Source organism: Oryx dammah, unplaced genomic scaffold (assembly GCF_014754425.2).
Source record: "Oryx dammah isolate SB20612 unplaced genomic scaffold, SCBI_Odam_1.1 HiC_scaffold_20, whole genome shotgun sequence".
Classification (NCBI taxonomy): domain Eukaryota; kingdom Metazoa; phylum Chordata; class Mammalia; order Artiodactyla; family Bovidae; genus Oryx; species Oryx dammah.
In genome coordinates, this window is record NW_024070204.1 from 56800123 (window position 1) to 57376838 (window position 576716).

General features: G+C 37.5%; 7 protein-coding genes, 3 long non-coding RNA genes and 1 other non-coding gene across 24 annotated transcripts in view; 6 read left to right on the forward strand and 5 right to left on the reverse strand.

Moving 5' to 3' along the window:
• Positions 1-11335, forward strand: part of CWC27 (CWC27 spliceosome associated cyclophilin) — a 253943-nt gene extending 242608 nt beyond the window's left edge. Inside the window, exon 14 of the mRNA XM_040262597.1 lies at positions 10890-11335. Coding sequence (XP_040118531.1) covers positions 10890-11052 — 163 coding nt within the window. The 3' untranslated portion in view covers positions 11053-11335. The remainder of the gene's footprint in view (positions 1-10889) is intronic.
• Positions 380-1327, reverse strand: LOC120879580. The gene is made up of 2 exons (XR_005724829.1): positions 1292-1327; positions 380-521 (listed from the first exon to the last, which is right to left on the reverse strand). It is a non-coding gene; the product is annotated as an uncharacterized LOC120879580 (long non-coding RNA).
• A 6210-nt stretch (positions 11336-17545) lies between the features above and the next one.
• On the forward strand, positions 17546-26613 carry LOC120879581. Its single transcript, XR_005724830.1, has 3 exons — positions 17546-22469; positions 23163-23256; positions 26478-26613. It is a non-coding gene; the product is annotated as an uncharacterized LOC120879581 (long non-coding RNA).
• A 51966-nt stretch (positions 26614-78579) lies between these two features.
• On the reverse strand, positions 78580-116236 carry LOC120879582. The gene is made up of 5 exons (XR_005724831.1): positions 116045-116236; positions 100921-100974; positions 99464-99566; positions 97766-97885; positions 78580-79978 (listed from the first exon to the last, which is right to left on the reverse strand). It is a non-coding gene; the product is annotated as an uncharacterized LOC120879582 (long non-coding RNA).
• On the forward strand, positions 79908-80055 carry LOC120879716. The gene has a single exon (XR_005724862.1). It is a non-coding gene; the product is annotated as a U4 spliceosomal RNA (small nuclear RNA).
• Positions 116237-145718: 29482 nt separating the features above from the next.
• On the reverse strand, positions 145719-436097 carry ADAMTS6 (ADAM metallopeptidase with thrombospondin type 1 motif 6). 6 transcript variants are annotated; one of them, XR_005724832.1, is made up of 26 exons: positions 435509-436097; positions 428044-428416; positions 425393-425757; positions 407818-407986; positions 400930-401141; positions 400427-400510; positions 399778-399923; positions 318203-318246; positions 314003-314108; positions 291883-292029; positions 282554-282695; positions 260941-261048; positions 249645-249790; positions 247512-247575; positions 225064-225166; positions 218613-218746; positions 216878-217001; positions 216298-216378; positions 204239-204402; positions 203694-203832; positions 202938-203026; positions 184427-184556; positions 174909-175113; positions 165433-165609; positions 162411-162567; positions 145719-148879 (listed from the first exon to the last, which is right to left on the reverse strand). XR_005724832.1 is itself a non-coding variant. In XM_040262603.1 (25 exons), exons 2-25 carry the CDS (start codon positions 428138-428140, stop codon positions 148770-148772), a joined length of 3354 nt encoding a protein of 1117 aa, XP_040118537.1. In that variant the 5' UTR covers positions 428141-428416; positions 435509-436097; the 3' UTR covers positions 145719-148769. The 6 variants fall into 6 exon arrangements, 2 of the variants coding, with proteins under 2 accessions (XP_040118537.1, XP_040118538.1); XR_005724833.1 differs by lacking the exon at positions 174909-175113; XM_040262603.1 differs by lacking the exon at positions 202938-203026.
• Positions 436098-448656: 12559 nt separating this feature from the next.
• Positions 448657-485588, reverse strand: CENPK (centromere protein K). 2 transcript variants are annotated; one of them, XM_040262611.1, is made up of 10 exons: positions 485496-485588; positions 475708-475859; positions 473104-473160; positions 468221-468293; positions 464091-464137; positions 459383-459465; positions 459185-459283; positions 458731-458857; positions 452791-452844; positions 448657-449548 (listed from the first exon to the last, which is right to left on the reverse strand). In XM_040262611.1, the coding sequence occupies exons 2-10, from the start codon at positions 475822-475824 to the stop codon at positions 449390-449392; spliced, it is 816 nt and encodes a 271-aa protein (XP_040118545.1). In that variant the 5' UTR covers positions 475825-475859; positions 485496-485588; the 3' UTR covers positions 448657-449389. The 2 variants fall into 2 exon arrangements, with proteins under 2 accessions (XP_040118545.1, XP_040118548.1); XM_040262614.1 differs by having other exon boundaries at positions 475708-475846; positions 485496-485542.
• A 52-nt stretch (positions 485589-485640) lies between these two features.
• Positions 485641-510968, forward strand: PPWD1 (peptidylprolyl isomerase domain and WD repeat containing 1). 3 transcript variants are annotated; one of them, XM_040262606.1, is made up of 11 exons: positions 485641-485899; positions 489153-489255; positions 490897-490997; positions 491133-491253; positions 493935-494382; positions 498277-498467; positions 499302-499491; positions 502197-502378; positions 503531-503612; positions 504537-504730; positions 510755-510968. In XM_040262606.1, exons 1-11 carry the CDS (start codon positions 485710-485712, stop codon positions 510771-510773), a joined length of 1821 nt encoding a protein of 606 aa, XP_040118540.1. In that variant the 5' UTR covers positions 485641-485709; the 3' UTR covers positions 510774-510968. The 3 variants fall into 3 exon arrangements, with proteins under 3 accessions (XP_040118540.1, XP_040118539.1, XP_040118541.1); XM_040262605.1 differs by lacking the exon at positions 510755-510968 and adding an exon at positions 506319-506626 and having other exon boundaries at positions 504537-504719; XM_040262607.1 differs by lacking the exons at positions 485641-485899; positions 510755-510968 and adding an exon at positions 506319-506625 and having other exon boundaries at positions 489204-489255; positions 490897-490919; positions 491207-491253; positions 504537-504719.
• TRIM23 (tripartite motif containing 23) lies at positions 508412-545650 on the reverse strand. Of its 3 annotated transcripts, XM_040262608.1 has the most exons (11): positions 545518-545650; positions 538870-539032; positions 531369-531490; positions 529029-529307; positions 528288-528470; positions 525225-525440; positions 521346-521480; positions 516886-517015; positions 516275-516385; positions 514624-514748; positions 508412-511234 (listed from the first exon to the last, which is right to left on the reverse strand). In XM_040262608.1, exons 1-11 carry the CDS (start codon positions 545596-545598, stop codon positions 511055-511057), a joined length of 1725 nt encoding a protein of 574 aa, XP_040118542.1. In that variant the 5' UTR covers positions 545599-545650; the 3' UTR covers positions 508412-511054. The 3 variants fall into 3 exon arrangements, with proteins under 3 accessions (XP_040118542.1, XP_040118543.1, XP_040118544.1); XM_040262609.1 differs by having other exon boundaries at positions 508649-511234; positions 527529-529307; positions 545518-545644; XM_040262610.1 differs by lacking the exons at positions 528288-528470; positions 529029-529307; positions 531369-531490; positions 538870-539032; positions 545518-545650 and adding an exon at positions 527376-527521 and having other exon boundaries at positions 508649-511234.
• A 60-nt stretch (positions 545651-545710) lies between these two features.
• TRAPPC13 (trafficking protein particle complex subunit 13) overlaps positions 545711-576716 on the forward strand; it is a 34986-nt gene continuing 3980 nt past the window's right edge. For 2 of the 4 annotated variants that reach the window (XM_040262615.1, XM_040262616.1), the window contains exons 1-11: positions 545727-546393; positions 556675-556743; positions 557289-557388; positions 559039-559123; positions 563440-563567; positions 566965-567037; positions 568066-568110; positions 571604-571621; positions 573487-573620; positions 574860-575058; positions 576110-576210. In XM_040262615.1, the coding sequence (XP_040118549.1) occupies positions 546348-546393; positions 556675-556743; positions 557289-557388; positions 559039-559123; positions 563440-563567; positions 566965-567037; positions 568066-568110; positions 571604-571621; positions 573487-573620; positions 574860-575058; positions 576110-576210 (998 nt within the window). In that variant the 5' untranslated portion in view covers positions 545727-546347. Of the gene's footprint in view, positions 546394-556674; positions 556744-557288; positions 557389-559038; positions 559124-563439; positions 563568-566964; positions 567038-568065; positions 568111-571603; positions 571622-573486; positions 573621-574859; positions 575059-576109; positions 576211-576716 lie in introns of all 4 variants that reach the window. The other 2 variants (XM_040262618.1, XM_040262617.1) reach the window with 2 other exon arrangements.
• Positions 546307-551461, forward strand: SHLD3 (shieldin complex subunit 3). Its single transcript, XM_040262620.1, has 2 exons — positions 546307-546393; positions 549974-551461. Exon 2 carries the CDS (start codon positions 550093-550095, stop codon positions 550849-550851), a length of 759 nt encoding a protein of 252 aa, XP_040118554.1. The 5' UTR covers positions 546307-546393; positions 549974-550092; the 3' UTR covers positions 550852-551461.

Genomic DNA, 576716 nt, shown 5'->3' on the forward strand with positions numbered 1-576716 from the left:
ATGTTGAATCCTTTGGAAGCAAATTCACTATATGCAGTCCACACCAAGGAGTGAAGAGTTTACTTCCCTACTCTTTTTATTTAAATTCTTGTTTCCTAACTTGTTATTTCAGACTGAGCAACTGAACTGAGAAGTCATAAGAAAATCTCAATATTTAAACAAAAATACCTGTTATATTTTTAAGTGTCCAAAATGAACTGAGACTTAAAGAAAAAAGATTTGTGAGATCTGTAGTTGATAATTTCATTATTCCTTATATAACTAGTTTTGACTCATTTGATACAAATCTAAAAGGTTGCAATTTTTATACTACTTGTACTTGCTTAAAGTTGTAATAAGTAACAAATGTGTGTTAGCATAGTTACCTAAATCCTCAACAAGTTATTTAAGTCTTTATTATTTTATAGAAGCAAAAGTACCTGTAAAAGTATTGGACATAATGAGACAGATTTCTAGGCATGAACTGGAAATCAGGCTTCAGGCTGGTAAATAATCTCAATAGCTTTTCTTCAGTTGCTTATCTATAAAATGAAATGGGGGAAAACAATTTACTTGCAGATCTAGAAAATTGAAAGCTATCCACCAGCAGTCCTAAGCAATCAGTATTATTACCAGATATAAAATAAATACACAAAAATCAATCATTTTTCTGAAATAACAAGTTAGAAAACAATAATCTTAATAAAAAGAATAGATAAGTATAACTCTTCACTCCTTGGTGTGGACTGCATATAGTGAACTTGCTTTCAAAGAACTCAACATGGAAAGCAGGGGAAAAAAAAAGATTAACTTTACAGTGGAGAAATTTGACAAGTACTACCTCAGCAATGTGGTCATGGTCAACATCAACATTATAAATCATGTTGATAGTATGTACCCTTGATATGATGTAATGATAATTGCACTTTACATCTTGGTCTTTATCCCAGTAACTCAAAGCCCAGTCTTATCATGAGACGAATCAGACAAATTTCAGTGATGGGGCATCCCACAAAACATCCAACCAGTATCCCTGGAAATTGTCAAAATTTAAGAAACTTGAAATCATAAAGCAGCTTTTCCGACTACAACACTATGAGATTAGAAATTGACTATATAAGGAAATAACTGCAAAAAAAATGCAAACATAGAAGCTAAACAATATCCTATTAAACAACCAATGGATCATTGAAGAAATTAAAGAGATCAAAAAATACCCGGAGACAAATGAAAAGGAAAACATGATGATCCAAAACCTAGGGGACGCAGCAAAGCAGTCGTAAGAGTAAAGTTCATAGCAACACAAGCTTACCTTAGGAACCAAAAAAAAATCCCAACCAACCAGCCTAAACTTACACCTAAAGCAAGGAGAAAAAGAACAAATGGAACCCAAAGTTAGTAGAAGGAAATAAATCATAAAGATCAGAGCAGAAATAAGTAGAAACTTAAAAAAAAACATAGAAAGGATTTACTAAACTAAAAAACCAGTTCTTTGGAAAGATAAAATTGATAAAGCTTTAGCCAGACTCATCAAGAAAAAAAGGGAGAGGGACCATATGAACAAAACTAGAAATGAAAAAAATTATAACCACCACCAAAGTAATACAAAGGACCATAACTGACTACTACAACCAACTATATGCCAATAAAATAGACAATCTAGAAGAAATGGACAAATTCTTAGAAAGGCACAATCTCCCAAGATTAAACCAGGAAGAAATAGAATATGAACAGACCAAATTACAAGTACTGAAATTGAATCTGTGGTTTTAAAACTCCCAATAAAAGTCCAGGACCAGATGGCTTCACAGGTGAATTCCATCAAACATTTAAAGAAAAGTTAATACCTATCCTTCTGAAATTGTTACTTAATCTGGAAAAGTGAAAGACTTACAAACATTCAGTTAACACTTGAGCAATGTGGAGGTTTAAGGCACCCTCACTTCGTGCAGTTGAAAATCCACTTATAATTTATGGTTGGCCCTCCACATACCTGTTTCCTCTAAATAAGTGGCTCCACTTCTGCACAATCAGCCAACTACAGATCAGATAGTGCCGAAGTATCTGCAGAAAATCTGCATAGAAGTGGACTGTGTATTTCAAACCTGTGCTGTTCAAGGGTCAACTGTAATTGATAAAATTTAGAATTACCTTTTAATACTCAAGGAGAAAGGTGAATAAAGCCAGGTTTTTAGAGGTTTCTAGCTATCCAGAAACATGTGTTTATTTAGCATTTATTGAGGGCACCCTTCTTGTGAAGCCTTGGTGCCTGTGATGGTAGAGAAGTCCATAAAACAGAGCTATCTTCAGTCTAGTGAGGGAGGCTGAACTAAAAATAGGTTCGTAAGAGGACCTTAACCTTCCTGAAAAAGAGCAGGAGAGGAATCATGGACTGATTCTCAGAGGGATGATACCTCAGTTGAAGCAGGGAGAGAAGTATATCACCATACAGAGGTGGCAAGGAGGCAGGAAAGCAGGTTCTGCAGAGGAACAGCGAGTAATTCGGGATGTCTGGAGCATAAGAGGTGAAGATGACATAGTAGCTTAGAGAGAGGAACAAAAGCTGGGTCATAGAGGCTACATAAGAAATTTGAGTTTCATTGTTTAGATAGTGGGAACAGGGCAGTTTTCGTGGCTAAATCTGAATTTTTGAAAAATATATATGTAACAGAAAAGACCTCCTGGATATCATCCGTCACAAGGCACTCCTTAGCAATTTGGATGGCTGAGAGAAGACTGCAAGACATCCACCCTACAGGGTCAGCCAGGGCTGTGGCACTGCAGACATCCACTCTCTCAGGGTCAGGCCAGGGCCCTTGGCTCATGCTCCTCTTGGACCTCCAGCCGAATGGAGGTCCTCATTTTAGGATTATGGAGAAATTGGGACTAATTTCAGAGAACAGTGAGAAAAGGCAATAAAGGCATAAAAACTTACAGTGGAAATTAACTGCCCCCTTTAAAAAAAAGAAAAAAAAGGCAAATGTTCACCTCACAGAAGTGCCTTTTCCCAATGAGGTTCTCATATGGTTCAAGATGTTTTGGGAACCTCTTTTCTAAATGGCATTAAAGGCCAGCCTGGGAGCTGCAAATATTATCATTCTTGGCTCTTCATAGCTGCCTTTTCTTTTATTTTTAAATTTTTTCCAAGTGTGGGTTTATTTCAAAATTAGGAAGATTTATATATTATTTTTTATTAATACAATAAAGCGGTTTAGCTTAAAGTAAAAGCTTTCACATTTAAAGTTTTTATTTTAAAAAGATATTTTTTAAATGTAGACCCTTAAAAACCACCAAAAAAGCTGAATATATCTTGCAGCGTAGGCTTATCCTTAAATATTCACATCTCAAATGCTGTTTAGAAAAAAGATTTAAAAACTGGCTAAAAATCATTTGCACTTGGCAGTGATTAAAATCTCCTCGTCTCTGACAGAGCGTATTAATGGCACGTAATGAATTTCCTGTCACAAGCATCCAACAGTTTAATGGCTACGCAGTTTTATCAGTATACAGAATGGGCTTAGATGGTCAGTGCAGTTGTTCTGGAGTGATCACTGTATCAGGAAAAGGACACCGCACCAAAACCAGAACATCAACTTTCAAAAGGTCTTTTCAAACAGTTTCCTTCTTTTCAAACAGCTTTCAGCTCAGGAGAGAAGAGCAGCACTTAATTACTGCATCCCTTGTGTATGGGATGTAAGACAGACTATACCAGGTCATCGAGAGGAACTGCAATATGCAGAATAACATGGCCAGCCCCTTCTGCCACCAAAGAGCAGTGCACAGGGTGAGCACGAAACACAAAAGCATAATAATTGTTGCAAGCAATCTCGTTGTTTCAAACATTTTCTTCAGTTGTTTCACAGTTCAGTTCAGTTCAGTCGCTCAGTCGTGTCCGACTCTTTGTGACCCCATGAATTGCAGCACGCCAGGCCTCCCTCTCCATCACCAACTCCCAGAGTTCACCCAGACTCACGTCCATCGAGTCAGTGATGCCATCCAGCCATCTCATCCTGGGTCATCCCCTTCTCCTCCTGCCCCCAATCCCTCCCAGCATCAGAGTCTTTTCCAGTGAGTCAACTCTTCACATGAGGTGGCCAAAGTACTGGAGTTTCAGCTTTAGCATCATTCCTTCCAAAGAAATCCCAGGGTTGATCTCCTTCAGAATGGACTGGGTGGATCTCCTTGCAGTCCAAGGGACTCTCAAGAGTCTTCTCCAACACCACAGTTCAAAAGCATCAATTCTTCGGTGCTCAGCCTTCTTCACAGTCCAACTCGCACATCCATACATGACCACAGGAAAAACCATAACCTTGACTAGACGGACCTTAGTCGGCAAAGTAATGTCTCTGCTTTTGAATATGCTATCTAGGTTGCTCATAACTTTTCTTCCAAGGAGTAAGCGTCTTTTAATATCATGGCTGCAATCACCATCTGCAGTGATTTTGGAGCCCAAAAAAATAAAGTCTGACACTGTTTCCCCATCTATTTCCCATGAAGTGATGGGACCGGATGCCATGATCTTCGTCGTTTCACAGGTCCCATTAAAAAGCATGTACTGGCTAATGCAGCAATATTTCCAAAAGTATAAAACACTGCAAAAAGCTTTATGCCTCCAGGGAGCCACAGCAATCCAGTTCCAAGGATGGAGAAGAAGATGCCACTGATGAAGCATATGGCAAACCACTTCAGCCTGGTGTTGAAACTAAGCGTCGAGGCATCAAGGACCTGTGCCGTCAGGCCCTGCTCCTGTCATCCTGGCTGCTTAGGACCCGTGCAGCTTCTCCATGGCCGTGGCTGCGGCAACCACCTACCCTTCTCTCCTTCATAGCTGCCTTTTCATAATGTTGTATTCTGAAATAAGCACTACTTGATCTGAGGTTTTTTTTTTTAATCCTGTTCACTAGGAACAGGATTTAGCACTGAATTAACTTTTTGATTTATTCCTAAAGTTAAATACATCTTCACAAGATGAACATTTGTTACCTCTAAAGACATTCAATCCAGCATCCTGTCAACTGCTTATCAGCTACAAGTTTGTTGACCACAAATCTCTCAGGTTGCCTGTTAAATGGGGTGAATAACATATTTCCCACCTACCCCATATAGTTATTATGAAGATAATACCAGACACATGAAAGCTCTTCATAGTCCGCTATGTAAGAGGATGCTCTTCTTACTGTTGCCTCACACTCTGCAAACAGTTCCAAAGTGTACATTTGTTCCGGTGCCAGTATGCTCATCTCCCCTAACAGGCTGTTCACTTCAGGAGAGCAGAGCCTGGGTCATGTTCGGCTTTATTCCCCTAGTGTCTGACACTAGGTCTCACACATAAAAAGGCTCCAGTGTTGAATGAGTAATTCAGCGTAGCTCCTTGCCTTTCCCTCAGACTATATTTAAGAAATGGATGATACACTTGAGATTATTCAGTTAAAATAGGCTCAGAAGTCACTTAAGATTCTTTAAGTATGTGAGTAGTTTGTCATTAGGAACCAGCTGTTCTTAATGTTCTCTGAAGGGGCCAGAACAAATGGCTGATGAAATCAATCAATCTGAACATGTAAAGGTTCTTAAACTTAATGCTGTGGTCTTAACTTTGGCTGTATTTTTAAATCACCGGGAAAAAAAAATTTTAGATTACTGAGGCTGAGGCCCCATCCTGGGATGATGAGGCCTGGCACTGACAGTTTTAAAAACTACCCAAGTGATTGTAATGTGCAACCTATGTTTGTTGCAGAACTCTGGGATTAGACTTTGAGGAACACTGTTTTAAAAGAAATCGTGTCTGGTTCTACAGGTACCTACATTAGGTACCGTACCATAGGAAATGGGAAAGAACGTAAGACACGCTCCCACCACAGTCTGCAGGGAATAAAAACTAGCCATCACTGATCTGAGAGCAGTGGAAAAGCAGCTATCAATGTGAGCCAAGCTATGAGAGGTCACGAAAAGGTGGGCCTGTGCGGAGCCCCAGACTTTCTGCAGAACCTGTTAGACATTTAGAAGTTTATCATAGAAATAAAAAACAGTCCCTGCCCATGAAAGGAGGCTAAGTGTTAGTTTAGCAAACCAGCCAGTTGCAGCCAGAGGGCCTGGCCAGTACAGAGGATCTGAAGGCTTTGATTCCCAGCACAGAGAGAGAACTTAGCTGTGAAAAAGACAAACTGTCTGAAATAACTGATGTTCAAACTCAAGTAAACAGGCAATTACAAAATGGTGAAAGTTGATGAAAGAAACAAAGTTGGTGAGGAAGATCCCACTGTCAAAGGGTTTTAAGGTCAGGCTAAGGTATTTCAGTGGAATCCAATAGCTGATAGTTTCTGGTCAGAGAATATGCTATAAAGAATATGTATAAGAAAGATTAGGGCTTCACTGGTGGTTCAGCAGTAAAGAATCTGCCTGCAATGCAGGAGACAAGGGTTGGATCCCTAGATTGGGAAGATCCCCTGGAGAAGGAAATGGCAACCCACTCCAGCATTCTTGCCTGGGAAATCCCATGGACAGAGGAGCCTGGCAGGCTATATAGTCCATGGGGCCACAAAAAAGTTGGACATGATTTAGTGACTAAAGAACAACATAAGAAAGATTATTTTAGAACCTTTGGAGGTTAGAAAAAGGAGAAATAGTACAGACGCCTACAACAATCTCAGGGTAGGGTGGTAATTTCCTATCTTAGGGAGACTTGGTAATGGGAAAGAGTGGTTTATAGAATTGCTGATGAAAAAGATAGCTGTTTACATTATACTAAACATAAATGCATTTCAGTCAGAAATGAGTTATGAATATTGAAATTCTGTATGTAATACTACTTACTCTATGTCTGAGAATAAGGACCTCTCTCGTTTTCCCAATGAATATGAACTGCTGTCACATCTTAATCTAGTTCACAATTATATAAGAGGTTTTAAAAACAGATGTCAGTTTGGTCAGGGTCCAGGTCCCTTTTGAAGAATCACTTGCTTACTTCTGTTTATAATTCCACACAGTCTCATACAAAAAAGAAAAATAAACTTACCTGTTTGTGGGCTGCACCCCACTGGCCTATGAGCCTTTTAGTTGCCCACCCGTGAGACCAAAGAAAGAACCCGGAAACAGCGACAAAGTCACCCAAGATGCATTGCATAGGGAACCTTACAAGCCAGAAGCAGAAGGGCGTGGAGTGACACCCTACCCCACAGGCAGATGGCAGGCAGGAGGCAGCAGCAGTCTTAGCTACCACAGCGGGGAAGGAGGTCACCATTTACAGGGGAAATTGATGTCAGACTGGCTCACCAGTTAACAGGAGAACCACAGAGGAGCAAGTCTCTGCCAGCCCCTCAGGTTAACTGTCGCCAAGGGGGCAAGACGCTCCCCTTTGATAGCCTCGCTTGGTGGCCTGGTTCTGCTGTCAGCACTGGAATAGCCACTACCTGGGACAGGGGGGCACACATGTAGTGGTTACTGTTGAGGCTCTGGGGTTGAGCGGGAAGATGGGTCATGGGGTAAAGCAGGGACTGTATAGAAAGCAAGAGAACCACCATCTTAAAGGGCCTGACCATACACCTGTCAGACGCAGCCTCTGTGGAAATGGGAAGCCTCCACATTTCTAAAGCCACTAAAGTCAATGTTCTTCCTTGAGAATCTGATCTTATGTAAAATTTTTAATTAGTGAGAACTAAATATTTGTCTTTGCCTTCAGCTGAACAAGCTCTAAAATTTTCATATGTAAATGATGTGTGTAATTCCAAAAACTTCACTGCTCTTGTTGGCCCAATTCTATGAGCAGCCACAGAGTGGATAGTATTGAGTTATTAGTACATACAGGGTTATAAACCACCAGACCTTATGTACTTGAATTAAGTCTGTATAATAAGTCTGCATGTGTATTCTCATAGGAGACTGTAAAATGTGGGCATGCTTTCAATTCATGCAGTCTGTGATTTATGAAGGCACACAGGTCAGGAGTTTATTATGCTGAAAATCATAATAACTGTTTTGTTTTGCTTTTTAAAATGAAGTGGCCAAAGCATGTTGAAAGATAAATGGGAGAAGCATTTTGATTATGTTTTTATTTCAATTAAAGATTAAATATTATTGCTGAGTAACCAGCCATGCTAAATAGTATGATATTAAAGCTGAAGTAGTTTGTAAGCTGATAGCCCCTTCTTTCCTCTGAGTTTAGGTTTGTTATTAATCAAAATGTTGGACTTGTTTAGTGCAGTGGTGTATGAAACAAACAGTTGAAAAATGACAGCTACTTTAATTTACAGCTTTCTGTTTTTTCAGATTTGTAGGAAAATCTGTTTCTTTTTGTGGACTCTTATGCTATTATTCACATGTCTAGATTTTATTTCTTAACACCAAAGCCAACTAAATTCAGTAGTTGTAAGATTCTCTCATGACATAGAAAGGAGGGTGCCTTGTAATGGTTTTACTTGACAAATTCTGATAAAGTCATTTTTGAAACATGGACAACCCCAACTAGAAGTAGATAATACAAAAAAAAAAAAAAAAACCATCTGTCTTTGGGGGCAGAGAAAGGGCTAATTTTTAAAATAGAAGAATGTATATATGGAAAGGTATTAAGTTAACTAGGATAGTGGGGTTTGTATTCTTATATTAATATAGGAGTATCAAATAAGATTGTTTTAAAGGGAAGATGATTGCAGCTATTTTCTGGTTTGGGCTTAGCCTCAGCACAAGTCATTTGGAAAGCTGCTGCACACTTACCAAAATATAGTGTTAGGGTCTGGGTTCCCCACAACGTGTGACAAGGACCTTTAACAGGACAGTCTTGCCACACTTCTAAGCTTAGTCCTCATCAGCAGTAATGCACTTACAGTTTCTGAAGAGCACACTCTGTAGGGAATGCTGCATAGATTGTAAGGAGTATCAAAGTAAAAGAAAAAGCCTACCTCTCAGCATCTGGGGGGAAAAGGCGTATTAAGTAAGAAAGAGCTTGCTTTTAGGCACAGTCTCTGAGCAAAGCAGGTTGCAAACCTTATGCAGAGTTTTGGGGTTGGGGATTGTCTCAGGGTTGATCACAGCCTCCGAAGCACCACTGTTACGGAGAGGCCCCTGGTGACTGATTGGCAGGCTTTCTGAAGCATGTTCACTGGTGTGGTTCTGCCATTGACTGGCCAGCTTTCAAGAGCATGAGTCTGTCACTGATTTTTGGCTTTTCAGAGGTATATTTACTGAAATGAGTTACCACTGATCATTTTGGCCTATGCGGGCCATCATTAATTGATTAAATCCTGTTTGATCAATTCAGTCTGGTTCTAATGGTCCCTTGCTACCATGGCTAGAGAGTAATTGCCTTTTGCTAGGAGTTGAGGATTGTTTTATTCTCAGATGCTAATACTTAAAGAGTGTAGAACATTGAAAGCATAAGAAAATCATACTCAGAGGATTCCATCTAATAAGCAATAATCCTATAATGCACTTTCTAAATAAGGCTGTTTCCAAGGTTAAAGCTGTGAAAGTATGAAAAGTCAGCAGTTCTCACGTGTGATACTGTTATGAAGTCTAATGCAAATAATATATTAATAATAAAGTACAGAAATGCAAATGTGCTTTACTTCAGTTAGTAAACTAGACTCTAGGTCATCCATATAATAATATCACTTGTACTCATTGCATTCCAATAAGCTTTTCTGGGAAAGAAGAGGGTGGGAATGGTGGTAATATATAGCTTGTCAACTCGTGACAATCAACCCTACTGAATTCTTTGCAATTGTAGTATCACTAATATTGTAACATTTCATTTTGCTCACAAAATCTTTTTAGAATTCTTCAAAAATCTAAGTAAATCCATGGGAATTCTTAACACAAGTAAACTTCACCCAGCATTTGTGGTACTGCAGGAAGAAAGGATGTGCGAGTTTCTGCTAGTACCTATCGCCCAATCTCTGCTTATAGAGGAAAAAAGAAATCACTATAATATTTGGATTTCATCTGAAAGTTACAGCTGACATGTGGGGAGTGTTAATCCTTTAGGCAATTTAGCCATATCTGCTGTGATAAAGAAAAGTGCTGGGTACGCCTGTTTTAAAAATTGCTTAAATATCTAGTGAGAAAAAGAAGCCTTAGTAGTTTTACTTATATGTCAAAAAACGGAACTTTTTTCTTTCCAAATTTATTCAGCTGCCCTAGAATCTGGTTTGGAACTTCTCTATTTATTCCCAACACCTCCTAATGGGGGCAGAGCTAATCACTTACACAGTTCTGTGCTGCTAAGCATGGCCAACTTATGACCACTTAGGATTCAAGCACATGTTGATACCTTAAGACCAGTAAGCATTTGATAAAGCAGGGAAGCAGGGTGGTTAGATTTGTTGTAATCAACAGTAAGAGGAGGAAATTAATTCATGGATCTGTGCCCAAAGCTCTTTTTTTTTTTTTTTTTGTACAATTATTTTTTTAAACTCAGCAACTCCCCAGAAAAGGGAGTCATAACACCATTTGAACAGGAATTTTCTGAACACATTCCCTACTTGACCGATTTAACTACTGCAAACAAAACAAATCAGATAGGGCTGGTTTACTGTCAGGGTTTTGCTTTGCAACCTGGCTCACTCTGGCTCAGTGAGTGTGCTCTTTAAAGGAAGCTGACAGAATGTTCTCTAAGTTTAGTTGAAGGAAGACTTCTGGGTAGAACTCTTAACCTCCCATTAGAGAAGGAACCTCAAGTGAAGTCTGAAGCACAGAGACTCACTACTAGAAATACAAACCAACAAAACAAACTCCAGACATGTTTTTCAAATTTAAGTGTTTTCTGAGAAGTTGGTTTCCATGTGGTTTAAGCACCAGTAAACAATCAACCCATCTTGATGTTTTGTAGCCTTCTGGTTCATTATGCCAAGACAAGTGTAGTGTAGAACTTCTTTCAGTTCTTATGCCAAAATCAGTGAACCATCTCTCTCCTACTTTAGGATGTCGCATGTACTTCAGTTTGAGGATAAAAGCAGAAAAGTGAAAGATGCAAGCATGCAAGACTCAGACACATTTGAAATCTATGATCCTCGGAATCCAGTGAATAAAAGGAGGAGGGAAGAAAGCAAAAAGCTGATGAGAGAGAAAAAAGAAAGAAGATAAAATGAGAGTAATGATAACCAGAACTCGCTGGAAATGTGCCCACAATAAATGGCCTTATAACAGCCATTGTTCCGGAACGACAGCATCACTTAAGGGTGTGAAAAGAAGTATTTTTGAACCTGTTGTCTGGTTTTGAAAAGCAATTATCTTATGTAAATTGTGGAATGACGTAAGCAAATGCTTTTGGTTACTGGTATATGTTTTTTTCTTTTTTCTAATTGACCTTTTGTATTGCTAAATCTGAAATAAAATCACTTTCCTTCCAGTTTACATATTAACCATTTGCAGACTGTGCAAGCCTGTTTGTATCTTTTTACCCTAAAATCTGTGAAGCCTTTGTTTTCAAGATTTTTTTATAAAAGTTTTACAGGAAGAATATTTAAGGGAAACCTCCTTGGCATTCTGCTATCTTTGAAATATAATTTTTAAATTATGTAATATAAAGATTGATAGGTTTGTTTTAAATCTTCAGGAACCCCTAAGTGAATGTTGACACCTGCATCTAGGTACCTAGGCTTAATGAATGCAGTCAAGACACAACCACACCAAGTAATATCAGCCAGGCTTACTGCAGACCATGGCCGGACCCCATCCACCTGCCCTTCTCAGCACAGCAACAGCAGGAGCATATACAGAGGTCCCATCCTGGCAACAGAGCTCATTAAAAATTTAGCCTTTTATGACAATTGGTCATGCTGACTATATACTCTCTATTATCTATACTATTTAGTCAATGTCTTCTAGAATCTGAATGCCAAAATTATTGCCACAGGTTAATAAATCAGTTACCAATAATCAGTTACCTAATAAAACCTTACCAGCTACATATTTTCAGATAGTGTCTCATCAGTTCTCCCTTTTGAAATGGAACCCAATAGGCTTTCTTTATGAAGCTACCAGGCGGCAGAAGTGATAAAGAATGTGCCTGCCAACGCAGGAGATGGGGAGAGATGCGGGCAGAATCCCTGGTCGGGAAGGTCCCTCAGAGGAGGGCGTGGCAACCCTCTCCATTATTCTTGCCTGGTTTTCCACAGAGGAGCCTGGCAGGCTACAGTCCTTGGGGTGGCACAGAGTCAGACACAACTGAAGCAACTTGGCACACACACGCAGGCTTTCTTTACAGCAGTTTCTCTCACAACAGAGTCCCAGACACTACAACTGTAGCAGCAGCAGCCTCACTTATGGCCATGTTAGAAAAGCAAATTCTTGCCATACTCCCCACCACCACTACCCCAATCTAGACTGAATGTGAAACTTTGATCATAGAGAGCTTGTTAAACAACCTGCCAGCTTCACTGCTGGTGATCCAGTCTTTGAGACAGCAATATCTAGTGAAGTTTAAAATGTTCATATCCAGTGATCCAAAATTTCAAATCCTAGGTCTGCCCCCTAAAGAAATTCTCACACACTGCTCAAGGGAACTGTACTAAATATACATTGAAGTATCAACCAAAAACTAGATAAATAAGTTATTGTATATTCATGCTGTGGAATACTTTGTAAGCGGTAAAGATCAATAAACCAGACTTCTGTGTATTAGTTTCTCTTAAAAATAATGTGAGGAAAAGGAACACTCCCATATAAAAATTTAAAATGTGCAGCTCACAATTATACATTGTTTATGGATGTACACATGTAGCAAAAGTTAGTGTTTACCTCTAGGGAGGCAAAAGGAATACACAGGGAGATTCACTTACATTTGTAATGTTTGATTTCTTAAGATAGATGTTGGGTAGTCAATCCTCACTATATTTTTCTCTGTACATTTTGGTATGCCTGGAATATTTCATAATTTATTCTTTATGATCATATCTAGAACCTGGAGTAAGAAGACAGAAGAACAATTCCTTTCTTTTTTGCACAGAAGTAGGAGAAAGTTTCAAAGAGGAGAGGAATATGATAAAAGTTTTCTGGGAAATAGATGCAAAGTCACCAAAAAATAAGCCAGTGTTTGGAAATGTGCCCTGTCTTTCCCTCATCACTGTAATAGCAGTTGTATTACAGAGATTCACAAAGCAAAAGGCTCTTTTCTCAGCTCACGAAGTCTCTGTTGGTTACTGTTGAAAAGTATTACCACTAGATCTGTTTGTATTGAAGTACCCCATAGGTTTTTTCTATCATTCCTCCGAGACTGTGTCCACCTAAAACAGTGTGGTTTTGTCTCCAAAACAGAAGGAACCTCAGGTCTCTGGGGTGCAACCAGAAGACTAGTATTTATAGGCTGAAAAAGAGAACTGAATGACAGAATTAAAACAGGTTGGCTGAGTGCTCCTTATGTTGCTTTAACTGCAAGGAGCAGAAAGATCTGAAATTCTACAGAGATTAGAATCTAATCAGAATTTCACCATGATAATAAAACTGACTTTGAACTTAACCAAATAATAGCAATAGCAATTTTGAAAAGCTTAAGAACATGGTTAAACTGTTATATATGATATTAAATGTGCTTATAGCAAAATCTTTGGAAATGTCACAGGAACATGTTTGGGCCATGTGAATTGCAAAAAAAGAAAAAAAAAGAATTCAAAGAAAAAAGAGAAAATATGTAAGAAAAATTAGCCTTTATAGTTCCTTCTAGTTTTACATTTATTTGGGCTTATTTTTCTCTATATGCATCCTCTACGTGAAGTCACTCAGTCATGTCCAACTCTTTGCGACCCCATGGACTGTAGCCTACCACGCTCCTCTGTTCATGGGATTTTCCAGGCAATAGTATTGGAGTGGATTGCCATTTCCTTCTCCAAGGAATCTTCCCAACCCAGGGATCGAACCCAAGTCTCCCACATCGTAGACAGATGCTTTACCGTCTGCGATCTCAGCATCCTCTACGGATGTGTTATCCTGAAACAGTGAAGTCTGGAAGCCTTCTTGTTCACTGTCTTTGTTGATGCTGGACATTGTAGAGAGCAGAGAGAAAAGCAACTCCCAGCAATTTTTTTTCCCTCATTTTCCTGACAAGCCATTTTTTTTCACATTGGTTGAAGCTGATGGCAAGGTGAAAGGTAAAATTCACTCTAGACCTCCCCTTTCTCTTAGGTAATTGAAGAAATGCAGGTCTCTAGAATTCTTAATGATATAATGGCAAAATGCACATTATCACATGCCCGCAGCTCTCTGTACGCTCCGAGGCCACGCAGTCAGTGATACGTCTGCTGCATCTAAAACCAGGGACACCATAGAACAAGGTCATTAAAAAAGTGTGAGGAGATAAGTGGTTTGCTGCTGTTGTTTTTAGAACAAGTTCAATAAACTATGGTGTCCTTATCAACTGTCACTACCAAGTCTCTTGATAGGATCTGACGTGTGAGGAACAGAAACCTGTGCTGTTGTATCTCTGTGGCCTGAGTGAAAGGTTAGATAAATGCAGAATATTGCCCCAACATGCTGTTTAAATTGGTGATAACAAGAAAGAAAATGGATGTGTGAAGTGAGTTACCATTGAGCATTGTATCAGTATAAGCAATTTGTATGTACGGGGTGTAGAGAAGTTAAGAGGGGTTACATTCTTTAACACCGTCATTCACAAAAAACAACACCCGGGGGGGGGGAGGTCTGGTGTCTCTATGGCTTTGACTCCTTTCCAATGACTACAGTTTATCCTGGGATACCACTTCTGCTTCCTAGAAACCAGGAGGGTTTCCTGTCCCATATATGTTTTATCTCCATTCTTTTAGCTTTTAATAAAGGCGAAATAAGAGCCATACTTTAGAGAAACCCTTTCTAGTAAGGATTCAGTGAAATTCAAATTCCTAGAGAAATAAAACAATCTTAAGATGTGTATTAGAAGTCTCCACAAGAAGTATGCTTGTGGAAAGAATACTCATTATTCCTCAAAATCTTCCTTGCAAAGCCATACTCGAACATCTTTGTCACGGGTCTAAGGGCTGTGCTAATCCCTGGGCAGAGTTTTCAATGGTGCGCTGCTTAACTGGCTCCGTAAAAAACAGAAGGCAAGCAAAGCCCTGATTTGCATCATTTACCAACTTCTGTGGTGTAAATACTCTCACCGTGGCTGATCTCAAGCCACCAAAGGTAGCTCTCGGCTACAACCGGTTATTTTTCCCATTCTGTTTAATTGCTAAACAAGAACCTCTACAGTAACTCTTGCACTGGCCCTAAAGAACTCACAAAGGTTTTTAACCTTTTCTCCAAGATGACAGTCTTCAAGGGCATTTCTCTTTTATGTGATTACTTCAGACAGTTTGGTGAAGTTCTCAACTGTAGCAACGTCTGCAGCCTATGCTTTTCATAATGAGTTTGCATCTTTAGATATCTGCTGAGAGAGTTTTCTGAAGTCACTTGGCTCACATTTATTTTTCCCTCGGCTCATCTTTTTGCCTCAATTTAGTCCAGATCTCACAGAAAGAAAAAAGGGGGAGGGAGAAGGAAATGTAATTACATTTCTTTGAATTATTTTCTGTAAGTGATAATGTAGAAATTCATCATTTAAATTTTTTGGAAAATATTTTGGGCTAAGGTTGGAGAATCCTACCTGAAGAGAACACCAGCTTCTAAATACAGACAGGAATCTGGTCTCTCTTTTCCACATCTGCTGGGGATTATTCCTTTAAAGTTAGATCATGATATTAATTCACATTACTTGATCAGTAAGAACATCCTCTGATGGCTTTTTTCATAGCACCAGTCAAAAAGAAGGTGTTCTTAGTCTTTTAGAAAATTGTTATTTTCTCATTCCATGATGCCAGAAATGATAATCATTGCTGCAGTTCCAGAACTTTTTAATAATCAGGATAATTTTGAGAGCAGAAAACTCTTATGTGATTTTCTCATTTGTTTTCTGATTAATATAATCAGAGCTTTGTTATTCAAATGCTTTAATAAGAATATATTTGAAACAAAGGGCATCATGTATTGAAAATATATTTGAAATGAAAGGCATCATGTATAGAAAATAAATGACTAAAGTAGTATCTATCTTATGGCTAGTTCTCACTGGTTATGAGTAAATTTAAAATTTGTGAACTACCTCTTTTTTGGTATTATGTGTGCAAATTGTTCTTTAATTTGCAATTTTTGAGGAAATATTTAGGGTAAGAGGAATGTGATCTCTGCTCTAAACTTTCATTACATTATTGGTGTAAATGAATACAGTAGTTAAGAATGGGTACTATCTCCCAAGCAACCAAAGAGTTCAATTAGTGATTTTTAAATTAATTTAGAGAATTTATGCATGTCAGGTGTGGGTCCATTTCAGAGTGAAGTTTCCTAATGTCCATCTTGTGGATTTCATGTGTCACCAGGCCAACATGTCCAACACTGAACCTGTCTACACCTCCGAGCCCTTCTTCCCCTGGATCTGCTTCTCCTGCGCTTTCCCCATCTTCCCCACTGGCAGTGAGACTTTTCTAGTTGCTCAGGCCAAATAGTTTGGATTCCTGTCTTCATCTCACACCCTGTATCCAGTCTGTTACGATAATCTGTTGGCTCAACCGTTGAAATATACCCAGAATTTCACCATTTTTTTTACTGCTTCCCACTGTTACCAACCCTGGTCAAAGGGACCGTCAGTGTTCGTGCGGAGAACTGTAACAGCACCACAACCAGGCTCCCCTGCTTCCACCCTTGTTTCCCTAAGCTATTAACAACACAGCAGCCAAGTGCACCCTTTTAAAACATAAGTCACATTGTTATACTTCCCCATTTCAGTCACAGTAAAACCCACAGCCTCACAATGGCCTACGAGGCTCTAGAGGACCCCCACCCCCTCCCTCAATCTCTGACTCCCCGCTTATTACACTCCGCATCATCACTGGACTGGCCACACCGTGTGTCCGCCGCTGCATCAAACGGGCTAGATGTGGTCCTCTCAGGTGCTGTGCACTCGCCAGTCCCGCCTGGCCTCTTGTCCTCCACACCCCAACGCCCACAGCTCCTTCAAGGCTGCTCAAATGGCCCTTTCTCAGTAAGGCCTACAGTAACCCACTCAGCTTTAAAATTGCAACCCATCCCCACCCCGCGTGCTGTTTCTCTACGTCTCCCACTGTAGTTATTTATATTCAACGGCACTACAAACTCCTAAGCACTCTGCCTTATTAATTTATTTAACTCTTATTAACAACCCTATGGAGGAGGCACGAACTCTTGTTACCACTTTACAGATGAGAAACTAAGCTTTACGATGTTAATTATTTGTTGTTTATCATAATCTCCCACCATAGAATGCCTTCCAGGAGGACAAGGAGTTTTGTCAGTTTTACTATTGATCCAGTGCCTAGAACCATGCCTAGCAAAGACAGATACTTAAGATTTGTTGAATGAATAACCCTCCCTCCAAAAAAAAAAAAGCAGGATCCATTACAGTATTGAGGCTTCCCTGGTGGCTCAGACAGTAAAGAATCTGCCTGCAATGTGGGAGACCCAGGTTCAGTCCCTGGGTTGGGAAGAAGCCCTGGAGAAGGAAATGGCAACCCACTCCATTATTCTTGCCTGGCGAATCCCATGGACAGAGCAGCCTGGCGGGCTACCGTCCACGGGGTCGCAACCAGCTAGACACGGCTGAGCAACCAATGTTACGTAGGGTTGCTCTGTGTTTTATCACATAATATTACCATCATTTCAGAAAGCTAGGGCATTTGTATACTAAAAATGAAGGAAGGTTATAACTTCAGTTCAGAAACAGCTCTAATATTTGAAGAAATTTCACTTTAGGAAAACTTACTACATTGTCTTTTTCTCATTCTAACATAAGACACTTTGTCACAGATGGGCACAGATCCAAAGAGCATTTGGAGGGACCTCTGGTCTGTAGGAAAACACACATGGCTTCCTTGAGTACCTGCTCTTTATAGAAAGCAATATTCTAACTCCTGAGACGAGAGGGAGCTGAGGGCCAACAGGTAATATGTAGAAAGCCAGACATGGAATGTGTATAAGGCTTCAGACATGCAACTGATTTAACAGAAAAACAATATAACCTCTTAATATCAGTTTTCTCCTCTCACATGGAAACAGTATCAGCTGCCTTACCTGTCACAGTCAAAAGAAGGGATAAACACAAAAACCAAGCTTTATAAAGCATATAATGAAAACAGCTAACATTTAATGGACGCTTCCTTTATGCCAGACACTCTTCTAAGTACTTTATCTGTATTAACTCTTTTAATCCTTATAAACAACTCTGTGAGACAGGCTCTACTATTGTCTCCATTTTACAAATGAGGAGGAGACTTGAAGCTCAGCAAAGTTAAGTAATTTGTCCAGGTCACACATGAAGTAAAGCAGCTTGCTGAAATTTAAAACAAGACTGAACCCAGAGTTTTGAGTTGATCACTAGACTACCATGCCTCTTGCTATACAAACCAGACTGCCTTACAGTACAGCTCTCATATACCTATAGAGTTACAATCCAAAGGAGGCTAACAGCCCAGAATAAAGACACAGCACAGTGACCTCAGTTGACAAGAGTTATATGTGTAAAAATTAAGTGAGTGCTAGAATGAACACGGACTATGGTTTAGTGGGATTAGTCTAGAACTGCTTTGTGGCGGAGAGAATTCTGACCATAATTTGGAAGGAAGGGAGACATGGCATTGAGGAGACAGGTCATGTTGCAGGTGGAGAGAACGTTATGCAGACAAGCCATTAAGACAAACGCAGGAGACAGTGATGTGTCTACATGATGCCAAAACATCTGGCCAATTCAGTTTAAAAAAAAAAAAAAAACCCTATCAGCATAGATTTCTTCAGTCAATCCAGATGTTTGGCGTCCTGTAGACAAAACATCCAGATGATTAACTGAAGATTTGACAGAGTTGACTGAATTAACCAGATGTTGTAGCAGTGTGTAGACATCGTGTCAGGACATTTGTTTGGCTGGAGTGGGGTCCAGCTGTCAAGGAGATAATGGTCTGGGCAGTGAGAGAGGACTGGAGCTTGCATTTGATGCAACTGGGAGCTGCTGGAAGAGGCGTGTGATGGAAAGGATGCTTAAGGAAGAGGATGCTAACAACCATGTGAAGAAAAAAATATGGTGAGAGGAAAAGTTGTAGACAGGAAAGAGGATGTGAGGAGAGTGCAGGTGTGTGTGAGGTAATTAGAGCCTGGACCAGAATCAGGCGGGGGAAAGAAACAGGAAGGAGCGGATCTGAAAACCATTACCGAAAAAGAACAGGAAGTCATGATGGGCTAGACAAAGGAGTGAAACTGCACATCACCCCAAGGTTGGAAGCCTCCAGGCCTGGGAAAGCAGCTGCTGTCAGCCTCACCGCAGTAGTAAACCAAGGCGGAATCCCCAAGAGACCTCCCCCACGCACCTCCATCCAGAGGCCAGAGCCAGGCCCGCAGGCAGAGGGAACCTGGTTGGAGACCACAAACACAACTCTTATGCAAGGGTCCCTGTTCCTTTTAGAGCCACCTAAATGATTTCCCTTCAAATCCAATTTCATGCAAGGATTGAGAATGCTAGATTAAGACCATTAGTTAGACACAACTTCAGCCAAAAAAGACAATATTTTGATGTAATTTGTATATCATGTAAACTAAGATCTATAGAGGTATGACTAAATTAGATGAGATTAAGAGAAATTATAAATATAGTACCTATATTACCTAGTTAGCATTATAAAAGCCGGTTAACAGGCACAATTAATGGCTGAATTCAAGAATTGATATATCTTTTAAAATCCTAAATTTATGAAACCTTGGAACATTGACTCTTGGTTTGGATATTCTGCAGATTTTATCTCTAAAGAGTCACAAACTCTAAAGTACTAGGATTCAAACTATGGTAACTATGATAGTGTGCTCCTATTTATTTTTTAAAATTCCAAATATTCATGGTTTTGAAAATTTGCAGTTTCAAATGTTTTCAGCCCCAGGTTTATCAGCCCACACAACCAGTGCGTGCCCTTTACAAGAACACCCAGGATTTCTTCAACTGTTTCCTTGTTCATTTCAGGAGGCAAGAAACCATCAACAGAGGCTTGTTGCTGTTGTTCAGTCGTTCAGTTGTATCCAACTCTTGCAGCCCCATGGACTGCAGCACGCCAGGCCTGCCAGTCCCTCACCATCTGCCGGAGCTTTCTCAAACCCATGTCCATTGAATCAGTGATGCCATCCAACCATCTCATCCTCTGCCTGTCAACAGAGGGTACTCTCTCTTTGTTCATGGTTTAGAGCAAAACCGAGAATTTCTCTCTTTCTCTTTTCCTCTCTCTCCCCTCCCATCTCTCTCTCCTTCCTCCTCCCCGCCCCCCCAGAGAAACAACACAGAATGCGAGACCATAAATATATTGCTGTGTTCCAAATCACCATGGGGGAGGTGGAAGGGTCAGGAAACTTGTTAAAATCAATTTCCCAGGCCTCAGAAATGACAAGTCTGTTGATCTGGGGTGGGAGCCCAAGCATCTGTTGCTTTTTTCTGTTAGATTTTTAACAAACTTCCCCAACAATTCTGATGCCTGTTTCCTGAAAATCAGACTTAAATGCTGCCCTAAAGCAGAAAGCTAGAGAATGAAATACATCTATTGGAAATGCAATTTTAAAATGGTAAAACGCAGATTAAACTTTTTATTACACAGCTCTCAGTCCTTCCTTTATGGAACAGTGCCGAAGTAAATTCACTGTGTTCTATGATATGCAGAATGTTTCACAGAAACTGCGTAAAGTCAAGCACACCTATGCAATCAAGCTAGAAGCACAGAAGACAAATAGGACAGCTCGTCTGTTCTCAATTCACAGCAGGGGCTACGACGGCCCTTCCGGAACACAGTGTGTACATGATAGGAAATATAATTAATGATCTGGGTAAGTATTTCTAGTGCTCCAAGGCTGAGTAACTTATCAGATAGAAAAAACAGTTGAGTTCACCGAAACAATGGGTGATTTATCCAGGTGTGTTTGAATATAACCTTCCCACAGCCATCTTTTTGTAAGAAATACTTCAAAGTTAGTAGATAGCAAACTATTCAAAAAGTTAATCAGTGAAATGTCCCCCATCATAACATCAAGATTACAGTGTTTGTTCTCTACATATAATCCCTTAGGTATCCTTTTCTGGCAGTACTAAATCTGCTACAAGAAATATTAGTGAATTTTTTTTCCTGGTACTAAGGCTTCATTTGCCTTAAGCTCAACTCACTCTCAGAAGTCTTTTCCCCAAGGATATAGGAATCAGAATAAATTGAGAGAACCTTATTAGGGGCCCTTCATTACCTAAGGTGTAACAATTAAAAGTCAAGTTTACTTTTATTGTGCTTTGAATGATGCTTTGGAAACAGTCAAAGGTCTCATATGTAACTCAAGCAGTTTTGACTTGAGTAGTGATTCTTTCCCACTTTGCATTCTCCTGCCACTTTCAAATCTCATCTGCAACCATGGGGAATGGGAGAGAATTAGGACAAGCTAGGATTACAAAAGAAAACCCTTAGGAACTTCTAGAATATAAAAAGCCCTTGCCTTCTGATACAGGTTAAAATGAAGATTCATTTCCAATGACCCTCCTTTATCCCACGGCATGTGCTCTAGAGCCTGAGCATCTGCCTCTACATCCTCTGATCAAAGAAGAAAGCTTTCCTTTGCTTCTAAACCAAACCTGGTCTCTTTCTGTTGGTTCAAACAACACCAGGGGGTGGGAGGAAGACCCTTGTTGGGGCTTGACTTCACAGGGTTTATAACACTACCTTCTTGTAACTCTCTCCTCCCACCTCTTAATCCTGACTCTCCCTTTCCTATCAGCAGTTCTTGTCCTGCCTTTTTTTTTTTTTTTTTTTTGAACTCTGTTGTTAGATGCTGGCTCTGAGGAATCTGGTCAATACTCCCTGAGATAAAATGGCCTTCAGAGCCAAGGCATTTAACAGGTGGAAGCTAAAAGTGCTGCCTGTTCCAAATGACTTAGCCTGTACCACCTCACTTTCCCACTGTGAATACTCATCAAATACTCGTCTTCCTGTAAAACTTGAGGCACAAGCTAGCCGATTTAGTGACAAGACAGTAATTTATGACTTGGGCTATCCAATGTTCCATCTCACCTGCAGAGGCCCATGACTTGCTCAAGAAATAGATCTGCCTGGAAGTTCAGACTCTACAATAACTAAAGAGGCTTCTGAGCATCACCATTCTGGACCACAGCCCTCTGCCTCTGGCCCCCAACCATCTGCAGCACTTTGAGGAAGATGGTTTTTCACCAGGCCTATAATTTCATGGCCACCCAGTAAGATATGGAACAAAGACACTCTTCCCAGGCCTGTGAGCTATATGAGTAGCCAAAGTGTCTCTCCACAGGCTGGCAATAGTCCCAGGTTTAAGAACAAGGTCCTCATGACCTGCTGAGCTGGGAGAAGATTGTGTTCCTGGATGACAACCTGCCTTTGGCTCCTGGGTGAACCCTCTCTGTAGGTATAATGTGAAAATGTGTTTAGCGCCTCTCTTCAAAGAAAACCTCCTCTCTGCTGACAAGGGTTAGTAATATGCTAAAATGGTACACTTACTTCTCTCTCTTTCTCCTTTAAATATCCAAGACCCTTAGCATCTCCTGAGGTTTGCTAGTTAATAATGGGGCTTTTTCCCCCCTGACAATCCCATCAAGTATTACCTGAAGAAGGGCTAGCCATTTCAAAATCCATAGTAGCCAAAGAATTCTTCTAGCACCTGCAGGCACCTGAATGCAGTTCCTCTTGTCTTCTATCCCACATTATCCTTACTGCTTTTAAGTAAAGTATCTCCTACCAATAGAGGAAAAAAATTTTTTTATTTTGTTTTTCAGCAAGTGCACTTTTTCCCAATCATCTTGTGTGCTGGAAGTTAAGTAAACATTGACCTAAAAATGTTACAGCACCTTCAAGAACCAAGCTTCCCCCCCCCCACCATCTCATCCAATATGATGGGGCCAAGTTTGACATTTCCAGAGTATTTAAAATATAAGGCTAAAATATAACCTCAGTGGTCATTGGCCTGACATGAGTCTAGTTAAATTTAAGGAAACTGCTTCCAGGATACGACTTAGATGCTTCAGAATTTGTTGGAATGTGGTCAACAAAAAAATAAAATTTCAAATCCCAGTTTATTTGTTTGAAGGACCTCCATGAGGTAGACTCTATACAAGAAACAATTCCATCATCCAGAGTGAATATTCACTCTTTTTTTTTTTCCAGCCAGGAGTTTGGAAGAAGCCAGCAGGCAATGTAATCATTTGGTAACATCCTTCCCACTGCCAAGATGGATTAATGCTGGGAGATCTTACAACTGGTGAGTAATCGGTAGTACTTACAGACCCTCCATGATCCCCAAGGTGTGATTATTTTCCTGCATGGATTTCTGTCCTCATCCTCCAAAGGGTGCTTTGTCATTTCCTTTACTCTCCCCGCTCTGGACTCTCAAGCCCATGTTACAAGTATGGCATGGTCTCCAAGTCATTGATGACTTCCTTCTCAAACCAAGACAGTGAGCACTTTAGAGACACTGCTAAAATGTGAGGGCTATATTATCAAAGTTATACCAGTTTCCTTTTAAGTGATTCTGGAAAGGTATGAATAGTTGTTTATTAAAATTTAGAACCTAAGCATCCTTTGGTTCCACTGGTTTGGTTTATTATGCCCCTACCTAATACTCAAGCTGATTTGAAGATATCATGGATATACTAAAATCTCACACTATGGAGAACCTAACTGAAACAATAACCCCACTGTGAGTTTTCAAAATAAATGCTCTTTGCATCTTTTAGCACTATCATTCGTTCCTTAAATTTTGCTCACCTCCACTACCCCAACTCTTCAACTTATATTCAACTCCCTTCTTGGACTAAAAAGGCCTCTGAAAAGGGAAATGAAATCTGACACCAAAAGAACTCACATTCGGGAATCAAACAGCCTAAAGGTCAAGCTCTGTGTCTGCCACCAACTAGCTGGGAATCCTTAGATGATTCACCTAATTGCTTTGGTTTCCTCATCTGCAATTTGGACATACAGTTTACCTCAAAAGACTGATGGTTCTTTGACCTAAGCCAAACTCTTTTCCTTTAGGCTTAGGGACCTGCAAACCTTTGCCTCCTAATCACTCAGGAGGTAGGTACTTTGGTCCTCTTCCCAGATCCCTTCAGCTGAGTCCCAAGTCTTAAGGTCATCCCCAACAGTAAGGCTAATTTTGGAAAACTGGGCTAAATATATCTCCAAAACTTCATTATTTCTGATTAGCAGCCTTACCCCCAGAAACACTGTGTTGCCTAAGCTGAGTGCTACCCCTCATTCACAGTAGCCCACACCGTAAACCAGTGGGCCCTGCCTTACCTGATATCAGAATCAGCCAAGAGCTTTGAAAACCACAGATGTCTGCTCCACTCCCAACCCTGGAAGCCTCTATTTTTAAGTTTGCTGGGTAATTCTGATGATAACCTCAGGTTAAGAAGCTCTGATTTTAGTAGCCACCAAACATCCCTGTCTTGTCCTCCCACACCTTTTAACTGGCTTATCTCTCCTGAGCTACATAAACCCCCTGCTACTTCTCCTGAACCCAGTTAGATATTGACTATGAGCTCCAAACAGGTCACAGGGACTCAAGCTACTGATTATGGCTTAGGAGCCCTCCTCCATATCCCCAGCCCCTTGGGTCCAAGAGGCAGAAAAGGCATCACATTTTAGCCAAAGAAATATAATCAAGAAAGCACTGGGGTTGTAGAATCAGTAGCAGCCAGTGTGGAACAATGGATCTAAGTTCAAAAGATTTAAAGGCCTGAGACTCCAACAGTGATCAGAAGCAGATAAACACCCTTCTCCCTGCCAAGGCAATCTAACATGACGCAGCACTGAGTGTGCGGGTGAAGCTCATAAAGCAACCCTGGTGAGACCTCTGTTGTGAGAGAGTGTGTGTGTGTGAGAGAGAGAGTGTGTGTGAATGAGAGAATGTGTGTGAGAGACAGAGTGACTGTGTGAGTGAGACAGAGAGTGTGAGTGGGTGTGAGAAAGTGTGTGTGTGCGTGTGAGACAGTGTGTGAGAGAGACAGTAGTAAGAGAGAGTATGTGTGTTTAAGTGTAAGAAAGTGTGTGTGAGTGTATGAGAGAGACTGTGTGAGTGAGAGTGTGTATGTAAGAGAGTGCGTGTATGAATGAGAGAGAGTGTGTGTGAGTGACAGGCAGGCAGGGAGGGAGAGAGGGAAGGAGGAAGAGAGAGGAAGAAGGAAGGAAACAGATCGTGTCAAGTCCTCATGTGATTAAAACAAATCAGCAGGGCAGTTTGCACTTAGGGGCATTGTTTAGGAGTACCAGTGCTGCTCATGTGGACCCCGACTCCAGCTCCATCTCCACTCATCCCCAAGTTCCAGGTACTTGCCTGCGCCCTGCTCACTGGTGTGACTCATCGTACGGCTGACAGTTTAGCATGTGCCTGATAAACCAAACACAGGGTGTAGGAGCCGGGACACTGAGCTGCAGGGACTCCAGCGCGAGTCCTTCAGGACTGCCCACAGGAAAGTTCACGGAGGAGCCTGCTGTGAGACGAGCCGCTGTGAAGGCAAAGGGAGGCGTCCCTCACTCTCTGTGCTCCTGGGCGCTCTTCCCAGCACTGCCTCCGGAGCAAAGTCCAGTAGCTTCCCACTTAAAACGCATCAAGCCCTTTGCTTGATTGGCCCGAAAAGACTGTGTCACCTCACCCAGAATTCTTTTCAGAAGACTTTACAAAGCCATTCATAAGAACGACATATTTCACTGTCTGATGTCTTTACTGACATCTCAGAACCCCTAGAATCCTTTGATCACTTTTTCTCCCAGAGGACATAGCTTTTCAGCAAGACCAGTGTGAGGACCATCTCCAAGGAAAGCAGCCAGCATCCAAGGTTTACCATCCCTTAGCAAGCCTCTCCAGGCATCGGCAGCCCTGTTCCATAAAATGCTGCTAGGTGCCCATTCTGTGTTTGGTGGCTCCCCACAAGGGCTCCTGGGGAACACAGGCCTGCACCCTGACTCTGGATCCTAGAGCCCGGTCATCCTCCAGCAACTGGCTAACGGAGCGGGCTAACAATGGTTGAAAATCGTTAAAACAATTTTAATAAAAATAAAGTCATGAATAATATGGAATTCTAATACAGATCTCATTAAAGCAGGTAGCTATAAAACCCTATACTTTAAGAATGGCCTCTCTCTCCAAGTGAATTTCAGTTACGGTCCAGGATTTAATTTACGCTTTGAGGCTCTGATACTACTGCAGATGGTGGGCAAACCATTGTCTCAGCACCGTGGTGATGGTCAAGCACGGTCTTAGCACAGAGCAAATCTGCCTGGCTGGAGGGAGCAGGTGGCCGGCCAGCGACCTGCAGGCTGTTGCGCATGCGCCCCTGCGCAGCCCGCCAGGCCGGGGGCGTGGCTGTCCGGGCGTCTGACATCGCCGTCTGGGGCACCCTCTCATCTCACCCCGACCCGAATTCCTTTCAGGGATTAGTCCTGACTTCGTGATTAATCGGCGCTTTCTGGTTTTCCTAGGGTGACGTCATAGGTGCGCAGAGATAAAACAGGCTCCCCTCTGAAGGCTCCAGCGCAGAGCAGGGTCCTGAGCCCCGGAGGCGGTCCCGGGACCCCGCCCCGCCCGGACGGCTGTAGCCAACTCCGCCCTGCGGCCCTGAGGAGCGCTGGGTGCCCCGCCAGGGAGCCTCTGCTCTTTATTGCTTTGGCCCACTGGTTAAATGCAAAGTTCAAGACTTTCTGTGCTTTTTTTCATCGTTATAAAAGTAGGACACGCTCATTTCAAAAGCTGGAAAATTATAGAGAAAAGGTAATCAAGCAACGTCTCACCCTGCGGGCTCCATCTCTGTTCATTTTGACGCATTTCTTTCTAGCCGCTTTTGTCTTTCTTTGCAGTCGATTTTCAGATGTTAACACTGCCCAGCTGCAGTCGTGTTGTAAGGAAGTAATTTTCAATCTTTCTTAGCTTAATGTGGGAGCAAATACATTGCATGTGCTTGGATTAGCCAACATTTCTGTAAAGCTCCTTTAGAACCTCCTTAGTGGATGTACTCTCAGATACGGAAATATTATTTCTATTTATGGACATCTAGCATGGGGCTTCCCTCATAGCTCAGTTGGTAAAGTATCTGCCTGCAGTGAAGGAGGCCCGGGTTCAATCCCTGGGTCGGGAAGGTCCCCTGGAGAAGGCAACGGCAACCCACTCTAGTACTCTTGCCTGGAGAATCCCATGGGCGTGGGATGTCCATGGGGTCACAAGAGTCGGACACGACTGAGTGACTAAACCACCACCAGGATGCCTCCATCTTTTACTGGAATCCAGGTAACAGGTAGACCAACTCTGCAGCCTTTCTCATGTTTGCCTAGGATTGGTTTTTGGTGAAACATACAAACCCAAACTAAGAATTTCATCCAGTATATGTTAAAGAGAGAGAACTTGAAAACTTCCGCCCTTTTCCGTATTGCTGAGGGCTGGGAACCAGGGTGAGGGCTGGCTGCAGGATGAGCTTTCTGTATCTGTGAAGTGAGAGGTCACAGGGCTTTGCAACGGAGATGGAGGCTGGCAACAGAAGAGGATGCACCCTCCACTCAGCTGAGAAAGAGAGGTCAAGAAGGTAGTAATCTGGCAACCATGGGGAAAACTCCCTGTGCAGATAAGGGGTTAATTAATTTTTGTTGTTCAGTCGCTAATTCCTGTCTGACTCTTTGTGACCCCATGGACTGCAGCATGCCAGGCTTCCCTGTCCTTCACTATCTCCCAGAGTTTGCTCAGACTTATGTCCATTGAGTCAGTGATGCCATCCAACCATCTCACCCTCTGTCACCCCCTTCTCCTCCCACCTTCAATCTTTCCTAGCATCAGCATCTTTTCGAGTGAGTCAGCTCTTCACATCAGGTGGCCAAAATATTAGAGTTTCAGCATCAGTCCTTCCAATGAATATTCAGGGTTGATTTCCTTTAGGATGGACGGGTTTGATCTCCTTGCTGTCCAGTGGACTCTCAAGAGTCTTCTCCAACACGACAGTTTGAAAGCGTCAATTCTTCGGTGCTCAGCCTTCTTTAAGGTCCAACTTTCACATCCCTACATGACTACTGGAAAAACCACAGCTTTGACTATACAGACCTTTGTTTGCAAAGTGATGTCTTTGCTTTTTAATATGCTGTCTAGGTTTTTCATAGCTTTTCTTTCAAGGAGCAAGCATCTTTTGATTATTTTTAGAACACTGTTATTAAATGATCTATTTTAATTCTGTTGGTCAAAAGCTCCAATGTATTATTTGGGGAAACTCTTCTTGTCTCTTTCTATTAAAAAAATAATAAAATCAGAGAAAAAAAGGTGGGAGAACTGATCTGAGTGAAGGGAGAGAATCACCACTTGCATTTACTGCCCTGCTATGATCTGCCCTCTGGAAAGTCCCTGCTCCATTTTATGAGAGACTGGTGTAATGTTTTTGTAGGACTCCAGATAGCTGGGATAAGCAGAACCCATGAGCCATCCAAAACCTCTCTGTGGGCTCCCGCATAAGCCTACTTCTATTTTACCTCCTGCAAGTCACCTTGTCTGCAAGTTGTGATAGAAGGAGGAGATAGTGGGACAAAGGCTGGCAGCTGGAGAGTAAATTCAGCCTCCCAGGGCCTTTTCTCCCAGGTTTTATGCACTCTGTCACTTGTTAGTCTAGTTAGTAAATGGGCACACCACCCTACTAGTTGTGTGAGGACCAGAACACTGCAGGTCCCAGCCGTGCTTGGTCATGACTGTCTGTAACCCAAGAGAAAGCCAGGAGCAGCCCTGGCTTTCCCTCTCCCTCTTTGCTTGGTCTGGGGACGCTTTCCCTTTATGCAAGAACTCTGTCTCCAATGTAGTCCGTTTCCTCAATGCTATCTCTGAGAGGAAAGCTAGCCTGACCAACTGGCAGCATTAAGACACGCCACCATGGTACTTGCTCTGAGAGGAGAGTAGAACCAGCTTTCTGGAGGGCAACACTCCAGACCTGCCTTCCAGCAGCAAACCCACCAGCTCCCAGATCTCAAAATTTGGTCCTCTTTTAGTAGCCAGCGGTTTTCAACGCTTCCATTTCTGGAGGATGGTTTCCTTTTTGCTGTCTGGCTCTCACAGGACTAGGGAAAAGCCAGCTCCTTCACAGTTACTTCTCATCATGTCCAGTGAGGTCAGTCCCTCTTGGCCTGGACTCTCAGCATCTTTCTCTAAGTCACAACGTTCTCTAGGCACTTGCTGACCCTGCTGTGTTCTGCCTGTTAAAAGGTCACCTGCGTTTTGAATTCTTTCCACTCTCCTCCCAGTTATTTGTGATAGCCTCTTAGAAGCTTAAAAATAACATTTATTTCCCCGGTGATTTTGTATATTTCCATTTGGCAAACTCTATTTTGTTCCATGTGTTTCTAAGGGAACAGAAACCAAAATGGTTTATGTCCTACTTCCTACACTGGCCTGACTGATGTTGTCAGCCTGGAATTGTCCTTCAGCCAGAGTGGGTACTTCCAACCATAAGCTGGACCTTGATGCAGAAACTATATAAACTACAAAGACAATGGACATTGTTTGGCTGTTGCGAAAGCTACTTCATTGTACTTCCTTTAATCAAGCAGTTAATTTTTTAATAGATAGACTCAAGCCACTTTGTATGGATATGATAATATAAAAGTGGATTATACCAAGATACTGTGATTGTGAATCCATTATTAAAATATAACTGAGGGCAATATCAGACATCAAAATGGAAAGCAGCAGTTACCAGAAGGGGTACACTGGGGGACTTCTGGGGAAAGAAAATGTGCTGGAAATATTCTATTTGAAGATGTGGGTGAATTATATGAGTGTGTTTGCTTGTGAAAATCCAGTGAGCTCTGTAATTTGTGATGGCATTTTTCTGCATGTATGTTCTACCCCAACGAAAAGTTGACTTAGAATAAACAGACAAACTGAGGGCTTTGGTTGAGGTAGGCAATTAAAGGAATGAGGACAACTCTTCTTTCATTTGACGTGTATTGTTTTGGTGCTCACACAGTGCTCAGTGGGAAACAGACTTAGTACGTATTACAGAAATGAAAAAGTTAATGGCCTGACTTCAAGGAGTTTACAGTCATGAGTCAGTTACAATATAAATGCAAGTGCTCAGTATATATACCAGTGATGCTAATTAGTTGTGGCAAATGTACCACAGTAATGTAGGCTATAAACATTAAGGGAAACTAGCTAAGAGGAATCTGGAATTCTCTATACAGTCCTCACAACTTTTCTGTAAATCTAATCCTATTCTATGTTTACATTTTTATTTTAAAAATATGCACTGCCATGAGAATGACTAGAAGGAAGAGATTATTTTTGTACTAAGGTAATCAGAGATGACTTTGTAGAAGAAAAGATGTGATTACTTTAAAGGAAGAATAGGATCATAATCAAGGAAACTAGGGAAGAAGTTAACTGACAGGTGAAAAATGATATAAGCAACTATGGGGCTGGAGTCAGGGGTTTCCCTGGCAGTCCAGTGGTTAAGACTCTGCGTTTCCAATGCAGAGGGTACAGATTCAATCCCTAGTTGGGGAACCTAGCCGTGTGGCCAAAAAAAAAGTAAAAATTAAATAAATTAAGCAAAAAGAAAGACAGAAATTTTACAATCAATAGTCAAGATGTGAAAATAACCTGTGTCCATCAACAGATGAATGGATATGAAGATATGTATGTATATATGTAATTCAGCCACAAGAAGAATGGATTCATTTAGCATACTGCATTCAAGATCCATCCTTTATGGCAACATGGATGGATCTTGACTGCAGTATACTAAATGAAATTAAGTCAGAATAAGCCAGATGAAGACAAATACTATATGATTATTACGTATGTGTGAACTCTAAAACACTCAGACTCAAAGAAACAGAATAGAATAGTGGTTACCAGAGGCATGGGGTGGTAGGAGAGAGGGAAATGTTGGTCAAAGAGTTCAAACTTCTAGTTGTAAAGTCATTAAGTTCCAAGGATCGAATGCATAGCACAGTGATTATATTTAATGATACCATATTATATCCTTTAAAGTTCCTAACAGAGGGAATCTTACATGTTCTCACTGCAAAGAAGAAATGGTCATTTAGGACATGATGCAGGTGTCACACCCAGTGCTGTGGTGGTAAGCATTTTGCAATATATAAGTGATCAAGTCAACATTATACACTAGAAACTTACACAATGCTACATGTCAGTTTATCTCAGTAAAGGTGGAAAAGAAACTGTGGAATGTATCAGGACTAGTACATGGTTCTGTCAGACTGGTGAGTTGGAAGCAGGAAAGAAGTGGTGTGGAATAGGACCAGAGAAGCAGAAGGCTTTAAAAGCAGATCGGGAACAGCCTTCAATTTTAAAACTTAACTAATGCACAAAATATTAGCTCTTGATTGCCACTAAAACTCATTATTGGGCTTCCCTGGTGGTCTAGTGGTTAAGAATCCACCTGTCAGTGCAGGGGATGCAGGTTTGATCCCTGGTCTGGGAAGATCCCACATGCCACAGAAAAACTAAGCCCGTGCCCCACAACTACTGAGGCCCATACATTCTAGAGCCCATCTCGGCAACGAGAGAAGCCACCACAATGAGAAACCCACACACCGCAATGAAGTGTAGCCCTTGCTTGCCACACCCAGAGGAAGACCCAGCGCAGCCAAAAATAAATAAGATAAATGAATCTTTTTTAAAAAACTCATTATTTTACAATGAAAGACAAATGTTAATTTGAAAACCCACTTTTCAAAACTTGACTTTACATCATTTCACTTTTACAAAAGGCCTAAGTTAGTACCTGTTTTTGCTAAAAGAAATCTGAGGAGAATTTTTTTGCTTTTGTGAAAAAAGGTGAAAAGCAAAAATACACTTCAGTGTCTGACTTGCAGAGACTGACAGAGGTAGCATCCAGCTCAAGTGGTGAGAGTGGCCCCGCCAAGCTCCTTCCCCAGAAACGACACTCAGCATCTCCGCATCAAGATGCCATAGCTTTTGCTTTATTCTTTAGATTCCATAGATAAGTTATATCATATAATATTTATCTATATATCAATCAGAAACAGACTCATAGACTCAGAAAACAAACATGGTTAACAAGGGGGAAAATGGGGAGAGAGAGAAAATTAGAAGTATGGCATTAACAGATACCATCTACTATACATAAAACTGATAAGCAACAAAGTTTACTGTGTAGCACAGGGAACTATATTCAGTGTCTTATAAGAACCTATAATGGAAAATAAAGTGAAATATATATGTATGTATGACTGAATCATTTGCTGTATATCCAAAACAAACACAATATTGTAAATCAACCAAACTTCAATTAAAAAAAAAAAAGCCATAGCTTTGAACTGTGAGGATATCTTGATTTATTTCATGCATCCTTAGCAAGATGTGTCCTAAGGTAATTGCTTTTTCACTTTTTGCCATTTCACCTTGTGAAATAATTTCCTAGGAACTCTCTATTTTCAGAGAGTAGGAGAAACCTATATTTAACTCACTTTTCAAGTCTTTATACTTCTACCATGAACTAAAGGAATTAAATATATTAAACATTCACTATGTACCTCATACTGTGAAATCACTTTGTCTACTGTCTTAATCATCTTAAAATCCTTATGAAGCAGCTGTTATTATTTTATTTTACAGATAAAAAAATCAAGAACGTGTTCATTTCCAACAAACACAAGAGTCATAAATATAAAAAATAGATATAGGCACCTGAGATCTTGTTTGTTTCCAACAAGCACAAAAGTCATAAATGCCAAAAAATAGATACAGTGCTTACTGCCAGAATGTGCTTCAGTGGTTGAAATAGAACTGAGTTAAAAATATGTTTACATTCAGATTTTGTTTAAATCCATTTTTTAACTGGAAAGAGAGTCATCTGGGACTAATTTAAGTTCTTCAAGACTTAATGGTCTTGATAAACCCATTTATCAAGTTGTTTCATGGAATAATTCAGACAAGTGTGTTTGGCAAGGAGTAATTATCACACAGAGTACCCAAAACTGATAAAGCCTGGCCTACACAGACTGGACTAGACATAGCGCAGGAGAGCTGTTTTCCAATTCAGTTGTATAAACTCTTGTTCTGTAGAGTCAGAAACAACACAGCTATACTACATGGACCATAGGGTGGACAGCCCAGTTCTGAGCTCTGAATGCTTACAAACAGTTCCAAAGGAAATGAAACAGACTTAACCTTCCTATCTTGGGGTGACTTGCATTGTGACTTGCCTGCAAACCTAAGTCATTGGGTAACTAGTCCAATAGTTACTAATGTCTTTTCCCCTCAAATTATAAGATAGAGTGAGGAACAAAAGAGGTTTCAGCTTGGCTCTTCTAAATCTCAAATCATGCAGAAATGAACAAGTCATCAAAGATCCATAGTTTCTATTGAGGACTTCCTTCCTTTGTTTTTTATTTTCTAATGAGATTTTTCCCTCCCCATACAACCACATAACAAATTTTACCTTCTTTATATTTGTTGAAAGAAAAGTAAATTCTCAGTTCTCTAATTTCTCAAAGAGAAATAAATTCTAAATTTTGTTTTCCTCTAATTCCTGACAAACTGTGTTCTATACCTAACAGCCACAAGGTAGGAAGGCAGCTGAGTCATTCAAAGAAGCATTTTGTTCTTGATCTTACCATTCAATATCACAGGGTGTGATGAAAACTGGAACAAATATGGAAATCACAGAGGTGCCAGAACATTACATTTAAAAAATGGAATTATTTGAGTCAATCTGGAATGTCTGGTTCTTTTAGTTTAGGCCTCATGGGTAGCATTGTGCTTCAAAAACAACTTGAATTGGCTACCAGGATTCCAGAAGGGTAACATAATCGTGTACCTTTGTGGGAGATGCTTATCTATGTCTCCTACGAGCAGAAGGAGGCTGGATTCTTCTACCTTTTCAAGTTTCAAAATGAAAATTATTCAAAAAAGTTCCAAACCTGAGAGGAATTTGGAAACAATGGGAGGAGGCAGTTTCTCAGATCTTTTCCATTTGTGCTAGTCTTTATTTGAAATAAACACCCAGCATGAATCAAATCCTCTACAGCTACGGACATATGGGGCTTGGGGGAGGTCCATCCTCACCACTTCCCCTATGTGATTTGGCAAGTACAGAAAAGGTCTCCAAGTTAATAATCCTGAATACAAAATTCAGACCTGCGGAGGAGACAGAGATACTTAACTGAGACCCAGGAGCTGGCAGCAGCTCACCTCCCCTTCTGAAAAATGCAGCCTGGAACCCTGAGACCTCCCACCCCCTGGAAGGACACTGCTCCCTCTGCAAAGTCCTCCACTGAGGGCTGTGAACACAAGGCAGGTCTCTTCTCCCCAGTCATTGATGCACAACATTGCACGGGTGTTGTCAGACCTCAGAAAAGGGTTGGGGAAAACCAAAGGGAATTATAACATATGAAGGAAGGAATTTTCAGCTGTGTCATCCAACACAGGGGAAAAATTCTCCACTGAGTTAAGAGGACACACCCAAACTCCTAACCTAGTTGCCTGTCACACACTGGGAATGAATCCCCAAGCGCCTTTGGGGTTAGAATTTCTTCCCATGGGGGTAGCCTGCCTCCATCATTCTTCCTCTCCTCTGTGTAGTACCCATCTCCATGTCTGGGCTATCCCACCTAGTAAAAGACTCTGAACGGCTCTAGCAGAACAATCCACGGTGCCTCGCAAGAGTCTAGGGTCCAGTTCCCTTGAGGGCTTCACCTCTGGTCTGGGTTGCGGACATGCCTCTGAACGCTACTTGGATAACCCAGATGCTCCTCCCCTCCACACACACAGAAGCATTCCCCTGATGTAGTGACATCACAACCAAGAAACGTAATACTATTCAGTCATAAAAAGAAGGAAATACGCCATTGGCAGGAACATAGATGGACCTTGAGATTGTCATACTGAGTGAAGTCAGTCAGAATAAGACAAATATCATATGGTATTACTTACTTGTGGAATCTAAAAAACTAATACCAATGTACTTATTTTTGAAACAGAAATAGATTCACAGACATAGAAAACAAACTTGTGGTTACAAAAGGAGATGAGGGGGAGATAAATTAGAAGTTTGGGACTAACATATACATACTACTACTATACATAAAGTAGGTAAATGACAAGACCTACTGTATAGTACAGGGAACAATACTCAATATCTTATACTAACCTATGGTGGAAAATAATCTGAAAAATAATATATATATATGTATAACTGAATCACCTTGCTGTGTACACTTGAAACTAACACAACATTGAAAGTTAATTATGCTTCAATTAAAAATTAAAAAATGTTTTACAAAGAAGTGTTAAACTGATTTAATAATATCGTCTAATATTCTAATATAATGCTTCTCAACCTTTAACGTGCATACAAACAACCTGAGGTTTAAGCTGCATTTCTAACAAGCTTCCAGGTGCTGCCACTGCTGGTCAGCTGTCCAGACTCTAAATAGTAAGGATCTAATTAATATACAAGCCATATTCAACTTTCTTCAATAGTTGAAAAATCTCTTTGACAGTTTTTTATTCCTAACTCAGGATCTGGTCAGGAATCATTCATTACACTTGGCTGTCATGTCCTTTTAGACAGAGGATGTGAGCTTTTTCTTGGCTGCTCACTTGGTTACACAAAGAATCAGTCAAAGTGTTGACATTTCCCCTAGTGAGACCCCCTCACACCATTAAATACTGAGACACGGACCACCCCTCTCACAGTCTCAGTGAGGGAGAGGCAGAGGAGAGAGAGGTGTCTTGTCCAGCTGCGTCTGGAAGGAATCGCCTGCGGGAGGGACTGTTAATGGTGAGGTTCTATTATGTGCTTTTAAAAAAAAAATGCAAACCATATATACTGACCTGGATTTTCTGAGACAAGTGCAGGTATATGGTGCCTATCTCAGAATAGCAGCACAGCACTCAAACATAGTGGCAGAAGAGTTTTATTATCCTTGTTGCTAGCCTGAAAGGTCTTATCCATTCTCCCCGGAGAAATTAGAGTCCCATGCTAAAGGCATAGTGAAACCCACCGGGTGTACAAACTTCATTTTCTATTTTTCAGAGCTTAGAGTTTAGGTGAGTTCAATCCTTTCTAGAATAACTCTTCTAAGGGCCCCCGCAGGGTGGGCCATAGGGACTTGTCCAAATCCCACTACACTGTCCACTGTGGGCTCTACCATCCCCTCCCTGGCTTGGTGTGCCCATCTCATTCACCTGTGCAACCTCGTCATAGTAGTATCTGCTAAAATGCTAAATATTGCCTAGAAGGAAAGATGAAAGATGCATCCTTACGGCCAGTTAGCTATCAAAGACTCACCTGAAGAATCAAGATGGGTTATCTCTCAAGCTGATAGAGAAAGGGGTTATGTGGCAAAGACACTTGACCAAATAGGAGGAATGGAGAAGCAGGGAACCCAAATAAGCAGGCAGCACGACCAGCCATCCGGCACCTGAGAGGGGGATGAGCATCTCAAGAAAGGCAGTGGCGCTGAAAGGGCCCTGAGAAGCTCCCTGTCCACCAGCCTCATTCTTTGTCCTAAGGTTCACATATTATGCTCCCAGGCAGCACAGGAATTATTTCATAGAATGGAAAATAATCTAAGATGATGTTAGATCCAGACACCCTTGTCCCCTCATGTCCCAGTACTGTATTCCCTTACAACATTTTAACAGTAGGAGTATTTTAGCCTCTGCTTGAGCATTTCCTACGTGGGGTTCACAGCAGGCCTACATTCCTACAAAACACATAACACTAACAGTTAGTGGTTACCAACCTAGACAGCATATTAAAAAGCGGAGACATTACTTTGCCAACAAAGGTCCGTCTAGTCAAGGCTATGGTTTTTCCAGTGGTCATGTATGGATGTGAGAGTTGGACAGTGAAGAAAGCTGAGCGCCAAAGAATTGATGTTTTTGAACTGTGGTGTTGGCGAAGACTCTTGAGAATCCCTTGGACTGTGAGGAAATCCAACCAGTCCATTCTGAAGGAGATCAGCCCTGGGTGTTCATTGGAAGGACTGATGTTGAAGCTGAAACTCCAATACTTTGGCCACCTGATGCGAAGAGCTCACTCACTGGAAAAGACCCTGATGCTGGGAAAGATTGAAGGCGAGAGGAGAAAGGGAAGACAGAGGATGAGATGGTTGGATGGCATCACCGACTCAGTGGACATGGGTTTGGGTGAACTCCGGGAGTTGGTGATGGACAGGGAGGTCTGGCGTGCTGTGGTTCATGGGGTCGCAAAGAGTCGGACATGACTGAGCGACTGAATTGAACTGAACTGAGCGGTTACTGAGTGCATTGAACACGGGCACCACTCCAAGGTCTTTACAGAGTCATTTAACCTCCACAGTGGCCCCAAACCTGTGGTTCTCTTATAATCTCCATGTTATAGATAAGGATATGAAAGGATCCAAATTAGACCGAGATTGAGATTATAGACCAAAACCAAGATTATGCATTCTAAATTGGAACAAGAAGTGGGATTCCAAAGCCAGTGATCTTAACCACTTCTCCAAGCTGCTTCTCAAGAAGTCACAAAACAAAACAGTTGCTACCTTACAGAGGATTAAAGCCTAAAACATGTAGCACACATATATTATGTATGCACTCAACTTAAAAATTTAAAACTCATAATGCAATGTAATGATTAAACCAGTTAATCCTAGAGGAAGTCAACCATGAATATTCACTGGAAGGACTAATGCTAAAGCTGCAATACTTTGGCCACCTGACTCAAGAGGCAACTCATTGGAAAAGACCCTGATGCTGGAAAAGACTGCATGCAACAGGAGAAGGGGGAGGCAGAGGATGAGATGGTTAGATAGAACCACGGACTCAGTGAACATAAATTTGAGCAGACTCCAGGAGACAGAGGTGGACAGAGGTGCTTGGCGTGCTGCAATCCATGGGGTTGCAAAGAGTCAGACATGACTCAGCGACTGAACAACAAAAACAACACAATACAGTGTACTTTTCTTTAAAATTTCATGCCTTGGTTTTCTGTTTTTCCTATTTTCTATATTTTACTTGTGGTAGACTCAGCACAGAACTCCTGGGAAAAGACATGCCAGAGAGGAACAATGAAGATTCCTCCCATAACTCACCCACAACAGGAGGCTTCCCCCAAGGCTTCAGGGGGGATTTGGCAAGAGATTTATGGGGGAGAAAGGGAAGGGAGATGGCTAAATACTGTCTCTGAGATGATGACTTCCAAATCGATCATTCTTGCCTCAAACTTTTCCATTTTGATATCTAATAGACGTCTCCAACTTAAGTCCAAAATGAAATACTTGATTTACACCACTGCTCCCCAAACTGGCTCTTATCCACCTTGTTAAATCATACCACTGGTCACCTAATTCCTTAAGCCAAAAGCATGACAGTCATTCACGATCTCTCTCTCACTAATATCCACAGCAATTCCACTGGCAAGTCCCATTGGTTGTACTTTCTAAAGATATCCAGCATCCAAACATTTTTCATCACTCTGTCATTCTCATCACCTCTTGAGTCTAAGCTGCCATCATATTCCGCCTGGATTCCTGCTCTCGCCTTGCATCTGATCTACCCTCTTTGGCCCTTGTTTCCTGAAGACTCTACTCCAAATGGCAGCAGTGGTCATTAAAAGCTTAAATGACATCATTTCACTCCCTGCTCAAAACTCTCTAATGGCTTCTCATCAAACTTAGAATAAGATACAAATCCCTCAACATGGTCAACAATGTAAACTCCGTATGACTAGTCCCCGACCACCTCTCCAAGAGCAACCTCTATCCCTCTCTTCTTGCTCATTTTCCTCTGCCCATGTGGTCCTTCTTGCTGTCCTTAAAACACACTATGCTTATCTTCCCTTTGCACTGCTTCATTCAGATCGCTTCTCCTTGTCTTCAAACCTTCGTAGGACCTACTCCCTAATTCCTTTCAATGTCACCTCCTCAGAGACAACTTCCTGGACACCCTTTCTGAAAGAGCTGTTCCAACCCCACCTCCAACTATCATTCTTTACCACTTTGCTTTGCTCTGTTTTTCTTTGTGAACATTTATCACTCCAAAATCACATTTTATATTTACTTGTTTACTTATTTTTATTTATCCTATAGATTATAAATTTTATATTTTATAATGGTCTTGTTTCCCTAGTGGCTCATTTGGTAAAGAATCTGCCTGCAATGCAGGAGATCCAGGTTCGATCCCTGGGTCAGGAAGATCCCCTGGAGAAGGAAATGGCAGCCCACTCCAGTATTCTTGCCTGGAGAATTCCATGGACAGAGGAGCGGGGCAGGCTACAGTCTGCGGGATCACAGAGTTGGATCCGACTCTGTGGCTAACTTTCATAGTTGTCTTATTCACAAGTGTTTCCCCAGTGCCTGGTAGATTTTAAGTGTTCAATTTATATTAATTTATTGAATGAATATCAAGATTGCCAGGAGAAATATCAATAACCTCATATATGCACATAGTGCCACCCCAATGGCAGAAAGCAAAAAGAAACAGCCTCTTGATGAAGATGAAAGAGGAAAGTGAAAAAGCTGCCTTTAAACTCAACATTCAAAAAACTAAGATCATGGCATATGGTCCCATCACTTCATGGCAAATAGATGGGGAAACAACAGAAACAGTGACAGACTTTATTTTCTTGGGCTCCAAAATCACTGAAGATGGTGATGCAGCCATGAAATTAAAAGATGCTTGCTCCTTAGAAGAAAAGCTATAACAAACCAAGACAGCATATTAAAAAGCAGAGATATCACTTTGCCAACAAAAGTCTGTATAGTTAAAGCTATGGTTTTTCCAGTAGTCATGTATGGATGTGAGTGTTGGACCATAAAGAAGGGCTGATGCTGAAGCTGAAGTTCCAGTACTTTGGCCACCTGATGCAAAGAACCGACTCATTGGAAAAGACCCGGATGCTGGGAAGGACTGAAGGCAGGAGGAGAAGGGGGTGGGAGAGGATGAGGTGGTTAGAGGACATCACCGACTCAATGGACATGAGTCTGAGCAAACTCCAGGAGATAGTGAAGGACAGGGAAGCCTGGCTGCTACAGTCCATGAGGTCACAAAAGTCAGACACAACAGAGTGACTGAACAACAACAACCAGTCCACAATTTGTTTTTAGACTTTCTCACTGATACTTAGATCCATATAATTTGCTGTGTATGACCCACAAGTCCAAAAGGAAATTCAAACTCACCGTGGAAACTGAGCTCACTATTCCTTCCACTCATCCCCCGTCATTTCCAAGCATAATTAACAGCACTACTATTCATCTGGGCCCTCAAGACAGAATTCTGGGTGTCATTCTTGATTTTACCCTTTCACCCCCAGTCTATCACCAAAACCCACCATTTCCACTGGTATCAGATTGTGTTCTTGGTCACAAACAACAGAATCCACTCCAGCTGCTTTAAGAAAAATCAAAGAGCACTTACTAAACTATCAGGTAGCACACAGCACCTTCAGGAAGGCCGAAGGCCCAACTTGGCAGATTTGCAGACAAGAACAGTGCCCAAATCACCCTGCCAAGCTGTCCGGAGGAAACCTGTCCCTGCTGACCCAGGCCCCAAAGATCACAACAAACCAGAGGGGAAAATTATAGCTAGGATCACTGTCTCTTAAAACTCAGTGGCCCCCACTCTCCTCTGCAGAATATGTTCCCTGTTATCTCTTTCTTCACGCCCCTCTTTTCTAAGATCAGGTACTAGTGGGCAGAGCCTAGATCACATGCCTGTTCCGCATCTGTCAGGAAGGCTTCCTGGGAAATTCCCGAAGCATGGGAAGAGTGTTTAAAAAATGGAGGGCAGCCACAAGCCATCACAGATGTCAGCTCACACTGTCTCCCATTTCCCGAGCCTACCCACCACTGCTGACTCAGCACTAGTCTTAATAGTTTGTGGTCTTGACTGTGATCACCTCCTAACTGGTTTCCCCTGCCTCTTTTCTCACCTCTTCACTAGTGCATCAGAAGGCAGACACACTGAAACCATACTCACAGAAAACTAGTCAATCTAATCACACTAGGACCACAGCCTTGTCTAACTCAATGAAACCAAGCCATGCCTGCGGGGCAACCCAAGACGGGCGGGTCATGGTGGAGAGGTCTGACAGAATGTGGTCCACTGGAGAAGGGAATGGCAAGCCACTTCAGTATTCTTGCCTTGAGAACCCCATGAACAGTATGAAAAGGCAAAATGATAGGATACCAAAAGAGGAACTCCCCAGGTCAGTAGGTGCCCAATATGCTACTGGAGATCAGTGGAGAAATAACTCCAGAAAGAATGAAGGGATGGAGCCAAAGCAAAAACAATACCCAGTTGTGGATATGACTGGTGATAGAAGCAAGATCCGATGCTGTAAAGAGCAATATTGCATAGGAACCTGGAATGTCAGGTCCATGAATCAAGGCAAATTGGAAGTGGTCAAACAGGAGATGGCAAGAGTGAACGTCGACATTCTAGGAATCAGCGAACTAAAATGGACTGGAATAGGTGAATTTAACTCAGATGACCATTATATCTACTACTGTGGGCAGGAATCCCTCAGAAGAAATGGAGTAGCCATCATGGTCAACAAAAGAGTCCAAAATGCAGTACTTGGATGCAATCTCAAAAACGACAGAATGATCTCTGTTCGTCTCCAAGGCAAACCATCCAATAACACAGTAATCCAAGTTTATGCCCCAACCAGTAACGCTGAAGAAGCTGAAGTTGAATGGTTTTATGAAGACCTACAAGACCTTGTAGAACTAACACCCAAAAAAGATGTCCTTTTCATTCTAGGGGACTGGAATGCAAAAGTAGGAAGTCAAGAAACACCTGGAGTAACAGGCAAATTTGGCCTTGGAATGCGGAATGAAGCAGGGCAAAGACTAATAGAGTTTTGCCAAGAAAATGCACTGGTCATAGCAAACACCCTCTACCAACAACACAAGAGAAGACTCTACACATGGACATCACCAGATGGTCAACACCGAAATCAGATTGATTATATTCTTTGCAGCCAAAGATGGAGAAGCTCTATACAGTCAACAAAAATGACCAGGAGCTGACTGTGGCTCAGATCATGAACTCCTTATTGCCAAATTCAGACTTAAATTGAAGAAAGTAGAGAAAACCACTAGACCATTCAGGTATGACCTAAATCAAATCCCTTATGATTATACAGTGGAAGTGAGAAATAGATTTAAGGGCTCAGATCTGATAGATAGAGTACCTGATGAACTATGGAATGAGGTTCGTGACATTGTACAGGAGACAGGGATCAAGACCATCCCCATGGAAAAGAAATGCAAAAAACCAAAATGGCTGTCTGGGGAGGCCTTACAAAGAGCTGTGAAAAGAAGAGAGGCGAAAAGCAAAGGAGAAAAGAAAAGATATAAGCATCTGAATGCAGAGTTCCAAAGAATAGCAAGAAGAGATAAGAAAGCCTTCTTCAGTGATCAATGCACAGAAATAGAGGAAAAGAACAGAATGGGAAAGACTAGAGATCTCTTCAAGAAAATTAGAGATACCAAGGGAACATTTCATGCAAAGATGGGCTTGATAAAGGACAGAAATGGTATGGACTTAACAGAAGCAGAAGATATTAAGAAGAGGTGGCAAGAATACACGGAAGAACTGTACAAAAAAGATCTTCACGACCCAGATAATCATGATGATGTGATCACTAATCTAGAGCCAGACATCTTGGAATGTGAAGTCAAGTGGGCCTTAGAAAGCATCACTACGAACAAAGCTAGTGGAGGTGATGGAATTCCAGTTCAGCTGTTTCAAATCCTGAAAGATGATGCTGTGAAAGTGCTGCCCTCAATATGCCAGCAAATATGGAAAACTCAGCAATGGCCACAGGACTGAAAAAGGTCAGTTTTCATTCCAATTCCAAAGAAAGGCAATGCAAAAGAATGCTCAAACTACCGCACAATTGCACTCATGTCACATGCTAGTAAAGTAATGCCCAAAATTCTCCAAGCCAGACTGCAGCAATATGTGAACCGTGAACTCCCTGATGTTCAAGCTGGTTTTAGAAAAGGCAGAGGAACCAGAGATCAAATTGCCAACATCCGCTGGATCATGGAAAAAGCAAGAGAGTTCCAGAAAAACATCTATTTCTGCTTTATTGACTATGCCAAAGCCTTTGACTGTGTGGATCACAATAAACTGTGGAAAATTCTGAAAGAGATGGGAATACCAGACCACCTGACCTGCCTCTTGAAAAACCTGTATGCAGGCCAGGAAGCAACAGTTTGAACTGGACCTGGAACAACAAACTGGTTCCAAATAGGAAAAGGAGTACGTCAAGGCTGTATATTGTCACCCTGCTTATTTAACTTATATGCAGAGTACATCATGAGAAACGTTGGACTGGAAGAAACACAAGCTGGAATCAATAACCTCAGATATGCAGATGACACCACCCTTATGGCAGAAAGTGAAGAGGAGCTAAAAAGCCTCTTGATGAAAGTGAAAGAGGAGAGCGAAAACGTTGGCTTAAAGCTCAACATTCAGAAAATGAAGATCATGGCATCCAAACCCATCACTTCATGGGAAATAGATGGGGAAATAGTAGAAACAGCGTCAGACTTTATTTTTCTGGGCTCCAAAATCACTGCAGATGGCGACTGCAGCCATGATATTAAAAGACACTTACTCCTTGGAAGAAAAGTTATGACCAACCTAGATAGTATATTCAAAAGCAGAGACATTACTTTGCCGACTAAGGTCTGTCTAGTCAAGGCTATGGTTTTTCCTGTGGTCATGTATGGATGTGAGAGTTGTACTGTGAAGAAGGCTGAGCACCGAAGAATTGATGCTTTTGAACTGTGGTATTGGAGAAGACTCTTGAGAGTCCCTTGGACGGCAAGGAGATCCAACCAGTCCATTCTGAAGGAGATCAACCCTGGGATTTCTTTGGAAGGAATGATGTTAAAACTGAAGCTCCAGTACTTTGGCCACCTCATGCGAAGAGTTGACTCATTGGAAAAGACTTTGATGCTGGGAGGGATAGTGGGGAGGAGGAGAAGGGGATGACAGAGGATGCGATGGCTGGATGGTATCACGGGCTTGACGGACGTGAGTCTGAGTGAACTCCGGGAGTTGGTGATGGACAGGGAGGCCTGGCGTGCTGCGATTCATGGGGTCGCAAAGAGTCGGACACGACTGAGTGACTGAACTGAACTCACTAATGCTAGAGGAAGATGTCTAAAAGCTTACCCTTACTTACCATCCATTACTAAAAAACAAAAAGTCTCTCAAAAGCGCTCATTGCCTAGAGATATAAGTCCAAACTCCTTTGACTGGCATAGAGAGCTTTTGGTAACAAGGCCCTGCCCATCTTTCCACAATCACCTCCAGGCTCCTGTGCTTCCACTGTACCAAACTATTTGCCCTTCTCCAAATGTTGTTGCCCATTCTTCCCTGCTTCTGCTTCTTTGTACACACTCCTTCCTGCTCCTTGGAATGGCCTTCTCCTCAACAAACTCTTACTCATTCTTCAAAACCCATCTCAAGCATCACCTCTTTGCCTCCACCCTGATCTCTCATTGAGACACCCCAGATTTGGTTCTCCCTTGACATCTACCTCTACCGGGACTTATTCTGTTATTTTGTAATTGTTTGCTTCCACATTTATCTCTGTGACAGGTAGGAGCTTGACTGTACTGAAATATTTATATATATTATATATATATGATATATGCATATATAGATTCCAATATACTGTTTATTTAATAAAGATAATGACTCTATCATTTAAGTATGATTATCCTCATTTTACAGATTGGGGATAAAGAGCCTTAATGAAGATATAAAAAAGAGAATGGGGTGACAGAGGATGAAATGGTTAGATAGCATCACCAACTCAATGGACATGAATTTGAGCAAACTCCGGGAGATAGTGAAGGACAGGGAGGCCTGGCATGCTGCAGTCCACAAGGTTGCAAAGAGTCAGACACAACTTAGTGACTGAATAATAGCAACAACAAATAACATTCCCAGGATCACATCACTAAAAACCAAGTGAGCTGAAATTTGAACTTGTGATTCCAAAGCTTATACTTTTGATTAATATAATTGACAGCTCCCTGTGAATAAATGAAAATGTGGGGGAAAGAATAAACAATGAAAGTGTGAAGCTTCACTTTGCATTCTACAGTTGGAATCACTCTCCAGCTTGCACAACCAGAACAGTGTCCTTGCTTTTTTGTTATTTCATGTACTTCATTCTGCTTGAAATACAACTGTCTCTTCCCATGCCCTTGGAGACAGTGAGCTCCATGAGGGCAGGAAGTCCTATCCCTTTCATCTTCATGTCTCTTCATTTGTATTAGTTTCCTGGTGCTTCCCTGGTGTCTCAGACAGTAAAGAATCCACCTGCAGTGTGGGAGACCTGGGCTCGATGCCTGGGTTGGGAAGGTCCCCTGGAGGAGGGCATGGCAACCCACTTCAGTATTCTTGCCTGGAGAATCCCCACAGACAGGGGAGCCTGGAGGGCTACGGTCCCTGGGGTCGCAAAGAGTCAGATACGACTTGAGCAACTAAGCACAGCACAGCCTGAGGTTACCAAAATATTGTACCACAAATTGGGTACATATCGTCTCACAGTTCTGGAGGCTAGAAGTCTGAGCTTAAGGTCTGGGCAGGGCCGCGCCCCACCGAAGGCATGAAGGGAGGATCGGCTCCAGGCTCTCTCCTAGCTTCCGGTAGCCTCTTGGCTTGTAGCAGCAGAACACTCATTTCCACATGGCGTTCTCCCTGTGTGACTGGTCTTTCTGTGTCCAAATTTCCCTTTTATAAGGAGCCAGTCACTTTGGATTAGTGCCCTCCTTCATGACTTCATCTTAACTTGATCACATGCAAAGACCCTATTTTCAAATAAGGTCGCATTCACAGGGACTGGAGTTAGAACTGCAACACATTTGAAGGGACACAATTCAACCCATAACACCATGCATCAAGCAAAGTGTCCTGAGGTTATCAATGCTCACTGAAGGTTGGTCAAAAGACCTGGAGGGCCCACAGTGAGACCTGGCCTCCAGCCAGTGTGTCTGAGATTCCCTTCCCTGATGGCTCAGACAGTAAAGAATCTGCCTGCAATACAGGAGATGCAGGTTCGATCCCCGGGTTGGGAAGATGCCCTGGAGAAGGGAATGGCAACCCGCTCCAATATTCTTGCCTAGAGAATCCCATGGATAGAGGAGCCTGCTGGGCTACAGTCCATGGGGGTAGCAAAGAGTCAGACAGGACTGAGCGACTAACACACACACATACATCCATGGTGAGGTAGAAAAGCATCGCCAGGTGGTCACATTACTCCTTGTGAAATCTCTGCAGGGCTGGTGGGTGGAGAGGAGCTATAGAGACTTCAGGTCATCTTCTCTTAGAAAACAGTATTTTCTTCCAGGAAGGGTATAATGTCCTGGGGCTCATTTGTAGATAAGAAGAACGGCATTTGAGCTGGCTGCTTTTATGGCAGTGGTGTTGGGCCAAGAGGTTGTAAACATGCCATCCTCTGGAATGCGTCTGCCTGCCTCACTTGGCAGACTCCAGAGGGATTGGATGGGCTCCAGCCGATGTCCAGGCTCTGCATCCTCACTTGGGGCCCAGCAGACTGTCTTGCTGTCCGCAGCCGACTCCTCTGTGCCGTCCGACCCCGCCCTTGCCAAGACTCAGGGAAGAATGATTTTATTCTTCTTAAAAAAAATTTACACACGTATTATATTGATCACTTTTATGCCTGGCACCATGTGTGTGTCATGGGCCATTTAATCTTTTTAATTTTTGCCATAATACCACAAAGTAGAGTTTTTATTTAATTGCAGGATGTACCACAGATAAATGAATAAATGTTATCTGTAACTGTTTAAAATAATGGTGAAATGTGTAACCACTGCCCAGAATAAGAAACAGAACATTACCAAGTATCCTAGCGCTTCTGAGGCCTCTCTCCAGTTGCACTGCCTTCTCTCCCTGTATCTAACCTTTTTATTAACCACAGCCATGCTTTTCTTTATAATTTACCAACTGTGTATGCATCTCTTAGAGTATAATACTTGGTTTTGCCAGTTTTTGTTTTTTATATAAATGGAATCATCCCATTTGTAGTCTTAGATTATTTTGTTACATTTTTCATGCTTTTTTATATCTTTTATCATCACTCTGTTTTTGAGAATCGTCCATGTTATAGTAGTTCAATCATTTTCTCTGCTGTGTTTTTCCCACTGTATAAATAAGCCGTAGTCTATCTATTTTACTCTCTATGGACATTTAGAATGTCACCAATCAGAGCTATCAGGAACAATGCTGCTAGGATATTCGTCTCTCTTTGTGTTGTTTAGTCACTAAGCCTGCCATGCTCTCTGTCCATGGGACTTCCCAGATAAGAATACTGGAGTGGGTTGCCATTGCCTTCTCTAGGGCATCTTCCCAACCCAGGGATCGAACCTGTATCTCCTGCATTGGCAAGCAGATTCTTTACCCCCGAGCCACCAGGGAAGCCTATAGGATATTTTTCTACATGTCTTTAACATACATAAGCAAAGTTTCTCTAGGTTACATACTCAGAAGTATAAGGAATAGATTCAGGATATGCACATTTTAGCTTTACTAGGTAATACCAAAGTGTTTATAAAATGTTTACACCGTTATATTCTGCATAATTACATTATTCCAAGTTACAGTGGTTTAGAGGGCTCATTATTCCATGGACTTGCCATCTGCATTTATCAGAATTAAAATTTCACCCATCCAATGAGTAGGAAATTATAATTTTAATATTAATATATATTTCCTTGATTGTTAGAAAAGGATGAACACTAGTGAATTTGAGGCTATCTTATGAAGTGCCTATTTTCATTCTTTTATCTATTGGACCATGCTGTCTTTTTCTTATTGATAGTATACTTTAATATAGTCTGGATGTTAGTCCTTTTTGGTATTTGATTTTATGTGTTGAAATACCTTTTTCATCTTTATGACCTCTTTTTACTCCTTATTTGGTATCTTTTGAAAGATATTTAACCAAATTGAATTTTTCAACTTTTTATTATGGTTTATGTTTTCATATTTTGGCTTAGAAAACCCTCCTTTACCCTTAGAATACCATAAAGATATTCTCCTAATTTGCCTTCTAAAACCTTTATACGCTTGCCTTTCATATTTAAGTCTTTATTCCACTTGAACTTGATGTTTGTGTGCAGGTTAAGTTTGGGTCTGATTTCAGGTTCTTCCACATGGATAACCGATTGTCCCAATACCATTTGTCAACCTCATGCAATCCACCATGGCCAATTTGTCTTCTTTCAACTGTCCATGTGTACATGTCTGTTTGGAACCCTCCCTTCTGTTCCACTGGCCTGTTTTATCTGTTCCTGTATAAATATCACACTGATTTAATTCCCATGGCTTTAGCAGATCTGGTAGGGCAAGTTTTCTAGCAGTCTTCTTCCAGAGAATATTGGCTATTCTAGGCCTCAGTACCTCCATAAAAATTCTAGTATCATTTCATCAAGTTCCAGGAAAACCTCTGAGAGAATATTGACTGGAATTCTATTGAATCTCTGTATTTATTGATTTGTAAGCTACTGTAAATTCCTAATGAAAAATTTGCTATATGGCTTCACTTATTTCAGTTCAGTTTAGTTCAGTCACTCAGTCAGGTCTGACTCTTTGTGATACCGTGGACTGCAGCACACCAGGCCTCCTGTCAAATCACCAACTCCTAGAGCTTACTCAAACTCATGTCCATTGAGTCAGTGATGCCATCCAACCATCTCATCCTCTGTTGTCCCCATCTCCTCCAGCCTTCAATCTTTCCTAGTGTCAGCGTCTCTTCAAATGAATCAGTTCTTCACATCAGGTGACCAAAGTATTGGAGTTTCAGCTTCAGCATCAGTCCTTCCAATGAATATTCAGGACTGATTTCCTTTAGGATGGACTGGTTGGATTTCCTTGCTGTCCAAGAGACTCTCAAGAGTCTTCTCCAACACCACAGTTCAAAAGCATCAACTCTTTCATGCTCAGCTTTCTTTATAATCCAACTCTCACATCCATACATGACTACCGGAAAAACCAAAGTTTTGAGTAGATGGACCTTTGTCGGCAAAGTAATGTCTCTGTTTGTAATATGCTGTCTAGGTTCATCGTAACTTTTCTTCCTAGGAGCAAGCATCTTTTGATTTCAAGGCTGCAGTCACCATCTGCAGTGATTTTGGAGCCCAAGAAAATAAAGACTGTCATTGTTTCCACTGTTTCCACTATTTGCCATGAAGTGATGGGACCAGATGCCATGATCTTAGTTTTCTGAATGTTGAGCTTTAAGCCAACTTTTTCACTCTCCTCTTTCACTTTCATCAAGAGGCTCTTTGGTTCTTCTGTACTTTCTGCCATAAGGGTAGTGTCATCCGCATATCTGAGGTTCTTGATATTTCTTCCAGCAATCCTGACTCCAGCTCTGCTTCATCCAGTCCAGCATTTCTCATGATGTAATCTGCATATAAGTTAAATAAGCAGGATGACAATATACAGCCTCGATGTACTCCTTTCCCAATGTGGAACCAGTCCATTGTTCCAAGTCCAGTTCTAACTGTTGCTTCCTGACCTGCATACAGATTTCTCAGGAGGCAGGTAAGGTGGTCTGCTATTCCCATCTCTTAGGAATTTTCCACAGTTTGTTACGATCCACATAGTCAAAGGCTCTGGTGTAATTAGTAAAGCAGAAGTAGATCTTTTCCTGATATTCTCTTGCTTTTTAGATGACCCAGTGGATGTTGGCAATTGATCTCTGGTTCCTCTGCCTTTCCTAAATCCAGCTTGAACATCTGGAAGTTCACAGTTCATGTAATGTTGAAGCCTGGCTTGGAGATTTTGAGCATTAATTTACTAGCATGTGAGATGAGTGCAATTGTGTGGTAGTTTGAACATTCTTTGGCATTGCCTTTCTTTGGGATTGGAATGTAAATTGACCTTTTCTAGTCCTGTGGCCACTGCTGAGTTTTCCAAATTTGCTGGCATATTGAGTGCAACACTTTCACAGCATCATCTTTTAGGATTTGAAATAGTTCAACTGGAATTCTATCACCTCCACTAGTTTTGTTTGTAGTGATGCTTCCTAAGGCCCACTTGACTTCGCACTCCAGGATGTCTGCCTCTAGGTGAGTGATCACATGTTCATGATTATCTGGGTCATGAAGATCTTTCTTGTACAGTTCTTCTGTGTATTCTTGCCACCTCTTCTTAATACCTTCTGCTTCTGTTAGGTCCATACCATTTCTGTGCTTTATTGTGGCCACCTTTGCATGGGGTTTCCCTGGTGGTGCAGAGGTTAAAGTGTCTGCCTGCAATGAGGGAGACCTGGGTTTGATCCCGGGGTCTCCTGGGTCGGGAAGATCCCCTGGAGAAGGAAATGTCAACCCACTCCAGTATTCTCGCCTGGAGAATCCCATGGACGGAGGAGCTTGGTGGGCTACAGTCCATGGGTCGCAAAGAGTTGGACATGACTGAGCGACTTCACTTTCACTTTGCATGAAATGTTCTCTTGGTGCCTCTAAATTTCTTGAAGAGATCTCTAGTCTTTCTCATTCCTTGTTTTCCTCTCTTTCTGTGCATTGATTGCTGAGGAAGGCTTTCTTCTCTCTCCTTGCTATTCTTTGGAACTCTGCATTCAAATAGGTATATCTTTCCATTTCTCCTTTGTCTTTCACTTCTCTTCTTTTCACAGCTATTTGTAAGGCCTCCTCAGACAACCATTTTGCCTTTTTGCATTTATTTTTCTTGGATCATATATTTAGGTCTTTTTAACCTCTTTCCTTTTGAAGGAGGTAGCCATTACTTAGGCCAAACTACAAGGAGGGAACACAGCCCCACCCATCAACAGAAAATTGGATTAAAAATTGACTTAGCATGGTCCCACCCATCAGAGCAAGACCTAGATTCTCCCACAGCTAGTCCCTCCCATCAGGAAGCTTCCACAAGTCTCTTATTCTTCTCCATCAGAGGGCAGACAGAATGGAAACCACAATCACAGAGAACTAACCAAACAGATCGCATGGACTACAGCCTTGTCTAACTCAATGAAACTATGAGCCATGTCATGTAGGACCACCCAAGATGGATGGGTCATGGTGGAGAGTTCTGACAAAACATGATCTGCTGGAGATGGGAATGGCAAACCATTCTTGCCTTGAGAACCCCATGAACAGTATGAAAAGGTAAAAAGATATGACACTGAAAGATGAACTCCCCAGGTCAGTGGGTGCCCAACATCCTACTTGAGAAGAACAGAGAAATAACTCCAGAAAGAATGAAGAGACACAGCCAAAGCAAAAACACCACCCAACCGTTGATGTGCCTGGTGATGGAAGCAAAGTCTGATGCTGTAAAGAACATTATTGCACAGGAACCTGGAATGTTAGGTCCATGAATCAAGGTAAATTGGAAGTGGTCAAACAGGAGATGGCAAGAGTGAACATTGACATTTTAGGAATCAGTGAATTAAAATGGACCAGAATGGGTGAATTTAACTCAGATGACCATTATATCTACTACTGTGGACAAGAATCCCTTAGAAGAAATGGAGTAGCATTCACAGTCAACAAGAGTCCAAAATGCAGTACTTGGGTGCAATCTCAAAAACGACAGAATGATCTTAGCTTGTTTCCAAGACAAACCATTTTTAGTACCACAGTAATCCAAGTCTATGCCCCAACCACTAATGCTGAAGAATCTGAAGTTGAATGAATTCTATGATGACTTTATTAGACCTTCTAGAACTAACACCAAAAAAAAGGATGTCCTTTTCACCATAGGGGGCTAGAATGCAAAACTACAAAGTCAAGAGATACCTGGAGTAACAGGCAAGTTTGGCCTTGGAGTACAAAATGAAGCAAGGCAAAAGCCAACAGAGTTTTGCCAAGAGAATGCACTGGTCATACGAAATACTGCCTTCTAACAATACAAGACCCTACCCATGGACATCACCAGATGGTCAATACTGAAATCAGATTGATTATATTCCTCGCAGCTAAAAGATGGAGAAGCTCTGTACAGCCAGCAAAAACAAGAGTGGGAGTTGACTGTGGCTCAGATCATGAGTTCCTTATTGTCAAATTTAGACTTAAACCAAAGAAAGTAGGGAAAACCGCTAGGTCATTCAGGTATGACCTAAATCAAATCCCTTACGATTATACAGTGGAAATGAAAATAGATCAAAGGATTAGATCTGATACACAGAGTGCCTGAAGAACTATGGACAGAGATTTGTGACATTATACAAGAGGCGGTGATCAAAGCCATCCCCAAGAAGAAGTGCAAAAAGGCAAAATGGTTGTCTGAGGAGGCCTTACAAATAGCTGAGAAAAGAAGAGAAGTGAAAGGCAAAGGAGAAAAGGAAAAATATATCCTTCTGAATGCAGAGTTCCAAAGGATAGCAAGAAGAGATAATAAAGCCTTCCTAAGTGAACAATGCAAAGAAACAGAGGAAAACAATAGAATGGGAAAGATGAGATGTCTTAGATGTCTTCAGGAGGAACCTGGAATGTTAGGTCCATGAATCAAGGTAAATTAGATGTGGTCGAAAGGAAATGGCAAGAGTAAACATCGACATATTAGGAATCAGTGAACTAAAATAGACTGAAAAGGGTGAATTTAACTTAGATGACCATTATATCTACTACTGTGGGCAAGAATCCCTTAGAAGAAATGGAGTAGCCATCATGGTCAACAAAAGAGTCTGAAATGCAGTATTTGGATGCAATCTCCAAAATGACAAAATGATCTCTGTTCGTTTCCAAGGCAAACCATTCAATATCACAGTAATCCAAGTCTATGCCCCAATCAATAATCCTGAAGAAGCTTAAGTTGAACAGTTCTATAAAGACCTACAAGACCTTCTAGAACTAACACCCCAAAGAGATGTCCTTTTCATTATGGGGGACTGGAATGCAAAAGTAAGAAGTCAAAAGATACCTGGAGTAACAGGCACATTTGGCCTTGGAGTAGAAAATGAAGTAGGGCAAAGGCTAACAAAATTTTGCCAAGAGAATGCACTGGTCATAGCAGACACCCTCTTCCAACAACACAAGAGAAGACTCTACACATGGACATCACCAGACGGTCAACACTGAAATCAGATTGATTTTATTCTTTGTAGCTGAAGATGGAGAAGCTCTGTACAGTTAGCAAAAACAAAGACCAGGAGCTGACTGTGGCTCAGATCATGAATTCCTTCTTACAAAATTCACACTTAAAATGAAGAAAGTAGGGAAAACCACTAGAACATTCAGGTATGACCTAAATCAAATCCTTTATGATTATACAGTGGAAGTGACAAACAGGTTCAAGGGATTAGATCTGACAGAGTGCCTGAAAAACCATAGATGGAGGTTTGTGACATTACAGGAGGCACTGATCAAGACCATCCCCAAGAAAAAGAAATGCAAAAAGGCATCATGGCTGTCTGAGGAGGCCTTACAAACAGCTGTGAAAAGAAGGGAAGCGAAAGGCAAAGGAGAAATGGAAAGATATACTCATTTGAATGCAGAGTTCCAAAGAATAGCAAGGAGAGAGAAGAAAGACTTCCTCAGTGATCAATGCACAGAAAGAGAGGAAAACAATAGAATGGGAAAGACTACAGATCTCCTCAAGAAACTTAGAGGCACCAAGGGAACATTTCATGCAAAGGTGGCCACAATAAAGCACAGAAATGGTATGGACCTAACAGAAGCAGAGACTTCCCTGGTGGCTCAAACGGTAAAGCGTCTGTCTACAATGAGGGAGACCCGGGTTCGATCCCTGGGTTGGGAAGATCCTCTGGAGAAGGAAATGGCAATCCACTCCAGTACTATTGCCTGGAAAATCCCATGGACAGAGGAGCTTGGTAGGCTACAGTCCATGGGGTCGCAAAGAGTCGGACACGACTGGGCGACTTCACTTTCACTTTAACAGAAGCAGAAAGTATTAAGAAGAGGTGGCAAGAATACACAGAAGAACTGTACAAAAAAGATCTTCATGACCCAGATAATCACGAACATGTGATCACTCACCTAGAGGCAGACATCCTGGAGTGCGAAGTCAAGTGGGCCTTAGGAAGCATCACTACAAACAAAACTAGTGGAGGTGATGAAATCCCAGTTGAACTATTTCAAATCCTAAAAGATGATGCTGTGAAAGTGTTGCACTCAATATGCCAGCAAATTTGGAAAACTCAGCAGTGACCACAGGACTTGAAAAGGTCAATTTACATTCCAATCCCAAAGAAAGGCAATGCCAAAGAATGTTCAAACTACCACCCAATTGCACTCATCTCACATGCTAGTAAATTAATGTTCAAAATCTCCAAGCCAGGCTTCAACATTACATGAACCGTGAACTTCCAGATGTTCAAGCTGGATTTAGAAAAGGCAGAGGAACCAGAGATCAATTGCCAACATCCGCTGGATCATCTAAAAAGCAAGAGAATACCAGAAAAACATTTACTTCTGCTTTACTAATTACTCCAGAGCCTTTGACTCTGTGGATCATAACAAACTGTGAAAAATTCTTCAAGAGATGGGAATAGCAGACCACCTTACCTGCCTTCTGAGAAATATGTATGCAGGTCAAGAAGCAACAGTTAGAACCAGACATGGAACAACAGACTGGTTCCAAATAGGGAAAGGAGTATGTCAAGGTTGTATATTGTTACCTTGCTTATTTAACTTATATGCAGAGAACATCATGAGAAATGCTGGACTGGATGAAGCAGGAGCTGGAGTCAGGATTGCTGGGAGAAATATCAATAACCTCATATATTCAGATGACACCACCCTTCTGGCAGAAAGCGACGAAGAACTAAAGAGCCTCTTGATGAAAGTGAAAGAGGAGAGTGAAAAAGTTGGCTTAAAAACTCAACATTCGGAAAACTAAGATCATGGCATCTGGTCCCACCACTTCATGGCAAATAGATGACGAAACAGTGGAAACAGTGACAGACTTTATTTTCTTGGGCTCCAAAATCACTGCAGATGGTAATGCAACCAAGAAATTAAAAGACGCTTTCTCCTTGGAAGAAAAGCTATAACGAACCTAGACCGCATATTAAAAAACAGAGACATTACTTTGCCCACCAAGTTCCACTAGTCAAAGCTATGGTTTTTCCAGTAGTCATGTAGGAATGTGAGAGCTGGACTATAAAGAAAGTTGAGTGCCCAAGAACTGATGCTCTTGAAATGTGGTATTGGAGAAGACTCTTCAAAGTCACTTAGACTCCAAGGAGTCTAACCAGTCAATCCTAAAGGAAATCAGTCCTGAATATTCATTGGAAGGACTGATGCTAAAGCTGAAACTCCAATACTTTGGCCACCTGATGTGAAAAGCCAACTCACTGGAAAAGACCCTGATGCTAGGAAAGATGGAGGGCAGGAGGAGAAGGGGATGACAGAGGATGAGATGGTTGGATGGCATCAATGACTCAATGGACATGAGTTTGAGCAAGCTCTGGGAGTTGGTGATGGACAGGGAGGCCGGGCATTCTACAGTCCGTGGGGTTGCAAAAAGTCGGACACAACTGAATGACTGAGTTCAGTTCAGTCGCTCAGTCATGTCCGGCTCTTTGCGACCCCATGAACCACAATACGGCAGGCCTTCCTGTCCATCATCAACTCATGGAGTCCACCCAAACCCATGTCCCTTGTGTCGGTGATGCCATCCAGCCGTCTCATCCTCGGCCATCCCCTTCTCCTCCTGCCCTCCATCTTTCCCAGTATCAGGGTCTTTTCCAGTGAGTCAGCTCTCCCCATCAGGTGGCCAAAGTATTGGAGTTTCAGCTTCAACATCAGTCCTTCCAACAAACACCTAGGACTGATCTCCTTTAGGATGGACCGGTTGGATCTCCTTGCAGTCCAAGGGACTCTCAAGAGTCCTCTCCAACACCACAGTTCAAAAGCATCAATTCTTCTGCACTCAGCTTTCTTTATAGTCCAACTCTCACATCCATACATGACTACTGGAAAAACCATAGACTTGAATAGACGGACCTTAGTCGGCAAAGTAATGTCTCTGCTTTTCAATATGCTATCTAGGTTGGTCACAACTTTCCTTCCAAGGAGTAAATGTCTTTTAATTTCATGGCTACAATTACCATCTGCAGTGATTTTGGAGCCCAAAGAAATTAAGTCTGACACTGTTTCCACTGTTTCCCCATCTATTTGCCATGAAGTGATGGGACCAGATGCCATGATCTTCATTTTCTGAATGTTGAGCTTTAAGCCAACTTTTCACTCTCTTCTTTCACCTTCATCAGGACGCTCTTTAGTTCTTCACTTTCTGCCAGAAGGGTGGTGTCACCTGCATATCTGAGGTTATTGATATTTCTCCTGGCAATCTTGATTCCAGCTTGTTCTTCTTCCAGCCCAGCGTTTCTCATGATGTACTCTACATATAAGTTAAATAAGCAGGGTGACAATATACAGCCTTGACGTACTCCTTTTCCTATTTGGAACCAGTCTGTTGTTCCATGTCCAGTTCTAACTGTTGCTTCCCGACAGGAGGTAGGTCAGGTGGTCTGGTATTCCCTTGTCTTTCAGAATTTTCCACAGTTTATTGTGATCCACACAAAGACTTTGGCATAGTCAATAAAGCAGAAATAGATGTTTTTCTGGAACTCTCTTGGTTTTTTGATGATCCAGCGGATGTTGGCAATTTGATCTCTGGTTCCTCTGCCTTTTCTAAAACCAGCTTGAACATCTGGAATTTCACAGTTCACATATTGCTGAAGCCTGGCTTGGAGAATTTTGAGCATTTCTTTACTAGCGTGTGAGGTGAGTGCAATTGTATAGTAGTTTGAGCATTCTTTGGCATTGCCTTTCCTTGGGATTGGAATGAAAACTGACCTTTTCTAGTCCTGTGGCCACTGCTGAGTCTTCCAAATTTGCTGACAGATTGAGTGCAGCACTTTCACAGCATCATCTTTTAGAATTTGAAATAGCTCAACTGGAATTCCATTGCCTCCACTAGCTTTGTTCGTAGTGATGCTTTCTAAGGCCCCCCTGACCTCACATTCCAGGATGTCCGGCTCTAGGTGAGGGGAGTGATCACACCTTCATGATTATCTGGGTTGTGAAGATCTTTTTGTACAGTTCTTCTGTGTGTTCTTGCCGCCTCTTCTTAATACCTTCTGCTTCTGTTAGGTCCATACCATTTCTGTCCTTTATTGAGCCCATCTTTGCATGAAATATTCCCTTGGTATCTCTAATTTTCTTGAAGAGATCTGTAGTCTTTCCCATTCTATTGTTTTCCTCTATTTCTTTGCATTGATCACTGAGGGAGGCTTTCTTTTTTTTTAATTTATTTTAATTGGAGGTTAATTACTTTATAATATTGTATTGGTTTTGCCATACATCAACATGAATCCGCCACAGGTATACACGTGTTCCCCATCCTGAACCCCTCTCCCTCCTCCCTCCCCATACCATCTCTCTGGGTCGTCCCAGTGCACCAGCCCCAAGCATCCAATATCATGCATCTAACCTGGACTGGCAATTCATTTCATATATGATATTTTACATGTTTCAATGCCATTCTCCCAAATCATCCCACCCTTTCAGCAAAAGAGACACAGATGTATAGAACAGGCTTTTGGACTCTGAGGAAGGCTTTCTTATCTTTCCTTGCTATTCTTTGGAACTCTGAATTCAAATGGGTATATCTTTCCTTTTCTCCTTTGCTTTTCGCTTCTCTTCTTTTCACAGCTATTTGTAAGACCTCCTCAGACTGAACCTAGACAGCATATTAAAAAGCAGAGATATCACTTTGCTGATAAAGGTCCATCCAGTCAAAGATATGGTTTTTCCAGTAGTCATGTATGGATGTGAGAAAGTGAAAGTTGCTCAGTCATGTCCGACTCTTTGTGACTCCATGGACTATACTGTCCATGGAATTCTCCAGGCCAGAATACTGGAGTGGGTAACCTTTCCCTTCTCCAGGAGATCTTCCCAACCCAGGGATCAAACTCAGGTCTCGTGCACTGCAGGAGGATTCTTTACCCGCTGAACCACAAGGGAAACCCAAGAAAGCTGAGTTTCGAAGACTTGATAATTTTGAACTGTGATATTGGAAAAGACTCTTGAGAGTCCCTTGGACTGCAAGGAAGTCAAACCAGTCAATCCTAAAGGAAATCAACCCTAAATTTTTGTTGGAAAGACTGATGTTGAAGCTGAAATGCCAATACTTTGGCCACCTGATAGGAAGAACTGACTCATTTGAAAAGACCCTGATGCTGGGAAAGATTGAAGGTGGGAGGAGAAGGGGACAACAGAGGATGAGATTTTTGGATGGCATGACTGACTCAATGGACATGAGTTTGAGCAAGCTCCGAGTTGGTGATGGACAGGGAGGCCTGGAGTGCTGCAGTCCATGGTTTGCAAAGAGTTGGACATAAATGAGTGACTAACTTACTGTATCTTTTTCCTAATAAAGTTCTATAATTTTCTCCACTAAGCACTTTCACATTTTCTTAGATTTATTCATCACATGTATTTTGGTGTTTCCATAAATTATTTTTTTAATGCACTGCCTTTTGTAAATGATACGCTGTTTTGAATGACTCTCTAGTAAAATACTAAATAGCTATTCAGTCTCTCTTTTTTTTCCTGGATCTTATGTAGAATGTTTTCAATATTTCCTTAAAACTTATAATGTATTCTGTAGAGATTTTAATGGACACCGTTTTCCAAATTAGGTAAACCTTTTTGTTTGTTTTTTAATCATGAATAAATTTTAAATTTTATCAAATGCCTTTTTCTGAGTCATATGTGCCTGGCAGCTCTTTGTTTTGTTTTGTTTTTGTATGTGGAAAGATTTTAAATTACTAATTCATTTTTTTAAAACTATTGTAGTAGAACTATTCAGATTTGCTACTTTTTGAGTCAGTTTTTCCATTATGTTTTTGTAGGACCGAATCCATTTCATCCAAGTTTTCAAATTTATTGGTATAAAGCTGTTCACAATGCCATCCATCTTTTTATCTAGGAAATTTCTTCATAATTGAAGTTTTGTTTCTGCTGTCTCTTTTTTTCTCCCTCATTCATAGTGTTCTGTTTTCCTAGTGTGTTTTTTGGGTTTAATTTTATTGTGAGTTGCTCATTTTCCTTGTAACTTTATCTGAAAAAATTCTTTAAGTCTAGGGTTGAAGGTGAGTTCCTCTTCAGAAGATTCAAATTGCTTCTGCCAGTCTCCTGGGGGCACGAATCTGGTACTATTTGAAGTTGAATACTTTACTTAAAGTTGTTTTGACCCTGAAGGAGTATGAATTCAGGCTGATAGACCCTTATGAGGGCTCAGTTGTGATTACATAATTCAGGGGGAGGAGCTGTTTAATCCCTTCACCCAGTAACCAGGTCAGTGCACTGATTTCTCTCTGTGGCAGTTCGTGCCAGGGTATCTTACTCAATCTCCATGCTGAGCAAGGGCTGGGAGTTAACTCCAACTTCTTGAGTCTGACATATCCATCAAAGTAGAAATTTGCTGGCCCTCCAGAAAACCTCAGGGTGAAAATTACCTCGTTTCTCAGTGACTCCTGGATTCCTGGGTTCTCATGACTGCTGTTCCTTTCCTTTTGGGAATCACAGATTCTTTATTTTCAAGACACTTTAACAACGTGTTTTTGTTTTTTAAAGGCACTTTTTTTTTCCTTGTTTCATTTTAGTTGGTTCAGTTGGAAGTGTCATTCAGTGTATTTAATCTGCTATACTGCCAGAAACTAAAACCCAGATAATCTTTTTCCAGATAAGTAAAGTGAGGTTTGATAAAGCTATAGCCAAGTCCAAAAGCCACCACATGAGCAGTGCTGACACCTAGAAGGAACCACAGGTAGTGTGACCTCTCACATAGCACTCTGGTTATGGACAGGTGCAGGAGATATAATTTAAAGCCAGAGACTCTCAAGCAAAAGGTCCCAGGAAGGCTTCTGTCTCCCCTGGGAAGGAGAAGTTGATATTGTCTCATGGGGAGAGTGTCTGCCTCCCTTTACAGTCCCCTACTCCATGTCATCTGCCCTTTAATACCATCTTCACTCATGAATCTGGTAATTCTGTGTATTATATAAGGTAGGAAGAGTCAGGAGTAGGAATGCTCACAGAATCAGCCAAGGTCAGAACTTCAGCTTAGAAGTCATCCCTTAGGGACTTTCCTGGTGATCCAGTGGCTAAGAATTCCATGCTCCCAATGCAGGAAACCAGAGTTTAATCTCCCATCAGGGAACTAGATCCCACATGCCTCAACTGAAGATCTTGCATATTGCAACTAAAAGGTCACGCATGATGCAATTAAAAAATCCCACATGCCATAAATCAAGATCCTGCCTGCTGCAGCTGAAAGATCCTGCATGCCAGAACTCCCCTGATGGTCTAGTGGTTAAGACTGTGCCTTCCAGTGCAGGGGGTGTGGGTTCAATCCCTGGCTGGGGAACTAAGATCTCACATGCCTCAAGGCCAAAAAATCAAAACATAAAGCAGAAGCAGTATTGCAACAAATTCAATAAAACACTTTAAAAATGGTCAACATAAAAAAAAATTTTTTTTTTAAGATCCCATATGCCGCAACTAAAGATTCCACAGGCCACAGCTAAGACCAGGCACAGCCTAAATAAATAAATTAATATTTCTTCAAAAGGTCATCCTTTAATTCCTTCATTTAACAAATGTTTATTGAATACTGTGCTATTCCTGGGGGAGTCACCAAAAACAAGAGCCAATATTTGCATTTATGTAGCTTACAGCTGGTGGAGGAGATCGAGGGATGGAGCAGACTTTCTGAAGGTACGACAGTTGCTACAAAGGGGTGAGGAGCAGATACTGTGGCAGAACTAATGAGTCAAGGGGTCAAGGAGTGCTCCTGGGAGAAGGAACATCTAAGCAGAGATCTCAGGGCAAGAGGGGATTAGCCAAGCAAAGAGAGGAGGTGGCCATGGTGTTCCATGCACAAAACATCCTGGGCTTGGGAGCTGAAGTGAGGAGCAGCATGAGAAAAGTCTGGAAGGTTGGGTAAGGGCAGCTAGGGGAAGGGTCTTGCCTGTTGCCCTAAAAAGGATGGACTTTGTCTGGAGGGAAATAGAGAGTTAGGGAGGGTTTTAAAGAGCTCATTTAGAACAATTGCTCTGGCTGCATTATAGGGAATGGAGTGTTATAGGGAATGGAGGGTGGGGGAAATGACATCATGGTGGCCTCAGAGGACTGAGACACATTTAGTATTTAGAGCTTTTAAGCCAGACTGCCTGGGTTCCAATCCTACTTTTATCACGGATTGGCTGTATGACTTCAGGCAAATTGTCTAATCTCTTTTGCCTCAATTTCCTCATCTGTAAAGCAAGAGTATGTATGACAGCATCCACCTTACAAAGTTGTGAAGCTTGATGACAACACACGTAGAGTACTTTTGACAATACCTAACAAGGAGATCCAACCAGTCCATCCTGAATGTTCATTGGAAGGATTGATGCTGAAGCTGAAACTCCAATACTTTAGCCACCTGATGCAAAGAACTGACTCATTGGAAAAGACCCTGATGCTGGGAAAAATTGAAGGAGGGAGGAGAGGGGGACGACAGAGGATGAGATGGTTGGATGACATCACCAACTTGATGGACATGAGTTTGAGTAAACTCTGGGAGTTGGTGATGGACAGGGAGGCCTGGCATTCTGCAGTCCATGGGTTCACAAAGAGTCAGACACAACTGAGCAACTGAACTGAACTGAACACATATTAAGAGCTTCATTTTACTGTTATTTAAATGGACAGGACTTTGTGGGTGATTGAATAAAGGAAGTGGAAAAAAGAAGAATCAAAGATGGTTGAAGGGACAAGGAAACCATGGAAGGAGCCAGTGAGACATTCGTGTCTAGTCTACAGCTGGATGTTCTTACTTTCTGGTTCTTACATATCCCTGAAGCCTAGCACACAAAGAGCTGGGAACAGTGATTCAGTCCCTGTTTTGGAGGAACTAACAAAACAAAGTGATGAGTGTTTGGCTAGAAGAATCGACAGGATGCACAGAAATGGCTTCTACCTAAGCTCAGGTGGGCAGGGAAGACATCCCAGAAAGAAACCGAGCCGCACCCTGAAGGACACGTAGGAGCTACTCAAGTGCTGGGAAGCAGGGAGAGGAAAATGACAGGAGATAACCTGGGGAGAGGGATAAAGCAGAAAAGCCAGAGAACAAAAGGGAATGCAGCAGAGGAGGGAAACAGTGGAGGTAGAACAAGAAAATAGCAGTGTTATGACCTAATAGTGTGATGAATTCCTTCTCAACTCCCTTTTCTCAATACCTACCATGAGAACCGACTTTTCTTTTTCCTTCCTTTATTTTTTCTGGGGAATGCTAACTTCTTAAAATGTTTGCAACATGCAAAATGCTCTTGCCCCATTGCTTGCATTTTTAAAAATAGTTCACAGCAGATCTATTTAATCAACATGGTAGGTCGTTACAGTGTCTATGTGGGCCTGGGCGTCTCTGTGACTCTGCATCCCGGGAGTGGGGCTGGAGGCCTGGCTACCCTTCCCTCTGCAGGATGCCCGGAGCACATGGCAGACTTTGAGGGTAATGAAAACGCTTCTCTGCTCCTCTTCACAGGTCAAGTCCATGGCAACGGGCCAGCTAGCACCCTGGACCTCACTCACTGTCAGACTCTCAATATGATGTGTTCTTTCCACTTTCAAGGCTTAGTAAAGCCACCCAAAATTTAAGCCAGAAATGTAGTTGCAGGCCAACACTGACAGCACATCCTCATCATTTTTCAACATCAGGAGGGCAGGTGTGCTGGTCACGACTCTTTATGCCCCTCCTCTTCACTCTTCCCAGACCTCGGGTCCTGGAAACAGACTGCAGCAGTCCCACCAGGCAGCCTCCCCCGAATTCAGCCCGATGAGTCACGGGCTGTTGATTCCACATCCCCAGTGAAATTTCCTAAAGTCCAGCACATGGGTGTATGCTTATGAAGTTGGGCTACTGGGGGTGATGGTCAGTGCCACCCCAGAGGGTTCCTCACTCATGGTATCCTGAGCTCATTCAATACTGGGGAGACAGACCTGGGTTCAAATCCTGGCTCAGCCATGCACTCAGACAAGCTAAGCCTCTGAGTCCTCACCAAGAATGGCCCCTGGAAAATGGAGGTGATAAAAACTACTGTAAAGCATTGTTGAAAGGATTAGAAACAATTATACAAAGATTCTAGCACACAGTAAGGATTCAGAAACCAATGGCAACTGTTAAAAATAACATTTTGTAGGACTGGAGGCTCAAGGTGTTAGACTGCATGATTTCAGAGTTTCAGAGAGCAGACTTGGAGGCTGATAGTTTCCTCCCAGGCCAAGCAAAGAGGGTGGGTTGCTGGTGGGAGGGTGGGGAAGGGGTGATCAGACCCTAGATTCCAGGGATTCCCTGGATTCTCAGCTCTTGCCCCAGAGGACAGCAGGGAGTTAAATGGAACATCTTTTCTCCATGGCTCACCCCTTCTTTGGGCAGAGGCATGAACTCTCCAGCTTCAGGGAACCCTCTGTCTTCTATATAAGCCACTTTTACAAGTTCCCCTTGGCTAATGTTTAATATATAATTTTATAATTAGCACTTCCCAGTCACCGTCTCCAACTGCTCTGCAACCCCCCTGGGGACTCTGATGTGATGAAACACACCCCACCCCGCTTTGCCACAGGCCCTCCCCAACCAGCGCTGGCTGAGAAGGGCACAGGAGTGTGTCCCCTCATTTCTAGACGGTCATTTCCTCACTCTCTGCAGGCTGGTATCTCAGTCCAGCTGTGGTCCTTGTTCTGGAATCATTCCACACAGACAGCACCAGATGTAACGTGCACACAGGTCACCTCTCAGGCCTACAGGCTTCAGACCCCCTCCACAGTTCTGCTTGGACTGTAAGAGTGCCAGGAGAAAACAGGACTGAGGATGCGAGGCTCCTCAAGGATAATCCTTTGGGATTTGAGCAATCTTCCCAGCCAGACGTTACAATGTGCTAACACCCTTGTGAGTCATGAACTAACTCATGGTCAATTCTGTTTGGAGAACAGGATGAATAATTGAGAGTAACTGGGTGTTTGCTTGAATCTGGGCCTAACCCAGTATTTATTCTGTTTTCTTGTCTCTTTTTGCCTAAAACAAACATGTCTAGTTTCCCATCTTCCTCCACATTCCCAGCCTAATCCTTCACTGGCTCTTAGAGGAAAGTCAAAGCCTTTAACATGATCTGAAGACGCTGCAGGATGGCCCTGCCTACTTCTTCGGCATCTCTAGGCTGGATGCGAGGGCAACCACATCCTTGGGGGTATGTGCCTGAAAGTCATGAACTTAATTTTCTTTAATATTTTTTTGTGTGTGTGGAATACTTTTACAGACAACTTGCAAAAATAAAACAGAAAGTTCCTCCATTTCTCTAAACTAGCTTCCCTAATGTTAACATCTTACATAACCACAGTCCCATGATCAAAACCAGGAAAATAACATTGGTACAATACTGCTAACTAAACCACAGTCTATATTTGAATTTTAACAGTTTTCCTATTAACATCTTTTTTCTGTCCCAGGATGCAATTTGGGACCACACATTGTATTTAGTTGTTGTTAGTTTCCTTTAATCTGTGACAGTTTCTCAATCACTCGTCTTTTATTTTTGATGAGCACTGGGCTCATTGGAAAAGACTGATGCTGGAAGGGATTGGGGGGCCGGAGAAGGGGACGACAGAGGATGAGATGGCTGGATGGCATCACCGACTCGACGGACATGAGTTTGAGTGAACTCCGGGAGATGGTGATGGACAGGGAGGCCTGGCATGCGCGATTCATGGGGTTGCGAAGAGTCGGACACAACTGAGCGACTGAACTGGGCAGTTATTTTGTAGAACGTCTCTCGGTTTGGATTTGCCTGATGTTTTCTCATGGTTAGATTGAGATTATGTATTTTTTGGCAAAAATGCCACAGAAGTAATGTCATACTCTTCTCAGCGCATCATATCAAGGGGTAGGTGATATTGCTATGTTTCATTACTGCTGATATCAACCCTGATTACTGACTAGAATTACCTTCTTCATGCTCAGCCTCTAAACATACTGTTCCTATTCTCTATTGTAATTCCTTTGGTGAACTTGTCCTTTCTCATTGGTTTGAGTATCCTCTATCTATACCCCAAATATAACCAAATTTGTATGTTTATTTTAGTTCTCCTCTTTAAACTTTAACCTGTATGTCAGTCTATTCAGGCTTTCAAATTGATTATCTAGTAAGGATATCAAACCTAATATTCAAAATCAAACTCCTTAATCTCCAGTAGTCTTTTATATCTTAGTGAATGGCAATCCATCTTTTTAACAGCTCAAGACAAAAAATCTTGGTGTCATCCTTCCCTCCTTTTCCTTGCTCACTACATCTAATCCATCAGAAAATGCTGTTGGTTGCCTGGTGGCTTAGACAGTAGAGAATCCACCTGCCAATGTGGGAGACCCCAGTTCAACCCCTGGGTCAGGAAGATACTCTAGAGTAGGCAATGGCTACCTACTCTAGTATTGTCTGGAGAATCCCGCGGAAAGAGGCTACAGTGCATGGCGTTGCAAAGAGTCAAACATATCTGAGTGACTAAGACTCTGTATTAAAAATCTGTCCAGGTTCATTTCTTACCACCATCTCAGCTACGCCCTGAAGTAAGTCATCACCGCCACCACCTTCTACTTGGATTACTGTAACTGTCACCCACCCGACCTCCTTGATGTTAGTCTTGTCCTCCTAGAGTCTTTTCTCCATATAGAAAAAACCTTTCAAAAACCTAAATCAGATCATGCAGTGCCTCTGCTCAAAACCCTCCAACAGCCATCCCATATTGATAGCAGCCCATCCTGACAGCATCCCGTCAAAAGGTAAAATCCTTTCCTGGTGACCTATATCATCTGCCTTCCCCAATCACACCTCTGATCTCATTTCCTACTGCTCTCCCCCATGCTATTCCTTGAAAACCATCGAGTTTTGTCCAATTCAAGGCTACCTTTGCTCATGATATCTGTTCTCCTTTTCAGTGATCCCTCACACATAAGTGGAGCTCAACTGAACCAGCAGCACAAATTCGAGCCTCAGTCATCCTGGATGATCCCTTTCCCTTGAGTCTAATCCATCATCAAACTCTGTTTTCCCACGTAGACAATGCTCAAGCCTGTCTATTTCTCATCTCCACTGCTAAAGCCTGCGTTCACTATGATCGCTCCTTCCTGAGCTCTTTGCCCACTGCCAATTAACTCCCCCCACTGAAGCCCAAGTGGTCTTTTTGAAATGCAAATCCAGTCAAATCACAGCCTTTTCAAAGGCTCCTCAATGGCTTCCCACTCCTGGTAGACAGAGATCACAATTCTAAACACAGTTTACGTATCCCTCCTCCTGTGGCCCTCGCACTTCTGTTCCAGCCAGAGTGACCTCCTTTCCATTCCTCCCAGGGCACCATGCTCCCCTCATCATGGCCTGCTACTCTGGAAAACACTCCTCAGCCCAACCTGCTCCTGCTCCCCAGCCCAGTTTTTTGCCTCGTTGAGACCTATACCTACACATACGCACACAACCTAATCGTCACTTCTTCAGAGAAGCCTCCCCAACTACTCTCTCCGATTGAGGTGTGCGTTTACTCAGTCATATTAGACTCTTCAGGACCCCATAGATTGTGGCCCGTTAGGTTCCTCTGTCAGTGGGATTTGGCTGCCAAGAGTATTTGAATACTGCCATTTCCTCCTCCAGGGGATCTTCCCAACCCAGAGGTCGAAGCCACATATCGAGTCTCCTGCATTGCAAGCAGATTCTTTACCCACTGAGCCACCTGGGGAGCCCCCTTTATTTTATAGGGACTATCAAAGAATCTTTCTTTCCTACAGAAATGCTCACCAATTTATAATTGTCTATTCAGTACTGGAATTCTTTGTCAAATATGTCTCTTCCTCATTAGACCATAAATCTTGTTATAGCAGAGAGCAAAGTGTTTAACATCCAGTTGGCACTCAATAAATATTTGTTGAATGAATGGATAAACTGATAGACTGATGAAAATAAAATCATACTTTTGAAAGACAGATCTGGCAAATCAATTAACAGAAGGAAGAGAAAGGGAACTCTGTACAATTAAGAGGCAGAGTAACACAGGTCAGGAAAGAGGAACAAAATCCTAAAGTAGGATGCTGCATGCAGAATGGAAAGTAACTGCCTTGGGGGGCTGTATTGTGTTGATATACCAGGTCACCCACTAGCTAGCAACACTGCGTTCAGTGCCCACAGCTCACCCCACACATGGGTGGAGGATCAACAGACATCTGGCATGCTCAGGAGTCTCAGCACTGAGGGAAATTCCAAGGCAAGGACAAAGGCACTTTCTAGGACATCTTGTCCCTTCAAAAGACAAAGCTGTTTGAATGACAAAGAAATTCCAGTACCCTTTTGCCATCTTCTGGACCCTGGGAGTTCATAAATAGCCTGGTTCCTGTGTTTTAATAGCCTCTGATGTATTTGATTACATTTTCAATTCAAATGGTTCCATTACTACAAGAAGCAACTTCATTACCAGGAGGGCCCAGAGCCCAGACTATACTAGCTCCCTGTCATATAATTTAGCCTCAGTCATACCTCAGACAATATTTATACAAGGTCACTTCTTCAAACCATGTCTAGCCTTCCCAAATGACAATATTATTTATGCCAAATGCTTCTCCTAAGGGGTGGAAAACTGCCAACTCTGGTTTAATAGGCTATATGGACAGGCTAGAAAAACATCATTTGTAGCACACACAGTTTATGCATTTAGTATATAACTAGAAGTACAGACTGATCATTGGAATCATGGCCGAAAGCTGGCCCCAGGAAAAAAAAAAAAAAGCCACAAAAGCAGTAAGGTTTGGATCTTTCCTCCCTGATATTAGTTTTGGAAGCCCTAGGCTTAGCCAGAATTATGAATGCACAAGAGAGAGCTGCTTCAGTGGCTACCTGAATATCCAAAATAGGGGGAAAACCTGCAAAAGGAAATTTAACTTGGGCGTGTTTGCCCAGCAGCCATCCTCCTGTGGTTGCAAATTAATGTGGCCATCCAGTGGAACAGGCAGCCCAGGGGCATTTGGTAACAAAGAACAGTCTAACCCATTGATGTTGATTTACCAAATTATTCACATCCCACAATCTGGAATAGAAATCAGCGGCCAAAAAAATGCCTCCTCTACACCTCAGTCAAAACACCTATAAAAATCTAGATACCAGGAGGCAAAGTCTGGAACATAAACTACTTCATCCTGTTGCCAGTGAGTTATTAAAGTACAAAGCGTCGGAGCTGCCAGCAGTGTCTGGGCCTCCCTTGCTTCCAAGCTCCATTCTTGGTGGTGTCTTTAATAAGACATTTGGGCAAAATATATTGGTGACAACTCCTTTCTCTTAAAATCTAGTTAAGGATACAAGTCATGCATTCCACTTAATTCCTTAGGGACCTCAGGAACTTGAAAATCTCTCTTGTAGAGAGTTGGCAAATGTTAGGATGCTGAGCTTTCTTCACATAAAGTGAAAATATCTGTCCAGATTTGCATGATTTATTGATGAAAAATATCACTAATAAACAATTTAAACATTATCGTCCTTTAAAGAGATGTTTACTACTCCTATGTAAAAATACTGTATCTAATTTAAACTTTAGGAACAAAAATGTCAGATTATAAAGGAGTTTAAAAATTCAAAAATTTCCTTTGTATTGATCAACTTGGACTGGTTCTTATTTCTTAATATGCATTTTTTTTAGAGAATTTACATGTTGCATTTTTGTTTTCAAGCACTGTCTCCAGAGTAATTGCCTCCCATTGGCCCAATGTTTAACAGGACATTATATCATTACAATTTATTAATAATAATAGAATTAACCCGTTATGATAACTACAGCCTTGACCAAGCAACTCCATGTCCAGAATTCATTTCAAGACAGCATTTAAGAGATGTGTGCAAAGATATGAATGTAAAGACGTGCATGCAAAGACAATCATCACAGAATTATTTTATTATTGGTAGTAAATGTACAACAATCAAGGACTGGTTAAACAAATTATCCATACGACAGAATACTATATAATCATTAAAAATGTAACACAAAGCAGGAGACACAACCCTCACACACTTCAGACAATATTACAAAACTACAGTAATCAAAAGAGTGTGGTATTGGCATAAAAAACAGCCATATATATCAATGAAACAGAAGAGAGAGCTCCAAATTAAATCCACACACTTAGAGTCAATTAATCTTTGACAAGGTGGCAAGAATATAAAATGTGAAAAAGATAGTCTCTTTAGCAAGTAGGTGGGCTTCCCTGGTGGCTCAGAGGTTAAAGAGTCTGCCTCCAATGCGGGAAACCCAGGTTTGATCCCTGGGTCGGGAAGATCCTCTGGAGAAGGAAATGGCAAGCCACTCCAGTATTCTTTCCTGGAGAATCCCATGGACAGAGGAGCCTGGTAGGCTACAGTCCACGGGGTCACAAAGAGTCAGACACCACTGAGTGACTTCACTTTCGCTGGGAAAGTTGGACAGCTCCATGTAAATCAATGAAGTTAGAACACACCCTCACATCATGCACAAAAACAAACTCAAAATGGCTTAAAGACTTAAATATAAGACAAGACATCATAAAACTCCTAGAAGAGCTCATAAGCAAAACATTCTCTGACATAAAATCATACCAGTACTTTCTTAGATCAGTTACCCAGGCAATAAAAATAAAAACAAAAATAAACAAATAGGTCTAATCAAATTTACAAACCTTTGCATAGAATAGGAAAACATAAAAAGACAACCTATGGAATGGAAGAAAAAATTTTCAAACAACACGACCACCAAGGACAACCAGTCTGTACAACTCAACAACATAAAAACAAATAACCCAATCAAAAAATGGGCAGAAGACCTATATAGACATTTCTCCAAAGATGACATCAGTTCAGTTCAGTTGCTGAGTTGTGTCCGACTCTTTGCAACCCCATGAATCGCAGCACACCAGGCCTCCCTGTCCCTATCACCATCTCCCGGAGTTCACTCAAACTCATGTCCATTGAGTTGGTAATGCCATCCAGCCATCTCATCCTCTGTCATCCCCTTTTCCTCCTGCCCCCAATCCCTCCCAGCATCAGAGTCTTTTCCAATGAGTCAGCTCTTTGCATGAGGTATAAATGGCCAACAGGCACATGAAAAGATGCTCATCAATGCAAACTATTAGAGAAATACAAATCAAAACGACAATGAAGTATCACTTCACACAAGTTAGAATGGCCGTCATCAGAAAGTCCACAAATAATAAATGCTGGAGAAGACGCAGAGCAAAGGGAACTCTCCTACACTGTTGGTACAAATGCAAATTAGTGCAGCCCCTACACAGAACAGTCTGGGAGTTCTTTTAAAAGCTAAAAATAGAACTACCATATGACCCAGTGATCCTACTACTGGGATATATCCTGAGAAAACCATAATTTAAAAAGACACATATATCCCAGTGTTCACTGAAGCACTATTTACAATAGCCAGAACATGGAAGTGACTTAAATGTTCATCAATAGAGGAATAAAGAAGATGTGGTACATATATATAATAGAATATTACTCAGCCATAAAAAGTAACAGAACTGAGTCATTTGCAGAGAGATGACTGGACCTAGAGTCTGTCATACAGAGTGAAGTCATAAAAACAAAAACAAACATTGTATATTAGTGCATGTATATGAAATCTAGAAAAATGGTGCAGATGAACCTAGTTCCAGGGCAGGAACTGAGATGCAGATGTAGAAAACAGATGTGTGGACATGGGGCAGGGGGGCAGGGAGGAGGAGGTGAACTGGGAGATTAGATTTGACTGAACTATACTTCCATGTGTAAGACAGATAGCTAGTGGGAGGCTGCTGCAGGGCCCAGGGAGCTCAGCTCAGTGCTCTGTGATGACCTAGAGGAGTGGGACAGGGGAGGGGGAGGAATGCAATAGTGAAAGTAAAGGGGAAAGGCCCTCAGTCGTGTCCAGCTGTTTGTGACCCCATGGACTAACGGACTTCTCCAGGCCAGAATACTGGAGTGGGGAGCCTTTCCCTTCTCCAGGGGATCTTCCCAATCCAGGGATAGAACTCAGGCCTCCCATATTGCAGGCGGATTCTTTACCAGCTGAGCCACAAGGGAAGCCCAAGAACACTGGAGTGGGTACCCTATGCCTTCTCCAGAGGATCTTCCCAACCCAGGAATTGAACCAGGGACTCCTGCATTGCAGCTGGATTCTCTACCAACTGAGCTATCAGGGAAGCCCCCAATATATGTATACATATAGCTGATTCAATTTGTTGTACAACAGAAACTAACAAAACATCGTAAAGCAATTATACTACAGTTAAAAAAAAAAAGATACACGCACCCCTATGTTCCTAGCCGCACTATTCACAATAGCCAAGATAAGGAAACAATCTAAATGTCCATCAACAGATGAACGGATAAAAAAATATGATACAGACAAGCAATAAAATACTACTCAGCCATAAAAAAGAAAAAATATCATTTGCAGCAACATGGATGGACCTAAAGATGATTATACTAAGTGAAGTAAGTCAGAGAAGGACAAATATCATGATATCACTTATATATGGAAACCAAAACATAGCACAAATGAACCGGTCAACAAACCAGAAACAGACTCACAGGCACAGAGAACACTGTGGTTGCAGAGGGAGAGGCAGGTGGGGGAAGAACAGGCTGGGAGTTTGGAGTTAGTAGATGCAAACTCTTATGTATAGAATGGATAGACAACAAGGTCCTACTGTGTAGCACAGGGAACTATATTTAATGTCCTGGGATAAACCATAATGGAAAAGAACATGAAAAAGAATGTATATGTGTCATGTACAGATGTGAGAGCTGGACAATAAAGAAAGCTGAGCACTGAAGAATTGATGCTTTCAACTGTGGTGCTAGAGAAGACTCTTGAGAATCCCTTGGACTGCAAGGAGATCAAACCAGTCAATCCTAAAGGAAATCAACCCTGAATATTCAGTAGAAGGGCTGATGCTGAAGCTCCAGTACTTTGGCCACCTGATGTGAAGAGCTGACTCATGGAAAAGATCTTAATGCTGGTAATGAAGGTAGAAGGAGAAGAGGGTGACAGAGAATGAGATGGTTGGATGGCATCACTGATTCAATTGGGCAAACTCTGGGAGATGGTGAGGGACAGGAAAGCCTGGTGTGCTGCAGACTATGGGGCTGTGAAGAGTCAGATATGACTTGGCAACTGAACAACAACATGTGTATAACTGAGTCAGTTTGCTATACATTAGAAATTAGCACAACAGTGTAAGTCAACTATACATCAGTAAAAAAATAAATTAAAAAAAGAGTCATGTTAGGGCTTCCCTGGAGGCCCAGTGGTTAAAAAAAAAAAAAATCTGCTTGCCAATGCAGGAGACACAGGTTCAATCCCTAATCTGAGAAGATCCCACATGTTGCAGAGCAACTAAGCCTGTGCACCACAACTACTGAGCCTGTGCTCTAGAGTCAGGAAGCTGCAGCTACTGAGGTGCCAGCACCCTAGAGCGCATGCTCCACAGCCAGAGCAGCCAGCACGATGAGAAGCCCTTGCACCGTAACTAGAGAGGAGCCCCTGCTTACCGCAACTGGAGAAAGCCCGCACAGCAACGAAGACCCAGCCCAGCCAAAAAAAATTAAATAAGACTTAAAAATGAATAAATTGTTTAAAAATTAGTTTACAGAAAATATCCCCTCATAGGAGAAAATTCACAGTACACTGAATGAAAAAGGGAATAACAAAGCAATATATACCAAGTGTATGTCCCCATGGAATAATACCAAAATATTCACCCATGCAGGACAGTCCTGGAGATGCCCCCAAATTTTGTGGATCAGGTTTTAGAAGGAGGCTAAGGAAGTAACACTGATGTGATTTCATTTATACCTGCAGGCAGGTAAGACTTGGGAACATTTAGACAGTAAGAATTTTTATTTACACTTTTATTATGGAAGTAATTTGCTTCCTACTTGTCATTATCCAAGCAAAGAAGGGAGAGCACGGGCATTTTTCACTGTTCCTAGCCCAGTGGTGGTTTGGATGGGGTCTGCGTAAGATTCCATCTGGTTCTCTGTCTGAATCACTTTCCTTAAGTCAAGAGCGAGAAGCCTGACTTCAGTCTCACACAGTGAGATCCCTCTGTCCTCAACAGTAAAGTGTTGCCATATGGTTCGTAACATTACAACACTCACGGGTAACCCCTGAAACCGTCTTCATGTCCACATGATCCCAGAGCACAAAGATTTATTTAGGATATTGTAAATAAAACTTGGATAAACAGAAGCATGAAATGGGAGACCCCACAGGCTAGGGGGAAAAAGTTGTTAGAAAAATAGACCTGCTTCATCAGCCTCTCTGGCAAATAGATATGACCTATGATTTATTAAAACAGGAGCTTTTTCAAGACATAATTACAGGCAAGAGAAAAAGCCTTTTCCTAAGAGTGTCTCTGTATGCTTCTGCTGAGACTTTTGTATTTGAACTTGACACATTTGAAAATCATTCTAATTTTTTCTTAGTGTCACTGTTTGGGTAGTACCTGAGCAGAGGTAACAAGCAGAGCAATAGGGGTGACTAAGATTTCTGTGGGCAGAAGCATCATAAAACTGGGGAAGAGGACCAACAAGAGACTCTTGGGATAGACCAACATTTGAGGGAGAAGAAGAAAGAAGTAAATACAAAGGTATCATTCAAGAAGTCAGGGTGTGAATGAGTCCTCTCTGTATCAAACTATAAATAACATTTGCTTTAAGGTAGAAATTTTTAGTGAAAAATATGGTTTGAAAGCTATAGTTTTGTTTTGTTTGATGCGAATAGATCTTTGCCTGGGGCTAAATTAATCCAGATGTACTGGATAAAACAAAGCAAAATTATACTTAAATAGATTCAAGAGTTCTATTTTACTCTTCTGAAAAAAAAAAGTTAAATAAATAAAGGTTTTCAGGGAGTAAGTGAATAATTACAAGCATATAATCCTACTCTAAAACATTCAATGTATCAAGAAAAGTTTGTAAATGAGCAGACCTTGAAAGGGTCCTACTGGTTTTACAGACCATGCTTTCTCATCCTCAAAGGTTCAATTGGCATTTTTGCTAGAACATATTACTAAACAGAGGGGGCTTGTGAGGGCTCACTTTTTGTTTCCCAGCCTGCATGTTGCCTGGCTCCCTCTGCTCCAAAATAACCACAGGGCTTGCTCACTCAGTAGCAATGCTGACAGCATCCTCCACGACTGGAAGGCAGAAAACTTGCCTCTGCGGTTCCCGAGGCGAGGATCAGACTAGAGCAATTATGCAGTGAGTTTGGCCCACCTTGGGGACTTTGGCTTTCAAATGGCAGGGCTACGCAGACTAAACTGAAGGTTGTTTTACAAGAGACCATCAAAATCCTTATTTGCATGTGTGACATTCCTGTGGAGAGGCTGATTTTCAATCAAGCTGGCTGGGCCAGATTACAAATCCAGTCTGCTAGTGTGAATGTAAATGGCATCAGCTGGATCCCGTCCCTCCCAGTTAGCCTTTGCCTTCTCTGACCCAATGCGTGCTAAGTCACTTCAGTTGCGTCCTCCTCTTTGTGACCCTAGGGACTGTAGCCCACCAGGCTCCTCTGTCCATGGGGATTCTCCAGGCAAGAATACTAGAGTGGGTTGCCATGCTCTCCTCCAGGGGGTCTTCCTGGAGGTTGACCCCAAAGATCGACCCCACGTCTCTTGCGTCTCCTGCCTTGACAGGTGGGTTCTTTACCACTAGCGCCACCTTGGAAGCCCCAGATCACTAGCCAATTGAGTTTAAATACAAATGGTCCCAACACCTTCTAGCTAAGAGGAAGACATCAAGATTTCTTAGAACAATGGTTATCAGCAGCCATCCCCACAATCATGAGGTCCACTGGGTATTTACATTGTACTAAGTGCTTTACACGCGTCATCTCCTCCAATCCTCACAGCAGCCCTGTAAAATGAAAGTATGAGTCATTCAGTCATGTCCGACTCTTAATGACGCCATGGACTGTAGCCCACCAGGCTTCTCCGTCTGAAGAATTCTCTAGGCAAGAATACTAGAGTGAGTAGCCATTCCCTTCTCCAGCAGATCTTCCCAACCCAAGGATATAACCCGGGTCTCCTACGTTACAGGAAGATCCTTCACCATCTGAGCCACCACAGAAATCTTCATAGCAGATCTATGGCATGTGACATCACCGTATCATCATGTTGCCATTCTTCAAGGGGGAAACAGAAGCTCAGAGAGATTAAGGTTAACTCATCCCTGGTGAGTTAACACACCAGTTAACACAGGAAGAAGGCAATAGATGTGAACGCAGACAGTCTAATTTTCACATCTAAGCTTTCCACCCTTTCTGCCTGATGTCATATTGCTTATGAGTAGCATGGCTTCAGTTGACAACAGCAGCAATGAACTTTGAGATCAAAACAAATCATAAAGTGTGATTAGAAGCTGTGTCATTTTTGTGACACAGAGCTGTATGAATCATAGGGAGCCCTCCCACTTCCGGATGGCAATTCTAGTTCATTAAAAACCTGGACCTTAAATGGAGGATCCAGAGGATCTGCTCCATGCCTCTGTCTCCCAGTGGCAATAATTCTGTAATTCTGCAGTTTTTCTCTGTCAGGCAGCTCTGGGACTCAGCGCTTTCTCTGTAGAGGCCTGGGGGAATAGAAAACAATCCATAAACAAAGTCCCAAACTGGAGCTGCAGAGGGCAGGTGTCCACAGCATTGCAGTTGCACAGACTACTCCCCCACCCCACTTTCAGGGTAGGTGCTGGGGATCATGAGGAAATGGGGACATTTACTCTTCAGCACAGAGATTTCTGGGAGTCATCAGGACACCCTCGGTCTTGAGGACATAAGGCCCTGACAGCCATTCCAGGGGAGAATGAAGCCCAGTAGTTACAAACTTTCCAGCTCTCAGTCCCTGCGGAACATCTTCCACATATGGAGGGGGTCCTCCACTCATCACCTGGACAGCAGTCTGGCAACCGCTGGCCGAAGTGGTTTATAACATCTGGATAACTGTTTCCAGATGGGGCCTTCCCCTGAAAGATTTGATTAAAAGTTTCACACTCAGCGTCTTGAAATAACTGACACATGCACAGAGAGTTTCTATCATCTGCACCCAGAGTGGAAGCAGGGAGCCACGCCTAAGATGAGAGCATGCATCCTTCGTAGGATTTCAAGGAGCCTCAAAAACTGCAAGGCTGTTTCTACTGGGTCCATATCAAAGTCCAGCAAATCCAGCTGCGCAGGGAGGCGGTAAAGTGGACTGGACAGAACAAGAGCTCGGGAATCAGATCTGCATCCAAACCCAGAGTCTACCCATTGCCAGCAGGGACTTCAACAAGGGCTTAACCTCTCAAAGTCTCCGATTTCCTCTCTGAAAAATAGGAATGCAATAGTCCTTATTTAGAGGAGGACTGTGGCATGCCTGCACACAGCGGGCACTCAATAAATGGTTTTTTTCTCTCTTTTTTTTTTATTATTAGCTGAGTCTATAAACACAATTCACTATCATACTTATTACAAAATTTAGCAAAACACGTAGGACTAGAAGTTCCTTTTTCAGTCTTTATACAGAACATTAACATTTTAAAAGCATAAACAATAGTAGCGGATGTTTATAATATGTCCTTTTGAGGAGGAGCTCTAACCATCTCCCATCAGAAAAAAAAAAAAAAAAAACCCACCCTGAATTTGTCTTATAAACAGATTCAGACCAATTCTGACCCCTGGATTAAAATCCTGTGGTCCCTTGTGTCTTCTGAAGCTAGACATCTTGATGTTGAAGAGAAAAGGAAGTCTGACTGGACCTCAGATTGGGGCTTCCCTGGTGGCTCACAGAAATGACGCCCGCAATGTGGGAGACCAGGGTTCGATCCCTGCGTTGGGAAAATTGCCTGGAGAAGGGAATGGCAATCTACTCCAGTATTCCTGCCTGGAGAATCCCCATGGACAGAGGAGCCTGGCAGGCTACAGCTACAGTCCATGGGGTCACAAAGAGTTGGAAATGACTGAGTGTTGCCTTATAAACAGATTCAGACCAATCCTGACCCCTGGATTAAAATCATATGGTCCGTCACTTCTTCTGGAGCTAGACATTTTGATGTTGAAGAGAAAAGGAAGTGAAAAGGAAGTCCAACTAGACCTAAGATTAAGAGTCACCAAATATGTGAATGGGTCAAACAAAATGATCCTCATTTAAAAGGGAGGGGCTTCCCTGGTGACTCAGTGGTAAAGAATCTGCTTGCCAATGCAGGAAACAAACACAGGTTCAGTCCCTGATCCGGTAAGATCCCACAGGCTGCAGAACAATTAAGACCATGCACCACAACTACCGAGCCTCTGCTCCACGACGGCCCAGGAGCTGCAACTACTGAGTCCATGTGCCACAACTTCTGAAGCCCTCTTGCCCTAGAGCCCATGTTCTGCAACAAGAAAAGCCACTGTAATGAGAAACCCTCACACCTCAACTAGCGAGTAGCCCCCGCTCGCTGCAGAGAAAAGCCCAAGAAGCAGTGAGGACGCAGTACAGCCAAAAACAAACAAAATTTTAAAAAATAAAAATAGGTTCAGAGAGGTTAAGTGATGCTTTAAGTGTTAGGTTAAAGATTTAGTACAAATGAGTAAGCTAATTTCCTTCACTTTACAGCACTTCTCCCACTTTTTTAAAAAATTAAATGGAGGATAATTACAATATTGTGATGATTTTTGCCAAACATCAATATAAATCGGCCACGAGAATACATGTGCCCCCCATTCTGAACGCCTCTCCCACCTCCCTCCCCACCCTATCCCTCTAGATTGTCCCAGATTACTGGCTTTGACTGCCCTGTTTCATGCATCTAACTTGCACTGGTCATCTATTTTGCATATGGTAATATATATGTTTCAATGCTATTCTTCCAAAACATCCCACCGTTGCCTTCTCCCACTGAGTCCAAAAATCTGTTCTTTACATCTGTGTCTCCTTTGCTGCACTGCATGTAGGATAGTCGTTACCGTCTTTCTAAATTCCATATATACGCATTTATACACAGTATTTATCTTTCTCTTTCTGACTTACTTCACTATGTATAATAGGCTCCAATTTCATCCACCTCGTTGGAACTGACTTAAATGTGTTCCTTTTTATAGCTGAGTAATATTCCATTGTGTATATGTACCATAGCTTCCTAATCCATTCATCTGCCAATGGCCGTCTAAGTTGCTTCCATGTCCTAGCTGTTATAAATAGTGCTGCAATGAACATTGGGGTACATGTGTCTCTTTGAATTATAGTTTCCTCGGGGTGTATGCCCAGTAGTGGGATTTCTGGGTTGTACAGCAGTTCTATTCCCAGTAAGGAATATCCACACTGTTCTCCATAGTGGCTACACCAGTTTGCATTCCTACCAACAGGGTAAGAGGGTTCTCTTTTCTCCACACCCTCTCCAGAATTTGTTTGTAGACTTTTTGATGATGGCCATTCTGACTGGCATGAGATGATACCTCATTATGATTTTAATTTGCATTTCTCTAATATTCCCCCACTTATTTTGAAAATCATTATCAATATAATAATGGCTATAATTTATGGAGCATGTATAACATTCCAGGGCAGTGATAGGTCCTTACACTATTTCCATGTAATCTTCTTTACAACATGCCTATAAAGCAGGCATAATCATCAACCCTGGGTTTTTTTGGGTGAGGAAATTGTAGCTCAAAGAAGTTAAATAGCTTACCACAAACCATAAAGCCAACCAGCAGCAGACCTGGAATTTGAAGCCATCGGTCTAGCTCCAAAGGCATCTGCCAACAGCTCTGAAACAATTTCACCTTGGTTGCCATGAGGTGAGCAAGAAAACTAGTGAGAAAAATTTTTCCTGCTCATCACCTGAAATCGCTATGATAGTTAACCTGTGGCATCCTTGGTTACTGTGTCCACAATCTGGGCTCTGTCCACTATTCCTCATAGCTGCTATGAACCCTTTTTTTTTTTTTTTTTCTGGTCTCTTTTGCTGGACAGGTGTTCAACACAATAGCTCCCTTTTCCCTCCATCTGCTTCTCCCTGCACAGTGAGGCCCTGATCCATTTTGGGCGGCTGCTCCCCACATGTGCTCACAGCCCCACTGATGAGAAATGGCAGAAGCAGGTATTAAAGGTGGAGGTTCTGGCTTGTTGCTCTGAATGTATTAAAAACCATTCCCAGACTCCACATAAAGAGCTTTACACACATACCCAGCACATGCGATACGAGGGAGACAGAGAAGCAGACGTGGGGATAACCACAGTGAGACAAGTAACCACAACAGAAGTCTGGAGAGATGGGCCCAAGGAAAGCTGCTTCCACAGACCGGGTGATGGATCGTCTCCTCAGCAGACAGACAGACAGCTCGAGGTACTCATTTTTATAAAAAGCTGACAGAAAGAACTCCAGACATCCAGGCCCGCTCCCTGCTCAGTCCTGTGTCCAGAGCTGACTCAGCTCTCTGTTTCCCTTCGCAGGATGGTGAGTTATTCCATGCGCTCCTGCTAATTATCCCCATCCAGCTCCTTTCTTTTCTCACAGGTCGTTCAAATGTCTCCTCGTCTGGGTTAGAACCTGGGTGGATGCTGAATTCCCTTTTGTTTTCCTCCCCAGGGATGAATTTCTCATACGTAGGGTACTGTTTGTGGGGGTAAATTCTTTCAGTTTAAAGGCCCTTGAGATGATTATCCCAAGAACTTGTCTCACTAGGCCCTGGAAGAGGATACTCACCATTTACTGAGTACACAGTAGGTGCCAGATAATTTGCATACTTTATCTCCTTTAACTCTCATAATGATTATATAAGGTCCTTGTAAGTCCCATTATATAGATCAATAGCTTTGTGCAGTGGCAGTATTGTAGCCAATGAGGTTTATCCAAGGCGTGATTATTGCTAATTATTGCTATCTGAAAACAGATCAATAGCACGTAGGACATACACAATAAATGGAAGGGAAGACAAAGCCTCATAGCCTACTGTTTCCTCAGTGTTTCTTTATAAACCAGAAGACAAAATGATATAGTAAAAGGAGTTGATTCTGGACCAAGAGACCTGAATTCTTGTGTTAACATGAAAACCAACCAGCTCTCTGGTCTGGGCAAGACATTTTACCTTTGTGCACTTCTGTTCACTCAGTCTAAAAAATGCATGAATAGACTAGCAATTTCTATACACATGGCTCCTTCTTCCTCTAAATTTCTATGACTATTGCCTGCTTTCATACTATAACTATAGTTAATATTCATAATGTCAGACTCTCCAAGAATGAAGTCCTTGAACACAGCTAGTCCATCAGCACTGAATTGACTTCCTTCATCACCCAGCTCTGGAGCACATCTAAGCCACATCTGGATAACAAATTAAGGTAGCCATAACACTTTACCCCTTCCAGGCTAATTCAGCATGCTGTAGCTTTTAAAGACAAGTTGAAGCAGAACTTCAAACCCTGTGGCATAATAACAGATTCAGTTGTCTTACTACCTTGGATATGAGAGATTTCCTGACAAAAACAGATACTTGGTATTGTAGTTAGTTATTTATTTCTGCCCCCATCAAAACCCCAAAACGCAGTAGATGACAACAAATATTTACTATAATCTTTCATGATTCTGAGCCTTTAAAGACTCAGCTGGGTGTTTTTCTTTTATGGGGTCCCTCATAATTTTAGCAGAATGGAGGCAGAGGCTGGGAGTCTTAAAACGTTTTTTCATTCACATGTGTGACAAATGAGCTGAGATAACTGTGGGCTTCTTGGTCATCTCTCTGTCCATGTGACTACCTTGGGCTTCCTCACAGCATGGTAGCCCTGGGGAAGTCAGATTTCTTATATCATAACGCATTTCCCCCTAAAGTGAGCATTGCAAGAGAGCCAGTCAAAAGCAATAAGCCTTCTTGTGAACTAACTTCACTTCTTCTGTAGGTCACAGCATTCACAGATTGACCCAGACTCAAATATGTGGAGGCACAAATTCTAGTGCTCAGTGTGAACACAGTTTTTCCCTCCAGGAATGAAGGGATGGTAGTCATCTTGGGGACAAGTTAATCTACTTGGCCTATCTCAGAGCAAAATGAACTACAGTAAAGGTCAGTTAGATTCTCAACATTTCTCTCTTTTCCTTATACACACACAGGCATGCACACACACACACTTACACAAACAGTTCCAAATGATGGCAATTATAGTACCATGCTTGAACACCAAAGATGATTACATAAAGTATGAATTACAGGTTTATTCCCATAAAGAATAGGTCACAGAAACCACTCTTCCAGTTCTCTCTGAAATAACATTAAGCTCTGTCACTGATGGGAAAGGGAAAGCAAGTTAAGTGAGGAAAATGTCTTCAGAAGAAATAGTAATGGCAGGTCAGTGATCTAGTCAAGTCCATCAGGATGGACACTGAATCCCAGTTATCTTAAGAGAAATCCAGATGTTCCCTTGAAACCATCATTAAAGGAAGGTAAGCCAGCAGGATGATGTCGCCAGACTCTATTCCAGACATCCACACCGATAAGCAGGCCTGAGGTGTGGCACTTTTGCTGGGCAGGCTTAAGAACACTACGAAGCAAACTGAGGATCTGGACAGTATCACCATCAGGAAAGCATATCATAAACCTCAGAATGTGACACTGCCCCAAGAAAAACAGCAACCCAGAGGCCAGCTGAAAAACTAGAGATTCTGGAGTACAAACGCAGGTCAGATAGGAAAGCAGTGGTGAGCAAAGTCTGGATGGTGTGCTGGAACCCAAGAGGGATGGCATAAACACTGGAATTACAGGCCCCCAAAGGGCTGGGATGGTCTGTAAAAGAAAATACCAGCAGCTCCCGGGGAGGAAGAAAGGCTTAGGAGCCATCAAGGAAGCAGCACAGTGATCCTTTGGGTATGGATGCCAGAGCAGAGCTAGAATTACTGTGGCTTGGAGGTGACTCTAAAGGCCCCCCCAAAGAAGCATTTCTGTCTCTTCATGACTCAGAGAAAGTCAGGAATGAATTCCCGAGACACGAAACTTAAGGAGGTTTCTGGCCTCTAATTGGAATATTTAGGATTTGTCAGTCTTGAAATCTGATGGGCACTGCTAGGAGCTCTGTGGTTCTATGGGGCGGGAAGATGCAATAGAAAGTTATTTTCCTCTCTGGTTCTGCCTTCAGATGGGAATATGAGGCTTGTTCTTTAAGCTGTACAATTTTTAACACCAGAGGGCCCAATGGGTCAATCATAGTCCACCACCCAGCAGAGGAGCTAACTGGACCAATCTTCAGGTTAGAGTGCTCAGTTAAACCCGCCCCTCTGCCTCTTAAAGCACTCTCCCCTAATTATGGCAACCATAAAAATCTGTAAGGCTTTTTAATTTATAATCTCATTTCTGGGAATTGGATACAACTAAACTATCCATGAGCAGGGGAAATGCACATGCATGAAGATGTTCACAGCAGCATTATTTATAAGTAGACAGACTCAGAGCTTCTCAAAATTGATGTGCATCTCTTAGAGGTTTTCTTAAAGGGCAGATTTAGTAGAGCTGGTAGGTCTGAGCGGGGCTCTCATCTCTGCATTTCTAACAAGCTCTCAGGTGATATTCAGCTTATCAGGCCACACTTTGAGTCTCAAGGGGCTTACTTTATACGTACTGCTAAGTCTGCTGCTAAGTTGCTTCAGTCGTGTCCGACTCTGTGTGACCCCATAGACGGCAGCCCACCAGGCTCCCCCATCCCTGGGATTCGCCAGGCAAGAAGACTGGAGTGGATTGCCATTTCCTTCTCCAATGCATGAAAGTGAAAAGTGAAGGTGAAGCCGCTCAGTCGTGTCCGACTCTTCGAGACCCCATGGACTGCAGCCCACCAGGCTCCTCCGTCCATGGGATTTTCCAGGAAAGAGTATTGGAGTGGGTTGCCATTGCCTTCTCCGTTATATGCAACTTTAAAAAAAAAATCAAACATGTACATGACTAAATAAATGATAGGTACACCTCCTCTATGGAATACTGAAATGGATGTTAAAATGATTTCAAAAACAACTAATGTGAAAAAGTGTTTATGACATACAGTAAGAGAAAAACACAGGGTACAAAATCGTATACATATTAGGATTGCAACTGTAAAAAAATTAGGGAAAACATTGGAAGCAAATCCAAAATTATTAACTGAATGGTTCTTTTAGGATACTGAGATTATGTTTCCCCCCTCATTTTCAAGTTTGCCCTCATGTTGCCACATTACTTTCATAGTCTAAAATTGCTGGTAAACCGGGGACTATTAGGTAATCATACATCCTGCTTTGCTAGAATAGTCTCAGGCGCCTGTTGTCTCTACACAATTATTAATAGTGGTCCCTTCACTCCCAAAATGCTTTATGTAGTTGATAAATTCTGTGGCCGTATTAGATACAGGAATGTCTGGAGGCTAGTTACGTGCTTTCTCTGTTACTCCAAAGCATGTGAAAAGCTGAACTGAAATGCCTGGAGAGAGTAGGCAGGGGATCGGGGGAGGTCTCTGATGTGTACATTGTTTCAATTGATTTTTTAGAGCAGTTTAGGTTCACAGCAAAATTGAGAGGAAGATACAGAGATTTCCCATATACTCCCTGTCCCCCCCCCCACACAGCCTCACCTATTGTCAACATACTCCACCACTACAACTGAACCTACACTGACGCATGATAGTCACTGAAAGAGCACAGTCTACCTTAGGGTTCACTCTTGCTGTTGTACATCCTACGGGTTTGGACAAAAGTATAATGAGTGGCATGTGTCTACCATTAGTCTCATACACAATCATTTAATTTCACTATCCTAGAAATCCTCTTGCACATCTGTTATAGGTGTGCTCAGGTTGTGATATAAGACCTCAATAGTATATGCATTAAAAAATGTCTGACACAACCATGAAAGCTAGCAATTTTGAAACAGGGGAGAGAGGAAGTCAGATAAATGCTTGCTGCGCTTTTTAAAACTCTTGCTTTTTAGTTAGCTCTTTCTGATCTTTTCTAACTGCACACCAGGTGTCATCTCGTAAGATGAAATCCTACACATGTTAGGGCTGTGATTTTTCTCCTGCTGCTCCTGATCCTCTAAGACAGTAGAGGTAATGTTTGAAAAGGCTGATGATTTGATTCCTTTTTGCTGCTTTTGCTAATACGTGGAATTTTTAGAGCCAGATTTTTTCATTGTTGCCTTAAACCACGTAACTTACTAGGTCTTTTACTTTATACCTTATAAACCTGAATCAAACTAATGCTACTACTTATCAGTTAAATATTTTTAAAGTATTAAGAGGAAAACTTCAAAACAATTGAATTAACTAAATAGAAACCGGATTTCCCTACAGCAAATTCTAAGGCACATTCCAATTTCACTGAATTGGAATTTTATCATACAGAGTAGTATCTTCAAAAATGTAAGCAATCAAAAAAAAATATGTGAGCCATGGGAAAAAAAAAAAAAAAGTGAGCCATCAATTGCAGCTTGGAAAATATCTTATAAATATACCTTCTGTTGTAATTATTTTATACAAATTGAATTTAACTTGCAATGTTATTTATTTTGTCTTTATGAGATTCATTAATTTTTTAATTCTTACAGAAATTAATACGTTTCACACACACACACACACACCCCCACACCCACACACACACACCCACACCCTGGTGTGAAACACTCTAAGTCCTAGGCCCAAACTATTTGCTGTAAGTCCTTGTCTGCTAGTGATTAGGTAGGTGGCAGCCCAGAGAATGATGGTCTTTGTTCTTTTGTTCCCTCTGGTGTATATTCCATTTCACCTGTGTAGAGCTAAACTTACACCCCAAGGACAAATGACACTTAGGTGAATGACAATAGGTGATTCTAAATTGAGAACAGCTATTCAGTATGGGTGTAAGTTCTGATTGATGGTGCATTTAGAAGCAAAAAATAGAAGCCCATGGGGTGGATATTGGACTTCACCTTTCAGGTCATTTTAAAGAATAGTGAAAGAAAGACAGGAGAGTGAGAGGCCATAGTTTGCCATTCCAGGAAAATAAAGGAAAGAAAAAGACAATAGATAAAGCTGAAAAGCAATGGCCTCAGAGTATACAAGAAACAGAATAAGAGTGAAATAGAGTGTGAACAAACTCCAGAAAAAAAAAATGTTTAAAAATGCTTAGGGGACAAAGTGTTACTAAAGAAAGGAAATCCTAGCTTGTGAGACTTAACGTGAAACAAGAAGATAAAAATCCTTTATACAATCAGCAAACAAAAGCAAGGAAATATAAATTCTCAAATCCCATGGAGAGCCTGGAAGGGAAGTCAGCGAGACAATGCAGAACCTGCAGTTGAGAGGATAAATCATTTCTTTACCTCACTCTACACAAAAAGAAGATAAGGGCTAGGGTGAGACATATTTTCCAGCAGAAGGGTAGGGAACTGTTGCAATGCTTTTTCCTTACCACAAAAAACTAACAGAACACCCAATTCCAATGAACAGGATTCTCTCAGAAAGACAAAATCCATTCCTATAGCAAACACGGGTGAGGTCCATGAAGGTGGAAGGAAAAGAGGCTGCCCACTGTGGCACCACATGAAATATCTGTCAAATCACTGTTGAAGGAAGATCAATAAGGACCTTAGAATTTGTGGGAACAGCCTCTCTTGAGGGAAGACACTGGGGTTTTCGGGAGGCGCGGTCTGAGTAATTGGAACGTTGGATTGTTGGAACACTGAGACCATGAGTCTCTCACCCATAACCACAATTTTGAGAGGAAATTAAGATTGTTTAAAATAAAGAATCAAATTTACTTAAAAACATTTACTTAAATGTCTCGGCATGTACTTAAAAACAGTACACACACACACAAAAGACCCGGATTCCAAGAAGTCCACCAAGGTCTTACAAACTTGAGGGAAAAAAGAAATGCCTGACATGAGATTGAAGCCAAAAATATTTCCTCTTGGCCAAAAAGCATTTAAAGTTCATTTCTCATAATGAAACACAAGTTTGGCACATATACAGAATGTTTATTTTTTCAAATGGCTGAAAAGGTAGGTAACCAAAACATACAATGTCTATGAACTATGTCCATTAATTTATCCTGGCTATGGATAATCAGATATGGAGTACCCTGAAAGCAATCATGCGAGTGACCTGAATAATTGCATAGGGGCATTTTTGTAGTTGGGCCTTAGAACCACTAGTAACTCTTGTCTCTAACAAAGTGTCCCCATTGTTCACCTGCAAAATGGACTCTGCGATAATACTGCTTTTCTCTATACTGGCTTTTTTTTTTAATGCTCTGAAAAAGGTCCAAGCTTTTCTGAGATGCAATTTTGAAAACAACAAGAGGCTTGGCAATTCCATTCAAATTACTTCGTATACAAACTTGAGTTTCAATGATACAGACAGAAGAGGAAGTGTTTCTGGTTTTGCTGTGTGTGTGTGTGTGTGTTTTATTGAGTGTGTGTTTTCTTGAGAAATCTTTCCCAGTTAGAAAAAAGCCATCAAAGAGTTTTCACAAGCTGTAGGGAGTCTTGCCTACATCTTGATTTTCCTCTTTCTTTTCCTTCTTGGTTTCTGATTGATTTAGAAATTTTCAGTTTGTAAAGGAAAGATCCAAGTGCTGTGGGTACAGGCAAATACAATTTGCATTTTCCCTAGTAAAATGCATATTTCCTTCCCACAGTTAGAGAGCGGTCTAGAACAAGGAAAGAAGGTCATCTTTCTGATTGGAGCACAAATAAATAGATAGTTAAAGCCTTTTGATGTGCATGAGCAGACAGCTTAAAGAAGATTACTGATAGACTTTCGTGCTCTTTGATGCACTGTATGGAAATAGCTTTTTCCTTAAACCAAAATAATAATAAAAAATAATGTTGGTAAAATAGTGGTTAAAAACTGAAGCTTTGGGGAATATTTAATTTGTACTTAGGTGGTTATGTGTCTTAAAAAATCTGTTTAGACTGTGTAAACACAAATTTTACTAAAATGTCCTTTTTATATCCCTTTTTTCTTTTTTTTTTTGGATAGTACTATTATGGCCAAAGAAATGGCCCTTAGTTTTTCTATATGACCAATGAAAACCAAAGTTAATTATACTCAGAATTATTCTATGAAGGTTTTTTGCCCAACAGATGTGTTTCTGGCTAGCAAGCTGTAAATTTATTTAAACTGCATGTTTGCCCGGTGTTTAGTTCTAAACGCCAACATATTAGTCTATTTCATTAAATCATAAAAACTTTTTGAAACAAGAAAAAAACTGCTGTTATTTCAAAAGAATAAAAGGTAAGAAAAGACATATAAAGTATGGTTTCCTTGTTTTTGTTAAGATTACAATTTTAATTTGTTATGGAACACTTCTGTTAAACCAGGAAATCCTGCTAGAACTCAAATTTGTTGCATTATTTGAGATGAACATACTTTTAGTTTGTAGTGAATCTCAAAAGCTATTCAGAATAAAAAGCCCAGTCTAGAAAGTAAACCTTAAAGTTTGCGTTTTTAAAAGAACTAATTTGCTGGTAGGAAATTCTTCTTAGAAAAACCACAGTGACTTTTCAAATGCTATTTTTTAAGAAGACCCCTAAGGATCATTTGTCTGTAAAAATAAGGACTAGGCTGCCTCCAGGGGCTGTGCCTTTCATTTACTCTCACCCAGGCATTCCAGTCAATCAAAGCAGGGCCCATCCTTTGGCTCCTGTTGCCTACACACATCACACCTAATTTTGGCCAATTCCCCCTCTTCTCTTCATCTTCCCTTGTTCTTCCTTTGTTTTCTTCTCGGTTTTCTAAAGGAAAAACTATAGCATTTAATTTGATAAGTAGATATAAATAAAATTCCCTTTCAGCTTTTAAAAACTGCTTCCCAAAGGTACAGGAAAACCTTAAATTGTGAAATGTCAAAATGTCACTGAGATGACTCTTTAGCTGTTTAAATATATATGTTATTTTATATACACAGACACATAATAAAGTTATACCCTATTCATTAGAAATTCATTAGGAATTTACCAAATTCAACCTGGTTGAGATCAGAATTTATCTTTTTAGTCTTTAGAAATGATTTTACATGGAAGTAATACCATAAAAGATAATAGCATTAAGTTTAAATTACTTAAGACTGTCTAAGGCCAAATGAATATTGTTTTCTACTCAACAGAAAGCAGCCAATAAGAAATCTTGGTAACCTTTTCTTAGCAGTTAATGTAAGTTATTTTTGATTTTGAAAGCAAGACCTACATACCTGTTGAAAAATACTTGTGTAGCCAGTTAGACTGTTAGATCTCTTTCTCACAGTGTGATGAAAGGAAAAAAAAAAAACAGACTTTGAAGTTAAATCTGTTTGACCCCTGGCTCTATTGCCCACTAATTTAATAGCTTTGGACAAACTTCTTCTTCAAGCCTCAACTCTCTATCTATAAATAGGGATACTAATACCTACGCCAGTGACTTGTTTTAAGTGAACAATGCTAGATCCCTACTATGAGATTAGTCATGTACGTTCCCTGCCTGTTCCTCGGCTCTCGGTGACCAGTTTCTTCGCAGTGATCTGAAGAGAGGAGATGCAGAAAGAGGACAGAGGAGGGAAGCTTTTGTCAGCTGGTGTTAATGAGCTGACGCAAATACAGTGGAAAGAAGAGTGATATACCTCCCTACCAACAGTGTGGCATTGCAGAATGTTTTGTCTCAACTGTGATTAGAGCTTCTTTTCCGCTCCAAGATGAGTTTTAAATGAATGAAAATGCTGAAGAGTATGGAAAGCTATGAGATAATTGGCAGTGCAATTATTACATGCCCAACATATTTTGGGAATGACCCTTCAATACCCTGATGGTGGAAAGTGAAGAGGAACTAAAGAGCCTCTTGATGAAAGTGAAAGTGGAGAGTGAAAAAGTTCGCCTAAAGCTCAACATTCAGAAAACAAAGATCATGGCATCCAGTCCCATCACTTCGTGGGAAACAGATGGGGAAACAGTAGAAACAGTGTCAGACTTTATTTTGGGGGGCTCCAAAATCACTGCAGATGGTGATTGCAGCCATGAAATTAAAAGACGCTTACTCCTTGGAAGAAAAGTTATGAGCAACCTAGATAGCATATTCAAAAGCAGAGACATTCCTTTGCCGACTAAGGTCCGTGTAGTCAAGGCTATGGTTTTTCCTGTGGTCATGTATGGATGTGAGAGTTGGACTGTGAAGAAGGCTGAGCGCTGAAGAATTGATGCTTTTGAACTGTGGTGTTGGAGAAGACTCTTGAGAGTCCCTTGGACTGCAAGGAGATCCACCCAGTCCATTCTGAAGGAGATCAGCCCTGGGATTTCTTTGGAAGGAATGATGCTAAAGCTGAAACTCCAGTACTTTGGCCACCTCATGCAAAGAGTTGACTCATTGGAAAAGACTGTGATGCTGGGAGGGATTGGGGGCAGGAGGAGAAGGGGACGACAGAGGATGAGATGGCTGGATGGCATCACGGACTCGACGGACGTGAGTCTGAGTGAACTCCGGGAGATGGTGACGGACAGGGAGGCCTGGCGTGCTGCGATTCACGGGGTCGCAAAGAGTCGGACACGACTGAGCGACTGAACTGAACTTCAATACCAAGGTATGGGCTTCCCTTGTGGCTCAGCTGGTAAAGAATCCGCCTGCAATGCAGGAGACCTGGGTTCAACCCCTGGGTTAGAAAGATCCCCTGGAGAAGAGAACAGCTACCCACTCCAGTATTCTGGCCTGGAGAATTTCACGGACTGTATAGTCCATGGGGTCGCAAAGAGTTGGACGTGACTAAGTGAGTTTCACTTCACTATGATCCTCTAACATAGGTTCATTCACTCATTCATCAGTCATTCAACTAGCATTTATTATGTGCCTGTCAAGTCCCCAGCACTGCACTAGGTATTCAAAGATTTAGCCCTCAGGCACATTACAGCATCATTTACGGACATATAAACAAGAGCCCTAAAGTCCTGGCACTCAAAGTGTACCCTGTGGGCCAGCTACATTGGTATCTCCTGGGAGCCTGGTAGAAATTCAACATCTTGGTCTCTTTTAACTTTGGTTAAGAAGTAAGTATTGTCTCACTGTGACCAAGGATCTTATTTGACCAAGTATTTCAAAGTTTTTTGACAAACTTCCCAAATACCAAATTTTAATTAACATTCTTTTGACTTCCAGCTAATGTTGGGATGCTTTAGAGGGCATCTCAGAGAGAAATGTTTGACTAATATGATTTGGTATATTAAATTACATAAAGCCCATTACTACACGAGCAATAAACCAACTTAAGATATACTGTATAGATGAATGTTATTAATACAGACATTCTAAAAATTATATAAAGTTTCTAAAATTTGGATAAGTCCTGATATAATGCTATAGTTCTAGTTGTTATCTTAAAAAGTTGTATGTCACAACAGTAACCAAGCTTCTATATCAATTACACTGTAATCAGATGTCTAAACATGCCTTTTCAGTCTTTTGTCATTCATAGACAGTTATTATTGTACTCTGATGGTGTTACAAAAGAGCTTTATCTTCAGGATGATTCATAGAAAGACTACGGAAGCAGTTACAACAGTTCCACATAAGATGATGTCTGCGCAGGAATTCCAGCCCAAACCTACCTAAAACAAGAAGCTGTCCTGCCCTTGGGGCCTCTAGATCAGGCATCAAAAGATTTTTACTTCCTGACAGGCAGAGTTGATGCCCCTGCTTAGGCCTGAAGCAGCTACAGAAAACGGACTATCCTCTTCTGCTTCTCAAAAGATTATGGGAGTAAAATTTCTAAGTGGGGAATGAAACGGAAGGGAAAGGGGTAGGGCAGAACCTTTAAAAGAATGATAGTCATCGAGGACACAACATACACTGGTTAGAACCAACTAGGTCCAAGATGGCGGAACTGATTTCCACTGAACCTTGAGCCTTAATATACTTTCATACATGAGCAAGCTACCCACAACACACCCTCAGGTGACAGTTCCAAGGCTGACCATAAAGGCCAGAGAGTGGGCAGCGGCCCAAATTCCTGGAAATCTCTCTCTTCCCCAAAATAGCTGGAATACTCTTCCCACTCATTAGCTTATGAAACTACCCACCCCCTATAAAAACTCACAACACCGTGCCCTTACCCCTCTCACTTTCTGAGATCACCCACACGCAGTCTCTGGAGTGTTTATCTCCCTAAATAAACCTCTTTCACTTAATGAAAAAAACAGAAAGTCAGCATCTGAGGCCCCAGTTTGGGCCTAATGAATCAGAATCTGCATTTTAACAAGGCTACAAGGTGATTTGTATGTACATTATAACTTTAAAAGTAGTGCCTTAAACGGGACCTAATTAAAAGCTTTTGCACAGCAAAGGAAACCACAAACAAAATGAAAAGACAACCTACAGACTGGGAGAAAATACTGGTAAACAATGCTACAGATAAGGGATTAATTTCCAAAATATAAAAAGTTTAAAATATATATGCATAAACAATAACAAAAAAAAACAATAAAAAATGGGCAGAAGACCTAAGTAGACATTTTTTTGAAAGAAGATATACATATGGTCAAGAGATACATGAAAAGATGTTCAACGTCACTAATTATTACAGAGATGTAAATCAAAACTACAATGAAGTATTATCTCACATCAGTCAGAATGGTCATCATGAAAAAGTTTACAAATAATAAATGCTAGAGAGGGTGTGGAAAGAAAGGAATCTTCCTACACTGTTGGTGGGAATGTAAATTGGTGTAGCCACTATGGAAAAGAGTATGGAGATTCCTTAAAAAACTAAAAGCAAAGGAGAAAAGGAAAGATATAAGCATCTGAATGCAGAGTTCCAAAGAATAGCAAGAAGAGATAAGAAAGCCTTCTTCAGAGATCAATGCAAAGAAATAGAGGCAAACAACAGAATGGGAAAGACTAGAGATCTCTTCAAGAAAATTAGAGATACCAAGGGAACATTTCATGCAAAGATGGGCTCGATAAAGGACAGAAATGGTATGGACCTAACAGAAGCAGAAGATATTAAGAAGAGGTGGCAAGAACACAGAGGAACTGTACAAAAAAGATCTTCACGACCCAGATAATCATGATGATGTGATCACTAATCTAGAGCCAGACATATTGGAAAGTGAAGTCAAGTGGGCCTTAGAAAGCATCACTACGAACAAAGCTAGTGGAGGTGATGGAATTCCAGTTGAGCTGATTCAAATCCTGAAAGATGATGCTGTCAAAGTGCTGCACTCAATTTGCCAGCAAGTTTGGAAAACTCAGCAGTGGCCACAGGACTGAAAAAGGTCAGTTTTCATTCCAATTCCAAAGAAAGGCAATGCAAAAGAATGCTCAAACTACTGCACAATTGCACTCATCTCACATGCTAGTAAAGTAATGCTCAAAATTCTCCAAGTCAGGCTTCAGCAATACAGGAACCATCAACTCCCTGATGCTCAAGCTGGTTTTAGAAAAGGCAGAGGAACCAGAGATCAAATTGCCAACATCCACTGGATCATGGAAAAAGCAAGAGAGTTCCAGAAAAACATCTATTTCTGCTTTATTGACTATGCCAAAGCCTTTGACTGTGTGGATCACAATAAACTGTGGAAAATTCTGAAAGAGATGGGAATATCAGACCACCTGACCTGACTCTTGAGAAACTTGTATGCAGGTCAGGAAGCAACAGTTAGAACTGGACCTGGAACAACAGACTGGTTCCAAATAGGAAAAGGAGTATGTCAAGGCTGTATATTGTCACCCTGCTTATTTAACTTATATGCAGAGTACATCATGAGAAACGCTGGGCTGGAAGAATAACAAGCTGGAATCAAGATTGCCAGGAGAAATATCAATAACCTCAGATATGCAGATGACACCACCCTTATGGCAGAAAGTGAAGAGGAGCTAAAAAGCCTCTTGATGAAAGTGAAAGTGGAGAGTGAAAAAGTTGGCTTAAAGCTCAACATTCAGAAAACAAAGATCATGTCATCTGGTCCCATCACTTCATGGGAAATAGATGGGGAAATAGTGGAAACAGTGTCAGACTTTATTTTTCTGGGCTCTAAAATCACTGCAGATGGTGACTGCAGCCATGAAATTAAAAGACACTTACTCCTTGGAAGAAAAGTTATGACCCAACCTAGATAGCATATTCAAAAGCAGAGACATTACTTTGCCGACTAAGGCCCGTCTAGTCAAGGCTATGGTTTTTCCAGTAGTCATGTATGGATGTGAGAGTTGAACTGTGAAGGCTGAGCGCCGAAGAATTGATGCTTTTGAACTGTGGTGTTGGAGAAGACTCTTGAGAGTCTCTTGGACTGCAAGGAGATCCAACCAGTCCATTCTGAAGGAGATCAGCCCTGGGATTTCTTTGGAAGGAATGATGCTAAAGCTGAAACTCCAGTACTTTGGCCCCCTTATGTGAAGAGTTGACTCATTGGAAAAGACTCTGATGCTGGGAGGGATTGGGGGCAGGAGGAGAAGGGGACGACCTAGGATGAGATGGCTGGATGGCATCACGGACTCGATGGACGTGAGTCTGAGTGAACTCCGGGAGATGGTGATGGACAGGGAGGCCCAGGGTGCTGCAATTCACGGGGTCGCAAAGGGTCGGACATGACTGAGTGACTGAACTGAACTGACTGATATTATCCTGCAATTCCACTCCTGGGTGTATATCTGGAAAACCTCTAAAGATACATGCACCCCAGTGTTCACACTATTTACAACAGCCAAGACACAGAAGCAACCTAAGTGTCCAGGGACTGATGAATGGGAAAAAACGATGTGGTATATATATATATAGAATGGAATATTATTCCACCATAACAATGAAATAATGCCATTTGCAGCAACATGGATAGACCTAAAGATTATGTATGTCAGAGAAAGACAATATCATATGCTATCACTTAGATGTGAAATCTTAAAAAATGATATAAACACACATTTATAAAACAGAAATAGACTCACAGACATAGAAAACAAACTGATGGTTATGAGAGGGAATAGAGGGGGCTGGAGATAAATTAGGAGTTTGGGATTAACAGACACACACTACTGTATATAAGATAGGTAACCAATAAGGACCTACTATATAGCACAGAGAACTATATGGAATGACTTATTATAACCTATAACGGAAAAGACTCTGAAAATATACACAAAGGTATAACTGAATCACTTTGCTGTACACCTGAACCTAACAAAACATTGTAGTTCAGTTCAGTCGCTCAGTCGTGTCCAACTCTTTGCCATCCTATGGACTGCAGCATGCCAGGTCTTCCTGTCCATCACCAGCTCATGGAGTTCACTCAAACTCATACCCATTGAGTCAGTGATGCCATCCAACCATCTCATCCTCTGTTGTCCCCTTCTTCTCCCACCTTCAATCTTTCCCAGCATTAGAGTCTTTTCTCATGAGTCAGCTCTTCACATCAGGAGGCCAAATTATTGGAGTTTCAACTTAAGCATCAGTCCTTTCAATGAATATTCAGGACTGATTTCCTTTAGGATGGACAGGTTGGACCTCCTTGCAGTCCAAGGGACTCTCAAGAGTCTTCTCCAACACCACAGTTCAAAAGCATCAATTCTTCTGCACTCAGCTTTCTTTATAGTCCAGCTCTCACATCCATACATGACTACCAGAAAAACCATAACCTAGACTAGATGAAACTTTGCTGACAAAGTAATGTCTCTGCTTTTGAATATGCAGTCTAGGTGGGTCAAAACTTTCCTTCCAAGGAGTAAGTGTCTTTTAATTTCATGGCTGCAGTCACCATCTGCAGGGATTTTGGAGCCCCCCAAAATAAAGTCTGCCACTGTTTCCTCTGTTTCCCCATCTATTTCCCATGAAGTGATGGGACCAGATGCCATGATCTTAGTTTTCTGAATGTTGAGCTTTAAGCCAACTTTTCCACTCTTCTCTTTCACTTTCAGAGGCTCTTTAGTTCTTAACTTTCTGCCATAAGGGTGGTGTCATCTGCATATCTGAGGTTATTGATATTTCTCCCAGCAATCTTGATTCCAGCTTGTGCTTCATCCAGCCCAGCTTTTACCATGATGTACTCTGCATATAAGTTAAATAAGTAGGGTGACAATATACAGCCTTGACATTCTCCTTTTCCTATTTGGAACCAATTGGTTGTTCCATGTCCAGTTCTAACTGTTGCTTCCTGACCTGCATACAGATTTCTCAGGAGGCAGGTAAGGTGGTCTGCTATTCCCATCTCTTTCAGAAATTTCCACAGTTTATTGTGATCTACACAGTCAAAGGCTTTGGCATAGTCAATAAAGCAGAAAGAGATGTTTTTATGGAACTCACTTGCTTTTTCAATGAGCCAGCGGATGTTGGCAATTTGATCTCTGGTTCCTCTGCCTTTTCTAAAACCAGCTTGAACATCTGGAAGTTCACAGTTCACATATTGTTGAAGCCTGGCTTGGAGAATTTTGAGCATTTCTTTACTCGCGTGTGAGATGAGTGCAACTGTGTGGTAGTTTGAACATTCTTTGGCATAACCTTTCTTTGGGATTGGAATGAAAACTGACCTTTTCCAGGCCTGTGGCCTCTGCTGAGTTTTCCAAATTTGCTGGCATGTTGAGTGCAACACTTTCACAGCATCATCTTTTAGGATTTGAAATAGCTCAACTGGAATTCTATCACCTTCACTAGCTTTGTTTGTAGTGATGCTTCCTAAGGCCCACTTGACTTCCATTCCAGGATGTCTGGCTCTAGGTGAGTGATCACACCATCATGATTATCTGGGTCATAAAGATATTTTTTGTACAGTTCTTCTGTATATTCTTGCCACCTCGTCTTAATATCTTCTGCTTCTGTTAGGTCCATATCATTTCTGTCCTTTATTGAGCCCATCTTCGCATGAAATGTCCCCTTGGTATCTCTAATTTTCTTGAGGAGATCTCTAGTCTTTCTCATTCTATTGTTTTCCTCTATTTCTTTGCATTGCTCTCTGAGGAAGGCTTTCTTATCTCTTCTTGCTATTCTTTGGAACTCTGCCTTCAAATGGGTATATCTTTCCTTTTCTCCTTTGCTTTTTGCTTCTCTTCTTTTTACAGCTATTTGTAAGGCCTCCTTAGACAGCCATTTTGCTTTTTTACATTTCTTTTTCTTGGGGATGGTCTTGATCCCTGTCTCCTGTACAATGTCACAAACCTCCATCCATAGTTCATCAGGCACTCTGTCTATCAGATCTAGTCCCTTAAATCTATTTCCCACTTCCACTGTATAATAGTAAGGGATTTGATTTAGGCCCTACCTGAATGGTCTAGTGGTTTTCCCTACTTTCTTCAATGTAAGTCTGAATTTGGCAATAAGGAGTTCATGACCTGAGCCACAGTCAGCTCCCAGTCTTGCTTTTGCTGACTGTATAGAGCTTCTCCACCTTTGGCTGCAAAGAAATCCAAGATCAAACTGTCAGCAGCCTTGGTTCCTTCTGAGGGCTAAAGGAGAATCAGTTCCATGCCTTTCTCCTGGCTTCTTTTGGCCTCTGTCATCCCCTGGCTTGTAGATGGTGTTCTTCTGTGTTTTTGGCTGGTCTTTCCTTTCTGCAAGTCTATCTATAACCAAATTTAGTCTTTTTATAAGGACACCAGTCATTTTGCATTAGGGCTCACTCTAGTGACCACATCTTAACTTGACCATCTGCAAAACTCTATTTCCAAACAAGGGACTGGGATTAGGGCTTCAACATCTTTTGGGGGGACAAAATGCAATCCTGAGCATGACCTTTGACCCCTCAACTTGAAAATGATTAGGTATTCGTGAAACAAGCTGGGCATTTCAGGTGGTAGAACCAGAGTTAGTAAAGGCTAGGTAATGAAACGAGCGTAAGGAATCACATCTCTCAGTAACCACAGTTGAAGGATAAGAGCAAACAGAAGGTGAGGGAAGGAAGGAGGCAGATTTACTAGAAAACTAAGTAGGTCTAAAAATGCTGCAACAGAACTGAACTTTTCATTCTGTAGGCAATGGAGACCCAAATGGAGGGCTCCAACCTTCAGTGATGTGGCCCGGTTTCCAGCTTCCTGGAAGCAGGATGCAGAGCAGACTGAGCTGGCCTCCGGAGTCAAGTCACCAGTGAAGAGGTCACTACACTGGTCTCTGTGAGAGATGAGGAGGGCCTGAGCTGGGGCAACTTCAGATAGGATGCAGAGTGGGGGACATGAGAGTCATGAGGAAATGGTGATGTCAGCCCTGGGTTTGTTGCTTAGTCTGCTTATGGGGGAAAACCAACCTCAGGGGTAGCATGTTGGACTTGGGACTTGTGTTCCTTCAAGAAGAGAGTTTGGCCCAATGAGAAAGCAAGACAAAGGATGCTCCCCCTCTATATCCCGAATGCCTGGTAATCAACCTACGGACACATCAGCAGAGCTTCCTGGCAACATGCAGACACAGTTGCAGCAGGAGAAACACTCACGACTCTTCTGGGATTCAGATCAAAGAGCAAAGAGGAAGAACCTGGAATGAAAGGCAGTCTCTATCTCACCAGAAACTTTAGGAATCAACTTAGAATCTTATCTTCCCCAAACCTTGGAGGTGAGCCAGCTCTTAAAGAAGGGTATTGGAAGAAAAACACCCAAGTGTCAAATGGTTCAGACGATTTGATAAACACGTGTGCTCGCTGGGAGGCAAGGCTGCTCTGGGAGTCCCTTCATGGCTGGGAAGTTAGAGAGCATCGCTCTAGTCTACATTCAGTCTCAGTCTTTGTAAGCCGTTGGTTCTGCATCCACTTACCTGCTGAACACAAGGTTTGGCGGCCCTGGACTGTGGTAAGGCATGCCTCAGAGTGATGCAGAAAGCTCCCAAATTGCATGTGGTTCTCATAGGGTCCTTGAGCCAAAGTCCTCTCCTAAGCTGACAGACAACACAGACAACTTAAGGGACAAAGAGAAATGACACAGCAGCTAAAACTGAGAAATTTCTCATGATTACACCCTCCTAGCTTAGACACTTTTTCTGTAAAAGTCCAGATAATAAATATCTGATAATAAATATTAGATTTTGTGGGCCACATACACTCTCTATTCCATCTTATTTGCTTTTAATGTTTTTTTTTTTTTTCTAACAGCACTTTAAAAATGTAAAAAAATCATTTTTAGTTTGTGGGCTGCACGATATCAGGGTACAGACGATAGTTTGCTGACCCCTGGCTTAAAGCTGACCCATGAAGCCATGGAAAACAACAGATATGCCATCTATCTTGCTTAATCACTTGAGACATTTGAGTTTTTATTCTCACCTCTTTCCACCATAGAGTCTGATTAATTGGGCTCTTGTAGTTAACTGACATGATAACTCTCCAAGAATTCAGAAGCAAGGCTTGTGTGGCCTGCCTTCTTATAAACAAACACGCTCTAAGGTCTGAGGTGCAAAGTGATTGATGTGCAGGAAGCAAAAGGCCTCTAGTCTTCCACTCACTACCTTAAACCCTGAGCACTATCTTTTTTTTTTTTTTTAACCTTTTGGCCTCACCCTGTGGCACGTGCGATCTTGGCTCCCCAACCAAGGATTGAACTTGTGTCCCCTCCATTGGAAGCATGAAGTCTTAACCCCTGGACAGCCAGGAAAGTCCCATGAGCACTAGTAAGGAAAGAGGAGCCCCACTGAGAAGCGTAAGAAAAGGCCTGCCTCTGAGATGGCATGACTTTACGTTCCCCAAACAGTCATGGGTTATGCTTCCAATTAGCTCCAACCCTCCCTACATCCTGCAGAGAAACTCTTGGTCAGTTCACACGTGTTAGGTGTTACATTAGTAGCACACATCATGGTATCGATACAACAGGCCTGGCGTTTGCTTTCTGACTCATGGACATGGGTTTCCGTGGAACTACAAGCACGCAACCCCAACAATGCCCAGTCTGTTCAAGGTACAGACTATTTTAGGAGCGTCTGGCTTAAAGCAGAGTAGATTAAATGGAAATAATCAGAGAAAGAAGAATTACAAAAAAGTTTTATGGATAGATCTCAGTTCCAAACCCAAATCTCTATTCTAACATCAAACAATGCAGATACTACTATAAATTTATATGGATGCAATGGGGTGAACTGGAGTTAGTAAACTCTAGCATATATGCAAAGACAACAATATATGATGAACAATATAGCCCTGGGTGTTTGTGTATTTTATCCTAGAAGCATTGATAAAACAGTTGATTTGAGCATATGCAAAGACAGATATTTGCCTGGTAATCGACAGAGGAAAGAAAAACAGACTGTGTACCCTTCACGCCAAGGAAAAAGATGGAGCACTTTGTTGTCTTCTCCTTTCCTTCTCACCCCCCAACCCTGCTTAGAACCCTGCTCTCAGGTGCTAAACTCCATTCTCGGTTTACAGTGAGCATCCTGCCAAGAACCGAAAGGAAAACAATGTGCCTGTCATTAGAGCATCTGGGAATCGTTTTGTCACATGAGCCCAGACAAAGCCACACTCACCACAGGTCAGACTGCTCCTCGGCTATATACATGGGTGTTTCTCCCTGTGCCCCGGAATCCTCTCAGCGTGACCTCACCATTGTGTTGTCCAGAAAAGTATCAGCTGAAAAATAAAGGCCCACTTTTCAGCTATTGTATTGCTGGCTTGTTTTATGTCCAGAAATATTCTATTTAAATACAGCTTTTGTAGAACTTGGAAAATGCTCACTATAATTGCTAAAATATCAATGTAAACCCTCTTGGCTTTGGGATTTAAATATACCCATGAAAAAATAACTAACTAACTAAATAAATAAATATATCCATGAGCTACTATCGAACTGCGCAAGTTGAAAATTGTCTGCAAAGAAATAAAAGTGACAAATATGGTAGGAACATACAATAGTACAAATGATGAAAAGTAAATTGCCCTTTGAATTATGCTCATTTAACAACTGAAAACATTGTACTGCACATAAGGGATTTTATGAGGCATAGCATTTTAACTGCTGTTTCTCAGTGCAGCCCTCTATCCATTCCATCTCCCTCTAAAATGCCATAACCCAATGCCCTACAACTGTGAAGGAAGGACAAATTTTGAGTTATAAAGCTGGGCTCTGCCACGTACAGCTGCCTTCTTAGAATAGTACAGCCCACTGCCAAAATAAATGAACAGCATCTTTTTGTGGAACTTACTGTCAGAAACCCTCTAGCCTCACGTCTACAAGCTTGATTGGTAACAGAAGCAACCCAAGGAAAACCATGTGATGCCTGCTCTCTGCTAAACGGTGCCGTCTGTGCATTTGTTATTCAGACCCAGCTTTTCATAGCAACCATTGAATATGCAAAGTTGAATTTAGGGATGCCAGAGTTAATTAACACCAGCTCCATTTGATGGCAAGCTTTGTAAACAATCAAGATTCTAACTTCTCTAGACTTGAATTTGGGAGCCTGACAATTTTTATCCCTTGGAGTTAGGAATTTTGTAGAAAGTATAAATAGATGATATCAGGTCATATTTACTTGCCAAAAGATGGAACACCAATTGGTAAGGATGCCTGCACACCTACAGGCTACTGGATGAAGGAGGATTTTCATTTTTAATGGTTGGCAGTAATACCTCATTTAAATTCAGAGGGAGGCCCAGGCTTTCCCTCTGTGGAAGGGCAATAATCTGAGGCAGGCTCTTCAGAAATCCTAGGTTGTGACTTCCTTTGCTGATTTTCCTTGCACACACTTCAAGAATGACTACTACTTTGCTGTTCTCAGTGACCATGCAGTTGCATGCAACAGAAGAGGGTTTCATTTTTTCCATGTTATACGCTGTGCCCTGAAGATATTGCAGAGGTTTAGCATCTTGCCAAAGGCAAATTTCCCCCATATTTTCCTCAATCTACATACTTCACAGCTCCATACAAATCGTTCTCCTTACACAAAACTCTGAGTTGCCACAGAAACACCCATCTCTTATCTGATACCTGGCATTTGAGACTCAGCACTTCCAAGTTTAGAAACCAGGCAGCTTCTGCTCTCTGAAATGAGAGGAGACTCCAGTGAATTTTCGTTTTTCCAGAGGTTGAATGTCCGGGTTGCTACTCTTCCTCTGGCCACTTGCCTTTGGCATTTTGCTGCCCATTCAGGCACTGCCACCAGAGCCTGGGCAAGAGAAGTAAATGAAGTTAGGATTCAAATCTGCCAATTTGGTTCCTCCTTAGATACTGCCTGGTAAAAGATTTGGCCAAGAAGGGTGACACGTCTAAACCATTTTTTTTGTAATTGGAGGATAATTGCTTTACAATATTGTGCTAGTTTTCACTGTACAACAACATCAATCAGCTATATACATACACATATCCCCTTCCTCTTCAGCCTGCCTCCCACTGCCCCAGCCCACTCCTCGAGGTCATCACGGAGCTCTGAGCTGTGTTCCCTATGTGTCTAAACCACTTTAAAGCATAAATTATCTATGAGTTGTAGCCATTTGACAACTTGAAAGTCAGGGACTAAAACGATTTTTAAACCTTTCGTAAATGAACAACTTACTCCAACAAACTAGGAGGACTGTGGACAAGTCAGGAGCCAAAGAAAATGAATCAAGAATGTGAATATGGAGAAAGCTGAAAACTGTGTTGCTGGATCTAGACAAGGAAAGGCTCAGTGCAGTTTCCTGACGTGCAATATGAAGGAGGTACATTGAATGAGAGCTGCAGTTCCTTCCAGCTGTGACTTTCTACAGTGTTTCAGCGTTTCTTACAGCTGAGTGTAAGATTATTATTTGTTTCTGTATAGAGTGGCAATTACAAGGAAAGACCTGGGCACTCAGGGCAGGGCTATTTTGCTTTTCCTCTGCCAGGAAACTGCCCTTTCTAAGGCTGTGAAAGATAGCCGAATAGTCACTATGAACCCACCTGTACCATGTGAGCACGTACTATTCACCAGGCACTCTGCTAGGGACCGGGATACAAAGGCAAATAGGACCCAGACTCTGCCTCCTAGGAGCCCAGAATCTGGTGAGGGAGACAAATGTTAAAAACCACTCCAATACAATATGGTAAGTGCTGCACTAGAGATGACATAAGAAATATTATGAGTTACACGAAAGAGCAAAAAATCTTATGGGATAAGGTGAGGCAAAGAAAAAGATGCAAGGGCATTTCTGGGAATGGTGATGAGTGAGAAGTGGAAGGAACGGGAGCAGCTTGTGTGGCTGTAGTGGGGCAAGAAGGTAAGCACAGCTAAATGACTGGAGATGAAACTGGAAACAATTTAAAGTAGCTTATACAGCTCGCTAATTAATGTGGATGTCATCTTCAAGGCAGTGGTTCTTGACTGGTGGTAAGTCCTCATGGCAAGAAATTAAGAATTTATTGTCTACAGATTGAATGTATCTTATGTATCTTATTGTATCTATCTTATGGATAGATATTATTGGTCAATTGCATGTCAATGCTTTATTTCTTTTTTCAAGTTTTTTTTTTAATTTATTTAATTGGAGGCTAATTACTTTACAATATTGTATTGGTTTTGCCATACATCAACATGAATCTGCCACGGGTGTACACGTGTTCCCCATCCTGAACCCCCCTCCCACCTCCCTCCCCATAATACATTTTAAACTGTTGCTGAATTCAAAGTAGCTTTTAATTTAGGTAATCTCTCAATTAACAGGTGAAAAGAGTATAGCTATCATGGGGGCATCCATGATGTTTTTTGACATGAAAAAAAAAAAAACATGCAAAAAGGATTGGGAACTACTATTTTGGGTGATAAAAGAAATAATTCCTTTAAATAAGGGCATGATTACTTTAAATAATGCAGCATGATTTAAATCATTCACTGTAGGAATGAATGAATTTTGGAATAATCACTCTAAAAGATATTCAAGGATGAATATGAGTGCAGTGAAAGGAAGCTGCTCAAACTGAACAAGGAAAAGCGCTTTGACAGTAACAGGAAGAAACAGAGGAGAGGATAAACTCATGAAGTATGCAGAAAGTAGAAATAACAGGATTTGCTGACAGACTGGATAGACTGGAGAGAGAAAGAGAAGAGAGTAAGGACCACTCCCAGGTTCCCCATTTGGACTATGAAATGAAAGTGGGACATACAGGAAACAGAATTGTTGGAGAGGATAGGAAGCTTGATTTGGGATACGTTCCCTCAGAGGTGCCTGAGGGACAGAGAAGTGGAGTCCTTCATAGGAAATAAGGAATATGAGTTGGAACCCCAGGACAGAGGCAGAGGGCACAGGTTAAGTGATTTCCACAGATACCCAATGGAAATCACGAGAATAATTAGGAGAGGTAATGGAAACCTCAAGAGTGAATGACATTACTCAGAGAGACTTGTTAAGGAGCTTAGAATGCTATGAAACAGCAAACTTTAGGGCTGGGCAGTAGAAGAGTCCTGAGAAAGGCGGCAAAAGACGCAACAGGATCTGAGGGGACAGTGAGACAGAAACTCTGGAAGAGATGGCAAAAGGCTAAACATCACAGAAGTAAATTAAAAGGGAATAAAAAAGAAGGCAACAAGTTCTGGCCACCAAGGGGCCATGGTGACCTGTAAGAACCCCTCAGGACAGGAATCGGCAGAGAATCCAGAGCACAGGGCACTGAGTAATGAGTTGTAAAGGGAGGAAAAGGAGGCCAGGAGTGAAAGGAAAAGAAAGAGAGGTACAGGACAGTAGATTGAGGAAATAACAAACAAGGAAAATGATTTCAGACCTGAGGAAACATGAGTGTACAGGTTTCAACCAAGGAGAGGCTGTCAAGGGAGACGAATTATGAAGACATGAAAAAGGAAGGTGTCAACTGACAGAGCCAGTCCCAGAACCAATGAATGGGTTGATCGTGATTACCTCTCCTCCCCAGCAACCTTGACACATTACTAGTTCTTCCCCCCGGGCTGGCAGAGAATTTTCACACCACTGTGCCACCGCTGTGGTATAAAATCACTTAATCTGTGGCCTCCCGTTGTTCTATCAGCTAGAAATGACTTGCCCACTTGCCCTGCCTTCTCTATCTTACATTTGCACTCACCCTCCTGACCCAGAGCAAATTCTGCCCTCCTCTGAGAATCCCTCCTGATTTCCTCTGCAATTCTCAGTCCTACAAAACAGAGGTGAACCTGCTGGATACTTTTATCACAGACTTTATTTGTACTGCCATCATCATTTTCCTCTCTGCTTCCCCCAGTAGAATGTGAGCTCCTGAGGGCAGGGATTTTGTCGTAATATGCTTTGTATCTTAATTGCCTAGCCTGTTATCTGATTGACAGGGCAGGGAACTGTAATTGCATACTCACTTTGGAGGGTGCTTCAATCCTAGCAAACTCTGTTACACATGTAAGATGATCTTCTTCTTACAGAGGAGGAAGCTAAAATTCAAAAACTCTAAACAAGTTGCTGAAGGTCACATTATCAATAGTAATAAGGGAGGGCGGCGCTTTCCTGGTGGCTCAGTAGTAAAGACTTCTGCCTGCCAATGCAGGAGACACGGGTTTGATCCCTGATCCAGGAAGATCCCACAGGCCGCGGAACTAAGCCCATGTGCCACATCTTTTGAGCTTGTGCTCCAGAGCCCAGGAGCCACAGCTACCGGAGCCTGTAGGACCTAGAGCCTATGCTCCAAGAGAAGTCAGCGCAAGAAGCCAGTGCACCACAGCAGAGCGGAGGAAAGCCTGCCCGGCAGTGAAGACCCAGCCCAGCCAATAATAAACAGACTCTTTTAAAAAAGACTTCTTGTTTAAAAAATACTTAAAATAACAGTAACAATGCAGTCGTAGCAAATACAGATCATGTTACCCCACCAGGCACTGCTTTGGGTTCCAAAGGAAAAAAAAGACAAAATTCAATTGATATGGCCCTTACAGTTTCATGACTTTTAGCTTCAACGAGCCCCACAATTGCATCTAATCAATCCTTTTATGCTTTTCAGAGTATCTCCTTAACACAATCCCCGCATATTTGACCAACACATTCTTCTTCCTCTCATTGAGTAGCCATCCTGCTACCACTTCATTACCCTCAGCATATAATTACTGACCCAAGCTCAAAGGTAACCTCTTCCCCAAGCCTGTGTGTACTCAATTCTGCAATTTAATCTCACAAGGTGCCGTTAATTGTGGGATCTAAGTCACATGCATATAGCCAATCTGTGAAGAAGACTGAGAGAAATAGGTGTGTTTGGTTATCTTCCTATACCTTGTGATAGAGGACCCCTGGAAGGGAGAGAGAATGGCTGTTGAACAAGCTAATCTTCAGTTTCTTCCCTACATGGACTGCTTACCTCTCAAATTTAGCATATCCCAAATTAAAACAACATCTTCCGATAACTCAGATTTCCAATCCTCTCATATTTTTGTGAGATTTTCTGATTTCACACAGAATTTCTGTCAACCCAAACAAAAAAATTAAGTCAACTCTTTTCTCTTTATCAGCTGTGTCCAGTCTTTTACAAAAACTCAGTGTTTCCTTTGAGAGGAACTGTTCGTGGACACACACTTTCTGCTCCATCCCTCATGTCCCTATCCTATCAAGGGTCTCACTGCCTCAGTGTAAGACTATTGCCATTGACTCCCAGCCTGTGTACATGCCTCCAAGCTCAATCTCTTCCAAACATCTTTTGTAAAGTCAGGCATACTTCTGAAGCATGGCTTTCATGATGTCAACTTCCGGTCAAAAATGAATTATTAACACAGGAGAAAAAACATGTAATGTTTGATTAACAATTCCTAATGCCTGTATATGTATGAAAGACATACATATACATACATACAAGAAAAACTAAAACCGGGATTGTCAATCTGAAGTTTGCAAGTTTCTAAAGTATGCAAGGACAATCTACTAATCACAAAACATTTGGAACTGAATTGAGAAATTCTATAGAAGGTGATAAGGGCTTCCCTGGTGGCTCAGTGGGAAAGAATCCACCTGCCAATGCAGGAGACGTGGATTTGATCCCTGGGTCAGGAAGATCCCCTGGAGAAGGAAATGGCAACCCGCTCCACTATTCCTGCCTGGGAAATCCCATGGACAGAGGTGCCTGGTGGGCTACAGTCCATGAGTCGCAAAAGAGTTGGACACGACTAAGTGACTAAAAAACAACAAAAAATAGAAGGTGACAAATTTTTGCCACTTAAAATTGAACAAACCACAGTCTGAAAGGCAGACATGTTTCTTTCCCACTTCCTGCATGACATTCTGGAATGTACTTCAGAAAATCACGCAGCTGTCACTGTACTGCTTTTTGGAGTAGCACATTACATTCCCCTCGTATCCTCAAAACTATCCTAAGTGTGTCCCCTACTATGTCCTTCTAGGACTATTGCTCCCAGCCTACAACAAGGTGGGATATAGAAAAATGGGTGATCCCATGATCCAGAGTGCTTCAGACCAGATGGAGGCAGAGACAACCCTACTATTGGTGTGGCAGAAACTTCTCATTGCCACCACCCTCCCCTCGCCCCAATATCAATTCTTTCTTCTTCTCTGGTAAGAATCTATAGCCAGGTGACGGCTTCCAAGAAAGGAACCATCACCTACTCTTCACCTAGGTATCCCCATGAAAGAAGTTCTCACCAGTGGCCTTTAAGACAAAGGTGCTCGTGCATCTTTAAGAGACAGCTGGTATATTCTCTTTACCCCTTATTCTTCATCCCTTTCCCACAAAACTTCCCAGGTGGCACCAGTGGTAAAGAATTTGCCTGTCAATGCAGGAGACACAAGAGACATGGGTTCAATCTCTAGGTTGGGAAGATCCCCTAGAGAAGGAAATGGCACCCCACTCCAGTATTCTTGCCTGGAAAAATCCCATGGACAGAGGAGCTTGGTGGGCTACAGCCCATGGGGTTGCAGAGTTGGACATGACTGAGTACACACACACACGTTTGTGCAAAATAAAATTGAAAAGCTAAAAGTTGAAGGCTGGGCAGTGATTTCTTAAGCAAATGCAGACACCAAATCCAGGTATGACAATATTGATTTCAAACAATTGAAAGTTAAAGCAAAAGACATTAGAAAGGACAAGGAAGATCATATTCCTTTATAAAGATCAATGATTGGGATCTGCTACTAAGTAACAAAGCATCAAAATACATAAGATAGAAACAATTAAAAATTACAAAGAGGACTTCCCTGGTGATCCAGTGGTTGGAGTCTGCCTGCCAATGCAGGGCACATGGGTTCAATCCCTGGTCTGGGCAGATTCCACATATGTCCAGGCAACTAACCCAGGGCACCACAACTAATGACTCCTGAGAGCCCTAGAGTCCATGTTCTGCAACAAAAGCCACTGCAATGAGAAACACGAGTGCCTCAAGGAGAGAGTACCTCCCTCTTACCATAGAGAAAGCCTGCACACTGCAATGAAAACCTAGCCAAGTCTAAAAAAATTAAATAAAAAATTATAAGAAGTCAATAGACATAAAACTAGAGCGACCTTTTTGATAAGTCAGGTAGACTAAAAATAAATGCAACAAATTCTGGAATTAAATAATTACATTAAAAATTAAACCATTAAAAATCTAGGTGAAAAATTAGCTGATGTGAGAGTGGGTAAATCTAAAAAACAATGGAAGAAACAACAGAAGAATGAAAGATTTGTCTATGTAATTTTAAAATACGTAATCCAAAAAAAAAGGCAAGTGATGTACTAGAAAAAGTTATAACAGGTACAACAGACAAAAGGTAAAATTCTGAATTTATGAAGGTCTCATAAATATCAGAGATACTAACATTCGATGCTGCTGCTGCTGCTGCTGCTAAGTCGCTTCAGTCGTGTCTGACTCTGTGCGACTCCATAGACAGAAGCCCACCAGGCTCCCCTGTCCTTGGGATTCTCCGGGCAAGAACACTGGAGTGGGCTGCCATTTCCTTCTCCAATGCTTGAAGTGAAAAGTGAAAGGGAAGTCGCTCAGTCGTGTCCAACTGTTAGCGACCCCATGGACTACAGCCTACCAGGCTCCTCTGTCCATGGGATTTTCCAGGCAAGAGTACTGGAGTGGGGTGCCATTGCCTTCTCCAACATTCTATGCTAGTTCTATCTAATTGTTCTAAATCCGCACTGTCCAATAGGGTAGCCACTAACCACAAGAAGACTTGAAACAAGGCTAGTGTCAGTGTTAAATGGTAATATTTGGGGTCTATTCAGCTAAAAAATTTTATTATTAAAGTAACTTTTCATTAAAATTATTTTACCTGTTTCTTTTTACTTGTTTAATGTTGATACTAGAAAATTTTAAATTACATACATGGCTCATGTTAGGTCTTTATTGAAAAGGGCTGTTTTAGAATAATGACTAAGAAAACAAAGAAAAAATTCACAAAAGAACAAATACAAATGGCCAATAAACTAGGTACAAAAAATTGTTTGTACCTCACTTATAATCCAAAAAATACAAATTGAAACAAGATACCATTTTTTTCTTTGAAATTGACAAAGTTAAAAAAAAAAAAAAAAGACCTTACTGTCGGCAAAGTTTCCATGAAATGGAAGGCCCATAAAATGGAAACTCTCATATAGTGCTGATGAGAGTATAAATGAATTCAAGCTTTCTTGAAAGCCATTTGGCAATATGAATCAAGAATCTTAAAAACACTTATACTCTTTGACCTAATGTCTCTGTTTCTAGGAATTCAGCCTAAATAAATAATTTTTAATGCAAGTAAAGCTTTTGTATAAGGATATCCATCACAGTGCTAATTCTAATAGTGAAAAGTTGGAAACAAATAACAACAGAGAAACTGTTAGGTATATCATGGTTCACATTCTATAGCCTTAAAAAAAATTTTTTTTAAATCTAGTGATGAGGAAAATGTTCACAACAAACTGAAAAAAGCAGGACTTATTTTACAGTATAAAGAATACTGTATTTATGTACCTATCATGCATAGAAACACTATTTCATAACTTTAATATCTTAATTTCCTAGTTTATAACACCTTTCACAAAGTTAGGATCAAAGTTAGATAACGCAAAAAAGGCTCTAAGTGGGTATCTCTGGGTAGTAGAATTATTTTATTTTCATCTTTATACTTTCTTGGGTCTTTTCCTCTAAAATATTCATGAGTATGTACTATTTTAAAAACAAGAAGAGAACAATCCCTTTTATGAAAGTATCTAGGCCACATCAATCCCCACCCTCTCTCAGGTTGCAAGCCGTCTATGAACCAGAGCCTTTTCCTTTCCAAATTTATTTCCCATGGCTGCCATTAGTCATGTCAGAGTTCCCTCCATGCCACGTCTGTCCTCGCCTCCCTTGCCCTAATGTGGCCTGACTTCCCACTGAGCACATGCAGCTCAGAACATTCACAAACCCTCTCATTTATCCCACCAAACAATCCTGAAAGGTGGTTATTATTATCTGCGCTGTAAAGAGAGAAGGGGGAGAGGAAATCGTGTTTTTTTTCACTAACCTACAATTTCACCCACCCTTACCTTCTGCACAACTGTTTTTCACCTCCACTCGCTGAGTGACAAGGAGCAGGTTACTTAACTTCCGTAAGGTCGGCTTCTCACATGCAAAAGGGGGCAACAATGGTACAACCCCCACGGAGCTGCTGTGAGGACGTTGGGATCCCACTACTCAGTTCTCTTAGCCCACTGCCTGGCCTCCTCCTACCATTACTGACCCTTTTCAGTTGGACTCCAACAAGACACCTCCTGCCGGGTATCTCAGGCCAGCGAGAACTAGTCCGGTGCAGACGCAAAGGAAACCTTTCTTAGCTCAGAGAATGGACAGCCAGAAGCTCGAGCTCTAGAGCACAAGCGCATCCCACAGGTTGTGGGCCCGGCTGCCTTATAGGGATCTCGCCAGAGGGGCGGAGTTCTCGCGGGGCTGGCACAAGTGCGCTGCTCTGCTTCCAGAGAGCCGCGCTGAGCACTCCTCTGCACGCTGCCTGCGGCCACCGCCACCATCTTGACTGGAGCGTTGTGCTCAGCGCTTCTGCACAGGCCTGGCCAGAACTGAGTTATAGGAAACAGCTATCTCCCACCGGAAACTCTGGTCTAAAGGGCTGGGTGCGGGGCCTCTGCATGTGGCCCCTTATGAGCAAGTGAAACCAGACTCAGCACAAAGGATTTTTTTTTTTAAGTTTAGACCTTATTTCATTACTCAGATTCCTTTTTATATTTCCCAGGAATTGTTAATGGGCTTTGCCGGTGACACTGCCAGCTCAAGTCCCTCCTTGCCTTCCAACTCTCTCCAGCTCCTAAGACCCATGCCTTTCTCTGCCTTCTCTACTCTTCCTTAACACAGGGCTTGGTGGTTCTGTGTGTTAGTTCTGATTACCCAACTGCACCACAAGCTCCCACCAGGGAAAGGCAGAGCCCTTTCCACTCCGCCCCCCCTCCACCGCCCGTCTCCCTCTCCCACCACATTGAGCACTGTGGAACATTCTAGACTTCAACGTCTAATTGCTTGAAAAATATTTAATTGCTTGAAAAGTCAGTAGCATTATCTCACATGTCAGGTCTTGGGCAAACTGAAAATTTCATATAGGGTGAGCAACCAGTCACATGGATTTAATAAGCTTCTCCCAGAACATTCTTACAAGCCAAAGACTGAGGAGAGGCCCATCCACTTTACTCAAGCAAACCTAAAGCACCTGCATATTGCCATGGGCTGGATACATCCATTGCCTTAATTAGCAGGGACTCCCCAGGGAAGTTCAGGTGGTGATAGTGGTAAATAACCCGCCTGACAGTGCAGAAGACGTAAGAAACTCCGGTTTGATCCCTGGGTCAGGAAGATCAGCTGGAAGAGAAAATGGCAACCCACTCTGGTATGCTTGCCTGGAGAATCCCATGGACCGAGGAGCTACAGCCCATGGGGTTGGAAAGAGTCAAACGTTCCTGAAGCGAACTTAGCACACACAAGTTAACCAGTTTTCTAGCTAACTAATTTCCTCTCCTTCCAATTCTGACCCAAAATAGCATATGCTGGATCTCAGGGAGATACGGCCTCTCCACAAAGAAGCTCACAAAAGGGATTCCTTCAGATGAGCCCCACCGGTCCCTGGGTCAGCACATTCTCAGCTCATCACCCACAATGCCTCTGGCTGAGGACTCATTCCCCACTGGGCAGACACGATCCAAGATCAGGATGAGTCTGATATGATACCAAGTTATTAACCATCCAAGGGGAAAAAAAAAAAAAACTGCTTTGCTTAGTGCACACTTTTAACTAAGGTAGTACTTATAAGAGATAGTTACTGAGATGAAAAGAGAAGTTAGTTTAGGGGAAGCAAAAAACTTAGATACCCAGAATATCTCATCTTCAAATAGATTCAACAAATATTTTCTGAGCGTCTGTTTGGTGCCAGGCACAGTCTGGGACACTAGGCACACAGCAGCATTACTGTTGCTAAACTCCCACAAGCCTACCCTGCTCCTTGCCACCCGTCTCCCCTCACCACACCCCACGATGATTCAGAACCCTACATTTATCCACAAGCCTGCCTCCCTTGACAGCTTGGTGAAGAGTGATGTGGACACAGAAGGAAACCAATAAATATTTGTTGAAGGAATGAATTGGCAAGGAATCCAAGTCTTTGGTTTCCCCACGCCTTAAGCACAGGACACACAGAGTGAGAAACATTCCCTGGGCCCCTGGGAGGTAGGATCCTGCAGAGCTGCTCACAGCATCCCCTGGAAGTGGGGAGGACGGAATTCTTTACTGAAGGAGCCGCACACACGTGCACCAGGGGGCAGAGTGAGCAGTACTTTTGGAGTTGGCCGGGAGCTGGTGCCTTTTCAAGAGAGTCCTCCTGGAGCCGTCTGAGACCTCCCAGTAGAACAACAACATATTTTCTGTGCTTCTCGGCACATTCATGTTTCTAGTCAAAGTACGGTATCTCTGAAATCCAGCGTGTGATGTCCAGGTCAGGATGGGAAGCGGAGAAAGGCAGTGAGCTGGAAAGTTGGGATTCCTCAGGAAATGTGGATAATTCATCCTACCCTTTTGGTTGGGGAGGCTGAAGGAACAGTCACTGCTGCTGGAAGACTATGTAACACAATTCCACTGTCTGAGGCGCTTTCCCCTCAGTGTCTGAATGGCCAGCCCCATGAAGCTGACAGTAATCCAATAACTGGGAGGCATTCTTAGTTTTATGTCCCAAGAAGAATGTGTAACATTTAGAGGACAGTAAACCCCAGGCCCACAGTGTTCCATTAGACTCTTCCTTACTAGGCAGTAGGCACCACTTGGGCACTCTAAGCCTAGCATTATCAGGAAATAATTGAGAAATACAAACTGAAAGAATTCTGCTACAAATGGTATTTATTACTTCAAAAGAGAGAAGTGTTTTCCCTTTTATGGAATCGAAGATATCCATTTTTTGAAAATGTTTTCCTAGCACATTACAAATTACTTCAGAGTTGGGAAACGCTCCTTGCTAGGAAGAGGCTGTGTGCTCTGAGGATTGGTCCTAACTCCTGATTGAAAATATTGTTTATTTGGGCAACTACATTCTTCAGTCGGTAAGGCCTGGGGAGTTTACTATTAATCCCAAATGTAAACCCCAGTTAGAGTTGCTGCTTACAAAAGCTGATTACTATTTAACTCTCATGTTCACAGCACGTCTTGCAAATGCCTCCAATAAATGAGAAAACAGTGCTTACAAACAGTGCTGACTGAGGTGACCTAAATTACTGCCCCTTCGATCTTTTCTCCTACCTCGAGTCTCTCCATTGACTGTCCCAGAAAACACCTGAGGGTTTAGCCTAAAGATGAACTTGCACCAATCTGGGGGTGGGGGGGGGGGGGGGGGGGGGGGGGAGACAGGAAGTTGTGCCTGACGGCTGGCCTGGTGATTGCATGCTCCCTTCCTGTTTTAAAGAATTGCTATCTGGACAGGAATTGAACCAGAAGAACCATAGATACACATGGAGTTAGCATTGCCAGATTTAGCAAAACAGACAAAAACTAGTGTATGTGACATATACAATATAGTCCCTGTTGATCTGAGGTTCAACTTGAACTGGGCATCCTCACAACCCTCCACTGAACAGACAACTCAGACTTGCAGGAGACAGGGGCTGTCGAAGGACGAGGGCTTCAAAATCCCTAAGAGAAAGGTTCTCAAGATTTCTAGGGCAGCCACAAGTACCCAAAGTAGAGGTGAAGAGTCTAAGACTCCTAGAGGGCAAGGGTTAGTGCATCCCATGAGCCTGGCACCCCTGGTCCCCCTGGTTCCCCTGGCCGGCAGTGGGCAGTGGGAGAGGAATCAAAGAAAAGGAGATAGCCAGCAGGGTATGCCCTTTCCTCTTCCTGCAAGCTCTTCTGTCACGTGTTCTTTTTCCTCCTCTCCCTTTCGACTCTCCTCCTCCTCGCCCCAGTACCCCTGAAGCCAAACAAATCCCGAAAAACAAAAAGTAAAAAAACAAAACAGAACAGAAATCCCCTTTTTTTCCACTGTGGTTTTCACATAGATTTTCAACCTACGACGTGCAGACATGATTGAAGCAATTAACCCTGAGGTGCGAGAGACGCTTCACTGGGATTTGCAGTCACCAGTCAGGAGGCAAGACTGGTGCGGGAGGGGAAGAGGAGGGCGCCCCCAGCCGCCATCCCCAGGGGCTCCCACGGCCACTGCTGTTTATCAAGCTGCTCACAGGAAGGGCTTCACAAAATAAAAATCAACTTTCCAGTTGCAGCCCTGACAAGTCCCAGAACAGCCAGCTCCCGGCTCCCACACACGCACCCCTTGTGCCCTCTCTGGCTTTCAATTCCAACTCCCCGTCACATGGGGGGCCCCACCTGCTGCCCCATGAAGCTGCTCTTCCTCTTGTAACAAGAATGTCCATCTCGGGTTTTATTTCCTCCCGAGAAGCCTGAGGAAGCCTCAGGTGGGTTTCCATGTCAACCTTCACTGAAATCCAAACATTTGACTTTCTCAAAGGCAGTTTAACCTCTGCCACCACATCCTTAGAGGGGCAGAGGATTTTTTCCCAAGGCTTAAAAAAAAAAAAGACTAGAGCTTTCAAAAGACTCAGGCTTCTGGGGGATTCTATTCACAGAGTGATAACACATCTTGAAACAGGATATTTATAATTTGTTTGGTTTCACATTTATCCTCCCAAAGCTAAACAGTAATGGCTGAGAGCTATGAAAACACTTAGGTAACAAGAGGGGCCAGAGCAGAGATAAAAAGGATAATTGGAAACAGAGAAGCTGCTTCAAGTCGCACCTTCTTGAAGGCTCATAGCTCGGCAGGCTGGAAAGCTCAGGACAGGCCACAGCATCCTTCCATTCTGGGCATTCCTCAGCCTCCCCTCTTCCAAGGTTTACTTATGCAAGCTTAGCTGCAATTTTCCATAGATCCTTGGCCTGGTCCCAGGCCACCTTCCCAGGGAAGAAGCCAGCAGGGATGGGAGCTTGGGGGAGAACAAACACAGGTTCCAAGCTCTGGAACAGGCCACCTGGAAATGAAAGAGAACCTGTCGAGATAAGGGATTTACCCAGGCCAGGGTGCGCTGTGGGAAGGGGGCAGGGCAGGAGAGGTACAGCCTCACATGCCCAACCATCAGATGATGAAACTGGGAGGTAATAAATGGGTCTAGTGAGGCCACACGTGGAATAGTATGTTCCTCACGGCCTCACAGGGAAGAGGCACACACTGAGTTGGCTGCCATTCAGAGAAGAGCAATTAGGATGATTAAGAGGCCAGAGGGAGTGACTTAGGGGGAGAGATTAAAAGAATTAAACATGTATACCTTGGCTAAGCTCAAAGCAGAGGGAATGTGGAAACTCTATAAGCATCCTCAGAACATAAACACGAGGAGAACATGGAATTGTTTCCCATAGTCCCTGAGGGATGTAACTGGAAGTAATAGGATGGAGGAAAAGAAAACTGAACTACCTGTTGGAGAAAGCTTCTGAATAGGTCCAGATCAACTCTGACATTCAGGAAGTGTCAGTCACACTGAATGTTCTTGAAAACAAAGTCAGCAAGGGGAGGAACAATGTGATAGGAGAGAAATAAATGCAGGTAACAGGGACTGGTCTGACAGATATGCTGTGAAAGGGAAAAAATAATAACACAAGACAATTTCTTATAGGGCATAGTCAAAATCTTTGGAGGCTCCCTACTAACTACAATTGATTATTGGATGTCTTAGCTTGGCATTCAAGGCCCTCTCCCACTGGCCTGAGCTCACCCTCCTAAAATGACTTCTCATCAGTTCTCAACGTTAAGCATATCTCCTGAAGGTTCCTGCTGTGTTTCCTCCTTTGTTTATGAAACCCCCCAACCTGGAATTCCTCCCCTGACTCCCACTGTCCAGCTATTGAAATCTTACTCAATATTTAAAATCTACTTAAACCCTGCCTCCTCTGGCTACCCTGATCAATCCCAGTACCCTTCCCTCTCCCTCCTTCCCAGAACCCATTTTGGCAGCTGTGACAAACTACTTGTTTTGTCAGCTAATAGGTTCATGTAGCATTGGAGACATCATGAACTGGAATGTGTTATCTTCTCTCTCATCCTTTGCCACCAGCTTTTTGATCCTTCTTTGACAGTTCTTCCCTCCATGGTGAACCAGAATTCACATAACACTAGGATCCTGTCCTGCTTTCCTCCTTCCTACCACTCCAGAAAAAACTCTTTCTTTCTTCTGACTTTCACAATCATCCTAATTGCTGGTTGGTGCTCCCCAGAACTCCTTCTCAGCCACCTCTTTTCTCAGTCTGCATTCTCCCTGGAAGATCACTTCCAATCTTGGGGCTGCAAGGACTCTCTCAACACTAAGAATTCCCAAGTCTCTGTCCAGCTCAGTTGCTTCTCCTGTGCACCAGGCTTCTTATTGGGCATCTCAAGTTGGAGGTTCCATGTGCTCTTCAGCATGCCCCAGGTACAGAGCTGAGCTCAATGTCTTCTACTTCAAACCTGCTTCTACTCTTTTCAAGAGAATGCCCTCAACTAGAAATCTCCCTATCACCCCAAATGAAAATCTCCCAAGTGCTCTCCTTGGCTCATTCCTGTCCCTCCTCCACAATCAATCAATCATCTCAATCAGTCACCAAGTTCAGTTTATTCTGCCATGCCTCTGTGTCTGCCCAGGACTGCCCCAAACTCCCCTCTGCTTATCTGGTGATAGTACTTACCTCCTTGACCACTGATGAGAGCACATCCCTTAGACACAGTACTTCTCCCGTTGCATCCAGAGAGGAGCTCAGGTGTAAGCATATGATCCAAGCCTGGTCAAAAACAGATTTTCCTGGGCCCCTACATTTTGAAGCTGTTCTGAATCACAGAGAGCAGGACTCCTTGGCTTCATCAGACGCTGCAAAGACATGATTTCAGAGCCACACCAACAGGTCATGTAACCAGGCCTGAAAGAGTGAACAGCTAACTTCCAGAGATAAGAATAAAAATAGAAAGAGATGGCAGGATGCCATTCCCCAAACCAGCTGTGACAGGGCCAGTGGCTTCCTTGCATTTCCATGATTTGGTTACAGGAGCCAAAAAATTCCCCACCTTTAACAGAGTTTCTTAGAGGTCATTTCTGTCTCCTTGAGAGTTCCTATTAATATAAAAAAAAATCAAATCTGGCCTATCACCATCAGTCTTACCCAGGCCACTAAAAGCCTTCCCACTGAATTTTGCAAATAGTTTCACTCCTTTCTGTGTCACTCTCAGTGCAGCCACCATGAATTTTCTAGAACTCAAGCCTGATCAAGACACTCCTGACTTAAAAGTCTAAATTCCTTGTCAAGGCTTACCAGCCCTGTGCACCCGTGCTCTTGCTTACTTCTATTACATGCTGTGTACCCTGATGTAGAATCCATTCTGCTTGAATTGCTCTTCTTCTCCTAATTTTGACCCATCCTTAAAGTCAAAGTGTAAAATGCCACTTTTTCAGACAGACTCTGAACTCTTAATTGGATTGTGTGTTAGTCCCTCAGTCATGTCTGACTCTTTGCGACCCCAGGCTTCTATGTCCATGGGATTCTCCAGGCAAGAATACTGAAGTGGGTTGCCATTCCCTTATCCAAGGGACCTTCTCAACCCAAGAACTGAACCCAAGTCTCCTGCATTGGCAGGTTATCATCTGAGCTACCTGGGAAGCCCTAAATTGGGTTAGATATTCTGTTATTTCCTTGATCATAACACTACCCATCACAGTTCTTACAAAAATTATTTATTAAATGTTTTACCTTTCCCCACTAGTCGATAAGCGCCTGAGAGCAAGTCCATGTCAGCTTTTCCAGAGAGAGAGTAAACAGTGGTGAACATAGTGAATTCATAATACCAGCTACCACCTAGTCATTGATGGCTTTCAAATGTATTTCTAGACTTTCTCCCTTGGTTCCAGATGTGTATTTCCAACCGCATCCTAAACTGGTCCACATCCTATGGTCCATATCCTCCTAGGAAAACAATCTAGACCCCTGGGAGTCACTTTCTGACTCCTCCTTCCCTCTTCCCCAATATGCATTCAATCAACAAAGCTTATCTGTTATCCCTTCTACTCTCTGGCTACACCAACTCTGCCTAGTAGAGGTGGTAGCCTCTCAACTGCTCCCATTGATTAACTGCCTTAATTCATTTCAGTCTATTCTTGACATTGTACCCAGAGTTGTCTTTAGAAAAATGCAAAGCCAATTGTGTTGCTCCTCTTAAAATTCTTACATGATCTACCCAAGATAGAGTTCCTCTCTTTTACGATCTGGCCAAAGCTGACACTTCTCCTTTCACTTTCTGCCCCTTCTATCTCAATATTGTTCCTGGGGGTTTCCCTGGTGGTCTAGAGATTAAGAATCCACCTGCCAATGCAGGGACATGGGTTCGATCCCTGGTCTGGGAAGATACCAAATGCCACGGATCAACTAAGCCCATGCACCACAACTACTGAAGGCCGTGCACCCTAGATCCCTACTTGGTAGCAAGAGAAGCCACCACAATGAGAAGCCCACGCACCACAATGAATAGGAGCCCCTGCTCACCACAACGACATGTGCAGCAATGAAAGCCCGTGTGCAGCAAGGAAGACTCAGCACAGCCAAAATAAATACATACAAATATTGTTTGTGATACTTACATTATCTTTCATGCCTATGTACCTTGGCATATGTAATTTCCTCTGCCTAGAATGTGCTTCCTCCTATGTCGGCTTGGCCAGCTTAAGACAACTGAGCTCTGGGAAGCTTACCCTAACTTTCTTAAGCAGGTTTAGAGTAGTCTTCCTTCCATGATGGGAAGGAAGATAATGATAATGATAATAATGTATCACATATATACTATATACTAGTTTCTCTGCTACTAACCATTAGCCTATATGGATTGTTATATCCAATAAAGAAACTGGGAACTGAGGTAAAGAAAGGTTAAATGACTTGTCCAAGTCTTCACGCTTAATGCATTTCCAGAGTCAGGATTCAAACTCAGACTCAAGTCTCATGGCTCCAAGGTCTATGCTCAGGTTCTTTATGCCATGCTGCTTTCTGTACCTCTGTTATTGCACACACACATTTTATCACTAAATACATTATTTGGTTTATTTCTGTCTGTCCTATGAGAGAGTAACTTAGAAGCAGGGCCCATGGCATTTTACGTTTGAGTCCCAGTGTGGCAGACAGTCAAAAATGTTTGTTGAATGAATAAATATATCAGTAAAGGTATGGTGAGAAGTGAGAACACTCTGTGGCTTATTCATCTCCAAATATGGACAAAATGGTGACAGAGGCAAGTTTCCCCCCAGTTTCTGTGTCAGTGCAGTCATGTTTGCTTCCCACCCTTGGGAACGATGTGAGATTAGAGATAACAGGAGGAGGCAAGTGAGCCACAGATTCCACAGAAACTGTGCAGGCCAGTGGAGCAGAATTGCATGGGAATAAGATAAATAATATGAAATTCACATGAAGTCAAAATTCCCCTTAACATTTCCTCAAGAAGACGCTATGTCATGACCCAAAGTCATCGCCTGTTAGAATGTTTAATAAGGCCAGTTTTTCCTCCAGGGTTCAAATGCATGACTGTTTCTCTATTGAACCTTGATAATACAGTGAATGCATCTGGGGGTCAAATTCAGGTGTTCCAGGCAAGGATACTTTTAATAAACATCTTGCATGGTAAGTTTTATCTGACCCTGCTTCCTAGAGAAGCTGGTACTAGGAGTAGTCTGGAGCACAGATGGGAAGATTGGGTTTTAGAGCTGGATCACTTACAGCCTGTTTGGTGATAGGTAGAGCACAGATACCCCCCAGCACAAGATGGAAGTCCAACTGTTAGAGCTCCATTATTGGTGAATTATTAGGAGAAGGCGACGGCACCCCACTCTAGTACTCTTGCCTGGAAAATCCCATGGACGGAGGAGCCTGGTGGGCTGCAGTCCATGGGGTCGCGAAGAGTCAGACACGACTGAGCGACTTCCCTTTCACTTTTCACTTTCATGCATTGAAGAAGGAAATGGCAACCCACTCCACTGTTCTTGCCTGGAGAATCCCAGGGACAGGGGAGCCTGGTGGGCTGCCGTCTATGGGGTCACACAGAGTCGGACACAACTGAAGTGACTTAGCAGTAGCAGCAGAAAGAAATTACATGAACTGGGGCAAAGTGTCAGGCTTTTGAGGTATATGAGGCAAACAGTAAGTGTAAAGTCAACGAAACTAAATGGATATTGCTAAGCCCCACATCACTAAGAAAAGATAATAAAAGGCTGAAAGCAAAAGACAGGCAATAGAAAGTGAAGTATGAAAGCAAAGGGCCTCCCAGGTGTTCACACAAAAAAGGCTCCCAGATCCTTCAGGATGGCAGAGAAAACTAAAGACCAGGTTTTAATCAGAAGAATAGACAAACTCTAAAGAAGGTTGAGCTCCCAGCTGTGGCAGGTATGCTATGCCTGGTTGGAAAAGAATACAGCCCTGAATTAGTTATTGTAAACAAACTCATTTCCTTTTACATGGCTTGTCACATTAATAGATTTGGGAAGACAACGCAGACATATACATACATAAAGTGTCTGTTCTTGTGCACTGAGTGGAGAAATATGGTGGATGTCATTCATTCAGCCAACAGCTAAGTCACACAGTACCAGGCACTGGGGTAATTAAGTGAGATACAAGACAAATTAGTCATGGTAGAAAGGAAGTAAGAATAGAATCCAAAAATGCCACTTGGTGAATTGATTTCTAGCTAGAGGGAGGTTTTTAGTGGCATGCCACAAATCTCAGGCATTGTCCATACCTTATGTAATATTAGCCATGATTTTAATAAACGATAATAGGAGACCTATTTGTCACGTTTTATATTGGCACAAAACTAAGTAGGTTAGCAAATACAAAGATGGCAGGATCAAAACACAACCAAGACTGGAAGCATCAAGGAGAAATGTTCAATATAGACAAATATCAATTTTACGTTAAGAATAAGTACAGGTTGGGGGTGACATGGCTTGATACCAGCTCATGAGGAAGAAAGTTGGCTTTGAGTGCAACAAGAGAGTGGGCTCTGAGAAAAGAATTGGATTGTTTGGAGCACAGAATGTGATCCACAGAGCACCTGGGATACCGTATCCAGTTCTGGGCACCACATTTTAAAAACACTGATCCACTGAAGTTGGTTCAGTGGGTGGTAGTTAGGACATGAAAGGTCTGGAAATCATACCATATGAAGAGAGACTGACAGAACAGAAACCCAGAGAAGACTGAATGGAAACACAGTGGTTATCCTCAAATATGTGGAGGCATTTAGGTAGAAAAAAAGAATGTCTTGTGTTTTGTTCCAAACAACAGAAATAGAATTCCGTTCTCCCTCAGACCTGTCCCATAGACAGGCTAGCATTGTCCAGAACAACTTATAAGGCAGAATGTAGGACTGGGAGATGGGGTTTGATCTCCTCTGAAGATTCTTGTGCTCCCTTGGTGGTGCTAGTGGTAAAGAATCTGCCTGCCAAAACAGAGATGCAAGAAACATAGGCTCCATCCTTGGGTTGGGGAGATACCCTGGAGAAGGAATGGCAAACTTCTCTAGTATCATTGCCTGGAAAATTCCGTGGAAAGAGGAGGCTGGCACGCTACAGTCTATGGGGTCGCAAAGAGTCAGACACAACTGAGTGTGCACACACACACAAAGATTATTTAGACTCTAACATTCTGTGTTCCCATCTGTCAAAAGTGAAAGTCACTCAGTCATGTCCGACTCTTTGTGACCGAGGACTATAGAGCCCATGGAATTCTCCAGGCCAGAATACTGGAGTGGGGAGCCTTTCCCTTCTCCAGGGGATCTTCCCAACACAGGGATCAAATCCAGGTCTCCCACATTGCAGGGGAGCAGAAGAATATTGGAGTGGGTAGCCTACTCCATTTCCAGGGGATCTTCCTGACCCAGGAATTGAACCAGGGTCTCCTGTATTGCAGGCAGATTCTTTACCAACTGAGCTATCAGGGAAGCTCTTCAAGTGTACTGGAGTGGGTTCCCATGCCCTCCTCCAGGGGATCTTCCCATCCCAGGGATCGAACTCAGGTCTCCCGCATTGCAGGCAGATGCTTTACTGTCTGAGACACCAGGGAAGCCCCATCTGTCAAAATCTGCTCTCAAATACTTCATTCAGACTCCGGCATACCAATGGAAGACAAACTTGTAGCCTCCCCATTACTTCCTGGTATCTGGACTTTGATAAAGACACATCAAAGGGTTAATTTGCTTGCTCGTGGTGAGGCCATCCTAGCTGAGAGTTGCAGTGAACACTAAAGGGTATGGAGCCCTTTCCACTGCCTAGAATTCGCAGGGACAGGGCAGTGTTCCCCCAGGAAGCTCACAGCACTTCGCTTTCCTGGCACAAGGAAAAATTCCGCAAGAATAATGTATTTGTTGTTAAATCTGCTCTTCCAGCAGAGCTGTCATTGCTTCCCAGGGAACATCTTTACATCACAAAAGCATCGGTCTCCTTTTAAAATGAGTGAATGAATGAACAAAAATGTCAATGCTTTCATTTCCTTTCATCAAAAGCCATGCTTACAGTAATAAAAGACAAACCGGGGTAACTGAGAATACATGAAAGCAGGAGGAAGTACCTAGTAAAGCTTACATTATAAAAGCTCCTTTGGCTCAAAGATTTGCCTGTCTGGATACGAAATTGGCATTTCAGAGCCATATAATTTATGTAAACGGTAGCCACAGAGATATTTTATCTTGGTCATGTGCATAATCTGAAAGAAAAAGAAAAAAAAAAACTGGACATCGTCCGGGAGGACAACTTCCCGCTGGAGCTTTCTGGATGATTTATCAAGAGACTGTGCATGAGGTCACCTCTTTAGGTGGCAGACGCTTTGGAGATAATTATTATGACCACGACTGGAGACCCTCCCGAGTCTGGGCTCAGGACCCCTCCCCAGCCTCTCTGGGCCGGCTGCCTCCTCCGTAACCATGGCTGACAGCTGTCTGCACACAGGCCTACAGTACCCAGCCGGACTGGGAGTTATTAGCCCATCTCGATGGGGCTCTTTCCCAGAGACTCGCTGGCAGTGCGTTTCTGCAGAGACAAGCTGTGTGTGCTCCTGCTGCGCTGGTGCGCGGTTCCCCGAGAAGGTTGGGGAGCCCGGCCTGGGTTTAGAGCAGCACTCCAGAATGATTGTGTGGTTTTGGAGGATGTGAGGGTTGGAGGGTGTTTGTCTATACTCAGTGTAATTCCACACAGGGTGAGGAAACAGTAGATGAAGTGAAGGGGTTGGTAAAGACGTAGAAAAAATAAAAATGAACCCCAAACAGTGAGAAGGCCCAGAGTCAGCCGGGTCCCATTTCTTTGGTCTTGAGTCACATCAGGGAGCTGTAGGCCCTCACAGAGGTTCAGAAGACCTGCTTATGGCCAGTTTTGTTTTAGTATAGTGCCTTGTGAACAAGCTGGAAAGCAAAGAACACTATCAAGCAGAAGGATCTGGATCTGAGGGAACACTCTGGCAAAGGCTTGAAACTCATGGGGTCCACATCCACAGACACCAAATATGGCTGTGGACAGACAGGAGTGGGGACCTGTTGTTGCATAGGCCTGAAAGGTGGTAGCAAAACGACCCTGGGTATTTCTCTGTGACAAATTATTGTTTTTTCCCTAAGGGAAGACTGGAAGTTTGCAGGCTGTCCTTGGCAATTCTGTAATCCTAGCAAAAGAGTTACCCAAACCATGGATCTGTTTGGAAATCAAGAGATTGTGCTTATCAATTCCTTATCTAGGTCTGACGCGATTCTGCCTCACTCTAAGGAAGGGCTTTTACAGTGCAGTTTCCAGAGAGTATCTGAAAGCAGAGAAACAACAGGAGAGGAGAAAATAATTTGAGAATGACCTGGGACTATCAAAAACTGATAAGATTCAAGAAACCTAAATCCCTGGTGACACTGGGGGCAACTTGTGAATTCATTTAGTGACTCCAAAATGGTCTCTTTCTCAAACAAATGGTTTTTGCTGTTGTTGCTTTACATAAACATCTTCACAGTTAGCAACTTTTTTCTAAATGACATTAGAGTACACACTTTTATTTGGTAAAAGCAATCTCTTGCATCATGAGGAATGAGTCATTAAAGGACCCAGACGTCCCCTCAGTTTCCTCCACAAACACATAGGTGAGAAAGTGGGTCACAAGAGCCTGTCATCCATGTCATATTCTTTCTTGTATGTTTTATTCAACATTGTTTTGTACTTATAAGGAATTGTTACACTAATCATCTTTTTGCCAAATTGGCCACAATATAATCCACCTACCACTGACCAACTACAGAAGAAAAATTCAACAAACGTTTTGCTGTTGTTATCCTTTTTTTCCTAGGGGTTGAGCTTCTGAAGCCAGGAGGTCACTTGGATTATGTATACAATTTTGGTAATTGCATTCCTAGATTCTACAAAATGCCACGGCACTCGCTGGAGTCCAAAATAGCTGTTGCAAACAATGACAATTACTGCTCAGACATTTTCAAACACAGCAGGTTACTGGCTGAGGCCGTGATGGAAACCCTAAAAAATATATAAATATTTTGAAACGCTCTGTAAATCAAACTGATGCCCCAGACACGGAGTGGATTGTCTTGGAGCAGCTGAAATTATTTGGAGGCTGAGAGGCTTTGCGGAAGGGTGTTGGGAAACTTTTGAGCTTGTTAATATTAAGCCCCGAAGTCATAATTAAATGATTTTTAAGTTTTCTCTCTCTCCAGGAACAGGAATCACAGTTCTATCTGATCACCTTCACCATATAAAGGCCTGTACTTTATTAAAAAAAAAGATTACAACTTAAATTTCCCCAGTGCTTCCATGTGTTCAGATTCCCACATCCAATGGCTGCTATTGGATGGTGATTGGCACCTGTTTATGGAAAGGGGAGCTGAGGCACCTGTCCAGTGGTGATCTGAGAGGCCTTGAGGGTAGGCAGTTGGGGTCAGAGGGGAATGATGATGGCCCCAAGAAATCTTGCTTAAACACTCTACCAGTTTCTGCTGCCCTGGATCAGCCTATAGAGGAGTTGTGGTGCCTTCTGTTTGGAGTTGGGTGGGGCTAATCATTGGAAAAGACTCTGATGCTGGGAGGGATTGGGGGCAGGAGGAGAAGGGGATGACAGAGGATGAGATGGCTGGATGGCATCACTGACTCGATGGACGTGAGTCTGAGTGAACTCCGGGAGTTGGTGACAGACAGGGAGGCCTGGTGTGCTGCGATTCATGGGGTCGCAGAGTCGGACACGACTGAGTGACTGAACTGAACTGAAGAGGGAAGCTTCCAAGTCTTGTCCAGTTGGGGCTAAGGTAAGAAATCTGACGCTAATATAGTCTCACAGCAGCAGGACAATCTGCCACAAGGCCCAGTCCCACCCCAGGATATGAAAGAGCCTGCTTCAAAAACTCCAATATGGCAGGCTGCCCTTGGGGAAGTAGGAGGTCAGAACTTAACCCAGTGCACAGCCTTAACAAGTATCTCTTCTTCTTCCAAGAGGAAGTCTGGACCTTGAGTGAAACTAAGGAGAGTTTCTTTTCCTAATAAATGTGTGTCATGGACAGAATGTTTGTTTTCACCCAAAATGTGTATGTCAAAGCCCTAACCCTAGTATAATGGTATTCGGTAGTGGGGACTTTGAGAGGTAATTAGGTTTAGATGAGGTCATGAGGATGGGGCCTCTATGATGTGATTAGTGTCATTGTAAGAAGAGGAGACACTGGAGCTTTCTCTCTGCTAATGAGCACACAGACGAGAAGGTAGCTGTCCATAAGCCAAGCGCAGGGCCCTCAGAAGGAACGGAAGTGATGAGCACCTTGACCTTGGATTTCCCAGCCTCCAGACCTGTGAGAAATAAATATCTGTTATTTAAGCCACTCATTCTACAGTATTTTGTTATAGTATCCCAGGCTAAGATAGTATACATGCCAGTATACTGGATTTCCTGGAAGTAAATCTCTACATTCAAGTAAGTCATTTCCTTTAAAAGCTGAAAACTATTAAAACAAACAAATATCCACCTATATTCAATTCTTTAAAAAATGTTTGTTTCAGGTCCTGGGTTACAGAAAAAAAACAAAATTTCCAAACCCCAGAAAGATATGAACCCTGTCCTCAAGGAACTTACAGGCCAGGAAGAGAGGAAGATATTTTAAAAAATGAGCTGAGTAATACATTTAAATTGTCATTGAGTATAATATTAATTTATCTCAGCATTTTCCTGTCTTTTTATTTTTTATGTGCCATGGACCATGTGTTATTTTCTATTGGCAGTGAATAAATCTGTGAAGGAAGACTTTTATCATTATTCAGTGATCAGGAAGCTGGAGGGATCACAGTTAGTGCAGAGGACATCTTGACTCTTCACTTCCTCCAATGTCCCCTTGAAGGTGCTTCTAGCCCTTCTGAGGACCTGCCTCATTGTGGGAACTAACTGCTGCTTCTTGTCAGGCAGCCCTTACAGATCATGGGCAGGACTCTCTCGATTGCTTGTAGCACGAACCCAATTGCTACAGTCTGAATGTTTGTGCCCCCAAATGCATATGTTGACATCCTAATCTCAAGGATGATGGTACTGTGGGGGACTGAGGCCTTTGGGAGACACTTAGGTCATGAAGGTGGAGCTCACGAATGAGATTAGTGCTTTTTTAGAAAAGATTTTGGCTGCACTGGGTCTTATTGCTGTGTGGGCTTTTCTCTAGTTGTGCTGAGCGGGGGCCACTCTCTAGTTCCAGTGCCTGGGCTCCTCACCGTGATGGCTTCTTTGTCATAGAGCAGGGGATCTAGAGGAGGCAGGCTCAGTAGTTGTGACGCAGGGGGTTAGTTGCCCCATGCCATGTGTGGGATCTTCCTGGACCAGGGACTGAACCCAAGTCCTGGCTTCTTAACCACTGGACCATCAGGGAAGTCCAAGATTAGTGCTCTTAAAAAAGGAATCCCAGAGAGCTCCCTTGCTTCCTGCACACGACAAGAAGTTCTGACTATGAACCAAGAAGAGGGTTCTCACCAAAATGCAAAATGCTGACACCTTGATCTTGGACTTCCCAATCTTCAGAAATCTGAGAAATAAATCTCTGCTGCTTATAAGCCACCCAGCCTGTGGTGTGTTATTATAGCAACTTTAACAAGCAAAGATACCAACGACAAGGAAGTTCCTGATTCACATATATCAAATAAATAGGTAAGGCCAAGTCATAGGATTCCTGAATCGCCGTGAGGCCAAGCACAGCAGCTGCTATCAGCAGAAGGAGTAGTGAAGCCATCAGTTCAGTTCAGTCACTCAGTCTTGTCCGACTCTTTGCAATCCCATGAATTGCAGCATGCCAGGCCTCTCTGTCCATCACCAACTCCTGGAGTTCACTCAGCCTCACGTCCATCGAGTCCGTGATGCCATCCAGCCATCTCATCCTCTGTCGTCCCCTTCTCTTCCTGCCCCCAATCCCTCCCAGCATCAGAGTCTTTTCCAATGAGTCAACTCTTTGCATGAGGTGGCCAAAGTATTGGAGTTTCAGCTTTAGCATCATTCCTTCCAAAGAAATCCCAGGGCTGATCTCCTTCAGAATGGACTGGTTGGATCTCCTTGCAGTCCAAGGGACTCTCAAGAGCCTTCTCCAACACCACAGTTCAAAAGCATCAATTCTTCGGCACTCAGCTTCTTCACAGTCCAACTCTCACATCCATACATGACCACTGGAAAAACCATAGCCTTGACTAGGTGGACCTTTGTTGGCAAAGTAATGTCTCTGCTTTTGAATATGCTATCTAGGTTGGTCATAACTTTTCTTCCAAGGAGTAAACGTCTTTTAATTTCATGGCAGCAGTCACCATCTGCAGTGATTTTGGAGCCCAGAAAAATAAAGTCTGACACTGTTTCCACTGTTTCCCATGAAATGATGGGACCAGATGCCATGATCTTTGTTTTCTGAATGTTGAACTTTAAGCCAACTTTTTCACTCTCCACTTTCACTTTCATCAAGAGGCTTTTTAGCTCCTCTTCACTTTCTGCCATAAGGGTGGTGTCATCTGCATATCTGAGGTTGTTGATATTTCTCCTGGCAATCTTGATTCCAGCTTGTGTTTCTTCCAGCCCAGCGTTTCTCATGATGTACTCTGCATATAAGTTAAATAAGCAGGGTGACAATATACAGCCTTGATGTACTCCTTTTCCTATTTGGAACCAGTTTGTTGTTCCAGGTCCAGTTCTAACTGTTGCTTCCTGACCTGCATACAGGTTTCTCAAGAGGCAGGTCAGGTGGTCTGGTATTCCCATCTCTTTCAGAATTTTCCACAGTTTATTGTGATCCACACAGTCAAAGGCTTTGGCAGTCAATAAAGCAGAAATAGATGTTTTTCTGGAACTCTCTTGCTTTTTCGATAATCCAGTGGATGTTGGCAGTTTGAGCTCTGGTTCCTCTGCCTTTTCTAAAACCAGCTTGAATATCTGGAAGTTCATGGTTCACGTATTGCTGAAGCCTGACTTGGAGAATTTTGAGCATTACTTTACTAGCATGTGAGATGAGTGCAACTGTGTGGTAGTTTGAGCATTCTTTGGCATTGCCTTGCTTTGGGACTGGAATGAAAACTGACCTTTTCCAGTCCTGTGGCCACTACTGAGTTTTCCAAATTTGCTGGCATATTGAGTGCAGCACTTTCACAGCATCATCTTTCAGGATTTGAAAGAGCTCAACTGGCATTCCATCACCTCCAGTAGCTCTGTTCATAGTGATGCTTTCTAAGGCCCACTTGACTTCACTTTCCAGGATGTCTGGCTCTAGGTGAGTGATCACACCATCGTGATTATCCGGGTTGTGAAGATCTTTTTTGTACAGTTCTTCTGTGTATTCTTGCCACCTCTTCTTAATATCTTCTGCTTCTGTTAGGTCCACACCACTTCTGTCCTTTATTGAGCCCATCTTTGCATGAAATGTTCCCTTGGTATCTCTAATTTTCTTGAAGAGATCTCTAGTCTTTCCCATTCTGTTGTTTGCCTCTATTTCTTTGCATTGATCACTGAGGAAGGCTTTCTTATCTCTTGCTATTCTTTGGAACTCTGCATTCAGATGCTTATATCTTTCCTTTTCTCCTTTGCTTTTCACTTCTCTTCTTTTCATAGCTATTTGTAAGGCCTCCTCAGAGAGCCATTTTGCCTTTTTTGCATTTCTTTTCCATGGGGATGGTCTTGATCTTTGTCCTCTGTACAATGTCACAAACCTCCGTCCATAATTCATCAGGCAATCTATCTATCAGATCTAGTCCCTTAAATCTATTTCTCACTTCTACTATATAATCATAAGGGATTTGATTTAGGCCATACCTGAATGGTCTAGTGGTTTTCCCTACTTTCTTCAATTTAAGTCTGAATTTGGCAATAAGGAGTTCATGATCTGAGCCACAGTCAGCTCCTGGTCGTTTTTGTTGACTGTATAGAGCTTCTCCATCTTTGGCTGCAAAGAATATAATCAATCTGATTTCGGTGTTGACCATCTGGTGATGTCCATGTGTAGAGTCTTCTCTTGTGTTGTTGGAAGAGGGTGTTTGCTATGACCAGTGCATTTTCTTGGCAAAACTCTATTAGTCTTTGCCCTGCTTCATTCTGTATTCCAAGGCCAAATTTTCCTGTTACTCCAGGTGTTTCTTGACTTCCTACTTTTGCATTCCTGTCCCCTAGAATGAAAAGGACATCTTTTTTGGGTGTGAGTTCTAAAAGGTCTTGTAGGTCTTCATAGAACTGTTCAACTTTAGCTTCTTCAGCGTTACTGGTTGGGGCATAGACTTGGATTACTGTGATATTGAATGGTTTGCCTTGGAAACAAACAGAGATCATTCTGTCATTTTTGAGATTGCATCCAAGTACTGCATTTCAGACTCTTTTGTTGACCATGATGGCTACTCCATTTCTTCTAAGGGATTCCTGCCCGCAGTAGTAGATATAATGGTCATCTGAATTAAATTCACCCTTTCTAGTCCATTTTAGTTTGCTGATTCCTAGAATGTCGATGTTCATACCAACTGCCTAATACTGGGATGACAGAGCACTTTTGGGGGGATGAAAAATATGTCCCTGTAGTTTTCTCCTCTGCAACAGCCTTAGACAAATCTAATTTCTCCCCAATTTGAAAGTCATCAAAATATTTAAAGAGAGGTGTGAAGACTAAGAATTCATCTCCATGCCAAGTATTCTCCCGTCCAAGACCTCATTGTTTAATGTAAAGTCCCCTTATAAGGTGAGTTATCTGTTCATCTTCTAGTTTGTTCATGTCTGTCCCTCTTTGGTCCTCAGCACAACCTCCAGCAAGAGGGTTCAGTTAAGTTCAGTTCAGCTCAGTCGTGTCTGACTCTGCAACCCCATGGACCGCAGCATGCCAGGCTTCTCTGTCCATCACCAACTCCTGGAGCTTGCTCAAACTCATGTCCATTGAGCCATTCAATCGTCTTATCCTCTGTCGTCCCCTTCTCCTCCAGCCTTCAATCTTTCCCAGCATCAGGGTCTTTTCCAATGAATCAGTTCTTCGCATCAGGTGGTGAGAAGCCCTATATCACTGGAAAGGAAATGTCTAAGTTTTCTTCCTAGCATTTGTCTAATAAGTATATGCATTTCAGAAACATCTTGGAAGTATTTTGAAGTGTAGATCCATCTGTCTGTTATTACCATACATAAAAGAAGATTTCATAAATATTACCTTTCCTGTACTGTCTAAACACCATGAAGTGCCAGAATATACAGACATATTCTGAAAATAAACTACTCAGAGGAGAAGGAAGCCCTCAGGTATTACTTCCCAAGCAACAGATCATTCAATTGTCATGATGATTATTAACAGTTATTAGCAATTTTTCTCATTGTCTTCCTCTTTTTTACTGAAATACAATGATGGCCTACACATGACTTAGTCCTATTCTGACTTGTAATTCAAGAACCATTCATTGAGTGGCTGTTATGTGAAGAATACATTTCAACATTTTCTCTAAGTGATGGTTCGAGGAGCTATGGATTTACTGACTATGCATGGAACCCATTGTTTGTAGAATGAAGTCTTGTCTTTTTCAATTGATCAGCAAAGATTCTTGAATTCCTAATGATTACATTGTACAATTATATTATAGAATTACAAGTAATAGAAATGAGCTCAATCTAGTAAAAGTGATAAAAGAAGGACGTGGTATAAGGATTGAGAAGTGTCTCATGGAATAGCAGGAAGGAGCTGCTTTCACAAGGGGCTGGGTGGCGATCAGGAAGTAAGGCAACCACTCTCTCCTAGGGCTGTATGGACTCTCACCTCTGTTTATCGCTGTGTGTCTGCTTCTCTGCTCTGTATAGGTCAGCTTTCCAGCATCACCATGTGCGTGGCAGAAGATGTCTGCTTCACAGAGAAGAAGTTTCTACGTCCTGCAGGTCCAGTCATACCCAGAGACTGACCACATTCTTAAATTCCAACTCCACATTTTCAGGGAAACTCCATCAGCCTATCCACCTCAAAAGTGAAAGTGAAAGTGAAGTCGCATGACTCTTTGCGACCCCACGGATTGTAGCCTATCAGGCTTCTCCGTCCATGGGACTTTCCAGGCAAGAGTGCTGGAGTGGGGTGCCATTTCCTTCTCCAGGGGATCTTCCTGACCCAGGAATCGAACCCAGGTTTCCTGCATTGCAGGCAGACGCTTTACCGTCTGAGCCACCAGGGAAGCCCATACACCCCAAAGACCCACCTTATCAGCTCTGGTCAAGGCAGCAGGAACACGTATAACGGGTACGGCTCTGATGGATGAGGGGCCCCTTCTCCGAGAAGAGTGGTTGAACAGGCACCCCATAACACATCACTAGTCCTCCTTCACAGTCTGCTTTCAACTCATGACTTCCACGAGTTTATTTGTCTTCATGTAGTCACTGTGGTCATCTAAATCTTTTCATCTCATTAAGTGCTCCATCTCCATTTTTAGTCACAACTTCTTGGTTCCTTCCTCTAATGAAGAGATAGTCATGCTGATTCTCACGAGTTGTCAAACAATCTTCTGTAGGACTGATTCTTGGGAGCAGGTTTCTAAGCCTTGCTAGAACCTTCAGTATCTTTGCTTGGAGTAGAGTGAACACTGCTACTGTCGCTTCAGTCGTGTCCGACTCTGTGCGACCCCACAGACGGCAGCCCACCAGCCTCCCCCGTCCCTGGGATTCTCCAGGCAAGAACACTGGAGTGGGTTGCCATTTCCTTCTCCAATGCATGAAAGTGAAAAGTGAAAGTGAAGTCGCTCAGTCATGTCCGACTCCTGCAGCCCACCAGGCTCCTCTGTCCATGGGATTTTCCAGGCAAGAGTACTGAAGTGGGGTGCCACTGCCTTCTCCAAGAGTGAATACTAGATTCTAGCAAACACGTCTGGGAACAGGGCACATGCTAGTTGGCAAATATCCAATGGAAGCAACAATCCACAGGAACACTCAAAGATACACTCACACTCTAAGAATTAAGGGGGTGTGGCAGTCCAAGCCCCTACCTGTGACTGAAATGACGACACAGGATCACCTTGAGATTTACCACAAGCCCAAGGTGGTGGTAGAACAGTCCTGGGACACCAACAACCTCGAGACCTGGCATTTTACACGCAAGATGTCCTTGCAGCCTCGTACCAACACATGGGGTAGGGAAGCATGAGCTACACTCCACCCACAGGAAACTGAAGCAGCAACATCAGACAGGGGACAGAGGCAGGGGAGGAAGACAGCTCTTCTGCCCCTTCACTAATGCTTTCTCTGCCTTAGTGTCCCCTAGTGCCCTCTAGTTGACCTGTGCCTGGAGGATTTTTCTCAAGGAAGGGCTGTCTGTGCTTCCAAGGGGGCAGCAGCTAGTTTCTGAGACATAGGGCTTGGAGTACAATGCTGTTTTAGTATTCCAAGGAACAGATGTAAACAACTGTGATTGGGCCATGGCAACACCATCCAAAGCCCATCTCCCTGGAGGCCTATACCCATCAACAGCAATCTTATCATCTTGGACAGCTGGTCCACCATGTTCAACATGCCAAGTCTCTACTGACTGGCACCTCCTGGCTTTGCATTTTATTCTTTTTGGTGGTGTCTGGTGAATTTTTCTTTTCTTTTTATTTTTTTAAAGAACTAAGGGTCCTGCCTCTTTGATGAAACTAGTTGGCTTCCATTTCATTTTTCAGGATAACTCAGTGTATTGATTTTTCCCTTTGCTGGTGATCAACTTGGCATCTATGCCTGTGGGGAAGCTGTTTAGTTTTCCTGTTGTTTCAAGTTGATTCTAGACGTTTCAGACTGCCCCAGACTAGCTGAATGGAGGCACTTACAGGGGTTTTGCAGCCACACGCTCATTCTGAGAGGTCTCACCTGGACCAGCCAGGTGTGGAGTCTGTTCTTTGCCAACTGTTACCCACTGCCTCAGATGGTGATCTGAGGATTGGCAGGCGACTCTGTCCCATCTGTCACCTGTGGGGCCACACAGCAGGGAAGCAGAGGTGTCTGATGTCCATCTGCTTCCCTCCAGCAGAGGACCCAGCCTGGGTTATGCTCACTCCTGCCCCTTTGGGGAAAGGTCTCCATTTCACATCACCAACTGCTACCAACTTGGACTCAAGCCAAACTATGTTGGGCTGTAGAACTTTTTGGATATTTGACATTGTATCAGGAATACTCCTGAGAAGGAGGCAAGAGGTCTCAAAAATGCCTCTCTTGGCTGGGAGGCAGGAAACTGACTCTGGGGCTATTTGTACAATATAGCCATGGAAAAGCTGACTCACATCTCCATAACTCAACTTCTCCTTCTCAAAAATGGGGACAATTCTGTCCCTTGAAGCTTCCTGAGGCCCCTGGGCAGGGGCAAGAGCTGTGTTCAGAAGTACCTGAGCCCTGTGTCTGAAACGCTCCCTGCTTATAAACAGGCAGGATCATCTATCATTTTGTTACTACTTCTCAAACAGGCCAGTCTTTGACTTCTGGCAGAATCCCATTTCTCTCCTCTTGGACTGAGAGCTTGAACTCTTCGGGGAGCCAGTTTGTCCCCCACAAAAGACCTCTGGCTCATCAAATGATATTTATTGACCAGTCTCATGCACAGGGCCCACCACTGGCAACTTAGACAGCGAACTTTCCGAGCACAGACTGTTTCTAACTCTGTGTTCAGGACAGAACTAGAAATTAGCAGCAATCAAGACTCTGTTGAGATCATCATCTTGGGCTATTTTCTGTCTGGCAACTGTGTGCATCCAGGCTTCTGCCACAAACCTTCTTAGCTAAAAACCCTCTCTGTCTGCACTGCAATCCAGGGGATAGCAGCCCACACTTTGTGGGCAGGAGCTGCTCTCATAACTGTACCTATCTTGGGCAGACACTGAGGGAACAGGCAAGAATTCCTGTAGCGTTAGATTGGTAAAGAAAAGATCTACCTTGGATTTAACAACTTATACATCTCAAATAGGAGGAGAGAAATTCTGAAATATTGGAAAAAAGAAGAAAAGAACCATGGAAGGTATATTTATATGAGCTGAGGAAGGAAGTTGAGGAATGGGGCTACAATGAGGAGCATTCCCTCCACTGCAGGTCTGGACATCCCTGTCTGTCTGAAGCAATGGCCTTTCCTTTCTGATGCTCTGGCAAGAGTGCCAAGATTTTCCCATGAGCTCATAAGGATGGGCTGTTTTCATTTCTCTAGATAAATTTGGAGAAAGGCAGATTTCACAACGGAATCTCAGAACAGTCATCTTCAGCTGGACCTGGCTCACAAGATTGGGCAGCCAGGCATGTGGCAGAAAAATAACATTCTATCTGGGGCACTGTTTTCAGGAAGCACCCCCCTAGGGGGGATGGGAGAAAGAGTGTTATGGAGAGAAGAGAAGGTACAAGAAGGGGATCACGTGTCAACATTTTCTTCTTATATCTTAGTGTGGATGTGTGCTTCCAATGTACTCAAATGAACATTCAAAATGTGGTGCTGTTTTGGACAAGTCAGTCTCATGGCAGAAAGAAAAAAGAAAGAGCCAACCACCAATGGCCAGGACACAGAGTATGTCACATATGCTCACATGCCATTGGCCAAGCCCAAAGTCAACAGGACAGGGAACAGGCTTTATTCTGCAGCAGGGGCCACCTCAAGTCACAGGGCAGAGGGCAAGGATGAGAAAGTAAAGGAGCAGCTGGGAAGAACAATATATTCCACCACAGCCCTGTATCATGACCCACTTATGTAGCTAGTATATCCCCATCCTGTGGGCTTGAGGGTCTTTTCCCAAAATATCCACAGTGCTTTCAGCTCAGTTCAATCGCTCAGTCATGTCTGACTCTTTGCGACCCCATGGATTGCAGCACATGAGGCTTCCCTGTCCATCACTAACTCCCAGAGCTTACTCAAACTCATGTCCGTTGAGTCAGTGATGCCATCCAACCATCTCATCCTCTGTCGTCCCCTTCTCCTCCCACCTTCAATCTTTCCCAGCATCAAGGTCTTTTCCAATGAGTCAGTTCTTCCCATCAGGTGGCCAAAGTATTGGAGCTTCAGCTTCAGCATCAGTCCTTCCAATGAATATTCAGGACTGATTTCCTTTAGGATGGACTGATTGGATCTCCTTGCAGTCCAAGGGACTCTCAAGAGTCTTCTCCAACACCACAGTTCAAAAGCATCTTTGGGTTTTGAAAGTCAAAATTCTTTGGTGCTTAGCTTTCTTCATGGTCCAACTCTCACATCCATACATGACTACTGGAAAAACCATAGCTTTGACTAGATGGACCTTTGTCAGCAAAGTGATGTCTCTGTTTTTTAATACGCTGTCTGCATTGGTCATAGCTTTTCTTCCAAGGAGCAAGTGTCTTTTAATTTCATGGCTGCAGTCACCATCTGCAGTGATTTTGGAGCCCAAGAAAACAAAGTGTCACTGTTTACATTGTTTCCCCATCTATTTGCCATAAAATGATGGGAGCATATGCCATGATCTTAGTTTTTTGAATGTTGAGTTTTAAGCCAACTTTTTTCCTCTTTCACTTTCATCAAGAGGCCCTTTAGTTCTTCTTTACTTTAGGAGACAGCAAATCCTCATAGACTTTCTTTCTTTTTTAAATTGTGATTCAATATACACAACATAAAATTTACAACTGTCTTCTTAATGGAAGGTAACCCTCTGGTGGCTCAGACAGTAAAGAATCAGCGTGCAATGCAGGAAACCGGGATTTGATCCCTGTCTCGGGAAGACCCCCTCGAGAAGGGAATGGTAGCCAATCCAGTATTCTTGCCTGGGAAATCCCATGGACAGAGGAACCTGGTGGGCTATAGTCCATGGGGTTGCAAAGAGTCAGACACAATGAGCAACTAACACTTTTTGTAATGAACACAATTCTGTAGCATAAGCACATGTACATCATGCACTGCCATCCCCATCATCCATCTCCAGAACGTTTTCATTTTCTTCAACAAGAATTCAAATGAAATATAACTCTTCCCTCCCCTCCCCACAGTCCCTGGCAACCACTGTTCTACTTTCTGTCTCTATGAAGTTCACTCCTCTAGGTACCTTCATACAGTATGTGTTTTTTTGTGACTGCCTTGTTTTCTTTACCATAATGTCCCCAAGTCTCATCCATATTGTAGCAGGCATCACAATTTCCTGCCTTTTTAAGGTTGATGATATTCCATTGTATGTATCACATTTTGTTTATCTGTCAATGGACATTTGGGTTGTTTCCAGCTTTTGACTGCTGTGAATAATGCCACCACAAACATGGCTGTACAAATGTCTCGAGTCTCTGCTTTCAGTCCTTTTGGGTCTCTACTCACATGTGAAACTGCTGGAAAATATGGTAATTTTCGGTTGAATTTTTTTGAGGAATGTCCATAGACTGCGGCCGTCTTTATCTCTGAAGTTGTGGTAAGCAGAGACTTCTGCTGCTGACGACTCACGAATGTTTTTCCTAGAGACACCGATTCAGTCCCTCAAACTGCTTCTTCCCATGTTGGAGAATATTAGTAAGAATTATTAGGATTTTGCTGACTCACCTTCTTTTCTGAGTACCAGTTATGATGGGTAGGTTCAAAGGTAGGAGTTGCATGTAACTGTGTGGATTGCACAAGACTTCCTTCAACCACTGTTTTTCAATACAGACAGCAGAAAATTATTCTGCCTCTATTGTTGGCTTGTTGTTGGTGATATTTTTAGTCCTTTAAAAAATTCTCTTGTTTATTTTATTGGATTGAGGGAAGACAGATTCTATATTATGACTTTATTCTGTCATTTAATCCTAGAAATATATTTCTTTAGTTTTTGCTAAAATTGCAATTTCTCTTTTATACAATTTCAGTACATGTCTCAAAAGAGACTGGAGCTCCAGGCTAAGATGTTTTAAAATTATCTGTGGGTTATCACGTTTTCCATAGCTTGTCAAGAGAGTAAAACGTTCATTTTAATTACACCAACAACTCTCACTAGGAGCTGTTACAATTTCCTTTATGTAGCAGAGGAAGACCAGTTCTGTGGGTCTGAATATTTTTGCTTTCATGAATAATTCAATAAGGCAGTTAATAAAGATGAGTAGTTGTTCACAGGCAATTGGGGGTGAAACGATGGGAGATGATTCAAGCTTTTCTCAGCAGAGCTATGATATCATTTGGCCAGGTTTCTTCAGGCTCCCTTGAAATGCAGGAAGATTTTGAGCATTATTTACATAAATCTCTGCTCTCAGCTTGGATGAAACTAAGGAAAGCATTTCTTAGACTGTGGATATATGCTCAGCAGGCGCTGCAGGCCTCAGCGTGGGAAGCTCTAAGTGAAGAGCTCTCAAACACCAGGCTTCTGCCCCTGAGGAGGCTTTCAGATACGTGATATTGTCCCTAGTTCCCTACAAACAGTGGATCCTAGGCACTGGTAGCAGAGACACTGTGGATTTCATCTCGGCCTTTTTGGAGCTGGAGCATGGAGTGAGGCTTAGTACCAGCCTCTGTGTTCTCAGGGTCCACTTTGTCTCCATGACTGTGCTCTCTGCGAGCAGCTGACTCTTCTGCATGCGCTCCTGGAACTGCCATGGCTGTTCTGCACATGAGGGAAGCCACAGGCATGTGGAGACAGGCAGAGGGGCCTCCAGGGTTCCTCCCAGACCCTGTGGAACAATGGACTTCCATCTGCAACTGGAACTGCACTGCCCTTAGTGTTCAAGTCGCTTGTTTAGTGTTGTCAGTGGTAGGGGTGGTTGAGTCACTAAGTCGCGCCTGACTCTTGAGACCCCATGGACTGCTAGGCTCCTCTCTCCATAAGATTTCCCAGGCAAGAATACTAGAGTGGGTTGTCATTTCCTTCTCCAGCGGATCTTCCTGACCCAGGGATCAAACCCAAGTCTGCTGCAATGCAGGCAGATTCTTTACCAACTGAGCCACCAGGGAAGCCCTTTGTGTCGTTCATGTGTTGTGTTTAGTCACTCAATTGTGTCTCTTTGTGACCCCATGGACTGCAGTCCACCAGGCTCCTCCATCCATGGGGATTCTCTAGGCAAGAATACAGGAGTGGGTTGTCATTTCCTACTCCAGGGGATCTTCCCAACCCAAGGATCGAACCCAGGTTTCCTGTATTGCAGGCAGATTCTTTACTGTTTGAGCTACCAGAGAAACCCAGTTATTAGTGTTGTATACGTGCAGTTAAAAGCCTTCTTAGTTGAAAAGGAGGTTAAATGGAAAAATAAGAATAAGATAGTAACTTCCACTAAAGAGAAATGTACTCATGTTTTTAGTGTTCAAATGTACTTTCTCTTAGAAAGGATAGATTTTAGAAAAATGTCTTTGCTTGGCAGAGCAAAAAGTTAGCCACTCTACATCTGTCTTCAAAGTAGTTTGAAATTTTACTGGTCCATGAAATCTGAAAGTCTGGGAACCACTGCTCCAACTTGAGAAAAACTCATTTTTGGACCAAGACTCAGAATTGGGTTTTAGCCCAGTTGCTTTCCTCTCTGGCTACTCCTTACATGAAAGACTTGTGATTCCAAGTCCTGCTTTTCACTTGGTTTCCTGCTTAGAAAGATGAAAAAGGATAGGAAAGACTAATTCACTAAGCTTTCTTTTTTTTGACTGAGATATCAGTAAGCCATTGCTCATTCCTTCTCCCTCTCTCTAAACATACACACACACACATGCATGTGAGCACACATATACATGTATACACACGCAATACATGCACACATGCACACACATTCTGCGGGGGTGAACATTCTTCCTATTTACCCGTCACCTATATTTACCAATTATTAACATATTAACCAATTATTGCTATATTTGTTTGTTGTTCTGTCTCTACACCTGCCCCATTTTAAAAAATCAATTCTTTGAAAGCTATTTGCAAACATCACAACACTTCCCTATAGATAACTTTTAATGACACAGTTGAACTTGCTACAGTTAATTACGTATGATTACAGTCAGAAATTTTGCAGTGGAGTTGGAATTTGAGAGAAGTTTCATTAACTAGGGGAGCTTTTGACTCGCTGATTTTAAAGAAAAATATGGCTGAAATCATTTGCAGCAACAAGACAGTTACAGGAAGGCAACACTATCTTACAAAACGCAGGCTGGAAGCACCCATAGTCCATAAGGGCCAGAGGAAAGGAATTGTTTTCTCCATGAGTTACTTGTTTTTGGACCACTCTTCTGGGACCAACAAGCAGAGAGGGATGTTGTATGTTCCTCTTCCTAAATGTGATTTGCAACAAAGAAAGGATAGGCACTGGCAGTAGCAGAATTGTTTTCTCATAAATCCTGGTTTTCTACAGTCCTGCTCGGCACAACATGCCAGCAGATGAGTCTCTCAACCTCTCTCAGCCTGAGTTTCCTCTTTGATAAAATCAATAATTATTATGATACGATAATGGGCAGAAAGCCCCTTCTAATACAACCTGACCGGAAATAGAGCATACAGTAGGTGCTCATTAAGTGGCATATACAATTTTTTAACTTTCTTAAGTTTGAGGACAACAGTTTTAAAAAGAGCAAATGCAATTTCACAATGAAAATATAAGTGTTTATAAAATAGTAGTGTGGTCTCTTTTCAAAGTCTTTATTTTTTAGGGCCATATTCTAGAATATTTAATGATGAAATAATTTTGCTTAAATAATCCACAGTAGAGGCGTGTAGATGGAAAAAAAGGCTGGTCATGTGTTGATAACTGCCAGAACTTGGGTGAAGAAGGCTGAATAGTTAAACAAGTTTCTCTGCTCTTTGCATATGCATGAAAATTTCCAAAATAAATTAAAACAAAATAAACAAAGTTGATACTTTCTTGCCTAAAGCAAAAAAAATAAAAAAAAATCAAATTAAATGTCTTCAACAGTGCAGGAAACAGTTCTAATTTCTCAGCACCCCTTATTCTTATAAAACATATTACATTAAATACATACACTATCCCTTATTATTTTCTTCATACACTTCTTGAAGGGATCCCATCTGTCTTATCAGAGCTTTTCTCCTAGGCAATTATCAGCAACTTAATTACTATGAAGTGGATGAAAAAGATCCATTTGTTAGACTGTTAGTGGTGGGGGGAGGGGAGACTGTAAACAGGTTTAAAATAAAGTTTTCTTTTTGATTTGGAATGATAGTGGACTCCAAAAGTGTCCCTGACCATAGCTGTCATCACTAATTTTGAGGAACAAGAATTCCTGGCCACCCAAGGAGCCTTTTTGAAGCTGTTTGGAAAAAGAGGGTATGAATTTAAAATGATCTGGCTCTTTGAGGGTGGGGAGTGGAGTGTTGTGTGCTCAGTCATGTTCGACTCTTTGCGACCTCATGGACTATAGCTCACCAGGCTCTTCTGTCCATGGAATTTTCCAGACTTTGGTGGGGGTGGGGGAGGGTGGGAAGGAAGATACAAAAACTGTGACTTTTAAGGCATGTTACAGCAAAAATCTTGGGAAAAAATTTTTTTGGTTTGTGTCTTGATATTTACATGGGTATCTGTTTTATATGTAAAAAAAAAAAACTCATGGTAAAAATTCACACTTCAAAGTTAAATAAATAAGGGAGTAACTATCTTCTTCAAAAGACCACTTGGAATTCCTTACAGTAGCAGTAGACCCCATATGTTTGAATATCTGTTTACACATCATTAACAACTTCCTTGAAAACTCTAGGAGAGAGGCAGACTAAGGGAGAAGACACTCAGTGCTGGCTTGTCAGCCCCACGTGCAGCCAATTCAGTTCAGAGGACAAGGCTCATTTTGAAATTATCATTTAAGAAAATGGGAAATGACTTGAGCTGCAGGAATGCAACACACAGACAGTTGTGTAAACCTGTGGCATATCCCAATGGTGAGGAAGCAGAGCACCAAGTCTTGCGCACTCGGCGGCAGCTTTGCTAGCGGTGCTGATAGACCTTGGTTAATTAGCCCTCTGGAAGGGAATCCTGAAAAGACAGCTGTGTGCTAACCTCCAGGGTCTGAGAAGTGGTTCTGCTTCCTGTATTTAAGAGTTGACTCAGTTCTAAGAGGTCAGAGATCTTTCTTCTCCCTAACAGATAACACATCAGGTTAGGCGGTCCAGGTTTCAGCTAATTTTAGAAGTAGAAATAGGGACATTTAGCAAAAGCATGTATTATATCAGTCTTAAATTGGATTATAAAGTAATGCCAATAATTTTTAGACAAAACACCAGCACTTTTGCATCCAAATGAGTGAAATCCTTCAAAAAAGTCACTTGCTCAAAGCATATTTGGAGTTGTTTTTGTGGTATCACCCGGGGTCAATTTGTAAGACAGAAGATATTTGTAGCCAAAATGATTATATGCAAATTACTCATCAGATCTGGTTTTGAAATTTTGTGAAAATCAAATCCATCTTACTCGGGGAGATAGTCTAAACAAGCAATTTAAGACAGCTTTGAGTGATGATTTTGCTCTTAGGATGAGTACAGAGTGATCTCCAATGATTACATGGAAGGGAACAGCTCTCATTTGGAGAGTTAAGTTCTAAGGTTTTGATTTTAAAAGCCAGACATAGGAGATAGCTGGTACATGTAGTTTCTGCAGTTGAGATTAAATATGGGAAAAAATGAAACAGTGGGGCCTCTCCTCCTTCCCTTTAGCAGGAGCTTCCCACATTGGTGGGGACTTGGCTCCTGGCATAGTAAATAATAACATCTTCATGGCCCAGCCTACACTCAGAAAATCCTGAAAGCTAAATGTGTCTGCTCCAGGTTATTATCTTGTTTCATAATTTCAACATACACTTCCTCTTTTAAATCTCAAAATAAAATGTATTTAATTTTTCAGTTTTCATTTTTCTCTGTTTCAAAGTTTAGAGCTCTTAAATCCGTCTTTATTGCATTTAGGTCAGTTGTGAGAACTTTTTTCCCCTACCCATTTTAATTCAAACTCACATTTTAGTCACTTCCGGGAGTGTCTTTTTTTAAAAATATCAAGCCATTCTTACTACTACTAGATAATAAGTTTGGACATCATCCTCCTTTGCCTTTATATTTGTATAGATACAAAGCATCAGGAAGTGTTTTATTTTATTCTAACAACAACATAAGCAACAAACAGGAACTAAATGTTGATTCATTTATATTGGATTTGAATGGTTAAAAATAAAATACCAAAGTTGATGATACTGAAAGAAGGGGAAGAGAACAGCATGCTTTTTGCTCGCCTTTGGATCACAAAAGCAATTCCTCAGTGCATGTACACTTTGGTTTTCCTTCTCTGCAGCCTGTTGAGTGACCTGGTTTGGGGAGGAGCTGAGGCGCATGAGGTCCATCTTGCCAGGCTGAGTCAGGCCAGTGCAGCTGCTGGCCTGGGCACAAGCGTGGGCGGCCACCTGTGGCTCCCAGCACAGCTGTTTGGGAGAGAGCCAGCCAAAAGCCCTGTCGGTGGGGTGGAGGCAGGTGGCCAGTCGGACAGCCAATACATTCTGGCATGGGCTGAAAGAACACCTGGTTCCACTCTGTGGACCCACCACAGAAGGTCAAAGAATGTGCTTCCTGGCAGCAGCCCCATGGCCTAGGCTTTCCAGTCCCTATGGTCCTGCTCTGACTGAAACACAGAGAATCCCACCTTCCTTCAGAACTTACCCCAAAGCCAACACAGGGCTCATTCTGCTCCAACTGAGTGGATGCAGGTCAGCAAGGCCCTCTGGCACGTCTGGAACTGGCATGGGGGGCTGTAAGGCAGGGACAGGCTCCGTGGTTCCCGACAGGATGTTTCCGGAGTGGTGACAGCCTTCACGTTGCTTGGCTGCTGCCACGCCCTCCAGTGCCTCTGACCTTCCTTCTCCTCCTCTTCCCACGAACTCTAACCACATGCTCAGAAACCACTTCTGGTCCCCACCTGTCATTTTGTCACCAGACATAGGAATTTTCAGAGTGAACACCACCACCTACCAGACAGGAGCCCAAAGTTTACCCTTCGGTGACCCCTGAGGCCCCTCTCATGGCCTTGGGCCCACTGCTTCCCAGGAAGTAGGACCCATCGCCTCTGGTGATGTTTTCTCTTTGGTAGAGGAGTTCCTTCCCAGCTTCCTTGTCCCAGACGTGGGCCAGGCAGTTCCCTTCTATATGCCAAAGAAGTGACACTTCCTTACTGGCCTGTGACTATTTGTAACTTACTCAACCTCTCTGAGCCTCAGTTTTGGCATCTATAAACGGGGACTGACAGTACTGTCTTCACAGGTTTGTTGAGAGAACATTCCCCGGGACAGCATATGCTAAGTGCCTAGCACAGAACCTGGTCACAATAGGGCCTCAGCAAATACTGATATAAATGAATGCCCATGGCTAATGCTAATCTCTAAACACAGTCGGCACAACTGGCCTGGAATCGAACTTCCTGTGGCCATGTTTGCTTGGGATTTCAGGAGCGTCATCTTATAGTTGCTGCTCTGTGAGCCCATTCAGTAGCCTGCTATCCACAACTGCCCTTGCCAGGGCCACAGAGCAGGCCTCCCAAGAACTGCGTCAGTCTTGGGCTGGTGGATGCCACCAACTTTTTGAGCCATTGATCTGAAGAATCACTCTGAGTTCTAGGAGGGCTTGCCCCTTTTTATGTGAAACCTCTTGGTAAGGTAAGGTATTCAGGCCAAAAATTTAAGAAGCACCTATAGAATTCAAGGCTTTCAGTATGCGAAGGAAAGCCACTGACCAAGAGACAATATGGACATAACCTTGGTTTGCTCCACAGAGCAGAGCCAGCCCTCAAACCACTGTTCCATTTCTGGCCTCAGATATCATCTGCGGATGAACTGAGGGATGAACGAAGCTAGAAATAACCCTCTGAGAAAGAAATGGGAGAAAAGACCATTTTCCTTTTAAGTTCCAGCCTGAGGTTTTGAAGTCTAAGGCACAAAACCATTGTGAACAGCTGCTTTTTTTAAAACCATGTGTTAATTTAGTCCACACATTCTGATGATATGAATGAGACAGAATTGCAAAAATAATCTGTCACTTTTTTTATTCAGTGAGTGATCTCTTTTCTGTGACCATTTATTTAGAATTTTCCAGTCCTTCTGGGCTATGACTTTTTTTTTTCCCCCTGAATTACATTTCTTTTCCCTTCTTTTAAAAGTAATGAATCTTACCCTTGCTTCACAAATTCACGTATTTTCGTTACCAAGATCAATACTCAACTTTCTTCCTAATTTACTTGAAAAAAATGTCACCTGGCCTCTTGGAGCATAAGGTTGAAGGGCCCTACTGTTTGTTCCTCCTGCTGCTGCAAAGTCGCTTCAGTTGTGTCCGACTCTGTGCGACCCCATAAGACAGCAGCCCACCAGGCTTCCCTGTCCCTGGGACTCTCCAGGCAAGAACACTGGAGTGGGTGGTTGCCATTTCCTTCTCCAATGCATGAAAGTGAGAAGTGAAAGTGAAGTCGCTCATTTGTGTCCAGCTCTTAGCGACCCCATGGACTGCAGCCCACCAGGCTCCTCCGCCCATGGGATTTTCCAGGCAAGAGTACTGGAGTGGGGTGCCATTGCCTTCTCCAGTGGCAAAATCTTTAGAAAGCCTGACTGTCCTTGGGGTCAGTGCCCTAGGCAAGACAGTGACAGTCAGGTATGTCACTGGGAGAGAAACATTTAAACAGAAGCTTGAAAACAACTGTATATGAAAAGACAGATTTGAATCTGAGGAATCAAAGCTAAAGCAAGACTTATTTCTTGGTTGGTATTCCCTGTCCCTGACCCATAGTAGTAGAATTACCCTTTGCAAATGCAGTGGGAGATTGAAATAGTTGGTGCCAGGGTATTCTTATTAACTGAGCATTCATAATACTTCATTTTCAGCTCCTAAAATGACCTTGAGAAAGCACCCCCCAGGACTATCTAGTCACCTTACTTGATTCCTTATAATGTATACAATTGAATGTATGGGGGGGAGGGATATGTGAGCGAGTGGATTAAAGCACAAACATGTTTTGGACAGTGCACATTTTTTTAATGTAATTGATGAAGTCACTATGAAAAGTACTGAGACAGCGAAGAATGCAGGAGGGACAACTTATTAGCTGCTAAGCTTCATATTAACTGTTGCCTTTCCATATGATAGGATCCCTCCGTTCAGCAAAGTGGCTCAGCCTAAGAGGAAATGTCTGAAGGTGGCAAAGTATGCTTATCATGTTCTTTGTTTCTAGTCGAATATGAATAGAAAAACCATTCAAGCATGAATTCTTTGTTCAGCACCCTTTCTACAATGAAATACCTTGTGTCTATACTAAAGAGCTTACATAGAAGGCAAAAAGGAGAGGGCAAAAGAGTTGTGGGCCATGTGACTGAAGTTACGTGGCGGTGGCCAATCCGACTTTCCTTCTGGCCTTAGAACAGCTGGCTGGTGGCATCTAGGGACATAGCCCCACTAGAAATAACTGAGGCCTTGCATTTAGATGTTACTGACATACAAGTAGATGCAATCTCTGAGGACAGTAATAAGAAGGCAACAAGTGGGACTTCCCTGGCAGTCCAGCAGTTGAGACTCTGCACTTCCACTGCTGGGGGTGCGGGTTTGATCCTTGGTCAGGGAACTAAGATCCTGCATTCTTCATGGTGTGGCCAAAAAAAGAAAAAAGAATTCAACAAGTTATCTCAATCCAGACACTTCCTGGAAAATTTAGATGATGTAGGGGCTTCCTTGGTGACAGATTGTAAAGAATCTGTCTGCAGTGCAGGAGACCTGGGTTTGATTCCTGGGTTGGAAAGATCCCCCAGAGAAGGGAACGGCTACCCACTCCAGTATTCTCACCTGGAGAATCCCATGGACAGAGGAGCCTGGCGGGCTACAGTCCATAAGGTTGCAAAGAGTCAGACGTGACTGACGCTTCCATTTCACTTTCACTGCAGTATGGTACTGCAAGGGAGAGAGTTCTCCTACCGTGAGTTTAACACCAGCTTTTCAGGGAATAGACAACTTCCATCTGAATCATTCTTACAAGCTGAATTTTTATTTTTACTAAATTATCTATGTTAAAAAAATCTGTGCCTGGTGTGGAATTTCACTCCATCAAGTGTTACAATGACTTTTTCATTTTCATTACAAGCAGGAGACTGAATGTAGAACAAGTGTTAGGAAACATGGCAATAAATTAGAATATAATTTACAAAGCAAAAAAAAAAAAAAAAGTAACAGTGTACCACATTAATACTGAATATAAAATAAGCAACAACTAATCACAATAATACAAAGGTAATTTCATTCTGTATTATTAAGGATACCTATGTGACATTCACTCAAATAATAAAATTCCTAATGAAATGGACTGTTCAGGGAGTCAGTTGGCTACGTTTACCTTGCCTTTTTTGGTGGGTCTCTTTGCAGTGGCAGATACTTCTCTCAGTCATGGGGTACCAGTTTCCTTAGGCTTCTCTGAGTAGCCTACATAGCTCACTCCTTTTGGGGGGCCTGGCAGGGTGGCTCAGCCTCCACAGACAATCCTATTGTTAATATTTAGGAATAGGGCATCATGCAGCCACGTGATGGATGAGAGAGCAGCAGCAATGTTGTGATGTGATATGGAATAAAACTTTCTCAGTCAGGTATAAATTCGAGGCCAATTGAAAGTTTAGTTCTGTTGTATATATTCTGTGTTTGGATCTTTCCAGAAAGTAATCTGATGCTGTTTCCAGGTGCTCTCTGCCCCCTGGCCTTGCCAATGCACACCCCCCAGAGGGACATGGCTACCCTCCTTTCTAGCACCAGTTGGGGTGCTGCACAGGGCTCAGGGTTACAGCCCTCACAATGTTAGTTCCTGGGTGAGGGGGAAAGGAGCCTCTAGTCAGTAACGTAAGAAATATTCTTAAAATAAAAACATAAGCTGTTATTTACGTTGGAAAAAAGCAGATCCTGACAGCAAACCTATGTCTAAAAGGTGCCACAGAAACCACCTATCCTTTGTTGGTTTATTTTATTTCACCAGGCACATTAGCACCGAGTTAACTGCTCTTTGCAAGGGACCAAAGGAAGTCAGTGCTTGTGGGCTGCCTGCCCTTCACTGAATTGCCGAGGTGGCACTTGGGCTGTCTTCCAAGGCAGCAGAGATAGACGCGCTGGCCACTCTCGCCCACTGTCAATAGCTCTCTCTGGAAACTTGGGGATGTGAGCTGTGGTGTTGAGAGAGAAAGCAGGCGAGGAGACACAGATGACCATGACTGAGCATGCAGCGCAACAAACGTCTCAGGCTGACTGTCCACAGCAAAGCTGACATCTAGTTTGGTTTTCGAAGAATATGAGTTTCTCTTCCTTTCTGAAAAACCTAATCAACCACTCTTAGGTCATGGTGTATGTGATACACCTGAGAGGTCGTTTCAGAGCACAGTGATGATTAAAGTCAAACACACTCTTTAACTGCAAGTAGTATCTTGCAAAGTAGCCATTTGGTTTGAGTTTGAGGTGTTGGTGTCGCATGGTGCACTCGTGTTTTGGACACAAAACACATTCGTCAAGATCCTGCTGCAAGTGTTCAAGTACAACATATTCATGTAAGCAAGTACCCTCTTTTTGTTTCTCTTCTTAAAGTCTCACTGTCAAATCTTTTTGATGAGCATGATGTGAAACTTGTGGACAGGGAAAATGTGAGCTAGTCAATTTAATTTAGGTGGATTTGATTCTAGAATTTGAGCTACCCAAGAAATTGGATTTCACATTTAATTGCCATTCAGAGTATCCATAAAAAATACAAAATCCTTGGTTAGGTGACTATTTAAATGATGCTTTATGATCTCTAGTCTTCATGAGTTTTTCTTCTTTGGTTATTGTCCCTTGCCTACCTTAGAACTCACAGAAATAGCACATCTATGTGCAAGCACACTCATCTACCCACACACTCAAAAGCGCCTGCACACACACACACACATACACACACACACTTGCTCTCATATAAATAAATGCCCTTCTGCCATATCAAAGAAGGGACATCTGGAACCCATCGTAATTGTCAGCAAAAGGATCTGCCTGGTTGTCACCGAGCCAGTCTGTCTTTTGCGTGGTATCTCAGCAAGCTCAGCATGCATATGCAACGATCCAACAGGGCAGAAGCCGGTCTGTGCTGGAGAGGATGTAAACATGAGTTGGGGTGACTCAGATAAGAACTGAGGCAGCCTGTGTGCTGGCAGCAAAAGGCCTGGTACTTCAGTCTCTACCATACCCCAGGTCTGCTTCTGCATGAAATTGAAATGTTTTTCTCTTAAAGTTTTAATGGAAATCTCAGCTTCACTTGCACAATGGCAAGTTGGCCACAGTCTTTTAGCAGTGAATTTATAGACTTGCACAGCTGCAGTAACTGATGCACTGCTTTAAACTAAGTCCTTCATTGTTGTTCAGTTTAATATAGTTTATATATGGCTCACAGCAGTGTTCAGAGCAGGGGGATTATTCCTAAGGAAATTAAGTGGAATGAAGAAAAATAATACAAACTTTCATTACTTCTGATTTATAATTGCTCCTTAAATTACAGTTCAAAGCCCATTTTAGAATTTAAATTGTGGTGCTGTTGTAGTGAGATAAAGTATAGTAAATATTTTTAAGCTATGACTTAAGATTTCTGAATCTTCTTTACTTCCATAGTTGACCAAAACAGCTACATTTTAAACAGTTTTAAACACAAATGGATTCAGTGTCATTGCTAAGTCCATAATAAAAATTATCTTAATGGTCCAAGGAGGTAAACAGGCTATTGGATTTACTCGAAAGAACACAAAGGTTCCACAGTAAGCAAGTCTCCCTGCGTTGTTTGGATCTCTCCAATCTGGCATTCCCTCCTACTACCGTGTCCAGCACTTTGGATCAATAAATCCCACTTCACAGAAGTTAAAATAATATTGAAATCCTGTCAGCTAGGGCTGACCAGTGGTTACGTTTTCCACAGGGTAATGCATTTGCAAGGACATCAATCCTCTTCCTCTGGGTGGCTCTCTGTGATGGATACAGTTCCACGATGAAATGACAAGGCGCTCTCTCTGGCTTTCCATGGGTCAGTGTCCTTGGCAGGTCTTACAACACATCTGTCTGAAGTATGCTCGACTACAGAACTTGAACTTCAGCACCAGTGGGCAATAAGCCACTTTGTTCACATCTTTGCACTCTAACCAGTGGGGGAAGAAAAGGGAAAATAATTAGAGGCACATAAACAAGTACATAAACAATAAGCTTGGATGTTCTGCAGAGACCCCACCCCCACCCCACCCCGCTGCCTCCCTGGGCCAATGCACCTTGGCTTTCACATCCATGTGGTTTTTGTTTTCAAGCATACCCTGTCTGGTACACCCTACCAGAAATATTCTTTTGATACATTTTAACACGAATTAAAAAAAAAATGATTCGCAAGGCTTTTCTCCCAGACTTTTATAAGTATGGTGCATGCCCACTGTGTCTTGAAAGAATTACCATTTGTTGGGATAAGTGATCACTTTAGACAGCTTGGAAACATGAGTCATTTTTCTTACAGAGCTTTTATTGCTTCTTTCTCAAGGGTTATTTTATTCAGCAGTGCAAGGTTATCCAAAATCAAACATGAGTTGCATTGTTTGATACCAGAGTACACATGTCTCCAGAGAATCTCTGCATCTGTGGGGTGTGGGGATGGGCCTGGGTGAATGAAAAGGACTGCTGACAGTGGCCTAGATTTAGCAACTACACTAGACAAAGAGGAAACCTTGGAGGGGGTTGGCCTCAAATGGCAGCAGTCTGTGGGTTATGGAAACATGTAGAAATGTCTTTTTTTAATTTGGAAGTGAGACATGGCCTTCTTTTTTCCTATGTGTGTTTTCTCCTCAGTGCTAGAACTGCCACAGTTGAAATCTGCAGTTCTTGCAGCCAGAAGGTGAATAAATGATTCTTTCTCCACTTCCCCTTGAGGCTGGTTGTAGAAGATGGGGCTGAGGGGCCAGTGTAGAAAAATAGACACAGGCTTTTGAGTCTCAGAAACCTCCATCATCCCATATAACCCCACTACTGCTAATGAAGATATTCTTCTCCAGTTCTCTGGTCAATTTTATCTGGGGGTTTTAAAATACTTTGTAAATCTAGTAATTAAATTTCCATATGCCTCCCAGAATCAACGTTCCACCCTCATTTTTCCAGGTGGTTATACTGAAGCATCCTGGGTAAATTGTTTAAGGTAATTAGAATCAGGCAGAACACTGGGAAATGTTCAGTGCAACAGAACAAAGTTGTTTCTTTATTTGCCTGTTTTTTTCTTTGGCTTCATAAATCCACTAAGGTTCAAGAGATCATATGCATGGTACATAAGCCATATGATAAACATGGTAAATTAAATGCAAAGAAATGGAAAAATTTCTAGTCATTATTATTAAAAAGTAAGGTTACAATTTTATTGATCTCACTTTCAAGGCTTTTTCAGTGAAAGACTTAACATTTTAAACTGTAGCCTTTAATCTTCTGAAAGCATAAGCTCTGCCACCATAGAAATCCCTTGAGTTCTGATTTTCAAAGAGAATAATTGTTAGAAATTTGAATAGAACTTTCTATACTAAGATTCTCAATAAATTTAAGTTTTGGCTGAAAAAAGGTAGGAGAGACATTAAAAATTTCTTTAAACTTTGCACTGAAAAAATCAGATATTTGGTGAATCAAGTTTGAATTTGAGGTGAAAGTATCTCCATATATTTTAATTTGGAGGTCACTTGTTATTTTTTTTGTCATTTTTTTCTTCTCTGTCATGATCAGTGAAAAGTAACCCAAAAAGTTTAAGCTAAGCATATTTTTGTGTTGTATATTTTTCATAAAAAAAATATTTTTGTTTTGTGTTGTACAAAAAAGGTTGTATCAGTGTTACCTAGAGGAATATATTATCAGGATAGTGAAGTTATTAAAATGAGAAAAGCTAAGCATAAAGGATGAGGCAAACTAGACAGCATATTAAAAGGCAGAGACATTACTTTGCCAACAAAGGTCCCTCTAGTCAAGGCTATGGTTTTTCCAGTAGTCATGTATGAATGTGAGAGTTGGACTGTAAAGAAAGCTGAGTGCCGAAGAACTGATGCTTTTGAACTATGGTGTTGGAGAAGCCTCTTGAGAGTCCCTTGGACTGAAAGGAGATCCAACCAGTCCATCCTAAAGGAAATCAATCTTGAATATTCATTGGAAGGACTGATGCTGAAGCTGAAAATCCAATACATTGGCCACCTGATGCAAAGAGCTGACTCATTGGAAAAGACCCTGATGCTGGGAAATATTGAAGGTGGTAATAGAAGGGGACGACAGACGATGAGATGATTGGATGGCATCACTGACTCAATGGACGTGAGTTTGAGTAAACTCCAGGAGTTGGGGATGGACAGGGAGGACTGGCGTGCTGCAGTCCATGGGGTTGCAAAGAGTCACAAAGAGCAACTGAACTGAACTGAAAGGATGAGGAAAGCTGATACAATATCACTCATCTTTAATTTCAAAACACCATCCTAATGGGGAAGCCCTCCAGTGGAGACCATCACTCTCACGCACTATAACAGGGTTTTGGTGTGACTACTTTAAGTTCCAAATAAACTTTGGCTTTCATCTTCTTTGCCAAAATATAAAAATGATTTAGTTGATAAATGGATAGAGGAGGACTGGCTCTTTTATCAGTACAAGGAAATAAAATTAGTAGTCAGACTACTTGGATTTAAGACCAGCTTTCTATTTACAAACGTTATGACTCAGAACAAATTTCCTAACCTCTCTGTGCCTAAGAGGTTAAGCATCCTCACCTGTGAATAGGAAAGATGACTGTTCCCACTCCCACATGTAGCATGTGTATCCAATGATTTTTGCCTAGCACAGTGCATAGAATGGTTATTGGCTCTCAGTAAGTGTAAAATACTGAATTACTGTTACTACTATTAGTTATCATTACCTTTTACCACCTGATGACAAGTACGTTGTGCTCTGAATTTCTCAACAAGGATGCAATACTTAGATTACTACTTAGAAAATGCTGTCCTACAGACACAAGTCAGTTTGAAGACAAAGAAGAATATTTCCTGAGGTGTAACTTTATTGGGAGGTTCATTACTCCATTGTTGAAGAGTTTCTGAACCAGGAAAATTCTGAGATGAGCGAAATACAAGAAAATTTACAGATTTTTTAGATTTAGATTTTAGAATTTGATTCAATAGTAGATAATGAATAAAACAAAATATTCATAAATTGTTTTTTTCTCCAACCACCCCTCCAGCCACCCATTCAGGCCATTACAAATAAAATATTCAGGATTCAGCTCCTTAGGTAGGGGTTAGAAATGAGAAGCCCCCTTCACACACAAAGGTCCCAGCACAGCCCTTCGGCCAGAGCAGTGTCTAGTCTAGGGGCAGCCTGAGGCCCACTGCCAGGGTGTCTCCCTCTGAACTTCCTAACACCTCTTCTAAGTTAGTTCTCAATAACTTGATCCCAAGTAACTTGATTGAAAGCAGGAATTCAGGTCCTAGGAGCAGGATCAAGCTTAGGGAGGCAGGGACATTCCAGGATCTGAGAGTATCACTGGTGAGAGTGGCAGATCCAGGGGTGAATTCTGGCACTGCCTCTTCCCAGTATTTGTTTGTCCTTGGCCAAGTGACTTCATCTCTCTAAACCTGAGTTTCTTCATCTGTGAAATGAAGCTCATAGGATGTTGTGAAATTTATATGAGGTAGCATCTACAGCACATGTGTGACTTGGCACAAGAGTGAGCACTCAGTTTATCAGCTCTCATTACTGCTACCAATAACACATTTGGCAACAACCATCCTGTATTGTTTCTCTGGAATTCCTGTCAAAAATATATAGGCTCTTCACTGGCATACATAAGTAAATTAACAGTAAGATTTTAAGACAGAGCAGGTAAATTATGATGAGGTGAGGAGAGACCTGGGGTAAGTACCAGGGTTGAAGACTGCCAAGCAGATAATGGGCCTTGATGAAATATTAAATGGTGATTCTTGGGCTATGGAAGGACACTCAGTATTGATGGAGTGCAGGGGGCTCCCATGAAGAAGGGGCCCTGAGGGAGATTCCATTCCTATGTTATGGTTTTACCTTCTAGGGATTGCTTCAGTTCAGTTCAGTTGCTCAGTTGTGTCCAACTTTTTGTGACCCCCATGGACTGCAGTACACCATGCTCCCCTGTCTATCACCAACTCTCAGAGTTTGCTCAAACTCTTGTCCATTGAGTCGGTGATGCCATCCAACCGTCTCATCCTCTATCATCCCCTTCTCCTCCTGCCTTCAAACTTTCCCGGCATCAGGGTCTTTTCCAATGAGTCAGTTCTTCACATCAAGTGGCCCAACTATTGGAGCTTCAGCTTCAGCATCAGTCCTTCCAATAAATATTTAGGACTGATTTCCTTTAAGATTGACTGGCTGGAGCTCCTTGCAGTCCAAGGGACTCTCAAGAGGCTTCTCCAACACAACAGTTCAAGAGCATCAATTCTTTGGCACTCAGCTTTCCTTATGGTCCAGCTCTCACATTCATACATGACTACTGGAAAAACTATGGCTTTGACTAGGTGGACCTTTGTCAGCAAAGTAATGTCTACGCTTTTTAATATTCTGTCTAGGCTTGTTATAGCTTTTCTTCCAGGAGCAAGCATCTTTTAATTTCATGGGTGCAGTCACCAGCTGCAGTGATTTTGGAGCCCAAGAAAATAAAGTCTGTCACTGTTTGCACTGTTTCCCCATCTGTTTGCCATGAAGTGATGGGATGAGATGTGATGATCTTCATTTTTTGAATGTTGAGCTTTAAGCCAGCTTTTTCACTTTCCTCTTTCACTTTCATCAAGAGGCTCTTTAGTTCCTCTTCACTTTGTGCCATAAGAGTGGTGTCATCTGCATATCTGAGGTTATTGATATTTCTCCCAGCAATCTTGATTCCAGCTTGTGCTTCATCCAGCCTGGTATTTTGCATGATGTACTCTTCATATAAGTTAAATAAGAAGGGTGACAATATACAGCCTTGACATACTCCTTTCTCAATTTGGAACCAGTCTGTTGTTCCATGTCTGGTTCTAACTGTTGCTTCCTGACCTGCATACAGAGTTCTAAGGAGGCAGATAAGGTGGTCTGGTATTCCCATCTCTTGAAGAATTTTCCACAGTTTATTGTGATCCACACAGTCAAAGGCTTTGGTATAGTCAATAAAGCAGAAGTAGATGTTTTTTCTGGAATTTTTTTGCTTTTTCTATGATCCAACAGATGTTGGCAATTTGATTTCTGGTTCCTCTGCCTTTTCTAAATCCAACTTGGACATCTGGAAGTTCTTAGTTCACATACTGTTGAAGCCTTGCTTGGAGAATTTTGAGCATTACTTTGCTAGTGCACAAGATGAATGTAATTGTGCAGTAGTTTAAATATTCTTTGGCATTGCCTTGCTTTGGGATTGGAATGAAAACTGACCTTTTCCAGTCCTGTGGCCATTGCTGAGTTTTCCAAATTTGCTGGCATACTGAGTGCAGCACTTTCACAGCATCATCTTTTAGCAGTTGACATAGCCCAGCTGGAATCCCATCACCTCCACTAGCTTTTTCGTAGTGATGCCTAGGGACTACCTACACTGGAAGAACTGGTCTTCAGAGAGGTGAAAACCTGTTCATCAAAGAAGATCAACCAATGACCAGTCTTTCATTCTTTGTCTTTTAAGTCTAGGAGAGATTAATCTAGTAATGATAACATTAAAAATAATTTATCAAGTGCTTCCTTTATGCCAGGTGTTGACTTAGGCAGTTTTACATATTTATATATATTTAATCATTTTAAGTGGGCATCCCTGATGGGTCAGTGGTAAAGAATCCACTTGCCAATGCAGGAGATGTAGGTTCGATCCCTGGGTCGGGAAGATCCACTGGAGAAAGAAATGGTAATCCACTCCAGTATTCTTGCCTGGCAAATCCCATGTACAGAAGAGCTTGGTGGACTGCAGTCCGTGGGGTTGCAAAAGGGTCAGACATGACTTAGCGACTAAACAACAATCATTTTAAGTAAATAAACTGTCAACTTTACAGAGATGGAAAATCTGAGGCTCAAAAAGGCTACATACAAAACTCATTCTGTATCACACAGCTGGTTGGTCTAAGCAGTGGGACCAGAACTCAGGTTTGTCTGATTCCAAAACCACTCTATTTGGCAGCATTCTTCTCATCTTAATGCAAAAGAGTTTCTGCCTGTCAATACTTATTCTTGGCTGATAACCCTGATAAGTCAATCTTTGGGGACATCATTATTAGGTGGTTTGCTCTGCCATCCAAGAGAAGGGGTAAATATTTTTAAATAAACAATGACAAATATGTTTTGACTGGATTTCTGAATGATCCTCATTTGGCATTGATTTCTAGCTAATATCTAAAATATCTAAAAATTGGTTTCTCTATACCCAAGTAATACACAATCTGCACATAAACAATTATACCAGGAAAGCTACTGAAAGGAATCCTTTTTTTTAGGTAGAATCTTTTTGTAATATAACCTCTTTGTAGTCGATCTACTTTGAAAGTCTGGTCTTTACTATCATGTTTTCTTCATGCAGATACACTTATATCTACTGCTTTTAAAGCAGTGAATCTGAGCTAGCAGGTCAAAGATTTTAAGATGACAGAGTCTGATATTTTTCTTCTACTATATTCATGTACCAGCTAAGCACTCTCTGGGGAGGAGAATGAGAAGACACTTTTCTATCTTTTTTCTTCTGAGGCTATTAGAAGGGTGAGAGGTCCTTTTAGTGTGGTTTCTGGGACATATTTTGTGAACCTAACTAGTCTCTCCTTTTTTTACATCTCCTCTCACGTCCCTGCCCAAAAATAAAGTTTCACTTTACCCAAGGTGAGAGATTTCTGGAGGGACAGTTTATGGACTATTTCTAAATTCTTCTCAGAGAGACTTGGGGATATATCAAGGGCTGAAAGCCAGCTTCTAGGCCTCATGATATGAATTAGACCCACTCTAAGAATCTTAAGTAACATGCCAGGTATGCTGGAGTGGGTCTCACTGGTAATCTGGGTTCTGGTAGAGTTGAACAATAAAATTAGACAGCCTGTTTCATAGGCAACACATGAATTTACTTATTATTGATGTGCCAATAGTTTTTCCCCAGGTACTTTACAGTAATCTTTCAAAACTCTGACCTAAAAGGTATGATTTTGAACTAGTCACACTGAACATAAGCTTATGAATTTAGGACGCAAAAGGATTGAGATTCATTATGACTTTGATGGCTTGACTTAACCCAAGGAGTATAAGAGCAACTCCTGAAATGCAGTGTTCCTAAATTTATTTCATAAAACACTGCCAAGGCTGCCTAAATCAGGCTTAAATGCTATTAATGGAGGAGTTGGGATACATATGACATAACCTTCCATGACTAAGTTGGACCATTCAGGATTTTTCTCTGGAGAATGCATGTTCTCTGTGCCTATAAGTTCTTTATGAAACTCAGAGGGAGAACACAATAAGCAGAGATGATTCTCATCTAAGGGTCTATCATTTGGATTACAAAAGTAAAACCAGCTGCACTTTTGTCCAAGAGCCCATGGAGATGAAGGGCCTGGTGAGAAGAGAAAGGCAAAGGCTATGCATGTACACGAATGGTGCAGGAGCTAGGAGTAGGGGATGTGAAATCAGAATACTTTTCCTGATGAAACTATGCTTGAGTCCTTAGTATTTTATATATTCAAACTGGAAAAGGATGCAATAACATGTTTTGCTTGGAAATTGGATGGCATTCATTGCAGTGGGAACAGTCCACTGACTTTTACTAGTAAAGCAAGGTAATATCAACTATGGGACTTCATTCTGAGTCCACCTTACCATGGACTAAGCCATTTCTTTTTCTCTTTATTTCTTGGTTTCTTCTTACCCAGTCTTATTCTCTGGATGCCACCCACAGTCAACTTGAGGTGCTTTGATCCAATACAAATCCAGGGTTCCCTCCAAACTAGACAGCAGGAATGTGACCCTCAATGTTATAGTGGATTATGAGCTCTTTAAAATGGCAACAAAAATGTCTGGTCTTCCTCACCTGCTTGAACTCAAAGTCCAAATGACCTTCACCATTCATTCCTTTCATTGATTTTAATATATCAGATGCCACCTTAAAACCCAAATTCAGTAGCTGTTTTGTTCCATGGATCTCAGGAGATTGCTGGAGCTGCTTAGGCAGCTCAGAGTCATTTACTTAAGGGAGACTGAGACCCGCCAAAGGCACCGTTAGACAGCCTGGTCTGGTAACCCAATGTACACTAACCACACCTTTCCTGCTCACCTTTCCACACCATGAATCATTACCTGGCAGCAATATATACTAGATGACAGAGTGCTCCGTGCAATTGAGAAGCTGAAAAGACTCACCATGTAAACTACAAGGGAATCTGAAACTGCATAAAGATGAATAAAATGGCATTTGGGGTAGAATGTCAGGTGAGCTTGAGTAGGCTAGTCTCAGCTGCCAGATGCAGTTTAAAAAAGTACTCTGAGTAGTATTTCAAATGCAGTGATACCCAGTGAGTCTATAATTCACTCTTAGCAGCAATGTAGTGTTACCCTCATCAGTGGCAGTCTGTCAAAATCAGGCCTATAATGCCTTTACTCTTAGCTGAAGGTTTTTAGGAATAAAAAGCTAAAGCAGATGTTAAACGTGGCAAATTTTGTATCTTCCTTCTTCTTCCTAGCTCCCTCTCACCATTTACTTTTAATTTTTTGATGCTCCACTTCTGATTCTCTTTCTCTTACTATCCTTTGTTGCCTTAACCTTCCTCCATTTCTTCAATCTCTCTCCATTGTTTATTTTTATTTTTTAAAACTTTATTCAAATTCCATTATTTTATTATGGCTTTGGGGGACTAATGTGCTTAATTTCCATACAGATGCCTAAATTCCTTATCATGATTAATAGTATCCAGTTCCCTAAATCTGACACTTGAGAGTCATATGTAATACTTCCACAACATATTCTCATTCCTATGTCCAATGGCTCATCAAGGTCTTTTTCTTCTCCTTTCTATTTTGTCTCTCTTTTTTTTTTTTCAATTCATTACCCTCTTTTTTTGCTACTTTTTTTACTTGAAGGATAATTGTTTTACAGAATTTTGTGGTTTTCTGTCATACATCACCAAGAATCAGCCATAGGTACACACATGTCCCATCCCTCCTGACCCTCCCTCCCATCTCCCTCACCATCACAGCCTTCTAGATTGTCACCACTGCCCTCTTTTTGATCCTTACCATATCTGCTTGAGTTCAAGCCTTCACCATCTCTAGCCTGAACTCTTAGCACAACTTTGTAACTCTTCTCCCACACACAGCTATCTTCCCTCTGCCCCTTTATACACTTGCCAGCCTAAGTATGTCATTCCCCAATTTCCTTCACTTGTTCCCAGAACTGGTAGATAGAGTCTTACCTTCCTTCCACTGCGTCCAGGAACCCCCCAAACCAAGTCCCTGTCTCTTTCTTTGCAGCCTCATTTCCACTGCTTGCTCATCTGCCTCCCTCTGCAGCCATACTGAATTATGTTTGACTCCACAGCTCTGTGACTGCACACACTCACCTTCTGCCAGGAATGCCCAGCATTTCAACATCTTCTCAGCCAACTATTCCACCTTCCAGTGCCTTGCCCAGTGATGCTTCTGCTGATACCTCCTTCCTCTGTGTACTCATGGGAGCTTCTGTCTACCCCTGTTACAGTACTGGCCATATGGTGAAAACTATTTGTTTGCATGCTGTCACCCCTACTAAACTGTGCTTCCTTTGAGGATAGGAATCTTTTATAGTCTCAGTGGCTGGCACATGGTAGGCATGTTTGCAAATTAAATGAATTTATTGGTTGGATGACTGGAAAACACATTATTTAAACACCATCACTTGACAAATGGACAGATAGATTTCTATGTGACAAGGCAAGTTCAGTAAAATGTTAATGGTAGAATCTAGATGGTGGATATTCATTATAAACGTCTTTCAACTTTACTGTATGTTTGAAAGTTTTTATTATTTTAAAATAAGATACCAGAAGGAGAACCATCTCCTAAACTTCAGTAGTTGAAATAATAATCAAGATTCTATCAGTGGTTCATGTTACCCATAGAGATCCTACTGAAAGATGGTCTTTTAGTTCCCAAGAGATCTTCCTCATTCCTACTCTGTCTTGCTTGGAGTAGAGATGAACTAGCTTCTCAGTTCAGTTCGGTTCAGTTGTTGAGTCATGTCTGACTCTTTGTGACCCCATGAATCGCAGCACGCCAGGCCTCCCTGTCCATCACCAACTCCTGGAGTTCACTCAGACTCACGTCCATTGAGTCAGTGATGCCATCCAGCCATCTCATCCTCTGTCGTCCCCTTCTCCTCCTGCCCCCAATCCCTCCCAGCATCAGTCTTTTCCAATGAGTCAACTCTTCGCATGAGGTGGCCAAAGTACTGCAGTTTCAGCTTTAGCATCATTCCTTCCAAAGTAATCCCTTTTCCAAGAAACAAGGGAACCTGACTCTGGTAGAAAAAAGCATCCTCTTTTACCTCCTGCGTTAACCAGAACTTGACCTGGTTAACCTTCCCCCACAACTGGACATTCCTCCCAGTTTCCCCTTTGTAAGAGCTACTTCCTCTCTCCTTGATCTGATTTCCAGAAACTGTATCAGGTCACGCTCATATTACTTTCATGTAAGAGCCTTTTCTCTTTTGAAATCCATATTATCTGCTCATTTCATATCTCTATGGATGACAAGTTATGACTTAAATCAACCGTTTCATCTGTATTTTTCCAACTACAACTGGCTCACAGACTGCTTAGTCTATGAAGCTTGCCTTGATCCAAACATTAAAGTTTTTAGTCACTTATGTGAGCACTCTTAGCATTTGTGTAAATGGCTCCACATAACACATTCCATCTTGCTTTTTTTTTTTTTTTAAAGAAGTATCTTCCCTGTAAGACTATGAACTTACAAGAGCATTTGAATTTCCATAATAAATGGCAGAGGCTAGCCACAGCAAGCATTCAATAAGTAGCTTCTCATGGAATGAACAGATAATTTCAGACATTTTAATATACTCAATATATATGCTATTGGGAATCTAAGGAGAACACAAAACAAGTTATGACAGCTATATTATTTCTACTTTAATTCTAATTTTATCCTGTCTTAAATGAGTCAACAGCTTTAGGGAGTAACAATTCTAAGATTAGTCATACTTTGCAGGATTAATAATTTCCTAAAAGTTTCCTCCTTTACTGAGAAAGCTAAAAATATTGTCCTAACTGCATACTTCAGATTATGGTGATCAAAAGGTGATTTGGCCAGACAGAAATAACTATGAAGTATTTTTCCAAATAATCCAAGAAATATCAGATTAAATCTATCCATTTTAAGGAATCTTTTTAAGGCAGAAGTAAGTACAGTTGCTAAAGATATTCCGCTCACTATAAAAACAGCCTTACATCTCCAGCTGCAAAGTTTATGTATGATAATTATCCACTGTAGAGAACTGTCTGGAGAAATTACTAAAATGGCCTAAAATAAAGTTATAAATATAACTTCAACATACATTATTGTGGGCATGTCAAAAAGCCAGGTCTTTCAACAATTATTAAGCCTTAATCCTTTGACAGTCATGCCAGAAGTCTCTGTACTTCATAATCAGAAGCTCTGTTTTCATGTTAAAATTCTTGATTTTCAGAGTAAATTACAAACAGCATATAAATGTAGTTGAAAACGATATGCCCCAGGGCTTTTCCAAATCTTTGTTCAAATCCTGGTTCTTCTACATCCTACTTTTGTAATGTGGGTAAGTCACTCTGTGTGTTAGTTTCCTCACCAGTAATACCAACTCTCAAAAGGTTGTTATCATGATTATATAATACATATAGATATTTATGTACATGAGATATATATAATGGATAATAAATATAAAGGGCCTAACATAATACCCAACATACTTTACTATGATAGTTATATCCTCTCTTCCATCTTAATACTTTATCTTGTAACTCTGAAAAACAGACTCCCAAACCCAAATGAACTGATTGATTGCCAATAATTTACAATAGATGAAGATTTGTTTGCTGCAAGGCTTAAAGAAATCTTTAAATTTCATATCATTTAAGGTAAATAGTTTTGCTATGAAAAGTACTTCCGTTTGTAATAGATTTTTGAGCCCTTCTCAAGAGAAGGAAAGCGATTTATAGACTATCCCTTACCAAAGGGAAAAAAGGAGATGGCATTACAGTCAGAGATTCTGCAAATTAAAATTGTAATTTTTAATTAATGTAGGGTATAGCTATACTTCTTTGAAACAGTAAACTATATAGTAAGTGTACTGTATTGAGCCACTAGGGAGGTTCTTAGTAGCTCAGATGGTAAAGAGTCTGCCTGCGATGCAGAAGACCTGGGTTTGATCCCTGGGTTGGGAAGATCCCCTGGAGAAGGAAATGGCACCCTACTCTGCTATCCTTGCCTAGATAATTCCATGGACAGAGGAACCTGGAGGGCTACAGTCCATGAGGTCACAGAGTTGGACACGACTGAGTGACTAACACACTTTTCATACTGCTCAGATATAAGAACTGGGCCACTGGCAAAGATGCAAGTTTTCTGCATCTTGTCATGCAAGATGCTTGCTCTTCCTAAAATGAAATTCCTCATGGAAATATTGAAAAATAAGATTAAAAAATGTCCCTCAAACTAGATAGATTTTATCAAAAGGTACAATCTCTTTTTAATAGATTAATTACCATATCATTTTCATTTGATAAATATTAACAAATTATAGTCAGCATAGCTCTTTATCTTTTTGGTTTTTTTTTTTAAGTCGAGTCCTATAGCTGGGTTTCTTACATAATTAAAATTCATGGCTTCAGATATTTATATACGAGAAGGCAGTCTGAACTTCCTGACTATGCCACAGTTGTCTCTGTACTCTCCAGTTTCTGTGATAGTGCCTTGCAAATAGTAGCATTCAGGAGATTTCAAATGGATGCTTGATTGAATAAACAAAGTACATTCATTTAAATACAATAGAAGAAAATTCAGAATTTGGATGGGTGTCTGCTGTTAATACAGAGACCTCCCCATACGTAACAGAAAATTTTCAGAGTCTGAAGACATTTTCCTCCTATATAAGCAGCTATACAATAACATTCTTTTATTTTTCTTCAATGAGAAAACTAGTATTTGAAACCTAAGAAGTTCCAAACATATGCTTTCATTGTATCTATAACAAGCATGGATTTTAACCTTTCCAATAGCAGAAATCCACTGTTACAGCCAAAAAGAAACAGAAGTTTTTACTTTCAAACTTGGTTCATTAGAAATCATCTCTATCTTTCTAGCACAAATCAAACATAAAATGCTAGGTTGGACAGAAACTTAGAGATTATCTCCATTCCAGTCTTTCATTGTATAGATAAGTAAACTTAGCTCCAGAAATGTTAAGTGACTTAAAAAGGTCATACAGTTCATGGAAGAGTTTGGAAAAAAAAAACCAAACAACAACTTAGGTTTCCTGATTATATATCCAGTACATGTGTAGCTTTCACAAATGCTGTATGCAAACACACTACAACAGTGGTTTTATGGGGCTTTTTGAACCCTGTAAATCAATCCCGTTGAATCACTAGAGATTACAGTCCCCTTACCATCTGTACTGGAGGTACTGGGGAACTTACCTTCAGTACTGGAAATGGGGGTACTGTCACATTTGCTCTCACACTGCTGCATTGATGGAGGTCGACTAGCTTCTGGACAGTCACTTGATGCCTGTCCAGTGTAGGAAAGACACTGCACAGTCCGCATTTGCTGTCCAAGGCCACACTGAGCAGAACACTAAAGCAAAAGACAAGGAGAGACAAAGTACTGTTCTCAACAATTTTCAGGAGATAAAATAGATGCTATGTCATTTCAAAGACTATATATATTAGCTTTTAAAGCCCATATGTAGTTAATCTTGGAGAGGTATATGATTAAATCATTCTATTACAGCATTGGTTTGGAAACTCAAGGATCGTGTCATTACCCTAGAATATAGAAGTAATATAGTTTCCAGAAGACAACAGACAGAGATTTCTTGGGCTCTGATTCCAACAGTGCCAAGCAGTGCCAGTGAAGTTAAACAAGAGTATAATGAGAAAATACCTGTGTGGAAGTAAAATAGACAGAGATTCTAGGACTGGGACATCACTATTGCTCCCTATTTATTAAAGACTCGTGGGAAGACAACTCGGTGGTCTACTGGAGTGCTTTGAATCTGATTAAAATATTAGTTCAGTCTAACAGCAGTGACCATTGTGGGCCCTGGTGATGAAACCAGTTTGAAAAAAAAAAAAAAAAGACATTAAATAAGTACCTTGAGTTTTGTAAAGTATGCAGATCTGAGACAAATCTGAGAAGAGGTCTGTAGGTAGCCAGTTAGCATGTCTCCCTTTCCTTCTTCATCTACCCAGGATTCAATTACTTTAGAACTGAAATGCTCTCTGGGCCTGATCAGCTATCCTGGCTGAAGAGTGAAGCTGTGGTCTATTTTCAGGGCCTGCCACTCAGAATACTGGAAAGGTAAGATTTGGGATCAAGGAGATGAGGAGCTACTTGTGGAAAGATAGGTGATGGTGATATTTACAAGGTAAATAGACCGAGGCCCTGCTGGATTAATTTGCAAAAACTCTCAAGGCACTTATAGGACTTGCCAGGATATTCACAGATACTGTTATTTTTAACTTTCTAAATACAGAATGATGAATAAATGCACCATAAAGATGTAATAAAGCATCTTTGAAAGGTATTTTCACTGATTAATTTCAATTTTAGGAAACTGAATTGAAAATATAGAGGAGAAGAAAAGGACTTGACAACATTTAAAAGAATAAGAACAGGGAAATTTGGTGAAATTATTAACATGAAGAAACTTCTACATGACCTTTATATAACAGTACATTGCAACAAAGAATATATAAGAAAGGAAATTCCTACCTAATTTAAATAAAAATCAAAAGAGTATGTCTGCACTGATTCTTTAATAGCAGAATATCAATTATAAATTGTGAAACTATCACATGTCTACAGATAAACATTAACTGCATTCGATTCTTACTTAAGCTTGTGATGCATATTCCACTTGAGCACTTTGTAAATTAAACTAAATATCATTATACGAAAGAACATTATTAATTACTTGTTAAAAAAAAGTGAAGTGAACTTGCTCAGTCATGACCGACTCTTTTTGACCGCGTGGACTGTAGCCTGCTAGGCTCCTCTGTCCATGGGATTCTCCAGGCAAGAATACTGGAGTGGGTTGCCATTTCCTTCTCCAGGGGATCTTCCCAACCCAGAGATCAAACCCGGGTCTCCCGCATGGCAGGCAGACGCTTTATCCTCTGAGCCACCAGGGAACACAATTACTTGTTAGACAAATGCAAATGTTAATTATTTTATGGTCATAGTTCTTTTATTTCCCCACAGGGCTGAGCATAGACCAAGAATATTTATTTGCCTTAATGGAGACTGAAAATCTTTGCCCACTCCCCAAAGAGGTCCGTAGATACAGCTATACTCTAGCGATAATGCATTTTGGCCACCGTTTTGGTAATTCTATGAAATGCCATTCCTACTAAGTAATGGCAGGCCCAGAGCACAGACAAAATCATGCTGGTGTATTATATGCCACTATGATTTACCTGGGCTCTCAGATATTAGAAAATAACTAGCTACAAGGTTAATTGTAAAACCACAGGAAAAGGGCATTGATTCACTAGAAATTTACTTTCTGGAGCATTATTTTTTAATATAACCTAAATGGGTTTCCTTTTCAACTTTCAAAAGAACAATATTTAATTTGCTTTCTATTCAAATATATCAATTTGCTTTCAAAGGATTTAAGGGGACCTTCAGCAAGATAACATAATTTAAAACTGAGAAAGAAAAAAATAGGAATTGGAAGATAAAATATAAATCAATCCAATCAATATAAAAATACAGGGACTTCCCTGGTAGTACAGTGGATAGGACTCTGCCTGCCAGTACAAAGGACATGGGTTCGATTCCTGGTCCAGGAAGATCCCACATGCTGCGGAGCAACTAAGCTCGTGTGCCACAACTACTGAGCCCGAGTGCTACAACTACCAAAGCCTTCATGCCTGGAGCCTATGCTGTGCAACGAGAGAAGCCACAGCAGTGAGAAGCCCTTGCACCAAAATGAAGAGTAGCACCTGCTCACCCCAACTAAAGAAAGGCTGCTCACAGCAATGAAGACCCAGCGCAGCCATTAAAAAAAAAAAAAAAGATAAAACCTAATTAAGATCCTGACATGTTTTCTGTGAGGTTAAGAGGATTCATTTTCTTAGCGTGAAAATTAAGAAAATGGTGTTAACTGATTTGTTCTTGAAATAGTTGAGAGAGTTGGCAACAGAAGCCAAAGTTCTGGTAGCTTCTTCAAATCTCCAATCATCTAGATGATTTCTCTTTAAGTTAAAATCTTAGAATCCAAGAAGTAGGTGAATGCGGGAAGTGTGCAGGCGGGAGGAACACGGCTCGGTGTCTGCACGTGACTGCTGCCGCCTGCGCGCTTTCCACATTCCCATCTCATCCCTAGGTCTGTGTGTTGCTGCTCGTGTCGTGAGCCCCTGTAATGACCTAATCAGGAACCTCAAGTGTCTCACGGTGCTGCTTCAGCAGGGGCCCACAGTCCAACCGCCTTACCTGGCCCCAGTCTCCTGCCACCCAGCGAGGAGGAGGGCAGCGGCCCAAACTGCAGCGGATGCGGACAGGGGGTTTGCCCTCCTCGGAACACTGTGTTGCTGGGAATGTTTTAGAAAGGTCACTGCTCTTGCACAGAACAATCCGATGCTTGAATCCTGGACCACATTTGGGAGTGCACTGTAAATAAAACAAATACTAATGAATAACGATAGTATAAAGATGGAGAAAAATTTGAGGAAAATCTTTCTCCAACTAAATGTGTATTTGAGTAAACAACATACACATGTACTAAATCTTAAGCAAAGTCTTAACAGATATGAAAATTCCTTAAGTTTTTAAATAGAAGAACTTCTATCTTTTGCACTGAGGTCTTTAAGAGCTAAATCCAGAGTTTGCTTTTCTTGGCAGCTTATCTTCTTTTACTGTGTGTAGGTTTATTCCTTTTGACTCTTCCCTATCCTTGGCCATATTCAGTTGTGGTAAGATGCTATGGATTTTTGGAATGTGGAATTCTTGGTTTCTTTTGAGAGTCCCCTGGACTGCAAGGAGATCCAACCAGTCCATCCTAAAGGAGATTAATCCTGAGTGTTAATTGGAAGGAATGATGTTGAAGCTGAAACTCCAATACTTTGCCACCTGATGCAAAGAACTGACCCACTGGAAAAGACCCTGATGCTGGGAAAGACTGAAGGTAGGAGAAGGGGACAACAGAGGATGAGATGGTTGGATGGCATCACCGACTCAATGGACATGGGTTTGGGTTGGTGATGGACAGGGAGGCCTGGTGTGCTGCAGTCCATGGGGTCACAAAGAGTCGGACACAACTGAGCAACTGAACTGAACTGAGGTGTAGTCTTCTCAAAAAAATTCTTATGGGTACTAGTAGGCCATGAGAAATTACCTTTGTGAAGCAAGCTAAGGTTTGATTCAGATGTGTACAGGTGGCCCTCAGTATCAGCAGGGAACAATTTCAGGACCCTGGAGGACACCAAAACCTGTTGATGATCAAGTTCCTTGTATAAAATGACACAGTATTTGCATATAACCTACACACATCCTCCTGTGAACTTTAGATCATCTTTAAATTACTTATGATACCTAATACAATATAAACACTATGCAAATAGGTGCCAGTGTGGCAAATTCACGTTTAATTTTTTTGGAACTTTCTGGAATTTTTTTCCAAAATATTTTTGATCTTTAGTTGGTTGAATCTGTGGATGTGGAACCTGGAGATATAGCAGGCCAAATGTACTCTTAGTATGCAGTAGCCAAGAATACATGATCAAAGGTAAAGATTTATTGCACAGAGAATCTCTGGATTCTTCCTTGTCCATCAGTTAAACATAATGAATTTGATGATTCTTTAGTTGGACCAGTAAGCTTTTCAAACTGAGGAAAAGATCCTTCTTCCTGTCACAAAGTCTATTATTTACCTTTTTGAAGTTAATTGGAGTGCTCTAGAGTTACTGTTCAGGAATTACCAGTTGGTGGCTGACTGAAGTCCTCCAGCTTTCTCACCTGAACATTTGAGCCTTTCCTTAAAATCTGTACTTCTCAGTGAAGTGAGACCCTTACCCACAATATTTTGAAGCCCTGTTTCTACATCTTTCATTCAAAAACTACTATCAAATTTCCTATAGGAACTACACTAGACTATAGTGTAGTGTAGACTGTAGGGGGAGGGGAGACCTAAGAATGAATAAGTCAGTCTGTATCTCAAGGAGCTCATGGTTTTAATGCAGGAGATAGATAAGTGAACATAATAAGTAACATTACAGAGAATGTAAGAATATATAAATTCTTGTGCTCCTAGTCATCATCTGCCTATTTTATGATTATGAATTCATATGTCCTCTCATTTCTATCAGACTATAAGCTTAAAATTATTTCATTTCTGCTTCATCTTCATATACATCCTCACCCCATCCTCAGGATCCAACAGAGGACTTTGAGAATGCACTCAATAAAGATATTTGGAAATATCTTCAAAATATAAATATATTTGGAAAGATGATGGTTTTGATTTATTTTTAGGTAAATCAAGACCTACTAGCTGTGGGCTGGGAACGTCTTAAGGAACAATGTACACTCCCCTGAGCGGCTTTGCCAGGGGCAATCTTGAACTGGTGACATGTCACAGAGAGAAAGAAAAATAATACAATTTTTTCATGTGTAAATCAAGGACCCATGAACACTCTTCATCACAATGAATGTAGTAACAGAGTGCATTTCCTCTAACTTAGAAAACATTTAATTAAGATACAGTTGAAGGAGAATAATATCCAATTTTTTCCAATATGGTTCCAGAAAAGGCTTTAGATAGGGATTTAGAGGTCAAGAGAGAAATTTCTGATCCCTGTTATTATGTTTTACAGCCAAGTCAACATCCTTCTTTTCAGCTGCAGCTTCATTCTACCCACATAATCAATCACTAGGTTCTGTTAACTGAAGTTCTAAACCTCTCTCACATCTGTTGATTTCTCTCTGTCTCCACTGTCACTAACCCTCCTACCAACAAACATCATTTCTTGCATGTAATATTGCAATGACTTTCTAACAGGTCTCCTGTTCCTTGCTCTTGTCTTACTTCAATCCACATATCTGATTATGTTCTATTTTGATTTTTTTAAAAAATCCTACATAAACTCAAACTCTTTAAATATGCTTACTATACACTGATAGGAAGGCTCTGCTTACCTTTCCAGATTCACTTCAATAGGCATAAAGCTAATGCTGCTGCTGCTACTACTATGACTGTGTGTGTGTGTGTGTGTGTGTATTCAGTTGTGTCAGACTCTTTGTAACCTCATGGACTGCAGCTTGCCAGGCTCTTCTGTCCATGGAAGTTTTCAGGCAATAATACTGGAGTGGGTGGCCATTTCCTACTCTGAGGGAATCTTCCTGACCCAGGGGTCAAACCCGAGTCTCCTCATCTCCTGCATTGGCAGGCGGTTTCTTTACCACTAAGCCACACGGGGAGACTTACTCCTATGACTACCGTTGCTATTAATAACAGTAATTATGATAGCAGCCGCCATTTAATAAATAATCTAGATATCAATGGCTTCCCTAGTAGCTCAGCTGGTAAAGAATTTGATTGCAATGCAGGAGACCCCAGTTCAATTCCTGGGTTGGGAAGATCTGCTGGAGAAGGGATAGGCATCAAGTGCTGTGCTAAGTGCTGTAATTCACAAAGCTCTCACAAAAATCCTATGAGATGACAATTATGTTTAAAAGGAAGAAACAACCTTAGGGTAAGTGGTTGGTACAAAGACATGCAGCGATTAAATGGCAGACCTAATGTTAACACCTACTGAGAGTTTCCTGGATGTCAGACCTTACATCATGAACTCTGTATATGTTATCTCATTTAATCCTCACCACAACCATGTTACTTTATATTTCAAGAAACTAAGACATGTGACAGTATCTTGCAATCATGCATTCTATAGAATGAATAGAACCCTGATTTGAGTCTCTTGAGCTTGCCCCACTTGTGTTTGGTCCTCTTGACTTCACACAAGTTTCTTCTACCATTTATCAGTGTTAGAAGACACAGCTTTAGAGAATTTCTGTCACTCTCTTAATGTTTAATATTATTATTGTTAATGATAATCCTACTGCTTTATATTCCACTAGAGTTTCACAGTTCACAAAATACGTTCAATACATTATTCTCATATATATTTTTGAGCCTTTTACAGGAAGCTTAAACAACTTAATTGAGGTTAAACAGACAGCAAATGGTAGAGCTGGAACTAAATTCTAAGGCTTCTGTTCTAATCCATACTTTAGCTCTTAGCATTCATAGAAACAAAGTCTCATGAATACATAAGTATTAATTATTTTAAAAATAAATGAGGTAAAGTACAAAAGGATAGAGGGGTACTTCAGACTTTAGGGATATGAGCAGAGACATATAGGATGCATCAGGAATTCCGATTAGTATTTAGTATTCAGTTTAGTGTTCAGTCTAGTGTTCAGTAAATATTTTGAGGCTATGATTAATTTTCTATATTGGGAAAATTTATTGAAAAATGTACTCAAGCCTTTCTCTTTCTCTCTTCATATCTTAAAAGCATATGTATATATATTAAAGCCTCAGATAAAAGAATGTCTATATGGGTATAACTGAGTCACTCTGTTGTATAGCAGAGATCTGCACAAAACTGTTAATCAACGATATTTCAATTAAAAAATAAAGTTAATTAAAGCCTGGGACATAAGTCTCTTGTTTATTCTAATATCTTTTTACAGTAGCAAGAAGCTTCTGCTCTTATTTGAACACTGTAGTGATATCTAGCAGCCTTCCCTAAGAGCCTGTGCCAAAGTCCAAAGACAGATGATTCATTCATTTGTGTTTGAGAAGTCCCCAGGGAACCAAATGAGATCGATGACAATAGGGAGAAGAATAAAATGAGAAAGCAACACTGAAATTTATTAAGTGTTCTAAGCCCTCTGCATACCATAATCTACCTAATCTTCACAGAAACCTCACAAAGTGCTGTTTTCACACTCATTTTACTAGTGGGAAGCTGAAGTATTGAGTAGTGCAGATAAATTCACATGGCAGTTCTGAAAAAATGATCTGAAAGATAAATGTAGAAATCCTCTGTGGGACAATGTGAAGTTATATGCAAAGCTTAACATACAACATCTTCTATTGAAACAAGAAAAATTTTAGAAAATTATAGCCCAAGCTCCACTAAGTAAGCCATGGATATTCTATCCTATAGCACTGGAAATAAACAGATAATCAATTGGATTCTCAAAACAGTGAATGACTGAGAACTACATTAAGATTCAATGAATACAATGGCCCCAAGCCCTGAAGATCTAGCAATGAATATTACATGTCTATAGTCATAATCTCAACTCTTCTAGAGGGTGATTATAAAATTAAGTGTTTAAAAATTTCTTGTAAAAATAATAAAGGCACAAGGATGTCACTTAGACTAGCTTTGATTTAAGTAGGGCTTCATCCTCCAAATTCTTCTGACCTTATGTCAGCGATGCTCAAGCAGAGACATCCCTCAGCTTGTTTTTATTACTTTGTCCCTCTTCTTTATTTAAGCTACATTTCATCTTCGCCTCTCTAGCCTTCTGATGAATAAAGATGTTTATCTATCGGACAGCCTCAGTTTTATTTAGTTACCCCCCAAAATAAGAAATCCTAGAAAATCAAGAGAAACCATGATTATGCATATGATTAGTAGGCAGTAAATTAATCATGAATGATTCAGAGCATTTTTTAGAGACAATATTAGTCTGTACTCATGTAAAGGGCGTATTTTTGCACATTTTTGAGTATGCAGTAAAATTCACTAGAAATAATTAGAAACTGAATACTTAGTTCAGTAATAAAGTCATTTTTTAGACAAAAGTCTAGTTATAAATGTCAAAATCCATTCAATTCATTCTTATAATAGCTGGGCGGAAGGTAATTCAGTGGAGAATGATTCTTCAGTAAACTTATTTCTATTTCTCCTTATTGCAGATAAATATCTTTCCTCTTTTATTCATATAATCAGAATCTTACAATTATTTAAAATCTGATCAGATGATTTATTTTTTTGTTCTCATCTCAGTTGGATATAGATGGTGATTTTAATGAGAGATACATTTGTACTTCAGTTTAACATTTTACGATTAAGAAGCAAAAACACATTTTGCAGAAAAAATTTTGAAACCACACCAGGGAAAATAATCTGGCTCTCACTTATAAAGGATAGAAATATTAACATTTTGGGGTTAGACTGAATTCTCTCTGGATAAGTGGGTTTAATTTACTTAGTTACGGCACCAGAGTAGAACCTAGGAGTAAACATGGTGATAGTACAAGTATCTACTAAAACAAAGAATGACTTGGAGGTAGATTTTACCCCACCCTCATCCTTCTTAAGGAATGCTACCTAAATGTAAACCCCCTAAAGTCAATTGAGTATGATGCCAGTCATCCACTTGTAGAAGAATAAGTACAAGAAACAGACCTTTTTCAATGGGTACTCTGTGGGAGTCAAAAGAAACCATTCTTATACATCAAAAGAATGGCTAAGGATTGCTGGAGTCCATCCACAGTACACAGCAATGCTTTCAGAGTAACATGCCAAGAGAGGTAAAAAACAGAAAGCCATTTAAGTCCAACATAGTATGGGTGATCCCAGGAGTGAGGCTAGATTGTAGGAAATGGGAAAGCCATGGCTTCATTAGTTCCACAAAAGACTGCAGAAAAGTCATTTTCCATGAAGGTAATTTGGCTGAATTTTTTTTTTTTTTTTTTTGCCATAAGCGTGGGGTGGGATTCACTGATGGGGAAAATGGTTCCTGGCTTTGCAACAATGGAAATTTTATGTGAGAGCAGCCGGCAAAGAAAAGAAAAAGGTCAGAGGGTACATTCCTCTTACTGCAACATGTTTTCACCAGTTGAACCTCACCCTTGTGATTAGCAGAGCTCAGACAGCTGATAGTTGGAAGTGGGAAGGGGGCAGAAAAAGGAGGAAAGTTTTCATGGGTGTGTCAGAAAGATATTGTGTGAAATTATCTTTGCAAAAGTAAAGTGAAAGAGACTGAACACTGCCTGCTCTTCTGCTGGGACCCCCTTTTTTCATTAGTGGGAGATGTTACATTCCTCTGGGAAGATCAGGCTCCTTGTTCTCACTTTGTTCTCCATAGCTACTCAAACATTTTTTCACTTAATGTTATTTACTTCTACTTATTTTTAATTCATCTAGAGAAGAGGTAGGTTTTGTGGTAAAGGGAAGTGGAAGAGTGAGAGTATACCCTCTTCTTTGGAAAATACACAGGAGAGACTGAATGGGGCAAAAATCATCTCTCCTCCAGAACAAAAGATCAACATGATGGTATTGATGATGTTCAACTAGAATCTTTGAGATGGTAATGGCAGGATTTCCTGACTCATGCTTACCCCAGAATAGTTTTCCTGCATTGCCTGTAGAGAGACAATAGCCCACTAATTTTTTTTGGTGGGAGTGAGGGTGGGGTGGGGGGTGGGGTAAGGTAGGGGTAGGGTGGGGCAGTGATAGTCCCAACCTGTGTACTCCATGCCCTTGGCTCTACTTCTCTACCCTAAGCTTTGACTCAGCTATCTTAAAGAGATAGCAGACATGTGATTAGAAGTCCCCTTCACTTACATATATTTCTTCAGGCAGCTTCCAGGAGTGCCTAACAGCCTCATACAACCATTTGAGCAAGTCACTTATAAGACTGGAGAGATGAGAATTGAAATGCTAAGAGTAGGGTAATTACAACCTACATGAGATTGAATTAGGAAGAAAATCTTAAAATGGTATTTGAAATGGAAATATACAGTAGTTTACACAATGTATATTTTAAGGTGATAATATTTGGTGTTTCATGTTAAAATAAAAATATAATGACACAGAAAAATGTAGGTCCTGAGACCAATGTGAAGTGAGTCTGCACATGAGAAGGTTTTGCTGTTTTAGTGATTGGCAGAAGTTTTTTTCTAGTTTTTGTTTTTGAACTTGTCTGTTTTTCTCTACTTTTTGCAGAAGAATGATGTGGTATAAAGTTCTGTATTCAAGCCTGCTTTAACCTATCACTACTTTTTCAATCTATCTTCCATTTATTCTTTAAAACAAATCCTTTCCTCCCACCCTACTTTCACCACATATTCTTTGTGTTTTTGTTCAGTTGTTTCTCTTATCAGGAATACGTCTCCAGTTTCTCAGTTCTCTTCCCTACTTCAGATTTTACACTCCTACAATATTCAGTTCAACTCTCATCAACTAAAAAGCCTTCTGATTCTATTCCAGGCTATTCTGACCTTCTTAGCTCTGAATCTCTGTATCACTTATACAATCCACCATTGTGTTAAACCCAGTCTTATGTTATTCTCTAGTTGTTTCATAGATATTCCTTATTTTCCCAAGTTTATGAGATTCTTTTGAATTCTCCTTAGTCCCTATCCCAATAAGGTTAGAAAGCACCCAATTATACTTATTGAGTTGGCTTAAAACCCTTCAAACATTGCAGCCAATCATCAGGTCTCTCATTATGATTTTCCAGTAACAATGTTGCCATCATTATCAACACCTATTTATGAATTTCTACAAGGGTTTTGGGCACTGACTTGCAAGTAAAACAACTACTAACATGTACAGTTCCATAAAATGTCTCTTCTTTATCAATGGATTTTATCTTCCAAACGAATTTAGGAGTTAATCACTCACTGTAGGTAACAGAAGAGTTTATACCTTTTCCATAACCACTGAGTGAATAATACCAGGAATATCTCTACATTTGATTGAAACAGAAATAAAAGTTAGGTAGGCAGAATATAATTACTGAAGAAGGACTATGGCCAGGAAACTTGGGAGAACACTCCCAACTTCTCCCAAAGATTCCACAGATAACCACAACTGGTCAGAATCTCCATTTCCATGTACCATTTTAAATACAGTCTCTCTTTCAACCCCAGCCCTCTAGCAAAATAAGGCTACTCAAGTAGTAAGATTCACAGGGAGAAAAGTTACATCCATAGGTTCCTAAAGAACAGTGTTTAATTATTTTTGTTTATTTTTTTCACAAACTTATGAGGTCTACAGGAAATACCTAAAGCAAGTACCACAATATTTCCAGCAGGAAATGCATCCTGTTTTGCTAACTTAGAAAAATGATCTTTAGTTATATAGCCAGATACTCATCCTTTCTAACACTAAACAACACTTGAGAAAGATTCAGTTCCTCTTTAGGAAAAGTAGAGAATGGTACAATATGTATATGTGTATGTCTCATGCAGAATGAAGAGTCAATTAACTCTACCTCTTACCTTATTTTTCATAAGACCATTTCTCTGAGGGTTTGGGATTATATTTGACTTTTTACATGTATGCCAGAAAAACATTATCTTAGTCAGATCTTCCTCACTAATCATGTAAGTGGAGGTAATGATAAAATCTGAATTTGACTTTTTGATATGTTATAACCCTCAAATCCATATTTCTTCCACAGAAGCAATTTAAATATATATAGATACATAATATGTGATAATCAATTAACAAATTCATATGTAAGAGTTAATATAGTTAGGCTTAATATAGTTACTTTGAAAAAAAAAAGATAAACATATCACTTGTTTTGAGCCTATAAATACTGTTCAATAATAGCAAAGAAAAAGGAAAGAAAAAGAGAAAAATATACATAAGGTATATATATGTATATATACCTTAACTCACTATAATAGTCCCTCAAATTCACTTCAGGCTTGTTTTTAATCAAACTGATTACTAGTTTCTCATTGAGTTTCCTGACCCCCAAAACCTTTAGTTCCTGGCAAGCAGCAAAAAAAGTATAACATGGCCAAATTCACTGTTATGCAGTCCTTACTTGTTAAGTTCTAAGACGCTCACACGCTCAGGTGTCCTTAATATTAAATGCTTTGGTATTGATAGTTAAGACATCTCAAAACATACAGCCTCAGATTTCCTTACTTCTGACCAGTCCAAAGCCACCCACTGAGGGGGACACGACTGGTTGTTGCAGGGCTCTTTTTCAATAGGCCGGTGTGTTAAACAACCACTGTAGTCCAGTGTCTCCTCCTCAGAAGGTCCAATCTTCCTGATGCAGAGTACTGCCCTTGTGCGCATCCCACCATCACAAGTCTTGCTACATTCCAACCAGTCCCCAATGAACCACCTGCAGCAAGAAGTGAAAGAAACACAGAAAAGCATTCCCTCAGTGCAGCCAGAGATTTCAGCAGAGTGAAGGCACTATATCAGTGGACTACCTCCTCGTCCCAGAAGAGCTAACATTTCAGTGTTTGTTGACGTGACAAATGACAAACAGAAGAACTGTTTCCATATACATAAGGAAAAGATAAACCACTGTTAGCTGCTTTCTAGAGTATAGTGCATGGGCTTTGCAACAGGCAAACACGTTCAAACAAGCAATGCATTATGTGTTTTTAAACTTTTTCTCCATTTTTTAAATTAATTTCTAAAATGAGGATAACAATACCAATTATGAGATTTTCATGAGGATTAAGCAAGGTAACATACGAAGCTCCAAGGACACATGCTGGTAAATGTTAAAAACTGGCTCCTCACGGGAGGAAGAGTCTTGATCCATCGCATTTGCCAGTTTTTGTGATATAGATACTTCATTATGGCCAAATTCAAGCTATCACCCTGAACATAACTAAGACAAGATATGCTAGTCACCGGGTCTCAGGCGCTTCTACCAACATCTGACACATAACAAGCAAGTCACAGAAGCCATTTTTATTATTATATTGAGAGAGGTTCTCCCTCAATTCAGTGTTTGGTGATAAAACCACCCTGCAGGAGCAAGGGATTTGTTTCCTGATTCCCAGAAATGTGCATCACGCTCTGCATAAGACACAAGTCTTTACTGTCCTTCTAGGGGCAGAGATGGCCCAGGTGTCCATTCAGAAGACATGGGAGTGCTGAAGACTCTGCAGTAGGAGTAGAGTCCTGAGCCAGGTCTGTGAAAACATGGAGATCCCTTGCTTTGACCTCCTTTACTCCTAAAAACAGCTTCTACAGAGCTAATGTGGAAGAAACAGAAATGTCTTAATAAAAGAACATATCTCATATTTGTAGGTATACCATGCCTAAAGTCATCAATGAACTTCCATATATGCAATTTCAGGTATATGTTTGTGTCTGTGCCATATTTCTGCATGACTCACTTTTTGGGCACATTAATTGGTCCAAGGGTACTAATCATGATCCCAACCAAACCAAGAAGAATTCAGCTTTAGAATTTTTACATCTAAACGTAAGCAAAAGGAATACTTTCCTTTCTGGTCACAAGGTATATAAAGATATAAGAGCTGATGATGGCCATGTTCCCTGTCAAGTGGAATTAACTGATCTGAAAGAATGCAGAGGAGGAGCTACAGTCTTCAAAGTATTTGAGTGCTTGATTCCAGCCATTCCTGAAGCTAGGTCCACTTTTATATTTCCCTCGGCTTTGTTAATATAAACCAATAAATTCTCTTCAGTGCAGAAGCTAGCTGAAGTTGAAGTTGTGCTAGTTCCACCAGAGTTCTGGCTGATACACTATTTTATTTAATGTCATGAATATATGCTGAATGCCTACTATGCTCAAGGCACTGTGCTTTGTTTTATAGAAGAGAGTAAGACATTGTGTTAGGAAAACAGTTTTCCAAAATCATGATAAGTGCAATGATGGAGCTAGAACTAGATCCCACATCCACTGTTATCCACTGAATTTCACTTCCAACAATGCAACATTTCTAACAAATAGTAGAATCTAAACCACAAACATGAGGTCAAAAGACATTTTCTTCAATCCATGCTTATAAATCATGCATACATGCTAAATGGAGACGCTCATGCTCTTGGGTAGGAGACTAACCAGAGAGAAGAGTATAAAACTTAAGAACAAATGTCACCTCTTTCCATGAGCTTAATTCAGTTGTGTCAGTTTTGTATATGGAAGATAATACCTTAGTGAAGTCAGAGTACTAGTGTCCTAAATTTGAGCCTGCTGCTGCTGCTAAGTCACTTCAGTCATGTCCGACTCTGCAACCCCATAGACGGCACCCTACACTCAGCCAAATAAGCCACAATGGCCTTTGTTCATTATTATCTTTATTATCTTTACTGACAGAGGGAAACCAGCATTTAGAAATATAATTAACCAGTTTCCCAAACTTAAAATATATTTTGTAAAGAATTTATAATTTTTCAATCTAAAATTTACTTAAAGAGTGACAATTTAATCTGGAATTTTAGAAAACTGACATCAACATCTTTTTTCTAAGTCATTTTCCAGAAGAGATTTAAAGTGATTTTCATATTCTTTCCATTTTGTTTTCCACAGATTAATAGGATCCTAAGTTGTTAGTACCATTTTTGGTAAAGAGGAAAATGTGTACTGAGAATAATAACTTGCATGCCAGCCATAGTGAAACTCTGATTCAATTCGAAACAATGATTTCATCACCAAGATTAGGGGATAAAACAGTACTGTGTATAACTCAGCCACAAAAAGTTCAGTCATACCACCTCCAGCCATGATCTCATTAGGTCTCATAATGTAAGAGGGATGGAGGCCTTCAAATTAAACACAGGTGCCCAGAGTAACAGCAATGACTCAGGAGGTGTTGCTGTTATTTTTGCTCACAAGGCCAGGGCCACCTCTGCCTTTTTATTCTTCATCCTCTCTTTTATTGCCAACCATCTCTTAGCCTATATGTATCTCTCTAGCATTTAACTTGAAATGTATGAAAGTAAAAACATTATCTACCCTCCTAATTTCCCTTCTGACTTTAACTTTGATTTCAGGCTTCACACTCAGTCCCTCTCTGTTGTATCTTTATTGCTCAGCAAATCATCCCTTCCCATGTCTCTCTAAAGGATTAAATCACCATCCAGATATTTAAACAGTTTTGCAATTTTACCACTGTATCTACTAGTCCCAGTTTCACCACTCTTCTGTCCAGTTTAAGACAGACTGCTTCCTCATCATTTTCCATGTATTTGACCCTCTGATGACATTCTCCCTATTTCTGTTTTTTCATTCTCTAGATTCAGTGGTAAAATACGAGCATGAAAATTCTCAGAGATTATCAGCTGCTGAATCATTATAATCTGCATAATACTGGGGCTATTTCTTTTTGAGCTGAAGAACCTACAATAAAATTGTCTTCATTCTCACCAGGATCAAGAAGCTGTACAGTTAGTAGGATTCACTTTTGAGTGTCTGAAATAAGAGTGGCTTGATATAGCCTGTGTAATCCAATCTACAGTATCTGTACATTAAGAGGACAAACAATAATACTGGAGGAAGGGAGTGAGATGATGGGAGTTGACTTCTAGGATCCCTCCCAGGTCTGATATTTTGGAGTTTCATACAGGATTTGATGATCTTTTCCTAAACTTAAGAGTATGGTTGTACATGGGAGTGAGGTGCAATGACTCAAAATAAAAAGATACTATTAAGAAAACCTTGCCCCTGGGTAAAAATCTCTCTCCAGTGTGACTCCTTTTGCTTATAACTCTTATCATACTTAACATATTTTGCCTTGTACTATAGTTATTTTTATAGAGCTTCCCTGGTGGCTCGATAAGGAATCTGCCTGCAATGCTAAAGATCTGGGTTTGATTACTGGGTTGGGAAGGTCCCCTGGAGGAAGGCATGGCAACCCATGCCAGTATTCCTGCCTGTAAAATCCCCATGGACAGGGGAGCCTGGCAGGCTACAGTACATGGGGTTGTAAACAGTCGGACAGGACTAAGCACAGTACAGCACCATGTACTGTATTCTATTGCTTTCACCTTTCTGATTTTCACCAATTTAAAAATCAAAGTTACATACAGGAATTATATTCAGTATTTAAAGATTCTTCACATGAGGTCATATACAGAAATCTTTTTGCTATTAAAAGACAGCATGGTGAAAACTGAACGCTTGGCCTTTCTCTGGATTCTAACTCAGCATTACTTCCTTTTCCTATGGTGAGGCACCAACTTCCTATCAGTCATGCTCTTTAACATCAACTCCTCCCTTTTCCTTTTCCTAATGATTTCTGCCTATGTCATGAATCCCACTATTTTCATTCAATGCCTTTAGAATTATTGTTTTTTTTTTCTCTCCCTAATCACCTGACCACCTTGACTATTATTCTCATTCCCATAAAAGAGTTGCTCCTCTGACCACATTATTTTTTCCCAGCAAGACTTCCTTTGGCTTTTTAAAGTCTCTCAAATAAACACGATTATCAGTATTTTTTATCAATGCCTCTTTTGTCTATTCTTCCTAGTCCCTGTCATTTTCTTTACGTAATATAAGGACAAATCTTATCGCCCTCTTTTTCTTTCCAGTCTCTACTTATAAAGTCTCCAATATGACTAAAGGACATTTAAAATATTTCATTATTTGAAAAGATAGTTTCTGATTAAAAAGTACCATTTAGGATTATAAATTAATGCTATTTGGAAAACAGTAATATCTGAAAATAAATATAGGTCCTTTCCTCAAAGCAGGTAAATATATTTCAGATAGACTAGAGTTTACATTAAAAAAAAAAGACTTTGAAAGCATAAGCATAAACTGGGTAAGGCCTTCTTAACATTATACCAATGAAACAAATAAAAGTTAGATAGATAGTTTTCCTATATAGTATTTAAAAAAAAGCTTTTATAAGTAAAACTAGATCATAACAAACTAGAAAAAAATATTTCCAAAAGAGTTAAAAATCTTAATTTATTAAGACTTCATACAAAACAATAACATAATGATAAGCACTTTGATAGAAAAATGGCACAGGCCATGAAGAGAAAAAACAAAAAAGAAATGACCACTGAACATAATTTTTAAATGCTTAGCTGCATCAGCAATTCTAGAAGTACAAAAAATAAAACTGCAATTAGATATAAAGGGTTTTTTTCCCCCTTTAAATAGTTAAAGATTGTTTTAAAAATAATATTACCAAGTGTTGTTCAGGTTAGGGAAACAACAGTCTTATGTACATACTATCAGTGAGAATACACTTTTATACATTCTTTCTAGAGAGTAATCTGACAATGTGTCCCAGAGGGTTAAACAAAATTCCGTTTACACTAGAAATCTTAGAAGCAAAAATGATTAATGCTGTGGAATAGAAAGGGATCAAAAGCTAGGGCCCAGAGAAGATTGTTCTACAGTGGAAAGTCAATTCAAATAAACATGACCTATCTACTAAATGTTGTAGACGGTGTTTAATGTTCAGAACAACATAATGTTCAATATGCTGAGAACTGACTACAAGACATCATAAATAACTGTTGTTTAGTTGCTAAGTTGTGTCCGACCCTTTTGGAACCCCATGGACTGTATGTAGCCTGCCAGAGTCCTCTGTCCATAGGATTTCTCAGGCAAGAATAGTAGAGTGGGTTGCCTCTTCTTTCTCCAGTGGATCTTCCCGATCCCTGGACTGAACCCACATTTCTTGCATTGGCAGGTGTATTTTTTTCACTACTGAGCCACCAAGGAAGTCCAAATAATATAATACCACTTTGTTACAAACATGTGCCGAAAAACATAAAAACAAACAAACAAACAAACAAACAAAAACACAAACATGTGCCAATGTAGACATTGAAAAAGATGAAAAATATTAACCATGATCTTACAAGAATTATTAAGTGTTCTTTAAATTTTCTTCTATTTCTGTATTTAAGAAATTTTATGCTTTAATATGTATTGAAAAAACCAGACACGATTGTCACATTGTCATCTGAAAAAACTTCTTTCTCCCACACTCATTTAAAGTCTTTTTGAATTCAGTAGTCTTTCAGTGAGCCTTATCTCTATAATACCAATGTAATAGGAATCTTATAACATATGATAACCATTCTGGATAGTTTATTAAGATTTCCTTATTCATTTTGTATTGGAGTATAAAAAAAAAGTTAAATTTAAAAATTCCTTTTTCATAGTCTGAATTCAACGAAATAAGGAAGAAATTAAAAAGGAACTAACAAGAAAAACTACACTAATAAAGAATATTTTAAATATGTATATTAGCTCTTTTCAACAAAGAAAACTGATTTTTCTTTTTCAAATTCCATTCTCTTACCTCCAAACAACAAAAAAGTTAAGAAGTAACTTTTTATTTCAGAACTAAAAAAGAAAGGGAAATACAAAACAATTTTAATTGTTTAGGTTGATTCCAATATGTCAATTATCTTTAAAGTGTTAAAAAAAGACTCCAATGTAATATACAAGCATGTAATATATGGGATGAAATGACCAACCACTGAAATCTCAAAGGATGCTTGAATAGCATGCATTTGAACTTAAATGAAAAAGCTGAGGCCCAAATAGAACAAGTGTGACCACGCCCATTCAAATGCCTTAAATGGCTGATCATGATAAACATAATACTTAAAAGTATTCAGTGCTGGGGAAGTAACTAGGATGAGGCTCACAATTATATGGAAATACACTTAGGTCTTTAGAAATGTCAAAAAACAGCTTGTGCATTTTGAGCATCACTTTGTTTTATATAGCTTTTCAGCTTCTGTTGAGACAAATTTACAAAAATAATTAGCAGAAGAAAGGAAAATAAAAAAATAATTAAATATCTTGTCTTTGTAATACATACCAGGTTGTATTTCTATACTTTCCCATGTCTGGATTTTAAGGTGTTAGTTACATAGTGATCACATTTGAAAAAGAAGAGACATGAAATTTCAAAAGTCTTAGAATAAAAACTTCTATCACCCTAGATTCTGTGTGCTCCTCATTTGGCAGCCACTAAACTTTTCCAGAGACTAGGGGTGTGTATTTCCCTTAAAGATTGAAACATTCAGGCAGATACTGACTTTGGATATTGAAAGTTCAGAAGGTATTATTATTTTGGAACAAATATCAACAAATATATCTTGATTTAACCATATTTTGTTGATGTTGTTTAGTCACTTGGTCATGTCTGAGTCTTTGCAACCCCATGGACTGCAGCATGCCAGGCTTCGATGTCCTTCTTTGGGAGCTTGCTCAAACTAATTTCCATTGAATTAGTGATGCCATCCAACCATCTTGTCCTCTGTCGTCCCCTGCTCCTCCTGCCTTTGACCTTTCCCAGCATCAGGGTCTTTTCTAAAGAGTTGGCTCTTCACATCAGGTGGTCAAAGAATTGGAGTTTCAGCTTCAGCATCAGTCCTTCCAATGAATATTCAGGACTGTTTCCTTTAGGACTGACTGGCTTGATCTCCTTGAAGTCCAAGGGACTCTCAAGAGTCTTCTCCAACACCACAGTTCAAAAACATCAATTCTTCGGTGCTCAGCCTTCTTTATGGTCCATACATGACTACTGGAAAAACCATAGCTCTGACTAGATGGTCCTTTGTTGGCAGAGCAATGTTTCTGCTTTTTAATATGCTGTTCAGTTTTGTCATACCTTTTCTTCCAAGGAGCAAGCGCCTTTTAATTTTGTGACTGCAATCACCATCTACAGTGATTTTGGAGCCCAAGAAAATAAAGTCTGTCACTGTTTCCATTGTTTCTCCATCTATTTACCATGAAGTGATGGGACTAGATGTGATGATCTTCATTTTTTGAATGTTGAGTTTGTTTGTTTTTTTTTAAAAAATGAGCAATGTGTAGTGTTCTTAAAAACAGATTTTATTTATTTATTTAAAAAATTTTCTATGTATTATGTCATGCTGCTGCTGCTAAGTTGCTTCAGTCATGTCTGACTCTTAGTGGCCCCATGGACTGCAGCCCACCAGGTTCCTCCATCCATGGGATTTTCCTGGCAAGAGTACTGGAGTGGGGTGCCATTGCCTTCTCCGGTATTATGTCATAGGTATGGCAAAAACCATGACATGTATGTCATGTCAATGTATGGTAAAACCCACTACAGTATTGTAAAGTAATTAGCTTCCAAATAAAATAAATTAATTAAAAAAAAAACATATAAATGAAAAAAATTAAAATTAAATTAAAAACAAATAAAATAGGAAACAACATAGAGAAAGACTGAATGTTGAGTTTTAAGCCAGCTTTTTCACTCTTCTCTTTCACCTTCATCAAGAGGCTCTTTAGTTCTTCTTTGCTTTCTGTCTATGCCATAGACTTTTTTTTAAACCATATTCAGTTCAGTTCAGTTCAGTCGCTCAGTCGTGTCTGACTCTTTGAGATCCCATGAATTGCAGCACGCCAGGCCTCCCTGTCCATCACCAATTCCCAGAGTTCACTCAAACCACATCCATTGAGTTGGCTATGCCATCCAGCCATCTCATCCTCCGTTGTCCCCTTCTCCTCCTGCCCCCAATCCCTCTCAGCATCATGGTCTTTTCCAATGAGTCAACTCTTCACATGAGGTGGCCAAAGCATTGGAGTTTCAGCTTTAGCATCAGTCCTTCCAATGAACACCCAGGACTGATCTCCTTTAGGATGGACTGGTTGGACCTCCTTGCAGTCCAAGGGACTCTCAAGGGACCAGAATTCTGTATCCATTTTAAGTTTCAGATTTTTGTGACTCTTACTTTTAGAGAAAGAATTACTTTGTTATAGAATTTCCCTCTCCAGTTCTAGAGAGCCTGGAATACATAAATTCCTTTGCCTACTTTCTGTTTTTTTTTTTTAAATCAATTTCATGTTGGGAATAATTAGCTAACCTTGGGATAATGATTACTCTGATTTCTCAAACAAGAATGAAATGCCTTCCATACATGTTCTGTCTTCCACACATGATAAGGATTAAATCATTATCTTTGTCTTTTTCACATAATTATTGCCTTTTGCTCAATCAAAAAGCCTTTCTTTCATATTATAGAGTGTGGCCACTGACAGCGTGTCTCATATTTTTGAATTTTTTAAAAGTCATCATTAAGATGGATGGGCTCTCTTCTGCCTCCCTTTATAGTGAGTTGTAATTGCTACATTAATCAATGGAAAGGGACTGAAGTATACTTCTATGCCTGTGCTCAACACTTAGAAGACAAGATGCCTTAGGATGACAGAATTTAAAACCAGGTCAGCAAATTAAAGCACTGCTAGTCCATTACAGAATACTTCTAAACAACTAAAAAAGTCTTTAAGCCTTTAAGATAAATATCTGGAAAAGATAGGACTGCATGCCAATCTTTTATACTTTATTGAATCTAAGATATCATTATTTTATATACCATTAAACAAAAATAATGTTGATTATTATTGTAAGACACCATTAATTGCAAAGTGAATCTAATTTCAGAGATGTTAAAATGCAAAAGATATGTGCTTTAGAATTAAGGAAATATGACAACTACCAGCACTATGCCAGGATTAATCTACTGAAGTTCCTGCTCTAAAGGGGTTACTTACTAAATTTTGTGAATAAATAGGAATCAAAATCCTACCCTCTGTGATGTTTTACTTGATTTTTTAGCTTAATTTATTAATATCATATGAATGTATGTTTCCAGATAAGAATATCTAATGTTTTTCTCTGTGCACTTGAAAATATTTCTCACTTCTTTCTCTTACTTACTCAGGTGGGCAGGGCTCAGTGTTGCAGGTTCTTTGATTTTCAGGTGGCTTACTATCAGGGTCACAGTAATTGTTCTGGACAATGGAGTTGTCATCCAACCTTTTACAGACCACCTCCTGTCTTTGGACACCTTGAGAAAAGGAGGACATCATTAATTGAAGAGTAGTTTACCTTCCAGTAAGTTAGGTATGCATAGCTTTCCTCTGTCGGGAATCAACCTCACTGGATCGATGCTGTCTTATCTGTTCCAGAATACTTGACTGCTTCTCTAAAAAGGAGAGAAGTCCTGGTCATTATATTGCAAACTTAGGCAAAATCACTGTTCTCATATTTAGAAACATAACTTTTCAAGTTGAGAAAAGAAACTATTGGTAATTTTAAACAATTGGTATATCCATATGTATATTCTTCTTCATGCTTTCCTTTAAAAAAAGAAACTTTATTTTCCCAAAATATCATCAGATAAAGTGTATGAATATACATTTCAATGCAAAACAATGGTTGTAGATCTATTTAAAAACAAAACATTAGGGACAAATTTACATTTTAATATTTTGTAGGAAAAATCCAATCAATTTAGTCTTTGTTAGGAACACATAACATTCACACATTTCATTTTTCTCCCTTCCATTTAAAAAAGGTTTATTTCTCTGAAAGTCCACAAAGTCTAGAATTTAAAGACAGCAGTGAGCCTCTTTGAACTGCAACCCATTAAGTAATCTGTTTGCTTTTGTAGAGTTGGCCCTGTTGATCACACCATCGTCAAACAGATTATATACATATTCCATCAAATATTAACTTACAGAATACTTTTCATCCTTAAATATTGGTCTATATAACTTGTTTGCCATAGCTAAAAATATTCTCATAAAAGTTGTAAAATTCTAAATATGTTTATTATTTTTGGCAAAGATATCCACCACAACTTGCTCACATTTCACAAAATACAAGGACACACACAAACACACTCTTATTTGTAAGCATGCCTGGAAATAGACTTTGTGCAGATTCATTTTCTCTTCAGTGGGGAAGAATCAAAAGAAGCAAAGATAAGGTTTATCAAAGTCTCAGAGAAAAGTCAATCTATAACACAATGCTAAATATTTCAGATCTTATGGGGATAGTAGCTTACTCCCAGAACTAAAAATAAAAGCACAAACTAAGCTACCCCTGCTAACCACCCACCTCATTTCTATAACCAGATAGGCTAAATTACCCAGAACCAGTTGTAAAAGCAGCATTAGCAGTATCCAGGAAACTACAGCTTCATACCAGGCTAAACCTACACAAACCTTCAGTTTTTTTCTCAGTTACTTCTACAGTGCTCTAAAGAAAAGAGTTTGATCCCAGATTAGAGAAATCAGTGTGAAACAGGACCATTCAATGAAGGAAACTGTCACCTAAAGAGGTATGCACTAAATCCTTCCTCAAGCATGGAGTGCCAAGCATGGCCAGATGGGAGTGCCACAGCTATCAGGCTTTGCACACTTTTAACTAAGCCCTTTGAATTTGAAGATAGGAAATCTATTTCCCTGATAGGGAAAACCATTAAGTCCCATAGTCTCCATAATGGTGGTGAGCAGTTGAAGAAGATGTATTTGATTACTTGCAGTGGTTCTTACTAATCATCTTCAACAAGTTTCTTGGTTTTTCTAAATTTAGAGCTTTAAAGCACAGCCAAACAACTTACTGGCAAAATGTCTCAGAGTATGTATTGTATCATTCCTTCCCAACCCATTGAATAGGCCAAACATCTCAGTTTATGCAACAACAGTTTGGAATTTTTTTACTATTAAACTTAAGATTTTTGAGGGAAGAATGATTCACATCAGGCATATCTTTGACCCATTCACAGATGTTCCACAATATTTACCAGATAGTTCCTCATTGTGTCATCCCAGTGGGCAGATAACTAAGTCCATGTGATTCACCTAGACAAAACTCTCTATTATTAGTCATCGGATTCAACTACCAAATGCCACAATGGCTCAGAATATATATCCGCCCAGCTTCAATACTTTGTTCCTATCAGGAAGAGCAGAGAATTGTTTTTATAGGTTAGTATGGTTATTTTTAAAAAGTCATTCAAATATGATTATACTTGAAGTGGGGAAACTCAAAATATCCACTTATACGAAGGACTTAAAACTTTAACTAACTTTTATAAATATGTTTAATAATTAAAAAAATACGATTATACTTGCAATAAGAAAGTTGTCATTCAATCTAGTATTCTTGGGTGTTTTTCAGAAAAGCATAAGCTTTTAATTTTAATTTAATTTTATGTTTATTGAGGGAGGATAAACATTTTCAACACTACAAAATGGGACTGATATTGCTTGATATCAGTGGCAGAAATATCAATTCAGTTTCTACAGGTTAAGATAAAATTCTACTTCCTTAAAAAATCTTAGAAATGTTGTTTGGTTATAATGATATTAGTTTTTAAAAGTAGCCTTAATTATAAAAGCAAGGCCTCTGCAATGTGAATCACAGATGAGATACTAGTTATTAGAGGTAAGATTTACACTTGATTTTAAGATAAATTCTATCCACGTACGATCTTGAAACAAATTCAGCTATATAACATTAATTGTCAGAAATTTGGAAAATACAAAAAACCAGAAAGAGCAAAGTAAAAATTATCCACAATCTCATATCTTTGCTTTGGATCTTTATTTTTAAGGCAATTTTATTCTTTGGTGGGATCCAGTAATTAAAATTAATAGTACACAAACTAAAAGTGCCAGCTAAACATGGTTAGTGGGTCATTCATTCTTTCACTCATCCATTCATTCATTCAACAGAGAATAATTACTGAATACAAGGCACTGTACTTCTTATGCGATACTGAGCTAAGTGTGAAGAATTACAAATTGACTTAATTTCCTCATGTCTAGTTTCTTAACAACTCGAATTTAGGATATTTAGGGGTGCATTTCAGTTTCATAATTTCAGAATGCTATTTTTTATGAAGCAAAAATGAAAGTTCTTGAATAAGCAGCTGAAATAACTGTATTTTACAAAGACACATTTTCCTTGCATTCATCTTTTATTAATTTTCTTCTAAAGTGTCACATTAGATAGTGTGGTATTTCACACTCAAGAACTGACTATACCAGTAATTTATTCCAAATCTTCCTAAAATGCTGAACTATCTTCCTTCAATAGCACAAATCTTCCAACTTATACCCCCCACACTTGGTAGGTTTACAAATTTTTTTTCTTTTTAAGTCAGTAGCAACAGAGTTGCTGACAATTAAGGCAATGCACTTAATTGAATGGATTTTTCAACACATACTTATGGATTAAGGAAAATGCAGCTTTTAGCGTTAGAAAATTTAAATCAACTGGAAATAATCTAAACTAAGTCAACAAGAGAAATGACTGAGTTTAGAATCTTTTTATATGATTAACCCTCTTGTACATAGCTTCTTTTAAAGTAATCTGTAAAACATTGCTAAGAAATTGATTTAAACCTTTTTGGGAATAATTACATCCAGTTACACAAAACCACTATGCTTTCAAATCTAAAGACATATAGTTTATAACCCAAAACATAAAATATCTGTATGACCAGTCAGTATATGCCTAATCAAAAATAAAATTCTGTGGTTTAGTGCCCATATCCCCTGGAGATATGCAGATGTTCAGCAGAATTTAATTGGTCAGACTTACAATTGCACTAATATTTTATTCTTAAACACCTGAAGTTACAGGCATGCAAATTCTATACCTAATTCTGTTTTTAAATGCAATTCCTCTTCCTTGTTAAAAAAAAAAACTTTGTTGCTTTCATATTACAAAATTTAAGTACAAAGATATCACTACCAATATACATTTATTCTAAACTCTCTCAAATGAGTGTATCCTGTTTAGAGTCTTTTATCATTTTGATTAGTAGTAGTAATAGTGTTAGTTGCTCAGTCGTGTCCGACTCTGCAGTTCCACAGATTGTAGCCCTACAGGCGCCTCTGTTCATTCTCCAAGCAAGAATACTGGAGTGGGTTGCCATTCCCTTCGCCAGAGGATCTTCCTGACCCAGGAATCAAATCTGGGTGTTACGTTGCAGGAAGATTCTTTACCATTTGAGCTACAGGGCAGCAAACATGCTTCTTAACACAGAAACATAACCTTTATTTTTAGCTTGGAAGCTTAAATTTGACAGATCTTTTATTTCATTTCTGCCAATAGTTAAAGGTTACAGATGATCTACTTGCCCATCAAAAGTTATGTTGTCCAATAGGAGGAAGGAGTACACAGCTTGAATCACTGCTCAAGGTACACATGAAGAAATGGCATTTAGTATTTTGAAATAGCATATACCATAGGAAAATGAGCAAGAAGTCCTGGATGGAATCCTTCATCTTCTGTGCTTATTCTAGGAAATGGTGATGGTTCACAAATATAGGGTCTTTAGCTCAGCAGTTGCAGTCATAGGGCCAACCCTGAGTGAAGACTTTAGAAAACTTTCCTCCTTTTCATTTCTTGCATCCTTTTCAATCCCTCTTCTATTCCTCTTATAAACTGCTCAGAGTTCTCATGTCCCATCTCTCTTCTTTCAGATAATTAAATCACTTTATACATACATGTGTAAAAATATTTAGCAATTTATTGCTTTTCTCCAGGCATTTTTTTCAAATGTCATGATCAACAAACTAAGATCTTGGCATCTGGTCCCATCACTTCAAGGCAAATAGACAGGGAAACAATGGCAATAGTGGCAGACTTTATTTTCTTGGGCTCCAAAATCACTGTAGATGGTGAGGCAGCCATGAAATTAAAAGATGCTTGCTCCTTGAAAGAAAAGCTATGACCAACCTAGACAGCATATTAAAAAGCAGAGAAATTACTTTGCCGACAAAGATCTGTCTAGTCAAAGCAATGGTTTTTTTCAGTAGTAACGTATGGATGTGAGAGTTGGACCATAAAGAAAGCTGAGCGCGAAGAATTGATATTTTTGAACTGTGGTGTTGGAGGAGACTCTTGAGAGTCCCTTGGACTGCAAGATCAAACCAGTCAATCCTAAAGGAAATCAATCCTGAATATTCATTGGAAGGACTGATGATGAAGCTGAAGCTCCAATCCTTTGGTTACCTGATGCGAAGAACTGATTCATTGGAAAGACCCTGATGCTGGGAAAGATTGAAGGCGGGGGAGAAGGCGATGACAGGATGAGATGGTTGGATCGCATCACCGACTCGATGGACATGAGTTTCAGCAAGCTCTGGGAGTTGGTGATGGACAGGGAAGCCTGGTGTGCTGCAGTCCATGGAGTTGCAAAGAGTCAGACACAACTGAGCTACTGAACTGAACTGAACAGGGCAATTCATCATTTTGGCATCATGTTACCACTTGAATTTCATTTAAAAGACTGACATGTATTAAACTAAGAAGGATGGGAGAGACATTAAGGGCAAGAGAAAGATATTTTAGGTCTTCTCAAATCTACTCATAAGAACCAGCATTTCAGTTCTAGACCATTCAATTGGTAAGTGTTTAGTCTATAACTAAGTATAAGGGAAAGAAAGAGAAAAAGTGCAACTTTAGGATTGATGAGCTAATCAACACTTAGATAATTTAATCTAGTGGCAAAGCACATCATATTTACCCAAGAAACAGTTTTTCTGAAGAAGAGGGGGGAGGTTAGTAAGTCAGAACTTATAGTAAAAATGTGGTTGGTGGCTAAGGCAACAATTTGCTTAACCACAGCATCCAAAGTAGGTAGCAACCAAGACAACACTATATAACCACAGTATACAGAACATATGGCCAACAATATTAATTTAATCTAAATCTTTAGTGCAGATAGCATCCAGAGAGCAACAAGTGCCAGGAAAAAAAAAAATGTCTCTCTGCTCTGCCTTTCACGGCTGGAATCTGGCTGCTGTGCTGTGATTATTGGCCAGACATAAGCATTTGTAGGGCAGAGCAAAGCCCATCTGCCTTGGATCTAACAGCTGGCATCAGGGTACCAATCAGCTCCACCCAATTACTTCCTTCTGAAAAGACTTGTGCTCGTTTTTTATCTTCCAAAGGTTTCCTTTCTCTCTCTTTCCAGTGTCTTCCCTTCTGTCTTGAGGAAAATTAAACATCCTAAGAAAGCAGGATTAAGAAAAGGAAAATGAGGCACTAAAAATATTTATTTTTCTAGAGCAACTGTGTTTAGTGATGGTTAGATAAGGTGGAGCATACAAATATTGTGTTTATTGGAAATCACATTATCCTTAGAGGGAATTCCTACTACTCATTACAAATTAACAGTAATCTCTTCCATGGAAAGAATCTAACTTAACTCATTGAATTCCTACTAAGTCTAAGTCATGGATTTTCTGTTATCATAAGGGAGAAAATGAGTGAGACAGACTTGACATCAATGAGATTACATTAATAATGAAGGGAGAGGATACGCAATTACTATTATATTATGGAAGCTACCTTATCTAATAAGATCATGCCTTTTCAGACCTAATATTGTTAATTTTATAGTCCTCTCATTTTGTTAAGTTGCTGTCTGATTCCTTTTTCTTTGATATTTGTGGATCTTAAGAATTCTCATAGCCAAATGTCTATGTGGTTATCTCCTTTCACTTTATCTTTTTATGATATTTTTTTCTCAGTCCAATTTCTGCCATGTTTAGTTACCACCTCTTTTTGAGTTTTAGCAGTGTAGGTAAATGATCTAAGGCAAGTTTTTATTCTCCTTTGTATAATGAGATTAAAAAATTAAATGATTTCTAATGTTTCTTTGAGATCCAAAATTCTATGAAAGCTGGCTTTTCTTTTTTTCCCCCACAATTCAATTTTCCATTTTCCCCCCTTCTATGTCTGCTTTCCCCCTGTATTCGACAGAATATAAGTCTGGAGAACAGCGTTTGATAGATTCCATTTGCTTTTGAGTTGTTTAAATGTCTCAGTTCTTAGCGGTGTGAGGTATGTATCAAAGGAGTCAGACATGTCAAGAGGCAGAACACTAGAAATAAAAGACTTTATGAGAGGCAAGTTCCCTAATTTTAACTCATATTATACTAAAAGGTATTTCCATGAACTTTAGTAGGAGTTTATTGTTTTGGGTATTTCATTAAAAATCTTAGAGGAATGATGCTGGAGTATAAGATGATTTTGAGCTCTTTTACTTATTACCAAATAAAAAAGCTTTCCTTTAATTATATGTAAAATCCCTTTCTTGGAACCAAAGAGCAAATATTTCAGATTTAAATTATAACAAGGACACAATCATAAACAAGCTGTTCGTTTTAAAACTAAAATTTTAACTTTGTTTGCATAAAAAAATGGGAGTGGTAATATCATAAAGTCCTATAGAATTGTGATAATGCTTATCATTATAAGAAGCTTCATTTTTTTCCAAAAGTATTTTATGCATAATACCTTGTAAACATGCCTGATACTATGACTGTCAAAAATGAGATTTGGGACAAAATTTCTGTGAAGTGAAACATGACCTGTGATATATAGATCATTAATACAAAAGGAATGCACTTAAACATTGCTTTCAGCCCTACACAAGTTTTTCAGTGAGTAAACATATATGCAGGCCCTATTTATGTTAAGGAAGAACACAATCTCTAAAGCAATAGAAACAAAATGAAAGAGGAAGGAAAACAGCATTAGGAGGAATATTTTAGGTTAGCAGAGATTTCTTTCCCTCAGTTATAAATCTTAACATTAGAGAAAACGCAAGCCACAGTATGCAAGGGTAAACAGTGAAAAATGTCAGATTCTCAAACTAAACTTGCATATGCAAGATTTTTTACAAGAAGTTAGAAAGCTTAAATTATATTGAAAATACAGAGTAGAATTCAAAGAATTTTTTAGAATGTATATTCCATAGAAGAAGCCATATAAGGAAAACGATAAATAGAAATAGAGAAATAAAAGAAAAAACATATTAGCTTTCAGAAGTGTGAATCAGCCAAGAGTATGAGTTTACTTAGCGGAATACTCCTCTGAAGGGCATGTTACATGAGAACTGAGCTAAGTGCAGTCGATGGCTACATTTGTTGCTCATTTGCTCAGTGATGTCCAGCTCTCTGCAACCCCATGGACTGCATGCAGCACACCGGGCTTCTCTGTCCATCACCAACTCCTGGAGCTTGCTGAAACTCATATCCATCAAGCTGGTGATGCCATCCAAAAATCTTGTTCTCTGTCGTCCCCTTCTCCCTCTGCTTCAATCTTTCCCAGCATTAGGGTCTTTTCCAATGAGTCAGCTCTTCGCATCAGGTGGCCTAAGTGTTGGCGCTTCAGCCTCAGCATCAGTCCTCCAGTGAATATTCAGGATCGATTTCCTTTAGGGTTGACTTGTTTGATCTCCTTGCAGTCCAAGGGACTCTCAAGAGTCTTCTCCAACACCACAGTTCAAAAGCATTGATTCTTCAGTGCTCAGCCTTCTTTATGGTCCAACTCTCACATCCATACATGACTAACAGAAAAACCATAGCTTTGACTAGATGGACCTTTGTCGGCAAAGTGATGTCTCTGCTTTCTAATATGCTGTCTAGGCTTGTCATAGCTTTTCTTCCAAGGAGCAAGCATCTTTTAATTTCATGGCTGCAGTCACCATCTACAGTGATTTTGGAGCCCAAGAAAATAAAGTCTGTCACTATTTCCATTGTTTCCCCATCTATTTGCCATGAAGTAATGAGGCTGAATGCCATGATCTTCATTTTCTGAATGCTGAGTTTTAAGCCAGCTTTTGCACTCTCCTCTAGATAGCATAGGCTTTTAGGAGCTGTGATGTTCACAAGTGCCCTGCTATGAGTCAGATACAACTAACCCCATATGTTTAAGTGTACTCTTCCTTCTCAACATTGAAAGTTAATTGAAAGAAGGGGATGATGAGAAAGAATGACTAGGGGAATGCTACAGTCAATACAATGACAGACTATTGTCTAGTCTAACACATATTTTATTTTTCAAAGGGCAAAGCGAAAATTAGGGAATAACGAACAAAGCTCATACAAATCTTTAATTCCTTGTAAACTTAAGTCACTTATTGCAAAGGCCTTGTATCATTAAAAGTATCACAGTGATCTGCTTTATGTCTAAGTTTGGTATATAAAGGAACCAAATGTAACAGGACCCTCATAGTTTCAAACAGAACACAATACAACCTTAAACAGAAAGAATCTTTTATAGGGAATTTTTCCTAAAAACTAATTATATAACTATATTTCTTCAAAGGGAAAGAAATGACAATGACTAATAGGTTTTTAATTATTCAAACTAAAATTTCCATCTCTTATCTTTTACTTAACTCTGAAAGTAACTTATGGATGGTAATTTCTAAATCCAAGGGAAGAAAACAATTATATGACTTATTAATGTCTTTCACACTTCATTCCAATCAAGTCTATCTTGAAACTCGAAAAATAATTGAATTTTGTTTTCCTCTGTTTCATTTTAGGACCCCATCCACTTTGAGTTTGTTTCCAAGTTACAGTGTATGTGTCATTGCTGCTGCTGCTGCTACTGCTGCTAAGTGGCTTCAGTCGTGTCTGACTCTGTGTGACCCCATAGACGGCAGCCCACCAGGCTCCGCCATCCCTGGGATTCTCCAGGCAAGAACACTGGTGTGGGTTGCCATTTCCAAGTCAAGTCTTAAAACCCTTTTTTGTATGACGCATATTCTGTTAGTTCACTAATAATGTCAAATGACCATTATTAGTGATGTTAAATATCTTAGGTATATTGAACATCACTAACAGAATCAGCAAAGAAATTAAAAGGACATCTGTGAATATATAAAGCATTTTTCTCTGTTTTATCTAGTCCTTTGAGAGATGGTCTCTTTCAGCCAGATATTAGTACTGGCATAAGGATTGCATTATATTTTTCTAATAATTACTTTTCAAAATTGTTATTTTAGAATGGATTTATTTTACTTTTAAGTGCACAATTATGGTTGTGTTGCATCATTCTTGAAAACAATAAAATATGTAACATTAAGTGCTTCTATAGAAACAAGGTAGAAATATCTAACTTTCTAAGGGGACCAGGTAATCTGCACGAAAGATTCACTAAAGCAGTCTGAAAAGTCTATTATTAGTAAAAAGAATAGTGTATATTATTACATAAACTTGTTAGGTAGTAAATTGCAAAGAAGAATTTGCTATTGGGGCTCTTTTAAATATACAGTTTTTTTTTTTTTCTTTTCTTCCTTTTTTTTTCTTTTGTTTTAATCACTTGAAACTGAACTAACAGAAACAGGAAGGAAACATATTCAAGCAGGGCACATCAGAAGAAATAAATATAGATATGAAGGAGAAATTTACATACGACTCAAAATCTCTAGTTTCTTAATGAAAGTGCATAAGAGTCTCCATTTTTAAACTTTGAACATCACTAAGACCCTGAATAAGGAGTTTTTATACATTTTTTTCCTCTTATGAAATAAAATTTACCAACCACTGAAACGAAGTGAGGGGACTAATTTTTGTCCAACTTTACTGATACTCATTTTAGTCTAAATCAAGAGTTCTCAAATTTTCTTGGTTCACAGCACCATTAGTGTCCCAGTAATTTTTTCACAGCTCTCCCAGGAAGAAAAAAAAAAAAAATAAGAGCTTCACTTATTAAATAGTTAGGTCCAAACAACTCAAAAGTAATAATTTGTGTAGTGTATGACCCATGTCATTGTGTTTGCATTGAAAATGTACAATATTCAGTAGTGTCTCTGTGAGTGTGCTGTGGGGAACCACAGCGTGGTGTGAAAAATATGACCCTAAATCAGGAAAATACAAACTAGTAACTGGAAACTATGTAAAGCATCTTAAAAATCTTAAAAAGTAGAAACCAGTTCCAATACATACAAGAATCTAGGTGAGCCAGGTAAAACCACAGAGTAAAATAAAAATATCTGTCTTAGAAAGAGGAAAAACATAGAGTTTCTTTTTCAAATTTATATGCTATTCACACACACACACACACACACACACACACACACACACACACATTAGGCTTAAGATGATATCCAGGAAAGAAAAAGAATAACAAGTAAAATAAGCATCTATATAAAATTTAGGCATCAAATATATAATAAAATTAAACAGACTATGTAAATGTAAAATAAAAACTGATAACATTTTAAATAGTTAAAGACAATTGATCAGAAACATTCCTTAAACACTCCATTGTATAAAAAAAAAATCTGTGCTCTTTGATCATCAAACAAAATCAAAATTGCCTCTAAAAATAAATCTGTCTCCCTCTTCCAGTCCTCCATCTAAGCATAGCTTTAGCTTATCTTTTTCTTTTTTTCCTCTGAGCTGCTAAGTAATGAATGGCTAGCAAAGAGATGCCTTTGTCAGCAGAAAACTGACCAAACTGGTATATAAGTTTTGTACTTCAATATAAAGAGAAAGAAAGAAAAGCCTAGAAAAAACAATTTGAAGAAAGTAATCAGAAGTGTCAATAGACCTGATTGCAGGACAAAGACTGTATATTTAGAGTATAAATGTAAAACTAATACATTAAAATACATATGTATTGCTGACCTTTCTTGGCACAACTAAAGCATCCTTAAGATTTCTTTTGTAACAGAACAGGTACAACAGTACAGCATCAACTCTGTTAACTGGTTTTGGAAAGTTTTGCTTTAAAGTCTTTGTTAGTTTCTCAGTCCTGTCCGACTCTTTGTGACCCACGGACTGTAGACCACTCTGCTCCTCTGTCCATGGATTTCCCAGGCAAGAATACTGGAGCAGGTTGCCATTCCTCCTCCAGGGGGACTACTCGACCCAGGGATCGAACCCAGGTCTCCGGCATTGCAAGCAGGGAAGCTTTAAAGTCTAAGGGTTGTATTAAATAAGAGGAGGACTTGGCGGGTGAGGTGTAAAGGGACTGGTTTGAATAGTGGGAAATGAGAGAACATCTAGAAACATAGGGGAGGAAATTATCGTGAATACTGCTGCATTTTGCAAAAATTCATTCCCTAACAAAAACAACAATTTCCTAAAACAATAAAAGACCTTCTCTTATTAGAACTCTTAGTCACAAAGAAAAAAAAAAGTTTGTTATCAGTTTTTCATAAATGTTAAAACAAGGGCCTCATATTCTGACTTGTGCATCTAAATTAAAGTTGGTTAAGTATATATATCACTTATTCATTTTAGCTCCCTAAGTACCACAGAAACTTGAAATGAGAATAAAGGGTTTTGGAAAATCCATTTAGTATAATTTCACTTGATCTTAGCCAAAAGGCCAAAATAAGATATTTAACACAATTTCAGTCAGTTTTAAAAGCATTATTTAGACGCTTATAAATGATTTACTAGGTAAAGAAGTAAGCATGTAAATAAACTACAATAAACTTTCTAAAGACAAGTCCAAGGACAATGACCACACTAAACAAAATTGCGAAATTAATTAGTATTCTACCACTCTTTTCATTCCCTTCTCTGATGCCTCTAGCTACTTTTCCACCCCAGATACTTATAAGAAAAGCTCATTAACCTTTACATTCAACTAGTAACCAATTAATAACAGAGATATGAGTAATGCTTCGAGAGGTGTTTGCATCTGAATGCAATTTGAAAACTAACTAAACCTTCAATCAGCCTCAAAGGCAGTACTTAACCATGGCTACACATTAGCCTTATCAATGGAGCTTTTAAAAATATTCCTAAACAATTAGATAGGAATATCTGGGGGCAGGACTGAACTTCAAAGTTGTTTAAAGCTCCCTAAGTGATTCCAATGAACAGTCAAAGCTGAGAATCACTACTTTAGGAAAAACATTTGAAAAAATGAAATTTCAAGCTGTAAAGGAGAAATTATTAGTGGGGACTATATCACGTTGCTCTACTGTTGTTTAGTCACTAAATCATGTCTGACTCTTTGTGACTCCACGGACTGTAGCAGCCAGGCTTTCCTGTCCTTCACTGTCTCCTGGAGTTTGCTCAAACTCATGTCCATTGAGTCAATGAGGCCATCCAACCATCTCATCCTCTGTCACCCCCTTCTCCTCCTGCCCTCAATCCTTCCCAGCATCAGGGTCTTTTCCAATGAGTCAGCCTCCAGAACGAAAACCACAATATAGAAAACTAACCAAAATGCTCACATGGATCACAGCCTTGTCTAACTCAATGAAATTATGAGCCATGCTGTGCAGGGCCACCAAAGACAGGTCATGGTGGAGAGTTCTGACAAAACGCAGTCTACTGGAGGAGGGAATGGCAAATCACTTCAGTATTCTTGTCTCGGGAACCACATGAATAGTATGAAAAGGTGAAAAGACATGACACTGGAAGATGAGCCCTCCAGGTTGGTAGGTATTCAATATGCTACTGGAGAAGAGTGGAGAAATAGCTTCAGAAAGAATGAAGAGGTTGAGCCGAAGTGGAAACAATATCGAGTCTGGTGATAAAAATGAAGTCCAATGTTGTAAAGAACAATACTGCATTGGAACTTGGAATGTTAGGTCCATGAATCAAGGTAAATTGAATGTGGTCAAACAGATGGCAAGAATGAACATCAACATTTTAGGAATCAGTGAACTAAAATGGACAGGAATGGGCAAGTTTAATTCAGATGACCATCGTATCCAATACTGTGCACAAGAATCCCTTAGAAGAAATGGAATAGTCCTCACAGTCCGAACAAAAGAGTCCAAAATGCAGTACTCGGGTGCAGTCTCAAAAATGACAGAATGATATCCAGTTATTTCCAAGGTAAACCATTCAACATCACAGTCATCCAAGTCTATGCCCCAACCACTAATGCCAAAGAAGCTGAAGTTGAATGGTTCTATGAAGACCTACAAGATCTTTTAGAACTAACACCAAAAAAAGATGTCCTTTTCATCATAGGGGATTGGAATTCAAAAGTAGGAAGTCAAGAGATATCTGGAGTAACAGGCAAATTTGGCCTGTTTGGCCTGTTTGGAGGGCAAAATGAAGCAAGGTAAAGGCTAACGGAGTTTTATCAGGAGAACACACTGGTCATAGCAAACACCATCTTCCAGCAAACACCGTCTTCCAACAACGTGAGAGATGACTCTACACATGGACATCATTAGACGGTCAATGTTGAAATCAGATTGATTATATTCTTTGCAGCTAAAGATGGAGAAGCTCTATATGGTCAGCAAAAACAAGACTGGGAGCTGATTGTGGTTCAGATCATTGACTCCTTATTGCAAAATTCAGACTTAAATAGAAGAAAATAGGGAAAACTACTAGGTTATTCAGGTATGACCCAAATCAAATCCCTTATGATTATACAGTGGAAATGGCAAATAGATTCAAGGGATTAGATCTGATAGACAGAGTGCCTGAAGAGCTATGGACGGAGGTTCATAATATTGTACAAGAGGTGGTGACCAAAACGATCCCCAAGAAAAAGAAATGCAAGAAGGCAAGATGGTTGTCTGAGGAGGCCTTATAAATAGCTGAGAAAAGAGGAGAAGTAAAAGCCAAAGGAGAAAGTGAAACATATACCCAACTGAATGCAGAGTTCCAAAGAATAACAAGGAGAGGTAAGAAAGCCTTATTCAGTGAATAATGTAGAAAAATAGAGGAAAACAATAGAAAAGGAAATTAAGAGACACCAAGGGAACATTTCATGCAAAGGTAGGCCTGTTGCTCTACTGATAATGTCAATTGATGAAAAAGCTCTGTTCAAGGTAAAGGACCATTTTTATTATAAGAGAAAATGCTACATTTAGAAAATCACTAGTTTGAAGTCTTGATTTCAGCAAGTTACTTGAGTTTTACCTGTAAAAGAAGAATAACAATAGCAATGCCTATCTCCTGGTGCTATTTAGAATGAGCAAATGAAACAGGGCACCGAAAAATGTTTCATAAAACTGTAAAATTTTATTTGTTATTACATAGATGAGCTAGAACCATTTATCATTTAAAAGATTAGTTGTAAAGTGATTACAACTATAATATGGATTATTATCTAAAAGATTTATCAGTTTGTTTTAATAATTTACTTTATAAAATCTAAGCATCTAGCCCAATGTTTCTTGAAGTATGATTTCTTAAAGTATGATTCACTGATACCACTGAATGCTGGTATTACCAGCATCAGTTGAAAATTTGTTAGAAAGGCAAATTCTTGGAGTCTGCCTCAGACCTACCACGTCAGAAACTGGAGGCAGAATTTAGCAACCTTGTTTGAACAAGACTTCCAGGTGATTCCTTTGCATGCTACAACTTGAAAACCATACATCTACCCAAACATCAGTAAAAAGAGAGTATATACAACTAAAACCAAAAGATAATATATATTACTTATTGTATGCGCTTAGTAACTCAGTCATATCTGACTCTTTGTGACCCCATGGACTGCAGCCCACCAGGCTCCTCTGTCTATGGGGATTCTTCAGGCAAGAATACTGGAGTGGGTTGCCATGCCCTCTTCCAGGGGATCTTCCTAATCCAGGGATCGAACCCAGGTATCTTGCATTACAGGCAGATTCTTTACTGTCTGAGCAAATATTTAAATAAGAAATGTTATTTATTATTTAAATGTTTAAAAGTCATAGAAAAGGCATATCATCATTAATTGCAACTTAAAAAACTCCTAAAGTTTTGTATTTTAAAATAGTACAATTCTCACTACCTGGCCAAGCTTTATCAATTAACACATTAATCATGAATACAATAGTAGTATATAAGTTTAGAAGTCAGATTAATTACAGAGTATACAATACTTTGGATAAGGAATTCCCACAATAGTGGGAATAACAATGGTTCAGAAAATAGTCAAGTTTTAATTCTCTCAGAGAGGAAGAGTCACAACTGTATCTTAAAAATCACATTTATCCTGAAGACAACACCCCACAGCATCTCAATGTTTTTATTCAGGCTAAGGAAGTGTGTCATCACTGACTCAGAGAAAAGGCCATTTCTTGGACTGAATCACCAGTAATGTTTCCTGCAGTCTTAGATTTGTCATTGTGTCTGCTAAGCAACAGAAAAACAGTCTCAAAACTTCTTATCTTGAAAGATTTCATAAGAAAAAATACCAACATTGCTCCCAAACTCAAAGTCCAAAGGTCTTGCTATTAATTAGACATATGCAAGATAGCATAGGTGAGAACACTGACGAGTCACGAGATTGCAATAGAAAGTTCTTTGAGATCGTTCCTGTTCCTTTGTTTTACATTTTAAAAAGTTTTGGCAGTCTCAAGATACCTAGCACCACCTTGGAAAGATGAGCATAGAGTATCCCAATTAAAAATTCATGTTTAGTATTCATCTTTGGCTTCTGAGTGAAACTGAGAAGAAATGATTTTCCCTGAAAGATTCCTTAACTACAGATGAAGTTCCATTTACCATCACTGAGCATATGACTCTGGTTCGTTCTTTAATCAAGATTCCTGGAGCCATAAGGGATTTTCGTTCCCTGAATCCTAAGCCTCCAATATTTAAAGAACCTAAGGTTAAAAGTGGGGTTATGTGTAGGAAGAATAATTCTAATAATTGATATCTGTACTCTATATTCTAGGAAATATTTTCAACGTATTCAAACAAAAGACTATAATCAAAATTATACTGTCTTTCTCTAGCAATTGCTTTGCTCCACCTTACAAGAAAAACAGCAATTCTAAACTCTAATTTCCTCCACTGGAAAGAATAACATAAATATAAAATTGCCCAAAATAATTCACTCCTTTTGCTCATTCACTTACTATAAACATTTCCTGAGTTCCTAGTATGTTCCAGAAATTGTTTTAGATGCAAAATGAGTCTAGTGAGATGCACAGACTTCAGTGGTGAGGATGTGAATTCTATGTGTCTAGAGTGCTAGGTTTCAGATTCTCTGTGAACTAGGACCAGTGGTACTGAAATTTGAATGAGTATCAGAATCACTTGGAGAACTTGTTAAACAGAGTTTGGGGCCCCATTCAGAGAGATGCTATTTGGTAGGTCTGAGATGGGTCCCAAATTAGCATTTCTCATAAATTCTCAGGTAACACCGATACTGCTGGTCTGGTGACCACACTTTGCAAACTACTTACCAAGAAATAACAGCTCATCACACTATGCCTGCCAATTTTCAAACACTGTACATCTCTCTTCCAAAGAAGGCAATGGCCTTTTAAAGGCTTGTCACTCATAACTGAGCAGAACTTTAGTTTCCAGAATCACCTCAAATATCCAGAATGGTAGCTCCACAAGAGAAGAAAAAAGTACAAATAACAAAGAGAAAATTCTCTTTCCAATGGTTTTGCTTCCTCCTTGTTTTTCTTTTGTTTTATCTCCTAGCACAAGAATTCTATCTTCTATTATGATTTCTCAATACTAGGGTCATGGAAAAGAATAACACACATTCAGATTTTTCATATTTCTTTACTTTAATAAAATCATAGTTTCTCTCCTAAATTAAGTCCCCTTTTTTGTTGGACTATCTCCTTTCTGAACAAAAGAATCAGAGTTAGAAGGAACATTGAGAATTTACTTAATCCCTCCTTGGCCTCAGACAAGACTGTATCTAAACCATCCCCAAATATAGCAATTGTCAGTACAAAGATGAATAGGCACTAAGAATTTCCCATTCAACATTCTGTCACATACTTGAAGAAACTAATATTCTCTCCCTCAGCCTTCTCTTCTCTGAGATAATCAACCTCGACATTTAAACTTCATTAGATTTCCTAAACTTAAATTCTTTTTACTCTTCTTTAATAAGTTTATCCCACCTTACCTCAGGGCCTGAATTATGTATTTATTGTTATCATGAAGATTTTTTTTTGGTATGTGAAAAGGGGAAAGTTAATTTATGGATTAAATAAAAAGGAATTTAATTGAAACAAAGAAAGATATAATATAATATATTATAATGCCACTATAATATAATGGCATTAAGTTGAATGATTCATTTCAAATATTCTTTATTTTATTAAAAGAAATAGTAATGCCCTACAGTTTTTAAAATTTTCTAAATCACCAGCCATTTCACACATAAAACGGATGGGAATTAGAGATCTTTATAAGTATGCCACAGATTACACATAACCATGTTTCATGATACTTCACACAGAAGGAAAACATTATTATTATTCATTGGTTTTTCTTTTTTCTATAGTGCTTGCTACAGTAGTTGGAGTTTATCCGTGATTTAATTCTATATGAGTTTAAAACTACTGAATCTATTATTGTGATTATTTACTTCTGTGAAAAATAATTTCTCTGATTCAAGCTTTGAGAATCAGAATTATTTAGAGATTCAGTGAGTATAGGACTAGAAGGATAAAGTCCATGTAAAGCCTGTGTTTCTCAGTAGTTTAGAAAGGAAAAATAGGTAATTGGAATATGGGGTAAAATGGGATGATTCACTTTAGTTCCATCTCTCCCATTCTATATATCACTATTCAAAATTTCACCTTTGCTTTTGGAATGGTGAGGTGCTCTAGTCCAGCACAGACCTGAGGGATACGTTTGTTTTCTTGCCTATTAGGATCAAGGTGTACGGTGGAGGCGATGCATTTAGTCTCCAGAGAGAAGGAAGATGCTGCTTGCACAGCACTTCTACTCACCAGTCCATGCAGCAGCAAGGGTGTTGGCTTTGAAGGAAGCCAACTGTCCTGCTCTCCCAGCCAGAGGTAAAGAATTGCATTGGTGGCCACTAGAGGGAGGAGGATTAGGAATAGAGTAAATTGTGGGGAAAAGGCACCCATGAAAAACGCACATGGGACAACCAACACATCACCAACCACCGCCTAGCAGCTACCTCTCTGAGGGACTACCATGGGTTCTGCAAACACCATTAAGCCAGAGACCCAGACCAGTAATTATTGTAGTATCCCAGAATATAGCCCCTTAACTTGGATGGCTGCAGAAGGGAGTTTGAATAGGATTGTGGGAAACACACAAGCACACAAACACAAACATACAAGCACACAGACATACATTCTCATCCCCCATTACAAGATGTTGCATCTGTGCCGTCTGATTCTCGCTCATTTTCTTATTTAAAACTCTTGATGTTCTTTACCAAGAATGTGTTCACGAAAAGCAAACAGCCCACCTTCAAGATAGTCTTGGGAGAAGCACCAGCAGAGACACTCATTGTGCCAAGATGTATTTTACCAACAAATCTGTACAAATTACATGAAGTTAAAAACAAACGGAATGTAATGTAATTAAAGCAAAGTTTCTTTTGCTAAATTACAGCTTGAAGCAAACCTGCAAGAAATGTTTCCAATTAGCTTCTTTAGCAAACACAAAGCATAGCTCAGAATGTTTTGCTTTCCATCCTGCCCTCTGGGTGGGCTGCCTAGTGGGTGTCTTACCTCCAGCGCAAGTAGCTGAGCATTCTGACCAAGGCTGATGATTCCATGTAAAGCCAACTTCATTGTCTCCACTGCCCGTCCGGGTGATGGGAACATTGAATTTATACCTAATTCCCAAATTCTGTTCCTGAAGCAGAACCTGCCATTGAAAACAACTGGTGAAGATAATTAAAATACAATGAGCCTTTATTCAGATATTTATTATTTCTTTTGAAGAAGAAAATGTCATAATCTAAGTCTTAAGGGAAATTTAAGACAACTTTTAGAACACATGTACTTATATTGAATATTCTCCTTCCATTTTCATGGGTAATTTGGAGTCATTTCTCTCATTTGCCTTGTTTGGTTATACAAATATTATTCAAGCAGCCATTGAAAAGATCAGTCACATGGAAAAAGCAGCGCAGTCTCAACTTGACACAGACTTTTTCACCCTTGGGCATTTTACCATTATTTACTTTAATTTCAGATAATAAATCCTGCCCTGTCCTACCTCAAAGGACAGATTACAAAGAGGAGAAATGAAGTGGCAAAGGCATATTTACCATGACAATGAGATTTTCCGAGGTGGGACCTAAAGCTTCTAAGGATTCTGGTTCATCAGTTGGTCTCTTATAGTGAAAAGCTGTCCCAGCAACATCAAATTTCCTCGGCCAGTCAATAGTCCAGGCACCATTAATATAGTAATCATCCCCTTCAGATTTTAAAGCTAAAAAAAAATTAAAAAAATAAACCAAAACACTTTAGCTAAAATCTGAAACTTCATTCACTACAATGTAACTGAATAAAAACTGCACTGAAGTGTACAATGAATATCCATTTTCATTTAGATATGGGATTCTTGACCATTTTCTTAAGTACAATTTAAAATAGTAATTTTCCATGTGAATGTCAAGAAGATATTGAGTATTTATAATGTTATTGATAGAAAAGAATGAAAGACTTATCTGAAAGAATAAAAATATGGAACAAGCAAGGGAAATTATGACTAAAGGATGGGAGTAGGGGTGAGGAGCAGATTTTCCTGTCCAAATGTTAAAACAGTGATTATACAAATACAGGGGTGGGGCAACCTGTGGTCTGGCACACAGATGGACAGAAAAATAGAACAAAATGGATAGCTAAGAAATAAACACAATTAATGAGTTAATGTATAACAAAGGAAGCATCCTAAATTAGTAGAGGAAAGATAACAAGAAATGGAACTAAGACAAAAGACTAGATTTTAGGCAAAAAAAAAAAAATGCTGAATTTATCTCATTTTTTATATAAGAATAGCTATCACAACTCCATTCCTAGGTATATATCCAAAAGAAATGAAAATTAGCACTCAAATATTTGTATACACAAGCTTCTAGTAGTAACTCTCAATAGCCAAAGGTGGAAACAACCCAAATGTCCATCAATGAATGGCTGGATAAAAAATTGGAGCATATACAAGACAATGGAATAAAATTCAGCCATAGAAAAGAATGAAGTACTACACATGACTCAAAGGAAACTAAAAAAAAAAATTGCACTAAGTAGAAGAAGCTAGACAGAAAAGATCACCTATTTTACTCTTCTATTTATAAGAAATATCTAGAGTAGGTATATCCATAGGGACAAAAAGCAAACTGGTGGCTGCCAGGGGCTAAGGGATGGGAAGTAACTGTTTAACAGACATGCGGTTGTTTCTGGGATGATGAAAATATTTTGGAATGTATTAAATGCCACTATGTTGTTCATTTTAAAATGTCTGAATTCTATATTATTTGAATCTTACTTCAATAAAAACAAAGTTTAAAGAAAGGGAGAGAAAAGAATAAATGCCAGATGTATAATTATTTAAATGTAAATATAGTTAAGTCATAAAATGCTAGGAGAAAATGTGGGAATATATAAAAAAAATAATGTTGGGGCATCGAAAGGCTTTTCTAAGCATGATCAAAACCTCAGAAGGTATGAAGAAAAAGATTAACATCATTTTTTAAACCTCCTTAGGAAAAAAATGTAAAAAAAAGTTTAAAAATATGTAATACAAAAATGGTTATCAGCACTACTACATAAAACTTCTATAAATAAATGAGAGATAATTTTGATAATAATTATCATGCTTTGACAGTGACAAAAAACATGTCAGCTTAATCTTTCTGTTAGTTTGCTAACTTATTCAAAAACTTTATGAGGCCAGATGATCATGCAGCCCCAAAGGACTAAAAGGGTCATGATGCAGAGTCTCTGACTCTGGAAATCTACCACTTATCCTTAGGAGTATAGATCATTTTCATTTCCTCATCCTTAACTGCCTGGAAAATATATCTGTACCTTCTTGACTTCAAATATGTAAATTCATTTGACTGTCAAAACAGTCTAAACTTTGGAGACAGGAACATGCTAGCTAAAAATTATTTAGTCTTAAATTTGTCTTATATTTAAAATTTTTTATTTTCAACTCTCACAGTGATTCTGTCTCATTTGAAACATCAACACTACCTAGGCAATATAAGGACAAAATGAAGCAGGGCAAAGGCTAACAGAGTTTTGTCTAGAGAATACACTGGTCATAGCAAACACCCTCTTCCAAAAACGCAAGAGATGACTCTACACATGGACATCACCAGATGGTCAATGTTGAAATCAGATTGATTATATTCTTTGCAGCCAAAGATGGAGAAGCTCTATACAGTCAGCAAAAACAAGACTTGGAGCTGATTGTGGCTCAGATCATGAACTCCTTATTGCAAAATTCAGACCTAAATTGAAGAAAATAGGGAAAACCACTAGGTCATTCAGGTATGACCTAAATCAAATCCCTTATGATTATATAGTGGAAGTGACAAATAGATTCAAGGGATTTTATCTGATAGACAGAGTGCCTGAAGAACCATGGACAGAGGTTTGTAACAATGTACAAGAGGTGGTGACCAAAACTATCCCCAAGAAAAAGAAATGCAAGAAGGCAAAATGGTTGTCTGAGGAGGCCTTACAAATAGCTGAGAAAAGAAGAGAAGGAAAAGGCAAAAGGGAAAGGGAAACATATACCCAACTAAAGGCAGAGTTCCAAAGAATAGCAAGGAGAGATAAAGTTTTCTTAAGTGAATAATGCAAAGAAATAGAGGAAAACAATAAAATGGGAAAGGCTAGACACCTCTTCAAGAAAAGTAAGAGATACCAAGGGAACATTTCATGCAAAGATGGATACAATAAAGGACATAAATTATATGGACCTAACAAAGCTGAATCACAACAAACTGGAAAATTCTGAAAGAGATAGGAATACCAGACCATCTGACCTGCCTCTTGAGAAATCTGTATGCAGATCAGGAAGCAACAGTTAGAACTGAACATGGAACAACAGACTGGTTCCAAATAGGGAAAGGAGTACGTCAAGGCTGTATATTGTCACTCTGCTTATTTAACTTATACGCAGAGTACATCATGAGAAACGCTGGGCTGGAGGAAGCACAAGCTGGAATCAAGATTTCCGGGAGAAATATCAATAACCTCAGACATGCAGATGACACCACCCTTATGGCAGATAGAGAAGAAGATCTAAAGAGCCTCTTGATGATAGTGAAAGAGGAGAGTGAAAAGTTGGCTTAAAACTCAATATTCAAAAAACTAAGATCATGGCATCTGGTCCCGTCACTTCATGGGAAATAGATGGGAAAACAGTCGAAACAGTGACAGACTTTATTTGGGGGAGGGCTCCAAAATCATTGCAGATAGTGATTACAGCCATGAAATTAAAAGACGCTTACTCCTTGGAAGAAAAGTTACGACCAACCAAGACAGCTTTATTTTTGCCAACAAAGGTCCATCTAGTCAAAGCTGTGGTTTTTCCAGTAGTCATGTATGGATGTATGGACTATAAAGAAAGCTGAGTGCCAAAGAATTGATGCTTTTGAACTGTGGTGTTGGAGAAGACTCTTGAGGGTCCCTTGGACTGCAAAGAGATCCAACCAGTCCATCCTAAAGGAAATCAGCCCTCAATATTCATTGGAAGGACTGATGTTGAAGCTGAAACTCTTATACTTTGTCTACCTGATGCAAAGAACTGACTCATTGGAAAAGACCCTGATGCTGGGAAAGATTGAAGGCGGGAGGAGAAGGGGACAACAGAGGATGAGATGGTTGGATGGCATCACTGACTCAATGGACGTGAGCTTGAGAAAACTCCGGGAGTTGGTGATGGACAGGGAAGCCTGGTGTGCTGCAGTCCATGGGGTTGCAAAGAGTAGGACACAACTGAGCGACTGAACTGAACTGAACAAAGTTGAAGAGATTAAGAAGAGGTAGCAAGAATACACTGAACAATTATACAAAGAAGGTCTTAATGACCCAGATAACCACAATGGTGTGATCACTTGCCTAGAGACAGATACCCTATGAATGTGAAGTCAAGTGAGCCTTAGGAAGCATCACTATGAACAAAGCTAGAGGAGGTGATGGCATTTCATCAGAGCTAATTCAGATCCTAAAAGATGATGCTGTTAAAGTGCTACACTCAACATGGCAGCAAAATTTGGAAAACTCAGCAGTGGCCACAGGACTGGAAAAGGTCAGTTTTCATTGCAATCCCAAAGAAGGGCAATGCCAAAGAAAGTTCAAACTACCATACAACTGTGCTCATTTCACATGCTGGCAAGGTAATGCTCAAAATCCTTCAAACTAGGCTTCAAAGAATGTGATCTGAGAACTTCCAGATGTACAAGACAGGTTTAGAAAAGGCAGAGATCAAATTGCTAACATCTGTTGGATCATAGAAAAAGCAACAGAATTCCATATAAACATCTACTTCTACTTCACTGACTTCGCTAAAGCCTTTGACTGTGTGGATAACAACAAACTGTGGAAAATTCTTCAAGAGATGGGAATACCAGACCACCTGACCAGCTTCCTAAGAAACCTGTATGCAGGTCAAGAAGCAATAGTTAGAAGCAGACATGAAACAACAGGTTGGTTCCAAATTGGGAAAGGAGTTCATCAAGGCTGTATACTGTCACCCTGCTTATTTAACTTGTGTGCAGAGTACATCATACGAAATGCCAGGGTGGATGAAGCACAGCTGGAATCAAGATTGCTGGGAGAAATATCAATAACATCAGATATGCAAATGACACCACCTTAATGGCAGAAAGTGAAGAGGAACTAAAGAACCTCTTGATGAAAGTGAAAGAGAAGAGTGAAAAAGGTGGCTTAAAACCCAACATTCAAAAAACTAAGATCATGCCATCTGGTCCCATCACTTCATGGCAAATAGATGGAGAAACAATGGAAACAGTGACAGACTTTACTTTCTTGGGTTCCAAAACCACTGCAGCCATGAAATTAAAGATGCTTACTCCTTGGAAGAAAAGCTATGAGAAACCTAGACAGCATATTAAAAAGCAGAGACATCACTTTGTCCACAAAGTCGGTCTAGTGAAAGCTATGGTTTTTCCAATAGTCATGCATGGATGTGATAGCTGGACCATAAAGAAGACTGAGCACTGAAGAATTGATGCTTTTGAAATGTAGTGCTGGAGAAGACTCTTCAGAGTCCGTTGGACAGCAAGAATATCAAACCAATCAATCCTAAAATAAATCAACTGTTGATATTCATTGGAAAGACTGATGCTGAAGCTGAAGTGCCAATACTTTGACCACAAAGAGCTGACACATTGGAAAAGACCTAGATGCCAGGAAAGATTGAGGGCAGTTGGAGAAGGGGCTGACAGAGGATGAAATGTTTGGATGGCATTACTGACTCGATGGACATGAATTTGAGCAAACTCCAGGAGACAGTGAAGGACAGGAAAGCCTGGCATGCTGCAGTACATGGGGTTGCAAACAGTCAGACATGACTGAGCGATTAACAACAACAAATATAAGTATATCTGAATCTGCACAATACAAAACAGTGAAAACAAAATAAAAACAAGACATCTAGCAGCTTTGAATTCTCCTTCAATTTAAGCTCTCACTTTTCAATTTTCCCATCTACTCAGTTAAGGAATCCTAAATCACCTTTACTAGTGTCATAATGTATTTCAGAACCACACGAAACATTTAAAGGACTGAACAAAAATTTGCTAAGGGAGGAGAATGTGAGGAGGATGTGACATTACGGACAGAGAATTATCAAAGGTAAAACATCTGATGTTAGAAATCTTATTTTTGTTTTGATTCTTGCTGTTGCACAAAGGAATCTAAAATTATGCTGTAAAAATAAAAAAAGTCTTCTTAAACAAAGAAAGGAAGAGTCTGATGATACTGATATTCTATCTAAAGATGCATTCTAGATATAGTCTTATTTTTAAAAGATTAAAGGAAAAAGAGGTGATATTTTAAGGGGAATAAGAACTCATAAGGGCCATAATAGAGTCTAAATCCATCTCAAGGAATCAAATATCAAATAAACAGAATTTCCATTTTTTCACATGGGAAATAACTGGAGTTGGGCTTGCCCTCCAACTATAAACAACTAGAAAACTCATGAAATATATGAAGCAGCTGTTTTTAGACACTGGCAAGGATGATGAAGAGCTGTGATATGCAAAAAGGAACGCAAAGTGAGTCATATAATTTCCCTAGCTTTCTGCCTGGAGGCACTCTCTGTCAGTGTAGACCAGGAGAACCAAAGCAGAACATAGTGGTCTTACTGAGTTAGGAGACAAAGATCAGAAACTAGGAAGCCTAAAATAGCTGGAATTTGCAGAACCAGAAAATTAGAGTAAAAGGAGGGAATCTGTTACTGAATAGTAGTCTATATATACACAGGATAAAATTCCATGAAACCACATCGCCCCACCCCAATACTAGATAATCATAAGCAGAAAAATTTCTAGAGCAAGAATTCAGAAGTTTCAAGCACTAGGGCATTCATCAGAGAATAATGCCTTTTTAGTGGGGCTGAGCAACTATGGAATAAAGGCTACTCTGGACTCATTTCAACAATGCTCAAAACAAGCCTCAAAAAGATCAAGCTCATCTACAAGTTACTTAACACTCTAAGGGGAAAAAAATAATTAAATAAATAAATCGACGCTCTCAGTAAGAAGATATTCACAATGTACAATATCTAATGAAAAACTACTACAAATGGCAAGGAGGAAGAAAATATGGTCTAAACCAAGAAAGCCAAGTAAAAGCAAGAGACTCAGAAATGATAGAAATTATAGAATTAGTAGAAAATAACTTTCAAACAACTATCATAAATATACTCAAGAACTTTAAAGGAAAACAAATCTAATGAAAAAACCTGGAAGATATATATGTATATTATAGATGGATGCTCAGGTCAACACAAAGAAAGAAAGTATGACAGATACAGTAAATTTGCAGGTAAACAGAAAATAATTCTTATTTAAAATTTTTTTTAAAGTGTAACTGACTCTTTAGAAAAAATAACAACAATGCATTGTGTTTATAACATGAAGAAGTAAAATATGCTGTTGAAAAACAACACAAAGGATGGAAGAATACAATGGAAGTAATCTGTTGTAAGACTTTGTATCATACATAAATGTTGTAATATTATTTGAGGGTATATTATGATAAAGATGCATTTTATAAATTCTAGAGCAACTACTGGAGAAGGCAATGGCACCCCACTCCAGTACTCTTGCCTGGAAAATCCCATGGACGGAGGAGCCTGGTGGGCCACAGTCCATGGGGTCACTAAGAGTTGGACAGGACTGAGTGACTTCACTTTCACTTTTCACCTCCATGCATTGGAGAAGGAAATGGCAACCCACTCCAGTGTTCTAGCCTGGAGAATCCCAGGGACGGGGGAGCCTCGTGGGCTGCCGTCTATGGGGTCGCACAGAGTTGGACACGACTGAAGCAACGTAGCAGCAGCAGCAGCAGCAGCAGAGCAACTACTATTTAAATAGAACAAAACAATATAGCTAATAAGTCATTGTGTGCGTGTGTGTGCTTAGTTGCTCAGTTGTGTCCGACTCTTTGTGAGCCCATGGACTGTAGCCTGCCAGATTCTTCTGTCAGTGGGATTTTCCAGGCAAGAATACTGGAGTGGGCAGCCATTCCCTTTTCTAGGAGATCCTCCCAACCCAGGAACTGAACTTAGGTCTCCTGCATTGCAGGCAGATTCTTTACTGTCTAAGCCACCAGAGAAGTCCATTACTGGAGTACCATAAAACATTTGATAAAACAAAAAGAAAACATAAAAGGAGAATAAAGGGAAAAAACATGGACAGAATAGAAAAACAGCACAATGACAGACTTAAATCCAATGATTTTAATAATCCTACTAAATACAAATGATTCAGACACAGCTGAGATAAAGTCTTCATGTCCTGTAAAGTTGAAAATATTTTCCATGTGGCCCATTACAGAAAAAGTTTGTCAAGCCCCCGCATTTCGAGATTGTATTTGAAAAAGCAAAGATTGTTAGACACCATAAGAAATAAGACTCAAACAACATGTTGCCTAGAAGAAACATATTTAAAGTTCCTAAACACCTACATATGAAAAGTGGATGAACAGAAAAGAATTTACTATGCAAGCACTAATAGAAGAAATCTGGGTTGCTAGATTAGTACCAGTCAAAATAGATGTGGGTCAAAGAATACCATCAGAAATAAAGAATATAGGATAATGATAAAATGTTCAACACATCAATAAAACCTAACAATCTTGAATGTCTACACACCTAACAACAAAGTCTGAAAATAAATGCAGCAAAACCTTACAAACTAATGGGAGAAATAAATCCACAATTCCAGTTGGACATTTCAACAAGAATCTTTCAGTATTTGCTGAAACAAACAGGCAGAAAATAACTAAAAATGTACCAGACTTCAACAAAACTATCAACCAATTTAATCTAATTGACATTTATGGAATACTAAACCCAATACCACTATAACACATATTCTTCTCAAGTGCACATGGAACATTCACTAAAAGAGACTATGCTCTGGGGCATAAAACAAACCTCAACAAAAGAACTAAAATCATACAAAGTATCTTATCTGTCCATAACAGAATTAAAATAAAAATCAGTAATGACATCTGGAGTCCCCCCCAAATATTTAAGAAACTGAATAATACCTTTTAAGCTATGATTTATGGTCAATAACAAAATATTTTAAACTGAGTGTTAATGAGAAAACAACATATCAAAAGTATATGGGCTGAAGTTAAAGCAGTGCTTAGAGGGAAATTTATAGTGCAAACTGCTTATTTTAGAGTAGAAAACAGACTTTAAAAATCAATAATCTAAGTTTCTATCTTGATAAGCTAGAAAAATAACAAATTAAACACAAAGTGAGTCACAAAAAGGAAATAATAAAGAGAAGAATGGGAATCAATATGATGGAAGATGGAGAAATAATAGGAAAGTCATTTAAACCAAAAGCCAGTTCTTTGAAAAGACAATAAAATTAATAAAAACTACTCATCAATTTAATCTAACTGACATTTAGAGAATACTAAATGACTATGGAATACTACATAATACTAGAATGATTAAGAAAAAGAAGACACCAATCACCAATGTGAAGAATGAGAGAAGAGCCATCACTATGGATCCTACAGGCACTCAAAGAGGATAATTAGGTAATATTATACAAAGCATTATGCCAATAAATTCAACAACTTTATAGCTATTACACAAACTGAATTTTTCATAAAAAACTTCCCACACAGAAAATACAGTTTATTTATAATTGGAGGATAATTGCTTTACAATGCTGTGTTGGTTTCTGCCATACATCAACATGAATGAATCATAGGTATACATATGTCCTCTCCTGCTTGAACTTCCCTCCTACCTCCCACCCCATACCACTCCTCTAGGTTGTCAAGGAGCACTGGGTTGAGCTTCCTGCATCATACAGCAAATTCCCACTGGCTATCTATTTTACATATGGTAAAGTGTGTGTTTCAATGCTACCCTCTCAATTTGTCCCATCCTCTCCTTCCTCCACTGTGTCCATAAGTCTGTTCTCTATGTCTGCGTCTCTATTGTTGCCCTACAAATAGGTTCATTAGTACCAGTTCTCTGAAGATTCTATATACATGCATTAATATATGATATTTGTTTTACTCTTTCTGACTTCACTCTGTATAACAAGCTTTCAGTTCATCCACCTCACTAGAACTGACTCAAATTCATTTCTTATTATGGTTGAGCAATATTCCATTGTGTATATGTACCACAACTTCTTTATCCATTCATTTGTTGATGGACATCTAGGTTGCTTCTATGCCCTGGCTATAGTAAACGGTGCTGTAATGAACACTGGGCTACATGTGTGGAAGACAATATTTTTAAGATGTCAATTCTCCTCAAATTGATCTATAGATTCCAAATAATCTCATTTTGTAGAAATTAACAAGTTGATTCAAAAAAGTATATAGAAATGTAAGGGACCTAGTGAAGCAAGAATAATTTTGAGAAAGAACAAATTTGAAGACCTAATGCTTCTTATTTTCAAGACTTAATGGAAATCTCTATTAATCCATACAACATGGTTTTGGTTTAAGGGGAGGGAACATCAACAGGCCCAAACATTTATGTGAGATTGACCTCTCACAGCAGAGAGACATTACTTTGCCAACAAAGGTCCGTCTAGTCAAGGGTATGGTTTTTCCAGTAGTCATGTATGGATGTGAGAGTTGGACTGTGAAGAAAGCTGAGCACCAAAGAATTGATGCTTTTGAACTGTGGTGTTGGAGAAGACTCTTGAGAGTCCCTTGGACTGCAAGGAGATCCAACCAGTCCATTCTGAAGGAGATCAGCTCTGGGATTTCTTTGGAGGGAATGATGCTGAAGCTGAAACTCCAGTACTTTGGCCACCTCATGCGAAGAGTTGACTCATTGGAAAAGACTCTGATGCTGGGAGGGATTGGGGGCAGGAAGAGAATGGGATGACAGAGGATGAGATGGCTGGATGGCATCACCGACTCGATGGACATGAGTCTGAGTGAACTCCCGGAGTTGGTGATGGACAGGGAGGCCTGACATGCTGCGATTCATGGGGTCGCAAAGAGTCAGACACGACTGAGTGATTGAACTGAACTGACCTCTCACAAAAATGTCAAGGTAGCTGAAGGGGGAAACAATTGTCTTAAATAAATGTGTTATAGCAATTGAATATCTATGTGAAAATAATTGAACCTCAACCCTTACTTTATACCTTACATAAAGATTCAAAATGGACCAAATACCTAAATGTAAAAGCTAAACTCATAATTTATTTAAGACACATTGAAGACAGTCTTTGCAACCTTAGGGTAGGAAAAAATTTTAAGGTAAGATGTGAAGGCACAAACCATAAAAAAATTTACACATTATATCTCATCAAAATTAAAAGATACAATTAAGAACAAGCCACAGACTAGAAGAAGATATTCATAAAACATACACTTGAGCAGGGATTTATAACTAGTATTTATAAATAACTTACAACTTTATAAATTTAAAAAAAGTAAATAGGCAAAATATTTGTTTAGGTACTTCACACACAAAAAACATCTCTATGGGTACAGTTAAAAAGACTGACAATGCCAAGAATTGATGAGGACGTAGAACAACTGGAACTCTTTTACATTCCTGGTGGGAATGATACAATCACTTTTAAAACAGTTAATTCAATCAATTTCTTATAAGGTTTTCTTATTTGTTTTTTTTAGTCACTAAGTTATGTCCAACTCTTCTGTGACCTCATTATAGCCTGCCAGGCTCCTCTGACAATGGGATTTTCCAGGCAAAAATACTAGAGTGGATTGCCATTTCCTTTTCCAGGGGATATTCCAGATCCAGGGATTGAACTCATGTCTCCTCCAGAGGCAGGCAGATTCTTTACTGCCAAGCCACCAGGAAGCCCTCTTAAAAAGTTAAATATATATTTATCACATGACCAGATATTTCACTCTTAGGCTTTTTATCCAGGAGAAATGAAAATATATGTCCGTACATAGCCTGCCTATGAATGTGCAAGGAAGTTTTATTCATAATAGTCGAAGACAGCAAAGACCCAAATATCCATCAACAAATGAGTGGATAAATAAATGATGGTACAGTCATACAATGGAATACTATTTGGCAATAAAAAATGAATGAACTTTGAACACACTCAGCAATATAAATGAATCTCAAAATCATTTGTTATGAACAAGAAAAGCCAGATGTAAAAGTATATATTGTTATGATCCTACTTATGTGAATATGAAAATCCAGAATAAAGAAAGGTAATATAATAATGTCAGAATAACAATAATACGTCAGAAAAGATTAATGTTTTCTGAGGCTAACGCTGGGGAGACTTGACTGCAAAGGATAAGGAAAGAATGTTCTGGAGTCATATAAATGTCCTACATTTTGGTTGTAGTATTTATACGGATACATAGACACACACACATATAACTGTAACACTCTCTGAACTATACCCTTACAAAGAATGCATTTTATTTTATGCAAATTATTTTTAAAAACATCAAACCACCCATAAAGACTTAGGTGTAAACTGCTAATTTTTTGTTTTGTTCTTTCATGTGGAACTTCTTTTTTAACATCAAAGTGTTCTACCTCAAAGCAGTATGTTTTTTCCTTCCTGATACTGTGCTGCTTTTCCTCATTAATATTTAAAATCTAGCAAAATATGCTACTTACCAATATAGTTCTTTGACATGGCAACTTCTTTGACTTCAATGTGAACAGAGCCTCTTGGTATCTGCACTACTTCCATGTAGCCTGGAACACAGAAGATTACCAGTAATAAGCAGCATCTAGAGCTTTCATCAGAAAATGAGTATTTAGTAACCATTCAGCAGTTAAGTTTCCTTATTCTTCCATTCTTTCTATACACTTTATAAATTATAAGTAATGAGTAAATTTCCCTTTGGGTTCATGAATACATCTAGAGTATTATTTTTCTCTAAATCATCTCAAAATATCTTTAAATCCTCAAAACATATAATATTGGTTCATGCTTTTTTTTTTTCCCTCAACACAGGCTCTATGGGAATTCCCATCTTAAAGAAACATTACTAAATGAAGCCAACCAGAAATGGAATAATATTTCCTTAAAATAACTAATCTGAAGCCACATTTAATATTTAAAAGATTGAAAGTGTTTGGGGAGAAATCACTGTCTACTTAAATAAAGAAAATTTTAAAATAAGGGGGATATCAAATAATTTGTCTTCAAGTCCACCAGAGGTGTGAGGAAGAGTTCTTTCTACACACTCACCTCCTCTGGGCAACGAATCATTGAAGAACCCTTCAATGGCATCACATGTGCTTCCATCCCCTCCACAGACTCGACATCTATCTTCCCTAGCATCGGATCCCAAAATATTATCACAACCTACATGCTGAAAACAGAGAAGAATATTCAGTGTGTCAAAAAGAGGAACTCTTGGATCCACTAATCAAATGAATACAACTTACTTATCTACTTGCTTTTCCAGTAAAGGAAATCTAAACAGGAAATGTGAACCACTTCTACCTTCATTTTCTGATAATTCTAGCTAACATTTCTCAACATATAATTTGAAAGAAAAATATTCTGATTCCCCAGGAATGTATACCTACATTTCTAGACTAGATTTCTTCTTCATTTATAGATACCATGCTTCAGTTCTTAAAATATTATAATTTGTTGGCAATGGGCTCTTATATATAACCTCAATTAACTCAGAAAAAATGGCATATGGTCCTATAAAACATGGGTGATAACAACAAGAGTCTTTACTGAGCATTATGGTTTGCCCTTTCTAAACCACTGACCCTTTAGGATATCCAATTGTTAGTATTAGTGAAAAGACTAGTTGTGGAATTGATGCCTGGGTAAATCCCTAAAAGTGAATACCTGTTTCCATCAGCTGAATAAAATTATCATAAAGAAAAAGGAGATGTAAACATGTAATTTTAGAACCTGAAAGCCCACCTTTCTGTTTTGCATTTAATCATAGAAATACAGTTTGTATCTATATTTTTGGCATATTTTGGCACTTTATTTGTAACTTGTCTTTGAGCCATTAAACTAGGCATGTAGTCTTTGAATATAACCTGTGTCTGGGTCTTTTTTATCTGAAAAACATTTTAATACTATCCCAGAAACAAGTTTTTTTTCAAGTAAATATATAAACACACACACACTGCATCATCTGATATATAAGAACACACACTGCATCATCTGATACATAAGATACGTTTGGAGGCAAGTTAATAAGGACAGAATTTGCAAGAAATTATAAGTTAAAGTAGACGTGGTTTTTGTTTGTTTGTTTTTAAATCTTTTCTTTCTCAGTTTCTGGCATTCAGTTTATGCTTTTCTTTAAGGTAAAACAAAAGCAGACAAGGAAAAAAGTTAAGAGAACAGTGGCTTTTGTGGCTTTTCTTACGATAAGATTCATACAGTTCTAGGAAAACACCATGGATTTGCTCCTGCAATTTCCAACTGACTGGTCTGGCTAATTCTCTGAAGTAAACACTTTAAAAAGGTAAGACTAATTCTATAATCAAAACTACTATAAATGCTTCAAAAGAAAACAAAATGAGAAGAGCATAGCTAGTTTACATTTTGAGAAAATATTTTGCTATGAAATACATCAAATAATCTTTCATTGAGAATACACAGTAGCCATACAAATAAGAATTGAATCCTCATTCCCTCTCTTTTGCTATTATCTTATTTATAAACAGAACATAAGAATAATGAAAATTAAATTCCAAAATATTTTCATAGTTCTAGCAATTCCTATAACTAGAACCCCAGAATAAATCACATTTTCAAGGTGCTTGTAAATGGATAATTCTACCTTTAATTGTGTACATTTCTTATAGAAAATCAAATGAGTCCAAAATGCAGCTTTCTTTATTAAAAATTAGCATAGTATTAATTAGGAGCTACTATCTGAGAAAAAGAGACAACAGCCTCAAAAACCCCAGCAAAATGGAGTGAGATTCAAAATCTGAGCAACCTTGCATTCTCCATTGATACAGATATCCAGTGAATCCGCATTGCACTGAGTCCCATCAATCACCGCAGGGGAACGTTCAGTGTAGAAATTGTAACCTTCAGCCAAGCAGTTCAATGCACAAGGTTTTACCCCACCTGGAAGAGTAATAAATGGAGAGATAGTAGAAGAAAAGTAAATGGAGTGTAAGGAACAGTGATTCAATATTATCCATGGCAAATTTATGATTGATATAGACATCATTCTCTGTTCTATTGCCTTCTTTGGTAAAATTTCATGTTTATTTGTATTGCTTGTGCAACTTGATGGAGGATCTGCTGAGTAATATTACGGTTTTAAAATTTCAGGTATTTCCCATATATATATTTTAGGTCAGAAGGGATCATAATGGAGGTAACTGAATATTGAAAAGAAATGGAGGAAATAAAAGCAATTTTTAAAAACTAAAAAAAAAAGTTTAAGAAGACCTTGAGAATGATCTCGTAAGATAAATACAAATTTATGCAAATAATATCACTTGTTTCTGAAGATGATACAAAAACTGGTACTTCAAGCAGAGATATGGTAGTTGTAAAATTAAACTTAGACCTGTTTTAAACATATCAGGGACTTCCCTCACAGCTGGAGGTTAAGACTCCACGCTTCCACTGCAGCGGGCGTGGGTTAAGTTGGGAGACTAAGATCCCACATGCTGCCTGGTGCTGCCAAAAAGTAAAAAATAAAAACATAAAAAATAAAAATAAAATAAAAACATAAAAATAAATAAATATATTCTATGAATATGGCTTTAGCATGCAGATAAATTCTTATGAGATTAGCAAATCAAAGATAAAAATATATTAAATTTGAATAATTCTATATCAATAAATTGAAGAAATATTGCATAGCATCATATGTATTTTAGCTTAAATAAACTGAATAAAAACTTTAAAATAAACTTTAATTAAAAATCTAATTTTATATTGTGAATAAATGCATGTAGTAACTCGAGCATTTTTATTTTGTCACTGAAATCTGTATTTCAATGGTTGTATGTATTTTTCAAGCTTGATGTGAAACAGGTAAAAACAGATATAAATAGTAGCAATTTAAAAAATAAGCAGAGTGCATATCATAACTTCTCAGTATACTGGAAAAGTAGCAATAAATATGAATTTACTTTTATTCAAAACTGCACATAAAAAAGCTATTAATAAATACATAATTATTTTAAAATACTTTCTTTTGAACTCTTGCTTTGGTCTTATTGTAATGATCTTATAAAATTTATCTTTGAAATAAAAAAAGACTACTTCTAAACAAGAAAATTAGGCAGGAAGATGATATGCCTAGGTCTTAGTGAAGGTAGAATCCAGGTCTCTACAGGGTGAAGTAAAAGAAAAGCCAGCTGAGTGGTGCAGACAATAAGAGAACAATCCACTAAAGGAGATCACTGTTACAGTTGACGTTTGTCATGTAAGAAGATGGCCCAATATTGCCAGACATTCTGTTTTTTCAAGAGAAGATAAAAACCTAGATTTTAAAACTATAAACTCTTCTTGGTAACTCATTTACAGTTTTCAAAAATACTGTGGAGTTTAAAACATGTATATAAGTAAAAACTGTTCCTGAACTGCCAGTTTACAACTTCTGGCTGAATTCCATGTTTTCTTCCATTTGCAGTGTCTACAGGCTATAGAAATTCTATATAACTTATGATGTTATTATTAGGCTTAGGTTAATGATACATTTTGCTGTACTAAGCACAGAAATAATAAGTAATAAATAAAATATTTTCTTTCTGAACTGATAATCAAGGTACTATATTTATTTATATAAGATTCTTGTGAATAAAATTGCTCTAAATTTCCACAGATCTTACTGGGAATTTTTTTTTCATTACTACCCAATATAGTTCTTTCCCCATCTCTTTATTGTTATGCTTTGGAATTTTATGCAGCTTTTATGCATCAGGTTTTAAAAAGAGAACCTGAATATTTTATTTATATAATTTTAGTATTAATTATGTAAGGTAGTAGTTGATAGGCAGGACATATAAATTCTATGGTATATTCCTTAGCCCACTATACTGTATGATAATAATACAAATACATTTATTTTTCTTTTATTGTTGAAGATGTGTTCAGCTTCCTCAGCTACAATAGGTTTTTAGAAGAGGTAATGCTACTATTTCAAGAAGGGATTTAAGATAATTGTCTGAATGGAAGGTCACGTTACCAGTTACCTTCATTTAAAGCTCATTATGAATTTAGGGTTAATTTACTAAGCACACAATTATTAAGATGCTAGTGATTAAATCTGTGAACTATTTCAGAGACTTACTTCTACAGTAAGACAAAACAATCCCAAATGTATATGTACCTAATAAAAGCAATTCAAAATACATGAAGCAAAAACTTCAACCACATATAAAAAGAAAAGTCGTAAAATACTTGAAGATTTTAAGACACTTCTCTCAGGAACTAATTTAAAAACCAGAGCAGAAGGAAATCATAAAGATTATATAAAAGATCTGAAAAATATGATGTCAACTTGACATGATGATCATATAGAACACAACAGCCAACAACTGAAGAAAATATATCCTTTTCAAGTATACATAGAACATACATCAAACTGGACAAGAAGCTGTATCACAAAACAAATTTTAACTAATTTTAAAAATTTAAATCATTTAGACTATTACTGATCATAATATAAATAAATTATAAACCATTAACCAAAAATTAGAGAAAATTTTAAATTATTTAGAAATAAAAATAACATAGCTTTAAATAATACATGGGCCAAAGAAGAAATTACAATTTAAATAAGAAAATATTTTTAACTGAAGGAAATAACAATATATAGAATTTGGGGAATGCAAGATAGCAAAATAAACCCCTCAACCAAAATAATAATAAAAGCAAAAAACTAATTAGAAAAAAGGATAAAAGCTTATTTTCTTTGAAAAGAGTAATAAAATTGATAAACTTCAAGCAAGACTGATCAAGAAAAAGAAAGAAGATACATATCATCAATATCAGAAATACAATAGTATATATCACTACAGATCCTACAGATATTAAACAGGATAATAAGAGAATGTTATGACAGTTTTCTGCCAATAAATTGGACAAAATGGAAGTAACATAAATTTCTTGAAGACAAACTCAAAAACTGACATAAAAATAAAAAATGTGAATAACTCTGTATCTATTAATGGAGTTGAGTTTATAATTAAAAAAAATTCTTTTCACAAAGAAAATACTGAGCCTAGATGGTTTAATTAGTAAAATCTGTTCTAAGGAGGAAATATTATCAACCCTACGAACTCTTTCAAAGTAAAGAAGAATTCTATTTCTGGAAGCCAGATTAACTTTGACACCAAAACTTGTCATAACCATGAGAAGAAAAAATTTACAAATAAATACTCCTTATGAAGATAGATGTAAACATCCTTAATTAAATATAAGCTATTAAGCCCAATAACATATAAAAAAGTTCATCAACACCTGGAGTTTAATGTGAAAAGCAAATGTTGGTTTGGCATTACAAAATCTATCAACTAACTCACTCTATAAACAGAATAAAGACGAAAACACATATAATTGACACATGCACAAACTTTACTGAAGGGCCAAGTCAGTTAATTAAGGGAAGAAAATAAAATAAAAAGGCAAAACGATTGGAAAAAAAATAGTACCTATCTCCAGATAGCAAGACTATTTACCAAGAAAATTCTAAACAATCTACAAAACAACTATTATAACTAGTAAGGAAATTTAGAAGGGTCACAGAATATGTAAGTTAATATATAAAAATCAATCTTATTTGTATATATTAGAGCAAATTATTGAAAATGAACAATTTTAAATCTTTATTTACAATATTGTCAAAACCATAAATTGCTCAGGAAAAGATTTAACAGAAGATGTGATGACTTTAAACCTAACACTATAAAGCACAGCTGAGAGAAGTTAAGCAAAACATGGAGAGATACACCATGTTCATAAACTGGAAAACTCGATAGTTAGCAAGATAGTTCTCCCTCAATTGATGCATAGATTCAACAGGAAAACAACCATAAGCCCAACATGTTCTTCTGTAAAAATTAACAACTGACTCTAAAATTTATGTGGAAATGCAAAACAGAATACCCAAAGAGCTCTTGAAAAAAAGATCCAAGTAGGAGGAGCTTATGCTTGCTATGTCCAAGACTATACAGTTAAAGTAATTCAGTCAGTATGGCACCAGGATAGGACTGACAAATACATCAATGAAACAAATTAGAGTCTGTAAATATACTACAAATACATATCATACTCCCAAATTATTTTTAGAGTGTAGATCTAAAGACCAAAACCATAAGGTTTTTAAAAGAAAACATAAGAAAATATCTTCCTGAGTTAAGGGAGGCAAAGACTTCTAAGACAGGACAGAGAACACAATGACTATAAAATATTTAAAAGCTGAAAAATTAGAAGTCATCAAAATTAAAATCTTACATTCATCCAAAATATCATTTAAAACATAATGAAAAGTAAAAGTAAAGAAATATTTTCTCATAAGCTATGAGAAAATACTTGTAAAATTTATAAATGAACCACTTGAAAATAAAAGATAAATAACCAATTTAAAAATAAGCAAAGGCTTTGAACAAACATTTTATAAGAGAAGATATAGAAATGCTCAATAAGCACATGAAAATGTGCTCAACACATTCAATAATCAGAAAACGCAAATTAAAACTTCATTGAGACAATATTATAGACCCACAAGAAGAAGACTGCAAACACCAAATGTTGGCAAGGATGAAGAGCAAACAGAACTCTCATACACTGGTGGTGGGAGTGTGCTTGGTGTAATACTTCGGAAAAGCATCTGGAAGTTTCTTTTAAAACTAAACTCACAGCTATCCTATGGGTTAGGAATCCCACCCTTAAGTATTTACCTAAGAAAAATGAAAAGTATGCCCATAAAAAGACATACACAAATGTTTATAGCAGCTTATTGATAACAGCTGAAAACTAGAAACAATACAGGTTTCCATCAATAGTAGAATGGAAAAACAAACTGGTTAGTATAATGGAATACTGCTCAGCAATAAAAAAGAATGAACTAATTACATTTGCAGTGATATGGATAGATCTCAAAAACATCAGGCTTAGAGAAGCCTTACATGAGACTAAATATGGCATGATTTTATTTACACAAAGTTCTGTAACAGACAAAACTAACTGATAGGGGCAAAAAAATCAGAACTGGCTGCCTCTTATAAGTAGGTTGAGGCCAGTTGCTGAATAAGAAGGATGAGGACTATGAGAATTTTGGAGACAATGGTAATGTTCTGTAACTCAGTAAGGTTTTATAGGTGCATGTGTTTGTCAAAACTCAGGGAAAGTACAGTTAGGTAGGTTAAGATCTGTGTACATTGTACATAATCTTCCCTCAAAAGAAAAATAAATATTGAACTGCAGTTAATCTTATGTATGCTGAAGTATTTAGAGAGGAAAGTATACTGATGACTACAATTTACTTTGAAATGCACCTGAAAACAGAATAAATTAATGAATGGATAAAGAGATGACTAGACATGTAATAAAGAAGTATATTAAAATATTAATGATAGAATCTTGGTGGTGGGTATACAGTTGTCACTGCAAAATTATTTTAACATTGCTCTGTGTTGGAAAGTTTTCAGAGTAAAATGTTGAGGGAATTCCCTGGCGGTCTAGTGCTTAGGACTCAACATTTCCACTACTGGGGCCTGGGTTCAATCCCGGCTTGAGGAACTAAGATCCCCTAGCTGCATGGTATAGCCAAGAGAGAAAAAAAAAAAAAAGTAAGATGTTAGAAAAACAATAAATAAAAGTTGTTTTTAAGAGTACATTTTATTTTTCTAAGAGAAAATTTAAACAAATTTTAGTTTGTGTTTTGGGAGCATAAGAAAACTTGAGCTTACTGAGCAATTAGCGTCTGATGCTTGCCTAAATTAGAGTAAAAAATGTTTCCCTAAAAAAAGAATAATCACCCGTGGAAAGATCCTTGGCCTTTGGCCAAGAGAGAAACACATTTTCTTAGCTTCTTTTGAGCTGATTTATATCAGGGATATAATTACAAATATTTGATATTATAAATTATTATAATGTCTATACACCTCAAGGAAGTCTGAAGAATTCAGAAATATTATTTGGATTTACAACCTTGCTAGGAAATCTGTACCTAAATAGAATTAGGTTTTTAAAAAATGATTTCTGATCATTTGTACTAACATATTAACTTTACTACAGGGAAACTACTAATAAAACAGGAGACCTTTTTAGTACTAGAGCACTTTCCTGCTTTGATTTGTAAACATTAATTTTTACTAGTCTGTATATGAATGCATGGGTATGTTTGTTTGTATTTATATATTCTCTTATATTTGCAAAGCTCTCAAGCATAATGAAAACTCTGCCAGGTTATACATTACCTCCAGTATAGGGTTTCCAGTTATAATACTTTCCACGGAAAGGCATATTGTCAAAGTCTGCACACTGTTTCTCTCGAAAATCTCGGGCCCCCAAAGGACATGGCTAAAATAAAATAAAATAAAAAATAGCATGATTGTTGAAAAATACCAAAACCAAGGGACAATGCCCCTAAAATTAAAAATGTCTGAACACCCACCACATTAGCTCACTCCCTTATTCCTGGGCTACAATTCTGGCATTTGCTTTACTATTTTACAACCAGTATTCTGACTGAAGTGTCTGAATTGTAATCTTAGCCACGGAAGAAATAACTGAAGTAATTTAAACACAGTTAAGTGTTAGACAGTTTCCATATAACTTCACACTCAGATGCATGTCACAGTCCACTTTGCAATCAATCCGTTAGGTGTCTCCTTATAAACAGACGTAAAACCTAGGTGAAGACACTAAAACACAAAACCCTTTTTGGAAACAGTATTTGAGGTCCAGCTGCCACAACCAATCCCAGCTCTTTAAGAAATCAAGAGGCAGGTTTGTAACATGACATTCAGCACTATTAATTGTGGTTTGGATCCCAGCTACTATAGCTGTTTACTGTCTAGTCCTGACAAAAACCATATTTTGAGATGTGGAATCAACTGGGCAAAATCCTAGGCCTCAAGTGTAAACACCTTTAAATCAAAGAATTTGGACTTATTAAGATTTACATTTAATCTATTAACATCACAGAAAATACTAAATTTTCAAAACATGTACATGTGTTGGTTGCTGGAGAAGAGAAGGATGTTGAGAGAGTAAAGAGAGGATTATTTGTTTTTAAAAGATTGGAATGCTTTTTCTAAGTTTTTTAGAGAAGAAAATCTTGCCAATCAATCTAGCTAGGTCTAGATTCCAAATTCCACATTATTTAGGGCCATCCTAAACTTGAAGTTCACAAACAATTAAAAATATAACTTCTCATAGTGTTGAGGAAATATGACCTAATTTGACTTATCCTTTAGAGTTCTGTACCAGTAGCATCTAAAATTGGGCTTCCCTGGTGGCTCAGATGGTAAAGCATTTGCCTGCAATGTGGGAGACCCGGGTTTGATTCCTCGGTCGGGAAGATGCCCTGGAGAAGGAAATGGCAATCCACTCCAGCACTCTTGCCTGGAAAATCCCATGGATGGAGGAGCCTGATAAGCTATAGGCTTAATTGCCAACATCCACTGGATCATGGAAAAAGCAAGAGAGTTCCAGAAAAACATCTATTTCTGCTTTATTGACTGCCAAAGCCTTTGACTGTGTGGATCACAATAAACTGGAAAATTCTGAAAGAGATGGGAATACCAGACCACCTGACCTGCCTCTTGAGAAATCTGTATGCAGGTCAGGAAGCAACAGCTAGAACTGAACATGGAACAACAGACTGGTTCCAAACAGGAAAAGGAGTACGTCAAGGCTGTATATTGTCACCCTGCTTATTTAACTTATATGCAGAGTACATCATGAGAAACGCTGGACTGGAAGAAACACAAGCTGGAATCAAGATTGCTGGGAGAAATATCAATAATCTCAGATATGCAGATGACATCACCCTTATGGCAGAAAGTGAAGAGGAGCTAAAAAGCCTCTTGATGAAAGTGAAAGAGGAGAGTGAAACAGTTGGCTTAAAGCTCAACATTCAGAAAACGAAGATCATGGCATCCGGTCCCATCACTTCATGGCAAATAGATGGGGAAACAGTAGAGACAGTGTCAGACTTTATTTTGGGGGGCTCCAAAATCACTGCAGATGGTGACTGCAGCCATGAAATTAAAAGACGCTTACTCCTTGGAAGATAAGTTATGACCAACCTAGATAGTATATTCAAAAACAGAGACATTACTTTGCCGACTAAGGTCCGTCTAGTCAAGGCTATGGTTTTTCCTGTGGTCATGTATGGATGTGAGAGTTGGACTGTGAAGAAGGCCGAGCACCAAAGAATTGATGCGTTTGAACTGTGGTGTTGCAGAAGACTCTTGAGGGTCCCTTGGACTGCAAGGAGATCCACCCAGTCCATTCTGAAGGAGGTCAGCCCTGGGATTTCTTTGGAAGGAATGATGCTAAAGCTGAAGCTCCAGTACTTTGGCCACCTCATGCGAAGAGTTGACTCATTGGAAAAGACTCTGATGCTGGGAGAGATTGGGGGCAGGAGGAGAAGGGGACGACCGAGGATGAGATGGCGGGATGGCATCACTGACTCGATGGACGTGAGGCTGAGTGAACTCCGGGAGTTGGTGATGAACAGGGAGGCCTGGCGTGCTGCGATTCATGGGGTCGCAAAGAGTCGGACACGACTGAGTGACTGAACTGAACTGACAGTCCATGGGGTCTCAAAGAGTCGGACACGACAAGTATATATTACTTTTGAAACAGGGATGGAGAAAATATTTCCCTTAAACATGACAGAAAAAAAAATTCATTAGATGAAATTCTTAACTGTGAACAAATATGTTACATTCTCAGAGATCATTTTGAGGACATTTTACTACCCTCCCTTAGATCTCTACCTGGCGTGCTGAGGTTCATGGGGTCGCAGAGTCGGACACGACTGAGTGACTGAACTGAACTGAACTGAGGTCTGAATTTCTATCGTATCAAGTTTAAAGCCTCAGATTCTGAAAACAGAGGCAGCAGGTCTACATTCTGTTATGAGCCTTGCACTTTAAGATATTTTCTGCACATTAAAACATGACACTGCAATGCTAAATCCAATGGTTTTACTTATCAAATTATCCTTCATATTTGCCCTTTAAGAAAATGAAAAAGAGCTATTCACATAGGCTATGCAATGCATCACACTAGAAAGATATGCTTCCACCATCTTTTGGTTCATGGTATGCTAATTTTGGAATAAAGAAATGCTTTCCATTACAAGACATTTTCAAGAAATCCCAGAAAATGACCAAGGTTGTCAGTGGCTTTGTATGCAGCAAGACTAGTTTTAAAGAAAATATCCTAAATTTTAAAAAACACAAGTAATTTGAAATACAACTTTTCACACAATATTTAAATATTTGTAAAGCACCAACCACCTAAAACTTCATCCAGGCATGTCTTTCAATCTATTTGGAGTAAACTATAAAAAGGGAAAAACTACAATCCTATCTGAGGCAATAAGTATATGACAGCACATTATAAGTTGTCTACAAGTGCTGTGTACAGGTGAAAGATCGAAGTGTCAAATGAATCAGGGAAATATTTGTTGAGGAAGAAAATCTTGAGTGCATCACAAGAATTATAATAAAAGTGTCATACATTATATTTATATTCTTTATAAATTATAAAATTTATCTTATTCTTTATAACATTATAAAATATTAAAATATTATAGGAGTTGAGCTGGTTAAGAAAGAAAACAGACTTCTATTAAGAATGAAGCCAAGACTTCTCTGTGGTCCAATGGCTAAGACTCCACACTCCCCACACAGGGGAGCCAGGTTCAGGGAACTAGATCTCATACGCTGCAACAAAAGATCCTGTGTGCCACAACTAAGACCCAGCATGGCCAAATAAATAAATAAAATAAAAATATATATTAAAAAAAAGAATTAAGCCAAGTAAAGCCATGGGGAAAGAAAAGAAAAGGTCAATTTTGGGAAGAGTTGGATAAAGCCCATCCTGGATGAAAGAAAGGAACTGTATAGAAGCATACAAGTTAACATTTCATAGATAAAAATTGGTTTAAAAAAAAGCCCTGAAATAATAAATGAAGTTGAGAGACACTCACTTCAAAAAAAAGAAACAAAAATCCTATTCTTGACTATCTTGTAATTATTATCCTAAACAGCAGAGAAGTAAAAAGTCCAAAAGAAGAATATTAGTTTAATGACATACTTGGATAACATTTCGTAAGATTTCTGACCTATTCTTTTCTTGTGATAAGCACTCCCAGGGTCAGCGTAATAAAATTAACAATAACAATACATACTTACGTTTTTCTAAGCATTTAGTAAGTACCTATTCCATGGCATACTGTTCAGAGGTCTCTAGATCTATTATAAGCTGTCTCACCACTCTTGAGGTGGTTATAATTAATAATCCCAATTTACAACTGAATAAATTATATTAGTCTGCTTAGTAATAGTTTCAATGTGCAAAGACAGTTCCTTCATCTGAGTAGGAGCTTCCACTGGACTCTGTAAATGCTACAATAACAACATAGGTTTTTAGCTCTGCTGCTGCTGCTAAGTCACTTCAGTCATGTCCAACTCTGTGCGACCCCATAAATGGCAGCCCACGAGGCTCCCCCATCCCTGGGATTCTCCAGGCAAGAACACTGGAGTGGGTTGCCATTCCTTCTCCAATGCATGAAAGTGAAAAGTGAAAGAGAAGTCGCTCTTACAAAGTACAAAAACCTAATAGGAGTAACTTGGGTTCTAGACCTAGCCTTGTCTTTACCAGCTGCAAGTTTATCTGCTCCAACTACTTTTTTCTTATTTGTAAAATGAGAGGGTTAAAGTATGAATTTTCAGACAGAAGACAGACAGACTTAGATTTGATTCTAACTGATTTATTTCATTTACCGCCTTCAGCAATGTACTTAACTTTCCAGGTCTCATCTCTAATCTAGGGATAATACTATGATTTACTCTGCAGGTGAGGATTTATGTAAACTGTTTAGTTCTGTACCTGGCAGTGGTTCAGTTCAGTTCAGTCGCTCAGTCATGTCTGACTCTGCGACCCCATGGACTGCAACACGCCAGGCTTCCATGTCCATCATCAACTCCTGGAGCTTGCTACCTGATAGTGGTAGCACTCACTATTAGCAGTTGTGTGATCTTTGGTCTAGGCATCCTTGGACTCATTCCTCACCCTCCTCTTGGTCTGTTCTTTATTTCAGGGGAACAAATCCACAGGCTCTATTTCATAGGATTCTATGTCAGTTGACTTCTAGTTGAGTTCAGGCAGTGGAAGGCACTAGTGGGAGAAGCCAGGGTATTTCATTTCCTCTCTACCTCCAGCAGCATCTTAGGCAGAAGCAGAGTACTTTTGTGGCTCCAACATCAAACAGCCACCCTTACCCTCAATCCTATGGTTCCAGATTCAGCTGTGTGATTTCAGTCTCTAGCATGCAATAAAACTACCTCCTTCCTGTTTTTCTAGTAGGAGGGGTGGTATCTTTTTGCTGATGCTGATCTATGGGCTTGTCACCCTCTTCCATTATTCATGTAACCAGTTCTTTACATTAAATTCACTTGATTCAAATATTCAGAGGTTCATATTATTATGGTTGGATCTTCACAGATACTACAGTTGATGATGATGATGATGATGAAGAAGAGGAATAATGAGAAAAGAAAGAGGAGAGGAAAGAGGAGGAAATGATGTACTGGTATTGGTACTTGGGAGACTGAATAGACATATGTTTCCTTGGATTATATTTTGCAATTTATTGGTTAAAGGCAGAGGCTGGCAAACTTCTGTCAAGGGCCACACAGTAAATATTTTAGACTTTGTGGTCCGTATAATCTCTGTTGAATGCGCACATGCTCTGCTGCTTCAGTTGTATCTGACTCTTTGAAATCAGTGTCTGACTGCTTGTTACTGACCAAAATAAAAGATGCCCAGGGAATTTTACAAATAAACAAACATTTTATTTTTCTAGTGTACTAATCCAGTGGAATCTTTCCCTCTTTTAAAATATTTCAATATACATTGTTAGTCGCTCAGATGTGTCCGACTCTTTGCGATCCCAGGGACTGTAGCCCAACAGGCTCCTCTGTCCATGGAATTCTCCAGGCAAGAATATGGGAGTGGGTTTCCATTTCCTCCTCCAGGGGATCTTCCTGACCCAGGGACTGAACTGGCATCTCTTGTCTCCTGCATTGGCAGGCAGGTTCTTTACCACCAGCACCACCTGGGGAGCCTATATAATCTGTTACAACTACTCAGATGCGCCATTACACTTTTTAAAGAAGACAGACCATTGGTAATGGATAGGGCTGTGTTCCACTAAAATCTTATTTACAAAAAGAGGCGATGGTTCAAATTGGACCCAGCAGACACAATTTGCCAACCCCTGATTCAGGATGTTAACATACAGATGTTAACATCTGTATGTCAGCATTGTGCAGAAGAACCAAGCTCACCTATTAATTTTTGAGTCAATACAGAATCATACACTTTAAAGAACTGATGTCAGATTATAATATAATTTGCATAAAATGCTTAAACTTCCTGTACTATTATCCCCATTGGGGTCATACACTCTGTATAATCTATAGAAAGATAAAATACTTTTCAGATGACCACAATTATTATCTAGTTCTTTCTTTCAGCCAAAATCTGTTTTCCCATAATCCAGTGGTCTTGTGCCTTTCTTCTGAACAAATCTAATCCCTAACTGAAAGGTATCCAGACCTTGATGGCTTTCTTATGGGGACATAATAAATTATCATTAGTGCTTTTAAAACCAGGCACCAAGAACTGACCTTAGGGGTCTTTATATTCAGCAAATATATATAAAAATATTTTATGTATCACATAAGATCTAGGCTCTGGAGATAATGCAGTACACAAAACAAATTAGGTCCCTGCTTTCATGGAGCTCACTGTAGTTAATTGGAGATGAGAAAGAAGAAGAATAATGCAGGGTACTAAGATGGTGGTTAGGTGGAGGTTGGGGGAAGTTGTTTTAAATGGTAGACTCATAAAAATTTTCTCTGATAAGGTGGCACTGAAGCAGAGAGTTAAAAAATTGAGGACATGACTTATGTACATATCTTTAAAAGAGTGTTCCAGGAAACATTAAATGCAAAGGGTCTGAGGCAGGAATGTGTTTGGGAAATTCACAAAATAACATGGAAGATGGAAGGTCTTGTAAATTGGAAACTGCAGCAGACTTGGGGACTTGATTCCATACCTTCTGTTTCTAGAATATATCAGCTAGTGTTATCTTTTAATTTAACGGTTTCCTTCAGTGGACGCTCTGAATCTGTGTTGATTAGAAATAAGCTTACGAGGAGTTGTATCTTCTGGTTGCAAAGAATGAGAAACATCAAAGAAAAGAGTAATCTCTTAAGGAAAAATTCCATAAAATATATTTTTGTTTTGTTTAAGCATAATGGCAAGTTTAGGGAGCAATGTTTTTTAAATTATTTAAGTATAATAAATGCTGACACTATGTAAAAATCGTAACAGGAAATAGGCATAGGCAACAAATTTTTTATGTAAAGCTTGACAGGTTTTCAGCTTCCTAGTGTTAATACTAATCAAGCATCCTTTCCTTCTAAAAAGCAACCAGCAGGGCCCCACATAAATCTAGAAAGCAGGTCTCAGTATCTTTTGATCTTAGTATTTTCAAATATACAAAAAAAACAGTATTAGCATGTTTTTCATCACTTTTTTTTTTTTAGAGAAATGTGTATGTTAGCACATTCTATGGACTATCTTAGGCTTCCAATCATGTTGACAGATTACAAGAATCTCCTTTCACAATTTCTTATTGGTAGATAAATCTAAAAAAAAGTAATTCATTGGGGCATGCTGCTGCTGCTGCTAAGTCGAGTCAGTCGTGTCTGACTCTGTGCGACCCCATAGACGGCAGCCCACCAGGCTCCCCCGTCCCGTCCCTGGGATTCTCCAGGCAAGAACACTGGAGTGGGTTGCCATTTCCTTTTCCAATGCATGAAAGTGAAAAGTGAAAGTGAAGTCACTCAGTTGTGTCTGACTCTTCGAGACCCCATGGACTGTAGCCCACCAGGCTCCTCCATCCATGGGATTTCCCAGGCAAGAGTACTGGAGTGGGGTGCCATTGCCTTCTCCTCATTGGGGCATAAAAGTGCTATAAAAAGAAATCTCAGCTTTCGCTGACAAACTGTCCTGGGACTTTTCTATTACTAGAGTTGAAATCTTCGTTTTATTCCAAAAAATAGGGTGACCTTGGAAAGTCCTGGGATCTCTTTGTGCCTTCTTTCTTTTGTTTGCAAAATACACCCCAAATGCCCTTACCTTTCAAGAGCAATACATCCCAATATGTTTGCAAATGAGGAAAATTCTGCAAATACTGAATTGTCTTCTTGTTGTTGTTCAGCTACTCACTTGTGTCTGACTCTTTGTGACCCCATGGACAGTAGCACGCCAGGCTTCCCTGTCCTTCACCATCTCCTGGAGTTTGCTCAAACTCATGTCCATTGAGTCAGTGATGCCATCCAACCGTCTCATGCTCTGTTGCCCTCTTCTCTTGCCCTCAATCTTTCCCAGCATCAGGGTCTTTTCCAATGAGTTGGCTCTTTGCATCAGGTGGCCAGAGTATTGGAGCTTCAGCTTCAGCATCAGCCCTTCCAATGAATATTCAGGACTGATTTCCTTTAGGATTGACTGGTTTGATCTCCTTGCTGTCCAAGGGACTCTCAAGAGTCTTCTCCAGCATCACAATTCGAAAGCATAAATTCTTAAGCGCTCAGCCTTCTAACTCTCACATCTATACATGATTACTGGAAAAACCATAGCTTTGACTATACAGACTTTTGTCAGCAAAGTGGTATCTTTGCTTTTGAATAAACTGTCGAGGTTTGTCATAACTTTTCTTCCAAGAAGCAAGTGTCTTTTAAATTCATGGCTGCATTCAGCAGCTGCAGTGATTTTGGAGCCCAAGAAAATACAATCTGTCACTGTTTCCACTTTTTCCCCACCTATTTGCCATGAAGTGATGGGACTGGATGCCATGATTTTGAACACAGTTTTAAGCTAGCTTTTCCACTCTCCTCTTTCACCCGCAGCAAGAGACTTTTTTTTTTAATTTTTTCTTTTTCTTTTTAGCAAGAGACTCTTTACTTCCTCTGTCTAATGGGTAATAAAGAGTGAGAAGCAAGCTGAGAATAAAAACTTTGTGTTCTCTCCCCTTTTCCCTTTCCTCTTTTTTTCCTAAAAGAGATGGGAAGGCTAGGAAGACAAGAGGATTCCTATAGCCTCAGGAAAAACAGCAAAATAGCATTTTGTTGGCCTTTTCTCTTTTCCACCTTGTTTTTTCTTTCTTTCTTACATGCATGCCAAATGCACTTGTGTCTCCTCACTATTACATTAGACCAACTTTATACATTGCCCAAATTTAATGTTCTTTCTCTCCACAATAGAAACATATTTTTAGGCACTTATACCCTATTCCTTGAAGAAGCAGAAGTGGAGGGTGGATTCTGACTATTGCTTTGCTTAGCAAGGCATGCACTTGACATGGGATTGTGAAAAAGGGACATATTTCTGTTCATTCACCCAGACAGGTGTCATATACATAAAGATACCACATGCCTCTCTTATAAGTTCCAAACAAAATTACTGATTTCTTAATTATCAGGAACTGTTTTATTATCTCATTAAAAACATCACAAAGGCGTTTCCAAGGTTAAATTTAGTGTTCCATATATGTAATAAATCATTTCAACCTCAGTTTTTTCTTTATTTTAATTGGAGGCTAATTATTTTTCAATATTGTAGTGGTTTTTGCCATACATTCATATGAATCAGCCATGAGTGTACCTGTGTTCCCCATCCTGAACCCCCCTCCTACCTCCCTCCCCATCCTATCCCTCTGGGTCATCCCAGTGCACCAGCCCTGAGCACCCTGTCTCATGCATCAAACTTGGGCTGGCGATCTGTTTCACATATGATAATATACATGTTTCAATGCTATTCTCTTAAATCATCCCACCCTTGCCTTCTCCCTCAGAGTCCAAAAGTCTCTTCTTTACATCTGTGTCTCTTTCGCTGTCTCACATATAGGGTCATTGTTACCATCTTTCTAAATTCCATATATATGCATTAATATACAGTATTGGTGTTTTTCCTTCTGACTTACTTCGCTCTGTATAATAGGCTCCAGTTCCATCCACCTCATTAAAACTGATTCAAATGTATTCTTTTTAAGAGCTGAGTAATATTCCATTGTGTGGAATATTACACAGCTTTCTTATCCATTTGTCTGACAATGGACATTTACGTTGCTTCCATGTCCTGGCTATTGTAAACAGTGCTGTGATGAACACTGGAATATCAACCCCAGTTTAAATGTAAACTTCTCATCTTTTCTCTCCCAAATAGTTCCTAGTTTTATAGGAGCAATTTCGCTATACTTTTACTTTTGAAGAAAACAAAAGTCTGATAATCCTACATTGTCTAGAAAAATTTAAGTCTCAATCTCATGTTTGATATTATAGTCTCTTATACAAGTTTTCAAAATTAAAGCTGTTTTTATATGCCTTGTATAGCCTGTATTTTATTTAAATGTCTTCTATCCATAGCATGACCCTTTTCTCTAAGCCTGTAAAAATGTTAAGAATCAAATTTTTACTGTGTGATTTTAGAAATGTCTCTTTAAAGAACAAAATAAGCAAGTTTTTTTCTATGCTTAAAGCTAGTCTTTATTTCTCAAAACAAGATACACACTATAAAATTCATACTAACCTAAAGGTTAATGACACTGCTTCTGCTATTTTTTGCCATCTTATATATATATATAGACACATACACACATATGTATACATGAAAGTAAACTTATATAAGTATATTGAAGTGTACTTATAAGAATAATGTGGTTGATACATATTTGCTTGCTAATTATAATTTGGGACACAGTTATAACACTGTTAGTTAATAGGTCAACTCTGTACTTTGTCATCACTTACCCCATACCTTTCCCTGGGGGCAAGGTCTGTAGTTTCATAATTTTCTCAGCTATCTGGTTCTGCTGCAGGTTAAGGTTAGACTGGAAGTAAGACAATGTCAAAGGTGACTAAACTCAGAGCTTACTTTGCCACACCCACCTCCCAAAGGCTTCATCTTTTTAAAGAAGGCTAGAGCAGCATCCGGAAATTCTATGCCTTATTGAATCCTTTCCACGGCACTAGCCTATTGCTAAGCTTTAGTTCCTCATTTAAAAATATTAAAAACACAAACAAGGCACTTTTCTGGGCAGTTTGATGGTTAAGACCTGTGCTTCCAATGCAGGGGGCACAGGTTCCCAGATCCCACATGCCACGCAGCAAGGTCAGAAAAACAAAACAAAACAAAACACCAACCCTGTCTTTCCCTTTATAAAAGTGATTTGAAGATTTAATGAGTACTTTTAAAAATATATAAAAGTACTTTGTAATCTCTAAAACATAAATGTGTACAGTAATAGCTGCACTGATTGAGTATAGATTAAGCACTAGATGTTTTAAAGTGTGTATGCTCAGTCACATATGACTCTTTGTGACCCCATGGACTGCAGCCTGCCAGGCTCCTCTATCCATGGAATTTTCCAGGTGAGAATAATGGAGTAGGTTGCTATTTTCTACTCCAGGGGATATTCACAACCCAGGGATCAAACCGTCATCTCCCGTGTCTCCTGCATTGGCTGGTGGATTCTTTACCACTGAGCCACCTAGGAAGCCTAATTAAAGTGTTACTTCTTTTAATTCTCAAACAGACCAGCAAGTTTCATATAATTATACTCTATTTATACAGGTGTTCCTTAAAAATTTAGTGATGTTAGGTATCTTGCCAGGGTAAAATAGCAACAACCAGGATTAAATTTAAGTCAATTCTAATCCAAAGTCCATACTTTGTTCACTATAGTTTTACCTCCGAATATAGTCTATACGTTTCCTGTGTATCACAACCAAGGCAATAACACCATTTAACTGACCTTAAGCAATGAATGGAAGTAAAGAACTGCAGACAGCATGTACCTCTAGCAAGGCTGACCAAAAAAACACCCATGTACTACATAACCTATGCTTAAATTTTAGAACAGACCACAGGTGAACTGGAAAATCCTTTGTCTCCATAACTTTTTTATAGTTTTGATGCATAAAATAAAGGAGGAAATGAGATGCTCAAGATGTAAGAATATGATTTCATCCAAACCAAGGTGGAGCTTAGGTTTTTCACCAGAAGTTCTATCCTAGTCACATTTTCAAGCAGACAGGCAAATCACAAATAGTATGGAAAGAAAAACTTAAGGACTTTCTGGAAAATAGCTAACAATACCAGAACACTCTTTTTAGAAATGTAGAAAAGTTCTTTATACTGTAGCTAATATTTCCTTTTTAGGCTTTGATAGAAAGTTTGGCTTATAACCTTAATGTAGGTATATTTTTCACTCATGACAAAAATCGTTTGATATTTAACACACTGATATATAAATTCTTCTACTTAAAATACTATGTATACCAATTTTTACCCTCTTAGAACATTTTATGTAATAGTTTTAAGTGACTGCAGTGAAAAGTTTCTCAGGAAAGCAGAAATGCCTGCTTAACAGTCAGTATTCTTTTATTCCAATAAAAAGGAGATTCCATATACAAAATAAAGTATTTTTTGAGCAATACTTAAGTAAACACTTTTAGAAGACTGAGTACATATCTGGATCTTTATTTCTCATAATGGCACTACTGGATAATCATGTTAGCTCCTACCTGTGCTCATTTATAAACACTGTCAGGACCTTATCAATCATTTAAGTCCAAAGAGGGCAACTGTCCTCAACCAGTGAACCCTCAGCATCACAGCTTCAATAAAGCTCTGCTCTCCAAACCCAAGTTCTGTAAGACCATGTCTATTAGATTAGTTTATGATTCCAAACACTCTCTTGAAGTTCCTGTTTAATGATGAGACCAAACTTCATCTAATTATCCTGTCTTTAACAGATGCCTTCTAGGGCTTCCCTTGTGGCTCAGCTGGTAAAGAATCCACCAGCAATGTGGGAGACCTGGGTTCAATCCCTCAGTTTCTCAGTAGCTTCAAGGCAAGAAGCATATTCATTGTTCCTGCCACAGCTATTGTCTTTACCTACTATTCTGTCCTAGAAATCATGATGTGAATATCATAGAAAGAATCCTTGTCTAGATGCCAGAGGCTCCTAATACAGGGAACATACTATACATCTAATACACCCTGATGTAGACAGCCAGCCTCAGAGTCTATTGTGTGATAGCTTTGGCCTCTAGGCTGGTCATGCTGCTGCTGAGAGTGGTCAGACCAATTTTACAGCTCACTTTATTTAAAAATCTTACAGAGTGAGATTCTCTAAGTTGCCTCTTTCAAAAAACATAAGACAAGTAAAAGACCTACACAAAATAAACACAAGAAAATTGACAAAATCGTAATAAGCTCATACATATCAATAATTATCTTAAATATAAATGGATTAAAAGTACCAACAAAAGACATAGGCTGGCTGGGTAGATGAAACATGTGTATGTATGTACTTCCACTTACCACATCACTCTACTTAAACCCCCAAATTATATGTAATCATTTTACATTGTTAGGTTAACCATGTCTCCATTATAGCTCGCAACTGTAATTATCTTTTCTGTCTGACTATTGACTGTGAAAACTGATAAATGTCTTTTACTACTATGATTATTAAACTATTATCTGCTTAATAACATCGTATTATGATTGGTCAACAGAAAATAATATAATTCGATATCACTAAAACTATCATTTAATAGGAAAACTGGTAATCACTTTTTAAAAATCCAGATGCATATCAGAATTATCTTGAAATTTTTGAAAAATACAAGTGTCCAGGTATTGCTTTTTTTTCTCCAGAGTTCCAGATGTGTTTCTAATGAGCATCCATGTTTGCAAACAACTGGACTATATGATGATTTTATCTAGTTTGTTTCACTTATTCTATTTCATATGCAGTACTCTCATTTCATTTAGTTTATGTTTTCCAATTTTTATATCTCTTTTTGTTGTTCTTTCTCAAGCCTTCATCAAGACTAGCAGAAATGCTTTTGTACACACACACTTATATATAAACAGTATGTATAATATAATATATATATATTAGAAAACCTATGAATTTTTGCCTAGCTAAAAAATTTATGACATTTTGATTCTACTTGTTTGACTTAGTATGAAAAGAATGCTTAATTTCTAATTTATATTCACTCAAAAGTTTGATATAGTTTCATGTATTCTGGCATCTAATATTACTGTTAAAGATTAGAAAGTTTACTATCTTGACGATCTTTAAAAGAAAATTTGAATGAGGCTGGAAACTTCTAATCCAGTTCTAAGAATATAAAGAAATACTGTTGTTAAAAAAAACAACAACAACCAGGAAATTAATGTCATATAGTATTATTAACTAACGTGCAAATTTTGTTTCAATTTCACAAAATGTTATGGTAGTGGCCATTATTTGTCTTCATACCTTATTCAAGATTCCACTTTGTATTTAGTTGCATTAAGCAGCTTCAGCTGCATGCAACAAATTCTGGTCAATTCTCATTTTTATTCCATTACAAATATTTTCTAATATTCCTTGCTATTTTAATAGCTTCTTAGACATACCCATCATTTAAAAGTGAACATTTAATTTTTTAAATACATGGGGCTTTTAAGGTATCTTTGATATTAATTTCTCATTTAAATGTTTTCTTCTCTGCAACCACCATCTGTTTTTTCAGTCTTCTAACTTTATTGTGGCTTTCAATGGCTAAGTCAAAGATCTCTCTTGCTAAATGTCACATTACACTTGAAAATATGTGGGTTGTTTCCAAATATCTTTTGATATTGACTTCTAACAAAATTCTACAGTGATAAGAGAACAGATTCTGTATGACTTCAATACCTTTAGACAATGAAATTTTTGCACCTTGTTTTATGTCCATGGATATGTTCCAGTGTCTCCTAGTTTAGTGTCTATGGGAACCTGAATATAATTTGTATCCTACTGTTGTAAGAAAATTGTATAAATTTTAATTATGTTGAATTGGTTCATGATGTTTTTCAGGTCTACTATGCTCTTCCACTTTTCTGTATTATTCATCTTATTAATTTTTGAGAGTTTGATATTGAAACTCCAACTAAAAAAATCTTAATTTATCTACTTAAAAAATAAGTTTGATATATAGTAGAAATATATATAATCTTGTTCTAAATTTTCCAAGTCTCTTATAAATGTGTTATCATACTTTCACAATTTTATCTGCTATTCAGCTGTATAAAGTCAAAATGTATTTTGACTTCAGTAATGTATTTTGCTGTATTTCTTAGTGGCACAAAATAAATTACTTATCAACTAATTTGTGTTGTAGAAACAAGGCTGTAAAAAAACAGACTATAATACAAGCTTATAGTATAGTTTTTCTAGATTTCTATTGAACAAATGGAAATTAAAATTATCCTACAAGTCAACTCACCACTGAGGAGTGGTGAGTATAGAAAATATGGTTAAAATAATAGGTCTAGTATGTAGAAAGTGCTCAATAAATGTTAGCAGCAGCTACAACTATTACTACTACTGTTGCTGCTGGTACTACTGATATTGCTATTAGTACTAGTCCTGTTATTGCTGCTACTACTTTTGTTGCTGAAAGACAGAAACTAGATGAGCTCTGATGCAGAATCTGAGGTATACTCAACGTGTATCACTCCCTACTTTCTTGCTTGCTTGTTGTTGTTCAGTCACCAAGTCGTGTCTGGCTCCTTGAGACCCCACAGACTGCAGCATGCCAAGCTTCCCTGTCCTTCACCATCTCCCAGAGTTTGCCCAGGTTCATGTTCATTGAATTGGTGATGCCATCCAACCATCTCGTCCTCTGTTGTCCTCTTCTCTTTCTGTCTTCAGTCTTTTGCAGCATCAGGGTCTTTTCTGATGAGTCAGCTCTTTGCATCAGATGGCCAAAGTATTGGAGCTTCAGCTTTACATCAGTCCTTCTAATGAGTGTTCATGGTTGATTTCCTTTAACCTTGACTGGTTTGATCTCTTGCTATTCAAGGGATTCTCAAGACTCTTCTCCAGCACCACAGTTTGAAAGCATCAATTCTTTGGCATTCAACCTTCTTTATGGTCCAACTCTCACATCCATACACGACTACTGGAAAGACCATTATTGTTTAGTCGCTAAGTCGTGTCTAACTCTTTTGCGATTCCAGGAACTGTACCCCTCCAGGTTCCTCTGCCCATGGGATTTCCCAGGCAAGTATAGTGCCATTTCCTTCTCCAGGAGATCTTCCTGAATCAGGGATCAAACCCGAGTTTCCTGCTTGGCAGACGATTTTTTACCACTAAGCCACCAGGGAAAGACCATAGCCTTGACTACATGGACTTTTGTTGGCAAAGTGATGTCTTTGCTTTTTAATACACTGTCTAGGTTTCCTTCCAATCATCTTCTAAGTTCATGGCTGCAGTCACCATCCACAGTGATTTTAGAGCCCAAGAAGAGGAAATCTGTCACTGCTTCCACCTTTTTCCCTTCTATTTGCCATGAAGTGATGGGACTGGATGCCATGATCTTAGTTTTTTTAATACTGAGTTTTAAGCCAGCTTTTTCACTCTCCTCTTTCACCTTCATCAAGAGGCTCTTTAGTTCCTCTTCACTTTCTGCCATTAGAGTGGTATCACCTGCATATCTGAGGTTGTTGATACTTTTCCTGGCAATTTTGATTCCAGCTTGTAACTCATCCAGCCTGGCATTCTGCATAATGTGCTCTGCATATAAGTTAAATAGACAGGGTGACAATATGCAGCTTTATCGTACTCCTTTCTCAATTTTGCACCAGTCAGTTGTTCCATGTTTGATAGTAACTGTTGTTCTTGACCCACATACAGGTTTCTCAGGAGACGGGTAAGACGGTCACATATTACCATCTCTTAAAGAGTTTTCACAGTTTGTTATGGTCCACACAGTCAAAGGCTTTAGCATAGTCAATGAAGAAGAAGCAGATGTTTTTCTGGAATTCCCTTCCTTTCTCTATGATCCTGCGAATGTTTGCTATTTGATCTCTGGCTCCTCTGCCTTTTCTAAACAGAATTCTAATTTTTTCTCAGGAATCTACTTCTCAGAGAGGATGACTCTAACCCCATTTTAAGGACTTATCTGGATTAGCTGAAACCAGTTATGGTAATATGATTCCTTTTGCTTGTGCCTGGGTTAAGGGTGGGCATGTGGCATCTTGACCAACAAAACATGAAGGAAGTCTGCTGAAGAAGCAGGGAAGAAGCTTTGGTAAAAACTTGTCATATACTTAAGAAAGACACACAGGAGTACTTTATCTGTTCTCTTCCTCTGAATATTGTCAGGGAAAAGTACCTTAGTTGTTCTGTTGCTCCCTTTTTGATGCTTTTCAGTTTCCTTTAAAAAAAATATGACCTTAGGATATTTTCCTTACTATCTGGTCAGCTCTTTGCTGATTTTAAAATGTTAAAAAAATATCTTATTCAGCAATCTAAAAAAATTTTTCTGTCACAGTAATGTCATTACCAAAAACAGAAGTTTCACATTTGTTTCTAAAATGAACTAAGATTGATTTGATTAAAGAATTTTATCCATACTATTTATAGTCTTTATTATTATTATTTTTTTAATTTTATATTTACAATGCTTCAGGTGTACAGCAAAGTGATTCAGTTATACCTATCTATATATATTCTTCTTCAGATTCTTTTTCATTATAGGTTATTACAAGATATTGAATTTAATCTTCTGTGCTATACAGTAGGTCCTTCAAAACAAAAATAGACTCAACAGACATAGGAAAAAAAAATTAAGGTTAGCAAAAGAAGAAGGGAGAAGGATAAATTAGAAATGTGGGAATAACAAATACAATCTTCTTTGTAATAACTAGTTTTCTACTGCAAAGCTAGACTAGCTTTGTGCTGTCCAATACAGCTGTCACTAGCCACATGTGGCTATTTAAATTAAATTAATTAAAGATTCTGTTCTTCTGTTGCACTAGATGAATTTCAAGTGTTCAACAGCTAATTTGACTATGCATTGGACAGTGCATATATAGAATATTTCCATCATTGAGGAACATTATCTTGGACAGTGCTGGGCTAGATTATGTGCTTAGAAAGTTTAAATTTTCATGTATGAGATTAAATTTTAAAAGGCTCCAGCTTCCACAATTTATGCTCAGATAGCTTTATTAACTTGGATAGTTAATGAAAATAAGTTTTGGTGTGGTAATTTGTTTGTCTCAAATTCTGAACTAGTAGAGACAAGATTAATGAAAAAACATTATTTGCATATCCATTTTATATATATATATATATATATATATATGTTAAATATATCTCCTTAACATTTGCTGAAAGCTGAAACAGAAGACAAAGATACTAATAGAAATGTCAAGTGACCAATAGCAAGCTTTATAAAAAATCTGAGCTTATAAAATATGGGTAAAATGAAACAAGCTTGGTATGTGTGTCTGACGTGTCTTTATCTTTTTTTTTATTACTTTACCATACATTATTCATATTATATAGCACTTATGTTATTAGGCCCAAAATGTGGGCCTACCTCTACAACTATATAACAGAAATAGATGGGGATTGAGAGGTGGGTTTGGCTTTCACACTCTTACCTAACACAGTCTAATATACAGTAGGACTCCCTTCTTCTTCTCATGCATAAAACCTCTATTTTCTGAGATTTACGTTATTCATCCAAATCACTATTTGGTTTCATCATTGCTTTTTACTAACCTCATGATGACCATTTCCTGTCATTGGTTAAAGAGCTTCATACGTACTTCACAGTTTCACTATATGCTCCAAGTCCTAAAGTCACCCACATAGAAGATTCCCCAAATTCCCTACCCTTAACAGTCCTTGAACTCCTTGACCTCCATTCAACATTGGGCATGCACTCCGATGATCACTCTCTAGATCTGACCTCAATGAGAACAGTCTCACTTCTCACATCTTAAATTCAAATATTAATACATTCCATTTTTGGATCCCCTGACTTGCTTGCTATCTCTTTCACCCTGTTTATTCTGCAACCTTGGTTCTTTAATTTTTATGGATTTTTCAAAGTTAGATATCTAATTTTCTCCCTGCTAGCCCTCTTTATAGACTCCACTGTCATTCCCTAGTGTACAGTGCATGACTCACCAGTATCCTTAAATTTTCTTGATTTGTTTGCTGTTCTGTTGTAGTCTCACCTTTCTCTAACCCATTTTCATCTAAAGCATAAATCTGAGGCTAAATTTTAACCTACACAGTTTGCACTTAATTTTATTTGTGCCTAGAAAGCTCTCCATGTCTCTTCCTTCTTTTCTTTTCCAATTTGCCCTTCAGGTCTTTAGCTTCCAATGGGAAGAAATCCTTAACTCCCTAATTAGGCTATGTGCCAATTCCACCTGTTTTTATAGCATTCCATACTTATTCTATCCTATCACTTGTCACCCTGCCCTGTGATTTTCTGTGACTTCCTAAGAAATTATAAAATCCTCGAAGGCATAGACTCTCTTACTCTAGTACAGTCTGATAAAAGTAGGCACTCAATTACTTGTTAATTAATGCTGGAAATTTAATACAATCATTGTAATTGAAGCTACATCTAATTATTAAATTGAAACTACATGTATTATTAAAAATAAATTAATAGAACTAAATATCATAAGCTATAAATAAGAGTCTGTTAGCAATATTATGAGGAGAAATAGAGTAGAGTAAGGAAGATTAGGAATCCCAGGGTTGTAGGGAGAAGGGAGGGTTGCAATTTTAAATTCAGTATTCAGATTAGGCCTCACTGAGAAGATGATCAGTTGAGTAAAGGTGAGGTAAGGAAGTTAGTGATGTAGATACCTGAGTTGGAAGAGTATACAAGTCAAAGAGAACAGCCAGTGCAAAAGCCCTAAGATGGGAGCATGCCTGGCATATACAAGGAGGGAGGCCGTGGGCCTGCAGCAGGGGGAATAAGGAGGAAAACAGTAAAAGATGAGTTCAGAGAAGTAGCAGAAGGCCAGATTGTGCAGGCCTCACAGACCTTGGTATGAGTTTGGATTTAAATAAAACAGAGAACCACTGAAAGGTGTTGGGTAAAATACACTGAAACTCTGCCTCTCATATCGAGCACTGTAGGGAGCAATAGTAATATCAGGAAATTCACTGAAAAAGCTATTTAGAATAATCCAGGGAAAGATAGGGGACAACTTCCCTGATGGTTCAGCGGTAAAGAATCCACCTGCAATGCAGATGACACAGGAAACACAGAAGAGCATATGACGGAGGAATAGTGTGGGAATGTGGGTAATAGTCTCATGATATGATAAAAAATTAAAAGCTGTGTTTTTAGATCAGAGAAAGGAAGGAGTAATAAGATATAATGACTGGGTATGGGGTTCCCTGGTGGCACAGTGGGAAAGAATCCGCCTGCAATGTAGGAGATGCAACAGATGCAGGTTCAATCCCTGGGTGGGGAAGATCCCTTGGAGCAGGAAATGGAAACCCACTCCAGTATTCTTGTCTGGAGAGAATCCCATGGACAGAGGAGCCTGGTGGGGTACAGTCCATAGGGTTGCAAAGAGTTGCCTTAGAAAGCATCACTACGAACAAAGCTAGTGGAGGTGATGGAATTCCAGTTGAGCTACTTCAAATTCTGAAAGATGATGCTGTGAAAGTGCTGCACTCAATTTGCCAGCAAGTTTGGAAAACCCAGCAGTGGCCACAGGACTGGAAAAGGTCATCCCAAAGAAAGGCAATGCCAAAGAATGCTCAAACTACCGCACAATTGCACTCATCTTACATGCTAGTAAAGTAATGCTCAAAATTCTCCAAGCCAGGCTTCAGCAATACGTGAACCGTGAACTTCCAGATGTTCAAGCTGGTTTTAGAAAAGGCAGAGGAACCAGAGATCACATTGCCAACATCCGCTGGATCATCTAAAAAGCAAGAGAGTTCCACAAAAACATCTATTTCTGCTTTATTGACTATGCCAAAGCCTTTGACTGTGTGGATCACAATAAACTGTGGACAATTCTGAAAGAGACGGGAATACCAGACCACCTGACCTGCCTCTTGAGAAACCTATATGCATGTCAGGAAGCAACAGTTAGAACTGGACATGGAACAACAGACTGGTTCCAAATAGGGAAAGGAGTACATCAAAGCTGTATACTGTCACCCTGCTTATTTAACTTATATGCAGAGTACATCATGAGAAATGCTGGGATGGAGGAAGCAGAAGCTGGAATCGATTGCCGGGAGAAATATCAATAACCTCAGATATGCAGATGACACCACCCTTATGGCAGAAAGTGAAGAGGAACTAAAAAGCCTCTTGATGAAAGTGAAAGAGGAAAGTGAAAAAGTTGGCTTAAAGCTCAACATTCAGAAAACGAAGATCATGGCATCTGGTCCCATCACTTCATGGGAAACAGATGGGGAAACAGTGGAAACAGTGTCAGACTTTATTTTTGGGGGGGCCTCCAAAATCACTGCAGATGGTGACTGCAGCCATGAAATTAAAAGACGCTTACTCCTTGGAAGGATATTCAAAAGCAGGGACATTACTTTGCCAACAAAGGTCTGTCTAGTCAAGGGTATGGTTTTTCCAGTAGTCATGTATGGATGTGAGAGTTGGACTGTGAGGAAAGCTGAGCACCGAAGAATTGATGCTTTTGAACTGTGGTGTTGGAGAAGACTCTTGAGAGTCCCTTGGACTGCAAGGAGATTCAACCAGTCCATTCTAAAGGAGATCAGCCCTGGGTGTTCTTTGGAAGGAATGATGCTAAAGCTGAAACTCCAATACTTTGGCCACCTCATGCGAAGAGTTGACTCTTTGGATAAGACTCTCATGCTGGGAGGGATTGGGGGCAGGAGGAGAAGGGGACGACAGAGGATGAGATGGCTGGATGGCATCACCGACTCGATGGACTCGAGTCTGAGTGAACTCCGGGAGTTGGTGATGGACAGGGAGGCCTGGCATGCTGCAATTCATGGGGTTGCAAAGAGTTGGACACAACTGAGCGACTGTACTGACCTGAACTGAGCAATTAACACACACTAATAAGATATAAAGAAGATAGTCAATTCAATTCCAGGCCCAGTCATTCATGGCTAGGGGAGAAAACAAAAGTCCTTAACTTTAGAGTCCTGCAAAGGAAGCAGTATCTTCAGAGGAAAGCCAGTTCTCATTAGAACAAGAAGGTAAAAGGAAAGAAAATTCAGAGACTTCAAGATATAAGGGATTGTGCTGATGATGAATCATGAATGTCTGGGAGCACAGAAGAGTTTCAGTGGTTGGGAAGGGATAGGAAACAGCAGGGATATGCAAAGATTTATGGAATTGAATGGAAAGAGATGAGGAATGATGTGGAAGTCTGGGACTTCTTGAAGTGGCAAACATAAAATGGAATAAAGGCCATAATAAGATTAATCATTATTTCTCGAACTCAAGAAAGATAATGGTGGCAAGGTTGTGAGTAATGAGGGGCTAGGAAGTTCAAGGTGTGTGTGTCTCTATCTTGATTCCTTTTCAGGAGAGCATATTTGCTCCTAGTGCTGGAGCTTCCTCTTGACTCTTGTCGATGGAATTGATGGACCTAAAAGGCTGGTTCCATCCAATTTCAAAAATTCATGTGACCCTCACACACATGGATTTCTGATCAAACTAGCTCACAGTTTAAAAAATTTCCCTGCTCTAGGGGAAATGTAAGCTAACTTTTCACAGCAGAATTCGGTTTTACTTACATCTGTGTTGCAGGAGCGATACCGTTTCCTTTCCCCAAGGCAATATTTTCCACCTCCTGAAGGTCTGAAAACACATTTTGTTTAACATGTGAATATAAGAGTACATAAATTGCTTGATGGAAACATACTGACATTTAACAAAATAAAAAATTTGATATTTTATTAGTTATTAAAATAATCATGGTGATAGCAATAATGATTATGGTTGTCAAACAAAAATTAAGACAATTTACTATAAGTAATTTTATAAGGCTATTAATTGTGATGATACATCCATTCTTAAGAAAATGTGATTAAATCAATTAGTTTCTAATTAACACAGTAAACAGGTATTCAGTTCAACACAATGAGTTTAAAAATCATTTATAATGAAAAGCCATTTTAATCATATTCAACAAAACACATAATCTGATACTATATGTTTATCAAGTAGGAAGTGGAAAGTTTGTTTTTACAGACTAGAAATAAGGAGAAGACACTAAATAACTTTCTGGAAATAGCTTCAGTTCAGAGTATATAATGCAGAAATAAATTTCTATCTCATTTCAAATATTACATAAAGTTTAAAAGAATTAAATCAAATCAGATACACTTGTATTATTATATATTATAATGTACTTTATAGTACATTCAATTAGGGTGTTAAATACTTATTTTACATAAATCAATTTCTGGAGTATTTAACATTAGAGAAAGTCATATGCTATCATTTTGGCATGTAATATTTAAATGGAAAAAAACTAACTTGTTGTTTCAAAAGTGGTCCAAGTCATTCTCTTAAGTATTTTGGTATATTATTTATTACCATAGGGTTTTATACTTTTGGTTATTAAATTACAGTAGCTTGGAGCTGAACTTCATTATTCTGTACTTGTTTTAAAAAGATCAAGTCTCAAGTATAATTTTGGTTCACTGATAACTATTATAATTTATTAAATTATCAATTATCTCATTGATATTAATTACAAATGAGATAATTAAAGTTATACTTTGAATATATTTTGAATGCCAGTGAATGCTGACTTTAAACAAGGGGAAAAAATGGCCCAGCTTGAGCCAGGATGGGAGAAATGGGTTGGTCAGACAAAAACAAGGTAGTGGGAATAGTGGTGGCACTGCTGTTTATGAGTGGGTGACAGTGAGCTCAGTTTAACAGAATGAAAAAACTGAAGCAATACAAAGGGAAACAATTTCAAACTGAAAAAGAAGAAAAGAGAAAACACATTTAGAGGGAGGAACCAAAGACAGGGATAATAAGTTAAAATAGGAAAAAATAAAAACAGACCATTTTTTTTACCCCAGCAGGGGGAAAAAGCAGAGGTAATATCATAACATCATTCTGCACCAAATAATTGAATTCTAGACAAAAATGGGAGCACTTGACATGAAGCAGCTAAGGAGCAGTTTAGTCTCTGGCAGGACACAAAAGACCAATTAGAGAAATCATCCACCTGTAATGGGCACTGGTGGGAGGGAGAAGCAATACAGCTTAGCAAGGAATACGGCTGGGCTGGCTTTATGCCAGGGGACTCTGGCTAGAGAGAGTGGTGGGAGAGGAGCAGTCTGACCTGCATAAAACAGTCATGAGGAGAAGAGTGGTGGCAGTTCCGGAAGATGATTAATGGGGGCATGTGAATGGAAACTACTTTAACACATGGGCAGTATTCTTTTCATTGTGATTTGTGATGCGAATCAAGGCATTTCAACCCTTGAAGTGCTCTCATTGGTCTTTTTAATACTAATGTAGCAGTAATAATTTTATGTGACATGTGAAAAGACCTTAGGTTTCCTGGGAATAATGGTAATGTAGCTAAGACCAGACCTGGTTTCATCCATAATTCAGTAGTTTTTGGAGGAGGAAATCTATCTGATTATTACTAGATGAAAAGTCTGGCTGTACCTGGGATAGATACACAATGCTTTTCTTTTCTTTTTAGTTACACAGTAAGGTGAAAAGAAGAAAAAGAAAGTCTGTCTAACAAGGCTCCTTCACTTTCCTGTGCCTATTGCTTGTTCTGAAGAAAGCACTTGGCTCACTGGCGAAACGTTTTTACAGATAACATGTGAAACCACAGCTTTGAATCATTTCCAACTGTGTCTTTTTGTTGGCTCCGGCTTACTTTAGCTACTTACGCTGGACTGTCACAGTGTCTTAGGGATGAGGAGACGCCTCCCCCGCAGGTCCTGCTGCACTCTCCCCATAGTGACCAGGGACCCCAGCCCCCATCTATGCTCTGGGGCCAAGTGCCAAAAGGAACACAGTCTCCCTGATAACACCACTGCAAGATTTCACAGAAAACACAGAATTAGCTTTTAGGCAGACAGGGCTACCAAGACAGAAATAAATACATAAAGGTCAGGCAATGACCAATTATAGGCATTAGCATTCTCCCAATAGATAACAGACTGAAAGTTCTTTAACTGTGTTTAGACATTAGTAAAGGTGCATGTGATTTGCAAATTAGCTAAGCAATGATTTATAAATCTCTAACAAATACCAGGTGTCTAAAAAACTTGACTTTACTTCTTTTTCCTTCTTTCTCCTCCTCCAGACTTTGGTGTTTTCTCATTATAGAGACCTCAAAAGCCTTTTTTAGATATTATAACATTTTTTTTTCTTTATATTCCACTATTATTAGACTCATGGAATGATAACGCAATATGGAAAGTTCCCCAGTAAGGAATTTTTATGATGGTAATTGCTTTCTCTTAAAAAAAAAAAAAAAAAGGCCGATTGAGGCTACAATAGTGAAAGAATGTGTTGTGGCATTTCATCTACATGAGTACTGCAGACATAATAAAAGTAATGCCAAAACACTAGGGACAGGGTACAAAAAAACCCTTATATACACTGACTAGCCATGTGTATAGCCCCTACATGAACATATGTATTGGAATTCTTCTCAGCTTTACTCTCTGCAATAAACCACACATACTGCACATAAGTAGAAAGCTAGGAATAATTTATCGAGATGCAGATATCACATAATCAGCTCATAACTCTAACATGATAAATCTTATTTGCAGAATATGGTAAAAATGAAAGCCGTTTTTAAAAATACAAGCACTATGCAAGACTTTTATTAGTGCATTTTTTCTGAGTTATCAAAATTTGATGAACCATGCTGATGCTTGGAAAAGGAAATGGCAACCCACTCCAGTATTCTTGCCTGGAGAATCCCATGGATAGCGGAGCCTGGTGGGCTACTGTTCATGGGGTCACAAAGAGTTGGACACGACTGAGTGACTAAGCAGCATGCTGATGATATGAAAGTTCTTTGTTTATATGATGAATAACAATAGTTAACATTATCAGAGCTGAGTAACTGTCAGCAATGTTAGATTGTTAAATAAAAATTCAACTTTATATTAAAATGTAAAGGGTTTATGACGTGATTTTTAAAAGTAATTTATTATATTAATTCTATATATCCAAAATTATTTCACTTTCACCATTTGTACTGCTATCACTCTAGACCAAACTGGCAAATGGAATAGCTTGTTACCTGGTCCCGCTGCCTCACTTTCTTCTATCTATAATCGACCTATTCTCCAGGGAGCTATCAGAGAGCTCTTTTAAAACATACTATGGTATCAATGTTACTCTTTTTCTTAAAAGACTGTAATGGTTTCCTCTTCCCCTATGGTCAACAGTGACCTTTGTGACCTAGCCCCTGCCTCCCTCTCCAGCCTCATTCTCTTTCTGGTACAGAATGCTCCAGACACACTGGCTTTCTTTCTATTCCTCAATACACTAAACTTGTTCTCTGCTCAGGGTACTTGGATTTCCTGGTCCTCCTAGAAATACTCTTCTAATTCCTTCTATTGTAGTCTTCTCATCATTTGGTCTCAGGTCAAGTATCATTCAAAGAGGGGGGCTATCTTTCCTTGACCACTCTTATTATGAAGTGGCTGTACCTCACTACCCCTGCCGCCCTCCCCTCCTCCTACTCCAGCATATACAGAGATTACATCTTCCTGTTTTAGTCCCCTTTACCACTCATTTAAATTACCCATGGCAGAAGATGAGATGGGTTAGACAGCATCACTGATTCAATGGACATGAACTTGAGCAAATCCAGGAGATAGTGAAGGACAGGGATGTGTGGCATGCTACAGTCCATGGAGTTGCAAAGAGTCAGACATGACTTAGCCACTGAACAGCAATAACTTATTTTTCAAATTATTTTTTTATTACTTTTATTGTCTCCTCTCTTTGGTATACAAAAGCCTTACGAGCCACATGTGGCTATTCAAATTTAAATTAATTAAAACTGAAAATTCAGTTCCTGAGACCCCTTCTAGGACTCCATAGCCACATGTGTCTAGTGGCTGTGATACTTGACAGAGTAGATATAGAACATTTCTATCATCACAGCATGTTCTAACTGAAAATGCTGAATGTCTAGAATAGTGCCCAGAATGTAGTAGATATTTAACAAAACTTTACTGAATGAATACATTAGTTAAATTATTGAATTCTGTGTTCCATTTTGGTTACTATATGTCAAGAAGGAACTGGAAATACTGGAGAGTAAAGAAAGTCAAATTCATCTTTGCGTCCTTAGTAGTTGGCATTCAGAGAATGTTTCAGTAATTGTAACAACATAAGGACTTTTTAAGAAAAGTGCAAAGGAATTATCATTTGTCCATAAAAAATTAGACAAGAGGAAGTTAAAATTTGGTTGACTATTTAAGGCCAAACATTCTGATCCTAAATTGAATAAATGTTAAAGTAGTGCATTAAAAAAGATAATGAGTTTTGGACAATTAAAAAGTATTATGAAGAGAAAAAAACCATCTGTCTAAAATGATGAAGCAGAGGTAGCTGGCTGAACTGATAATACAGTACCAACTCTGGAAGCAGGGCTGCTAATTATGTACATGTGAGAGGGAGAATGTTCAAGGTGCCAGCTTATGATTTACCTAATTGATTTTGAAGACCAACCAGTTTGTATAATGGTATATCAATTGTGTTAGATCTTCATCTATATAAAAATCATAAGAGTGAACCAAATATCCTCTGGTTTTACATTTCTGGTATTACAAATGTTATTACAAGTAGCTACGTGTAAGAATATTTATGCATCATCTATTTTCCTATGAGAGTAACTGAATAATGTAGTATTAACCAGCAATTACTGTTCTTCCCCCGCCGTGGTTTGGAAGGACTGATGCTGAAGCTGAAATTCCAATACTTTGGCCACCTGATGTGAAAAACTGACTCATTTGAAAAGACCTTGATGCTGGGACTGATTGAAGGCGGGAGGAGAAGGGGATGAAAGAGGATGAGATGGGTGGATGACATCATCGACTCAATAGACAGGAGCATGAGTAAGTTCCGGGAGTTCATGATGGAGAGGGAAGTCTGGTGTACTGCAATCCATGGGGTCACAAAGAGTCAGACATGACAGAGCGACTGAACTGACTGAACACTTAAAAATTCCAAATATTAAAATTTGTGTATTTTTTAAGTTGGAAACTTAGCATTACTGATTTCAAATAAGAATAAAATTTGATTTTACATTTATCTTATATAATCACAGAGCTGCACTTAAATCTCAAAGAGATTTTAGAATTTATGTGGTCTAAGCACTTAATTTTTTCATATGAGGCAACTAGAATCTTAAGACTTGCCCAAGATCACTTACTGAGAAAAAAGGATTTGCTGTCCAAATACATATAAAAAATGTAGGGAAAAATCAATTGGAGGTGTAGGACTATATATCCGAAGACATTAAAGAATATGCTAATATACTTTATTGAACTGTTTTTACTACATAAAATACAAAATAACACTAGAGATTTTTTAAAAATTCAATTAGCTGCAAGTGTGTGTATATATATATAGATATATACACACATATACATACATGTATATTTTTTTATACCTCCTTGAATATTCTTATAACTAGTAGAGGACAAAATTCCACTTTGTGCATTTTTTAGGGCGTGAAATTGTGAAGGCCACAAAAACACTGAAAGATGTAGGTTCTAAAGTATTAAATAATATTGTTTTACATGTTTTTTAGATGCTCACAAAATACAGCACAGGGAAAGAAATCACATAAATTCTCCTCTTAAATGTACACTTAATGTACAAGATAAATACAAATATTCAGTTTGTAAAATGTTGCTCAGTTCTTACCATTAATTAATATATACACAGTGGTAGTATTCTGTAAGTGGTTTGCTAAAACCTTTTATCGTGAAAATTCATGCTATTGATTATATCTATTCTACAGAGTCATAACATAATAGACATATCATAAAGTTAAATAACATAAATTAATGGGTAAAGAATGAAGAATTCATAACAATAATATAAGTATCAGACATTTAGCAGTTGACAAGAGACTGCTGCTGCTGCTAAGTTGCTTCAGTCCTGTTCAACCCTGTGCGATGCCATAGACGGCAGCCCCCCAGGCTCCGCCATCCCTGGGATTCTCCAGGCAAGAACACTGGAGAGGGTTGCCATTTCCTTCTCCAATGCATGAAAGTGAAAAGTGAAAGAAGTCGCTCAGTCATGTCCGACTCTTTGCAACCCCATGTACTGCAGCCTACCAGGCTCCTCGATCCATGGGATTTTCCAGGCAAGAGTTCTGGAGTGGGGTACCATTGCCTTCTCTAGACAACTTAGTCTTCAGTCAGTGTGTTGATTTTAGTCGCTCAGTCGTGTCAAATTCTTTGCCACCCCATGGACTGTAGCCCACCAGGCTCCTCTGTCCATGGGGATTCTCCATGTCAAGAATACTGGAGTGGGTTGCCATGCCCTCCTCCAGGGGATCAAATCCCAGGGACTGAACCCACGTCTCCTGCATTGCAGGTGGATTCTTTACCATTTGAGCCACCAGGGAAGCCCAAGAATTCTGGGGTGGGTAGCCTATCCCTTCATCAGGGAAAATTCCCAACCCAGAAATACCACCAGGGTCTCCTGCATTGCAGGAGGATTCTTTAACAGCTAAGCTACCAGGGAAGCTCAAAGTTGCTCAGTTGTGTCCGAGTCTTTGTGACCCCATGGAATTTTCCAGGCCAGAATTACTGGAGTGAATTCCCTTCTCCCGGGGATCTTCCCAACTGAGGGATGAAACCCAGGTCTTCCACATTGCAGGCAGATTCTTTACTTTCTGATCCCACCAGGGAAGCCCAAACATTTCTTGGCTCCTCTGTATGGGGATTCTCTAGGCATGAATACTGGAGTGGGTTGCCATGCCTCCTCCAGGGGATCTTCCCAACACAGGGATCAAACCCAGGTCTCTCACATTGCAGGTGGATTCTTTACCATCTGAGCCACCAGGGAAGCCTACCACGGAAGTCTGTGTAGCCTGTTACAAACTTCAGTTCTCATTTTAGCAACATCCTTCTTTGGTCCAAAGCAAGTCCTTTGTTCCTTTTATTTAGTTTCCCTAACTACAAAATGGGGTCTAATTCCAGTTTTTGATTAGAATATGGTTTGGATTAGGATGACTACAGAAATTAGTTCTATATAGACATTCCTTCAAAGAAGTTAAAAATCTATCAAATGACTTGTTTAACTTTGCTCTCTGGCAAATGTTCTTTTGTGCTTGTTTACTTTCCTCTCAACCTTGTGTTTATAGGAAAGGATCTCTGGAATTTTTGCTACTTCTCCTTCTGGTAGCATTATGTATCTTAACGTAGTACATGATTTTAAGAGAAGAAATTAATTTACCTTAATTAGTTTTTTAAGAAACCTATAGGGAACTTCATGTGGATCAAGTCATTTGAGCTAATTTTCTAGATGATGATATTAATCAATCTATACTAAGATTTTAATCAAAGTCATAATTAATATAATTAGTTTATGGACAGGGAGGCCTAGCGTGCTGCAATTCATGAGGTCGCAGAGAGTCGGACACAACTGAGCGACTGAACTGAACTGAACACCAAATAAACTTTAAGTATACAAATCCTATAAGCACAGTAAAGGTGAGAATTCTGAGTTTTGTATTTTCTATTTTTATCCTTTTTTAACCTGAAGATGCCAAAACTGTAAAAGTTCTATTACCACAGGCATAGAATTTTACTTCATTTCTTAAACTAGAAAAGTTAAATATTCAGAGGGAAACTAGTTTTTAATTTTTATTCTCAAGGGTTATATCCAATCTAGTGATTTTGTACTATTCTAAATATCAATCATATTACTTTAGCCTAGCCTATCCAGATAAAGTAGATAAATTTGGCCTTCTTTTCACTAATTTAGGTGTGTTTAACCAGATTCAGAAAGGTGAAAGAAGTGAAACTATCACATTCCAAACATAAAATCTCATATTGCTCATTCTTGCTTTTCACATTCCTTCTAAATAAAAGAAATATGTCTTTAAAATTATCTAGAAAGATGATATATCCCAGTGAGGCTTTAAAATTTTTCTTAAGAAACACTTATTCATCATTAAACATTTATTTCTGTTAAGCCACTGAATTTTATTAATATTATAAATCAAACAATCTAACTTTGAAAATTTGTCAGAATTCTACAAAGTAAAATTTCAAAATAAGTATACACACAGTATTTTAAAATAATTTTTTTAAACTGGACATATTTTAGGATGTAATTATGGTAGATCTTGTACCATAGCCAGCACTGGGTCTAGTCAGCATCTGGAATAAGATAATTCTAAGGAAATCCTAAGATTTTAAAGGATGTGATATTGGTGATTCAATATAGAACATTCTTCCCAAATCAGAAAAGCTGAGAGTTGGAGCACAGTGCTATTAGAAGGCTTATCTTTCGCTGTGCAGGTGTGGGAATGCTAAAGTTTATTTCAGCCCAAATTTTAAATCAGAACTTGTCATCCCATACTATTCAAATTTCTAGAGCAATTGGAAGAGTTATTCTTTTTTCACTTTCTGTGTTTATAGTTTGGGACACAGTCAAAACATATTAAATTCTACTCTAAGAGAATGAAGATCTAAGGCTGCAAATGTCCTATTATATAGACAGTGCTTTAAAAGAACATGTAATAATTCTATTCTAATCTAGTCTTATGTTTACCATGCAAAAATATTAGGAATCAATGTCATATATATGTAAAACTAAATTCTGGACTGTGTCTCTAATTGGGTCTTGTAGAATCATTAAATTAATCTTTTGGCAATAAACCAAGTATATGAAATGTTCTTTGTGGTCACCATCAGAGCTTACAAGAGCTGGGTTTTGATTATCCTTAATATCCTGTTTAGTAACAATGCCAACACTACTATCAGAATTTTTATAGTGTAGATCTTTGTTTACTATCACATCAAATATGGCATCCCTCCGAGTTCTGTCCAAAGGGCTATCGCTGATGGCATGTCTAACGAAAACTCTTTTACTGCATTTATACTGACTGATTTGTAGGAGTGTGACCCATGGACATACAGTACCAGTGCACTGTCTGGGCTCATCAAATTTCCTCCTTTGGTTAAGGCTACTGTCCCAGAGCACATCCATTCAGACCATATGGTTCTTATTCAGCCCTTGAATGGCTTATTCAGGCAAACATCCAATGGCTGTAATAGCGATGTCAGACCCCCCAGGACTCACGCAAAGATCAGTTTTTAATTTTTTGGCCATATTTCTTACTCCATCTGCTAAATGTGCATGGAACAGTTCCCATACTTACATGGAACATTTGTGGAACTGTGCCCCCGGGCAAAGATCCCATATCTTTTGCAGCCAGAGTTTGACGAGATCATTGTGGATCCAGTCCTCTGGATATGTCTATGCTATCACTTAAGCCATATTTCTCCCCTCCCCCAACCTTTAAAAAAAAAAGATTTATTTAAAAAACCATGAGCAGCTTTGGTTTTATCCTGCTGGCTAGACAGGATATAGGTTCTTTCTTGTTCCTTCTGCTGAGAGTAGTTTTGAAATTCACAATTAAGATCAGAGGTTGTGGATATACCATTCATGCTTCTGAGACACACAAACTCATGCTTACAGTCTGTGATGCTCATTACTACCAGTTAAGACAGTCTGGCAAATAATTTTCTGCCCACCACCATCTAAGGTTGGCACATAATAATGAAAAGTAATAATGATGTTCTCATAACATATATTAGCACCATTCTTCTGAGGAAGCCAACAAAAAGCTCACCAAGATAGTATCTCATTCCATTCTCACTCTATCTCTATGAAATATGTAAAAATAGATTTGCTCTCACTTTAAAGTGATTCATTATTTTGCCAATTCACTATTTTGCCAACTACCATATATATTTAGCTCAATGTTCTGTCCAGGGGCCTTTTTATTGTGATTCCAGAGATAACAAACTGTTACAAGTAAATAAATGAAAAATCCACTTAGTAATAAAGGGTAAAACATATTGTTAAACCATTTCAGGCTCAGTGACTCAGCATTCCTATGACAGTGAAAATTTGCCTTTTATTCCACATAATTTCCCATTTGAAGGTAAAATATAATCAGAGGCAGTAGAGAGGGACAGTTTTCAACTTTGGAATCAGAAAGACCTGGGCAAGAATCTCAGCTTTATTATTCAACTGCTATGTAATCTTAAGCTTTCAAGTCTTACTTTCTTCATCTGTAAAATGGAATTAAAACAGTACCCACTGTAGAAGATTTTTGTCAATAGTAAACAGAACAAATATGTGCTTGGCACACTGTAAGTATAAAACTATTCATTATCATTTATAATCATTATTACTGATAATGTCAACTACTTATAGATGGCACGAATACAGACTAGTTACACAAAGTTGATCAGACCAACTGAAAACTTTGCTTTAATTTTGTTACTAAGTGTTTGCATGGCTATTTTGGTTTGAATTAAATTCTGGGCTCTTATTTAATATCCAAATGTGTGTGCGTGCCCAGTAGCGTCAGTCCTATCCAACTCTGCAACCCTATGGACTGCAGCTTGCCAGGCTCCTCTGTGCTTGGGAGCCATTCTCCAGGCAAGGATGCTAGAGTGGGTTGCTAAGCCCTCCTCCAAGGGATCTTTCCAAACCAGGGATTGGACCTTTGTCTCTTATGTCTCCAGCACTGGCAGATGGGTTCTTTACCTCTAGTGCCACCTGGGAAGCCCTAATACCCAAATAGGTATAGTTTTAAGAGGAAAATCTGCATTTGTTAATAGTACCATGCTTCTCTCTTACGGAAAAAAGTAGCTCGAGATCAACAACAATAAAAATTCATAAACAGATAACAAGGCAAATACAGTAAGTGAAAAATAAAATAAATTCAGCTCACATGAATAGTACTTTGTACTTTTCTCCCTTAAAAATGTAAGTTGGAAAAAAATGTAAGTTGATCTAGCTTTCAAAGCTTTTTTCATAAATTCAAAATTAATAATAAGATATTTTGAGAGTCTTCTCCTAGTACTCTGTCCTTTCTATTTCTAAGAGTTTTTATGTTTGTTTTTTTCATTCATTTAACATTTCCTAAGGCTATTCTATCTATAAACCTTCCATGACTTTGGAAGAACAGCTAAGATTTGTTTTACATATTAATTTGAGATGATGAAATCCAAAGTATTGACTTTATGAAACTGTACTCTAATGTTGTGAATATTAATAACCTCTTGGTAGGCAAACTTTGCTAAAACTTACAAGTTCTTAAATAGACTTTAACGGAGTGCAAGTTGTTGTGCCAAAGTCTGCTGGAAGCTGAGAAGATTCTAAGGAGAGGGTAAGGAGGCAGGAAAGGGGTTCTTTTAACCTGAACATTTCCATTGTTTTCAAATGTATATAACAGAATTATGTAGAATGCATTTGAACAAAGTATTTAACAATTAAAAAATTGACAACCATTAGCCTAGATTAAGAAAGTGAATCTTTAGAAATCAAATACATTTTTGCCCCATTTCATTTAGTTTCTCTTGCCTGTGCTTATTCTTACTTATGCTTGGAAATAATTATATTTCCCTTCTATTTGCTAATCTAAATTTAAATTCAATATTGTTAGCTTTGATATTATTTAGAACATTTTTTTAAAGTAGCCTTCAAAACTGTAATGTATATGTAAATAACATCTCTATCAATTATATGCACATAAGCTTTAAAATATGATATTTTAGAGCCCTGCTGTTAAGCACAAATTATGAGATATTAACTGTGTTTACCATAAAGATGACTGAGTTGGGTTTTCAGATAGCCACTACTTGTGATTTACCTAATTAGAGTGATCATATAATTTACAGATTTTTTCAGGAGAGCTCTTAAGTGTTTAAAAAAATGAGTTCTTCATGCTTTGGGTTAAAAATTAAAGTAAAATAAAAAGAGATTATCAGGTCTAGTGATAGTATTATTACAGGCAAATAGAAACAGTGAGCTGCTGGTGTAGATCACAAGAATAATAATCAGTCAACGGCAAATAAAGAAACAGATTCTCACTGTGACTTTCCCTTTACTGTTGTGTATTTCTTCTAAGTACAGATCGATGTAAATTGCTACTTGTCATTGACAAGAATTGTTGGTTCCAGAATAAACCTAGACTGTTGTTTCAAGAATGTGGTCCTAATATTCCTATTACATCTATGAAAAAACAGAAAGCATTTTTGGTAGTGTGTGAAGGTCTCTGTATTTTTATTGGCTACTTACAAAAGTTTCAAAAAAAGATTCTTAATCTTTAAAAAAATGACCCTATCAATTTATACATTTAGCATAATTTACCAACATTTTCAAACTCAGCATGGAAAAACCATCAACATGGCACTAGGTCATGAGTCCTGAATGAAGCTATCAGCAAGGATTAATAAACTGTGACAGCTGCCTAAAAGCTTTCATTCTTTTTATTTAAACCTCAGATTGCAAGCTGAAATTCACTATAATCTTTGTTGAAACTAGCCCATCTAACATGGAAGAAGTCAGAACTGAGAACAGATGACAGTGTAGTTACTGTTGTAAACTCAGTCCACAGCAATAAATTTTAGAATCACATATATAGCAATTCCTAAAGAATTTCAAGAATAACCTAAAATATTCTTATCTGTTTAAACAATTCCTAATAATTATGGTTTTTGAAAACTAGGCTGATGATACTAAAAATTACTCAGCAATCATTTCTATGCTCAATAAATTATTCTTCTATTATTAGATCTTTCATATTACAATTTAAAAATGACTCATTAGACTATTTTAGGATCACATAATTTTCTTGGAAATTGTTGCAAAAAAAAGCCATATGACTAAATAGACTCTATTAAATAAGACTGCTGTTGGGCTTTTTTTGTGCACATACAGCTCAAACATATACATATAGAAAGATGAAACTGACTCAGAAAATACTCACTATACTTTCCTGAACAATGCATATTTGCAGATATCAAGATAATTCATTAGGCTAGAAAATTACTATCTTCTCAAGCACACTTTAATTAGTATGCATGATTTTCTAGTGGCTGAATATCAAAACCAGAAATTTGTCAGTTTAGTCTACATGTTAAAAGCTAATGAATCTTTTGAGCTTACCCCCTTTTCAATATTCCCAGTTTGACAGAGTGTTCCCTCAGCTGCGGGAATACTGTTGGTGACACAGCGGTTGCTTTTGCTGAGACACCAGAGCTCTCTACACACTTCCTAGGAAAGAAGGCAAAAGCAAGTTGATCAGAAGTAGAGACTAAAATCATATCCACTTGTCCATAAAAAATACCCACAGTATATAAACCATATTAAGCATTACTTGTCTCTTGCTGGTACTGAAGCATCAGAGATGAGGATTTTAGAGGAGGTCCTTTTAGAAGGTAGGTTACCCGTTTCACAGATTAATTTTTAATATTTGTCTTCATAATTCTTTTTTCAATAGATAAAGTATATCTTCATTTTTAAGTATATCTTCATTTTAGTCAGACTCTTTTTAAAATAATGTACACAAATTCTATTAATATAGAGTAGTGAGAAGGAAAGAATATGTGGAAAGGACGCATATGTTTATTACTCCCCAAAACATATGATAGCACAAACTCTCAAACTAATAGAGTTGCTGAGTAGGTAATTTCCTAGACTTAATGAAATATTCTAATAAACAGTATTTTTTAAAAAGAGAGACTACGGGAATGTACAGGGAATGATTTCTAAAATTATTGTATGCCAAAAGAACAATCTAGCAATGTTATTTGCAGTTATGTAGCCCACTTTCATGAAAGGGAAATTTGGTTTTGAACAAGTGCTGCTATTTATGTGTCATTTCCATAACTGATATATTTCAGATGTTATTTGGAGCTGTTCTATCTTCTTGATTATGAATTTTCACTACCCCACTGCAGCACAGGAGAATTACATTTAACTGTAATGCTGGCAATTTAAAATATCTCATTTTGTTCACACATCCGAGGTGGCTCAGTGGGTAAGGAATCTGCCTGCAATGCAGGAGACGCGGTAGCTATGGGTTCAATCCTTGGGCCAGGAAGATCTCCTGGAGAAGGGTATGGCAACCCACTCCAGGATTCTTGACTGCAGAATTCCATGGGCAGAGGAGCCTGGAAGGCTACAGTCCATGGAGTTGCAAAGAGTCAGACACAACTGAAGTGACTGAGTACGCGTGCACATATTAATCTATCAGGTTTTAAAATAAGCTGTCCAACATATACCAAAATAAAATGTTGGAAACGAATGGCCAAAAAAGATTACTTTGGAGAAAATACTGAAAAATTTTAGGTGTTTTTAATATATGCTCACTAACTAGCAAGAGGCAGTGTTCAAAAGCATCCCTAAGAAAAGAAATGCAAAAAAGGCAAAATGGTTGTGTAAGGAGGCCTTACAAATAACTGAGAAAAGAAGAGAAGTGAAAGGCAAAGGAGAAAGGGAAACATATACACATCTGAATGCAGGGTTCCAGAGAATAGTAAGGAGAGATAAGAAAGTGTTTTTAAGTGAATAATGCAAAGAAATAAAGGAATATAATAGAATGGGAAAGACTAGAGAGCTCTCCAAGAAAATTAGAGAAACCAATGGAACAGTCCATGCAAAGATGGGAACAATGAAGGACAGAGACAGTATGGACCTAACAAAAGTAGAAGATATTAAGAAGAGGGGGCAAGAATACACACAAGAACTATACAAAAAAGATATTAATGACCCAGAAGATCATGATGGTGTGATCACTCACCTAGAGCCAGACATCCTGGAATGTGAAGTCAAAGGGCCTTAGGAAGCATCATTACAAACAAAGCTAATGAAGATAATGAAATTCCAGCTGAGCTATTTCAAATCTAAAAGATGATGCTGTTGAAGTGCTGCACTCAATATGCCATCAAATTTAGAAAACTCAGCAGTCGCCACAGGACTCGAAAAGGTCAGTTTTCATTCCAATCCCAAAAAAGGGCAACACCAAAGAATGTTCAAACTATTGCATAATTGCACTCATTTCACACATTAACAAAGTAACGCTCATAATCCTCCACACTAGGCTTCAAAGTACGTGAACCAAGAACTTCCAGACATTCAAGATGAGTTTACAAAAGGCAGAGGAATCAGAGATCAAATTGCCAATATTTGTTGGATCACAGAAAAAGCTAGAGAATTCCAGAAAAACATCTACTTCTGTTTCATTGATTATGCTAAAGCCTTTGACTTTGTAGATCACAACAAACTGTGGAAAATTCTTAAAGAGATGGGAATACCAGACCACCTGACCTACCTCCTGAGAAACCAGTATGCAGGTCAAGAAGAAACAGAACTGGACATGAACAATGGACTGGTTCCAAATTGGGAAAGGAGTATGTCAAGGCTATATATTGTCACCCTGATTATTTAACTTATATGCAGAGTACATCATGAGAAATGCTGGGCTGGAAGCATAAGCTGGAATCAAGATTGCCAGTAGAAACATCAATAACCTCAGATATGCAGATGACACCACCCATATGGCAGAAAGCAAAGAGGAACTAAAGAGTTTCTTGATGAAGATGAAAGAGGAGTGTGAAAAAGCTGGCTTAAAACTCAACATTCAAAACCCAAGATCATGGCATCTGGTCTCATCACTTCAAGGCAAAAAGATGGGGAAACAGTGGAAACAGTGGCGGACTTTATTTTCTTGGGCTCCAAAATCACTGTGGATGGTGACTGCAGCCATAAAATTAAAAGACGCTTGCTTCATGGAAGAAAAGCTGGGACAAACCTAGACAGTGTATTAAAAGGCAAAGACATTAGTTTGCCTACAAAGATTCGTATAGTCAAAGCTATCGTTTTTCCAGCAGTCATGTACAGATGTGAGAGCTGGACAATAAAAAAGGGAGAGTGCTGAAGAATTGATACCTTTGAACTGTGGTGTTGGAGAAGACTCTTAAGAGTGCCTTGGACAGCCAGGAGATCAAACCAGTCAATCCAAAGGAAATCAACCCTGAATATTAATTGGAATGCCTGATGCTGAAGCTCCAATAGTTAGGCCACCTGATGTGTAGAGCCAACTCATTGGAAAAGATCTTGATGCTGGGAAAGACTCAAGGCAGGAGGAGAATGGACGACAGAAGATCAGATGGTTGGACGGTATTTCTAAATCAACGGACACGAGTTTTAGCAAACTCCAGGAGATGGTGAAGAACAAGGAAGCCTAGCCTGCTGCAATCCATGGGATTGCAAAGAGTCGGACATGACTGAGCAACAACAACAAACTGACATCATTAGTGACATAGAAAGTTTTCAATTTAAACTGGAAATAATATCTATAATATATAAATTTGCAGTAAGAACATATTAATCTGGAGTGTAAAGATACATTTATATGCAACATTCAATTCTATTGCTATTATTCCCCAAATGCTCTTTTATTCTCAAAGTATAAATGTAAGAACTTATGCCACATATCACAAGAAAAAAAACTGTAAATGTTTACGGTGATATATATTAACTATATTTATTGTCATGATAATTTTTCAATATATACAAATATTGAATCATTATGTTGTACACCTGAAACTAATATTATGCTATTTGTCAACTGTATCTTAATTAAAACTTTTTAAAAACAATTTTTGCCACATAAACACAATTCAGAAATACAATGGTAACACAATGAATTCACTAGTTAATCATTGCTACAAACAGAGATGCCCCACAAAACATAGCAAAAAGGAAGGATCTTTTGGGGCTCCACTTTAAGGTGTTTCACTCCACCAGGCAGAGAAAGAAACAAAATTTATATTAGACTTTTAAAATATGCTAAAAAATTCATCTATTATACCTAATTTATCTGCTTTAAATCCCATGTGGAGAATTATTGAGCCAGAAGAAAATTAAAACCCCAGAAAAGAAAAACATGTGCTGTGAATCATAATATAAAGATAAAACTTTCCTGTCCTACAATCCAACATATTACAAATTCTTCTTTCTTTCAAAGTTTCAGTTTCTGTTTAAAGAGAAAGATATTTGTACTAATTTATTCTTCCTTTTCTACAAGAGATGGTTTTTTTTACTATATGTTCCTAAATATATTCTCTTAGTTTATTTAAAGGCAGTAGGAATAATATTTTACGCTCTTAAAATATTATATCATATATCAAAAATACTCATATTCAAAGAGAAATATATTCACAAAAACAGAAAAGCACCGTTAGGATAATGATTGAGAAATTACTAACAATGTTATAATTCTTGACCATATTCTTGATATTTTATTATTTTTATTAGGTATAAGAGCTTCTCTGGTGGCTCGGACAGTAAAGACTCTTCCAGCAGTAAGGAATCTACCTAGGTTCGATCCCTGGGTTGGGAAGATCCCCTGGAGAAGGGAATGGCTACCCACTGCAGTATTCTTGCTTGGAGAATTCCATGGATAGAGGAGTCTGGCGGGCTATAGTCCATGGGATCACAAAGAGTCGGACACAACTAACATTTTCATTAGGTCTAAATCTTACTTTAGACAGAAGAAAAGAAGCCTAAAGTTTCTTTAGACAGAACTATGCAAAGAAAATCCTATCATTGTAAAGGACAATATTCATAGTATTTATTAGGAAAACACACTATTTAGTCAAGTTATAGAAACTCTACTGATATTTTCCAAAAGTTTCCTGAAAACCTCTACCTTAAAATGGCAAGTCCTTAAGATATTCTTTCCAAAAATTTAATCTCAAGATTCTACAATACAGTCCTCTGATAAAGCACTGATATGGCTTCAAGGAATAACACATTTTGAAAGTTTGATTCCCACTCTTAAAAAAAGATTTTATTATTTTAGTGGGCTCCTGGGAATTTAAATCTGCTAGGTATTAACTCCTCACATATTGCTATTTAAAGTATGGGACAAGAAATCCACGTATGGGGAAACTCTCAAGATCTTAAACTAGTCTTGGAGGAGACTCTGCAGAGTTTTCAAATAGACTTCTCATCTAAAATATCAGCTTGAATAAGAAAGATTTTGAAATCCGAATTAAAAATACCAAGATAAAAAATACTGTCTTGGAAGAAAAAAAAAAAAAAGGAAATTTTATTTCTTACTGAGAGAGCAAGAGGTACATTTTCTGAAAGAATTGAGAACAACTTCACACTTTCAGAAATACCCTTTTTTCTCTAAATGGAATCCTACACCATGGTTGATATATTTGCATATGAATATCAGTTCCAATTGCATATGTATATCAATTGCTGAATAAGCATCAAAAGGTAGGTCCCAACCTCTAACTAAATTAAATGAATACTGAAACATTTTTACTCTTGGAGAAATTGTATAACAATCATAGTAGGTGGGTTAATTTCCCTAAATAAAATATATAAGGTGATAGAGTATAGAATACGACTGGGTGACTGAACAATGAACAACACAGTACAGTAAGTGAGAGGCACTGATGACTTTTTTTTTGATTACCCACCAGCTTAGCTCTAGAAGAACACAGTTCTCTTTCACATACACGTTATTCTTCATAGGATAAGTTAAGAATTTTTTAAGATTAGTTTCACAACCTCTATGAACTAATAAATAATTGCCTATTTCTTACAGCAATCAATTTCCTTCAGTAAACCTATAATTCATTTGAGAAGGCTCTCTAGGAGAAACTTGGGTCTTAATGTTTGCCCTTGAAATTAAAGGAGAGAGAAGTCCTCAACAATCTTCATTAAGGGAACTTTCTGTTATATTACACTGAAAATTAGAAATGGTATTTCTAACCTCATAGGATCAACTTTTAACCAGTTAGGAGAATTGCATGGTAAAACAAATAACAGGTTATTTCCCATTCATTCAAGAATATTTGTTGAGCATCCACTATTCACCAGGTAATAATATAGGTAGTGTTATGAAAAAATAATACTATCACTTAGAATTCATGAGAAACAGGAGAAGGTAGGATATAATTAGACATGTAACCCAACTGCCATGAATTGGTAATGCTCTGTGATAAAGTCTTAAAGAAATTAGAAGAATGCTATCAATATGGTTAGATTTTTCACTAATTTTTAATTTTAATGAACTGTCCTTATTTATTAATTTTTACTATTTTTACTTTCTAAGTTTCAAAAAAGACTGTAAAATTTCTCAGTGCAAGGTATGTATGTTTATGCAATCTTTATAAAAATGTTTCTAGTTGGCAAATGTGAGTTAGCACCCCTATGTTGGTGTGTTAACTTTTGGAGAAAATTTTTCTTAGCATCCAAAAATCTAACTTTGTGACCCCCCCTCATTAACCAAATGTGTGTTTAGATATAGCTATGTGTTTACCAATGCCTTTAATAACCAATGTTTCTTATAGCCCACCACTATCTTCTGAATTCAACTTCTTTCTTCCAGCATACATTCTTTAGTAGTTAAAATAGCAAGTTGAAAGTGGTCAAATAGGAGATGGCAACAGTGAATGTCAACATTCTAGGAATTAGCAAACTAAGATAAACTGGGGTGAATATAACTCAGATGACCATTATATCTACTACTGTGGGCAGGAATCCCTTAGAAGAAGTGGAGTAGCCATCATTTAGACAACAAAAGAGTCCGAAATGCAGTACTTGGATGCAATCTCAAAAATGACAGAATGACCTCTGTTCTTTTCCAAGTTTGCAAACCATTCAATAGTACGGTAATCCAAGTCTATGCCCTGACCAGTAATGCTGAAGAAGCTGAAGTTGAACGGTTTAATGAAGACCTACAAGACCTTCTAGAGATAACAGCCAAAAAAGATGTCCTTTTCATTACAGGGGACTGGAATGCAAAAGTAGGAAGTCAAGAAACACCTGGAGTAATAGGCAAATTTGGCCTTGGAGTACAGAATGAAGCAGGGCAAAGGCTAATAGAGTTCTGTGAAGAGGACACACTGATCATAGCAAACACCCTCTTCTAACAACACAAGAGAAGACTGCACATGGACATCACCAGATGGTCAACAATGAAATCAGATTGATTATATTCTTTGCAGCCAAATATGGAGAAGCTCTATACAGTCAGCAAAAACAAGACCGGGAGCTGACTGTGGCTCAGATCATGAACTCCTTATTGCCAAATTCAGACTGAAATTGAAGAAAGCAGGGAAAACCACTAGACCATTCAGGTATGACCTAAATCAAATCCCTTATGATTATGCAGTGGAAGTGAGAAATAGATTTAAGGGTCTAGATCTGATAGAGTGCCTGACGAACTATGGACGGAGGTTCGGGACATTGTACAGGAGACGGGGATCAAGACCATCCCCAAGAAAAATAAATGCAAGAAAGCAAAATGGCTGTCTGAGGAGGCCCTACCAGTAGCTGTGAAAAGACGAGAGCGAAAAGCAAAGGAGAAAAGGAAAGATATACCCATTTGAATGCAGAGTTCCAAAGAATAGCAAGGAGAGATAAGAAAGCCTTCATCAGCGATCAGTGCAGAGAAATAGAGGAAAACAATAGACTGGGAAAGACAAGAGATCTCTTCAAGAAAATTAGAGATTCCAAGGGAACATTTCATGCAGAGATGGGCTCAATAAAGGACAGAAATGGTATGGACCTAACAGAAGCAGAAGATATTAAGAAGAGGTGGCAAGAATACACAGAAGAATTGTACAAAAAACATCTTCACGATCAGATAATCACAATGGTGTGATCACTCACCTAGAGTCAGACATCCTGGAATGTGAAGTCAAGTGGGCCTTAGGAAGCACCACTATGAACAAAGCTAGTGGAGGTGACGGAATTCCAGTTGAGCTATTTCAAATCCTGAAAGATGATGCTGTGAAAGTGCTGCACTCAATATGCCAACAAATTTGGAAAACTCAACAGTGGCCACAGGACTGGAAAAGGTCAGTTTTCATTCCAATTCCAAAGAAAGGCAATGCCAAAGAATGCTCAAACTACTGCACAATTGCAGTCATCTCACATGCTAGTAAAGTAATGCTCAAAATTCTCCAAGCCAGGCTTCAGCAATACATGAACTGTGAAGTTCCAGATGTTTAAGCTGGTTTTAGAAAAGGCACCGGAACCAGAAATCAAATTGCCAACATCCTCTGGATCACTGAAAAAGCAAGAGAATTCCAGAAAAACATCTATTTCTGCTTTATTGACTATGCCAAAGCCTTTGACTGTGTGGATCACAATAAACTGTGGAAAATTCTTTAAGAGATGGGAATACCAGACCACCTGACCTGCCTCTTAAGAAACCTGTATGCAGGTCAGGAAGCAACAGTTAGAACTGGACATGGAACAGCAGACTGGTTCCAAATAGGAAAAGGAGTATGTCAAGGCTGTATACTGTCACCCTGCTTATTTAACTTATATGCAGAGTACATCATGAGAAACGCTGGGCTGGAAGAAGCATAAGCTGGAATTAAGATAGCCGGGAGAAATATCAATAATCTCATATATGCAGATGACATGACCCTTATGGCAGAAAGTGAAGAAGAACTAAAAACCTCTTGATGAAAGTGAAAGAAGAGAGTGAAAAAGTTAGCTTAAAGCTCAACATTCAGAAAATGAAGATCATGGCATCCAGTCCCATCACTTCATGGCAAATAGATGGGGAAACAGTGGCTGACTTTATTTTTTTGGGTTCCATAATCACTGCAGATGGTGATTGCAGCCATGAAATTAAAAGATGCCTATTCCTTGGAAGGAAAGTTATGATCAACCTAGACAGCATATTAAAAAGCAGAGACATCTCTTCGTCAAGAAAGGTCTGTCTAGTCAAGGCTATGGTTTTGCCAGTGGTCATGTATGGATGTGAGAGTTGGACTATAAAGAAAGCTGAGCACTGAAGAATTGATGCTTTTGAACTGTGGTGTTGGAGAAGACTCTTGAGAGTCCCTTGGACTGCAAGGAGATCCAACCAGTCCATTCTAAAGGAGATCAGTCCTGGGTGTTCACTGGAAGGACTGATGCTGAGGCTGAAACTCCAATACTTTGGCCACCTCATGCGAAAAGCTGATTCATTGAAAAAGACCCTGATGCTGGGAAAGATTGAGGGCAGGAGAAGGCAATGGCAGAAGATGAGATGGTTGGATGGCATCACTGACTCAATGGACATGGGTTTGGGTGGACTCTGAGAGTTGGTGATGGACAGGGAGGCCTGGCGTGCTGTGGTTCATGGGGTCACAAAAAGTCAGACATGACTGAGTGACTGAACTGAATCCGAAAATAGCAAGAGACTCATTCTTATTTGTCTGAAAATATCTTTTAGTTTCATTTCAAAAGTAATATTTTAGTCAAATATAGAGTCCTAGGCGCTGTTTATCTTACTTCTGCATTTGAAGATATTAAGTTCATTGACACCTGGATTTTATAGAGGCTGATGAAAAATCACTTGTCAGTCTAATTGCTGCTTCTCTGTGATAAAGTCTTTCTAGTTGCTTTCAAGAGTTCTCTTTGTCTTTGCTTTAGAGCAGTCTCACCACCTTAACTATGTGTTCTTTTTATTTATCTATGCTTTGAGGATTTATATCTTTCTTTGTTTTGGAGAAATTACTAGTTTAGTCATTAAATCTTTTAATATACTTCTTCTCCATTCTTTCTTCTAGAATTTCCTATTCAACTTAAATTGGACCTTCTCATTCTATCCCATGTCTCTTAATCTCTTTCCATATTTTCCACATCAGTTGATCTTTTGTAGGCTTCAAGTCTGTTGATTGTGATACTTCCTTTTTAGAGATGTAGGTCTTTACCTCTGACAGAAATCAGTGTCATAAAAATTACTAAGTGGCTTCTGGATACAGTTTCTATCAATGTTTTAAAAATAAAACAAATGAATGCATCTTCACAGATTCTTCACTTGCCCTAATGACTTCATCATCTTAGTTTTGGAAATCAAGCTACCAAGTTATCTTGTAAATGTCCAGTAAAGAGGCCATTCTATAGGAATTTCAAATGTTTCTAAGAATCTAATGTTACTGCTACAGATTTTTCTCTTTGTAAGAAAATTTGCCTGATAGCTTCATACCATTAATGCACTTAGAAACAATCTAAGTGAAGAAACAAGATTTATGCATTATACTGGCATCATCACACAATATATCAATTTTACCTGTGCCCCTCCTCATTAGAGAAGTACATGCTGAAACTAAAATAATATTTAATTATATTTTGTTAGTTTTGTGTGCGTGCATGTTAAGTCACTTCAGTCATGTCTGATTCTTTACAACGCTATGAATCACAGCCAGCCAGGCGACTCTGTCCATGGGATTCTCCAGGCAATTATACTGGAGTGGGTTCTCGTGTCCTCCTCCAGGGGATCTTCCTGACCAGTGATCAAATCACATCTCAAATTGCATCTACTGCATTGGCAGGCAGGTTGTTTAACCCTAGCGCAACCTGAGAAGCCCTTTGTTAGTTTTACTTATCTACTATTTTATGTTTTCTTATCTACTACTTATCACACCTGAAGAAGTGATTGTTTACTCTAAATCATGTTTTTGAAACATGACTTTAAAAAAAAAAGTTACATACAGGATTGGAGATAAAATATGCATGCTGACTTAGAAGTCAGTTCAACTAATGGATAAAAGGTAGAAGATACACAGGAAATTTGTTGAAAGAGTAGATCCTAAGGAACTTTCCTGGTGGTTAAGAATTCAATTTCCAATACAGGGGGTACAGATTTAATCCTTGGTGGAGAAGCTAAGATCCCACATGCCTCATGGGCCCCAAAAGCAGAACATAAACAACAGAAGCAATACTGTTACAAATTTCATAAGGACTTTAAAAATGGTCCACATTAAAAAAAAAAAAACTTAAAAAAAAAAAAGTAGATTCTAAAAGTTCTCATCACAAGGGAACAAATCTTTCTGTTCATTTTATCTACATGAGATGATTGTTGTTTTAGCCGCTAAGTCGTGTCTAATCCTTTTGTGACCACATGTACTAGAGCCTGCCAGGCTCCTCTGTCCATGGGATTTCCCAGGCAAGAATACTGGAATGGGTTGTCATTTCATTCTCCAGGGGATTTTCCAAACCAGGGGTCAAACCCATGTCTCCTGCACTGGCTGGAGGATTCTTTACCAGTGAGCCATCTGGGAAGCCCATATGAGATGATGCATGCATGCATACTCAAGTCACTTCAGTCACGTTCAAATCTTTGCAACCCTGTGGACTGTAGCCCACTGGGCTCCTCTGTCCATGGGATTCTCCAGGCAAGAATACTGGAGTGGCTTGCCATGCCCTCCTCCAGGGTATCTTCTCGATGCAGGAATTGAACCTACATCTCCTCAATCTCCTGCATTGCAGATTCTTTAATGCTGAATCACCGGGGACACTCATGTGAGATGACAGATGCTAGCTAAAACATATTATAGTAATTATTTCACAACATATGTAAATCAAATCATCATGCTGTACACTGTAAACTTATACAGTGATCTATGCCAATTATGTTTCAATAAAACTGGGAAAAAAAGTTTTTAAAAAAACCTGGAGACTATGCAGATCTATTTAATGTACAGAAAAATCTTCCAAAAGTCAGACCTGAACAATCATAATTTCCTAATCATTGGAGATACTGCAGCATACACTAAATAACTTCTTAGCAGCAATGTTGTAGGCATGAAAAAAGAAAGAAACTAATACTTTTTCACAGTATACTGGCAACTACTGTGCTAGGTATCCTCATATCTGTTTCTTATTTCATCATGACAATCTATTAGAAAGTGTGAGAAACAAGCTCAGACAGACTTAGCAATTGCTTCAATCCTACCTAAACCTAGATTTCAATCAATTGCCTAATATCAGTACCTAAAATATCTCCACACAATTAAGCTACTTTTCAGTTTCTTTTAAGCGTATCAAAACTGAATAAAGTGACTGGTCAATTAATGCTGATTAGTAAAGGTTTACTTACAACAACATCATACAAAACCCCACTCAATATTCATAATGTCCATTATGGACATAATCATAATCCTACACTTTACCTGTATTTTAAAGGAAGATACCTCAACTTAATATTAATTAGCCTCCAATTAAAATAAATTTATATTAAGAATATTATTATGTACGAATTCATAATATATTCATTCAATATATGAGCTTGAGGGCTTCCTGGGTGGCTCAGATGGTAAAGAATCTGCGTGCAATGTGGGAGATCTCGGTTTGATTCCTGGGTTGGGAAGACCCCCCCTGGAGAAGGGAAGGGCAAGCCACTCCAGTATTATTGCCTGGAGAATCCCATAGACCAGAGCTTGGTAGGCTACAGTCCATAGATAGGGTCGCACAGAGTTGGACACAACTGAGTGACTAACCCTTTCACTTTCAAAGTATGAGTTTAAGCATCAACTTATACATTCTTATTATTGGAACTTCTGAATGTAACATCATCATGTACATAGAATGTACATCTCTAATGTAATTAAAGATACTGTTAACATACTCTTCAAAACTTATCTAAAATTTTAATATCAACTCCAAGATTTCTATTCCATTTGATTTTTCAAATGAAGGAAGTTTGCAAATATTAATAACAATAAAAATATTTTCAAGTATAAATCATAATTAAAAATACATAGAGTTTTAAAGTAATCATCTAATGAAAAATAATTTAGCTGATATCAAGAAAATAACTTTGTAAAGGACTGAACTTGTGCTCCTTTGATCAGAATAGAATAATTGGTTATTTTATAGTCAAAGACATTAGGATTATCTTTCCTAGTGTTACCATCCTTTTCAAGTAAGTATAGCTGTTAAATGATGCTAAAAAAGGTGGGGGGGAAGAAAGGCCCTTTGATTTACCTGAGAAAATTAAAATTAGCAGCTGACATGGGGGAAAGTGAAAGTTAAGTCACTCAGTTGTGCCCAGCTCTTTGAGAACCAAGAATACTGAGGTAGGTTGCCATTTCTTTCTCCAATAGGGGAAAGGGATATTATAAAAACACAATACCATTTCATAATTATTATGTCATTAAGAAATTAAAACAGTATAAGAAGAGAAAATGACCTTTTTACTGCTAGATGGTTTTTGTTTTTAATTTTTAAAACAACTCTAAAGATCAATTGGCTTCCCTGGTGGCTCAGAGGTTAAAGTGTCTGTCCGCAATGCGGGAGACCTGGGTTTGATCCCTGGGTCGGGAAGATTCCCCTGGAGAAGGAAATGGCAACCCACTCCAGTATTCTTGCCTGGAGAATCCCATGGATGGAAAGATCAATTAAGAGACATACACAAATTTTCTGCCCTTGTGAAATCCTAACCCTATGACATCTTGGGTCCCTGGTTCTGGATATGAAACATTCTCTTTGTCCTCATTATCCTATTGGTAACATATCTCAACAGCTGTTTGCAATAAAGGATCCTAATGGCCAAGGGGGAGAGCAGAGCACTAAAGAGGTCAAGAAAGAGCATCGGTGATTAGAAAGGTTACTTATCATTGTATCACCCAAAGGAAAATGAAAACCAACATATGGTGACCTGGTGGCCTGGCTCCAGGTGTTTAGTAGCCATTTGAAGAAAGAGAATAATGTACCCTTATTTCAGCTTTAAATAGATTAATCCTGTTATATGTGTAATTTAAGTGCAAGAGATCCTAAAAAGGTTAAAAAAGCCATATATATATATATATATTTATAGTTCTATGTGTATTATATATATACATCAAATACACACACATACATATACACAAAAAACTAGCCTAGAAATTCAGATTAAATAACTATCAATCTAAAGGGATTAAAAATTATTAAATGGTTTAAAAAATACTTCTAAGAAGCAAGTGAAAGTGTTAGTTGCTCAGTCGTGTATGACTCTTTGAGATCCCAGGGACTACAGCCTGCCATAGTCCCCTGTCCATGGGATTTTCCAGGCAAGAATACTGCAGTGGGTTGCCATTTCCTTTTCCAGGGGATCTTCTCAACCCAGAGATCAAACCTGTGTCTCCTGCATCTCAAGCAGATTCTTTAGAAAGCCCAGAGTAAGAAGCAGCAAACCCAGAGTAGAAACTACTGATCTCCAAGAATACAAATGATTATAAACCTATGATTTTTGGCTTGAAATTTGAGTAAAAATGAAAATTAAATCAACTTCTTATCATGCCTGATAAATACATATATTTGCACTCCAAAAGAATGTTGAGGTGTTAAAACAATTCCATGTCTTTTATTCCCTAAGCCCATATCAAACCATATTGTAGAATATTTATGTCACCTTAAAATCCTCAAGGAAAGTGATTCTACAATTTCCCTCAGTACAAAATTCCAGTATTTAATAACTTGAAATTCTTCCTACTACCTAATCGACAATCTTCCAGCTGTAAAAATTAAGGCAACTGTGCTTTTTTATACTCTTGGTGGAGAAGGAGAACAATTTGTTACCAGCAATCAAACTATAATAAATGTTCCAAAGCCTGAAAGTGATTTTGAAGCCAACATTTAGCTTTCTTTTTTACAGGCTACTCAAACTCAATTTCTTTAAACTTCCCTTATATGTACTTCTAAGTATTTCACTATTATCCTCTCAAGTTATCTGAATCTCTTAAAAAAATTATGGAGGTAGTCAAAAGTACCCTAAAAAACTAATAAAGTATTTTTAATGAAATGATTCTCAATGAGAAAGCAAAAATGGCTTGAACCTTAGCTAACTCATAGTGATAAAATAATAAACAAAAGAGAGTAACATGAAAACATTAAAAAGTAAGTCTAAGAGACAAAATAGGTCAGTCTTAAGTACACTCATGGGGATAATACTTTGATTAAATTACTCAAATATCTTATCTCTAGCAGGTTACCCTTACTGCAAAGAGCTATATTTCAGGCAAACACAGCTTGATGGAAGGCTTCTTAAAGACATTAATTACTATAATACTGTAAAGTAATTAGCCTCTAATTAAAATAAATAATTAAAAATATAAAGACATTAACATGTTGATAAAAATAATTTATACTGTCCTATATTAAATTATATTTATTTCCTAAGATAATGTACCTCCAAAACTTCATGATCCTCTGCACATCAATAAGTTCTCCTGGTCTCATTCATTAAAAATCTTTTGTTTTCTACTGCTCTTAAGACAAAAACCTAGAATTCTTAACAAATCCTGTAAGTCTGATTTGGATCCTGCTCTTTTCTTGCCTCATGTACGTGACGGCTGCTTTGCCAGTGTTAGCCGCACTGGCCTTCCCTCAGCTCTTCAAATACACAGCTTCAGGGTCTTCACAAGAGTCTTCTCTCCTCTCTTTACCAGAAAATTCTTCTTACTCACTTATTCACCAAATATTTTCTGAGCTCCTATTATGAGGCAGACATTGTGCTATTCACTTTATAAACAGCCAAGAACAAATAGGCAGGCAGAAGCAAAATGAACAAAATATACAGTATGTTAGAAAGTATCAGTAACAAATAATAAGGAAGAAAAAAAAAGTCAGGAAAAATTACATGAAGTGTGTTTGTGTATGTATATGCATGTGTGCAGTTTCAGATAAGGTTGTTAGGGCAGGCCTTACTTAGAAGATCACATTTAACTAGCTAACAGGTAATCAAATAAGTAAAATGACTATGGACTGTGGTAAGTGCTATGAAGGAAATAAAAAGCATAATTTCTTTTATGCTTTAACTGGGAGCATAAATGTAAGTAACTGGGAAAAGACTGCATATAGATGGATCAGACTGAAGCCCTGTCTGTAGAGAAAATGCATGTGAGCTGAGACTGAAGGATGAAATTTAGTCAAAACTGACCCTTAGAGTATGTTAACATATTCCCCAAAGTACAGATGGCTCAGATTCTCCTAAAGCACTACGAGCATATCAGTTACATAGGATGGTATCATGGATGACACGGATATTCATAGAGGAAAGGGAAATATGTATTGAATGTCTACCATGTGAAAGGTAAATGAAAAGTATGCTTGTCATACTCTAGGTTTTTGAAGTCTTCAAGAACAAGTTAGCTGATGTTCACTGTAAAAAGTGGCTGAGTAAAATCTCTTGGTGGACAATGAACATTTAGGTTGCGTCCATGTCTGAGCTATTTTGAATAATGTTGCAATAAATATGAGAGTACATACCTTCTTAAAGATCCTGATTTCAGTTCCTCTGGATATATACCCAGGAGTAGGATCATATGGCAGTTTTATTTTTAATTTTTTGAGAAAGCCCCATACTGTTTTCCACAGTGGCTGCATAAATTTACATTCTCACCAACTGTGTATAAGAATTCTCTTTTTTTCACATTTTTGTGAACACTAATTATCATTTTTTTTATAATAACCATCCTAACAGGTGTAAGGTCATATCTCATTGCTGTTTCGATTTGCATTTTCCTGATGATTAGTGAGGATTAGCACCTTTTCATATAATTATTCATTTGTATGTCTTTTTTTGAGAAATGTCTATTTAGTTCTTTTGTTGATTTTTAAATTGGATTATTTGCTTTTTTTTTGCTAAAACTATAAGAGTTCCTTATATACTGTGGACATTATCCCTTCAACAGATATATGGTTTGCAAATAATTTCTGCAAATTCCATAAACTGGCTTTTCATTTTGTTGACTGATTTGCTGTGTGGAGCCTTTTATTTTGATGTCCCACTCATCTATAGTTACTTTTGTTGCCTGTCCTTTTCATATCAAGAAACCACTGCCAAGAACACATCAAGAAGCTTTTCTCCTATATGTTCTTCTAGGAATTTTATAGTTTCCAGTCTTACATTTCAGTCTTTAATCCACTTTGAGTTAATTTTTGCAATATGGTGTAAGGGTGCAGTTTTATTCTTCTGAATGTGGTTGTCCAGTTTTTCCAGAGCATTTTATTGAAGAGACTATCCTTTCTCTTGACTCAGCTGCACCCATCAACAAAAAATTGGATTAAAGATTTACTAAGCATGGCCCCACCCATCAGAATAAGACCCAGTTTCTCCCTCAGTCAGTCTTTTCTATCAGGAAGCTTTCATAAACCTCTTATCCTTCTCCATCAGAGGGCAGACAGACTGAAAACCACAATCACAGAAAACTAACAAATCTAATCACATGGACCACATTGTTGTCTAACTCAACGAAACTATGAGCCATGTCATGTAGGGTCATGGTGGAGAGTTCTGACAAAATGTGGTCCACTGGAGAAGGGAATGGCAAACCACTTCAGTATTCTTGCCTTGAAATCCCATGAACAGTATGAAAAGACAAAAGATAGGACACTGAAAGATTAACTCTCCAGGCCGGTAAGTGCCCAATATGGTACTGGAGATCAGTGGAGAAATACCTCCAGAAAGAATGAAGAGACAGAGCCAAAGCAAAAACAACACCCAGTTGTGGATGTGACTGCTGATGGGAGCAAGGCCTGATGCTGTAAAGAGCAATATTGCTTAGGAACCTGGACTGTTAGGTCCATGAATCAAGGCAAATTGGAAGTAGTCAAATAAGAGATGGTAAGGCTAAACATCGACATTTTAGGAATCAGCGAACTAAAATGGACTGGAATGGGTGAATTTAACTCAGATGACTGTTATATCTACTACTGTGGACAGGAATCCCTTAGAAGAAATAGAGTAGCCATCATGGTCAACAAAAGAGTCCGAAATGCAGTACTTGGATGCAATCTCAAAAATGACAGAATGATCTCTGTTCGTTTCCAAGGCAAACCATTCAATATCATGGTAATCCAAGTCTATGCCCCGACCAGTAATGCTGAAGAAGCTGAAATTGAATGGTTCTATGAAGACCTACAAGACCTTCTAGAACTAACACCCAAAAAATATGTCGTTTTCATTATAGGGGACTGGAATGCAAAAGTAGGAAGGAAGTCAAGAAACACCTGGAGTAACAGGCAAATTTGGCCTTGGAGTACAGAATGAAGCAGGGCAAAGGCTATAGAGTTTTGCCAAGAGAACGCACTAGACATAGCAAACATCCTCTTCCAACAACACAAGAGAAGACTCTACACATGGATATCACCAGATGGTCAACACCAAAATCAGACTGATTGTATTCTTTGCAGCCAAAGATGGAGAAGCTCTGTACAGTCAGCAAAAACAAGACCAGGAGCTGACTGTGGCTCAGATCATGAACTCGTTATTGCCAAATTCAGACTTAAATTGAAGAAAGTAGGGAACACCACTAGACCATTCAGGTATGACCTAAATCAAATCCCTTATGATTATGCAGTGGAAGTGAGAAATAGATTTAAGGGACTAGATCTGATAGAGTGCCTGATGAAATATGGATGGAGGTTCGGGACATTGTACAGGAGACGGGGATCAAGACCATCCCCAAGAAAAATAAATGCAAGAAAGCAAAATGGCTGTCTGAGGAGGCCTTATAAATAGCTGTGAAAAGAAGAGAAGCAAAAAGCAAAGGAGAAAAGGAAAGATATACCCATTTGAATGCAGAGTTCCAAAGAATAGCAAGGAGAGATAAGAAAGCCTGCATCAGTGATCAGTGCAAAGAAATAGACAAAAACAATAGAAGGAGAAAGACTAGAGATCTCTTCAAGAAAATTAGAGATACCAAGGGGACATTTCATGCAAAGATGGGCTCAATAAAGGACAGAAATGGTATGGACCTAACAGAAGCAGACAATATTAAGAAGAGGTGGCAAGAATACACAGAAGAACTGTACAAAAAAGATCTTCATGACCCAGATAATCACGATGGTGTGATCACTCACCTAGAGTCAGACATCCTGGAATGTGAAGTCAAGTGGGCCTTAGGAAGCACCACTACAAACAAAGCTAGTGGAGGTGATGCAATTCCAGTTGAGCTATTTCAAATCCTAAAAGACAGCAACTGCATCTGTTGATGATGCTGCATCTGTGACAATATACAAGGCACCCTGCTTATTTAACTTATATGCAGAGTATATTATGAGAAACGCTGGGCTGGAGGAAGCACAAGTTGGAATCAAGATTGCCAGGAGAAATATCAATAACCTCAGATATGCAGATGACACCACCCTTATGGCAGAAAGGGAAGAACTAAAGAGCCTCTTGATGAAAGTGAAAGAGGACAGTGAAAAAGTTGGCTTAAAACTCAACATTCAGAAAACTAAGATCATGGCATCTCGTCCCATCACTTCATGGCAAATAAATGAGGAAATAGTGGAAGATTTTATTTTTGGGGCTCCAAAATCACTGCAGATGGTGACTGCAGCCATGAAATTAAAAGACGCTTACTCCTTGGAAGAAAAGTTATGACCACCTAGACAGTATATTAAAAAGCAGAGACATTACTTTGCCAACAAAGGTCCGTCTAGTCAAGGCTATGGTTTTTCCAGTAGTTATGTATGGATTGAGAGTTGGACCATAAAGAAAGTTGAGCACCGAAGAATTGATGCTTTTGAACTGTGGTGTTGGAGACGACTCTTAAGAGTCCCTTGGACTGCAAGGAGATCCAATTAGTCCATCCTAAATCAGTCCTGAATATTCATTGGAAGGACTGATGTTGAAGCTGAAGCTCCAATACTTTGGCCACCTGATGCGAAGAACTGACTCATTTGGAAAGATCCTGATGCTGGGAAAGATTGAAGGCAGGAGGAGAAGGGGATGACAGAGGATGAGGTAGTTGGATGGCATCACCAACTCAATGGACATGAGTTTGAGTAACCTCCATGAGTTGGTGATGGACAGGGAGGTCTGGCATGCTGCAGTCCACGGGGTCACAAAGAGTCAGACAAACTGAGTGATTGAACTGAAATGATCCTTTCTCCATTGGGTACTCTTGGCACCTTGACTGAAAATCAGGTTATCCTATATGCATGGGTTCATTTCTTCATATCTATTCTGCCCCACTGGTAAATTGCCAAAAGTATTCAAAATGTATATTAATCAACTTATTTAGAAAGAATTCAGACAAGATTTTTCACAACTACAGATGTAATTACTGACAATCCCTACAATGACTGCATGAATACAAAAATGGAAGAGATGGAAACCTCACCACCGCTACAGTTCTGGGTCAGTTTGTAGATCTTTGTTTAAAATCTTCCCTGACATCATTATAGAGCTGCTACTTGAAAGATTTCTTGATGAAACATTTCTTGATGCTTCAACACCAAAAGTATCTCCTCACAAAAAGGATAGATTGCCTTCTTTGAACCTCTAGTGTTTGTGTTTGGCGTTTATCTTAGGATGCTATACTCAGATAGCCATCTAAATTAGGGCTGGTTTGTTTTTCCCTTGGAAGGAAAGTTATGACCAACCTAGACAGCATATTGAAAAGCAGAGACATTACTTTGCCAACAAAGGTCCGTCTAGTTAAGGCTATGGTTTTTCCAGTGGTCATGTATGGATGTGAGAGTTGGACTGTGAAGAAGGCTGAGCACTGAAGAATTGATGCTTTTGAACTGTGGTGTTGGAGAAGACTCTTGAGAGTCCCTTCGACTGCAAGGAGATCCAACCAGTCCATTCTAAAGGAGATCAGTCCTGGGTGTTCTTTGGAAGGACTGATGCTAAAGCTGAAACTCCAATACTTTGGCCACCTCATGCGAAGAGTTGACTCATTGGAAAAGACTCTGATGCTGGGAGGGATTGGGGGCAGGAAGAGAAGGAGACGACAGAGGATGAGATGGCTGGATGGCATCACCGACTCGATGGACGTGAGTTTGAGTAAACTCCGAGAGTTGGTGATGGACAGGGAGGCCTGGCGTGCTGCGATTCATGAGGTCACAAAGAGTTGGACACGACTCAGTGACTGAACTGAACTGAAGCTACAACTATATACAAAGATTGTGATTTAAAAAAGTTTTTCTGAGGGAAAAAGCAACCAAGGGAAAAAAGTAACTGAAACCATACAGCAACAAGAATAGAAGTAAAGATTCTTTATAGAGAGACAAAGTTTTACTTAAGGCTCTAGATCTTTAGATAGTTGCACACAGTCTTTAAATCTAGTGCACAAAATGCGCTGCCAAAGCCTCCTAGGAATAATAATATTCTTGTCACTCAAAGGTTATTTAAAAAATCACTTTCCTTTGTACTGCACCCAAGAAGAATAACTGGTACAGTACAATGTGTGTATCATTTAGTCTTAACTACCTTTTATTGTCATTATTTTTTTTAAAGGATTTTAAACACACTGTTTACAAAAAATTGGAACCAAGGCCTTAAACTTACTTTCAAAAATTTCTGACATACAATTCATCATTTAAAAATCCTATTCTTTCATTCAACATGTTTACATTGTGTATCTACTATGAACGTCTCCCCTATAAGACACTGAAATCTTTCTGTATGAAAATTTTATAAGAATTATTTTTTAACATCTTCTGAGGTAGATTCTGAAACTTTTTTAGACAGACAAAGAGAGTAAACCATGATGCCTCCATTATTTTCCCATAGCAATTTTCCTTGTTTCTCTATTTAGCCTAATGTCATTGTGTCCCCACTCAGTTACTGTGTTAGAATGTGGGCAACTTGCAATGACTCAATACTAAAAGTATAAGTTAAAAACTCTGAGCCAAAGTGAAAGTGTCGGAAGTGGGGGAGGTTTCAAAATCATAACATTTTAAAGACAAAAGTTGACATTATAAACTCAGGACTTAAAAAAGAAATACACTGGAAAATATTTAAATTCTATCTGCATCCCTCTCAAGTCATTTGAAATTTATTTAGTTAAAGGACTATTCAAACATTTAGAATAAATATTATACAAATGATTTCAGAAAAGGAGCAATGTCAAAGGCCATACTTGTGTTAATACTGATACCAGAGAAATTACATTCATCAAAATTCCTTCTTAACAATTGTGTCATGAAAAAAAAAACATATATATGACTAAACAGAAGGATTAAGACTTCTTACCCCATATTTACATTGGCGAGATGTTGCTCCATACTGGAAACGGCATTGTTCATCGGCATCATACACCTGACCTGGGGCCACAGCTGGATAAAGAAAGTCACGCTTGGGAGGCTCATTATCAAGGCAAGTACCACGGCCTGAACTGTTCAACATAAAGGATCAAAGGAGATTAGGTACACTGTGGACTATTTCAATCTCAGTCATGATACCATGTATTGAGTTCTTTATTTTAATAACTGATGCATGAAAAAACAATCTATTCTACTAATATATAATCATGGCAAAACAGAATAACTTTACTAAAACTTGAATAAGAGCTCCAATAGTTTTTTCCAGAACTAAGACACAATAAAAACATCTTATAAAATAATATAAAAATGTCAGGTTGGCCTTTAAACACTGATTTAAACTAATTTCTGGAGGAATCAAAACAATTTCATACTGCTCTAAGTTTCTTGTTTGTTTTCAGTGAAAACAACCATATCTGGTAGTGGAATCAAAAACAAAATATGGGAAAAAAATTGGTTGTGATCCTTAAAGACCTAATCTATATATTTCCACCTTACGTAGAACAAATATATGGTGTGGTAAAACATGTCCAAAGGTTCTTGAAATATTTCAATAACAAATGGGCTGAATGACAGATGAGGCCAAGACCCAAACTTCTCTTCTCAAGTATATTAAAAGTGTTTAGTCTCTCAAAAATTTCATATTTCATCTCGGATCATCAGAATTGGAAAAGAGAATGTTCTCCTCTCTATAATTTCTTCTTTTCAGAGTATGCTTCATTCAAACATAATATTTAATTCAGTGGAACAAATAACATAAAGATTGCCAAAAGTCAGACAGAATATCTTGAGTTTAAGGAGCTTTCTACTTTGCTAAATATAATTGTTCTTTTTATTTAGTCAATGTGCATAAAATAGGACAGATGCTTTTTTACTTTCATTTCACATGTGAGTAAGTTAGAATTTTTAAAGAATTCCTATGCCAACATTTAAAAATTTTTTCCAACATTCCTGTCAATTGTGCCAGCACTTGTGTTTTTTTTTCCAAATCTTTTCCATCCACTTTGCCAAAGGAAAATAATTTTACAAGTAGAAGTTCCTCAACTATTATTTAGGACAGTACAAATTTTCATTTATAGGTAAGCAAGAAAAAACATGCATAATAATAAACTTCATATTCACTTCAAATTTTATCATTCTTAATATGTGAAAGTAAATGTTATATACTAATATATATTTGCATAGAAGCAAATAAATACCTTTCAAAAACTGAACCGTGCTATTCATAAGGTGATAGATTCAAAGACCTCTTTTTCTTTCATTTATGCCTCTTGATTAATTTTTTAATTTTGTTTTGCTTTTTTGATTAATTTTAAACAATAATGATATTTAGATGGAATAATAAATGTAGTGCTGAATAGATGGATATTATTGGCTATTATAATCATTTCATTTGTCACTGCTCTAGGTGTCTAACGAATAGAGAAATTTTTTCACCCAGTTATCCATATTTCATGACAGAATGCTTTTCATCTTCTGTTCACAATGCTTTTAGAAATTGACATATACTAAGAAAGACCATTTCCAGATGAATTTTAAAACTAGCAAGTTCTTTTTATTATATAAAATAGCTTCACATGGGTATGCAAATTTTAGCCAAATAAAATTCTACTAGTAAATTCAAAGTTTATATTAAGGTTAGTGATAAAGAGGTCAATGTGAAAGTATAACAAAAGAAGAATTTATGAGATAATTCCATTAGTAGTTTTATTTCCTAATTTTTTTCCTAAAATATAAATTTCATCTCTATCTACAACCAAACTATAAAAGTCTCTCTGAAAGGAGCTAAATATGTAATAAAAATAAAATATCAAGCTAAGTTCTATATAAACTAATGGAAAATTTTTAAACACTGACTTACTTAAGTACAGGATCCTACAGATATTAAATATTTGCCAATAGCATAACAAAGAAAGTATAAGATATATTCCCTTAAGTGGCACCAGCTCAAAATCCATTAAAAAATAGTATACATAATTATTTTTAGCACTTAAAATTAACCTAAAAACTTAAGAGAAAGAAGTATGTGGATCCCCCCAAAGTTTACAAACAGGATAACCTGAGAAAAAAAATAAAACGTGGAAAAAATTCTTTCCTGATAGCTAACAGAACTGGTTTAACCTAGGAAGAAACAATAATTACTTCATTTAAAGTTCTTGTTCCCAGGTATTAATGGTCTACAAATCATGGTTGGTGGGCTTTCCTAATAGCTCAGCTGGTAAAGAATCCACCTGCAGGAGACCCCGGTTCAATCCCTGGGTTGGAAAGATCCCCTGGAGAAGGGAAAGATTACCCACTCCAGTATTCTGACCTGGAATCCATGGGGTCACAAAGAGTCAGACATGACTGAGTGACTTTCACTTTTTCTTTTCACTTTCAATCCTGGTTGGCATTCTTTAAAAACTACCAAATCAGATGACTATTGCAGGAGACTCCATACAATGAAGAATGCCATGTACTGTGGTCCCCTGTGGGAAAATCTTTCTGAGAAAGTCTACCCCAAAAGTGATTTTTGTTTCAATTGCTTTGTATTGATGTGGTCTAGTTAGTTATCTTGGAGAAGGCAATGGCACCCCATTCCAGTACTCTTGCCTGGAAAATTCCATGGACAGAGGAGCCTGGTGGGCTGCAGTCCATAGGGTCGCTACGAGTCAGACACGACTGAGCGACTTCACTTTCACTTTTCACTTTCATGCATTGAAGAAGGAAATGACAACCCACTCCAGTGTTCTTGCCTGGAGAATCCCAGGGACGGGGGACCCTGGTGGGCTGCCGTCTATGGGGTTGCACAGAGTCAGACACGACTGAAGCAACTTAGCTTAGTTATCTAGCATGTGTCATTCTCTTTCCTATATATATATATATATATACACTTTGTAGAAGAAACACCATATGAAATACAAGTGAAAAAAATAACAGACCTTTAAATAATAAACATGTATTTAGGAATACAGCATCAACAAAAACCTTTTAAAATGGATTTGGCTATAGTTGTACAAAATATCAATGCTTGCAAGTCTAGTGTTTTACCTACTAGTATTGGCTCTAGGATAGCCAGTGTAGGATATCTGCAAGGTTGACTTAAACTGTTTCTACATTTTGGGTAGAAAATGTACCACATATTTTCCTTCTAGTAATGATAAATATTACATACAGTAAAACCTGGACTGAAATATTTGAGGGGTAAGATAGTCTTCATACTTTAATTCTTAACTGAGGGTTAAAGCTACAAAAACAGTTTTTGCATGTTACTAAAATCTGTCTGTTACTTTTTGGTTATTTTCAAGTAAGTTAAACCTATAAACAGTAAGTATTAATTAACTGTTTAGTTGCTCAAGCTGTCTGACTCTTAAGAGACCCTGCAGCCTGCCAGGCTCCTCTATCCATTGTATTTCACAGGCAAGAATTCTGGAGTGGGTTGCCATTTCCTTCTTCCAGGGATCTTTCCCAGGGATTGTGCCTGCATCTCTTGCATTGGCAGACAAATTCTCTAGCCCTGAGCCACCAGGGAAGCCCTTAGAAGATAATAATTCTGGATATTTTCATGCCTCTGTGCCATCAATTGCCATTATGAAATATCACAGATATAGATATAGAAAGAAGATAGAGGACATGAACCTGAGAGATGTACATTTAACTCTAAGAAGTGTTTTCTCTGTTTTTTGTCCCCTTAGAAAATTTCCAAGTGCTCAATCACAACTCTCTTTGTCTCCCAAAGAATTAATGATTTTTTTCTGTGTAATTCAAATTTCTAATGCCCACATATTACATTTTCATTCTCCAAATAAATAAAAGGTATAAAATCTGAATCTATAGGGAATAGGATGCAATTAATGATTTTTATTTTTTTAATTTATTTATTTATTTTTAATTTTTACTTTACAATTCTGTATTGGTTTTGGCATAGATTGACATGAATCCACCACAGGTGTACATTGTTTTTGCCTGATTTTTAAAATAATAATTTCTTTGGTGTTCTCAGTAATTATTCATCTCTCAATTTATTCATCTGACAGTTCTTGAATTCTACATAAAAGGAGTCATTTTGTAGGTTTTCTTTTATGACTTTATCCTTCTGCTCAACACTATGAATGAGAGACACAACCATGTTGAGGTGCGCAATTGTAAGCTATTCATTTATATTGTTCTTTGATATTCCATTTAAGACTATGTCACTTCTATTAACAAGTGTTTAAATTAATTCTAATTTCCGAAAATTGCAAATTATGCTGATATAAATCATTTTGTATTGTCTTCTGGTATAAATGATTTTCTTAAAAATATTAGATATGAGTTAATTACACATATTTTATAGTTGTTTTAACAAAAAGAAGCTATGAGTAATTTTTACTAAAGTTACAATTAATCAATATAATAATTCTTATGATACTGAGCCTGTTATTTACGCTTTTTTTAAATTAATAGTAGTAGTATTATATATAAATTTTCTTGAATTTTCTCATAAAATGCCACTTTTAAGCATAGCGAGCTTGTGTCCTAGTGTCATATGTGAATTTTTTCACTCAGAAAACATAAACCTCACTCATTAATAAATGAAATGGAGAACATTGTATATTCCACCTATAAGATGTTATTACAACTTACTATTGCTTGGGACAAGATATACTTGTCCTGAGCAAAACTGTATACTCCATAAAAGTAGAAGTATGATTATTTAGTTCCCTAGAAGCACATATTTCACAACTAAAAGTCTAATCCTGGTTAGTATCTACAGCAATATAGGTAATTATTGAACTAATACACTCCACTTTTCTTTATGCTTCTAAGACAAGGCAAAAAATTTGTATTAGTTTGAGAACATGCTTTTTCCTTGATTATGAAACTTAGTAAATCAAAATATATTTACATTTCCAGAAATCCTTACAGAATGATGGCAAAGTCATATTTTATGTATTCTACTTCTAATTTAGAGAAGTCTTATTTACAGAGTTCAAAAATTAGCTTTGAAAATAGGACATGAGCCAGATTTGTGTCTTCAATTAAAATGTACAGATTCTTATGTAAAATATGGTGTCTTGGCTTTGTTTCCAGAACACATGAAAACATAATTGTAATTTTAGATTTATTTTTTAGTTAAACAATTACACTATAAAGTACAGATCTTCAGCCTATAACAGTGGGTCAATCTAAGAAATAAATCTTTCTATATAACCCTGATTATATCTTAACAGTTTCTTAACAACAACAACAAAAAGTTAACAGATAATATAACATCCACTTTCTCCTATAAAGTTGTGCTAACACACGTAAATTAAGCAAAAATGAATTAGGTGTCTCATCTATGGCAAGTCAAGTGTCTTACCTACTATATTTTCATAAATTGCTTTACCAATCTTGACAAAACTAACAATATATTACCTTTAAAATGAATTACTCTAAGTCAGACCTTTATCTCTTGCCCTCTATAGGACTGGGATACTTGAACACAACTGAACTTGAAGCTTCCAATATGCAAACACTGTGCTAATCATGTTTACTAAGCTATGCTCTTTCTCTCCATATGTAATTATGACTTATCAAAGATATTTATGGGTCAGAGTGAAGTCCCCAAAATATGTCAGACAAATGGAAGGAGGAGAAATTTGTTTTGCTAAGCTGTTTTTTGGCTCCACATAAAAAAGAGGTCCCATCTATAAAAGTTGTTTTCTGTCTAATAGACTACTGATAGTGACCTTCAAAAGTAATTGCTCTAGAAGAATTGTTAAGTGCCTTACTTGTCCTGTTCATCTTATATCACTTCTCTAGCAGCTCTACCTTTCTTTCTAGTTCATCTTCAACCATAATATTGCTTCTCTTTTTTTCAGCTTCCATCTTTTCTGTGAAAATATTTAATTTGGAACGGTAGGAAATTTTGCTACGGATCTCTGACAGTTCAAACAATATAACAGACTTTAATTTAAATAGAGCAAGAGTTGATTCACAGAGGCCCCAGGATTTTTGAGGACTATATGAAATTACTCTGTACTACCACTAAGTGGTGGAAAATATATGAAAAACTGGCCTCAATTACTTCTGGCTGCCTTCTACTGCCTGGTAAATTAGCCCATAGACATCAATGAATGTGAGCCATAATACCAGGTTCATCTTCTCTAGTTTCTAAATAAATAAATAAATGAATAAATAAATAAATAAGTCCCGCAGGCAGATAGGAAGGACACTACCTGCAAAGCCGTCGTCGAAAACATCAGAAGCTGGCATAACACGTCCATTTTAACGGTAATGGGTTCTTTATTATTTAATCAGGACGGCTTCTGGGCGATTCATGAACCACTTATTGAATCACCGAGTTTAAGAAATCTGAAAAAAAATATTGGGAGTTGGTAAACACCATCTCCTGATTGATCAATAGCACCTAGTGTTTCAGAATGACACGAGAGACTTTTTATACTCTATTGGCATTTAAAGGCCATGGAATTGCTTTCAGTTGAACATAGTGAATAGTGAATCTCTATAAATCATAGAAAGCTTATTGTTAAAATCCACCATCATCTTTGGCCTATATAGTCACTAAGTAGAGAAAAGTATGCATTCTGTTGGCAGGGCTGCAGTTCCTAAACAATTCATCTTTCAAGATTTCTTTTTCTTGAGAAGAGAAACTAAAATAAAATGTTATGAGTCTTTTTGAGCCAACTATAAAACATAAATGTAACCTCAATCCCTAATCAAAATATCACTGGATTTTTAAAAATATCACACAAAGCTGTTAAAGCAATTAAGTCCCCTGCATTAATAAAGAGGAACAAAGAAATTCAAGAAAGTTACTATTGTATCTTTGTGCTCCAGTGAACTGACCTTTTTAAAGGGCCTTGTGTTTAAAAAACCTTTATTGCTTGGTCAGATTACAATCAGAGTTATTTAGTTTACTATTAAAGAGAGGGGAAGAGATGCCAACTTCTCCCCAAATCCCTACCCATTGTCTTTCACATCTATGTTTTACTAATGCCTTTAACTTTGTGAGCATTCCCATGAGGATGCAACAGAAATATTTTTATAAAATACAGGATAATAAACCCACTAGAACCCTGTCAACACTAATTATGCTTACACATAGAAAATGCAAAGAGGCAATAAGGCTTACATAATGCTTTTTGGATTAATTCTTTCAGTTAATTCAGTGGAATGATTTATTGCAACTAGTAATAATTTTACATCTCTCAACAAACCAGTGGTGATTTCTTAACTGTGTTTTATCAGCAATTTAGGGATTCCCTTTTGGAATGTTTTAACAGCCTTAATACAGTTTTAACTACACGGGGTCTGGCAAGAGATCAAAACCAGTCCTTGTATTTAGTATAAAGAGATATTCCTAGCAAATGGGCTGTACAAGAGAAACAAGACAGAGGAGAGAGAAATGATGTACTTGGGGAAGGAAAAAAAAGCAAAAAACAAGCAGAGAAAAGTCTTCAAAAATGCACAGGAATACTGAGCATTCATACAGTTTGTCTTTCTGGAGATAGACACTAAGATTCCATTACAAAAACATGAGCCAAGTCAAGGGAGAAATTCCAGATCTGGCTTCATTTCTGGGGAGAGTAGATCTTCAACAGTGCTAAAAATTTAGGTTATATGATCTTGTTAAAACATCTCAGAAAATGATATTGCTAGTGTTTTGTGTTAAAAAACTACAAAAAGATGTCAAATTTTCTGTGGTCCTTCACCCAGTTTTGGCACAAGGCAAGTATTATAATTTATCTATTACAAAAATTAAAAATTGTTAGGTTATAGTATAGCCATCCAGAAAAGCTACCTTCTAAAAATACTTCCAATTCCTTCAATTTCATTATCACATTAATACAAAAGAGTCCATTTTAAACATTTGTCTTTTGATCTTTGACTGAGCAAAGCATTGCTCTCGGTAATTTATTAATAAAATCTCTTGTCTGGGGCTTTTAAAAATATGCAATTATAAGTTTTAAGAATATAATCTGGTTCTTAGCAGATATGAATCAAAATCTTAATAAGTAATATTACCCTACATAGTGTTAGAAAGAAAATGTTGGTCGCTCAGTTGTGTCCAACTCTTTGCAACCCATGGACTGTAGCTTGCCAGGCTCCTCTGCCCATGGACTTTCCAGGTAAGAATACTGGAGTGGATAGCCATTCCCTTCTCTAGGTGATCTTCCCAACCCAGGGATCAAACCCAGGTCTCCCTCCGAATTTCTAAAACGTTACACTATGATCATGTTAAGGTGAACTTTAAACAAAGACAGTTTTTAAAAAGAATTTCTGTTGCTCTCCTGTACTTTGTGTATGACCAACTTTTTCACAATACTTAATCACTCCTCCTCAGAAAAAAATGGCAGAAAACAGTGGAAGGTAATGATAGAAAAACAGTGCTTAAAACTTTGATATTATTTAATATACCACATAATGTCTATTAAGTGCTTTATATAAATTATGGTGTTACACATAATTATTTACGTAACAACTTAATGATTTGTATATCATTACCTAAATTTATTCAACAAATGAAGTCACTGAATATTAGAAAGTTGAAGTAACAAACCTGAATGACCAAGGTCACACTGTTAGAGAGTGAGACCTAAGTCTAACAGTTTCCAAAGTCTAATCTTAAAGTTCTATGCAGGTGAAACATGGAAAAACATCTGCCTTCCGAAACATAGTTACACCTGAGCTAATTTATAGTCTTCAAATTTAAATAACCGGACTCTTAGAATATACATTAAAGGACCAGCAAAGAAGTTCTCCAACTGGAGAAAAGATGAGTCACTTTAATATATTTTCGAAGACAAATTTTCATTTTCTTATTTTCATTTCCTGGGTGTTTGGTTTTTTGTTGTTGTTGTTGTTTGTTACTATTATATACTTTGGCATTTCTACAGAACTCAGTTCTTTTTTTTAACCAACAAAATGAAATATGTAATCACTGAATTAAGGCCTGACTTATGCATTACTAAGTTATGTAAATCTAAATTCTTTCTAACATTCCTTCCCATTTATTTAACATTTCTAACTCACATTATCAACCCCTTTTACAGTCTTACTCCAATTTCTTAATCTGTTTGTTTCTCCCTAATTTAGTCTGTGTTCTATTTGAGTACAAAGAAAAAATTAAAAATTTGCCACAATGATATATTAAAGTATTTGGGGAACAGTCTGAAGTATCACTGGGACCCATAAAAGTTACTCATTATGCAAAGTTTGAAGCACTACATATTAGGCTTCTATCAATGGCTTACTTCTGGAGCAATTCATCATCACTCTCCAGAGATTACTTACTCTAGAAAGCTGGTGATATAATCTCGGCTGCAGGCAGACCAGGAAAAGGGATTGGTATTTGCAGTAATGTGAGCTGCCATAAGTTTTGCTGCTTCATGACCTTTTGTCCCACAAGAATTTCCAATTCCATCATGGTTCATACCAAAACTGTTTTGACAAGGAAGAAACATAAGAAACATAAAAGAAAAAATTAGAAAAAAATAAATAAAACAAACCCTCAATGTGTTTTATTTCCTTATTAGATCATTTATTAGCCCTATCAACATATGGCTTCTATCAAGATAGACTAGATTCTCTAAGGAAATATAGGATTAATGTAAAGAGATTAAGGAATAATTCAATGATATAATGTGTTTCTAAATCTGTTTAAATTTATACTATACTCTCAAATGTTATCTCATATGATAGTCTCTCCTTGAAGAGACAGGGATGTATAATTGACCCTTAAAAATCATACAGTTACTAAGTGTTGAAACTGTTAGTAGCCCCTACCTAATACCTGCTAGAGTTCAAGCTACTTCATAATGCTGAATCCAAAACGGAATTATGAAAAGATAGTTATGATCCATAGAGTTCTATGTTATAGGCAAAACATAAAACCTCTTTTTCTTATTAATATGTATAAAGGAGAATTCAGTACATTATGCAATTTATGTTTGTGTGTGTATGTGCTTTCAAACAACCTTTTGAAAAATCTTGATACATTTAAGGATTATGAATATAGTCTTTTCTTTAACATGGCCTCTCTGAATTTTTAAAGCTTTTCTTTGTCATTTTTTTTCCTGTGTCCTATAGCTATGCTGAGGGCTATCACTGTGATCTGAAAACATATCTCAATGATAAATCACAAAATTTTTCTGTAAAGGATCACTGCATATGAATAAAGTTAAGTCTTTTATCACAAGTAGTCAGAAGTTTATGTGAAATCACTAAAAAATATTCTTGTTGTGTCCACTGTGACATTCTAGTAAGTGCACCATTACATCTGTTCAAGGAAATAAGTAATTTGTGTGACACAAGTAAAAAAATAGATAAGAATAGCTGCTGGAGAAAAATTTGGAAAAGTAGTTGAGAACAGATAGTCTCAAGCTAATACATGTAAGAAAGTATCAACACTTTAGCAAGTGCACAGACTTTAAAGATTTGTCAGTAAGAGAAACTGAAAATTTCTAAGCAGGGGAATATGGAATTGATCCAAATTTTAGAAAAATTATTATAGTTTAATTCTGTGGTGGAGACAATGGAGTGGAAAGAGAATAGAGCCAGGAAGCACAGATAAAAGATGATAACCAATTGAGAAATGAGGTAGACCTGAATGAGGGCATGGGATAGAGAAGAGGGATTAGATTTGAGACATGTATGGTAAGGTGAATTCACAAATATAACATAAAAGAGCTATCATTAAGACAGATATGGTGGGGCGAGGGAGGAGGAACTAATTATTCAGGTGTAGGGACTAACATAAGCAAAAGAAGAGAATTCTATGAGCACCCTAAATGAAACCACCAAATAACCTTCCAAGAATATCATCAATACTTAGTCTTGGGTTTGACATCAACACACTCAAGTCAACCTCTTCCAGGAACATAATGATGGAGTATACTGTTTGTTGAATTAGATATACATTTTGTCAAAACATATATAAATTTACAGCTATTGATTTACATTAAAAGTTCCTTACTGTAAATTTATAATTCAATAAACTTAATACTCTATATTTCTCACAAAGGTTGATGCTATATGATTTTTTTGGAAAAATGACAGCTTTAAAAATATCATTTCTGTTTAGCAGCAGCAGCATACAAATCCCTGAGTTATGTTAAGATAGGTGTATGCAGGCACAGATGGCTTAAGGAAATCATTTTTTAAAGATTCCATAATTTCTTATTTACTCTTTTCTATGAAAGTAAAGTTTCTTTTGAAATCATGTTTCTCCCACCTTAGAACAGAAAGATTTACCTTTCACTCATCCATAATTTTGTAATAGTTCATTGCCTCAGGGTATAAAAACATGGGTGTCAAGGAAAGAGACAATTAGAAACAGTGTCAGGACTAAGAAGAAGAATGATTTCAGTGATTGAGTAACATATGTAGTTTCTTGCTTTCATCAAGTTTATAGGACAATATAATCAAATTAACAGCTGATGGGTTGTTAAAAATTTTGATGATAGATCCCCAAGTTTATGTTTTAACAAATAATTCAAAAGAACTGAGTGATATTTCTATAATAAAATCTCTTCATCTCAACTACTTATGTTATCCAATTTTATCAACATTCACATCTATAGAAAAAAAATAAAGAAGTTGAATTGGTGCTGAAACCCTGTCTTATTCTAACAGTACAGAGGTAAATACAGTAATTGAAAATATACATTTAAAATACATCTTCTATTGCTTCTTGGTCTTTTGGCTAAGATCAAGTCTAGTAAAGATATATTTTCTAGCATAAACTTTACTTTTATATTTATTTATTAAAATTCATAATATGTATATATTCCTCTAATCAATTATTAATAATTATAATATAATGAACATATAATCCAGAAAAAAGATTTTTTATGATCACAGGAAATTTAAAAAATGTAATTGTAACTTAAATTTTTTGTTGTAGAGATATTTTATATAATTGAAATACTTCTAAACATAAAAACATATTTTTAAAAAATATTAAGAAATATTAAAATATGCATTAAGAATGATATTCTGGGAGGGAAAGGAGCAGCAGAAACACTGAGCTAAAGAAGGGGAAAAAAAGATGTAAATTTGACTAAAAAGAAGAACCAAATGGATAAAGAAGCTGTGGTACACATATACAATAGAATATTTCTTAGCCATAAAAAAGAATGACTTTGAGTAAGTTCTGGTGAAGTGGATGAACCTAGAGCCTGTTAAATAAAGTAAGTCAGAAAGAGAAAAACACATATAGTATATTAACGCATATATATGAAATCTAGAAAATGGCACTGTTGAACCTATTTGCAGGGAAGGAATGGAGACACAGATGTAGAGAATGGCCTTGCGGACACAGTCGGGGAAAGGGAGTGTGAGAGGAATGGAGAAAGTGGCATCAACATAGGCACACTATCAGGTGTAAGATGGATAGCCTGTGAGAAGTTGTTGTGCAGCACAGGGAGCCCAGTCTGGTGCTCCATGATGACCTGGAGGGATGCGATGGAGGCAGGGGAGGAAGGCCAGGGAGGGAGAGGATGTATGTAGAACTATGGCTAACGCGTATTGCTATATGACAGAAACCAACACAACATTGTAAAAATAAGAAACAAAAACCAGAAGAACCTATTCGTGTATTTTTAAAATGCATAATGATAGTTACCAAATTGCTATGGCATTTAGATTCAATCAGGTATATTTAAGGAGGTTTTTACTTTTTACAAAGTAATTTTTGCAGTACTCTAGAAATTCTATTCTTTGCAATTAGTTAGACATAACAAATTTTGGACACCAACTGAAAAATAACCAATAGAGTACATAGTTTTTAAAAATTCAGAAGTAAATAAGGGAAAAGATTTGAAAATTAATGAATTCAAGTATCTGAAGAAGTAAATCTTAAATTCTATTTCTACACAATCTTCATAGTTTAAGGGTCAGGTGCAGATAGCTGTCTGAAGGATCTTGGTTTCAGTTGTCTAGGAGAATGTATACTTCTACAAATTATATTTAAAATGTAAGAAATCCAAGAAATGATAGGACTAATGTCAACTGGTTTACTGACAGTGACACAAAGTGTAATGGGACTTTACAATTGCCATTCATGACATCAGCTTCAAAATATCCCTCTAGTACATTGACCAGGCTGGAGTGTGTGTGTGTATGTGTGCATGCCTATGGTGTGTGTATGTGTATGTATATTACAGAAAAGCTCCTTCCTGAGCAAACACTATCAGTGAGGAGTTTGGCAAAAGAAATGAAATTCACTAGTAATTAGAGAAAATAAATGAGAGCAAACTTTAAACCATCATATTAGCAAAAATGAGAATGCTACCTAGGACTAAATATTGGCAATGGTATAGAGAAACTGAGATCTTAGTATAGAACAGTTAAAGTGTGGCAGGGCAGCTGTTCCATAAGGCAATTCAGCAGTACTTTGATTAAATTAAATAGAAGAAACATTATGACCCAGCAATTCTATTCTTGGAGAGATATTCCAGAAATATTCCTAAAAGGAACATGTATGGGGATGTTAGTGACAGAATTACTTATGATAGCAAGGAGTTGAAGACAACATAGGTGTTTGTCACTGGGGAATGGATAAGTAAACTTTGGCAGATGCATACTATGGAAAACGAGGCAGAAGTTGGAAGTAACAAACAAGATAGATGTCTACACATAAAAATAGGTGGATCTTAGAAACACTGAAAAACTGAGAAAAGGAACAAGGTCTATACCAGTATATCATACAAACAAAAATTACATACATATTATCAAATAACAAAGAAAGACCAAGGAACTGTTCCAGAGAGTTAAAGACTAAAGAGACATGAGCAAATGCAACAGAAACTAGACTGGAGGAGGGAAAGGTTAAAAAAAACACTGCTGAGACAACTGAGGAAATTTGAATATGGATTACATATCAGATAATAATAGTGTATAAATGTTAAACTAACTTGATAATCATACTGTGGTTATGTAAGAGATTGTTTTTTCTTCTTAGGAAAGATACTGAAATATTTAGGGATGGGGACATGTCTTCAACTTATTTTCAAATAGTACAGAAAAAATACATGTACATATACAAAAAGAGAAAGAAATGTTGCAAAGTATTAACAATTAAAAAAATATGACTCAAGAACATATGTGAACTCTTTCTACTATATCATTTTCTCCATAACTTTGAAAACATTTCAGACTTAAAAAGTTAAAAAATAAACAGATATATAAAACAATCTGCAATATTTTGCAAGGATACAGATGATTTCAAATATGCTAAGTCACTTCAGTCATGTCTGACTCTTTGTGATCCCATGGACCATAGTCTACCAGGCTCCTCTGTCCATGGGGATTCTCCAGGCAAGAACACTGGAGTGGGTTGCCATTCCATTCTCCAGGGTATCTTCCCGACCCAGGGATCCAACCCTCATCCTTTATGCTTCCTGCACTGGGAGGTGTTCTTTACCACTAGTGCCACATGGGGAGCTCAAATATAGGTATCAATTTTATTAAAGGAAAGAGGGAAGAAAGGGAGTGAAAATGAGAATACAGAAATGTACATTTACATATATTAAAACAGGGCTTCCCTGGTATCTCAGCTGGTAAAGAATCTGCCTGCAATGCAGGAGACCCCAGTTCGATTCCTGGGTTGGGAAGTTCCCCTGGAGAAAGGATAGACTACTCATTTCAGTATTCTTGGGCTTCCTTCGTGGCTCAGACGGTCAAGAATCCAGCTGCAATGTGAGAGACATGGGTTCGATTCCTGGGTTGGAAAGATCCCCTGGAGAATACTGAAGCAACCCACTTCAGTATTCCTGCCTAGAATCCCCATGGACAGAGGAGCCTGGTAGGCTATAGTCCATGGGGTTGCAAAGAGTTGGACACAACTGAGTAACTAAGCACAACACATATTAAAACAAGAAGGGTTCTTGCTGGGACTGATAATGATGATGTGCCAAGATCTAAGGAAAGATAGATAAATAAATATAAAATAAACTCAGCTCCCTGCTCTTGAGGTAAATAATAATTAAAAAAAAAAAGAACAAAGGAGAGTTGGTGAAACTGGTGCCCACTCCACTGAAAGAATAGTGATAGGAAGAGAATATTATCATGGTTGGTTTTATGTGTTTAATAAAATACTTCAGATTAGGTAATGATTGTCATTTGTTTGACACAGAGAGATAAAGGCACATATAGGTAGAGAGAGAGAAATGAGAGAGACGCTCTTGTGATTTCCCACATTTTGTTGAGTATGATAAGTCTGCAAGGCTTGCTCTTAAGGCCCCAGGACATTCCTCAGAATAACTTTGAGAAATGAGGTTACATCCCCTTGGACAAACAGCAGGTTTACTTATTACTTGTTATAAAAGTATTGGGCTTCCCAGGTGGCCCTAGTGGTAAAGAACCTGTCTGCCAATGCAGGAGACAAGAGACTCAGGTTTAATCCCTGGGTTGGGAAGATCCCCTGGAGAAGGAAATGGCAACCTGCTCCAGTATTTTCTTGCCTGGAGAATCCCAAGGACAGAGGAGCCTGGTTACAGTCCATAGAGTTGCAAAGAGTTGGACATGACTGAAGCAACTTAGCACACATAGAAGTATTAGATTCCCCAAGCTCACTGTTTCTCAGTTTTGATATAAACCCACTACTTGTGTGGCATTCATCTGAGGCCATACTGTGCTGCCCGTGTGGGATTTTGGGTTCCTTCCAAAAGGAAACAAAATAAATATACTAATGCTTATACTACTTACTGTGCTTAAGTGCCTGATTCAGGAACTCATGCCTTTTGCTAGCATCCATACAACAGTAATAAGCTAACTTATTGGCTTATAAGTAAGGCAAAACAAATTCAAATCCAATGATAGAAGTTTGTACTCGATTAGGATAACATCATTAGGAAACAGCAACCCACTCCAGTGTTCTTGGCCTGGGGAATTCCACAGACAGAGGAGGCTGGTGGGCTATAGGCCATAAGGTTGCAAAGAGTCACACAACTTAGTGACTAAATAATAACAAGGATAGCATAGCCAATTATGGAAAGCTAAGTAATCCCGAAACCAAAGTATTCCAAAATTATTCTTAACTTTTCAAAAAATGAAGTACAAAATCTGTTAAAACAAAGTAGGCTTTTTGCTTTCTTTCTTTCCCAGGAAATAAATTGTTTGATGAACATTTTCAGCTAAACCTCCCCTAGGAGATACAAATGAAAGACTAGGAATTCCCCTTCTCATATCTTAGTACTTCTGATTGTATCTCAAAGTTTAAAGGACACTTATTTCTACACTGGGAGTAAAAAGTTTTCCCTTTTCCTCTAATATATCAATATATTATATATATCTATATATCAATATAAGCAATAAAAAAATGGGAAAAAAGAAATATAAACTCCACATTCAATGAAAAATAGAAAACTTGTAAAACCATAAACCACCATGTCATAATGTATGTGGAAGGATGACTAAATACAGAAGAATCAAAGAGGAATGAAGAAAGACACACAGAGGGTACAGTAATAATTGATCTAAGCTAAAATGAGTAGAGCATGGTCTCTGAAGTTAAGTTCAACAACCTGAGGGACAGAACCAACAATACGTCTTATAAACAGCTGGAATAAGAGTGCAAACTGTTGGAATATACACCCTTATTCTAGTTGTCAGAAGAGTAGATGGGGCTGACTGGGGAGTCAAACAAACCATATTTGTAGGAATCAGTCTGTCAGTGAAAAAAGGTGAAAGAGAGATTCTACCTTGCCAGTAGTTATTAAAAAAAAAAAATACAGAGTTAAAGAATTTCAGTCATGCAACACTGTATATCATTAATACATTTCTGTTGACAAAGTAGCTCTGGTCCCTCTGCAACATAACCTTCTACAAGTAGTTCATCCAGAAAAATCAAACTCATTCAAAGATGTGTGGTTCAAAAGGAAAAAGAAGTGTGTCTACAAATATATTAAATATTTAAAAGAAAAAAAAGAATAGGAAAATACAAACAGAAGATGAAGGACATCTGGCAGAAAAAAATACTGCTACAGAAAAGATAAAAACTGGATACGTATGAACCCAAACTTAACAAAGCCATCATTTCAGAAAAACAAGAATTCAATGTAGAGATACAAGTAATCAGGGAAGATATGGTAAGACAAGAGATGAAAACATGAACTGTCAGAGGGAATAAATGGAGGAGGGGGAGAATAAAACTATTACAAGAAAAAGGCCACGCTGAGGTAGCAAAAAGAAAAACAGGCAACTGCTAAAAATATTCCTCACAGAAGTAAAAAAAAGCAGAGCTTAAAAGGATCAAAGTAAAAGAATCCAATATATGTATCACTATTATTCCCAAAGAGAAGAATCAAAATAATACACTAAGAAAAGTAATTTAAAAGTACAAGAAAACTTTCAAGAAATAAAAATGGCTCAAATCTCATCAAACGTGAATTATTCTACATCCTAGGAAAAACTGACACAGGTGCATCCACATTGGATCACATCCTAGTAAAATTACTGGACATCAAAAATAAAATATATTTGGGGCAACACAGGGCAAAAGAACAAATTACCTGTAATAGTAAGATAATCAGATTAACCTCAGATTTCTCCACAGTGACATTTAACACAAGCGCACAATAGAGCAGTGCCTAGGAAAAGTCTTACATTCAGCCAAACTGAGTATAAAGTCATTTTGAATAAGACTGCAAGAAACAGAGGTCTTATGAATCATTCTTATAACAACCGCTTCAAGATAAACTTCAGCTTTGTTTAAAAATAATGTTAAGGTGGGATGGTTTATTGACTCTGAGTTTTATAGCAGGCAATATATACAACACATGTGAAATTAGTCACCAGTCAGATTAACTCCTTTATCATACTTCTTAATCATATTTTCTTGTTTGTTGTTTTATTTTTCTGGGGAGGTTAATTTTATTCTCTTATGCTCATAATATATAAGAGAATAAAACATATATTTACAGCTTAGAGAAAAATTATAAAGCAAACATACATGATATCTCCACCAAATTTAAGAAATACATTTTCAGAATAATAAGAACTTGTCTCCTGTACTCACCTTAACAGTTATATCCTTTTTACCCTGAGAGAGAACCACTATCCTGACTTCTGGGGTAATCATTCCCTATGCAACTCTAAACCATACATGTTAACTCTGCCTGGTTTTGAAATCTATACAAGTGGAATCACAGTGTACATATTCTTTTATAACCTGCTTCTTTTATTCAACAATCTGTTGGAAAGCATCATCTTTGCTGAGCTGTCTAGCTATACACATCATTCATTTTCACTGCTATATAGATTTCCACTGTAAATACGCCATTTAATTATCCATTCAATGATGAAGAATTTGCTGTAGTTCCTGATATGGTGCTACTATGGACAATGCTGCTATGAAGTGAAGTGAAGTGAAGTCGCTCAGTCGTGTCTGACTCTTTGTGACCCCATAGGCTGTAGCCTACCAGGTTCCTCCGTCCATGGGATTTTCCGGGCAAGAGTACTGGAGTGGGTTGCCATTTCCTTCTCCAGAGGATCTTGCCGACCCAGGGATCGAACCCAGGTCTCCCGCATTGTAGGCAGATGCTTTACCATCTGAGCCACCAAGGAAGCCTCTTAAATATCCTGGTCACATATGTAAGAATATCTCTACAACAGCTTCTTAAATTTTTGGTATCCTTTACACTCTTAAAATTATCAATGACCCCAAAGACCTTTTGTTTATGAGGTTGTGTGTAGTGATATTTATCATAACAAAAATTAAAACAGAAAATTTTTAAAGTTATTAATTCATTTTAATAATTAAATGATTAGATTAATAACCCAATACATGCTAACATAAATAACCACTTTAATTTTAAAAATCTTCTAAAACAGAAGAATGTCACTGAGAATAATAGCATTGTTTAATTATATTTTTGCTAATCTCTTTAGTATTTGGCTTATTAGAAGACAACTGGATTCTCATATTTGATTCTTCATTCAATCTATTGTGGTCTTTTGGTTTGTTGAAGTATATGATGAAAATCTTGCCTTACATTAACATATAGTTAGAAAAGGAAAGAGTATTTTCACTAATCCTTTCAGATAATGGTAGTTTTTTTTGATTCTACAATAAAACTTGACAACTAGAAATTTCTTAAAAAGTTTAGTTGTAATGCAGATTCTGAAACTGTTATCAATGATCTCTTTGTATCCTGTTTCATCAATTATCACCAATCTCACTGGGAAAGTCTTTCTTTAAGTATTAGGAAGCTGGCAGGCTCACAGTGACAGAACTTTTATTAAATTTGAATTTTCGCTCAAAAACGTTCAAATTTTATCATTGGCAATAAACAGGATTGTTTGTTTTCCTTGAATAGTAAGCTCTTTTGTTCATTTTTCATTGAATTTCTGCTAACCACCCATAGTTTTTCATTTGTTCTTTTAAATAAAAATTGTGTTCCAGGAAAAAGTAGCTAGTTCATCTCAAACAACTGCATGAGCACTTTTCATTATAACAACCAACAGACTAAGACATGAAGCAAAAGGAGGTTTACATACTTCCCATTCTGTGAAACAGATGATTTGTTAAAAGACATGCACTTAAGGGTCATGATTTAATAAAATTAATAATTCTTCTGCTTCATCAAAGATATTTTTAAGTGAAACTGGGGTGATGGTAACAAATACAATGACTATTAGTATGGTTGCCTAGATTCAAGCTAAAGTGCCAGTACATACGCAACACTGTTTTTGTACAATCAGAGGAAACGCAACACTGTTTTTGTACAATCAGAGGAAACAACTAAAAAAGTCTTAGTATTATTATGAAAGAAAAAAAGAATACAAAAAAAGAGTGAGTTAGAAGATGTTCTTGAAACGATCAAGAGTTGGAAAACTGACCAAGGAAAAGAGAAAAAGAGACAGTGATAAAAAAAGACATGTTCCTTCACAAGAGAAGACTGTTTTCATTATCAATGTATCCATAATATATTATATATTTGGTAAATATAGCAGCTGCTCAGTAAATCTCTGAAATCAAATAAATTGTATACCAGTGAGAGAGTACATACTGATCAACTGTGAACCATAACAGACATAATTTGTGAAGCATCATACATTTATACCTCCCTTGATGGTGAATAATATACTGAAAGTACATACTATCATATAAGCAGTAATAAATGGGCTAGAGGGCAGGTTTCAGGTCAAAATAAATGGCATCGTCAGTCAGAGACAAGGTGGTTGCTATATAGAGACCAAGAGATATGCAATAAAGGTTACTCATTAAGTTTCTGTAACTGAGGAGTCTATCATACATATTAATCTATTGTTACACATGCTTTTCTCAAATGTAAGTACATAGTTTTCTATGCAAATGATATTTTTTCATTTGAAACTATATTTAAACTTCCCCTTTCTATGATAGACAGATACAAAGAGATATATCTTAGGAAAGAATGTCTTATGTTTTAAGATATATATGAGGCAGCTCATTTGTGATTACATTTTATGTCATTTCACCATATATTATATGACCATTTAACATTGCAAAAGTAATACAACGTGTGTGTGCGTGTGTGTGTGTGTGCGTGCGCTCAGTTCTGTCTGACTTTTTGTGACCCTACAGATTCTAGCCCGCCAGACTCCTCTGTCCATGAAATTTTCTAGGCAAGAATACTGGAGGCTGCATTCCTACTGGCAGGCTGCCATTACCTACTCCAGGGCATCTTCTCAACCCAGGGATCGAACATGCACCTCTTGTAACACAAAATAACAATTTACTTTTGATTCTGGTACAGAATTAATACTGGTTCTTCTGGAAGATTTGTAAAAATGAAAAAGCGTAAATATAGACTGCTGAGTAAAAATTTAATACGCATTGTCAGGATTTCTTCTAAAAATCAAAACAGATGTTTTCAAACCTAACAGAAAATCCATATAGCTAAGGAAAATCTTAAAATGCTTAATTCAGTTTTTTGTCTAAGCAGTTAATTTTGCCATGTTGCTAATATATTAACATCATTGTTCTTTTTAGAAAACCATGGTACTTTAAACTCTGCCTTTCATTTTATTAAATATAAATTCTTCACTAAAATAAGTAGATGACTATTCAATTCTTCAAAAATATAACACATTTACAACTACAAAAAGAATAGTTTCCTAACATTTTCAATATGATTAAATTTCTCTTCAGAAAGTGATGAAATAATTATAGTCTAAATTGTGACAATTATAAAATCTCAAAACTACGTCTTCTCATTGTAGCAGAAAAATACAAAGGAACAAAGGGACATCTTTCTATACAGTTATTTTCCATTTATTCTCTTTGATCTGTTTTTAGTCATAACTGATCTTGGCTATGAATCACTTGTTATAAAAAAGCAAAGATGAAATTTAAGGGATGTATTCAGAAACTTCTCTACCCACATCTGGCAAACATTTTTAGATTTAACAGTTACCCACTAGGATAGCTATTACCATTTGTTCATGTGTTTTCTAAAACAGAGTTTGGAATTCACTTCTACTTTTGGGCTTTATATACAATTTACTAAACTAAGTGAACTCAAGATTCTGAACTTATTTAGGAAGATATTTAACAAAAGAGGTGCCTAAAAGAATCTAGGACCTAGACTCTTTCCACATGAGTATAAAGCAATGTTCACATTTAGCATAAACATTTCTGAGTTGAAAGTTAGGTTTCTAAAGCCAATGATATCACTATAATGCATTTACATCTTTTCTACTTCTACTTCACACTTTTTTCCTTTCATCTAACTGCAAAGATGCTAGGAGTCAGAGGAAACAAGCTATTTGAGACATACTAAGATTTTGGGCAGGGTGTGTACATGTACGTGTATTTGTTTGTGTGCATGGGCAGTGAAAGGTAGGGAAGACAGAAAATCATGGCAAAGATAGGGAAGGTAGCTGAAACAAGGAAACCTTTGTTGTTATAATCTTCCATGTACTATGAGCAAAATGTAACTGAATTCGTTTATGGCAGCTGAAATTTATGTCAACCAATTAGTACAATCGTGTCTGCCTACAAATTCATTCTTTGTTTTTCTGCATGAAGAGAGTGCCTTATCAAAGTTCTTAAAGTTGACAGTGACTGAATTCTACTTCAGTAGGTTTAATATTTATATAACACACACATACATACACCTATTCTCACACATACATACACCTATTCTGTCCTGTAATTCTAGACATTTACTTCAGTAATTACCTGATTAGTTTTACCTACATTTTGTATTACTGCATGTCATAGCAAAGACTTAATCATTGAAATAATTCAATTTGTTAGAATTTATTATAAAAACTTTTCTTAAAAAATCTTAATGTTACTATCATTTTTTTAGCTATTATTGGGAGTATGTCTGCATATGTGACAGCCTATATATTAAAATGCATATTGTATCAATATATATAACATATATATGTGTATGTGTACATATGTGCATGTATGCATATGTATACAGGCAGGTAACATAATTTTGGCTTCTTCCTAGCCCTGACAGTTATGGAGTAGTATTTTAATAATAATAGCAAGATGAAATATATAAAAATTTTATAGTAGATTCATAAAATCTAATACAAATAGGAAGAAACAGGCATATTATACCATACATGGTATTACTAGTTTAGGTAAATAACAATGGCACCATACAGCTCTAAAGCTTAATCAACTGACAGAGTAAAATGTTTGTCATCTTTCATTGAAAAAAAAAATTTCCATATTAGAAAAAAAGTAAGTTCATTGCTTTTCCCAAAGGGTGTAAAACCTTAAAGGAAGCACAACATTCATTTTAGAGTTAGACCTTGTAATATGAACATTTATCATTCAATCATTCATTCAATCAATCATTAACAATTATTGACAGAATGCCTATTACCTCACATTAAGGTACAATTTACCTCAGTCCCTATTATCCAATACATCATGACTGGCTTTAAATAAACAATGGCAAGACATGCTGAAACACATTCAAAATGGAAAAAACAATCATCAAAACTAGACTCAGATATTATACAAATTTTGGAACTAACAGAGTGGGAATTAAAGATAATTATAATTAATATTTAAGGGCTCTAATGAAAAAAGTAGCCAATATAGAAGAAAAGATAGGTAACAGGCAGAAAGATGAAAACTCTAAAAAAAAAAAAAAAATCAAAAGAAAATCTAGAAACCAAAACCAGTGTAATAGAAATGTAGAATTCCTTTGATGATTTCATAAGTATACTAGACTAACTGAGGAAATAATCAGTGAGCCTGATGACAGCTCAACAGAACCTGCCAAAATTGAAATGCAGAGAAAAAAGAATGAAAAAGAGGGCCCCCCCAAAAAACAGAGTAAAACATCCACGAACTCTGGAACAATATCTGAAGGTATTACATGTATGTAATGTAAATACCAGAAACAGAATAAAGAAAGACTACAGTCGAATGAATGTTTGAAGTAATGACCAAGCATTTTCCAAAATGAACAGATACCAGCAACACACTCAGGAAGTCCAGAGAATATCAAACAGGATAAATATTAAAAAAAAAAAAATCTACTTATATTGACTCAAACTGAAGAAGACACAAAATCTTAAAAGAAATATCTTCTAGAGTACAAGGATAGGAATAGCAGCAATTTTTCATCAGACATCATGCAAATTCTATATCCAGTAAAATTATTCTTCAAAAGCTCTGAAGGATAATTACTTTCTCAAACAAAAACTGAGGGAAGCTATTATCAGTAGACCTGTACTGAAAGAAATGTTAAAAGAAGTGCTTCAGGGAAAAGGAAAATTAAATAAATTAACTAATTAAAAATAAATAAATAAATATATAAATTTATTTTAAATTTTTATGCTAAAACTTAAGAGAAACCATTAAAATTTTAAAGGAAGCATAATTGATGAGCTATGAGAAGAGATAAAATAAAACCATGTAAAATGCTCAATTAAAACCAGAGAAAGGAGAAAAAGAGAAGGAAAAGAAACAAACTGTAACAAAAAGAAAAGTTACAAAAATAGTAGATATTAATTCAACTATATTAATAATCACTTTAAATATAAATGGTTTAAATATATCAATTAAAAGCGAGAAACTATCAAAAGTGAATAAAGATATAAGAACTAATTACATACTGAATTTAAGAAATCCACTATAAATATAAAGACTCAGTGAAGCTAAAGGGATGTACATACACAGATAAACCTTGCTCATATGAATCAAGAGAAAACTGAGGAAGCTATATTAATTTTAGACAAAGAACACTTCAGAAAGGAGAAATTCTCAGGATAAAAATATTAAACAATAATTTAGAGGTCATTTCTCCAAGGAGACAAAAAACTTAACAAGAATGTATGCATTTAACAATAGTGCCAAACATTTGAGTCAAAACTAATACAAAAGTATAGGGAAATACACAAATCCATCGCTATAATTGGAGACTTAAACATCCCTTTCCCAATCAGTAACTGATCAATCAAACAGGAATAAAAAATCAGTAAGGATACAGTTGACCTGAACAGCACTATCAACTGGATCCAAAGAAGACATACAGAGGGCCAAAAAGTACTTGAAAAGATGCTCACATCACTAATCACCTGGGAAAATCAAAACCACAATGAGATATAATTTTATATCTGTTAGAATGGCTAACAAGAGATTACAAGTGCTGGCAAGAATGTGGAGAAAAGGGAACTACTTTGCACTGTTGGTGAGAATGTAAATTGGTATAGCCATTATGGAAAATAGTATTAAGTTTTCTCAAAAAAATTGAAAATAGAACTATGATATTTTCCACATGATATGGATCATATGATCCAGCCATCCCACTTTTGGATATGTAGTCAGAGGAAATAAAATCTCTATTGCAAATAGATACCTAAACTCTCATCTTCATTGCAGTATTGCTCACAACAGCCAAAATATGAAAGCATACCAAGTATCCACCAATGAATGAATGGATAAAGGAAATGTGATACACATCCCCGCTCACACAGTGGAATATTAGTCAGTCATAAAAAAGGAAATTCTGCCATTCCCTTCTGTATAGCAAAAGAAACAATCAACAAAATAAAAGGGACTCTATGAAAGGAAGAAAATATTTGCAACATGGATGAAACTTGGGGCATTAAGATAAGTGAAATAAGTCGGATAAAGACAAATACTGTTTGATCTCATGATATATGTGGAATCTAAAAAAGCTGAACTCATACAGAGTAGGCTGGTGATTGTCAGGGGATTGGGGTCTGGGAGAAATGGGAAGATGTTGTTCAAAGTGTACAAACTTCCAGTTATGAGATGAATAAGTTCTGGGGGTCTCAGGAAAGCATGGCTGACTATAGTTAACAATACTGTATTGTATGGGCTTCCCTTGTGGCTCAGCAGTAAAGAATCTGCCTGCAATGCAGGAGGTGCAGGAGACACAGGTTTGATTTTTGTGTTGGGAAGATCTCCTGGAGGAGGCATGGCACCCCACTCCAGTATTCTTGCCTGGAGAATCCCATGGACAGAGGAGCCTGGTGGGCTACAGTCCACAGATAGGATCGCACAGAGTTGGACATGACTGAAGCAACTTAGCACGCATGCAAGCACTGTATTGTATACTTGAAACTTGCTAACAGAATCAATCTTAAATATTCTCACCATACCCACACAAAGAAGCAATTATATGATGTGCTGGATCTGTTAACTAACCTTATCATGGTAATCATTTCGTAATATATACGTGTATCAAATCACCACGCTGTACACCTTAAACTTATACAATGTTATATGTCAATTATATCTCAATAAAGCTGGAAAAAAAGGAGAAAACACAAATTACAAATATCAAGAGTAAATGATGAAATGTCATTATTTATATTATAGACATTAAAAGAGACAATAATAAGAATAACTGTAAAACAAAATTGGTAATTTTGCTGAAATAGTCAAATATGTCGAAATACAAAGTTAACCCCCCCAAAGAAAGACTCAAAGATTTAAATAAATATGTTATCTCACATCTAATTGAAAAATTAAGTTATTAATAATAGTCCTACAAATGAAATTCCAGGCTCAGATGGCTTCATGGGTAAAGTCTATTATACATTAACAATGAAATAATATCAAACTTATGTATACAAACTCTTCTAGAAAACAGAACACTTCTTAATTCAATTTATAAGACTAATTTTATTCTGATACCAAAACTAGTCAAAGAAATGAAAAGAAAGCTACAAACCAACAATTTTTTGACAAATTGGACTGAAATAACTGGATCTTCATATGAGGAAGAAGAGGCATTTCAACCTTTACTTCACATTATACAAAAGAAGTTAACTCAAAGTGCATTATAGATCTTAATATTAAAGCTAAAAGTATAAAACTGAGACAAAAATATTGAAGAAAATCTTCACAATCTTGAGGCAGACAAAGATTTCTTAGGACACAAAAACACAAACCATACAAAATATATAAACAAGATTTCATCAAAATTTAATTCTACTTTTCACAAGACATCATTAAAAAATGAATGACAAGCAAAAGACCTGGAAAAAATATTCACATTGCATATATATGATAAAGACTTTTATCCAGAATATATTCAGAATTCTTGCAGCTCAATAAGAAACACCTCAGTTTTTTTTTTCCAAGTGGGGAAAGAATTTGAGTAGACTTTCAGAAGATAATAAATAACAAATATGCACATGAAAAGATGTTTATCATCACTATTTATCAGAAAATAGATAATTAATTAAAGCCACAATGAGATGCCACTAAAATGTATAATGGGTAAATCAAAAAGACATAATAATAAATGTTAGCAAGGATCTGAAGTAACTAGAACTCCCATAGATTGCTAGTGGGAATGCAAAATGGTATACAGCCATTTTGAATTAGAGTTTATTATAAAGTGAAACTAACATATACCATTCTACCAGCAGGACTACCCAAGAGAAATGAAACCATATGTCCATACAAATTCTTATACACCAAATCTATTTAAAATAGCTCCAGACGAGAAATAGCCTAAAATGTGATGTATGCTATTATGATATGGAATATTCCTCACAAAAAAAGAACTATCAATATACATAACAACGACATGAAATAAATCTCAAAACCTGTGCTGAGGGAAGAAAGCTAGTCACAAATGGGTACCCACTGAATGAGTCTACTTAAAACTACAGGAAACTATAGGAAAGACAAGTTTAATCTATAAAGATAGAAACTAGATCTGTGGTTGTCTGGGGCCAAGGAAAGCTGTAGGAGTGTGGAGACTGACTGTAAAAGGGAGCAGAGGGACTTTTCTCAGGTAATATTTGTGTTGATATCGTGATTGTGGTGATGGGTACATAGTTATATACATTTGTCAAAATTCATCAAACTGTACACAAAATGGATGCATATTTATTGTATACAAATTATAACTAACCATTTAAAAACTTACTCATGGGAAAGCAAACACTTTGAAAAAACAGAATACTTAACTCATTTTTATAAGACTAACACTATTTTGATACCAAAATTAGACAAAGGCATTCAAGTACCAACTACCTTAGTGTATGTTTATTATTAGCCTTCTATCAAGAAAAAACAACACTTGTACACATTGCTACATTTAAAACGGATAACCAACAAAGGCCTACTATGTACACAGGGAATTGTGCTCATTATGTAACAACCTAAACTGGAAAAGAATTTGAAAAAGAATAGTCATAGGTATATGTATAACTCAATCACTTTGCTGTACACCTGAAACTACCATAACATTGTTAATCAACTATACTCCAATATGAAACAAAAAATAAAAAAAATATATATATAAAGAAAAAATAAAGTCTCCATATATTATATATCCACCAAAAAAAGAAAAAAAAAAACACTGATCAAACATTTAAAGATATTTAGGGGTTTCCATGGTGACTCATTGGTAAAGAATCTGCCTGGCAATGCAGGAGGCACAGGTTCAATCCCTGGTCAGGGAAGATCTCACATGCCACAGAGCAATTATGCCCGTGCACCACAACTATTGAGCCTGTGCTCTAGAGCCCAGGAGCTGCAACTACTGAGCCTGCATGCCACAATTACTGAAGCCCGTGAGCCCTAGAACTTAAGATCTGCAACAAGAGAAGCCACTGCGATGAGAGACCCAAGCACAAGTAGAGAGTAGCCCTTACTCACCACATCTAGAGAAAAAGCCCGCCTGCAGCAACGAAGACCCAGTATAGTCAAAAATAAATAAATAAAATTATTTAAAAAATAAAATTAAAGATACGTAGGTATTTGCAGCAGGAGAGGGGAAGTTTGGATAAAGAGAACAATAATAATAGCTTCCTAACAAAAGTAATCTAACTTACAGTTTTGTCCTGAAGTCTTGCTACATTTTTTCTTATTTAAAAAATTTCATCTCCTAACCAGTCTTCTTTAAAAAGTATATCTCTACTGGAGACCAAATATTGATACTGATTTCCAAAAGCAAGACTTATATATCCCTGCAGCTTTCAATACAACTTTCAACAATTCTTCCAAAATTAGAATTATAGTTCACTCAAATGCTATTAATTAATATATGAGTTAAGTCAAATCTAAAAGTTTTATGATTGCAAAACCTGTTCATCTTTTGTGAAAAAATCAGACATATATAATAGTAGAGTAGCATAATGAACTGTCATCCCAGCCACATATCATTAAGATTACAAAATTCAAAATGTTATTATTTTTGTTTTATCTTTCTCTTTTCTTCTTCTTTCTTTAACAAGCAAATCTCAGATGTCCTGCTACTTGAATCACATATACTTCAACATATATCTCTAAAATATATTGATTTCTTAAAAGATTTCTATTTAAGATTATCTGCTTTTATACAGTATAAATATATAGCTTTCTCAATATATACATGCCTGGTTGAATTCTTGTGAATTCTCTTCAACATAATTTTTTTCAATTTCTAAAGCCTATGGCAGCTACATAATTAATAAAAAAAAAATCAAAGAAGACTCTTTTCTCTAAGGTTTCATTAAGTGTTGATAGCTTATGGCCTGCATTAAAGCCTGACATATTTAAATAAAGCATACAGATCAGGTTTTCATTTGACAAGGAAGCTGATTTTTTGCTTGCCTAAGGGAATGAACATGGTCTAGTCTTAGCTATGCACTGCTGTTTAAAATATACCATCCCCACGTAAGTATGTATATATGCTCAGTCATGTCCGATTCTTTGTGACCCCACGGACTGTAGGGTCAACAGGCTCCTCTGTCCATGGGATTTTCAGGCAAGAATATTGGAGTGGGTTGCTGTTTCCTTCTCCAGGACATAAGTATACCCCGGATGCAAAACCATATTCTATTAATACACAACCTAAAAATTAGTACAAAATATTCACAGTCTAGTAACACAGTAGAGGTACTTCTCACTAATTCATGGTCAAAGATTTTTCATAATCACTTAACATTTACCTTACTAAATGATAAAAATGATAAAAACTTTTGTCTTATACTCTATATAGAGCACATTATACTCTGAAAAGTACCTGATATATTTACCATATTATTTTGTTTCAGCACTTTATTTTAATAATGACATGAGTTGTACCACAGCTGACTTGCTAAATTCCTTAAAGTTCAACCCTACGATCTTAGAAGCAAGTAAAAGAATTTTCATCCATGAATAGGGGGTATGTTTAGCACGCCCTACCTAGTTGTCTGAAGATAAAGGGATAAGGGGATAGTGATATAGGAATCAACATGGAAAGAAAGCTAATTTCTAGTGTTTCAAATAACATTTTTGAATTGAAGCATTCTGGCTTTCAATATAAAGCATTTTGTAGATTCCCCCCAATTTTCCCTCGTGTTATCAAACAAGAATTAGTTGTGAAATAGTTACTCCAAGGCACATATATCTTAAGAGGTATATTCTACTTCTGTTTTACATTTCTTCTACAGAAGGTACAAACCATTCATCTTAGGAAGAATTACAAGGAATTATCCATAAGGTCAACAAAAAAATCTAATAAGCTCAGAGTAGCTCAGTTAGAATCTAATAAAAAATACAAAAGAGATAAACCCTCACCTTGCCTATTTCAGTGCATATAAGAACGGGGCTTATAAAGCATATGTTGACATTGACTAACTTGTGGTTGCATGAGGTAATAGTGCCCTCATTGACACATTATTCATCTGCTGCATGTTACTTGTCCTAACCTTTCAATTTAATTGAACCTAAAAGACCCTATTAAATTCAGTCTGGTTGTATAAGATTATGACAGTCATTAATGAGTCAGATTTTTAAGTGAGTTCAAGATAAACTGTCTGGTTAAAAGGGCTTTTCCCTTTTGTTTCCCTGCTGTTTATTGCAATGGAAACTAGAATACCAATATTTTTAGGACTTCATTAAAAGTGTAATACTGACTTTCCTTGTGTCTGAATTAAGTCAGGTTTGAAACTTGTTGGTTACTTGAATTCACACATAAATCAATACCAATGTGGTAAACTTTAAATTGAAACTCTCAAAGTAACACAAGAGACTGACCCAATTTTACTCTTCACTTAGGGAGAAAAAAATGAATTACAGATTTATCTCAGGAATGACCTCTGAAGCAAGTATACAATAAACATTCATTTTGTTTGTTCTTTTCCCCCATCCATTTTTCTACCAAAAAAGCAGACTGTAAAAAACTTAAGGCATACAATCAGCATCAGAAGTTCTTGCAAATAGCCTGCTTCTTTTAGTTTAAAATGTTTGACTATCCTTTTAAAGCATTCAAACTTCTCTCCCTCCACATCAGCAAGCTTTCACATTTACTGTTGCCTGTTGCTTGAAATAAAGTAAGGGTTTTATTGCGACTGGGTGATGGGTTGGGGGAGGGGAAAGTCATAGGATAGTTTTTGGCACAGATTTATTGAAAACAAATATTGAAAACTCCATATCCTCCTAAAAAGTAGTGAGAATAATATCTCACTACTCCTGTAATATCTGGATTTTGTTTTTTACTGACACACAAGTACACCTGAAAATGCAAATTGCACAGCAGTAATTACACAAACCTAGAAAAGGCCATGCTCATAGATGTATGAACAGTGAAAAATCAAAGTTCACTTTATGGTAATGATGTCAATAATGATTTTTAAATATATATGTATTGTCACTTAAGGAAATGAAAGATCATTTAAACAATTTGACTGTGAGAAATTGGGTGTTGAGTGGATCATGCTAAAGCTAAATTGTTTCAAATGTATATAAAAAAAAACTTAAGTGTAGTGCATTCACTACTCTGAGGACACTAATCACTGAATCAGAGAGACTATTTAACAAGTCTCCAATTCTTAAGATGATTTATCCCAACACCTTAAATGATAACACTCTCTATTGAAATCAGACAAAAAGGCATAAAATATGGTTGAGTACGGGCACTTCACACAGTAGTTATTTATGAATTGCTCAAAAAAGTAGAGCTCTAAAATTTATTTTGATTTTCTTAAACTCACTCACTTGTGACCAATCTCATGTGCAATGGTAAAAGCTGAACCCAGGCCAATGTCTTCATTAATGCTGCAGCTCCTTTCAGGCTCACACATTCCAGCCACAGAGGCCAAGCCTGAATAAACAGAAGGAGACACAAAGGGTCAAGCCAAGGTGTTTCAGTCTTAAAAAGCCCATACTTATAAATGCCTGGATTCTTTTTAATAACCTCCATGCACAGAAGGAGCAGTTGGCAAAAGGTTAACTTTCTAGTCATTTGCAAAATCACTGGGGGGAGTTTCACTTTGCCGGCTAGACATTAATATTTTTTGAACTGCAGTCAGTGCTGGAAAATGTCTAGACTAGGGGTTAGATTTATAAATTTTACTTCTGGTAACTTGGGACCACCTAGTAACTTGAGCCAGAAGAGGGAATTCAAGAAAGCATTTCTATTTTAACATTCTTCAGGCTGTAGAAAGCAAAATATATCCACATTATTTTTCTAAAGAGATCTGTTTAAGTTTAGTGGGTTCATAAAAATATACAAGCAACTTTTTAGTTACCAAAAAAAGGGAATCCCAAATGGTTTTTTAAAATGACATTTTTATAAAAACATAAATGAATGATTAAAAACAGAAAAAAGAACTGTTAAAAATGTGAGGTTTTTGAATTTTTTTTTAAATTTTCTGAAATTAGTCCTGCAAGTGATGCAACAATTTCTTTAAGTATTTTAATGGACAGAAAGTCATTCACACATTCAGTGTGGTTCTCCCCTCTCTCATTCCCCTAAATGAAGTAGAGTTTTAGTAATAAAGCAAAATCTATGGTGTTAATTCACTGATTCTGGTGAAATGTTATGTTACTGAAGGCATTTTTCTCTTGGGAATTTTACCATGTAAAAATTTTAATATTTATTTTCAAATGAATACCATGCTCTGTGATTAGTCCATAACTTTAAAATAGTGCTGAGAAAGAAAAAAAAAATTGTGTGAAAGATAAAATTTCATGTGTTATAAGGAAATAGATGCCAAGTCATACTTAACACACATATGTACTTAAGTTATTTAGAATAAAGTGAAGAAAGAGTAAAAAAAAAATTTCATATATTAGGAGTCTACTATCATCACCCAGGTATTAATAATTATCTTCCCATGAAAAGTGATTTCAATATGATTCAATTAATATTTACTGAATGCAATAAACAATGTTCTGTGTTAGGAACAATATCCAAGTTGCACTAATTTGGAACAGTAAAAGCTATCCAATTCATATTCTTACTCACAAGAAAACTCTAAAATTGCATTTCTATTGTATCAATTAATATGAAATATCAACACTTACTACCATATTGGAACAAAGTTGAGGTTAGCATTGGATTTGCTAATAGACCGTTTGCTTTTCTTACTGTTTTATGTTGGGGGGTAGGCAGGAATTGAGGAAGGAAGTAATTTCTGTCTCACAGAGTTAATAGTGATACCTTTGTTCTGCTCTTCCATTCAACTAGAAGTCTTGGGACTTGAAGAAGAGGAAGTAAAAAGAGAGATTAGTTGGGCAAGATGACTTAATTGTTTTTTTTTTTGGTTAATCAAAAAAAAAATTTAATGACTATTACTACTAAACTCCACAGAGAGAAAAAGAGAGGGAGGGAAAATACAAAAAACTTTGCAGTCCATTATCTTTTTTAAGCTATTGGGTTCAATACGATCCATAATATCGAAAAAATAAAGCCACTCTATTTGAATATTGTTTCTCTTTTGAGCTTTATGAAATCTGGTTTAAAAATTGCTAATATTTATTGCTAAATTAACAGTATTTATATTTCCCAAATATATTATTCAACAGGTTATCTTTTTGTTGTTATTGTTGTTCTTGTTTGGTATGTGCCATATAGCCCTATTTTTAATTGAGAATTCTAAATGACTCCCCAAGGTGTATTTGCAAGCACAGATTTACTTCTGCATCTGCTATAAAATTGTTAGCTCTACTGAAAGAACAATCTAAGAAAGAACAGTTCTGGGAAATAACTACGATTTATTGAAAATACAAGGTATATCTTAACTAAAATAAAGAATTTAGATGCTAATATATTTTTTACAACTCCCCACCATTTTTTCTTTTCTTGTAAAATTAAAGCTGTCAGTTTTTATGTGTGATTGTGTTAATAAGGGTTTGATTACCATCAGGTCATTTAGATTTCCTCAGTTTGATGGCCAGTTTGCATGCTTAAATCTACTTAGCCATGTCACAATTAGTCACCAGCAGTACTAAGCAAGACAATATCCAAGAATTGGGATAAAACCAAAATGAAAGTTAAAAAGACCACTCAAAAAGAACAAAACCTGATCAACTGTGCTGATAACATATGTGCCACATATTAAATTCAACACATGTATATATAATGCAGTTCATTCAGTTTTCAGCATAAGAGATAGTATAAAAATAATTTATAATTGTTTATAATTTGACAAACATAATTTATATTATGATTGAAAATACATTGACATGTACCCAAGTATTAATATATTAATTCTGGACATTAAAATATACCAAAGCATTAGGCAGTGTTATTTATGTCCCAATAAAGAATGTATCTCAAGTATAAATAAACTGCTTTTAAAAAGCAAAATAGACTATGTACAGATCCTACATATGAATATAGCTATACATATTTATTTCCTCAAAATATATACACTAGAGAATACAAGCTGTAGCTGGTATCCTCTTTGGGACTTAGTGGATACTGTACCTAAAACTGATTAGGCACATAATAAAGGCTTATAGAATCTACACAATAATGGAGGGAATAATTCTACATGGAGGGATAATTTCTACATTAAATAATACCAGTTCATTTCTATAGTAAACACCCTTATATTTCCTTAAGTGACTTTAACAATATCCTTGCAGCATAAGGGCAGATATTACTCTTAACTTCATAGATAAGGAAATTGAAGAACAAAGAGCTAAATAAACTGTAAAAGGTAATGCACTAAAACTGTCAAAGCCAGTGGTTGGTTTTTAGCTCAGGTTCCCTTCCTTTGGATTATTGTTGGTCTTGTTAACATAATACACTATGAAGAAAACCTTTCTGATGTGAGCTTTCTCAGAAAAAAGAGCTCTTTCTCTGTTATGATTTTAACTAGCAAACTTCTCCACCATAATAGTTGTCATTGGCAAACTGGGATTTCTTCTTTCACCATAAATCCTGAGGGAAATGGTGAAAGAGAAGCCTGGGACGGCAGGTAAAATCATCAAGAGAAATTTTAATTTCTAAAGGGGTATTTAACTGACCTCCTCAGGAAGTGAGGTTAATACCTTTTCTCCCACCTCTACTTTAAATTTGATCTTCTCAAAATTCTCATGAAGTGCATAGGAACAGATTTATAACTATTCCTTTACAGATAAGAAAAGTGAGACTTGTCAGAGAATCTAGAGAATTCACTTTCAGTTGCTTAACCTCTAGGTCTGTAAAAAGTCACTATGACACTGAAAAAAGAGAAAACATAGAAAAAGCTCCCTTTTTACTTAAAATAATTCTAATTGCTTAACAATTTAGTTGACTTGAAAGCTACTATTTTCCCTCATTTGTATTTGCAGTTCACATTTAACCACTATGAAGTTATGCTCCGCAACAATGCATAATTTTTTAAATTGTAGACTAGTATAGAACTGCCTTAAAAATGTGATATTTAGGAAGAACAAGGAAGATAATTCTGCTCTCTCTCCAAGTCTGGTTATAATATTTTACAAAATTGGAATTTTTTTCTGTACAGGTAATAAAATTTTCCAATAATATCTTAATTTATGAGGACACAATCTTTCCACAAATTTGGACCAAAAGAAGTACTGTTCTTAATGTCTCTGCATGAAGTATCTCCCAAGTTTCTTTTTCCTTTCCTTTCCTGAGATTTGAAGGTGCTTTAATTTGCCCTCAAACTCTCAGTATTTTTGGAAAATACATTACAGAAATGGATTATATGAAAATGAGTGGTAACTTTTGATTTAGTATTACTGTGTGATGATTTTGAAACACCTTCTAATTTGTTTTTAATCATCATTCTACTTGTTTCCTAATCAGTGACATATCCACAAAGGTCTGGTTTAATGCTTTATAGGAATAATTTCAGATGTGCCAGAAATGAAAATTACCAAATTAATAATGATTAAAAACTAAAAGTATTGGACCAAAAAAGACAATCTGAACTATCTTCCCTTTATAAAAAAACTTACCCAGTGTTCCACAGGGCTTATTTTTATAAGTGCAGATATCATATCTATAGAGGAGAAAAAAGAGAAATGAAATTTATAATCTGATGAAAATTTTTAAATGTTTTGTATATTCATCACATTTATTTCATGGAGCTTTGGTTGTCAGACCACAATCAGTGCAATTATAAGCAGCCAGCTGGAGTGTCGGCATTTTCAGCACTCTAGGGGACACGCCGGCTGTACTACACTCACAGCCTCTGGCTGCAAGCCAATGGGACACCTGCCAGTAAGAAAGAAAGGTTAAAGTGGATTTCTGTAATTGCAAGTTCCATAAAACCATCTACCATACTGTTTTGAAGCTAGAATAGCTTGTCTGCAGAATGCTACTGCTTCTACAAAAAGCAAACGGGTGGCTTTTTATTCCCAATATCTTTTGGACCTGCTGGAACATTTTTTTTATTATAGCCACAGACGGTATTTTACACTTCTGAGCTATAAGCAATATTTGGAATTCCTTCAACTCTAACACAGGTTCTTGTTTTTAAAAAAAAAAAATAGGGCAAAACAACAATGGGAATAAAATTGGTATCATATGGTTTTCCTAGTTATATATCAATAATTTAGTGTGGTTAAAATATAAACATTTTACAAAGAACTAAAAAAATAGCTCAATAAAAACCTTTCCTAATGTTGGTCAGATACTTATTCCAATGTTGTACTTCATTAAAACTCAATATAAAAAATAGAATCCATAATACTCCATATTTTAATGTATATTACATTTAGAATGCTAAATCAATATTGATGCAGACATTTAAGTACTTTTATATATCTTTTTAATCGAATCTCAAAAATCAAAAGTATTCAAACTACTAAAGTGAAAATAAAAAATAAAGTTAAAAAGACTGAACATTTTTGTTTGCCTACAATTTATGCTAGAAAGGAAAAGCTTTTTTGGAAAAAAGAATAAACTGTCACCAACTACAGGAAAATCTAAGTTGGAAATTTTTTTTTTAACTGTATATAAATGGTTAGTCCATATCACTTGAAGAAGGGGTTAATAATCAATCTCATTCTTGTTCATCATATCAAAATGTGTTTTCAAGAAACAAATATTATACCGTTGATTATTTCACTAAAATCCCTGAAGATTCCTTTTGCCTACTTTTGAATTTCAAAATCTTGATCTTGATGACTTTATATTTGAGAAAAGGGATTTCTTCTCTTCTTGCATAACTTTATCTTCTGACCATTCTCACATTCATGCCCTCTCTTTTCCTGTAATTAGTAAACCACAGGATTGCAGTACCTGGTACACTTCTAAATATAAGATAGATACCAGTATCTAGTACACACTTGAATATAAGAGAGATGGTACTTGGTGTACTTATCAAAGCACCAGAAAATATATTCTGGGTGTCACAATCAATTTATCTTGTGATTATATGTGTAATGTCTATGACATTACATAGACACCACCCAAACCAGCAGTCTTCAACACAACGTAAACAGACCTCTCATTGGTAATGCAGATACAAATGCATTACCTATTAAACAGAGCCTATTTCCAAATCATTAATTTCCATTTGTCAGTTCAGTTCAGTTCAGTTCAGTCGCTCAGTCGTATCCGACTCTTTGCGACCCCATGAATCGCAGCATGCCAGGCCTCCCTGTCCATCACCAACTCCCGGAGTTCACTCAGACTCACGTCCATCGAGTCACTGATGCCATCAAGCCATCTCACCCCCTGTCGTCCCCTTCTCCTCCTGCCCCCAGTCCCTCCCAGCATCAGAGTCTCTTCCAATGAGTCAACTCTTCGCATGAGGTGGCCAAAGTATTGGAGTTTCAGCTTTAGCATCATTTCTTCCAAAGAAATCCCAGGGTTGATCTCCTTCAGAATGGACTGGTTGGATCTCCTTGCAGTCCAAGGGACTCTCAAGAGTCTTCTCCAACACCACAGTTCAAAAGCATCAATTCTGTGGCACTCAGCCTTCTTCACAGTCCAACTCTCACATCCATACATGACCTCTAGAAAAACCATAGCCTTGACTACACGGACCTTAGTGGGCAAAGTAATGTCTCTGCTTTTGAATATACTATCTAGGTTGGTCATAACTTTTCTTCCAAGGAGTAAGCGTCTTTTAATTTCATGGCTGCAAGTCACCATCTGCAGTGATTTTGGAGCCCAATAAAATAAAGTCTGACACTGTTTCCACTGTTTCCCCATCTGTTTCCCATGGAGTGATGGGACCAGATGCCATGATCTTCATTTTCTGAATGTTGAGCTTTAAGCTAACTTTTTCACTCTCCTCTTTTACTTTCATCAAGAGGTTTTTTAGTTCCTCTTCACTTTCTGCCATAAGGGTGATGTCATCTGCATATCTGAGGTTATTGCAATTTCCATTTGTACCCCTACCTAAAGTTGGTTTGCTGAAAATGCATCTGCAAGTCACCAATATTCTGTCCCTCTTTCACTTTTCATAATTGGCCTGTTTCTACTTTACAAAAAAAAGAAAGCATACTTCTCACCCGTCCCAAACCTTGTCACCATGCACTGTTCCCCTGGGGATAAAAGTCTCCAGAGCATAATGCAAGTGGATAATTCAAGAATGCATTGATCCTAGAGGATAATCCTTTATGTGAAAAGCAAGAAAAACTGAAGGGGATGATGCTTGTTTCATCCTGGGAAGATCTTGTGTCTGTCAGTCTATCTGACTGTTTATTAGTAAATCTGTCTATCTATCTCATAATTAGAATTCAGAGGTGAGATGGTTGCCATGGAGTGTATTAACAGGCTGGTTTGATCTAAAAAATAAAGACATCAAAGTCTGACTTAGCTAAGTAATTTGGAAGCTAGGAGTGATGTAGCCAGTTAGATTTTATGTAGACATTTTTTCATGACAATGAAGTAGGCACCTCTGAAGTTTTGAAAACATTTATTTGAAGCATTTACACAATATATGTTTTTAGCTATAGTCTCTGTAGCTATCTAAACTTGCAATTAAAAGTATTTTAGATTTAAAATATGCAAAGTGGTATATAATTTCTCAAAATTATTTTAGGGGTCAAGTTAAGCAAAAAATTTGAAAAGCCACAGACAAACACAACTTATATTTCCACCTCTTAGCATTCCTTTCTTATCTTCTTTTCTTGTTCTCATTTTGCCTATACCCTTTATATTACTGTAGATGAATATTATTTCATTCTGTCATGACTGCAAAAATACTTACACAAAAGCTAAAGATACCAATAATAAAAGCTAAAGCATCCTAGACTAAGATATTTCTATTTGCATTTTCTTCAGCTTTCTCCAATCCTTTAATATATCTATATAATTTTTCTATAAGCCATTCTATAGAGAAAAGACATCATTTCTTATTGGCTTCTTCATTCAATTCATACTCTATCCTTCTCTGTTCTATACTCACAGAGAACAATTATGACCTATGCTTCACCTATAATATCAAGTACTAAAGGCAACATTTTTACCTTCATTCTTTTCTATACAGATGTACTGAGTACCTATCATGTGCCCAGATACAGTGCCATATACTTAAACCTAAAGATGAACAAGTAAGTTATAGTCTATTTGGGAAAAGACACATAAGCAGATAAGTTACAAAATGTGAAAAGATGATTAAATAAATGTTAAAAAGCTAAACTTACACACAACAGAGCTAATACTTGCTAGCTATTATAATTAAGATTATTGTCACAATCAAGTTATAAACAAAATACTGTGGAAATACAGATGAAGGAATGATTCCGTAATAGAAAACTAGGAAACAGATGCATATAGAACATAACATCTGAAATAGATTTCAAAGATCTAGCCAGATAAAACAGAAAAGTAAATGCATTCTAGGTAGATAACAAAATAGTCAAAGAAGCAGAGTTTGGAAAGGGTATGGCATGTGCAGGGAACCATGAAAAATTCAGAGAGGCTGAAACACTCAAAGTATAGGGTAAAATATCAGAATACGAATTTGGGGAGTTGTTGTGGGAAGTATACAGTATTAAATACTCTGAATCCCAAACAGATTTTTTTTTCCTATAGGCAAAGAAACAAGTTTGAACAATAGGAAACATTTTTAAGTATGTTTATATGAATGTGTATACAGATTAAGTTTGCATACAGATAAGTGTGGAAGGTAAATAAATGATGGGTATCTGAGAGTGGGAGGTAGAAGAGTTGGGGAGAATACAATGATTTTTACTCTTTTTACTATGTGTGTGTTTGTTGCTCAGTCATGTCCAACTCTTTGCAACCCCACAGTCTGTAGCCCTGTCCATGGAATTCTCCAGGCAAGAATACTGAAGTGGATTGCCATTTCCTTCTCCAGGGGAATTTCCCAACCCAGGGATCGAACTCTGGTCTTCTGCCTCGCAGGCAGATTCTTTACCGTTTGAGCTACAAGGAAGCCTCTTAAAAAAAAAAAAAAAAAAAAATGAGGCCTTAGCACCTGAACAGGGACATGAACCCTGGACCCTCAGATTAAAAGTCTGATGCTCCAACGACAGAATTATCCAGGCAATGTATACTCTATTACATCCTCCCTCAGTGTTAGTTGTTCAGTCATATCTGACGCTTTGTGACCCTGTGGACTGTAGCCCACTAGGCTCCTCTGTCCATGGAAATTCCAGGCAAGAACAATGGAGTGGGTTGCCACTCTCTTCTCCAGAGATCTGCCTGACCCAAGGATTGAACCTGGGTATCCCACACTGCAGGCAGATTTCTTTACTGTCTGAGGCACCAGGGAAGCCTAATAAATTTCTGTTTAGCCAAGATTTAATCAGAAAGCATTTTGGCTATACGGGCCTTTGATTATCAACACAAGAGATAACTGATAACTAGCCTAATTAATGTTTAATACGTGTTACCTGCCTCCTTAGAAACCTGTCTATGGTCAAAAAGTAACAGGTAGAACCAGACATGGAACAACAAACAGGTTCAAAATTGGGAAAGGAATATGTCAAGGCTGTATATTGTCATCCTGCTTATTTAACTTATATGCAGAGTACATTATTTGAAATGCTGGGCTAGATGAAGCACAAGCTGGAATCAAGATTGCCAGAAAAATATCAATAACTTCAGATAGGCAGATGATACCACTTTAATGGCAGAAAGTGAAGAGGAACTAAAAGCCTTTTGATGAAAGTGAAAGAGGAGAGTGAAAAGGCTGGCTTAAAACTCAACATTCAAAAAACTAAGATCATGGCATCCAGTCCTATTACATCATGGCAAATAGATCAGGAAAATGTGGAAACAATGTCAGATTTCATTTTCTTGGGCTCCAGAATCAATGCGGATGGTGACTGCAGCCACAAAATTAAAAGACACTTGCTCCTTGGAAGAATAGCTATGTCAAATCTAGATACTGGTAAAATGCATGGAGAGAATAACATGGAAACTTACATTACCATATGCAAAACAGATAGCCAATGGGAATTTGCTGTATGACGTAGGGAACTCAAGCAGGGGCTTTGTATTGGTGAGATGAAGATGGAAATGGGAGGGAGGTTCAAGAGGGAGGGGACATGTGTATATCTATGGCTGATTGATGTTGATCTTTGATAGAAAACAACAAAATTCTTTAAAGCAATTATCCTTCAATTAAAAAAAATTTTTTTTTAAAGAAACCTGACAGTGTTTTAAAAAGCAGAGACATCACTTTGCTGACAAAGGTCCACATAGTCAAAGCTATGGTTTTTCCAGTAGTCACGTATGGATGTGAGATTTGGATCATAAAGACGGCTGAGAGCCAAAGAATTGACGCTTTTGAACTGTGGTGCTGGAGAAGACTCTTGAGGGTCCCTTGGACTGTAAGGAGATTAAACCAGTCAATCCTAAAAGAAATCAACCCTGAATATTCATTGGAAGGACTGATGCTGAAACTGAAGCTCAAAGACTCTGGCCATTTGATGCAAAGAGCTAACTCACTGGAATATACCCTGATGCTGGGAAAAACTGAGGGCAAGTGGAGAAAGGGGTGACAGAGGATGAGCTAGCTGGATGACATCACTGACTCAATGGACATGAATCTGAGCAAATTCATGGAGACAGTGATGGAGAAAGAAGCCTGGCATGCTACAGTTCATGAGGTCGCAATGAGTCGGACATGACTTAGCAACTGAAAGCAACTGAAAACGTGTTTTTCATTGAAAAAAAAAGAAAATCAATGATGCTCCAGATCTGTAGACTGGCCGAAAGATCACAGAAGTACTCTACTACTCTTCATGAACACTTACAATAATTCAGCGAACTTTGCAGGCTGTACACTAGGATAAAGATTCTAAGATTTGTCTTGTGTGTCTACTCAGTGGTTTGAGTATTACAGCGCTGACAACTCTAAGAGTAATAGAATTCTGCCCCTAAAATATGTTCATGCACACATGCAATTCATTTTTTCACAGAGAGTACCAAAACAGCCGAAATGTCATCCAACATTAAACACACGGAGTATGAACTATTTTTTGACTCCTTGCTTACTTTATAAATATTTGTATGCTTAATGAAATTTGATCTAAAACTTCCCTTCATTACAGTTGATACCATACACTCACCAAACCCTAAGAGTACACCTGATCATATTAGCTTAGGTCAGTCTGACAATAAAAATTCCTGGCTGATGGAAGGAAGGGGTGATAAAGTAACACAAAAATAATACTCTCAGCACCCTTATCAATCTCTAATAAATCTTGACCAACCCAGATATGGCAGGAGTCCCCAAACTTGGGCGTTTGTCTAAACTACAGGCTAGGCTAAGAAATACACTGGAGTCCTACGCAGTGAGAGAAAAGCTGAAATACAATTAGAAAAAGGTTTTCCAGATTCTGAATTTAGATAGAAAAATAGCACTTTTTCACTATGGTATTTTTTTCTTTGTTTTCTTTTCATGAAAGAATAATAAAGGGCTCAATCAAGGCAGGTGAAAAAGAGCTAAGAAAAGTGATCAAAAGGATTCTAGATAAACCCAGATACCTAAAGGAAATCAGGGATCTTTTTGAATGAGTAGATGAATGCACACATTGTCACTTCCTTACCTTCAATTCATCAGGGTGAATTGACTGAGCAAGATCAAAACCAGAGTTAGCTAAATATCTATTACTATAACACTGGTATACTTTTCTGCTGTAGATACTTTAAACTGTCTAATCTCCTAATCACTTTGGCTAGACAGGGCTATCAGAGGAAACTGACCAAAACGTATCATGAAGCTCCATTTTAATATCTGTACAATATAGCACTACCTTACAGTGATGTAATACCTGGGTGGGTTCTTCAGACCTTTCTTCAAAAACTACATTCCATTCTTATGCAAGTGAAACAATCATTGCAAAGAAACATTCCTTTCAATGATTTACTTTTGAAAGTGAAATGATTCAAAATCTAAACCTTGAGTCTCATTTGTTTAACACCAAATCACAGACTAACTTCCACAGAATGTCCTATGTACTATGCTGTCTCATTTTGTTCTCTTAGATGTGGTGGCAAAAGCCAAGTGATGGTGACACAGCATTTTTCAGCTTTCTTTTCATGTGCTAAGGCTCATTGTAAAAAAAATTATCTCAGTTCTAAAAACAATTGTAATAAAATGAGAAAAATTATTTTAATCTAATATATTTGAGAACCTGGGAATTTCAAAGTCAAGGTGGCTGCAGATTCACTGTCTGGTGAGAGCCCACTTTCTAGCTTGTACACACTGTGTGCACATGACCTTTCCTTGGTGCTTGCTCTCATGAAGAGACAGAGAGCTCTGTGTCTCTTCCTCTTCTAATAAGGGCACTAATCTTATCATGAGGACTCGGTCCTCATGAACTCAACTAAACCTAATTATTTCACAAAGGCTCCACCTTCAAATATCATCATACTGGGGATTAAGACTTCAACACTGGAATGGGGGGTGTGGTTCAGTGGCTCAGTCGCGTCCGACTCTGCGACCCCATGGCCATGGACTACAGCACTCCGGGGGGGGTATATATTCAGTCCATAACATTTCACCCCTATGCCCCAAATTTATGTCCTCCTCATGTCCAAATATGTTCATTCTATCACAGCAACCTCAAAAGTCTTACTGCATCCCCGTATCAGCTCTAAAGTCCAGAGTCTTACCTAAGTATTGGCTAAATCAGATATGGGTGACACTCTAAGCATAATTCATCTTGAGGCAAAATTCCTTTTCAGTTGTGAACTTTTGAAATCAGAAAAGTTATGTGTTTCCAAATGGAGGGACAGGCCTAGAATAGATGTTCTTATTCCAAAAGGTAGAAATCAGAACGAAGAAGGGGGTGATAGGTCCCTAGTAAGTCTAAAATGTAGCAAGCAAATGCTATTAGACCTTAAGGCTTGAGGATAATGCTCTCTGATATGATGTTCTCCTTTCTAGAACCACTGGGGTGGTGGTATCATCCCATGGCTTCCTGAGGTGGCCTCACCCCTTCAGCTTGGCAGAGTGTTGCCCACTTGGCTTCACCCACTCAGCTTTCTGTGAGGGCCCTCCCATGCAGCCTTGCAGGGCAAAGTCTTGCCCTGTGAAACCAGGTAGAGGCAGTCTTGCTTCCCAGGCTGCACAGTCTGGGCCTGTGGTGGGAGTAGTAGCCCTGCTGGTCTCTGAATTGTCTTTAGGGTCTTTCTTCTCTTTTCTTGAAGGATAATTCACATTCACAGCTTTCTTTCATTCCATCCTATTTTCTGTTTCCTTTTGTCCCAGCTGGCAATTTTTTTCCTAGTATAATCCCAGTTCTATTCCTGACTGTTTAGATGGCTGCAGAGGTCAGCCACACACTGACTGTTCTCTTTTGAACATGTTTCCTCACTTTTTGCAATCTGGACAGGATGAGGATTTTCCAAATCTTGAAGTCCAGATTCTTTTCTGTTTAATACTTCCTTCTTCATTTCTCTCTTCTTATATTTTATTTTAAGCAGTTAGGAGGAACTAAGGCACTCCTTCAATGCTTTGCTTAGAAATCTTCTCAGCTAAATATCCAATTTCTTTTCTCACAAGTTCTACCTTCTACAAAACACTAGAACACAAACATAATTTGGCCAAGCTTTTTTGCCACTTTATGACAAGTTTCAGTAAGATTCACCTTTTCTCCATTATCCAATAACCCTCACTTCTGACAGAGACATCGCCAAAATGGTCTTTCCATCCATATTTTTATCAACATTCTGCTCACGATTGTGTATTTTCTAAGAACACTGAAGCTTTCTCTACAACTAACTATCCTCCTTTTATGAGCTCTCACCAGAATCACCTGTAAAGCCCCTTCATAGCAACTAAGCTGCTTCTTCTGCTGCTGCTGCTGCTAAGTCACTTCAGTCGTGTCCAACTCTGTGTGACCCCATAGATGGCAGCCCACCAGGTTCCCCCGTCCCTAGGATTCTCCAGGCAAGAACACTGGAGTGGGTTGCCATTTCCTTCTCCAATGCATGAAACTGAAAAGTCAAAGTGAAGTCGCTCAGTTGTGTCCGACTCTTCGTGACCCCATGGACTGCAGCCTACCAGGCTCCTCCATCCATGGGATTTTCCAGGCAAGAGTACTGGAATGGGGTGCCACCGCCTTCTCCGCTTCTAGCAGGCACCTTAAAAGTTTTTCAGTCTTTACACACTACCAAGTTTTAAACCTACCCCACCTCTCAGTACCAACTGCTAAATTAGTTAGCTTGGGCTGTGTAACAAAATACCAGAGACTGAGTGGCTTTATCAACAAATATTTATTTCTCATATTTCTGGAGCTAGCAAGTCCAAGATCAAGGTGCTGGCAGATCCTAGGTCTGGTGAAGGCCCTCTTGCCAACTCACAGACAGCTGTGTCCTCACATGGCAGAGAGAGAGAGGGGGCTCTGGTATTGCCATCTTATAAGGGCACCAATTTCATCAGGCGGCCCTACCCTCAAAATCTCATCTAATCTAATTACTTCCTAAAGGTCTTACCTCCTAATACTATAACCCTGGGGGTTAAGATGATGACATATGTATTTTAGGGGACCACTTTCAGTCCACAACACTACTTTAAACAGCAAATTTGATTCAATTTATGAACTTCACTGCACAAGTTATATTTTCCCCCAAGTTACATGTTATATAATAATTATCTCTGTATCCAAATGACCTTAATTATCTTGGAAAAGTTACTTGCTAATATTTTTGAACTCCTAAAATGCAAGACAACCATATGTATATTATCTGATAAAGGGACATAATTATTATTATGTGAATACCTTATACATTAGTCCTCAAAGATACGTCAGTTATTTGTTTAATAAATATTAGACATATTTAGCTACTAATTCCTCTCTTATGTCAGAGGTTACCCATGTTTTTGCTCATGGGATGAAATAAAGATTTACCTTTAAACTGTAAAACACAACTCTGGTTATTCACATTATAATATGAATTTTCCATTCAGTCTACTAGGATTTTTCTATTGGGAAGCATAAAGATAGTTAGCAAACAATGATTTTGCAAAACAGTCTCCAAACTATTATAGCAAAATGTTGATCGACCTGACAAGATTGAAACTTTCATATGTAAGTTATAAAAGGCCTACCAACACAGGATTTTCATTACTTTACAATCACCAGTAGCTTCAATTCAAAACATTATCATTTTGGTTCTCCGGGCCTATCCTCAATAGCATTTTAATCTTTCTACATCTACTGGTTATCTAACAAATTTTCTCTTTGATTGCTTTGTCACTAAATCATGATATATTATTTTCCATGAATAAATTGTTTCTGTATTTCTACACATTCACAAAAATCAGGATATTGCATTGTTTGCATTCTGTTAGTTAACAATATATTTTGAGCATATTTTTATGTTAGTAAAGAAATATGCACATCATTTTAATGACTTTATCAAATTCTACTGTAACAAAATTTATTTAAACAATTTTCTACCATTGAAAACATAAATTTTCCTAAGTTTTCACTGAAATAAACTTAACTGCAATGAACATCACTATGTTTTGGCACATTTATCTGATAATTTTTTTCATATTAAAATCCTAGAAAAGAAACACATTTAAGGATTATCATTCATATTGTAATGATCTCATTCTTGCTCACTTCAATAACCTTAGGTCTACCTCTGTCCCCTCTCTACAATGAAGCTGTATTTGTCTTCTTTTGGTTTCCTGAACATATCATATTTTCCCCCATTTCACGAAATCTGACCTTGCTCTTCCCTCTATTTGAAACACTTTTTAACCAACCTTACTCTCTTTGCTGGGTTACTCTTACTAATCTTTCAAATTCCTAGTCAGTGCAATTCCTCAAGGAAGTCTTCCCTGACTAGATGAGGTTTCCCTAATCAATATCCGTGGAACTCCCTAAATTTTTCCTTCATAACTTTCCATACCTTTTCCTTTCCATCAGATGGGTAATTTCATATGTATGTCTTCCCACTAGATTGCAAATTCTTTGAGATTAGGGACTAGACTGTTTGCTCACTACTGTATCCCAGTACCCAGCAAAAGGCCTGGCACACAATAGGTATTTAGTGTTTATAGAATGTCCTCTAGAAAAATATCCCATTTTTGTGAACGTGTAGAAATATAGAAACAATTTAATCATGGTAAATAATATATCACAATTTAGAAAAAAAATCAAGGAGAAAATTTATTCATTTGTCAGTTTATGCTTCTGCAAGCATATTTCCCAATGCCCTTGCCACTGAGGAGAAAGTTATTTTAAGGCACTAAAACAAAGTTAAATAATGAAGTTCTTGTGTGTTTGTCAGGGAAGCAGAATTTTTTTAAAGGTACATTTAACAAAGCAATGCCTAGATAATGGAACAAGTTTGATTCATTTAAAAAACTATCTACTAAAAGATTCTCTCATAAATTTAGAAATAAATTTAGAAAATTAATTCATTTTTTGAACAAATATTTACTGAGAGTTTACCATGTGTTGGGGTAGGGAAAAAGATGGACAAGACTAACATATTTCTCATCTGAAGAAGCTTAGAAGCTTTTCTAAGATCAGCAAAAGATTAATCAGTTCAGTTCAGTTCAGTTCAGTTGCTCAGTCGTGTCCGACTCTTTGCATTACCAAAAAAAGCAAATCTTTTCACTCTTTTACATCAGTGGAGTACAATTTATTGGACTCAACTTTAGTCATTTTAGTATTATTGTGTTCTACTTTTCCTTTGTTTTTCATAAGAAGTGGATAACTACAGACTAGAGGATAATCTTTTCTCAGGTTAGCTATATTCTTCCTTTGAGTTTCAACTCTATTCATAACTCCCTAATTTATATGCTATGCATCTCTTGTTGGGGTGAATACAAATATCTTTTATCCAACTCCACCTAATATATTATTATTATTATTATTATACTTAAAGCTTAGCTCTGCTCATACCATTCTCCCACTCAAAAACTCAATTGTCTCCAAAAAAATCTAAACACTTTAGCTTGGAGTTCAAGACCCTCAAAAATCTCACTTTACCTTTCTACAACTACCTTTTACTTCTCCCTACATACGTCTTTTATTTTAGCTAAATTTGAAATGATATTCACCACTGTCTAAAAAGTGACAGGAATGTAAATTGCTATACCCATTATGGAGAACAATATGGAGGTTTCTTAAAAAACCAAAATTAGAGCTACCATACGACCCTGCAATCCCATTCCTGGCCATATATTCAGAGAAAAACATGATCCGAAGGATATATGCACACCAATGTTCATGGCAGCACTGTTTACAATAGCCAAGACATGGAAGCAAGCTAAATGTCCATCCACAGAGGAATGGGTAAAGAAGATGTGGTACATATATAATGAGACAATGCCAATTGCAGCAACATGGATGGACCTAGAGATTGTCATACAGAGTGAAGCAAGTCAGATAGAGAAGGAGCAATATCATACGACATTTCTCATATGTGGAATCTAAAAAGAAATGATACAAATGAACTTACAAAACAGAAAGAGACCCACAGACTTAGAGGATGAACTTATGGTTGCTGGGGGAAGGTTGAGGGCAGGGACAGTTGGAGAGTTTCAGGTGGTCATGTACATACTGCTATATTTAAAATGGATAACCACAAGGACCTACTGCATAGCACATGGAATTCGGCTCAGTGTTATGTGGCAGCCTGGATAGGACAAGAGTTTGGGGGAGAATGGATAAATATATGCATATGGCTGAGTCCCTTCACTGTTCATGTGGAACTATCACAATATTGTTAATTGGCTATAGTTCACTACAAAATAATTTAAAAATATTTTTTAAAAGGCCCTCAATTTTCCTGTAAACCATACTTTGATGATGCAATATTCTCTCCCATTTATATAGTGTAATTCTAGAGATACTTTAAGCTCATTTCAAATATCTCATCCTACATTATGCCTGATGTGATCTATTCCTTATCTAATTACTACAGCATTCTTATGTTTTACATTGCTGCTTTACACCATAATTACTTATATAAACTTCATTTTCTTCCCAAATACTGTCATCAGTATTTAGGAATTATAATAAAATCTGCCCATCATTATACTCCTCCAAAAAAAAGAGAGAGAGAAAGAGAACAAAAGACAATAATGATGAGAATTTGATGGATTTTTTTATCCTTGTGATATTTATATATATCACTGCAAAATTATTAAATGGTCCTCAGATTATGATTAAGCTTTTCATGTGATTTAGCAACAAGGAAGAAAAATGCTGTGGTAACTTGTACAGTTTAGTCCACTGTCAGTCATATTTGTTACTGTAAATTAATAAGAAATGGGGCATTTTTATTTCATATAGATCAGTTTCAAAAGTTTGGTTAATTGTGAGTAAATCTTTAAAAGTGGAATTGAATGCTGACAAAAATCAGCTTTTTAAATCTCCAAGGTTAAGCACCAGGTTCTAGAGTATCTAAATTCATCTAATTAATAAATGCCAGTCCATTCTGAAGGAGATCAGCCCTGGGATTTCTTTGGAAGGAATGATGCTAAAGCTGAAACTCCAGTACTTTGGCCACCTCATGCGAAGAGTTGACTCATTGGAAAAGACTCTGATGCTGGGAGGGATTGGGGGCAGGAGGAGAAAGGGATGACAGAGGATGAGATGGCTGGATGGAATCACGGACTCGATGGACGTGAGTCTGAGTGAACTTCGGGAGTTGGTGATGGACAGGGAGGCCTGGTGTGCTGCGATTCATGGGGTCGCAACGAGGCAGACACAAGAGTGACTGAACTGAACTGAACTGATATGTGGGATCCACATATCAAGTTTCACAACTAGTGCCAAATACACACCCCCAGCAGTAGGAGTGTACAGTCTTCACCACTGGACCACTGGGGAAGGCCCCAATATCATATACTTTCAATATTAAAATATTTAAAATCATTATAGCACCTAGAACAAAAAAGGATAAGATTGTTGAATGAAAAAAAAAAAAAGGCTGGTTTTCTAAAAAATAAAATTTCTCTTTGGTTAGAAAATTAATTAGCTGCCTATAAAAAAATACAGCTTCCTTTAGTACTAAGAAAAAAATTACTTTTGATATCAATTTAGAATGAAAACGCTTTATAAACAATGAAAAATCCATCAGTCCATTTTATATTATTTATAATATAAGGACACTTTATACAAATAACTTTACATACTTACTATATCTAAAATGTTTTTTCTTTCTATATTTTTACTATAGCATCTTTTTAGTTTTATGGAACATGGTAGACCACAAGAGCTCTCTGCCTTAAAACAAAGTACATAGCTTATTTTGTCTTTTTCCTCAAAAACCTCAAAACCAAAGAAGCTATTTAAAGCAAAAAAGGAAAAGCATAATATACATGTAAAGCACTGCTCAATAGGGAGAAGAATTTTTCTGTTGTTAGTATGCGGGTCTTTTATATCTAGCCACAAGCAACCAGTAGTCTAGTTCTGTCAGTACTTTAGTAGTTGATTTGCAAAGATAAACTAATCATTTCTCTCTTTTATTGATATTCACATTAAAACCAATGAACAGCTGTAATTTGTCTTCTAAAGCATGGTCTAGTTAAAGAAAGTAGGCGAAGAGGTCATATTGACTATTCTGATTTAACAGAACATTATACTACACTGTTATTAACAGAATTGATTATAACTTGAATTATATTACCTCTATCAAGTCAATTAGAAACATTTTCCAAAAGACTGATCGTAAGTCAGAATCAACTGTTAACTTTCCTTAGGGAAAAAAAACAAAAAACCGAAAAAACACAGGCTTACCTAATGAGCTACAACTGTGATCATAAATGCCTCAAATGCCCTTTGATGTAATCAATAAGGATCTATAGTGTTGCAAAAGGTTTCACATATACCATAGTAATTTATTATACCATTCTATCTGTAAAATTTTCCTCATATCTAATCTAAACCCTTCATGACACAGTTTAAATTGATTTCTTATTTGACCTTCAGTGAAGATTGAGACAATCTGTTCTCCATACTTTAATGCATAAATTAAATACCTCTAAGTCATCTCTGGAATAATAAAAATCCCTGCTACTTTAAAATTTTTCTTTTAGGTTTCTCTTTCAACCCTTTAATCATCTTTGTGGTCCCCCTCTGAACTTCCTCCAAGTTCTCCATGTCCTTCTTTAGTGGTAGAGCCCAGAACCAGAAACAATGCTCTCAAAACATTCTGACCATGGCAAGTACAATGGGGAAATAATCTCAAGTTTCCCACATTTTTTCTTCTTATTTATATGACCTTATAATGTGCTTGCTTTAACCACAACATTACATAATGTTAACCCATAATTGTTGACCCATAATAACCTTATTATTTCTTTACTACTGAGGGGCCTTCTAACTTTACTTAAATTCAGTTACTTATCCTTTGGAGTTCATGATATTTTTCATCTCTAACCACATTGCTTTATATCTGTCCCCTACATTATTTCATTATCCTAGTTTCTAATCTATATTCCAATTTACTAAATTATTTTAGTCTAACACTACTTTCTGATATAGTAAGGTATTGACGTCTCTTGCCATATTTCTCTCCAATTTCAACTTCTAATATTTTATCAAGAACATTAAAATGAGTAATCATTACATGTCTGTAAGAGGGGATGAGGTGTTCTTTTAAAAAAAAAAAAAGGGAATGCCAAAATTCATCCTCTTAAAAAGTATGATCACAGAGATATTGTCAAATTTGCTCCATCACCTTCAGGTCACAGCTTCAAACTGTCCATCTCAGGAGCTAGAGGGTAGAATATATGATGGACCAAAATGCTTTCATAATTTCCAAAGGTCTCAAAGAGCTATGTTAAAATTTTCCCAATATACTTTTCCCAATAGTTCCTTTTGCAGAAAACAATAAAAAGCTTTCAGGATCACAATACATTATAAATATTTGGGTTTCCTTGCTCTCTACTAGGCAAGCCTTCCATTCTGTAATTAACAGAACAAGATTTGTTTGAATAAGTTTACTAATAAATACAAAAAAAAAAAACCACAACACTTTCATAATGACCTTATTATATGTAGAGCTATATCAGACAAAATACCAAGAAAATTAAACTGACCTGGTTTCCACTGGGAAGGAATTTATTATGATGGAAGTATACATAGCCAGATAAAATTCACCAAATCACCTATTGCTATCACACTGACATGAATTATATATTAAACACTGCTGCTGTTGCTGAGGCTAAGTCACTTCAGTCATGTCCGACTCTCTGTTAACTCCATAGACAGCAGCCCACCAGGCTCCTCTGTCCCTGGCATCTGCCAGGCAAGAATATTGGAGTGGGTTGCCATTTCCTTCTCCTATGCATGAAAGTGCAGTGAAAGTGAAGTCGCTCTGTCACGTCCTGACTCTTCGTGATCCCATGGACTGTAGCCTACCAGGCTCCTCCGTCCATGGATTTTCCAGGCAAGAGTACTGGAGTGGGTTGCCATTGCCTTCTCTGTATTAAATACTGTTGAAGAGTAAATGTACTTAAGAGATGAAAAACAAAGATCAGTACATAAATGCCATGAAGAAAAATAATCATGGTGTTCTACACTCTATCTGAACAAAGTTGTTCCACCCAACTTTAAAAAATATCAAATAAACACAAATATTGTCTTCTACAAAGTGCAAAAGCAAGACATTTAACTTTTCAGTTATAAATAAGAAACAGGTTAATTTATTGTTTAAATTTTAAATGATTATATTAGGAAGATGGGAATAAAGTCAGTGGTTTAAATCAGTGAAGTTATTATCCATAAAAGAAGCAAATAAAAGAAAATGTATAAAATTGACAAATCAAACAGCTATCATAAAAACCATATTTTTTATAGACAGAGCACTAACTCTCAGAAGTAACAGCTGAGAAGGAATGGGACAAAAGACAACTGTTTAATACCATAGTAATACATTATTTTGGTGTTAAAATTTTTCATCCCTTTATTAAAACTTAATCACAAATTCCAAATTTCACATCAGTAAAAACTGTATAATCTAAAAATAGCAATAACTCTTTTATTGAAGATTATGAAGCAATTAACAATATTTTACTTTATGCAGATTCCCTCTTAACTGAATTCACAAAGCATCCATTGAAAGATGATATTTATAAAATTATAATGTAACTAATAGCAAGCTAGGAACCACCTTGAAATTTACTCTGAATATTCAACAAGGTTTCCTTGGAAGTTGCCAAACTAAAAAATTATTAGCCCTAATGCAGTTAAGATAAATGAAGTGTCAGGAGTTCTGTGGCAAGTATGAAGGCCTGTTTGGCTGGTAAATTTTTTCTGACAATTTAAAGAATACTTCACCTTTCTTCCAAAACCACTATTCTTTTAGTCTCGTGAGCACTGTAAAAGTAGTCAGCTTTTTTTTTAGAAGAGGTATAAATCAAATTTGAAATCCCCAAAGTGCTCTTGCTGTTTTTTTGGCCAAATCTAGTATACCTTCTAGTATTTTCCTCTTGTTCTTTGCCCCTTATATTGCTTCCAAGACCAAAAATTTTTCTGAGTAAAAGTCCTAATGGCCACTTTTGTGGATTCATCATAACCCAAAAGGTGTGTCACAATGTAATGTGGTAATGTTCTGTCACAAAACAATGATACTGATGTGAGAATGAATATAACATGAAAATGAATCATTGTGTAAATAGTTTAAAGGTATAATGATAATGTTATGTTAAAACTATACAAAGAAAAGGCAATAATCGAAGGTGGGATCATTTTTTAGAGACAAAGCAAAATTCTAGAATGCATAATAATCTTCAAAATACCAAGATAGTTCAAAAATGTGTCTTCACGCAAAGTTTCAACTTCCATTATGAATTTAAGCTATATAGGACATGATTCTACTCTCACCAAGGAACCATTATGGCAAAAGGGCAGTTGAACTGTGACATTCACATTTGGCATCAATGAACCAAGAAAAAAACGTTTGACCAAAGTAAAGATAGTATTTTACTCACTGAAATCAAATGACTTCTCTAAATCCTTCTTTAGCCTGGCACCAAGCCACATAGGTTTAAAATTAATGACCACTTGAGACATAAAACAAAGCCACCCTGGATAAACAGAACTGGGTTTACTTGATCCAAGGGAAATGAGTAAACAAGGAAATCAAACACCCTCTCCAATGTATGGCCCCAAGGATATTTTAATAAAACTATCTACTTCAAATAGGTCTATGAACATGTTAATGATACTAACACTATATACTCTTCAGGTATGAGTTCAGTTCCGTTCAGTCGGACTCAGTCATGTCCGACTCTTTGCGACCCCATGAATCGCAGCATGCCAGGCCTCCCTGTCCGTCACCAGCTCCTGAGTTCACTCAAACTCACATCCATCGAGTTGGTGATATCATCCAGCCATCTCATCCTCTGTCATCCCCTTCTCCTCCTGGCCCCAATCCCTTCCAGCATCAGAGTCTTTTCCAATGAGTCAACTCTTTGCATGAGGTGGCCAAAGTACTGGAGTTTCAGCTTTAGCATCATTCCTTCCAAAGAACACCCAGGACTGATCTCCTTTAGAATGGACTGGTTGGATCTCCTTGCAGTCCAAGGGACTCTCAAGAGTCTTCTCCAACACCAGAATATTTCATAAATATGTCTGGAGTAATCATTGCTGTCATAATATTAAACTATATATTTTAATTCAGTTTCTTTATTTTTTAAAGTTGCTCTCTTCCATCCCCTAATCTCATCATCACATTTCTCAATCCTAATTCAAACACACACACATTCAGACAACAAAGTGATGCTAAGAAACCATTCATGTAATATGAGTTTTTTTTTTAATACCAGAGCTCCTACTTTTAGTAGACATATTTTTAGCTTATGTTTAAATAATTAAAAATGGATATACCTTTTTTCAGATTTTGTCAATATATTTCATACTTCCAATTCATCAATATATTTATTTTACAAGCTTGATAGCCAAAAAAAGAAATCACAAAAAATTAAAGCAAGGCCCATTTCAATAATAATTCACTGAAATAATCTCAGTTACAAATATTTTATCTTCAAAATAAAACATTTTTGTAGATCTCTTCCTAACTAGTGTTCTCAAAAAAGCTCTGATCCAGGCAAATAGGAGAACTACATCCTGTTCTTTACTGTGGTGTGTCAGTGAACCTGTCCACAACTATGTCAGATGAAGAGTGCTATTCTTTCCCTCTTGTTTATCTCAAAAGCAGAGTCTATAATAATGGAAGGCATGCAGTGTGAAAGCAAGGGCCAAACAACAGGACCCTACCTCTCAAGATCCAGAGAGCAGCTGCTAGCCCCAAAGAGCTATGCTTTTCAGTTCTTGTCTGAGAGAATGCATTTTGCACTTTTTCCTGTTTAGTATTTAATATCTTTTCTTCATATATTTTTTCATCCCTGCCAAGGATGCCCCCTGTGTATGTCTCTTCTGATTAATCCAAGCCAATGATACCATACTAACATTTATCACTTTGCTCAAATTCTATTTTGCTGGGAAATTGGAATTTATTAGAGATTTTAAGTTCCAACCAAATATTGATGCAGCTGCTCCCTGAAATTTTAAGGGTATGTTAAAATTGTGTGTTTTGGAGGATGAAAAATAAAGGTGTTCAGCTTCCTACCTCTGCTTTCCTTCCATATCTGAACACACTTTTATTTAGCTTTCAGTTTTAAATGAAGATAACATAGATTTTTCAGGAATGATAAAATTAATAATGAAATAGCCTCTAGTGCAGATGGGAAGGAACTAACCTGGTCTGGCATGGAGTTTGCTATTGAGTATGGTAGCAGTGAAAGTAAAGAAGAGTGTCAGATAATTAAATAATACTTAACAGAATTTACTGCACTCAAAACTACATATAAAACTACTCCATGATCTACATATTTATAGTCAATTAAATTATAATAAAGGAGGCAAGAATATCCAAAAGAGAAAAGGCAGTTGCTTCAGTAAGTGATGCTGCAAAACTGGACAGCTACATGCAAATGAGTGAAATTAGAACATTCTCTAACACCAAATATAAAAATAAACTCAAAATGGATTAAAGACCTCTATGTTAGACTGGAAACCATAAAACTCCTAGAGAAAACACAGGCAGAATACTACTTGACATAAATCATTACAATACTAAAGCAAGGGAAATAAAAAATTAGCAAACGGACCTAATTAAACTTAAAAGCTTTTGTATAGCAAAGGAAACCATTGAGAAAACAAAAAGACAACCTACTGACTGGGAGAAAATATTTGCAAATGATATGACTGATAAGGGGTTACTGTCCAATATACATAAACAGCTTATGCAACTCAACATCAAAAAATGAACCACCCAATCAAAAAATGGGCAGAAGACCTGAACAGACATCTTTCCAAAGAGGAAATGGAGATGACAAACAAGTACATGAAAAGATACTCAACATCACTAATCATCAGGAACATGCAAATCAAAAGTATAATGAGATACCACCTCACACCTGTCAGACAGCTAGTATCATAAAGAACAAAAACAATAAATGCTTTTGAGGGTGTGGAGAAAAAGGAATTCTCATATTCTATTGGTGGGAATGTAAATTGGTGAAGCCTCTGTAGGAGGTGCAACCTCAGCAGTGAGGTTTCTCAAAAACTAGACAGCTACCATATGACCCAGCAATTTCACTCCTGGATATATATCCAAAATAAACAAAAATACTAATTTGAAAAGATATATGCACCCCAACATTCACAGCAGCATTATTTACAATAGCCAAAATATGAAAGTAACCTAAGATGAATGGATGAAGGAAATGTATTATATATGTGCTACACACAAATACACACACACACACACACACACACACACACACACACACAATGGAATACTATTCAGCCATAAAAAGAATTAAATGTTGCCATATGCAACAGCACAGAAGGATTTGAAGAGTATTGTGCTAAGTGAAATAAGTCAGAAAGAGAAAGATATGGCACTATCATATTTGTAATTCAAAACCATTTTTGCTATTTCATTCACACATTGAGAAATTACCATAACAATGCACTTTGAATATTCCTTTGTCCCAGAGACCTAAGAAATACAGTGAATGTTAAAGAGAATTAAGAGGAAAAAGACAGTATGTCATCAAAAGAACTCCAAATTTAACTATACAGCCCATGGAATTCTCTAGGCCAGAATACTGGATTGGGTAGCCTTTCCCTTCTCCTGGGGATCTTCCCAACCAGGGGATCGAACCCAGGTATCCTGCATTGCAGGTGGATTCTTTACCAACTGAGCCACAAGGGAAGCTATTTTATCTACAGAAGCTGTTAACATACAACCTTAATGCTTTGTCACTTTTATTAAATGTTTCATATTTTTTAGTAGTTAGCCATGCTGGCCTCACATTCCTTTAAAGTAAGCTTTTGGAAGGTATTGATCATATCTTCCCTCTATGATGTAAGCTCTTCTAAGAACTTAGTGAAAACTATGAATCCTCACAAACAACTTGCAAATAAAGACTATAAAGTATGTAACCAGATAGCATAGCATCAACCTCCTTTGGGACCATCTAGAAGTGATTCATCAGACCCATGAATATGAATCCCATAGTGAAAACTGGAATCTAGTCTTAGACACAAAAACTACAGACTAAAGGAAAAAAATTTCAGTAAGAGCAAGATAGCTTAAAATAGTTTATACAAACATGAAGTGAGTTTTGTTTGGATTCTAAATTTGCAGTGAATTTATAAGCCATCCTGCTCCAAAATTCCTCTTTATAAGATGTACAATTATGTCGAATGCCTCAATATTCCAAAGACACTCAAATGGCCACCACTGCCATCTACCTTAAAAAAAATTGTTTTAAATATATACACAAATTTAGTACTCAAAGTTCAGTACCAATACCACTTCATAGAACTAGGCACCTCAGTTTCAACCTACAACTCCCAAATTGTTTCCGTTTCTACACCACTGCAACTAACAATCCTGCCAGACTGCACAAAACCATCCAGTGGTTTTGTCTGATGTGGAAAAACATCCATGAGGGACTAGGAGGTGCCACCAATTTCATGCCAGGATAAAGATCTAAGTTGGTTGTGCTAGAAATTGGTGCCTTAACCAAATGCATCACCTTATTTCCATTCTCTATCTTTTTGAGCAAAAATTATTTTTACCATGGTAATTTTGTATTTATCACTCAAAAAACCTGCTTTATATGAACTAATGGTAGTGTACCTGAAGGAATCATTCTGATAGATGTTTGAAAGAGTGAATTTTTATAATGGTAAAACTTTAGAACACAGTGATCAATACGCTATAAATGGAGACTGTGATTGGCTAAAGAGAACAAGAAGTTAGCCTGTCAGAAGATCTGAGTTCTAGTTCTGGTGCTACCAGCATCTAGTTATATTCCCCTGACAAGTCACCTCCCTGTGCCATAACTTTCTCATACTGGCTCTCTCAACTTCATAGTATTCTGCCAGGAGAGCCAGATGAAATATTCTACATGCACAGAAAAGTGCTTAATGAATATAATAAACTAGTGAATCAAAATTAATAAAAGGTAACTTCATTTTGTTTTTTTTAACCCAGAGAGAATTCTGTCAATGAATATTATTTATTCTCCAAAATATTTTCCAAGGCTAAGTACTTTTCTAAGGCTGTTTCTCAAAAGATCAAATTATAAATCTAGAAAAGGAAACACATTCAAATCATATTCTGTAGACATTTATCATATTAATTCAACAATTAGACCTTGAAGAGTATCCCACGTTTCATATGAAAGTTAACATAATACCAGGAATTACTTGACTCAATTCTTCCAATCACATATTTTATTTTCTCTTGCTAACTTTTTCTTGACTTCAGAAGAGATTTGCCTTCAGTTGAGGAAGAAACAAGTTGAGGAAGAGACAAACAAAGCCCAGTCTACGAATTTCACTCCAGGAAATAACTCATTCATAAATGTGATTTTAAAACCAAAGATAATTATCCTGTTTCAGTAGAAAATGTTTTTAAAAAGAATATTTTAAATATCACTGAATAAAAATAATTTCTTCCAAAAATATGACATCACAGAATGCAGAAGGAATACAGAACAAATCCCAGTTATCAAAAATCCAACAGGTAAAATTAAAACAACTAGCATTTTCCCCCCAAGACAATGCAAGACGCTATCAAGATTTCTGATGCATCATGTATTAAATTATATTCAAAGTAATTCTCATACAAGTATTTATTATAGCTTACTTTTATAAATACATATTAATCCATGGATACATGCATGCATGCGTATGTGTTCTGTTGCTCAGTAATGTCTGACTCTTTGCGATTCCATGGACTGTAGTCCACCAGGTTTCTCAGTCTACAGAATTCTACAGGCAAGATACTGGAGTGGGTGCCATTTCCTACTCCAGGAGGTCTTCCTGACACAACGATCAAACCTGCATCTCTTGCATCTCTTGGATTAGCAGGAGGATTCTCTACCAACTGCGCCACCTGGGAAGTCCCCAGTGCATGGAAAAAATATAATTCTCATATAAATAAAATACCAAATACTCCATCTTTTTGAAGAAAGAAAGAAAGAACACCCTAGCATGCTACTGATGTAATAGGCGATTCAAATAGAAGAAGCACTTAAGGTGCTTCAGTTACTGGTTTCCAAGTTTTTCTACTTGTAAGTCAATATAAGATACAAAGATAGTAAACAATGCCAAAAAGGTTGTAGCAAGAGCTTCAACCTCTTTTATGGTAGCAAAATTACATATCCTTTATGCCCAGACAGCAAATAATGGTATTTTGGCAAATTTTAAAGTTAGCATTAGGAAAGCAAAAGAAAATTTTAGCATTAACAAGAGTTTCTAAAAATTAAACTTTTCCTCCAAAATAATACTTTCTGACATAAGACACAAAGTTTATTGTTAATTCATTTCAGACCAGTATTTATTATTCTTTTGGCAATGCATGTTTCTGCATCTTGAAAATGCATTTAAGTTCACTTTACTATTATTGAATCCGTTCATCAAATCTAAATTATTCACTAAATGCAAATACTTTTCAGAAGCATTGCTTAGTGCACTTTTATGCTGTGTAACGTACTCAATTAAAGGTAAGAGACTTTTAAATAATCTTTAAGGAGAGCCACCTGCCAAACCACACGGAGTTCCTGGTAAGAAAATGATATTTGAGATTTATAATTTCAAATCAAAATAAATCATCAACTATTCAAAAAGAATAATTTTCTGTGCCAAATAGAAATGTTAACATCACAAAAAGTTTGTATCTAATTATGAATCATTTAAAAATCATCTCAGGATACTTCAAGTTGATCTAAGCCATAACAAAGTTCTCAGAGCTAATTGAGAGTTACCTTCACAATCTACTTGGAAAAACTGAAGTGCAAACATCACACAAATATATGTTAAAGATTCTGGTGTTCTGAACTCTTGTCACTTTGACAAACAGTTCACCATCTAAAAAGTCAACCACCCTGTGTTTGGAAGGGACATACATATTCTCAATTTAACTATAGGACATGGTTCTGTCTCCTCAAATATTGATATGAAAGTCTTTTGGCAAAGTACAAGGACTATTTTTCCCTGGAGAAACTGCAGCTGTGAGAGTTGACCTCAGTCACTTTTAAGATCAAAGGATTCTGTCTGGGAAAATGATTTACTCATTATCAGAGTTAGCCAGAATAAAAGACCTCAGTCTTCAGAGCATCCTCACCAAATAACTACTGTCTTTTAGTATTCCTAATACATCATGGAGTACTGCCATGTTACACAACTCCACAGGATAACATTCAAAGAGAATACAATATGAATGAGTATGCCCCTTGGAATTTCAAAACTCAGCCCTGGTATTACCATCATTGTAAAAGCTTTTTTGACTCCCTGCTAAGCCCTGATTATGAAATCCTGGTTTATTTTGATATAATCTATTTACCTTAGATATGCTGCCTAGATTAGACCACCTTATCACTTTATACTTCTTGGGAGCCTCATAAATACCTACATCTCTTATAACAAAACTAAGATCATGCAATCTTGGTCCCATAAATTCACAGGGAAAAAGTGGAAACAGTGACACATTTTATTATGTTGGGCTCCAAGATCACTGTGGACAGTGACTTACAGTCATGAAATAAAAAAAAAAAAAAAACACTTGCTCTTTGGAAGGAAAGCTATGACAAACCTAGACAGCGTATTAAAAAGCAGAGACAGCACTGTGCCAACAAAGGTCTGAATAGGCAAAGCTATGGTTTTTCCAGTAGTCATCCATAGATGTGAGAGTTGGATCATAAAGAAGGCTGACTGCCAAGAATCGATGCTTTTGAATTACGCTGCTGGAAAAGACTCCCGAGAGTCCCTTGGACTGTAAGGAGATAAAATCTGTCAATCCTAAAGGAAATCAACCCTGAATATTCATTAGAAGGACTGGTACTGCTGGTGGGATATAAACTGATACAGCCACTATGGACTATGGATATTTCTTTAAAAACTAGGAATAAAATACCACATGATACAATCCCACTACTGGGCAAATACCCTGAGAAAGCTATAACTGAAAAAGACACATGTACCCTAACGTTAATTGAAGCAATATTTAAAATAGTCAGGGCATAGAAGCAACCTAGATATCCATCAAGAGGTGAACGTATAAAGTTGTGGTACATATAAACAATGGAATCTCACTCAGCCATTAAAAGGAATGAATTTGAGTCAGTTGTAGTGAGGTGGATGTACATGCTACGCAGAGCGAAGTAAGTGATAAAAACAAATGTACATTAACTCATATAGATGGAATCTAGAAATATGGTACTGAGGAACCTATTTCCAAAACAGGAATAGACACTCGGACGTAAAGAACACTTATAGACACAGCAGGGACCAGAGAGGGTGGGATGAACCAACAGGCACTGAAACATATACATTGCCATATGTAAAACAGATAGCTAATGGGAATTTGTTATATAACACAGGGAGCTCAACCTGGTGCTCTGTGACAACCTAGAGGGGTGGAATGGGTGGGAGGTGGGAGGGAGCTTCAAGAGGGATGGAACAAATGCGTACTTATGGGTGATTGATGTTGATGTACGGCAGAAACCAACACAATATTGCAAACAATTATTCTCCAATCAAAAATAAATAATTTTTAAAAAAAGAATGAATTAATGCCATTTGCAGCAACATGAATGCTCTTAGATATTATGTGTAACTGAATCACTTTGCTATATACCTGGAATTCTCCTGGAAAGAGGAGAGTGAAAAAGTTGCCTTAAAACTCAATATTCAGAAAACTAAGATCATGGCATCCGGCCCCATCACTTCATAGTAAATTGATGGGGAAACAATGGAAACAGTGAGAGACTTAATTTTCTCGGGCTCCAAAATCACGGCAGATGGTGACTACAGCCATGAAATTAAAAGATGCTTGCTCCTTGGAAGAAAAGTTATGATCAACCTAGACAGCATATTAAAAAGCAGAGACATTACTTTGCCAACAAAGGTCCATCTAGTCAAAGCTATGGTTTTTCCAGTAGTCATGTATGGATGTGAGAGTTGGACTATAAAGAAAGTTGAGCACTGAAGAACTGATGCTTTTGAACTGCAGTGTTGGAGAAGACTCTTGAGTGTCCCTTGGACTGCAAGGAGATCAAACCAGTCAATCCTAAAGGAAATCAGTCCTGAATATTCATTGGAAGGACTGATGCTGAAGCTGAAGCTCCAATCCTTTGGCTACCTGATGCAAAGAACTGACTCTTTGAAAAAGACATTGATGCTGGGAAAGATTGAAGGTGGGAGGAGAAGGGGATGACAGAGGATGAGATGGTTGGTGGCATCACCAACTCGATGGACATGAGTTTGAGTAAGCTCTGGAGTTGGTGATGGACAGGGAAGCCTGGCATGCTGCAGTCCATGAGGTCACAAAGAGTCAGACACGACTGAGAGACTGAACTGAACTGAACTGGAACACTGTAAATCACCCATACTATAAAAAAGTTAAAAAGTCTTCTTAATGTTATTTGAATATAGCAATGTTAAATAAACTATTTTGAACAGAATTTCCAAGAGTCTATTTGTTCTAAGTACTGGGGCTTCCCAACTGACTCAATGGTAAAGGAACCTGCCCATTAATGCAGGAGATGTGGGTTTGATACCTGGGTCCAGAAGAATCCTGGAAGAAGATGGCAACCTATTTCAGTATTCTCACATGGGCTTCAGTCCATGGAGTTGCAAAGAGATGGACAGGACTGAGTGACTGAGCATATATATGCACAGCACATACTGTATTTAGGGTCTCTTAGATAGGTCATTTTTTATGTAAAACTAGCTCAAATCGATGGAGAAGGCAATGGCACCCCACTCCAGTACTCTTGCCTGGAAAATCCCATGGACGGAAGAGCCTGGTGGGCTGCAGTACATGGGGTCGCTAAGAGTCGGACATGACTGAGTGACTTAACTTTCACTTTTCACTTTCATGCATTGGAGAAGGAAATGGCAACCCACTCCAGCGTTCTTGCCTGGAGAATCCCAGGGATGGGGGAACCTGCTGGGCTGCCGTCTATGGGGTCACACAGACTTAGACACGATTGAAGCAACTTAGCAGCAGCAGCAACTCAAACTGAATTAAAGAAGCAAGCATTGTCACTCTTTCTACAAGGTAGAATAACGATTACTAGATTATCATACACAACATTGTTTTTACCTGCCAATTGCTTTACTTATGTACAGACTTTTTAGCACTTTAGAGATTTACTGTATCTATAGTTTCAGGGAATAAGCATTCCTATATAATCAAATGCTAGTAGACAAACATCTAGTTCTACTTTTGGTCTTCACAGTCATCACATGAAATGAGAAACATCTCTTTTAATGCCATAGGCACAAAGTCATCAACTAAACTGAAAAACCAAAAATCCATTTTCTCCAAGTTTAAACCAGACTATTTATTTCATCAGATTTCCGGAAACTAACCTGAAAAAAGGAACTAACTTTATAAACACAACCTCCTAAGGAACAAAGGGATACATAACTTTTCATGCTACATAAAGGCAGAAGTTGAGAATTATTCTTCAGAGAATCCTACATCAGTTAGTCCAAACTGTTTGCTAATGGTAATGGTAAAAAGTTTAGCAGGCCTAAAAAAATAGCATCTTTATAACTTCCATTCTGATTGTGTCTTCAAATTGCCAAAGAGAAAGAAGAAAGAGTGAGAGAAGGAAGAAGAAAATACTTAATACAGAAAGTCAGCCAAAATCTACCAATCTTATTTGAATCCCGGAGTACAAGCAACACAAAGCCAGAGGAAGCTAACTTATCATTACTGATTTTTTTGGCCTTGTGGATTTACACTCCAAAAAGTGTAACCTTATTATTTAAGATGTGTAAGACTCTCTTATAACTAGTGTGTCTTGTTATAAAAATCCATGTTCATAAAATTATTATTTTACTGATCCCATGTTCTCACAAACTGGTCACAGACTTAAACTCCAGGTTATTCTAAGTGTAAAATCTGTGAAATCTAAATTTAATCCATCTTATTGCTGTTCTTGTAGTCAATACAAGATATCCCCACCCTCTACCCTCTACTAGGTTCAGTAGTAAGCTGCTCTGTTCTATAAATACTGTAGCTTCTGGATGATTTTCAGGGAAAGTCCAAAAGAAAATAAATTATAGCAGTTTAACCAAGAGGCAAGGAAGGTACAGATAACAACCAAGATAGATTCCCTCTTTTTTAAGCTTCCATTCCAAGAAAAAGAATGGGAAGCATTAAAGAAGGGATTCTTTTAATACAGGCCAGTTAATTTATAAGGCAGGAAAAGAGAATGATGTCAAGCATAATTCTTAAAAATGCTAAAGAAATAATTATGGAAATACACTAAAATGAATATTCTCATGAGTAAATTAAATTTAAAACTAAAAAAACTGAAAAATAAGCCACTATTCTTACTTAGTATTCAACATATGTAGAATGATATTATAAATGTGATTTAATACAATTAACATTTCTGAAGGCAGGGGAGACTAAAGTGAAGTTCATACTAATCTTAAAAAAAAAACCTGTTTATTAGAATAAGTCACTTTTTAATAGTTCAAGAGCCTTAAATAAAAGCACATATTAGTAAGATTGGCACAACACTGCAAATCAATTCTACCTCAATTTTAAAAAGTACATATATCTGTAGATTTTGCACTTAGCATGGGTAATATTCCTAAAAACTGTAATGTAAAAAAAAAATGTGTAAGTTAAATCTGATTTTCTCATGATTACAATGTTAAATTAGAAGAATTTATTCTGCAAATGGCTATTAGCCCTCAACTGTCAGTCTTCTCCAAGAATTACTCTCAGTTCTACAGATCATTTTATTCAAGATTATACCACCTCTTGTTGCCAGCTTGCATCAAATGACTTATCAATGTAGGGGAACAAAGATCCAGCCTACTTACTTCACCCTATATCAGCTCTGAACTGCCTCCCTGTAGGATTGGCTAAGGCTATTGTTCTGATTGAAGCAGCACAGCCCTATTTCTCCTTCAGCCCAATTCTGCTTCCTTCTCTTTACCCATTGGTGTAAATCCCAAAAGTTCTCACTAACAACATCCAGCATGTTGATCCTGCCTCCAGGCAACCTACCTGTAACTACTGTAGATAAATCAAACAAGATTACTTATATAAATCAAACAAGATTACTTATATAAATCAAACAAGACTACACATATATCCAACCACATAAAATTCTATTTATGATCATACTATATCACACCCTAATGCACAAAATTCTTTTTCCTTAATTCAGGGTTGCTTTTTTTTTAAGTAATCACAAAGGTATGGAGTAAGGAGATCTTGAATTTACTGCCTCCCACAGACACACCAAAACTATAACTACATGAAAGATAACTATCTCTGAGAGCAAATTAAAGACTAACAGAAAAGATTTTCCACAAAGAAGGATATAAAGAAATGGCCACATCCAGACAACTAACAAGGGCAGAGACACTGTCCAATTAGAATTTACACTCCTAGTGTGGCAACCCACAGGAGGAGGGATATCACAACTATAAAAGTTGCCTCTGAGGAGTGAGTGGTCTGAGTTGTACATCAGACTCCCCAGCCTGGGGAACCTACATAAGAAGAGTCCTCGTAAACCTAGCTTTGAAACCAGCGGGGCTTATGTCCTAGAGAGTCAGAGAGCTGTGGGAAACAGAAAATCAACTCTTGAAGGGATCATGCACGAACTCACAGCACAGGGGCAACAGCTTGAAGAGCACATGGTTCATACAAGAAGGAAATTCATTTTAGGACATGTGCCAGAGAGGCAGGGGATCTGGTGGAACTCTGTGGATGAAGCACTGGTAGGTAACATTTTTTCTTTTTTTACTCTTCTTCCACCCAGTAGGTCCTGAGATGGCAGGCATCATCTCTGTCACTATCAACCTACCTAACACAGCGAACATCAGTTAATGCCCCCTCTAGCATTTGCAGAATCAGCCCTGCCCAAAACACCAACCCCAATACCTCTAAAGTTGCCCCTGCCTCATTCTACCTGGTAGGCCACCTCAGCCAGCACTATCAGTCAGTCAGTTCAGTCGCTCAGTCATGTCTGACTCTTTACGACCCCACGGACTGCAGCACGTCAGGCCTCCCTGTTCACTGCCAACTCCCTGAGTTTACCCAAACTGATGTCCATTGATTCAGTGATGCCATCCAACCATCTCATCCTCTGTCATCCCCTTCTCCTCCCACCTTCAATCTTTCCCAGCATCAGGGTCTTTTCCAAAGAGTCAGTTCTTCACATCAGGTAGCCAAAGGATTGGAGCTTCAGCTTCAGCATCAGTCCTTCCAATGAAAATTCAGGATTAGGATTGACTGATTGGATCTCCTTGTAGCCCAAGGGACTCTCAAGAGTCTTCTCCAACATCACATTTCAAAAGCATCAGTTCTTCAGCGATCAATTTTCTTTATAGTCCAACTCTCATATCCATACATGACTACTGAAAAAACCATAGCTTTGACTAGATGGACCTTTGTTGGCAAATTAATGTCTCTGCTTTTTAATATGGTATCTTGGTTGGTCATAACTTTTCTTCCAAGGAGCAAGCGTCTTTTAATTTCATGGCTGCAGTCACCATCTGCCATGATTTTGGAGCCCGAGAAAATTAAGTCTCTCACTGTTTCCATTGTTTCCCCATCTATTTGCCATGAAGGGATGGGACCAGTTGCCATGATCTTAGTTTTCTGAATGTTGAGTTATAAGCCAACTTCTTCACTCTCCTCTTTCACTTTCATCAAGAGACTCTTTAGTTCTTCTTTGCTTTCTGCCATAAGCATGGTGTCATCTGCATATCTGAGGTTATTGATATTTCTCCCAACAATCTTGATTCCAGCTTGTGCTTCATCCAGCCCAGTGCTTCTCATGATGTACTCTGCATATAAGTTAAATAAGCTGGGTGACAATATACAGCCTTGACATACTCCTTCCCCAATTTGGAGCCAGTCTGTTGTTCCATGTCCAGTTCTTTTACTTTCTGACCTGCATACAGATTCCTCAAGAGGCAGGTCAGGTGGTCTGGTAGTCCCATTTCTTGAAGAATTTTCCAGAGTTTGCTGTGGTCCACACAGTCAAAGGCTTTGGCATAGTCAATAAAGCAGAAGTAGATGCTTTTCTGGAATTCTCTTCCTTTTTCCATGATCCAGCGGATGTTGGCAATTTGATTTCTGGTTCCTCTGCCTTTTCTAAATCCAGACTGAACATCTGGAAGTTCATGGTTCACATACTGTTGAAGCCTGGCTTGGAGAATTTTGAGCATTACTTCACTAGCATGTGAGATGAGTGCAATTGTGCAGTAGTTTGAGCATTCTTTGGCATTGCCTTTCTTTGGAATTGGAATGAAAACTGACTTTTTCCAGTCCTGTGGCCACTGCTGAGTTTTCCAAATTTGCTGGCATATTGAGTGCAGCACTGTCACAGCATCATCTTTCAGGATTTGAAATAGCTCAACTGGAATTCCGTCACTTCCACTAGCTTTGTTCATAGTGATGCTTTCTAAGGCCCACTTGACTTCACATTCCAGGATGTCTGGCTCTAGGTGAGTGATCACATCATCGTGATTATTTGGGTCATGAAGATCTTTTTTGTATAGTTCTTCTGTGTATTCTTGCCACCTCTTCTTAATATCTTCTGCTTCTGTTAGGTCCATACCATTTCTGTCCTTTATTGAGCCCATCTTTGCATGAAATGTTCCCTTGGTATCTCTAATTTTCTTGAAGAGATCTCTAGACTTTCCCATTCTATTGTTTTCCTCTATTTCTTTGCATTGATTGTTGAAGAATGCTTTCTCATCTCTCCTTGCTGTTCTTTGGAACTCTGCATTCAAATGGGTATATCTTTCTTTTTCTCCTTTGCCTTTAGCTTCTCTTCTATTCACAGCTACTTGTAACGCCTCCTCAGACAACCATTTTGCCTTTTTGCAATTTCTTTTCCATGGGGATGGACTTGATCCCTTTCTCCTGTACAATGTTACAAATCTCCGTCCATAGTTCTTCAGGCACTCTGTCTATAGACCTGATAGACAGCCAGCACTGATGCCCCTACAAAATGGCCCCCAAAATACCCCACCCAGTGGGGATCACTGGCCAGCACTGGCACCTCAAAGGTATCCCCCACTTCAAGGGGCCAGTCACAACCACCAGCCCACCTGAAACAGTCACAGTCCAATTACAACAGAAGGGGCACCCTGCTCACATAGGGGATATCACTTGAGAGGACCTGGCTCTGGTGACCATGGGGCATTGTGTCACTGGGTCCCACAGGATATCTATTACATGTGCTCAGTCACTTCAGTCATGTCCGACTCTCTGCAACCCCATGGACCACGGCCCGCCAGGCTCTTCTGTCCATGGGATTCTCCAGGCAAGAGTACTGGAGTGGGTTGCCATTTCCTTCTCCACTGATAAAGTGTTAAGTGAGTGAAGTGAAGTTGCTCAGTCGTGTCCGACTCTTTGAGACCGCATGAACTGTAGGCTACCAGCCTCCTCCATCCATGGGATTTTCCAGGCAAGAGTACTGGAGTGGGTTGCCATTTCCTTGTCTGACATAAAGTCATCAATTGTAGCTAATATACCTGCTACACATAGAAGAACAGAGTTAGGGAAAATGAGACAAAAGAATACTTTTCAACAAAAAAGCAAGACAAAACCTCAGAAAAAGAACTAAATGAAATGAAGATAAGCAATTAACCTGAGTTCAAAGATACAGTCATTAAGATGTTCAACAAACTTGGAGGAAGAATGGATGAACTCTGAGTAATTAAAAAGAGGTAGAAAATATAAAAGAGAAATAATCAGAACTGAAGAATACAATAAGGGATATGAAAAATAAACAAAAGGGAATCAACAGTAGATTAGAGGATGCAGAAACATTTGATTAGTGATCCGAAAACTTTGTAATGAATATCACCCAATGTCAATGGCAAAAAAAAAAAAAAATTGTTTAATGAAGATCATTTAATGACCTCTTGTATAACATCAAGCATACTAACATTTGCACCATAGAGGTCCTAGAAGTAGAAGGGAGAGAAAAAGGACAGAAACCCTACCTGAAACAATAATGGCTGGAAATTCTTCTAACTTAGTAAAGGGAGCAGACATCCAGGTCAAGGAAGTACCTAAAGTGCAAACAAGATGAACTGAAAAGACTCACACCAAGACATATTATAATTAAAATGCCAAAAGATGGGGACTTCACTGGTAGTCCAAAAGTGAAGAATGCAGGGGACATGGGTTTGATCCCTGGTTGGGGAAATAAGATCCCACATGCTACAAGGCAACTAAGCCCATATGCTGCAAGTGCCTTAATTATGACTCGATGAAGCCAATCAATCAATAAATTTTTTTTAATGCCAAAAGTTAGAGAATCATAAAAGCTGTAGGAAAAAAATAGCTAGCTATATACAGAATTCTGTAAGACTGTTAACTGATTTTTCAGCAGAAATTTAAGGACTGGCAATATATATTTAAAGTACTAAAAGGAAAAAACTTATAACAAAGAATACTCTACCCAGCAAGGTTATCATACAGAATTTAAGAAGAAATAAAGAGCTTCCAGACAAACCAAAGCTAAAGGAGTTCATCATCACTAAGCCAGCCCATACAAGATAAAGGGACTTCTTTAAATGGAAAAGAAAAGAATGAAACGGAATTGAAACAAGAAAATTATGAAAGTAAAAAAAAAAAGTATTACTGGTAAAGGCAAACATATACTAAAGGTAGGGGATCAACCACTTACAAAGCTAGTATGAAGCTTAAAAGATAAAAATAGCAAAGGTATCTATATCTAAAATAATTACTTAAGTGATACACAAACTAAAAGATGCACAATGTAAACTGTTGGGGAGGATTAAAATGTAGTGCTTTCAGAATGTACACAAACTTGAGGAACCATCAGTTTAAACCACTATGCACATAGATTGTTATAGATGAATCTCTCAGTAATCACAAACCAAAAACCTATGCAGATACACAAAAAATTTAAGAAAAAGGAATACAAACTTAACTAAAGAAAGTCATCAAATCACAAGGGAAAAAAAACAAAAGAAGAAAGGAATAGAGAACTCAAACAAACAAACAAACAAACAAACAACAAAATGGCAATAAGTACATTATGTCCAAAATACTTTAAATATAAATGGGCTAAATGCTCTAATCAAAAGATATAAGGTGACTGAGTGGAGAAAAAAAAAAAAAAACAGATCCATTTATATGGTGCCTACTAGAGAGACTCACTTCAGATCTGAAGACACAGACAGACTCAGCATGAAGGGATAGCAAAAGACATTCCATGCAAATGGAAATGAAAAGAAAGCTGGGGTAGCAATATAAATATTAGACAAAATAGGCTTTAAAACAAAGACTGTAAGAGATGGAGAAGAACATAATGGTAAAGAGATCAATACAAAAGAAAATATAACACTTGTAAATATCTGTGCACCCAACATGGAGCACCTAAATACACAAAGCAAATATTAAGAGACATAAAAGGAGATATCAACACTAATACAATAGTATAGCAGTAGGGGACTTCAACATCTTACTTACATTAACGGCTAGATTATTCAGAAAGAAAATTAATCATTGAAACGTAGGCTTTAAATGACATCCTGTACCTGATTAACTTAATAAATACCTATAGAATATTGCAGTCCAAAACAGTAGAATATAAATTCTTTTCAAGAACACAGAACATTCTCCAGGATAGATCATACATTAGTCCACAAAACAAGTCTCAGTAAATTTAAGAAGACAGGCCTGACCCACCCATGGACCAACTCCAGGACTTCCAGGAATCTGCAGCTAGACTCCCTGGAGCCTAACTCCACTCAACTGTAGGCCAGCACTAGCCCCAGGACCAGCCCGCCTCCACCCATGAGAAGGCATCTGGAGGATGCTCTAGGCCATGGCTCTGCTTATCAGCAGGTTGACATTAACTCCAGACCCCCAGGGGTTGCAGTCAGAGACCTTGCGATCTGTCTGCACCTACTAGCAAGACAGGCCACCAGCAGGATAACAGCAATTCAGTCAGTTCAGTCGCTCAGTCAAGTCCAGCTCTTTGTGACCCCATGAACCACAACACACCAGGCCTCCCTGTCCATCACCAACTCCTGGAGTCCATCCAAACCCATGTCCCTTGAGTTAGTGATGCCATCCAACCATCTCATCCTCTGTTGTTCCCTTCTCTTCCTGCCCTCAATCTTTCCCAACATCAGGGTCTTTTCAAATGAGTCAGCTCTTTGCATCAGGTGGCCAAAGTATTGGAGTTTCAGTTTCAACATCAGTCCTACCAATGACCACCGAGGACTGATCTCCTTTAGGATGGACTGGTTGGATCTCCTTGCAGGCCAAGGGACTCTCAAGAGTCTTCTCCAACACCACAGTTCAAGAGCATCAATTCTTCTGCATTATAGTCCAACTCTCACATCCATACATGACTACTGGAAAAACCATAGCCTCGTCTAGACAGACCTTTGTTGACAAAGTAATGTCTCTGCTTTTTAATATGCTGTCTAGGTTGGCTAACTTTCCTTCCAAGGAGTAACTGGCTTTTAACTTGATGGCTGCAATCACCAACTGCAGTGATTTTGGAGCCTAAGAAAAGAAAGTCAGCCACTGTTTCCCCATCTATTTGCTATGAAGTGATGGCACCAGATGCCATGATCTTAGTTTTCTGAATGTTGAGCTTTATGCCAACTTTTTCACTCTCCTCTTTCAATTTCATCAAGAGGCTCTTTACTTCTTCTTCACTTTCTGCCATAAGGGTGGTGTCATCTGCATATCTGTGGTTATTGATATTTCTCCTGGCTATCTTGATTCCAGCTTGTGCTTCTTCCAGCCCAGCGTTTCTCATGACGTACTCTGCATAAGTTTAATATGCAAGGTGACAATATACAGCTTTGATGTTCTCCTTTTCCTATTTGGAACCAGTCTGTTGTTCCATGTCCAGTTCTAACTGTTGCTTCCTGACCTGCGTATAGGTTTCTCAAGAGGCAGGTCAGGTGAACACATTTAGAGGATATTATGCTAAATGAGAGCTTCCCAGGTGACTCAGTGAGTAAAGAATCCACTTACAATGCAGGTGACATGGGTTTGACCCCTGCATCAGGAAGATCCCCGGAGGAAGGCATAGCAACCCACTTCAGTATTCTTGCCTTGAGAATCTCATGGACAAAGGAGCCTGTTTGGCTATAGTCCATAGGGTCACAAACAGTCAGATACAACTGAAATGACTGAGCACGAACACACACACACATGCTAAGTGAAATAAGCCAGACAGGAAAAAACAAATACTTTATGACTTGACTTTATGTGCAATTTAAAAAATAAAGCAAAAAACAGACTCATATACGGAGTACAAACAGGTGGTTGCCAGTGGTGGGGTGTGTGAAAGAGTTGAAAGGGATTAAGGAGTACAAACTTAAAATAACTAAATCATATGAATATAATATACAGCACTGAAAGGAAACATTCAATGAAGATAAGACTTAAAGTCACTTAACTTTTCGAGTTAGTCATAGTATGTCTGTTTTGCCTCTTCCTTCTAATTTCACATTTCCCTGTAGCAAATATGGTTATCAGAAATCAATCTGTCTATGTAAAAGAGAAGAAACTCCTTTTGCTTATTTCAGCCATCATTTCATCTGTAACAATTCTTTTGGATCCTGATATTATTTAAAGGATATCTGCTTTCAGAATGCGAAGACAGCTCAATTAGCCTGAAATTTACTAGTCTTGAATGGTTTATCACTAATTGCTTCATGTTGTCACTCAATAGCTAATTCAATGCCTCTTTCCTCTACATTCCTCTATTGTAGAAATTAGAACAATTCTAGACAATGAGATGTAGGCAGAAGTCCCATTCTTTGCAGGGAATGACGGGAAGATCTGAATGCTTACATCCTCCGCCCCCCGCCGAAAGCCACTAATCACTGCTATGCTTCAGTTTAAAAAAATGAAATAAACACTAAAATTTGAACAAAGCAAATATGAACTATGATTACAGCCAACTCAGATTTTATAGAAAATAACTAATACATTAAAAAAATTTAAGTACTCACTTAAATAGCTTTATAACATTTTATTAAGAATGAATATCAAAATATTTTGGTATTTAATTAAATTATTATAGCTGAATAAGGATATTAAGTACTATATTAGGAATATTATTAACAAGAATACAAATATGAGCTATCTTGTTACCTTTAAGCATAAATTTTCCACACAGGCATATTTTTTGTTGCTATGTATGATTAATTCTATAACCAGATAACAATTCTAGAAATCATCTGAACCAGCAAAAGTGTATGGTCAATCAGATTTCACAGTTGATAACAGAACTGAGGGAAATACTGCTCCTTACCAATATGTTTAATGGGAAAGTTTTGCATGGCAACCAAATGGACAGTGTATACCCACTAGGAAAAGGAACTTATGTTCCAAGGTCAATGAGCATCAAAGTCTTTATTTTCATTAAAAAAATAAAAAACTGTGGCTTAGACATGAGGAGTTCCAAAAAAGCAAATGTTCACATGCACTTAAAAGTTTTACTTTCCAAATTACTTCAGTTATTTGGTAGCCTAACTGACCAATCTCCAAAATGTAACAAAGAAAATAAAAAGAAGGTATTCCTGCCTGGAAGACATATATATCAGAAACCAAGTCAGAAAAGCAGATCAAGGGGAAGGGGAACAACGTCTATAAAATTAGATACAACCTTTATATTATTTCAATCATTAAAAAATTGAATTTGTCAGTTAAGACAATAGCACTAATACACAGGACTTCTTCAGAGAGAGTTACAAGGACAAGCATTTACTACTCTCTCTCTTTTTCTGACATGCTCTGTGACTCATGCTCTCTTTTCTTATTTCGTGATCCTCATATTCTCCCCACTTCATATGGCTATATTTCCACTTTATTCTGACATCTGATATTCTTGAAAATGTAGGTAACGGGATTTCAGATTGCAAATAAGCTAGATAGACTTATTACCTTTATTCCCTAAAAGCATATGCACATACCCCAATGACGTATTCCTGCACAACCCAAGATGACTTGGCCCACATTAAAATCCCATTTAAGAATGATGATATTAAGTAAATAAAATATTAATAAATGAACAATTATTTTTAAAAGTTAACAAACTGTTCTCTCTAATTTTGACTCCATTTACTTATTTGTGTTTTTGTACATTTTTCCCAAGGAGGAAGTTAGGAAAAAGGAATTGTTAAAAAGAAGAATCAGGGATGACCCTTGTGGTTCAGTGGCTAAGACTCTGTGCTCCCAAAGCAGGGGGCTGGGTTTAATTCCTGGTCAGGGAACTAGATCCCATGTGCCACAACTAAGACCCAGTGCAGCCAAATAATTAATTTAAAAAAATCAAAGAATAGCATCAGCATCTGTATTAGTTTCCTGTGGCTGCCATACCAGAGCACTGCAAACTCCGTGGCTTAAGACAACAGAAATTTTTTGCCTCATATTTCTGGAGAATAGAAGTTTGAAATCAAAGTGTGAGCAGGGCCACACTCCCTCAGAAATCTACAGGAGAGAATCATTCCTCGCCTTTTCTAGCTTCCGGTATTTGCCTGTGATCCATGGGGCTCCTTGCCTTGTATATATATATCTCACTCCAATATCTGACTCCATCATCACATGGCCATTTTCTCCCTGCGTATCTCTATCTCTTTGTCTCTTCTCCTCTTTTTATAAAGTCTTATTGGATCAAAGGCCCATGTTAATCCCACAAGAATTCATCTTAAATAATGACATTTGCAATGACCCTATTTCCAAGTAAGGTCATTGGGGTACTAGGGGTTAAGACTTAAACATGTCTTTTTTAGGGGGATGCAATCCAACCCACATAGCATATGACAAATGGATATTGCAAATTAGATGTCTAATTATTTCATCAAATATAAAATGCAGTATTTTCTCTTACAAAATTTTTCTATGCTCCCAGACCTCTTTAATTATTGACTTATTCTTTTCACATCTATCAACCTTTCTTTCAAGATGGCCCTAATTCAGTTTAATCTACTGAGTCAGATTTGTTTCAACAGTCTCTGAATTGGCATCCTTCTGCTTTCAAGGTCTCCTCATTCAGACAATCCATTTCAAACATACTATTTTCTTCAATTCTTACCAACATGTGAATCCTCTTTTAAAACGCCATTAAATATATATAAAGTGCTTAGCAGGACTAGTTCATAGTATTACTTAATAAAAAAAAAATCTATTACTATCATTTTACTGTATTGTTATTCACATTTTTATTATTTTTATAGTATTTATATTTTATGAACAATTTTTTCCATATAAAGATCAATAATTTCTCAAAACTAATTCTGATTCCCAATAAATTTTAAAAGCATCAGGACAGAAGGATGCTTGTTATTCATATTTATTATGGCATGCTAAATACCCAAGTATTGAATATTTTACAAATAAAAGGGCAAATACATCCAGTTCTATACCTGAGAAGGAGTGGTTGTAGGAATTTAAAAATTATCAAAAGGAATAGTGTAGTATGAAAAATATCTCAGAGTATAAGACTGCGCATTTAAGTTTCAATGTGGTCCTTAAAATTTACCACTACTCATTTTGGCTGAGCATGGAGAAAGCACTAAGAATTATGAGGCAGTGATGACCTCTATGGTCAGAGAAAAGAGAAGCTGTTTATGGTGACCAGATTTTATTTATCAGAACTCCTCTAGTCTGATATTTGAGTATTTTCACAATAGAAGCTCTGTAATTTACTAATTAAGCTATAATTTACCAGAGTCATGGGTACACTACAAAAATTATAGCATTGGTGTCTTGGCTACATCTTTAGATATGTTTCTTCTAATTGAATTTTAACCTATATACTATTACATTTTGCCTGGGGATTGAAAATATCTCATTTTTTAACAATAGGTAATGAGTACATCTACTCTATTTTTGTGTACATTTGAAATTTTACACTTAAACATCCTCCTCTACTTGATTTTTAAGTTGCATCCAATTTTCTTCTATATAAATAATATGGTAATGAATATCTGTTTTTCACAAATCTTTAATGATGTATCTGTTTATATCCTTAAAAGGGATTCCAAGAAATGCACCTGATGGATCTAAAGATATATAAATGTTAATGCCATTAATTCATATAGATAAAATGCCTTTTGGTAATCTTAAACCAATTTATACTATCAAACACAGGGGACATGAGGGTGATTTACATAATAGCTTAATAAACATTGCTATTAGCTTCTTTAATTAACATCTTAACAAGCAATGACTATTACCTTTTAGGTCTTGATGAATATAAAATGATTAGTGAGAAACAAAGATGATTTAATTGGATTTGTTATAGAAGGGAGAACAATAATGCAAGCTGGCTTCTATGTTAGTCATTTGGAAACTGTACAATTTTAAAATTATCTCATGTTGTCCTTCCATGGTACCTGAAGTTCTTCCTTCAGTAGTTACTCTTTGGTTCAAAACATGGGGCAGTATGTATGATAACTGACATTTACTGATCTCAGCATAGGTGATCTGTTGATTTTTAAAAAAATTATCAGTGCTAAGAAACAAAACCTATGCCATTAGTCTGAATTTTAGTGTGAAAGCCATAAAATGAGCTATATATATATATGCAATTACCCTAAACCACAAAAAGCATATTCATAGTCACATCATCTAAAGCATATTCATAATAAGAGGTAAAAATGTAACTCATAGATTAGCTAAAGACTTCATTCCTTAGTCAGTAACACATTTTTCAAACTTTATAATTCTATCTCCAGCACAGGACAAGAATTTTATACTTTATATATGGTGACAGTGTACCTTTTAAATCAAAGGTTTTAAAGTGTCTGACAGGTTATCAGTAAGGTCACTGTAAACTTCAGATTCATGGTTAAGTCAAGCCAACCTGATATCTGAGTGATGGAACAGGGCACTGGACAGCATGAACAAATTTCTTAATTCCAAGCATGTAATCATCAGTAGTTTTATAGAAGTGATATTTATGATCTCAAAAGGTTATAATGAAGGAGACCATTATTAATAAGTTTTTTGATGTGCATCTCGTGTGGATTAAACTCATGAGTTACCCTGAAAATTTTCAGTGAGGTTTGTTGGTAAATCTTCTGTCCAAGAAAACAGTATAGTTTATCATATGCTACCATATGTAAGACTACTCAGAGAACTGAAACAATATTTAACACCACATTCTTTTGCCTAAGAATACTTACATAAGGTAGGAGATCAAAGAAGAAAATAAATGGTAGAATTTGTACAATAAATCTTGTAAGAATGGTATAGTAAGCAAGCATAATATGCAAGTATATACAGTAAGTATAATATGCAATCCAACCCTTATCATTCCTCTACTACCACCTTCCTGTAATTTGTTGCATCTAAGAGTTCTCCTAAATCTACTTTCTATGATGTAATTTAAAGCAAGTTATTTAACTTCTCTGAACCTCAATCTCATCTATAAAATGGTAAAAAATAATATCAACCTAGGGTTTTAGTAACAATTAAATCTGATAATGTAGTATTTCTCATCCTGGGAGTACATAAACTCCTTCTGGTCACAGATTTACTGATAATTGTTTTTGTTTTAGATTTTCATTTTGAGGACAATCTTTTAAAATGATGAACCCAAGTATGATAAAAAAAATTAACACAAGTATGACTAAAAAATAAAAAATAAGCATGTAAAATGAATGAATATCTTAAAGTACCAGTATGTAGTGTCAGTGCTGCTTTGGCATTTGTGTTCTGGATCACACTGTCCCCCAAAATTGTCATAATTGTCATAGCTTCAAGTGAAAAGAAAGTCATCTTTAATGGTCATTCTTGAAAAATCATCATTAGATATGTATGCCTTTGGTTCAACGAAGAGAACAGGATGTCAGGTATTCAAGGGAACTCTCAAAGCTTAGACTCATACAATTTCTTAGAAGCAGCAGCAATTAGAACCTAACAGGTTACAAAGTAACTCTAGCCCTAACAATCTTGAAAGCAGAAGTAGAAAGTCACTGAAAACAAACTAGTTTTATTCATCTAATTATAACATCTTTCCATAAAGAATTTGATATAAGCATATTAAAATTAACAAAGCCATAGATATGACAAATTTCATCACAGACCAGGTCTCCAGGTCTAATGCAGTGAGAGATATCACCTGGTGTTGTGACTTGCCTAGTCAAGCATTTTAAAACTGTTTCAGTTTGTCAGAATTCCTCCTGACAAGTTCATAAGAGGAACTTTTATCACTAGGTCAAAGACAAGAGGGGAAAATAAGTAAGAAAAGCATTGATAGAGTAGGCTGCCAGAGATTTCAGTAAACTGGAGAAAATTAGGGTAGATTAATTACAGGGCTGGAAAACAGAAGCAAAGGGAGCTTTCAAAGCAAGATATAAGCAAAGGAATGGTTAATACGGTAGCATAGATTGGCAAGCAACTATTTTCACAAGTAACAGCATAAATTCATAGTCATTCAGGTCACTGAAAATAATACATATTGTTCTCTAATTCTACAATTCTAGAAGAAAGGATAATAATTTGAGTTTCTTTTTCTTACTTACACATTTGAATACCTCAAAATAATAGAAAAAGTTTAGGACATTACCAATTAGCTCACTTTTTCCTTGATCTTTCCTCACAGCTTTGATTATACCACTTGCCAAAATCACAGAAAGAACCATAGACAGAAGAAAAAATTCCACCATGTTGTTCACTTTGATACCTTCATGAAATAATCTCTTTAATATCTTTGAGATATAGTTTCAAATGTCTCAAAGTAATAGATCTCCTACTAGCTTATTAAATGAAATTATTTAGTTTTGCTTTATTTTATCTTTTAATTCTAACATCAGCTAGGTTTTCTCTTCCCTAAAAAACAAACAAAAACAAATCTTAATTGAAAATTTCAAATTTACACAAAGCTGCCAAAACAAAAGGAGCACAATGAACACATATATCCAGACTCCTCTATTGTTAACCCATTCACCCTATTTGCTTTATTATTTGCACCATGCTCTCTATACACATATATAAAATATTGTTTGAACTATTTAATGGTAAGTTACATACACCATAGTCCTTTACCCCTAAAATTTCAGTGGGTATTTCCTAAGAAATCTACTTATGGATAATCTCTTATCTAACCACAAAAATTATAAACTGTATACATTATATATTGATAAACATACTTGTATCTAATATTCTAATTGCTAGTTGACTTAATAATGCTGCTTATAGTATTTATTTTTCTCTCCTCCAGTACTAGAAACAGCTTGCTGCTGCTGCTGCTAAGTCGCTTCAGTCATGTCCAACTCTGTGCAACCCCATAGACGGTGGCCCACCAGGCTCCCCCGTCCCTGGGATTCTCCAAGCAAGAACACTGGAGTGGGTTGCCATTTCCTTCTCCAATGCATGAAAATGAAAAGTGAAAGTGAAGTCACTCAGTCGTGTCCGACTCTTTGCGACTCCATGGACTGCAGCCCACCAGATTCCTCCATCCATGGGATTTTCCAGGCAAGAGTACTGGAGTGGGGTGCCATTGCCTTCTCCAAGAAACAGCTTAGGGTTAGGTATTATATTTAGTTGTCATGTTTCTTCAATCTCTGAACATTTCCACAGTCTTTGTCTATTTGACATTGACATTTTTAAAGGACACAGTGCTCACTCCTTTCTTTAAATAAAACATTCCTCAGTTTGCATTTGTCTGATGTGATTAGGATGAAGTTAAGCATTCTTGACCAGAATGTCACAGCTGGAAACATAACAGGTCTAACTGTCCTTCATTCACTCTGTAAATTTTAGTCACATGGTCAAGTTGTTACACGATTTCTCCACACATATTATGGATATTTTTCTAATTGCAGCCTAGTAAGTAGACTCACACTTGAAGTCAATCAAACATCCAGCTCTCATCGAAATTTTGCCCTAGATTTGTCATCCATACATGATCCTTCCCTGATCTCTCTTTACTGTGATGATTTTCAAACTCAGATTGTTGTATTTACAATTAGCCCTTAGCATTCTATTATAAACAAGAGCCTCTCTTTCTCTTCTATTTATGATAACAAAACTTTACTGTAAACCTGAAAGTTACAAAGAAAGTAGATCTTCAAAGTTCTCTTCACAAAAAGAAAAACAAAAAAGGTAGCTATGTGAACTGATGGATGTTAGCTAACTTTATTGTGGTAATCATTCTATAACATATACATATCAGATTGTTGCATTGTACACCCTAAACTTACACAATGCTATAGGTCACTTATATCACAATAAATCTGGGGCAGGGGAGAAACAGAATAGAGTAGGTATGAGCTTAATTTAGCATGGGTAAACTACCCAATTAATCTCTGAAACAGGAAGTGAAAATGTTAGTTGCTCAGTTGTATCAGACTCTGCAACCCCACGGACTGTAGCCTGCCAGGTTTCTCTGTCCATGGGTTTTCAAGCAAGAATACTGGAGTGGGTTGCCATTTCCTTCTCCAGGGGATCTTCCAGACCCAGGGATCGAACCCAAGTCTCACACATTGCAGGCAGGCAGACTACCATCTAAACCACCAGGAGGGTTTCAAAACCAGAAATGGGCTAATAACTAATGTTCTTTAATACTGAATAACTGTCACTACCTATGGGCACTAGCCACTGGTTGTAGAGGAATCAGGATGTTCATCTCTATCCCAGAAGCTATTCCTGTCAACTCCCTGAAAATACAGGTTATCAAATTCAACAATGTTTATCAAGTACCTACACAGTGATAAATTAGCAATTAATTTTACTTATAAAGAGATGACAACATATTCTGAAGATGATATGCACATAACTATAACATAGTATAAAGTAACAAATATGATAACATACACAGAAGGTGTCAAAGGAAATAAGAATAAAACATTATCACTATCTATCACAGCACAAACTGTTCTCCCCAATAAAAGTGTCTGGAGTTTCCATGCAAGCCAATGACAATGCATACTTTTAACATGTGCTTTCCAAACTAATATTTATTAGCACACTTTTAATAAATAAATATGACTCCAAATAAAATTGAGGGTTTTTTCCATTAGCTCTGTCAATAATCTTTCCAAAATGATCCATAATTTAGATTTAAGAGTGTTTTAAGAGAGTAGTCCTATTACTGTTACTTAGTTTTTGTTTTTTCCTTACTCATATGTAGCAGGAAATTTGTGTAATTACAAAAAAAAATGAAACTAAGTCATTCAATATTGTGGTTCCAGAGAAGTCAGGATAACAGGTGGCAAGAGCTATATATGAAATAATAGGATCAATCATCATTCATATGGCAGATTATTTTTTCCAAAGATGGTCATAATAACATCTCTAATGCACCTGTGATTTTGACACTCCTCTCAAGAGGTGAGATATGTTTCTTCCTCTGGAATCTCAGCAGGTTTGTGACCTCAGAGGTGAGGTCATAAAAGGCATCACACTTCCTCCTGTTTCGCTCAGGACACTATCTTTTGGATTCTCCTGTGAGCAGGCTGGCTGCCCTAAAGTCTAAATGCTGTGAGAAACTCCCAAGAGATCACAAGGAAAAACTACATGAAGAGGGAAAGATGCCCAGTCAGCCTTCAGCTGCATCAACTGCCTTTATCAACTCTGGCCGCAGTCTACCTGCAAATGCATTAGAGAACAAGCAACCACTGCCCAGCTGAATGCTTCTCAAATTCTGACTCAGAGAATCCATGAGCAATAATAAAAATGACAGCTGCTTTAAGCCACTAAGTTTTGGGGTGATGTTATGCAACATAATATGTTAGCATTCCGGATAGTGAATAGTGAGTAACACCATGGACTGGTCTGAAAAGGAATGTCAGGTAAAGAATTGAAGGTATGAAAATCATGCTGAATGTTTATTATACTTCTCATTCAAGTGTCCACAGGGCTCTCAGTTTTCCTCAAAGTTCATTCAGTAATGTTGATCTAAGCAAAAAAAAAAAAAAAATCATGAAGTATAAGTGGTAAAGCTAACTTTGGTCTGCTAGAAAGAGTTAGCAGCAGCATTAAACAGAGTTATGATTCCAATAACTGGATCTATCGCCAAAGTTCCAGAGACTTAGCTTCTGATTTACCTACTATAATATACTAATATTATATATATACTTGTAAATAATAATTTACAAAGTACTTTCATGCACATGATTTCATTTGATCTTATAAATAATCTTGTGAAGTGGTAGAGCCTCATAGTGAGAAAATTGAGACTCAGAGAAGATAGGTCGCTTAGAATTGAAGAGCTGGGGGGGTGGGAAATGTTTTTAATCCAAACAAGTAGAAGACTTGGTCTGCTAGCCTGACCTAGGATTCAAGACATAAGTACATGCATGGAGCAACATGATATGTTAGACTCTAACTGTCACTGACCATGTGGTATATGCTGGAAATGTGCCACTCACCAAAAAACGAAGACTCGGGTGTATATTAAATATTATGCTCCTAAAGGTTATACTCTTTTTGCTTTAAAAAACCCTCCCCTGAAAAACTTACTTTTTTTTTTTATTCTCTGGATAATCACCAAAGGCTATTCCAAGGAATAGTCTCAGGAGCCTTATAATTTTTTAAATGTTAAACAAAGTAGGTGCTATTTCAAAGTCCAAAGTTTTGATTTAATGAATGCCAAGCATCTCAAATCCACAGGAAATTTTTTTAACACAACATTGCTGGATATCCTCCAAAAACGAAGATTAACATATGGACCAAATGGAAATCTCCTAGAACTCCAAGTACTGCTTATCAGGATGGAAGATATTTGTTGCTATTGTTGTTTTTGTTCAGTGTACCCAAACATTGATTATTTACAGGAAAAAAAAAAAAGTTTTTTTTTATTCTTTGCCCTACTAACCACCCCTCCCTCACCACTGGAATAGTTCCATCTCCTTTTAACAACTTCCCATTAAACCTCATGAACCATATCCTGTACTTAATGGGCTGTTAATATTTTAAAGCTTCTGTAGTTCTACTGTAAATCCCTAGTCCCTTTTGCAACACTGAAAAGATATACCAAAAAAATTCCTCCAACTGATGGTACAAAGAAACAACACATCTTACACTTTGATAGTTAAACAATAAGCTGTACTACTACAACAGACACATCACTGGCTTCAAGTTACATACTTGTCATGTTAGCCCACCACAGGCCACAATGCACTGGCTTAATCATTAGAATGGCACTTCAGTGCCTAAAAAAAATAAGTAATAAATACAATCAAGGTAATATGCCAAGAGAGTTTAACCTGATTATTTCCCTCTAGAAAATTTACATAGAAAAAAAGATAATAAGGTAAACTACTATCTCAAGGAAGTAAACTAGACCTCTAAAAACATTTTGTCCCTCCCTCCTTTTTTGGGAAAATACATAAAAACAGTTGAGATGATGTCATTTCTAGTTTCCATGCCCATTTTTATGCATACATACAATCTTTTAATAATTCTTGCCAAGAACTGGAATGAGATAAGTTTTATCTAAGTAAAACATTTAAGTTCAGAAAAAGAAACATTATGATAAAATTTACAGGACTTAAAATGTCTTGATTTGAGATAAGGAAGAAAACTACACTACTATCTGATTGGAGCAGACGTTTCCTATCTACGGCCACCCAGTTTATCCCCTGGTAACTCCTGACCTAACCCATCTGGTTCATACTGTCAACCTCGCTTCTGTTTCTATTTTCAGCTCTCCAACTTCCTCTTCAACAATTAGAGAGTTCAGAGCAGAAAGCTGTGAATTTTATATAAATAGAATATATCTATGATGAATGGGACGTCATTCTTCCTTAAATTCTAACGTGCTTTTTTTTTGATGTACCACAACCATTCTTGAAATTTAACTTTAGTTTTGTTTTGTTGTTTAACTCCTCACAATTTTCTCAAATGTTTAACTACAGTGCGATTTTGCCTACTAAAATCAAGACTTGTGTATCTTAACATTTTCTCTTGGCTATATAAATAAGCCCCTGAGTCAGTTCTTCAAAACTCCAATACTTTGGCAACCTGAAGAACTGACTCATTTGAAAAATCCCTGATGCTGGGAAAGACTGAACACAGGAGGAGAAGGGGATGACAGAGGAGGAGATGGTTGGATGGCATCACCAAGTCAATGGACATGAGTTTGAGTAAACTCTGGGAGTTGGTGATGGACAAGGAGGCCTGGCATGCTGTAGTCCATGGTGCTGCAAAGAGTTGGACATGACTGAGTCATTAATCTGACTGATATAAATAAGCATATTAAAATTAGCAAGACCAAAAACTCTTGGATTTCCTCTAAAAACCTTCCCCAACTCTTCTAAAAAAAAAAAAAAAAAAAAACAAATAGAACAATTCCATTCAATCTCTTAGTCAGACTAAAACATTGGAGCTTTCATTTACTCCTTTCTTTATCTAACACTACTAGCCCCTATACAATACACTGGCATAACTCTATTAACTCTGCCTTCTAAGCATATATTTAGAATGTGATTCCATTGACACAATACTGGTTCAAGCTCCTATCATGTGTTATTGGAAGTGCTGAATAACTTTTAATTGGTAACTCGACTTTCACTCTTGTTCTTTATAGAGCATGTTATCCACCTAGACAGAGAAGGCAGTGGTGACCCACTCCAGTACTCTTGCCTGGAAAATCCCATGGGAAGAGGAGCCTGGTAGGCTGCAGTCCACGGGGTCATGAAGAGTCGGACACAACTAAGCGACTTCAATTTCACTTTTCACTTTCATGCACTGGAGAAGGAAACGGCAACCCATTCCAGTGTTCTTGCCTGGAGAATCCCAGGGATGGTGGAGCCTGGTGGGCTGCTGTCTATGGGGTCGCACAGAGTTGGACATGACTGAAGCAACTTAGCAGCAGCAGCAGCAGCATCCACCTAGAAGTCAAAAGTATTTTGTAGTGCTTTTCTCTCTCACTTAGAGTAAATACTATCTTTACATTGGTCTCCAAGTTCATAAGTGATCTAGTCCCTGAACCTCTCTGATCTTACCTTCTACCTCTCCCTATTGCTATCATTTACTCAACTCCTGCCATACTGGTCCCTACATTTTCCCTTGAATGTTTAACTTGCTCCTGCCTCAGGCCTTTATTCTCCCTGTTTCATTTGACCGGGTGCCTTTCTCCTACTGTCTCCCAATATCTGCCTGGCTTACTCTATCACTTCGACTGAGTCTATAAAATTAAATTTCACCTTAAGAGAAGCCTCCTGACCACATAATATAAAATAGCAATTTCTACACACATACATAAACATATACCGTGACTCTCTTGACTCTATAAGTCTTCACACATTTAGAACTAGCAATTTATTCTGTATTTATTTATCTTGCTTTTCACCTGTGTCCCCAATTTAAATGGAAGCTCTCCCAAAGACAGGAGTAATTTTGTTTGCTCATCACTGTACTTCAGCTCTTAGAATGCATGGTACATAACAGCTCGAAAAAAATAAATTAATGAATATTAGACTTTATCCCAATTTAAAATCACTATTTAAGAATCTTCATCCAGGTTGTCTATTATATTCAGATTTGATAAAATAAATCCTAGAAAATTCAGAATAAAGTTTCACATTTTAGTATTGATATTAATCAATGAATTAAAAAACTATATTTGACTCAATTTTTAATATAAACACGTAGGTTACTTAAATGCTTTGGCCTCTATGAAAATCACATACTTGAAGAAGAGAAAGCATACTATTTGTAATTTCAGAGGACTGCTTACAACTCCATTTGGTTGAATTTATCATATTATTTCCTAAAAATATACTTATAGTCCCAGGTAACAGTAAGAGCAAGGAAAGAGTGAGAAAGGCCTCAAAAAGAGAAATTTGGAGTCTCACTGACAAACTTGGCCATGTCATAAATGCTCAAGTCCTGGACATTGTTGGTAACCAATTAAAAAACATGTCTGTTTACTATAAAAAAATAACATTTATTCTTACATAAATTATTATTACATACAAATTCAAACATGTAACAGTTTGTTGACCCATGCATAATTCATTAAGTCAAATAAATTACGGATACAAGTTAGAGATAATAGTTGCTAGCATTCTTTTTCTTATGTTGTAGATTGAATATTTGTTGTCCTCCCCAAAATTTATATGTTGAAGCCCTAACATCCAATATGATGGTACTTGGAGGTTGAGCCTTAAAAAAGCAATTAGATTTAGTTGATGTTATAAGGATGGGTCTCCATGATGAGATTAGTGTCCTCAAAAGAAAAAGAGACCACCTCTCTCTCTCTTACTCCCTCTTCCTTTTCCCCCATTAGGGTACAGCAGAATATTGGCTGTCTGCAAGGCAGAGCAAAATCAGGGAACAGAACTGACTATCACTTTGATCTTGGAACTTCTCAGCCTCCTGTGAGAGATAAATTCCTGCTTTTTAAGCCTCCCAATCTGTGGTATTTTGTCACTTGCATCTTGAGCTAAGACAACTTAAATGGAAAAAAATATATTTAAAAGTTGCTGCTGCTGCTGCTGCTAAGTCGCTTCAGTTGTGTCTGACTCTGTGCAACCCCATAGACAGCAGCCCACCAGGCTCCCCCACTCTAACAGAATTCTACTGTTTCTTTCATAAGCATTTTATTCCTATTCCAACTACTTCCTACCTTTTGCTACCAATCTGTCCTCCTCACAGTCTATCTAGTCCTTGTTACTTCTCAAATTGGAGTATAAGTAATGAGAGGAGCTTGGCAGGCTGCCATAAAGTAGGCAAAGTCATAAGCTAAATATGGTGCCTCTTCCTGCTCATTCAATTTTATTCAAAGATAAGGGTACACGGGAAAGAAAAAAACAACTTAAACGCTAAAGAAAACATTTATTACTAAAATCAACATGGATATTAAAACTGCAGTGCACAGAAGCCTTGAAAGATATTATGCATTTCTTGAAGGCTGTCCACAAGCTAGAAGCTGTAGGTTCTCATGTAGACCACATTACTATGCCCTTAAGGGTAGGGAAGTAGGGAATTAGAGCTGCTCTACAATATATTATATTTGTAAGTCTCCTACTAAGTCAAATAATCTCACTAAAGTGCTAAATATTAATAATAGCTGTCATTTATTGAGTGGTAATTTATACCAGGCACTGCTCTAAGATACAAGAATTATTTAATCATCATAATCACTCAGTGAGGTAGGTCATTATTACAATCCTTACTTTATAGGTGAGAAAATTAAGCACAGAGAAACAATCTGTCCAAGGACACACAGGAAAGCAAGGGTATCTTTAATTTAACAAATGATTATGATGTGATATATATTCTGGGAGAATATATACTTTCAAAGGTGAAAATACAATTATCAAAAACTAAAAGCTTTTAGAACCAAGAAATTATATTTTAAGAGTAGAATGACAAAAACGAATGCAGAGTCTCAATTATCAATAGTTAGTTCTTGGTGGAGTGAATTATGATTGTAAAGTCATGTATAAGCATGTTTTTGTGCAAGCATATATACATATATATATTAACTTTAACCATATACACATAATTTCATACTGTATAATAATGTCCTTTAAATATTTTAAAGCAATAATTTTATTACTCTTACCATGATAGTATGTTGTAACCTATTTTCATGTTACAAATTCATAACACATGTCACCAATAATATACGCCTACACAAGTAAATTTAGAGTAGAGGGTAATTTATATACATTTGCTTTAGTAATAAAGTTATAGATGATTCATATTGAGATATGATAGCTAAATTATTGGGATACTACATATAAAAAAAAGAAAAGATTGTTCATGCAAGACATATACTTGGTATCAAACAACAAAATTAAATAAAACTAAATAATGTAATTGAAAACAACAATGAATTTACTGAAAACTATTCAAAATAACACTGATATAATGTTTTCTGAAAATTCAGCTATATGCAGCTGGAAACTGTTTAATGTTAAAATACAAGTCCCTAATCATGTGTGTCTTAGTATTTTCTACTGTATTGCTTAATTTTATGAATACCAACTTTCCCAAATCTTTCTAACTTGCTTGTGTGTGCTAAGTCACTTCGGTCATGTCTAACTCTTTGCAACCCTATGGACTGTAGTCTGCCAGGCTCCTCTGTCCACAGGAATCTCCAGGCAGGAATCCTGAAGTGGGTTGCCATGCCTTCCTCCAGGGGATCTTCCCAAATCAGGGATTGAACCCACGTCTCTTACATCTCCTGCACTAGTAAATGGATTCTTTATCACTAGCGCCACTTGGGAACCCCCCTATAAAGTGCTTTGTAGTTTGCTAACAGCCCAAATCTACATATTAAAGATCAAAGTTCACAGAGCTGTATTTATTTCTCTGTAGCACCAAAGGTGGAGAAGGTGATGGCACCCCACTCCAGTACTCTTGCCTGGAAAATCCCATGGACAAAGGAGCCTGGTAGGCTGCAGTCCTTGGGGTCGCTAAGAGTTGGACACGACTGAGCGACTTCACTTTCACTTTTCACTTTCATGCACTGGAGAAAGAAATGGCAACCCACTCCAGTGTTCTTGCCTGGAGAATCCCAGGGACGGTGGGCTGCCATCTATGCGGTCATAAGAGTCGGACACAACTGAAGTGACTTAGCAGCAGCAGCACCACCACCACCAAAGGAAGAACTTGTAGTTTTGATCAATTTGTAGCCTCTGAAAATGACCTTATAAAACCTAAAAACAGGCCTCTGTATCTTCTTAAAGAATCACTGGCTACAACTATAAGCAGACTCAGCAGGACATCCTCTCAGATGACAATGGTTTCTCTAAAGAAACTTGACCCCTATATATGCCGTCTACAAGAGACCCACCTCAAACCAAGGAACACCTACAGACTGAAAGTGAAGGGCTGGAAAAAGATATTTCACGCAAATGGTGACCAAAAAGAAAGCAGGAGTAGCAATACTCATATCAGATAAAAGACTTTGAAATAAAGACCATGAAAAGAGACAAAGAAGGACACTAGATAATGATCAAAGGATCAATTCAAATAGAAGATATAACAACTATAAATATATATGAACCGGACATAGAAGCACCTCAATATAAGGCAAATGCTAGCAAGTATGAGAGGGGAAATTAACAATAACACAATAATAGTGCGAGACTTAAATACCCCACTCACACCTATGGTTAGATCAACCAAACAGAAAATTAGCTAGGAAACACAAGCTTTAAATAATACAGTGGACCAGTTAGACCTAACTGATATCTATAGGGCTGCTGCTGCTGCTGCTAAGTCACTTCAGTTGTGCCCGACTCTGTGTGACCCCATAGACGGCCGCCCACCAGGCTCCACAGGCCCTGGGATTCTCCAGGCAAGAACACGGGAGTGGGTTGCCATTTCCTTCTCCCAAGCATGAAAGTGAAAAGTGAAAGGGAAGTCGCTCAGTCGTGTCCGACTCTTAGCAACCCCATGGACTACAGCCTACCAGGCTCCTCTGTTCATGAAATTTTCCAGGAAAGAACACTGGAGTGGGTTGCCATTGCCTTCTCCGATACCTATAGGGCATTTCACCCGAAAACAATGAATTTCACCTATTTCTCAAGTGCACACAGAACATTCTCCGGGACAGATCACATCCTGGGCCATAAATCTAGCCTTGGTAAATTAAAAAAAAACTGAAATCATTTCAAGCATCTTTTCTGATCACAATGTGGTAAGATTAGATGTCAGTTACAGGAAAAAAAACTACTAAAAATACAAACATATGGAGGCTAAATAACATGCTTCTGAATAACCACAGATCATGGAAGAAATCAAAAAGGAAATCAAAATATGCATAGAAACAAATGAAAATGAAAACATGATAACCCAAAACCTATGGAATGCAGTAAAAGTAGTGCTAAGAGGAAGGTTCATAGCAATACAAGCTTACCTCCAGAAACAAGAGAAACATAAAAAAAAATAACCTAACTTTACACCTAAAGCAACTAGAAAAAGAAGAAATGAAGAACCCCAAAGTTCAGTTCAGTCGCCTCGTCACATCCAACTCTTTGTGACACCATGAACTGCAGCACACCAGGCCTCCCTGTCCATCACCAACTCTCAGAGTCCACTCAACCCATGTCCCTTGAGTCGGTGATGCCATCCAACCATCTCATCCTCTGTCGTCCACTTCTCCTCCTGCCCTCAATCTTTCCCAGCATCAGAGTCTTTTCCAATGAGTCAGCTCTTCACATCAGGTGGCCAAAGTATTGGAGTTTCAGCTTCAACATCAGTCCCTCCAATGAACACCCAGGACTGATCTTTAGAATGGACTGACTGGATCTCCTTGTAGTCCAAGGGACTCTCAGGAGTCTTCTCCAATACCACAGTTCAAAAGCATCAATTCTTTGGCACTCAGCTTTCTTTATAGTCCAACTCTCACATTCATACATGACCACTGGAAAAACCATACCCTTGGCTAGACAGACCTTTGTTGACAAAGTAATGTCTCTGCTTTTTAATATGCTGTCTAGGTTGGTCACAATTTCCTTCCAAGGAGTAAGCATCTTTTAATTTCATGGCTGCAATCACCATCTGCAGTGATTTTGGAGCCCAGAAAAATAAAGTCAGCCACTGTTTCCACTGTTTCCCCATCTGTTTGCCAAAGTTAGTAGAATGAAAAAAAAATCATAAAAATCAAAGCAGAAACAAATGAAAAAGAAATGAAGGAAACTATAGCAAAAATCAACAAAACTAAAAGCTGCTTCTTTGAGAACATAAATAAACTAGAAAAACCATTAGCCAGACTCATCAAGGAAAAAATGGAGAAAAATCAATAAAACTAGAAATGAAACTGGAGAAATCACAACAGACAAAACAGAAATACAAAGGATCATGAGACTACTATCAGCAACTATATGCCAACAGAATGGACAACTTGGAAAAAAACAGACAATTTCTTAGAAGAGTATAACCTTCCAAAACTGAACGAGGAAGAAGTAGAAAATCTTAACAGACCCATCAGAAGCACAGAAATAAAAACTGTAATAAAAAATCTTCCAACAAACAAAAGCCCAGACCAGATGTGAATTCACTTCACAGGTGAATTCTATCAAAAATTTAGAAAAGAGTTAACACCTATCTCACCCCAACTCTTCCAGAAAATTGCAGACGGTAAACTCCCAAACTCATTCTATGAAGTCATCATCACCCTAATACCAACACCAGACAAAGATGCCACAGAAAAAAGAAAACTATAGGCCAATATAACTGATGAACATAGATGCAAAAATCCTCAACAAAATACGAAACAGAACCCAACAACATATTAAAAAGATCACACATCATGAAAAGTGGGCTTTATACCAGGGATGCAAAGATTCTTCAATATTTGCAGATCAATCAATGTGATACACCATATTAACAAATTGGAAGATAAAAGCCATATGATTGTCTCAATACATGCAGAGAAAGCCTTAGACAAAATTTAACACCAATTTATGAAAAAAACCCTCCAGAAAGCAGACACAGAAAGAACATACCTCAACATAATAAAAGCCATCTATGACAAACCTACAGCAAACATTATCCTCAATGGGGAATAATTGAAAGCATTTCCCCTAAAATCAAGAACAAGACAAGGATGCCCACTCTCACCACTACTATTCAACTTAGTTTTGGAAGTCCTAACCACAGCAAAGAGAAGAAAAAGAAAAAGGAACCTAGATTGGAAAAGAAGAAGTAAAACTCTCAGTTTGCAGATGACATGATCCTCTACATAGAAAACCGCAAAGAAACCATCAGAAAATTACTAGAGCTAATCAATGAATATGGTAAGCTGTATAAAATTAACACAAAGAAATCCCTTGCATTCCTATACACTGACAATGAGAAAACAGAAAGAGAAATTAAGGAAACAATCCCATTTACCATTGCAAGGAAAATAATAAAATATTTAGGAATAAATTTACCTACAGAAACAAAAGACCTATATATAGAAAACTATAAAACACTGATTAAAGAAATCAAAGATGACACAGATAGATGGAGAAATATACCATGTCCACGGATTGGAAGAATCAATATAGTGAAAATGAGTATGCCACCCCAAAGCAATCTATAGATTCAATGCAATTCCTATCAAGCTCCCAACATTATTTGTCATAGGACTAGAACAGATAATGTCACAATTTGTATGGAAACACAAAAAACCTCAAATAGCCAAAGCAATCTTGATAATAATGGAACTGGAGGAATCAACCTACCTGACTTCAGACTATACTACAAAGCTACAGTCATCAAGAGAGTATGGTACTGACACAAAGACAGAAATATAGATCAATGGAACAAAATAGAAAGCCCAGAGATAATTCCACACAGCCATGGACACCTTATCTTTGAAAAGGAGGCAAAAACACAGAATGGAAAAAAGACAATATCTTTAACAAGTGGTGCTGGGAAAACTCGTCAACCACCTGTAAAAGAATGAAACTAGAACACTTTCTAACATAATACACAAAAATAAACTCAAAATGGATTAAAGATCTAAATGTAAGACGAGAAACTATAAAACTCCTAGAGGAAAACATCAGCAGAACACTCTATGACCCACCTCCCAGAGTAATGGAAATAAAAGCAAAAATAAACAAATGTGACCTAATTAAACTTAAAAGCTTTTGCACAACTAAGGAAACTGTAAGCAAGGTGAAAAGGTAGCCTTAAATAAAAGCAAACAAAACAACTGACAAAGAATTAATCTCCAAAATACAAGCAGCTCACACAGCTCAATACCAGAAAAATAAATGACCCAATCAAAATATGGGCCAAAGAACTAAACAGACATTTCTCCAAAGAAGACATACACATGGCTAACAAACACATGAAAAGATGCTCAGCATCACTCATTATCAGAGAATGCAAACCAAAACCACAATAAGATACCATCTCATGCTGGTCAGAATGGCTGCTATCAAAAAGTCTACAAATAACAAATGCTGGAGAGGGTGTGGAGAAAAGGGAACCCTCTTACACTGTTGGTGGGAATGCAAACTACTACAGCCACTATGGAGAAAAGTGTGGAGATTGCTTAAAAAACTGGAAATAGAACTGCCATATGACCCAAACAATCCCACTACTGGGCATACACACTGAGGAAACCAGGATTGAAACGGACACGTGTACCCCAATGTTCATTGCAGCACTGTTTACAATAGCTTGTACATGTAAGCAACCTAGATGTCCATCAGGAGACAAATGATAAGAAAGTTGTGGTACATGTACACAATGGAATGTTATTCAGCTATAAAAAAGAACACATTTGCGTAGGTTCTAATGAGGTGGATGAAACTGGAGCCTATGATACAGAGTGAAGTCAGAAAAAAAAAAAAAACACCAATACAGTATATTAATGCATATATATGGAATTTAGAAAGATGATAATGATGACCCTATATGCAAGACAGCAAAAGAGACACAGATGTGAAGAACAGACTTTTGGACTCTGTGGGAGAAGGTGAGGGTGGGATGGTTTGAGAGAATAGCATTGAAACATGTATATTACCATATGTGAAATAGGTGACCAGTCCAAGTTTGATGCATGAAGCTCAGAACTCAAAGCCAGTGCACTGGGACAACGCAGAGGGATGGGATGGGGAGGGAGATGGGAGGAGGTTTTAGGACGGGGGGACATATGTACACCTGTGGCTGATTCATGTCAATGTATGGCCAAAACCACCACAATACTGTAAAGTAATTAAACTCCAATTAAAATAAATTTTTAAAAAAAGTGTACAATTCTGTCATTTTACCGTATACACAAAATGGTTCAGAATATTTTCATCATCATAGCAGAAGAAACTTTGTACCCATGAGCAGTCACTCTGCATTTCTTCTTAGCCCTAAGCAACACCTAATCTATGATTTGTTTCTCTATTTTCTCTTATTCTGGATATTTCATATAAATGGGACCATATAATATATATATGTATGTATATACATACATATATATATATACACACACACACAGAGCCTTTCTATTTGACTTCTTTCACATAATATAATGCCTTCAATGTTCATTAATACTGCACCATGAAACATTTCTTCACTCCTTTTTATAACTGAATAATATAACAATGAATGGATATACTACAGTGTAGCTTTCATTGATCTGTTGGATTTGGGGATATTGTATCCTCTTTTTGACTATTCTGAATAATGTTATTAGTAATAGTGGACAAGTTTGGACATTAAATTTTCAATTCTCTTAGATTTATGCCTAGGAATGGAATTACTGAATCATACAGTAATTCTATATTTAACCCTTGAATAACTGCCACATTGTTTTTTTTCCAACAAATTCAAACTGTATTCCAAAATAACTGTACCACTGTGCATTTATATCAGCAATACAAGAGGGTTCCAATTTCTTTACACTATCACCAAAACATGTTATTCTGTCATTTTGATTACAATCATCCTAGTGGGGTGAAGTCCTTTCTAATTGTAGTTTGATTTGCTTTTCTCTAATGACCAATGATGCTGAACATCTTTTCATGTGTTTGTCAGCCATTTGCATATCTTCTCTGAAGAAATGTATATTGAATATTTTACCTAATTCTTAATTGAATTCTAGTGTAAAATTTCAATATTATTTAAAGAACAAAAGATTACAACTGAAGATAATAATAAGGAAGAAAAATTATAGGATACAATATCAATAAGTTATTATTTTAAAAAACCAAATTTCCTCTAAATAAGCATCAAAGTCACATGAGTTAATGAATTAAAGATAAAATTCTGTTTCAGTTCAGTTCAGTTCAGTTCAGTCGCTCAGTCGTGTCCGACTCTTTGCGAACCCATGAATCGCAGCACGCCAGGCCTCCCTGTTCATCACCATCTCCCGGAGTTCACTCAGACTCACGTCCATCGAGTCCGTGATGCCATCCAGCCATCTCATCCTCGGTCGTCCCCTTCTCCTCCTGCCCCCAATCCCTCCCAGCATCAGAGTCTTTTCCAACTTCGCATGAGGTGACCAAAGTATTGAAGCTTCAGCTTTAGCATCATTCCTTCAAAAGAAATCCCAGGGTTGATCTCCTTCAGAATGGACTGGCTGGATCTCCTTGCAGTCCAAGGGACTCTCAGGAGTCTTCTCCAACACCACAGTTCAAAAGCATCAATTCTGTGGTGCTCAGCCTTCTTCACAGTTCAACTCTCACATCCATACATGATCACAGGAAAAACCATAGCCTTGACTAGACGGACCTTAGTCAGCAAAGTAATGTCTCTGCTTTTCAATATGCTATCTAGGTTGGTCATAAGTTTTCTTCCAAGGAGTAAGCGTCTTTTAATTTCATGGCTGCAATCACCATCTGCAGTGATTTTGGAGACCAAAAAATAAAGTCTGACACTGTTTCCACTGTTTCCCCATCTATTTCCCATGAAGTGATGGGACCGGATGCCATGATCTTCATTTTCTGAATGTTGAGCTTTAAGCCAACTTTTTCACTCTCCTCTTTCACTTTCATCAAGAGGCTTTCTAGCTCCTCTTTACTTTCTGCCATAAGGGTGGTGTCATCTGCATATCTGAGGTTATTGATATTTCTCCCAGCAATCTTGATTTCAGCTTGTGTTTCTTCCAGTCCAGCGTTTCTCATGATGTACTCTGCATAGAAGTTAAATAAGCAGGGTGACAATATACAGCCTTGACGGACTCCTTTTACTATTTGGAACCAGTCTGTTGTTCTATGTCCAGTTCTAACTGTTGCTTCCTGACCTGCATACAGAGTCCTCAAGAGGCAGGTTAGGTGTTCTGGTATTTCTATCTCTTTCAGAATTATCCACAGTTTATTGTGATCCACACAGTCAAAGGCTTTGGCATAGTCAATAAAGCAGAAATAGATGTTTTTCTGGAACTCTCTTGCTTTTTCCACGATCCAGCAGATGTTGGCAATTTGATCTCTGGTTCCTCTGCCTTTTCTAAAACCAGCTTAAACATCTGGAAGTTCACGGTTCACGTATTGCTGAAGCCTGGATGGAGAATTTTGAGCATTACTTCACTAGCATGTGAGATGAGTGCAATTGTGCGGTAGTTTGAGCATTCTTTGGCATTACCTTTCTTTGGAATTGGAATGAAAACTGACTTTTTCCAGTCCTGTGGCCACTGCTGAGTTTTCCAAATTTGCTGGCATATTGAGTGCAGCACTTTCACAGCATCATCTTTCAGGATTTGAAATAGCTCAACTGGAATTCCATCACCTCCACTAGCTTTGTTCATAGTGATGCTTTCTTAGGCCCACTTGACTTCACTTTCCAAGATGTCTGGCTCTAGATTAGTGATCACATCATCATGATTATCTGGGTCATGAAGATCTTTTTTGTACAGTTCTTCTGTGTATTCTTGCCACCTCTTCTTAATATCTTCTGCTTAGGTTCTCCAATTTTCCTAATAGTAATACAGTCAAATTTGGATAAAATCCTACTAAAATGTAGTTATTGGTAACTGGTCCTTAATATTAAAAACAATTATCTTAGTTGCTTTTGAAAGTGAAGTGAAAGTGAAAGCGTTAGTCACTCAGTTGTGTCCAACTCTTTGCGACCCCATGGACTGTATCTCGCCAGGCTCCTCTGTCCATGGAATTCTCCAGGCAAGAATACTGGAGTGGGCTGCCATTCCCTTCTCCATGGGCTCTTCCGAATGCAGGAATGAAACCCGAGTATCCTGCACTGCAGTCAGCCTCTTTACCATCTGAGCCAAAAGGAAAGCTGTTATTTGCTTTTAATACCTGTAAATTGGCATTTTAGATTTAAATCTGATAACTTGTTTTGACTTTTATATTATTCTCTTAAACCAAACTCGTAAGACTGTTTAAAAAAAAAAAAAGACTGTTTTAACCAAGGTTTAATATCAGACATAGGACAGTCGTTACCAACTCATTTTCTATAAGATAAAAAAGCATTTTAGAAATTCATTACCAATCTTTCATCCAATGTAACTCACTCTTTCTAGTCTCCTCACCCTAATATCATCTCCAAGAGTCCATCCATTCAATCAGTCAGTCCCACCAATCCTCAGAAAATTCTTCCACACAAATTTTTCAGGGTCTCTGACTTGTCTCCCTCATTATTATCCTCATTCTCCCACAAATGTGATGATACTAAAAACTCATCAATGTAAAACTGTCCAACTGTTCTTTATCCTCCTTTCTACCTTAAGTGCCCAGTGTCTTTTTAGCACTGATTCCCAGTGCTAAATCTGGGATTTAAATTTTAAATTTAAATTTTAAATCTGATTCCCACTATAAATGGGCCTTGCTCTCAGAGCTCTGTTTCTTAATAATTTCTGAAGCTCCAGCAGAGCCCTTACTAGGATTCAAGACATTTATAATGCTGACTTATAAATAAATCTTTAAAAAGTAATTTAAGAGCCAACATGCAACATTAGATGAATTCTCAAAGTGTCTTCTTCATATCAGTGTCCACACTTTATTACTGCAGTCATAAAATCACTTAAGTAAATCAAAGGTTTTAAAAGTCACATTTTCCCCATAGTATCTGCTAAAATTGGTTCAGAATCTGTTTGGAAGTAGCTGTGATCTGCACAATAAGCTTGGCTCCATTTTTCCTGATGTTCATCTCTAATACTGTGTGATCCTGCCAGGAGAGAAATGGGATGAACTAGCCAAAAACTCAAAGTAGGCTTATAATAAGGATGAGGAAGAGAAAATTTTCCAATATGGCAGAGGAGTAGGACATGGAGTTCATTTCCCTACACACACATCAAGAAAACATCTACAGATCAAACAATTCTCACAGAGCACCAACACTAGCAGAGGGCCTCAGACACTTAAAAGGACTAAAAAGATCCCCACATAACTGAGTAGAATGAAAGAAAGAAGAAGGGAAGAAGAGGGGAGGAAGTAGGACAGAACCTGCTCCCCTGGCATAGCACTGAAGGTAAGGAAAGGTTCCTGCATCTGGGGAAGTTTCTTAACCAGCAGGGAGATCAGATGGGACAAAAGGGGAACTTCAGGGGCTCAATAGAAAAGAGAGCTTATTGACAGCACAAATATATATTTAGTATACAAAAAAACACGCAAAGTTTAAATTAAAAGTATATAGATAGCCAAATACAGCTAAATGCAGGTTTAAGTCAAAATGCCAATATGACTCAGAACAATATATGAAAAAAAAAATTTTTTTAACTTAAAGCTATACTCCTAAGTTTTGAAAATAAGTTTTGAAAATAAGAAAATATAACTAGTCAAAATTCTAATCACAATTAAGTTAACACATGAATTTTTATTACAAACTTCTCTTGCTCTATGAAATTATTTATGCAAAAGGAGGGACTTCCCTGGTGTCCAGTGGTTAAGAATCTGCCTCGCAATGCAGGAGAAATGGGTTGACCCCTGGTCTGGGAAGATCCCACTTGCATGGGGCAACAAAGCTCATACATCACAACTGCTGAAGCCCACGTGCCCTAGAGCCCATGCTCCTCAACAAGAGAAGCCACTGTGATGAGAAACCTGCGCATTGCAATGAAGAGCGGCTCCCACTCGGCACACCTAGATAAAGCCCATGCAGCAACAAAGATGAAGAGTCAATAAATAAATAAAATTTAAGGGAAAGAGGAATTATTTATAAAAAGGAATTATAATATAAAAAGTGTACTTCAGAAGTTCAAAAATCATGATTTGAAAGTCATTTTAATTATTGTCTTTATTCCCACTGGTCCCAAAGAGTTGGACATGACCGACTATTTCCTATAGACAGTGTCAACTACAAATTGGCATTTCCCATGGGCACTTGCCATCCACTTCTACAAGGATTACATCATGTGCTGCTGCAGTTGTTGACCTCTACCATTCCTTGAAAGAAGTGCAGGGTAACAGAAGAAATGAGGCACTCTGTACTTAGGGGTAGGCGAGCATGGGTGGCAAGACAGGTCTTCAGATAGTTATATATTTTCAGGAGCAGTTTTATGAGCCCAACTTTGATACGTCCTCACTCTACGGGGTCGCTAAGAGTCAGACATGACTGAGCGACTTCATTTTCACGTTTCACTTTTATGCATTGGAGAAGGAAATGGCAACCCCCTCCAGTGTTCTTGCCTAGAGAATCCCAAGGACGGGGGAGCCTGGTGGGCTGCCATCTATGGGGTCACATAGAGTCGGACACAACTGAAGTGACTTAGCAGCAGTAGCAGTAGCATACCTAGAAAAGCATTAAAATCCTTCATGGTGATGACTATTCCTCATGACTAGCAAAAAATTTCACGAGACTAGCAGAAACTTTTTGGAAAAATATGTGCTTGATTGCATGTATTTCCATTTCACTAAAAGCACAAGCACACGACTGAGCGACTTTACTTTCTTTTTTCACTTTCATGCATTGGAGAAAGGCAATGGCAACCCACTCCAGCGCTCTTGCCTGGAGAATCCCAGGAATGGCAGAGCCTGGTGAGCTGCTGTCTATGGGTTGGCACAGAGTTGGACACGACTGAAGCGACTTAGCAGCAAAAGCACATATATACTGATCTTGCCCCCTGCCTCTTTGGAGTAGGTTCTCAGAGCTATCTGAGGAGATGTCTTCTAGACTGCAGTCCAAATTTAGCCCCAAATAAAACATAACTTGCAACTCTCATGTTGTTATATTTTTTAAAGTCGACAAGAGGTTCACTAAGCACACAGTAAGTATTACTATTTTTAGTCACTTTCATTAAATAAACATTCAGCATCAAGAATATAATCATTATCGTCTACAAACTCTATGGAAAAGTAAAAGTATTTACACGCCAAAGGAAGAAAGCCAGCGAGAAACAAAGGGCTTCAAGGAGTATTGCCCAACAAGCACTGAAAAGGCTCAGTAATTTACACGCTGTACCCACATTGGGTGAAAGTCAAAGAGGAGAGTGAAAAAGCTCGCTTAAAACTCAACACTCATGGAGAAGGCGATGGCACCCCACTCCAGCACTCTTGCCTGGAAAATCCCATGGATGGAGGAGCCTGGTGGGCTACAGTCCAGGGGGTCGCTAAGAGTCAGACACAACTGAGCGACTTCACTTTCACTTTTTACTTTCATGCATTGGAGAAGGAAATGGCAACCCACTCCAGTGTTCTTGCCTGGAGAATCCCAGGGACGGGGAAGCCTGGTGGGCTGCCTTCTATGGGGTCGCATCACTACAAATGACCCAATTATTATCTAATTCAACATCCGGTCAATAATAAGTTAGTCAGATGATATTAAGAGATGATGTTTACGGGTTCAAACTAGCAAGTAGTAGTTCAAACTAGCAAGGTCTAGTGCACAACAGAGTGATTATCGTCAAAATATTGTATTTTAAACATCAAAGTTGCTAAAGACCAGCTCTTGACTGTTCTTGCCACAAAGACAGGACAGTTCTGGGACATGGTGGAAGATATTCTATGGTGGTGATCATGTTGCCATATGTGTGTGTCGAGGCAGCACATTGTACAACTTACACACTGTCATATACCAGTTATATCTCAATCACAATAAAAATTGTAACTGAAAGACTAAAAAAAAAAAAAAAAAACTCAACACTCAAAAACCTAAGATCATGGCATCCAGCCACATCACTTAACAGCAAAAAGAGGGGGAAACAATGGAAACAATGACAGACTTTATTTTCTTGGGCTCCAAAATCACTGCAGACAGTGACTGCAGCCATGAAATTAATAGATGCTTGCTCCTTGGAAGAAAAGCTATGACAAACCTAGACAGTGTATTAAAAAGCAGAGACATTACTTTGCGTACCAAGGTCTGTCTAGTCAAAGCAATGGTTTCCAGTAGTCGTGTATAGATGTTGGACCATAAAGAAAGCTGAGTGCTGAAGAATTGATGCTTTTGAACTGTGCTGTTGGAGAAGACTCTTCGGAGTCCCTTGGACTGCAAGGAGATCAAACCAGTGCATCCTAAAGGAAATCAGTCCTGAATATTCATTGGAAGGACTGATGCTGAAGCTGAAGCTCCAGAATTTTAGCTACCGGACATGAAGAACTGACCCATTAGAAAAGACCCCAATGCTGGGAAACACTGAAGGCAGGAGGAAAGGGGGACAACAGAGGATGAGATGGTTGGATGGCATCACCAACTTGATGGACAAGAGTTTGAGCAAGTCCCGGGACTTGGTGATGGACAGGGAAGCCTGGCGTGCTGCAGTACAAGAGGTCGCAAAGAGTCAGACACGACTGAATGAATGAACCGAACAGAACTGAACCTTCATTGTAGATAAAGTTACTTGTTTTTTTCTAAAAATTATTAACTTATTTTACATATTTGAACTTTCCTAAGGACCATGTTACACACCAAAGTACTTTACTAGCAATCCTGATGATTTTCTAGAGCTTACCTGGCAGAAATCCAAAGAGATGTTCAGTCTATTCTGAACTGACCTTTGCACAAACAATAGGAAATCAAAGCTTTCTTTCTAACTAGAGAAGTATCATAACCAAGTACTTAAGAAAAAAATTGAGGAAGTGAAAAATTGTCATTGGAAGGAACAGAGTCAGTGGGAAATAAAAATAAATTTATTATATACATAATATTACTTATCATCATACTACTGAATGATTAATCAGAATTAACCAACCCTAAGTAACAAGACAAAATTAAATCATTAAATTCGATGTGTTTTTTTAAAAAGTCAATAAATGGAAAGCTAGTAATACATCTGACAGAAAAATACACAATAATTCTATTTAAATAATCAAGATTTTAAAAACAAAATTATAAAATACTACAAACTATGCACTCCAATCATGTTTGATATTATAGGCAGTATTTTAAGAAAGTAGACATTTTAATAACTGTTTACTCAATGATAGTTTCCATGAAGTCACAAAACTATACTTAATATTAACTTATCTCAAAGTTAACAAATTTTGTCTATTCCATATACTTTGTTATCAATATCACTTGAAGTGAAGCAAAAGTTGCTCAGTCGTGTCTCACTGATTACAACCCCATGGACTATACACTCCATGGAATTTTCCAGGCCAGAATACTGGAGTGGGTAACTGTTCCCTTCTCCATGTGATCTTCCCAACCCAGGGATCAAACCCAGGTCTCCCACACTGCAGGTGGATTCTTTACCAGCCAAGCCACTAGGGAAGCAATTATCATTATGATAGCTAACTTCAGCTATCATTATCAATATTTGTTCTATATTTCTAAAAGATTTAAATACATTATCTTTGCAAAAAGGAAGTGGAAAATTAAAAATTAACCATCTCTGGGACTTCCTTGGTGGTCCAGTGCTTAAGAATCCACCTTGCAATGCAGGGGACATGGGTTCAGTCTCTGGTATGGGAACTAAGATCCCACATGCCTCAGGGCAACTAAACCCCTGTGCCACAATGGAGAGCCAGCATGTGGCAACTACCAAAGAAAACAAACAAAAAAATTAGCCATCTCTAAAAGGACTGAGACAAGAGGTTGAAAACTGGGATTGGTACAAAAATCTGTACACAAAATTTAGGTATTTCTACAAGTCTAGAAAATAGCCCCAACCTCTAATTTTGTTATCTGAAGAAACAAAAATAGAGAAGCTCAGTTTCAAGCATATTTTACTCAGTGGAGGGCAAAGGTAAAGTGTAAGGCTAAAAAAATGAGAATGTGCATGCATGGAACCTTTCCACCCCCTCATCCATCTTGCTTTCAGAACATGTGCAAATGGGCAGGAAACTCTTGGTTATTTTCTAGAGAAAAAGAATGATCTCAAGGAAAAGCCCCCTAAACACTGACACTTTTGCTCCCACACACAAAGAAAGTCAAACAACTTGAAATCACCTTAAGGAAGCCCTCCTCAACAAGCCCTACCCAATGTAAATAAAAGGTTCTCAATTAGCATTTTTTCAAAATAAACAGACAGATAAGGGTGCCCATGGAAAGACAAAGCACAAATAAGTGAGAAAAGAGTGGGTGTGCTTGTACTTATAGCAAATATTCTGATAGAAGCTAAACTCTTTACCATCACTTTTACTTGCTGCTGCTGCTGCAGCTGCTAAGTCACTTCAGTCGTGTCCGACTCTGTCCATAGACGGCAGCCCATCAGGCTCCCCCGTCCCTGGGTTTATCCAGGCCAGAACGCTGGAGTGGGTTGCCATTTCCTTCTCCAGTGCATGAAAGTGAAAAGTGTAAGTGAAGTTGCTCAGTTGTGTCCGACCCTCAACCACCCCATGGACTGCAACCTTCCAGGCTCCTCCGTCCATGGGATTTTCCAAGCAAGAGTACTGGAGTGAGGTGTTTATTATTTGCATGTGCTGTTTCCTTTGCCTAAAACATATATATGCCCTTGTCATTTCCTCCTCCAGTAGGCATCATCCTTCAGAATTTTTAAATCAAGTCACCTTATTAAAGAGACTTTTCATAGTTTATATATATATCACACGCATTTCTTTGTTTACTTATTTATAATCTATTTCCCTCTGTAGAATATAAGCTGTGCCCAGATTTTTATCTCAGTCACTGCGATCCCAACAATTTATACACAGTAAGCACTCCATAAATGCTGAATATATGTTAATATTGTAGAATGTCTTGCTGCTGCTTCTGCTAAGTCGCTTCAGTCGTGTCCAACTCTGTGCAACCCCATAGACAGCAGCCCACCAGGCTCCCCAGTCCCTGGGATTCTCCAGGCAAGAACACTGGAGTGAGTTGCCATTTCCTTCTCCAATGCATGAAAGTGAAAAGTGAAAGTGAAGTCGCTCAGTCGGGTCCGACTCTTAGCGACCTCATGGACTGCAGCCTACCAGGCTCCTTTGTCCATGGGATTTTCCAGGCAAGAGTACTGGAGTGGGGTGCCATTAGTGAATGAATAAATGCAGCTTTAAGATATTTCTTAGAAGAGATAACAATTTTTTTACACTTCAAGATTATTTTTAAATTGTTTACTTATTTCTTTTTCCACTGCAGCGCTATAGAGCCCAATAAACATCTCTTCTTAGTTTTTGCTTTCTCAATTACCCTTTGTCATTAGTAAAATGGAAAAGTTTATTGTTTGAAGAAACTTTTGAAAAGTTACTATATTATTTCAAGTGTTTCTTTTAGGCCTCTAAACTCATTCAGAATTTAAACCCAAAACTTCAGAGAAATGGACTGGTTGGCAGGATCCCCTGAATACATCATTTACCTTTACAAGAACCATAATTCATCTTCTTTCCTCTTAATAGTGTTTTTAAGTTTGTATATTTTGCTAATAGCTTATGACATACAAAAACTGTGAGGAGGCAGGAACAAAGATATGAGAGATTAGCAAACAAAAAATATCAATTTAAAGCAAGGAAATAGAGGAAACGCTTGAAGATTCTGTAATAGCTAAATACATATTAATTTCCCAGTATCAAGTTATAATTTCTCAATATTAGTTCCCTAATTGGAACCTCATTCACTTTTTATGACAGGAAAAAATACTATAATTGCCATTCAGGGACAACCTGAAAAAAGAAAAGCTGCAGAAAGAGCAGGTTTAAAGGAAAGACTGGGAATCTGCTTTAGTTTGAGACACATGGAGATGTCAACTATGCAACTTGATAAAAAAAAAAATACAGACTTTAAGGGAGGGACCCAGCTGGTGATGTATATATAAATATAAATGGTGCTTAAAACTGTATAGACATACCTAACCCTATAGATGGTACTTAAAATCATGAAAAAAAAAATACTAAAAGTAAATGTAAGCTGAGAAGAAACTGAGAGAAATTGGTAAAAGACGTAAACACTACTTTTTATTATTCTAGAAAAACTTTTCACAATTATTTCTATCAACATTTCTTTAACATAGGTCTATTATTAAGGTGCTGAGAATTTATGAAATGAGAAAGATATCATTTATAGGGATGCTGATTTTTGATGACTTTGGGGGGAGTGGATAAGAAAGATAATGTGAATTTAGTAAATATTGTCCCAAAAGAATCCAGTGTAAAATTACCAAAAAAGAGGAAGAACCTATCATAAACTTCAAGTGGAGTTTTCCCCCTTTTTAAGCCCCAAATCTCCTTTTCCCCTTTCTCCTTTACCCTTTTACATCACTCATCAAGAAGGCCTCATCTTCCAACACCAAAACTCAAAGATTTTTGCCTGGCATCCAATTCTTCAGGATAGCAAGAAAAAGGAAAGTGAAATGCTAATTCAAATGGTCCTAAAAAGCCTTTATAAACTGGAGAGAAAAGAGGCATTGAATTTTTTTTCTACCCATTTTTCACTGCTTTGCATATATTAGCACTTAAGTTTCTCTCTCTCTCTCTCTCTCTCTCTCACACACACACACACACACACATACACACACACAATCTATCCTCATACCCTTTCCAGGGACATATTTTGAATTTGCTTATGTCACTTTTCTGCTTAAATTTCTACAGTATCATCCATTATGTAAAGAAAATAGAAGCTAATTCTTTTTCTTCTCAAAACCTGATTGTATCTAACATACAGTTAGCAACAGCTCTAAATTATTACTATGCCTCCCTACAAGGTACCACCTACTTAAAAGGATAATATGAAAACATTATGAAGAATTTTGTCAATACATTCTAAATTTAGATGAAATATATTTCCTGAAAGACTGAAACTACCAAACCACATTGAATAAGATAGTCTTAATAGCCCCACATCTCAGGGACGTCTCTGGTGCTTCAGTGCTTAAGAATCCACCTTCCAATGCAGGGGACAAAGGCTTGATCCTTAGTCAGGGAACTAAGAGCTCATATGCCTGAAAGAAAAGATCCCACATGCTGCAACTACGACCAGATGCAGCCAATAAATAAATAAACAAATGTATGTGTTTTTTAAAAGCCCTATATCTCTGAAAGATTTGAATTGGTAGCTATAAATTACCCCACAAAGAAAATTCCAGGTCCAGAGAGCTTCATTTGTGAATTCTATAAAATGTTTACAGCAAAACAATATTGATTCTACATAAGTTTTTCCAGAAAACTGAAAAGGAAACAACGTTCTCTAACTCACATTGTGAGGTCAACATTACCCTCTTAATACCAAAACCAGATAAAGACATTATTAACAAACACTACAGGACAATATCCCTCAAACATGCATGTGTGCATGCTAAGTCTCTTCAGTTGTGTCCAGCTCTTTGCAGCACTATGGACTATGACCCGGCAGGCTCCTCTGTCCATGGGATTCTCTAGGCAAGAATACTAGAGTGGGATGCTGTGCCTGAAGCTTCTGCACTGCAGGCAGATTTTTTACCACTGAGCCACTTGGGAAGCCCATCTGTCATACCACATGGGAAGGCCATTTTGCATATAGATGCAAAAAACTATAAATAAAATTTTGGCAAATCTTATCTAATGGTATACGAAAAAAATAACATACATCACGACCAAATTTGGCTTATCTCAGAAACTTAAGTTGATACAATGCTCTAAACCAATCAGTGCAATTCACTGTATTAAGTTAAAGAATGAAAAACCATATATATAATCATCTCAATAGATGCAGAAAAGGCATTTAACAAAATCCAACATCCACTCCTGATAAAAACTCTCAGAGAACTAGGTATAGAAGAGAACTTTGCTAGCCTGACTGAAGGGCATTTACAATAACCCTAGAACTAACATCACAATAATGAAAGATAAAATGTTTTCCTACTAAGATCAGGAAGGAACAAGACAATGATGTCTGCTTTTGCCACTGTGGGGAGACAGCAAACTAGCCAAGATGGCATGTTTAGGCTCTCATGCTCCATGTTTTGTAAATAATGACTATGTAACAGCTGAGATCATTTATAGTACTGAGCATAAGCATCACAAGGTACTCCCTCGGACACAGGCTACTTCTGTTATATGGGCTCCACCTAAAAAGCAACAGCATTACTGCTGCGTCACAACAGCGTCCATTGGGTAAGCCATGAGAGAAGACAGCCTGTCTACTGATATGGCTGCTATGTCAGCCAGGAGAGAACACTGTTATGGCTGCTGTGTCAACCAGAAGAGAATAAATGTGTCTGCAGCTCCTACAGCTCCTCAAATTTTCTTCGAGTCTCTCAGATCACGCGTTGCCTACCATAGGTTCAGCGAACAGTGCACACAATGAAATACAGCAAGACAACTGGTGCTGCAATACAGCCAGCTTTATTCCACACTGTACTGGAGAGGATAGTCAGTGAAACAGGCAAGAAAAAAAAAAATCTTTCATGATTAAAAGAGAAAAGTAAAAATATCTCTAATCTCAAAAATCATTATCATCTTTGTAGAAAATATCACTGGAATCTTAAAAAAAAAAAAAAAAACCCTACTTAAAGTAATAAGGGCTACCCTTGTGGCTCAGCTGGTAAAGAATCTGCCTGCCATGCTGGAGACCTGGGTTCAATCCCTGGGTTGTTGCTACCCACTCCAGTATTCTGGCCTGGAGAATTCCATGGACTGTCTAGTCCATAGGGTTGCAAAGAGTCGGACACGACTGAGCAACTTTCACTTAAAGCAATAAACTTAGCATGGTTATACAAAATCAACTGCATTTTTATATACTGGAAGTGAAAGTGAATATACTGGTGATAAACAATTAATAAGTGGATTTTAAAAAACAGTGTCATTTACAATAACATGGAAAAAGGACAAGAGGTATGAAAACACTGAAAACCACAAAACATTCCTGAGAAATTAAAGACCTAAAGAAATGGAGAAATATACCCTGGCTATAAGTAGGAAGAAGTCTTATTATTAAGATACCACAAGGTCCAGCTCAAATCCAAGAGAAGCTGATTGCACAAAGTCATGAACATCAGGAGGCAGAGATAGCTGGGGACCATCTTAGAAGACTGCCTACCAGGGGCACCAATATTAGTAAAGTATTAATTTTTGTTGAATACCCTTGTAATTCCTCTAAAAGTACTCTGGAACCAAACTACCTGGTTTACATTCTGGGTCTTCTAACTAATGTGTGAGCTTGCTAATCATTTAACTTCTCCATGCCTCAGCTTCCTCATCTATAAAATAGAGATAATGATAGAACCTATCTCATGCAGTTATTGAGAAGTTTCAATGATTAAATATAAATCTGTAAAGCATTAAGTATTTGGCACATAATAAAAAAGTGCATAAATAGATCCATACAAACAACATAAAAATTTACCTACTGTTAACGTATTGATTATAACATATCCTTCTTAGATTTAACTATTTAGTGATGCCCGTTATAAATAAAACACAGTTTTAGGCAAGATGTATACAAAGACAACTTACTAAATTGCATGCTATTTGATCTTCATGGACTGAAGAAAAAGTATCTTCTTATTTCCATTTTTTAACCAAAGTCTAACAAGCAAACATACATAACGTCTGGGATGACCATAACCCTGTTTAACTGGTACTGGTTTTGTGCCTATTATTTAGCCAAAACTGTCAATGGTACCCTCTTTTACTCCTAAAGTGTCCCAGATTGCACAAAAATTAGGGTCACACAAGTGTGTCATGGAGAAGGCAATGGCAACCCACTCCAGTACTCTTGCCTGGAAAATCCCATGGACGGAGGAGCCTGGTGGGCTGCAGTCCATGGGGTCGCTAAGAGTCAGACACGACTGAGGAACTCCACTTTCCCTTTTCACTTTCATGCACTGGAGAAGGAAACGGCAATCCACTCCAGTGTTCTTCCCTGGATAATCCCAGGGACGGGGGAGCCTGGTGGGTTGCTGTCTATGGGATCGCACAAAGTCAGACACGACTGAAGTGACTTAGCAAGTGTGTCATAATCCTCAAATGGAATGGAAACTGAATCTAGATAAACACATCTACCTAAGGGACAAACAAGCCAGGGATAAAGAAAAAAAGAAAAAGACAACAAAAAAAAAACAAACCTGAAAAAGGAAGAAGAAAGGTAGGCAGCAGGACAGGTAAGAATGGTGGTAAGCCAAGGTGGTAAGAGAATAATAAATGCTTCAAAATGTCAAAATAAAAAAATCAATATACCCACAACCTGAAATCAAGATTCCTTTTTTGCCTGTAAACACAGCATATTCTTAAAAGCTTAACAATACTTCATAAAAAATTTAACTGGCATTTCCTTAAGGATTAAAAAATCCATAAATGGATACCAAATAAATATTAAGGTACCATATTTAATTTCCCTTTCCTCTGTTTTTAATATATAATCAAAAGCCTATATATAATTCTCCAAGTCTTTAAAATTTTTTTTAATTTATTTAAACCTGTATGCTACAGGCTAAGTTTTAGCAAGAAACCATTTTTATACCTATTTTTAATCTCCCACCTGAAAACATTAGTTGACTTTGGAAATTCTAATCCCTTTAAAACCCAGCAGCATCAAAGCAAATAGTCATGATCCCTTAAGAGGATAAATATGCTGATTTTAATTAAAGACTAAATTATGTCACTTGGTGTATAATTTTTGCATCTGTACTTTGAGTAGTATTTATATATCATGTGCATTTCATTAATGAAAAACTGAAAAGAAAGTATATATTTTGAAGAAAAGCCTATCAACAGAGACACTTTTAAAAGAGCTGTACCTTGCATTTTCCAAGAATTTACGATAATAGGAAAAAAGTCCTGGTATGTGCTACTATAGGATGAACCTTGAAAAGACCATGCAAAGTAAAAGAGTTATTCAGTCGCTCAGTTGTGTTCAACTCTTTGCAACCCCATGAACTGTAGCCTGCCAGGCTCTTCAGTCCATGGAATTTTCCAGGCAAGAATAGTGAAGTAGGTTTCCACTTCCTACTCCAGGGGATCTTCCCAACCCAAGGATCAAACCTGAGTCTCCTGCTTTGGCAGGTGGATTCCAGTAATTGTGGTTACTTATTTTAAAAAGCAAAAATACTGAATGGTGTGACTAAGCTTATTACACTAGTTTAAAAACAGGCCAAGCACTAGCACTGCATTCCCCTCATGCTAACAATGGTAATTTAAAATAGGGAATATTAAACATGTGGGCTCCATATCCAACCCACAGAATCTCCACCCCAAATGTTAATGTCTGTATATCAAATGTCCACTCTGTGTGTACTATGAAAGTTTTATTTATGCCAGTCACAAAAGACTATACACTATCAGTTCAGTTCAGTAACTCAGTCATGTCCAACTCTTTGTGACTCCATGGACTGCAGCACATCTAGCCTCCCTGTCCATCACCAACTCCCAGAGCTTGCTCAAACTCATGTCCGTTGAGTCGGTGATGCCATCCAACCATCTCATCCTCTGTTGTCCCCTTCTTTTCCTGCCTTCAATCTTTCCCAGCATCAGAGTATTTTCCAATGAGTCAGTTTTTCACATCAGATGCCCAAAGTATTGGAGTTTCAGCTTCAGCATCAGTCCTTCCAATGAATATTCAGGACTGATCTCCTTCAGAATGGACTGGTTGGATCTCCTTGCAGTCCAAGGGACTCTCAAGAGTCTTCTCCAACACCACAGTTCAAAAGCATCAATTCTTTGGCACCCAGCTTTCTTTATAGTCCAACTCTCACATTCATACATGACCACTGGAAAAACCATAGCTTTGACTAGATGGACCTTTGTTGGCAAAGTAATGTCTCTGCTTTTTAATATGCTATCTAGGTTGGTCATAACTTTTCTTCCAAGAAGCAAGCGTCTTTTAATTTCATGGCTGCAGTCACCATCTATACTATACACTGTATGATTCCCTTTATATGAAAAGTTTATAATAAGCAAAGCTAAAGTAAATTACCACTTGCCTCAGGCTGGAGCTGGGGTGGGGAGGATGAAAGGAATGGGAAAAACGTTCTAAAATTATGTGATGGTTGTACAACCCTGTGAATATACTAAGACTACCGGATCATATACTTTAAATGGGTAAACTGTATGGTCTATGAGATACTATTTCAATAAAGCCATTACCAAAAGGGAACAACTTAGATTATAATACCTATGCAAAATATATACGATTATATAATATCTTAAAGATGCAAAATATGATTCTGATGCATGTTTAGGGGAGAAAACTATGAAATATATGCGTTAGTCATATTAATTTGCTCAAAACAATGATGCAAGTACACTTATGTCACTAAATTTTCTACTTATTTTCAGACTATAAATAGATTTCTTGAATGTCTTTGACTCAAGATAAATTTAAAAATTGACTTGACTTTAAATTTATGGTGGATATTTCCTGACTTCATGTAGAAATATAAATAATTTTTTTAAAACATGTCAAATGGTAGAGTTTTACTCCTAAATAGCATTAATTCACAATTTTTCGATACCAATAAGGATTATCTAAAATTTTTGTAGCAAGTGTAACATTTTAAGTGTACACACAGTTCTATGTTATCTTCTTAAATTCCGTTTCTAGAGTATCAGGCACAAACTATTAATCACTTCTTGAACTAATTATATCATGTCACACTCCATTATTTTGAAAGAGTTAATAAATGTCAGGTTGATTTAGATGAGCACTAATAACTGTCAGATAATCCAAATAGATCTAGCCTATAGAAGCAAGCAATGTACGTTACTACTATTTTATTTTAACTAAAAACAGATCACAAAAATGGAAGATAAGTTTCAATAATGCACCATTATTCAAAAAAGCACCACATGGTCATATTTTGACAAATTTATACATGATAACATTCTCTCTGGTATTCAAAACTAAAATGTCAGGTAGTTGATATACCATAGAGAAGTAATCAATGCCAGTATATCAGTTTAGAAAGTGACATGAAACTGCTCTTTGATGGGGCATAATGTTAAGATTGAATAAAGCAAGGAGAGTAATATCAGCAATATGGTGAAGTAGGAAATATCAACCTTCATCACCCAACAGAAAACAATTAGATAGCAATCCACAAATGAAAATGGTCCTGAAAGGGCTTGAGTCTAATTAAGTCTAATTAAGAAACTACAGTAACATAATAGGGCAAAAAATAAAGGGTAACTGCATAGAAAGGGGAGAAGGCAATGGCACCCCACTCCAGTACTCTTGCCTGGAAAATCCCATGGGCGGAGGAGCCTGGTAGGCTGCAATCCATGGGGTCGCTAAGAGTCAGACACAACTGAGTGAGTTCACTTTCACTTTTCACTTTCATGCACTGGAGAAGGAAATGGCAACCCACTCCAGCGTTCTTGCCTGGAGAATCCCAGGGACAGGGGAGCCTGGTGGGTTGCCATCTATGGGGTTGCACAGAGTCAGACATGACTGAAGCGACTTAGCTGCAGCAGCAGCAGCAGCACAGAAAGGATCACTGGGGAGATCAGCTTACTGAAGATGTCTAAAGGCAACTAGGAACAAAGAGGAAAGGTGGAAACTATCAGCCACAAGACTGAAGAGCCCTCACAAACAGCTGTTCCCGAGCAGACTGGCAGGTTTTACCACCCAAGTAATTAAGTTATTGCTATCACAGATCTTAGGGAAGGAGATGTCACTGTGCTTACCCCAAGAAAGAGTCACTACTATGCTGGCCTGGGAAAAGAACTTCCAGCACTCCCCGACCCTGAGCACATCCTGGACACTACAGCGTCATAGTTGCTCCCCTTGTTCCCACATGCCAGACCTGGATCTAGGGCCACTTTGTGGCACCCATGCACCAGACTCCAGCTCTGCCACTGGTCCACACATGACCACATCTCAAGACTTGGAGGCACTGTCACCTCCAGCTAGCCAGCACCTGGACCCAAATGCCATCACTGCTCTCTAAGTGCCATGCTTCAGACTCCATCTACATGGCTAATTCACACACACCTACAACTCATACATCACTGCTGTTGTGGTATAGCCAGCATACCAACCCCAGAGCTGCTGTCACTCTGCAAGCTCTAGCATTCCAGTCCCCAGCTCCATGACTGCTCCACAGGTGCCCACACATCAGACACATCAGAGCACTGGTGTAGGCTCTTCCAAGCCAGACCCATCACCAAGAGGAATCCCTTGCACATGATATCTCCTGTGAGAGAAAAAGAGATCAGCTGGTCTCTAGCAGCCTTTGCTGCTACTGCAGGAGTCCTGACCATTGGGGACTCCTGCAATCTTCACCAATGCTAACCGCAACTGATGAAGCTGCATGAAGACTACACTGCTGGGCCTTCTCCAGAGCTAGAAATGATTTAGCTTTAAGAATACATATAGACTGAAAGTGAAGGGAAGAAAAAACATATAAAAGATATTTCATGTAAAGAGAAAAGAGAAACTCATATCAGACAAAACAGACTTTTTAAGTCAAAAGCTGAAAAAGAGACAAAGAAGGTCATGATATAATGATAAAGGGATCAATTCATCAAGAGTATTTAACTGGAAATATATACGTACTCCAAAATCAGAGCACCTTAACATATTAAGCAAATATTGGAAGATCAGAAGGCAGAAATAGGCAGCAATGCAATACTAGTAGGAATTTTAATATCTCACTTTCAACAATGGATATATATATATATATATCCACAAATATATATATCAGCTCATAATGTATATGTATGTCAAATCATCACATTGTACACTTTAGATATACGTAATTTTGCTTGTCAATTATACCTCAGTTTTTCTTGTTCATTTTGGACATGCTGCACGGCTTGTGGAATCTTAGTTCCTTCACCAGGGATTGAACCAAGGCCCTCCCAGTGAAAAGACCAAAACCTAACCACTGGTGCATGCATGCTAAGTTGCTTCAGTCATGTTTGACAATTTGTGACCTATACATGGGATTCTCTAGGCAAGAATACTGGAGTGGGTTGCCATGCCCTCCTCCAGGGGATCTTCCCAACCCAGGGATCAAACCGGCCTCTCCTGCATCTCCTACATTGCCAGGCAGGTTCTCTACCACTAGTATTATCTGGGAAGCCCCGCTAACCACTGGACTACCAAGGAATTCTCAGCTTCAGTTTTTTAAAAAAAACATTAGCTAAAGCTAGTTGAGGTATAACAAATTTAACTATATATTATATATACACATATGCTTACGCACAAAAAAATGTATATGAACATTTAAAAATATATGTTATATTAATCATTTTTAATATGCTCTTTAGTGTTAATTCAATACTGCTGATACCAGATAAAACAACAAAATTTCATTTTTTAATTTTCTTTCTGTCTGCTTATAGTAGTCTGATAGCTTTGTACAGTGCCTTGCTTTAAATTTATATCAATAAAATATCATTTGGTAAGAGGAGATAACATTTTTAGTTTTTATACTTTTTTCCAAAAGTAACTATTATACCTATATAACTAGGTTCCAAATGTTTTTCTGATTAAAACATTTAAATCCCTAAAACAAAATCGAATTCTCAATGTACACATTATACATTCTCCCTAGTGAGCTGACATTTCGAGCAAGCATAAATCACAATCTTACCTCCAAATGGTGGAATCACAATCCTGAACATGTCAACAAATGAGTTACATGAAGCAATTTCCAAAGTTAATATAAAATCATCTATGGAAGTGTCATAATTATTTTTAATAAAAGTGGTACTATAATATAAGCATATATTCAATTTTGCAAATCAAAAATATACAAGGAAGAGTCAAGAACTGGTAAAACCTCCAACCAATAAAAAACCTAAATAATATTCAGAAACTCATTTACATAAATAAGCCACTCTGTGGCTCTAATAAAGATAATTACAGATTTTTAATTAAGGTGAAAGTTATTTTGAGACTTTAGTAACAAATCAAAAAGGTATTCTATGCAGTCCTAAAGGGCATTTTCCTAACCTCCATTATGAAATCAATCTAAAATGATATGATATATGAATTCTTTGTAGTATTGACCTTTAAGTCCTGAGATCATTTCTAGTGCTTTCTGAACATTAGGAGGAAAATTTTAAAAGAAAATTTTGTGATCAAATCTCAGACATCAAACAGGCGCTCAAAGTAGCTTATAGAAGCAAAAAGAGTTCTGCAGAGGATCGCAAAAATATCTGGGCCAATTCAGAGTAATAAATCAGACAGTTGAATGCTGCAGCCAGTGTAAAGATAGGGTGGCTAACTGCCCAGATGTATTTCCCTACTTGAACACTTATAATCTTGCACTCTTAGTGTAACTCCTGTCATTTGATGGAAAAGTTAAAAATCCAAGAATTCCTTGGCAGTCCAGTGGTTAGGACTTTGTCCTTTCACTGTGGAGGGGCCAAGGTTCAACCCTCTGGTAGGGGAACTAAGATCCTGCAAGCCATGTAGCATGGCACAGTCAAGTAAATAAATAAATAGATTTTTTAAAATGAGGAAAATCCAGCACAGATACAATAACAAAAATACGAATCATCGGGAGCTTTCTGGGGAGAGGTAGCATTTTATAAATGTAAGTACTATGAGTACAGACACCAATGCAAGTATCTGTGATCATTCTGCTAAACATATATAATAGATATATTCCTCTAGTAATTTCATAGGAACGAATCATATCATATATACCTTTATATAAAAGTTTCTATATTTGCACAATTCCTAGTATATTTTTAACTCCTCAAATATATTTGGGAATCATACCAGACCATAAGACTCTGAAGAATTGAAGAATTTATCAGACTGATGAGTCAACATATATGAACAAAGAACTTTAAAATGTTGGTTTTATTCAGCAAGCATATCATAAAAATTTTTTTTGGTTTACAATGTGAGGTAGATGAAGTCAATTGTAAGCATAAAAAAAGGTGAAATCAGAAACTTGACAACTCTATTAACAGGAATATTTTTCAAAAAGCTAAAGTCACATTATCATACTGGGCCTCACAGTTCTGATCCTACATAATTCTTACTCCCTCCCGCAAAGAGTCTAATGTGGAGTCTGTGGGCATACCACAGATGATGTTTATGTTAAATATGGCCTTGCAAATTAAAAAAAAAAAAAGTAATCCACTTGCCAAGATATAATAATGCTTCCATTTTGCTTATTTGTCTATTTATTATAAATTATTTTGTTTTCATTTTTAAATACTAATAAGAGATCAAAGAAAAGCATCTTTAGTTGATTTAAGTATGGTTCTAACCAACCATAATCAAAGTATTACAAAACTAAGACAGACAGCCAAGTATAAACAAAGATAGGATCCTGGACTTGAGCCCTTCTCTTTTACTTAAATATTTTGAACTGGTTTCCTTGTTTCTTACATGAGAAAAATAATAACAATATCTACTTCACAGAATTTTTGTTGAAGACTAAGGAATAATGTGGATCTGAATATAGGTTTATAAAACTGGAAAGAAATATGAATTCATTGAGTTATCTAATAATTCTGCCTGAAAGACAAGTGAGTCAACATATGGTATAGCAAATATGGTTCTTTATGTATCTCTTAATTAAAATGTTTAATTAAATAAGCATTCATCTAAATATACTGTATAACTACTGATGTCTTCCCTTTTAACAATTTGGAGGTAAGAATAATTAATATATTTTATAAACAAGAGTAATGACCCACTTTTATATTTAAGACAGATTTTTCTCATAATTTTCAATTTTGCTTTAGCAAGTATTTTATTCAATTAACAGAACATGTATGTATTTCCAGTTAAACCTTATGAATAGACCTTACTAGAAGAAAGATATTTACTAAATTTCTAAGTCAACTCTAAATCTTTCTTTTCTATTATTTGGTTCATTTAATGCAAACACAATAACAGTGTAATATATTCTTTCTCAGTGGTGAATAATAAAGTACCATTTTGCTTTCTCTACACTCATTACCTGAATGAGGCTTTAGACAGAACCAAATATAGTTACAATATCAAACACAACAATCAAAGGTAAAATACTTTCAACAAACCATACCTAGTAATAAGAACTGCATTATCGTGGTGGGCAATCCCATTTTCTGGAATGGTGTTTCCATCACTTTGGTGGGAGAGAATGGATTTCTGCCATTTACAGAAGCTATCGAGGGACTTGTCTGCATGGTGGTTTATCTCCAAGTTTGGCTGCAATACAACATGCATACCAGAAATGTTCCAAACAAATTACTAAGGTCAGTTGTTAAAACTTTTGAAGACTAAAGTGGGACTATAATTAGACATAGTGGTTTCTAGGAATAACCTCTTGCCAATTTTCATCTCTGTCATATCTGGCCTAGAATTAATTTAGTGTATTATTGAACAGATATTCTTTCCAGTTTCAACTTTAAAGATAATGTGAATATATGTGATTATCAGCCTACAAAACCAACCAAAACCACTCTTATAAGGTCTGCCATGCAAATCCTCATCTTTATACTGAAACATATAGCTAACACACACATATATACATCTTGTACATAAGAGGTATACTCTTGTAAACTATTTCAAATTTGCTTAAAATATTAAGTGCTTAGAGCTGAAAGTCATATTCAGCTAGAACTTTCTAAGAGTAGCAATAATAAAATATACTTTTTAGTATTTCTACAGTCTGTTAAGAGTTTTAGACTTATAAACTAACTCATTCTTACCTGATCTTCTGTGAGAACAATTAAACGGGCCACTATAATATTCACAACGTTTCCTAGGCTGGAATCACGGTAAAGTTTGGCAACCTGACCTCCAGAAAATAAGAAAAGACACAAAGTCAGACAAAAATCACAAAGTGATTGTTCAATTTTTTTTAGAGTGGTAGAACAATTTTTCATCAAATTAACCACTGTGTGTATAAAAAGGTATTCTTTTATCTCATGTCACTTAGAACTCTACCCTCAAGATATCTTAGTAAAAGGTTACACAAATCTACGTTAAGAAAAATTTTCTTCTAAAGTTGACCTACATCATAGTAATTAAGAGGGCGAGTCAATCTAAATGAACAGTAAAGTAACCTTTAAATTTATCTTACAATAATAGATCAATTCTAACTTTTGATGAGCTAGTTCTCAAAATTATTCCACAATAAAAATCCATGACCTTAGTCAAAATTCACAACAAATTATTAAGTTAAAAAATTACATAGAGGGATCAAACTTACAATATTCATCACACTCAAAATGTAATGTTCAATGTCTTTGCGGCCATGGTAGCCGACCATCATTTTGTCTGCCACTACTAGTGTCTCCACAAACCGCTCAATGCTTACTGATCTCTTCTGTCTCTGGTGGATATGTGTGCCATTAATTGGTAGTGAAGAAGGAAAAGCAGATGTGTCATTCAACCACCAAGGTTTGCCACTTCTTAGGAGGTCTAAAATGAAAACAATTACATAGTTCACATAGTTAACTAATTTAACCTACTTATTCATAGAGCTTTCATGCAGACATGCTTCTCAAATTCTCTAACATATTAAGATTTATCAAAGTGAGGGAAGGGGATGAGGAAATGCAGTAGTGAAAAAATTAAACTCTTCAAATTTTTCAAAATAATCTTACCTGAAAAAATTAATAACATTAAACTATTCATCAAAACAAAATAAATCTAATAGTTAACTTTAAAAAAGGAAACTTCAAATAATCAGTTCACATTTTTTCAGCGAGTGATTATGTCATAATACTTTTAAATTTAAAATCTATACTTTAAAACATCATTTCAAGTTGTTTAAAAAGCAAGTATTAAGCATTAACTTTCTAAACAGCCTAAGACAGTTCTGATGAACAATATTAATATTGTAAAAATCTATTCCTAAAATGCTTTGCAAGCATTTATTTGAAAATAAGATGCTTTTATTAAACTATTTTAAATTAGAGCAATTTTACTCCTCTAGATAAAGACCCTGACTCAATGGACATGAGTTTGAGCAAACTCAGGGATATAGTGAAGGACAGGGAAGCCTGGTCTGCTGCAGTTCATGGGGTCGCAAAGAGTCAGACATGACTTAGTGACTGAACAACAACAACAAAGGCTCTAGAAATCTCAGTTCTAAAAAGATATGAATTATCTTTTCCATTTAGCTTCACAGTCTAGAACTCTTTATCCTGACAAAGTATCCAATATATTCCTTTTCCAAACTCTAGAGGTAAATGGGATTAGAATCAGAGTTGAAAGACAATGATTCCAACATGACTCACTTTAAACCAGATTTCAGTGTGGATTGTAGCTTTTCTTTTGATTTCTAGATATTTGGTCCTTCAGCTAACAGGAAACTTTTTAGTACTATGGCATTTGTAAACACTTGCCTAACTTATATTCATCTTCATTTAGTAAACTTGAGCAAGTACAGATCCACTGTACACATTTTCTTTTTTTTTTTAAGGAAGGCTTCTAACTATAGATTCATTCTTTTATTATTATTATTATTATTATTTTGGCTGTGCTGGGTCTTCACTGAGGCTTTAGTTGCCTCACAGCATGTGAAATCTTAGTTCCCCAACCGGGGATTAAACCTGTGTCCCCTGATTTAGAAACGCAGATTCCTAACAGTTGGACCACCAGGGAAGTCCCTATATGCCCCACTTTCTGATCATCAGACTGAACAGGAAATATTTCTAACCATCACTTATTGAAAAATTTAGCAAGGAAAAATCAGAGTAATCTATATAATCTAGTTTATAAAAAGTAGTGGCATTACTCTCTGTTTTCAGCTTTTCCCTTTTAAAAATGACGTTGAGAGAAGTTATAAATTTTAAGAAATAAGAGAAATAACCACAGGGAGCATCAGTTGAATACTTTGAAACTCAAATAAATTAAATGAGTGTCTATTCCTAGGTCAAAAGGCCAAGAAAGACAGTAACATTCTACTTCTTAATTCAATAACATATCCCCAAGACAGTAAGTATTCCTCTATGTCCATTGTGGCAGACACTCTTAAGGTAGGTCCCATAACCTCCTGTGTCCTCATCTCCTCCCTTGAGTATGAGCTGGAACTGTGACTAGCTTCTAACAGAAACATGTATATGCCTACATAGCTATATTATATAATATTGTAGCATCTCTCTTACTACAGTTGTTCCCTTGCTGACTTACAGGAAGGAACCAACCCAGTTGGTAAACTGTGCATGCTGAGGCACTGCAGGTGGACTCTGGCAGACAACAAGCCAAAACTAAAGCTTTCAGTCTTATAACAGCAAGGAACTGAATGCTGCCAATAACTATGGGAGTGAGGAAGTGAATTCTTCCCCAGTAAAAACTCTGGATGAGAACCCAGCCCTGGTTGAGGCTAAATAAACAACCTGAAAGTGAAAGTGAAGTCACTCAGTCGTGTCCAACTCTTTGCAACCCCATGGACTGTAGCCTACCAAGCTCCTCCATCCATAGGATTCTCCAAGCAAGAGTACTGGAGTGGGTTGCCATTTCCTTCTCCAGGGGATCTTCCCAACCCAGGGATCAAACCCGGGTTTCCCACATTGGAGGCAGATGCTTTAACCTCTGAGTCACCAGGGAAGCCCCATACACAAACTTCTGGTCCACAGAAAATGCAAGATAATAAATGTATATTGCTTAAGCCACTCGGTGTGTGGTAATATCAATATGAGACAGCCAAAATCTTTTCTGCATTAATATCACTCCCAGTTTCTCTTGCTCAGTCTTTTGTGATCATGAAACCACTCATACATTCAAATCATGCTTAGTTTTCTTCTTCCTCTGGCTGGACAGCTTAAAGGTCTAAATACAGGACAGAATTTCCATTATTTTTATCATTTTCACTTATTCAATTTCTCCTTATTTTCATTTAAAGTATTATATGAAGAATTAGACATAATTGGGCAAAATAAACATTAGCAATAGTGTTTCTCATTTTATAGCATTTAGTATAAGGTAATTGTTATTATCATTTTCACAGCTTTCAGCTTTTAGGATTTTTAAATGTTAAGTTTGCTTGGCTACTGCTCCATCAGAAATATATATTCACAATGTCCTTGATCGATGTTCATAAATGAAAAAACGTAATCCTTATATTCAAAAGATTTGTAGTCTGATAAATACATGTAATGAACATGCATGTATTCTGGGTAAAATTTAAAGATTAATTTAAAGTTTCCCCCATGTGATTAGATCATTACAAAACATTATCTACATTTTACAATTGTCAATTGACTGCTTAACATTAAGTTTAATGATCTGTAATTAACATCCTTTTTAGTGTGAAGTAGAATACAGAACTGACTTGTTTTGTTTTAAAACAGAGATAAGTAGTTTTTCAAATGATACTCATTACATGTGGCTTGCTCAGTTTAATCCTGAATTGAGTATAGAATGTTAAAGAAAACATTCTTCCACAAACATATATTGTACAATGAAGAACTTTACCCCCAAAGCCAAATACATAGATCTCTTCGTCATCTAAAATAGAATTTTAAGTTTTTGATCAATATTAAAACATTTTTAATATATACAGCCATGCAAAATTATCTCATTGATCTGCTTTATTTTTCATTACTCACTACTTCTTGACGGTTGGCCATGTAGTTATTTGTTTATTTAAATGCTTGTTTAGTAACTGTCTCTCCTCACTGGGCTTCCCTGGTGGCTCAGATGGTAAAGAGTCTGCCTGCAATACAGGAGACCTAGCTTTGAATCCTGGGTAGAGAAGATCCTCTGGAGAAGGAAATGGCAACCCACTCCAGTATTCTTGCCTAGAGAATTACATGGACAAAGAGCCTGGTGGGCTACAGTCCACGGAGTGGCAAAGAGTCGGACACAACTGAGTAACACTCTCCTCACTAGAATATAAGATTCCAGAAAGTATGATCTTTTTCTGCTTTATTTGTCGCTGCATCCCAGCACTGAGAATAGTCTTGTGCATGCATGCCAAATGAATATTTATTTAATATTATATATAAGTAGATAATGCAGGTATAAAGACATATCTGTATGAAGAGCCTATAAGAACATTCAGTTATCTCTGGGTAGTGGTATAAGAGCAACTTCTTTTTTCTTTTCATCCTGTATTTTCTAAAATTTCTACAAAGAACAGACATTTCTTTCATAAAAAGTTTCCTTTTTAATTTTTAAAAATTTAATACAGTTCAAATTAATGTGTGTAGTTCATTTTAGCTCCTTCACTGTTAAACCTAGGGGCAAGGACTGCTTCTTTGCTTTCTCTTTGTCTGCGAAGATGAAGGTATAAAGGTATCTGCTGCAACGAACTTTAAACTTTGCATTATCCTTATTTTTCTTGATCTTGACAGATCTGGTGTCCCTTCACCTGGCTGTGAGCAGAAAGTCCTTGATTTCTAAATTTGGTGAGGCATGGTGACAAAGAGCAGGGAGTGGGGCCAGATACGAGAGACTCACTTTGAGCTCCATAAAAAGTTTTTTAATCAACAGTAAATCTAACTAGAATGAGAAAGTTCATATTTTAATTTGAAATAAATATACCCACTGTCAACAGTTTTTATATATTTTAAAATAAACTTGAGTTCCTGATAACAGGCAGTGTATACCTGTAAATGCACATCTCACTTTACTATACTGAACTATACCGTTGAACTAGTATCAAAATTAAAATCAGTAGTTCTTAACCAGACATTTCTCAGACTTATTAAATATAAAATGCTTTTTCCCCAATAATATCTAGTGACATATCCATGGAATTTAGGGAACTACTAGTACTACTATATTCCCACTATTGGGATGTCAGTGGGAAGGTGTGTAAGCCAGAATTAGGAGACAAACCTGACGAAAGACAGAAATGGACAAACCTGGAGATAGGAAGACTAGATAGAAACTCATTACAATGGGCTAAGCAAGAGATAATGAGAGTTCAAACTAAATGGACCAGTGTTAGAGGTAGCAGAAATGGCTAATGAAAGGATGCATTAAAAGCAAAGACCATTTAGGAAACAATTTCCGTAATCTAGGGAAAGAGATTGTAGAATATAAAAATCTTCCTCCAAGAGGACAGAATTTTACAACAATGATAAAAACAGAATTGCCTGATTCATGTCTAAACCATTGAAAAACAAGAATCTTCCTGGTAAATACCAATTAGTAACAAAATAGGCACTGCAAAAGTTGATAATTTGAATCTCAAATAGTTAAGAGATACTTTTCAGAATATGAAATCTTTAAATGCTTTTGCAAAGGTTATCTTTACAATCATGACTTGGAGAATGTCATGTTAAGAAAAAAATGGTGGGAAAATTATATCACAATAAACAGCTAAATATTTGAATCCTGCTTTTTAAAGAATTTATATAAGGTTGTCACTTATAGCTTAAATTTTGTTAACTATAAGATAAATAAATGATTTCCATACTGTTTAGTTTCATTATTCAATCCAAAGACAAATCAAACTTTTTTTTCATTATTTACTATGATGTTGTATTTCATCTCTCAGGTAGATTCACTTTAAGTGATCTTTTTTAGGGCCAATTATCCTTGACCAATAAGTAGCTCCCACAATTAAAAGCCTCAAAAATCACTCAGGAAGAGGGCATGGAGAATGAGAACAGTGAGCTGAGGAAAGAACTCCAAAGAAAACTTGTACTTGAAACAGAAGAAAAAGAGCCTATGAAGGATACAGAGAAGAAACAGAGGGTGATACACTCACTAACTCACAAGGTAAACTATTCCACTTTTATAAATCTATCTGTTGAACACATTCCATATTTTACTTAATTTACTGGTTGGTGAACTCTTCTTTGTACTAAGCTGAAAGCTGTCTCTGGAATACTCTGCTCCTGCTTCTAGCTACCAGAACCACATGGACTAAATCTACTCTTTTTTTTAATATAGTGTCTCAAAGGTCATCCCAATAATAATGACGGCTGCTGCCACTGGACTGAGTAACTAATGTTCGCTGAGAGGAGTACTCAGAAAGTTGGGTAATTTGTCCACAAATATGCCCCAGCCCATGTTCTTTCTACTATATTATACTATATCCTCTATTTCTCTAAGTTCCTAATCTTTAGACTAAATCGCCTCCTAACCCCTTAACTCTCTTCTGCCCAATTCAGTCTCCATAAGGCTGCCAGAGTAAGCTTTTTAAAACCCAAATCTAATCATCTGATTTTCACTGACCCTTTCTGTGGGATAGCACTACACTTAAGATAAACAAATTCTTCAACAAAGTTTACAAGCCCTTTGTGACTCCCGGGCCACTTCTTACAGTTTCACCTCTCACAACCACTCACCCCAAACCACTATGAATCTCACCCTTTCTCTCCAATCCATATTTTAATATCCAGTTACATCAACTGCCAGTTTCAGGAATGTGCTATCTTCTCTTTTGGTTCAGAACCTTTGTAAATGTTATTCCTTTTATACAGAACACTCTACCCATTACTCCCTCAGCTTAAAATTCATTTCCTCCATGAAGCCTTCTTTGACCACTGAAGTCTAGGTTTGTTGTCTCTCTTATGTATCTCCACAGTACCTGAACTAACACTACCTTTGAATACGACCTTTAAGTCTCTTCAAGTTTTATTCAAGTGTTTAGATTCTTATATCAGGCAAACCAAACAGCAGAGTACTATAGAATACCTGTGCATGAAAGCTGTAACTATTATCTGGATAAAATAAGGTTTAACCTTCAAAGAAACAAGTTTCCCTAGTGGCTCAGATGGTTAAGAATCCGCCTGCAATGCAGGAGACCCAAGCTTCAATCCCAGAGTCAGGAAGATCCCCTGGAGAAGGGAATGGCTACTCAATCCAGTTCTCTTACATGGAGAATTCCATGGACAGAGAAGCCTGATGGGCTACAGTCCATGGGGTTGCAAAGAGATGGACATGACTGAGCAACTAACACTTTTTTTCAGAGAAAAAAAATACCAACTTTTACACAGACTTGTATTTTACAGACTTCTTAAAGAGCTTCCAAAATTGGCTTGAAATTATTGACAGGTGACATCTTTTAAGTAGACTCTGGCTATTATCATTCTAATTACTCAAATTCCTATTTATTTTTTATTGTTAATCTTACCATATGTGCCAGAAGAAAGTGGCAATACAAGACTACACTTTCTAAAAGCTTCACACTCACCCGAGACCCCACAATGAGAGTGATCATATAGATGCCTTTGCTGAAGGGTAGACTTTTTGTAAATGACATGAGGATGGCCATTTTCATAACTAAAATGTTTGGAATCCTCTGTGGTATTCTTTAATGGTTCAATAAAATATTCTTCATCTTCTGTAGCAATAACACCATGCTAAAAGAAAAAGAAGCAAAGAATTTAACAAGAAGAATCATTTTAAATATTAAATACTACTATTGCCAAGAGTCAAAAATAAGGTGATACTTCTCCAAAAAGGAGGCTAAAACACATGAATTTTGCTATTCTTTAAAAAGGATGCTTATATACCTTTACATGCTTTGCCTTGTATTAAGCACAAAACATAAATTATTCCCTCCAGTTTTCCCAATAACAATGTGAGGTGGTAGAGATCTCTGTATGTTCCTGTGGTACATAGTTACTCAGTCGTGTCTGACTCTTTGCAACCCCATGGACTATAGCCTGCCAGGCTCCTCTGTCCATAGGATTTTCCAGGCAAGAATAGTGGAGTGAGTTGCCATTTCCTTCTCCAGGTCTGTATGTTCACTAAGACTTACTTACTTTACAAATTGTGCACACAACTTAACTAGGTACAGCTTTATAGTCAAATTGTGACCCACAGAAAATAGGCAGAGCATATACGACTTTCAGGCCAAGCCCCTAAGAATGTCCACTGGAATTCTCCACTCTCTCAGAGAAAACCTAGGAAAAGTGGAAGCCGAAAAAGAACTTGGGTCCCTAAGTGACCTCGTGGAAAGCTGTCCAGTCTAGACACATATACGGGAGAAACAAACTTGTACTGTGATACACTTCTCACATTTAAAGCTCTATGTTACACCAATATATATGTCCTTAATTCATATACATGCCATACATCTCCATATATCTCTGAAGTGCTAGGTTCAGAGGTTAAGAACCTGCCCAATATTAGACAGAGGTAAGTGAAGGAGCTGGCAGTCACACAAAGCTCTGCTCTTATTTGCAATATTATATTGCCTTACATCTTTTTACTTAGCCAAGTCCTACTTAGCTCAGTCATCATTCCTCTTTAAAACGTCTTTGAGCCCAACTGGAGTAGCTTCACGCTCTTCTGAACTCCAAGAGAGCTTACTATTGGTATCATTTATGTTTAATTAATTCAATACTGCACTGTCACATCTCAAGTATTGAATCAATTTTTAACTTTTCAACTCCATGCTGTCTTTTCCCAAGCATACTATTTGCTCTCTTAAACAGAGATTGGGCCACTTCTTATCTCTTCAATCCCCATCTCTTAAACTCTGGAAAAAGGTTTCTTGTATCAGTTACAGGCAAAGAAAGTGTTCCATATGTTGTATATATAGCAAAAAAAAAAAAAAAGCTGATTAAAAGAAATGAGATAGTAAGCTATCTGCATCAGAAATAAGAACTTCCAGCTTTGTCTAACAGTGTTTTCCTAAGAATGGCACATGGAAGGACTGTTCTTAATCCAACTAATTTACCCTGTAACATTGGATAAAACACAAACTCTGAGTGTATTTCCTCAGCTGGAAAAATGAAAGGGTTGCTGTAAATTAGTCCTTTTAAAACAGCACTCTAGGGAACCCTAAGGGTTCCATGGAAGTGCCTTCAGGAGATTGCCACAGACAACAAAGGGAGACCTACATGGCTTGGATTGCTAGGGTTAGGAATCAGCTGCACTTTTATTAATCTATATATTAAGTTTCCACATAACATTTCATTTGAGAAAAGAATTTTGCTGCTTTAAAAAGAAAAAGAAAAAAGCTAAAAACCTCTGGTGCAATAATCTCTAAGATCCCTTTGAATCTAAACCTCTATGATTCTGTTTAGGGAAATTCATGCTAAGTACCATATGCTTGAAGGGAAAAATAAGACATAATCAGAGCTACTTTAATTAATAGATGAAGTTGGCTGTCACCTACATGAAATGAGCTAAAAGAAATGAGTTAAAGAAGAGAAGCAAAGAGCAAGTGAGAAAGGGAATGATATACCCAACTGAATGCAGAGTTTCAGAGAATAGCAAGGAGAGATAAGAAGGCCTTCTTAAATGAACAATGCAAAGAAACAGAGGAAAACAGAATGAGAAAGACTAGAGATCTCTTCAAAAAACCTGGAGACAACAAGGGAGCATTTCATACAAGGATGGGCATGATAAAGGACAGAAATGGTAAGGACCTAACAGAAGCAGAACACACTAAGAAGAGATGGCAAGAATACACAGAATAACTAAACAAAAAAAGGTCTTAATGACCCAGATAATCCTGATGGTGTAGTCACTCACCTACAGCCAGACAACCTGGAGTGTGAAGTTAAATGGGCCTTAAGAAGCATTACTACAAACAAAGCTAGTAAGGTGATGGGATTCCAGCTAAGCTGTTTCAAATCCTAAAAGATGATGCTGTTAAAATGCTTCACTCAATATGCCAGCAAATCTGGAAAATTCAGTGGCCACAGTCCTGGAAATGGTTAGTTTTCATTCCAGTCCCAAAGAAAGGCGATGACAAAGAATGTTCAAACTATCATACAACTACACTCATTTTACATGCTAGCAAAGTTATGCTCAAAATCCTTCAAGCTACGCTTCACGAGCATGTGAACTAAGAATTCCAGATGTACACACTGGTTTTAGAAAAGACAGAGAAACCAAAGATTAAATTGGCAACATTTATTAGATCATTGAGAACAAAAGGGAATTCCACAAAAACATCTACTTCTGCTTTATTGACTACACTGAAGCTTTTAACTGTGTGGATCACAACAAACTGTGGAAATTCTTAAGAGATAGTAATACCAGACTATCTTACTTGTCTTCTGAGAAACCTGTATGCAGGTCAAGAATCAACAGAACCAGACACGGAAAAATAGACTGGCTCCAAATTGGGAAACGAGTACATCAAGGTTGTATATTGTCACCCTGCGTATTTAACTTCTACACAGAGTACAGCATGCCAGACTCATAAGCTGGAATCAAGATTGCCAGGAAAAATATCAACAACATCAGATATGCAGATGATACCACACTAATGGCGGAAAGTGAAGATAAACTAAAGAGCCTCTCAATGAGGGTGAACAAGGAGAGGCAAGTGAAAAAGCTGACTTAAAACTCAACATTCAAAAAACTAACATCATGGCATCCAGTCACATCACTTCATGGCAAATAAAAGGGGAATAGTGGAAACAGTGACAGATTTTATTTGCTTGGGCTCCAAAATCACTGTGGACAGTAACTGCAGTCATGAAATTAAAAGGTACTTGTTCCTTGGAAGGAAAGCTATGACAAACGTAGACAGCATATTAAAAACGGAGACATCACTTTGCCGACAAAGGTCCATACAGTCAAAGCTATGGTTTTTCCAGTGGTCATGTATGGATGTGAGAGCTGGACCATAACTAAGGTTTAGTGCCAAAGATCTGATGCTTTCAGACTGTGCTTGAGAAGACTCCTGAGAGTCGTTTGGACTGTAAGGAGATAAAACCAGTCAATCCTAAAGGAAATCAACCATGAATATTCATTGGAAGGACTGATGCTGAAGCTGAAGCTCTAATACTTTGGCCACCTGATATGAAGCACCTACTCAATGTAAAACACCCTGATGCTGGGAAAGACTGAGGGCAGAAGGAGAAGTGGGTAGCAGAGAATGAGATGGTTAGATAGCATCACTAACTCAATGGGTAGGAATTTGAGCAAACTTCAAGAAATAGTGAAGGACAGGGGAGCCTGGTGTGCTGCAAACCACAGGGCTCACCAAGAGTCAGACAGAACTTGCGACTGAACAACAATAAAAAAAGAGTGAAAAAAAAAAACAAAAAAGCGGCCTAGTCACTTCACATTATTTTCACAATTGTTGGCTTTACTTAAGGATATTAGTCTCTAAATTAAATAGAAATACTGACAGGAATACTTCCCTGGTAGCTCAGTGGTAAAAAAAAAAAAAAAATCTGCCTACCTTACAAATAGCTGTGAAAAGAAGAGAGGGGAAAGGCAAAGGAGAAAAGGAAAGATATAAGCATCTGAATGCAGAGTTCTAAAGAATAGCAAGAAGAGATAAGAAAGCCTTCTTCAGTGATCACTGCAAAGAAATAGAGGAAAACAACAGAATGGGAAAGACTAGAGATCTCTTTCAGAAAATTAGAGATACCAAGGGAACATTTCATGCAAAGATGGGCTCGATAAAGGACAGAAATGGTATGGACCTAACAGAAGCAGAAGATATTAAGAACAGGTGGCAAGAATACATGGAAGAACTGTACAAAAAAGATCTTCACAACCCAGCTAATCATGATGAGGCGATCACTAATCTAGAGCCAGACATCTTGGAATGTGAAGGCAAGTGGGCCTTAGAAAGCATCACTACAAACAAAGCTAGTGGAGGTGATGGAATACCAGTTGAGCTACTTCAAATCTTGAAAGATGATGCTGTGAAAGTGCTGCACTCAATATGCCAGCAAATTTGGAAAACTCAGCAGTGGCCACAGGACTGGAAAAGGTCCGTTTTCATTCCAATTCCAAAGAAAGGCAATGCAAAAGAATGCTCAAACGACCACACAATTGCACTCATCTCACATGCTAGTAAAGTAATGCTCAAAATTCTCCAAGCCAGGCTTCAGCAATACATGAACCATGAACTCCCTGATGTTCAAACTAGTTTTAGAAAAGGCAGAGGAACCAGAGATCAAATTGCCAACATCCACTGGATCTTGGAAAAAGCAAGAGAGTTCCAGAAAAACATCTATTTCTGCTTTATTGACTATACCAAAGCCTTTGACTGTGTGGATCACAATAAACTGTGGAAAATTCTGAAAGAGATGGGAATACCAGAGCACCTGACCTGCCTCTTGAGAACTCTGTATGCAGGTCAGGAAGCAACAGTTAGAACTGGACATGGAACAACAGACTGGTTCCAAATAGGAAAAGGAATACGTCAAGGCTGTATATTGTCACCCTGCTTATTTAACTTCTATGCAGAGTACATCATGAGAAACACTGGACTGGAAGAAACACAGGCTGGAATCAAGATTGCCAGGAGAAATATCAGTAACCTCAGATATGCAGATGACACCACCCTTCTGGCAGAAAGTAAAGAGGAGCTAAAAAGCCTCTTGATGAAAGTGAAAGAGGAGAGTGAAAAAGTTGGCTTAAAGCTCAACGTTCAGAAAACGAAGATCATGGCATCTGGTCCCACCACTTCATGGGAAATAGATGGGGAAACAGTGGAAACAGTGTCAGACTTTATTTTGGGGGGACTCCAAAATCACTGCAGATGGTAACTGCATCCATCAAATTAAAAGACGCTTACTCTTTGGAAGAAAACTTTTGACCAACCTATATAGTATATTCAAAAGCAGAGACATTACTTTGCTGACTAAGGTCCGTCTAGTCAAGGCTATGGTTTTTCCAGTAGTCATGTATGGATGTGAGAGTTGGACTGTGAAGAAGGCTGAGCGCCACAGAATTGATGCTTTTCAACTGTGGTGTTGGAGAAGACTCTTGAGAGTCCCTTGGACTGCAAAGAGATCCAACCAGTCCATTCTGAAGGAGATCAACCCTGGGATTTCTTTGGAAGAAATGATGCTAAAGCTGAAACTCCAATACTTTGGCCACCTCATGCGAAGAGTTGACTCATTGGAAAAGACTCTGATGCTGGGAGGGACTGGGGGCAGGAGGAGAAGGGGACAACCGAGGATGAGATGGCTGGATGGCATCACGGACTCGATGGACATGAGTCTGAGTGAACTCCGGGAGATGGTGATGGACAGGGAGGCCTGGCATGCTGCGATTCATGGGGTCGCAAAGAGTCGGACATGACTGAGTGACTCAACTGAACTGAACCAATGTAAGAGATGTGGGCTCAATCCTTGGGTTGGGAAGAACTCATGAATAAGGAAATGGGAACCAACTCCAGTATTCTTACCTGGGAAATCTCATGAATAAAGGAGATTGGCCCTCTATCGTCCATGGAGTTGCAAAAGAGTCAGACACAACTTCAGTTCAGTTCAGTTCAGTTCAGTCGCTCAGTCGTGTCCGATCTTTGCGACCCCATGAATCGCAGGACGCCAGCTGTCCCTGTCCATCACCATCTCCCGGAGTTCACTCAGACTCACGTCCATCGAGTCCGTGATGCCATCCAGCCATCTCATCCTCAGTCGTCCCCTTCTCCTCCTGCCCCCAATCCCTCCCAACATCAGAGTCTTTTCCAATGAGTCAACTCTTCGTGTGAGGTGGCCAAAGCACTGGAGCTTCAGCTTTAACATCATTCTTTCCAAAGAAATCCCAGGGTTGATCTCCTTCAGAATGGACTGGTTGGATCTCCTTGCAGTCCAAGGGACTATCAAGAGTCTTCTCCAACACCACAGTTCAAAAGCATCAATTCTTCAGTGCTCAGCTTTCTTCACAGTCCAACTCTCACATCCATACATGACCACTGGAAAAACCATAGCCTTGACTAGATGGACCTTAGTTGGCAAAGTAATGTATCTGTTTTTGAATATATTATCTAGGTTGGTCATAACTTTTCTTGCAAGGAGTAAGCGTCTTTTAATTTCATGGCTGCAATCACCATCTGCAGTGATTTTGGAGCCCCAAAAAATAAAGTCTGACACTGTTTCCACTGTTTCCCCATCTATTTCCCACGAAGTGGTGGGACCAGATGCCATGATCTTCGTTTTCTGAACGTTGAGCTTTAAGCCAACTTTTTCACTCTCCTCTTTCACTTTCATCAAGAGGCTTTTTAGCTCCTCTTTACTTTCTGCCAGAAGGGTGGTGTCATCTGCATATCTGAGGTTACTGATATTTCTCCTGGCAATCTTGATTCCAGCTTGTTTCTTCCAGTCCGGCATTTCTCATGATATCCTCTGCATATAAGATAAATAAGCAGGGTGACAATATACAGCCTTGACGTATTCCTTTTCCTATTTGGAACCAGTCTGTTGTTCCATGTCCAGTTCTAACTGTTGCTTCCTGACCTGCATACAGAGTTCTCAAGAGGCAGGTCAGGTGCTCTGGTATTTCCATCTCTTTCAGAATTTTCCACAGTTTATTGTGATCCACACAGTCAAAGGCTTTGGCATAGTCAATAAAGCGGAAGTAGATGTTTTTCTGGAACTCTCTTGCTTTTTCCACGATCCAGTGGATGTTGGCAATTTGATCTCTGGTTCCTCTGCCTTTTCTAAAACTAGTTTGAACATCAGGGAGTTCATGGTTCATGTATTGCTAAAGGCTGGCTTGGAGAATTTTGAGCATTACTTTACTAGCATGTGAGATGAGTGCAATTGTGTGGTCGTTTGAGCATTCTTTTGCATTGCCTTTCTTTGGAATTGGAATGAAAACGGACCTTTTCCTGTCCTGTGGCCACTGCTGAGTTTTCCAAATTTGCTGGCATATTGAGTGCAGCACTTTCACAGCATCATCTTTCAGGATTCAAAATAGGTCAACTGGGATTCCATCACCCCCACTAGCTTTGTTTGTAGTGATGCTTTTTAAGGCCCACTTGCCTTCACATTCCAAGATGTCTGGCTCTAGATTAGTGATCGCCTCATCATGATTAGCTGGGTTGTGGAGATCTTTTTTGTACAGTTCTTCCATGTATTCTTGCCACCTGTTCTTAATATCTTCTGCTTCTGTTAGGTCCATACCATTTCTGTCCTTTATTGAGCCCATCTTTACATGAAATGTTCCCTTGGTATCTCTAATCTTCTTAAAGAGATCCCTTATGATTATACAGTGGAAGTGAGAAATAGATTTAAGGACCTAGATCTGATAGATAGAGTGCCTGATGAACTATATGCAGAGGTTCATGACATTGTACAGGAGACAGGGATCAAGACCATCCCCATGGAAAAGAAATGCAAAAAAGCAAAATGGCTGTCTGGGGAGGCCTTACAAATAGCTGTGAAAAGAAGAGAAGCAAAAAGCAAAGGAGAAAAGGAAAGATATAAGCATCTGAATGCAGAGTTCCAAAGAATAGCAAGAAGAGATAAGAAAGCCTTCTTCAGAGATCAATGCAAAGAAATAGAGGAAAACAACAGAATGGGAAAGACTAGAGACACAACTTAGCGAGTAAATAATAACAACTGACAGGAATAATAGAATAGGCCACTAACAAACCCTAATATCTGATTATGAATTACTTTACCAAGAAGATTAACAAAGCAATAACAAACTAAGCAAGTCTCCTGAAGAAAAGAAGGTGCATCAGAAGGGAGGGCTTATATAAGACAGGCTGACAAGCATGAAGTGGAGGAAGCAGCGTCTACGGTAGATGCTGGAATGTGGGCAGATGTCAAAAACAAGAAAGTCAGGCTGCTGGAGAAAAATAGTCAGAAACCTGGTAAATAAATCTCTAATTTCAAGAAGGTAAAGGTCCTGGAAGAAAATCCAGAGATCTGATGTGTTAGGTAGTCTGTAAAATGTTTATACACATTATCCCATTTAATCTTAATATCTCTATAAAGTAGGTACTACTATTTGGCAGATAAGAAAATTATATTGAGCAAAGTTCAGTAACAAATTCATTCAACTATCTTTGGAAGCTGAACTCTTAGTCAATATATTATAATTCCCTTAGTCTCTGAGGGTTGCTTCTAACTTCATCTATTTATTTAAAAAGTATGCTTTAAAGAGCCTATCACTTGACAGGTACTATTCTAGGTGGTAGGAGTACAAAAATGAAAAAGGAATTTTGGCCCTTTCATGAAGCTTACATGCTTTAGGAAAGCACTAGAAAAAAAGTTGTTCATTCATTGTATAAATAAATGAAGAATCAGGTAGCAAGATATGTCAAGAAGAGAAATAAAGCAGTAACAGGACAGAAAGTAATCAGAGGACAGAGAGAATTATACAAACTATTTAGGATGGTCAGGAACATCCTCTGTAAGGTGGTATTTGAACAGAAACCTGAATAAAGTGAAGAAGTATGCCAGATATCTTAGGAAACAGCCAGACAGTGGGAATGGCAAATGCAGAGACAACAGGACAGAAGCGTGCAAACAGTATTTGAGAAGGAGCTCTGTGGATAAAGGGAGGGTAAGGGGAAAGGATTATGTGCTGGAGGTCAGATGATGGAGTCCTCCTTTCCCTGACATGCCAGTCCCTCCAAAAACCCCAAGACTCATTCCCTGGATTCCATTCCCCGTATGGTTACGTACATTACATTTTGTGATCTCATCTTCTATTTCCCCCTTCACCATTTAAAACACTGCGACTATATCCTCTCAAACTCAAGGTCAGTTACATATAATTGATACATACCCTCTGCCTCATCTGTGAATGTTCATTTCATCACGTTCAAACAAAAACCTGAATCTCCCTGAATAACATTTTTCCTTCCCTGTAATCTTCTGGAATGGTGGCTACTTTCTCTCCTACATGCCTCCTATTAGACCTGGAGGGAGGGTTAAGATTTCTTGTACTCAATGATATTTCTAAGCAATTATCGCCCTGTTCTCAAAAAAAAAAAACTTCCATACCCTTCAAATCCCATACCATCACCTTTTCCCTCTGCAGGTAGTAGTTGCCAACTACTGACCCAAAGTCAGTTTCATCACTCCTCAAAGACTTTAGCTTCTGGATCACTGTCACTCACTACAATACCATTCTTGAATAATCGCTGACTTCAGTATTTTTTTATATCATTGGTTCTTAATATTTGTATTTGTGTATGTGCCCTGAATACCTCTGGAGGTCTAGGAGAGAAGCCATTGATAAATTCAATTTTTGGTCTTTAGTTTACTCTTATTTTGACTCAGCAGCATTTTTCCCTTTAAATACTTCCCTCTGTTAGCTTCCAGGATATTGGCCTGGTTTTTCTTCAACCTTCTTGCTCCACTGTTCTTAGATGTCCCCTCCACATCTTTTTGATCTCCCTAACCTCTTGGAGCACTCAAAGGCTCAGTCCTTAGACCTCTAATTTATTCTATATATACTCTCTCAAAGCAAATTCACATTACCTCCTGGCTTAAATGCCATATATAGAGACAGATACAGCTACAAACATATACATAGATAGATGACTCCCAAAATAAGTTCACAACTCACATCTCTCTCCTGAACTCCAGGCTTGCATATCTAGTATCCTAGATAGTATCTCAAGTTCAATATATGAAACTATGATATATAAAACCCCCCAACCTACTACTACTACAGCTTTTCCATCTCAATTAATACCTACATCTTTCTCATCTCACAGATGGCTCCTATTAATATATTCTAGTTGCTCAGGCCCCAAGCTTGGAATCATCACTGATTCTTTCCTTACTGTGTTCTCTAAAGCCTAACATCTGCCCCCAGTTCTCTTTCTAACTTCATCTTCCATCACTCTTGCTCTCTCTCACTTAGCTTTAGCCATGGCAATCTTCTTGGTGTTCCTAAAACACTCTCAAATCAGACCTTTGTATTTGAAGATTTCCACCTGGAAATCTTATCCTTCAGATGTCATCATTCCTTTTCTTATTCCTTTTAAGGTCTTTAGTAAATATTTTTTCTACCTTAGAACTTATCACTATCCAACATATTATGATTCTTATTTACTTAATTGTGCATCTCCTCCACTAGAATGTAAGCTATAGGATTACATGGATTCTTGTTTTGCTCACTGTTGTACTCCTATCACCTGGAACAGTGCCTCATACTTGATAAGTACTTATAATCATTTGATGAATGGATGAATTAATAATGAAAAATGTAGAGAGGCAATTGTGAACATAACTAAATGAACAGAAAGTCTAATGGGGTTGTTGGTCTTTTCTAACTATGTAGGCAAGAATCCCTTAGAAGAAATGGAGTAGCCATCATGGGCAACAAAATAGGCCAAAATGCAGTACTTGGATGCAGTCTCAAAAACAACAGAATGATCTCTGTTCGTTTCCAAGGCAAACCATTCAATATCATGGTGATCCAAGCCTATGCCCCAACCAGTAACACTGAAGAACCTGAAGTTGAACAGTTCTAAGAAGACCTAGAAGACTTTTTAGAACTAACACCCCAAAAGATGTCATTTTCATTATAGGGGACTGTAATGCAAAAATAGGAAGTCAAGAAACACCTGGAGTGATAGGCAAATTTGGCCTTGGAATACAGAATGAAGCAGGGCAAAGACTAATCGAGTTTTGCCAAGAAAATGCACTGGTCATAGCAAACACCCTCTTCTAACAACACAAGAGAAGACTCTACACATGGACATCACCAGATGGTCAACACTGAAATCAGATTGATTAAATTCTTTGCAGCCAAAGATGGAGAAGCTCTACACAGTCAACAAAAACAAAACCAGGAGCTGACTGTGGCTCAGATCATGAACTCCTTATTGTCAAATTTAGACTGAAATTGAAGAAAGTAGGGAAAACCACTAGACCATTCAGGTATGACCTAAATCAAATCCCTTATGATTATACAATAGAAGTGAGATTTAAGGGACTAGATCTGATAGAGTGCCTGATGAATTATGTACGGAGGTTCGTGACATTGTACAGGAGACAGGGACCAAGACCATCCCCATGGAAAAGAAATGCAAAAAAGCAAAATGGCTGTCTGGGGAAGCCTTATAAATAGCTGTGAAAAGAAGAGATGCAAAAAGCAAAGGAGAAAAGGAAAGATATACCCATTTGAATGCAGAGTTCCAAAGAATAGCAAGGAGAGATAAGAAAGTCTTCCTTAGTGAAGAATGCAAAGAAATAGAGGAAAACAACAGAATGGAAAAGACTAGAGACCTCTTCAAGAAAATTAGAGATACCAAGGGAACATTTCATGCAAAGATGGGCTCAATAAAGAAATGGTATGGACCTAAAAGAAGCAGAAGATATTAAGAAGAGGTGGCAAGAATACACAGAAGAACTGTACAAAAAAGATCTTCACGACCAAGATAACCACGATGGTGTGATCACTCACCTAGAGTCAGATATCCTGGAACGTGAAGTCAAGTGGGCCTCAGAAAGCATCACTATGAACAAAGCTAGTGGAGATGATGGAATTCCAGTTGAGCTATTTCAAATCCTGAAAGATGATGCTGTGAAAGTGCTGCACTCAATATGCCAGCAAATTTGGAAAACTCAGCAGTGGCCACAGGACTGGAAAAGGTCCGTTTTCATTCCAATTCCAAAGAAAGGCAATGCCAAAGAATGCTCAAACTACCACACATTGCACTCATCTCACATGCTAGTAAAGTAATGCTCAAAATTCTCCAAGCCAGGCTTCAGCAATACGTGAACTCCCAGATGTTCAAGCTGGTTTTAGAAAAGGCAGAGGAACCAGAGATCAAATTGCCAACATCCACTGGATCTTGGAAAAAGCAAGAGAGTTCCAGAAAAACATCTATTTCTGCTTTATTGACTATGCCAAAGCTTTTGACTGTGTGGATCACAATAAACTGTGGAAAATTCTGAAAGAGATGGGAATACCAGACCACCTAACCTGCCTCTTGAGAACTCTGTATGCAGGTCAGGAAGCAACAGTTAGAACTGGACATGGAACAATAGACTGGTTCCAAACAGGAAAAGGAGTATGTCAAGGCTGTATATTGTCACCCTGCTTATTTATCTTATATGCAGAGTACATCATGAGATATGCTGGGCTGGAGGAAGCACAAGCTGGAATCAAGATTGCTGGGAGAAATATCAGTAACCTCAGATATGCAGATGACACCACCGTTATGGCAGAAAGTGAAGAACTAAAAAGCCTCTTGATGAAAGTGAAAGAGGAGAGTGAAAAAGTTGGCTTAAAGCTCAACATTCAGAAACAAGGATCATGGCATCTGGTCCCATCACTTCATGGCAAATAGATGGGGAAACAGTGGAAACAGTGTCATTCTTTATTTTTTGGGGCTCCGAAAAATAAATCACAGCACATGGTGATTGCAGCCATGAAATTAAAAGACGCTTACTCCTTGGAAGGAAAGTTATGACCAACCTAGATAGCATATTCAAAAGCAGAGACATTACTTTGCCAACAAAGGTCCGTCTAGTCAAGGGTATGGTTTTTCCTGTGGTCATGTATGGATGTGAGAGTTGGACTGTGAAGAAAGCTGAGCACTGAAGAATTGATGCTTTTGAACTGTGGTGTTGGAGAAGACTCTTGATAGTCCCTTGGACTGCAAGGAGATCCAACCAGTCCATCCTAAAGAAGATCAGTCCTGGGTGTTAATTGGAAGGGCTGATGCTGAGGCTGAAACTCCAATAGTTTGGCCACCTCATGAGAAGAGTTGACTCATTGGAAAAGATGCTGATGCTGGGCAGGACTGGGGGCAGGAGGAGAAGGGGACAACCGAGGATGAGATGGCCGGATGGCATCACCGACTCGATGCACATGAGTTTCAGTGAACTCCAGGAGTTGGTGATGGACAGGGAGGCCTGGTGTGCTGCAATTCATGAGGTCGCAAAGAGTCGGACACAACTGAGCGACTGAACTGAACTGAACTGAACTATGTGTATAGTATTTAGTATCTTAGAGAGATAAAATCATTTTTCATGAAGTAAGAACAAAATATGAAGAAACAAACATCTGGAAAAGATCTGTTGAAAATAAGAAATATGACTGCTATAATTTTTAAATCAATGAAGAAAAAGAAAGCAAAATTGGGAAAATTTCATAGATCTTAGAACAAAAATGAAAAAAATGGGGTGAAAAGCAAAAAGGGGATCCAATTACAGAATGGGATGGTGGGGTACAAGGAGAGAAAGTTACTAAGAAATTATATATATATATATATATCTCAGTTGAAGGAGAGTCTTTAAATTGAAAGTACTCATCAAATACAAAGTCAGTGTAAGGACAGAAGACCCACACACATTATTATACAATTTCTGAAACAAAAAGGATAAGAAGGAAGGCATACCATTTTGAAGAAAGAAAAATTTTTAAAGAAAAGAATAAGAAGCAGACTTATCTGCCACCAAAATAAATCAATGCTTAGACCTTTAAGTCTTTTCCTAAGATATAAAGCCATAGAGATAAGTTTGATATCCCATATTTCCCTTTTCCAACTCCAACATCCATGGTCCTAAAGGAAAATTATTTTTGAACCTAGACTTCTATATCTAGCTAAATTATTAACCAAATAAGAGGGCAACATAAAGTCACTTTGAAACAGGCAAAGACTCAGAAATTTTACTTCTCAGGTACCTTTTCTGAGGTAATTACTTAACAATGTTCTCCAACAAAACAAGTATGCAAATTCTGTAAACAAAAAGAAAATGCGGAACTAACCTAGGAAAAAAGAAACCCCAATATCTCGAGCTATTACTAGCTGAAGAAATTGATTAAACCATATACTCCAAGAAAAATGACTCCAAAGAATGGAATATATTCCAAGCAATAGATACAAGGGCTAAGGAAATGGATGAGTGGTATAAGCACTGTAAAATTGAAATTATGGGTAAGGAAATATGATTAGAAAGCACCAATGATCTCTACATTGAAAACTATTTTATATAGAACAATTAAAGACAAAATTGGTTTAAAAAGACCTTAAAAAATGGGATTTTAGAAAAACTTATTTATATATTCCATTTGATTAAAAATGTAATGTGATATAGGGCTTCCCTGGTGGGTCAGATGGTAAAGAATCCACCTGAAATGCAGGAGACTCATGTTCAATCTCTGGGTTGGGAAGATCCTCTAGAGAAGAGAATGGCTACCCACTTCAGGATTTTTGGCTGGAGAATTCCATGGACAGAGGAAGCCTGCAGGCTACAGTCTACGGGGTCACAGAGTTGGACATATTTTAAAAAATAACATGACATAAAATAAGAATAAACGTGAAGATTACTAAAACTGGCAAATAAAAGTGTGATGAGGAAGGATATTTACATAGGACCTGCTCACAAATTCCTTATTAGCTGCCAAAGAGAAATGGAAACTTCAGTTATAAACCTGGTTGACCACCCCTAAATCAAGAAATCAAAGTGAATCAACACCACACAGTTTCAACAGGAAGCTAAAAGTAAAACAGGTGCTAAAAGTGAAAGTGAAAGTTGCTCAGTTAGGACCAACTATTTAAGACCCCTACAGTCCATGGAATTCTCCAGGGCAGAATACTGGAGTGGGTATCCTTTCCCTTCTCCAGGGGATCTTTGGAACCTAGGGGTCAAACCCAGGTCTCCCGCACTGCAGGCGGATTATTTACCAGCTGAACCACAAGGGAAGCCCAAAACAGGTGCTAATGAATAGGAAAAAAAAGAGAACGAGACACAGAAGTTTCAATGAGGATGAAAAATAGATGAGTGACACTGTTAGGTGAAGCACATTGATTGAAACTGCCCACCCTGGCCAGGCACCATAGTAACCATCTGCATGAGTTGTTTTATGACAGGAGATCCTGATAAGGAATGCGGAACTAATAAGCCGCCACCAACTGGAAGAGTTTGGGAAAGGTCTAAAGGAGACACTGCGTGTCCGTCCACTTCCCAGAATCCCTCTCGCTAGCATCCATCTTGGCTGAGCAATGCATGTGCCACCAGGAAAGACTCTGAATTAGAATGATTGGCCAAAGACCACCAGGAAACTAATCCCATCACCATAAAACCCAAGACTGCGAGCCACACAGCAGAGCAGTTCTCCTGGGTTTCCTTACCCTACTGCTCTCCACCCAGGTGCCCTTTCCCAATAAAATCTCTTGCTTTGTCAGCACATGTGTCTCCTTGAACAATTCATTTCCGAGCGTTAGACAAGAGCCCAGTTTCGGGCCCTGGAAGGGGTCTGCCTTCCTGCAACAACACTCTGCTATTCCCTTAAGTACAAATTCCATTTATAACCTTCTTCTCACCTTTGCCTTATCGTCTTTCACCATTCCATCAGTAGTCACTTATATCAGCAATTCTCAAATTATTTGTTTCCAGAATAAAATTCTTTTCTAGATTTCAAAGCTACATTTTCCAAAAGCCAACTAGAATCTTTAACCTTTATTTCTTCAGATTCTTCTCATTTACTATGTCAAAATCACTATCTTCATCTTCCTTTAAAATCCAGCATTCCACTACCATGACTTTTCTCTATTAGTAAAATTCATATACAGCCTCATCCAAAGTGAAATCTCAATCATCTTCAATTACTTTCTCTTCTCCATTTCACATCCAGTTCAATGATTTTTTAAATATCATTAAATATCCACTACTTACTATATGTAGGGAAGAAAAATCAATAAGACACAAATCCTATAAATTTTCTCACCAAAATGAGGTTCAAATGTATTCCATCTGCTCCATTCCCAGTGCCATAGTCTTGGTATAGACTTTCATTATCTCCTATAAGATCTAACTCATCTTCATATCTCCAATCACTCCTCTTCCCTCAGCTTCACAATGGAATTAGCTTTTTTTCTAAATCTCAGATCTGTTCATTTGACCACCATGTTAAAATTATCAATGGCATAATTAATGCTTGGTTAATGACTAGGAACAGTATTTTTCTATCATACTTAACAGCAAATGTGATAAGTTTAAAAATAGTTATTTTGGAGAATTTATTCAAAAAGAGGAATCTCTTTTGTATATAAAGTTTAAAACTGCTTAGAGACAAAGAAACTAGTGATGAATATATTCAATATGTCTATATTATAGGAATTAACCCAAATCTTAAAATCTAAGTAACCATTTTGACTTATTAACATTACAGAAAATTGACATTTGAGCAAATTCTTATATATACCCATAGCAAAAATTTTTCTCAACTACATGGTTCTTAATACTTCTTTGAAATTTAGAATCTATCTAAACTCAACTCCATATACTTTTTTATACTGAAATAAGATTGAGGATATGGATGTGATAGAGTATGGAAGAAAAACAGTTTCTGAAAATGTGAGCTGAGCATCAAAATGTCTGTACTCTTTTAAACCAATAAAGCTTTAATAGAACACTGGCATGAAAAGCAGTAGATAAAATGTGAAATAGAGGAAGTAGAAATGGAAGAATGTGCTTTTTTCTACAACCATTACTATGTGCAGCCTTGAACTGTGTATTTACCATTAGACTAGAATGGACTCAAATGCCCAGCATAGAACCTATACTCTTGAAATCCAGTTTCAGGGTAAAATAAGATTTATTATCAATTATCAGATAAATGTAGGAAAAAAAATATTTTCTAAAGAGACATTGATTGATATATAAGATTTTGCTTCAAGGACTTATGAGTAATTTTAAGTTATGTTGATTACCAGAGTAAGACACGAAAGAAACTTAAAGAGGTAATCAGTGTCATGGTTTCCTGTGTAATACAAACACATACATATACACAATACCCTTAAGTTCCTCATCAAAGACTGAGTTTTGTCTATGCATTAAGCATATAGTATTTGATCAGAAAAAATTAACTCTAAAAGGAAATGAGAGGTTTCATTCACTCCTCTACTAATAATACAGGGTTTTAAAAATTGTTCCTACTTTGAAAATTCAATGCAAACATTATGAAAAAGATTATCAAAAGCAAAGGCAATAGAAATAACAAAAATTTTAGAATGTTTCCTTCCCTAGATAAACCATATAAATATAGGTGTGTATATTATTAACCTGAGAAAAGACATTTATATTTTGAATTTATTTCCCCATCAGAAATTTAAAATTATAACATCTACTTACCAACCCAACACAATTGCTTAAAGCCACTTTAGTTGTACTACGTTGATCTTGCAAGTATCCTGTGTAATGACAGTTGTCTAAAAAATCATGCTTCCACTGGGGTCCATCTTTCCCCCAATATTCTACTGTAAAATGTTTGGACACAAAATCTGTGTTGAGAGTCAAGTTTAGGTGAAAGTGCTTGCCATAGGCTGAAAGTTTAAAAAATAACTTAGATACTGCCTGCTGTGGATCGATAGGGTCCATACTCCGTCTTCTCCTGGAGTGTTTATCATTTTTCACAGTAAAGCTGAGAAAAGCTCCATTTTGATCAACTCTTATTGGAATAGTTAGCTGGTAGTGTTCTAGATAAGTCAGGAATTCCTCTTTTGTAATCACAAGGCAGAAAATCCAGAAAAAACACATGGAAGAAAAGAAAATTTAACAGATCAAAGAAGTAGCAGTATAAACAACTATATTCCTTAAAACTATGCATTATTATATACAAAGTATGGGAAAACATGTTATCTTAAGCAAAAATGAAAGAGCAAAAGTTTAAAATCTCAAGATGAATTAAGTTCCAAATATTCCATTCCTTTAAAAAGTATTTTAAAGTTTTTTGAAAGGCTTTTTTAAAATTTAATTTTGAAAACATGAATTCTAAGAGCTAAATTTTATAGCACATAAGAATATTGGTAAAAATACACATATGTAAAACAACAGAATTTCATTCAGATAAAATGTTGTGAAAGTTACCCAAAAGAGTTTACACAGAATCTCTACAGCCTTGTTGAACTTTTTTTTTAAATTATCAGTTACAATGTAAAATTACAGCAACCACTTTGGAAAACAGCCTAGCAGTTCCTCAAAAAGTTAAACATAGAACTATCATCTGACCCAGCAATTTCACTCTCAGGTATTTTTACAAGAGAAATGAAAACATAAATCCACACAAAAACTTGCACAAAAATGTTCATAGCAGCATTATTCATAATAACTAAAAGGGGTAAATAACCCAAATGTTCATCAATTGATAAATGAATGAATGGATGAATAATATGTGATATATTCATGCAACAAATTATTGTACAATAAAAAGGTATACTGAAACATGTTATGACATGAATGAATCTTCATAACAGCCTTCATAATCAAAGTTCATTATCTAACACTATAAAAACACTACGCTAAATGAAAAGAACCAGTCACACAGAATAGGCAAACCTCTATGGACAAAAATAGACCAGAGGTTGCCTAGGACTGGGGATAAGGTGGTTTGGAGGGAAGTGGGGAGTGACCGTTAATGAGTTCAGAGTTTCTTTCGGGGTTGATAAAATGTTCTAAATTTGATTGTGATGATGGTTGTACAATTCTGTAAGTAACTATAAACCAATGAACTGTATATTTTAAATGGGTGATTATATGGTATGTATATTACAGTACAGTTGTTTAAAAATTATCAGATCGATAAAAAATTCAGAAGACTATTAAATATATTTTCATCACTTAGATGCATTAAATATTACCAATTTACCTTCTTAACCATATCTTCCTTTAGCTAAGTTTATCACTAAGGCAGAACCAAATGTCTGCACACTGCTTCACTGTCTACATATGAAGTTCACCCACAAATATAAACTCCCATGAAACCATGACCAAATGGAAAAAAAATTAAAAATAATACTTATTTCAATTACAAATAACAGTTTATATTAAATGCTATGGCTTTGTTGATTTGAGAGCCACATTTTGTACATATGGACTTCTTAGATATATACATCAATCCATAATGGTCCTGAAAATCTGGCTTATCAGAACAACAATTTAAAAAGATCTATTACTATACATTCATGGGAGCAGAATTCAAAAAGGTATGCTTTCAATAACTCTTTAAGAATTGGACTGGTGTGTGGAAAACAAAATGATCTTCATTCCTAGGATCTCTGGTAACATCTTTTCTATGATAAAAAGTTCAATTTTATGGACTAAAATTATGGGCTTCCCTTGTGTTTCAGTTGGTAAAAAATCCACCTGCAATGCAGGAGACCTGGCTTTGATCTCTGGGTTGGGAAGATCCCCCGGAGAAGGTAAAGGCTACCCACTCCAGTATCCTGGCCTAGAGAATTCCTTCGACTGTATAGTTCATGGGGTCGCAAAGAATCAGACATGACTGAGCAACTTTCACACGTGGATTAGAACTTGACAAGTTGAACTTCTAATTCTTTTATCTAGCTTCTAGTCCTTAGATCAGAATTCTTAAGTTTGGAAACACATTTTTATATTAAGGGTCCACAAGGATCTTACGTCAGAATTTGTCTGGTTTCTTATTCTTCTATAGCAATAACCTTTGGATTCCTTTTGAGCATGATCTTTACTGTAAACCCTGACAATGAGTATATTAGTAAAGTTAAGAATCAGAAGAAGAGGCCAGGGTCTTCTGAGGAAGACCAGTCAACTCTAAAATGCACTAGATGTTAAATACTAGTAGGACAAGTTGAAAGTCTATTATAGTCATTAACATTTATGAAACTAGCACTGATCTGACACACTAGGGCTCTGCTCCTACCATTATACATCTGAAAGAAAATGTTCGTTCAACTAAATATTCAGAATCTTTCCTTGTAAGATTAATAGCAATATTTTTTTGTCAGTTTCGAAAGCAGGAATCCTACCTTGAGAACTGTATGAAAGCCTGTAGTCACTATGAAATTCCGATGAAGCCATGACGAGGCTCAAAATCCAGGTAAACGTCTTCCACAAAATTTCCATAATTTAGAAAACTGGATGATTTTTTAGAGGGCTACCTATGTTCTAGAGAGTCAATACCATACCAAAATCGAAGCATAACAATTTTATTTCTTTATAACTTCTTGCAGATTAGTTATTAGATGTTCCACTATTTAGCAGGTATTTTTTCCCAACATCTGGTACTTTCTTCTATATTTGGATTCATTTTCTCAATCCAAAATGAAAAAAATAATGATGGAAATTTTCATAAGCAGAGCATTAGGCTGAATAGTCACTAAAGTATGGCTATTTTTTAACCTAGAAAAAAAAAATTAAGTTAATTGAAAAACATTCTGAATGGACAGATCTATATTGCAGAATGCTTGCCAAAGGACATATACTACAAAATTACATAATTAAATCAGACCATTGTTGTCCTTCATAGTGTAAATAAACATTCACGAGACTAAGTACGGAATTGGAAACCTAAATGTTAGAAGGATAATACCAAAGCTACTTGATAATCAAAGAAGGAACCTAAAGAGGATCATAAAAATTCTCTTCTTAAAACTTTGAAAATAACAATGCATGGGTATAGTGACTAATCTTTCAATAAAAACCAGGCTGACTTCACAAAGTTCATTTTATGAAAGTGATAAACAGTATGTGACTATATTCCTTAACATTTAGTACACCTCTATCTAGAGTTTGATTTGTTACCCATCATTTTTTTCTTAGAGAGTAGATCTACAAATACACAGTGGTATTAAGCAGCTATTTGTGAAAACTCAGACAGTAGCATAAATTAAACTTCTGAAAAGCTGAACCATATTTACTGTAACCCTTGACTTTATCTGGAAATCTTTTGACTCATAAAGCAACACATATGAGATAATTTATCTAGAATATAACTATAAAGAAAAGTAATTCATTTTCTGAAAATAATTTTTTAAAATTCAGTTCAAGTAACACAGCAGATTTCATGTCCTATCTCATGTACTTTTCTTCTGACTTACAATTTCACTCAGAGGCCATGATTTCACATTTTATACAGAACACTGGCATATTTGGCTACCTGATTTTCCAGCACACAGCACTTTAGAATAAGAAAACAAAAAAAGGACTAAAAGGTAGCTCAGAAAAGGCAACAAAAGTTAACCAAAAAAAGAGGAAAAACCAAAAAGTAGCTTTAGAAACCCAAAGTAATACATTGAAGGTAGAGACAAATGGTCCTTATATAGCTTAATAGTTCATATTGTGTATATAGGACTTCCCTGACTGTGTTATAGCTAAATATCTGATATTCAAAAGCTTATGGCATCACGGACTCGATGGACATGAGTCTGAGTGAACTCCGGGAGATGGTGATGAACAGGGAGGCCTGGTGTGCTGTGATTCATGGGGTCGCAAAGAGTCAGACATGACTGAGCAACTGAACTGAACTGAACTGAACTGTAAAATTAACTTATTTGGAATACTTCATTCCCTATAGTGCTAGAAATATTGGTTATTACAATGTATAAAAAAACCCACAATCGTTTCAAGTTTCTTAAGTCTGTGTCTAAAAATTATTAAATTGATAAACCTTGAAAAACTAATTCAACCAATCAACTGTTGTCTTACATGTTTTAAAAATGATGCTATAACAACATGGAGATAAGAAAAGATTAAGACACAATCTTTGCCCTTTAGGCAATCATAATCTAAGGAAAAAGAAAAAACTCAAGACAGACTGACATATGCCATAATAAACTTACAAAAGTATTTATAAGAGATCAGATAAAGGGGATGACTTCTGAATCAAAGAAAGATAGTGAAGAAAAGGTTATGAAAAAAAAATAACATTTGAGATACACCCTGGAAGATGAACAGAATTTGACAAGTCAAGTTTCTGGGGGCAATCATTACAAATTAAAGAAACAGATTCCACAAAGTATAGATGGCAAGAAAAAATGGAAAATATTAGTAATGATATTAAGCTTTGTTCCTATGCAGAAGACAGGTAATATCTAGAAAGGTAGTTTAAGGTCAGGTCTAAAAACAAAGAGAACTTTAAATATATGTTACTCCTTTTAATATTCTTTACAATCTTATAAAGTAGGTATTATTGCTGTGTGTGAGGAATGGCCCCAGAGATCCTGCTTCCTAATACCCATGCCATTCTGTAACCTCCTTCATTGGAGTAATTTGATCCTAACTAATATAATACCTCAGTGGTGAGAGGATGTCACTTCCATGATTAGATTACAAAAGATTCTGACTTCCATCTTAGCAGTAGACTCCCTTGCTGGACTTTGACGAAACAAGCTGCCATATGGATAGGCTCACATGGCAAGGAACTGAGAGAAGCCTTCAGATAACCACTAGCTAGGAAATGCAGCCCTCAATGCTATAGCTTGCAAGGAACTAAACCTTGAATATGTGAGCTTATAAGCATATTCCTCCCCACTCAAGTGTTCTGTGGTTCCCTTAGTCCTTGCCAACATTTTAACTATAGCCTCTTGAGAGACTCTGAAGCACAAGACAGAGTAAGCCATGCCCAGGCTCCTGACTCACAGATACTGTTAATAAATGTGTGTTCTTTAAGTTGCTAAGTTTATGGTGATAATTTTTGAACCAACTGGTAACTAATACAGCTGCTAATTTACAGATAAAGAAGTTGAAGCTCATAGTGACCACATAACTAGAAAACAGCAGGGCACAGAGTCATATATAAGATTATCTGGCTTTAAAGTCTAAATTTTTTCTATTATATCACATTTCCATTTTAAATTACTCTAACTTAAATATTCAATAGTAATTGCATATGACCAGTATCAAACTAAATATTCATAAATGATGATAATTAACATGAAATTTTAAGCAACTTGATACACAATAACTGTTTTATCTCAAAATTTCTTCTACAGTGATTTAGGCAAAACAACAGGCACTATATATTCTTTCTCAGGCAAAAATCTATAAAGAGATTAAATCACACTATTATTCAATAACAGCACAACTGACCCTTGAATTACGTGTGAGCGGGCAGTACCCAGTTTCTGCAAAAATGTGAATTATAAACTACAGGCAATCCTCTACGTATGCAGCTTCTCCATAATAGATTCAACTAATCAAGGATAGTGTAGTACTATAGTATTATTATATAATGTATAATATATAATATAAATAAAAAATATATAAATATATAATGTATAATAATAATACTATAGTATTATTACTGAAAAAAAAATTCTTGTATATGTGGACTTGCAGCTCCAATCTGTGCTGTACAAGGTCAACAGTAAAGAAAACAATCCAGTTATCTTGATTCCCATCCTATTTATGTACAGCCTCCAACTGCTTACCTGTTGCTTCATGAACAGTTAACTCTTCGATGTTGTTTTGTCAGATTACTTGAGTGCTGGGCATAAAAACATCTGAAATTAAGTGTGTCCCTCATATACTTTAATCTTCCTTTAAAGAGGAATATATAATAAACATATTTGAGTGAATTTCTAGTAAGTGATGATAGATTTGTAGTGAATCATATTTATCCTTTTTTTCCTATTTTCCTAGGCTCTAAAACTGACAAACTTATAATGAGCCATGTTTAGGAAACAACTGTTTTCTCCCCTTGAGAAATTTCCTGCTCTTCACAGTTTTTTAACCTCTACTTTTACCATTATTACCGCTATCTTCTAAGTGCCCAAGTTAAATAAGCAAGTATAACATCCAGAGAAAAAGTAGTATGAAGTACTTGGCCAAAAGTACACTAACATTTGATTTCAGAACTTGCAGTAAAAAAAGAACATTGATGCATAGTAGAAAGAGCAGAAGTTTTGAAGATAAACAAACCAGCGCGATAGTCCTGGTTCTACCACTGATTACAGTATCTGGCACATAGGCACTCAATAAATTCCAGTCTCTTTCTCCATTCTCATTCCTTCCTCCCCTCCTCCCATTTTTCAAGCTTCCAGTGCCAGTGAAGAAATTTAATAATAAGTAAATGAGTGGGCTCAAGTTCAATTAAAGTCAACAACAACTAATATATCTAACCACTCTTAGTCACCTATACAATAAAAATGAACAGCTAAACTTACTTTCTGACACCTACTGGAGAATTTAATCTGGACATTATAAGCAAATATGTATAGGTACTAACTTTTCCAGATATAGTTTCCAAAATTCAGATTAATATTAAAATAGTACATAATTATCCAAAAAGCATAATGTCCTTACACTGGACAGCAGAAGCATTATGCTGTGGAATATACAAGAGGTTTTGAATCCTGTTTTGACTGTGAGTTACTTAACTCTAATAGATGTTTCCTCATCTATAAAAACATGATTATGATATCTACCTTACAAAGATTTGCTGAGAGATTAGATTATACATGATGTAAAGTGTCCACACGCTTCACTTTAATAGTTAAATAAATATTAGTCCCCTTCTCCTCAATATCTGACTCATCATTTTTCAAAGGCCTTCCTTCAAGGAGTTTCATGTATCTCTGTCCCTTAAGAATGTGGAACAGTTGGATATGATGATGGAATCAACTAGGTCATATTATCTATTAGAGTGAACAATAAAGAATTTAGGTCATGATAACTGGACTGACAACTACTTTAAATTTGAAAACAGAATCAAAACTTCCATTTTACATTGATTTTACATAGACTTTTCCCCTAAGAAAAATGCACCAATCAGTAGAGTTAAGGGATCATTTACCTGCTTTCATCGATCAAAGCAACACGAAGTAGAAATAATTTTAAAAAACTTAAACTTTACTGATTTCCTCAGTAGTCCACCCAAGTTGAAGGGTACTTGTCTTTTTCCTCTATCATCTGTACTTCCAACTCAAATGATCTAAGAGTAGCCAAGGTAATAATTTCCTCTCGAGAACTATCATTATGGAGCTAAGGAACACATATAACATCCTTCTTGACTTCCTTCATTCATCTTAATTCTGATTTTTTTTTTTAAAGCTGATTTTGTCTTCACTGAGGAAGCAATAATACCACACTTCCTTCAGGTACTTAAATTTTTACATATGAAAATTAACTTCTCATTTCATTTTCCAATTATTCATTCAACAAATATTTAGCTACCCTGGTGACTCAATTAGTAAAGAATCCACCTGCAATGCAGGAGACACGGGTTTGATCCCTGGGTCGGGATGATCCCTGGTGAAGGAAATGGCGACCCACTCCAGCATTCTTGCCTGGGAAATCCCATGGACAGAGGAGCCTGGCGGGCTGCAGTCCATGGGGTCGCAAGAGTCAGACACAACTTAGCAATAAAACCACCACCATTATATGCTAAGGCTTGAAATACAAAAGTTTACAGGTCATTTATAAATTCTGTGAGAGTGCTTTCCAAGGAAAGGTGTAGTTAAGGAGACTTAAAACTTACCTAACAAGAAAAGCAAACAAGCCCAAAGCAAAAATACACAATATTATTCTATAAAAATCAAGCCCCAAATTATATATAGCGCCCAACTGTTTTTTCCAGATGGCAAGTTAAATACGTTATCTGTATTATAACTTCTCTCCTGAAAAACAGAAACACCTTTTTCTCTTGACATTAGCTCAAAATGTTGATAATTCTTTGGTAGAACCAAGAGAGCTATCCACTTCTTCCACCTTTTACTCTTCTCCCCAGAAATGTTCCAGAGAATGTGCTATCAACTCTCTTAATATGTTAGCTCTCTTTATTCTCTCACAAAAGTCACACACAGCATAAGATTTGGCATAGAGGACCATCCCAAAGCACCAGCAGCTACTAATGGTTGCTAAGGAAATGAAGAGGAAGTAGTAAGAATAGACAAGAATAAGAATTAATCTTACATGCAATGGCTCAGACACAAAGAAGTATTAAAGTATTTCAAGTCTTGAGGTTAGAGAGTTTTGCCCTTGAGAATCACAAAAATATTAATACCACAACACAGATTTCATTTGCTGCCATTTGTAAAAAATTGAATGATTTGTTTAAAATCAGCTTATTTGCCTCTATAGTTATTCTTCAAAAAATCTAAAATACGAATGACCACATATAAACACTAAATTAATATAAACTGGAACTGCAGCTACCACTTCAGTGAAACACAGGAAAACAATTATCTTCAAAATTAATTTTCTCAATTTCCTTTCAACTACACCAGTCTTATGTTACATTTATTTTCCTGTCATGAATTTTGAGAGCTGCCATTCACACATCTAAGTTTCAGTCTAATCAACATAACCTAAAAAAGGAAAGAAAAAATTGTAGAAATTTGAACATAAAAGAGTATGTTGAAAATCACACTCCAGTGTGTTTTTAAAAGTTCCAAGCAATAGTTCAGTTTCCCCTTTCCTCCGTCATTCTGCACACTCTCGCCCCCCCCCCCCGCCCCACCCCCCCCACCCCCACCCCTCTTCACCCAGACAGAGGGTAACAGTCTGAGCTGCCCTGGTTGAGTTGATCCTAAAGTTAACATTCAGCAGCCCATTTCCAGACAGCAGCGCTAAATCTATTTGGATAAAACGCGTGTGACCCAGACAGTTGGCATTTGGCCCAAACGCGTTGCACCGGCAGCTCAAATAAAAACAAGAGTAAGAAACTCACTCTCTTGTTCCCTCTCAGTGCGCTTTCTCACTCTCTCCCTCTCTTTGCTTCCACTACAACAAGGAAAGAAATTACCAAAGACAGGAATTATAGTAAACATTATCTAAAGGCAGCTTTCCAATAACCCCTGAAGCACAATCCCCTCTCCAGTCTCTGAACTTTGATCCCATATACCATATACACGGACATATCCCGATATTCAAGGCTCCAGAGGGTTATGAGCCTACCATGTCCCAAGTGGCCAAAAGTAAATCAAAAACACACGTTTCCATCTCTTTGATTAGCCTATTAAGAGCTTAACATATCTAGAGTATCGGGACTATAGCTAGCACATTAATTCTGCCCTCTGAGCCCAGGCATAAAATATGCACTTGTCTGACTACTTAAGACACTGACTTGAAACTGTAAAATGCAGGTCTTTTTTTAAGAACTTAAAATCAGATTAAAATCACATCATTATTACTTTCCCAATTACTATTTGGTGATTAAAGACCACAAAAATCATAATCAAGTCATACTTCACAAAACATGTCTATTTGTATAATAAACATATATTTCTTTTTGCATCATAAAATATTTGCAAGACCCAGAATTCTCCAACCCCCGACTAGTCTGGAGTTAAAAGATTTCTATCTGTAAAATGAGTTCAGTCAAGCTCACTCATTGCCATTTAAAAAAAAAAAAAAAAGAAGAAGAAAAAGAAAAAAAAAAAACACACACAGAAAAAAAGTTTTCTACGCGTTATTCGGAAGACAAGCAAAGCACAAGTTTTAATTTAAAAAAAAAAAAAACGGTTTCATTGAATATTGTGAACTCTTCCTTACCGTTTTCATCTTCAAATTCTGATAAAAAGTAAGTTTCAAACAATAGAGATTGCACTGGACGACTCACGTACTCCCTCTCCTCTTTTTTTTCTGCCCCCCTTTGCAAAGCCACAGCAGTGAGTTAGTTATTCTGCAGCCAGAATAAAACCCTATAGTCTGGCTAACCCGGGCTTTAGAGAACGGACTTTCCGATTTGGCAGAAAAAAAGATGCCTTCAATACATCCAGGCTATCATCCTGAGATGCTGCCTTTGCAAACCCCCTTTCTCTCCCGCACCCCCTCCCTTCAAAAAAAAAAAAAAAAGGAAAGTAAAAAAAAGAAAGGAAGGAAGAAAAAAAAAGACTTATTGGGGGTGGAAGTGGTGCCCTCTCTTCCTGGACAGCTTAGTGCCTTTGCTATGCAAATAACATGTGAAGAGCATCAAAAGGTATCAGGAGAAAAGAAGACAAGAAGAGCAGGAAGGGCAGCAAAGTTTTGTTGAAGTAGCCCTAGATCTCACTACCGGCCCCCAGCCAACTTGAATTGCAGCAGTAGAAAATTTTGGCAGCTTTTCCTCAGAGGCAGAGCACACTGACGTCAGTCTGCAGATGTGCCGGGCTGCGTCGGGTGCGCATGTGTCCTGGGTCGTCACGTGGAGGGGGAGGGGAGGTAGAGGTACAATCGGGGTAACCAACTACCAGCCATTCAGAAGGGTTTAGACAATGTCAACTTTTCCACCCTGTGAATGAGAGAAATTCTGGCCCTTCTAACCTCAATCCCCTTCCCCACTTTGCCTCGTTTCCTCCTCTTCCTCTAACCTCTTTTAGAAATTCTAGCTTGGTTTGTGATTAGTAGTTTCTTGGAAAAGGAAAGGGGGAGGGAGGATGAATGGCTTTAGGTGAACTAATGTCACTGTTAAGATCTCTGGTACTCTTCTTCGTGTATTTTTTTTTTAAGTCCACGCAACGATGTTAAAAGTTTCACATAAACAGTGTCTCTGAGGAAACTATAGTAAACATCAATCAGTGGCAGATTTCAAGACTCGGTAGCTACAAGTGCACAAAATGCCTGTGTGTGAGCTTTTTCTCCCCCTTAATATACCTCAACAAGCAAAATTGCCAACAAAAGGGAAAGTAGACTAGAATAAACTAAGACCAGCACATTTTCCATCTGATTACTGACTTCAGGTTATGTGGGGCTTTAAAAGAAAAAAAAAAAAAAAAGTGGGGGGAGGAGAGAGCGCGGGGGAAGAGAGAGAAACTTGCATTATTTCCAGATGAGGGTGAGACTGGATGGTGTTTTAAAGTGCAACCGGGGAAAGCTACAAGTATATATATATATGTGTGTGTGTGTATATATATATATATATATTTATTTAAGACAGTATAGTGAATGAAACTTCAATGACTGCCCCAAGGAAAATAAATCCCAAGTCAGACCCCAGAGTCGGGAGAGGGGGCAGATACCCTCCTGCTATCTCAAGATAAACAAACAAAACCTGAAAACTGGTTCTTCAAGTTTCCCAATCCAGCCCCTCCCCCAACAACTCCGTACACACCAGCTGCCTGTCCCCACTTTAAGGATAAAACAAGGCTACAACGTAGCACTTTCACTTTCATTTGTTGGGGAAAAGCCACTGGCATTAAACTGTGAGTGAAATGCCCAAATATGTTTTCCATGTCCTAAGAAAGCAAACAAAGTCTGGCACACAAATCGGAAACAGGAAAAAATGTGAAAATAGCTCAGGACAAATGTTGCCTTTCAGCAGTGTAATCTGCTGTATCATTTATCTGTCTCTACCGTTGAGAGGAGGGTAGGGAGAGGTTTAAGAGTTTCCGAGGGGTGGGGAGTCGGGGGTGGGGGGGGAGAGTGGAGGCTGGGAATTGACGCCTCGAAATTCCAGTTCGATGTTAATGCCAAGTCAATTTCCGATGGCCAGAACCAGAAAGGGGAATTGGACCGGAGGGAAAGGGATAGGGAGGAGGGCGTTTCTGAATACCAGCTCTTAAGTTTCAAGCTTCTGTTAACACTATTGCTCATTTGATTTTTTTTTTTCTTCCTACACCGGAGGTAGTAGGTGTAATACTTCTGGTGAATACATGAATAGTTGGCTAAAGAAGGCATGAATCAGACTGAGAACATCCAAGAATACAGTTATTTCTATTCTTTTTTGAGGACTGAAAGGGGAAAGCATCTGTCCACAGTCAATAGTTTGCATCTTGACCTTAATCAGTTATGTCTGGCTCAATTCCATTTAAAATGTAGAAACATAACCTGAGGTTGGAACTGACAGTTTTAATGAAAAACGATTCATATGGAGATATATAGATATAGATAGATATTTACATTAAAATATACAAGTTGGCAGTCTATGGGGTCGCAAAGAGTTGGACATGACTTAGCGACTGAACTGAATACAAGTTGGCTAATCTCTTAGCAATAACTGTAAATACTAAAAATAAGAGTGGGCACAGAGCTGGCTTTGCATCAAACCACCTTTGAAATAGTAGTTGAAACTTATCCTTAATTTTTCAAAACCTGGTAGTAGACAGAGCTAGCAGAGAAAATTTAACGTTAAGGTATGAGTAGTAATCATGTCTATAAGCTGACTGAAAAGTTTTTACACTCACCTAAGACAAACTGCCTTAGGAAACAGCAGTACTGTAAAGGAAAGGAGCTTATTCAATGAGAAGTGGACTTTGGCTAATTACTTATTCAAAGAGTGCCATCCTGCGTCTAAACAGAGTAATGAAAAATTTCCAAGAGATTCCCATCCTATCTTCCAAATGACTTAAGAAAAATAGCAAGAATAAGGGTAAAAAATTATCAGCATAAGAAATGATGAATTCTCAGTTTAACTCTGTGTGTGTACATTTTCACTGTATGACAGAAAATTCAAACACATTCAAAAGCAGATAAACAGTACAATGAATCCCAGTGTATCCATTATCCAGTCTTAACAAGTATCCATGTCCACTTTTCCTATTACTGGTTCTATCCCACTAGATTACCTTAAAGCCAAACTCAGATAACATCTCATTTCATTCATTAAATATTTACTGTATTTCTAAAATATAAGGACTAAAAAAATAGCCACTACTACACTATTGACTTAAAACAACAATCCCTTAATTTCATTAAGTACTAGATTTCCTCAATTGCAAATAAAGGCTTAAAAAACTTATTGGATATAGCACGCTTGGGGCTGGTATTCGGGGATGACCCAGAGAGATGTTGTGGGGAGGGGGGTGGGAGGGGGGTTCATGTTTGGGAACGCATGTACACCCGTGGTGGATTCATGTCAATGTATGCCAAAACCAATACAGAATTGTAAAGTAAAAATAAATAAATAAATAAAAACTTATTGGAAGCAGATCTATACATTGCATTAGGTTGATCTCTTATGTCTTTTTAAAGAACTTTTTAATGAAGTAGAATATTCATAAAGAAAAGTACATAAATATATCTTGATGAAAGTGTTATCCTAATGTATTTTCACAAAAAGAAGCTACCCATGTAACGATGTAACTTTAATCTATTGGTTCCTCCTCATTTCTTATCAGGGTTCCCTGGTGACTAGGCTGGTAAAGAATTTGCCTGCAATGCAGGAGACCCAGGTTCAATTCCTGGATCAGGAAGATCCCCTGGAGAGTAGAATAGCTATAAACTCTAGTATTCTTGCCTGGAGAATCCCATGGACAGAGGAGGCTGGGAGTCTACAGCCCATAAGTCCCAAAGAGCTGGATGAGACTAAGTGCACATGCATTCCTTATCTTGCAGTGTAAACACTGTATTAATATTTTACCCTCCTAATACTATACAAACCACTTCAATTAGCATGGAAATGTTTTAGTGCACTACCCAGACATTATTTTTTAGTTGAATTATATGTAACAAATTTAAATCAAACCCTGAATGAATTTAAGTTGCAAAAGAAACTCTTTAAAATTTTTATCATGAACCGTCCTCTACTCTTAGACCCTAAGTTTTCGCTCCAGCTTTCTTTCTCTTTTCACTGTTTCATTTTAAAATGACGGAGGAATTGGGGTAGGGGAGAGATGGAATGGGAGTCTGGCAAATGCAAACTATTGTATGTAGAACGGATAAACAACAAGGTCATGCTACATAGAACAGGGAACTATATCCAATATTCTGTGATAAGCCATAGTGGAAAGGAATATGAAAAGAGTATATACAAAGCACTCATTTCTCAGTGGGAGACACCTTGGCTTTAAAATATAAGAGTAAATAATTAAAAAATTTTATAAAGAAATAAAGATTATGAGCAAAGTAGAATTGATAGCAATCTCCCTACCTAAAAATATCTTTGCTATAAGTTTTAAAAATATAATTAAATGTAAATGAATGGACACTTACAGGAAATCAAAGATGAAATGAATGGAAATATGGGAGAGGAAGAAACTTGTACGCACATACATATATATAAATATATTTTCCTGCACATGTGTTTATTTTTTCAGAGACTGAAAAACAAAGGTAGAAGAGATCAAGAGTCAGAGAAGAGGGACCAAGGGAATTTTAAGGGTAATAAAAATTGTAAGGTAGTTTATTAATATATTATTAGCATATAAATTAAATTTAATTTTTTTAGTTAAAAATCAAGCCATGTCTTATAGTTACAGTGTTTTCTTATATTTTCAGAAAAAAAATGAGATGAAGAATTCTGATTTTATGTTGGTTTGAAATTATTAAATTGAAGCAGGTGACTATCTCTAAAGATGATGAGTTTTAAATTTACCTCACAGATATTAAAACCAGATTCCATACACTTTTTATACAAAACATTTTATTCTTTCAATAGGACTGGATTTAAATTTGACTTAGTTAAAATAAATATCTTCTAATCTTTGAAAGACTATTATAGGATTTCTTAGGTAATGTGCAAAAGCTCGAAGCATAAAGGAAAAGATTGGTAAGTTTAAACTTATTAATGAAAATTTTAAAAACATTTTAAAAAGCATAAACCAGAAAGTAGGAGAAAAATTGTAACAATATAAGGCTATGGTTTTTCCAGTAGTCATGTATGGATGTGAGAGTTGGACTGTGAAGAAAGCTGAGCAATTGATGCTTTTGAGCTGTGGTGTTGGAGAAGACTCTTGAGAGTCCCTTGGACTGCAGGAGATCCAACCAGTCCATTCTGAAGGAGATCAACCCTGGGATTTCTTTGGAAGGAATGATGCTAAAGCTGAAGCTCCAGTACTTTGGCCACCTCATGTGAAGAGTTGACTCATTGGAAAAGACTCTGATGCTGGGAGGGATTGGGGGCAGGAGGAGAAGGGGACGACAGAGGATGAGATGGCTGGATGGCGTCACCAACTCAATGGACATGAGTTTGAGTGAACTCCAGGAGTTGATGATGAACAGGGAGGCCTGGCGTGCTGCGATTCATGGGGTCGCAAAGAGTCGGACACGACTGAGCGACTGAACTGAACTGAACTGAAGCATAATAAATATCAAGAATATTGAAAGAACTCTCACCAATCTATAAGGGACAGGTCAAAAAAAAATTTTTAATGGTATAAACAGAAAAGTAGCAGGAGAAAAAAACCTGAGGACCGATAAATGAGTAATGAAATGTTCAATCTTGCTAGCAATCATAGAAATGAAAATGTTTCTTTCATCAGAGTGGCAAAAATGTTACAATTTGATAATATCAAGTGTTTGGGAGGACTGGGCAAACTGGACATGTAATATTTGGCGTTTTTTCTCTTTTTAAAAAATTATTTATTATTTTTTAAAATGTTTTACTTTATACCGGAGTACAGTTGAGTAACAATATCACATTAGTTTCAGGTGATTCAGTTATACATGTACATGTATCTATTCTTTTTCAAGTTCTATTCCCATTCAGGTTATTACAGAATATTGAGCAGAGTTCCTAATGCTACACAGTTCATCCTTGTTGGTTATCTATTTTAAATAGCAGTGTATTTATGTCAATTCCAAACTTCCAATCTATCCCTCTCCCTTACACTTCCCCCTTGATAAACATAACCCCTTACACTTTCCCCTTGATAAACATAAGTTCATTCTCTATGTCTGTGAGTCTTGTTTCTGTTTTATAAATAAGTTCATTTGTATCTCTTTTTTCAGATTCCACATATAAATGATACCGTATGCTATTTGCCTTCATCTATCTAACTTCACTTAATATAATAATCTCCAAGTCCATCCATGTTACTACAAATGGCATTATTTCATTCTTTTTAATGGTTGGGTAGTATTCCATTGTATATATGTATTTATATATATGTACACACACACGTTTTCTTTATCCATTCATCTGTCAATAGACATTTAGGTTGCTTCTGTGTCTTAAATATTGCAACTAGTGCTGCAATAAACAATGGGGTGCATGATCCCTTCTGAATTAGTTTTCTTCAGATATATGCCCAGGAGTGGGACTGCAGGATGATATGGTAGCTCTTATTTTTAGAGTTTTAAGGAACTTCCAGGCTGTTCTCCATAGTGGCTGTACAAATTTACATTCTCACCAACAGTGTAGGAGGGTTCCCTTTTCTCAACACTCTAGCATTTATTATTTGCAGACTTTTTCATGATGGTCATTCTGACTGGTGTGAGGTGACATCTAATATATTGTTGATGGAAGTATAAATTAAGTGCAAACACCACAAAGAGCAAATGTGGCAATATCTAATCCAGAAGATGTGCATTTTTGACCCAGCCATTTCATTTTTAAATACATAACCTTAAGAAATTCTTGCAGATGAGCATCTACATTAATAAGTAAGGGAATATTATTTGTAGCAGTGAATAAATGGAAATAACCAAAATGGCTATCAACAGGGGAAAAAAGTTGTAATCTATTTCTACATTGGGGTATTATATAGCAGTTAAATGATGGACTAAATCCACACACATCAACATGGATAAATTATATAACATTTTGGAAGGAATGATGCTAAAGCTGAAACTCCAGTACTTTGGCTACCTCATGCAAAGAGTTGACTCGTTGGAAAAGACTCTGATGCTGGGTGGGACTGGGGGCAGGAGGAGAAGGGGACGACAGAGGATGAGATGGCTGGATGGTATCACTGACTCGATGGACGCGAGTCTGAGTGAACTCCGGGAGTTGGTGATGGACAGGGAGGCCTGGTGTGCTGCAATTCATGGGGTCGAAAAGAGTCCGACACGACTGAGCAACTGAACTGAAGTTGAAATACTGCAATAGGATACATTATGATTCAAACTGGTGCAAACACCACAAAGAGCAAATGTGGCAATATCTAATCCAGAAGAAGATGTGCATTTTTGACCCAGCCATTTCATATGACTATATGTATATAAAGCTTTAATTATAAATATTTTTAACACTAAATGTATATCTCAAACTTACCAAAGTACGCAGAGGAAGAACATAGTATCTCAGGGATCATACTTACCTAGGAGAGAAAGAGGATGGAATTAAGGATCACAAAGTGAGCATCAGCTACATCTATAAAATTGTTTGAAAAACAAAACAATTTGAATTATCACAAAATGTTAACAGCTACTAACTCAGGGTATTGAGTGTACATGGGTATGTACTAATTTTAATCTCTGTATACTTGAAAAAATTTGCAACTTTATAAAAAAGGAAAAAAGATTACAATGATTTGTTGTTAGCATTTACCCAGCAATTTCAAAAATATTTTAAATTTGCAATCAGCAATATAATGATACATTATGGGTGAGCAAAGCTCACTAAAATTCATGTATTGTTTTACTTTATAATTTCGGTCTTTATATCCAAAACTTTTTACTACAGATAATGACATAAAATAATTTCACTTTAATCTTTCTTTCTTTAATTAACTTATTGAGTATGAGATCAATTACAGGATTTTTTTTTAAACTTGCTAAGAAAAGTGTGTGTATAACCAATTACTCTTAACTGTATTATACAAATATCTATCACTCAGAAAGGAGAAGAAGAAGTCAAAGAAAAAGGCCTTGATGCCGGGAAAGACTGGGGGCAAGAGAAGGAGATGACAGAGGATGAGATGGTTGGATAGCATCACTGACGCAATGGACATGAGTTTGACCAAACTCTAGGAGATAGTGAAGCACAGGGAAGCCTGGTGTGCTGCAGTTCATGGGGTTGCAGAGTCCAACATGACTTAGCAACTGAACAACAGCAAAGACCCTGATATGCCAATAACAACTGCCTACTCTTCAGCACTGTGCAGAGAGCAAACAAGTATAAAAATAAAAGGCAAAGTTCTTCCCCTCAATAAAGTTACAGATGGACTGCAATAAATTACATAATTTAATAAGTACTTTGGGCTTCAAACAAGAGAACTCAGTGCAGTCTAAATAATGATTTTTTTGGACATACATGTAGACAAATTTTGTGGTCGATTTCTTAGTTCTCACTTGAACTCCCAACAACATTCAGTTCAGTTGATTGCTCCCAACTTCTGGAAATCCTACTGTCTGATGTAACTTGTATTAGGAGGTGGGGCTTTGGGGAGATGGGGAGATGCTTAGGTCATGAGGATAAAACACTCATAAATGAGATGAGTGTTCTTATAAAAGAAACCATACAGAGACCCCCCTCAGCCTTTCTATTTTTGCAAATGAATGATATAGTTGCTGTTTTTGTCTTTGTAAACTATCTTTTCTCTTTAGTATCTTTGAAAATTCTTTCTCTTTGATATTTTACATCTTTATTAAACTGTTTCAGTGTTGTTTATCCTGCACAGTATTCAGTGTACATTTTTCTGAGGCTTTCAGTTCTTCTGCAGAAAAGTTTCCAGCTATTATCTATTCAAATATTGCTTAACAATCATTTCTGCTATTCTTTCCAACAGGAAATTCTATGTTGAAGTGCTTCAATTTGTTCTTTTTTATCTGCTCGTCATATATTTTTTTTAATTTCTCTGGATGAATTCTTCAAATTATCTTTCAATTAAATAAATTAATCTGTAACTCTATCCAGTCAAGAGTTTATCCTACTTGTAGAACTTGTATTTAAGTCATTATATTTAATCATATATGGGACATACAATTAATTCCTATTTATAACCAAATGTTGTTTCATTTGTTCCTATTTTTGTATTACAATGTTGGGCCCTTTTTAAATGGAAAAAATTAATTTCTCCTAGCAACCTCAAAATACACATTTTAAAGTCTTTGTCAGACTGTTTCATAAAATTAATTTCAGCAAGTTAAAGTTCCATTTGATGGTTTGGTTACATTGGTAGAATGACTTCTGTTTCAAAAAACAATAACAAAAAATCTGCCTCAGAAGGACAACATATTTTCTTGTAAATCATGCTCCCTAGTACCACAGCTCTATGGTCAATTACCTGGTTCAATAACATCAGGATTTGTTACTTTTTTGAGATACTGCCACACTAAATATGCCAGATTCTCCCATGGCAGCTCTCCAAATGCTTACAAAATGGCTAGAGTCGTAGATGTTTCATGCAGATGTAATAACACTCACTAGAACATCACAAATCATTTCTTCATGTTTTTTTAATTAGTAAGAAAAATCTTTCTCCATTTCCTCAGTTCCCATATACTTCCTTTTCCTTTGCCCAGAGTTTCCACTATCATTAACATCTTATATTTGGTGTTATACTTGTTAAAACTGAAGAATTAATATTGATACATTATTAACTAAAGTCCATAGTTTACATCAGGATTCATTTTTTGTATAGTTCTATGGGTTTTAATAAATGCATAATGTTAAATATCCACCAATAGAGTTGACATAAAGAATAGTTTCACTGCCCGTAAAATCCTCTGTAATCCACCTATTCATCCCACCCCTCCTGCCCTGCTGCTGCTGCTAAGTCACTTCAGTCGTGTCCGACTGTGTGACCCCATAGACGGCAGCCCACCAGGCTCCCCCGTCCCTGGGATTCTCCAGGCAAGAACACTGGAGTGGGTTGCCATTTCCTTGAAAGTAAAAAGTGAAAGGGAATTCGCTCAGTCATGTCCGACTCTTCACAACCCCATGGACCACAGCCTACCAGGCTCCTCTGTCCATGGGATTTTCCAGGCAAGAGTACTGGAGTGGGGTGCCATCACCTTCTCCGCCCACTACCAATCTCCTAAAACCACAATCAATCATCTTTCAACTGTCTTCATATTTTTGCCTTTTCCAGACTATCATACAGCTGGAATCATACAGTATGTAGGCTTCTCAGATTGCCTTCTTTCACTTAGGAATATGCATTTAAGTTTCCTTCATCCTTTTTTGTGGCTTGATCATTTCTTTTCATATCTGAATAATCCATTGTAATCCACTGTCCCATGATTTGTCCATTCAATTATTGAAGAACATCTGGATTGCTTTCAAATTTTGACAATCATGAAAAAGGCTGCTAAACTCATTGGTGTGCAAGATTTTGTGTGAATGTAAGTTTTCAACTCATTTGGGTAAATACCAAGAAGCATAATTGGTGGATTGTATATTAAGAGTATGCTTAGTACATTTTTTTCCAAATGACTGTTTTGCACTCCCACCAGCAATAAATGAGTTCCTGTTGCTCCACACTGTCAGCACTTGGTCATTCTGATGGGTATTTAGTGGTATCTCATTGTTTTTCAATTTGCATTTTCTTGATGACATACAATGTGGAAATCTTTTCGTCTGCTTGCTGTTTATCTTGTTTGGACAGGTGTCAGTTTAGACATTTTGCTCTCTTTTTAATTGGGATGTTTGCCCTTATTGTTGAGTTTACTGTATTTTGGTGAGTTCTATCTTTTATCTTTTTGATATATGTGTTCTGCAGACATTGTTTCCTGTTTTTTTTTTTTTCCCAGTGTTAAGAGAACAAAAAGTTACAATTTTAATAAAATCCAGTTTAATCAATTTTTTAAGAAGTCTTCACCACACTCAAGGTCACACTAGAGTTTCTATTATTTTCTAGAAGTTTTATAGTTGTGCATTTTATATTTAGGTCTATGATTCATTTTGAGTTAATTTAAAGGTGTAACATCACTACGGCAGTGCCCAGTTTTCTTTCTTTCTTTGTATGTGCATGTACAGTTCTATCACCATTTGTTGAAAAAGACAGAGCTTTCTCCATTGGATTGCCTTTCCTCTTTGTCAAAGATTAGCTGATCATATTTGTATGGGTCTACTTCTGAGCTCCCTATTCTGTTCCAGTGATCCGTTATCTGATATTGCACCAACTTTACAATATTGGTTACTACAGATTTACAATGAGTCTTAAGGTTGCTGTCAGTTCTTCCACATTGTTCTTCTTCATTATGGCAGATATTCTGCGTCTTTTGTCTTTTCATATAAATTTATTCAACTTCCAGTACAATGCTGAATAGCACTGGTGAGAGGACATATTCTTGCCTTGTTCCTGATCTTAGAGAAAAAGCATCTGGTTTCTCACCATTAAGCATGTTAGCTGTGTTTTCTATAATTTTTTTTTAAAGAATAAGTAATAATGTACAAGATTGTGGATGTTCTTTATCAAGCTAAGGAAGTTTCTATTTCTAGCTTGCTGAGAGCTTTCATCATGAATAGGTATTCGATTTTGTCATATAGCTTTTTAATAACCTATTGGTGTCATCATGATTTTTCCATTTTCTATTTTGAGAATATATGCATTACATTAATTGATATTTGAATGTTGAACCAGTCTTGAATATTTGAAATAAATACCACTTGGCTGGATGCATAATCCTTTTAATATACTGTTGAATTTGATTATTTTGTTGAGGATATTTGTGCCTGTGTTCATAAAAGATATCTGTTTAAAAGTCTTTGGTTTTAGTGTTAGGATAATGTAATGTCTGGTTTTGGTATTAGGGTAATGCCAGCCTCATGGAAAGAATAAGCTTCTATTTTTTGGAACAGATTATACTGAATTTTCATCATTTTAGTCTCAAATATTTGATAGAATTCACCAGTGAAACCATTTGGGTCTGATGTTTTCTGTTTTGAAAGTTTCATAACTACTGATTCAATTTCTTTAATATATAGGCTTATACAAAGTGGCAATTTTTCCTTGTGTGAATTTTAGTAGGCTGTGTCTTTCATAAAATTGGTCCAGTTCATCTAATTTATAACCTTTAGGAGAACAGTTATTTATAATACTCATTATCCTCTTAATGTTCCTGGGATCAACAGTGATGGCCCCTACATACAGGTTCTCAAACACTGAAACATTTTCTCCAACATACTGAAAACCACACACACACAAAACAACAACAACAACAAAAACCCTTCGAGGCTTGTAAGTTTAGATGGGGTACAAATCAAGACTAATTCTACTGTAATTTACTTTGTTTATGATTGAGATGAAAAGTGGGCAAAAAACTGTGCTATATAAGAAGGCTGGGTTAGCAAATTAAAAAGTAGGATACAATCATCATAGTTTTCTTTAAAACTTTACACAAGCCCATGCATCCTAGAGCCCATGCTCAGCAAGAAGAGAAGCCACCACAGTGAGAAGCCTGTGCACCACAACTAGAGAATAGCCCTCGCTTGCTGCAACTAGAGAAAAGCCCGTACAGCAATGAAGACTCAGTACAGCCAAAAGTAATGAATGAATTAAATTACATTAAAAAAAATTTTGCAAAAGATGCTGTAGTAAAAAGATCCACCTTAATAAATGTGAAATCAAGACTTATCAAATAAATCATCAAATTGTTTACTGCTTTTATCTATTTATTTCTGTAATTTGCAACACAGAGAAGTTCGCAGACAACAGTATTATCTGCTTTGTAGAAATACTGTCAAACTTATACTGCCAGCACCATTTTGCCTTTTTCTAGTAACTTCAAGGAATAGTAAGTTGCTCATTCCTTTGAATCTCCACTAGAGTATTCTAGGAAGGTATTTTTGTATGTCATCTTCCCGAGAAAGAACTTACAAGTTTTCTAAAATATAACAGTATTTGTATTTTCTACAAAAGGGACATGGTATACTTGTAAGTTTTTGCCTGTTTTAAGAGAGATCTAGTATTCAAGATAAATAAGAAACTTGAATAATACGATGCAGTAGAAATCAATTTCAAAAATAAAAATATACACCAAGTCCACTCTGAAAACTAATGCTACAAAAAGTGCTTGGAATTCTCCAGTTTACCTTATATGTAGTTTAATTATATTGTCACTTGTCTACCTATGATAAAGGCTATTTATTAAAATATCATGCCACACCCCAAAAAAGCTAGAGAATTTTAAATGAGAATTTTATTTACAGAAAAGTCACAGAGGATTAACAAAATTTTGTGAACACAATATCATTAGCAATAATTAACAGAATCAAGAAAGGTTTAATATATATATTACTTGTAATATAATACACATTAAAATAGCTTTCATGCTACCTTTATTCATTATTTTTTAACATTCCAATCTTTAACAAAGCTAGAAATATTGTAGTATACATGGAACAGATGTACTATATACTTAAAAATTATGCTACATTATACATTAAGATATTAAGTCAGTTTTTTAACCTCCAGCAAATTATGGCCTTTCACCATAATTTATAAATTTAAAGGATGTAAGCACCAAATAGAACTCAAAATGCATAAAATAAACTGGCGTATATCTTAAAAGAAAAACATTACATTAGGAATATAATTAACAAAGAATTTTCCAAAGAATAGTGCAGAAGTAAGGTATATTTAAAGTATCATAATTATTAAGTCTAGAATTTTTTTACTTACATTCATGTCAACTCAGTTGAAAACACAAAAGCATTGACTGACTATGAAGCTATCATTTTTAAATGAATAGTAGATGGCAGCATGAGTCATTTTAAGCATGAAAGGAAAATGGACTATATTATGCGCTTTGATTAGCAAATAACATTCTTTATCCAAGTAATTCTCAGTGTTTCCATTATCCTTGAATGACAAGATTCTTTATGTACTGTGTGAAAAAAACACCATCTTTTTACTGATGGAAGGCTTCTAATCTTATTCGGGTTGGATCTTCTGGATGTCTCAAGGCAATTCCATTACGCAGGAGCAGCTCAATATAAGGTGGCCAAAAAGAATCACTAATTTTGACATATGGGTCATGTGGAACACCAAATAATCTATTTAAAAGAATCTAGGAAAAAACATCATTCAAGATATATCTTACTTGGAAAAAAAAATTGATACAGATATATTAAAGCAGTTTTTTTTTTTTTACCAAAGAATGTTGATCTCTTTTCTTTAAATAATTGTTTAATCATAATTTCTATGTATTAAATAGCTGATTCTCTTTTTAAAAAAACTACAAATATTACTAAATGGAAATAGCTTTAAAATGAATCTTTGCACCTGAATTTTTAAAACATTTCCTAAAAACTTGTTAAAAAGCATTTACAATTCTCCCCTCAAGATTAATAATTTGTTTATGTTAGAAATTTGGTTATAACCATTTCTTCAAATTAAAAAAAAAGTTCAAAAAATTGCATACATGTCTTAATATTTCAGAGAAAGAGAAAACACCAATCTTCCCCCTCCACTCAAAGCTACTTATTCATCTGATAAACCTTCAAAACAAAAATTCTATCATCATTATTTCTTCAAATTATCTTAAACACTTTGATCTCTTCACTAAGAATACTGAGAAGTTTTCAATACCTGTAGTAAATTATATAAGACTAACATTTCTTCAACTACATTCCATGAAATTGGTCTCCCTAGCAATGCTTAGCATGGAGTAACAGGGTCCTGTGGTTAAATAAGCTCAAGAAAGATGCTAATATGCACTGAGAATGACCCATCTTTCCCAGATTCAGGGCATTAGAAAAGTTTTGTAAGAAACACACATTAATATTTGAACATTAATGTTCTATGAGATATAGTGAAAAATGTTAAATATGTATCAATTATTACTCTACCTCCTCAGCTCCCACAAAGTGCCTTCAAAAATTACAAAACCAGGATTCATAATGGTTAAAAGATTCCTCAAAGGGTACATAATTAGTAAAAGATAATGAGCTAGAATCCGTATCTTCGAACTGCCATGCCAAAGTTTTAACTTAAAGATGTTATTTTAAGAAACACAGAAAAGGAAAAATAAAATTTATACCATATAATAAAGAATCTGCCTGCAATGCAGGAGACATGGGTTTGATCCCTGGGTCCGGAAGACCCCCTGGAGAAGAAAATGGCAACCCTCTCCAGTATTCTTGCTGGAAAATCCCATGTACAAAGGAGCCTGGCGGGCTATTGTCCATGGAGTCGTAAAAGAGTCAGACATGACTTAACAGCTAACAACAGTATATGTGTCACAGAAATATAATTAAACTATTAAGTTCTCATCTCAATCACATTTCATGATAATATCAACACCTCTATTCTTGTTTTTTTAACATTCTAATTCTTAAAGTAAAATTTCACCTGTCATAAATTTTAGCTAATTTTTTTTTTTTTTTTTTTGGCTGTGACAGTGTAGAATCTCAGTTCCTCAACCAGGGACTGAACATGGACTGGGGCAGTGAAAACCCAGAATGCTAACCACCAGGCCACCAGGGAATTCTCTAACTTTAGTTATTTCAAGAACCACATCCTGGAGAAGAAAACTGTTGGTCTCATTTCTTTTAGGTATGATCATAAGAGAGTAAGATATTATTCCCGTTTTAGAGCAATTGCTCACATTTTAATATAATTTAAAATCTTACTTTTCACTGCTACATAAAATAATATCAATCAAAATCCTAATAAATGCCAGAAATAATTAAATGTTAAAAATTCTACTTTAAAGTCAATATGTATATATTATTTTACTTTTCATTGAACGGCAGTATAAATTTAGTTTACAATTATCATTGATAATACAAGGCTTGGTATGTAATGGTTCCTAAATCTAAGCTTTATATGGTATCTCATAGTACACTATTCAAAAATTACACATGTATTTCCAAGTTAACTGTCAATATTTGCCACATATATGACAATCTTTATTTTTTAAAAAGTCAAGTCATCCATGAGAAATGGTAGTTTTAGTTTCAGTATAAATTGTAAGTAAATTGGAATATGCTGAAAGATTCAAATTACAATCTAAAAAATATTTGTATTTTGCTTTTCTAAGTAATAATAGTCTATATTAAGAAATCCTGAGGTATCAAAGGTACATGCTTTCTCTGCCTGACATTTACTTTTTTTTCACAAATATCTTTGACCCTTAAAAAAGTTTTTGAACTTTGGCCAAATTATCAACTATATTAAATACTTTAGATCTTGATATGACAACTTATTCCAAATTGGGTGAACAGGAAGGCAGAGGTACCAAAACCACTTAGCTAAAGACGTTAGTATCAAAAACACTTAGCTAGATAAATGAAGACTTTAACTAGATAAAGACTTTTCATAAAATTACTATGAAGCAACTTTTCTGAAATCACTTTATTCTACACTTATCACTCATTTTAAAAAGCCACATTAATTGTTAAACAGCTCTTCATAGACCATCTACCTTTCTGTTTACCCAATTTGCAATAGGTCATCATATCAAGATCTAAAGTATTTAATACTTTAGTTGATAACTTGGCCAAAGTTCAAAATATCTTTGAACCCTTTTTTTTTAAGGGTGAAAGATATTTGTAAAAAAAAAAAAAAAGTAAAGATGTCAGGCAGAGAAAACATGTATGGATTACATAACAGCAAAGGGTTTCACTGTGTAGATACTAAATAACATCATAAAAATTCTTTTTTTTTACTATAGATTTATTTAATTGGAGGCTAATTACTTTACAATATTGTATTGGTTTTGCCAGCCATTAAAAAGAATACATTTGAATCAGTTCAAATGAGGTGGATGAAACTGGAGCCTATTATACAGAGTGAAGCAAGCCAGAAAGAAAAATTTTCTTAAAGTAATAATCTGGAATACAGTTAAGGTAAGATTTTAGTTTCATCTTCTCTTAAAAAATATTCTTTCTTACTACACAAAAAATAGAAACTAATTTTATACTAAAGATAAATTAATATATGTAATAAAATTTGGTGTATACCTTAAAAACTAAAGAGCATTTTTTTCTTTTTCAAACCGGAGTATGTGCCTGTACTTAGTCACTCAGTTGCATCCAAATATTTGCAATCCCCATACACTGTGACTGGTCGGGCTCCTCGGTCCATTGGAATTTTTCAGGCAAGAATACTGGAGAGGGTTGCCATTTACTCCTCCAGGGGATCTTTCCTGTTCAGGGATCAAACACTCATCTCTTTCATTGGCAGGTGGATTCTTTACAACTGAGCCACCTGGGAAGCCCCAAGTTTGTGTATAATTGTCCATAAATCACTAATCAAGACATCCTCAAGACAAATCATCAAGACAAAACAACTACACAAAACACTTACCTCTAACATATCATGCAGTGTTATCAGCTGTGCAGTTGATTCTTGAATGTTTTTCTTTGAGGAAAGTGTGAATAGTAAGAAATTAAAATTTCAGTTCTGACAATGGCAGGCTATTAGACTATTTACTTAAAATTTTTTAAAATCTTTTAAATTAATATCTCTCAATTGCAATGATACAAGATACACTAAAACCAAACATTTAAAATGAGATTACTTTAAAAGAATTCTGAAAGAAAACAACCTGTTGTACTAAACATTAAGGTTCATAAAAATACAACTGAAACAATCTCTAAGACAGGGAAATCTTTTGTAATTACTAAAACATACAATTCAGACTATTTACCTACCTATCTATAAATAAATAATGGGTAAAGTATATTACACATATTATACATACTTATACAAATGTAAATCTAATTTTTGAATCTCCCCAATCGAAATATCCAAGCAAATGACATTTCAGACTGTACTGAGAGTTTCAGGACAGAAAACTTGCTTCCTGGGGAGATTTGCTCATCTTTTCACAGTTCATGATGGTTGCTAATATTAACTCAACTCACTAGTTCTTTTTTTCCTGGAATGACAGAGAATAGATCTCATTCCAGTTCCATTCTAGAGTTTCATTGTATCTAGCTAAGATATGTCTCCTTTATTCTTTTTTAATGTTTTAACCCAAGAAGGATATTCTAAGTTCCACCACTAAATATTGTTCTATTTTATTTGAACTATCCTATTTTATCATGGCAATTAAAAAATTCAGTTTTAATTTTGTCATCCAACAAATTTACTCTCTAATCCCCTTCAGTTTCATATCATTTATGAACTGTGATGACTATCTAATCCTCTTCAGTTTCATATCATTTATAAACTTTGATGACTATGTTCTCTACCTCTTTATCCAAATTACTGCTAAAAATGTTCAATAGGATAAGGTTCTACGGGAAATCTTCCAAGACAATACTAAGTGAAACCAGGAGCTTCTGAGTTCAGACATTCAATTAACTATATTTCCTACTATAGTGAAATCCAGTACTTTCCTGACAACAGGCAAAGATTACCACAGAGTCCTTATAAGGTCTTATAGAAATATAAATATATAAAAGAAATAGTAAAATAATCCTGACAAAAACAAATGTGATTACTGAGTAAAGATGGTAAAGCTGGAGATCATCATCTCCTGTCTCCCTAATACCTTACTAAATGGAAGAGAGGTAAAAAGCAGCATATGATTCACTAGTGATGAAAGCATATACAATTACCAAAGTGATGAAGAAATAAGCAGCAGCTAGGCACAGATAAAAATATTAAAGTTTGAGACAATCAAAGAAAATGCAGAGAAAAATTATAATAAAAGGAAACAAAAAATGTTTAAACATCAAGATACAGTGAAAGTGAAATCGCTCAGTCGTGTCCGACTCTTTGTGATCCCATGGACTGTAGCCTACCTGTCTCCTCAGTCTATGGAATTTTCCAGGCAAGAATACTGGAGTGGGTTGCCATTGCCTTCTCCAGGGGATCTTCCCGACCCAGGGATCGAACCCTGGTCTCCTGCATTGCAGGCAGACGCTTTACCGTCTGAGCCCCAGGGAAGATATCATAAGCATATAATAAAGGACACAAATGGCAATATAATTATATAGTAAAGGCAATATAACAACATATAATAAAGCACAGAAATGGCAAGGACCTAAAGGAAACAGAAGAGATTAAGAAGTAGCAAGAATACATAGAACTTTACAAAAAAGGTCTTAATGACCTAGCTAACCACAATGGTGTGGTCACTCACCTAGAACCAGACATCCTGGAGTGTGAAGTCTAATGAACCTTAGGAAGCATTACTATGAATAAAGCTAGTGGAAATGATGGGATTCTAGCTGAGCTATTTCAGATCCTAAAAGATGATGCTATGAAAGTGCTGCACTCAATATGCCAGCAAATTTGGAAAATTCAGTGGTGGCCAAAGGACTGGAAAAGATAAGTTTTCATTTCAATCCCAAAGAATGGCAATGCCAAAGAATATTGAAATTACGTTACAACTGCCCTCATTTCAAATACTAGTAAGACGATGCTCAAAATCCTTCAAGCTAGGCTTCAGCAGTATGTGAACCAAGAACTTCCAGATGTATTGATGGATTTAGAAAAGACAGAGGAAATAAAGAACAAATTGCATAGATCTACTGGATCATGGAAAAAGCAAGGAATTAAAAAAAAAAAATTTATTTCTGCTTCACTAACTACATGAAAGCCTCTGACTGTGTGGATCACAACAAACTGTAGAAAACTCTTAGAAAGATGGAAATGCCAGACCACCTTACCTGGATCCTAAGAAACCTGCGTGCATGACAAGAAGCAACAGTTAGAACTGGATATGGAACAGTGGACTGGTTCAACGTTACTGGGAAAGGAATACATCAAGGCTGTAAACTGTCACCCTAACTTATTTAATTTATATGCAGAGTAAGTACATCATGCTAAATGTCGGGCTAGAAGATTCACAAGCTGGAATCAAGATTGCGGGGAGAAGTATCAACAAACTCGTTATACAGAGGATACCACTTTAATGGCAGAAAGTGAAGACGAACTAAAGAACCTCCTGAAGAATGTGAAAGAGCAGAGTGAAAAGGCTGGCTTAAAACCCAACATTCAAAAAATGAAGATCACAGCATCTGGTCCCATCACTTCATGGCATATAAATGGGGGAAAATTGGAAACAGTGACAGATTTCATTTTATTGGGCTCCAAAATCACTGTAGATGGTGACTGCAGCCATGGAATTAAAAGATGCTTGCGTCTTGGAGGAAAAACTATGACAAACTTAGACAGCATATTGGAAAGTTAGAGACATCACTTTGCTGACAAATATCCATATAGTTAAAGCTATGATTTTTCTAGTAGCCATGCATGGATGTGAAAGTGGAACCATAAAGAAGTCTGAGCACCAAAAATTTATGCTTTCGAACTGTGGTGCTGGAGAAGACCCTTGAGAGTCCCTAGGACAGCAAAGAAATAAAACCAGTCAATCCTAAGGAAATTAACCCTGAATATGCATCAGAAGGACTGATGCTGAAGCTGAAGCTCCAATACTTTGGCCACCTGATGTGAAGAGCTGACTCTTTGGGAAAGACACTGATACTGGGAAAGATTGAGAGCAAGAGGAGGAGGTGGTGACAGAGGATGAGATGGTTGGATGGCATCACTGACTCAATGGACATGAGTTTGAGCAAACTCAGGGAGATAGTAAAGGGCAGAGAAGATGAGGTCACAAAGAGTTGGACATTACCTAGCGACTGAACAACAAAAGCAGTATAAAATATAATAAAATTTCCATGAAATGAAATGTGACCTAAATCTGCCCCAAGAAACAATGTATCAGCAAAGCAAAACAGATATTGAATGATCAACATGGTGACATATCCTCATTAAGTTACTGAAGGTCAGACATAAAGAATCTTTCAGGCAAGTAGTCATGCCAGAAAACATCTGCAGGCTGGCCTCAACTTCTCCCCAGCACATTTCCATCTAAGAAAAATGGAGAAACCCACTACCAAGTCTTGTGATTTTTTAAAATCTCTGCCAAAGATAAGCCTCTAATTATAAAGCAAGCAATGTAAGCAGTTAAAATTTCAAAAATAAAACACCCAGGAATTCTTCTTGAACAAATTACTTGTTAAAGAAATCCATCATAGCAAACAATGGATTAAACTTAAAAACTTAAAAATGAAAGGTAAAATATGATAAGAATGGAATCTAACAATGTACAATAAAGACTAAATGCATACATGAATGATGGTATAGAACAAAATATAAATGCAATAAAACTGGGAAAGTTAAAAATAAATAATACAATTTACTTATTTTAAATAAACTGATGGCACTTTGGACTTTTGGCCGCCAAAACTGTGAGAAAATTAATTTCTTTTGTTCAAGCCACCTAATCTTTGGTATTTTGTTATAGCAGCTTGAGCCCACTAATACATCCATTTTTCTAGCTTGACAGAGAAAGTAACCTATCATTTTCTAATATGTATCAACAGTTCATATACTTCATTTAAAAAAACTGAGCTTATCCAATATGACTTAACAAATTCATGATAGCTTCTGGTAATGAATGCTTCCTTTTAAGAATAACTCAAATCTCTGGTTCTATTAGTGGAGAAACTTAAGAGGTTAAAAAAACCCAAAAAAACAGTTAAAAAAAGGGAGACTAGAATCAGGAAATAAATCACTGAGTTATTTTAAGATTATGATCATTAAGACGTAAAGGATCCTAAATTAACTGAAATGGTTAACAGAAGGCTATCAACAATTTCAGAAATGACTAACAGGTATAAATAATAACAGAATCAGAAAAATATTCCATAACAAATGTAAAGCCTACTGATAGTTACAAAAAGAAAAAGAATAAATAAACACAGATTATAAGAAAACAAAACTTTCTCCTTTCCCTAGCATGTGCACAGTCACTCAAGAAATATGAACTGAGGTACTACAATAGGTATGAAAGACAGTACAAATACAAATATGAATTAAACGAAGCAAGCAGCTCAGAGCATGGTAGGTGAAGAGAGAGACATAAATTGCTACTACAAAATCATGTAATAAATGCTAATAAGATGACACCTAAACTTCATTTAATGCCTCATACAAAAGATGATGTTTGAGTTGCTTTAAGAAGGAATTTACTATCCTCATCAGATAGGAACTCTTTTGTAACCAGAGGGAATAGCATGTATAAGGCACAAAAAAGTGACAGGTCAAACTGTACATCTGCTCCAATAGCATGGATGAATGGACTCATGCAAGAGATGAATAAAGATGGAAAGAAGGCTACAGAGATAGACAAAGTCCAGAATACAAATTCATTACTCTAAGGAGTTTATAGACTTCATCCCAGAGGGTGGCATCAAAATTGGGGGAAAAAAAAAAAAAGGTTTTACATTGAAAAGATTAAAATATGCATATTTTAAAATATATGATTAAATAAATTATTAAATATGTAAAGTTTTAGAAAGATCATTCTGGATCCAGTTTCAATGCTTATCCTATGCCCACAAGTTCTTATTATTTATACCCTGTTTTGCTTTTAAAAAATGAATTAAAGTGCTTGTTTCCAACTTTCTGTCAACCAATGAAATATTTATTTGCTTTTGTGGAAAAGGTTTTTTTCATCATAACCACTATTAAAATAGTCAGTAACTTACCTCATAGGTATAGGTATTTCTGATTTTAAGTTACATGTTTATTATAGAAAATTTGGAAAATAATGAAAAAGAAAACAAAAACAAGTCTCATCCACAATCTTAGCCCCAGGCATAAAGCACTATTTCATTTTTTGTTACCAATTAGACTTTTTGGTATACAATTTAACCATCTATGCTTTATCCTCTAACAAAAATTTGTGAGCATTTCATCAATTCCTTTGATAGTGTTCAATACATTATTTTGAAAAGCTCCATTTTCTCCACTATATGAATACAATGTAAAAAATATATATTTATTTAGTTTATTGAATAACTAGATTCCTTCTAATTTTTCAATAAATACCATAACGTGATGATGGAGTACTTCTGTACATGTACCTATTTGTTTATATCTTTGAAAAGAAAAAAAAGAAAGAAAGAAAGTGAAGTCACCCAGTCATGTCTGATTCTTTGCGACCCCATGGACTGTAGCCTACTAGACTCCTCCATCCATGGGATTTTCCAGGCAAAAGTACTGGAGTCGGTTGCCATTTCCTTCTCCAGGGGATCTTCCCAACCCAGGTATCGAACCCAGGTCTCCCACATTGCAGACAGATGCTTTACCTGAGCCACAAGGGATGCAAACTTATATCTTTGAAGTGCATATTAAACAAGAAAATTCATCAGAAAATTTACATTTGAACCTACTAAAACAATTTCATATCTGAATATCTACAAGAATGTCTTCTCTACAACTTACCTTTTTCTTTTTAACGTTTCTATCAGGCAGAGGAAAATGGTCTTCGAGAAACTCACCCATGGTGACCAAGAGTTTCTCCTTATATTCTTTTATATCATTCATTTTTGTTTTCAGCTCATTAAAAATTCTAGAAAGATTTTTTTAAAAAAATTAAGAGAATTAATTTGTTGATAAAATACTTAGGTATAAAGAATTGGTTACTCATAAAATTAATCACTCTGTTCAAACTTCATTGCTCAAATCAAACAACCTTCTTTATGAGATAAATAATCTACTTAACATAGGAAAACTAAAAGTCAAATTATTAATAGAAGATTATATAACTTTTAACAATTAGTAAAAGTCAGGGTAAGACAATTTCTGGTAAAATTCACCCGCTTTTCCTCTATGCATTTCATATAACATAAAAAAGAAATAATTTCTATTTTGAAAACCTAGAACACAGAGTCAATACCTTGATTCAGAAAATGTCACAACCTGCTGTTTCAATTCATTTTGTATTACATTAAGAGATTCCAATATCTGTTGCTGTTCATCCAACCATTTTTGCTCCCTTTGAATGTGAAAAAACAAAACAAACAAGAGTCAAATAAAACATTAATGCTAATTCAATACATAGAAAAGACTAATGGTAATTATAATATAAATATACCTTTCTAAATCTTCCTTTAATTTTTCATTATTTGACTGAATAGTAGACAGCACCAATTCAAGATCATGTCTCAATTTTTGGAACTAGAACAAAATAATTAAAATTAATTGTTTAATCGTTAATCTTGTAGATAGTTATATATCTGAAAAATGGTGAAATTTACATACTAGGATATACATTCAGAAATCAATGGCAAAAAAAGGCTAGCAAAAAAGTCTTTGAAATGGAAATATACACTAGGTATTAGGGTGTTCATTGGTAGGACTGATGTTGAAGCTGAAACTCCAATACTTTGGACACCTGATACAAAGAGCTGACTCATTTGAAAAGATCCTGATGCTAGGAAAGACTGAGGGCAGGAGGAGAAGGGGACGACAGAGGATGAGATGGTTGGATGGCATCACCAACTCAATGGACAGGGGTTTGGATGGACTCCGGGAGTTGGTGATGGACAGGGAGGCCTGGCGCGCTGTGGTTCATGGGGTCGCAAAGAGTCGGACACGACTGAGCAACTGAACTGAACTAAGTTCTATGTAATATTTCACTGTTAAATTAAAAGATGTAATAAGAGGTTCTGAGCAATAAATTGTAATTTTATACTGAAAGGCAATTTAGTGGAAAATTTTCAGTAACCAGGCATATTAGGTAGGTCTCTTTTCTAAGGAGACTATACGAAACAGACACAGATGAGTATCACTTATTCAACAAATATTTCTTGATCAATTGTTAACACCAGGCACTGTTGAAGGAGTCAGGGATGCAAAAGTGAACAGAACAAAGAGGGAAATCCAAACGAAGAAAACAAACTTGAAACTCCAGAGAGGGATAAATACAATACAGTAAAATAGGTCAAAGCAAGAGACAGAAATGAGGAGCAGGGATGGCATTTTTAGGTATGATATAAACAACACTGACAGTACATCAAATATGATCCAATAATGGACTTAAATTAATAATAAAAAATTTATTTGAAAAAAACGTGAAAAGTTGGATGCTAAAAGTACAAATAAAGATGCAAATAATCCATGGGTCAAAAACACAATCCTCAGAAAAATAACAAATTATGATGAACTATTTGAAAATAAAAGCAAGATTAAACTTTCTGGAATAAAGCAAAAGAAGTATTCAGGTAAGAATTTACACCATTAAAAGCCTGTATTAGAAAAAAAGAAAGCTCTCTCTCTAAATCTAGCTTGAACATCTAGATCATCAAAAAAGCAAGAGTTCCAGAAAAACATCTACTTCTGCTTTATTGATTATGCCAAGGCCTTTGGCTATGTGGATGACATCAAACTATGGAAAATTATTAAAGAGGTGGGAATACCAGATCACCTTACCTGCCTCCTGAGAAATCTGTATACAGGTCAAGAAACAATAGTTAGAACTGGACATGGAACAACATATTGGTTCCAAATCAGGAAAGGAGTGGTCAAGGCTGTATACTGTCACCCTGCTTATTTAACTTATATGCAGAGCACATCATGTGAAACACCAAGCTGGATGAAGCACAAGCTGGAATCAAGATTGCCGGGAGAACTATCAATAACCTCAGATATGCAGATGACACCACCCTTATGGCATAAAGTAAAGAACTAAAAAGCCTCTTGATGACAGTGAAAGAGGAGAGTGAAAAAGTTGGCTTAAAGCTCAACATGCAGAAAACTAAGATCATGGCATCTGGTCCCATCACTTCATGGCAAATAGATAGGGAAACAATGGAAACAGTGACAGATTTTATTTTCTCGGGCTCCAAAATCACTGCAGATGGTGACTGCACCCATGAAATTAAAAGACGCTTACTCCTTGGAAGAAAAGCTATGACCAATCTAGACAGTATATTAAAAAGCAGAGACATTACTTTGTCAACAAAGGTCCATCTAGTTAAAGCAATGGATTTTCCAGTAGTCATGTATGGATGTGAGAGTTGGACCATAAACAAGACTGGGCACCGGAGAATTGATGCCTTTGAACTGTGGTGTTGGAGAAGACTCTTGGGTCCCTTGGACTGCAGGAGATCCAACCAGTCCATCCTAAAGGAAATCAGTCCTGACTATTCATTGAAAGGACTGATGCTGAAGCTGAAGCTCCAATACTCTGGCCACCTGAATGTGAAGAACTGACTCTCTGAAAAAGATCCTGATGTTGGGAAAGACTGAAGGCAGGAGAAGGGGACAACAGAGAACGAGACGGTTGGATGGCATCACTGAGTCGATGGACATGAGTTTGAGTCAGCTCCGGGAGTTGGTGATGGACAGGGAGGCCTGGAGTGCTGTAGTCCATGGGTCACCAAGAGTTGGACATGACTGAGTGACTGAACTGATGAACAATGAGGTGCATGTATCTTTCTGATTTAGTATTTTTGTTTTATTCAGATATATATCCAGGAATGGAGTTGCTGGGTAATATGGTAGTCTACTTTTAGTTTTTTGAGAAACTGCCATACTGTTTTCCACAGAGGATACACCAATTTATGTTTCCAACAGTGTTTGAGGATTCTCTTTTCTCCATGTCCTCACCATTTGTTATTTGTATTCTTTTTGACAATAGTCATTACTGACAAGCGTGAGGTATTATCATTTTAATCAGCTTTTTTGCTCTTTTGGGGGGCATTACCATGTGGCATTCAGGATCTTAGTTCCCCGACCAGGGATTGAATTCAAGCCCCCTGCAGTGGAAACACAGAGTCTTAACCAGGGGACTGCTAGGGAAGTCCTAGCTGTTTTTTATGTTGACTTGTATAAGTCATTTATATAAGTTGGATATTAACCTCTTATCAGTCATAGCATTTGCTAATGTATTTTCCCATTCAGTAGGTTGTCTTTTCATTTGTTGATGTTTTCTTTTGCTGTGCAAAAGCTTTTAAATTTAATAAGGTCCTATTTGTTTACTGTTGCTTTTATTTCCTTTACCTTAGGAGACAAAGCTAAAAACACATTGCTATGATTTATGTCAGAGTGTTCTACCCATATTTTCCTCTAGGAGACTGATGGTTTCTGGTTTTACTTTTCTGTCTTTAATCTGTTTTGAGTTTACTTTGTATATGGTGATAGAAAATGTTCTAGTTTTATTTTTTTATATATGGATGTCCAGTTTTCCCAACACCACTCACTGAAGAGACTGTCTTTTCTCCATTGTAAATTCTTGCCTCCTTTGTTGTAGATTAAATGACCAAAAATGTGTGGGGTTCTTTCTGGACTGTCTTACATGCCTACATTAGTTCCTTGTTAGTGTAGAGAAATGTAATATGTTTCTTTCTATTAATTTTGTATCCTGAAACTTAACCAAATACACTGAAGTGTTCCAGTAGTTTTCAGGTAGTGACTTTAGGATTTTCCATGTATAATATCATGTCATCTACAGTAATAGCTTTACTTCTTTTCCAATTTGGACTCTATCTTTTTCTTGAGTGATTGCTGAGTCTCAGACCTCCAACACTATGTTGAATGAAATTTGTTCCACATTTTATTAAAGAAATGAGAGCTTTAATTCATATTTAAAGCTCAAAAACAAACTCCACTTATAAATTACTTTTTGATGAACATCCATCCTGCTTTCCACTGGGAACTCCCCTGTATTAATACTTATAGACCTTTTTTCTAGGGCCATTTATATTTTCCAGATTATTTTAACTCCAGTTTGAGGCTACTTTTATACCATACTTTAGGAACCCTAAAGGAAATCAACTCTGAATAGTCATTGGAAGGACTGGTGCTGAAGCTGAAGCTCCAATACTTTGGCCACCTGATGTGAAGAGCCAAGTCAATGGAAAAGACCCTGATGCTGGGAAAGACTTAGGACGAGAGGAGCAGGGGGCGACAGAGGATAAGACGGTTGGATGGCATCACTGATTCAATGGACATGAGTTTGAGCAAACTCAGGGAGATAGTGAAGAACAGGAAAGCCTGGCATGGTACAGTTCATGAGGTTGTAGAGACTAGGACACAACTTTGCAACTTAACAACAACAAAGGACCCCTGTAGATAGATCAAGAGAAGGAGCTGGTACTTCCACCACACAGTATAAAAATGTTAACTTGAACTTTCTGACTTTTGACCTCACACCAACCTTATTAAACCTGGTGCGCTAAGGTCAAAGCCTCAATAGTTTAATGTCTCCATATAACATGCCTCCAGTTTTCAGGTGTGTGGGTCAAAGTTAGCCACTTGATTGCAAGAGAGAGAGAGAAGGTCTAGTGGTCTGTTCTTAAAGAAATCTTATTTTAAGCTCTACAGTTGAACCCTGAATTTTCAAGTACCAGGTTCCCTCAAATCCAAAGCCTTTTTTCAGTTCTATTGGGCAGATTCTGTCTCTAAGAATACAGATATTTATCTATTTTAGTGCTCTACAACTTTGTTTAAAATTCTTATTTGCTTCTATCTTATCTCCTAAACTTCAATCTAATAAACTGATGCTTTTAAAAACATCTTTATTGACCTTTATGTTAAGTTTTAAGGTCAGATATATATGTATAATTGCTTAGTTATATGTAAACTTTTAGCATTTGAAGTTTAATCAACAAAAATTAAATACAAGAGTAAAGTTTATATATTTAATTCAAAATTCAAACAATCTGAAGAATCCTATTCAATAAAACATAATTAATACGATTTTAAAGTGGTTTCATCTCACTCGCTATGGCATGAAGTTATCCAAAACACTTCTTGTCATAAGCTATTTTGGGTTACTACAAATTCATTCAGTGACTTACCTCTTCTTTTCCTAATGTTACCAGAATTTCTTCATTCAGGGGAATCACTACAGGAACAAAACAAACAAAAATTATACATATGCTTAGTTATCTCTCAAAAATCAAGAATTTGATTTTATAGTTTCTAAGATAACACTTTCCCTTTTCATTTATATACAATAGAATGTTTATGAGATGTGTAAAGTTTTTATAAACATTTTTATTTAACACCTTTACATATATAGCCAAATTATATATCACATTAGACAAATGTGATATTTTCACATTTTTGTTTTCAGTGCCTTTTTCTCTTATTTCATTTTCCCAATCCATCAAAAACAAAACTAATAATCTACAGTGTTTCTTAAATATTTCTCTGTGGTTAAATGATTCTATGCATACAAACATAGTTCCAATGTATACAGTATATGCATATTTGTACACATACAAAAAAAGGGTTATTAATTTTGTCATTCCCAGTTTTACAAGAATGATATCATATCATACACATTACTCTTATTTTCACTCAACAAAACCCATATGGAAAGCCTGTGTATTCATCTGGAGTAAGTAAAATTCATAATTTTAAATCACTGCATAATATTCCACAGGGTAAATTCATCAAATGTGTTGAGCAATTTCACTACTGATTGAGCACTAACTTTGTGTCTAGAGTTTAGCCTCAAAAAACAATGATGCAGGAAACATTCTTTTATTTATGTCCTTATACGTTGATTCTTTCATTTCTGTGGGACAGATTCCCAGAAAGTAAATTTCACAGAAGAAAATGTGTATTTTGAATTTTAAAATAGTATGCTAGATTCTTTTTTCTTTTCATTTTCTGGAAGCAATGACTAAGAAACAGCAAAAATATTATAAACTCTTCTAAAAATTCTGCCAGTCTGATGAATATAAATTAATATTCCATTTAAATTTCATATAGAGGAGCCTGGTGGGCTGCCATCTATTGGGTCACACAGAGTTGGACACAACTGAAGCTACTTAGCAGCAGCAGCAAAATCAAATCCTTATATTTACAAAAGTTCAATTCTTATACTAAATTTATTTTTCCTAATAAAGTGCTACTAAAATTTCTCAAATGATATGCTACTGGAAACTTTCTAAGCTTTCTTCCTGAACTAAATAGGACTAATTATAGGCAGCCCTGGGATAGCTATACAATGAAAAGGATTCTAAGAATATAAAGTTTAAAAATCTCCCTTTTGACAAATGTGACCAAAAGTAGCACTTCATATTCAAACAATCATTTCAACCAATATGGCAGACTCTAAGAATATAAAGATTTTAAAAATCTTTCCAGTGTGGCAGCCTATGGGATTCACAACCTTAAGCAAGGTGGATATTTGACCAACAATTCAGTGTGTTCAGTGCTAGCAGTACAAGGTCTTTATGTAAGATTATTAGACATCTGGAAGGTAGAGAGATATACAAGTGTGATGTTACAGAGAAGTCTTCTTTGGATATACAGACATGAAAGCTGTGGAAATTTTGTGCCCTCTCCCTATTCTTCTATCCATTCCCACTTCACCGAAATTCATATTTTGACATCTTAAGTTCTAGTACCTCAAAACATGACTGTATTGGGGCTGGATCATAATTAAGTTAAAATGAGGTCAACAGGGTGGACCCTACTCCATTATGAATGGCTTTCTTATACAAAGAGATTAGAACACAGATGGGTGACCATGTGAAGACACAGGAAGAAGATGGTAGGCAGTCTACTAGCCAAGAAGAGAGGCCTCAGAAGAAACCAACCCTGCCAACACCTTGATCTTGGACTTCTATCCTCCAGAATTGTGAGGGAGGAAAAAAGCTTCTGTTGTTTAAGCAACTCAGTCATGCTACTTTTTTATGGCAGCACTAACAAACTAATATAGAAGTCATTAATATAGACATAACACATTAAAATAGGAGCAGAAAAATATAATGTTGAAATAGATATAGAGTAAGAAGCAAAAAGCACTGAACACCAACATTTTAATAGCAGATTATGAGCAGTCTTTGAGATGCCCAATATAATGCTAGAGGAGGCAACCAGATATATGGTTGAATATAAATTAAAATCATAATTGTATATACATACGTATCAGAGGTGCTGAAATTAAAAAGACTACTAGGTGGTAGTGAAAACAAAACAATGGTGGACACTGGCATGAACATAATATTAGGTTGGTGCAAACATAAATGCAGTTTCAGATCGTAAATTTTAAATCATTATAACCAGGCTCAAACAGATCTTTATTAATCAAAATAGGAACCATTACAATCAATACATTTTTGCCAATGAGAAATAAGTTAGTTTATTCCTGTAGCATAAAAATCCAGGCTTCAGGATTTGACAAACTCTTAGAAAGCATTTTCTGCCTCCTGCTGGTTGTGTAAGCGTTTTCCCTGCAAAAGTTGTCAAGATGCTTGAAGAAGTGGTAGTCCATTGGCAAGAAATCAGGTGAATATGGTGGATGCAGCAAAACTACATAGCCCAGTTCATTTAACTTTGGAAGCACTGGTTGTACGCTGTGCAGTCAAGTGTTGTTATGGAGAAGAACTGGGCCCTTTCTGTTGATCAACGCCAGTGCAGGTGCTTCAGTTTTCAGTGCATCTCATCAATTTGCTGAGCATACTTCTCAGATGTAATAGTTTCACTAGGATTCAGAAAGTTGTACTGGATTAGACCAGCAGCAGACCACTAGTGACCATGACCTTTTCTTGGGGCAAATTTGGCTTTGGGAAGTGCTTTGGAGATTCTTGTTGATCCAACCACTGAGCTGGTCATCACTGGCTATCATATAAAATCAACTTTTCATTACACATCACAATCCGATTGAGAAATGGTTCATTGTTGTTGCAAACAGTAAGAAAACACTTAAAACAATTTTTTTTGACTTTCAGTCAGCTCACGAGGTACTCACTTAACGAGCTTTTTCACCTTTTCAATTTGCTTCAAATACGGAACAACCATAGAATGGCCAACACTGAGTTCTTCCATAACTTCTCGTGTAGTTGTAAGAGGATCAGCTTCAATGATCCTTTCAACTAGTTGTTGTCAACTTCTGATGGCCGGCCATGTGCTCCTCATCCTCAAGGCTCTCATCTTCTTTGCTAAACTTCTTGAACCACCACTGCACTATACGTTTATTAGCAGTTCCTGAGAGAAATGCATTGTTGATGCTGCAAGTTATCTCTGCTGATTCATCAACATTCCAAACTCATATAAGAAAAATCACTCAAATTTCCTTTTTGTTTAACACCATTTCCCTAGTCTAAAATAAATATAAAATAAAGAGCAAGTAATGTCATTAGCAAAAAAAACATAAAGCTAGAAATGTGCATTAAATGTATAATATAACCACATTTATTTAAGATTATATTCCAATATTAAATGGCAAAGTTCAACATTGCAAAACTGCTATTACTTTTGCATCAACTTAACAGTTTAAAACAAGAATGCAGATAAAATTGTTTAGGAAGAGAATGAGAAAAAAGAATCCTGATAACTGGAAGAAAATGGAGAGGAAACTAAGAAATAAAGTTGGAAAAGAGACAGAGGGGTAGAAGAAAGCAGAAGGGAGACCTAAATGAAAAAAGAGAGTACAATCCATACAAAAGATCGAATACAGACATACATACCACTTAAAGGAATTCAATCTTTAATAACTGAAAAATATCTCCTAGCTGGGTATTATAACCACAGATTTTTAAGAAATTTTCTGTTTCTCAACTAAAGGCAAAAATACCGTTGGACAAATCAAAAGGCAACATAAAATGTATGCAGCTTTTAATTCAAGTCTCTAAAATAATTTCTCTTCCACTATGTTTCATTCATTAGGAAACAATACAGTTTCTACTGAGCACATAAAATAGTGTCTATGAGGATAAAGTGATAGCTATAATAAAGTCTCCATAATCAAGATTACTATATTCTAATGCGAGGCAGACATGCTCATCTATAATAATAAAGAAGTATGACATTCTGTGTGTAAAAAAATAAAAATAAGGTGACTTCCTTATAGCAATGTAATTTAGACCAATTTCAAGAAAGTTAAATACATCTTGAATTCTTCTTGTGATCATTAAATTAATTCAACATTAATTTGTTTATAAAAATATAAATCTAAAAATAAGAATCTTACTTTCAGGAGTTTCTTTCTGCCACTGACTAAGTTCAGCAGTCAAACATTTCACTTGCATAATTAATAATGACAGCTATTAAAAAAAAAAGAAGAGAATAAAACATAGTTATTTCCTATGGAATATTCATATCTATTTATAGATGAATGTGTAAACAGTCTTAATACTTTAGTACAAGTCCCTAAAATAAGTGGCTAATGTAACAGCCATCTAAACTATAAAAAATTATCACTCCCAACATAATTTTCCTTTAAATCACATTAACTATAGCCTATAAATTGCCATTATAGCAGCAATACAGTCCTACAAATGATCATTTCTAATTTCACCACTCAACCTAAAAGAACCTAAGTACATTAAGTTTATTCTCTGAAGTAATATTCTTTTAAAAAAATGCTATTTCTTGCCAATTTTGGGGGGCAAATCTGCTTGAAAGATACTCTTTTTTCCCCTTTCTATGCACTTTTAGAAAAATTGCAACTAGTTTAACTGAGGAGTTAAAAATAAGTTTAAATACATATATAAAAAACAATTATAAAATGAGACTTATTCCACATATCACACATATACACACAAAAAAAGTTTTACTATACCAAAGTTTGTAAATTGTATATCCCTTTAGCCAAAAATAAATTAGAATAAATGTTGGATATTGGGTGATTCCAATCATTTTAATCTTGATAAATTACAAATCTATGTGATAAATCTGTTGCCAGATTAGACCATAAAATTAACATGTATGTATGCTTAAATTTCTGGAGAAGGAAATGGCAACCTACTCCAGTATTTTTGCCTGGGAAGCACCATGGACATAGGAGCCTGGTGGACTAAAGTTCACAGGGCTGCAAAGAGTCAGACGCAACTGAGTGACTAACACATGCTTAAATTTCAGAACATTTTAATCTCTTCTACATAATTTTTATAGGTAGCCAAATAGATAAAAACTTACATTTCAAAACTGCAATAGGGAGGCTTCCCTGGTGGTCCAGTTGTTAAGACTCTGCCTTGCAATGTATAGAATGCTGGTTCAAACCCTGGTGAAGGAAGATCCCACATGCCACAGAACAACTAAGCCCATGTGTCACAACTACCGAGCCTGTGCTCTAGAGCTCTCAAGCCACTGATGCTGAAGCCTGTGTGCCTAGAGCCCCATGCTCCACAACAAGAGAAGCCACCATAACAAGAAGCCCACATATCACAACTAAAGAGCAGCCCCTGCTCTACACAACTAGAGAAAAACCCTCACAGAGCAGAAGTCCCAACACAATCAAAGACAAAAAATAAGTAAATAAATATATTTTAAAAGGCAGTAAGTATTCCTGTAATAACTATATTAAAAAGTTACCAAGTACTCTTTTTTAATAATTAAAATTTACATATTTATTTTTGGCTGTGCTTTGTCTCTGCCGTGGTGCATGGGCTCTTTGTTGCTGAGCTTGGGCTTTCTCTAGTTGCAGGGACCAGGAACTTCTGTTGCAGAGCATGGGCTTTAGAGTGCACTAACTTCAGTAGCTGCAGTGCAATGGTCTAGTTGAGCTCCAGCAGGTGGGATTTTAGTTCTGGACCCACAGATCAGACCACAGATCAAATCCATAGCCCCTGCATTGGCAGGCAGATTCCAATCACTGTGCCACCAGGTAAGTCCCTCAAGTACTCTTGTTTAATCAATATTTAAAATACAATCAGGAAGCTTAAAGACCCTACTCTGGATCATAACATTGGCTGTTGAATAGTCAGATGGAAAAACCTAGTCTCTTTGAAAGATTTACTTAATTATATAAAAATGCATCTACAGGTATTACAAATTTTTACCAAAGAAGAGTTTAACATAATTTTCTTAGAGATTAAACAAGAATGTAAAAAGTTTTTTGAGAACTATAAAGTCACTTATAAATGCTAATTATTATTATTACTATAAAAGGATAACAAATTCTTAAAAAGTAGAATTTAAACTAGGCAAAACTATCAAAATGATAAGGACTCTATATCACTTTTCCTGAACATATTAGACCAAAATACATAAAATTACTGACACTCATTTTTTAACCTATTATAAAATATAATTTAACCTCATACTATAGATGAAACTCAGCTCTTACCTTTTAAAGCCCAGGTAAGGCAAATATGCAAATTACATCTGATACTGCTATAAAATTAAACCCTTTCTAACAAAGAAAAGAGTAGTATTTCTAAAGTGATTTTTTAAAAATTTGAGAAATCCTACCATTTTCCCATTTAAATATCTAATTTCTTGCTTTAGAAAATGGACTGAGCTTTAATACCGAAGTTTTGAAACGGACAGACATGCTGAGAAGAATAAACTAAGCACGCTTGAAATTATCCTTAAAGGCCTGCTTGCAAGGTTGGCCCCTGGCATCTAGAAACTGGATCTTAAGTTCCCACCAATCTGATAAGAGCGGCTCTCTGTGCCTAAACTGTAAGAAAATACAATTTATACTGAACACCTGCTTTCCTCCTAAGAATCTGGTGTTTTGATAACTGACAGGCAAAAGGGTGCCTATGTAACTACCTCCCACAAAAAACTTAGGACTCTGAGTCTCTAATAAGCTTCCCTGGTAGACAATGTTTCACACTCGTCACAACTCAATCGGGTAATTAAGTATGTCTTCTGTGACTCCACTGAGAAAGGGTCCTGAAAGCTCATGCCTGGTTTCCTCTGGACTTCAACCCATGCTTCTTTTCCCTTTGCTAATTTTATTCTGTATCATTTCAGTGCAATAAATCTCAGTCATGAATATCATGACTATAGATTGAGTCCTCTGAATAATTGTAGAGAACCATCAAACCTGGGAGGAATGTTGGAGACCCCCAGCACATTTTGTGGATTCTTTGGATAATGTTATTACTGACTATCTCAGGATACTGATTATTTACCACTATCTAAGCACTTCCATCAAAACTGATGTTTGGCTTATTGTCTGAAAATCATTCAGGAAACTTACAGGTTTCATCACTTGTGATACTGATTCAGAAGGTCTCAGTTTCTACAAGAAAATCACATTTCCCAAGGAAAGCAGGTAATTTATTTACTGTACAATGATTTCCCAAATATAATATTCAGTTTTACCCTGTACAAAAGAACATTATTTACTTATTGATGGATATAAACCCTTTTACAAAAGATGACTTAATATTTTATGACCAGTTTTCAAAGATCTGCTGTAATAGGCACTTTTCAAAGTGACAAATTAGCATTTTTCTTGTCTCTTTCTCACTCATTCTCATTTATTACTGAGGAGTATTATGCTCCTAGGTTTTAATGTTTTCATATTGTTATAATCAGCTGAAGCCATTATTCTTTTTGATGCTCACATGATACCAAATATGGACAGCTGAGTGCCTTCAATAGGTTCCAATGTCTTTTGACATGCTCCCAGTATTTCTGGAGAACTTTCATTGGAATTATTTGCATATTTAACTCTGTTCTTAGAATTTTTATTATAAAAACATTTTTAACTTTTTATATGGTCAAATGCATCTAAATTTTCTTTTACCATGTCTAGATTTCTATTCATTCAAAAAACGAAGATCACGACATCTGGTCCCATCACTTCATGGGAAAGAGATGGGGAAACAGTGGAAACAGTGTCAGATTTTATTTCTGGGGGCTCCAAAATCACTCCAGATGGTGACTGCAGCCATGAAATTAAAAGACGCTTACTCCTTGGAAGAAAAGTTATGATCAACCTAGATAGTATATTGAAAAGCAGAGACATTACTTTGCCTACAAAGGTCCATCTAGTCAAGGCTATGGTTTTTCCAGTTGTCATGTATGGATGTGAGAATTGGACTGTGAAGAAAGCTGAGTGCCACAGAATTGATGCTTTTGAACTGTGGTGTTGGAGAAGACTCTTGAGAGTCCCTTGACTGCAAGGAGATCCAACCAGTCCATTCTGAAGGAGATCAGCCCTGGGATTTCTTTGGAAGGAATGATGCTAAAGCTGAAACTCCAGTACTTTGGCCATCTCATGCAAAGAGTTGACTTGTTGGAAAAGACTCTGATGCTGGGAGGGACTGGGGACAGGAGGAGAAGGGGACGACAGAGGATGAGATGGCTGGATGACATCACGGACTCGATGGACGTGAGTCTGAGTGAACTCCAGGAGTTGGTGATGGACAGGGAGGCCTGGCGTGCTGCGACTCATGGGGTCGCAAAGAGTCCGACACAACTGAGCAACTGAACTGAAATGAGATTTCTATTATTGGCCAAGCCATTTTCTTCTGTCTCTACCAAGACTGCAGTCTCCAGCTTTTCTTAGGTTTTCATAGCATCTAGAACTAAGTTTCTACAATAAAAGACAGAAGTCCAATTTTATTTTCTCCAGATGAATATCTAGTTGTACCACTATTATTTATTAACTAATTCATCCCCTTCCCAAAGATTATGCTGTCATCTCTGTCACACTTTAAATTCTTAACCTGTTGCACTGAACCACTGGTATATTTCTAAACTAATTCCATAGGACTTTGATTATTCAAATGAATAGTTTAATCCTTTTATGAAGCTTAGGGTAAAATTAGTCAAGATTCCACACAGAAAGTAAGTAATTGTGGCTACTGCACCTAACACAACGTAGGACAGTCTTTGTTCTAATTTTTAACAAAGGTATCACGATAGCAGCCAATGAGCAATTCACTCCATGCTGAATGCATGTGTAGTTGTTAAAACATAAATAATAAAGAATTTACTTATAACAGATTATTCAAAAAGTTTTTAGAATATTTCTCTTAAATCAGAAAGAGCAGAAAATTTTCCAAATCATTAAGTATACAGGTAGTAACAAAAATGTTATACTTGGCATAAATACAACTGTACCTAAAACACAATGTATTCTACTTTTAGGAAGAACAAAAGGAATCATACCTGAACATTTGAATCAGTGAGTGTCTCAGTTCCAGTAAGTGATAATTTGTTTTGACACTTGATTTAAAAAGAAAAGAAAAACAAATCACACACTATATACCATAGACAATTTCTTTCCTCTATCCTTTTATACCAATGTAATATTCCTCTAAAAAGATATACAAATATCTTATGTATGAGAACAATCTTTAAAATCCTTACTTTCTAAACAAGAGGATCAAGAAGGAAGCCAAACAGGTCCCAACATGAACACAACAAAAGTACAAGTGGACTCTTGGCTCAACACAGAATGAAAAAATGAGCATAAGAAAAACAAAAACTAATAGCTAGGGTAAATTAGAAAGTAGATCATGGAAAAATGGGAAATAATAGAACATGGGGAAAGCACTACAGAAAGATAACAAAAGAGGTAAGAAGGCAGTTAAAATCATATGAAAATAAAATCATCAGGAGAGACTGCTACTATGCTATTGGAAAAAGAATTCACAATTGTTAATAGTGATTATATCTAAGTAAAAATATGGCCAACTTAAATGTTATTTGTGCTTATTTCTAGTTGCAATACTTTTCCATAAAAATTTTTTGTTATTTTTTAAATTCAAAATTCCGTATTGAAAATATTTCAAAAGCAACATGAAGTATCTTAAAAATTCAGTAATCACAGGGTACCAAGGATATATGTTTAAAAAATAATAATTTTTTAAAAAGGAAAAAATAAAAAAACCATTAACTGCTTTAATGTAAAATTTTACTGGGAATAAGATGTAAAAAAATGTCTATGGCCTGTATCATATATTACACTATTTTGAGTAAAACAAATTTTTACCAGAATACTATAGTGCACCAGAGTGATTCTATCTCATTAACTCAGAAAATGTACATATAATTCAATCAAATTTTCTAAATTAATTCATATTTTCACTCAAACTCCATTAAGTATAAAGTGTTCTTACCCTTTATATTCTCCATCTTGGAAAATAAAACCACTAACCCACTCAACAGCCCAAGCTAGGAACCTAAAACTATCTGTAATTCCCTATCACCATTTCACAACAATTAACCTCCAGGTCCTTTTAGTCCAATCTTCTTAGTATCTCTTGCATTCTTCTATTCGCAATGACAACACTCTGGCTTTAGTACTTCTTACAAGACCACTACTAGAGCCTCTTGAATATTCTTTCTTTCTGTAGTCTCACTTTTCTACATTCCATCTTCTTCAAAACTACCAGAGTTATTTCCTCAAACAAGGTATCTCATAATGCCACTTCATGTTTATAATCCTTTAATAGTTTCCCATAATATTCATTCAACAAAATCCTTCATGTGCTTGCCCCTGATTACCTCTCCAGTCTCATTCTACAAATCCTTCTTCTCCTAATTTAAATGTCATAATATTCTACTAAGAGTTCTCTAAATTCTCCCAACATTTATATATCTTGTTCTTTCTACTTTGTATACCTCTCCCACTTTCACAGGCTAACTCCTATTTATCCTTTTGAAATGAATTCAGTATTATTTCCTCTTCAAGAAAGCTATCTTTGATACCTTCGAGCTAGGCTTAGTACTCCTCTTAAGTATAGTCTTTAAACTTTACCACCATATTATAATTTGTGATTGCCTGAATTAGATGATAATCTCCTTGAGGACAGGGACTGCCATAATTTTTTCTCTTTCTACAGCTCACCTAGCATAAAATTTCAAAAATGAATGCTTATAAGTCTAAAAAATATGTAAGTATTTATTATATAATATAATGGCTTTCAGGCTTCCCTGGTGGCTCAGCAGTAAAGAATCCACCTGCCAATCCAGAAGACACAGGAGATGCAGGTTTGATCCCTGGGCCATGAAGATCCCCTGGAGGAGGGCATGGCAACCCACTCCAGTATTCTTTTTTTTTTTTTACTGTTTTTTGTTTGTTTGTTTGTTTGTTTTACTTTACGATTCTGTATTGGTTTTGCCATACATTGACATGAATCCACCACGGGTGTACATGCGTTCCCAAACATGAACCCCCCTCCCACCCCCCTCCCCACAACATCTCTCTGGGTCATCCCCGTGTACCAGCCCCAAGCATGCCGTATCTTGCATCGGACATAGACTGGCAATTCGATTTTTACATGATATTATACATGTTTCAATGCCATTCTCCCAAATCATCTCACCCTCTCCCTCTCCCACTGAGTCCAAAAGTCCGTTATACACATCTGTGTCTTTTTTGCTATCCTGCATACAGGGTCATCATTGCCATCTTTCTAAATTCCATATATATGTGTTAGTATACTGTATTGGTGTTTTTCTTTCTGGCTTACTTCACTCTGTATAATCGGCTCCAGTTTCATCCATCTCATCAGAACTGATTCAAATGTATTCTTTTTAATGGCTGAGTAATACTCCATTGTGTATATCTCATGGACAGAGGAGCCCGGCAGGTCCGTAGGGTCACATATGGCTACAGTCCATAGGGTCACAAAGAGTCGAACACAATTGCACACAAGCATAACTGCTTTCAGAAACCAGTGTAATTCTTTCTTAAGTCTATTATTGAAATGGAATTCAACCTTACAGTAATTAATTAGTATATCACTTTTATGTCTTGATACTTACTTCTTCCATATCTTTCCACATTTCTTCACATTTTTTAATAAGTTCTTCTTCAGCATCGGTAACATCTTCCACATCTGTAGTACTATCTGGATCTAGATCTTGCTGATTCACTGACATGTGCCTTATGATTTTTGTTAACCTTGTAAGAAAAACTAAAGTAAAAAATATTCATTTAACAAAATTCATTGATACCCACTACCTGCCAGATACTCACCTAGAAGCTAAAGATGTAACAGTGAAGAAAACAGGCAAATATTCCTCCAACCAAGGAGCTTACATTTCACTTGAGGAAAACAATATAAACTCAAAAGATTACAACAAATATAAATAAATATAAACTATAAATAAAATAAAAGATATACATATGTGTTATATATCAAATCGTTTAAAGTACTATGAAGAAAAGCAAGACAAGCAAGAAACATAGGGAGTGCTCCGACAGGGGCAACATGATTGCTGTGTCCTAAAGCAGTAAAGAAGCCACTGTGGTTAGAGCAGAGTAAGGCAGAGAAAACAAAATGAGGTCAGAGGTCCTTTGTTCTTGAGGTGAGGTCACAGGTTGCAGTTCCCATAAACCGCCACCAAAACAAATGTTAGTCTCTGTTCTGACCAGAGAGGGAAAGGCCCACAGCTCAACTTTTGCCCCTCGAGGTCCAGGCTCAGAGAAGGAGGGTCTCTACATGAGCAATTTCCCTTGCCTGGGAGAAGCCATCCAGCACTCAGTCTGGATCTTCCAGCCAGTGCCCGGGCCTGGCTGAAGAGACAGCTCTCAGCTGGTAGGGCCCTCAGGGCCACGTTCCCAGACTCTACCCAGCCATTATCACTGAGGGAGCAAGGTGCTCAAGACCCAGTCTGCCCTAAGGTCACCCAAATCAGGGCCAAGTCCCACAGACTGTGACCCATGGATACTGCCATGGTCATTAAGTCACAGAGGCGGGAGAGGGGAGACATTCCCTGCTGCTTCAAGATGAGGGCTCTAGATCTCTACAGGACACAGCCCTTAGCCTGTACTCTGGCCCCTCAGCTCACCCACCAGCCTGAAGCCGGAAGGCCTGAAGAAGCTGGAGAGAAGCCGGAGAGAAGCCCAAGATCCACTTCACTGCACTTTCTGTTGTGAAGACCACTGAAAGACTGACCAGCGTTGGAGCACAACTTCTAATCACAGTGCTAATGGCCACGCCCTAACAGTTGTGCACCTGCCCGGCCCCTATTACATAAGTTTTGGAATAATGTGTCACACAATTCATTGAAGTAAATAACAAAAATGGAGGTCATTGTTAACCTTCATAAAAGTAGCTTCAGGAGAATCATGGAAGTGAAAGCCTGACTGAAGTAGATTCAAGAGACAGTAGGCAAAGAATTGAACATATCCAGTATACAGAACACTTTTAAGAATTTTTTCTCTAAAGGGAAGAAACGAGGTCCCAGCTGCAGTAAGATACAAGGTCAAGAAAGTTGTTATTTTTTTTTAAGATAGGATGAAATATAGCATCTTTATATGACATAGTAAGAGAAGCAAACATTCTAATGCAGAAGAGAAAGGAGAGGAAAAAGAAGAATTAGATCTAATGTACAGAATAAATAGATAAAATAATAATATCAAAAAAAAGATCTAACGCACAAGTAGAGGGATTGACTTAAGACAGATGTACATGCAGTTCATCCATTTTAATGGAAAGGTAGGCAGAATATTAGGGGCACAGATACAGGAAGATGAATAAATATGTAAGCTTATGTAAGTTCTGTCTGGATTGCTTTTCTTTCATTAGTGAAGTAGTAACTGAGGTCATCAGCTATGAAAGAAGATGGGGAAAATGCAGTGGAGATTTAAGAAAGGGAAAAAATTTATAAAATACAGATATAAAAAAGTGGAAGAGGGTGAAATAGTAGGATAACTGGGTAACATTAAAGCCCACTTGAGGTTAGTGGGCATGAATTTAAAGTGAACGTAGAATATGTTTGTGAGTTTTCCTCTATGGTGTAGCAGCATAGGTAAAAACAGAGACAAAATGAAAGAATGACAAAGTCTAAATTAGTATGACCAGAGGAGTGAGTAGCTAAGATAAGGTGGAGAATATAATCACTGGAGGAAAGGAGGTCAAGAAAAAGAGAGGCCAGGTGATTTGGAAGATCATCTATATGGATATTAAAATCATCAAGAATTATGACAGAATTATAAGCGAGGGTGACAGAGTCAGGAGCTAAAAGTCTTCAAGAAATGAAGGCGCATGATATAAACCTGCTAGATAACTGCTGCAAGGAAAAATGATTGGTGGTAGAGTCTGATGGCATAAATTCAATGTTGGGTAATTCTAAGGAGGTGGTCAGAGTAACAAAAAACAATGAGGATATCTATCCCACAATACCAAATGCAAACCAGAATAACCCACCCCCCAAAATAGTTCTATTCATATGGAACTTTAATTTTATATTGTTTAATCTATTATTTATCAATAGAGAGTTTTTAAAGATACATAAAGTTATATCACAGATTGGAGGACTCAATAATGTAAGGATGTAAAATTCCTCCCAAGTTGATCTATTCAACATTATTTCAAAATTTCAAAAGTTTTCATTTCTTTTTGTGGCATCCGACAAGCTAATTCTAAAATTTATATGGAAGTGCAGATGGCCAAAACAGTCAAGATCCTCACAAAGATTAAGACGGGAAGACTTGTTTTACCAGTTGTCAAACTTATTTTTAAAAAATTATATTAATTATGATAGTGTTCAATTAGCACACAGATAGGCAACTGAACAATGGAACACAAAACCTTTCCAGAGTCACACATTTAGGGACCTATGATATATATTGCTTTTTTTTCCAGATATATTTTGGCCCATACACACTTTCCTCATTCTTTTTAACAAATGCGTAATTTTTGTGAGGAAAAATGAGCACAGATATATGCCTCAATCTTTAGAGTACTCCTCCATCCCTCAAAAAATCCAAACCATAAAGAACAGGGAGAAAACATTTTTTTAGATCTTAGATGAGGAAAGGCCTTTCTAGACAAAACTAAGTAAAATCACTATATAAAATTTTTAGAATTCTGAATGGACAAAGATATCATTAAAAAGTTAAAAGTTTAAAACCCAAAAACTTAATAAAGAAATTTGTAATACAGTTGGCATCCAAGACCTAATTTCTTAATGAATAATGAATGCTCACAAATTAATAGAAAAAAGCAAGAACAAATCATAAAAGAAAAAAATTTTTAAATGACCACTATAAAAGTCAGGATATTAATTACTTTTGGTTGGTGAGAAAGAGGAGGTAAAAGGAGATGGGAGGCTGTGATTGAGATGGGCCAAATAGAGAGACTTCTGAAATGATTACCAGCATTTCATTTCTTGATCTGCATGGTGATAAAGGTATTTATCTTATAATAATTTATAAATTTTATATTTATTTTGTGTGAGGTTTTTCATATCTGTATTTATTTTGCAATAAGAAGGGAAACAATAAAAAAAACTCAAATAGAAATGAGTAAAGAAAACAAATGAGAAATTTTTTAAAAAAGAATTATATTTTAAATATAAAAAATGCATTATCCTTACCCATGTCATGAAAATGCAAATTAAAATTATTTTTTCATTCAGACTAGCAATAGTGAAAAATTAATTTAAAAAATCAATATTGGCAAGAGTGTAGAACAAAAGGCATGCATTGTCTGAAGATCAATCCCTTTGTAGGGTAATTAGCAATATCCATTAAAACTTTAAATGTATTTATCTTTTGAATCAGAAATTCTACTGCCAGGAATAATCCTACAGATATATTTGTGTAAGTCTACTTTGGAGTTGGTGATGGACAGGGAGGCCTGGCATGCTGCGGGCCTAGCGTGCTGTGATTCATGGGGTCACAAAGAGTCAGACACGACTGAGCAACTGAACTGAACTGACTGACATTGGTATGCTTTCTCAACATTATCAATAAAAACATTCATGAGAGTGAACTCTCCAATTAGACTGTCCTGGTTTAATTTCTCGCTTGAAATTTACAAGCCTAATGACCTTGAGCAAGTCACTTACATTGCCGATGCCTCAGTTTCCTAATCTGTAAAATGAAGACAGTATCACTTACTTTATAGGATTGTTATGACAATTAACTGAGTTAACATATGCAAAGTTCTTAGAAATGTGCCTGGCATATAAAGAATTATACCAGTACTGGCTATTAACATTAACAAACTGAATGTTAACTAGTAGAAGGTTGGTTAAACAATTTATGCCATATCCAAATATGTTTACACTAAGAATCTTCCTTGCTATACACTAAAGATATAGTTAAGTTCACAAAGCTATAAAGTCATTAACAATTTTAGGAAAATTTTAAGCAAAAAATCAAACATTATATATGTTTTAAATAAACCTTAACCCTGCTTATTTAACTTATATGCAGAGTACATCATGAGAAACGCTGGACTGGAAGAAACACAAGCTGGAATCAAGATTGCCGGGAGAAATATCAATAACCTCAGATATGCAGATGACACCACCCTTATGGCAGAAAGTGAAGAGGAACTAAAAAGCCTCCGATGAAAGTGAAAGAGGAGAGTGAAAAAGTTGGCTTAAAGCTCAACATTCAGAAAAGATCATGACATCCGGTCCCATCACTTCATGGGAAATAGATGGGGAAACAGTGGAAACAGTGTCAGATTTTATTTTTTTGAGCTCCAAAATCACTGAAGATGGTGACTGCAGCCATGAAATTAAAAGATGCTTACTCTTTGGAAGAAAAGTTATGATCAACCTAGATAGCATATTCAAAAGCAGAGACATTACTTTGCCTACAAAGGTCTGTCTAGTCAAGGCTATGGTTTTTCCAGTAGTCATGTATGGATGTGAGAGTTGGACTGTGAAGAAGGCTGAGTGCCGAAGAATTGATGCTTCTGAACTGTGGTATTGGAGAAGACTCTTGAGAGTCCCTTGGACTGCAAGGAGATCCAACCAGTCCATTCTGAAGGAGATCAACCTTGGGATTTCTTTGGAAGGAATGATGCTAAAGCTGAAACTCCAGTACTTAGGCGACCTCATGCAGAGTTGACTCATTGGAAAAGACTCTGATGCTGGGTGGGATTGGGGACAGGAGGAGAAGGGGACAACAGAGGATGAGATGGCTGGATGGCATCACTGACTCGATGGACGTGAGTCTGAGTGAACTCTGGGAATTGGTGATGGACAGGGAGGCCTGGCGTGCTGCAATTCATGGGGTCGCAAAGAGTCGGACACGACTGAGCAACTGAACTGAACTGCACTGAATTTAGAAATTAAGTGCAAATTGATCCTTCCCCATCTTGCAGAATACTAGCCAATAAAATACATTATCAGTGAGAAAAAGTAATGTAATTAGCTGAATGTACAACTCAATGTAGCATGAATGTACAACTCAATGTACAACCCAATGTAACAAATAAATAAGAATATTTAAGGATTTAAATTTTGGAGAAGGAAATGGCAATTCACTCTAGTATTCTTGCCTGAGGAATTCCATGGAACGAGGAGCCTGGTGGGCTACAGTCCACAGGTCGCAGAGTTGGACACGACTGAGTGACTAACACAAGGATTTAAATTTATCCTTTTCCTACAATATATATCCTTAAATCTACCTTTCTATAAAGAGAACAAGTCCTCAGATATTTTGAAGTCCTCAGTATTACAATTTGGAGTCACTTATTGAAGAACAGTAGCGCTATATTTAGAGATACTATGCCATACAAACTTAAAAGATCTAAAATCAAGACTTAATATTAATTAAAGAACTTCATACCATCACTGGAAGAATAATATACATGAAATAAATTAATAGGAAGTACCCATGTAATTCTAAGCTATATTTATTTATCTGACACATTATCTTAATGTGTGCCATTTGTCAGACACTGTGGCTCTAACTGTGTAGATGAAGTCTGTCCTCATGAAGCATACATTTTCAATGAAGAGAGACAATATAAATAAATGGACAACTAAATATCTGAAATTTCTTCAAGTAGTTGCAAGTGTGGTAAATTATACAATAAAGACTGCAAGTGCTTTCAGAATTAACTATATCGAAGATCAGAGAAATCTACTGGGAAGAACAAATGGCTTAGTACAGTGCTCAGTACACAGTGCTAGCTCCCTAGAATGACAATGATTATGAGAAACTGTAAAGATGAAGGTTGGATTTGTTATAGAGATGCTCTCTCAAAGAATTAAAAACAAGATTAGAGCAAGTATGAACATGAAAAATTTGTGAGACACAAAAGAAACCGGTGTGATTAGAGCAGAAGGCAGAGAAGAAATGAGAGTTTCTAGGTAGGACATGTCAAATAATGGGAGCCTTTAAAATTTGCTGCTGCTGTTGTTTAGTCACTATGCCCTGTCCAACTCTTTGGCAACCCTATGGAATGTAGCCCACTAGGCTCCTCTATCTGTGGGATTTCCCAGGCAAGAATACTGGAATGGGCTGCCATTTCCTTCTCCAGGGTATCTTCCCCACCCAGGGATCGAACCCACATCTCCTGCATTGGCAGGTAAACTCTTTACCACTGAGCCACTGGGGAAGTCAGGGGGAATTTAAAATTTAGGGGCAGAGTGAACCTTTAACAAGTATTTCCTATGTGCAGTTACCTCCCTGTATTTCGGGTCTGTGTGTACATGCGTGCTAAGTTGCCTCAGTCGTGTCTGACTCCTTGCAACCCTTTGGACTGTAGCCCGCCAGGCTCCTCTGTCCATGGGATTCTCCAGGCAAGAATACTGGAGTGGGCTGCCATGCCCTCCTCCAGGGGATCTTCTCCCACCCAGGAATCAAACCCATGAATACTGTGACTCCTTCGTTACAGGTGGATTCTTTACTGCTGAGCTATCAGGAAAGCCCATCTGGGGTCTACCACAAAGCAAAAGCAAGAAGCAATTTATCTGGTTTGAAACAGGCAACCAGATTCCTTCTGAGTGGGCTTCTGGAGGAAGTGTTTTAGGGAGACCATTTGACAAGTTATATTTATTGGATAAAAAAGATTAAGATGGCAAATTTTACACATAGGTCAACAAAACAGAATAAAGAGCCCTGAAATAAACCCACACAAATAAGGTCAATTAATTTTATGACAAATGAGCCAAGAATACATGACAGGGAGAGTCTTCTCAATAATGGTGTTGGAAAATTTGGACAGCCACACACAAAAGAATGAAACTGGACCGCTATTTCTTACCATACCCAAAAATTAACTCCAAATGGTTAAAAGACTTGAATGTAAGACTTAAAACTCTAAGACTCCTAGAAGAAGATATAAGTGGCAACTTCCTTGTCATGGTCTTGGTGATGATGTGGGGAGTTTGGCAAAAAAGCAAAAATAAACAAGTAGGACTATATTAAACTATAAAGCCTCTGCACAGCAAAGGAAACCATTAACAGAATGAAAAGGCAACTAACTGAATGGGGGAAAATATTTGCAAATCATATATCTGATATGAGATTACTATCTAAAATACATGAAGAACTCAGACAAGTCCATACCAAAAAGTAATGTGACTTAAAAATGAAAATGTTCCAAACAAGACATATAGATGACCAACAGTTACATGAAAAAGTACTTAACATTATCAAGTAAATGCAAATCAAAACCACAATGAGGTACCATCTCACACCAGTCAGAATCGCTGCTATCAAAAAGTCTACAAACAATAAATGCTGGAGAGGGTGAGGAGAAAAAGGAACCCTCTTACAGTCCTGGTGGGAATGCAAACTAGTACAGCCGCATGAAGAACAGTGTGGAGATTCCTTAAAAAAGTGGAAATAGAATTGCCATACGAGCCAGCAATCCCACCGCTGGGCATACACACTGAGGAAACAAAAATTGAAAGACACACATGTACCCCAATGTTCACTGCAGCACTGTTTACAATAGCCAGGACATGGAGGCAACCTAGATGCCCATCGGCAAACGAATGGATAAGAAAGCTGTGGTACATATACACAATGGACTATTACTCAGCCATTAAAAATAATGCATTTGAATCAGTTCTAATGAGGTGGATGAAACTGGAGCCTATTATACAGAGTGAAGTAAGTCAGAAAGAAAAACACCAATACAGTATACTAATGCATATATATGGAATTTAGAAAGATGGTAACTATGACCCTATAAGGAACAGTCTTTTGGACTCTGTGGGAGAAGGCGACGGTGGGATGATTTGACAGGGTAGCATTGAAACCTGTATATTATCATAAATGAAGCGGATCGCAGGTCTAGGTTTGATGCATGAGACAGGGTGCTCAGGGCTGGTGCCCTGGGATGACCCTGGGGGATAGGATGGGGAGGGAGGTGGGAGAGGGGTTCTGGATGGGGAACACATGTGCGCCTGTGGCAGATTCATGTCGATGTATGGCAAAAACCACTACAATACTGTAAAGTAATTAGCCTCCAATTAAAATAAATTAATTTAAAAAAACACAATGAGATGTTAAGAGTGGCAGTTATGAAACCAGTGTTGGCCAGGATGTGGGGAAAAAGGAATTCCTTGTTCACTGTTGGTGAAAACATAAATTGGTGTGGCCACTGTGGGAAATATTATAAAGGTTCTTCAAAAAGGTAAAGACAGAACTACCATATGATCCAGCAATTCCACTTCTGGGTGTTTATCCAAAGAAAACAAAAACATTAATTCAAAAATATATATGCAGTCTCATGTTCGTGGCAGCATGACTTACAACAGCGAGGACAACCTAAGTGTCTATCAACTGGCAAATAAAGAAAATGCAATACGATATAGACAGACATATTTCAGTAAATTTTATTCATCCATAAAGAAGAATGAAATCTCCTCACTGGCCACACCAATGGACCTTGAGAGCATTATGCTAGGTGAAATAAGTTGGACAGAGAAAGACATACCACATGATCTCACTTACATGTGGTATCTAAAAATAATAATAAAAAAGACACATAAAAAAAAAAAACAACCAGATTGGTGGTTGCCAAGATGGGCAGGGGGCCACGCAAATGGGTGGAGAGTGTTGAAAGGTACAAACTTAGTTACAAAATAAGTAAGTCATGGGAATATAATGTACAGAACGGTCACTACAGAAAATTACACTATATGAAAGTTGCTGAGAGTAGACTTAAAAAGTTCTCACCACAGGGGTAAAAAACATTCTGTATCTATGTATAGTGATGGATGTTAGACTTACTGTGGTGATCATTTCCCAATACTTACAACATACAAACATTAAATCATTACACTGTACACCTGAAACTAACATATGTCAATTATATCTCAATTTTTATGGTAAATTTTGTATATTTTTTTTTACCAGAGTAAAAAAAAAATTATTTTTAAATAAGAGAGCTTAAGTCCAGAAGTCCACTAAGAGATGGAAACCTAGACCAGAAGGTAAATGGTCCTGCCTGGGCCACTTCGGTGTGACTGGATTTCTGCCCAGTCCCTCCCGCCCCACTCCCCAGCCCCACCACTCAACCCCCACAGTAACAGGCGCTCATTATCTTCTTCAGACTGTGTGTGAAAGAATCAAGAAGCTCAGGAAAAAAGATGTTTGGCAAATCTCAAGGGAGGCCCGAAAGTTAACTAGTTCTTTCCAATTCCCCACCCCTACGTCTTTCTCTCATAACCGGTGGGATTCTAGAGCCGGAGAAGAACGGGATTCAGGCCTGGCGGGACGACAGGTATCCAGTTTCTCGGAGGTAAGGGTCCCACCGTGGGGGTCTGCAGCTCCTTTTCCTAGGAGTTGTCAACCCCGGCAGTAAATTTCACCGGTTAAAACGCTCTCCCAGCCGAACGCTTACCTCCTCCGCACCACAGACTTCAGGTCGCCTCGGCCTACTCCAAAAGCGGCTCTACGCCCCAGAACCCGCGCGCGCTGATTGCTGATTGGATCTGCTTCCACCCATTCCAGCCAATCCTGGAACTTGCTCGGCCGCTGACGAGGAGGCCGCGCCGCTGCTTCGGGATTGGTAGCCGAGCTGTGAGTGTCGCGCATTTTCTGACGGTCCGGACAACATGGCGGCCGAGTGTGGTAGTGATTCACAGCTGAGAAGAAGAAGGCGCCGGGACCCGGAGGAACCGGAAAAAACGGAACTCAGCGCTCGAGAGCTGGCAGTGGCAATGCCTCAAGAGAACGAAGAAGAAAATGAAGAGCGCTGGGTTGGGCCTTTACCTGTAGAAGCAACATTGGCGAAGAAGAGGAAAGGTAGCTACAGAGACAGGCACAGGGCGAGATGAAATACTGGGTCCTCCGAGTGGGAGAGTTCAAACCAGACCCCAAAACGGAGGGTGTGTGATTGTGGGGATTTGTGTCGTCGGGCCAGAGGGTCGTCTTCTCACTTCTGGCCGTTTTCTACTCCGAAATAGTGATTTGGACAGAGTAAAGCGTCTTTTTAATAGTTATCTAACAATCTCTGGTTTGTTACAATAGAGGCTAAAGCTAACTTGCCATTACATAACGTGTTTGGCACCGCTCATTTAATCCGTACAGCTGTCGTATGAGGTTGGAAGTTTTAACCCCGTTTAGCAGATGTGGAAAAGAAAACTTTCTATTTCAGGTTTTTACTTGAAGACTGGTGGTAGTGTATTTGGCCATCCGGGAAGGTGGTGCCTATTTAGAGTCTTAAGGAATAGATAAGGATAATGGCAACCCACTCCAGTGTTCTTGCCTGGAGAATCCCAGGGACGGGGGAGCCTGGTGGGCTGCCGTCTATGTGGTCGCACAGAGTCGGACACGACTGAAGTGACTTAGCAGCTTAGCAAGGATAATTTAATTCCTGACTCCACCACTAATGAGTTTTCTGACAATTACAAAACTTTCCTGGATTACAAGTTTTTCATCCAAAAACCAAGATCTGTGGTTTTCAAAGCATACTCGTGAGATATCATGGCCGGAAGCATTTTGCCACTAGCGTGTAATAGTGACAAAATTTTATCAAATAAAAAGGGTGCACCAAAAAAGGGGGGAGATGTTGGTGAAAGGGTCACATTAAATTTTCTTATTTTTCAGGTTCTTTGGAATGTTTTCCTTAAACGTATAAGACCATTAAAATGTGATCTTTCTGAAAGCTCAAATCTTTAATTATTCTTCCAAGTGATTTCTGATTAGAACAATGTCCAAACTCCCTAATATAGCATGTAAAGGCCCTTGATATGATTCCTCCTTCAGCACATTCCATTACTTCCTCTCCCAAATCCTTGATCCTTCTTACTCTTTGTCCAAGCCATACTATAACACTAGAGAATGGGGCATGCCCTTTTACAACTGCGAATGTCTACGTGGGTGTCACAAGGTCTACCTGGAATAATTTTCCTCACCCACTTCACTTAACCTACTGTCGTTCAACCTTTAGCTCAGCTATTACTTTTTCTGGAAAACGTATGACTTTTCCAGTCTGGGCTGAGTTTCTAAAGTACATTGATCGTAAGTATGAGATGTATTGAAGAGTGACATTTTTATGGTTCCAAATTTTGAATACAATTTGGATCCAGATACAGCAAAATTTTACGTATCCAAATTTTGAAGAAGCTGCTTTTTTGAATATTGTTCTTTAACACTTAAAGTGAAGTTACCTTTTTTACTGCTAAGTCTTTTAAGTTAAATGTTTCCATAGCAATTGTTCCTCATTGCACTTGCTACATTTTTAAGTTGTATGTTTATTCATGTGATTCTCTGATGAATGTTTCTCTTCACTGTTAAGACTGTAAGCATATAAGAGCAAAGACCATGCCTATTTTGCTCCAGTGCTGGTTACGGTGCTTTCCATATAGCAGGTACAAAGTAAGTATTGAATGAATGAATATTACTATGTGTATGTTCACAATTATTTTCTTGCACTAGATATCAGGTCCCTTTTTGTGGAAATGAGTGGAAATGGAAAAGTCCGAAAATATCAAGGTGCTGATATTATTAGCATTAGGAAACAAAGAGCTTATAAACTTAATACAGTTGAGACAATGAGATGCTTATTCAAATTAATCAGTAGTGTATTCAGTTTGTAGAAAAAGTTGAAATTCAAAAAGATGTATGAAATGTTAGAAAAATATCACTGAAGATTTCATTTAAAAGGATAGGGTTTAAAACTTAGTAGAAATGGAACCATCCCCTTTAACATGTTCTTTGGACATTGGACTTCTGTACATATTTTCAGAAAGATACTATAAATGGTTCTATGGCTCTACCTTATATGGCTCTCTCTCTATATATATATTATATATTATATGGCTCTACCAATGATGGTTTTCTCAAGACAGTGTTAACTCTTCATGTCCATGTCCCTTGGAACCTAGTTTTTTTTTCAGTAAATATCTGTTCAACAAGTGAACTAACAGCAAAAGGAATATCCATCAGGATTAAATTTAGCTGTATATTACAGAAAAATCCAAATGACAATAAAGAAAAAAAAAATCCCAAAGTCCTAAAGTAGACAGTCTGAGATTGGTGTGGAGGCTCCAAAGGCTCTTCCTTCCTAGTTTTCTGCCCCAGCATCACTAGGATATGGACCTGGTGTTTGTCCTTGACGGTTATCTCCCAGTTTTAAACTGTCAGAAGGGGAAAGAAAGAACGGCACACTCTTGAGGGAGACTTCTTGACTGTTACACAACACTTCATTTTTATTTCATTGGTACTTAGTCAATCCTAACTGCAGAGAAGGTGAGGAAGATACTACAGCTAAATGTCAATATTCCCATGTAAAAATGGAAGTTCTGTTACTGAAAATGAAGAGAGACATAATTTGTTGAACACAACTTTGAGCTTGCTAAATAGCAGTGATGAAAAACCATGAAACGATCATGCTTAATTTACAAACTTTTTATGGGCATGTTTGGCCATCATTGGATTGTTTTTAGGTAACAAGTATGTCATTTTTTTACTAGTAAAATTTTATAGTTCATACCATGAAATATTTCCTCAGATTACCACTCTTAAAAATGTTTTGCCCTTCGAAAAAGTTCGAGAAGCACTCAGCTGGACGTTCTCTAGGATTTTCTCAGCTCCAGAAATCTAAGCATTTATTACGTTTACTCAAACCTAGTATCAGTGACTTCAAAGAGGATCATTGCCTTCAAGATAACTGAGATGTTCTGGATGGCCTCTGACCTCTTACTACTTATTTAAATTGGCAGTAATAATTGGATCTACATGGTTGGAAAGTTGGTTGTGATACTTTCATGAAACTTAAGGTTTTTCTCTTTTAATGGAACTTGTATATTAAGTCAGAGCCACTCAATCCTTAAGTTCTGGCACACAGTTAAGCATCTGTATAAAACCTGAGAATGATTCATGACCAAATAAACAAAGGTGCTATTCAGTACAATGAAATAATAAGTTACAACTGACAGACACTGGATATTTTTTCATTACGTGTGAATTGAGAGAAATTAAAATCTAAAAGAAAATACAAAATAGTATTTAGTTCCAGTTGTTAAAAATATTTTCCTTTACTTTTTTCCCTTAGTTCTAGAGTTTGAAAAAGTCTATCTTGATAATCTTCCCAGTGCATCCATGTATGAGCGCAGTTACATGCATAGAGATGTTATCACCCATGTGGTGTGCACCAAGTAAGTCTGTCTATATTTTTTTCTGAGAATTTATTGTTTTTTTTAAATACTTCAGTTTTGAGGTGAATTGTAGAAGTAGCTTTTCTGGAAATGTCAGAGAATCTTTAAAATAGGGTTTTGTAGAAGGAATAGTAATACTCTGCTCTTTGTTGAGCTCATATTATGTCTAGGTCCTGTATCAAGGCTTTTTCATTAATTGTCCCATTTATCTTAACAGTCTTAAAAGTAGTATTCATCTACATTTTATAGATAAGGAAACAGGTTTAGAGGGGTTTAAGTGGTAGTTGAGGCTGGAGAAAAAATGCGAGAAATCCCACAGTTTTCTATTTCTTGTATGGATTTTGAACCTGATTGGGAGAGTAACATCACATATGTGTATACGTGTGTCTATGTGTGTGTGTAAACTTCAAGATCACTGTGGTTGTGGTGAAATGAATGGATTCAAACACAGCAAGAATGGATACAGAGAAAGCAATTAGGAGGCTAATACAGTAATCATAGATGAATTAGGATGGTGGCTGAGATGATATTGGCAGTGAGTATGGAAAGAAGTAAATGATTTACTTTGCTGTTTGGATCAGTTTATTCTTGATCTCTTAGAGACAATTAAAAGATTTAAATTTTGACCAAATAATTAGCTCTTTTCCTAGTAGAAAGTTGTCAGTTAATAAGGCAGCATATAGGACTAGCTTTCTGTCACTCCAGGCTTCTTTGTTTAACCTAAGGCAGCAGACTATAATGGAAAGATTTTTGAAGATTTTATAGAAACCTAGTGTTTTGAAGTTAGGCAAACCCAATATTGAATGCTCTTCTCCAGCTACAGACCTGGGGCAAATACATTTAACATTTTTAAACTATTTCCTAATTTTTAAAAAGATGGTGAAAAATATTCACCTTATAGACTTTTTGTAAAGATGGTTATAACTAACATAATGTATGTAGAGTACTCAACATATAATAGCTTTCAACAAATGGTTTCTATTTTTATATAACTGATGAGAGGCTATACTGTACAAAATTTTGGTACTTAACCAAAATACCTTGGATAATATCTGAAACAAACTTACATTGAGTTGTGCTTTATATGTAAGTTGTATGTTGGGATTTAATTATTTATCACCTTCTGAAAGATAGTACATTTTCCCTGTGAAAAGACTGCCTGTAGGGTAATTTTAGCATTAAAGGACTCTATGATCTAGTGATTCCTTGTGAGACTTTTTTAATGTCAAGATTACCTCAATCCTGATCCTAGCTCTTAGATTTAAAATTAGTGCAGCATGGAACTCTTTTTAGTGCTCTGTGGTGACAAAGAGGGGAAGTATTGAACATGTTTACATATAGCTAATTCACTTTGCTGTACAGCAGAAACTAACACAACACAACTGGCATAAAGCAATTATACACCAGTAAAAAATAAATAAGATTAGTGCAGCGGTAGCTGTTATGATATCCAGAAAAGAGCTTCAAATTTTGCAATGTTATGTCTACCCTAATACAGTGATATGGTGGTTTGTATAAAGGAAGATTTTTTTTGTAATCTGTTATTTGAGAGTCCAAGATTCTCAGTAAATGATTGGCTTGGGGGCACAAAGTGATTTTTGCATCTGTTTTAGAAAGTAACTTCTATAATTTTTTATGCAGGACAGACTTTATTATTACTGCTAGTCACGATGGACATGTTAAATTCTGGAAAAAAATAGAAGAGGGAATTGAATTTGTTAAACATTTTCGTAGTCACCTAGGTAAGAATTTCACCTTTTTTTTGGCTCTCATTTCAACTGTATTAATTAAAATTTCTTTTTAAATTTTTTTTCCTTTTAATTATATCCATTTCTTTTATGTTTACTAGAATGTTTTGATTTGGTTTCTTTAAATAGGAGTTATTGAAAGTATTGCAATTAGCTCTGAGGGAGCTTTATTCTGTTCCGTGGGTGATGATAAAGCAATGAAGGTGTTTGATGTAGTGAACTTTGACATGATCAATATGCTGAAGCTTGGGTGAGTCTTTTTTAAAGTGTGTGTGTATATATATATATATTTTTTAACTTAGTGAAAGAATTCTTGAACTAAACTTCACCATTTCATAGGGATTTCTAAACAGAATATATTACCATTCCATTAAAAAATGTGCCTTTAGATTTTGCTTGGGAAAATTAAATATTATGAATCTTTGTTATGATATTGTTTGTGGGCTTCTGCTGTGAGTTTCGTCATTAATTACAACAGAAATGTCCAAGTAGCCCCATAACAAGGATTAATTATATCCATTTTATACTACTTAATAATTTAATGAGCATCCATCATGTCTAATTTACTGGCATTTAAATTAACTTCCTAGTCATGCTTATTTCAGTAATATAGCATTGTGTTTTTATAAGGCTTATGTGCATTTTTGGAATTGTTGGTGATTTTAAACTTTAAAGTATATTGATACCCAAACTATGTGGTTAGACTGTGCAGTAACAAAATTAAACAGAAGACCATGGGATGCGTAGCTTAAGCAACAGAAATATATTTTCTCACACTTCTCAGGTTCAGTTCAGCTCAGTTGCTCACTTGTGTCCGACTGTTTGTGACCCCATTGACTTCAGCACGCCAGGCTTCCCTGTCCATCACCAACTCCCAGAGCCCACTCAAACTCATGTCCATCAAGTCACTTATGCCATCCAACTATCTCATCCTCTGTCGTCCCGTTCTCCTCCTACCTTCAATCTTTCCCAGCATCTGAGTCTTTTCCGATGAGGAGATTGGAAAGTCCAAAAGTTTTGGAGGTGAAAAGTCCAAAATCAGTGTTCTAACAGTGTTTGTTTTCTGGTGAGGACTCTTATGGGTTTCACACTTTGTCCTCGTTAAGTACAGGGGAAAGAGGGGAATATTTTGCTCTTCCACTTCTTAGAAGGCCAAGGCCTGTTGGATTAGGGCCCCACCTTTCTGACCTCATTTAATTACCTCTTTAAAACCCTTTCTCCAGATACAGTAACTTTGGGGATGAGAGCTTCACCATGTGAATTGGAGGAAGGTAGGGATTAGAACTACACAATTCAGTATGTGACAGTACTTTTTTGGGAATTTCCTTCAAAACCAGTTTATGAACCACTAAAATAAGTTAGTCTCATTATTTATGATGAGCTTATTTTTTGACTACAAATAGAAATACCTACTGATATGTGTCATATTCCCAGCTTTGTTTCCCCCAGACTTTAGCTGTTTGTTTGTTTTTTAAATCAAATACATGTTGAACATTTGCCACCTTTGAAGGTTTTGAAAGAGAACAGGCATATCTTGTTCTATTGCACTTTGCACACACTGTTTTTGGTTTTTTTTTAACAAATAACAAGTTTGTGGCAACCCTGGATGGAGTAAGTCTGTACTCACCAATTTTTCCAACAGCATTTGCTCAGTTTGTGTCATTATTTCACATTTAGTAATAGTCATAATATTTCATTTTTCATTATTATATTTGTTATAGTGATCAGTGATCTTTGATGTTACTGTTACAAAAAGATTACAACTGGCTGAAGCCTCACATGATAATTGCATTTTTTAAGCAATAAAGTATTTTTAAATTAAGATATGTATGTATACATGTAATTTTTTTTTTTTTTTTTTTTACATGTAATTTTTTAGACATAATGTGATTGCACACTTCAGTAGAAATACAGGTGGTGTAAACAAACTTTTATTGTGCTCTGGGAAACCAAAGAAAATCTATATGGCTCACATTATTGCAATTTTCAATTTTTGTGATCTGGAACCAAACCTGCAACATCTCCAAGCTATGCTTGTGTCTTTATAGAAATTCTGAGTCCTCAAAAAGTTTTGAGCATTAGCTCTGTCACTGGAGAAACTGTAGCTTCTCAGACTGATGATTTTGAAGGAGACAACACACAATTGAATATATAAGTTTAGTATGTTGATTACATCTGTCCAATTCTTTTATACTTTATCAGGTAACATGTTCAAAGCTCATAGTATTAAGATCAAGCTACTGATAATGAGAGAGTGATATCAGAACATTTTTCTTTTGAGCAAAGCCATGACTAAAATATTTTGACCTTAAATATTTTAAGAATGGATTTGTAAATTATACTAACATGCTAACCTATTTAAAAGTAAGGTATACATAGACAGGGGCTTCCCAGGTGGAGCTAATGGTAAAGAACCTGCCTGCCAATGCAGGAGACATAAGAGATGCATGTCTGATCCCTGGGTAGAGGAGATCCCCTGGAGGACCTGGGCATGGCAGCCCACTCCAGTATTCTTGCTTGGAGAATCCCATGGACAGAGGAGCCTGGCAGGCTACAGTCACAACTGAAGTGACTTAGAATAGCACATACATAGAGAGAGACATCGAGATCCAAAACAAAACAAAAAATGCCTCAGAATATTTTAAGAACCAGGTCTGTTTCAGTTTCCTTGTAAACACTTGCTGTGTGAGTTCTCTTCCTGTGGTTTGATCAGTCCTCAGAAGTTATTATCATTCATTTATGAGGTCAGAAAGAGAAAAGTCAGTAACTTTTCCTATTCTTCCCCATTCTATTTCTCACTGCTACATTTGATCAAAGAATCTAAAACTGGCTGAATCACTGCAGGGACGTTTTTTAGTGATGGGAATGAGTAAGGATGCTTATGACTTGTTTTGGCCTCTTCTTATCCCCCTCAATTCTTTACTATTTTAGGTATTTCCCTGGACAGTGTGAGTGGATCTATTGCCCGGGGGATGCCATATCTTCAGTTGCTGCTTCTGAGAAAAGTACAGGAAAAATTTTCATTTATGATGGTCGAGGAGATAACCAGCCACTGCATATCTTTGACAAACTCCATACATCACCTCTTACTCAGATACGGCTAAACCCAGTTTACAAAGCTGTAGTGTCTTCTGACAAATCTGGAATGATTGAATACTGGACTGGTCCTCCTTATGAGTATAAATTCCCCAAAAATGTGAACTGGGAATATAAAACTGACACAGATTTATATGAATTTGCCAAGTGCAAGGCTTATCCAACCAGCATATGTTTTTCACCTGATGGGAAGAAATTAGCCACTATTGGTTCTGACAGAAAAGTTAGAATTTTCAGATTCTTAACTGGAAAACTCATGAGAGTCTTTGATGAATCACTAAGTGTAAGTGCCATATAAATTTAATCAGATTTTACTTTTCTGAAGATGTCTTTAGTTTGTGCTATTTCTTAAAAGATTTTTTTCTGGACATGGACATTTAGATTGATGATTAATTTGCTTATCACATTAAAGATACTGTTTGTCTGCTGTCTTATATTGTTACTCTTTAAAACTCTCTTCTCTAGGTTTATGATGTGATATTTTCTGAGCCAGTTTTTCTTATACTTATGTGGCTGTTTTTGTAGTTTTGTTGTTTGAAAGCTCATTCTTTTGAGATCCTTAAAACCCATGCTAGGCCTCCTTCTCTTATTCTTTTCACTCCTGCCTTCTATATGACTACTTAAAAATTTATTTCTCCAGCCTTCTATTATAAACAGACCTGTCCCTATCCTTTTATTTATTTATTTTTGCTATTTTCATGAATGGCACCAATATGTATCTGCTTGCACAAGCCAGAAATCTGAGTCATTTTTAACTGTTTTTCCTTACCCATCTGTTTAATTCATCATCAGTCCTGTCAGTTTTACTTTCTACATATACTTTAAATACATACATTTCCTTTTAGCACAGCTGTGACTACCCTAGCTCATAATCTGTTGCCTGGCCTATTGCATGGCCTACTCTCTGAATCTAGTCTAGCTTCTTCCTAACCTGTTATCCATGCTCCACCCAGAGGAATCTTTTAAAAATACATTATCTTATCATGTCATCCTTTGATTATTTCAGTGCCTACCTGTTATTTTTAGGAGCGAGACCAAAATCATGGCCTACCATATTGTACCCCTCCCTTCCACTTCAACCTGCTGAAATTCACCTCCCTCCCTGCCTCTACTGTACCCAGTCAGGCCTTCTTTCAGTTTCTTGACTACGTCTCCCACCACAGCACCTTTGCATATGCTGTCCCTCCTGCTTGGAGTGACCTCTAGTCCCATTAATCCTCATTCCTCCCCTTACATATTGAACTCATTGTTCAAATCTCAAAGAATCGTTTCCCCCAGTGATCTTCCACTATTCTTCCAGTCTCAGACTACTTATATTTTTTTAATGTGGTAGTGTATCACTGTTTATTTTCTTTTAGAATATTTGGTCTTATTATTTGATTAATGTGTATCACCCCTTCCCCCCAGTAGATTAAACTGCGTGTCATTTATGGTCCTGTATCTGTTGTGCTTGTGATTGAATTTCCAGCGCTAAGAATGATACCTGACACATAATTAACTGTTAACAAGAATTTATTGGGACTTTGCTAGTGGTTCAGTGGTTAAGACACAGCACTTCCATTGCAGGGGGGCATGCGTTCAATCCCTGGTTGGAGAATGAAGATCCTGAATGCCTTTTGGCATAGCCAAAAAACGGGGAAGAAAAAAAGTATTTATTAGAGCGTATAGCTGTAGAATGAGTTTTTATACATGCAAAGATAATTGGTTTTGTGGATATTTGAGTCTCATCATGTTTCCATCTTGTGGTTCTCTAACTGCTATGGGTATGTTGAATTCTCCAAAAGTCTGTGGGTCAAATCTTTGTAACAATAGTGTTTATTGTACAACAGTGTCAATTCTATAGTCTTTGTAGCCACCAGTTTATAATAGATTCCTTGCATTAAGTACTTCAAAAATGCTGTCACCTTATTAGAGATGTGGTAAGAAGTTGGGGGAATTAGCTGCCTGAAGGAATATGAATCCAGACAAAAGGGAAGGTTTGTATGCTAGTCAAATTATCCTCATAACTCATTTTCTTATTGGAAGAATATAACTTTCCATTATGCTTTTGGGAAAAGGAGAAACCTTGTGATGTTTTCTTTAATGGTGGCTTCAACTTAACTATAATTTTAAAACTCTTCACAATTTGCAATTCTTCCTAGATTCCTTAAGAAAACAAATCTATTCTCTGGATACAAATCATTTAACACATATACTCTGAGCTGTTGAATTCACTCTATTTCATTATTGTCTTTAATATTTGTTGAAATTATAGGATTATTGTGATAAGATCAGTAGCAAAGTATAGGACAGAAGTTGAGATTCAGGATAAGGGAGTTTGCCCCCCCCCCAAAAAAAAGAGGGGGTGTAAATGCCAATTAATTTAGTAATAATGCTAGTGACTAGTTAGTTAATGACTGGTATCTCCTAGTTCCATGTTAAGGGTTCTAACTAGTTAAAAGTCCTAGTTTAATAGACAAATTTAATTGGATGGTGTGAAGTTGTATCTTTTGGTATTTTATTAATCAGGAGTACTGCATATGGCCATACAGAGATGATGAGATGGTAAGAGATGCAGCTATTAAAGCTAGAATATTGTAAAAAACACCAATACAGTATATTAATGCATATATATGGAATTTAGAAAGACAGTAATAACGATCCTATATGCAAGGCAGCAGAAGAGACACAGGTGTAAAGAACAGACTTGGACTCTGTGGGAGAAGGTGAGGGTGGGATGATTTGAGAGAATAGCATTGAAACATGTATATTACCATATGTGAAATAGATGACCAGTCCAAGTTTGATGCGTGAAGCAAGGCACTCAAAGCTGGTGCTCTGGGACAACCCAGAGGGATGGGATGGGGAGGTGGGAGGGGGGGTTCAAGATGGGGGGACACATACACCTGTGGCTGATTGATGTCAATATATGAGAAAAACCACCACAATATTGTAAAGTAATTATCCTCCAATTAAATTAATTTTTTAAAAGATACTAATGTGCTTGAAAGGTTAGATTAGCATTTATTACTTTTACATGGTCAGATCACCATCTATAAACTTTATTTCTTGAAAATGAATCTTCTTTCTGGCAAAATAGTCAAGGCTCCCATACTACAAAAATGTAGTCTAGCATCTAGGCTATTTCTGGCAAATGAGTAAAGCAATAACAGTTCAGAGACTGGCAACAAGAAACCCTAATGTTGTTCCCTAACACGTATACCTCCTTTTCATTTCTGGAGTTACGTATATTGTTGTTCTTTCCACATCTAGAAAAACCAGAGATTTTGTTAATACAAGCATGAAAAAAAGTAGTAGATGGGACATAAGCCTGACTGACCTCTTTTCATTCGCAATCTAGCCACTTTTGATTTCTGCAGTTTTATGCCCTAAATGTTGGGGAAACTGAATGTAAAGATCACATCTTTGGGGAGGCTGGTAGTGTGACTGTACATAGTAACTAAGATATGACCATTATCTTGAAAGTTGTATATTAAATATCTAAAGAAAAGTAAACCAAATATCCAAACTAAAGGGCACTCATAAAATTTATCCATCCTAAATCACATTTACCTAATGATAATTAAATATATAGTGATGCTCCAAAACAACTTGAAACATTTTCTGAAATATGAAATTGTTATAAGTTAGTGAAATCATAAAAAATAAAATCGAGTGCTTGTTAAATGGCAGGTCCATGATCCTGGAACAAGGTCTCACAGTCCGTATCTGCATTGTGCAGCTTAATAGCCACTAGCCACATAGGGTTGCTGAACACTTGGCATGTGACTAGTCCAAATTGAGCTGGACTAAAAGTGTAAAATACACACTGGACTTCAAAGACTTAATATAAGAAGGAAAAAACATCAGTTTTTAAATATTGCTTAATATTTTAAGGTCTTTATTTTGCTTTTTTGTATTATTGATTTTGCTTAATGTCTTTTGATAATATTTTAGATATATTGGGTTGAATAAAAGATTAATTTCTTGTTCATTTTTACTTCATTTAACACAGCTACTAAAAATGATTGAATTTTGTAATTCAGTTCCTGCTTATAGTGTTTATAGAGTACTCCTTAAGAAGATATATAAGCACATAAACTGTCAGTGGCTATTAATGGACACTCTGCTTTTATTTAAATTCTCCTTCCCTTTATCATGTAACATTATTTTTGTTAATAAGTGGTTTGTTTCCTAGATGTTTACTGAACTGCAGCAGATGAGGCAACAGCTACCAGACATGGAATTTGGTCGACGGATGGCTGTAGAACGTGAATTGGAGAAGGTGGATGCAGTAAGATTAATAAATATAGTTTTTGATGAAACTGGACACTTCGTGCTGTATGGAACAATGCTGGGCATTAAAGTTATAAACGTAGAAACAAACCGGTAAGCTTTAATATCACATATGCTTTTTAAAAATTTACTTCTAAAGGACCATTTCCTCCTTTGGGGAAACAATGGGAGTTTTGTTTGTTCCAAGACAAGTGGAATGGTCCCAGATGTCTAAACTTAACCAAATGTTTTGACTGGATTTTTCTGTGGTCTTTTGGTTGTTTATAATCTTATGTAAAGTTTCCACTCATGTTTGTTAAAGAAATGGAAGAAAGATATGCATAGTTTCAAGTTGTTGTGTTTTTTTTTTTTAACAAGTTTCAGTCTGTCTTTTGTTTATTGATTTAAATTAGCCCATTTCATGTTAAATGTTGCCAAATATTTTAACCACAGAATTCAGCATTACATCCTGCTAGACATAAAATCAGAAGTTAAAATGCATGAAACCACAATAAGCCTTTTGTACAAACAGCCCATTTGGTCTTAGAACAAAATTGCTATAATCAGATACTATCACTGAATGTAAATGAAAAGAACTTAAAGTATATTTAAAGGAAAACAGTCTTGTACTGTACATTTTCACATATAAACAAATTTATATTGTAGTTCTTGGCAATACAGAATCTTTGAAGGCTTGAAGAAAGATTAAAATGATAGGGATAGGTTAAAACTGTTTAAATGAATTATTTTTTTTAATCTGAAAATTATAAATACCTACCAATTTAAAATAACTTTTTGGGGGGAGTGGGAGAGGCAGAAAAATACTTTTTAAAAATATTTTACTGGTTATTTTGTACAAAAGTAAAAGATAGTTGAATTCTAGCTTTTATCTGCAAAGTTGGTATAATTGGAGTTAATCCTGATAATTTTATTATATGTATTTTCCAGGTGTGTGCGGATCTTAGGCAAGCAAGAAAATATTAGAGTGATGCAATTGGCTTTGTTCCAGGGAATAGCCAAAAAACATCGTGCTGCAACTACTATAGAAATGAAAGCTTCTGAAAACCCTGTTCTTCAGAATATTCAAGCTGACCCAACAATAGTCTGTACATCCTTCAAAAAGAATAGATTTTATATGGTATGTGGAAGTATCAATACCAGGAGATAGTCTTTAATGTTTCTTCCAGTTTGATTGGAGTTTTATTTTTTTAACTTGTGCTTTCAACTGAAGAGAATGTTGCCCATAATAGCAGACTTTCTAAACAACCAGAATACCATCTTATAACATTAGTATTGTAGAATCTTTAACTAGGGTTTGTTTAAGTATTTCTGTACTGTTTTACATCAGGTTTTGAACTAGTTTTCAACCTAGCTTCTACAACTTGTGTTGTCTAAGACAATAGGAAGTAAGTGGCTGTGGTAATAATTGCATCCAAAATTGATTTTCCTGTGGGCTTTTAAAAATTCTTCTGTTTTAGTATTATTCACCTTTTACTCTTCAACATTTCCTTCCCTAGATACAAATCTTTTTTCACCTTTTGATTCCATTGTAATGATGCTACCGTGGTATATATTCCTGAGAGATTTTTTTTTTTTCTGGAAATTAAAAGTACTTTGCATGTTAAGTAAGATTGGGCTCAAAATCAAACTACTAAGCCATCTAGGAGTAACACTGTTCTAATATTGTTCAGTCAAGCAGAAAAATCTGAAGTGTAGAGACCTCTGTGTCTGTATCTGTCTTTCATGCTTAGAGACTTTCTAAAACCCAGGTGTGATGATTTTTTTTGCCTAAAATCCTTAAATGACTCCCCATCTGTCTATATTAACTGCTCTCCTAGTTTATCTTTCTTCATTTTTAGTTCATTGGCTATACTGAACTTGATCCCATTTGCAGGACTTGATGTTATTTTTACTTGGTGGTGTTTCCACAGGTTATTCCTTCTGTCAGCCACAAACCTCTCCCCAGTTCCTCTTCATATTTCAGATCCCAGCTTGGAAGCCTTCCCCTGACATCAAGTCTGGAATAGGTGTGCCTGCTTGTGTACATGTCACACTTTTTGGAATAATTTAGTTATTTTCAGGAGGTGGGGAGGGGTCCTTTACACTGTCTTCTCTTCCTCAAGATAATATAAAATCCATAAATACAGAGCACTATGTTTTCTTCACATACCAAACTCCACAGAGTTTGGTGAATTGTCTGACCCATTATAGTATACTCATTCATTTGTCTGACAATTTACAAGCAGCTGTGATGCTTTAAAGGTTACCAGCGTTTGGTAAATGTGCGAAATAGCAGTTTATCTACTCCAGGATTTTTCCTTTAGCCTAAAATGGGATATATTCTTTTAAGATAAGAATTTTGCTTATAAACTTTCAAATTCAGTGCTAAAGATTTATTAATATATGTTAAAGAAAAATACTTTTTCTTGTTATTACCTATAATTGTTTGAAGGTAAAAAGAAATCATAAAAGACAGTTCTTAATATACACTAAATTTAATTTTCCATCCACTTTATTTAAAAATTGTCTTTCCCTAGAGTTTATGTTTGTTGATTAAACCATACATGTTCCTTAGAAACTCTGAAGAAATAGAAAAATAAAAAATTAAGTCACTCACTGAGTATTTATACTGCTAATATTTTCATGAATTATTAGATATACATATTCTTAAAACTTAAATGGTATTCATATATGCAAATTTTATATCCCTTTTTTCAAATCCAGTACCATAAAATAAAAGTAAGATTGTATAAAATTTGAACTTTAATAGTTCTATATGTGAACTAAATCAAGATAATTTTTAAAATTCATATAATAGTGAAACAGACATGTCATTCTTTGGTAACTGGAGAATAATATGCTAAAGCAGTGACATCCTGGCTTAGTTGTTCCTTTATCTGGAATTGATCCAAGTAGACCAAGGACTGACATAGGCAAAACAGAGTCTGGGCACTAGACTGACCTTCCTGGAGCTCATCCACTTTCCCAGGGAAAGAAGATTTCTGCTTACTGAGAGTGAAATAAAACAAATAGGCCTTTAGAAGTCCAGAATTTTAACAACTGAAAGTTTTTTTCTCAATTTTCTGTAGACCTTGAGGATCCTGAGATTTCTGCTTCACTCACAATGTACTGTACATCCTTTCTTCCAAGCTTCAAGGTTTAGATAGATCAGATGGGACTCTGTAAAAAAAAAAAAAAGAGGAGGTCAAGGTCCACTGCTGACTCATCTTTGAATCCTCATCCTACCAGCACCAGGTCCTGTTCATAGTAATAACAATTATTAATATATATATATTGCCTTCTGTGTCAGGCACTATTCTCTAAACATTTTATATCCTTCATTTAATCTTCATATCAGGTATCATTTTGAGGTAGTTATTATCATCTTTTATGAGTAAGGAAATGAAAGTAATGAATTTACTTCCCCAAAGTCATATAACTAGTTAAGTGGCAAATTACAATTCAAACCCAGGCAATCTAAATAGTGAAAAGTAAGCAATAGATGGCAGGTTAGGTAGGACATACTAGAAGGCAGAAGCAGAGAGCTACCTCAAAACTGCCTATTTTTAAATGGGTACTCAAAAAATTTTTCACCAAAAAAGAAATTAAATTCCATTTGAAATCATTCATCTTCATCATATGAATTTTCTCATTAGGCAAATGTAGAAATTTAGCTGCCTTGCATGTCCTATGATTGGAAGCAATTCCTGAAATAAGCATTTATTCTGATGTAAATTCTTAGTTTCCTCAAATACTTCATTAGAAATGTAATTTTCTTGTTCATAAATGTTAAACAGATGAAAAATTTAATTGATTTACTCACTTTTTATTTTCTTCGTTGAGTTTACTAAACGAGAACCAGAAGATACAAAAAGTGCAGACTCTGACCGAGATGTTTTTAATGAGAAACCTTCTAAAGAAGAAGTCATGGCAGCTACTCAAGCTGAGGGACCTAAACGAGTTTCAGATAGTGCCATTATCCACACAAGCATGGGAGATATTCACATCAAACTCTTCCCTGTTGAGTATGTACTGTTTCTGTTATCTCAAATAAATACCAGTGTAAATGTATATATTTGAAGAAACTGCAACGTCTTGTTATTTTGACTTAAGGTATTTTGAAAAATTGAACTGTTAGATAAAGCATCTTTCTAAGCTCTCTGATAATTGTTGCATTAGAAAATGTGAAAATTTTATACATACATAAATATATTTCACAGGTTTATTATTATGAGGACAAAATATAGTAGATATGACAGTGCTGAATATATAGATTGACATACAAATATATATTATCACTACCATCAACTACACATGCCAACTATAGGTTTTGTGGCTCACTTGTTACTACTGGCTTTCCTCTAAAATCTTTAAGGGGAGGATAATTATTTTTCCTTCCTGACATTTGAGTTTGCAGAATGAACATACAATACCAAATACAATGCAGTACGACTGATTATTCTTGATCCAACAGAAGACCTCTTGTACAGTGCCTTGATTTAAAAGTACTTTGTTATTTTGATATGAATGTTTTATGTCCAACCAGACAAAACACCTGGACTCTCTCATTTTAAGTATTCAGAACCCATGCATCCACTAAGCCAACTCCCTGATGTGGTTGGTACAAGATTCTCTTGATTCTGCCATTCTCAGCATTGGGAGCTATTATATGATAATACACAGTATTAAATCATTTCATGAGATTAGTTAATATTATTTAGAAAGTGTATCTGAGTGTGTGACTATCATTTAAAGTTTATTAAATTTAGTAGCTATCATAGCAGTGAATAAGTTCTTGGTCAGGAAATGTCATCATACTATAACATTGTTTTTATAATAAAATTACCTTTCCCAGGAACTATGTACAGTGGGTTAATGTGCTGTGGTTATATTTTTAAAAAATACTAAATGACTTTGGAACCTAAATACTCTCAAATTCAAGTAAAATAAGCAGTTGTGATCTAAAGATGGTATGTTATATAAACTATAAGAACAGGATACTGCCTATATGCCCTATCAACTCTTGCTTCTGCTGAGATCAGAAGAAATTATGAAAAAAAAGACTGCCCTGAAACATTCAGAAGATTCTGAAAATACCATTGGGAAGCCTAACTACAAAGAAAACTTTCCTAACATGCTCCATTAAATTTTCATATTTTTAATATACATCTTACTAGGTGCCCTAAGACCGTGGAAAATTTCTGTGTTCACAGCAGAAATGGTTATTATAATGGACACACATTTCACCGCATAATTAAGGTAAGTTATGCAAATTTTATATGATTTAAGGAAAAGTATGTCATTGTATAACAAGAGGTTTAGAACCTAAGGAATCTCATTCACACTTAGCATTTTATTAGGAATAGGAAAAATGGACTATGGAAGTCACAAGAATAATGGATGATCATGAAAATCATATATAAAATCAAGGATAGGAACAGTAGCAGGGTAGCCTTTTCAGAAACACTGCAGCAGTTTTTGTCAGCAGTTAAAGCAAAGGATCAGGTAATGAGTAAAGAGTCTTGCTGAGATAAAATCAGTAGCCAAGGTAACCTGTTTTTAGTGACTAGATAAGGTCTAGATCTAGAAGATTAAATTAGAAGAGCCGTGTTGCCACTTTTATCTGTGAAAACTACCACTAATACCTGATGAACAGAATGAATTCAGGCCAGGATTTTGTTGAGCAACATTCCATGAAATGTATGGAGCAGTGAGGTAGTTCTTGATTACTGGCAGGTCAGAAATGGCAGAAGAAATGTCAGAAGGAAAAATTAGATTTCAGATTTCTGAAGGAATTAGTGAAGTGACTGACTAGGACATTCAGAGTGTCTAGGGAAAGGGGAGAGAAAAGAGTGGGCCAATTATGTAAGACCTAATGCATTAAACAAGATCCTAAAACTTATCTACACTATTAATTGGCTTTAATTAGATTATTGAGTGAGATAGTGCCTATCTATAAATGAAAGACCTTTACATTTTTGTTTCCATCATTGAGATAAGGTGGCAGTTACGCAATGAAAATACATAATCTAAAGTATAACCAAGGGTTTACTTTAAAATCAGTTTCTAGAGTGACTTAATATTAAGATTTTATTGAATATAAAGCACTCTTGACAAACATACGACTCCAAAGCATACATGTATGTAATGTGTGTAATACTACTTTGTCTACTTTCTGTTAAGGGCTTCATGATTCAGACAGGAGATCCAACAGGTACTGGTATGGGAGGAGAAAGTATATGGGGAGGAGAATTTGAAGATGAATTTCATTCAACATTACGACATGACAGACCATATACACTCAGCATGGCCAATGCTGGATCGAATACTAATGGATCCCAGTTTTTCATAACAGTAGTACCAACAGTAAGTAGAACATGCATGTGTGTGTGCTAAGTCGCTTCAGTCATGTTTGACAGGTCGATGGACCGTAGCCTGCCAGGCCCCTCTGTCCATGGGATTCTCCAGTCAAGAGTACTGGAGTGGGTTGCCATGCTTCCTCCAGGGGATCGTCCCAACTCAGGGATCATCCCAACTCAGGGATCGAACCCGTGTCTCTTATCTCTCCTGCATTGACAGGCAGTTTCTTTTCTACTTGCGCCACCTGGGAGGCATTTTCCAGGTGAATTTAAGCCAAAGATTCATAGGCTTTGATCTAAGAGAGTGAATTAAGTGGAAAAGAGAGCTTTATTATTCTCTATTATTTATATATGCTAGGATATAAAAATGAAAACAATTTAGAAAGGAAAATGGAAAATTACCTAACAATTAAGACTTTATAATCAGTACTTTTGTAATTCAGGCCAATAAATAATAATAAATTATTAAATAATTTATTATTTACAATAAATAAATAAAGCTGAGTTTAAGTCAGCTTTGCACTATTTCTTGGACAATCCAAAACAAATTATTCTACCTCTGGGCTTGTTTCCTCATCTTCAGAATAGTAGGGTGAGAGTATAAGAATTCCCGATTTTAATACAGTTTTTCCCACATTTTTCTCTCTGAAATCAGAATGCATTTTCCAGCTCCCTTTCATCTAAATGATGCAGATATTAAACATTAAGCTTTTTTTATTTTTTATTATAACATGGAACTACTCTTAAAAGCTTCTAAGTGAAAATATATCTTTTAAATTATATTTTAAAATGAAGCCAAAGTTTCTTTTTAATCAGTGACACTGTAGCTTTGATGAAATACATGTAAGAATATCTAGCTCTGTTGCTATGCAGTTCTACAAAATTATAAAAACTCTTTATTTTTTAGAATTAAAGAAAACAATTGATAACTACTGTCTGTCTGCCAGGTACATGATCTCATGTAATATTCACAATACTTCTAGTATCATTATGAAAGTGTTAGTCCCTCAGTCATGTGTGACTCTTTGCAACCCCATGGAATGTTGCTCATCAGGCTCCCCTATCCATGGGATTCTCCAGGCAGGAATACTGGAGTGGTTTGCCATTTCCTTCTCCAGGAGATCTTCCCCACTCAGGGATCAAGCCATGGTCTCCTGCATTGCAGGCAGATTCTTTACCTTCTGAGCCACCAGGGAAGCAAGTTTTAAAAACATAGATGAGGAAACAGTGAGACCTGATGAACTTGCCAAAGGTCAAGTAAGTAGCAGAGCCAGAGTCTGAACTCCTATCTCTGATGCCAGAGCACATGCTGCCTAAAGTATTCCAGACTGCTTCTTGTGCAGGTAAGGTTACTGCAAAGAAACTTACCTTTAGCAAACATCTCCCAGCTCCCTTTGATCTAAAAGATGCAGATATTAAATATTTAACTATGCTTTTTTATTTTTATTATAACATGGAAACTACTCTTAAAAGCTGCTAAATGAAAATAATCTTTGTTATATTTTTAAATGAAGCCAAAGTTTAATTCTTTTTAATTTGCTCATCCAGAGGGTGTGATTTAAGAATTAAGGGTTTACCAAGATTTTCTGTTTGTCCTCCAACACAGCCTTGGCTTGATAATAAGCACACAGTGTTTGGACGAGTGACTAAAGGAATGGAAGTCGTACAAAGGATCTCCAACGTCAAAGTCAATCCCAAAACAGATAAGCCCTATGAGGATGTCAGCATCATAAATATTACTGTTAAGTAAAATAGATTTGTCTCATTGTCTATATAAATAAAAATACACATACATTAAACACAGGATTATTTTACATAAGGAAGCTCAAGCTTTGCTGAATGTACAAATCATGTTTCAGGAATTCAGTATTATATTTGTGTATTTTTCATTAAAGGCGATTTTTTAAAAGCTCTGCCTTTGAGTTTTCTTGCAGTATTTCTCATCCTAAGAGGTGATAGACTCATGGACTAAAACTCAGGCAAATAGCACTCTTTATACATAATTTCTCAAGAGTCTTAAAAACCATATTAAATAATGAGAATGGTATGCATTTGTTCCTCAGCTTTTTAAAGATATGCCAAATAGTCTGCCCTCAAATGTTTAAGAAACATGTTTTCTTAGATCTTAATCTTAATAAAGGGCATCTTTGGTGATGTAACATTTCCTTTTTTACAAGGTTTGTCTTTCAAGCCAAATAGTTTTGTCTTTTGAGCACTCAGTCAGTTCAGTCGCTCAGTTGTATCCAACTGTTTCTGATCCCATGGACTGCAGTACACCAGGCTTCCCTGTCCATCACAAACTCCTGGAGATTGCTCAGACTCATGTCCATCAAGTTGGTGATACCACTCAACCATCTCCTCCTCTGTCGTCCCCTTCTCCTGCCTTCAATCTTTGCCAGCATCAGGGTCTTTTCCAATGAGTCAGTTCTTTGCATCAGGTGGCCAAAGGACTGAAGCTTCAGCTTCAGCATCAGTCCTAATGAATATTCAGGACTGATTTCCTTTAGGACTAACAGGTTTGATCTCTTTGCAGTCCAAGGGACTCTCAAGAGTCTAAGTAAGTAGTAAGCAAAACTTCAATAAATAGGGAGTTCCTCTGGTCAAAAGTGTTAAATTCCTGAATAGTTATGAAATATTCTTCAAATAAAAGAATCAGAATAAATGAATACCTGAGTCCATGGTTTTATATAATAGTTCATTTACTATTTTCACATCATTTTTCTAATGTAGCTAAACAGTTTTTGTCTTCAGGTTATAGTATCTCATCTTACAAAATATATGATCAAAAAAATATACACTGAGTAAAAATGTTAACATCTAACAAGGGAGAGATTAGTAGAAATTAGAGCAATATGAGTTTAAGTCTTAAACTGATTTCTTCATTCACCCTCATAAATTACTCCGTAACTATTCAGAATCACTGCTTCTACTTTCCAGATAAACTCTTTAAGAACTTACAAGAGGAACATGTTCAACAGACCTGTTTAGGAAATTCACATTCTCATGCTTTATATCTAAGCTTGTATTTTTCCTTCTACCGATCAGCAGGAATATTTCCTTTACCCATTGTGTACCAACTGATGGAAGAATATGCCTTAACTGTAATATTGTGTCCTCCTTGTAAAAAGAACTAAAACCGGGACACAAAATGACACTTTTCACTATGACATTTATCTTTTTTCCCTAATTTTAGGTGTTTAGACTTATCTATCAATTCATTCGTAAAAGCTTAATCCTAAATTTCGGGTAATAACTGCCAACAAGTGGTGGTGGTGATGCCTCATCCTCCCCAAAATACAATTATTTTTGCTTTGAGGGGAAATCATGTTTGATTAATGAATTTTTCCATTCCATGTCACAAATTGACCATAATCAGTAGACCTAAAAAACATACATTGCCATATGTCTATTTTAAAGCATGTTTTAAACTATTAGCAAGATACTAATACTTACTCATTAGTCCTTTTCATTTATTACTCTTTATAGGGAAAAGTATAGCTATTTTCTTCCTTATTACCTCCTTGGAAATTGAGAAGTATCTCAATGTTACATAAAAAGTCTTTCTTTTAGCAATATTAGCTCATAACGAGGTTTCCCAAGGCCTTTTCTGAAAACAGCTATTTAAAATATGATATTCTGTGTGAAACAAATTTAATTTTTAAAGCAATTATTTCACTTTAGTCAGTGCAGAATTTTAGCTCTCCTTTAAAAAACACTACAGTTTTAATACACATTTAAATGTCACTTAAGTTGCAAATAAAAAGTAACATTTCTAAATTTTTAATAAACTATCTCAATTTGACATTCAAGTCAATCCCTATCCCATTTTGTTTCTCTTAACCACAGCACAAATATGACTTTAATTGGTTACTAGCAATACTACTATATAGATGATTCAGGATGATTCAAGAATTTTTAGAAAGATGATAGGATTTCTTTAAAGTGATCTTAACATTTTATTGCTATCCATACTGATGATTTGTATAATGTAAATAATGGCTTGTGGTGATTATAAAGCATTCCAGAATTACAGACCAAGACTATACACTTGAAAAACCTGCTTGACATAAACTATACAATAGTATTTAGCTTAATACAGAAATTCAGTGCCAGGAGGCAAATCCAAATAGACTGTATTTAAAAACCTCTGAAGTTTGACATTTCCCAGAGGGAACTAGAGCAGTTTTGCTAATAATTAGTGAAAGTACAACCAGAGATAGAAAATAAGAGCCTGAAAAAAACTTCTTGAAAAAATAATAAATACTACTACTAGATACATTATAATCAGGTCTAAGCATAATTTTTAAATTGTGTTGTAGAAATATGCTAGGAATGTGATTTAAAAGTCAAGCAAAACAGGTAAAATAAATTTACAGAAGAAAGCAAGTTTACACATTAGTGTTAAGACTGTTTTTGAATTACCTAGTAGACAAAACAGTTCAAGGGTTCACAGGCAAATGTAACACTTTTATTTTTCACAGTTACTGCAATCAAATATTAATTTAATTCAAAAGTATTATATGCACAAACTACACTTGTAACAGCATGACCTTTTACTTGAAAAATAATGAAATATTACATTATTACTTATTTACACACTGCCCATAACTGACAGATTTTTTTAATGCTTTGTTTTCTAAAAGTTTTGTTTTTAAACAAAATATATTTGAAGAGACTGAACCAAAACAGTGCTACCCAGAAGTCACATCTTGTCATCAGCCATCATAAGGATTTAACTTCATCCTAAAGTATGTGCTCAGTCATGCCTGACTCTTTGTGACCCTATGGACAGTAGCCCACCAGGCTCCTCTGTCCATGGGATTCTCCAGGCAAGAACACTGGAGTGGGATGCCATTCCCATCTCCAGGGGATCTTCCTAACCCAGGGACTGAACCCGTGTCTCCTACAATGGCATGTAGATTCTTTATCAAAGAGCCCTCTGGGAAACACTTCATCTAAAGTATAAAGAACATTAAAAAAAAAAACCTATAAAACCGAATCTAGGTATTTTTAAATATAAAATTAGACTGCCATAATAAGGGAGTTTCCTTAAAAAATGAAAAACAGGAGAGAACACACACTTTAATTTTTTTACTCACAACCCTGTAATAAATGTGATATAAATTTTTTACACATTTCTTCTTTTCCTTTCATAGACATGTTTCTCTCAAAAAACCTCTTAAGGCCTTGTCATGAAAATCCTTGATCACATTTTATTGTTTAAATAAATGCACTTATTTTGGGAAAACATTTTAAGGTAATTATTTCCACTGCTTAAATAACTTCTCTTGAGGTAGAGGTAATTTCTACTTAGATCTCTACCTTTTATGTAAGACCAACACTGGCTTCTGTGTGTAACTTACTACGTTTTACCTATAGTCATTCTCCTTAAAGATGCAGTATTATTTTAAAAAAACACACTACTAGGTACTTTAAATTGAAAAATAGAAGGACAAATTTAGAACTCTGACCTTGGAAATAATATATCCAGGTTCAGCTCTGCAAATCAGTCTTTTCACAAGTGAAGATCAACTAGAATATAACTGACTTTCACAGTTTTTTATTAATTGTTCTTCAGTGTAGTACTGCTCTGGTATCAGGCCTAGTAGGATTACATTTCATTCTAACTCACTGGGTTTTATACAAAAGGCTTTAAGAGAGCTTTAATAAAATACTGTATAAAATATTAATCTTCTATAGCTTATAGTTCTTAGCATTAAAGATGTTCTGTTATACTGAACATTAAAGTAATCCTATTACCCAAAGATGCAGTTTGGATTTTATTTCATTAAGTCACTGCCTTTTTTGCTACTGAATACTGCCAAAATCCAGTGAAAAGGCAAGTTAAGAAGCCATGCTTCACTTGCTTCATACAGAGGTTCAACAGAACCTCTGGTTCACTAGACACTTGGTTGGCTATCCTTCCTTTGAGTGAATAAACCTTCACCTGGTCTTTCACTGTGACTACTTACTTCCCAATGCTGAATCGAATACTAATGGATCCCAGTTTTTCATAACAGTAGTACCAACAGTAAGTAGAACGTGCATGTATGTGTGCTAAATAATCTGTGCGTACACGTGTAATCTGAAAAACTTAACAAATGTATGTTTAAAAAAAAATGTATACCCAGTAAATCCCCATTTAATCCAATTTAATCTGCTCAATCAGCTATTTAAATTTTACTAGTTTTTTAAAAGTAATATTGTACTGAATTCCCAATCCAAGATTCCTTTTATATTAATATATACATTGTAAATTAACTTTCAGATGTAGAATTTCTTACATCATATTATGTGCAAAATAACTCTTAACCACAAAACTTTAAACTGCTACATTTAAAATCAGGCAACGTCCAACACTCCAGCAGCCACAAGCTGGCGTGAGAGCCAGTCCAATCCTTCATACAGTCCCATACCACTTCGAGCATCACAGCCCTGAATATACCAGCTTCGGCCACAGCACAATTTATGGAGACTAAGAAGTTCAGTGATTTCTTCTACTGACAGAGCTCCAGCAACATCCTAAAAGATACATACACATTAAAAAAAAGTTTCATAAGTCTATGAAAATTAGCATTTTTGTAATTATTGCTATATACAATTCTGCTGGTATCACTTGAAAGTGAAAGTGAAGTCGCTTAGTCGTGTCTGACTCTTTGCAACTCCAGGCTCCTCTGTCCATGGGATTTTCTAGGCAAGAGTACTGGAGTGGGTTGCCATTTCCTTCTCCAGGGAATCTTCCCCACCCAGGGATCAAACCCAGGTCTCCCGCATTGTAGACAGATGCTTTACCATCTGAGCCACCAGGGAAGTCCCTGGTATCATTTTAACAGAAGCCTAAATTCAACTTTCAATAATCATTCAGAGATTAATGAGAATAGAAAAAGAATTGTTTTGGTTATAACAGTTTGTAAGAACAGTCTTTAAAAAAAAAATATTTGGCTGCATCAGCTCACAGGATCGTCATTGTGTCATGTGGGATCCTTCGTTGTAGCACATGGACTCTAGTTCTGGCACACAGTTTTAGCTGCTCCACAGCATGGGGGATCTTAGTTCCCCAACCAGGCATCGAACCAGCATCCCCTGCACTGCAAGCCAGATTCTTAACCACTGGACCACCAGGCAATATTCTTGCAATGAAATCAATGAAGGCTCTACCCCCTGAATAAAAAATACTGCCCATGTCATTATAAGGCATCTACTTAAAAGGAAATTAATACACATGTATCATAAGAAATGGCTCTTATGTAGGGTTCATAAAGAGTTTATTAAACTCTCCCAAGGAATTCTCTGACAGTCCGGTGGTTAGGACTCAATGCTTTCACTGCCAGGGACCCAGGTTCAGTCCCTAGTCAGGGAACTAAGATCCTGCAAGCTGTGCAGCAAGGCCAACAACAACAAAAAACTCTCCAAACAGCCCTGAATACCCTTCTTCCCAGAAGCAACCAACAGTAACAACTGCTTTCATATTTTTCCAGAAAACTTCCAGGCACACTCATGTAAATGAACAGTACACACTCTAGTTTTTTTTTTTAACACATATATTGAAAAATAAAGATACATTTCCATTATCAGAACAAGCAGAAAAAACTTCCCACCAGTATTTTTAACTTCTATATTGCATTCCACTGTAGGTGTAACATCGGAGAAGGCAATGGCACCCCACTCCAGTACTCTTGCCTGGAAAATCCCATGGACGGAGGAGCCTGGTGGGCTGCAGTCCATGGGATCGCTAAGAGTCGGGCATGACTGAGCGAATTCACTTTCACTTTTCACTTTCATGCACTGGAGAAGGAAATGGCAACCCACTCCAGTTTCTTGCCTGGAGAATCCCAGGGACGTCGGAGCCTGATGGGCTGCCGTCTATGGGGTCACACAGAGTCGGACACGACTGAAGTGACTTAGTAGCAGCAGCAGCAATAGGTGTAACATAATTTTCTTAACCAGTCTTATACTGAATATTTAAATTGAAAATATGTGCTTATGTGCTATTACATACATATGCACATGGATATAAACATATTTTTAAATACATACACTTGCAAAATTATCTCTAAGACAACCTTAGGATATCTGTCTTCAGAATACATTACTAGAGATTTACAGGGTAAAAGGGTATATGCATCGAAACCTTTGACAAAGTACTGCCATATTGCCCTCCAAGAAAATGTCTCACATTAATAACCACACCAGCAGTGTATCCTGCCTAGGATTATCAAACATTTTCATCTTTAACAAGATGATAAGTAGAAAATGGTATTTCACTCTGCCTTATTTGCATATCTTTAATCATAATGTGAAGTGTATCAGCTCTTAATAGCTTGCCTTTTTTCCAAATTAAGGGGAAAATCCTTACTGTCTATCCAACTCTTCCTTCTTATGACATCTAAGCCACTTTATTGCACTAAAAAAAAAGCATTCTTATCCTCCTAGAAGCTGTCTCAAAATTTAAGAAACTTCAGCTGCCACAGTTCGAAAGTATCAGTTCTTCAGCGCCCAGCATTCTTTATGGTCCAACTCTCACATCTGTACATGACTACTGAAAAAATCATAGCTTTGACTATATGGACCTTTGTTAGGAAAGTGCTATCCCTGCTTTTTAATAAGTCATCTAGGTTTGTCATAGCTTTTCTTCCAAGTAGCAAGCATCTTTTAATTGTGTGGCTGGAGTTATTGTCCGCAGTAATTCTGGAGCCCAAGAAAATAAAATTTGTCACTGTTTGCACTTTTTCCCTATCTATTTGCTATGAAGTGATGATCTTAGTTTTTTGAATGTTGAGTTTTAAACCAGCTTTTTCACTCTTCTCTTTCACCCTCATCAAAAGCTCTTTAGTTCCTCTTTGCTTTCTGCCATTACAGTGGTGTCATCTGCATATCTGCTACTACACATCTGAGGTTGTTGATATTTCTCCCATCAATCTTGATTCCAGTTTGTGAGTCATCCAGCCCGGCATTTCGCATGAGGTGACAACACACAGCCTGGCGTACTCCTTTCCCAATCTGGAACCAGTCTGTTGTTCCATGTCTGGTTCTAACTGTTGCTTCTTGTCCTGATACAGGTTTCTCAGGAGACATTAAGGTGGTCTGGTATTCCCAGCTCTTTAAGAATTTTCACAGTTTGCTATGATTCACACAGCAAAGGCTTTAGCATAGTCAGTGAAGCTGAAGTAGATATTTTTCTGGAATTCTTTTGCTTTTTTCTATGATCATGGATGTTGGCAATTTGATCTCTGGTTCCTCTGCCTTTTCTAAATCCTACTTGTACATGTGGAAGTTCTCGATTTACATACTGTTGAAGCCTGGCCTGAAGGATTTTGAGCATTACCTTGCTAGCATGTGAAATGAGTGCAACCATACAGTAGTTTGAACATTCTTTGGCATAACCTTTTTTGGGACTGGAATGAAAACTGACCTTTCCAGTCCTGTGGCCACTGCTGAATTTTTCAAATTTGCTGGCATACTGGTCTCCATGATGCTCTCTAAAAATACTCATGTTTTTATTTTTTCTGTCTGTAGTGTTCTTTCCTTCACATACTAACTCAAAGTATTATCTATAATTTCAATTCAAATCCTACTTTTTATAAATCTTAGAAAATACAACCTTTAGAACTACTCTATAATTTTTCATAATACTGTATATTAATATTACTGAAGTCACTTAGCAGTCTTATTAATCTGCACTTAGCAGTATTAGAAATAAACACTTAACATGCAAACCTAAATACATATGAGTTTCTACCTTATTTCTTTCTGTATACTCCAAGGTACCAAGTATGGCACCTTCCATATAGACTGCATTCAAAATACAGTGCAGAAACTTTATATCTACTGAGTTATTTCTCTCAAAATCTTAACAGTTACCTTATAATGTGGAATGCTAAAATAAATATTCTGAAATACAAATGTATTACCTGTTTGTTAGCAAAAATCAGGAGTAAAGCATCTCGGAGTTCTTTTTCTGTTAACAACTTTGCGAGTTCACTGTGTGCTTCACTAACTCTGTCTCTATGACTGCTATCAACAACAAATACAACAGCTATCAAAAAAAGACAAAAATATTCATTTAGTCATTTGTTTAATTTCAGTAAGTGGGCTAAATATTTTAATGTTATATTATGGTGAGTCTACCATCATTATTTTCACAGGAAGGCTGCCTGTTATAGGAGCACCTAGCAATAATTAATGATATTATCTCAAGCAGTTCACCTAACTTTTGGTCTATTTTTTCCCCATCTATAACAGGATTTACAACATTTGCACTACCAAACACATATTGCCTTGCATATCATTTAATATTTTTCTCTTAAGGAATGAAAATGTACCTCTCATGATCTACCTACTGATGCTACTTCTTTGTATCACTTCTTTGATCACTCTACTTCCTTTACCAAAAGATAGTCTTTTAAAAATAAATAAGTCACCAACTTTATCTCTCCAAGGTATTCTCTTTAGGTGCCTGGCACAGCACTTTCCATAACTTTACTCAAAATACACAGCAGAAACTTCATGAGTATCTACTGAATTAACTGTCTTTTGAAATCTTTCCAGCTATCTAATGGCAGCTAACCATCCTAGGTTTTCAACCATTCCTCATGTTCAAAATTCCATTTCTTCCCCTTAATCACTGGCTCATACTAATCTAATATCAAAAATTTCAAAGTAAAAATTATCTAGTCTTTCTTCTAGGTGGAAAACTGCTTGATATATGGAACAGAGAGTATGAACATAAACTTTATGCTGGGGTACAGGAGGCAAAATGTACAATTCATTTATGTGAATAAATGCTAAGTGGAATGTATGTCACATAACAGTTTGGTTAAAATCAAACCATTATGGGTTCGTGAATGGAAATAAAGTAGTGGAGCTACTGAGAGGTTATAATGGGATAAATGTTGAGTTGAATTGAATTGAATAGAGCAACAGAACTATACACCACATATTCTACCCTATACCACAGTATTGCCAATGATTATACTCATATGACGGAGAAGGCAATGGCAACCCACTCCAGTACTCTTGCCTGGAAAACCCCATGGGCAGAGGAGCCGGTAGGCTGCAGTCCATGGGGTCGCTACAAGTCAGACATGACTGAGCGACTTCACTTTCACTTTTCACTTTCCTGCATTGGAGAAGGAAATGGCAACCCACTCCAGTGTTCTTGCCTAGAGAATCCCAGGGACGGAGGAGCCTGGTGGGCTGCCATTTATGGGGTTGCACAGAGTCGGACATGACTGAAGCAACTTAGCAGCAGCAGCATACTCATATGAACACTAATAATACTCTGTGTTAAGAATACCAAGAGGAAAGTACCCTTAATTGCTTACATGTATAAGATAAATATTATGTTAAGTTATGGTTTTTCATGAAATATACCAGAGTACATATCTCAGTCTATCTAGCTTAATTTTCTTAATAGTGTTGGGCATGCTACCAATATGTAATAGTATGGTCATGTATTTAATCAACTCTAAAATATCAGCTTTATTAGCTAAATCAATGCACTGATAACTGGACTGACATTCTAAAAATTTGAAAAATTAAGATGTAATTTTACACTCTTACCTTGAGTATTAAGGTAATAATGTTTCCACAATGGTCTTAATTTGTGTTTTCCACCTACATCCCAAATGGTGAACTTTAGATTTTTATATTCTACAGTTTCCACATTAAAACCTGTTTAAAAAAAAAAAAAAACTTCCTTTAATACTGACTTATGAGTGACACACCAAAAACCGGCAACCCCAATTGTAACTGTGACTTACAAATAATCTTCATACAGCACTATCTAACCAACTCCACTTGTAATAAACATACATGGGGGAAATGTATACCTTTAACCAGGGTTAGCCCTCTAATCCAACAGAGTCCTTAAGACCTTGACAGCTGAGTACCAGCTCTGCAACACTATCACCTCCTCATCCCTAATTTTCAGCCAGTCATCAATATTTTATTCCTTCCAACTGTCCCACCAATATTTTGTTCTTTCTTACTATCCCTTCTCAATCCACATTTCAATCCCACAGTCACTGAACCTTGCATTTTTCCTCTGAAATGCTGATGTCTTATAATCTCCACATCAAGTGGGCATAAAGTAAGGCCCTGAGAACTCATCTGTAAGTTAGGGTTTTTTCCTATAAAATATTCATTAAGGTAAAAGCAATACGCATACTTACCAATTGTTGGAATAGGCTGCATGAACTCATCCTGTTTTAATTTAAACAAAATAGTAGTTTTTCCAGCACCATCTAATCCTAATGTAACAACTCGAATTTCCATTTTGGGTCCAATGTGAACTCTATTGTCCTATAATTTTTTAAAAAATAAATCTTTTTATTTTGATATGGAGTTCAAAGTACTAGCACTTACACTTTTATTTATAAAATACCTTTGTTAATTATTTTGTCTCCTACTCATTCCTCAATCCATTAAAATCAGTTCTATTCCCATATTAAAATACCCTGATTCTGATATTTACAAAGAGGAAATGTTTCCTCACTGCTTTGTTAAATCTTGGCTTAGTAAAACTTTCTACATACTATGTAAGCTAAAAAATGCACACACACACACACACACACACACACCTATTTTTCCCAGATTTTCTAGCTCAAATGAATCTTTTTTAAATAAGATTTTTCATGCTGTGCTAAATATATTAATTAAAAATAAAAAGTGATGCTTACTTCCTATAAATATTCACTGTTAACAATTTCACATGTATCCCTCCAGACATCTTCCTGTGCATCATAGACTGGTTGACATACACAAAGCAGACACACTTAAAAAAAAAAAATACACACTGCAACTAACTTTTTATACTCAATAGTACCTTACAGAATCCTTTCATTTCAAACATATAAAACTACTTTTTTTCTTTCAATTGCTTTATTATATTCCATTTACCACTTGACCAATCCCCACTGACAAATATTTGATCTCTCTGATTTTTTTATATTATAAGAATACTGCAATGAACATACTTGTTCAATTTCTAGCTGCATGACTACTCTGCCTCACCTCGCCCATGTATAAAATGGGCACTAAAAATAGACTAAAGTCCTAGAGGTGGGGATAGGGTAGCAATGTGGAAAGGAAGTTCAGGAGGGAGGAGACACATACCTATGAGTGATTCATGTTGATATATGGAAGAAACCAACACAATACTGCAAAGCAATTAGCCTTCAACTAATTTTTTTAAATAGACCAAACTTACATAGGATTTTTGTTAAGAATTAATTTTTTAAAAGATGGGTAATTTGGACTCATGGAGTTGGGAGAGAAAAAAACAATGAAGAAAAGTTGGGAGAGAAAAAAACAATGAAGAAAAGTGAAAAGACCCTAAGAGATACATCGGACTGGGAGTCCCAGAAGGAGACTACAGAAATAAAGGGAGAAAGAGACCTTACTTGAAGATATAATGGCTGAAAACTTCCTAATCTGAGGAAAGAAATGGATATAAAAATCCTAGCTCAATGCATTCAAACTAGGATAAATGCAAAGAGACCCACATTAAGATATACTATAACCCAACTGTCAAAATTCAAAAACAGATAATCTTGAAAGCAACAAGAAAAAATGACTAATCACAGAAAGGGAGCTTCCATAAGACTATCAACAAATTTCTTAGCAAAAACACACTGCAGACCAGAAGGAATGGGATAATATAGTCAAAGTGCTGAAAGAAAAAGGCTTCAACCAGGAATTCTATATATAGCAAAACTGTCCTTCAAAAATTATGGGGAAAAAAATCAATATTTTCCTAGAAAAACAAAGCTGATGAAGTCAGGATCACTAGACCTGTTCAATAAGAAAAGCTAAAGGAGTCCTTCAAACTGAAATGAAAGGTTGTCAGCAATACGAAGTCATATGAAAATCCAAAATGGTAACAATAACTACAGGGACAAATAGTAACCTGAATTATTATAATTTGGGTGAATAAATTTAATTCTTCATGGAAATGAAATAACAAACACATTAAAAGAAACTATAAGCCTGTGCTAATAAGTGTACAGTATATAAAGATATAATTTGTGACATCAATAATATAAAGTACAGGGGGTGGAGCTCTGGAGAAATAGAATTTTTCTATGCAATTGAAGTTAAATTGTTATCCATTTAAAACAGAATGTTACAACTAAGATATTTTATGTAATTGTAATGGTAACCTCAAACACACACACAAAAAATCCATAGAATATAAACAAAAGGAAATGAGAAGGAACTCAAACCATGACACTAAAAAAAAAAGAAATCAATAAAACACAAAAGGCAATGAAAGAGGAAAGGTAAAACAAAAAAAAGTATCAAGTTAGGCAGAAAATGAACAAAATGACAACAGTAAGGGTTTACCTAACAGTAATTAAATATAAATAGACTTAACTCTCCACTCAAAAGACATAATGTGACCTAATGTGTGAAAAACCAAGATCTAAAAATATGCTGTTTACAAAAGAGACTCACTTTATATCTAAGGAAACACACGTTTGAAAGTGAAAGGATGGTAAAAATGCTAATCTCTTTGGGATGCAAATCATACCCAAAAGAAAGCAGGGCTGGCTATCCTAACATCAGACAAAATAGATTTTTAAGTCAGAAACTGTTACAAGAGACAAAAATCGTAGAACAGCAGAAAAGCTCCTGACACTGGATTTAGCAGGGATTTTCTTGGATATGACATAAAAAAACAATCAACAGAAGCAAAAATAGATAAACGGGACTAGATCAATGTTAAAAGCTTTTGTGAATCAGAGAACATAATCAATAGAGTGAAGAAGAAAACTACAGAATGGGAGAAGATACTTGCAAATCATGTATCTGATAATGGATTCCTATACGGAATATATAAAGAACTACAACTCAACAACAAAAGTCAGATAGAAACAGAAAAATAGGCAAAAGGACTTGTAAAAAATTCTCCACAGAACTGACCAAGAAGCATATGAAGATGCTTAACATCACTGATCATCAGAGAAATGCAAAGCAATACCACAATAAGTTATCACTTTACACCAATGAGGATGGCTACTATCAAAAACAAAAACAAAACAAACAGAAAAGAATAAGTGAAAATGTGGAGAAACTGGAATCCTCATGCACTTTTGGTGGGATTTATGTCATGTGATGCAACACTAAGCAAAGAGTATGACATTTCCTCAGAAAACTAAAAACAGAACTACTATATGAACCATTAGTCCCATTTCTGGTATTTATCCAAAAGAATTGGAAACAAAGCCTGAAAGAGATGTCTATACAATCATGTTCACAGCAGCACTATTCACAATAACCAAGAGGTAAATTAACCCAAATATCCACCGATAGATGAATGTATACACAAAATGTGGCATACACAAACAATGAAATATTATTTAGACTTAAAAGGATATTCTGTCACATACTACAACACAGGTGAACTCTGAGGACATAATACTAAGTGAAATAAACCCAGTCACAAAAAGACAAATATTATCCACGTATACACTCAATTTAGAGTAGTCAAATTTAATGAAACAGAAAGCAGAACAGTGGATACCAGGATATGAGGAGAAGCAGGGAATAGGGGAGCGGTCGTTTATAAGGTATAGTTTCCGTTTTTGAAGATGAAAGATTTCTGAAAATGTTTCACACAATGTGAATATTCTTAACAATACTGAACTATACACTTAAAAAATGATTAAGATGGTAAAAAATTTTGTGTTTACCAGAATAAAAAAATGTACAAACTCACAATCAAGTACTTTGTAGGTGTAAAAGGAAATGGAAAAGGTCACACATACTGCTAGGTAGTGACCTCTAGGATGTACCTCAAGTTAAAATGCAAGGTGGAGGAGTGAGTACAGTACTCTACCTTTAAATGGGTGGAGAGTACATGCAAACATATTTCTCTATTTTTTCAAATGATGAATAAAACTAAGAAAACTAATAAAACTAAGAAAAATTCTATTCTTCTCCATAGTTTTGTATGGAGAAGGGAAGAAAAGGATGGAGGAGTCAGGAATTTAAGTTAGACTTCACTGAATGCACTTTGCTTTGTAGATATGACTCTGGACCATGTGAATGCTTCACATAATTATAAAAGAAGATTAAAAACAATTTTAAAGCCACTCAAAAATAGCAAAATGAAACACATGTACCTTTTTAAATTAGGGGGAATCCACTTGAAAAGAGACCAAAACATATCAAAAAACGCAAAATACGGTCTCAGACCTAAAAAAATTTATTTAACAATCTAGGAAATCTGAACACTAATTCGATAATGGGTAATATTAAAGATGTATTTAACTTCTTAGGTGTGGTGATGGTATTTTGATCATGTTTTAAAAATGATTTGATGTTGCGATGAAATATGTTGAGATTTGTTTGAAAATAACCTGGGAGATTACAGGTAGAGAGAGACCGGGAGAAGTGTAGGTGAAATAAAGTTTGTAACTGTTCAAGTAGGTGGTGATGAGTATAGGAAGATTCATTACACCCCCTTCTATTTTCCACTGATAAAGTTTTCTTTTTCAATCCTATGGTTCATTAATTTCTTAGTTGTCTCTTCAAGCTAATTACCAAGCAAGGTAAAACAATTATGATTTAATTGTGAACAATCATGTGTTCCAACACACACCTAAAAATGAAGTACAGACTGCCTTACCTTTGTAAAAGTGACAGGGATGCTGGCATCCAACTGAATGTGGTCTGCAACTTCTGTAAACTGCTGCTGCTGCTTTTGCAATGCTTCCAGTAACCTTGTAATTTCTTGTTTTGCCAAAACAACTCTACAATCATCCTAGAAAGGAGAAGATGATATTTCTTATAAACCTTTTAAAGAAACCAGGAAAAGCGATATCACTAAAACTCAAGAAAAGCTCATTTAACATTATAGTATTCAAAGTTAGCTGCTGAAGATTCGATGCTTTTGAATTGTGGTGCTGGAGGAGAAGACTCTTTACAGTCCCTTGGACTGAAAGCAGATCAAACCAGTCAATTCTAAATGAAATCAACTATGAATATTCACTGGAAGGACTCATGCTGAAGCTGAAGCTCCAATATTTTGGCCACCTGTAACTCACAGGAATAGGCCCTGATGCTGGGAAAGACTGAATGCAAAAGGAGAAGAGGACAGCAGAGGATGAGATGGTTAGACAGCATCACTGACTCAACAGACACGAATTTGAGCAAACTCCGGGAGACAGTGGAGGACAGAGGATCTTGGCATGTTATAATCCATGGAGTCGCAAGAGTTGGACATTCAACAACAACAAAGTTAACTTATGTGTAAATCTGACTAAGATAACAATAGTCAGACATTAATAAATAATTTAAGAGACCATCAACATAAGAATAGGTAACTAATTTTATATTCATAAATGTAACACTATCACAGTAAAAATGAACTACAATTATATTTTGACAAAATGAATTTCACATGAAATAAGAGTAGAAATGACATGAAGAGTTCTTATTGTATGATTCCCACTTTTATTGATTATTCAAAATAGACAAAAACAAAATATACATTAGAAATCAGGATAGTGGTTCATCCTTAGGAGGAAAGGCAGGTAGTTACTAGAAGAGAGTCTGAGGGGCTTCTGGGGTCCTGGTAATGCTCTGTTACTGGATCTGGATGCTGGTTACACAGCAATGTCCAGTCCTAAAATACAGCAGGTTGAATGCATATGCACATATTTCTATGTGTGTGTACATATATATATAGTACTATATATATAGTACTCCTATAAAAGTTTTTCAAAATAATGTAAGATATACACATTTCGGTTCCAGAAACAAAGGACTAAAGGTCAAACTGTGATGTCTCGTCTCACTCTAGAGTCCCAGGCTCTTTCCTTCCAGTTGCTCAAATATTATTCCAGAAATATTCTATACATATGCCAATGTATTCTTCATAAGATATTGATTTTCCAACAATACATAAGCTCCATGAAAGAAACAGCATTGTTAGGTTTTGCTCACTGCTGTATATTCACATGAAAAGAAAGAAAGTGAAAGTTGCTCAGTAGTGTCCGACTCTTTGCGACCCCATGGACTACGCAGTCCATGGACTTCTCTAGGCCAGAATACTGGAGTGGGTAGCCTCCCCCTTCTCCAGGGGATCTTCCCAACCCAGGGACTGAACCCAGGTCTCCTGCATTGCAGGTGGATTCTTTACAGCTGAGCCAAGAACAGCTGACTCAAGGGCTTTCCTTGAGTCAAGGGAAGCCCAAGAACACGAGTGGGCAGCCTATCCCTGCATATAGGTTTCTCAAGAGGCAGGTCAGGTGGTCTGGTATATTCCCATCTCTTTCAGAATTTTCCACAGTTCATTGTGATCCACACAGTCAAAGGCTTTGGCATAATGATGCTTACCCTCTTTCAAAATGCAATCTGCTATACCTTCACACTTTTTCTTTTTCCCTTAGCTCTTATCACTTTTTAACATACTATATAATTTACTTATTAGAAATGGTTATGGCTTATTGTCTGTCTCTTGCTAAGATGCTAATTCCACAAGATTATGGCTTTTGGCCTATTTTGCTTATTGATGTATTCCATGTACCTAGAATTTACATGGCACATAGCAGGCACACAAAAAAACATCTGCCTCATAAATAAATCTTAACCAAACAGCATCATGCCTTGAACTTAGATGATGCATCAATTGTTTCAGAGGGGAGGGATGATTAAATTTCATCCTCAAAATTGGTAATAAATATGTGCTATTCCATCCATCTGTTCAGGCATCTCTGTGGAAGGAACTTTTAAGACTACTGGCTGAGAATAGGGTTCTGTGGCCATAAATCAGAATAAAACTAATAAGTCCATATGAAGAATGAATCCAAGGCCCCAATTTCATTTGCATTAACACATGAAATAATACCATGTCATTAACATTTATCAGTCACTTTGACAAAATGCTTCAGAAACTCTGAAATACTTCTAAATATTTCAGTAGCCATGAGCATACTTTTAAATTAAATAAATATAAAAATATTTTGAAGTAGTCACTTAAGTATGATTTAGGGCATGCTCCATTTCTAATTTTGCTGTGTAGCTTGAGCTGAACAAGTGTTTATTAAGCTCTTTCTAACCAAATACAAAGAATTTAGATACAAAGATGCATTCAGCCAACATTCAGAAGGAAACGTGAGTAATGTATCACTAGACTCAAATCAGGAGACAAAAACCCCAACAATCATGTGAACAGAAAAACTAACACAAAGAACTGTTAACTAGGTGTAGTTATTAACTAGGCAACTGAAAGTGTAAAAAGAGCTTGGAGGTCTCATGGAGGAAACAACTGTAAGAAATAGCTACCACTCTCAGGGCTGGGGGAATAAAGGAGAGATGCTAGAATTATTAAAACTTAGACACTTATAGGAGGGATCCCATGGAGCTGAAACTCAGATCTCTAAGGAAAGCGGTCTCGTTTGAGCAGTGACATTTACATGAACCCCAAGCAAACGGGAACCCACAGGAAATCACGTCCACCTTTCAGCCTCCTTCTACTGCCCCCTACTGGCAAAGCCTAAAATAACATGGAACCAGCTGGCAGAGTAGGTTTTCAGCGTTCCAATCTCACCATCACAAAGCAGAGGTCAGAATAGGACTGGAGCAAGAAGACAACTTAATAAATGGCAAAAACATCAATTACTACAATTCAATGTGACAAGGACTAAAGGACGCAAGACTGATGCAGTTACAGCCTAGCCTATCAGATTTTTAAGAGAAAAAGCTCTACAATGGTAGAAAGTTTAGCTCTCTAATGATTTGTATCAACACAATCATAAGCAATACATCAAAAAATGAGAGTGTCTGCAGCATACTAGGATTCTTAGGGCAACAATTAGTCCTAAATTGCATATTTATGAAGGCAGATCCAAAACAGTAATGAGTAAGACTGACATTTGTTAGAATAACCTTAAATCTAAATCATTTTAAAAGCATATTATCTTCAATATGGGTAACAAACTGCTTATGATACCTCATGCATCAAAAAAAAAACATGGATTTTCTGTGACATAAAAGTTAAGAACCAATAAATTAGAGCAGAGATGGCTAGTTCATGCTACAGATGCACTACCTACCTCCCCCACCAAAAACCAATGAACAAAAAAGAGCAAGGAAAAGGAACTCCAAACAACAGTAAAAATTTGAAGAAGGATTTCCAATATTAAAAAAGGGAGACATAAGCCCACCAAGCAAGAAGAATAGTATATATGTTTGGCAAAAAAGGCTTAAAGGACTTGGGATGAATACAGAATGACAAGAAGTTAAAGAGGTTCTAGAACCTATGGTTTTATGGTGGGGAGGACACAAAAAAGAGAGGGCATTGATATGAATGACTGGAGCAATTCGAGGTTAGAGATCATGTCCTAAGCACAGCCCACATTAAAGCCCACAATAACATACAGTAATAATATAAAACTATTTATTAAATTAATAAAATAACTAGTATGTACTATGGTAATGATTTGATTAAGCTTACAAATTCTCCTTCCTAAACTATGTCCTAACCATGTTTTAAACCATGTACCTGTTGCAAAGTCTTTTCACAATGGAGACAGGCTGTTGAAACCTGAGATAACAAAATAGTCATATCTTCTTGTTGCTGCCTAAGCCAAATCAATTTTTCTCGAACATGAGCATCAACAACACTTAGAGCCATTTCTTCTTGACGACACAGAGTTTCATGCAGATCAGAAAAATAAGCTCGGACACACGATCGGGCATTCTCTGCAGTACCTGGTACCTTGGGCAATAAAAATAAGTTTTCAACAACTGTAACCTTAAAAAAGATTTTTTATGTGAAATAATGAAAATTTCAATACCATCTATAACCTTAAAAATCCCAAAATGTATATCTCCACACAGGACTTTTCCCCTTAAACACAGCCTTTGGATATCCAACAGTTTAAATGACATTTCAAAAAAACAAGGAATGCCTAACCTACAGTCTCCCTCAACCTCAAACCTAGTTTTCTCAGTCTCAATAAATGGCAACTACAACTTCCAGGTTGTTCAAGCTAAAAAAACTGGAGTCACCCTTAATACTTCTCTTTTTTATCTCTCAACTAGTTTCTTACTGAATTCTGCTGATTTCAAAATATATCTAGAATCTGATCATGCCTCACCATCTCTACTTCTACCAACCTAATCAAAGCCATTATCATCTCTCATTTGATTATTTTAACAGCCTTCTAACTTAACTCACTAGATCTACCCCTGCTCCCTATAACATATGCTCCATCCAGAAGCCAGACTGATCATTTTAACTGTTAAGTCAGAATGTTAATTATTACTTTGCTCAAAACACTCCCATGGTTTCCCACACAGAGTAAATGCCAAAGTCCTTTATATGGGGTGTTCAATGACAGAATCCCTGAGAAAGAGCCATCTGAGCTGAGACCTGAAGGAGGTAGGAGAGGGAACCACATGAACATTTTGAAGAAGAGCATTCCTGAAATAAAGTAAAGCAAGTGCCTATAAGGCCCTTTCTGACATCAGTTCCAGCTATGCTTTCCATTAATCATTCTGTTTTAGCGATACTGAGCCTCCTTGAAGTTTCCTAAGAAAACAAGGCACATTCCAACTGCAGGGCCTCTGTACTTGATCTAGAATGTTCTTTCCCCAAATATTAGCATGGTTCCCTTTTCTCAGCTCCTTTAGGTCTTTGCTCAATGCCCCTTTCTCAGGGAGCCTGTCCTCAAATACCATCTTTTCTGGATTTTTCTCCAAAGCACCTAATAAAATACTTGTGCCATATTTTACTTGTATATTGTCTCTCTTCCCACATTAGAATGCAAACTCTGCATAGGTGGTATTTTTGACTTGCAGAGTAGTGTCTCCTTAGCTAGAATAGTGTTTAGCACTTGAGATATGTTCAATAAATATTTACTGAGGGCATAAATATTTCCACCATAGTATAACAAGGTCCAACAGAATTTTATGTGGTGACATGTTCTATATCTGTGCTGACCAATATGGTAGCCACTAGCTACGCACACATAAAATGTACTTCAAATGTAGCTAGTGAGACTGAGGAAGTAAATTTTGTATTTCTTGGGATTGATAAATAATTTAAACTTAAACAGCCACATGAGGCTACTGGCTACTAGTTTGACAGAGTGTTACTCTAGCCATTATTTCCAATGACTTGGCTTTAATTTTGATTACCAAAAAAACCCACTATACTTTGTCTGTCCCTGTGCTTTATATTCCTGTCTGAAAATATCCCTTTCTTCTCTATGCATGTGGGCTAAGTCGCTTCAGTCATGTCTGACTCTTTGTGACCCTATGGACTGTAGCTCTCCAGGTTCTTCTGTCCATGGAGTTCTCCAGGCAAGAATAATGGAGTGGGTTGCCATGCCCTCTTCCAGGGGATCTTCCTGACTCAGGGATTGAGCCCACATCTCTTAAAGACTCCTGCACTGGCAAGCGGGTTCTTTACCACTAGTGCCACCTGGGAGGCCCAAACGCTTCTCCTCTATAATTCAATTTTTAAAAGCAACTACCACTACTGCCTAAGTCCCTTCCTTCTCTTCATAGCCAAACTCTTAGAAGTTAGACACACTCACCTCCTAATACCCACTTACTCTTCACCTTACTGGGGGTTTGTTGGGGCGGGGGGCGGGTATTTCCATTTATTTCACAGATATAACAAATTCAACATCCAAATTAAACTTACCACCTTGGTCTCATCATCCCCTCCCAAATTCTTCTTCCTCCCCGTTTAGAGCACAACCATCCGCCAGGCTGGGCAAGGTGGAAACCTAGGCATCATGCTTGACCCTGCAAGTTACCTATCAATCAATATTATCAATCAATCACTATGACCTACCTATTCTCTTCTTTAACATCTCAAAGCCATGTGCTTCTCTCCATCCTCAATACTGCAGTATTATGGGCCACAAACAATTCTCAAATAGATAATTTCAGCAACCTCACAAGAGGTCTCCTTGCTTCCAATCTTGTTGTTCCTCCAATTCATTTTTTATATTAAACAGCAACCTTTCTTAATACAAATCTGATTAAGTTATTCCTATGACAATTCTTCAATGGCTCATCACTGCCTGTGAGATAAAGTCCAAACTCTTTAACATAACTAACAAGATGTTGCACGATTTGGCCCTTAATTCTCCAACGTCTTTTCTTACCATCTGCCACCCCAATACTCAAAGCTTCAACCACAGTGAACTTAGTTAAGTTTCTACAATATGTCCAAGTCTCACTGCCAGGTATTTTAACATATGCTTCCCTCTCTAGAACAACTCTCTCCCCATCTCACTCTTCTCCCTGACTAAATTCCTTTAAATCTCAGTTTAGACATCAAATCTTCTACAAAGCCTTCCAAGACTTACCTAAGTTAATGCTGTTTATATGCACACTGCCAGGGTATCCTGAATTTCCCCCACAAAGTAAACAGTTACCACACTTGAAACTCTTCCATGATGGATTATAAATTTCCATAAAGACAGAGACTTTTCAAAAAACTTATTTCCACTGACTAGTGCAGTACTGGTACAATGGAATTGCTCAATAAATCCTATAAGGTGAAAAAGTAAGAAGGAAAAAGGGTAAGGAGGAAAAAAATTCATACATGTTCTGTGTGGGCCATTCCAATTCCATCTTCTACTATTTGTTCTCCTCCTTCAATGTGCTGAACGATTCCAACTAATTTTCTGGAATAATCTGAAATTTCCTCAGTGAAGGTCCGTATGCAATGAGCCATATCTAAAATTGATGCTCGGATCTGGTTAGCTTCTGGTTCCAATACTGAATGCTATAAGATGCAACATAATTATAGAAAAGAACTCACAGTATTGACTAATTATATAAAATGCTACTTAACTGGTTCCTATTAATAAAAAAAGCATTAGCTGCAAGTGGGTTTTGTAACATATTTACAAAATCACAGCATGAAGAAATACTAATTTGCCTTCATTCCAAAATTATTGATCCTTCAAAGAAATAATTTAAAATTTGGAATTTCATATACTGCTAAGAAACCAAGAAATCTCTAAAATTTGATCACAAGCACTAGCTCATCAACAGATATATTATCAACACAATCCAGTGCTTTACAAAAACATGCACAGAAAGAAAAGGACTTTTTATTTCCTTTCTGGAAAGCCATTTTCAATGAAGAATGAAGCATGAGGACTCTGAAATTTTTGGTAAGTCATTACAAACCTCTCTTTTCCTTTCATGCTACCAAGCTCAACTCATTTATCATTTAGCTCTTCTTCAGTTTCTACTTTAGTATAAAGAACCAAGTCAGTGAAGATAAACAGTAGGCTGGTAAAGCAGGTAAAGTTATCAACTTTAACTATATTCATACCTTGTGACCTTGGTGTTTTCCATATTCTTTGCAGACACAACACATGAGTGGGCTAGTTTGACAGCCATCTTCCAAGCAAACAAACTCAATGGCATGCACTTGATGCTGAGAGCACATGGTCTTCTCATGCGGTTTATCAGCTAGAGGCACTCTCCTGTGCTTTGCTAGGGTCTTCGTAGAATGAGTAACTTGGGAACACTCTGAGCACAAGTGAGTTGCACATACAGTGCAATATACAGATGCAACATGAGCTTCATCTTCATCACAACGAATGATGCTCTGATAAACAAAAAAGTAATGTATTAAAACTAAACCCCTTTATTAAACAGAAACTGACTGAGACCCAGAAAACAAACTTACGGTTACCAAAGGAGATACCAAGAGAGAGGGAGGAGAAATAAATTACATATTACTATATATAAAATAGGTAAACAACAAGGACCTACTGTACAACACAGGGAACTATACTCAGTATCTTATAACAATTTATAATGGAAAAGAATCTGAAAAAGAATGTGTGTGTGTGTGTATATAACCAAACCATGTTGATATATGCTTGAAACTAACATAATATTATAAAGTAATTATACTTTGATTTAAAAAAAATTTTTTTAACTAAACCCCAATCATTAGAACATGCCAAATTTTGAAATATAAAAGCCCATAATCTTTAAATATATAAAAACAAACTGATCATTAAATACAAAGGTCATTCACTACTCACTTCTATAGGTAAGTGAAAGCTACTTCCAAAACTGATCATCATATATTAATATATGCTATGAATTTGAGGCCAAAAATACAACCATTATTTTAGATTCACTGTCAGTGCAAAGGTATCTACTGCAAAATCCCCTCACTTTATACACAAGAAACGAACAATAGAGGATAGAAGTTTGTTTTTTTTTAAGACTGAAAGAACTGATAGTAAATACTTCCCCCCTGCTTTAAATATACTTGTCAGCATAATGTATAGAAAAAGAGAAGCACAAATTTTATTACTTAGATAACCAAGTGAAGCTTTTAAAAAGATGCTTGGACTCCAGCCTGAGAAATACTCATTGCTCAATAGGTATAGATGAAGTCCAGGCTGTGTATTTCTTCTAAAACTCCATAGTTGAGTCCACTGCACTATCCTGGTTGAAAATCATTAAATTTAAGAAAAAAATAAAATAAAACCCTATGTTACATGTAACCTTATAAAGGTTTATTGTTTTTATGAATTAGTAAAAAGCATTCTGAGTTGTCAGATAATCAAGAATGCTTCGAAAACTTTTTCTGAATACTAAAAGGCCATAACTGGAAAGGGAAAGATTTGATATAAATTTCTGTAGAAATAAAGATTAGAAAATATATCAATGGTATCATTCAGTATCACAGTAAATAAAACATGAACCCAAAGTTAAACAACTTTGCTTGCAACTATGAAAAATGCATATGTATAAAATTAAAAAGTCATGTCTTCTGCTTTCTAGAGCTGACAAATTTGTAAGATCAACGTTAGATAATCCTCAATGTCTTTCAAAATAAAGGTAAAAGATAAATCTCAAACTGCAAAATTTTTAGAAAATGGTGCTTCAGTTTGAGATTACCTTCACTGATTCACTTCATATAGGAAATCATGGTCTAATAAAAGAGAAGTAAAAAGTCAATCTGACATTTTCCTTGATACTAAACATGTGGTTTACAAGGTGTTCATCAAAATTATTAACTATTTACTGAACAACTATTTCTATATTCAAAACAGTCTATGAGTTATGTAGACAAATTTTATGCTAAAAATGTGTATTTTAACTTGCGTTAATGGCCTTCTAATAATTATTGGACACTAATCTGTCTGGATAAAGAGAGTACATCTACACACAATTTAACTTTTCATGAAGATATTTAATAGTAATTCCCTCAGGAGCTATGGCTACCTGTAAGGCATTCTGTCTCTACACTAAAAGGTCCCTTTCATGGAGTTCTTCTTTCTTTGTGCATTAACTGTTGAATGATTCCCTTTTGCATCCTCTGCTTTAAAGTAGGCTACATATCCTTCGTATTCATCCATAATCTTACTCTTTCACTTTACCCTTATGTAGAACTAATGATGATAAGGAAACAAGTTCATACAAAAAACATAGTTTGCATATATTTTCAGAGAATTCAAGCTTCAGTTTTGCTTTTGTTCAGTTGGGGATTCTGTTGCCTTCAGAACTATAATGTAATGAAAAGTTGTGTCTCTGGAATCCTACTTTATAGGGTAAGTGGAGGTAATATTGTGTATATAATGGCAAATATTTTAAATTTTAAAAAAATTCATGGTCATAACAAATATTTCAACAGTTCAATTGATACCTCTCCAGATATCCCAATGGCTTCTTCTGCAGCTCCATACTGACCAATATGTCCATTCTGTAGTCTTTCCAAAAGCTCCAATAAAGCAAAATTTTTTTTCAATCCCCAGACACCTGAATCTCCTAGAATATAAACATATAAACTAAATATAACAAAATGGAATATTATTTATTTTACCCCATATACTGATAGTAATTTCAATGTCTCACAGTTGAATCATTAATAATGTTTAAATTTTGAAAATTCAAAATTTCTCCATTTCCTGTTAATGATATAACAGCAATATTAATATTCTCTTTAAAACACAGAACTCTTTAGCATTCTAAGTAGAAACATTTTTTCTTTTCTTATTTTTTTTCTATAATTTAACTTCAATATAATTTATAATTTATAAATCCTATTTCCTCACTGTCTTTTACTATATATACTAAAACAAGTGCTTTAAATATTTTTAACAGCAACCTACAGTAAGAAAAATATTTTACATTGCAACCCAGTATAACAAACACACACACACACACACACACACACACACACACACACACACACACACCACTGAAACAGAAGATTTACAAACCAAAATTCACCCTCACAGTGTGCAACAAACTGATTGGTTTTATCCTATTTCTTTTAAAAAATATTATTCACAGACAAACTGATTTTATGACCACAAATATGGTCATAAAATATGATGCATGTTTGAAAATCACAGTATGAAAGATACACTTAACCTAAAATAAATCCATCTCTAATCTGGAACTAGAGCAGCTAAAGACATTTCCCCATATCTCATCTAACCTACAACCCTAAGGGCAATCAATAAATATATAAACTCCTTCCCACACACATACACAGAGTTTCACACTAAAGTCTGACGATACTCCCTTTTAGGTAGATAAGACTTTAGGGCACATCTGAATGAGGACCAATGCCTCTTTTCCCCAGAACTGACCATAAAAGGCCAGGTGAACAAACATATGTGCATGCATACATGGCCACACACATGAGCACACATAAACCACAAACTCTTCCTAAGACTATAAATAAAAGATAGATCCTCTGGAAATTAGAAGGAATATCTGTTATGCTGAGCTTCTATACAACAAATACCATCTGACACAAAGCTGCCACCTAATACATACTCATTGAAAAAAACAAAAGAATGATGAAGTCAGTGGTTACAAGGCTTCCGTCCTTCTTGGCCCCTCTTTTCTAAGGGAGGAAAGGAAGGAAGAAAAAAAGGAAGGAAAAAGGAAAGCTGAAGAAAAGGTAAGGAAAAAAGCCATTTCTAGTTATGGTTCTCCAAAAAAAATATTTTTAACTAGGCTAAATATCTTTACCCTCCTCTCTGATTTCTGTGACCTCCTTTCCCAAGTATCTTTATGCAGCCCCTACCCAGCATTTCCCCCTGTCTTGCCATCCTAGCAAGGCTTTCTCAACTGATTTAATTTTTCACACATATTCTACATCAAACTGAGTTCTATCCACTTTGTTTATAAAAAATTAAGAAGTACACTAAGTCCTTTATTTAAAAGTATTATCTTGTCAGTATCCAAATACTTTAATTATATATTAAACACAAACACATAAACTCCTAGTAGTATTTAAACAGTATCTATCTAGTGCCTAAGATATTACTTAATTTTTCTGTGACTATCAAAGCAAATCAATATCTCAATGACTTAAAACAACAAAGATTTGCTTTTTGCTCATATAACATCTCAGGGGTTGGTGAAGACAAGAGACACTCTGTTCCCTTCTGTCCATGATCAAGGACACAGGCCACTGAGGCTCCAACCACCTGTGTCACCTCACTATAGCAGGGAAAACAATTTACTGCAAACTATCATAAATCCACCCTTAACAGCTTCTACCTGGAAGTTACACTTCACTTCTACTCATAATTTCACTAGTTAAACAAAAATCACACAGCTGTGCCTACCTAATCAGAAGAGAGAAGGAAGGTGTAATTTTACCATGAGGAAAGAAGAGAAGAACCATAAATGATGCTGACCAGTACTAATAACTATGATGAACAACTACTGATACTAAAGAAGAATTCTAATGTTGATTCTTTCATATTACCAGCAGTTCATGGGGACTGCGGTGGTAGAAGGGAGGGATGGGTTGGGAGTTTGGGATTAGGAGATGTAAACTATTATATATAGAATGGATAAATGACAAGGTCCTACTGTATAGCACAGAGAACTCTATTCAATATCCTATAATAAGTCATAATGGAAAGAAAGAAAAAACAGTAACTTGATTTTATAAGCAGGAAATACAAATGATTTTCTTATACTTTTTAATAGATTTTCCAAATTTTCTGCAATTTATACATATATATATAATTTCTATAATAGATTTTAAATAGAAATTTAAAAATAATGACATCAAACTATATCAAGGATCATTAACACATATTCCATAGGCTCGAATTAGAGTAAAATTCTAAGCTACAAGGTATAGTAATTACTATACATCATGCAAAATGCCAGGCTAGATGAATCACAAGCTGGGATCAAGACTGCCAGTAGAAATATTGACAACCTCAGTTATGTGGATGACAACATTCTAATTGGCAGAAAACAAGAAAGAACTAAAGAGCCTCTTGAGGGTGAAAGCGGAGAGAGAAAACGCTGGCTTAAACTCTACATTCAAAAAACTAAGAACATGGCATCCAGTTCCATCACTTCATGGCATACAGATGGAGAAAAAAAATGGAAACTGTGACATATTTTATTTTCTCAGGCTCCAAAATCACTGCAGACAGTGACTGCAGCCATGAAATTAAAAGACAGTGGCTCCTTGGAAGAAAAGCGATGATGAACCTGGACAGTGTATCAAAAAGCAGAGACATCACTTTGCTGACAAAAGTTCATATAGTCAAAGCTATGGTTTTTCCAGCAGTCATGTACAGATGTGAGAGCTGGACCATAAAGAAAGCTGAGCGCTGAATAACTAATGCTTTCAAATTGTGGTGCTGGAGAAGACTCTCGAGAGTCCCTTAGACAGCAAGGAGATCAAACTAGTCAATCCTAAAGGAAATCAACCCTGAATATTCATTGGAAGGATTAATGCTGAAACCAAAGCCCCAATAGTTTATCCAGCTGAAGTGAATAGCCAACTCACCGGAAAAGACCCTGATGCTGGGAAAGATTGAGCGGAGGTGGAAAAGGATGAGATAAGATGATGATGAGGATGAGATGGTTGGATGGCATCACAAACTCAACGGGCATTAGTTTGAGCAAACTCCAGGAGATAGTGAACGACAGGGAAGCCTGGTGTGCTGCAGTACATGGGGTCACAAAGAACTGGACATGACTTAGTCACTGAACAAGAATATAGAAATCACAACCTATATTCAAGGCAAAATTTTTGGTTTGACTGATTTCAACTAGGATATCACTAACCATTACCTGTCACGAATTCCTAGTTTATCACAGTGAGGGTAGTAACAACCCACACTGTGATATTTATATAGAGAAGATACAGTGCCCTTCAAAAGGAAGAAAGGGTCCATCTTACATTTGCAAAGTATTACTGCTTCTATATAGTTTTATATAAAGATGGTATGATATATATATTACAGAATAAAAGGACAATAAAAACACTGTAAAAATAAAGACATTTCCCCCCTGAACCTTGTTACTTGACTAATGGTAAGTTAATGCTATCCATAATAATGCTAACAATGTCTTATATTAGTTTTCTGGCAAATGAGCATACTACTTAGCTAAATCAAAGTCTACCAAAATCTTAAAAAAAACCATTCTATCCTACCCTTATAGAAAATATTTTACAACAATGTTTAGCATTTTAAAGCTTTCTGGTCTAAAAATCTGGGTACTCTTGCTTGTTTTCCTGGTAATTTAATTATTTTAAATGTGTTCCACATGATATATAGTCTGAACAGTCTTAAACAGTACTACTGAACTAAAAATAAATGACAACCTTAAACTATCAATTTTGGAGAAAATTCCACCATTAAAAAGAATAAACATATTAACAAATTGAAAAATAAAAGCCATATGATTATCTCAATAGATGCAGAGAAGGCCTTTGACAAAATTCAACATCCATTTATGATAAAAACTCTCCAGAAAGCAGGAATAGAAGGAACATACCTCAACATAATAAAAGCTATATATGACAAACCCACAGCAAACATTATCCTCAATGGTGAAAAATTGAAAGCATTTCCCCTAAAGTCAGGAACAACAAAAGGGTGCCCACTTTCACTGCTACTATTCAACATAGTTCTGGAAGTTTTGGCCACAGCAATCAGAGCAGAAAAAGAAATAAAAGGAATCCAAATTAGAAAAGAAGAAGTAAAACTCTCACTGTTTGCAGATGACATGATCCTCTACATAGAAAACCCTAAAGACTCCACCAGAAAATTACTAGAACTAATCAATGAATATAGGAAAGTTGCAGGATATAAAATCAACACACAGAAATCGCTTCCATTCCTATACACTAATAATGAGAAAGTAGAAAAAGAAATTAAGGAAAAAATTCCATTCACCATTGAAACGAAAAGAATAAAATACTTAGGAATATATCTACCTAAAGAAACTAAAGACCTATATATAGAAAACTATAAAACACTGATGAAAGAAATCGAAGAGGACACTAATAGATGGAGAAATATACCATGTTCATGGATCAGAATAATCAATATAGTGAAAATGAGTATACTACCCCAAAGCAATCTACAGATTCAATGCAATCCCTACCAAGCGACCAGCAGTATTTTTCACAGAACTAGAACAAATAATTTCAAGATTTGTATGGAAATACAAAAAACCTCGAATAGCCAAAGCAGTCTTGAGAAAGAAGAATGGAACTGGAGGAATCAACTTGCCTGATTTCAGGCTCTACTACAAAGCCACAGTCATCAAGACAATATGGTACTGGCACAAAGACATAAATATAGATCAAGGGAACAAAATAGAAACCCCAGAGATAAATCCACACACCTATGGACAACTTATCTTTGACAAAGGAGGCAAGAATATACAATGGATTAAAGACAATCTCTTTAACAAGTGGTGCTGGGAAAACTGGTCAACCACTTGTAAAAGAATGAAACTAGATCACTTTCTAACACCACACACAAAAATAAACTCAAAATGGATTAAAGATCTAAATGTAAGACCAGAAACTATAAAACTCCCAGAGGAGAACATAGGCAAAACACTCTCCGACATAAATCACAGCAGGATCCTCTATGACCCACCTCCCAGAATACTGGAAATAAAAGCAAAGATAAACAAATGGGACCTAATTAAACTTAAAAGCTTCTGCACAACAAAGGAAACTATAAGCAAGGTGAAAAGACAGCCTTCCGAATGGGAGAAAATAATAGCAAATGAAGCAACTGACAAACAACTAATCTCAAAAATAAACAAGCAACTTATGCAGCTCTATTCCAGAAAAATAAACTACCCAATCAAAAAATGGGCCAAAGAACTAAATAGACATTTCTCTAAAGAAGACATACAGATGGCTAACAAACACATGAAAAGATGCTCAACATCACTCATTATCAGAGAAATGCAAATCAAGACCATAATCAGGTACCACTTCACACCAGTCAGAATGGCTGCGATCCAAAAGTCTGCAAGCAATAAATGCTGGAGAGGCTGTGGAGAGAAGGGAACCCTCCTACACTGTTGGTGGGAATGCAAAATAGTACAGCCACTATGGAGAACAGTGTGGAGATTCCTTTAAAAATTGCAAATAGAACTGCCTTATGACTCAGCAATCCCACTGCTGGGCATACACACCGAGGAAACCAGAATAGAAAGAGACACATGTACCCCAATGTTCATCACAGCACTGTTTATAATAGCCAGGACATGGAAACAACCTAGATGTCCATCAGCAGATGAATGGATAAGAAAGCTGTGGTACATATACACAATGGAGTATTACTCAGCCATGAAAAAGAATACATTTGAATCAGTTCTAATGAGATGGATGAAACTGGAGCTGATTATACAAAGTGAAGTAAGCCAGAAAGAAAAACATCAATATAGTATACTAACACATATATATGGAATTTAGAAAGATGGTAATGATCACCCTGTATGCGAGACAACAAAAGAGACACAGATGTGTAGAGCGGACTTTTGGACTTTGAGGGAGAGGGTGGGATGATTTGGGAGAATGGCATTGAAACATGTATACTATCATGTAAGAAACGAATCGCCAGTCTATGTTCGATGCAGGATACAGGATGCTTGGGGCTGGTGCACAGGGATGATCCAGAGAGAAGATATGGGGTGGGAGTTGGGAGGGGGGTTCATGTTTGGGAACTCATGTACACCCGTGGCGGATTCATGTCAATGTATGGCAAAACCAATATAGTATTGTAAAGTAAAATAAAGTAAAAATAAAAATTTATAAATAAAAAATAAATAAAATAAAATAAAATGCCAAGAAAAGGAAAGCAGAATTACTTTCAAATGTATGTATAAGAATACATAATAAAAGACATGCCGTTTTTATAACATATTTTATTCATAACATTTATAACACAGTGCTCACTTCATAATATAGTTTCTTTGGGATTAGTGTATGTAAACTTCAGCCACGGCCTGAATGTATGATCATATGATGTCAATAGCTGGCAATTGCAATTAATGCCAAATGAAACCATAATAGAAAATTGCCAATAAGGTTGGGTGATTTATGACAGGAATGAAAGAATCACAATTCTGTAACCAATAAAAATATCAATGAAGTAAGTTCAATGGAGAACAACTGAAAACTATGAAAATAAATGGAGCATAATACTTAAAAAAAAAAAGAATAAACATAAAATTAAAATAACTGTTCAAATGTTAATAAATGTCATTTCCAAATCTGGTATCCTACAGTAATAACTCATTTTGAAAACCATAAAGCAAAGTTTTAAAAGTATGCAAAAAACTGAAAAAAATCCACCAGACCTTTAAACACATTTTAATAGAGGAACAAGAAGTAGTTAGTAGTTATCAAATGCTAAAAATACTTCTGTCTCTGATATCAATAAATAACATGTTGAAACTCCAAGTACTTATCTGTATTTTCCTTAATGGCCTATTCATGTCTAAGGTAAACCCTGTTTTACAGGAAAATGGAAAAGGTTAGCATATCTTTCTCAGGTGTCCTAAAACAATTGATCTATAAGTACTGAATATAAAAATCCTAGAAGATGAAACAAAGTTAGTCCCTAAGAGTAGGCTAGTTTATAGCTTCAGGACTACTAGTTTTAAAAGAAACTGAACCCTCCTTGGAATTTTATGTTTCTTTTTATTTTTTTGGCCACACCTCAGCATGTTTCCCGATAGGAAAAGACCCCATTCGTCCTACAGTAGAAGCACAGAGTCCTAACCACTGGACTGCCAGGGAACTCCCAGAGTTTTATAATTTTTAAAATCAAGCAGAAAGAAATTGTCTACTATGACATTTGTATTACATGAACAATTATATATATATATATTTTTCCTACCTAGGTCTGTTACTTGCCGATCAAAAGGGCAACGGATTGCTCTTCCATGAAGAGGCAGCCGAGTGAGACAGTCATGACAGACTGTATGGCCACAAAGCAGAAGGCGAGGAACTTTGTCTCCTTGCAAAGAAAAGACATCTTCACAAACTCCACATTCCAGCACCTAATAATTGGAAAGAACATATGTGCTCTTCAAATGACTTTAAAGCATAAATATTTTAGGCTAAAAAAAAAGTCTGATCATATTTAATGCATCAATCTTGTTACTTTTCCTCCATTAAAAAAAACTGTCTAGGTGTAAAATCTTAAATCATCTTTTATTACTTCATCTGGCAGATCTCACGAAAATTACATCACAGTAAAATCTCCTTGGAAGGATAAGTGTCAGGGACCAAAACAATGTTGTAAGTTAACATCTTAAGTTTTGAAAATTATGACATGATTAGTTATATGTGAATACCTAACAGTATATAACTCTACTGAAGTTGGGTTCTTAAACAACTTCTCTACAATTAACTAACCCTCAGAAAACCCAACATTAATTTGGACAAAAATAATTTGATAAATGTGCTAGGATGACAACTTACCTGGTAAATGATAAAGAAGTTGTTAAGACAAGACTATAAGTAATTTTCAAGTATCTTCTAACATATATTTACATCATACAATGTAAAGGTAAGAATGCAGTTAGACTTAAACTCAACTCCATGTTCTCAATTAATAATAATGGCCCTGGGTTAGAAAGTTTGTTGTTTATCTAGTTCCAATTGCAGGTACCTGACTTGTGAAAGTAGACGGAGTCAGTCGTAGGAAAGATGACAAATCAACTATACTTCAAGTAAAAAAAAAAAGGTATACTTCAATTAAAAAAAAGGAAGGGTGACAAGAATTGGCATATTCTAATTCTTCAGCCCATGAGTTTGTTTTATAATTAGTCAACAAACTATATCAATGAAGGTTATTTCTTATATACTTGAAGTTTTCCACAATAATTTTTTTAAACATACCCACACTGAACTGTTTGACTGTACCCCAAATTCCAGAACCACCATCTGTGACCTGCCACAGCATGGCTCCTATTCTATCGCTTCTCTTCTCTTTCAAATTCTATTCTCAAACTGTATCAAATAACTTGCAGTTCACGGCACATACCAAACTGTTTTTGCCTCTTTCTTTACGTTAACACTGAAGAAACAGATAAAGAGACATTTTCCTAGGGATTCTATTTTTACATTAATAAACTAACAAATTCCTAAGTGAACACACTATCCTTAGGGTTCCCATGCACCATGGATAAGTGTTGATCTCAATACCCAAAACACTTTTTAATACTTTAATTGGCTTTCCAGCCTGTCTTACCCTGTTAGACCAAAGCCCTCAGGAACAAGGTATTCCAAATACCAAGCACCTATGTGCTTAGGTTAATAAAGTCCAACAAAAATAAAAATTTTAACCAACAAATACATACTACAAAGTTAAAAAAAAAAAAAAACAGAAAACCCAGAGTGAAAATCAGACTTAATCCAGTAAAACTTTAATAATAACTCTACAGTCAAGTTGGAGTCAGAACATGAAATGTTAATGTTTTTCACTGTAAATAAACTGATAATTCATGACTGGCTTGCATCCCAGTATGGGCCAAAAGAAGCTTAACTGTAACACATAGTTCACAGAAAAGGCAATGAAAACAGATCTTTAATTATATGAAAAGATGTCCAATCTCACTCAAAGCATTTTGAAATCAGTCGAAGCTATATCAATATACTTTTTCCAGATGATATTTTAAAAAGCTGATAACACTTTCTACTGATGAAAGTGTGGGAGAGTAGATAACCTGCCGGTTGCTGTGAACTGTTTATTGACTGATATAGCCCCTATGGAAGGCAATTTGACAAAACCTATCAACAGTGTGAATAGCTTAGTAATTCTACTTTCAGGAATTTATCCTACAAGTGTATCACATATGTATAAGAATATCTATATATTATTCCTTCAAGCATCTTTTCCACTAGCAAAATATTGGAAACAAAGTAAATATACACAGAAAATAAATTAAGCAGCATTCATATAGTGCAAAACTATGCAGTCTAGTGGGGGGATTCTTGGATGGTTCAGCAGTAAAGAATCCACCTACAATGCAGGAGACGCAGGAGACGCAGGTTTGATTCCTGGGTTGGGAAGATCCCCTGGAGGAGGAAACAGCAACCCACTCCAGTATTCTTGCCTGGAGAATCCCATGGAGGAGGAGCCTGACGGGCTCCAGTCCACAGGGTCACAAAGGGTTGGACGTGACTGAGCACCGACGCACACATGCAGTCTAGGGAGGAAGAGTCAGGAAACTTTTTATGTATACACAGTATGATTCCATATGAATAAAGCAAAGTGAAAAATAACATATAGAATATTTAACTTTTGCATAATGGAGAAGACATAAAGGAGGCATATATTTTTATATACACTGTTTTGCAAGTATATATCTTTGGGGAGCTAAAGAGAATATTTGTAGTTCAGTCGCTCAGTCATGTCAGACTCTTTGAGACTCCATGAATTGCAGCACATCAGGCCTCCCTGTCCATCACCAACTCCCGGAGTTCACTCAAACTCACGTCCATCGAGTCTGTGATGCCATCCAGCCATCTCATCCTCTGTCATCCCCTTCTCCTCCTGCCCCCAATCCCTCCCAGCATCAGAGTCTTTTCCAATGAGTCAACTCTTTGCGTGAGGTGGCCAAAATATTGGAGTTTCAGCTTTAGCATCATTCCTTCCAAAGAACACCCAGGACTGGTCTCCTTTAGAATGGACTGGTTGGATCTCCTTACAGTCCAAGGGACTCACAAGAGTCTTCTCCAACACCACAGTTCAAAAGCATCAATTTCTCAGCACTCAGCTTTCTTCACAGTCCAACTCTCACATCTGTACATGACCACTGGAAAAATCATAGCCTGGACTAGACGGACCTTTGTTGACAAAGTAATGTCTCTGCTTTTCAATATGCTATCTAGATTGGTCATAACTTTCCTTCCAAGGAGTAAGCATCTTTTAATTTCATGGCTGCAATCACCATCTGCAGTGATTTTGGAGCCCAAAAAAATAAAGTCTGACACTGTTTCCACTGTTTCCCCATCTATTTGCCATGAAGTGATGGGACCAGATGCCATGATCTTCGTTTTCTGAATGTTGAGCTTTAAGCCAACTTTTTCACTCTCCTTTATATATATTTATATATATATTGCTTTACAAGCCTACTATCTGTCTGGCATGATACATTACATTGTAATGTTACATTGTAACATCACATTGTAATGTTACAATGTAACATTACATTGTAACTGTAGTTCTCTTTGAAGAATGGAAACAGCTGGGGAATAACTATACATAAATCATATATATATATATTTACACACATATATATACAATATACACACTTCATATTATCCTGAATTTTTTTAAAAAGACAGTAAAAAAGTATCACTTAAATATCTTCACTTAAAAAAAAAAGAAAAAAATCTTCAATATCAAATTACAGAAAAGATATTCACAATAGAAATTAGATATTACAAAGTAAGTGCAACATTTTAAATAAATGTTCTCATATAGAGACACCATAATATTTTACCATTATATATAACAAAACTCCAAAGAACCAAATTAAAATTTTACTTTTTTCATTCAGATCTTGTATCTTTAACAGCATCATTATTCATGTTACTACCACAGGTTTTTTTCAAAAAGCACTAGTAAAATTCCATTGAATTTTAGTAAAAATTCTAGTAAACCACAGTTACTAGACTATTTTGCATCATCTCAGTAAATAATAGAGTAAGAAATTTTTTTCTTCAGTATTTATGAATAGGAATTGTGGCTAACAGCATAAGACATTAAGTCCTAGATAGGAAAAAAGCTCTTGGTGTTATAAACTTCACAATATGCCAAAGAGGGCTTCAAACTTATCTCATGTAAATTAAATTTTAATAAAGGAGGCCATATTTTCAAAGGATTAAGGTCAGGAAGAAACATTTAGAACTGGACATGGAAGAACAGACTGGTTCCAAATAGGAAAAGGAGTACGTCAAGGCTGTATATTGTCACCCTGATATTTAACTTATATTCAGAGTACATCATGAGAAACTCTGGGCTGGAAGAAACACAAGAATTAAGATTGCCGGGAGAAATATCAATAACCTCAGATATGCAGATGACACCACCCTTATGGCAGAAAGTGAAGAGGAACTAAAAAGCCTCTTGATGAAAGTGAAAGTGAAAATGTTGGCTTAAAGCTTAACATTCAGAAAACGAAGATCATGGCATCTGGTCCCGTCACTTCATCAGAAATAGATGGGGAAACAGTGGAAACAGTGTCAGACTTTATTTTCTTGGGCTCCAAAATCACTGTAGATGGCGAATGCAGCCATGAAATTAAAAGACCCTTACTCCTTGGAAGGAAAGTTATGACCAACCTAGATAGCATATTAAAAAGCAGAGACATTACTTTGCCAACAAAGGTCCGTCTAGTCCAGGCTATGGTTTTTCCAGTGGTCATGTATGGATATGAGAGTGGGACTATGAAGAAAGCTGAGCATCGAAGAACTGATGCTTTTGAACTGTGGTGTTGGAGAAGACTCTTGCAAGTCCCTGGGACTGTAAGGAGATCCAAGCAGTCCATCCTAAAGGAGATCAGTCCTGGGTGTTCATTGGAAGGACTAATGCTAAAACTGAAACTCCAATACTTTGGCCACTCATGCAAAGAGCAGACTGATTGGAAAAGACCCAGATGCTGAGAGGGATTGGGGGCAGGACGGGACAGAAGGGGACGACAGAGGATGAGATGGTTGGATGGCGTCACCGACTTGATGGCGTCACCGACTTGATGGCGTCACCGACTTGATGGACATGAGTTTGGGTAAACTCCGGGAGTTGGTGATGGACAGGGAGCCCTGGCCTGCTGCAATTCATGGGGTCACAAAGAGTCAGACACAACTGAGTGACTGAACTGAACTGAAGGCAGCTCACTATTCTTTTGTGAAGATAAATAATTTCATATCCAATTTCTATTTTTCCTAACAAGAAAATTCTATCAACTCGTTCATAAAGCAGGAAGTCATTTTATATATACAAACATTAGCATTATATACTTCAACTTTTACCTTCCAATGAACACTTCTTACTTCCACCTGTAACAATGGCCATGAGATTTTTTAAAATTTGATTTGTAATTTATCTTACAAATTACAGCATGAGGATCTTGCCCAAAAGGACTATCCTACTGCACATCTCAGTCACGTTTTACATATAAAAATGAAAATTAACAAAATGAGCCTCTAATTTACCAATCTCTGTGCTTTAATAAACTGGAGTTACATCAGGTTTGGTATATTTTTCAGATTTTAAGATAAGATAACAAAAGCAGAGACAGTAGTAATATACATTCCTATTACTTCTTAATTCAGGTTATTTCACAAAATAATCTTCAGGTATTCTCTACTTAGAAAAAGCACAATTCAATAAATAAAATCTCAATCATACAAGCCAAATAATGAGGGCACCATCACATCTCAGATATGCTATGTATCTTCAAAATAACTTTATTAATATTTAAAAGACGAATCAACCACCAATACTGATTGATAATATAGTTGAAGGCAAAAATGTATCATTCGTTGTCATATGAAACCAACATTAGATGAAAAACCACAGGTGCCTATTACTCAAGATCTTAAAAGAATTTCAGATATCTCCTTCAATGGTTTTGAACCCTAGTTGCACATTAAAAGTATTCTGGGAATGCAAAAAAAATACACTGATAACAACTTAAGCAGAACTGGGGGATTAAATGTTTGTGTCTGTGTGTATGTTTTTTAAGTCCTCAGTAATATGTAGCCAGGAATAAGAATTACCACTATCTGAGGTTACAGGGGATTCTGAAGGTTATTAAGATCAGTTCTCCTTCCAGATCTATCTATATACGGAAAAGTGGATTCTACGGTTATTTCAACTGAATTTTTGGTAAACCCATTTTAGAGCATTTAAACATGGCAGAATTTCAAACTTCAAACATAGGGTAATTGATATTCCCGAGCATTAACGGGGCTGTTGAAACACCCGTACTACGAAAAGAGGAGAGGGCCGGTCAACCAATAACAGAGGGCTGATTAAACAGAAGCAGTGCATTAAGGAAAAGAATACTTTGGAGCAGTCAATTCTGGCTCAGCTACAGTGTTAACCGAAACCTGAATTTCCTCACTTGTAAAACTAGAATCAACAATTACTTCATAAATAGATATTAACGAGGTAAAATATCTAAGATAGTATCTGTCAATAATAATGGATCAACTTCATAAAAATAAGCTTATTAATGTCTGTTGGGCTTAGCTAAAAACAGAAGGCCTGAGGAAAGATCAGCCCAGGTCACTCTCACAGGCCCACAGGCTCCTTTTCACAAAAGTCCCCGTTGGCGACTACAAAGGACTAGAATGACCAGGAGACACGGTAACCTCAGGCCTGCAGGGATAAAGGTCCGGAGGGGAAGCATAGGTTTGTAAAGCGGAGAGGGACCCGAGTCCGCGCAACCCGCCCAAAAAAAAAGCCAGATCTCCGGGATGAACCGAAGGGAGGCCGATGGCGGAGAACAGAGCACGCAAGGTCCCTCACCTTCACCACGGCCGTCCCCCGGCTGCCCTGACGACCACTGTCTAGTCCCGCTCCAGGCTTGTTTACAACCAGAGCAGCCATCCTAGAAGGAGCCTCGCCACTGAAGCAGCCGAGAAGGCCTTCACATGAGGGGCGGGGTAAAGCCACCTACCCAGAAGCCTCGGCGCTTGCCGCTGGCGCACAGGCGCACTACGACGCCGGGCGCCACCGAGGCGGCTTCCTCGCACCTCTTCACGCCAGCAGAGGCTTGCGAATGGGAGCTTTGTTATTTTTATTGAAGAGTCTGGAGATTTTCAGTCTCCGTCAGACTTCTATCAATTTGATGGGAGGAGTAAAATTAAAGCAAAAAATAAGAGCTAAGACAGAAGTAAGGTTTTGGGGTGAAATTCTTGCTCCAGTAAAGACCTTTTCTCCCCACTTGTAAAATGGACTGGACGAAAGGGGACTTCATCTCCCTGCAGGCTTTGCGGCTTTTGAACTACAAATCCCAGCATGCCCATCTACAGCAGTTACTGGGAGATGTAGGTATTTGCAGGGCCGCGTATTGTCTCCGAGGAGTGATTTGTCGAAGTCGCGGTTTGTGATTGTGGCTGGAAAAGAGAGAAGTATTTTATGTATAAGTCTCTAAGAGGCAAGAGATGGCTTTGGTAAAAAGGAGCCGTTGAGTCGCTAAAGGACGTGGTAAGATGAGAATTTAAGGCACCACCGGCAGAGAAGAAACGATTAGGAATGTGATGCCCTGTCTTCCGGAACTTGCGCTTTCTGTTTTCTTCCGAGCTAAGTGAACCTCTTCAGCCTCCGTAGGCAGTGGGTTCAAAGTGCCGGTCAAAATGGAGGTGAATCCCCCCAAACAGGAGCACCTGCTGGCCCTGAAAGGTAAGTTTTTGCGAACCCGGCTCCCTCTACACTGTTTTCTCCCCTTTTCTCACTAATTCTTGCAGCTTTTAGCACGTAGACCTGACCTCTGGGATGTAGACCTCGTCCTTCTTAAACAGTCAGTGCTCGCCCTCCTGTTCAGTTTTTTGCCTTGGAGCGAGAGGAAGCTATTTTCTTCTTCACTTTTTAGGTTTGAGACCCCCTCTCCTCCCTGCGACGGGATGGAATATGAATGCTCAGTCAGCCAGTCATGTCCGACCCTTTGCAACTCCATAGACTATAGCCCGCCAGGCTCTTTATCCATGGGATTTTCCAGGCAAGAATACTGGAGTGGGTTGCCATTTCCTACTCCACATAGAATGAAATAGATACCTGGTAAATTACTTACCCTGTTATATGTTGCTGAAGCCACCAAACAGATTTTAGGCGCAGATGCTGAAGTTCCCACCCTACCCGCGTAGAGACCTGTGTGAACCGAGATGATTAATAGCGGGTATCTAAAGTGGTTTTTCATCCTGTCTCTTGTCTCTTCATTCGGCAGTGACAAGTTTACCAGGCTTCAGCTTTACCTGTGAACTTAGTCTAGTATTCTGCCAAGCATTTAGAAATGCGTAGTACTACAACATATAATTTAGGTTTGTTAAAACTCACTGCAGTTTACTTCAGAGTATCGTGTATGGGAAAATTCGTATCAAGTTTCATTTTCTGTATACAGCATACAGTTTTGAGTAAGTTTGATGATTTGATTGGATTATTATTTAGGGAGAACCAGCAGGGCATACTTTCTCTAAAATTCCTGAGATCTCAGATTGCTCTCTGAGGTCTTTTATTTGAAATGCCTTTAGCTTTATTTTATCTGTTTTCTGCTACCACATATGCGCTTATTTACTCTGTGGTTACCAATGTCTTCTTGGACTGAACTGAGAAGATGCTTGGTAGACATGTGAATTCAGCTGAACTGCACTTAACCTTTCTTATGGTATCCATTTTGAGGGATTCTTACCCCCTAACTTACACTGTAAGCATCAGACATTCCGGAAGCTCACCAGTTTCAGTGGTACAGAAAGCATGTACTGATAGTTCGGGTTATCAGAACTGTCTCTGACTATGGAACTAAGAATTTGAAATGTTAACTAATAGCAGTAAGACCTGTGAGCTTAGTCTGAGCAAATGGCTTGGACTAAAATGACTTATTTCTGAAAGAAAGAAAGAAGAGAAATTGTCATGTTTTTCACCTCAGTCTTATATCAGATATGTAGAATATATATTGCTTAACTCTCAGTTAAACTTTTTCCAGATCACAAAGCTAGTAAGTGATTGAGGTGGTATTTCAACATAGGGCCTTCATCTTTCCAAGACTCCATGTTGCCTCCAAATGAAGGAAAGAGCATTTTCATGTGCTCTTATTCCCTTAGTATTTTGATGGAAATTTGGAGAAGTTCTGTTAGCTACCAGATGTCATTTTATACACATTCAAGGATATTATATACAGTTAAGTTCCAGTGATATGGAGGCTAACTGCCATTGTCTTTTTAGGCTGCTACAGTGGTCTTTCCCAGGTATTTTTTATTTTCCAAAACAGAAGGTTCCTGGCAAGGAGTATTTTGGCAACCTAAAAGGACAAGTTATTTGAAAGTCACTGTCAGTTTCAGCTTTCTTAAAGCTCTTTGGACCCATTTTGTCCATTGTCCTAATTATCCAAGAATTTTCACAAGTTCTAATCATTGAATGCCAAATATATCAGTTTGCTTTCATATATATGTAAAATATTGAGGCGTTCTCACAACTTAAGTGTCCCTGGAATACAACACTGAATAAATTCAGACAAGTGAAAGAATTCTCAATGCCATATCTTGAAATGTAAAAATGGAAGGAAGAAAAGCTAAAAGCATTATTAAGTAATAAAAGGATATGCTATATATATTTAGAACCATGCTAAAAATGGATGTTAAGGATCACAGTCATTTTGAATTTAAGAGTTGTCAAATCTTTTAGTCAGTGAACATTAACAGTAGGGAAAAGAATCATGAGATTAGTTACTTTTGACTTTTCAGAACAGTGGTCAAATGAGTGTTGTGACATCATGACAGGGAGCCTCCACTCAGTCATCGTGGCAATGGGAGAACCATCATCAAGTAGTTCTTTGATGATTTTTGGAAGAAATGATTCAACCTCTTTTTTGTTTGTTTTTTAAATTTTATTTATTTATGGCTGTGCTAGGGCTTCCCTCATAGCTCAGTTGGTAAAGAGTCTGCCTGCAATGCAAGAGACCTGGGTTCAATTCCTGGGTGGGGAAGATCCCCCTGAGGAGGAAATGGCAACCCACTCCAGTATTCTTGCTTGGAGAATCCCATGGACAGAGGAGCCTGGCAGGCTCCGGTTACCGGGGCGCAAGAGTCGGACACGACTGAGTGACTAAGCACACGCGCACGGCTGTGCTGGGTCTTCATTGCTGCTCGGACTTTTTTGTAGTTGTGACTAGCCGGGGCTCCTGTCTAGTTACAGTGCACGGGCTTCTCACGGTGGTGGTTTCTCTTGCTGCAGAGCACGGGCTCAATAGTTGTGCCGTGCGAGCATAGTTGCTCCACCACACATGGGACCTCCAGCTCAGGAATCAAACCCATGTCTCCTGCATTAGCAGCCAGATTCTTTACCACTGAGCCACCAGGGAAGCCCCAACCTCTTGTTTTTAACTCCAGAAGCTAGGATTTAAAAGAGCCTGCATTATGCGCTTTGGGCCCAATTAGGAAGTCTAACTTGCAGATCCAGAGAAGGCTGCATTATTGAACCTGTGTGTTGTGTACTGGCACTTACTTTTGATGACTTAATTTGGTGTAACGTGAAGACTTCTGTGTTCTAAGAGGAAAAAAGTAAGGTGCTAGCCTTCTTGTTCATCCTCCCAATTGGAATTCAGGAGCCATGCTACTAAGGTTTTGACACTGCTTAATTGCCCCTGTTATATAGATGAGACTTTGTCATGAAACCAGTTCCTAGTCTGATTAAAGTGGAAGGTTAAACCATTTCCATGTTTTCATTTGCATTTCCACTTCAAATGTTTACTGCTGAGAATGAAGTAAAATCATTTAAGTATTCTATTTGGTAGAATTCATGTAATTTTAAAGTATGAGAGGATCCATTTTCTTCAAGGTAGATTAAAAATTACAGTGATTTTCGTTGTCCTCAATTCACATCTCAGATTTTAAGTATTATTGCATTTTTGTTCATTATCTTCATATGACTCTAGTATTTTAAAAATCTTAATTTACTTTTTGTTTTTGCTATAGTGTTGATTATATATTAATATATTAATAGCAGTACTTCTAAATCTGTTACATCTGTTCAGTTAAATATGTTGATTATTAGAAGTTTTAGGTTAAAAGGATGTTAAGGATTTGTTATCCAGATTCCTTATTTTCTTGCGAGAAAGGACTTCCAATTTTGTGGACTGCATTCATATTTACCAGTAGCACTCTGATAAAATATCATATTAGAATTGGTTTTGTTTTTTTCTTTTTTCCCTGCCTATCTGTATATAGGCTCTCCCTACCATATCTTATTCTTTGTAATACTTCCACTTTAGGTCCTGTTTCCCTCTGATATGGAAAGAGAGAGAGTCTTATAATTATAAATTACATTCTAGCTCTGAGGAGCTCAGCTAAGAAATTTTCTCTTCATTAAGAATAGAAGGATTACTGCAGAATGACTACAGAAGTAATATTACATTATCGACCATATGAGAGTGATCCCACACAACTGCCAAAAATTGCAGAGAAAGCAATTCAAGACTTTCCTACACGTCCGCTATTGAGATTTATTCCTTGGTTTCCACATGATGGGTCCAGACTTCCACTCAAACCTAAAAGATCACCGCCTGGGATTTCTGAAGAGACAGCTGAAGATGTGAGACAGTACTTAGCCATTTCAGAACATAGTATTAAATCACAGAGTTATGATTGCACAGTAGATCTGTTGGAGTTTCAGCCTAATTTGAAAAGAAAGAAGCACTTAATCCAATCACACACGCTGAATGAACAGACTAATTCTGGAAGTCTGGAGAAACAGGCAGAAAGAGAAAAACGGCACAAGAAGAGGTCTTGGAGTGTATCATCACTTCCCAGCAGTAACTGTACTGAAAATGTTTCTCCTTTGTGTAAAGAATTGCGAGATAATCTAAAGGCACTAAATTTGCACTCATTTTATAGAGCAAGATGGACAATAGAACACACTATTTGTAACAGCCAGACTCTGGAAGACATTTGGGCAAAACTCAATCGAATTATCAGGCACAATGAACTTCCATCTTGTAATGCTACAATTCAGAGACATTTAGGCCAGATATGGGTGTTCTGTGATATTATGTACTGTGAATATGTAGGGAATCTTCTTAAAAGAAGATTAGCTCTTACTGGGAAAATTAATTTATTTGTGCATAAATATGGTGTTATTTTTAGTATGTAATGAATTACAGTGATTGTCCAAAAAAAGAATATTCTGAATGAACTGAGTAAGAATGAAACAGATGAATAAATGTTTAAGTGTGTGGTTATGTATACAGTTTGTGTCCCCAAAGTAAATATCAGGTGCATTCCTAGGCTTTCCAATTAAGTCAGGAACTTTCTGGGTTCTACTTTGAGCAGCTTTCCTTTAATTGAATTGTGATGAATTATTATTCAAATTGAATTTAAAGGTAAAATGTTCTACTCTTTTTGTTCTGTTACTGCTTTTCCACTAGTTCAATTAGATATTTCTGTGAATTACAGTGAATAGTTTAGATTTTGATAAATTCCCAGAATCTAATTTTACAGGATTTTTTCTTAACTCGCCTAAAGTGTAATGATTTTTTTTTTTTGTAATAAAACTAAAACCAATTCTGTTGGGAATGATACTCATGTGGCATAATGTAATTCAAATTGAAAGACCAGCCCATATTCTGCTTACTATGGCCAAAGATATGTAATAGACAATACCTGATGTGTTATTTTGAAACAGAAGTACAAAATGTATAATTTGTCTAAGACCCGTAATATATTTTTAAGGCAATAAACATTTTTTGAAGTGAAGTATCAAATATGGATAAGCGATCAATTTATTCTTTGTTTAATACAGATAATTCAGTCTGATATTGGTAATGCTAATCACTAGTTCTCTGGTTCTTGGATTCACTGTGGGTTTCCCATAGCAAAATGTTAATGGGTTTCCACATCATTTTATAAAAATCTCCAAAGTCATTATATAATAAAAGTTTTATTAGAAAGTATATTTAACAAATTTGAATGCCTACCATGAAATAGGTGCTAGAGTAAAGTGGAGAAGGGACAAATATGGACCCTGCCCTCAGAGCTAACATAGAGACACTTTTATTAATATTTAAACTATATTCATAAAAAAATCAGTAAGACCATATTCATTAGGAAGGCAAAAACATGCTTGCCTTGTGGCACAGTGCCTGGCAAGGTAAATGTGCCCTTTGGAGGATTTCTCATAACCCATGCCTCTTGAGGTTCCTAAAACCTAAGAAGTCTACCAGTTTTTAACTGAAGAGGTTATCTTTTCTAATTAGGTTTCACACTGTTTAAACACGTCTTTGTTTTCAACTGTTAGCCCCATTTTTATTGTCTCAAATGAGACTGCTCTGTAGAAAATAATCATCATGTACATGAATGCTTCCAAAAATCTTTAAATGAAAAAAATCACCAGGTATAGAGGGAGTTTCCAGGATAACTTCTGCAGTAATTACTTCCTCTTTCATTCATTAGTCATCTTTGCAGTCAAAACTGCTGGTGAAAAGTCAGAAATTATTCATTTTTACCAGTGAGGTTTGCAGGTGGCTCAGTGGGAGAGAAACTGCCTGCAATCAGGAGAACAGGGTTTGATCCCTGGGTCAGGAAGATCCCCTGGAGAAGGAAATGGCAATGCACTCCCATATTCTTGCCTGGGAAATCCCATGGACAGAGGAGCCTAGTGGGCTGCAGTCCATGGGGTCACAAAAGGGCCGGACGTGACCTACTCACTTAACAGCAACAACAGTGTTATTCAGTTCAGTTCCGTTCAGTCGCTCAGTCGTGTCCGACTCTTTGCTACCCCGTGAATAGCAGCACGCCAGGCCTCCCTGTCCATCACCAACTCCCGGAGTTTACCCAAACTCATGTCCATCAAGTCGGTGATGCCATCCAACCATCTCATCCTCTGTCGTCCCCTTCTCCTCCTGCCCCCAATCCCTCCCAGCATCAGTGTCTTTTCCAGTGAGTCAACTCTTCACATAAAGTGGCCAAAGTGTTGGAGTTTCAGCTTCAGCATTAGTCCTTCCAATGAACACCCAGGACTGATCTCCTTTAGGATGGATTGGTTGGATCTCCTTGCAGTCCAAGGGAGTCTCAAGAGTCTTCTCCAACACCACAGTTCAAAAGCAGGCTATCATAAACAATTTTCTGTTGTTGTTCAGGTCTTACACAGCATTAGGTTGTTAATCAAGGGTTAAATGTTAAGTAATCATAAGACAGGGTCACTTACATAGACCACAGTGTTTCTTTTATAGTACATTCTTATTATTTTAAAATGATGATACACAGAACTGAAAATATTCTTAGGAATATTTTCTTATGAGCTTCTTATGAGCAGCTCTTTAATTCAAGAATCACATTAAAAAGTGCTTCTTTGTCTTCATATGTGGCAGATGTAAATTTCTCTAATTTACTCTGTATAAATTGTTTTCTTCCCCTTTGAGAAACAATGAAAAGGTGAATCAGAACTGGGAAAATGAATTTTACTGCAAATAGTGCCATGATCTTAAAGGAAGAAGCAATTCATGTCTCATCTTCCTAGACAATACTTAAAGAATTGAGAGTACACTGCCACATCTTTGAAGCCTTAAGAGTATTTAAAACCTTAGGACTGATGATTCTAGCACTAATAGTAGGGCTCAGCAATATTTGTAGGTTCCACTGTTAAGTCATTAATGTGAATAAATTGGGAAAAAAACACGTACAGGAAGGTGAATCGGAGGGCGTTTGGTAAAATGCCAAAACATTTAGGGCTTCCCTGGTAGCTCAGCTGGTAAAGAATCCTCCTACAATGCAGGAGACCCTGGTTCAATTCCTGGGTTGGGAAAATCCCTTGGAGAAGGGAGTGGGTACCCACTCCAGTATTCTGGCCCGGAGAATCCCAAAGCATTTACTCTCTAGGAATGAGGCAACGATACCATAATTTTATTTTTCTCTGTCAATGTTATAAATGTTAATCCAGTCCAAGAAAACAGATGCGAAGGGCATCACATGAATTTCTCAGATGAATTCCTACATAATGATTCACTTATTTAATCTTCTCAGAATATCCCAGATTATTCCAAGGTTCACAAAATTGAATGCCTTCAGGAACTAGACAAGTAAAACTAAATATGGTAAGAACTCTAAGGATTTGACATGATTTTTTTTTAATATTCTGGCCAAGATAAATGTATGTGCAAGTTGAACTAGCCTCATTCATTAATTCATAACATCAAGACTACCTTTTTTAAAATATTTTAATTTATTGAAGACTGTTTAAAGTTTTTTGTTTTTTTTTTACAAAATTTTAGGTGAAATCTGAATTTCATAATCAAGTGTAAATCAAATGTATCCTCTTCAGGTTTTAATCTGCTTTCCTAGTTAAAAGGAAGAGTGGAAAGAGGTTTGAAACACTTGCCCATTCACTTCTTTTCCATGCCACTGATGTGCAACTGGTTAATGTTCTGAGAGAGAGAGGGGGACTTTGAATTCCCAAGAGATGTTTCTAATAAAGCTTGACATTCCAGGTTTATGACCCAGGGCTTATAATTAATAATAGGGAAAATCATTTTTGAGCAGAATGAAGTCATTAGAGTCTAGTTCTGGCATCTATCTCCTTTATAATCTTTTATATATAAATTACCTTCTCAAGGCACCATCCTTATCTGTTATAGGAGGATAATGATAATTTCAGCCTTATAGTTTTGAGAATTAAATCTGTCAGTACTTGTATTTAGCATAAAGTCTGGCACTAGTAAATGTTCAGTAAATATCAACTACACAGGTGACTTTAGAAATTTTAAGGTTAGCTTTTTTTGACTATCTCAGCAGCCATCTATTCACTATAACATTGTTTAGTGGCCTCAGTTCATGAAAGTTAAATCTTCAAAAATACCACTTACTTGAGGATTAGGATGAGGTGCTAATTCTGCCAGAACCTGTGTTAAGTGGCAAGGCTACAAAACTGAGCACGACACATAAGAGCTTAAACGACAAGGAGTTTGAAGAGGAGTGCTGTAAACTAATAAGTGAACAAACATAGTCGGTGATAAATATAAGGTGCTATGAGAAGTGTGCAGAGGCTTCAGTGGTTGCGGCTTCGGTTCTCTAGAGCACAGGCTCAGTTGTGGCACACAGGCTGAGTTGCTCCGTGGAATATGGGATCTTCCCAGATCATCAGGGATTGAACCGATGTTTCCTGCATTGGCAGGTGAATTTTTTTACCACTGAGCCACCAGGGAAGCTCCTAGGTCAGTAAAGTTTTGAGTTTTAGATTTGAATGAACATTTTAATAAAAGTTCTAGGATTCATTTTCTGTAATAGAGTTTATATGATTTTTACTTCTATATTTTTGTCTTTATTTTGATGTGGTGAAAAGTCAATCTTTGGAAATAATTGAAAAAGATTTTTTAATTAGAATGTCCTATCCTTGCTAGATTAGGTGTAATAAATTTTCACTTTTTCTGGTTCTCTATTACTTAATTTTTGTCCATTATTTGATACATACAGTTTTTGATATTTGAAAGGTAAACTAAATTTCATGTTTCCCAGATAGTGAGCCAGTTTCCTAATACCTTATAGTGTTGATTGGTTTGGCTTCTTAAAATTCTCTAACACTCTGTATAATAGGCTCCAGTTTCATCTACCTCATTAGAACTGATTCAAATGTATTCTTTTTAATGGCTGAGTAGACACAGATGTATAGAACAGTGTTTTGGACTCTGTGGGAGAAGGAGAGGGTGGGATGATTTGGGAGAATGGCATTGAAACATGTATAATATCATATATGAAACGAATCACCAGTGCAGGTTCGATGCATGATACTGGATGCTTGGGGCTGGTGCACTGAGACAACCCAGAGAGATGGTATGGGGAGGGAGGAGGATTAATCTGTGGCAGATTCATGTTGATGTATGGCAAAATCAATACAATATTGTAAAGTAATTAACCTCCAATTAAAATAAATAAATTTATATTTAAAAAATGAACATAAAAAAATTCTCTAACATATCTGTATGGTCTTATATTAATAAGCGTATTAGTTGGTTATGGACTTACATCTTTTGCTGTTATGTCCAGTTTTTTCTCATTGTTTCCTGTGAATTTCTATAGCTTATTTTTATTTGTTTTTCTAGATAAACTTTAGATACATTTTGTCATTTTCCACGAAAAAATACTAGTTTTGGTTGGAATTCTATAAACCTACACATTTACTGGTACTTTCATAATGTTTACAGAGAATTAATATTACTTAAAGGGCTACTTTAAGTCATTGGAAAAGACTCCGATGCTGGAAGGGAATAGGGGCAGGAGGAGAAGGGGACGACAGAGGATGAGATGGCTGGATGGCATCACTGACTCGATGGACGTGAGTCTGAGTGAACTCCGGGAGTTGGTGATGGACAGGGAGGTCTGGCGTGCTGCGATTCATGGGGTCGCAAAGAGTTGGACACAACTGAGCGACTGAACTGAACTGAAAGGGCTACTTACTGAACTTCAGTGATCCATGATTATAATACATGGATAAAGTTTACAAAAATCCTTTTTGCATTAAAGTATTGTTTCATATTCAAACAATATGAAAGCATCCTAACTTTTTCCCTGTCAGACCAATATTAGTTAATAATTTGTTGGTATTGTTTACAGTGAAGTCACTCAGGATCTTTTTAAATTCTATTCTCCTGCTATACCTTAAGTTTTCAAATTCTTTTATTTTCTACTTTTTGTATAATGAGAATATTACATTTGCATATGATTTTTATAATTCCTTAGATTGTAAGTAAAAGCAAAATTGTTCTCTTTGCCATATATAAAATTCTTGTTACATATTAACATTTTTAGTAAATTATTGCTGTATAGTAATCTTGGGAAATACTTAATATTATACCAAGTTCAGGTCGTATTTAGATTATATTTTACCATAGTATAAAATTGATTAATCTCATACATTCAACTTGGGGACACTGGCATAAAATATTAATATTTTCTTTCTTATTTTCCCTACTTTTCTAATTGACAGTAATGCGGTTGACCAAACCTACTTTATTCACCAATATTCCAGTAACATGTGAAGAGAAAGACTTACCTGGTATGACACATGCTTTATTCTTCTTGTACCTAGGAAAGAGTTGTATTACCTTAGGGATAAGCCTAGCCTTGCCAATCTTACACTGACTCTTTGCTGTATCCTTCTTTGCTTGTTTTTGTACATGTAAATATGGCCATCTGAGCAGTAAGTCTCACTCATAATCTATAAATCAAGATACTCTTGATATCCCATGGCAACAGAGACTTTTAGTAACAACACATTCCTTGTAATAATGCTATTAAAATTTTGTTTATCTCACATGCTCCATCAATGCATGTTAGCATTCCCTTTATTTAAAATTATTGGAGCTTCTATATTTTATATCTCATGACCTACATTTTCCTTTGTCCCTAAAGTGTTCATTTTCTGTAGAAACAGAATTTTTTGGTGCGCATTGTTGTAATGAAGATTAGAAATTAGATTTTTTTAATATAATTTTTGCTATGAGATTATTTTTTAAAATATCTCTCAAAACTATTTCTTCACATAAATAAAAGTTACTTACAAGGTCAATGTTAGAATTTGATGTTTTTCTCTTTCTACAGGAGATCTCTTTAACCAACTTATGAGAGATGATCCTTCAACTGTAAATGGTGCAGAAATTTTAATGTTGGGAGAAATGTTGACCTTACCACAGAATTTTGGGTAAGAATCATATGCTCACATTTGAAACACACTAGCACTCTGAAGCCATTACAAATCATGTTTTCAGAAGATAACTATAGGATGGAAAAATGCTCATGATACATTTAAGTGGTTGGAAAAAAAAGTTTAACAGAAATTATACTATTTGATTCTGGTTGTTTTGTTTTGTTTTTTTAATAAATGCCTACCAAAGTATTAATAGTGGTTCCTAGGGTGGTAGAATTTTAACTTTCTTCTTTGGTGGTTGTGGTTTAGTTGCTAAGTCATGTCTAATTCTTTGTGACCCCATGGACTGTGGCTCCAGGCTCCTCTGTCCATAAGGAGCCTGGAGCCACAGTCCATGGGGTCACAAAGAATTATTTTCCAGGCAAAATATTGGAGTGGGTTGCCATTTCTTTCTCCAGGATATCTTGCCTACCCAGGGATTGAGCCTACATCACCTACGTTGCAGGCAGATTCTCTACCAACTGAGCCAGCAGACAAGCCTATAGATCTTTTTAAATGCCTGTGTATTCCTTTCATTTTAAAGGATTCAGTCTCAGTGTCTTTCAGAATCAGCTCTTTTCTTCACCTTCACAGCCCTTTACCAACATAAGTTATTGGACTTGTCAGCTTATTAGGAACTCTAAATGTTTTATTCCTTCTCTTGCTCTTAGTTATTCTCTTATTCTAGGTTATTACTGAGGTAAAAGCCCTTGGTTCCACTCTGTTTGCAACCAAGATAGTTTTTAAAGGTTTGTAGAATGTGGTCATTGATTAGTGTCTTGAGAGCTTAGAAATATATCCATGTAAAAAATGTTCATCTGAAAATATTTTTATATAAACCTATATACATGTATATGTTAATATGTATTATATATAATATATACTGAGGCTTCCCTGGTAGCTCAGCTGGTAAAGAATCTGCCCGCAATGCAGGAGACCCCTGTTCAATTCCTGGGTCGGGAAGATCCGCTGGAGAAGGGCTAGGCTATCCACTCCAGTACTCTTAGGCTTCCCTTGTGGCTCAGCTGGTAAACCTGCAATGTGGGAGACCTGGGTTTGATCCCTGGATTGGAAAGAACCCCTGGAGAAGGGAACGACTACCCACTCCAGTATTCTGGCCTGGAGAATTCCATGGACTATATAGGCCATGGGGTCGCAAAGAGTCGGACATGACTGAGCCACTACTAGTCATTTTAATTAGAATAAGTTAGAAAAATAAAATAAATTGGTAAAAATACTCTGAGATCAATAACTTGATCCCTTCTAGATTCAGAGCATAAGTTATTTCAAATATTGCCTTTTGTAGCCTTCTTATTAACAAATCTTAAGACTTTTAACGTGGATCTGATTTCACTGACTTATTTTTAGGAGAGCTGTTAGTTTTGGCAGTAGTTGAGGGTCAAGTTACATAGCATGCTTTATAGATTAAATCGTATTTTGAATTGCACTAGATAATGAGTGAGCAGCCTAGTATAAACAAAGAAATATTGAAATAGTATTTCACCTGAGTTACGGAAGCCACTCTGCCATGACAAGGCTGTAATCCATGAAGGGATTACTATCCTTTACTAACTTCTCCATTTGATATTCTCAATGGTGCAAAAATAGAATATTTGTGATAAAACTTGAATGGATTTCTGTCTAAAAATTTATTTTATTTCACAGGAATATATTTTTGGGAGAGACCTTTTCCAGTTATATCAGCGTCCATAATGATAGCAATCAAGTTGTAAAAGATATATTGGTTAAAGTAAGTGGCATTCTTTTTGAGGATAATTTTTTTTTACTTTTTATTCTTAATGTTTTGAGACTTCATTAAAATACATGTTTAATACTGACTTTTTAATTATTATTAGCAAGCACTAATTGAACACCCTAAGTTATAAGATATGCTTTGCATAGAATCATTGTTCCTTATCCTCAAAGTTTGTGATAGCTTGGATGAGAAAATATACCAAAGGTAAATAGCACTTAAATTTCTGTTAATGATTTATGATTAACATAATAAAGTTTGAATTTCAGAGGTGAGATCATCACTGAAGATTGCATCATTCAGGAAGGGCTATTGAGGGAGAGGGAACACAAGAAGGTCTTGAAAGAATGCCAGGGTTTAGAAGAAAAGACGGAAGAGGGGCATGGTGATTGGAAGCAGAAACATAGGAATATGTAATGTGTTCTTGTAGCAGTGAACAGAATTCACTTAGTAAGAGCAAGTAAGGTTGTACGGATAGGTAGTAACCATACAGTAAGTGAGCATCTTAAAAGCCAGACTAAGGCTGAGGTTATTTTAAGACAGTGTGCAATCAGTGGAGACTTTTGAGCAGAGGTTCGTGTTGGAAGGTTAACATGAAAGCATTCTATGGGGTGGTTTGTAGGAAATAAACCAGTTAGAAGATTCTTACAGTTTTGAGAAATCAAGAGATAGAATATGCTAGCTCAGTTAAACACCTTGGATATATTCACAAAGAGAAAGAGCTTGAAAAAGAAAAAAATTCATTGTCAAATCTGTATTCACGTGGCATTTATAATAACAAATGAGACAATACTAATAAATATCCCACTTTGAAGTCCTTGCATTAAGAAATATTAGGTTAGAATTTACTGCAGAAAGCTTGTTAACTGATTTCTTTTTTTTAAATAAAATCTTTTTAAAAGTTTTAGTTCTTACAGACAAAACCACTGCCACTCCCCATGACTTAATGTGATCTTTTCTTTCTCTGTGTTTTTCTTGACATTTGCTTTGAAGTTTTATCATAATTTCATTGATTTCATTATTTGACAAACATTTATTAATTGCCTACTGTGTGCCAGGCTCTGTGTTATAGTGGTGAAGAAGAGAAGACGTCCCTTTTTAAATCCTGCTCACCCAAAAACCAATTCGGAGCATGAAACCTACGCTGTAATTGTATTCCGCTTCCTCAAGCCAGCCATCCATTCCTCCTTTACTCTGTATTATCTTCCCAAAACATTTAAATTCCATAGGAACAGAGATTTTGGTCTCTTTTGTTCACTGCTTTGTCTCTAATTCCTGGAAAAATCCTGGTGTTAATTAGGAAATAAATGTTAAGTGCAGCAATTATAACATGAAAAAGGAAAAAGGTATAAGTGTTTAGCTATATATATAATACATACTGTAGTTATGATTAATGTTTAACAGATAATACATAGGGAAACAAACTGGACAGAAAGCCCATGGGTTTGACTGTTTTCTTCTCTTCCCCTCCTCCTTCTCTAATGTCTAAAATGTTAAAGAATTTTGAATTTTAGTTTCATTACTTATTAGTTGTATAACCTATGGGGAGTTGTTCTTTCTGTGTTCTTTCACTTGTATGAAAAACAGGGATGGTACAATTACCTGCTTCAGAATTTATTCAGTCACTAAGTCGTGTCTCACTATTTGCGACCCATGGACTGCAGGATGCCAGACTTCCGTGTCCTTCACTACCTCTTGGAATTTGCTCAAACTCAATGTCCATTGATTCAGTGATGGGATCCAAACATCTCATTCTCTGTCGCCACCTTCTCCTCCTGCCCGTGATCTTTCCCAGCATCTGGGTCTTTTCCATTGAGTCAGCTCTTTGCATCAGGTGGCCAAAGTGTTGGTGCTTCAGCTTCAACCATCAGTTCTTCCTAAATGAATATTCAGGGTTCATTTCCTTAAGGATTGATTGGTTTGATCTTGCTGTCCAAGGGACTCTCAAGAGTCTTCTCCAGTACCACAGCTTGAAAGCATCAATTCTTCTGCATTCAGCCTTCTTCATGGTCCAACTCTCACATCTGTACATGATTACTAGAAAAACCATAACTTTGACTGTATAGACCTTTGTCAACAAAGTGATGTCTCTGCTTTTTTAATATTCTTGTCTGGGTTTGTCATAGCTTTTCTTCCAAGAAGTAAGCATCTTTTTAATTTCATGGCTACAGTCAACATCTGCAGTGATTTTGGAGCCCAAGAAATTAAAATCTGCAACTGTTTCTACTTTTTGCCCATCTATTTGCCATGAAGTAATGGGACCAGATACCATGATCTTAGTTTTTAGAATGTTGAGTTTTAAGCCAGCTTTTTCACTCTCTTCTTTCACCTTAAGCAAGAGGCTCTTTAGTTTCTCTTCACTTTCTGCCATTAGGGTGGTATCATCTGCATATCTCATGTTGTTGATATTTCGCACAGCAATCTTGATTCCAGCTTGTTATTGCTCTAGCCTGGCATTTCACATGATGTACTCTGCATATAAGTTAAATAAACAGGGTGACAATATACACCCGTGATGTACTCCTTTCCCAATTTTGAACCAGTCTGTTGTTCCATGTCTGGTTCTAACTGTTGCTTCTTGACATGCATACAGATTTCTCAGGAGGCAGATCAGGTGATCTGGTATTCCCATCTCTTTAAGAATTTTCCACAGTTTGTTGTGATCCACACGTTCAAAGGCTTTAGTGTAGTCAGTGAAGCAGAAGTAAATTTTTTTCTGGAATTCCCTTGCTTTTTCTATGTCCAACGGATGTTGGCAATTTGATCTCTGTTTCCTCTGCCGTTTCTAAATCCAGCTTGTACATCTGAAAGGTCTCAGTTCACATACTGTTGAAGCTTATAGCAGGCATCAAATGAATAATGTGCTTAGAACAGGGCCTTGCACATGGTAGGGGCCCAATAAATGTGAGCTACTACTACTGTTTAGTAACTGAATATAATAACAAAAGAGAGGGCACTAATAAATATCCCACTTTGCAATGCCTGCATTAAGAATGTTAGGTTAGAATTTACTGCTAAAAACTTAACTGAATTTTTTTAAACAAAATATTTTTAAAAGTCTTAGCTCTTACAGACAAAACCGCTTCCACTCCCTGTGACTTAATGTGATCTCTGCTTTATCTGTATTTTTCTTGACATTTGCCTTGAAGTTTTCTCATAATTTCATTATTTGACAAACATTTATTAATTACTTACTGTGTGTCAGGCACCATGTTATAGCAGCGAAGAAGAGAGAACAAGGGGTTCCTACCTCAATAGACCTTACATTTTTGGTAGGGGAGATGGAAAGAAACAGGTGGACAGAAAATCATAAGGTAATTATAGATGGTAATAAGTTACAAAAGAAATTAACAGGGAATGAGGTAGAAAGTAACTTAGTGGGGGCAGGTTGCTAAGTTAGAGAAACTGGTTCTTTCCTGCTGTTGCTGCTGCTACTAAGTGGCTTCAGTCGTGTCCAACTCTGTGTGACCCAATAGACGGCAGCCCACCAGGCTCCGCCGTCCCTGGATTCTCCAGGCAAGAACACTGGAGTGGGCTGCCATTTCCTTCTTTCTTAGTTGATGACTTTAATGTTGATCTCTACTTCTGCAAATCAGTTGGTTTCTGACTTCTAATGTTTTGAATGATTGTTTACCTTTTAGTGCTATATTCTAACACATGTGTACACATCTGTATATGTTTCTGTAATATCCATCTGTATATATATAAATTTTAAAACCATAGGTTCATATGGATGCCCTAAATTCCAGTCCAGTACCAAAGGTTTCATTGTAGCCTTCTCACTTTTCTTATTTGTACTTTTTTGTCTCCAAAGGTCAGAAACCTGTCTCTTGCTACCCATAATGTATATATTTTTTGTTTAATCCTGGTATACACATAGAAGTTTTAGAATTGCTAATCTGTACCCTTGCCAAAAAGCAGATGTTCAAGAGTAAAACATTTATATGCCATTCTTTTTGTTTTTAGCTTTTGTTTGCCAAACTTAAATTGGTTCTTACTATTCCTTTACTCTTGGTATGGTTGTGTTCATTTGCAGTAGAGTTAGGTTCATTTGATGCTGTATGGATTCCATTTGGGATTCCCCCTACTTCATGGCTGATTTTATTTAATTTCAGGTGTGCACTTGTATGAACCATTACTCTTTCCTAAGCATCAGAGAAATGTGGCGTCTGTACAGAGTGATGTGTACAGAGAAGTGTCGCTCTCCTTTCATCCCTACCACCTTGTTCCTGTTCTCCTATTCCTTCTACCCATACTCACCCACAGCCTGTAGGTAACCAAGTTCACTTGTATTTTATTCTCTTTCTTTCAAGGCTGATCTTCAGACAAGTTCTCAGCGTTTGAATCTTTCAGCCTCTAACGCTGCAGTGGCTGAACTTAAACCTGATTGTTGTATTGATGATGTCATACACCATGAAGTAAAGGAAATTGGAACACACATGTAAGAATTAATTTTAACTACCTCTCAAAGGCTTTTATTTATGAAAGCCTTTATTTGAAATTTTTGCTTTATTTCCACTCATTATCAAGCCTGAAAAATTATTTCAGAAGGAGTTTTATGTGCTATGTTTACATGTTTGCCAGAAACAGACTTTAAACAAAATATTTATTGTGTAAGGGAAAAAAAAATGTTCATTTATCTCTAGTTTTATTTTTGCATCTGCGGTCTGACTGAAAAATAAAAATCCATGCTGCAAACCTTTAAAACCCAGGTGGTACTCTAAAAATACTTTTAGAGTATGTTTATTCTTTTGAAATGCTAACAACTGATGTTAATCACATTTATTTTTAAATTCACAGCTTTTCAGTTCTGGGTTTAACTATATAAATACACTCTATCCTGAGAGTTCAAAAGTAGAGAACCAAAATAAAGCAAACTATGAGAGGAAAAAGAAATGTCAGATTCTGTATCCCTGGCCTGTGTAGGTATTTGAATGTGAATGCTCTGTTTTTCTTTGTCTGAGAGGCAAAAATGAACATTTCAGAGCCACCTAAAGTAATTTTAGATTTCTCTGTCTGCCTTACCACTCCCACATATAGTTGATTCTCAAAGTCCTATTCTTGTTAATTATCTCTCAGTAGCCTCTCTTCATCTCTTCTTACATCACCATTTCTGTTTCTCTTTCTTGTCTTAAAGAAGTACATTTTATATTATCTATCATTTAATTCATTTTAGTGACAAGCTCTGTTTAGGCACTTTTTAATGTATATTCTGGGCTTCCTTGGTGGCTCACACCATAAAGAGTCTGCCTGCAATGCAGGAGACCCAGGTTCAATTCCTGGATCTGAAAGATCCTCTGGAGAAGAGAGTGACAACTCACTCCAGTTTGCTTGCCTGGAGAATCCTATGAACAGAGGAGGCAATCCATGGGATCGCATAAAGTTGGACATGACTGAGCAACTAACACTAATATATATTCTGTGGTTGGTATAAGCTTTGGTGTCAGATTTTCTGGAATTCAAATGTTAGTTCAATCATTTATTTAACTATGTGATCTTGAATAAGTCACCTAATACGTCAGTGATCTCCCATTCAGTTCAGTTCAGTTCAGTCGCTCAGTCGTGTCTGACTCCCTGCGACCCCATGAATCGCAGCACGCCAGGCCTCCCCGTCCATCACCAACTCCGGGCGTTCACTCAAACTCACGTCCATCGAGTTGGTGATGCCATCCAACCATCTCATCCTCTGTCGTCCCCTTTTCCTCCTGCCCCCAAACCCTCTAAGCATCAGAGTCTTTTCCAGTGAGTCAGCTCTTCACGTGAGGTGGCCAAAGTACTGGAGTTTCAGCTTTAGCATCATTCCTTCCAAAGAACACCCAGAACTAATCTCCTGTAGAATGGACTGGTTGGATCTCCTTGCAGTCCAAGGGACTCTCAAGAGTCTTCTCCAACACCACAGTTTTAAAGCATCAATTCTTCGGCGCTCAGCTTTCTTCACAGTCCAACTCTCACATGCATACATGACCACTGGAAAAACCATAGCCTTGACTAGATGGACTTTTGTTGGCAAAGTAATGTCTCTGCTTTTCAATACACTATCTGGGTTTACCCTTAGGAAATTCTGACTTTATATAGGTTTTGCAGAGCTCTCCAAAACTATTCCTTACCAAATACTCTAGTTTCACCTTTCATCATACTTCACTCCCACTTTACACTGCAGTTATATTGGTCTCTTTTACCTCTGAATTCCTCCACAACTTGAAATGTATTCTTCTCTTATAAAGGAATGCCTGTGTCATTTTGTTTAGTTTAATTCTACTTCTTCAAATATTTTTGTATGTCTTTTGTACTTGAAACTCACTGAGTGCCTGCTGTTCCCATTAAAGAGTGAATTCCACAAAGTTGGCTGTATCCTCAGAATTTAGCAGAGAAGTAGTGGTCAACATTAGTTGAAATTGAGTTTACTGAAATAATAAATGTGTAAAATCCCCATTTTACAGAAAATGAGACCCTTGTAGAATTAAATAGCTGGTAAATAATGGCATGGAGCTCAAATGTGGCTTCAAAATCTGTACTTTGTGTCCAACCGTGAGCACTAGGAGAGCAAGTATTGAGTTTTGATCAACTATTCTTGCCTGGAGAATCCCATGGACAGAGAAGCCTGGTGGGCTCCGGTTCAGGGGGTCTCAAAGAGTCGGACATGACTGAGCGACTTAACTTACAAATATAAAAAAGAAATTAAACTACCTATAATGTCACCACCTAGCGTAACCACTATTAAAATATTGATATACGTCAGTCTTCTTATGTGTATATATAACAGATATGTATAAATAAGTTAAATAATATTTTGTAAAATTTTGATAAAATTACCCATGGCTTTATCATTTTAAATGCACCAAGAACATTTTCCCACTTGAGTCAGTATTCTTTGAAAAGATTCTTGAAATGATTTTATCTACACACTTGGACCATGTACTGTAATTTGTTTTCTCTGATGTTAAACTTTCCACTTGTTCACTGTTATAAATAATACAGTGATGAACACCTTAATATTTCCTGTGATAGATTACTTGAAATGGGTTTACTATAGAAGCATATAAGCATTTTTAAGACTCCTTTCCTGAAGGATTGTTTTCTCAATTTTTATAACCAGTAGCAGTATAAAGAGAGTCAGTTTCTCTAAACCCTCAACAACTCTGTTATTTCTTGGAAAGAATTTTTGCCAGATCCTAAGATGGGGAAAAATCTTACCTCATTATTGTAATTTGTTTCTTCGACTACTTGTAAGGGTGAACGTTCACATTTCACATTTTTGTTAGTAAATCATGGTACTGTGATTTATATATATATACTTCTGTCCTATTTTGAGTGAGATATTAATGTTATGCCTACAAAGCTTGATATTGTTAAAAGCCTTTTATCCCAATATGTTGTCCTTTTTTAAATTTTGTTTTAGTGTCTTTGATTTATCCAGTTTGTAGATTTGTAGAGGTCATCCTTTTCATTGGATTTGTATTAAAAAGCCTTTCCTCATCTTGGAATTTTTTTAAAAATTTGTATTTTCTTCTAGTTTAATGTGAACTTATTTTTAATATTCAACTGTTTAGTTATCCTGGTATTTATTTTGGATCATGCTTCACTTTTTGAAGAAAAAGTTTCTGACTTCTGTCTTTAAAAATGGTATATCTTATTTTCCTAATCATAGCTTTCTTGTTCATGCAATTATATCTATATCTACTGAAACTTTTTTTCATGCTCTAGGCTCATTTGACTACATTTTCACATCATTTGTATATTTTCCAAATTTGTTGATAGAGTTGAAATGTAGTAGATTAAGTATTAAAAAACAAAACTGAAAATGATTTAGAAATCATTAAGACATCTTTCTGTTTCAGCTTGGTGTGTGCAGTGAGTTACACGACTCAGGGTGGAGAAAAAATGTATTTTAGAAAATTCTTCAAGTTTCAGGTATTAAATCTGATGGTGGTAAATTGTGTTTAGGTGCCTTCCCCCTGCCACCCTGCCGCCAGGAAATTACAGCTATTTATCTGCAGTAAAAACAGACTCCAAATAAAGCAAATACCTTAATATTTTTTAATTTGTCATGTTACTAGCAATCCAAAGTCAGACTAAAGTAAGTTAAATAAAAACAGAGAAATTATCATTGGCAGTATAATATTTTTATTTTTAAAAAAATTGTTTGGTTTTTATGCCTTGAGAAAACATGCAAGAATCCAGAAGATGGATTAAATGACTGTAAAGTCCAGACAAAATAAGTGTAAATAATATCAGATTTCTAAAGAAATATTTAAATGAAGGATTATTGATTTGGGTTAAGTGGACCAAGCTTCCTTCAGAGAAATCATGAGTCACTGAAATTGCAGTTAGAAGTTTTTATTAATACACAGTTTTCAAAGTCCATAATCAAATAAAACCACTGTTTTAACACATCTCTGTGTATGGATAGGGAAATGAGATGACCATATACAGTTATGTAGATCTAGAGATGGCACTATATATATTTTTCACTCCTCTGTATGTGGAGGAAAAAGTACTGTCAATAGGAAGAAAAAGATTGCTATTGCTTTGTTGTTATTGCTTTTGTTATCACTCACCTGTTTAAGATTTTGCATGCCTTTTAAAAGAAAATAAAAGGTTTGATTGCTTATTTTGATAAATATACTTTGTGAAATATATAGAGAAAAATACACAAGCATATATGTGTTCAGTTTAGCAAAATACTGTGAAGTGTAAATCCATATAACTCATGTAATTGTCACCCAGTCAAGAAATTACGATAGCTTTTTTTTAAATGCCTTTGGGATTGTTTTTGTTTGTTTTTATTTTTACAAGAATACTGCATACCCATTTGAATAGTCTATTACAATTAAAATTGGAAAATGCCTTTGACAAGCTTAAACCCAAGATTTAAAACAAGCAAAATAAATGGCCACATGATAATAATCTTCTTTGATTGGTATGCTTTATTCAACTAGGTTCTCAAACCATTGGATGTGAAAACCAAATTTTACAATGCAGAGGTAAGTGTTGAGCACTTAATGGGATTTCATGTTCAACATTAAGATCTTATCTGACTAAAATTCTCATGTATTATATTTCTTTTCATATCAGAGTAAATTGCTGATATGACTACAAATTACTTGTGAAAAATGAGCATAAAGTTAAATCACAAGTGATTAATTTCACTGCAGATCTCTTTTAATCTGCTGTTTTCAATTTATATGGAATCAATATGCCTTGATTTTTATTCTCATTAACTTTGAGGCTTTCACTTCCTTTCTTTAAATGATGACCCTGTGCTTCCATTTAATAGTTGTTGTTCCTGTCTAAAAACATTAGCAATCTGTTAAATATTTATAAATGTGGTTGTGATATTGTAAAAATTGAAGTAGTAGATCTAAACCTGCAAAAAATATTCAATATTTATATAGAAAAATATTAAGTAGAACTCAATACATTAAATTCTTTGTCCTGAAAAGTCAGTGTGAGGTTGCTAAGTTTAGTGAATGATTTGAACTTCTCCATAGGAGAAACAAATTTGGCAAAAATATAGAAAGGAGTAACTTTTAGACTAGAAGATTGTCTTCTGTTCTAACAAAAGATATAGAATAGAATTTGTCATAAGGAAAGGGTTTTATTGCTTGAATTTCTTTTACAAAATTCTATTTTATCCTGGTACCTAGAATTCCAGAAAAAACAGATTTCCTAATGGGCCTCTTACCCCCAAAAATCATGTTTCAGATCATAATGATAAACTCAGAGATATTCAAATACAGCATTTTGAAATGCAAATTATGTCTGTTACTCCAAAACCAGGTGATAAGAAATTTGTAGTCACATGTCAAATTTGACAATATCATTTTTACCATCAGCATCTCAGAGTTTTTATTCACTATGAAGTTTGTGCTACAACTGGGCATAATAAAACATCTAAGATAAGGAACCTAACCTTGAAGTATAAACCTATCAGGAGAAAAGAAAAAAGTACATAAAATAAAAAAGTTACTAGTATAGTATACAGTGAGACTAGAGAGACTGGTACCAAAAAGTGTGCTACAGGAACTCTGGGAATGAGATTCTGGAGTAGTCTGAGAAAGCTTCATGGTAAAGAAAGAGAACTGCCTCAGCGTCTAGAAGGAATATGTGCTGGATGTGTAGTGTCAGAGCAGTGAAGGCATTCCAAGCAGAGGTGCAAGGGGAACATCAAGTATGTAGTGAAGAGTATACATATCACTATTTGATGGGAGGACTCAGTCTCATCAAGTAGATTATTAGATGTTTAAAGAGTTGATGTTTCTTTGTGGGGAGGGACAGGAGAATTGGGATAATACATATTTGTTCTACCTTTCTTTGTTATTAATAATATATGTACTTAAATAGTCTTAATTTATTATTTTGCTGGGAAAGATTTCATTCATAGTATGAGGGGAGACTGGTAACTATTCTATTAGAAAAAATAGTTTGGAAAATTAAAAACAAATATGTAGGTAAGTCTTTTTTTCCTATAATTGACTCCTAGGAAAGCACATACTAAATTATTTTACGTTTTCTATGTTGAAATATGGTGGTACATGAGGGTACTTGTCAAGTAGTTTTATCACACCAATATTAAGGGTGAATTGCAAATTTTTTTAAATTGCTAATAATTCCATAAATAACATAGAAGTAACATACTCCCCAAGAAGAAAGGAAGAAACCCACAATTTTACCACAGCAAAAAGTAATTGGCTCTTCATTAACCAGTTTTCTCTTTCAGTCTTTACTCATTTATATATAATATTCTGTTCTTATAATCATAGTAACAATTTTGCTTTTTCAATTAACATTAAATATAGGCATAATCTTTAATGTAGACTTTGCCAACAAACTTCAGCTAAAAAATTTTCATAAAATTCTGAACTTTTGAAAGTGACATTTCTTTAAAAATGAGGAGTGAGCAAATAGCATTTAGGATCTTTCTAACATATTTACCTATTAGGCAAACTAATACTGTCCTGCCTGTGGCATAAAGCAGATTCTATTAACCCCAACTAGGAAATTTGGGAGTTAGTTAAGCACACTAGTTTCAATAGTTTATTACACTATTCCATAGACCTTACCTGACAACTATTGTTAGCCCCACATTTGTTGCAAACATGTTTTTTTATGCTGCATCTAAAAATACTATGTGAATCACCAAAAGGAAAACAAGTTTAAGAAAGCTTTGCTAGGGGAAAAAACATGACATAAGAAGCTAGGCTTCAAACCTTTGGTCACCTGCTGAGCACAGTGTTCTGTGGCAGGTACTGAAGAGAAATAAATGTAAACTGAACATCTTCCCTATCCTCATAGCACTGAGATTTAGTGGAGGAGACATAACAGTGCTTCCCTGGTGGCCCAGACAGTAGGGTCTGCCTGCAGTGCGGGAGGCCCAGGTTCATCACCTGGGTGGGGAAGATCCTCCGGAGAAGGAAACGGCAACCCATTCCAGTATTCTTGCCTGGAAAATCTCATGGACGGAGGAGCCTGGTGGGCTACAATCCATGGGATCACAAAGAGTTGGACATGACTGAAGTGACTTAGCAGTTGATATGACTTGATATCACAGTGTAAGCACTCCCACCCACCCTGATCATGAAGTGTACTTATATTCTGGGAACATAGGTGAAAAATGATTTCCAGCTTGATGTTTGATGAAAGAGCTGACGCCTGTGGGAAATAAGCAGCTTTAGCTGCTGCTGCTGCTAAGTCGCTTCAGTCGTGTCCAACTCTGTGCGACCCCATAGACAGCAGCCCACCAGGCTCGCCCATCCCTGGGACTCTCCAGGCAAGAACACTGGAGTGGGTTGCCATTTCCTTCTCCAATGCATGAAAGTGAAAAGTGAGAGTGAAGTCGCTCAGTCGTGTCTGACTTTTAGCAACCCCATGGACTGCAGCCTACCAGGCTCCTCCGCCCAGGCAGGAGTACTGGAGTGGGGTGCCATCGTCTTCTCCAACTTTAGCTATATATATATATATATATATATATATATATATATATGAAAAGAAGACAAACTATGAAATCTGTTAACTCTCAATTGTTTGAAGTGGTCTAGTTCAGCATTCCTTGAACTGTAAGATCCCATTATTAGACAAATTTAGAAGAAGCTATACAGTATCTGTCCTGAATGTGGCAGATATTTGTATACCCATACTAAGTAATTTATGAAGAATTACAAAGTGGTAAGAATTTAAAGGATTAGAAAGGCATGGGATATGCCTCTCCTCCTGAAAATATGCCCTTGAATATTTGCTCCTGTTTAAGTATTCACCTGCAGTGTTCTTCTCTATTCATTTAACCTTAGCAGTTTCACCTTTTTAGAAAAATGATTTGTCATATTTCTTTGTGTTACTTTCTGTTTATGTCCTTGTTTTACTAATGCTGTCTTGTTTAGTAAATTAAAAAAATGCAGAAATGCATTTTATTTTAAAGTTATTCTTTTCCTTTAACATTTAATCTGATTTTTCTAATTTTTCTTTTTATTTTTCCATTAGAGTGACCTCAGTTCTGTGGTAATTTGATTTTTTATTATAAATTTATATGCTTTTCTTACTTACCACTTTTTGACTTTGCCTAATTAATCTCTCCATACAAAACATAGTGGAAAAACAAAGTTAGTTGTGAATATACTTATGTGACTTTGAAAATATGTATATAATTTGTACTTTTTATATTATATTGTCTTATTATATGAGAAAATACACATCAAAGATTAAATTGTCATATTGAAACAATTCTTATTTTAGTGTGTTTTCTGTAGATATTTTTTAAAAGAGGCCTTGTTAGCCTTGTTTAAATAGCCTTCGAATTTTCAACATCTTAACATAAAATAGTCTGTGATCCTTCACATCTTTGAATGAACTGTGTAGTTGAAATTCATCTTCAAATGCACAGTGGTTTTAGTCTTAATTCTGGTTAGGTAAATATGGCCATTTAACAGTAAACTGAAGAAAATTAAATTTTCCCAAGTTGGTTAAAATCATATTTTCAAATTTCTGTTTAATATAAGCAACATTTGCTTATAACATATTATATACACAATAAAAACAGCTGCCTTAGCACTGATTTCTTAATTTTTTAAATGTCAAGTAACTTTATACTAACTGTTCAAACTAACTTAATTTTCCATTATGCTGCTTGTTTTTCCTTTCATTTTATCTAAGCTCTTCTAAACTTATGCAGAAATTGAATTTTTAAATTTGAAATGTGGGTCTATGGTTATTTTTTTTTTTTAAGCAATGGATTGATGGGATATATTTACTTTTTGTTTTTTTGAGAAAAAATAACAAAAGGCCTTTGAATGTGTACCTTTTAAACTGATAAATCATTGTATTTCTATTTTATTAGGGCACATGTACCCAGGACAAAAGAATCTGTTTTGTTTTAGATAATAATACATTATATTATAAATTCATCATTATGTTTTTGCAAATAATTTCCTTTTTTCTGGATTTAGTGTTAAAAAAGCTAAATGCCAACATTTTTTGGTCATAATTTAGTTTATTTCTGTATATATATTACTATGAAACTTTTGAATAAAGTAATTATAGAATATCCTTAGTATACCATTTTATATATGTTTGTATCAAAAAAGAGGCAAGTTGTCTGTTATCCTGCAATTATATACCCCCCAAAATAACAAAATAGCATAAAAGGAATAATGTTTAGCATAATTAGGGATTTTAAAAATTATGTAAAAGTACATATGTAAATTACCCCATGACTGAAATACTGCTGTATCTATCAATAAGAGTACAAAGTACCTTTTCTTTGATTTAAAAATGCAAAGATTTCAAGTATAACTCACTTTTTTTTTCCCTAAATATACACTTAACAATAAACTGGGAAATCACTAATGAACACTAAAATAATTGCTTTATAAAGTTAAATCCTATAAGATTATAAAATAGATTGTTCACTATACTAATTTGAATTAATAATGAAAGTTAAGTTAAAAATTATGCTGAATAATATAACAAAGACCTAATTATCTTAACATTTCTGAAATGCTAAGCGCACAAGTGTATTCATTATCCTAGATTGCATTTTCACATTTTAATAACTTAACAGAAAATTTAAGATATATGTGAATGAAATTCCAGTTAAACATTTTTGGATGTCAGTACAAAAAATATTATAGTTATCCCCCATCCATTGTTTGATAACTTGTCAGTTGACTAACACTTGACTTTGCCCCTGTTAATTATGTTAGGATAAAGATTTCTTTTCTTGCATTAATTATGATAACTTTGATTTACAGGCATGAACTAATCACATTTATGGTTAATGTTTTTTTTTTTTCAAATAAATCAGATATTGTTGTTGAGGTAAATACTTTAAATACCATCATACTTTGGTGGATTTTTTTTTTTTTCAGACTGATGAAGTATTTCTTGAAGCCCAGATTCAGAATATTACAACCTCACCCATGTTCATGGAGAAAGTTTCATTGGAGCCATCTATAATGTACAATGTAGCAGAATTAAATTCAGTCAACCAAGCTGGAGAATGGTAAATATGAATTGTGAACTGTTTTTTTTTATTTTAAAAAACATGAACTTTTGTATCTTTGTTTCTCTTGGGTGATTTATGATTTTTTTAATTAATAGACTCTACTTTATAAGAGAATTTTTAAATTTACAGAAAAATTTATCAGAGAGAGCAGCATTCTCATGTGCCCTCCCCACTCACAGGGTCCCATATTGTTTACATTTTAACTTGGTGCATTTTTTATAATCAGTGAAGCAATACTGATACTTATTATTAACTAAAATCCAGTTTACATTCGTGTTCACTTTTTGTGTTGTGCATTCTATGAGTTTTGACAAATGTAATGACATAGCCATCATGACTTTACCTTCTAAAATAATTTCACTGCCCTTAAAGTCTCTTAGGGTCCATCAAGCTCTCCCTTCACATAAAAATAAGATTTTCACCATTTGTACCTGGAGCACTTATTCTTTCAATTTTCATAGTAACTCAGTGAGATAAATATGGAACATTTCATCCTTTATCCTGCAAAGGATAAAATTGAGGCATGGGAAGGAATGATGGAGAAGTTAGAGTGAGCAGTAAGTTTCAAGATGATGTATTCCCTCAACATCAAAAGGAGCAAGCATAGGAATAGATGATTTAATTTTTTTTACAAAAATGAAATACACATCTATGAGTAATTTGTAAAAAGAAGAATAAATGTAGGATCAACATTAATATATATAATAAGGTAATAGCTGGAGAAATACCTGATTTTATTAATCAAGAATGGAAATTTTACTTTTATTATGTTAGAATACAGTAAAGTTTGTAGCCTCTCATACCCCCACAGAGGAAAACAATATTTTTCCCCTCTTTGCCTGATCCTTTTATTCATTTTGAAAATGATTCCTTAGTTTAGAATGGTATGTTTCTTTATTTTCATTTATAATTTTAGAGAAAAGGGACAGGATACTTAAGGTTCTGATTTCTATTGCATTTTTTTCAGCTAATTGATATACGTCCAGTACTTTAGATAATATATTGCATTCTGTTATAAAGAATCTGAAGATTTTCCTAATCAACTGAAAAAAATTAAAGAAAAATAAGGCCTCTCAGTTCAAGTTCTTTTCATTTGTATTGAAACCACTGACCTGTTGTATTCTAGATCTTTGAATGGTAGATCATTCAGGTCCTATCCAAAGGAACAATCACGGCTATGGTTTTTCTCTTAAAAGAGTGTAGAGAATTTTTTCCATCTCTGTCTTCACCCCTCAGTGTAACTACATTTGGGTCAAGAGCATATTTGCAGCCGATGGATACACGCCAGTACTTATACTGCCTAAAACCCAAGAAGGAGTTTGCAGAAAAAGCAGGCATCATTAAGGGAGTAACGGTAATTGGAAAATTGGATATAGTATGGAAAACAAATCTAGGTGAAAGGGGAAGATTACAGACCAGCCAACTTCAAAGAATGGTGAGTCTAGAAAAAACATTGATGGGGGTTTTGGTATGTTGGGGATTCAGATAGTTAGAACAAGTTAAATTTCCCTAGGTCTGTCACTAAAAATCAGAGCACTATAAAAGGCATTAATAGTACCAGAGAATAAAAAACAAATAATTTCACTGATACCTAATAATACCTACTACCTAATAATTTCACTGATGCCTTTTTTACTTAGCAAACAAATTAAAATAACTATATCAGTTGTTTACTCCTATGGTAATTCATGCTCATTGTTATCTGACTTCTACTATATTAGAGTTATCTCTTTCTTTTTGCAATTTTTGGAACTCTAGGATTTATACTGTATTTACCTACTTAGTTCATTCTTTTTTTTTAAGATGTTTAAAATGTCAGTCATCTGAAACTCATGTGAGTCCCACTCAAATTATCTTGTAAACACTGGTTGGATATTTTATCTAATTTCTACTCTGAGAGTATGGATAGCGACCAGCCTTCTTTTTTTTGTGCTAGTGAAAATATGCTACAGAGTCCTCTATTTATACTGAATATTACCTGCTGAGATACGTTGTAAAATTTACTGTTTGAGGTAAAAATTGAAAAAAGAGAGATTACCACTGGGCCTAGTTTAAAACATAGCCATTAGCTATCATCCTGTCGTGGCATTTTGATTCTACTGTCTGTCCATATCAGTGTATCTTGTGAAACAGACATGATTTGCTTTTTCAGTGTCTTCCAGTTATTTCAGTGTCTTCCTCTACCTGTTCAGGCAATAACCTTACCTATGCAGAGTTATGTTTCTATAAGCTACAGTAAGTGTCTTTGGAAGCTTCCCCTTAAGATCAGACCCCCTGAAACTGCTTTACTATTTGCCTATGAGACTCATTTCACCTTTACTAGACATGGAGTAATTATAACAAAAACAGTCAGGGTCTCTAGTGCTATTTTACAAATAGGAGCAGCAAAAGAAGTTAGAATGGATAACAGTAGGACTGTGGTACTCTTTTAAAATGGAAAGGTTTTTATAATAGATGTATATTAACTATGTTTCTTTTTCTCATAGGCTCCAGGTTATGGAGATGTTAGGTTGTCTTTAGAGGCAATCCCAGATACTGTAAGCCTTGAAGAACCTTTTCATATTACTTGTAAAATAACAAACTGCAGGTAATGCCAATATTTGTGGATTGATATCCTTTCTTTTTTACCTAAGAGAGACTTCTTAAAGCTTTTAAATATGCTATCTTCTTGTAAGTTTCCTCTTGCCATATAGTCTTCTCTGATGTTGCCATTGAATACTATAAAGTTCTTCATCTGGTAGCTAATATTACATATTTTAGAGGTCCTACTCTATTAGGCACTTTTTAATATTTTCTTTCTGTACCTGTGAGGTAGGTATTAATTATTCACATTCTTTGCAAGAGCAAGCTAACTCAGAGCTTGTGGCTTATTCAGTGTCAGAGAGCTAGAAAAGATGGGATCAGAGTTTGGAACCAGTGTATTTGACTTCAGGGTCTGTGTTCATTTCATTGTTTACACTCCTTTCACACTTCAGAGTACTAAACATGAACTAGTAGGTTCTTATGGAATAATACATTATAGATTTACTGTAATAAGATAGATTTTTCTGAGCCATATTTATACCTAAGCTGTATCTTCAGTATTAAGAAACT

What these genes read in the sequence shown, in the direction of transcription:
- ADAMTS6 (XM_040262603.1), bottom strand. Translation starts at nt 428,140, where the DNA reads ATGGAAATTTTGTGGAAGACGTTTACCTGGATTTTGAGCCTCGTCATG. An exon ending in CTCTCATTGTGGGGTCTCGG is followed by an intron (nt 401,142 to 407,817) that starts GTGAGTGTGAAG and finishes TTTTCATTTTAG; the next exon opens with ACCTCCTAAGAAGTGGCAAA. An exon ending in AATGCAGTTCTTATTACTAG is followed by an intron (nt 318,247 to 399,777) that starts GTATGGTTTGTT and finishes TCTCCTCTATAG; the next exon opens with ATATGATATCTGCACTTATA.
- CENPK (XM_040262611.1), bottom strand. Translation starts at nt 475,824, where the DNA reads ATGTCAGTGAATCAGCAAGATCTAGATCCAGATAGTACTACAGATGTG. An exon ending in TCACTGATTCAAATGTTCAG is followed by an intron (nt 468,294 to 473,103) that starts GTATGATTCCTT and finishes TTTTTTTAATAG; the next exon opens with CTGTCATTATTAATTATGCA. An exon ending in CACTGCATGATATGTTAGAG is followed by an intron (nt 449,549 to 452,790) that starts GTAAGTGTTTTG and finishes GTTTTTTCCTAG; the next exon opens with ATTCTTTTAAATAGATTATT.
- PPWD1 (XM_040262605.1), top strand. Translation starts at nt 485,710, where the DNA reads ATGGCGGCCGAGTGTGGTAGTGATTCACAGCTGAGAAGAAGAAGGCGC. An exon ending in ATTGGCGAAGAAGAGGAAAG is followed by an intron (nt 485,900 to 489,152) that starts GTAGCTACAGAG and finishes TTTTTCCCTTAG; the next exon opens with TTCTAGAGTTTGAAAAAGTC. An exon ending in CATTTCACCGCATAATTAAG is followed by an intron (nt 503,613 to 504,536) that starts GTAAGTTATGCA and finishes CTTTCTGTTAAG; the next exon opens with GGCTTCATGATTCAGACAGG.
- TRIM23 (XM_040262608.1), bottom strand. Translation starts at nt 545,598, where the DNA reads ATGGCTGCTCTGGTTGTAAACAAGCCTGGAGCGGGACTAGACAGTGGT. An exon ending in GGGGGACGGCCGTGGTGAAG is followed by an intron (nt 539,033 to 545,517) that starts GTGAGGGACCTT and finishes TCCAATTATTAG; the next exon opens with GTGCTGGAATGTGGAGTTTG. An exon ending in GTGAAAAGACTTTGCAACAG is followed by an intron (nt 521,481 to 525,224) that starts GTACATGGTTTA and finishes TCTCCTTTCTAG; the next exon opens with GATGATTGTAGAGTTGTTTT.
- SHLD3 (XM_040262620.1), top strand. Translation starts at nt 550,093, where the DNA reads ATGACTACAGAAGTAATATTACATTATCGACCATATGAGAGTGATCCC.